General features: G+C 42.8%; 1 protein-coding gene and 1 non-coding gene across 2 annotated transcripts; both read left to right on the forward strand.

The window, feature by feature from the left end:
- The first annotated feature begins 55,903 nt into the window (after window positions 1-55,903).
- On the forward strand, window positions 55,904-450,303 carry LOC126262711 (ral guanine nucleotide dissociation stimulator-like 1). The gene is made up of 15 exons (XM_049959494.1): window positions 55,904-56,015; window positions 354,995-355,099; window positions 374,664-374,860; window positions 375,576-375,638; window positions 377,128-377,309; window positions 389,703-389,833; window positions 396,688-396,900; window positions 410,932-411,042; window positions 413,596-413,760; window positions 421,302-421,442; window positions 425,165-425,361; window positions 429,200-429,314; window positions 433,235-433,460; window positions 440,882-441,016; window positions 445,269-450,303. Exons 1-15 carry the CDS (start codon window positions 55,944-55,946, stop codon window positions 445,409-445,411), a joined length of 2,196 nt encoding a protein of 731 aa, XP_049815451.1. The 5' UTR covers window positions 55,904-55,943; the 3' UTR covers window positions 445,412-450,303.
- Trnat-ugu (transfer RNA threonine (anticodon UGU)) lies at window positions 193,603-193,676 on the forward strand. The gene has a single exon. It is a non-coding gene; the product is annotated as a tRNA-Thr (tRNA).
- Window positions 450,304-525,931: the final 75,628 nt, after the last annotated feature.

Genomic DNA, 525,931 nt, shown 5'->3' on the forward strand with positions numbered 1-525,931 from the left:
CGCAGCTCGATCTCTCACTGTTAAATGATGGTGCCTTCACACACTTCAGTGTGGCGCATGGCACCTACTCCCCCATTGACCTTTCAATCTGTAGCCCTAGCCTCTTACCGTCTGTCCAATGGAGTGTGCATGACGACCTGTGTGGTAGTGACCACTTTCCGCTCTTTTTGTCACTATCACAGCGTCACTCTTCTGGGCGCCCTTGCAGATGGGCTGTGAATAAGGCTGACTGGGACTTGTTCTCCTCCACTGCCGCTTTTGAGCCTCTCTCTACTGATGACATTGATGCGGTGGTTCAATCGGTCACCACCGGCATCGTTACTGCCGCCGAATCTGCCATTCCCCGTTCTGCTGGGTCCCCTCGGCGGAAGGCTGTGCCTTGGTGGTCGCCTGCGATCGCTGAAGCGATTAAAGATCGCCGGCGGGCGCTCCAGCGTCACAAGCGACATCCCTCCATAGACCACCTTATCGCCTTCAAACGGCTGCGTGCGCGGGCCCGCCTCCTTATCCGCCAAGGCAAGAAGGAGTGCTGGGAGCGGTATGTGTCCACCATTGGCCTCCATGTCACTCCATCGCTGGACAGGGCCAAGATTCGACGCGTCTACGGCTATCGGCCACCTGTCAGCGTCCCTGCGCTCTCACTGAATGGAGCAGTTTGTACTGACTCCGACGTCATTGCAAATCGCTTAGCAGAGCATTTTGCTATGAGTTCCGCTTCTGCGACTTACCCCCAGGCCTTCCGCTCCATTAAAGAGCGGATGGAACGTCGGAGCCTTTCGTTTCGGCGCCTTCTCGATCTTTACAACCGTCTTTGGGTCGAGGGGGAGTTTCCGTCGCAATGGCGGGAAGGCATCGTCATCCCCGTTTTGAAACCTGGAAAGAACCCTCTGGAGGTGGACAGCTACCGTCCCATTAGCCTCACCAACGTTCTTTGCAAGTTGCTTGAACGGATGGTGAGCCGGCGCTTGAATTGGGTACTGGAGTCTCGGGGCCTTCTCGCTCCGCCTCAGGGTGGGTTCCGTAAAGGCCGCTCCGCCACAGACAATCTGGTGAGCCTGGAGTCGGCCATCCGTACTGCCTTTGCCCGCCGTCAGCACCTGGTCGCTGTCTTTTTCGACATGCGGAAGGCGTACGATACGACATGGCGTCATCACATCCTTTCTACGCTTCATGGATGGGGTCTTCGGGGTCCTCTGCCGATTTTTATCCGCAATTTTCTGTCGTGTCGTACCTTCCGCGTGCAAGTCGCGGCCTCGTATAGTTCCTCCCACGTCCAGGAGAACGGTGTGCCACAGGGTTCTGTTTTAAGTGTCTGTCTGTTTTTAATAGCCATTAACGGGCTTGCTGCGGCCGTGGGAAATTCTGTCTCCGCTTCCCTGTATGCTGACGACTTTTGCCTTTACTACAGCTCTTCTGGCATTGCAGCTGTTGAACGTCAGCTACAGGGCGCTATCCGTAAGGCGCAGTCTTTGGCTGTAGCGCATGGGTTTCAGTTTTCGGCAGCCAAGACCCGCGTAATGCATTTCTGCCGGCGCCGAACAGTCCATCCTGAGCCGCGGCTTCATCTTGCCGACGAACTGCTTGCTGTGGTGGAGACCCACAGGTTTTTGGGGGTGGTTTTCGATGCCCGGTTGACTTGGCTGCCTCATATCCGGCGGCTCAAACAGGCGTGTTGGCGGCATCTCAATGCTCTGCGATGTTTGAGCCACACCCGCTGGGGTGCCGACCGCTCTACCCTGTTGCGGCTCTACCAGGCGTTAATCCAGTCCCGTCTGGATTATGGGAGCCTGGCTTATGGCTCAGCATCCCCATCTGCGTTGCGGGTGCTGGACCACATTCTCCACAGCGGGATACGCCTTGCCACTGGTGCTTTCCGCACCAGCCCTGTGGACAGCGTCCTAGTGGAGGCAGGTGTCCCTCCACTGCGGTTCCGACGCCAACAATTACTGGCTGCTTATGCTGCCCATGTTTTTAGCTCGCCCGGGCATCCAAATTACCGTGTCCTGTTCCCGCAGTCAGTCGTCCATCTGCCAGAACGTCGGCCCCGGTCAGGTTGTCCGATCGCCGTACGCGTCAAGGAGCTTCTCTCCGGGCTTGGGCTTGTCCCTGTTCCACCTCCTTTCCGGGCACCTCTGCGTACACCCCCGTGGTGCGTTCCTCGCCCTTGCCTTCGGCTAGACTTGGCACAGGGCTCGAAGGACTCAGTCCCTCCAGAGGCCTTCCGCCGCCGCTTTTATTCCATCCTGGCCACGTATCAGGGCTCTGGCATTGTTTACACCGACGGCTCGATGGTTGCTGGTCGAGTCGGTTATGCGCTCACTCTAGGGGACCATTCCGATCAACGTTCCTTGCCGGCTGGCTGCAGCGTTTACACTGCTGAGCTGGTCGCCATCTTTTGAGCCCTAGAGTATATCCGCTCCTGCTCAGGTGAGTCCTTCGTTATCTGTAGCGATTCCCTGAGCAGTTTACGAGCTCTCGACCAGTGTTTTCCTCGTTCCCGTCTGGTGATGGCTATCCATGAGTCCCTGCATACTCTTGCGCGTTGCGGCCGCTCTGCGGTCTTCGTGTGGACCCCAGGCCATGTTGGGATCCCCGGCAACGAGAATGTTGACCGGCTGGCGAAAGAGGCGACTAGTGCACCATCTCTGGACGTTGGCCTCCCGGAGACAGATTTGCGAGCGTTCCTACGCCGCAAAATTCTGGATCTTTGGGACACTGAATGGCGCGCCCTGCCTTCACGCAACAAACTTCGGGCCATCAAGGGGACTACCGGTGTGTGGCGCTCCTCCTTGCGGGTCTCTCGCAAGGAGTCCGTTGTCCTCTGCCGGCTGCGCATTGGGCACACGTGGATGACGCACGGCCACTTATTGCGACGACAGGACCCACCTTTATGTCGCTGCGGCTCCATTTTGACGGCGGTCCACATTTTATTGGACTGTCCACTTTTAGCTGTGCTCAGGCAGTCGTTCGCACTGCCTGACACGCTCCCTGCCCTTTTAACAGATGACTCGGCTATGGCTGACTTAGTTTTACGTTTTATTCGGGCAGGGGGTTTTTATCATTTAATATGAGTGTTTGTGTTTTATTTTATTGTTTTGTGTTGATTCTGGCTTTTGGCCTACGGTTTTAAACTCGTTTTTTAATGTGTTCTCTGTGGTTGGCTTTACCTTTTTTTTGCTACTGTGGTCGGCCAACCACCGTGTGCTTTTATTTCGTTTTGTCTGATCTCTGTCGGAGTCTTTCTTGTCCCGTGTCGTCTGACGTCTTCCCTGTTTGTTTTTATTCTCTTTGGGCGGTTTTAATTTTTTTTGGAAAAAGGGACCGATGACCGTCGCAGTCTGGTCCCTTTAATCCCCCAAACCAACCAACCAACCAATATGAAGACTAGTAACTCATACTCTATTCTCATTTACGTAAATCAAGCGGCAAAAGTTAGAGTCCCACTCTGGAACACATTCAGACGTCTCAAAATGTATAGTCCCTTTAAAAGTTAGAATATTGTAGCGGCTATTCACTGCCCAGAAACCTGTACGGATGAACTGCGCATGTTACTCTAGACAGGTCTGCCTTCTTCCAGAACTCGCCACAAAGTGTCCAGAATTGCTCCCTTTAGTTCTACACTGAAAAGTTCCCAGTCTCCATTTGACTTATGTAGTGTTCCGCTACTGTCAGCTTTTCCATTGGCTGAAGGCCATCCCCACCAAAAATACATATTTCTCACGTGCTGCAGACATGATTTGACACATCTTGACCACTTTCCCGCACTAAACTATTATATTACAGCAATATTCAAATAAAGTTACAAACATTCTGTTACATTCACATGATATACAATAAATGTAAGTAATAGTTTATACGTAAATAAACAGGCCTGCTTTCCCGAACAACTGCGTTCACGTTAAATGGAAAAAGAATTGTAGCTAAATCTTGTTTAGACAATTATTTATGCCCCTCGACAGAAGAGCCGGCCTGGGTGGTCGAGCGGTTCTAGGCGCTACAGTCTGGAACTGCACGACCGCTACGACCGCAGGTTCGAATCCTGCCTCGGGCATGGATGTGTGTGATGTCGTTAGATTAGTTAGGCTTAAGTAGTTCTAAGTTCTAGGGGACTGATGACTACAGCAGTTAAGTCCCATAGTGCTCAGAGCCATTTGAACAGAAGAATCTTTTGGTTCTATTTTTAAATCTGCACAGTTTTTTAATAGCACTTTCAATCTACATCTGAACAAAGTTACTGGCAAAGTGTTAAACGGTTCATTAAATAACTACATAAGTATGACAAAGTGAGGTATTGATGTGTTCGTTTGCTGTGTTATTTTGGCGGATACGATGTTCTGACACACATTTGCATAAAGAAACAGATGTAAAAGACGTCGTAATCAATAACTGAAATAGATACAGTTGTACAGCTTTCAGGGGTAATAGCTATAGTGCAATGCTATCATCTGAGATGTATGTAGTTTGTTGAAAACGCATGAACAGATTAAATATTAATTCAGAAGTTCGTTGTGTAAATGTTTATTCACTGTGAAATATTAACTTGTATAGTTTTAAAGATATTGAAATATCGTGGTGCTATTGGATGTGCCTCATTTTTCTGAGATCACAGATGTATTCAGATTTGCGTTAATATCTGGCAGTGAGTTATTGTCTAATCTCAAAGAGCTGTAAGTTGTCCATCTTTAAGATTGTCACACACTCCACCATTTCTTTGGACTTTGTCTCCTGCTCAATTCAATGCAAGCAACAGCCGTCCACGTTCCCAGGTTGGGATTTAGCCGTTTCCGGTGACGCTGCTCGCCTTGCACCTGGACGCGCCCTGGACGGCAGCCTGAAGTCCTCGTCCAAACGACTCGCACTCACCCCAGAAAGCAAATTCTGCTCTCCTCCAGTACCAGTGCTACCTAAACGAATAACTCGCTTAATTACTCGTAACGTTACAATCCTTCAGCAAAATGTACGTTGGCGGCAGTAGAATCAGTCCACAGTCAGTCACAAATGACAGTTTTCTAATTGTTATCAATAGTTTTTTTGCGAGTAGAACACTACAGGGTGATTCAAAAAGAATACCACAACTTTAAAAATGTGTATTTAATGAAAGAAACATAATATAACCTTCTGTTATACATCATTACAAAGAGTATTTAAAAAGGTTTTTTTCACTCAAAAACAAGTTCAGAGATGTTCAATATGGCCCCCTCCAGACACACGAGCAATATCAACCCGATACTCCAACTCGTTCCACACTCTCTGTAGCATATCAGGCGTAACAGTTTGGATAGCTGCTGCTATTTCTCGTTTCAAATCATCACTGGTGGCTGGGAGAGGTGGCCGAAACGCCATATCCTTAACATACCCCATAAGAAAAAATCGCAGGGGGTAAGATCAGGGCTTCTTGGAGGCCAGTGATGAAGTGCTCTGTCACGGGCTGCCTGGCGGCCGATTCATCGCCTCGGGTAGTTGACGTTCAGGTAGTTACGGACAGATAAGTGCCAATGTGGTGGCGCTCCATCCTGCTCAAATATGAATTGTTGTGCTTCTTGTTCGAGCTGAGGGAACAGCCAATTCTCTAACATCTCCAGATACTGTAGTCCAGTTACAGTAGCACATTCGAAGAAAAAGGGACCAAAAACTTTATTGGCTGAAATGGCACAGAAAACGTTCACCTTAGGCGAGTCACGTTCATACTGAGTTGTTTCCCGCGGATTCTCAGTGCCCCATATACAGACATTGTGACGGTTGACTTTCCCGTTAGTGTGGAAAGTTGCTTCATCACTAAACACAATCTTTGAAACGAAAGATTCATCTGTTTCCATTTGAGCAAGGATAAAATCACAGAAATCGATTCTTTTAATCTTATCAGCTGCAGACAGTGCTTGAACCAATTTCAGACGATAAGGTTTCATAACTAACCTTATTCGTAGGACTCTCCATACAGTTGATTGTGGAATTTGCAGCTCTCTGCTAGCTCTGCGAGTCGATTTTCCTGGGCTGCGAACAAATGCTTGCTGGATGCGTGCTACATTTTCATCACTCGTTCTCGGCCGTCCAGAACTTTTCCCTTTGCACAAACACCCATTCTCTGTAAACTGTTTATACCAACGTTTAATACACCACCTGTCAGGAGGTTTAACACCATACTTCGTTCGAAATGCACGCTGAACAACTGTCGTCGATTCACTTCTGCCGTACTCAATAACACAAAAAGCTTTCTGTTGAGCGGTCGCCATCGTAGCATCAACTGACGATGACGCCTAGTCAACAGCGCCTCAAGCGAACAAATGTACAACTAAATGAAACTTTATAGCTCCCTTAATTCGCCGACAGATAGTGGTTAGCTCTGCCTTTTGTCGTTGCAGAGTTTTAAATTCCTAACGTTGTGGTATTCTTTTTGAATCACCCTGTATTTTCTCTTCAACGATTCACACTTTAGGTCACGAAGCGTTTCCGTAATAGTAGTATGTTGACAAAACCCCCTCCAGGGTCGATCAGAATATGTGCATGTGTGTTTCCCATCCACCCCATGAAATATTTGGATAAATGTCGCCAGTCATCTCCCATGTTGAGCTTTCATCACCATTATCGCTGCGTGTTTCTGAGCGTTACGTCTTAGTAGCAAGCAGCAATTTGCGGAGTAGTGATAGTGGAGAAAAGGAAGGGGTAGAAGGAAGATTTATTAGCTGTAAGGTCTCAATGTTTAAACTGATGCGAGAGGTACTTGGAGCCCTCAAAATCGACGAGTCGCTCGGTACGCTTCCATAGAGACTAAGACTACTGATAGATAGTCGGCAATTCTCCTTAAACCACAGATAATTTGTATAGGTGGCAGACCGGTTTTTTTTTTTTTTTTTTTTTTTTTTTTTGTCAGAATTCGCGCTGGAAATACTGACGCCTGTAGAGTATCAAAAGAGGTGGATTTGACACATTATAGCCTACAGTATAGCTTGTTTCTTTTTATATAATTACTACACATTTAATGTGGAGTAAATTAAAGTATGGCGAGATGCAGTGTATTAGTCATTCGTTATAACGTCTCGGAGAAAATGGGAATTGACCAGGAGAAAAGTTACATTTTCATTATTTTACACGCTCTGAAGAAATTTCAGAGTTTTCTGCTTGTGGATGTTCATTGTTGAATTCAATAGTCCCTAACCTTTATATAGCTTTTTCCTTCCCGGCTTGATATATTTTAGATGGGATCATTGTGGATCTAGAAACTATGTCTCATGCCAGAGAAATCTAGAAGACATACTTCCGTAATGCTGTTCAGAAACGCTAAAGAATGAAAATATGATAAAAATTTTCACAGCAGCTGATTTTTGAAAACGAAACGTCCGTTACTCTCATTTAAATGCGATTCATAATTAAACATCACAAAGGATTATGAACAAGAATTTGACATTTCAAGTCCATAAATGCAATTCACACAAAAGTAAAAAACAATAATTTGGTGACAGCAAGAGTCTAATACCGACGGCTTAATTTATAGTTTTATTACTACTAACTGATCTACAGGCGAAATATTTCGTAGATAATAGTGATCTGAAATTTTCGAAGTCGATGTTTTCTTCCCAAGACAAGAAATCTGTAGTTGTGGTCTGCTACAGACTGAAACAGCTGTCCAAAACCAACTCCAGAAAGCTCAGCGAACAGACGAGATGAGAGAGACTCTGGTAAAAATGTCGCGTCTCGCTCATAAAAAAGTACTTCTTTACATACAGAAAACTTTCAAGAATTTTCATTTGCGTTTCCCGTGTACGCGTGAAGTCTGGACAAGGTTAACCGGTTTTTGTAGGCAAGTGTGAGAGTTGGTGTGTCCGCACCCGATTGTAGGAAGAGTCCTGTATTACACGGTGGAGGTGATGGCTACCTAGAGATGCAGTTTAATGACAGTGACGGACTTGGCGGGTATTAATTAAAATACAAAAATATGTGCTGTCTCACCTTCGTGTAGATTATCTGCAGAAGTTGCAAGGAAGGGGTGGGAGGTCGTTTGCAGTATACTGACTGTTGCTGGTGAAAGCCTTCCAGTTCAGCCCTAGGATCCTGGGGTATATATGAAAGCAATTAGTGCAACAGGAGATCCATTATTGGTGCTGGAGAAGTGACTATTTTAACCTTGGCCTGCGGCTCACAGTCATGCTGTCCACCCACAGGAAGACTGTTTCAAAAGTGCAGCAGTGGTGAGAGGTGGCCCACGTCCGCCTCTAAACGTTTCCTCCAGAAGCAGCGGCGCAGTACGTCACGTAATTTGTCTGGCGCACTGCACACCCCTATAAAGCCGGCCATTTCTACGTGCGGGGGGGTTGCCCCGCGAGAACAGGGACGCAAAACTTAAAAAAGGTAGCGCATTAGTGTTTTCCTAGGAAATGAAACTTTGGCGTGTTAACTACTCAGTCCATTCCTGCTGTCTGGGGACTACATTGTGTGAAACCAGTTTTGTTGTAGTTGTTATTAATGTTATTTACAAAAAATCGATGAAAAAATTTTACAAGTCTGTAGCACAAAGCAAAAACCTCAGCCACATACAGTCACAAAATAATTTTCATAGATATGAGTTTTATGTAGCAACTAAAGTACTGAACCTTATACAAATCATTGTACTGTTCAGTATTATTTATTATATTAGTACTGTTCACCACTAAAGTCATGAAGTGAAAAACAGACTGCTTGGTTGACAATCTCACTTATTTGAGTAACTTCCTAAGGAGTGACGTAGACATGTCAATGGAAGACCTGGAGAACGGTGTTGACGAGTGCTGCGACTACGAATGACTTCGGTTATAATTCGCACTTGGTGAACTGCGAGGGTGAGTCAATAAATAAGTCGCAAACGCCAGTATACCGCACATCATTTTAATTTTCGCGCCTATACGTATCTAGAAGGTGGCAGCACACATGCTAAGGAAGGTAGCTGATACACAGTATTCCGGTATTCCGCACGCAGTGGTTAATGACCTGCATTCAGACAAAGATGGTAGGTGTGTTGTGTGTGTGTACCCGACTAGAGCAACGCGATTATTGAGAGCCAAGGTACTGTCCGCAGAGCCCGTCCGTAGCGAAATTAGTGCCGTACATGTTTAGAAATGTATTTCATGGAAATTTTTGTCCAGTTGGATACAGGAATTCAGAAAAGAGCAGAAAAGTCACAAACAACGAGCGTCCTGGCCACCCTTGTTACCCAGGAACGGCACATTGTGTAAACCTTTAAGCTCGCTGCCGCTCGGACATATCGGTCTTTTGGGTTGCAGAAATTTAAGGAGCCAAATAAATTTGTTATATCCTGAGAGGTCTCTGGCAAGATGCGAACGCTGCCACAAGAATTCTAAGCTGCGGGCTTTTAACGCTTTCCCGAACGGTAGGATAAGTGTTTTAAGTTCACATGGGCAGTACGTTGAAAAGGAAATAAATTTCAGGCTGTACATGCGACTCTGATGTCTCTGTCCCTTTATGAGACTTCATTACAAACTGACCCTCATAGAGCCGCACTGACGCTGTTGGTTAATATTTCTATCGCTGTGACGGTTCGAAAAACGCCAATATTCTGCTTAATGGGATCTGTCCGAAATTTTTCCCGCTTTTGAAGAACATGTCAATTTCATCCTCTTGTGGTGGTGGTTTCGGCAGCTCTTCCAGACAGTTTCTAATGTGGAATTTGTGTTCTTGGTTCTAATTTAAATATTTGAAAAGGGCATCATTTTCCTTCTTCTTTTTGGGCGGCTAAAAGAGGTGGTTCCGATGTTCGATAATATTCGGTGGAAAGTGGTTTACACTAAAGTGTGTCTGGAGAGTTAGATGTACAGTTCATTATTGGTTCCATACTGATGGCACGATGGTTGCTGGCCATGTGTGCTTTACTTACTCACACGGGATATACTGAACTTCGCTTCTTGCCGGATAGCTGTAATGTTTTCATGCAATCCCTCGTGCTCTTGAGCACATCAGTTTCTGCACTGGTGAGTCTTTATCATCTGCAGCGACTCATTGGGCAGTCTGCAAACTCTCGACCAGTGTTATCCTCGCCATCCCTTTGTCATGGCTATCTAGGATTCCCTTAATGCCCTTGAACAATGTGGATGCTGAACGACCTTCGTCTGGACCCAGGCTACGTATGGATCACGGGGAATGAACTCACTGATAGCCTGTCCAAACTGGCCACCAGTAAGCTGACTCTTGGGATCGGTATTCTGGAAACAGTCCTTCGATCGGTGTTGCGCCGTCAAGTTTTAGGAATCTGGAATACGGAATGGCTCACTCTGACTTCATCAAACCAACTACGGGTGATAAAGGAGACAACGAATTTGTGGAGGTCCTCTGTGTAGGCCCCTCGCAAGGCATCGGCATTATTTGGTTGTCTCATGGTCATCTCCTCCGTCACGAGAACCAAACTCACTCTCGTTGAGGTTCCCGTTAGACGGTGGTCCACATTTTGCTGCACTTCCCCAACTTAGCCGCCCTGAAGCGGGCTTTTAATATCCCTGAGTCGCTACCCCTGGTGTTAGGAGATGACGCCTCAGCGGTTGACTTAATTTCACGTTTTATTCAATGGGGTTTTCACCCTCCCTTTAAAGGAGGGCCACTTTAACCTCATGGGTCCATTGAGAGGTTGTCAGAACGCTCTGTTGCCTCCTATACCCAGACCGGGCTGCGGCTGTCCTCTCGCGTGTAGTCTGTTCAACTTGTTCGTCTTTTGTTTCTGTGTGCTTCTCTTGCCCTGTCCGTGTTTCTAGTCGTTCCTAGGCAATTTCTGAGTAGGGTACCTCTGGTAAGCGGCGGAGGTTGGAGGATGTATCTCCCCTCATTGCACTCTGTTTTCGAGGGCTTACGGCTAGAAGGAGCACCTCGCATACCTTTCTTCCTGTGTCTCCCTCTCTTCTTTGTTGTCCCTTAAAACTAGCCTTTGTTGACCTTTGGTAGACCTTCGGGTTTTCTTCCTCTGGGTTTTACGGTGAAAGTCATTTCTAACATACAGTCATGTAGATCTGTCTGCCCGAGGAAAAAGGGACTGATGACCTAGTAGTTTGGTCCCTTTAATCAACCAATGAACTAGCCATTATTGGGTTCCGCCGACGCATTAGTGCTCGTTTCATATTCCACCTAATCTAGATATCTCAGCCTTGTCCCACCAGCTCTCTCTCCGTTTTTTGAGCAGACCCCGTGATACTCTATTCTCTGCTCTTCCACAGTATTTAGTGCTAAATCACTAGAACGCAGCGTACAATGCGTTAGACTCGACCGGGACCAGCTGGCCTGTTACGCCTGACGTAAAACGTTAGAGCACTACGCGTTGCGCTCTCTCCGAAAACTGCTTCACTGTTTTGCCACTGTTCTGTGGGCGACGCGGTACGCCGAGTCTGTTACGTACTACGTTATGCAAAATTTCTACTCCTGGGAAGACCCAGCTTAAGGTTGCACGGACTGCCATCGCCGTCGCGGGGTGGGAAGTGTGTGTGTGTGTGTGTGTGTGTGTGTGTGTGTGTGAGGGGGGAGGGTGGGGGGAGACTGTCATGGCGCGACGCCCTGGCATTATAGAGGAAGATTTGCATGAACGTTTCAGTGTAAGTACTTACTGGCTGCAGCAGAAAAATCAAATTGCTAGTTCCGATTCACGGTGGGGAATAGTTTTCCTGGTTTTTCAAGTTACTCGCACTCCCAGCAGTATTAGCGACTTAGATAAAATTTTCAGTTGGTGCGATGAATGGCAGCTAGCGCTAAATGTGGAAAAATGTAAGTTAATGCGGACGGTTAGGATGAACAAAACCGTAATGTTCGGATACAGTATTACTAGTGTCCTGCTTGAGACTGCCAAGTCATTTAAATATGTGGGCGTAACGTTGCAAAACGATATGAAGTGGAACGAGCATGTGAGAACTGTGGTAGTGAAGGCGAAAGGTCGTCTTTGGTTTATTGGGGGAATTTTAGGAAAGAGTGGTTCACCTGTAAAGGAGACCGCATATAGGACGCTGGTACGACCTATTCTTGAGTACTGCTAGAGTGTTTGGGATCCGTACCAGTGCGGATTGAAGGAAGACATCGAATCAATTCATTGGCGGGCTCCTCGATTTGTTGCCGGTAGGCTCGAACAACATATAAGTGTTACGGAGACGCTTCGGGAACTCAAACGGGAATCCCTGGAGGGAAGGCGCCATTCTTTTCGAGAAATACTATTCCGCAAATTCAGAGAACTGGCATTTGAAGCTGACTGCCGAACGATTCTACTGCTGCCAACATGCATTGCGCATAAGGACCACGAAGATAAGCGAAGTTAGGGCTCATACGGAGGCATATACACAGTCGTTTTCCTGTCGTTCTGTTTGCAAGGGGAACGGGAAAGGAAATGACAAGTTGTGGCACAGGGTACCCTTCGCCACGCACAGTACTGCGGCATGCGGAGTATCTGTGTAGATGTAGATGTGACGCAGTTCCATTACTTGCCACTTCTAACTGCTGATACTATTCATGATCCCATCCAGGCCATGTAGTAAATTATCCCTCTTACTCACATGCCCCATTTCCTTTATTTTAGTTGCTGTGTTAAAAAAAAAAAATTACAGCTGCTTCACTCACCTGCTTAACATCACTATTACGTGTTATCTGTTTGTAATTTAGGACTTGCTAAAGATAAGGTTATTTTGTTGAGCCACATCTTTGGAATATGTCACCAGAGTTTGTCCAGTTATTTTCTTTTATGTGCAACTGTTGTAATTTGTCTATAGTTCATTAGTTAATGTGTCACGTATTTTTTCACAGTTAAATAATCTTTCATTCATTTACACTGAAATAATCCCTGTTCTTCCTAATTCTAACATTAACTTTTCTCATCTCTGGAAATGAAGATACTCTGTACATGCGCTACTTTAAAATGTGTGATCCAACAAAATTTCACTGCACCGAATCCGTATATTTGTATCTGATGATGACGTAACAGTCGAAAACCGATTCGTGTAACAAGTAATAAATACTGTAGAATGTTATACTAGCGTTCTGTGTGTTCCATTCCTAATGTATACAATACTCTACCAAGAATCGACGGAACAGTCAATCAGTGCTCATTTAGAAAAAGTTCTCACACTTTAACATGAGGATTGCTCTAGATGCATGGAGATGGAGTACACAAATTCTGTCCCGCGTGGGTTGATGGCATCAGGAATGGGATCTGGCCACCAGATGCCACTAACATTGCGAAAACGCATTCAAAATGCCGACTCCGTTGAGAAACGGGAACAGGCGAAGAAATAGTGTAAAATTTCGTGTTTTATTTTGTGACTTAATATAAACCTCTGCTTCAGTTTTACTTGGCTGAACGAGGCGCGACTAAAAAGTTGCCTCTTTCGTCTTAAAAGTAAATCTACTGACCATAATACACCTCGAGCGACACACCGCCGTTACACGTCTGTGGATGTGATACAGACTGCCGAGCGCTGCGACCGTGGTGGTTGCCTACCTGTCACTTTGTGGAGCTGGCAGAGACGGTGTACAGTGTGTTAACTGTAAGACGGCAGAGTTGTGAGGGGAGTGCGGGGAGAGGAGGAAGCAAGCATTGGTTGGCGAGGGGATGTGGAGCCGCTGGGGGGGGGGGGGGGGGAGAGACGACAAGGCACGCCTACCAGTTGCAGTGCTGGCACTACAAATTGCGCGTCATTCTTACACGAAAGCAGACGAAAGGCTTGGAAGTAAAACTCGCTTTAAATGTTGTTCGTAAACGAAACTGAGATCGTCATGTACATTAATATATATATATATATATATATATATATATATGTTTGTCTACTATACGCTCACAAACCATTCATCCGATTGCAATGAAACTTTGGTGAGTTGTTCTCCGAACGCTCGAAAAGAGTAATCAACAATGTTTCAAAAATTAGGTCACTATAGTATGCGCAGCGCAATTGTTTAAGTAAAGGCTTGTCATGCAGCGGACCCGGGTTCGATTCCCACTGCTTGCAATTTCTTTTCATTTTATTTCATTCCCCGCAATGTTAAACTACTAATTATAATATTAAAATATACTTAAACAGGTCATGAAGTATAACGTAACTGTCAATCTCTATATACAAAAATGAATGTATGTATGTCTGCCCTCTGTGCGTTCCCAAACCATTCATCCGATTGCGATGAAATTTTGGTGATTTGTTCTCCGTACGCCCACGAAGGTTCCTAGCCGAAAAAAAGAGAAATAAGACACATTCTTGAGGAGACATGACGTCATAAACAATGAGATGCCAGCGCGGGAAAATACCCAGATTTATGCATCCACTATTTGAGAATGAGAGCACTTAGCGACTAGCAACAAACGTTACATACAATTTCAAACCTTAACGAAAGTTTTTCTCGCTGACACCCCCCATAAAATAATGAAAGGAAAAAAGGTTGTCGCTTACTACATTTTCTCAGTACATACCGTAAATCTGCCGCAGTAGGCATGACGTTTTAATGTATTATTTCGTTACTATTAACTCTATTCGCAACATATTTCGCATACAGTATCCACATATATCAGTAAATGCGCCGGCAAATTTATGTCTCTTTACGACATATAATTCAGGAGATATGACGTGGTAAACATAGAGATGCGTGAAAAAGTGCCGCGTCAGGCATGACTTTTTGTTCTATTATTTCCTCACTACTAACGCACTTCACTATTCGCAACACGTTTCGCAAACGTGTTAAAAAAAGTATATAAAACCACGGGCGTATTCTTAAAAAAACTCCTGAGATGGGCCAGCAACTGCCTCTTCACTCGTTTTGATGGTTAGCACAACAGCACAATAAAAACACGCAGAACAGTTCAGCGCAAAACAATAACGAAGCAGACGACAATGGCTACCTTGTACAACACAGTCAGCTACGTAATGTTGGCAGCAGTCGAAACTGCGTGGCTACCGACGGCCTAGTGAATTTTCTAATGTCTCTCTATCTCTTAAGGCCGGGTGACATTCTGCATCTAAGTTCCAACGGATCTGAGACCTCCGAGGTTTGTTGGTTTTTAGTAACTTGCTTAGTTCGAGCGCCTTTAGGACTATGCGCTATATCTGACTTAATTTCTGAGAAATGTCGTAAAACAAATGAGGTAATATTAATAATTTATTTCTTAAGGCTTTCCTGACTTATTAGTTGTAAATACGGTTCTCGAGCTTACCGTCGGATTTCTTTATTGTAACATCACAATATTTCGTCCTAAAAACTGTCCAGCTTTGACAGGTGGTGTAGCAGTTGTTTTCAAAATTTCAGAAAATTTTAACAGGAGGAAATACTGGATTCGCACTTCCACGGAATATCTAACAATAGTTTCGCCGACCTCCGCGCAATCGACGTCTGCGTACCACTCATGTACACCATATTTAAAAATATTAATAATACTCAGAAAAAAATAACTTTCTTAAGTAGGCTGTTTTCTTCCTCAAGGTTCAAGTTATCTCCAACCAGATTTAATCGAAATCAGTTCAGCGGTTTAGTCGTGAAAACGTAACTAACAGAGTTAGTGTCTGCTTTATCACTTTAGTATGGATGACACGCTACGAGCTCCACGCTGCCAGTCGTTGCCGCATCGCTGTGTGGTTTTGCGGGACAAAATTAACCGTTACCAGTTACGAATTTAAAATAACTTAGTTTAAGATTGTGTGTGCATGACTGACCAGTAAAGCACTGGAAATAGTAAAATACTGACATAAAGTCATTTGTATTTTCAGAACTTAAAGATTATATTCGACGCAGATTTTATCAAACTACATCCAACAAATTTCAACTAGCACAAGAGGTGTGTGTGTGAGTGTGTGTGTGTGTGTATGTGTGTGTGTGTGTGTGTGAGAGAGAGAGAGATATTATAGTCGACAGAGGTTATTTGCTTTACATTGTTCACTAAGGTCGCTTAAAAATACACTCCTGGAAATGGAAAAAAGAACACATTGACACCGGTGTGTCAGACCCACCATACTTGCTCCGGACACTGCGAGAGGGCTGTACAAGCAATGATCACACGCACGGCACAGCGGACACACCAGGAACCGCGGTGTTGGCCGTCGAATGGCGCTAGCTGCGCAGCATTTGTGCACCGCCGCCGTCAGTGTCAGCCAGTTTGCCGTGGCATACGGAGCTCCATCGCAGTCTTTAACACTGGTAGCATGCCGCGACAGCGTGGACGTGAACCGTATGTGCAGTTGACGGACTTTGAGCGAGGGCGTATAGTGGGCATGCGGGAGGCCGGGTGGACGTACCGCCGAATTGCTCAACACGTGGGGCGTGAGGTCTCCACAGTACATCGATGTTGTCGCCAGTGGTCGGCGGAAGGTGCACGTGCCCGTCGACCTGGGACCGGACCGCAGCGACGCACGGATGCACGCCAAGACCGTAGGATCCTACGCAGTGCCGTATGGGACCGCACCGCCACTTCCCAGCAAATTAGGGACACTGTTGCTCCTGGGGTATCGGCGAGGACCATTCGCAACCGTCTCCATGAAGCTGGGCTACGGTCCCGCACACCGTTAGGCCGTCTTCCGCTCACGAACCAACAACGTGCAGCCCGCCTCCAGTGGTGTCGCGACAGGCGTGAATGGAGGGACGAATGGAGACGTGTCGTCTTCAGCGATGAGAGTCGCTTCTGCCTTGGTGCCAATGATGGTCGTATGCGTGTTTGGCGCCGTGCAGGTGAGCGCCACAATCAGGACTGCATACGACCGAGGCACACAGGGCCAACACCCGGCATCATGGGGTGGGGAGCGATCTCCTACACTGGCCGTACACCACTGGTGATCGTCGAGGGGACACTGAATAGTGCACGGTACATCCAAACCGTCATCGAACCCATCGTTCTACCATTCCTAGACCGGCAAGGGAACTTGCTGTTCCAACAGGACAATGCACGTCCGCATGTATCCCGTGCCACCCAACGTGCTCTAGAAGGTGTAAGTCAACTACCCTGGCCAGCAAGATCTGCGGATCTGTCCCCCATTGAGCATGTTTGGGACTGGATGAAGCGTCGTCTCACGCGGTCTGCACGTCCAGCACGAACGCTGGTCCAACTGAGGCGCCAGGTGGAAATGGCATGGCAAGCCGTTCCACAGGACTACATCCAGCATCTCTACGATCGTCTCCATGGGAGAATAGCAGCCTGCATTGCTGTGAAAGGTGGATATACACTGTACTAGTGCCGACATTGTGCATGCTCTGTTGCCTGTGTCTATGTGCCTGTGGTGCTGTCAGTGTGATCATGTGATGTATCTGACCCCAGGAATGTGTCAATAAAGTTTCCCCTTCCTGGGACAATGAATTCACGGTGTTCTTATTTCAATTTCCAGGAGTGTAGTTCGCTGACATATCGTCCCATTAAACTTTGAGGCTCGTCAGTGGAACAGTCGAACAACAAGAATACTTCCAAATCTTGACAGATATTCGTCTGAATTACGGTTAGCGGCTGTCTTCCTCAATTAAAATTAATGCTGTTTTCGAAACCCTGTTTCACGTTTCTTCCTTGAATTCAGTCAGAGTGCTCACCCACAGTGCAGTTGGCCACCACGTTTCAACGTATTTCTGTAAAGTTTTCATAGATGCTTTAAACTATTCAAATTACTCATTGCTCTCGTTTTCTCCCACTGACTGTCGCAATGTTAGGTTTTCAGTTTCTTCTGCAAAGCGCGACATATATTAAGCTTTCTCAACTCATGGGTCATGAACTTTTACTTTGTATCACAGTCCTATAAAACTCTCATGAAATTGTGTACTATCCAGTGACCTAAACTCTATAAGTTTATAATACGACAGATTTCACTTTTGAAAGTGAGCTGTAAATCTTTATAACCAATTTCCAGGTATTCTCTTCAAGTCAGCACTTGCAACGGCGGGCATCTGTCAGTTCTACATGTCAGAAAGTCGAGTGTTTGGAGAAATCTGGAACAGTCGTTAAGTGACTGTTCCCACGTAACGAAGACACGAGTAAGAGACGCCCCGGTTATTTGGTTAGTTTCGCCGTATACATGTTAGTTTGTTGTGGTGTAGAAATATATTTCAGTTTTATGACACAAAAACTTATTAATGGCAGACTGTTTTTTTCTTCGCTATGTGTACAGAGTCAACCGTCAAGTGTAATGTTAGTGTTTCGAGTAATGTTGACTGTGTTACTCAGTACAAAAATCAAGATGTATACCGCCTGTTAATGCTTAAATTAGTGACATAAGATTTTATTAGATATTTATCTTCACTTATTATATGAAATTATAACATTGCAGTACAAAAGTATACACAGTGTGGTCGAGAATAAATAAATACTAAATGTTTTAGGAAGAGGTGGTATATTCTAATTCGTATGAAAAGTTCCATATAACATAAACCAACCGTTCGAAAAGTTCCGAGGCTTATCTTATTCTTGGCGTATTCGTGGCGTCAGTGCAGTAACGTCGGTGGGAACTTGAACTGACACGTGTCATTTGCGGGTAGGCAGTGTCAGGTAGTGGACGTGCAGCCGTGGTGTCGCAAATTACAATGGAGCAACATCTCTAAAAGAATTAAAGACATTCTCCAGAATGTTTTGGAGAAGAGGAAAACGTGTGAAAAGTTTGTCCCGGACTCCATGACTATCGAACGAAAAACACGCTTGGACGCCTGCCGCGACTTGGTTGAAATGAAAAACGCGTATAGTTCTTTTCTGGAAAAACTCATCACGGCTGATGGGATCTGGTGTCATCAATATGAACCTACCACAAAACGACAAAGAACTTCATATGAACGATCAACACTTTGACGAATAACCGACGTTAAAGCCAATGTGACGCGCGAGACGATCATCCCAAATGAAGACTTTTCAGACAGTTTCACGCTTTTTTATGGTCGTTCTATGTGTTGTACACCATTGGGGGGAGACTGTTAGAACACCTGAAGTATTAAAACCTCCGTCTTAACTTTTCTCTAGTTCTTATTAATTGTCTGGAAACATTTTGAACTGACAGAGTACGTCCAGTTGTTATTAGTTACACAGATACAGCTGGTTACAGAGACGAGGTTTCTTTTTCACGTGTCGGTTCTCCAGTTGCTATGGATTTATTTATCGACTGTCATTTTTGTTTTAAATTGCAAATTGCAAGTTGTACTTAAAGCAACTGAATTTTTCAACTTTGTGATTTGTTGGCCAGCTCCACTATATCGTTTAAGAACGCCACACGCATTTGTTAGTGTTGAGCATGCCAAAATGGTTTTTGTGTATGGGTTTTGCAGTGGACACGTAGCTGCTGCTTGTAGAGAATGTGATAGACGATTTTCCGGCCGCACAGAACCAGATTCGCGAGTGTTCACTCGCGTTTTCACTAGACTGCGAGACACTGTTGCAATGCCCGGCAGTCATTTTGCATCTGAATGTTCGAATTAACAGAGCCTGGATGAAGAAGCTGACACGATTTAGCTGCAGAACGTAATCCTCCAACAACCACATGTAGAATTTCAACACCTATCTTTGTCTCACATAAAAGAATACGGCGGACATTAAGTATCCTCGGCCTCGTCATTTGGAGTATTATTGTTATCTAGTTACAAATCGCCGAGCAGTCCCATTAATACTGTTTACTGATGAAGCCACTTTCACCAGTGACTGTATCAATATCAGTTGCAAATCACGTAGGTGGTTTGCCGAAAACCCACGTGCCTTTGTGGAGAGACATTTCAAGCTTGTGTGTCTCTAGATTTGTAGTGAGATGTGATGGACAATAGGTTGATTAGGGCTGTTGCGTTACCAAGTCATCTAACGGAGCTCCGGTATCTAACCTTTATCGAAAACTAGCATCTAGCGTTTTTGGAAGAGATTCCTTTAGCCACAAGGATGGGTATGTTCTTTCAGCATGATGGGTCTCCTGTTCATTCTAGTTGTCAGGGGGCACATCACCTAAACCTAACATTCTCCAAAAGACGGATCGGCCGAAATGGTCACCTTTCTTATCCACAGGGGTCCCTGGATCTCACGCCTTTAGATTTTTGCTTGTGGGGATGGTTGAAGAGAGACATTTGCAAAGACAAAAAAAAAGCACAAGAGACGAGCTGATCTTCCGGATTACGAGTAGCGCTGTCATCATAAAAGTACGCCAGTACGATCTCAGAAGACCCACACTTCGAAAGTGCAATGACGTCGGCATTTGAATTTATGAAAAACAAATTTGGACTTAATCTGTGCCTTTGAGTAACACCATCTGTGAGTATTTGTTTCTGTTATATTCTAACAGCTGCATCTCTGGAACCAACAAAAGTGGGAAACATGTTAACTTGGTGTGAAATGTTTCATGCGAATTAGTCTATAACTTACTACCACCTTGTAAAATATACACTGTTTCTCCTGTATTGATGAACAGAGGGCCCACAGTTCATCAGTGCTACAGTCTCCGCGCAACCATAAACCGGCCTGGGAACTGGTGCCTTCTGAGCTCATGATACCACGAAGAAAGACTGCTTCCCTGGCCCAAGTTTCAGTGAAATCTTCAGTTCTTTCCGTTTACTCAGATCTGTGTAAAGATAACAGTAATTTTTCGTAGCCATTTTGCAGTTCTTCTGATATTGATATTGATGTGTGTATGTCCGTTTCCTTGCCTGCATTTATTACGCTTGTTCCATATTATCTGTTGTTCGGCTTGTTCTTGATCGATTCTGCCGTGGCATAACAACAGCTTCCACTCCGTCCAGAGTGAGTCTGAACCGGTCGTAAGTAAATTTTCTGCTGCACGCCCTAGCACCCTCCAAGCATGCGTTTCTCAGTCGAACTGCAGTGGCGGATGAATGTCCGCTAGTTTTCACACCAGGCAGCCATATCATGAGTTTTGCAGGACGTTGTTCATTTGTCTCTTTCTTCTTCCCATCATGTAAAAACTCCGGCAGGAACTGCGGAAACCGTGACGACAGTTTAACGTGATAAAAAGGTTTGACGTATAGCGATAAACGCATGGAAATCAGGACAGTGTACATTTCGTGCAGTGAATACACAACGGGTAGCCTAACTAGAGAGGCGCAGCCAGCAACAACCGCCCCGTTCTGCGCCAATTAGCGAGACAACGACTACAGATCATTTAATTACAGCTCTGTAATGGGTTTTAAGATCATCTGCTACGTGGAAGACAGAGTCTACAGCACTTGAACTTTTGGAGGCCCGCTTTGTTTCTGGTTTATTGTTGGTTATCTTACGGCCTGTAGAGTTTAGAGCACAGTGCTCAGTAATTGCGATCACACACCTCTTTTAAACCACCCATGAAGAAATTCCTCTCTCCACCCAACGTTGTCATAATGTTCCCTTTTTAAATAAAAAAACACTACTGTGCACGAAGTATGTAGATAACTGAACTTGTTCGCCATGTGAAAAAAGTTTTCGTCAAATTTCTCTCCACTGGGCAGCAGTACCAATTGTCCACAGCAGTTCTCATTAAAGATGAGGACATATCAAAACTCATGAGAGGTGAAGTGTTCAAAGTCAACCGATGAAGTCTGCTAAAATTAAATACGTGTTCTTTAGGCATGTAACTTGAAGGATCCTCAGTTTGACTAGATAATAAACAGAAATGCCAATATTGTCGGTAACTGCCTGTAACTGGGGCTGTCCATGTTTTCGGGCAAACAATATAACCAATGTCGCTACACTATATACATTCGGCCTTACTCCAAACTGTCTTGCGACAGAAGATACCATGCGTGAGTTATGACACTTTTGCGTGTGCTTCGCCAGTTTAAGTTTGATACAAGCAATTGTATCGAAGATAGAGAAATTCTGGCGAAATATTACACACCAAAAAAGGCCTGCCTGCAACTCAAGTGCATAAACGATTATCACAGTCTATAACGAATCTCTTTCATCCAGCGTCAGCTGTCACGTAATATCATCTGCGTATTAGTTCTTTCCACTGAATTATTAACAATTTATTTATCTGCTTTTATAATTAACCCTTATGCCACATGTTCTTATGCATAGCTACGTATGTATTGGGGGTTTAGAGATGCTATTGTTTCTTATAATATTAAACGAAGGCGTTAAAAATGTTCATAAGGTGTGTTCCGGTATACAGATACAGTGACATTTTATCAAAAGTCTGTTAAACTGATTTCAGTGCTAGTTTTTCATACTGGAAATACCCATTAGTTTAGCAGAATTACTCAACATACCGTCTGTCTACGATACACCGCTCAGAAGTCAGGTACTATAATTTGAAGCAGCCTCGCAGAAAAACACCACCGTTCACTGTAACGTATGTCTCACAGGCTGCAGTACCGTGAGCCAGTGCCAAACTGACAGTGCGGCCATGGCGCACCTCCGACCAGTCTCAAGGGAGGGACCAACTCTCCTCAGCCGCCCTCGTACTGCACACGCGGTTACCGCTTTCGATAAGAGGACTCACCGGAATGCAGAGCTTATGGAGGAACATTCTAAACGCATTATGTTTAAATATATTGAAGTTGGTCTGCTGACAAGAGGTAAACCTTTGGTTCACCCTCAATTTTAGGCAATAATGGCATGAGAGCAAGAAAAGTGTTAAAATGTTGCTTGACTGGGCGGAGATTTTAATATGTTTCGTGATGGCTGGTTCATGCTATTAATTTCACAATCAATAAGCCACATTCACGTGCAAAACTATTTTATCAATACTTTAAATGTATGACAACAGTATGATCTGAGAAACTGGTGAATGGATGTATAGCATTTTAATGATTGGATTTGTAGATTTATCTTCAACATTAGTAACTGTACGCACCATTAATTTGAGTATGGGAGGTAATGATCTCGCTGTTAGGTGCCCAAAATTAATCCCTTCAACCTATCCATCCACCTATGCACGTTTACATTCTTTCAACACGGCATTTATCCCATGATGCTATTTATAATAGTTTTGATATGTTTTGTACTGTCTGTTATATCGTATTGAACTCAATCTCGCATTTTTCTTCGTGAAAGGCAGTAGACTGCACCAACGTTAATTTGTTTGTACACATTTGCTCTTTCCATTCTCTGATAAGTACTTCACACAGCTCCGAAAGTAGATACGCTGTGAGTAATTTAGGTATGTTTTGAAAGCTATTTGTGCTCGCTTTTCTATAACGGATATTATCGTGGTGCCTCTTTAGTCCTAGATAACTAAGTTTTGGACCTCAACCTGGTTTCTGCAAAACCTTTAGAACGTAATCGACGTCCTGCACTTCATTCTTGATGTAGGACCATCATGTAAATGCTACCAACTCATGATGAACCTGCAGTATCTTGAGAGCTGGCTTATGGGAGAATAATTATTTAAAAACAATAAACTGCAAAGTGTTCTTCTTTGCTGTCGGGCCATATTTTATTTAAAGTAGAATCGCACCAACCTCCAGGATGGCCTACATCAAGTTAAAATATGTTAATTTCTTCGTTCGGTTTTGTTTTTTTCCCCTAGTCTCCCTTCAAATGCAAGTAAAAACGAACTTTCACCAAGTGCGCACAATAGTTCGCTCTGCAACCGATTGAATATTTCTCTCAGGCGCTACAAATGTTACGTGCGAGTCTTCGGCAATAACTTCCCTTGCGGAATCAGTTTACACTTACATCACTGTTGCGGGATTCTCAGAGCGCGGATCGTCTTCGACAGGCTTCTTTCTCATTCAAGGGCATGAAATTTACTTCTAGCTGTCGTCCTTGATGGAACACACGCCTCAAAATCATCTAATTGTAGTGGAGTGAGTCTAGATAAAAGCCGTTTCTGTCAGCGTTCCAAACCAGGTAAATCATTCTTCCACCATTCCCACTGTCGTTGACAGATCGTCCCAAGCTACAACCAGTTCATTGTGTGTACTGACAAAGAAACTCAATCATCCAGAATGAGATTTTCACTCTGCAGCGGAGTGTGCGCTGATATGAAACTTCCTGGCAGATTAAAACTGTGTGCAGGACCGAGACTCGAACTCGGGACCTTTGCCTTTCGCGGGCAAGTGCACTACCAACTGAGCTACCCAAGCACGACTCACGCCCCGACCTCATAGCTTTACTTCCGCCAGTACCTCGTCTCCTACCTTCCAAACTTTACAGAAGCTCTCCTGCGAACCTTGCAGAACTAGCACTCCTGAAAGAAAGGATATTGCGGAGACATGGCTTTCATATCAGCGCACACTCCGCTGCAGAGTGAAAATCTCATTCTGGAAACATCCCCCAGGCTTTGGCTAAGCCCTGTCTCCGCAACATCCTTTCTTTCAGGAGTGCTAGTTCTGCAAGTTTCGCAAGAGAGCTTCTGTAAAGTTTGGAAGGTAGGAGACGAGTACTGGCGGAAGTAAAGCTGTGAGGACGGGGCGTGAGTTGTGCTTGGGTAGCTCAGTTGGTAGAGCACTTTCCCGCGAAAGGCAAAGGTCCCGAGTTCGAGTCTCGGTCCGGCACACAGTTTTAATCTGCCAGGAAGTTTCAACCTCAGTCATATTACAGAGCGTCTATAGTTTTAGTTACGTTTGCTCTAAAGCTGTTACTGGCCTGTGGCATTATCTTCAGACTATAATAGGCAATAGGTTCGACTCTCTGTGCTATAGCTATAATTTTTATGTACACTAAGTCAGTAAATAATAAGATATAATACTGTTACTCAGTGTTCAATAAATTGCTGTTAGGATGCGGTCTTTATCGGTTCAGGATATAACGTACGCTGTACACATTCGAATAGAAGATATCAACCGTTGTCTTTTCACACGTGTAAGTGCGTAGTGTGTTAAAATACAATGAAAAAAGAGAAATTCCCCTTACTAAAAACGACTTTTTATTTACTGGAAACTGTCCGGAAGTTATCTGACTGAGCATTTACTCCTAAAGCTTTAAATCCTTTGGCTTCGGTCAAAATTTTACTGGTTTGATCTCTATTATTTGTGGTAGGTTTGTTTGGACGGATATCATACGAAACGTCTGTAAAATAGCAACTGTTATGTTTTTACTTCTTAAGCGCATAGGAGATCAATATTTTTACCAAATTACTTACACTTTATTTTTAAAGAAAAACAATTTTAAACTGTATAGGAATCAGAATGCAAGAATTTGTTATACGTCCAAAATATCTACTGAATCGCTAGTGATGATGCTTTGAATCGCCGCTGATGATGCTTTAACAATAAAGCGAAAAGAATCTGGTGAAAACTTTAATAATTTGCAGTGTGCTTAAGACAGAAATAAAACAAATATGTTACATTTGGTTTTCCTGGAAAACTCAATGTACATGGTCTAGCTATTATTTTCTGGTGATTAGGTGATAGGTCAATGTATAGTTTACGGAGTAAATGAACGAGGAATGAATGCCAAGCGAATGAATAAAAATGTTAAAGAAATGCAGTGCATGCACAACTACTGCTAGACGTCGATAAACGCTTACCTGGGAAAAGAGAGAAAGAGAGAGAGAGAGAGAGAGAGAGAGAGAGAGAGAGAGAGAAACGTTGCTACTGATGAAAAACTAGAAGGAAATTTTGTCATGCAGCACCAGTGTCAAATTTTCCGGTAGCAGGTAAAATTTGCGGAAATAAAAATTCTGGTCAGAAAAGCGTGCGTTTGACTGCAGCCTTCCGTATCGGAATTCTATAATTAAACTCCGGGTCGATGGTGGCGGAAGGCGGCGAAAGCAACAGCGGGCAAGCGCTCCAGGTGAACGGCACTCGGTTTGGGGAGAAAACAGGGAAATCAGAGCGGCTGCGTAGCTAACCAAGCCAGCACCGACAAAAAGGACTGCGGGGGGGAGGCCTCGGGGGTAAGGCTCACTTATGGAAAACGTGCCTCAGTTTCTGCGTTAAGTAAAAGAAGCTAAAAGTAATGCTTTGTATATAGTATATACAGTCTGTACTACGAATGTATTAAAGTTTGAATCGCTTGACACAGCTCGAAACAATATTAAAAATGGATGACACAAGAACAAAACATGGTGAGATGGTGTTGGAGACACTACGAAAACTAGCTCATGTATCGACGTCAAACCGATTTACAAATTTGAAAAGAAAGTTTTATGTATCGTATATTGGTCTGTGATTATGTGAGTCCGAAATTTTACCGTTTTTGTAAACGAGTGTGACGTGCACTCTTTTTCCGGTATCACGGGACTGTACGCTGCACGCGAGAGTTCCAATGTTATTTAATGTAACACATAACTAGAATTACGTCCGGGGCCGATACCTTGTTTGCCTTAAGTAGTATTGTCTCTTAGTACCGGGGGTGCTAATATCGGCCGGCCGCGGTGGTCTAGCGGTTCTGGCGCTGCAGTCCGGAACCGTGGGACTGCTACGGTCGCCGGTTCGAATCCTGCCTCGGGCATGGGTGTGTGTGATGTCCTTAGGTTAGTTAGGTTTAAGTAGTTCTAAGTTCTAGGGGACTTATGACCTAAGATGTTGAGTCCCATAGTGCTCAGAGCCATTTGAACCATTTTTGCTAATATCGGGTGGTAGTATCCTTTTGTGCGAATCCATTCTAAACGCAGAAATCAAAATTTTTGCTTCCTGTCTGTTGTCATCAGTTTCAAAAGCATACGGATCTATGACGGATTGAATGGAAGGTTTGGACCTGTACATAGACTTTACGTATGACTAGAATTTCCTAGGATTTTCTGATAGATCTTCCACGATGATCTGACACTGAATATTGTTGTGAACTTTTGATATGGCCCTTCAAGAATACACGCGTTGCTATTAACTTTCTTTTGTCAACATCCCCCCAATTACTGTTACAGAAAGAGTGTAATAGTCCGTTTTCGCAACATTCTACGAATGATACCGCTAAACTGTTGTGTGTCTTTGCCGTCTTTTATTCTTCACTTTGAGAAGTCGTAGTGATATTTCGTTCCCGTGGCTACACTCATTACCGATTGTAATATTACGCAGTAAGCAGTTCAGTTAAAGAATAAATTATTTGAAAAAAAAGCAGTGAAAAACCGTCCAGTTTATTGATGCAATCAGCATACAAATCGAACCTGTGGTTAGATTTCTCTGCAGTTTTGAAAAAAGAGAATCAGCAGAATACGAAGGCAAGCGAGGTAGTCATGTTTGCTGTTGTTCTGGAGGACATGAGCGGGAATGGTCGGACGTGCAGCAGTAATGCTGCGTAAGCAGAAGATTTATCAAGTTAAGGTTCCAACGTGCGTTATCGAACCTTCTAGAAGTTCTGCTTAAAAGTGGACTCATCCATGTTTGTCGAGCGGCGCAGAGACAAAACAATAGTGAGTTGTAATTGTACTTTCTGCAAGATAATTGCACATAGCAAAATTTTCGTAATAGGCTATCAGAGTGAAAACTTAAATTGTATTTCAATCGACGTTGCAGAGTGAAATACGTAAAATCGCATAGGAAGCGACTTCGTACGTGAGCGTAGGTTCGATTCGGATGGTGACAATAATTCCGTCATTAGAAGTGATTAGATAGTGATCAAGAAAACTTACGCCGAGCTACAACTCATTGCTAGCGACAGTAATGGTAAGTAGGACTGAGCGGTAATTTCGGTACCCTTTAGACCAGGGGTGTCCAACCCTTCAGGTGCCACATTAGAAGTTTAAATGGCTCTGAGCACTATGGGACTCAACTTCTGAGGTCATTAGTCCCCTAGAACCTAGAACTAGTTAAACCTAACTAACCTAAGGACATCACACACATCAATGCCCGAGGCAGGATTCGAACCTGCGACCGTAGCGGTCTCGCGGTTCCAGACTGCAGCGCCTAGAACCGCATGGCCACTTCGGCCGGCCACATTAGAAGAGGAGGAGTAGTTTTGGGCCGCACAGAATATATTTAAAACTAACAATAGACGATGAAAAAAAGATCATGGAGCAGTGAGAGAATAGCATCATGTGGCGGGAGTTTCAAATCGAAAATATTCAGTTTATCGTAACTTTACATAAAAGAAATTCTATGGACATTTTTAATTTTTGTTTTTTATAGATCGTGTGATACATCCTGACTTCCTGGGTCACACTAACACTTGGATTGGGCAGCGGTTTGGACAACTTTGTTTTAGACGATGGCTAATAGCCTTACGGTCGCGACTGAGTATGTAAACATGATAGGAGTGGAAAAACCATTCTTGAGCAGTGCCAAGCAGTATCTCAGTACACCGGCGTGTAATGAGTAAAATTCCATATGGCAAAATATTTTACCAGGCTTCGTTAAATGTGTATGTTTAACACTTGTCTTGTGTGTTTAATTTCTTATGGGTGTCGCGAATTTTTGGAGTATACTTTGAGAAGACAATTGATCTGAATTAGTGGCTCCCGTGAAAGGTTTTTCAATTCTTGTGTTACGCAAATGTCACTTTGATTGAGAAATAATACTTGTGTATAGCAACTTAGCTGGAGGACACCAGGGCTTCAACAATATAGTTTGTTTTTATCAAACGAGTTTGGCATTTATTTGCTGGCGGATCAGCTTCCTCCCTAGCCTATTGCTTAATTCAAAGTACGCTAAGATGTCGCCAGTGGGACCGCAACGTCGGAAGAACTCGTGCAAATGTGTTTTACAGGGCACATTGTCACTGAGGTTGGAGACTCGTCCAACAAGATCAGTGAGTGCAAGTCAGAGTGCTGTTGTGCGTGCCTGTAGCTACGCTAGCCATCACTGCAGACAGCCCTTTTGTACACTGATGAGCCCAAACATTATGACCACCTGGGCAATAGCTCGTTTGTCCTTCTTCGGAACGAAATAAATCACTGATTTTGCGTATCAGGGATCTGACAGCATGTTGGTAGGTTTTTGAAGGTATGTGGGATTAGATGTGTACGCACAGGTCATGTAATTCGAGTAAATAACGGGCCGTCGATTTGCGTGTGCGATGATGGTGCCCGATAGCGACCCAGATCAGTTCCAGGAGATTTACATCAAGCAAATTTGGTGGCCGAGACATCGACGTGAGTTCACTATAATGTTCCTCAGACCAGTATAGTAAGATTCCGGATCCGAGACACAGCCAATTATGCAGCTGAAAGATGACATCTCTGTCGGGGAAAACATCAAGCATGAAGGGATGCAAGTGGTTCGCAGCTGTCAGCGCTTGTTAGATTACTACCACAGGTCCCACGCAAGCACAGGAGACTGTCTCCCACAGCATAATACTGCTCCCACCAGCCTACTACACTTTTCATCTCGATGACTGCCCTTGTGGAGACGACTACCGACCTAGTGTAGCAAAAATGTGATTCACCCGAAGAGCCGACGCGTTTCCATTGATCGACTGTTGAATCCCGATGGTCCCGTGCCCACTGCAGTCGTAATTGACGAATGTCGTTGGGTCAGCATCTGAACACGTACGAGTGATCTGGTTCGGAGCTCCATGTTAAACAATGTAAGATGAACGGTGTGCTCTGAAACACTTGAGCGTGCACCAGCATCGTGATCTTTCGACAGAGATGCCACAGATCACCATCTATCCTGCTTTACAGAGCAGACAAGTCTCCGAACCGCAGTTCTGTGAAGAGTCGTGGAAATCCAACCATTTAGCGCGTAGTGGTAGTTTCACTGTCCTCTTTCCTCTTACCGTAGACGCTCACGACAGTAGAATGTGAACATTAGACTAGCTTCGCCGTTTTCGAAATACTCGTTCACGGGCCCTGCGTAATTGAATCTGCCCATCGTCAAAGTCGTTTACCTCAATGAATTTCCTCATTTGCAGCCCTTGTCTTCACTGGGGTGACCTGCCGTCCGTGTCTGCTCCGCGTACATACTTTCGTTACCGCATGACGGACCCACAACGGCACCAGGCGGCATTCAGCGTCGTGGTGGGCAGTGATCATAATGTTTCGGCTTATCAGTGTATAAGGACGTTGTATTTAACTGCGGTTTATAACATGTTTCAACTTTAAATAGGATTATATACATGTAAGTATATAGTTCTGGCAATACCGGCCATGACCTTCTTCTGTGAGGATGCACACACATTTCCCGAACTCTTACGGGACTTGGTAAGAATGTCTTCCAAGAGTAATGAGTGTGTTGGGGTGGGACACTACGAATGTAGTGTGTGGACATACAAGGTGGGAATGTGAGTCTCACGGGAGGCGTGCGCGAGATAGTCCCTACAGTCGCACTATCCTCTGTGCCCTCGGTGGCTCAGATGGATAGAGTGTCTGCCATGTAAGCAGGAGATCCCGGGTTCGAGTTACGGTCGGGGCACACATTTTCACCTGTCCCCGTTCATATATATCATCGCCCGTGAGCAGCTGACGGTTTGTCACCTGTCCCCGTTCATATATATCATCGCCCATGAGCAGCTGACGGTTTGAATATAATTCTAATTCAATAGGATTGTTCTGACTGTGCCGGATTAATGGCGACCTGCTTAGGAAGCCGACACAAGACAGCGGGGCTATCTCAACATCCGTTGTAAGTCTAGATGTTGTCTCTATCTTGCGGCGTGCTATAGTAGATGCGAATTCGGGCTATCTACCTGCATCGAGGAAGGTAGCGCAGCACACTGGGCTCGCATTGGGGAGGATGATGGTACAAATCCTTTCCGGTCATCCTGAATTATGTTTTCTGTAATTTCCCTACATTAGTTGAACCAAATGCCGGGACGGTTCCATCGAAAGGACATGGGCGATTTCCTTCCTCGTTCTTCCTTAATCCGAGCTTGTGCTCAGACTCAAATGACCTCCTTGTCGACAGGACTTTAAGCGCTACTATTCCCTCATTCCTTCGTTCCCTTTACGCTATCACCCAGCATAACGTCACTCCTCCGTAGCAGTCTGGTGCCCGACGGAGAGGTTCGCGGTTCGAATTCTGATAGTGTCATACATCATGTCGTAAGACGTGAACAAAAGGAGGTGAAGGGGGGGGGGAGGGGAGATAGTTCCCGTAGCTTCCTCTCTCATTCCGCATTCACGATCTTTGGTTTTTTCGTTACTTTAGACTCTGCCTTTGTGTTTGGGCTTCCTTGCTTAATCTACACGGTTTGATATTCCACCTTGCATGGGGTGAACGAGAACTGATAAATACTCTAGAGTTTTCTGTATCAGTGGGATGAATGATAATTGCGCGAAGAGATTAGTTTCAAAGGAAATAAACCATGTTGACTAGAACAAGGCAGTTGTCCGGGAAGAGTGAAGGATCTGAAGTAGAGTGCGTATTGTTGAAACCTCCCTCTGTCGAGGTTATGACGTTTACGGCCTCACTGGTTATTTTTTCCGAACTTAGTTGTTCTTTTCGTAAACAGTGAGCATTATGCGAGTTTATTAAGTAATGGCGAGTGAACCGATGCAATTCTGTAAAGACTGTGTCCATTCCAACAGGCTCGGAGCACCAGCCTGACTGAGGCTATCGGTGTCGTGGTAATGTTTCCAACGAGAGCATAACGAAGGAGCTTGGTCCCTCGGAAAATTCTGCTCATTCGATAGCATACAGCTAAGGGCAGGGACGGCATGAAATCGAGCGCGAAGAATGCGTCCGTATGAAATACAGGGTGATTCAAAAAGAATACCACAACTTTAGGAATTTAAAACTCTGCAACGACAAAAGGCAGAGCTAACCACTATCTGTCGGCGAATTAAGGGAGCTATAAAGCTTCATTTAGTTGTACATTTGTTCGCTTGAGGCGCTGTTGACTAGGCGTCAGCGTCAGTTGATGCTAAGATGGCGACCGCTCAACAGAAAGCTTTTTGTGTTATTGAGTACGGCAGAAGTGAATCGACGACAGTTGTTCAGCGTGCATTTCGAACGAAGTATGGTGTTAAACCTCCTGACAGGTGGTGTATTAAACGTTGGTATAAACAGTTTACAGAGAATGGGTGTTTGTGCAAAGGGAAAAGTTCTGGACGGCCGAGAACGAGTGATGAAAATGTAGCACGCATCCAGCAAGCATTTGTTCGCAGCCCAGGAAAATCGACTCGCAGAGCTAGCAGAGAGCTGCAAATTCCACAATCAACTGTATGGAGAGTCCTACGAAAAAGGTTAGTTATGAAACCTTATCGTCTACCTGAACGTCAACTACCCGAGGCGATGGATCGGCCGCCAGGCAGCCCGTGACAGAGCACTTCATCACTGGCCTCCAAGAAGCCCTGATCTTACCCCCTGCGATTTTTTCTTATGGGGGTATGTTAACGATATGGTGTTTCGGCCACCTCTCCCAGCCACCAATGATGATTTGAAACGAGAAATAACAGCAGCTATCCAAACTGTTACGCCTGATATGCTACAGAGAGTGTGGAACGAGTTGGAGTATCTGGTTGATATTGCTCGTGTGTCTGGAGGGGGCCATATTGAACATCTCTGAACTTGTTTTTGAGTGAAAAAAAACTTTTTAAATACTCTTTGTAATGATGTATAACAGAAGGTTATATTATGTTTCTTTCATTAAATACACATTTTTAAAGTTGTGGTATTCTTTTTGAATCACCCTGTATAATTTCATTACATCTCGGAAATGGCGGCTAGTGGGATCCAGAGAGAGCCGCGGCTATAAATTGCTATCTTACTTACATGTCACAGGATAAATTTTCTGAACAATAGAATTTTCGTCGATTTATGTTTTCTGTCGTTCCTTAGTTGCTTTAATTTGCAACTGGCCTAGAAAACAAGAGAATAATAAGTAAAATTGTAATGTAGATAGATATTTGTAATATATATCCCTATATAAGAAACATGTGTTACAGGCCACTGAAGGTGCTTCACAAATAAATGAAGCGAAACGTCTATGGCACGAAACAAATTGCTTTTCATTTACTTGCAAAGACATAATACATGTCCATTAAAAAGAATTTTAAAAATTCATCTGGAGCAACAGTGAATGCGTTGATGCAACTGAAGTAATTGCAAGCTAGCACTAAGGGCTTCTGTGGTCTCCTGGCTCGAATAAATATGTCGTTTGTAATTCAGTTAAAGATTCCAAAAAACATAGTTGTGTTTTAGGCAAAGAATTGGAATAGAACTTTGAATTTCCAAAAATGTTAGAGTATGAACCTCAAATGTAATAGGAAAGCTACTATAATTAAATTTATTTGTCACGATCCACGTCCTGTTGAAGCGGCATTCGTAAAAAGCTCTGCCTTCTTCAGGGACAAATAAAGAAACAACTGCCCAGGGAGGAAGTTGATTTGTACTTAATAGTTTCCTCAACGCAAGTCCCGAGGTTCACTATCGCCTTGAGGTAAGTGCAGACTACGTATAGGTAAGATGATTACGGAAGTTCGTTCCTAGGTTCTAAGACACTGCTGTCAGTGGCTTGTCAAAAATGGCTCTGAGCACTATGGGACTTAACTGCTGAGGTCATCAGTCCCCTAGAACTTAGAACTACTTAAACCTAACTAACCTAAGGACATCACACACATCCATGCTCGAGGCAGGGTTCGAACCTGCGACCGTAGCGGTCGCGCGGTTCCACACTGTAGCGCCTAGAACCACTCGGCTACTCCGGCCGGCGTGGCTTGTCCATATGAGTAGTCATACGTGGTGACTTCATTGGTGCTTGTTGCAAGGATTAATCACAATCGTTCCATTCCCGTCTACTACCTCTTTCCCATAATCAAAAAGCACGACAGTTATGACGTACAAACCTGAGTCGTGTAAAATTTACCACCGCAATTTCGACAGGCTGCCATCGTCAAAGCACAGGTGGCCGATAGGCATCGTAAAGGATGACTTATATCACGAAATGACCGATGTGCTCCTCATTTTTCTGAAAGTTAAGCCGCTCTCGTTCAGAGTTACGTCACTTTGAAGGTGGTGGCCTCGAAAAAGCGGTGGCAGAGCCGCGGTACGAAGTCCTTCTTGTGGTGAACGAGCCATCCGAATATTCTGCGTCAGCGAAAAGTTGGCGAGAAGCGGAGAGGGGAAGTTGAGGGCCCCAGAGCGGCCTCCTAATCAAAAGTTGCGCCCTTCCCTTCCGTCCCAGCAGACTGACTAATGCCGCCTTTGCGTATGTCGGACGCGGAAGTCTAGCACGGGCCAGCAGTCGTGGTTGCCTTTTGACTCATTTCGCGTTAGAAGCGGTCTTCTTATCGCTTACTCAGTGCTTTATAAGGCTAGGGCGCTGACGCACGCTTGTAGGCAGCTGAACGGCTTGTTACAATATCTGTGTGTTTCTCTTTGCTTTGTACATGAGACATCAATTCTTTTTCGTAACCAGACACTTACAGCTGTCGTTAAGAATGCCACGTTATTTATCAAAAACTCGATATTTTCAATTTTCTAGTGCTATTTTTGAGTTGTTGTCCTCAGACGGAAGACTGGTCTGATGACGCAATCCTCCACGCTAATACATCCTGTGCAAACATCTTCATCCTCGTATAACCACCGCAACCTACATCCACTTTAACCCCCTTTACATTGTTCAAGCATTGTTCTCCGTCTAAAAGTTTTGGCGATACGTTGACGACACTTTTATAGTGTGGCCTCATGGTTTGGACTGTCTCCAAGAATTTTTACGTCACATGAACTCCATACATGAAAACAAAGTGTACCGTGGAGATAGAGGAAGATGGTGGCTTGCCATTTCTAGACGTCTTGGTGCGACGTAAGAGTGATGGCACACTTGGTCACTCGGTATACAGAAAGCCCACTCATACAGACCTGTATCTGCATGCTACTAGTTGCCACCATCCAGCACAAACAATGGGCGTTCTCAAAACCTTAATCCACCGTGCCCCTACCATCTCTGATGCCGACAGTCTTCAAACGGAACTGGAACACATGCAAAAAAGTATTTCTGAAGAATGGCTTTTCAACTAGGCAAGTACACAGAGTGATGCAGACCTACAAACGACGGAACAAGGAAGAGGAAGAGGCCTTCAGGTCGACTGCTTGTCTACCATATATTGGGAATCTTTCTTCACAGATAGGCAGAATATTGAGAAAGTATCAAGTGAGAGTCATCTTTCGCCCTCCTTCCAAAATTTCATCACTGGTGGGATCTGTTAAAGATGACCTGATCAGGTGTTTACAAGATTCCGTGTGAATGCGGAAAATCATATATAGGGCAAACAACACGAACTGTGCAGGAACGCATTGTGGAACACCAACGGCCTACTCGCCTTCTCCAACCCACCAAGTCCGTAATCGTCGAACATTGTATTTCCACTGACCACTTCATAAATTACAACGACACAATAATTTTGGCCCATACATCAAACTTTTGGAGCTCGATTATCAATGAATCTGTGGAAATAAGATTGTCTGACAACGAGACTCTCATCAATCGAGATAGCGGTTATCAGCTAAACTCTGCTTGGAATCCTGTTATAGAGAAACTTCGTAGTCGACGTAGTTATCTGCATGAAGATGAAAATCGACCTGATATCGATACGCCAAGCTTTCACCGTGGAGGGCGGAGACGCAGCGCACGGAGTTGTTATGAACGCGCACGCTGAGCACCGCATGCGCAATGTCACCTCAGTATGGCTTTAAATAGTAGAGCTCAGCGCGTACTCGCCAGTGCTACTACACTGGTACTCACCTGAAGAGGCCAGAAGATTGCGCCGAAATATCGTGGCAGGACGTTACTGACATCCGGCAGTTCTCCCGTGTTTTTATGGAACAACTCTGCGTTTGTTACCAAACTTTCATCTTCTGAGGATTTAGTAAAAATTCTTGAATTGTGTTCGTGTCCCTCCCTCAGCTTCACTGCAGCTGAATGAATTTTGCTAGCCACATGTTTTTGGCAGTCCTCTCTTGCACGACGCACAATTTTTCATCTAAATGGACTCAATTTTCGCTACCGGCTACCTTAATAAAAACTGAAGCGAAGGATGAAAATTTGTAGTGAGGCCGGGATTCGGGATCTCTTGCTCACGAGGCAGATGAGATAACCACTACGCCACCCTGGCACATTTGCACAACTGCGCGGACTTCCCTATCACTCCTCGTTCCTTAGTCGAAATTACCATTCACGCCTCAGCCCACTTTATATTCCCCTAAACTCGAACCGCACTGTAGAGGCCCTTCACTTGTATTGAAACAGCATCGAACGAAACGAGATATCCTGGCCTGAAATCTAGGCGTAGGTAATTCAGTCAAATGAAACTATATTGTTCCAGAGACTATTCCAAGCCTCACACATCACGAAGTGGACTGAGGCCTGAATGGGAAATTGGATCGAGGAGGGAGGAAATGTAGGGTAGTTAATCGAGTTGCGCAAGGCCACTGTGCCAGGGTGGCGTAATAGGTAGCGCACCTGCCTAGTGAGCAGGAGACCAGGGTTCGAACTCTGGCCTTGGAACAGGTTTTCATCCGTCGCTTCAGTCTAAATACATATATTATACATGTGTGACTTGAAAAGGTCTCTGGAACCATAAAGTTTCGTTTGATTAACGAGAAATAGCCCAGTGTTTCAACATGTTACATGTTTTAGTGTACTGTACACTTACGCCTGTTAATAAAGGTGTAACACGTGTTGTCCTCGCATTTGGATGCAATACTGCACTAGTCTCTCCAGTGAATTATGAGTTCTTTCAGACACCCACGGACCATCTTGCAAACCTCGGCAAGACTGTAAAGTTCGCTGCTCCAGTTATTCAACCGTATCGACGGCAGTGCACATCTGAGATTACGCAAGACAGAAAAAAAGTATTTAGGTCTGGTAATATCTAATGCCAAAGTGCAGGCCCTGCTTGATCTGTCCATCGTCTGCCGTGTGTCACCTTACACCAGTAGCAAACTGTGCTCGTGAAGTGTCATACATGATCCACATTCACCAACCATGGGGCCTGGGTGAAATTTGAATCCAATTAGATGGCGACGTAATCGAAAGGTTTACATTTAATAAAATATTTGTATTAACTAGGAAAATATTTCATACTGTAGTCCGTGGCTGCTCGTAACGACGCAGTGGCAGTTATCTTACAAGCGGATTGTGTACTGAAACAAGTTTTTGTTTCTCTTTTTGTAGATTTTCACCCGTGCCATATTTCGCTGTTAATTGAGATACATTTTCTATACAAGAGCATCGCCCGCAAATATCATGGAGGGCTCCCGACGCTCTCCACCAACCATTTCTATAGTAAATCGTGTACTTTACCGGCTCTATAACACATCCTTTGAGAAACCCGAAGCTACATTCACACGTGATAATTTCTTCGTGTTGACTATGTGCTGAATGCTATTTTTGAGGAAGTTTCAACCCAATCTGTATCCTTATGTGACATTACTTAAGATCGTATATTGATCGCAACGTGAATTAGCGGTATCTTACCGAATGCCTTATGAGAGTTATCGAAAAAATTCAAGCGTCATTATCCGCTGCATTGTGAAATCATGGACGGACAGAACGAGACGAAATTCACGTTGCTCTCTGAGTCCGCTTTCCCCAACGGAAGAGAGGTCCAGTCGGTTATAGATGAGAGTGTAAAACGTGTTCCGTAATTCTGCAACAGGATAACGCCAGCATATAGACGTACAGTTTCGCACGTCTTTTCAACGACGTTTCCTGAAAACAGAAATAATTTATAACTGTAAAAATTCTCTTGCAGCACTGTGTTTCTTCACTGACTAACCATAAACTGCTGTTAAAAGGGGAGCACGTTCTTTCATTGTATGACCACGCTTAGTCACTAGACATACGACAGCTAAATCGTCTGAAGATGCCGATTTACAATTTTGAAGTAGTTGCCAAAGTGAGTAAGCCCTGTGCGAATAACCAAACGACACACGATCAATTGCGTCTTCTGCTGTAGCCAGCTTAGAAAGTAGGAGTTAATTGCTGCCATAAACGCGCGCCCGCGCGCCTCATTTTGTGCGTGCGCGCGTTTGTGTGCGCGCGCGTATGGCAAACTAGCAGCAGCATGGTCACAAGGACGTCACTCATTCTCAAGACGTCCAAGAGGTCTATCAATACAATTTTTTTCTCGGTGAATTTGGTTGGAAAAGAACGCGGAATTTGTTGTGAGACATCGTGGAATATTCCCTCTTCACCCTCCGTTGTTTCACGAAGATCCGATATATGGCGGCGCTATACGTAACCTCCAAAAAGACGTCTGCAACAGAGGTGCGTTCAAGGCAGAGGGCTGTCATTGAATGTTTTTTAGCGGAAAACCAAAGCACTGCAGATATTTATAGGCACTTGCAGAATGTCTACGGAGCCCTGACAGTGAAAAAAAAAGCGCGATGAGTCGTTGGGCGAGGCGTCTGTCATCGACGCAACAAGGCCGTGCAAACCTGTTAGATATCCCGCACGCCAGCTGACCGCATACAACTGCGACTACTGCGATGTTGGAGCGTGCGGACATTCTACATCTACATATATATTCTTCAGTCCACCATACGGTGCGTGGCGGAGGGTACCTCGTACCACAACTAGTATCTTCTCTCCCTGTTCCACTCCCAAACAGAACGAGGGAAAAATGACTGCCTATATACCTCTGTACGAGCCCTAATCTGTCTTGTCTTATCTTTGTGGTCTTTCCGTGAAATGTAAGTTGGCGGCAGTAAAATTGTACTGCAGTCAGCCTCAAATGCTGGTTCTCTAAATTTCCTCAGTAGCGATTCACGAAAAGAATGCCTCCTTTCCTCTAGAGACTCCCATCCGATTTCCTGAACCATTTCCGTAACACTCGCTTGATGATCAAACCTACCAGTAACAAATCTAGCAGCCCGCCTCTGAATTACTTTTATGTCCTCCCTGAATCCGACCTGATAGGGATCCCAAACGCTCGAGCAGTACTCAAGAATAGGTCGTATTAGTGTTTTATAAGCGGTCTCCTTTACAGATGAACCACATTTTCCCAAAATTCTACCAATGAAGCAAAGACGACTATCCGCCTTCCCCACCACTGCCATTACGTGCTTGTCCCACTACATATCGCTCTGCAATGTTACGCCCAAATATTTAATCTACGTGACTATGTCAAGCGCTACACTACTAATGAAGTATTCAAACATTACAGGATTCTTTCTCCTATTCATCTGCATAAATTTACTTTTATCTATATTTAGAGTTAGCTGCCATTCTTGTATCCTCCTACAGTCACTCAACGACGACACCTTCCCGTACACCACAGCATCATCAGCAAACAGCCGCACATTGCTATCCACCCTATCCAAAAGATCATTTATGTAGATAGAAAACAACAACGGACCTACCACACTTCCCTGGGGCACTCCAGATGATACCCTCACCTCCGATGAACACTTACTATCGAGGACAACGTACTGGGTTCCATTACTTAAGAAGTCGAGGTGATAGATGGATCACAAACAAATATCTCGCTGTTCAACTTGACGTCTCTGTTGGTAGCGCTGACACACTATCATCGAGAGGAGTTCGCAAAACTTCAGTGGACTGTTCTTCCTCATCCACCCTATAACCTGGATCTCTCACCTTCCGACTACCATCCGTTTGGCCCAATGAACAATGCACTCTGCGGAAGCAGTACATGGATGATGGAGAGGTTACTGATGCAGCATGACTTCGGCTTCGATTGTACCTACCGTAGTTGCCAGATTTTCTGGTGTGTTTAAGACAAGGTGCTGTACGTATACCAATGGTAAGCAAAGTTCCCGGATACAATATTAGTCTCTTCCTTGAAAGAGGACATATACAGCTTTGTGGCGCTGTAGTCGGTGTGAAATTGATACCAGGCAGCCATGTAACTCTCCACCACTGACGTTGTCTCGGCAGTGAAGAGTTGTGTTTGAGGCAGTCAAACGTATGGAGTCAGTGCAGTGGACGCAAGACAAACGCCAGAAAGGAGCTATTGTGTTTGAAAGGGCCTATGACTAGAGGTCTGTGCGGATAAGGAAAGTGCAATCCGCATCCGCAAGGTCCTAATCCGCAACCGCATCCGCAGCAGTTAATCCGCATCCGCAAGTTCCTTATCCGCATCCGCATATATTTAAGTTTTGAATGAGTAATTAATAGTCATAGACAGTAGTACTTAGAAGTATGGTATGTAATGACATAGTTACTGTTAAGGTGCCATTTCTGCGACAGCTTAACTACTTTTGACTTCTTAAATCACAGGAAATGCTCTATACCTACTCTAAAGCAGACCATTCCAGACAGGAAAGCATTGGCGCTCCGGAGCACGCACAGTAGCGGCTCGGATCTCGTGAGATTGGAAACGCTATTTAAAAAAATAAAATTGAATGTAATAGTATTAAATGATGAAAATACATGTATAGAAACAATTATATTTCGCTGCTCTTGTGCCAAGGCAGCTGAAAATGACGATGGTTTTAAACTGTTACTAGCACATTGCATCATTTACCGACAGTTTTTTTTTTTGTACTCACTGCTTGGATGTGTCAAATTTTGAAGCCATTCATGTCAGCTGATGATTATATTATAGCTTGCGCGTTCAGTCCTCGTCATTTCCAGGTGAAAATATTTACAGTATTAGGCCTACACTGCAAAACGCTGGCGCACCTGTGAAAAGTTAAACTGCCAGCAATAATTGACGTTTTCTGGAAGAAATAACTCATCTTACGTAGAGTCACAACAAAATCAGTGGTTATAGAAATTAGGAGTCCATTTAGCTTTAGCTAAAAATACGATTGAAATCTCTAACCTCACCTTTTGGTTGATTTATCGAATTAAGACCTAGCGATAAATGAAATGTCTGTTTCATTCTCAACTAAACAAAGTTTTTCACACTTTAAAAGATCCTCAACATTGGTCTAAATTACTAAGACAAAATTTGCAGTAGATTTCGCAGTTAATACTTTCAATGTTAAAAAATAATTTTTTTCAGAGTTTAATGGAACTGCAAACGATTTCAGGATGTCTATACAAAAACCACTGTCCCATAACTTCAAATGTTAGGCACTGTTCCCTGTTAAGCAATACCGAGTTACAGTTAAAATGTTCAATTTTGTTACGAATTTCAGCCCTTATCTTTACTAATTGGCTGGTAAATTAAAAGACACATTATTATTTTGGATGATTTGAATATTTTCTAAGTTTTCTATGTGATCAGAATAACCTTTCACGGGCTATCGCAGTCACAGCTTGTTGGTGGTCGTGAGCCGTAGTTTGAAGTCCCACTTGTAATTAAATACAAGGCCCGCCGTGCCACCGCTCCGGCCGGGCTGTTTCACTGTTAGGTACGTACTTATTAGTTCATCATTACCTAGTTTAGTAATATTGGCATGTTAGCTGCTGAATGTTATTGTCGCGAAGAGTAAAGAGTTAAAATTGAGCTCTTTAATATGAAAATTACAACAAAACAAATTGCTTGTTAAATATTTCCTTCTTTTACCTAATGCTACTTAAATGTTCTTGTTGGGAATAGTAAAAATACTAACAATATGTCGAGGAAATTCTTTACTATAAATATTACAATAAAAACTCACAGGCTTCAGATTAAATATTTTCATCTTCTGCTTGCTTCTGATTCAGATTCTGTAATAGAAAGAATCAGTTTAAAATAATTGTAACTAATTCAGATAGGCCCAAAAAATACAGTGAAGTAAGAGAAGCTGTACAAGTACCTTTTTACTCTGGAAGATTACTATGCACCAACATGATGCCATCAATCTGGCTTCAAAGACGTGCGTCGGTCCTGCATTATTTGTCCCGCAGTAGAGAAGCTTCTCTCAGATGGCGCGCTGAACGCTGGAATGCAGTGCACGAAGTATGCGAGTTTGGAAAGACGCGGATAGACGTTTACACGTCCATGCCACCAAGCTATCAGGTCGATGCCTTCCGAAAATTGTACTTTATCATTCGTATATCTGAGAGTTTCATCTGACGCAAAGTCAAGATCTACCGTCGATTCATCTTCTGAGAAATCTTCAAATGATGTTTCTTCCTTTTCTTTTACCTATGGACAATTTCTTGCAACATAATTTTTCGCTTCCTTTACAACTTCATCTTTTTCGGCACTGCTAAGAAATTTTAGGTTTTTATATTTTGGATTCAAAAACGTTGCAAGTTTATGGGTTACTGTTATGTCCCATTTGTTGATTAAAATAGATTTGGCTGTACTTTTTAAATCTATCAGAAATGGGCTGTCGCCTCATTTTTTTTTCAAGGAAGGAGAGAAATTTTATCTTCAACAACACACACAAATAAAGCGTAGGAGTTTTGGAGGCTTCGAGATCACAAGAAGCTATTTTAAATGGTGTCAGAAAGGTTATTATATCTTCCAACATCCTCTTGTCTATCAATCAAATTATCTAGATTTTTCTCTGACAAAATTGACAGAACTTCAAACCATTGTGAATTAATAGACTCAAACATATCCAATTTACTGTTCCATAGTGTGTCTATATCTCCTTTCAATGACTTCTGAAGGCGATTCTGAAGACCAGATCTTTTAAAGAAAGTTGTGATAGCTCGACAGGAATTTATTAGTCGCTGCAAGTCACTCTTCTCATCATTCGCGTCTCCTCGAGTCGTGTGCTCCAGCACAGTATTAAGAATGTGTGCTGAGCACGAGAGCCTCTTGTATTGGCGAAGTGCTGCCACAATATTTGGACTACCCGTAACGAACACGATGTTATTCACAGCACTGAATTAATCGAACTTCCGTAGTATCTTAATTAATTCAAGTTTAATGTTTTCTCATGTTTTTTAATCTCTCTCTCAAAATTTCTGGTGCACAACACTCGATCCTCAAGTTTCACTTCTTCATAATTAACATAATGTGCAGTCGCCCCCATATAGTTTATTTTACGGTACTAATCAGTCCATAAATCGACAGTTAGTGCTCCACCTATATCTCTGAATATATTCTTCACTTCTGCGGAGACAGTTTCACGCAGACCATCGGCCGTTTCCTTCAAATTTCTGGATATGGTGGTTGGATGAGGTAGCAGTTCCTTAGCACTCACTGCACCGTACTTGGCGCCCACATCCATAAGAAACTGTGCCGTCTCGAGAAACCCAGATCCACACGCAACTTCGAATGGTAAAATGTCTCTACTGACAAGATTGATAAGTTTCTTTGTTGCGGCTGTCTTCAAATTTGGCGGAACTTCGGGAACTTTCACGTCTCTCTTGGTATTTAAGTAAGTAATTATGCTACTTTATCCAGCCTCACATGAATGTTTTAGCAAACTTGAAGTTCCACTTTTGTGTCCAGTGTAGGAATATACTTTTTTACATGCAAAACAAGCCACTATATCTTTTATCTTTTCGTTGCCATCAAATACGTATCCGAATTTTTTCCAAATTGGCGATTTCAACTTGTTTTCCTTCACTAATGTAAAATCGCCTTTTTTCACCTTACCCGAAATTGTATCCATCGATATGGTGTTCATTTGAAGAAAGAACTCTCACTGGTATTTGCTACGTTGCAAGTTGTCACTCGGTCACTACAAAGCGCCAAGTGAAGGCAGCGGAAAATTGCAACGGGCCCCTGTCTGGTAGACAGTGGGCAGGGTTGCCATCCAGAGAGCACTTCACAGGCCACACAAAAGACACGGTCGCGGAAACGGATTAGGCACAGGTCTCTTGGGTCACAGAGTAACATATCTTTGTCTGTGCTTGGGTACAGCTACGTCGGTCGTAGCCAGGGGCTGAGGACAAGACATCCGCTCTACCCGGGCCCTGCAAGATTCCAAGAATGTCAACAGACTTGAAGTTTTCAACTAACATTGCAACATACGTACTGGGCAGATGCCTTGCTCATTATCCGTAGATGACCCGCGGATATCCGCGCCGTTCGCGATTTTGCCCGCAAAGTAACAAATACCGCGGATATCCGCATCCGCGCAGACCTTTACCTATGACCATACCGAAAACGAAGTTGTCGAATTTGTTGCCATATCAGCGTTCGCTGTGTAACGTGTCAACAAGCATTGATGTACCACTCTCCACCGTGCAACATGGCGTAACAATCGGTCGTAAGAAAATGTTAACCGACAGGTACCAAAGACAAGTGTCACACTTAGTCTGTCACTATGGTTTCAAACTATGCTGGAATTACTATTTTTTTGTGTTACCCTTCACGCTAAGTTTTTTCATGAGGGGTGTTCAGTAAGCAATGCAACGCTTTTTTTTCTGAAAGCTGGTTGCTTTTACCCAGGATTCCAATACACCATATTACTACTCAATCTTTGGCTACAAAACTCTATTTTGCAACATAATCTCCACTGAATGCGACGGCCTTACGCCACCTCACTGGAAGGGCCTCTACGCCCACATGGTACCACTCCACTTGTCGACGTCAGCAACAGCTTCTCACTGCATCACTAATCTCCCCATCATCCGCGTACTGCTTCCCACGGAATGCATCCTTTATTGGGACAAACAGATTGAAATTGGAGGGTGCGAGATCCGGGGTTTAGGGTGGATGAGGAAGAACAGTGTAATGAATTTTCGCGAGATCCTCTCGGTGTCAGCAATATCAACAGAGACACACAGTTTTGCAGTGAGGTGTTTGATTGTGATCTGTCAATCACCTCGAATCAGTGTGTTCGCATGGTTCAACATGGCAGGAGTCACATCAGTGTGTGGTCGGCTAACACATGGAAGATCAGACAGGTCTGCACAAAGTTGTTGGGATGATGACAGACGCCTCGCCTAACGATTCATCATGCTTTTGTTCACAGTAAGGTCTTCCAGACATTCGGCAAGCGCCTATGAATACCTACAATGCTCTTATTATCTGAAAAAAGGAACTCTATGACATCTCTCTGCTTGGAACTCGCCTCCATTACAGACAACATTTTGAAGGCTACGATCAGTGCTGCTGCTACCCATCGGAACTTCAAGAAACTGTAGAGGTCGAAGCGAGAATATTTCACGATGTCCCACAACAATTTCTGCGTTTCTTAAATATAAACTGATCGAGAAAAAATATATTTCACGACTTGTTGAACGCTCCTCATCTGTTTAAGGAAACACTTTGCAACACTTTTTAAAGAAGGTTTGGGTCATCGACAGATCTTTATTCATGAAGGTAAATATTACTGTTCTGCTGCTAGAGTGGCTATTGGGGTGTAATTATTACATAGTCATAGTTTCTATACTTACCACCACGCCCTGCCAAGTTAGCTGTGTGAAAAAACGCCTGATGATGACAACAACATGCTTGAAACGCATTGAAGTAGGTTCAGTTAAACATAAAATAAATAAATGTGACTAGTATAAGAAAATACAAACAATTATTGCACACGGTCACGATTCCTAAACTTAGCCATCTGGCCACAGTTAATTATATCAGAATGGTGCTACTGTTTGTGAATGCAGGTTCATCTCAACCATTTCCCAAGCAAAAATTGCACAGTAAAGTGCATGCACTGGACATTTGCAGTTGATAGTCCGAAACCGGCAAACCCGCCAGGGTAGCCGAGAGCGCTAACGCGCTGCTTCCTGGACTCAGATAGGAGCGCCGGCCCCACACGAGGGCCGATGTGCTGGCCAGCCTGGATGTGGTTTTTAGGCGGTTTTTCACATCCCACTAGGTGAATACCGGGCTGGTCCCCATGTTCCGCCTCAGTTACACGGCTCGCCGACATCTGAACACTTTCTCTCTCTCCATGGATTACAGTCGCCGCAGACAGTTTGGGTACACTAATTCTGTTCTGGGGGGTATGGGGTGGCGGCAGGAAGGGCATCCGGCCACCCCTTAAACATTAACATGCCAAATCCGATTAACGATGGCTGACCCTATGTAACTGCGGGACAAGGCTCAACCGATAGAATAGAATAGTCTCGAAACCGGCAGCAAATCAAGATTGTAATATTATCCTTCTCTGTAACAAGGATGAAACTATTTTGGTTGTATGTTGCCTTGATGTGAACTGGTTCACAGCCAGGAATCACAAACACTACACGACAGCACACATTAAAATAAAACTCTGCACTACAGTAAGGGGCAGAGCACAGGGATGCATGGCAGCCTGGGTACATTGACGCATCTGTCACCGCTGCTTGCTTGCGGATCCGCCTCACATCACCTATCTGTCAAACTTTCCTGACCTACTATTTGTAGAGTTCTCGGAAAGCTGCGCTCAAACACGTGAATTCTGCAGTTACTTATTTACACTGAAGAGCCAAAGAAACTGCTATAGGCATGCGTATTCAAATACAGAGATATGTAATATGGCAAAATACGACGCTGCGGTGGGCAGCGCTTATATAAAACAAGTGTCTGGCACAGTTTTTAGATCGGTTACTGCTGCTACAATGCCAGGTTATCCAAGATTCAAGTGACTTTGAACGTGGTGTTATAGTCGGCGCACGAGCGGTGGGACACAGCACCTCAGAGACAGCAATGGAGTAGGGATTTTCACATACGACTATTTCACGAGTGTACCGTGAATATCAGGAATACGGTAAAACATCAACTCTTAGACATTGCTGCGTCCTGGAAAAGCTCCTGCAAGAACGGGACCAACGACGACTGAAGAGAATCGTTCAACGGGGCAGAAGTGCACGCTAATTGCTGCAGATTTCAATGCTGTGCCATCAACAAGTGTCAGCGTGCGAATCATTCAACGAAACATCATCGTTAGGGGCTAGTGTACCCTTGATGACTGCAAGAGACAAAGCTCTACGCCTCGCCTGGACCCGTCAACATCGACATTGGACCGTCGATGACTGGAAACATGTTGCCTGGTCGGACGAGTCTCGTTTCAAATTATACCGAGTGGATGGACGCGTACGGGTATGGAGACAACCTCATGAATCCATGGACCCTACCTGTCAACAGGGGACTGTTCAAGCTGGCGGAGTCTCTGTTAATGATGTGGGGCGTGTGCAGTTGGAGTGATATGGAACCCCTCATACGTCTGGATACGACTGTGGCAGGTGCCATGTACGTAAGCATCCTGTCTGATCACCTGCATCCATTCATGTCCATTGCGCATTCCGAAAGACTTCGACAGTTCCAGCAGGACAATGCGACTGCCCACATGTCCAAAATTGCTATGGATTGACCCCAGGAACACTCTTCTGAGTTTAAACACTTCTGCTGGCCACCAAACTCCCCAGACATGAACAATATTCAGCATATCTGGGGTGATTTGTAACGTGTTGTTCGGAAGATATCTCCACCCCATCGTTCTTTTACTGATTTATGGACAGCTCTGCAGGAGTCATGGTATCAATTCCCTCCAGCGCGACGTCAGCCATTAGTCGAGTCAATGCCACGTCGTGTTGCGGCACTTCTGCGTGCTCACGGGGGCCGTAAACGATGTTAGGCTGGAGTACCAGTTTATTTCGCTCTTCAGTGTAGATACAACCAAGCTTAGGAAGAGGTGCACCACTGACAAACAAAAAGGCCCAGTTCTGGTCGATGTGAGCTACGTTATGGAGGCCCAATGTCCAATGAAATCAGTGGTCGTGCAGTCTTCCTTACAACACACATCCTTCAAGATGGTGCACCTCAGAATTCAAGGCACATACTCTGCCGAGACTGGGACGCTATCAATAGAACAGTGCCTTGCACGACTCTTCACTCACCTAAGAGATTAAACGCCACAACACCGCTAATCTTGGGAACCTTCTTCAATACTCTGTGCCTTGTCTTGCTCTGCCTTGACTTGCCCTGCATTACCACACGGGATTTGTAAAATCTGGCTGGGATATTTTGGAACGGACGAAGGCAACAGCTAATTATTCCCGAAACGGATGCCACTACGGTAAACGACGAGTCGCGACCATACAGCTTCCTGCGACGTTCTCCACTTAAGTGATGCACAGCCTCCAAGTACGCCGAAAACCACGTAACTTGCATCTTCAGACGTGGTACGACGTAACAAAAAGTCGGTTGGCTCTTTGACTGTTTGCGTCTAACCTCTTCAGTTTGTCACCAGCAAAATACACTTATTGTAAATGTTCAAAGTTACTTCATATGCTAATGTGAATCACACAACATTACTCACATTAAGGAAGATAATTTGGCCATTTTGACTGAGAGCCATTTTATCGCATCTGTCCATGTTGAACGAACCACCACAACTCACGTAACAGTGCCCGCACGTCCCTCTCCATACCTCTGGACGCTGAGAATGACGTCAGCCACCGTCACTTACTGTATATTAAATACACTTGCAACTCCGACCTTCTCCGTTAGGGAAGGTACATAGCCGGCCGCGGTGGTCGAGCGGTTCTAGGCGCTTCAATCCGGAACCGCGCGACTGCTACGGTCGCAGGTTCGAATCCTGCCTCGGGCTTGGATGTGTGTGATGTCCTTAGGTTAGTTAAGTTTAAGTAGTTCTAAGTTCTAGTGGACTGATGACCTCAGATGTTAAGTCCCAGATTGCTTAGCGCCATTTGAACCATTTGAAGGTATATAGAGCAGAACATGAAACTGAATTGTAATAAAGGTGGCCAATCCCACCGTCCGCCACAACAAACCTTTTAAGGGACTACTTTTCCACCGAAATGTGACACCTCACGGACTCGTCCGTCAGAAGCGAAATGAAGGGGGCGCTCTCCTTCTAAAACCGTCGTAACTTCTTGCTTTAGGTCTCCTTCGGTATTCCTGTGTGTCTGTGAGCCAGCTACGAGCCCTGCGACCGCCATCCACCATGCTGACATGCAACACAGGGAGCTGCGCCCCGTTCTGGGGCGGCGGCACGCCCCCGACCACCAATCGCACCTGATATGGTCGCCCTAATTCTGATACTCCCACAAAATTAAACTGAGACTTTCTCTTATATCCGTAGTTCGATGTACAAGCTGTTTTCACCGTAAGACTTCACATAATATCCTACTTCACTGACACGGATTTTTAACTAGCTATCTTTCATGATTCGATACATACAATCTTTCACTTCTTTCATCGAGACTTCGAGAGTGCGCAGTGCTATGACAGTACACTACCACATCTCAGGCTGCGCGTCTTCAGTGGGCTAGACAGTAGAGAAACTGGACAGAAGCTGGCTGTAGGGGGTGTGGTATGGTGCAAAGATCGCAGCTCTCTCTTTCCAAACGATGCGATCCATAGAGTGCACCATTTCCCACAACGAGGCGTTCAACCCGGAGAGTGTGGATATTGTAGAGCGAGTCATATACGGTTTGGTGATACTCTGGAAGTGTCGGCAGGGTTGCTAGCATACGATACTAGTTTGACAGATGCTCAGGTATGCTAGTGCACCTTGAATGACATGTGCACTCACTAGATCGTAATCCTATTGCAAATGGTTGGGACTATTCAGAAAATCAGGCCATACTAATCAAGCAAGACCCACACAAATTCGTAGCAAAAAATGGTTCAAATGGCTCTGAGCACTATGGGACTCAACATCTTAGGTCATAAGTCCCCTAGAACTTAGAACTACTTAAACCTAACTAACCTAAGGACATCACACACACCCATTCCCGAGGCAGGATGCGAACCTGCGACCGTAGCAGTCCCGCGGTTCCGGACTGCAGCGCCAGAACCGCACGGTATTCGTAGCTCTAAGGGTGGTAATCATCAATGAGTGGTGGCTTCAGTTGTTTATAGCACACACGAAGAAACTTAAGGATTCTTTTCCCCGCCGAACTGAGGTCACATATTAAAGATAGAAATTGCAATTCGTGATACTAGTGTGAAGTTTTTCGGGGATAGCTATATTTTTTGTCCAGTACGCTAATCGGTAAAATGCTTGCCAACAGGTGACGCAAAGTTTTCTACAATCGCCTTACAATAGCGACGATTTTCTGTGACCGTTGACAAGTCTTTTCTCAACTTCAGCATCCAGTGCTTTGTAGGTGCGCAAGTGAAGAGTGAGGTATGAAAGTAAGCTCGTCACGCTGTAATGTCTAGAGGAGGGGAGTTGGTTTCGCTGACAGCAGAACTTACCTTCCTATCGCTGTGGCTGGTGTGGTCGAAAGACCTTCTGACTCAACAGCGAAACGACAGTTCTCAAGGATATGACACGTTGCCAGAGTTTCATTCTTCTTCTTCTTCTTCATTAATGGATGTTGGCGACTACATGGTGCATCTTCATTGTACAAACTGCTGTCTGTAGTAGGTTCTCTGCACTTGCTAATTCTACCCTTTCTTTGTTATCTGACCAAGGTATTATTCTTCAGCCTTTCCTTCTTTTACCTTCACTCTTTCCTTCTAATATATTCCGCAAGACATGAACTATGAATGCAGGTTTTCTTTTTTTAAACGCTCTTAACTTTCCCCATTGGCTGCGTATTCATCGAAATCCTTTATTGAATGATTATATGATAGCGGAACAAACACTGGTAGCAGTTACTTCTATAAAATATCTAGGAGTATGCGTATGGAACAATTTGAAGTGCAATGATCATATAAAATTAATTGTTGGTAAGGCGGGCACCAGGTTGAGATTTATTGGGAGAGTTCTTAGAAAATGTAGGCCATCAACAAAGGAGGTGGCTTACAAAACACTCGTTCGACCTATACTTGAGTATTGCTCTTCAGTGTGGGATCCGTACCATATCGGGTTGACGGAGGAGATAGAGAAGATCCAAAGAAGAGCGGCGCGTTTCGTCACAGGGTTATTTGGTAACCGTGATAGCGTTACGGAGATGTTTAGCAAACTCAAGTGGCAGACTGTGCAAGAGAGGCGCTCTGCATCGCGGTGTAGCTTGCTCGCCAGGTTTCGAGAGGGTGCGTTTCTGGATGAGGTATCGAATATATTGCTTCCCCCTACTTATACCTCCCGAGGAGATCACGAATGTAAAATTAGAGAGATTCGAGCGCACACGGAGGCTTTCAGACAGTCGTTCTTCCCGCGAACCATACGCAACTGGAACAGAAAAGGGAGGTAATGACAGTGGCACGTAAAGTGCCCTCCGCTTGCGGAGTGTAAATGTAGATGTAGATGAATACTTCGATATCGGTTGTTTTCGCTGTCCTCGATATTTAAGCATTCTGTGCTGAATTCATATTTCAAAGGCAACGATCTTTACTGTTAGCATATTTAGTATCCGTCCTTCAGACCAGATATGACTTCTTACAAACAGAACTCTTAAGTTCAGGTTTAGGTTTATGCTTGTGTGAGACTTCTCTTCAGTTTTACAAGAGACATTTTATCTCCATGTCTGATGTTCAGTCTTAACATACCCAGGTTCCAAGGAACTTAAATTTGTCTACTCTTTGCATTAAGGAGGCACTGAATCGTAGATTTCCATTTTCAAATAAGTCTGGCTGCCATATGACTATCATAAAATGCGTTTTTTTTGTGCTGACATTCAGACCTAAATTACTGCTGTAATTTCTGCCACTTTGAGGAGTTGTTGAAGATTATCTAAATTATCAGCAGTCACTCCTACAGATTCATACAGGAATACAAAAAACAATTGCAGACAGTAATAGCATTACAATGGTCAGTGCTTTCACAACAGCACACCACAGTGGTCCCCAGAGCAGAAATGTTTTGACACAAATTGTTCTGTACCAAGCAAGAAGCACGCAAGAAGTACTATGAGAGGTTCGGCTACTCACTTCGTGTCTCTCAGCTGTGTGCAGCAGCCTCCAGATGGCACTAACAAACATGGATCTCTTCCTGCTTCCGCGCCCTTCCTCCAGCCCGTCGTGTACGTCAGCCGATGGTGTGGACAGCGAATAGGTAGTGATGGCGACTGCAGACTGCTTCGATTCTGCAAACAGTCGCCAAAACACGACGCACGGCAGACACTCACTTACAAACGAACAATTGCACTTCACTTTAGTGCTTGCACTCGGCTCAGAACAGTACTATGGAGCCTTCCTTCCGAAATGGCAGTCACTGTTTACAGAGAACTTAAACCATTATCAGAGTGTCTCCAAATATTACTATGAGCGATACTTAAAATGTATATACACTTAGGTGACAAAATTCGTGGGCTAGGCCTACCTTCTAATGTCGTGTTGGACCTCCTTTTGCCGGGAGTAGTGCAGGAGGTCCACATGGCATGGACTCAACAAGTCCTTGAAAGTCCTCTGCAGAAATATTGAACCATGCCGCCTCTGTAGCCGTCCATAATTCGGAAAGTGTGGCCAGTATAGGATGTTGTGCACCAACTGACCTCTCGATTACGTTCAGTGGCATCTGGGTGGCGAAATCATTCGCTCGAATTGTGCAGAATGTTCTTCAAACCAATCGGTAACAAATGTGACCAGTGAAATTGGCGCATTCTCATTCATAAAAATTCCGCCGTTGTTTGGGAACATTAAGTCCATGAACAGCTGCAGATAGTCTCCAAGTAGCCGAACATAACTGACCCGTGTTTGGCTCATGTTATACGTTGATTTAAACCTTGGTTGCTATTCTGTGTTTGGTTTCCCGCGGTTATTGCGATTATGCGTTGTTCGCTCTCTCCGTGAGAGGCAGCAGCGGCGTGTATCGATATTCGAATCTTGTACTATCTTTGGTCTGGTGCTTATAGTTTCCGGCTGTTCTGTGTGCGAGGAGTCGGTCGGTTGGGGTGGAGCAGCGAGGAAATCTCCGCGGGGCGTTGTTTGGTCGGGCCAACTGGTGGTCTCTACGCAGTGTTGGGGTGTGTGGGGCTGTTCCCATTGCTACGAGGTCCGTGGTTCATCGACCCTGGACACGAAAGTTGAGTTTGGATTTAATTTACCAGCAAGTCAACACTGTTCACATTGTGCCATTTGATTCTCGTTGTTGGCTGTTGGGACATGTTTGCGAGCAACAACGTGTTAGAGTTGGCGTAGGTTTAGCCACCGTCCTGTGGAGTCTAACTGTATTTGGTTATTTGCAATTGAAATGCACCAGCAGAATTTTCTGCTTTGTGGTCGTTAACGTTCCGGTTATCTGCCCTGGCCAGTGACGTATATTCAGGCAGTGTCCTTTCGTCACTCTGTTGTCGCTGACCAGCATGGTGTGTAGTTTGACAGCTTAATGTAGGCTTGGTTGTGGGCGTCCGTGCCTTTTACGTTTTGCATTGAATTCCCGGTTGTGTGCTGGTCGAGTGAAGCGCAAGTTGCCTTGCCGGTGGGTCCGTAGACTGTCTGTCGGTTGGGTTGTAGTCGGATCGAGAATGGTTGGGCCGACTGCCTGTCTGGCCTAAGTGATCGTTAGTATTTTAAGTGCTGGTCGACCCCCGAAACTTCTGAGTGCTGTTCGCTGCACTGCCTTTTCTTATTTTCTGTTTTGTGTATTTGTATGGCTCATAGCCGATGGTTTTGAATTAAAGTTTGAGAGGTGGCATGAGCCCCCTCTCATATTTCTATCTTACGACTCTCCTCTCTATTTGCATGCGGTGGAGGGCTGCTATTCCTTCACACGCGGACTTCCCACGCAGCGTCTCTCGTCACCCGGGTGGTCCGGTGACAGGCGGGTTAAGCCGACGTGTGTGAGGCAGTCGAGTGAATGCTTTGCAGACGCCGACATTGTCAAGAGACACGCCCGCTGGGGTGTGAAGTAGCGGCTGGGCTAGAGGTTCCGTTACTTCGGAGAAACTTAGCGAAAACACTTTCTGGCGGGCTACCAGCGAGGCGTGGGAATGACTTGTGTACCCTGGCAGTTGTGGCGGGAAAATTCCCGCACTTTCTGCAAAATAGTAACGGTGATTGGTTTGCTCAGGGCATAGCGCCGTGACGTAGCAAAATCAGCACAGAAATTGGCGCCAAGAATCTCCATTGGTGGAATGGTAGTGCTCCGGCAATGGAGTGGAATTTCCGCCGGTTTTCGAGTTGCTGATTGGAACGTTTAACCTCGGCCACTGTCGTGGGGGCGGAAATGTTCTGTGTTCGGCCTGTACGGGTGCTCTTGTGGGGAGTCGGCAGTCGCCTTTCGGTCGAGGACGTCGAAGCAACCAGCCCTCGCCGGCGGTACGCCAGATCGTGTTCTGGGAGATAAGAAGACCGTTTGGTAATGTACGTCCGCAGCACCGGCAGATAGGGATTTTCCTAGGTGACAATCAGAGCTCAGCAGAGCGCGCCTGTTCATCCTTTTCTAACTTTGTTCTGTTTCGAGTAGCAGCAATTACTGTTGGGTTAGCTGTGTGTCTCTCTTGAGATTTGAGTGGAAAGGAATTGGCTCCACATACCACCTCGTCTTAAACCTCACGATCTAGTTTAGGGACAACTTCACCTTTACAGTGTTTGTATGAATCTCCAAATTTGAGCCAATTTGATGTATTATATTTCCTGTGTTTCTTTTACTATTCAGTGTTTAGTCTTAATAAAGCATATTGTTATTTTGGACAGAACTTTCATTCTGTTAATCGATAGAGCAACCCTATCATTCCTCACTATGCAAATGAAACCTTTGTTTATTTAACTTATTTATAAAATTAAATTATTGCAGGTGCCAAACTCTCTTCTACTCCACTGGCAGGGTTGATTAGAGTCAGTTCGCGTATTTTTTTTATCCTTGTGCAACAGCAAAAGTCGGAGTTAGAATAGGGGGGGCTTAGAGCATGATTTACATATGTGGATTCTAGTAGAATTTAGTGATAAATACACTGATAGCCCCGGCACCTCGCAAGTTGAAGTGTTTTAGTGGTGTTTTAAGTCATGGGCCTTCAGCCGCCTTAAAATTCCTTGCTTGTCAAGTGTTAGATTGTAAGGGCATGCAGCCTGTTCAATATATTGTTTAAAGATAAAGCCTTGGGCCTTCTGCCTACTAAAAATTATTTTAGTTGTGTTTTAAGTCTGGGGCCTTCAACCATTTTAAAATTAAAGTTCCTTGCTTTTCAAGTATTAGATTGTTTGGGACCTTCAGCCTAATTTAAGATAAGGCTTTGATGTTTAAATTTATTTTACCTTGAGTTTTAAGTCATGGGGCCTTCAGCCGTCTTTAAATTAAGGATCTTTGTCTTTCGAGCATCAGATTGTTTGGGGCCTTCAGCCTAATTGAAGATAAGGCCTTCTGCCTTGTGTTTTTTTTTTTTATTTAATTTTACCTTGAGTCATGGGCCTTCAGCCGTCGTTAAATTAAGGTTGTTGCTTTTCAAGTGTTAGATTTTGGGCCTTCAGCCAAATTGTAGAACTTACCTAACGTGAGGCCTTCTGCCCTCTAAATATTCTGTTTGGTGTCTGAATTTTGAGTTAATGGCTTATAGCCATTTTTTTAAAAAAATAAAGTGGTTGTGCCCTTAAGGCATAAGATAGCGTGGCGTATTTAGCCGATAACTAAGTTCAAGAATGTGCACTGTAATGTTTGGTCAAATAAATAAAGTTATGTTTTCGGGCGTAACTGACAGCCGCTCAGTTTGGCCCCTTTCTACAATTCCAACTACCTGTCGTGTCCTACGGGCTTAGCAGGACGTTTCAGTAACCTTTTCCAGTCAATCATCGGTTGAGTTGGACCAAAGGATCCAGTCCACTCCACGTCAATACAGCCCACACCATTATGGAGCCACCGCCAGTTTTTTTTCTTTTCTTTCTTGTTATTTTAAACCTGTACAACAGGCAGGCTGTCAGCAGAATTCTACGCCGCTCTTCAGCCAGAGGATACACAAAGAGAAGAAACACTGAGAAGACACATAAGTTACAGAACGGTGGGCAATAAAACAGTAGACACATAAAGACAAACACGGAGCCGTTCACACTCGACGATAATCCACACTGCAAACTGTTGATACGACGCACAAACACTGAAGAAGACGATGGCACTGGTGAACGATGGAGTGTGACGGTGAACACTGAGCCACCACCAGCTTGCACAACCCCTCTTATACAGCCTGAGTCCATGCCTTCGTGGGGCCTGCGCACACTCGACCCCTACCATCAGCGCTTAGCAATTGAAATCGGGACTCATTTGACCAGGCCACGGTTTTGCAGTCGTCTAGGGTCCACCATTTAGTAAGCATAGCGGGAAACAAGTGTTCTGTTACCGTGGATGTTTCAGGTTGGAGTAATAGTAGCATTCATTTTGGGCATTCACAACATAAATTTAGAACGATGGGAGGGCAGAGTGCAGGAGTGTCGGTCGCCCGCTTTCGGTCGCGCTCGCTGGCCGCGTCCGCAGCCGGCTGCGAGTGGCCGCGCTCAGCGCTGCCGGCCCCGCCCCCTTACTACGGAAAGCACTCGCGTCACAGCGCGCCGCTTCGCCGGTTGCCTACCCCAAGGAGCGCTCCCGTGAGTGACGTCAGAGGGACGCTGCGCGCAGCGGCTCGATATATCGAGCGCATCTGCCGATAAGAGCGGCGGTGACCGCGGCGCGCCAGCCGCCGGCGCCGGCTCAGTCAGTAGACGGCCGCCCGCGAGTGTGCATGCCGACGCCGGCCGCCGCGCCGCCGCATGCTGCTGCACTGCGCGTGCGCGGGCCCTCCGGCGCGCAAGCACCGCCCCAAGACGCAGTGGTATGTCAAGGTACGTCTCGTCTCGTCACGTCTCCAGGCACTCTCCTAGTCGCCGCGTAGCTTCTAACAGCGGCTGCCGTGTTCGGTATTAATCTGTGCACAGAAGGCGGTCATTAGTAACACTACGGGAAGAGCTCATACCTATCACGAATCTTGTACGCGCACACGTCGCCACAGCTTCCAGCGCTCGTCGTTTTGTGTTGCAAAATGCATGAATTATGTAGTGGTTTTATAACGCACAGGCGAGCTGATTTCTTAGACGCCGTTTTTTTTCTTCTTTCTCTACAGATCTCCTTCAAAAGACGAAACACTAAAGCGCCGTTGTTCTTCAGATGCAAAAAAAAAACCTCTTGTCGCGTTGCGTTGGTGAACGATGATCATCTGGCGTGAAGCGACATCTAGTGTCAGAGACCAGTCCGAAAGCTTCTCGCAGAGTTCGTTGCCTGGAGTTTCCCGACAGTTTGGAAACCTGTGTTGCCGGCGTCTGTTCGGCCTAGAGTTCCCAAGACTGGCGTCTGCATGAAATGCGTACGGTCCATTGCTCTTGCAACTTCTTGGAATGTCAGGTCATGTCATGGCTAATATGAAAAAAAGATCGCACATTCCCGACTTAAGAAAACCGAGAAATGAAATTTGATGAAAAAATTGTCACTTTTATGGGTTTACGTAGCGTTAAAGTGTTTTTTTGCTACGAATTCGAGGAGGATAAATCTTTTTATTTATTTATTTATTTATATTTAGAAGTGCTGAATTCGTATTTCCGTGTTACACTATTTCATCACTGCCTGTTACTATGTCTGTCGTTGGACAGTAGCTTGTTTCCCCTGACAACAGCTTTTACTGAATACATATTTGTTTACAAATGATATTAAATAACCTTGATCAAGACAGAGATTTTCTTGCATTTTTTTCTTCTCTGGAAGATAACGTACAGAATCGTTCCGCAAATATTTAATTAATGAATGTCAAGGTTTCTAATATAATATTTGTAAGTTAAATATAATGTGCTTCGCGACAGTTATTGTAATACTGTGGGAGTTGGGTCTACCTTCTACCAAGTACAGTAGTCTTTATATTCACCAAAATATTTGGCACTTTCACCCGTAACATACTACGAATTCTGCCGTTAAATTCCGTATGTGAGTCTGTTTTGATGTATACACAATCTATTCCGGACTGCTTTGGACAAATACGAAGTATAAAGTGGGCTACGTGGTTCGTTGGGAGTAAATTTGTCGAAATTACGAATCTTGGAAAGTAGCACCACATGGAACGAAATAACACATATGCAGATGGAAATCACAGCAGCGATCAAACACGTCAGAGAGAACGCAAGCAATAATTTATTTTGATGTGACCGTGTTGCTCGGTGGTTCAGTGGACGAGGAGCAGACTACGTACCCGGAAGTTCACGCTTCTGTTCTCCGTTTCGCATATATTTTTTTATATCTCTTCGTTTTAAACCTATGACAATGACTTGTTAATATAGAAATGCCAAGTTGCACCATGGATCGGAGTCCCCCCTAACTGGCCTGTCAGTTAATGTTTGAACCAGCATTCGCGTTGAGTACAGATTTGCTTTACAGGGCGGACTTAATTATCCAACTACTATTAAATGAAATATACAAAAAACTACAGGTACTGAGTATCACTAAACTACTTTCAGGCATACTCTTGTTTTCTGGTCTGGCTGCGTAAAAGTTTATGTATCGCTAATGACTATAATTGCAGTACTGGATATTATTCTGAATTAATTATTAAATTGTGTCTAAGTTATATAAAAATCAGACTATGTACTTCATCTAGTACGTTGTGTAGAAGACATTGCGGAAAACACGCTTCCGTTAAAACTTAAGATATCAATGCAAGAAGCTACTGTTAGCCTATAAAAGTAACAACAAAATTTTGAACGACATACAGGGAGTTCAAAAGAGTGCCGCATATTGTTATACGGGATTAATCTGTGTAAACTCGAAGAAAAATCTGGAATCGTATGTCTAGAAAAAGTACTACTCCTGCGATAATCATCTGTTCCTTGACACTACAGGAGGTGCTTATTATTACCACCAATCTTTCTTGCACAACCTTTAGCTAGCCTCCTCCTCAAAGAATTTCGAACTTGTGTGAACACACCTGGATGCTTTTGGATTTGGTGACATGCTTGTTACACTCTCTGCTGTAGCGTGTGTACGTTGTCGACGATTGTGGAACACACGAATGCTTTAAAGTATCCCTACCGCCACAATTCTCAGCTATTAAGATCAAGAGAGCGGGGAGGCAAGACTCGCTCCTCCGTAGCCGGCGTGTGAACTGTGTGACTGCTACGGCGATACCTCGTCGTGAGTGATCACGAACCTGCTAGTCGTTGGAACAACCTTCTGGAACCTTTTTGTCGAGTTGAAATACGGGGTTGAAGGTGTTTGACGTTCGTGACACGTGCCTCTCGATTAACGCTTTTGTCTAAACCATAGCGGAATACCATATCTGTCAGTTCCCGAATGGAATAACAGGACTCCATCTCACTGTTCACGCTCTTGACGCTTCGCAGAATGCCAATACAGCCCCAAACGACACGTGTGGTATGTCTGATACAGGGGAAAGCTGTAAGTGCTACGCCTGACTGCGGCATCACATCAGAGAACTAAACACAGAGACAAACACAAACAATAAGAATGTGAGCTGTGAACGTCAGCAGGAAGGCAGCCTGCAGCACTTAAGTACTGACCATTCTCGGCAAAAGTAAAACGGACCGTATATCGACAAGTATTTGTTACCGAAAGCGTGTTTACGGAACTTTTTCTGTTTTTAATCAGTGCTATCTCCTATAAGAATATGGGACATTCCTTTTTGAAACTGTTAATGTGACACCCGTAACAAAGTACTTTTTACGCATTACTCCAATTGATTACTGTCACGTACAACGCGTGTCATGTTGTTGCGGATGAGCAGTGGGCGCCGGGTGTGTGTTGACTACGTATGATGCGACCAGTGTCTAGAGGAAGACGGGCTGCAGGTAATTTAAATTTCCGAACCTTGTAGACACCGGGCGACACACCAGCTCAACTTCGTAAAGAGCTAGTACCGATTCCCTGCTCATTAGTAATCCTTCTAATGGCGCACCAAATAGTAATTTAACTTTAAACTGTAATTGCGGTGACGCATATCGAGCCTTACAACACTTGTGGCTCATACCTGCCGCTCTAGGCACAAGGTTCAGGTACCTAACTCCTACTGCTGTCACCGCCAAACATTCGCCTAACGAAGTATTAAGATGGAACTTCCTGGCAGATTAAAACTGTGTGCCTGACCGAGACTCGAACTCGGGACCTTTGCCTTTCGCGGGCAAGTGTTCTACCAACTGAGCCACCCAAGCACGACTCACGCCCCGCCCTCACAGCTTTACTTCTGCCAGTACCTCGTCTCCTACCTTCCAAACTTTACAGAAGCTCTCCTGCGCAGGAGCAATATGTACCGTATCGTAGAAACTGAACAGTTACCGACTGCACAGACTACTCAATGAGTACTTTAATCTCCAATGTCTGAAGCGTGTGATGTTTTAAGTATATGTTTCGTACCATAACTTCGGCCCACTCATTGAGGTTATCGTGAACGTGAACCAGGGTGTTTACTTCGACATTCTCAGTGACCAAATGCAACCTGTCCCTCTACATCCTCGTGATGAGTATACTGTGGACACTCCTTGTTCCCAGACGACAACGGCCATCTTCATAGGACTGAACGCATACGTTCCTGGTTTGACGAACACTCAGACATCATACCGTACCTCGACTGTTCCGTTAAATCGGCCAAATTTAACCACATAGATAATGTCTGCGACTATTTGGAACGATGGCTGTAACTTAGCAGTCTGGTAGCTCTAAGGTATTATGTAACTCACGAGTAGCTTCTGCCAGCTCCGACGTGAGGAAACTAGTCGCCAAATGGGGCCATTACGGCCCTGCAGAGGAGACCGGTGACCTTTGGGTGGCATTAAATTAGAAAAGTCGGTGCTTCGGCCACATGTCATTTTATTAAAATCTGTAACCGGTTTCGCCTTTGCAGCCACCATCATATCCAGAAACTACAGCAACAAAACTTAGGGGAGTGTACTGACTACACGCCTGTGTGTGTCAGCCAATACACGCTTCTTTCTGTTGGTACCGTAATTTTTACCACATCTAATGATGGCTGCAAAGCCGAAACCGGTTGTCAGTTTTAATAAAGTAGCTTGTGAACAAGGCACTGACTTTTATCATATAATGGGAAACAAGACGTCTCTCAACCTCCCAGAATAGCGCCTATTAAAAGGCCAGAGGAGATGTTAGACGGTAGAAGCGTGTTGTCGCCTGCAGTACATGATTTTAAATCAGCTGTGGTTATCTGGAGAATAAGGAATACGAATACGAAAACCACCCCGTCACACAGTGGGCCAACTGGCTTCAAAACCTGGACATAATAAAAAAATGGGTTTAAAATACTACAAAACTGTCTCCTTTTGACAATCTTCGGCCCGTTGGTTAGGAATCAATGACAGAATTACAAAATGTTGGATCCAATTTGATGGATTAAAAAATTATAAGTTTAGCTGACTGGGGTAAAACTTGGGCTATAAAGTTTTGTGAGATCGCTGATAACGTATTGGAAGTCGAAATTGCCGTACTGAAATGTTTTATACCACGTTTTACAGTTTTCAATCGAAATCTGTCACATTCGTAGCTTGTGTCATTACTGCTTTCAGAAGTATCTCTGTCAGGTTGTCCACTGGTAGATGGTTCGAAAATCGTTTGCCTCAGGTGGCATCTGTTTATCTCCAATTGTCATTTTCTGGACTCTCCAGGTGAATTGATCCGTAGGTGCTATAAGCTGATGAAATACGACTTGCATCGCTTTCTCACGGTAACATTTGCGGGTAAAATCTGCTTGGTAACATCGGATATCCTTATTCCGAGCTTCCTGCGCACTTTCAGACAGCAGGCCTATCGGGAACGGAATAGCTTAGATTGTAACATATCCTCGCATCAAAACTATGTGAACTGAATGTAACTCCATCTTCTGTCTGGAGTATGGGACTATGGCTGGTCAACAGCCAGTAAAAAAATACCAATCGCCGTTATTTAGGTTTTATTTTTAGGCTACCAGTTTCAGCGATACACTACGTCATCTTCAGGCCTGCTTCAATCCAGTAACCTGTATTCTGTAACACGAAGGTTGCTCGATTGAAGCAGGCCTGAATATGACGTAGTGTATCGTTGAAACTGGTAGCCTAAAAATAAAACCTAAATAACGGCGATTGGTATTGCTTCATTGGGTATGTGAACTGATGTCGGTATCGAACCTTATTGCATAATATTGAAGATTCCGATGAAGCTGCCGCCCGTCTTTAGAGAAGTATACATTTTTTTCAGAAATCTTGATAGATATGTTTCACTTCTAGAGCTATCTCTACAAAATTTAAATAGTTCTGAAGCATCTGGCGAAAAAAAAATTACTCGGGGAAATTTCGATCTTGTAAAAAAATTTATTTGGCAATTTGCGATAAAAATTTATGATCACAATGCTGTATAGCTCCCCAAGAATTCTATTGAAAACTCTGATACTTTTTGTGCAGATAATTGTGTATGAGATGATTTCAATAACGAGGGACCCATATATTACCTTGTGGCACTGGCGCACCGTAGAAAAATGACCGTCCACTAAAAACTTGCAAATGTGCTCACGCAAATACATTTGAACACGTTAACTATACTATCAAGACAGCAGGAGAGCCACTTACAAAAAGTGGAGCCACTGAGAGGAAATTTTGTAGCCAACGATTTCGTATAATATCGGTAGAAATTTAGTTTTAAGTCGATTTACGTCCTTACACCGGTTAAGAAGTCATAAACATGTCTTCTGGAGTACTACTCATTTTATCCCGGCAGCTAGGCGGGGTCGTTGTCACGTACTAAACAGGACACACAAGAAATATGTTACTGTGTCGTTGGCCGAGTCACTGTTTACCGTCAAATGTCACGGCACATATCATGTCGACTTGATACTGGAGTTACACAGCAGCATTGGGGAAGTATGCACCAGTGCAATCTGCATAAGATTTCGCGCGACTTACGTTCGAACGCGCAGCTTTCTTTTTATTCTGTCCAGGTTTTGATACGAGTTGGTCAAATGTGTAGTCTGGTCGAATTGCGTGTTGGGGCCTACCGAATGCGTATTCAGCGTCGTTGGACATAACGAAGCTCTAGGATTTGCATGCAGCGTGCGTCGCGCCTCCTGTCACACGTGTTGCAACAGCAGCGTGGCGCCCCTGAGGAAGTCCGGCAGCGCGACTCGGGCGACCGTCACGCCGCTATGACGTCGGCGCGGTCTCACGCCTGAGCTGTCCGCGCCGTAATAACACATTACTCAGCCGCTGACAGCAGGTTGCTAGGGAGCGCGGCAAGGCCCCAGGCCCTAGGGACTGCGCAGGGAAGCGTCGTGCTGGACACACACTTATCATTCCCCACCCGTCGTCTGCAGCACGAAATGACGTCAGCGCTGGTGGGCAGACGTAGGATCAGTCTTGGCTGATAGCAGGACTGTTAAAGATAAAAAAAAAAAAAAAATTGCCAAAGGAGATTACGCAACGAAGCCATGTTTACAATCTTGACGCGCAATGTTACTGACCGGATAAGCGGAAATAACTTGAAAGTTACATAAGGTGATAAGGTTTTCAGGCAACTCCTATTACATTCCGAAGTGTCGCAGTAGTTAAACGTTCTGCTGTCTCTTTCGCAATCGGTGGTGTGCAGATCCCTGTCAGGTCTCCATATTTACATTTTCAGTGGCTTTCCTAAATGACTTGAGGCGAAGGTCGATATAATTCCATTCAAGAACCTCATCCTCGCTCATTACGAAGTCGTACTTCCCGTCTACGATTCAATCGTAGACTGTAAAGTAGCCACAGTTTCCAGCAACTTTTAACATCCAATATTCCTTCTCTATTACTGACTGATAAAGAATGTAAAGAAACAACAGATTTACAGGTAGTTTTCACTAGAATCAAACCCCCCAGATGGCTCACCAATCTTTAACAGGTGACTGGGTAACGCGTAATTCCCAGCCCCGGGTCGACAGGTGAGGTTCGCTCGTATCCCCTGGTACAGGCCAGGCCCAGGGAGGGGTGATTTCCCGAGCTGCAGCCTTCTCAATTTGCCGATTGGTCCCTCTGCCAGATGTTCAGGAGATGCGACCTGAGGTGCGAACAATCATCTATAAGGCGGATGCGCCCCCTTGTGAAGGGAGCCCCAGTTGGAAGGAGCGCGCCTTCGGAGACGCTGGCAGTCAGAGGGGATTTCCTCGAAATGAGTCAATCATCTTCCCAATCAACGTCTACGAAACGTAGACGTAATGAGTCTAATGATTCGAAGACACGTCCCGCTGCACCACGGTTCCTCGTGGTCTCACATACTGAAGACAGTCAGTCCTTCGCCACGGTAAATCCGTTAATTATTCTGAAAGGTGTTGATGCAGTGACTGGCACTGTCAAATCCTGCTCTCGTTTACGGAACGGCACTTTGCTTTTGGAGACTGCTTCTGATTCTCAAGCACAGCGACTGCTTGCTCCCTCACTTCTCCATGGCTATCCTGTTCGTATCGAGGCCCATAGAACTTCCAATTCTTCCCGTGGTGAAATTTACACCAGGCTGCTCGACGGTCTAACCGAAGCAGACATCCAATCTTGCCGTCCATCGTGTGATGAAACAGGTAGATTCCTTCTTAGTGCCCTCCCGCACCCTTTTCCTCACCTTTGATAGGGTGGTACTGCCGTCAAAGATCAAAGCAGGCTAGATAGGTTTAAATGATAAACGTAATAATAATCGTAAAATGATAGGATGCTAACCAATTTTGTTTTATTCCACCAATCGCAAAATCAGTAAAACTATTCCTAGAGCCAGACTATCGTTATTACTCATAACAAGATTACCGGTCATTAATCAGTAGCTCCTGAGCACCGCGGAAGTCATAAAAATGCTTCACACGATCTTAATTCCGTTTTTTCGCGGAGTTGCACTTCACACACAAGTTCACATGTTTCCACCTCGAAAATCGATCGTAGACTGCCACGGATTAACACGACGTTGCACACTTACGTCATCCGAGGCAGGTTCTCAACAAGAAGCTCCGTCTTTATATGACACCAGATTTTATACACGGATTCATGCGTTAACCTCACTGGAACCGACCGTAGACTAGTAGTGAGCTATCTTAGCAGTTTGGCGCCTGCCCTATCAGGGCGCACTTGTGGTTAGTTCATCCTTTCCATCAATAAGCATGACGGTAACTAAAACGTTTAGTTGGCACTTTCTAATGAATTGAGTGATGTTGAAATCATTATTAACAAGTTCTCAGAGCAAGTAACGTCATCAGCAAGGATGGAGCTGAGATATTGATATCCCTGGCGCCCAGCGTTGTAGGTGAATCCCCACTGTCTCTCTGCTCCATTACGATGGGACACATGTTCGCCCTGCCGTTGTCGCGCAATGTGACCATCTGGCTCGTTGTTCGACGAGTCTGCCTTGTGATCCAACCTACTCGTTAGCTTCCCCGTAACAAAATCTTGTTGTACTGAGCATTAAAACATAGTAAGAAAAATGTAATAAACGTGGGCAGTGATGTGACATAAACGCCACGACTAGCGACAGTCAGATCATTCGGAATTATTATGGCAACTCGTAATTACGATCGCATCCCGGCCACCTACGCCTCCATGCCCCCACTAAGGTAATTTATCGCGTTCTCATGGCATGTACAATCATTAGTTAATACGTTTCTTGCTCGCCCTCAATTACGTTTTTTTAATTCTTCATTTTGTATCCTCCGATTACTTACGTGTGTGGCTGCTTCTTGATTGACAGAGATTTGTCTACCGAACCAGTAATAACCTTCTGGTATCCAGGCACTTCTGCGATCTATTTCAGTGCCTTTTTACTTCATTCTGTGAACCTCATTGTTGATATGTCTGTTGGTCTTTGTGAAACTATACCTCTTGAGTCTGGTAGACTCTTCTTTAAGAAGAATCTTGCTGTCGCCTCTGTCCGTAATATGTCCACTATAATTGTGAAGACAAGGACGAATTGAACGCGTGGTAAGAAATGAATTTGACGCATTAGGCGCGGTCGCGGCAGGAAGTAGCGTAGTTAGGTGGTCTTTTGGAAGCCACACAAACTGGAACAATGTTACATCTTTCACAATCATCTGTAAACAAACACACATGAACACAACTATGCATTTCTGTAAACGTCTGGTATTCACTAAATAGCAAATGAAAGCATGAAACTTCATGGTACTTCTATTTAAGATTTATGTGTACATAGCTAACTTCGCTATCAAAGAGAATATGAAGGCAGCTGTCTGTTTCTTCCAGTTTTCATCACACATTACAGAGTGACACAACTGTGATAAGATTGCAAAGGGAAGTGAAATGCGAAATTCTGAACTTCCTGCGAAATAGTTTCCCTGCGTGCTCTCATCTCTTCGTGCCGCAGTCTGACGAACGGTGGAGTCGACAGCATAGCGTATGAATCCCCGTAATATATAAGGGGCGATAAAGTTTCCATTCGGAGACCGTGGAGTCCAGAATCTGTATGCCAATCAGGCAAAATCAGCGAGAGCTTTGAGGCAATCATCCCACCGACCCACCAGGTTGAAGATTTCCGTTTGGTTAAACGCAGTGTCTTGTATGTGTGAAGAAGCTGCACACCGTCCGACGGGAAACGTTGACCCTTCAAGGCCTTCTTTAAGGAACCGAACCCGCGATAATCGCACGAGGAAAAAATCAGGAAAACCGGTGTCTCTCACTTGTTGTCTGTAATGGATGAGGCTGGCCTCCTAGATCAACCGGCGTCGTGTGTCGAATGGCGACCAGCAGGGAACTTGGAGCACCGTTCCACATCGGTGGTTTGAGACAGAGATGCTGCCCTATACACATACTTCACTCTCGTGCGTGTGTGTGTGTGTGTGTGTGTGTGTGTGTGTGTGTGTAGGGGGGCTCACTTGTTTGCGTTAGTGTTGATGTTCATATGAAAAAGTCGTTACGAAACAGTTTCCCGTGCGGAAGCTACCTCGGGAAGTCACCGCTGCAATTAAGGGATTTCGCCATTCCAGCATATTCAGAAACGATGAATCACAGTTTCCACACATGAACCAGTAGTTTCTAGAGAACCTGTGTGCCATTCAGTCCTTCTGCAACTCATATTTTAACAGAGACATTTTCAACAATCTTACGATTATGGAATTAGTGATATTAGTAAATTAGAAATTAAATAACACGAACTTTTTTTTAGGAGTGGCAGCTCATTATAACCTTATTTGAAATACCTTTCAAGAAAATTGCTTGACTTGTTGTTAACTCTTTGCTACCATTAAACAGAACGGATGAACTACACTAAAGTGTGAACGTATCTGTTAGAACTGTTAACCTGTAAGGTCGTTAACACTCTGAATTATCAAATAAACCACTATCATTTCGTAGGCCACGCAAAACGTTTAACTGACAATGAGTAGAAAAATCTAACACAAAAAGTTGACAACTGAGAAATCTATAAAGTTAGGACTATTGACTTGGCGAGTCCGCCTCAGGTAGCTGAGTGGTCAGCGTGACAGAATGTCAATCCTAAGGGCCCGGGTTCGATTCCCGGCTGGATCGGAGATTTGCTCCACTGAGGGACTGGATGTTGTGTTGCCCTAATCATCATCATTTCATCCCCATCGACGTGCAAGTCGCCGAAGTGGCATCAAATTGAAAGACTTGCACCCGGCGAACGGTCTCCCAGACGGGAGGCCCTAGTCACACGACATTTACATTTTTATTGACTTGGCCTTGAATTGTAATAAATAATGTACATTAGATACATTGCAGTTCACCCACTCGAAAACAATAGTTAACTGTCATTCATATTTTACATTTTAGTAGCTCAGAGAAAGGATGGAAATTCTGTGGCAGCAAAATCGTTCATCATTGTCTAATTGTTTCCCATCCTGTAGGACTACCGAAGTCTAACAGTACCGTATGCTTCACTGCTACCCAAACACATTGACGTGACAAAAGTCATGGGATAGCGATATGCACTTGTACAGATGATGGTAGTATCACGTGCCCGACGCATAAAAGGCCAGTGCATTGGTGGAGGCGTCATTTGTGCTCAAGTGATTCACGTGAAAAGGTTTTCGACGTGGTTATGGCCGTACGACGGGAATTAAGTCTTCGAACGCGGATTGGTAGTTGGACCTAGGCGCATGGAACATTCCATTTCGGATATCGTTAGGGGATTCAGTTTTCCGAGGTCCACAGTGTCAATCGTGTGCCAAGAATATCAAAGTTCAGGCTTTTCCAATGGCCGACGGCCTCCACTTAACGACCGAGAGCAGTGGCGTTTGCGTAGGATTATAAGTGCTAATAGACAAGCAACAATGCGTGAAATAACCGCAGAAATCAGGGTGGGACGTACAACGAAAGTGTCCGTTAGGACAGTGCGGCGAAATTTGGCGTTAATGGGCTATGGCAGCCGATGACCGACGCAAGTGCATTTGCTAACAGCACGACAGCGCCTGCGAAGCGTCTCCAGGGCTCGTGACCATATCTGTTGGAACCTAAGCGACTGGAAAACTGTTAACGGGCCATATGAATCCCGATTTCAGATGTTGAGAATTGAGGAAAGGATTCGAGTGTGGTGCAGACCCCTGAAGCGATGGATCGAAGTTGTCTACAAGGCACTGTGCTAGCTGGTTCTGGCTCCTCAATGGTGTGGACTGTGTTTACCTGCAACGGACTGGGTCCTTTGGGCCAACTGAACCGATCATTGGCTCTAAATGGTTATGTTCGGCTAATTGGAGACCACCAGCAGCCATTCATGGATTTCATGTTCTCAAACATCGATGTCATGTCACCGGACCACAATTGTGCGCGATTAGTTTGAAGAACATTCCGGATAATTCGAGCGAATGATTTGGGCACCAAGATCACCCGACATGATTTCCATCGAGCATTTATGCGACATAATCGAGACATCAGTTCGTGAGCGATGTCCTGCACCGGCAACAGTACGCCGGACAGCTATATGGAACATGGACGTAATTATTCGTTCGATAACAGCATTGCACTCAGCATTCGGCACTCGTAATATTGGCACTTCACAGCTTCTTACGTTCTCACAGAGGCAAGAAAATCAAACTACGTTTCCGTACTATAATTTGCTGCACATACCATCTTGGATCTTATTCCGTAAGTAGCACATGTGATGCAAGTTCATTGTTACGCCACGTATTTTACGGAGTTACGGACTTGGAGTGAACGATATTTCGGGAAGTGTTTGTTCTCTCAGGTTTTCCTGGCGTGATTGATTAATGGTATGCGTTCTGTTGTTCAGACGAGTTGTTGGTTCCACTCCCGTGTGCAGTATTTCGACGATTGGGTCCAGTCATCTTATCCAGGTCTGCGAGCTTGGTTGGTTGCTTGGTTGTTTCGTTTAGTCCAGGTAGCCAATAACCGCACACTGGACCTCAAGAAGGCAACTGGTCAGTTATCGAGCTGGCCGTTGTGGCCTTGCAGTTCTAGGCGCTTCAGTCTGGAACCGCGCGACATGCTACGGTCGCAGGTCCGAATCCTGCCTCGAGCATGGATGTGTGTGATGTCCGTAAGTTAGTTAGGTTTAAGTATTTTTAAGTTATAGAGGACGGATGACCTCAGATGTTAAGTCCCATAGTGCTCAGAGCCATTTGAACCATTTATTTCAGTAATCGAGATATTGCGCATAAATATGGAGTCAACAGCTTAGCTGTACAAACAAAATCACACCATTAATGTCTCGGGGAGGCTGTACCAAGAAATTCAGTATCGGCTCGTTCCGAGTTCTTCTCTCGAGCTACACTGTCTCGATGTCTGTTTCTCACTTACTGTAGCACCAGTGCAAAAATATCTGTAACGTAATGTCTTTTACGTCCGACCACTCTGTACTTCATCAGTGTTGCCATAAAAAGAAAGAGCTTTACACAACGCCAAACGATCCATATTCAGGCACACTATAATGGTAAAGGCAAACACCGATAATTCAAAAGCAAAACCTCGAAAACATCGACAAATATAAAGATTGGACAATAAGATAAAGTACAAAAAATTGGTTTCTGAATGGTGCTAGAAGACCTGTATTGTATGATTTTGATGGGTAGTGCAAGAAAAATCAAAGTCGTTCTTCCCGAGCAACGTACAGTAATAAACAAAATGCAACTTCTTTTATGGAGAGCAAGAGAGTCGAAGAACGGCCATCTTATTATGATTTTAATAATTTTCTGGAAGACACCTCGTTTGATTTAATGATGATCGTCATGAGTAGAAAAACTGGTAGGAAACAACGTAAGTTTCAGTGCCACACACTGATATAATAGCGACTAAGACGATGTTTTGCGCATTGTACTCGAGTTAACAGAAGCATTTCAATATCCTATTACACGCCACGATCGGAAACAGAAACTGGAACAGCTCCACTGGTTCGTGCGCATTCCTGTGCAGGCCAGCTCAGTGTTTCGATCCACGCGGCATTTCGCTGATTTCACGGAAATGTGTCGTCGGGACGCACAGAGCCAGTCACGTACCGCGGTGCAAACTGCGCGTGCTACGTGTTTGGTACATGGGGATTCAGGCGAAGGTTTCCGTACCGACGTGACGGCTGGGTCGCGACCGGGATGGGAACGGCGTCCGTAAGTTTGTTTACCGAGTAAGTGTTAACGACTGCTGCTTACGTACTTAACTGGAAATGTACCTGGTGTGTTCTGTTACGCAAGATCCGTAATTGGCTTCCTTGTTGTTGCCAACGACAACAGGAACCAACTATAGCTGCTGGCTATTTCCGGAGGAAACCGTGTGAATTTCCTTACCTATGCGCTATTTTCCGTAAGTATTTTTATGATCCACTGATAAGTACTGCATAAGTTACACACACATTTTTATTTTCGTAATGAGCTTTTTTCCTTGTATGAAGACGGAAGTTGTGCACATTTTAGTTTCCTGGAGATTTTATTAATCAAAATTTGAAGTATTGAAACAGAAATAATCACTTGATTTTTTCTTCAGAGAGTGCATTTACTAATCACAGGAATGAAGCTGCCGGAAGAATTTGCAGGATGAGGGAAAAAATCGACTGGTGCCAGCGTTGTCCTGTAACAGGCAATTCGTTAAGAACACAAAAGCCGCTAAAAGTTTAACAGTTCAACCGCAATGAGTTACCGCAAAAACGCCACTGTTAAGTTTTCGTCTTTTGATTTCAATGGCACTCGTACGTCGAGGATGAGATGCCGTGGGTTCGATTCCCGGCGGGGTCAGGGATTTTCTCTGTCCCGTGATGACTGGGTGTTGTGTGATGTCCTTAGGTTAGTTAGGTTTAAGTAGTTCTAAGTTCTAGGGGACTGATGACCATAGATGTTAAGTCCCATTGTGCTCAGCGCCATTTGAGCCATTTTTTGAGATGCCATGCCTCGCTGGCCGTGCCGATGAAACAGAATATTACGAAGGAAACATGAGGCGACAAAGGTTTCAGATCTGCACGAAGACTTGATGGATTCAAATAACTTCTCGTAAAAGATATTTCTTTCTGCCTATCACCTAGTACGGTACGTTGCCAGGGGCACTCAAAATGTGTCTTTCATAGATGGCTGTAAGTGCGCTATAGTATTCTGCTGGTGATTTTATTAAGCATTCTTTTCTTCATTGTTCCTATATTGTGAGACTGGATAGTTTCTTATACACATGACTCATCCTGGTTTGCGTTGCGTCCATACCTGTATCACAAGAACGCGACATCCCTGTCCTCGTTTGTCGGAAGTCACAGTACCATGGTCGAACTCGGAATAAGACGAGCGAAATGTTTTTGCCATTAGCGATGGATTACTCTCGCAAGACCAAATAATACGACGATGTTTGTTCCAGAGGCCACAAGAGTGATGTCACGGCCTTGGCATTTAACTCCGGCAAAAGAAATATCCGAAGCGAAGTTCGTGCGGGCAGCCGGGTTGCGCTCCCAGCGAACGCCTCGGTCTCGGCGAGAACAATAGAAAATGTGTTTATACTGAAGTTCTTGCACGCCGAAGGCCTTAAAGTCGACACAGACGCCGTGAAATGAGAGCAGAGGATCACGTAATTTACACGAAAAGAGCGAACTTCAGGGAATGAAGGAGAGAAGACTGTTCTCTCGTTGTGAAAGTTCGGGTACCCGTCATCAACAGCAAACAAGTGATACGGGAACTATTTTATTACAGTCACAGAACAGGGTGACGCAACAAAAGGCTTTGTGGAGCAGCAGAGTTAAAGAACAGTACAGGGTTTTACAGGTTTCCTCTCGCATTAGTGTCCTGCGTATCTCTACGCCGTGGTAGTTGGATGCATGACGAAGTCGTTCATTTTTAAGAGTATCCCACCGTTTTTTAAATTAAATACCTGGATAACTAGTCAAGAGATTGGAAAAGTGTGTGAAATTAGTTCGAAGTACAGTGAACTAATCACTGTTCTAGGGATTCCACGTTGGCACTTTTTAATATATAAGGGGTTGTAAACAACTACTTAACGACTGCACAGTATTTGCCTTCCCAAATGTCATGAATCTGGAAAAGAAATTGCGGAGAAACAGCACCAGTGAGACGTACTGTATTACAACTGGTGACGGCTTTACTTAACTCTACGTACCAGTAAGAACCTGATTTTGCGTGACAGAAGAATAACTCCGACTTCCGTTATCTTGTTGAAAACAGACAATTCGAGAGTAGTATTATAAGGATTATAAATTGAATACAGAAATTAGACACAGATATGACATAAGAAGTTTATTTACACTAAAATTTCTGGTTTCGGATTTTTTAAATCCATTGTCAGATAGCTCTCACAAGTAATCGTACTGAGGTCACGCTTGGTGTTGTAAAGTTTTTGGTGCTCTAAGGTAAACAAAACTTCGTTTAAAATTCATTAAACATATGTAAAAGTTTCATAATGTTAAGAACCGAAATATCTTAAAGTTGACTGGCATATAATTTGGCGGAAACTTACGTGTTGTACGTTTGTGCGACACATGCGTAGACCATTTTTAATCTGCCATTTTAAACTTTGCTGTGGTACACATACTCCACGTGCATACACAATGGAAGTTTCAGTAATTAGCGGTTTAATAAAAACCATTGTAATTTTAGTGTACCACACACTATCCTCAGCATTGACAAAACGTGGCCGGCTTCACAAGGGCAACGAAAGGTACAATAGAAATACCAACGAATGCTTTGCTCAGGAACATACACCACATAAGTTTTCGCCAAATAATATGACGAGCAAGTTTAAGAAATTTCCCTTATGATTCCTCAAATTACGAATCTTTTCTATATAAGTTTACTTAATTTTTTCTATTCTATTATCTTATGGCACCACACAATTAACGACCACAAAGAGATGGTTTATCAGTTTTCGTGTTGAGCCTCAAACTATGGATTTAAAAAAGAATCCAAATCGAGTGATCGTTAAATTTAAAATAAGTATTTATACCATATTTGTGGCTGGTTGGTTTATTCAAGTTATAATAATCATAAAGCGCTGTATTGATACAGACTGAACTCGAATTGTTCAGGGATATTTTATAGGTGTCTTATTATAAGCGACCCGTGATCTCTAGAGTCTCGATACACAGTAATTTCACTTGGTTTGATTTGTTACTACATCTTACTGCACAGAAAAATCAACATAGTAGTACACCTGTTAAAGGTGTGAGCTGTGTGTATTGTTTGAAAAGAAACTTGCAGTTGATAACGATGAAACCCACTTTATACCTCGTCCTCAAGCTTAGTTCAGTAATACTCGGTTCGTTCTCGCGTTTGTTTTACCGGCAGTGTTAGTTGTACCTTAACAGCGAAACGAGGCAGTGTAGATAGTAGTAGTTCTGATGAGGAGTTGGGCGATATGTGCCTCGTGTATGGCGTCACTGAATGCAAAGTAACAGCGGTACAGAGACGCTATGCTGAGCTGTTCGCGCAGTGACGTCACAGTACTGTTACTTCTTGACATCTGTGTTTCGTGTTGAAGGTCATGGAGATCGCGTTTTACAGGCGTTTCCGTCGCTGTGAAGATACCTTCGCAGAAAGAAAGGTAACAAATCGAATAAATGATACATACATTATTCTAAAATGAGTCATTGGAAATCGCGGACCCCTTACGCCAAAATATTTGGGAAATATTTGCGAACAGCATCCGATATTTTGTCGGTAGGGTTGGGGTTCGCCCTACATACGGCGACACTAGGGGAATTGCTGTAGCTGAATGTGGCTGTAGCCGGCCCTGTGCTGCTATTGTGTGGTGTTGTGGGTTCCTCGGCTGGACTGCTGACGACACGCACTTCCGCGAGTCCCGCCGAGGGCGCTGAGCAGTGTGTGCTCTTGACTTCCCTCTCCCAGAACACGCACGCGCGAGGCCACGAGAGTGATACCTGCCGCAATACGCCGCAGCAGCTTCGTAAGGCCGGGGGCTCTGGCATTTGCTGGAGAACCGCATTCCGCTAGCAGACCAACACCGACAACGATAGTTCAGGTATACATGCCGACGTCGCAAGCTGAATATGAACAGATAAAGTGTATGAGGATATTGAAAGGGTAATGCAGTATGTAAAGGGGGACAAAATCTAATAGTCATGGGCGTCTGGAATGCAGTTGTAGGGGAAGGAGTAGAAGAAAAGGTTACAGGAGAATATGGGCTTGGGACGAGGAATGAAAGACGAGAAAGATTAATTAAGTTCTGTAACATACCCTGTTCAAGAATCACAAGAGGAGGAGGTATACCTGGAAAAGGCGGGGAGATACGGGAAGATTTCAATTAGATTACATCATGGTCAGACAGAGATTCCGAAATCAGATACTGGATTGCAAGGCGTACCCAGGAGCAGATATAGACTCAGATCACAATATAGTAGTGATGAAGAGTAGGCTGAAGTTCAAGACATTAGTCAGGAAGAATCAATATGCAAAGAAGTGGGATACGGAAGTACTAAGGAATGACGAGATACGTTTGAAGTTCTCTAACGCTATAGATACAGCAACAAGGAATAGCGCAGTAGGCAGTACAGTTGAAGAGGAATGGACATCTTTAAAAAGGGCCATCACAGAAGTTGGGAAGGAAAACATAGGTACAAAGAAGGTAGCTGCGAAGAAACCATGGGTAACAGAACAAATACTTCAGTTGATTGATGAAAGGAGGAAGTACAAACATGTTTCGTGAAAATCAGGAATACAGAAATAAAAGTCGCTGAGGAATGAAATAAATAGGAAGTGCAGGGAAGCTAAGACGAAATGGCTGCAGGAAAAATGTGAAGACATCGAACAAGATATGATTGTCGGAAGGACAGACTCAGCATACAGGAAAGTCAAAACAACCTTTGGTGACATTAAAAGCAACGGTGGTAACATTAAGAGTGCAACGGGAATTCCACTGTTAAATGCAGAGGAGAGAGCAGATAGGTGGAAAGAATACATTGAAAGCCTCTATGAGGGTGAAGATTTGTCTGATGTGATAGAAGAAGAAACAGGAGTCGATTTAGAAGAGATAGGGGATCCAGTATTAGAATCGGAATTTAAAAGAGCTTTGGAGGACTTAGGGTCAAATAAGGCAGAAGGGATAATAGATAACATTCCATCAGAATTTCTAAAATCATTGGGCGAAGTGGCAACAAAACGACTATTCACGTTGGTGTGTAGAATATATGAGTCTGGCGACATACCATCCGACTTTCGGAAAAGCATCATCCACACAATTCCGAAGACGGCAAGAATGACAAGTGCGAGAATTATCGCACAATCAGCTTAACAGCTCATGCATCGAAGCTGCTTACAAGAATAATATACAGCAGAATGGAAAAGAAAATTGAGAATGCGCTAGGTGACGATCAGTTTGGCTTTAGGAAAAGTAAAGGGACGAGAGAGGCAATTCTGACGTTACGGCTAATAATGGAAGCAAGGCTAAAGAAAAATCAAGACACTTTCATAGGATTTGTCGACCTGGAAAAAGCGTTCGACAATATAAAATGGTGCAAGCTGTTCGAGATTCTGAAAAAAGTAGGGGTAAGCTATAGGGAGACGGGTCATATACAATATGTACAACAACCAAGAGGGAATAATAAGAGTGGACGATCAAGAACGAAGTGCTCGTATTAAGAAGGGTGTAAGACAAGGCTGTAGCCTTTCGCCCCCTACTCTTCAATCTGTACATCGAGGAAGCAGTGATGGAAATAAAAGAAAGGTTCAGGAGTGGAATTAAAATAAAAGGTGAAACGATATCAATGATACGATTCGCTGATGACATTGCTATCCTGAGTGAAAGTGAAGAAGAATTAAATGATCTGCTGAACGGAATGAACAGTCTAATGAGTACACAGTATGGTTTGAGAGTAAGTCGGAGAAAGACGAAGGTAATGAGAAGTAGTAGAAATGAGAACAGCGAGAAACTTATCAGGATTGATGGTCACGAAGTCAATGAAGTTAAGGAATTCTGCTACCTAGGCAGTAAAATAACCAATGACGGACGGAGCAAGGAGGACATCAAAAGCAGACTCGCTATGGCAAAAAAGGCATTTCTGGCCAAGAGAAGTCTACTAATATCAAATACCGGCCTTAATTTGAGGAAGAAATTTCTGAGGATGTACGTCTGGAGTACAGCATTGTATGGTAGTGAAACATGGACTGTGGGAAAACCGGAAGAGAAGAGAATCGAAGCATTTGAGATGTGGTTCTATAGACGAATGTTGAAAATTAGGTGGACTGATAAGGTAAGGAATGAGGAGGTTCTACGCAGAATCGGAGAGGAAAGGAATATGTGGAAAACACTGATAAGGAGAAGGGACAGGATGATAGGACATATGCTAAGACATGAGGGAATGGCTTCCATGGTACTAGAGGGAGCTGTAGAGGGCAAAAACTGTAGAGGAAGACAGAGATTGGAATACGTGAAGCAAATAATTGAGGACGTAGGTTGCAAGTGCTACTCTGAGATGAAGAGGTTAGCACAGGAAAGGAACTCGTGGCGGGCCGCATCAAACCAGTTAGTAGACTGATGACAAAAAAAAAGTATGCATACATTTTCAGCGAAAAAACACTTGCGGAATATTTCAAAGCTTTATTTTACGTTTTGGCAGTCTTAGTGGAATATTAGCTATGCACATTACGCGATGAAAAGTGTCGTGACACCTATTGGTGGACGTTAATATGACGTGCGTCCACCCTTCGCCTTAGACAGTTTGAACGCTGCAGGGGACAGTTTGAGTGAGGCGCCTGATTGTCTGTGGAGGAATGGCAGCCCGATCTTCCTCATGAACCGAAACCAGAGAAGGTCGTGATGTTGGACGCTGGGGTTTGGAGTGATGTCGGTGTTCTAACTCATTCCAAAGGTGTTCTATTGCGTTCAGATAGAAATTCTGGCCAGGCCAGTCCATTCCAGAAGTATTATTGTCCACAAACTACTGTTTTACAGATGCTGCTTTTATGGGCTTCTACTGTTCCTCTACTGTACGTAGTGCATAATACTGTGTTTCATCTGTAGAGGAGATAACATAGGACACTACTGCGATCCAGTGTTGAGTACTGTTCGAGTGTTAGGGATCCGCACCAGGCCGGATTAAAGGAAGACATCGAAGCAATTGGAGGCAGGGTGCTTGATTTATTATTGGTAGCTTCTAACAACGCCGAAGTATTATCGAGATGCTCCTGGAAGTCAAATGGGGATCGCTGGAGAGAAAAGGACAGACATTGTATGGGAGCGCATAGACAATCACTTTTTCGTCTCTCTATTTGGAGTGGGATTGGAAAAGACTAGTAGTATTACAGGCTACCCTCCGCCACGAACCATACAGTGGCTTCTTGAGTATCATACGGTGGCTTGTTGAGTATGTATTTAGAAGTACGAGATGCGTTCATATCCTTCCGCATTCAGCGCAAAAAGAGGACCGCCTACTAACTACGAAAAACACGCCAGCACGGTAGCACCACCTGCTCCGTACTGCTCTGTTGGCACTACACATGACGGCAGGTAACGTTATCCTGGCATTCGCCAAACCTAAACTCTTCCATCAGATTGCCACGGGGATTACCGTGATTCATCGCTCCATTGTGTCAGATTCTCTTTAACACTCCACGCGCACTTATTGTGCTAGCCAGTTTGTTGGTAGCTCTATGGAACTCACCAGCGATTTCTTCCGCTGATTTCACACGAATTTTAAAACCACACTCCGCAATACGCAACGGTCCTTGTCGGTCAGTACATGATTATTGCTTGATCTTGGAATAGCTGTGGTTTTTCCTTTGAGTTCCACATCACTGATGATACTGAGAGTTAGAGAGCAAGGACTGGGCTAAATTCGTGTCACGTGTGCTTACACATATACAGGACGATTTCGTTAGGCCATTGACTGGAAATTGCAGCAATTACTTCACGACGGCTGTGGTCTCTTGATGTCTTCTACCGGTCGTATTACTTTGTGAAGTTGATGTGACTGTGGACGTTTATTTGCGATGAAAACAACTTTTTGCCAGACTGTATGCCATAACACAATATTCCAATTCATTTATACATCCGATCGACGTTTTGAAACCATGCATATTTCACAAAGCAGAAATAGCATACTTTTATAAGATTATATACCATTTTCTGTGAAAATCCTCTTCAGTGGAGTAAAAGAAGTTGCCCAACACAAACGTCTTTAATAGAATCTTAAACTCCATCGCATTACTCACAGTACATTTATAATAACCTGTGGGAGGTGCTTGAATACGTGTGTTCCGATGTGTCTGATAACGTCGGTACTAATGTAACATTCTTAAAACTAATGTACAAAATAATGAATACCAATATAGTGCTACATTCATTTTTAACTAGATTTTTTTGTGAGAGAAATCAGAGTTCATATGGAAGATTGCGGACAGTCGTACTTCCCGCGCACCATTCGAAAATGGAACAGGGAAAGAGGAAAATGACGGTGTACCATAAGTACCCTACGCCACATACCGGGTGAGATGGATAGCGGAGTATAGATGTAGGTGTAACACTATTGGGCAACTATCTTGAGCAATTGAATCAGAGACAGCTGCTGTGTTGGCGCGAGAAGTACAGGGTGTGCATACAAACTTCCCCTGATTACTAAAATTTATTTCTAATTAACTATGTTGGGCACACGTATGTGATTTGTTGCGAATGGGTAGTTTAAATCATGAAGTTTTTAAGGATACACTTTTACGCCTTACTCTGCACCTCAGTTACAGGAATTTCAATCGTGTGTAGTGTTTCAACAAGATGGTGTTCTACCACGCTGGAGGTTATTTGTTCGCCAGTTACTGGATGAGACCTTTCCGGACAGATGTGGTCGGTAAAGACGGTCGAACATCACGGCCAACACTTTCACGAGATATAACACCTCTTGACTTTTTTATAGGTATACTTTAAGGACAAAATGTTCAGTTCAGCCGGCCGATGTGGCCGAGCGGTTTTAGGCGCTTCAGTCTGGAACCGCGCGACCGCTACGGTCGCAGGTTCGAATCCTGCCTCGGGCATGGATGTGTGTGATGTTCTTAGGTTAGTTAGGTTTAAGTAGTTATAAGTTCTAGTGGACTGATGACCTCAGATGTTAAGTCCCATAGTGCTCAGAGCCATTTTTTGTTCAGTTCACCAGTTCATACACGCTTAACAACGAGCTGTACAGTGAGCGGCGGAGAAGTAAATGGCTATGTCCCTCTGTAGGCGCCCTAATCTCTCTCATCTTAGTCTCATGACCTTTACGCGAGTCGTAGGACGATGGTAGTATTGTCTGCTTGGAATAACTGTTCTCTAAATTTACCCTAGAGGGCTACGCAATATCTACGTCATTTTTTCCAAGAAATCCTATTTCAGTTACCCGAGCATTGGTATTACTCTTTCGTATTGGCTGTAGCAACCTATTACGGTGCTAGCAGAAAACTTCTGCAGTCGTTCGATGCCTGCTGTCAGGCCTGCGTGATAATGTTCCCAAACACTGGAATAGTACTCTAGAATTGTTGGAGCTTGTGCCTCACAGAGGCAGTGCACTTTTCGAGAATCCTACCAACAAATTAGTCTTCCATACGCCTTTTCTATTGCTAATTTTACGCTATCGTTCCATTTCATGTCGGTTAACCACTTATATGATTTCACGTACTCATTTGTCAAGGATGTGCCGTAAGCACCTCAGTTCAGGGAGGAACCGCCCCCAGTCAGTTGCCGTCGGCTGTCACCTGCTGACAGGGATGCTGTCGACTATAGCAGACTGCAGCTTCGGGAGGAGAGGCAACAGCATTCCAAATCATTCGCCAACTGAGTCCTCGATAACAACCACTGCTGGGGGACCCACCTCGTTGTAGGATACGGAAGTCACTGCCTCACTCGTGTTCCTCTGCTCAATGCGTGTCCCGAGTCACAGAAACGCCACCACTGGACGCCCGAAGTTTAGACGAGTGTCGTCTGTACAGAAGATTCACGTTACGTGTTGGTATTCGCAAATTCCAGGGTGAGTGTACGTCGAAGACAACAGATGCATCTTGATCGCCGATTACACAACGTTCTAATAACTGGTGGAAATATTCTCTTGTGAGAGATGTTTGCATTGGAGGACATGGAACTGCTTGATATCTATGCATCGAATGTCGTTGGCGAACAATACAAGAACCGGCGGCTCGATAATGTGCATCTGTTCGATCACTTACAGCAATCCGTAATTGACGACATCTCAGCAAGACAATTGGTTCCCACCTGTGGCTACGGTTTCACGAACTCTTCGCAAGGACGCTTGTATAGTCGCCCCAGGTCATCTGATCTCTAGCGTATTATGCTCATCAAGGATCCACCTCCAATCAATCTCCGTGCGACGTTGACGGTGACTGTAGTGACAGGAGAAACTGCATCATCCCTCTTCTTAAATGAAGCATGTTGCTTATGCCTTAAACGGCAGGTTCACTAGTTCAAGATTCATGTTACCTTGGTGGTGAATGACGAAACGGTTTTCAGATTTGATGACAAACGTCTGTGGGAACACTTGTTACTGCTCAGTACACATTACACATTGAAAACACTCTTTTAATGGGGAGGGGGAAAGCAAAGTGAAAGAACGCGTTCCCAAGGTATGGCCTGGGCTATGGCAGTATTCCCTCAGGTGCAAAAGGGATTTTCCTTATCGACTATTCTTCGAAAAGTAAAACTATTACTGGGGAGTTGTACAATAATCTTCTAGATGAAATGGGCAAAGAAAAACGTGATAAGGCCCGGTTTCATGAGTGAAAAAGAGAACAGAGTAATGCTCCTGCTCGTAAATGCGCTTCTGCAACGTGCTGCACATGATGTTGAGTTTAATGAAGAAGTTATGGCGACTTTAGATGGATTTTTGTCAGCCCTTCCAGAATCACACTTGAGAAATAGGATATACGACTCCGAGGAACATTGTACAAAATACTATGACCGAGAGTTGCTGTCCTCACTACCAGGACGAGAAATGTGGACGCTGCCCCGGTGTGTCCACTGCTGAAGTTCGTAGTTCGTCAGCCAGAGACGGCCATTTGCGAAGAGGCCCCGAGATGCGGCAGCCGCAGCAGCGGCGTCAGCGACTCAGCGCGGCGGTGTCTGCAGACGGGCGGCCCAAGGTCGCCGGGTGGAGAGGGAGGCAGAGGCGGCACGTGAGGCGACGGCCCGTTCCGCGCGCTCTGCCCGCCGCTGCGATGCATAATGCAGCCCCGCGACCGGCCGCAGCTAATGGACCGCGCGCGTGGCGGTGAGCCGCTGCCAGCAGAAGTAGACGCAGCCGCTCCAGTGACCTGGCCCATGGGGGCCACGCCGTATTCGCGACGGTGTTCACAGGCCCGCGTCTCGGTCATGCCTTCACTGCAGCGCCCCCCCCCCCCTCCCCAATATCTATCTATCTATCTATCTCTCTCTCTCTCTCTCTCTCTCTCTCTCTCTCTCTCACACACACACACACACACACACACACACACACACACACACACACACACACACACAAATTTGACTTATTCTATATCCACTGTACTGTTAAAGTAGTAATGGATCAAAATAGATCTATTGATGATGATGATGATGATGATGATCTGTTCAGTAATCAGTCAACTGTTTGTCTCAGAGCGTAAAGGTTTTCAAAACTCGTAGGGAAGGGTATTAACACGACAGGATGGCACAGCCAACATGATTAACATGCGATGTCAAACCTGAGGAAACCCCATTACGGAAATGAGCTTAAAAAGAAATTTCATCTTGCGTGAAACCATTCATAAACTGCAGCCATACACGATGAAATTTCTTTTTAAGCTCATCTCCGTAACGGTGTTTCCTCAGGTTTATGACTCACTGTATGCGACGTCTTGAAATGTAAAATGTCTTTACTTGGGCCAGAGTAGTCACCGTAGTGCTTAGGGCACTACAGTCTGTCTCCTCACCATAATGAAAGTGAACAGATTTAAGGAGGCATGAAATGAACTTGTAGAGGAATGATATGCCGACCAACGTCATTATCGATGTCACTCCTTGCCCAGCTGTGTTAATGTTCCATCTCTGAGGCTCAGGAAGCTGATGGGACAAACTCCTACTCTTCGGACAATGTTTAATTACGTTTTTTTCTTTTCTTACACACAAGCTCCAGACGTCCTTCCTATGCGGTCTTCAGAGCTGGATAGAGTACTTGCCTCCGAAACACGTAGTTAACATCAAATATTTCTTCCTCTTTTATATTCCGTTCCCGTTACACGAGTTATATTCACAATGAGTGTGCGAATTTGCTCTGCCTGCAATTTGAGCAGACTCCTCGTGATTAGACGAGCACCTCTTTGCAAATACGATATCACAGTAAAAGAATACCTTTTAGAATACCAAGAATTTACTTTGCGATTGGACTTACATTAATGCCTCTTGCAACACATTGCGCACTGACATGGTGGTAAAAGTTGAGGGTACATGTGACATCAGGCGTATAGCTTCCTTGGCCAATTGTACCATCTAAGAGTGGAACATCTAGCGAGAGCTGTTTCAATACCATCCAGATCAAGCAGTACAGATGAAGGTTCGTTTGGTTTATGGTGTCATCACAGACGTAGATGACACAAGCAGGTCACACACCCAACACAATGCTACAGATGTTGTGTCATGGCCAAGACTTCGTACACGTGGGATTTATTTTTGATTTTTAAATCTTCTTTGTGTTTGTATACGACGTTGGAAGTAGTATGACGGTGGACATGAACCAGGGGCTCGCTTGCTTCAGTAACAACTGGGAGAGCCACGTAGAGCTGGCTATACGAAAGCTACTCGTGCTAAGGTCCGCGCCCGCAACACGCAGCGTCTGGCCTTGAGCTCTGTTTATCGTCATGGCATAATACAAGCTCACTGGCAACTGTACACTTCTAAAGTCAAATGGAAAATCGTGAGGAATAAATGGATTCAGTGTGTAAAAACTCGCTCGCCTGTACCACTTTCCGTGAAAATTCCCGCTCCTGTGATATTACGGCGTAGAGAAGTAACTTTAAGCCTCTGTGACTGAGGCGATCTGAAGAACGAGGTAATGCACGACGCTCTCGATCAAAGCCACGCCTCGGTTTTGGAAAGTGTTTCCAGAGAACGAGTTAAAGCCTGATGTTCTGGAACCGCAGCAAGTCTCACCTCATAGCGATCACTGGATTCTCGAGACCATATTTTAGCTTTTCTAGTGTACTCAGAAAGACTCGGTCTTTTTCTAGCCTTTTTTATTCGTAAATAAAACGAATTCAAAATGTAATGAGTAAGCACTCACATTACAGAGAAAACTTAATAAATCCGTTTTTCCTAGCAAAGATTATAAGTAAAACCTATCAAAAGAAGCAAAGCAATTTCGTTAAGCGATTAACAGGTACAGAGAAAGCATTACATCCGTATATCATAGCCAAATAAATTCACTGTTCGTATTCGCAAAGATATGATTGACGCTCGTAATTCTGTCACTGATGTAAACTTATGAAAATACATCAGTCACTGAGATGGAAAAAACAACTACTAACAGCACCGACTTTTGGTACTTTGCTGTCATAGGCCGTGATGATTAAACATCTTACTAAGCTGCGAAGATGATTTTAGATAAAATTTTAAATTAGGATATCTATTTTTTTCGTGAAGCTGTTTTGATGAAATAAAGCCTATATGTTGCCCCAAGCTATGTTCAGATTACCTGTGATAATCGTATAAAAACTCGTCTAGTAGTTTTGCAGATTAGCGTGTTCAGACAGACAGACAGACAGACAGACAGACACGACGGTTTTGCAGTTTTTTTTTTTTTTTTTTACTGGTAAAACACACACGCGCACACGCACACACACACTGCAGTGTTTGTATTCGGGCTATTGTCGTTCGCAGCTATCACGCATTATGTTTGCCAACTGTATACTCAGATTTTGATAGCACAATATCATGTTCATCTAGACAGGTGGTGCCCCGATAGCAAAATTACGTTTAATTAATTCTGGTAACATTGTTAAATTCTGTGCACTAAAATTAATGGCAGAAAATTCATTGACAGTGCCAATGAGTTACCTCACATAACTTAGCTCAAATTTCAGTCACAATCCATGATTGGGGAATGTGGTACAAGTATGGTTCGGCGCTTTTAGATTTTTCTGCTGAAATATAAGTCGCGACTATTGTCCGAGATGGGTAGGTTGAGAAGGGCCTGAACATCCGGTATAATTCCTCTAAATTTTTCTGTATGGGTCAGCTAAAAAGGGATGTGTGGAGTACTCCCGTTGATATGGTTTAAGCAGTGTACTGCGCATCTTTGTCAAGATTCATGAGGTGATCCGGGGGTTTCTGAAGAAATTCGAAACTCCCTGCAGTGACGAGTGAAGTGTTGCATCCAAGGGCGAGGACGATACGCGGAAGACCTCCTTTTACCAGTAAGAGCATGCAGTAACTTCAACAAGTAACTTGACGAAGCAGTACAGAAGTCGTTGTCAAGGTAGGCTGTGAATAAAATTGGAGCGCATTCTGAAGGGGACTAACTCCAAAAGTTCCACTGACAGAAAAGATTGCAACACCAAAAAATAATTAATTCAGATAACGAAATCTCGGAAAGTTTGTGGGCTGGAGTTCCATGCCTGTTGCACTTTGCCGGTTAGTACATGGACGACGCTGCAGTTGTCGGCCGATGATGTCCCATATGCAATCGACTGGAGACAAATCTGGTGATCGAGCAGGCGAGGCAACATGTCGACACTCTGTGGAGCATGTTAGGCCAAGCTTAATCCTATTAGAAAACACATCCTGGAATGCTGCTCATGAATAACAGCACGACAGGTCGAATCGCCACATTGACGTACGAGTTTGGAGTCGGGCAGCGTGACATAAAAACGAGAGTTCTCGTGCTGCCATATGGAATGACTCCCCAGATCTCCAGGTGTAGGTCCAGTGTGTTTAGCACGCAGGCAGGTTGGTTGCAGGCCCTCAACTGGCCCGCTTCTAACCAACATACGGCCATCACTGGCACCTCGACAGCACCAGCTTTCAACACAACAGACCTCTACCCTTCCCTCAAATGAGCTGTCACTTGATACCAATGGAGCCACAAATGGCGGTGGTTTGCAGTCAGTGGAATGTATGCTAGGGATGGCGTCTGGCTCGGAGCTGTCCCTGAAGTAACCGGTCTGTTACAGTTCGTTGTCACTGACGTGCCAACCTCTGGTCAATTGCTGATGCATATGCAGTAGGATGCGCCAGACCCTTACCCCGAATACGATGGTCTTCCCTCTCGGTAGTGTCGTGAGACCGTCCGAAGCCCGGTCTTCTTTCGACCGTGTTTTCTCGTGACCGCCGCTGTCAGCAGTCGCGTACAGTGGTTACACTACTGCCGAGTCTTTCAGCGATATTGCAGAAGGAACAGCCAGCTTCTCGTAGCACTATTACATGATCACGTTCAGACTCAGTGAGGTGTTGATAATGGCGCCTATGTCGCCTTGACTAACATCAACTCACCACGTCCAGTCTCAAAAGGTTAGAAGCGCTCAGGACCGTTGAGGCTTTATTTAAAGCAAACCTGATTTGCAACCTCATAGCGGCGCTTCTAGTGCCACTGTTCTACTACTGGCTCGAAATTTGAATAGACATCTTTCAGATGTAGAAACACGCCCATCAAATTAAGTTCATGTCGCACAACTCCTGCTTGAAGTTGCTATTTTTTTCCGTCAGTGTACATTTGTACTAACTATTGCAGTATTTCATGCTATGTTCGAACATTATGAATTACCTCGAAGAAAACGGTCCATTGGCACACAGTCAACACGGGTTTAGAAAACATCGTTCCTGTGAAACACAACTAGCTCTTTATTCACATGAAGTGCTGAGTGCTATTGACAAGGGATTTCAGATCGATTCCGTATTCCTTGATTTCCGGAAGGATTTCGACACTGTACCACACAAGCGGCTCGTTGTGAAATTGCGTGCTTATGGAATATCGTCTCAGTTATGTGACTGGATTTGCGATTTCCTGTCAGAGAGGTCACAGCTCGTAGTAACTGACGGAAAGTCATCGAGTAAAACGGAACTTATTTCAGGCGTTCCCCAAGGTAGTGTTATAGGCCCTTTGCTGTTCCTTATCTATATAAACGATTTGGGAGACAATCTGAGCAGCCGCCTTCGGTTGTTTGCCGATGACGGTGTCGTTTATTGACTAATAAAGTCATCAGAAGATCAAAACAAATTGCAAAACCATTTAGAAAAAATATCTGAATGGTGCGAAAAGTGGCAGTTGACCCTAAATAACGAAAAGTGAGAGGTCATCCACATGAGTGCTAAAAGGAACTCGTTAAACTTCGGTTACACGATAAATCAGTCTAATCTAAAAGCCGTAAATTCAAATAAATACCTAGGTACTACAGTTACGAACAACTTAAATTGGAAAGAACACACAGAAAATGTTGTGGGGAAGGCAAACCAAAGACCGCGTTTTAGTGACAAGACACTTAGAAAATGGAACAGATCTACTAAGGAGACTGCCTACACTACGCTTGTCCGTGCTCTTTTAGAATACTGCTGCGCGGTGTGGGATCCTTACCAGACGGGGCTGACGGAGTACATCGAAAAAGTTCAAAGAAAGACAGCACGTTTTGTTTTATCGCGAAATATGGGAGAGAGTGTCACAGAAATGATGCAGGATTTGGGCTGGAAAATCATTAAAAGAAAGGCATTTGTCGTTGAGACGGAATCATCTCACGAAATTCCAATCACCAACTTTCTCCTCTGAATGCGAAAATATTTTGTTGTCACAGACCCTACGTAGGGAGAAACGATCAACTAGGGAAATCAGAGCTCGTACGGAAAGATATAGGTGTTCATTCTTTCCGCTCGCTATACGAGATTGGAATAATAGAGAATTGTGAAGGCGGTTCGATGAACCCTCTGCCACGCACTTAAATGTGATTTGCAGAGTATCGATGTAGATGTAGATGAAGTTAGTGGCTGCTGGAAGCCACTGATTCGCAGTTACGAAGCAAACGGCTCGTTAGCGGACCCATGTTTGCCGGAATGTTCTTACTTGACGCGCCAGTTTTCGCTATTACAATACCCATAGTCGCAACGTGTCATATCGCTTTTAACTTGCAGTCCATAACTCGTTTGTTTCCCAACACAGTTACCAGGAACAGTGAAGAGCAGAGCGCGGCCGCCTCGCAGTCTCCTCCGTGTCCCTGGACCGCGTAGAGCCCGTCCTCCGGCGTGTAACTGTACCGTACCGTACTGTACCCCGCTGTGTGTGACGCCGACTGTTGTGTCTAAGACGGCGGCCTCGCCGTGGTTTGCTAGAGCGCGCTAACAGGCGCAGCGGCTCCCTTCTGCTCTGCCTCCTGCGTAGCACACCGGTTTCTCAACTAACCTGACACCGACTCTTCTTCAGACACCACTGTTACAAGCCGACACACGTACATCTTGCTTTGGCAGTGGGTTTTTATGTTTGTGCAGCCATCTGGAAACAGACACAATATGGTTCAAATGGCTCTGAGCACTATGCGACTTAACTTCTGAGGTCATCAGTTCCCTAGAACTTAGAACTACTTAAACCTAACTAACGTAAGGACATCACACACATCCATGCCCGAGGCAGGATTCGAACCTGCGACCGCAGCGGTCGCGCGGTTCTAGACTGAAGCGTCTAGAACCGCTCGGCCACCCTGGCCGGCCTGGAATGGGAAAAAAGGACATTTATGCCACAGCCTCATTAAAAGAAGGGATCCCGTGCATCAAGGAATCGTCAATGGAGGGTAGGACGAGCGAGAGTGGGAGGGGGGGGGGGGTGAAAGTTCTCGAGGGAGACGAAGGGGTGTATGCAGTAAGCAGCTTCAGATAGATACAGGTGATAGCAGTGATGCAAAGATGAAGAGACACGCACAGGATGACTAGCGTCGAGAGTGGCATCCAACCAAACACCGGACTGACGATCGCTACAACAGCATATTTTCACACACACTGACTGCTTTTAGATTTGTGTGATACTCCTCACAAGGTTAGTAATAAGCGTATATTTTCCCTAAGGAATATACGGATAACTCAAGAGAGTATATAATTACGCAGAGGGCACACCGTCCCCCCCCCCCCCCCTCTCTCTCTCTCTCTCTCTCTCTCTCTCTCTCTCTCTCTCTCTCTCTCTCTCTCTCTCTCTCTCTCTGTGTACAGGAGTGGAAGAGGACAGGGAATGTCTGACAACTGATTGCATATATCTCGAGCCATGGTTAGTGCAGTGACTTGTAAAGCACATACGTAATTTTGATCAATGACATCTGATGTCGTATTGGAGAACGATCGTGCAGTAATAAACTTCTGTGGTCCACAGCTTGAGTTATAATGAGCGAACATGGAAGATGTGCGCTGTACACCAACACAATCTCCAAACAGCCAGCGCGGGCTTGACCCTGAAGAGCTTCCGCCGAGGCGGCATCAGCTCCCTTGTGAGACAGGCAAAACACGGAGATAAGACGGCCGGCAAGGCTGTTTACTGACGCCGTGCTCTCAGCACACTGACTGAAAACTCCAGTAGCGGCGAAAACCGCACAACTTGCAGCAAGAGAGCAAACAAGGCGACTCCAAGGTAGACAATAGTCAGTTTGTACGGCGTAAAAGGAGACACTGTTCCAGCGGCTTAATTCCTAACCTAACCTAAATTCGAAGATAATTTTTACGCTCTTCGTCAGAAGTTTTAACGCTTGTATAATACCGAGAGCGCTTTATAACTGAAAGTAAAGCGTTCGCGCAGAATTCTTTTGTACTCCTGATTGCGACGTTCTGTAAAGTAAACTGAACTTTTCGGTCACTGTTGCTTCTGATATCCGTCAGGATGATGACGTACGCAGATTTAAGATCAGAATGACTCAGTTATCAGAAAAAGTTTAGAATTCATCATTCAAAAAGGAGTTGCTGGAGCATGGAGCCGTTTTCTTAGCAATGCACAAGAACAATAAGATGACTGCCATAGAGGTGACAGTTTTCACCTATTAGGGGCCGGTGTAGTTGTCCCAGTGTTGATCGCTCTCAGCGAACAGTTTATTCGCCCATCTAAATTTCCGTCTGTCGTTAAAACTGTCTCCGCAAAACTTTTTTATTTTTAAAAAAGATCTTTATACTCATTACACACAAATTTTATGAGCAAGTTCCACAAAAAAATTAAGCATCGGGCAAAAGAATGTTTCTTGTGCAATAATGATTATGCCTGGTCTCTCTCCTAAGAGTCATTTTCTCTGGTGTTTCGGCAGATCTTCGCAATTTCGTTTTTGCATTGTGTAGCTGGAGTGACCCCATGCAAATAATGCTCGTCACGTCTGTCGTGCAACGCCCAATGTTGGCCGAAAGCGTCTGTTTGTTCCCACTACAAATAAAATTATTTTTAAATCGGAATTTTACGTGCCCATTCGATAGAGCGCTCCCAAATCAGTCTAGTCTGATATTCGTTTTACTGGTGTGTGTTAACAGGGACAGTAAAACACGGAGAATAACGAGCAACCCAGGAGTGACTCAGTAGCGCTGCATGCTTGGCGGTTGCAGTCAGCGCGCTCCGGGGCAGTGTTGCCACTGCTGGAGTACTGGCTGTTATTACAATATTACTGTACATATCGATAAAACAAATATCGCACTTGGTTAACCTGGAACCGCTCTATCGAATGGACATTTAAAATTCAGCTTTAAGACAGCCCCAGATCTACGATATTTCCGAACCGAAGCAGAAACTTGATAGTGGCGAACCCCCCCCCCCCTCCACCCCCCCCCCACCCCCATCACACTCGAACATTTGAGACAGGACGCTAAAAAATTTTAATAAATCCATTTTTCAAAAAATGTGTTCGTTTCATAGCGCACATCTTTCTGAAGAGTTTGATATACAACACATGAAAGTTGGAGGAAAGGTAAGACTTGTTACTTGGTCTCAAGTATGCCAAAGGGCAGTGCCTCGCCTTTTCACACATAATTCTTGTATCGCACGTCACTGTATTTCGCTCAGTTGAAATCAAACGTGTATATTTTGTAATGGAGGCCATCAAACCTGTATTCAGAATAGTACAATTTAAAATATCCTGTGGTAACACTCTTACTCCCGGTCGGCCGGTTTGACATCCTACGCCCCCACCCCCCCCCCCCCCCCCACCCCCCGCCCTCGTCCCTTAAAAAATACTCGCAAGTAATAATTGCGTTCGATTATTTGTGGCCGGGAAAGTAAGAACTCTTCAGAAAATTTGCACTCTTTATTGCCCATTAGGTAATAACTTCTTCTTTTGTGTGACATAAAGTTAAATATAGGAAACGTAAAACCAGGAAAGGCAAGAGACAAGCAGGACACTACAGATATCTTCAATCCTTAGGTCTCAGCATTCTTTCCTCTTCAATCTTGTTACAGCTTTACACTTTGTGCTTTCCTTTCTGCGAAAAAATATATTTCTAGAATGAAATTATCACTCTGCAGCGGAGTGTGCGCTGATATGAAACTTCCTGGCAGATTAAAACTGTGTGCCGGACCGAGACTCGAACTCGGGACCTTTGCCTTTCGCGGGCAAGTGCTCTACCAACTGAGCTATCCAAGAACGACTCACGCCCCGTCCTCACCGCTTTAATTCCGCCAGTACCTCGTCTCCTACCTTCCAGACTTCACAGAAACTCTCGTGCCAACCTTTCTTCCAGTAGTGCTAGTTCTGCTAGGTTCGCATTAGGGCTTCTGTGAAGTTTGGAAGGTAGGAGACGAGGTACTGGCAGAAGTAAAGCTGTGAGGGCGGGGCGTGAGTCGTGCTTGGGTAGAGCACTTGTCCGCGAAAGGCAAAGGTCCCGAGTTCGAGTCTCGATCCGGCCCACAGTTTTAATCTGCCAGGAAGTTTCAAAAAATATATTCCCTTATCAAAGCTCGTCAAACATTTTGCTACATGAAAAATCAAAATTTCGTTGTAGAATACCGAAAAGGTTGTTCATACGAAAGGTATCCAAGATGGCGTGGTTTCCTATTTTATTATGTCTATTTTGTCACTGTGTGCTACATAAAACAAAATATACCATTCTAATATTGGAGCACTTTGAACACATGCCAAGTAAGAGAGACTGTTTGTCACAAATGATAATTTTTATCTACCTCTTTTTTTTCATAAATAACACGTGGTAATAAAATTAATGAAGTACCAATATCAAATGCCTGTTACGCCTATTACAAGCGGAAAGTTTTATGTTAGAAAACAGTTTCGCATTTCATCCATATACTCCAACTTTTCAAGCGTCAGATCGAAAAGTAGTAGCAGTACAAAATTTTTATATAAATTTGAAATAGTCATATTCTTCCATATAATTTGTGTGCTGCCCCCGTTTCTTCCTTCGTCCTAACAATCTCGTCATCACTGATTCTGTAACTATTCCTGCCACTGCCAATCCTTATTCTCCGGTTAACGTCACTAACCCTGCCAGAATCACTGGTTTAGTTATCCCGCATTATTCTTCGGTGAGATGTTATTACGTGAGCCGGCCGCGGTGGTCTCGCGGTTCTAGGCGCGCAGTCCGAAACCGTGCGACTGCTACGGTCGCAGGTTCGAATCCTGCCTCGGGCATGGATGTGTGTGATGTCCTTAGGTTAGTTAGGTTTAAGTAGTTCTAAGTTCTAGGGGACTGATGACCACAGCAGTTGAGTCCCATTGTGCTCAGAGCCATTTGATTTTTTTTGTTATTACGTGACCGTACAACGCGTTTTCCGCGGTATTCTCAGAATAGAACTTAAGCGGCTGCTAACCGGGGACTGTATAACTTGCCCCTTTTTGTGTAGCAATCTGGCAAAAACTTTGTCAAAATTTCAATTTCTTCTATGTACCGAGAAGATAACATGTAATCTTTATTACCTCTTATTCTTGTTAGTCGTTTTCCCACTCCGGTAGTCTGAATCTATGGATTTCTCTGATAATTAGAAGAACGCTTATCATTCGCACAACCAGTGAATCTCACAAACTGCGATTGGCATTCATCCGTTCAGGTTTATTCGACTTAGCTCGTATAGCCCCGTTAGTCTGCAGGAAATATTTTTAATTCTTGATGCGGCGGGGATTCCACTGGCAGAGACATTAGGTACACTATGCACGCATTCAAAAATCAACTTAAAATGTGTTCAAAAAATCCACAGGGATGAGTTCCAAAACCATATGAATAACAGACGGACCAACGTGCGCTAGATTCGTTTGTAATGGGGAAACAGACGCTTTCCGTCGACTCTGGGCGTCGCATAAACCTGCCGAAACACCAGAGAAAATACGCCTGACTCTTAGGTAGGTGTGTGTGTGTGTGTGTGTGTGTGTGTGTGTGTGTGTGTGTGTGTGTGTGATGTTACTATCGCACTTTCTATCCTAGCAAGTGTGTCCGGATTATACCGTAACCTAACTTGACTTTTCGTTTTTTTTTTTTTTCCGCTGTGTTTTTATGCTGGTTATCCCTTTTACTCAAAACAAAGTATCTGCCTTTCCGCACTCGGTCAAAATTCTGAGTTTACATCCTAAGTGTATTTTCCTGAAGTACAAACAACAGTGCATATAATTTCTAGGAAAGCCAGAATTATATCGCTAGGAATTGCAATGAAACAATATTGTTCCTCATTCCGCTGTACTTGACTGTGAGCGCTACAGGACCTATACAAAGTTGTTTCATCTGAAATATCCAGTGCTGCAGTATGCGAGGAATGAAACATTCACGGACTATGGAGCGGCGAATTTATAACTCCACGCACGCAGTACAAATTAACTTTTCAACTGCTTAATTATTGCAGTGTTTTTTTTTGCGTCTTTTTTTGTTGCCTCGATGCTGCTGAGAGCGGAGCCACAGAAAGCGTGGGCACGAAATCACATACCTAGTTCCCTGACAAAATAAGCGCCTTTTCAAAGCGTTGCGCAAATCGATTTCACTGATTAGAGTGAAAATTACAAAACTGCATTTCTGCTAATCTCATTTTCTCAATGCTTCCATTTTATGACTACTTTCAAACGTGAAAAAAGTTTTCCAATCTATCACCATTACGGTTGCCATAGAAACTGATCAGGTATTTCAGTACAATGAACGATCTGTGACACAATGGAACAACAAAATGAAAGTGACTTTTGAATTAAAACTGCTTCGTTCGAAAGTACCTCAGTAGCATCGAGTAAATTCGAATACTGATAAAACACAAATGAAATTGATAATGTAATTGAAGTTTTCACAGCCGTTGTATCCTTCCTTGGAGACAATATTTTTTGGGGCGTGCCCTTGGTCTAAAGTTTAATTTCCTATTCCGGGTAACTTCTATGGGGGCTGGAGAGAGTGGTCTCTCGATTTTTCGAAGTTAACTGCTTTAAAAGGCAGATGCTTCGAACACGATACTGTTCAAGCTAGACGAAACAGATAATACCTTTATTCATAAATCGGTCAACTCAGTTTGCAGTGTTGTTTTACAGACTTCATAAAGCTTCAGCGATTTCTCGTCAAGTCCGCTGCAACCCCCTTGTAAACGGTGGTCAGGGTTCTCGAAATCTGTGTACTGGATGAAGGATGGTGTTAGAAGTAAAATGCTTGTCACAAGGATCCTTGAGACCTGTGAGCTGTTTTGAAAGTTTTCACCGTGGCGTCGGAAGTTTCCTGCCGCGCGTGCGCGTTATTCATGCGAAACTCAGTCGACCACACACTGGTTTTTTCGGTAGTACGCGTTTGCTGGCTGATCTTATGTACAATAACCTCCCGTTGTATCAGTTTCCATTTACGGTGAGTGGTCAGTTTTGGACAGAATTTTTGATCGCTTGCATTCGCATGTCTTCGTCATGGAAAATGATTAAGCGACAGCAATAGAGGAGGACTCAGTGATATGAAAAACTGCTTGCAAGCAGCTTTCATCGCCGTTGAAGAATAATATTCTAGGCGCTGTAGTCCGGAACAGCGGGACTGCTACGGTCGCAGGTTCGAATCCTGCCTCGGGCGTGGATGTGTGTGATGTCTTTAGGTTAGTTAGGTTTAAGTAGTTCTAAGTTCTAGGGGACTGATGACCTAAGATGTTAAGTCCCATAGTGCTCAGAGCCATTTGAACCATTTTTGAAGAATAATACAAAAATACACATATGTGGATAAGAGTAGCTGTTAAATTACCTTAATTGTTGAGGGCGATTAACAAATAGCGCACTGTTGTGGAGAAACTGATATCGGATGTAACATTTCATCAACGACTGCAGTATTTTTGACATTGGTATTAAGGTGCTTGACCAAAATACAAATTTACATATACAAAAGAAATAAATGCGACTGAGGCTCAGTAATGTCATTTCGGCGTAAATAGTTACAAATTAAAAAGAAAATTTATTGATTTAACGGCATTTATATTTAAAATATTGTACTAAATCATTTTAGTGTTATTACTCATTTGGTATATTTGTAATTTACGGAAAAGTCTGCTGTATATATCTCCTGCTGCTGGAGGTGATGCAGTAGGCAGTAAACCATGCCTTAGACCGTGGGCAAAATCCTAATAAGAAATACTGCTGCCGCCACAGGAATCATAAAAATTCTCCTTGATTTGGAAACTTGTGGTAGGGTCTTATGGGACCAAACTGCTGAGGTCATCGGTCCCCAAGCTTACGCACTACTTAATATAACTTAAACTACCTTACGTTGAGGACAACACACACACCCATGCCCGAGGGAGGACTCGAACCTCGGACGGGGGGAGCCACGCGGACCATGACAAGACGCCATAGACCGCGCGGCTTAATCATCCTTGATGACGAGATCATTATAGACGTAGAAAAAGTATGAACTACGAAGAAAACAGGATATGTCCCATTTGAAGGAAGTATTTTGATCCCTAAATTCTCGTTAAGATATTTTGGAAAAGCGCTTGTAGCCTAAATCTGCGTGACCAGACGGAGATCTGAACCACATCATCCGCAATGAGAGCCCAATAACTTAATCAACGACTGATCACCATCGTCCGTCGTCAACACTAGTTACGGGAGTATTTACATAAATTTATAGCCAGTCCTTTACCCACCTCCTTTAGCGTATACACACGTGTGTACTCTGCTTTTAATTACATCATTTTCTGCGGGACGTCGAAGTCCAAAAGAGAAAAAGCGTTAACACGGCGTAGCTCATTAGCAGCAATTAAAATTTGTGGCTGTACTCCGCCTTCTAGGCTTCCAGCAGTGTTAAGTATAGCCGCCGTGCAGTAGCGCAGTGACTTCAATGCCACTCTATAATCTTTCATCGGCTTTTGACGTTACCCGACAGCGAGAGTTGAATGAGCGGACCGTTCTCATTAAACCCTGATGGACGCTCTGCGCCGTGTATTTGGAGTTGCCCTTATACCTGAGCGGCTTCGTGCTGCGCCTTTAGCTCTCGGGGCTGCTGGCCTAGCGCTACTGACGTTGATTGGACACTCAGTTTTGTGGGCTACTTGAAAATGCAGTTTGTGAATTTCTCTTCTCGTTGCCCTAATTTCTGTTACGTTCCTCTCATCAGAGGTGAGAGGATGCTTTGCACTACATTTAGCTCACTGCGTACGACGTGTACTTAAGTTTCCCACGCTTGTTTCCATGGGGCATCTGAAATATGGAAGTAAGAGTCAACGGATACCAGTGGAATTTTCAGCATCCGATTCTGCGTGCTCTGGAGTTGGTTGCTATGTCCTGTTGGGAGTTGACTGTATTTGTACTTCTTTTTTATATATATACAAGGGGCGATCAAAGTGTTTCCGTTTGAGGGCGGTGCTACAGCCTGTACACAACGTAGCGCAACTCCGATGCGGGTGTATAAGCCCTTATGTGAAGGCAAGGAGCTAGTGTGACATTCGTATTTTTCCGACGTGCGTACGTTAAAAGCAGAAACGTGAACTACGGCGACCTTATTACCAAATGTGTCCAGACAGGATCAACGTGCTGTTTCCTACCTTACCCACCGAAGGACAAACATCGGCAGACATCCATCATACAATGAAGAATTTGTATGAGGTAATACGTTGTCGAAAACTACAATTGTGGAATGGTGCGCCAAGTTCGGTGCTGGCCGCGACTAGACACAAGACGTCGGTCGATCTGTGAGGTCAGCTACAAGTTAACGCCATCGCAAGTGGGAGACACTCGAGCACAGGGCTGTGCCGAGGCCACGGCGAGACTGACGCCACGCCAAGGGCGCAGCACAGAGAGGGCGCAAAAGCTACGCGAGTAAAATAAATAAATAGACGAAAAACTTGAAAGATGGTTTAAGAATTAACAGGGAGAGGCCCGTCAGTTCTCTTGACCCACGTGTTTCTAGCTTCTGCCTGTAAGGAGGACTTTCGACAGCCCTAGACTGAAAACGGACGCTGTCATTTCCTCCAGCTGTCATCCTAAGGAAATCACTACAGTGCTACCGAACGGGCGCTGCATGGGTTGTGTGCTAACAATGCGCTTCGTTCACACAGTTGTCGCTTACACAGCTAGTTCGTGTTCTGCAACGGAGTTTTTGCTGCAGTTTCGTTACGACGATGTGGGATCTCAGAGGTTGGTGAATGGGTGCCAAATCAAAGTTGCTACATGACCGAATGCTTACGATTTTTGTCGATTTCTGCCAACCGAGGTCTGCAGAGAACTCTTTAAGCTAGAGCACTTCAAATGGCTCTGAGCACTATGGGACTTAACATCTGAGGTCATCAGTCCCCTAGAACTTAGAACTACTTGAACCTAACCTAAGGACATCACACACATTCATGCCCGAGGCAGGATTCGAACCTGCGACCGTAGCGGTAGCGCCGTTCCAGACTGAAGCGTCTAGAGTGCTTCAAATTAATTGATCGAACAATAACTCAAATGGGAAACAGAGCTCACATACACCATATAATTTCAACTTACTTTATTTTCCTGTCAGAAATGCCTAAAGTGAGAGCTCTTTATCTTAAATTGGAAAAACGTCCAGCAAATTTTGGTATCAAAAATAGCAGAAATATCAATACAGATGAGCTGGTTAAATAAGTACTGGCTTTTAAATGCTAGATGAGAGCGCTGATGAGCACGGTCACTACTGCCTGTTACAATATTTGGAAGTTTTTTGTTCCTCAAAATATAGGTTATGACATATTTGAGTAAATGTCAAAATAGCTTTTAGTATATTTATGACAATTCCAGTGAGTGCAGCGTCTTGGCAACGCACTTTTAGCTAATAAAAGATGATAAAAAAACTACTTAAGGTAGGGTATAAGTGAAGTAGCCTGTCAGGCTCAGCTATCATGTCGATAGATCTGACTTCAGTGACGTAGCCAATGCAAGGAAATGCAAATAAAGTAATTTTATTTCCAATTAGTGATTATGTACTATTGATAATCTGTGAGGAGTAAATAAAATCTAATTTGTTATACATCATACTAAACTCAGTGGCAATTGCTGACATAAAAAGTAAGACGTAGATTTTGTTTTACTTTCAATTTTTTTAAAGACATACTACACAATTTGTAATTTATTTAGAACCATCATACATGTAGTTAGTTATGTGCAATGTTTTACATGTTGTTGTTGTTGTTGTTGTTGCGGACTTCAGTCCGACTTCTGGTTTGATACAGCTCTCTTCGCTATTCTCTCCTGTGCAAGCCTCTTCGTCCCTGAATAGCTACCGCAGGTTACAACCATTTGAATCTGCTTATTGTATTCAAGCCCTAGTCTCTCTCTCTCTCTCTCTCTCTCTCTCTCTCTCTCTCTCTCTCTATCGTTTTACACACTCTTGCCCCACCCCACACACACTTACTTCCGTTATCAAACTGAAGAATTCCTTGCTGCCTCACAATGTGTCTCCTACTAACCGTTCCATTAGCCATTACTTTATTTTCATTGCTGTTCATCTTGGTCTCTCTTTAAAACTCTATTCAATCCGTTCAGAAGTTCTTGCAGAATTACAATGTTATCAGCAAATCTCCAGGTTCTTATTTCTTCTTTCTAAATTTTAATTCAGTTTCCAAATTTCTCTTTCATTATCGTGACACATTTCACATTAACTGTAGTCCAGTCAGCAATGTCAAAACGTTTCTCTACATCTACAAGTGATGTAAATGTAGGTTTCCCTTTCTTCAAGAATAAGTTGTAGGTTAAGTATTGCCTCGCGCGTTATTACGTTTCTCCCGAAACCAAACTAATCTTCCCCTAAGGTCAGCCTATACCTACTTCTCCATTCTTCTGTAAATAATTCGTGTCAGTATTTTGCGACAGTAATTTACGGTCTTAAGTAGTATTCCCATCTGTCAAGACCTGCCTTCTGTGGAATTCCAATTATTGCATTCTTCCTGAAGTCTGAGGGTTTTCCACCTATATCACGTATCTTGCACTCTAGGTAAAATAATTTGGTCATGGCGGGCTATCCCAAGAATCTCAATAACTCCAATGGAATTTCATTTGCTCTAGGGGCCTTGTTTCCACTTAGTTCTTTCATTGCTCTGCCAAATTCATCTCGCAGAACTGTATCTCCCATCTCATCTTCAGCTACTCTCTCTTCCCTTCCTATAAAACTGTCATCAAGTTCACTTCCGTTGTACAGATCCTACAAATATTCTTCCCACCTTTCAGCTTGCCCTTTTTTGCATACTACTGATTTGTTGTCTCAGCTCTTGATGTTCATGCAGTTGATTCTCTTTCGTCGAAACATCTCTTAAAATTTCTTATAGGCAGCCCTTATCTTTCCTCTAGCTATGTGGGCTTCTGCAGCCTTACATTTGATGTTTACCCTGTCCTTATTTATGCACTTTGTTAATATCAGTTGTTAGACGTCTGTATTCACCGTCTCCTATTTCATTTACTGTGTATTTGGATCTTCTCCTTTCATCAATTAAATTTATTATCCCCTACATTATCCAAGGATTCCTACCTGTGAAATCGTTTGCTGCCTTCACTATTTCATCTCTCAAAGCTCTCCATCGTTCCTGTTGTATCTCTTTCCCCTGTTTCAGTCAAAAGTTGTCTAACACTTCCACTGAAACTCTCAACAACCTCTGTTTGCCTCAGTTTATCTAAGTCCTGTCTCCTTAATTTCGTATCTTGTTGCTATTTCTCAGTTCTAATCCGCAGTCCAAAACCAATAAATTAGACAAGAGTTCACATTTTCCTTGGAAATTTCTTACAATTTACAATCTAGTTTCTAAATTCCTGTGTTACCATTACACACAATCGGTCTGAAAACTTCCAGTGGCCTCGGGGCTATTCCATGTACGAGGCGTGTTTTCTTTTTTTTAAGTACCGTTTTGAAATTAAAAAAAGATGTGCTAAGATATCTCAATTTTATTTTTACATGAAAGCCTGTACCTTAATCTACTATTCTACATAATTTCCGTCAATATTGAGGCACTTGTCATAACGTTGTACCAGTTTTTGAATACCCTCCTCATAGAAGGCTGCCGCCTAACTTATTAACCATTGCATCACCACTGTTTTGACTTCGTCATCGTCTTGAAGACGCTGACCGCCCAGGTGTTTCTTCAAGATGAAAGATGGGTGGCCTACGTCACACCAGAATCAAAGCAACAGTCCATGGAATGGTGGCATTCAGATTCACCCAGAAAAGTGAAGTTGAAGCAAACAATTTCTGTCGGGAAAATCATGTGCACAGTTTTTTGGGACAGAAAAGGAGTATTGCTTGTGGAATTTGTGCCTCGTAATGAGACAATGAATGCAGCAGTTTACTGTAAGACATCGCACAATCTGCGCCGTTCAGTTCAGAACTAAAGACGTGGCAAGTTGAGCAAGGGCATCGTTTTGCTGCAAGACAATGCCCGTCCGCATGTGGCGAATCGGACCAAAGATCTCATCACATCTTTTCGATGGGAAACTACAGATTATCCTCCATACAGCCCCGATCTTGCACCCAGTGACTATCATCTGTTGCTGCACTTAAAGAAACACCTGGGCGGTGAGCGTCTTCATGACGAAGTCAAAACAGTGGTGGTGCAATGCTTAAAAAGTCAGGCGGCGGACTTCTATGAGGAAGGTATTCAAAAACTGGTACATGACAAGTGCCTCAATATTGACGGAAATTATGTAGAAAAGTAGTTTAAGGTACAGGCTTTCATGTAAAATTTTCGAGATATGTTTTCTAGGCGCTACAGTCTGGAACCGCGCGACCGCTACGGTCGCAGGTTCGAATCCTGGCTCGGGCATGGATGTGTGTGTGCTGTCCTTAGGTTAGTTAGGTTTAAGTAGTTCTAAGTTCTAGGGGACTGATGACCTCAGACGTTAAGTCCCGTAGTGCTCAGAGCCATTTTTTTGAGATATTTTAGCACGTCTTCTTTTTAATTTCAAAACGGGACTTACTTAAAACCTCGCCTCTTATAAACCCTTCTTACATGATTTTCAAACGAAGTGTTGGCGATGTCTAAATTACACTCTGCGCGAAATTGTGCTAGGCGGCTTCCTTTGTTATTCATATCCCCCGACTGTTCCTTTTTCTTCTGTCGACTTCCAATCATGCATCGCAATTAAACTTTCATATCCTTTAACCATCTGAATAGTTTGTTTTCTCATCATACATTGCATCACCGTATCCAAAGTTGTATTGCTAACCTTATACATACCTGATCAGAAGTCATGTTGTTCCTGCTGCTGCACTTCACTAATTGCCACTTAAAACTATCATTTTCTCTTTTTAATTTCTCTTACCTAACTACCCAAGTAAGGGCCTTAAGGCGCCCATTCACAGCCCGACTGGTCACGACCCGCTCGTAGCCGCGTCCGACTGTGTGTGGACACTGGTGACTAGTTTGTAGACCTTAGTTGCATGCACTGATAGATTGTGGGCTGGCAGATAGTGGTCTGGGGTAGCAGGTAGAGGTTCGCCGGTCGAACCGACGGACCCGGGCCATGTACCCGACCACGAGTCCATCGCCCACACACAAGCCGCGAGCGGGTCGACAGACCGATCCTGCTGTGTGTGTGTGTGTTGGGGGGGGGGGGGGGGGGGACCTGGAGAGTGGTGCAAACAAAGGTCCTTGATGGACGGAGAGGGCAGTGGAGCGAGGTTCTGTGCAGTGGTGAGTCACCCTAAATGACGTGGCACTCGCGCGGCCGCGTGTGATCCTGGCGTATGCACGAAGAAGTTGGGGTGGTGGCCTCGATCTCCTCTTTGCGGTTTATACTCGGGTCATTAGGTATCATTGGAATAATGAAAAATTCTGATTAAAAACCACATAAGACAACAGGTTGAGTCCGACGCTATAGAAATAATTAAAAGGTGAAACTTTACTGTCTATCATAATGACTCTGCCCACAAAACAAGGGAATTTCTTAGTGATTCCAAGAAAATGACATATATCTGCTGTATCGGATGTGTATACATCCCACACATGAACCCCTAATTCTTTGACAAGTTATTCCTAATCACCTGTCTACTCAGTGTCTTCCTCGAATGAAGAGATTTTTTAAAAGTACCTCACCATTTACTCACATTTTATGGATAACTTTTCAATGACTGTGAGAATTTCTGTGTAATCGTTAACGTGTCGTACTTTCACACAATACGAGGTCGTATAGCTTAACGCGCTACGTATTAGCTCGAGAGAGAGAGGGAGATGAGTTAGATAAGGATCCAATCTGTGCGAAAGGAACACAGAAAGGAGAAAGACAGTAGACCAGGAACACTGTCCGGTCTGAGTGTGATTTTAGGTGGTTTTCTACGATTTTTTAGATAAATGACGGGCCTTTCCCCCATCTCTGCATTAGAAAATGTGGTATTAAACAAATCACGAGAATACACAGAAAAGAGTGTACACGTACATGGTTCACAGACAGATGTGGAAAGTTCCGTTAGTTCTTGCTAAGGATTAAGACACAGCTTTTCATCTCGAAATAAATAAGTAAATGTTAGGTTTGTTACTGTTTAGTGGTCTTCCATCAATGCTGTAATCGAATAGTAAACGATCTCTCCACCTGCTTCTATGCAAAACTATAAATAGCCATGAGTTATTGTCCGTATCGAAATGAAAAGAAATTACCGCATAAAACTAACTGCAGAGAAAGGAAATGTTAGATTCATTTGGAGAAACTTGAATCACGAGGCAGTCAAATGAAAACAGACTACCCGGCACAACGGGACCTTGAAATGGTTCCATTCGAAAGTAATCACTGCGCGCGGTAAGACATTTTTCCCTCTGGAAGACGAGACGATCAATTCATGTTTCGTAGAGAGCGGTCGGCCGATGACGGAACCACAAGCGCACCCACTCTTGCATTTTCTCGTCCTACTGAAGCCGACGTCCACGCATATCTTTCTTCAGGTCCCCAACGATTTGAAAATAACACCGTGAAAGATCCTGGCCGTACGGAGGATAGTGCAGTGTTTCCATACCAAATGGCTGAAGAGTAACCTTCCTCCAGATGACAGTCTGAGGGCGGGCATTACCGTGCAACAGGCTGATTCCGTTCGATAGCATCCTGGGCGTTTCGATTTCGTGACGCGTCGCAGTTTCTGCCGAGTATCTTCGTAACGCTGCACAATGATTTTGGTTCCACGCTCCAGGAAGTGACGAGCTAAGTACCCTTGCAGTGGAAGGAGGTCGTCATCATGATCTTACTGGAACTTGTGTGAACAGCTTTGGATTTCTTAGGTGCGGGAGATGTGGGATAGTTCCACTGCCATAAAGCCAAAACACCCAGGAATGTTGTCAGATGGAATAAATCCTGTTGCACGATAACGCCCGCTCCCACTCTGTCAATCGGACCAAGGCTACGCCACAACGGTTTGGTTGGGAAACAGTGCAACGTCCTCCGTACAGCCCGGATCTTTCACAGTGTGATTTTCACGTCTTTGGCGATCTGAAGAAAGACGTGCATGGACGTTGGTTTCAGTTGGACGAGGAAGTGGAAGAGTTGGTGCAGTTGTAGTGGAACCGTCTGAGGCCGATCTCGTGCTAAGGGGCAGGAACAGATAGTCTCGTCTCCCAGTGGGATAAATGTTTTAACGCGTGTGGTGATTACATTTGAATGGAACCATTCCTTGGTCCTGATGTTGCGGAAGTTTGGTTTTAATTTGACTGCCCCTCATAATTCATCCACCAAAGAAGTTGCTTTTGAAACAGCTGTAAGGCCGATTCTTGACTCTTGCTCTTCTTGGCCTTACCTTGGTGGGTTAACAGAAGACAGACGGAAAAGAAGAGGGGGGGGGGGAGGAGAAAGAGAGAGAGAGAGAGAGAGAGAGAGAGAGAGAGAGAGAAAGAAAGAAAGAACGACAACTAATAGCAGCGCGTTACGTCACTGGATAGGTCGGAGGAAAGAAACAATATTGCACTAGAAATAGCCTCCACCGAATATCGTAAGGCGGCTTGCGAGGTATAGATTTAGATGTAGGCATAATTCAGTGTTTGTAGCAGCCCTGTCCGTCTCGTAATTAGTGAGTACGTAGTCACTTACCAGCTCATAATGTGGGCGTGTGGGTGTGAACACAATACTGAGTGCTGCCGAATGCTGGGCCAGAGCAACACCGACTCAAAGGCAGGCCTCGGCGCTTGTTCGTCACGTCAGCTAGACACGGCGAACGCCAGGTCTGTTGCAGGCATAATGGTGGTGTCTCCCTCTCTGACACAGGAAAATGTGAAACTATTGGCGGTAGTTGACCAACACACATTGTTCTGACAGATTTCTGCAATCAATTAATTATGCAATTCATTGCACTTCTTAACAAATAGTGTACTCCTGAACTTAAATTTCCACCTGTTTTAAGGATTGACATACAAAAACAACTTCATGGTCCAGCAGCAACAGAATTCGTGTTTCTTTACCTTATTTGTAAATCTGAGGAAGTTAGTTGGCACTGGGTTGCTTTTACAAGAAACTGTGAACATATTGGTGCTCTTCTTTAGGTATCTTGGTTGACTATGCGTTGAGGAGCACTGAATGTTAATGAAATATCTTGCGATTGTACACGTTGGGGGAGGGGGTGGGGAACAGAAGAAGAGGCAAAAGAGAGATACTTGTTTTATCAAATAAATTTTTTTTATCTTATAAAGTTTCTCCTTTCAGTTGCAAGAGGGGAGTATTTATCTTTTCTAATGTGCATGTTTAAAAAAGTTTAAGCTCAGCAGTATTTTCCATGTATGAAGCTATTTTGTTTCCTGTTTAGAATTCCTTTCGTTGAAAACGACTGTAATCTAATGACTGGCAACAGTTGGACATTTACACATGTAAATTAGTTCACATGTACAGTGACGATGTCAAACTAAAATAAATAAATAAATAAAAGAAACTAGTTCACTGTAAGGGGGTTAGGGTAAGTTTCGATAGCAAAATGGATCAAGTAAATATAGTTACTTGAATGTAAAATTTCCGAAGCTTGCAATGGGGCAAAGCACCTTCTCATATTGATCTACGTTTGTTTCGACAGGATTCAGTAATACAGAACTATGATCTTCATTTGCAGCTTTACGATAGTAAGAAAATCTTTCATCTAAATAAAACTGCAGAATCCAAAACAATACCAAACATTTTGTCCAAAAATAAGAGATTTATAGTGATAAGAACGCCCAGGCGTTTCTGCCTGCAACAGACCTGTCGTTCACCGTGCCTAGCTGACGTGACGTCACGAACAAGCGCCGAGGTCTTCCTTTGAGTCGGTGTTGGCCAGAGGCGGTGTCAGGTGGCGCCGCGCTGGCATAAGCAGTGCTGGTGGGCGGGCTTCGTGGAGTCGCAGAGCAGAGCTCAGCTGGCCCTATGCGGGTCACGCCGGCCGTACCTGGCAGCCAACAGCCACGGTCCGCCTGACTCACGGAGAAACACCCGGCCACCCTCCCACCCACCACTCCACCGCTCGTTTACGGAGCCGGGAAGTTCACCTCACAGGCGGAGGGCACGGCGCGCCTCTCCGGGAGCTCGTGTGGACGGACGTCGACGGGTATTACCGAAACAAAGATTGCGAAGTGGAAATGAGCACAACCTGCGCTCGCATGATGGTTGTGGGGCGCCGCGCGGTCTTAGGTGCTGCAGTCATGGACTGTGCGGCTGATTCCGGCGGAGGTTTGAGTCCTCCCTCGGGCATGGTTGTGCGTGTTTGTCCTTAGGATAATTTAGGTTAAGTAGTGTGTAAGCTTAGGGACTGATGACCTCAGCAGTTAAGTCCCATAACATTTCACACAAATTTGAACATTTTTTCGGTTGTGGGGCGACAAGGCAAGTGAAACAACGCCATTCCTGTACGTCTAGGCCATTACAAGTTCAGAAAAGAACAATCCTGTTGGACGAACATCCGCAACTATTATACAAGAGGTTGAAAATACCGCTTCTGTTGTAAATTTCTTTTATTATCACTACCGGTTTCGGGCTTTCATAAGGCCATCCTCAGGTACCGCACTGAAAATAGCAAGAGGCGGGAGATAATTTTTACACGCCGCAGAAAAGATATAAAAACATAAAATTTCATAAAGTTTCTAAAAAACGTTTCGATACCGCCTGTCGGGCTAGGTGCTGTGGAACCTATTTCAATGCGAAAGTGACACCAGACAGTACTACGGACGACTTACTGGGTAGGGAAATATGCAAATAAAACCAGGACACTTACACTGTGCTGTGGTCCCCGAGCGCCGCGGTGGACGTGTACTAGGCGCGGTTTGCTGCCTGTGAGCGGAGAACAGGGAGTAACGGATGCGAACGAGGAAACAAATTGGTAAATTACATAATCTTATATTGCAGCTTCCACTCAGTTTTACCACAGCTCTGTACCGACCTGTTCAATACGCGCCTTTGCTACGCATAATGCACTTAACTTATTTCGTGTATTTATGTACTTTTTTTTGTTCTTTCTTCATTTGAAGTGTAAACCACGAATTCAAATTGTGAACGGCCGGGCTAGTGGCTCCGCGTTCTTCTGTAAGTCAATAGATGGCACCACTTTTGCCACTCTGGTTTACCAATTTGCATCCCCGTTCGCATCCCCTACTTCCTGTTCTGCGCTCATAGGTAGCACACCGCGCACACGAATCCACAGCACAGTGTAAATGTCCTGGCTTTATTTGCATATTTCCCTACCCAAGCAATCGTCCGTAGTACTGTCCGGTGTCACTTTCCCATTGGTATAGGTTCACAGCACCTAGCCCGACCGGCGGTTTCGAAACTTTTTAAAAAGCTTTTAAAACTTTATGAAATTTCATGTTTTTTATATCTGTTGCGGCGTGTAAAAATTATCGCCCACCTGTTGCTATTTTCAGTGCGACACCTGATGATGGGCTTATGAGAGCGCGAAACCGGTCGTGATAATAAAAGAAATTTACAACAGAAGCGGTATTTTCAACCTCTAGTTCAGAAAAGAACTCAATTCCACTTAAAACGAATCGACCACGTATGATTTCGAAGCTCGAACTTCTAGCTTCTACGCTTTGTTTAAAAAATTATCTGTGTGTGAGAAAAATGAATATATTGATTTCATAACGTTGTCCTCATGTAACTTATACTTCAGACATATTCAATTGCTGAGCAAAACTGACTGTTGGTTGGTCCCGTGTTGCGCATGTGAACAGGGTCGCGAAATAAAACTTCATGAAATGCAAACTCTGAAATAAAGAAAACGAATCTGATAAAATGCCAAAGGAAACTACATAACTAAAACTCACTATCGAAGTACGTTATGAACGTTGCTTGGTATGATGTGCAAAGTTTGAGTTGGAATGTCCACAAAAATAAATGACTGCTCTTCTGGGAAGAAAATAACTGTTTGGAATTATCATCTTTGTTCACTGAAAATTAATGTTCTAGGTAGCATGACACCTGACAATCCTGAGTGCACACCATTTGCTCAAGAATGCAAGGAGAAATCCGCAGTGAAACACAAATGACTTACCTCTTGCTCAATATGCTTTTTTTTGTGTGTCTGCGGCACTGATGTTCTCGAGAACAAATACAAATTAGCAGATGCAGCAACTAAAGATAAATTAATCTTCTGTATTTTTTTATGCTTGTCCGTAACAATCAGTGATTCGTATGGCGTAAGGTGCAATGCTCACACGACAGAATATTTAAAACTTTACTATAAATCATGGAGGTGGGTTTTACTTTAAAGAAAATCGTTTTTGAGTAAACAAACTCTGATCATTGACGAAAAGGCCGCACAACATAGGAAGACTGCAACAATTACAAAATTCTCTCATTACAAATAAACTAATCTTTAAAATTCTTCCTCAGTCTTCTCCATCAATGTAGAGAATAAGAAAGTATTATAAGTTTTCATCTCCATAATAAAGTATTCCAGATAGGTTCTCCCGAATTCACAAATACAAATTCTCTTTGTCTGAAAAACTCAACTGCTCGCTAGTACGCCCCCAATAAGAATTCCCCAGCGCCGCAAAATTGACTAGTAAGTTAACTGCAGATAAAACTAAATACAGAGCCAAAGAAAGATATTCAGTAATCATGCAGTGCGCTCATTCATTTTTGACCTAGTACAGTAAAGGTGAATTATTTACAGTAGCAGGAAACACAAACTTATGAGCTGTAGTAATGTTTGCAGACAAAATAATAATTTGGGTCATCGACAACTGATGTTTGTAAATCGCCCAACATATTTCAACACAGTTGTTCTATAGTCAGTGGGCACTTTTCTTCAGTTCTATTGAATGTAAACATGTTTAAGTAGCAATTATTTTTACAAAATTTGGGTTAAAACAATTTGTCTCTTGTGGTTATTGCTTTTTTTTTTTACTTTGCTGCATTTTGTTGGACCCTCTTTTGAGTATGAACTTGACATCTGAAACTAAACGATGTTACTGCGAGCTTGATTGGTGTGTTGAGTAATCACTTTATCTACGACCTTGATTTTGTTGAACGAAAATATTTCGCGGCTTTATTTTGCGATTGCGTGCAGTTATTTTCGCAGTATCCGTTCTCATCTGCATGATCCTCTGTTCTGGAACTGCACACGGAAGCATGGTGAATGTTTTTGAGGAATTGCTCCCCGCATATTAAGCTTCTGCAATGTACAAAACACAGTGTTTATGTTGCTGCTGCGTGTCTGACCCCTGTTGATATTCACTCCGTTTCATATATGTTGGGCGTAAACAAAGCTTAGATTGATGCCAGGCTGATACGAAAACAAATGAATATTGCCAGGGGCTAGATACACAACAGCAACATAAACATTGTTTTGCGAATTGCAAAAGCGTAATTTGCGAATGGAATTCCTCAAAGCTGGGCGGTGTGGCCAAGCGGTTCTAGGCGCTTCAGTCTGGAACCGCGCGACCGCTACGGTCGCAGGTTCGAATCCTGCCTCGGGCATGGATGTGTGTGATGTCCTTAGGTTAGTTAGGTTTAAGTAGTTCTAAGTTCTAGGGGACTGATGACCTCAGAAGTTAAGTCCCATTGTGCTCAGAGCCATTTGAACCATTCCCCCCCCCCCCCTACTGTCTCGTTTTCATTTGACTGCCCCTCATAGCTGATGAATTTCATATTTAAACAACGTAGGTATTCGAACTAAACGAAAAAAGAAGAAATGACCGATACGAGACTCGAACAATCCAGCGATTATCAATCTTTCTTCATCTCTATGTGCAGGGTTCTCAAAACAAAATTTAGAGTTGATGTGTCACAATAAAATGGAAGTTGAAGTCTATCGACAAAATCTTTATTTTTTATTGAAATATACAATTTAGAAATTTACTTTTTAAAAATACTGTCGTTTAAAAGCAATCAATCACGTATAAGACACTCATTTAAACGATGAACAAAAGTTTGCATGACGTCTCGGCATTTAAGCACTGACTGAGTTGCTCCAGACAATATGGATTATTGACATATTCCCATAAGAAAAAATCAGTGAGACTCAAATCTGGACTGCGTGGGAACCAATTTATGCCACCCCTCCTGGAGATCGATTTGTCAGGGAAAATTTCACGAATATGTAGTAGAGACGCATTGGACGTGTGTGCTGTGGCTCCGTCTGGATGAAACCATGTTCTTTGGTTACAACAGGGAAAATTTTGTAGTTCAGGCACCAAAATGTCATTTAACATCGTCACATAAGGCTTCAAATTCTCTGTAACTACAGGACCGTTCTTGTCCTCGAAAAATTACGGGCCAGTTGTTCCTCCAGCCGACATTGTAGCCAAAAAATGTTCAAATGTGTGTGAAATCTTATGGGACTTAACTGCTAAGGTCATCAGTCCCTAAGCTTACACACTACTTAACCTAAATTATCTTAAGTACACTCCTGGAAATGGAAAAAAGAACACATTGACACCGGTGTGTCAGACCCACCATACTTGCTCCGGACACTGCGAGAGGGCTTACAAGCAATGATCACACGCACGGCACAGCGGACACACCAGGAACCGCGGTGTTGGCCGTCGAATGGCGCTAGCTGCGCAGCATTTGTGCACCGCCGCCGTCAGTGTCAGCCAGTTTGCCGTGGCATATGGAGCTCCATCGCAGTCTTTAACACTGGTAGCATGCCGCGACAGCGTGGACGTGAACCGTATGTGCAGTTGACGGACTTTGAGCGAGGGCGTATAGTGGGCATGCGGGAGGCCGGGTGGACGTACCGCCGAATTGCTCAACACGTGGGGCGTGAGGTCTCCACAGTACATCGATGTTGTCGCCAGTGGTCGGCGGAAGGTGCACGTGCCCGTCGACCTGGGACCGTACCGCAGCGACGCACGGATGCACGCCAAGACCGTAGGATCCTACGCAGTGCCGTAGGGGACCGCACCGCCACTTCCCAGCAAATTAGGGACGCTGTTGCTCCTGGGGTATCGGCGAGGACCATTCGCAACCGTCTCCATGAAGCTGGGCTACGGTCCCGCACACCGTTAGGCCGTCTTCCGCTCACGCCCCAACATCGTGCAGCCCGCCTCCAGTGGTGTCGCGACAGGCGTGAATGGAGGGACGAATGGAGACGTGTCGTCTTCAGCGATGAGAGTCGCTTCTGCCTTGGTGCCAATGATGGTCGTATGCGTGTTTGGCGCCGTGCAGGTGAGCGCCACAATCAGGACTGCATACGACCGAGGCACACAGGGCCAACACCCGGCAACATGGTGTGGGGAGCGATCTCCTACACTGGCCGTACACCACTGGTGATCGTCGAGGGAACACTGAATAGTGCACGGTACATCCAAACCGTCATCGAACCCATCGTTCTACCATTCCTAGACCGGCAAGGGAACTTGCTGTTCCAACAGGACAATGCACGTCCGCATGTATCCCGTGCCACCCAACGTGCTCTAGAAGGTGTAAGTCAACTACCCTGGCCAGCAAGATCTCCGGATCTGTCCCCCATTGAGCATGTTTGGGACTGGATGAAGCGTCGTCTCACGCGGTCTGCACGTCCAGCACGAACGCTGGTCCAACTGAGGCGCCAGGTGGAAATGGCATGGCAAGCCGTTCCACAGGACTACATCCAGCATCTCTACGATCGTCTCCATGGGAGAATAGCAGCCTGCATTGCTGCGAAATGTGGATATACACTGTACTAGTGCCGACATTGTGCATGCTCTGTTGCCTGTGTCTATGTGCCTGTGGTTCTGTCAGTGTGATCATGTGATATATCTGACCCCAGGAATGTGTCAATAAAGTTTCCCCTTCCTGGGACAATGAATTCACGGTGTTCTTATTTCAATTTCCAGGAGTGTACAAACACACAAACCCATGCCCGAGGGAGGACTCGAACCTCCGCCGGGACCAGCCGCACAGTCCATGACTGCAGCGCCCCAGACCGCTCGGCTAATCCTGCGCGGCATTGTAGCCCATACAGTAACTTCTGGCGAATGAGGGGCATTCTCATGCTTCTGTTTAGGATTCGTTGCGCTCTAGTATCGGCAATTTTGTTTATTGAGGCGATCATTCGGGTGAAAATGAGCCTGCATCGTCAGAAAACAAGATATTTTTAAATGAAGGGCACTCAGTCACACCATTAATGAACTGCAGCCTATGTCGGGCATCGTAAGATTTTAATTCTTGCACCAACCGGACACATGTCCGTAAAACCCGTTTTCCTCAATTTCCAGTCAGGAAATCGTTCCTACAGTTTGTCGGTTTTATTAATGTTGCCCTGTATAGTCTACTGCGAAAAATGGACACTCCGAACTTGGTACAGTTGTATGCTGCTTGTTTGTTCACTGTCTTCCTTGTCTTCTAGCGCAGATTGAAAGTGAACAGAGAAATAATTCTTGTTGTTGTGTTGGACGAAAGAAGGTTAGAAGTTCAATGAACAAATAAAATATGAAATAAAGACATCGAACAGGTGGAGAAGGTATCTGCTGCAAATCCTGGAACACTTCAGTGGGACCTATACTTACCGATCCGGAAAAGTTAACTTAGTACTCCGAGGAGCACTATGGGAGGGGGGGGGGAGGGAGGGGGGGGATGGTATTGGGCAACACAAGGATTCACTTATCTAACACCAGCTACCGCTGACTTCGCGTTTCACAGCTGTATGGAAATGAATAATTGAACATAAGGTGGCAATAAATGACAGAGTACCTGATTTCAGAAGTTTTTTTTTTTTATTTAAGTTCTTCCGGCACTGCGCAGTGCAGTGGCTTATGCGCCAGATTTTCTGGTCGCAACAGAACATTTTATTACAACGGTTTTTCTACTGCTGTCTCAAAATCTTACATCGTTGAATTGCAAGTAGCATTTTCCGCTTTCCGTATTTCATTTTTGTTGTCACAGATGGGATATATTAGGGAAGTTGTGTTCATCAGCAAAGTAATTTTTAAACGATATCGTCAATGTTTAGAAGTGTCCGGTCAGTGTTTAAGGTAATCGATGGTAGTTGTAAAGTATTATTAAAATTATGCTTTAATTTTTGTCTTTGTAAAATGTAACTGTTATATTGTGCTTGCTGAAACAATTTCTGTTTTTCCAGGTAAGCTTCTCGACTATGCCGATCATTGCAGCAAGAGCCTTACAGACTGGTAAGCATGTGTCAGTCCTGTTACCAATACTACTCTGTGCCTGCCAAGCCAACTGCCATCCTGAAGCACTGTTGTCCAGCGCAAGGCTTTAAGGATTTTGTTACTTTGTGCATTGTCGATTAACACGAAAGTAACATTTATTCTTATTGTTTTCTGCTATTATTTGCCACGTCGTCAAAAAGTCCGAAAGCGACGTTTGGATATAACAACTTGTTCTTGTATCCTGCTTGTTGTCCGGTGTATCGGTCTCTATTTAAGAAATTAACAACTTTTCTATTGTCCTCGACGTTGGAGAACATATTGTAACGAAGAAGAAATATAAAGGCTATCACGAGAGACCCATAGACGACGTGAATAGTCTGGGTTCCACTCTCCGTTACCAAAATATCTAACGCTTATAGTGTCTACGGAAAGATGCGGTTGGAAATTGTGAACTGAAGAAACTGGAAGCTGTTTATATCTTACTTAAACCATGACACCGTCTCTCATACCATTAACTCTCCACTTCAAGTGATACGCATTTTTCTGTATCTTACAATATGAATGGTAACACTCCCATTTCGTTACATTCAAAGGAATTATTTGGACATTCTTCAGACCTTCAATGTGAGTTTTTGGATGTTTCCCCTATTTTTAGACTTTTGACCAACATCAATCACTCCTACTGCGACATACGAAAATGTATTTCAACAGTATTTGTGTTTAACAGAAATTTCCGTTGTGGTTTGCAAGATGTCAGAAATTGCTCTTTTACTTAAAGCTAAGTAACATATACTTTTATAGACAATACAAATTTGTATTTTTCCTAAAAGAACAAGGTACGATAGCACTGTATATAAAGAATAGGTCCATATTAATAACTGACTGCAGCTGAAAGACGTGCCTATAAAAAAACCCGTCGATATAAGTGTCGGCACCTGTCTCTATACAGCAGCTACGGTACTTCGTCTGTGTTCCTACGTAATTAAATTATACGTTTTTGCTTGGTTTTTGACGCTGCAGATCAGTTATACCATTGCCAATGCAACATTTTAGTCAGTTCGTTTTAGAGCTATTTTGTCCCTGTAACAAACTGGAATAGAAGAGACACATTTAGGTTGACACGCTAGCCCGAAGTACGTCCAACAGTTTCTCAGTGGTCGACTAAAAACTTCTCGAATCATTCACGGGCGGTGAAACGTTTTGCAGTTCGTTCACATTTATCAAATACTTCCGTTTCACTACGAAATTTTTTATATTTTATTTCACACATTTCACGACTCTCTGACAGTGATTTCTACTAATAATCGGACATGGCCCTACAATTCGGATTTGGCTCTGAGTACTATGGGACTTAACATCTATGGTCATCAGTCCCCTAGAACTTAGAACTACTTAAACCTAACTAACCTAAGGACAGCACACAACACCCAGCCATCACGAGGCAGAGAAAATCCCTGACCCCGCCGGGAATCGAACCCGGGAACCCGGGCGTGGGAAGCGAGAACGCTACCGCACGACCACGAGATGCGGGCTCCTACAATTCGGCTCTTTTTTTTTGGGGGGGGGGGGGGGAGGAGGTGCCCTTCTTGAAACCGGTTCTGTGCAGCCAAACACTCGCTCGGAGCGTTGCGAGTGTACTACGTTGGGGGAGTTGGAAAATAAGTTTCCCCTGTCGACTGTGGTCAGAGTAGTGTGTGACAGGAAAAAAAAGAAAATGAGACATTAAAAATAAGAGACATCTTTTTTGTTTTTCTACATAATTTCCAAGTACATTGATACATTTGTCATGCCGCTTTATAAGCTTCAAAAAACCTTCCAGGAAAAAATCATCGCGTTGCATACGGAAGAAGCGTTGAATGGCTTGTTTGACGTCAGCATTGCTGCCAAAGAGCCTTCGCCGAGAGTTTTCTTCAAAGCAGGAATAGATGGAAGTCACTTGGTGCGAGATCCAGACTGTAAGGCGGATGGTGTAGGCGCCCCCAACCAAGAGTTGCAACATGCTTTGGCGTTGCCATCGCCCTGTGTGGTCTGTCATTGTCATCCAACAGCAGAACGCCAGATCTGAGAAGGCCAGGCCGCTTTTTTCGAATCACCTCTTTCAATTTCGACAAAGTGGCACAGTACCGTGCAGCACTGATTGTTGCATCCTCCAGAAAGTCCAACAGCAAAACTCCTTTGCCGTCCCTGAAAATGGTGAGTAGCACTTTACCTGCAGATGGAGTGCTTTTGGACAGGTGATGGATGCGGCCTTCGATTCGGACATGTAATGGTGGACCCACGTATCATCCCCCGTCACAATCCGAAACAGGTCGTTGCCAAATTCATGGTAACGCACGAGCTGTTCCAGGCTGGACGCCATGCGTTGTTCCATGTGTGTCAGGGTCAGTTGGCGGGACACCCATCGTGCTGACACCTTCCTGTATCGAAGAATGTCGTGGATGATCTGAGCTCGCTCATGTCCGATTCCAAGTTCTACCGCTACTCCATCGATTGTGATACGCCGGTTCGCTTTAATAATGTCATCCACCTTCCTGACATTTGCACTGCAGTGGCCGTGCGCGTCCGTCCAGGTCTCGATATGTCCTGCACTTGCTGACGTCCGTCACTGAATTGCTGGCACCATCTCCGCACCATTTGCCTCGACATCACACCTGACCCATACACCTCAAACAAGGCGGCTATGAATTTCTGTGCCTGATACTCCGCGTGCCCATTCATAGCGGATAACAGCTCTCACTTCCGCCTTTGACCACGACTCCAAAACGCACCTTCTCTCCAGAGCTCCGGCAAAAGACTGAGCGGCTGGCCTCCGCTTTGCGCAGGCCCGCGGTCGACCTCTGCCCAGTGGTGTATCGGTGTCTTGCACGTTCGCGTTCACCTGCCGTGTCGTCTTTCGGCCATATCACACAACTCTGCCCACAGTCGACAGCGGAAACTTATTTTCCAACTCCCCCTCGTAGATTGATCCTAGCTAAGAAGAGATGCTTTTGTTTCTGGAACTATTCATCTGTAGCGAAATTTGAAAGCTGCGTATGTGTCCTAAAGTAACAGTTTTAACATCTCTACGCGAAAGTAGCTGAGTAAATGTCAAATGTGGGCCGAGAAAAAAATTGCGGCGACAAAAAATTGTTTGTCTCGTACGCGTCGTTGTCTCATAATGAAGTTCAACTCGAACTTCATCATTGCAAACAGTTGCTAACGCAGGAGCAGAACGTTCATTGGTTATAAATTCGTTTTTAGTTAACTTACTGGCGTTAGAGATGTTTAGAGAGGCGTGCATTGCTTCAGACTTTATCTACAGCTTCTTCTTTTCTTTCTTTCTTTTTTTTTTTTTTTTTTTTTCAATTGGCAAGGGCAAGTAACCTCTCTGCAAAACTTGGGGTCTCCACTCAGTTGTAAACAACAGTGTCACCTAATGAGCAGCCAGAGAAATTATTCTAAGGTTGAATTTCGTAGTTACTGCTCTAATAAAATGATGATAAATGAAAATGCAACAGCAGTAACAGAGAGACGCCACTGAAAAATAAAATTTTTCTATTACAGATTCTAAATGCCATGTCAAATTTTTCGCCAAATGTGTTATGCTCAAAGGGATGTCAGAAAACGATATCGTGCAAGCTGGCTGTATAATCGTTACATTGCATTTGGACAATAAAACAACTTTTACATTGCTTAAGGACCTACTAATGATCATATCCACGAATATGTTGGAATAAAAACAAGTAAGCTTACGTAAGGGAATGGCTCCCTTTCCATCAGTATACTGCCATACCGAATTTTTCTTACGAATCACTACCCTATTTGAAACTGAACGCTCTAAACGACCTAAATGTGAATAACAGCTTTCCACACATGTCTCGTGACGTAATTTTCTTGTGCTGTGCCCTGAAGTACCGTTTTCTGCTCTAGTTTAGGAGAGTATTGTCCTATAAAATATAATACCTGCCTTTCTGTTTGAAATTCATAGCTAATGACGCCATTCGTGAAAGGGAATGTGCCTGTTTCGCTGAAGGGAAGGAAGGAAACAAAGAAAGAAAAATAATTATGGTTTGACGTCCCGTCGACAACAATGTCACTAGAGACTGAGTACAAGCTCGGATTAGGGAAGGATAGGGAAGGTAATTGGCCGTGCCGTTTTCAGTGGAACCATCCTTGCATTTGTTTGGAGCGATTTAGAGAAATCACGGAAAACCTAAATCTGGATGACTGGCCGGGAATTTGAACAGTCGTCCTCTCGAGGGCGAGTCCTTGGTTAAGCAAACTTTGCTGTGAGTATATATAATTCTATAATTCACTGTTACATGGTACGTGCTGCAGTCGGTGATGGGAGCACTGTAAGAAAGGGGGAAATTGATGAAGGTATTTGGACACTTACCGTAAACATAGTCTACAGTTTAATGCAACTGACCTCATGTCACTAAGGCCACCGACAAAGTTTCAGAGGTTGTTCAGGGATATTTTCTGTTTTGGTACAAGGAGCGTGTGGTCTCTGGTGGCTCGTTACAGCGCGAAAATGTGATATTTATTTATTCAGTTTGTTAGCATAATTACCTTTGATTTTGTGAAAATACCTTCACAAATGTGAAATGTGTGTAATTTGCAACCACTAAAACGTCCAACACGAAACAGAGACTAATGTAACAACGCTCAGATGTGATGAGCTTGCGTTCGTCGTGGGAACAGCTCAGCTTAGTGTCCTCGTGCTGTCACTGTGCTGCTCTTACATTATGTTCAGAGAAGTCATACGCGAGCAGCATATTGGCTATTCATACTGCTGTATATTACTACTAACATACAACCAACACTGCCGGAAAAATACGTCCGAGACAGAACCGAGCAGTATTGAATAAAAGCTTGACAGCAAACATTAAATTGGACATTACTCTTTTCAGGTGGAAATACTGTGAGTGAAAGGGGCTGGTATATTTCGAGGCAGGTGTGGGAAAGAGGAGGGATGTTAGGGAGGGAAACCGTCACCAGTGTTGGACTGAAACTAGAAACTTTGAAGGACTGGAAGTAATAGACTTTTAGCATGAAACTATGTTCATTTTTGTGCATTGGGAAAATACATTTGTCGTAATTATACTTTACTAAGTAAAGAATAGCTAAAATAACTTTATTTCTGTGTTTAGCCCCACTCTGGTCTGCTGTGCATTCTGCTACTTTTAATGTCGCTGTGAATAGCAAAATTGTTTCGATATTAAGTAAAACTTTTTTCGGATAGATTTGGAGCTTTTCAGCACTCATAACGAGTTCTGCCTGTCTTGTAACTGATAATGAATGGATACGTTTATCTGTTTGGCGGGGTACTATGGGACTTCCGTTGGCGCACTTTTTCCTTGGTGGTGGGTGTGTGTGTGTGGGGGGGGGGGGGGGGGAGGAGGAGGATGTTACATTTAGCCTACCCTTGCTATTTGCTGTGCACACCCGTGGTGATAGGTAGTTTTAATGTGTTGACTGATTTTTTTAATTATTTTGGTTCGAAAAAATGGTTCACAAATTGGAAGTGCATAGTTTTTTTGCTGCTTAAATTGGTGAAATAAGTTTTTATTGGTTACCTTCGCATGTTGTACAGAAGTAACACAGTACATTCATTTGCTGGTGATAAGGGGCCCTGCAGCCGACCCGTGCTACGCGCCCACTTGACCTTTACCTGGGATTGAGCAGTTAGATAATGGAAGACGTGGATGGTTAGGCGTGGATCAAGGGTGGGGCGGGGTGGGGCATCAATACTACCATAGAACATTTCACTAAAAGGTCCATATTTCTGTGTATATCAGTTTCAAAGTTCCTTAGATAATATCCGTAAAATAAAGCAGCATAAGAAAATATAAAAATGGCAAGCATTACTAGAAAATTGCAGGCTACGTTTGACACAGGAACTTCAGTTGGCCGCTCGAGGGCTGGTCTACTTCGATGCATTTCGGACAGGCTGCAGAGAGCATGACAGCCGGCGAAAGGCGCCCATTCAGAAGTGGCTGTACGTGACGTCAACAACAAAAATTACATGCTCGTGAGCCCCCAAGTACATCAGGCAAAGCACAGAAAATTGATTAAGGCAAGACAGGAAGTTCCTTCTCTAAGGAAACCGACGACGACGACGACGACGACGACGACGACGACAACAACAAAGACAAAGGCACTGACTTTCCTGACTGCAGGCGTAAATGACTGACAGAAAAAAAAGTCTCCTGTTTACAGGCTCGCGTAGCCATAGTTTGCATATTTGTGTTTACAATCATAATGCTTAGTGAAACATTGATAATGGCGAGCCCACACTTTCATACCATGTTTATTATTATTATTATTATTATTATTATTATTATACGTAAAGCGATGTACTAAGCATTAATTTAAGGCAAGTTATTGCTGTAGTAAAACATTTTATATTCTAACACCTCATTTCAGGAGCCACGTTCGTGTGCTCTTCGTGTGGCAATTGTCTTCGTCAGGGTCGATTTCTTCCGGAACGAATTTTTCTTTTGCCTGGAGTTGATGGGTCGTCCTTTTTCCTAATATTCCTGAATGTGTAATGGCCTTGGGCGATTAGGTTCACCTCAAGGTTGAGTAAGTCCCGCGACAGCCTATGTTTTCCAACTAGGGATGACGGTTATCCCTGAAATAGCAGGTTTTCGATTATATTGGTATTACTCCACGCTAGTTTACCTGAGTGTTAAAATCGCTCAAAATAACCAGTTTCTGAAATAACCAACTTCAGGTTTTTTATTCCTGTAACAAACGTAGAGAACGAATAAAGCTTGAAATATTTTAACTCAGTTTCAGGACACATGGAATCAAAATGTTAAATTAAATTTATTCTGTCCATCGTTCGCTGATTTTTATCGGAAAGTGGTAAGCGGTTAATGCCATTCTGCAACACGACGAATGCCCGGCGACGACAGCGGGGAACAACCGCGAACATCAGGTGGTGGCAAATCTTCCACACTGGACGGACGACACAGGGACATTGTCTCAGCAGTGCTGTACCAATTCTTTTGCCAAGAGTTTGTTGCTCATTTCTGACGGCATTGTTACTAAAATGGCACTGATTGCTTTTCCCTTTTTCTATAATAACGTAATATTCCACACTAACGCAATTTATACAAATTAAAATTACTCCTTTTTTTAAAAAATGTTTTTTTGAAAACGAAAAATTCTGGCACTGCTGCCATAGCTAATATTTCGTTTTTCACTCGGTTGTTGGTAAAAAATAAAAATCTACGTTTTATAACTGATACGAAACAAATGCCGAAAAAAACTGGTTATTCAGAACTAAAATAAGATTTTAGCCGATCCGTTTTTCCCATCCTTATTTCCAACAATCGCAGGAAAAGTTGTTAAGTCCTGACAGGAACCAGCACCTTAGAGAAGCTCCATAAGTGGTAGCAGGAAACGGCCAATGGACAATGGAAATACCTTCGGATTCTGGTTGCCCGAAAGATATGAATTTTAAGTAATTCGTGGAGCTGTTTCGAGCTCGCGAAATCGTGTAGTCGGCCGGCGACCCTCGTAGGCGGTGGAAGTGGCGCGCCCTTTGCAGCCGATCTGGTCGTTTAGACTTTAATAGGAGGCAGTTGGTGATCTTGAGCAATCAACCAGGTTACTTAGCGCAATGTAGAAGACAGGGAGTATCAGAAGAGCGTAACTGGGCTTGGCTCTAGATTTCTTTGTAGACACTTGCCTGTTGTTCTCGATAAGTGTTGCAGATTGGTGAGCATGGACTTGTTCAATAAAAAGAGTGACCAGAGCAAAGACTGTAGCCATTAGGTAGCTGGTGGTGGTAGATAAACTGACGGACTTGGCTGGGGTTACTTCGGGCAAAGTTGAGAGCGATGTTTCTTTGTGGTATTGCCGGTACTGACTCTGAACGTTGTATTAACTGTGAGTGGTCGTCATTATTGCAGTCCAGTGGTCGGATCTCGGAATCTTTCTAAAAGTGGGTGGTTTGTCACAGAGCTTTGATTATTGACGTGGAGTTCAATGCTGTCTCGTGGATCAAAGACACGCTAATGACCGTTACGAGAGAACACAAGTACCATAACCCGATATCCCAGAAACTTCGCTCCGTGGAAGAGCAGCCAAAATAAGCGGTGTCTCGGCCTATCCGTGGATACTCGACCGTTTCTGATAAAACGCCCGTCAAAGTTTTACACGTAACTTAGATGCCTTTTAGAGCGCGATAACAGCCCAACTGGTGGCACGTGGCTAGCGTTGCGCTCCCTCACTTTTGCACGCCGTGTTCGAAATCCGAATATTGTTTTATTTTTTTCATTTAGCTACTCACGCCTGTAGAAGGTTACTACACAAATGTTTCTTATCAATCTAGGGGATACATGGGCGTTACACTAATTGTAAAATTACGACTACGTTTCACAATAAATGTCATACATTTCTTACATGATATATGTGTGCATGGTACAGGCTTAGAACCTTTACATTTTGTATACAATGTGTGTTTATGGTTTTTTCTGGTGTAAATTCTCTGCTGTAAATTCTCATAGTTTTATATCTCATACTTACATCAATTGTTATATTTTATTTTTATGTTTATTCTTTAGGAAGATTTGGTGCATTCCCTAAATGACACCCATCATAAAACCATTTAAAACATTGAAATTCCGAACCTACAGGCATAGAGCGAAGGCAAGTTTGCCATAGCGACATTTCTTTGTACGAGGGTTGACTGAAAGGTAATGCCTTCACCTTCGCAACTCTTCAACAGTTGGCAGCATTGGTATGGTGCAGGTACTGGCTTGTCCCGTAGCCTCTTCTCTAGAGCTCCAGTTGGCGGGAAGCCTTAGCACTGAACAGTTGTGTTGTTACAGTGTAAAGTATGGAAGTCTGCGCAGACGGTCGGTCAATGCGATTTAAGCAACGTGCAGTCATTGAATTCTTGACAGTAGAAGGTGTCACCCCAAAGGAGATTCATCAGAGAATGAAAGCAGTTTATGGTGATCGTATTGGCGTGAGTACTGTGCGTCGTTGGGAGAGTAAGTTTAAAGATATTTCACAAGAACGTGTGGGTCCCAGTACTGCTTTCCTTGGTAAGTCACACACTTCACGTGCAACCACAGCAGAACTTCAGTGACTGAATCTCACCACCGTACGGCATTCTCCATACGGTGTGGATTTATCCCCGTCCGACTTCCATCTGTTCCCGACAATGAAAGACGCTCTGCGAGGACATCATTATACTTCTGATGAAGACGTTGAGAGAACTGTGAGACTGTGGTTGCGGAAACAGTGTGTCATCTTCTTCCGTGACGGATTCAGAAAACTTGCTCATCGTTGGCAGAAATGTATCCAATTGGCTGACGATTATGTGGAAAAGTGAATATTGGTAATTAAAGATCACATTCTAAAGATTATTCTGCGTTTGATTCATTAAAATATCCCCATGGTTCAAATGGCTCTGAGCACTGTGGGACTTAACATCTGAGGTCATCAGTCCCTTACACTTAGAACTACTTAAACCTAACTAACCTAAGGACATCACGCACATCCATGCCCGAGGCAGGATTCGAACCTGCGACCGTAGCAGCAGCGCGGTTCCGGACTGAAGCGCTTAGAACCGCTCGGCCACAGCGGCCGGCAAAATATTCCCATCCAAGCCTAATTAACGAACGTGGAGTCACTATTTTTCATTAAACCCTCGTATGAATTTCAGTCAGCAAAGAAACGTTGTTAACTTTGCTGAAGATTTCACGCGTTGGCAATAATTTAGCGGCAAACCACGCATGACGGATTACTTTTCCGAAAACTGACGGTTGCATATGATTACAAATCAAAATACATCACACGAATTCAATCGAAAACAATTCCAAATAATTTTTCTGCTAAATTTCTTTTACTTCTCATATATGGTCACAAAATTTTTTGTCATCAGTCACCGGCTTCGGTCTATGATGACCACCTTAAGATTTGTTTTATAAAAAATGTCCTAACTGTGCGGCTGGTCCCGGCGGAGGCTAGAGTCCTTCCTCAGGCATGGATGTGTGTGTGTTTGTCCTCAGTAAAATTTAGGTTAAGTTGCGAGATGCCGGGGCTAGCAGTGTATTTAACACTAAATCCTTCTAGAATCTTCATATGGAAAGGATGATCTAAGGCCGCCCCCCCCCCCTTTCTCTAACTCCGACTTTTGCTTTTGCACATGGATTCAGAAGAAACGCGAACTGACTCTCATAGACCATGAAAGTGGAGTAGAAAAGAGTTTGGCACCTGTATTAATTTAATTTGATAGAAATTAATTTGATAAATAAGTTTCATTAACGTGGTGAGAAATGAAAGGGTTGTTCTACCGATCTACAGAATGAAAGTTCTGTCAAAAATAACAATTTGATCTATTATGGCTAAACTCAAAATAATAAACACAACACATGAAACATTTACAATACGTCAAAATGGATACTCAAATAAATGCTGTGAAGGTGAAGTTGTCCATAAACTAGCTTGTGACGTTTATGACCAAATGGTATTAGGAGCCAATTCCTTGTAACTCAAATCTTAAGAGAAACACCCAGCCAACTCAACATTAATTTCTGTTGCAGTAGTGAGAACTCAGACAATGAACACCCAAGACAGAACCACGTAAGAAAAGACGGGAACAGGCGCGCTCTGCTGAGCTCTGATTATCACAGAGCAAAATTCCGTAATCTGCCGGTGCTGCGGACATGCATTACCAAGCTGTCTTCTTAACTGCAAGGACACGATCTGGCGTACCGGAATCGATGGCTGGTTGCTTCGACGTCCAGTCGTGGTGATGATAATGTCGCGTGTATAGCCCGAAACGAATTATCCTGGTTTGGTTGTTCCAGACTAAAGACTTCCTAGCAATACAAATGCTCCTCTGAGGGAGACAAAGAAGGCTCGCCACACGATCATTGACGGTACAGTGATTGATTTTAACAAGCGAAGTCACACAGTAACTCCGATACAGTCAACTTTAGCCAAAACTGCTCAAGACAGACAACATAGGCCGCTTGTACGCAGAACGCTCAATTGCCAACTGTTGTCGGAAAGTTACGTTGAAGTCGAAACTTCAGCAACTTTGTCAAACAGTTACAATTAAATGAAAGTATATTAGACAGCCAACGGAAGGCAGGCTGTCCAGAGCAGCGAGAGCTGTCTTGTAACCTACTCCGACCGAAAGGCGAGAGCCGACCCTTCAACAACACCCGTACAAGCCGAACACACAACATTCCCGCCCCCACGACAGTGGCCGTGGTTAAACGTTCCAATCAGCAACACTAAAACCGGCGGAAAATTCCACTCTATTGCCGACGCACTACTATTCCCCCAGTGGAGACACTTGGCGCCAATTTCTGCGCCGATTTTGCTATGTCACGGAACTATCCCCTGAGCAAGCCAAGCACAGTTACGATTTTGCAGAAAACGCGGGAATTTGCCCGCCAATACTGCCTGGGAACACAAGTCATTCCCACGCCTCGCTGGTAGCCCGCCAGAAAGTGTTTTCACTAAGTTTCTGCGAAGTAACGGAATCTCTAGCCCAGCCGCTCCGTGTCGCCCCCGCTCTTACGACAATGTTGGCGTCTGGAAAGCATCCACTCGACTCCCTCACGTCCGCGTGTGAAGGAATAGCAACTTTTCACCGCATGTAATTAGAGAGGAAACTCGAATTACTCAGAGTAAGATAGAAATATGAGAGGGGGCTCATGCCACCTCTCAAAGTAGTGTCTAAGCTTAGGGACTGATGACCTTAGCAGTTAAGTCCCATACGATTTCACATACATTTGAACAAAAAATGTCCTAGTATGCTGGAGCCATTATTATTGCTAACTGTGAACAGTAAAAAAAATTTATTTGCAGAAAATTATATTCGCGGGAGGGGTGGAGAGAGAGAGAGAGAGAGAGAGAGAGAGAGAGAGAGAGAGAGAGAGAGAGAGAGAGAGAGGGGGGGGGGGGGGACGGAAGAAACTATGATGCCCCCGGTACCCACCCCGAATCGCTGCCTATGTGTGGTATCGGTGGAGAGAGTTAGTCTGTACATGTGCCCAGACGGAATCCGCGTGGACAATGCTCGCATTATCCTCGGTGAAAGCGGACAGGAGAACAGTGGAGCGGGCTCCCTGCATGACCCGTCTGGCAGTGCCAGTGGCCGTGGCAGTCATCTGTTCCGGCCGCGGAGCGCGCACACTGCGCTCGATGGCCCGTACGCTGTCGCGTTTACAATGCCTCGCTTGTTTAGGACGCGCTTTGTTACTTTCTTCTGCTCTGTTTGGGAAACAAAATCAGGGCGCGTAATACACAACGCATTTTTGCTCCTCATTTCCATTGAAACAAATCGCTCTTTTATTACTAACCATACGTGCGTCACATTCTTTGTGCATTACAATGGTTGTTATTGGTAATCATTCCTCTCAGAGCATGAATCAGTAAGAGCTCTCCAATAAGAAACTATGAGAACTTATTTTAAAAGAAAGTTGAATTTCAACGTTCCGTCGACATTTAGGCTGGAAAATAACGCGAGGAGGAAGCGCAGCAATCTCTGAAAAGGACCAATTTTTGGCACTCGACTGAATTGATCTATTGAAAAAACGGAAAATTGAACTCAGAATGGCACGTTAATACCTACATGGTGACTCAAAAATGACTTTATAAATGTAGAATGATATTGGTTTATTAAGATAACGTGCAGAATCGGTAGATGTGCCATTTTGTAGCAAACAACCTAAACTTTGATTCACATAGTGCCTCAGTACACCATTTCGCCACCAGGAGCACCAGCATAGTATACAATTAAAACGCCTATTTTCAGTGGTGCGGCCGGCCGGTGTGGCCGAGCGGTTCTAGGTGCTTCAGTCTGGAGCCGCACGATCGCTACGGTGGCAGGTTCGAATCTGGCCTCGGGCATGGATGTGTGTGATGTCCATAGGTTAGTTAGGTTTAAGTAGTTCTAAGTTCTAGAGGACTGATGACCTCAGATTTTAAGTCCCATAGTGGTAAGAGCCATTTGAACCATTTTTCAGTGGTGCGGAGCGTGCTCGCTTCGTGTTTTCGTCTAACGAAACGAGCACCGCAACAACTGCGGAATAAGCAGAGCGAGATTCCACGTGCAACCCTGGAATACGTACGTGACAACTCCAAAGTTAGTGTGTTTTATGCTCGTAGCAAACTGAAAGTGTACGGCTCTTTCTTCGTCATGGAGAAAACTGCCATTCGTATTGTGTATCCAGAGACCGATGAAGATGACGAGACGGTAAGGATTACTATCAGGAAGACGGTGCATCACCTCATTTGTTCATAGAAGTTCGAGGTTTCCTCGAGAATTGCTTTCCAGACCGGTGGATTGGTCGTGAAAGGCCAATCGCATGGCCACCTCTTTCCCCAAACTTGACGGTACTGAATTTCTTTCTCTGGGCTGTCATTAAGGGCTGCGTATGTGTTGCTCCCCTACTAAATAATTTAGCCGACCAAAACATCGGATCTACGCTGCCGGTGCACATGTTATTCCCGATTTCCTATAACGAGTATGGGAAGAAACTGATTACCGGTCTGATGTTTTCCGCATCACAAATGGTACACACATGGAACAAAAATTACACTTGACACTTTCATGTGAAATTTAAGGCTGTTTGCTACAAAAGAACACATCTAACGATTCTGTACGTTACCTCAATAAATGTCCATGTCATTCAAAAGTTGTAAGGTCCTTTTTGACTCATCCTGTATATTACTGTGTGCGCTTTGCATAGGGTTGCTCAGATGGCTCCGTGGAACGACTACTTCACCGCCACTCAAGATACAGATGCAGTACTAGTTGTACTGTATTTTAATGTTACTTGGATAATACTGTTAATATTTGCTTGCTGTAGGGCATTCTGAAGCGGAATACGCAAAACTAGCCTAAGGCCGATACTAGTCTTGGAAAGTTAATGAATTACGAAAAAGTGCGACGACGGGGCAATGCTGATTCTACGTCATCTGCGGAATCCAGCAAGAGTAAAAACATAAATTAAATATTGTTTTCCGCTTCTTTTTTTTATGCGTACGGCGGCACACAGTAGGAGCGGCACAATGGTTAAAACATTGGCCTCGCATCACAGTAGGGCGTGCTTCGTATCCTCATCGTCTCAACCTGACATAGATTGTCTGTAGTTTCACTCACTCACTTTCAACCGTCCTAAGAGAATTCCTTTGTAAAAGGCGCAGCTGTTTCCTACCACATCCTTATCCAATCGTTTTTAAGATTCTAGTGACGTCATCGACGAATCCTTAAACCGTAATCTTCTTCCGTCATTTCACGTTGCTGATCTCAATCTTCTCCTCTACCCATGAAAGTGTATATAACTTTCTTGTTTCATCTACGAATGGAGTGGAACGAAACCTAAATTTTCCGGATATTCTCTTGAGTGTGCATTCTTCCTGGTGTTTCGGAAAACATTCTCGAGTAAGTTTTCATGATCTATGAGTGGAGTCGTATCGGTTCTATTTCCAAATAAAACGTTATTTAATATTTAATTTTACGGGCTCAGTTGAAAGAATAGTCTTACTTTAAAATGGCTTCATATTTAGTCTGTATATACTTGTTATCGGTGCCAGACACCAAGAGCAGTACATGGTGGTTATAATCAAACTTTCGCTAGTTCAACCAGTGTAGACGGTAAACTATTTACCGTACGGGTGTCCAACTTCACAACAATGATGTTCAGACTGTCCGCTGCAGGATTAGCGTTGTCATGACCTGCCGTTAGGCGCCGATGCTGGCTGGTACGGCAACGTAGGGTTGAAACACAAGCATCAGCGTGCATTATAGCTGCAGACGATCAACACGGGTCTGGACAAGGTGAGCAGGGCCTTACTCGTAAATCAGTTTTATCAAAACAGCAACAGTAGTGCTGCTGCTCTTCGTATCAGTTCATTAAAGGGGTATGGAGAGATCCTCTTGCCACACCGGGATTGAAGAATATGATTCGGAAGTTAGCATTAACTGGCGATTTGGGAACTACTCCTGGGAGAGACCGATGGCCGATTGCACCACCAGATGAGAAAGCTGGACGCAATATGAGGTCTTCAAGCAACGCACGAGCTGACAACGACAGCTGATCACACCACGGCCCACCGTTCGGAAAGTGCTGCGAACAAAATATGTGAAATGCTATCTGTTGTGCAGTTCCAGGCTGTCTTAGATGCAAATGCTCGTCATATCCAGCAACGTTTGCAACCTGCAACGCAAACATCGTACGCAGTTACCAAATGTTACTCTTGTCATTTAGAAATTTAAATGTATATCTTTCAGTGGTTTATTCGTTATTTCTCGTTCGCATATCCCTACAAATTTTTTCACTAGTTTTATTATCCTACGATCGCTCATTTTTCATGGAGACCCCCTCAAGTAGCGAAAGTTGAATTATAGTTACCCTGCATTTCCAGCCGCAGCTGGGCTGTGAACACAGATGCTGTTGGAAATATAGATTTATATACATAGTGTACAGTTGTAGAATGAATATCGCGCTAGTCGGACTATCGTCTGAGCACATTAAATTACACTTGAAAATGTTGTAAAGGCAGCCAAAAGACGTTTCTCGTTGATGCTCGAAATTGAAGTACGCTTAAGCAATGTCCGTTTAAGCTGACTAATACCGCACGTCTCATAAACCGAACTGAAAATATATGGAGAAACACCACAGAAAAGCGACATGACGAGGCTTAGCACGGACCGTCTGTATAATTCCGTGAAGAGCGTACTGTCACCTGAACTTCACACTGACTTCGAAAGCTTAGATGTAGAGGTAGCTGTGAAAATAGATGCAATTATAACACGCTGAAGCTACGGAGACTTGTTATTTTTGTAGTTCCGGTCATCAGCCTGAAGGCTGAAATTCACCATTCCTGTCGCTTGCCCGCTGAAATGAAGAGGTTTCTTTTCGAATGACTACTGCATCCAGCTTCAAAGGTCTGTCTTGTATATTCGTGTCTACTCCCACACCGATTCATTCCTTCCGTCACCCTTCAACCACGATGTTCAGGAACGACCTGTGTCTTAATATGTTCAAATCCTTTCTCTCTCGTCGATTCATCGAACTCTTGGATAACCATCTGGTGTTCCACAGTGCCCTATAAAAACACATTTAAAAAAAAAAAGGCTCTGAGCACTATGGGACTCAACTGCTGTGGTCATTAGTCCCCTAGAACTTAGAACTACTTAAACCTAACTAACCTAAGGACATCACACACACCCATGCCCGAGGCAGGATTCAAACCTGCGACCGTAGCAGCAGCGCGGCTCCGGACTGGAGGCCTAGAACCGCACGGCCACCGCGGCCGGCCCAACACATTTCAAAGCCTTCTAATCGTTTCATCTTGGTCTTCCTCCTTATCCCTGTTTCGTTCTCATATAGAGCTGTGCTCTGAACGTAACATTCCTTGAATCTGTCTCTGGCCTGAAAGTTAATATTTTGGATAATAACGGCTGTTTCTAAGAAACAGAATTCCATTTGGCGTTGTGCAATCCCTGTTGATGTGTCTTCTCCGCATCTAAATTCGAAATCTCTTGTATTTCTGAGACAGCAGAAATTCGTAAGCCTGTTCTAGAGTCTCCTGTCCAATTTTAGCGTTTAATCGTCCATCATGTCCACCTGCCCACGAACAGCTACCAAAAATGCTAAAAACGTTCAACAGCCACGTTCGTATAAGTATTTCGTTATTCAAAACAATCGGCTTCGACAGTATTTGCTGTCATAAAACACCCTGTGCAAATAGCCATACACACACACACACACACACACACACACACACACACACACACACACATATATATATATATATATATATATATATATTTACCTCACAATGAAACATCCATGATGGAATGTAACAATATGACTATTTTTGACGAAGGCCTTGCTGGCTGAAAGCTCATTTGCGACAGGTTTTGTTGCGCCTATCTGCGACTCATCTCCGCTATGTGGTGAGTACCAACTTTCCTTTCATAATATTGTTATATATATCGCTCACACATGCTTGTTGCATCACAAAAACTCACTACGCAGAGCACATCTGTGGACATTTTCTAAACATTGAAAATCCACCTTAAACGTTGTACCTGTGAAGGTGGATTTTCAATGTTTAAAAAATGTCCTGTTTATGTAGTCAGATGTGCGCAACTGTTTGCCGGCCGCGGTGGTCTAGCGGTTCTGGCGCTGCAGTCCGGAACCGCGGGACTGCTACGGTCGCAGGTTCGAATCCTGCCTCGGGCATGGGTGTGTGTGATGTCCTTAGGTTAGTTAGGTTTAAGTAGTTCTAAGTTCTAGGGGACTTATGACCTAAGATGTTGAGTCCCATAGTGCTCAGAGCCACTTGAACCATTTTTTGTGCAACTGTTTACTATGTTTTCCTAACGTGACAAACATCTGTCAGCGATGTATATCCATGGACATGGCCATTTACACAAGGTGCCTTATGTTTTTAAATATTTTAGTGACGTCAGACCATTTACAGTGTGATGACTTTCATCCACATGACAACTTGGCGTGACGTCCAACGTAAAATGAAGACGTTTCAGAACAAAAAGATTTTTTAAGACTTGATCACAGCAAAGCCTGTCGAAACCGGTTGTTTTAAATAAAGAAATATTTGTACTATCTTGGCTGTTGAATGTATTTAGCAAATAAAACAGATCATCCTTAGGTCTTCTCAAAATCAGAAAATTGAGTCACCGTTAGTTTTCATTGTTGTTTGTGTGCATTTTAACCACATGTTCTGACTTTTACGAAGCATCCGACATTTTTTGATCAGAGACTGGCATCAGACGCAAAATCCGAGGTTCGCAGATCCGCTAATGAAACTGAAGTACCTTTGAGCACCAGCAGCGCGGAAATCGCCAAAGGGAGGGCCGCTCCGCCTCCCGTCTGGTGAATGCCGCCGAGATATCGATTCGGCGAGTAATGACGGCGGCCGTGCAGTCGCCATCATTAAGTTTAACCCCGGCGCGGGCGGCCATTGTTGTGAGGTGTTTTTGTTTAACGCGCGCCGCCGGGGCAGGGCGGCCAGTGACCGCGGGGGGGAAGAGGGGGCGCTATAAATACCCGCCGTCATCGATCAGCTGGCCAGAGCCGGGGCTGGGGTCACGCCGCCACCAGGCGCGCAGCGGAATGCGGCCCAAAGGCGAGGCGCCAGCACGCGACACCCCCACCCCTAAGGTCGCTTACTGACGGGCGATTTTGTCACGCTATTTGCCCGCGCGGCAGAGCCGCGTACTTCCTTTAACACGCAGTTCCCTCGCACAAGGCCTTGCACACTGACGATTTGACGGCGCGACTCGGCTGTGTACCCGCCAACCTCCACGAGTAATCACGGCGAATTCAGCCGCGTCTGACCCTTTGACACGCGGCTATCTGGCAGCGCGGCTACAGAGAGAGGGGGTGAACAGTTGCCGCCTGGCACGGTTGTGCTGCGTTTAATTTTTGTTAGCGCTTTGTGATTGTTGAAGCACGTGCATTTCAGCTGTCGGGTTAAAGAATTTTGTGCTCTTTTCTGCTGAAAAAAAAAAATTGTGGCATGGAGCTTTTGGTCACTGAAATAGAACGTCGTCCTATAATTTGGGACTCAGGAAATAAGGGCTAGGCCAATAAGAACGTAAAACGTAATTCTTGGGAGACGATGCGTGAAAAAAGGAAAAGAATGTCCCTGACTTCCAAAATAAACCAATTATTTTTCAAGTTTCATCCAGCTTGAACCCGTCTCTTACGCGAACGAAGTTGTGCGTATCCCAAAAGTGCGCTGTATGAAGCGGCGCGCTGTCTTAGAGAGCAAATGCTTCATCTCTGATAAAGCAGAATGTGTCTCATACGAAATAGAGGGAGGACGAGGTTTTGGATATTTAACTCAACAAGTGGAAAATTTCAAAAATCAAAACAAAAAAAAATTGATACACTAAATTTCTTGACGTCTGTAATTCCTATTAAACCAGCAGCGTTGGGGGAAGCTCATATTGATGAGGCAAATGACTCTGATCAGTTTGGAGCTGACTCCAGTTCTCGTAAAGAGACAAACGACGACAGAGGAGGAGAAATTGTTTTAGGTCCTTGCGGCAAATGCAAGAAAAAAAAAAAATCAGCTTGAAGCTGGTGGCCCTGACAAGTATTTTCTACTGTCATTACTAGATGATTTCAAATCTGTACGACAGCTTTAGAAAAAATTTCAGTTTCGAAGAAATGCAGTTGGCCATAAAATTTAAATTTACAGCTCACTCACTCATATACAAACACATTATATCAAATCCTTACACAACTGTTTTTGCTTCCGGTCCAGGGCCAAGTATATCAAATCGTGATGCCACGCTGTGACTTACATCACCTGGTTGATCAGTTGACACTGATTTATTTTCTGTGTAGAATATCAAATGCATTTTATTTACCTTAAAATAGGGTCACAGACATTCTGAAGTAGTTTAAGAATTTTTGCCAAGTTTCCTCTCAATTCCTTAAGGATTAAAAAAAAAAATGCAGCATTTCTCCCGAATAGTATACATGGGATGAACCTAATACTTTCGTTGACGTCGGTGGCGTCTGTATTTTCTTTGCAATAATAAAGCGAAAAACAACGCTTCCTCACCAGAATCCACTTTGTAATTGGCTCGCAATAAGCACAGAGACAGCTCTCGTCACAGAACTGCTGCCGCGCGCTTCAGCCGCCTGCCCGACGACTTCACAGCGCGTCTGAACTACCTCTCAAATGTACGTTGAGGGCAGTAGAATCGGTCCGCAATCGGCCTCAAATCCCGGATCTCTAAATTACCGCAACAGTGCCTGGCGAAAAGAGCGAGGTCTTCTCTCCAGGGTTTCACATTTGAATTCACGAACCATCTCGGAGAAACTTGTATGTTGATCGAACCTAGCGGTAACGAATCTCGCAGAGCGCCTCTGAATTGATTCGATGTCTTCCTTTAATCCGACCTGGTGGGAATCCCAAACACTCAAGCACTACTCAAGAATGGGTCGTACAAGCATTCCATTTTATGTTGTCGCCTTTATAGATGAGCTATAATTTCCCAAAATTCTCCCAACGAAACGAAATCGAGCATGCTCTGTGAAGGAAAGCGCATGCAACATGCTAGTGAGACTAATTGTAGAGTACTGTTCCATTGTTTGGAAATGTGCAAAATGTGCCAAAGAACAGTTATACGTTTTTGACAAGATTTTGCATTTTCGGAAATACCATTTTGACTGCGTTACAATGACTTGAAAATGGGGTCCCAACCCGAAAATAGTCATAGAGAGAACAAAAAAAAGTGAAATTTGCAGCTTTGGCAGGTTTTTCGCTGTACTGTTTAACAGAAGTTGTTGAACCGCCGCTATTCTAGCATGCTGGAAGTTCGTTCGAAGTGGGATGCACTTGTGAAGAGCGCATTACCTCATTCATTAGCGTTGCAATCTGGATGCTGCTGGCTTCCAAATAAACGGGCTTATCTCTGCACTTCTGTGGGTGGGGCGCACACTGGCCGACACACACTGTACAGACGAACGTCTTTCAGCTTTCGATTCAGTTTGTCGGATTATACATTCCTGTGGCGCTTGCGAACTATGTGGTAATTGTCATGCAGGTACTGTTAGACATACTCTTACATTCAAGATCGAATAACGGTCCTCATGTGTGATGGTTGCTCTTGATAAGGCATCTACCGTGTTTGAGGAATAAGAGTATTTCTTCTCTGGTGAAACTTCATCAAAGGCCTGAAATGACACCTGGTGGTACATTCAGCGCTGCTGAGGGTGTGGCCTGAATCCTTAGATGCGTCCGAGGACTGTACACTGCAAAACCGAACTTCTTCTTTCTTTTTACTCCCTAAACCTCTTCAAGAAACGGCACCCTGTTCCGCAAAACGACTGTGATATTTCATATCTACAGCGCAGCGCTTTTGTTACCTTGCAGTCACGCGCCCATTTTAAACAGCAGACTCATTTCCTATACAGATAGCACATTCAGGTTTGTTAAGTTATCTTGTCGATCATAAACAAAAACGGCATACCTTTTCTTCTTTTCCTCTTTTTCCCCATTACACTTAATGTTAGGATACTGTTGTATCTTGGCTGACAATGTTATCACTAGGTAACTGTTGACACGTGAAGTGATCCATATTAACGTGACTCACGCTTGACTTTCCTACAGTAAACAGAATATTATACGGTTTCATAATATTCTAGTGACGTACATTTTCTCAGTAAATGTTTCAGTTCTTCCTCCTTCTAGTCAGGAGTTTTTCACCTAATTCGATACCTCTCTGTATCTTTGTACCTTGGCCGATTCTTTCGATGCGTACGTACCTGCCACATCCAACATCCGCGATAGTCTGTTTTACATAGCCTTTATTTAGTCTTATAACGTTTCCCACTACTGTGACTTCCTGTGAGCGAGGCTGATGGCGTAGTGGTTACGACATTGGTCCAAATCCACATCCAACCATCCAGATTCAGGCACAACCCTCCCAACCACTTAAGACGAATGATGGGATGGTCCTTCGTATAGGGCACTGGAGGTTCGCTGGCGCTCATTCTCTAAACCTAGCTTCTATTTCGCCTCTAATGACCTCATCGTAACACTGTTAAACCTTAACCTCTTTCTTGTTTTTCCCTCCAAGGCCTAAGATGCATACTTCTGGATGCAGTAATACAAATGCCATTAATCTATCCAACCTTCTGGTAATGGTTCCCGTAGATTACTTTCTTCTCCTCTTTTCTTATTCATCATCATTTCGTACTTCATCTGTCTACTAAAATTTTAACATACTTCTATAGCTCCATCTACACACATTTACATTGTCTGCTCTTTCCCGATTGTCCATATTTCACTTCGACACAATGTTGACCTCTGAACGCAAAGTACTAGACTATTTTCGCTAAAAAAGAAACGCTTTTCTGCAACACCACTTTGTTTCTGGTACATCCCTTGATTCGAATACGGTAGCTCAACTAATCATCTTTCTTCATTCCTACATAGTTTTTTTGTCTTCTAATACTGACTCTTCCTGAATCTTTGTTTAGCAAATTCATACTCTTCAACGCTCTCGTATATGGAGCCTTTCTGTAGAGCCACGAATGTTATCAAGACATCCTGATCTTTTAAATTATTATTATTATTATTATTGTTATTATTATTATTATTATTATTATTATTATTTCTCTTTCCTGTCTCAGAGGTCATGTCTGGTTAAAAATGGAAAGTGACGCGGACCTTGATCAAGCGTGGCTTCCTTTTAACTGTACGGTATATGTTACATTGCATTTAGGAACTTTCGGGTAATTGAACATGTATCAATAATTACAGATTTCTGTAGTGGTATATATATGTTTGGATGTAGCTGTATTGCGTTGATGTACTGGTGGATATTGTGTGGTATGACTCCTGTAGTTGATAGTATAATTGGTATAATGTCAACTTTATCCTGATGCCACATGTCCTTGACTTCCTCAGCCAGTTGGATGTATTTTTCAATTTTTTCTCCTGTTTTCTTCTGTATATTTGTTGTATTGGGTATGGATATTTAGATTAGTTGTGTTAATTTCTTCTTTTTATTGGTGAGTATGATGTCAGGTGTTGTTTTATCTGTTATAATGGTTCTGTTCCAGTATAATTTGTATTCATCATTCTCCAGTACATTTTGTGGTGCATGCTTGTATGTGGGAACGTGTTGTTTTATTAGTTTATGTTGTATGGCAAGTTGTTGATGTATTTTTGTTGTATGGCAACTTGTTGATGTATTATTATTATTATTATTATTATTATTATTATTCTTGACAACATTCAGATCACAAAAGCTTCTCTGTAGTGTCTATTTCTTCTAAAATCAAACTGCTTTGCCTCCACTATTTATATTTACATTCTTTTGTACTCGATATCCTGCATCTATCCATAGCTACCTTATGCATAAAAGTCGTTCCACGATGTAGGTTGTCAACTTTAATAATAAGTATTACTGTTCTAGCAGTACTGTTATCTAGCTCCACATTCGTCGACCCCCCAATCGCCCCTCCTCGTTCCCCAGCTGAAATTAATGTTGCAGTGGAACACCATACTGTTCTGTGCGCATCGTTCCAATACATCTCTTTGATGCAGCTGACTGAATTTAATTCTATTGCTGCTGCTCGTCGTGTTTGCAGAACATTTCTGCTCTGCTACAAGTTGAAATGATACACGTTATATTGGTTTGTTGCGAGCGTTAATATGTGGCCCATTCAACTCCATTTTACGTATAAGCACAAATAATGAGTGACATTCGACGACCTCCACTAGAACCTGACGTACGTTCCTTATAACGAGATCATTCCCGATGAATAAAATCAGTTAAAATACTTTATTTTACTATAAAATTTGCTATTTTACGTAGTAATATTCCATTTTTGTCCCAAAGTAGTATTATGAATTACCTATATGAACAACTAACGAAGCAAGTATAAAAAGAATTATTGCGGTTGTTAATGTATCCCTAACTTACGGTTTGTTTGCAATCGGCATGCGAACCAGATCTTCTATAACTGAGGTGACAGAAATCATGGGATAGCGATATGAAAATATACAGATCGCGGTAGAACGCGTACACAAGGTATAAAGGGACAGTGCATTGTCAGAGCTGCCGTTTGTACTCAGGTGATTCGTGTGAACACGTTTCCGATGTGACTATGGCCACTCGACGGGCATACATTGGCATGCAGGGTAACGACATGGCTGACAAAGCTGCCAAGGAAGCATGTTGGGTTAGTGCTGTCCATCAATGTCCATCCCATTGCACGCCATTATCTCATTTTCTGACAGATGCATCATGCGTCAGTGGGAGACGGAATGGTTGCATGTGACAGACAACAAACTGCGGTCACTCAAATCGACCACAAAGGCTTGGCGGACTTCATGTCAGCCTCGCCGCTGGAAGGAGGTTTCGCTTACCAGACTGCGCATCGGGCATAGCCCTTTCACATGTGAAGTTTGTGCGGCGCCGTTTTCAATTCAGCATATTGTGGCTACGTGTGTCCTGTATACTGATATCATGGCAGCCCTGGGTCACGCTGCCGATCTGCCCATCATCATCGCAGATACCAATACCAGTGTTAAGAGTGGTGAAATTTTGTGAACTGTCCGGCCTCATCCCTAAATTGGTGGGGAAGGGCGGCAAACTTTAATACGTTATAAACTGCTCCGCATAAGGGGACAGCCTTCGTCCCCACCCATGAGATTTGCAAGTTGACTTTTCGTCAAGGCGCTGATGACCATGATGCTGAGCAGCCCCTCACCCAAATCATCATCGACGGGCATTAACAATCTTCGCTCGCAGAATGATAATTGGAATTAGGCGCAGGGAACATTCCATTTCGGAAATCGTTAGGGAATTCAATATTAAAAGATCCACAGCGTCAAGAGTATGCCGAGAATACCAAATTTCAGGGCATTACCTGGCACCACGGACAACGCAGCGGCAGACGGCCTTCTCTTAAGACCGAGTGCGGTGGCCTTTGCATAAAGTTGTCAGTGCTAATATACAAGCAACGCTGCGTGGAATAACCGCAGAAATCAATGTGGGACGTACAACGAACGTATCTGCTAGGACAGTGCGGCGAAATTTGGCTTTAACGTGCTATGGCAGCAGATGAGCGACGCGAGTGCCTTTGCTGACAGCACGACATCGCCTGCAGCGCCTCTCCTGGGCTCGTGACCATGTCGGTTGGGCCGGACTACTTTAAAAGCGTGGACTCGTCAGGTGAGTGCCGATTTCGGATGGTAGGATTTGATGGTAGGGTTAGAGTGTGATGCATGTCCGACGAAGCCATGGTCTCAAGTTACAAGCAAGGAACTATGCAAGCTGGTGATGGCTCCATAATGGTGTAGGGAATGTTTACATGGAATGAAATCGTATGGATTGGAATGGAATGGGTTCTCTGGGCCAACTAAACTAATCATTGAAAATGTCTGTCGGGCTACTTGGAAACCAGTTTGTTAATTAGCGCATCAAGTGATGCATAGCTAGCCAGTGACAGTTGCAAACGATTTGGCGGATAGGATGTGCAGCAATCTGCGGTTATTTGCTGATGATGCTGTGGTGTACGATAAGGTGTCGAAGTTGAGTGATTGTAGGAGGATACGTGCTGAATTAGATAAAATTTCTAGTTGGCGTGATGAATGGCAGTAGTTCTAAACGTAGACAAATGTAAGTTAATGCGGATGAGTAGGAAAAACAGTCACGTAATGTTCGAATACAGCATTAGTAGAATCCTGCTTGAAACAATGACGCCTTTTAAAATCCAGGCGTAGCGTTGCAAAGCGATGTGAAATGGAACGAGCATATGAGGACTGTGGTAGGGAAGGCGAACGGTCGACTTGGGTTACTTGAGAGCATTTTAGGAATGCGTGGTTCATCTGTAAAGGATACCATATGTACGACGCTAGTGTAACCTGTTCTTGGCTGCTGCCCAGGTGTTTGAGATCCGTACCAGGTCCGATTAAGGATTAAAGGAAGACATCGAAGCAATTCAGAGACGTTCTGCTAGATTTGTTACTGGTAGGTTCGATCACCACTCAAGTGTTACGGAGATGCTTAGAGAGCGCAAATGGGAATCCCAGGAATGAAGATGATACCGTTTTCGGGGAGCTCTAAAGAGAAAATTAGACAACCGGCATTTGAATCTACTGCAGAACGATTCTTCTGCCTGCAGCATACATTTCGCATAAGGATCACAAAGATAAGATACGAGAAATTAGGCTTCATACGGAGGCGTATGGATAGCTGTTTTTTCTCTCGTTCTGTTTGGGAGTGGAACAGGAAAGGAAATTATTATTATTATTATTATTATTATTATTGGTGGTGGTAGTAGTAGTAGTAGTAGTAGTAGTAGTAGTAGTAGTAGTAGTAGTAGTAGTAGTGGTGGTGGTGGTGGTGGTGGTGGTGGTGGAACAGGAAAGAAAATGACTAGTAGTAAAAATAGTATAGGAGTAGTGGTAGTAGTAGTAGTAGTAGTAGTAGAGGATACCCACCACCACGCGCCTTACGGAGGATCGCGGAGTATCGATGTAGATATAAGTTCTCCAGTACTCCTACAGCAAAGTTAAGTAAATGTTTTGTTCATTTATGTAATAAAGTGAACTAATATTACATGTGTTTTGGTGTGATGAGCGTTCTCTCAAAGCAATCAAAGAACCCGCAGCTATGGACGGACGATTGTAGTTTCGTCTGCTCATAAGAATCTTTTGTTCCCTTTCTTTGCAGCGCCTCTTCATTAGTCACACTTTGTACCCAATTAGTCTTTTCCTTCTGAAATGCTTCCAACCATATTTTGTGTTCTCAATATCCACGATTTACGTGCATGGAGTGTCACACTCCAGACAAAATACTTTATTACTCTTTTTCTTGAGCTCTTTATCTAGCTTTCCACATAAGTTTCTCTTTCTATTGAAAGCTTCCTTAACTACTGCAATTTGAGCTTTCACCTGGAGGCAGCTTAGATATTCCGTCACTATGCTTCCCATGGTACTTGGAAGCTATCAGTGGGCTAATTTTCATTTATCCTATCTTAATATTAACTTTTTTAACTCCTTTGTCAGTCACCATGTACTTGGTTCTTCTCTCATTGATCTTCATATCATATTCTTCAGAGGATGCAATCATTGCTTCTAACATTTTGTTTGCACTACATTCATTTCCTGTTAGTTACTCTATATCATCCGCAAATCCTATACATGCTATTGTTTCCTCTAACACAAACGCCACTTTTTTCAACTAATTATTTCTCGATAATTTCTTTTCGGTATACGTTAAAGATTAATGGGGAAAGATAGCGGCTTTACCTCACTCCGCTTCCGATTATACTTACCTTAGACATGTAACTTATTTTTTGTTCAAAATAAAAATTTTTGCACCAGTCTCTTCTCCTCCAGCCGCCTCCTTATCACCTTGCAGCATTGTTCTCTGTCGAAAACTTTTCGCATGTCATTACACACAGTTTAAACTTGTCTCCTCCTCTCAAGATATCTCTTCTATATTTTAGTAGCCCAATATCATCTCTTGTTCCTTTGCTTTATATAATTCCAAACCGTTCCTCTACAATGTGCCAATATAGCTTTCCATGTAATCTTCCGTTCAGCACTCTCGATCATAGTTTTGCTTCATACGATATTTAACTGATAGTCCTCTGTTGTTCACAATTTTTGATATATTTTTCTTAGTTGGTATAATTATTCATTGTTTCATAGCAAACGTGGCAGAAAGACACTGGATTAGTTTCTGGACCACATGTACAACATCCATCAAAACGTTGCTTTCACTATGGAAATAGTGGAGAGCAGTTGTTTCCCTTTCCTGGGCATACTAATAAGGAAGAAGGCAGATGGCACGTTCCGCCATTCGGTATATAGGAAGAAAACACACACAGGCCTGTACCTGCGTGTAACGAGCTGCCACCGTCCCGGACAACGTCAGACAGTGCTCACCACCCTGGTACATAGGGCTTGCGCCATATGCGATAAATAAAGCCTCCCGGACGAAATAAAACACTTGAAAGAACTATTCCCCAAAAATGTATACAGTGAAGCGCTGATCAGTAGGACATTCAAGAAGATACAAGATACTGGGATGAGGAAGAAGAATTGAGAATCGCATTCCTTCCGTACTTGAGACTGCTCTCAGCCAAAATATCGAGGCTACTTTAGAAATCCAACATAAAAAAACGTCTTTCGCGGATGAGGAAAGAGAGGCTTGGCTGTGCGGAAGACACACTAAAGGTAATCTTACCTGTAATATACAGCATCGCCCGAGAAAATGGTAAACGTGCAATGGGTAAACGCAATGCTGTATTTCGAAATGCTGCGAGGAGCACATCAGATATGTGCGACTGGGTATGACAGAGAAATCAACGATGGCAGACCATGGCATCAAGGAAGACAACACTTATGACCTTCAGAACATCTACGTGCTTTGCCTATCAATCGGGTATTGGGACAGTGTCGTAAAGAAAACTATTGAAATACGGGTTTACGAGATTGTCGTCAACAGAGACAGGATCCCGCCTAAGTGGGACATAAGACCCCACGTTAGAGGCAAGACGACCAGAGCGCGACTAGCACCGTCCAGCCTGCAACGTGCGTCCGGAATGCCCACACAGTATGCGAACGGGGCACCAGCTATCCCCACCACTGTGCTGCCTCACTCTGCCTTCTCCCGCCTATCGGACAACACACGGCCGTCCTCCGTAGAAAGGTTGGGGGGGGGGGGGGGCACACAGCTAATATAAATTTTACATCTGCATATCTCCGCACTTCGCCAGAAGGTGATTAGTATGACACTCGTCCAAACATCGCGTTATATTCCACCGGCCCAACCAGACGGAAACTCGAGAGCTTTTCACTAACAAGTTTCTTAGGGTTCCGTACCCCAATCAGTAAAAACGGAACCCTTATAGGATCGCCTTGTTCTCCATCCTGTTTATCTGTCGGTTTGTCTGTCCGACTGTTGAAAGCCCTTTTGCTCAGGAACGGGTTGACGTATTAAGATCAAACTTAAATCACCTAAAGTCTTTGGTCCCTTTCCAGGAGAAAAAAATTTAAGTTTTTAAGTCAATTTAATCAAGAGATACAGCAATTTCTGTCACATATTTTGATACTCGAAAGCTCACTCATCAAAATCTATAGTTACTTCCAATTGACCTTGAATCATGACATTTGGCTGGATGCAAGGTTTCAGAGTTCAGGTAAAGTAAAAAATTCTGAAAAATGTTGTCATATCACATAAAAAAATACCTTTTTCTCATTGGATCACACATTGCAGTCATCATCCGTCAGAAGAATAATAGACGAACATTACTGCACGCAAACTTAAAATGTAAGCTGTAGTTATGTTATAACAATTAAAAAAAATTTTATAAAATCTTCTATATGTACATATGTAAAATGAAGTCCCCCGTTCGTTTCTTTTTTCATGTCCGGGATCGTCCGCTGAACTACTGTAGAGATTTTGATACTGATTTGGAAATCTCACGACCAATAACTTGCCAGTAGTTGTATCGAAAACAGGCCAACATCTTCGAGATTCTTCGATCCCCAGTATGGACAGGTGAGTTTGTAAGGGACCCTCCTACTCACACTTCGCCAATATTTTTTGTTTAATTTCGTGCCTCTGTTGAATAGCAGCGCGCGCTCGTACACACCACACCACACACGTTTGTAGATATCCAGTGTGGTGCAAAACGTTTTCTGTGCGGCTTACATTACGATGGGCGCTGGAGGTCTGAATTCCACTAATCTCGGTCTGTAAGTGAATTGTGAGCCTCTATGTCCGGTACCACAGATGGAGCCGCAGAAGCAACCCCCCCCCCACCCCCCCCCTCACTCTCTCTCTCTCTCTCTCTCTCTCTCTCTCTCTCTCTCTCTCTCTCACACACACACACGAGCGTGACTGTTTCAGTGCGACATTGGCTGGTCAGCGGCAACAGCCTACTAGCGGGTTGTGGAGAAAGCAGTGGGGTAGGCCACTCCTCGGATCATCCGGAGCCGCATTCCTGGGCACCAGACACTCTGCACGGCTGGCACAGAACGCGCCTTGTCGCTGTGCTCTCCCATCTCTCGTGAAATCAAAATTATCCATTTCAGGTACCGCTGGTCTTACGAGCGTTGACTGCTGTGAAATATGAAGTCGCAGGTAGTTGGTACTTAGCGTACGTGAAGTGCAGGGAAAGTCTGAGGTCACGCGGAATCGTTGGTACTGGTCAACTACGAGGCTCCTATCTGCAACGTGAAACACTCCCTTATCAACCTAACGTTATTAACTGGTGGATTATAGCCCAACAATTTACAATAGTTTGACCGTGTGCAACTGATAAAGGCTGATCGGTTAATATTTGCACAGGAGTTGTTTCGTATAAAATCCAGCAAAGCTAATTAGGATGTCAAGTAGCAATAATTTGCACATACTTTGTTGTTAAGGTTACACACACACACACACACACACACACACACACACACACACACACACAATATAATGAGGCAGTTTCTCCCTTCGTCTGACAAAATAATAATGGTTAACTCATCACAGGTCGTCTATTAATATCGTCACACGACAATATTCTTCATGTAGCACTGAATGCACAATCCTCACTGCAATCCTAATCGTTGGTGCCCAGGGAGGTTGTCGCGTAATTACGGTGCACAAATGAACACTTAAAACACATCAACAAATCACAGCCGGCCGAAGTGGCCGTGCGGTTAAAGGCGCTGCAGTCTGGAACCGCAAGACCGCTACGGTCGCAGGTTCGAATCCTGCCTCGGGCATGGATGTTTGTGATGTCCTTAGGTTAGTTAGGTTTAACTAGTTCTAAGTTCTAGGGGACTAATGACCTCAGCAGTTGAGTCCCATAGTGCTCAGAGCCATTTGAACCATTTTTTGAACAAATCACACAATTAATTCCATTTTCGTATTTGCTGGAGGTCATGCCCACGACGTTGGGTGACACACACAGCCGTTAAACATTTGCAACTGCGGTCGGCCGTCGCGCCGAAAGCCACCCTGCTCGTTCAGCAGTCAACAACTTACTACTTACTCGGAGTCGTAACACTGACTATTCTGGCGCACCGGTCGCTCGACTTTTGGTAGTACCTACTGTGACCTGCTGAGGCAAAGATATATTGCTCTCAACACGTACGGGGCTGCTGACCCCTTACAAACATGTACTCATATTAATCTTGGAATGTCTCATTTTACTTCCATGCATAATTTGCCAAGAAAAAATAAGCATAACTCAAAACAGCATTTTCTACCAAGGAATAAAACTGTGCAATAAATTACCAAAACAGATAAAAGAAATTGCAAAAATACACTTACTTAAAAAGGCAACCACAAAGTACCTGTTATGCAATACACTTTATACATTGAAGGATTACTTAGATAAAACAGAGTAGGGTTTGGAAAAAAAATGTTATACAAAAAAATGCTATACAAATAAATATTAATAATGATTATAAAACATCCAACATTCCACATAACACCTTCACACTACGTATTTTTTCTTCTTTTTCCTTTTCTAGTAAAACTTATCCGCAAGCTATGCATTGCACAATACTAACACCTCTTCCTCTTCCTGAGCTCAACTTTCCACTCACTATAGAGGGACGCTGAGTCAGTTTTTCAGGATAGCAAATGGGAAGTTTTGGTACAGAAAATGGCTCAGAGATCACCAGTGTGTGTGTGTGTGTGTGTGTGTGTGTGTGTGTGTGTGTGTGTGTGTGTAGTGAGTGAAGTGTTGTGAAACAATGTGTTTATAGTGTGTGCAGTGACTGATAGTGAGATATGAGTGTACAGGTAACATTACATTATTCAATAAGTTATTTGTAAAAAAAGGATTGTATACCAGGAGTAAATCTAATGATTGTCTCTAACTAGAAATCTGTAAATGTATGTGTCTGCGAATTAGCTTATTTGAAATTGGTCTAAGCTTGTAATACTTTGACATGCCCTATATCCTTGTAAAAAGAGATCGACGGATGAATGAAGCTACTACTACTACTACTAATACTACTACATATAAAGGTAGCGTCAAATAAAAATTATATTTCACCCATTTAAACACTAACTTCCCTTTCCTGCATATACACTGACGGAAAAAAATCGCAACACTAAGGAGGAGATGTGCAACACAAATGAAAGTTGTCGGGCATCTTTATACGTCGGAAAAATGATCCCTATTCAAATTTCGCGCTAGTCGCATAAGAATGGCGCTAGAAGCACCACTATGAAAATGCAAATTAGGTTTGCTTTGAATACGGTCGTGAGTGTTACTAACGTTGGACATGGTGAGTTGATGTTAGTCAAGAATGTCTTTAAGGCGACAAAGGACACATCACTGAGGTCGTGTAAGAGGGGTACGAGAAGCTGGATGTTCCTTCTGCGATACTGCAGAAAGATTTGGCAGGACTGTTAGCCACTGTACGTTGTTCCTGCCAGGGGTGGTTACGAGAATGTTCGGTCGAGAGAAGATCGTACCCCGGATTGCCAAGTGGCACTACCGAGAGGGAAGGCCATCGTGTTCGGAATATGACTCTGGAGCAGCGGTTTGAGGAGCAGTTGGCACCACAGTGACGCAATGAGCTGTTACAAATCGGTTGCTTCAGGAAAGGTCCGAGCCAGACGCCCTGTAGCCTGCGTTCTACTCACCCCAAAACATTGCCATTTGCAACTGCAGTGGTGTCCAGCGAGAACTCATTGGAGAGCAGGGTGGAGGAACTTTCTGATAAACGTCGTCTCTGCCTCGGTGCCAGTAATGGCAGTGTGTTGGCTAGAAGGACGCCAGCTGAGGGCCTGTAACCAACCTGTCTGCGTGCCAGACACACTGGACTTACGGTGTGGGGTGCGATGTCATATAACCACAGGAGCACTCTCGTGGTTATCCCACGGTCCCTTACTGCAAATTTGTACCTGAATCTGGGGATACGATCTGTTGTGCTGTCCATAATGAACAGCATTTCAATGGATGTTTCCAGCAGGATAACGCATTTTCCCAGTATCCTGTTAGTGAAGTGAAGTTGTCTGCCATATGCCTTACACACGGCTGAGCCTGTGTAAGCATTCAATTTTATATCTGTACGAATGAAGGTATTCGAAAGAGTTGACGGATTCCACTTGTGACTCATTGACGGTGTACTCACAGATATTATTTATCTTCGTTTTGAAAATTGCACAACGTTACATCCCTGGACATGTTTCCAATCTTGATGCCACTTTCAGAGGTTACAAGATGTGACAGGATATTTGAGCACCTTCTTTTAGATGGCACTTCATCATAGATAACTACACCATCTGCAAAAAATCATACGTTATTAGTAACGTTCTCTGTCAGGGCACTGATAAACTGTATGAACAACAAGGGTCCCAATATATTTCCCTTTCGCATGCCGGAAGTCCCTCTCCGAAAAAATTGAAATATCATTGTTCGCAGTTTTTTTCCACCTTGAAGCAATGTGTAGCTGTGCTTCCTCAGCCACTGGCTCACAGAATGTTTCAAGGTTGCGGCATTTTCAAAGCGGTGCCTCCGATTGAGCTGCTTCGATATTGCCGGAGCATAGGTTTGGATGCAACCGTTTTCCATGCCCCTCTATTCTCCTGGGTCAACATTTACGGTACCCAGCTTGCACAAATATTGGAGTGGCCCAGTTTTTAAACAGTGCCTTTACTGATACATAACCGCCGTCACAGTTCATCTATTGTTACCCAGCAGTCATCACAGATGATTGGTAGACAAGCTGGCTGGATGTTGTGCGAAGTCAGTGAAGTCGCTGGCCGGCCGCTCCACGTTGCATCAGCCAACCGCGTCTGCCCTTCAGCTTCTCTACGGCGACGACCCAACCGCCTAACGGTCCTGTCATACACCGCAGCAACAGAACGTCGTCTGCTTATGCTAGTATTACCTTTCACAGGGAAAAGTAATGCAGTTGTACAATCGACGCACGGCTAAAAACAATGAAATGTCACAGTTAACAAGCAAATACATATACTTCAGAAACAGTATTTAAAGGGAACGTTCTAAGCTGATAAACTAGAAATAAAATTGCAAGGACTGTGAAGAGTTCGCGGGTGAAAAGGAATATCCTTGAATGTGAGCCACGTGCTCAACAAATAGTGTCAAATACAGAAAGTGGTTATCGAGACAAGTTTTCATCTGTACGTAAGGGAAACGGAAGACAACTCACTTTCAATTGTCAAAAAATATTTCTACCTCACTGCCAAATTCAACTGAATGTTAAGACTATATGTTGATGAACTGTAACCAAGTTTATCTGTTCGATTTGAAATATTGTTATATCCAGTTGGATACACTAGAATCAAGCTTTGAACTGTATTAATGATAAACATGGCTAAACCAAGAGACTTAACTGGAACCTCGTGTATCATGTATCAGGAAGTCATCATTGGTGCCCATAAGATGGCATGGAACACCTGAGAAGGCCATATGAATAAGAAGAGAAAAATTTGAGAATTGATAAAGAAATTACATAAACTGTCGTAAACCTGATAAGGAGCTGATTGGTTTTTACAAAAATTCAGAAACAATAGCTTAACAAATCTAAACAGTAGGCGATAATCACATGAACACTGGTAATTGGCTATTTAATTTTTTCTTGAAGACATAGCGGGTTTTGCAACTGCAAAAACTGCTATTTTTATAACAAGAGTTTGGAAAGGACAGAGGCGGGCTAATAAAGATACCAAACTTCGTAAAAACTATTACTACTATTATTTTAACGAAATTTTCCCGCTGGCTCAACATCCATCTACAGGTTACCCACTAGCAGTTCACAAGTACTAGTCGAAAAAGGAAACAATACTGTAATATAAAAATATGATTAAGTCAAATCTGATGTGATGTGAAATCCGCTTCATGTAGCTCCTTTTATATCAAAATCGCTCCGACTGTAATTTTCTGCGTCGTCATTCTTACAGCCTTCTCTCACAGCACCATCAGCAGCAAGGAGCGTTTTGTACAACTGCAACTTTTCGTTTACGTACCAGTTTTCACCAAAGTGGACACGTAAAAGTCGCCTTTTAGCCTTCAGTTTCGGTGCATTCACTCGAACCTCGTTTTCAGGATCTTCAGTGTAACTATTCTGCTTGAAGTTTTCCCCGTTTTGCACAGGCTTTTAGATTCACTTATACCTAACTTCTAAAATGAACCACCTTGGACTACAGTCACCTTCTTGTTCTTGTTACACCTGATTGAAACTTCTTTTGATTTCTGGAATCTGAAAAGCCATTGGCCTGCTTACTTGAGGATATTATCAGAGTAGGATTTTCAGTTCTTGATAACTCAGCTTTATTCTAGTGCAGTACTGCAGCATGCCTTTGTATCAGATTTGTGTACGCGTCTGTTCTCTCAATCACATCCCTGTGTCTGAACTGTGTTTCCAGTTCAACGAAACTGTTGTGTCGTGGAATGAATGAGTGTTCGACAATGGGCAACCACGTCTGAACAGTTATAATATTTAGAGGAGCTTCAAAAAGCAGCCAGTGAGGCAACATTCGCAACAATTCTTATTCTGACCGCTACATCTGTCAGAAAATGAACACACAGTTGAAAGACCCTCTACAGCAGCGTTGCATAGTCTGTGATGTAATGCTGAAACAATATGATTGCACTCATTGGGATACACATTTTTTCTTCTTGTAACATTAAAGAAGGTTCTTCTGCTTTCGTCAAGATACTTCCCATTCTGTCAATCAGAGTATCTCAAGCAAATACAATCAGATATACGGCACTGTCAACAGAAGAGCAGAACGTCTGAATTGACAACTGCGTGTATTGGCGGGCTTCGCAGTAAATATATGAGAACCTGAGAAGCTGTTTCATTCAGAGTGAAGAAAAATATCATCTTCGTTCGCTGCTTGCTTTCCTTGCTGACTGCAGCCTGAACATTAAATTTTATTCCCAGAGAGAAGAGATCACTAGTGTTTCGAAAACTTAGCTGATGTTGCATCTGTAAACTCAGTGGCAAGGCTGTGGCCATAACAGCTGCGGTGAATGTAATGGCTTTTCATATCCACAGGGAGGTAGCTGGCACTGCAGGTATGTGGCCGATGCAGATAACGCGCCTTGCAACTCATTGCATTTTTCTTTTCTCTTTTTAGAAGGTTTGTAGTGGGTTTTGAAACTCGAATTGTAGTCAAATCTCTATTGTTCATGAAGTAAATAAGGCTGGGGATGAAACTCACGAAAACGAGTTTCCTGTCATACTGTAATATTCTCTCCATTGCAACTAAAGCGAACTGTGTGGAGCAGTGAGTGCTGTGATTTCACTTAGCAGACACGCAACAAATATTTTGTGAGTGTATTAGAGAGAGAGAGAGAGAGAGAGAGAGAGAGCGAGTGGTAGCTTAAATGGGTTATGAATTACCATGCGCTGGCATGTGAAGTAAGCGCCTCCCCCGCCACTCTTTCAGTCGAATCTACTCTGAAACGGAGGTGTGTAATATTGATTATGAGCGTAATGCACTCCAGAAATTTGATTCCGTCGAAAGCTATCATGCTGCAACACGATACGCGTCCGCCAGCAACACTCCACGTCATTCCCCCAACCACCCCCACCCTCCCTCCGTCTCTTCCCCGCCTCACTCCAATCCACGTCTCTCTCTCTCTCTCTCTCTCTCTCTCTCACACACACACACACACACACACACACACACACACACACACACACAAATTGCGCGAGAGCGCATCATGTGGGACACGTCGATGATAGCCTATGGAATCGATCGTCAGTGTAGTCCCAGGAACACGTTTATGAACTATTCTGCACACTGTTATTACAAATATACTAGAACATTTTATTTCATAACAGGCGATCTCCATCCCATAGCTTTCATTTCATGTTGGAAATCGCGGATAAAACTTACCCTTGTTGCTCACTATTAATAAAGATTTAAGCTTGATCGTCCATTGTGATGCACACAGTCTAAAAAAATCCAACAGATATTTAAGTCATAGCAGTAAAATTTAAAAACACTGGGTGTAATTTTTGCCTCTTTCATACCCTGTGAGAGGGGCAGAGAGAATCCCAATTCAGAATATTCTGGAAGGGGTTTTCAGTTCCGCATTCAACTGATAACCATGGAAAACCTCCCGAAAGCCTTGGTCGTGACTGGAGGGGATTTTTTTTACTGTTCATTCCCAGCTTACACCAGGCTATTTTAGATTCGACCCACTGCAGAGTCACGGTTCTATTCAGCCAATTAGCAAACTAGGTGGTAGTGGGACAGAAGAAAGGTTGTCAATTGAAAGTAAATAAGAGTTGATTATCAGTCCTGGCATTTGCGTTATAACCAAAAGAAATTTCGCGACAACGTCGATGGGAACGGGGAGATTGGAACTATTTTAATCCCTCTGTCCCTCCCCCCCCCCCTCCCTCTCCTCTCTTGTGTGTGTGTGTGTGTGTGTGTGTGTGTGTGTGTGTGTGTGTGTGTGTGTGAGCTAGTTGAAATGGTTTCAAACTGCGACACAATGAGGTGAACTGGAATCGTTTTTTATCCGCTTTTTATATGCAGGACTAATAACGAGCCAAAACATGATGGTCACCGTCCATCGCAAGACTTCGTGCCACCTGCTGGAGTTGTGGGCCCGCGGCGCGATGGGGAAATATACAAGCGGAGCACAGACGAGTGGGAAATCCTTCTAGCGACGTTAAGTGGAAATCCAGTGATAAAAGGAACTTTGGCAAAGGACAGATAATTATGTCTCGGCGCCTGGGAAGTAGCAACTCGAAACGGCTGTTCGCGTGTCACTGTCGTGAGAATCTATGAAAAAATGGTTGAAGGACGGCGAAGCCACAAGTAGGTGACAATGTGTTGGACGTCTGCGCCTTGTCAGCGAAAGGGGAGGTCGGAAGCTTGCCCGTTCTGTAAAGCAGGATATACAGCGATTTGGTCCACTGGCAGATCTGACGACGGAGGAAAGAGCTGTTGCAGTTATAAGTGTTTCGGAGCACGCAGTTCGGCGCACATTGCTGGAGGTGGGACTCCGCAGCAGACGATCCCTGTGTGTTTCCAAGCTGATTGCTAACCAAACGACATTGTCAGTTATGCCTTCAGTGGCTACGGGATAATCGAGATTGGACTGTGTGTCAATGAAGTCGTGTCGCCTAGTCGGATGAATCACTTTTCTTATTGCACCGGGTCGATGGACGTGTCTGGACACGCTGGCACTCAGCTATTCGAAACGTGTATTACGTCATGGATGCTGGTCAGTGGAGGTAGTATTATGTTAAGGGGCACCATCATCTGGGCTTCCTTGGAAACTGTCGTAACAATCAAAGGCACCGTGACAGCTGTGGACCATCCGCTTGCCTTCATGCATGCTGATGGCGGTGTAATCTTCCAGCACGAAGTACCTACTTCATGTCGCACGGTCGGAATCGTGCTACAGTGATTTGAGGAGCATGATAGTGAACCTACGTTGATGTCTTTACCACTGGCCTGATCTGAACACGATGGAACACATCTGGGACACCACCCAGCGTCAGCCCCGTGCCGTCAAACTACCGGCCCATAATTTACGGGGATTGTCTGCCACATACCTCCGGAAACGTGCCGAGAACTTTTTGAATCCGTGCCAAGCCGAATCGCTACTGTAATGCGTTCCAAGGGGGTCAAAAATCAAAAATGGCTCTGAGCACTATGGGACTTAACATCTATGGTCATCAGTCCCCTAGAACTTAGAACTACTTAAACCTAACTAACGTAAGGACGGCACACAACACCCAGTCATCACGAGGCAGAGTCCAAAGGGGGTCAAACACGCTGTTAGGCAGGTGATCATAATGTTTAGCTCATCTGATATGGCAACTATTATGGAAGTAGGCTTAATTGATTTTTCTACATCTGGTCAGATGAGTGCTTGGTAGTTTCCATACTGCCGCTTCAGCCGCATATCTTCTTCCTGAAACATCCCTGCTTTTGGAGATCGCTCACAGAGTCTCTTCCAAGCTTCTCTTTTTTTTACATGGTCTATCATTTAGCATCTTCCCCCCCCCCCCCCTCCCCCCATTGCAGTCTTCGTCGGTTCATATCGTCATATCGTCCTTCACCTGGTCTCTCTCAATCTTGTTCGCGGTCTTCCAATTGGCCTTCGTCCAGATCCTTTCCATTCTAGGGCTCTTCTCCGAAGTCTTTCTCATCCCAGTCTTTTAATCTGGCCAAATCATTTAAGCGTGTTATTCTCTATAATTTCTTTTAGGCGTTTGAGCTGCAGGGTCTTTCGTATTGTTTCATTCCTTATCCTGTCCCTTATCCTCTTACCCAGGATCCCTCGTAGAAAGCGCATCTGTGTTGCTTGTATTCTGCTCGTATCTTTCTTTGCCTAAGTCCAACATTCTGATCTTTAGGTCAAAATTAACAGATAGAATGACTTGTATATCATGATCTTTGGTTTGGCAGCTGCTTTCCAGTTTCTAATTATATACGATAAATAATAATTTAATTTCTAACAATTTTCTATTCTCCCCGAAATTTCATCCTTCATGTTTCCTTTCTGGGTTAGTTACCTTTCTACATACTTGAAAGTATGTACTTCTTTTAAAAAAAATCCATTTCAAGTTACATCCTTCATTTTTTTCCATTTTCCTGCAGATTTGAATTACTTCACTTTTTGTTAAGCTTATTTCCATGGCTGCTTCAATTACTTTCTCCCAGAAATTTCAGTTTGTCTTCCAGTTTCCGCTTATTTTCTTCCCAAATCATCACATCATCTGCATATGCTATGATATTCCTATCACCTGCTGTTGACCCTTGGCGAACTACACTTATGATGTTGTCCATGACTATATTAAAAACCTCTGATGAGAGCACACTTCCTTGCCAAACCCCTCTGTCCGCTATAAACTGTTGTCATGTTTGCTGTCTATTACAACAGTTCAGGCATTTTTTGTACATGTTTCCGATTCTTAGTTGCATTCCTTTTGACAATTTTAGTCTATGCAGACCTTGCCTTCTCTCTTCCCTTGTAACAATGCCATAAGCTTTTTTTTCTGTACCTGATGTGTACAAATCGAAGAGAGTTCACACGATTTAAGCATACAAGGTGCACGCAATTTTCTTGCTTCCTTTTCAGTTCTCATCCTCGTGACCCTCAGGTAAGGTCAGAGCAATGCTTTGGAGCAGAGGCCACCTTCGGATGGACGACTTCATGTAAACGCTTAAAATATTCAAATTTATGGTCCCAGACAGCAGCGAAAACAACCTCCTTCCCCTCAAGAGAATTCATTGATAATAAAAACTGACGTCATGCTAGTCGAGCCCGCTAAGAAGCAGAAACTGAGGAAAACTGTAAGAGATATAACACTAAGCTTGCAAGTCACTCATCACATTTGCGTTTGAATGTGTCTTATTTTAAATTGAAGTTTCGTAGAGAATTAATGGCCATCAAGATGAAACACAGGTGCAGGTATATTTTGTCCATGATGCAGAAAAATCGTTGAAGTTTCGAGAGTAGCCCCAAAATTTTATAAATAGGGAACCCGAGACAGAACGAAGCTCGATGCGTTGCCTTTGCGGAGGAATATGCTGCGCTCCCTAGGGAGTTGTTGACCCAGGGTGGAGCCAACAGCGAGGGCCCTAATTAAAATTAGTCAGCAGGCTTCTAATTATACAGATGGACTTGCATTACCACGATCGTCTGGGAAATGAGTGTCTGTGGAAGCAGACTGCTGTCGGGGCAGTAGTAGTACCGGCTAGGCAAGCAAACGGCGTTGCTGCTTGCCCTGTGCTGTAGCTTGCATTAGCATATTGAATGTGAGCTCACATCCTTCAACAGTTGACACCAACAATCCGTTTTTCTTGCTTCGTAAACCGAATTACACTTTAACATAAGTGGAGGGCACAGCTTTTGTCACAAGGTTCCTAAATCATGATACTACTGGATCCAACAGAATATGATATGAATCGTGATAGAGCCCTAGAAGTTTCGTTAACCTGTGATGATTTAGACTTTTTTTCATTACAGCTTCTACAGATACATTCATCTTTACAGTGGTACAGAAATTAAATCTAATCACTAAACCTCCATGTTCTATTTTATGTTGGCTATTTTGATCCCCATGTCACCGACAACACAGTTCCACCGATATTCCTTCTAGTTTGCGACTAGAGGAGCTAAATTTTTCATCAGCTGTTCCCATCTAAGCCACAGTAATCTTAAGTTTTCACTAAACAACTAGATTTTTCCGCTTATTTTTGTAGCACTTTCTACCTTTGACCATTACCGCTGCTACAGCGTCTGGGTCACTGATGCCTGTCCGCACACAAATATCCTCAAAAACCTCAGGTTTGTTCGTCGTAAACTATTCTGATGTACTTCATATGTGCCTTTAGTACGGTATCTCGTTAAGTGTTGCCGTGATTAACAGTCCAGAAATTATAATTTTCCCAGTCTCCAGTACTGCACCGCGACAACTTGCGATACATACACCGAATTAGGCGGCCGGAAGAGAGATACAAAATTTTGAGGGTATTGTGCTCAAAGTCTTTCTCATGGTTTCCCTTTATAATGTTGCCCAACACTCGTACGTAGTTATCCTTTCCGTAAACGGATAATCTTGTCGCAGAGAGATCACCGTTCTGTGGACGGGTTTAGACCAACTTTTGGTGGCCAGTGCTATGAGAATTTTGCTGATCTCCAGAAATACTTCACACTCAAGCTTTTATGAATGCTTGAGCAATTACCTGATAATGCCTTAACAGTTTCTTCTGTCCGGAACGTTGCTTACGAACTCATACCAGTTTATGGAGCTCTGCAGCCGTGTTCATCCCAACCTGATAGCGTGTCGCCACCACAGTCTGCGTTTTACGTATATACTACACTGACAATCCTAATCTAAAAGGCTGACCACATTAAGAAAAAAAATGTTTCCAGAATATATTTTAAGGGCTCCAACACTAGCACTTAAACGAGTGATGGAAGTTAGTAAAGGAATACTCGGATGCAGTTTTATCCATTTCAAATTATCATCCTGTAAAACATTGAAAATTGTTCAGTATTTCACTCGGCTTACTACCTCCAGAATATATATTAACATTTTCCGACTGACACGTAGGGTGAAAAAAACACTGAGGTGACAAATGTTGCGGGATACCTCCGAATATCGAGTCGGAAATGCTTTTGCCTGGCGTTGGCAGCGCTCGACGTGGCACGGACTCAACAAGTCGTTGCAGAAACATTGAGCCACGCCGCCTCTACAGCCGTACATAATTACGAAGGTGCCAACGGTGCAGGATTTTGTACCTCTCGATTATGTTGTATGGGCTTCGTGTCGGGCGATCTGGGTGGCCAAATCATTCGCTCGAATTGTCCAGAACGTTCTTCAAACCAGTCGTGAACAGTTGTGGCCTGGTGACAAGTCACATTGTCATCCATAAAAATTCCATCACAGTTTTGGAACATGAAGTCCATGAATGGCTGCAAATGGTCTCGTCTCTAAGAAACCGAACGTAATCAGAACCCAGTCCATTCCATGCACACAGAACCCACACCATTATGGAGTCACCACCACTTTGTGGAGTGCCTTGTCGACAACTTGGGTGCATGGCTTCTTGAGGTCCACACCAAACTCGAACCCCACATCAGCTCTTACCAGATGAAATTGCGACTCGTGTGACCAGGACACTATTTTCCAGTCGTCTAGGGCCCAACTGATACCGTCACGAGCCTAGGACAGGCGCTACAGGCGACGTCGTGCTGTTGACGAAGGCACTCGTGACGGTCTTCCGCTGCCAGGTTTCGCCGCGGTGTCCTAACGGATACCTGCATCGTACGACCCGCGGTTATTTCACGCAGTGTTGCTTGTCTGTTAGCACTAACAACTCTACTCAAACGGTGGTGGTTTCGGTGGTTAACGGAAGGTCGTCGACCACTGCGTTGTCCTTGGTGAGAGGTAATGCCTGAAATTTGGTATTCTCGGCACAGTTGATGCTGTGGATCCCGAAATACTGAATTCCCTAACGGTTCCCGAAATGTGGAATTTCCCATGCGTCTAGCTCCAATTACTATTCCGCGTTCTGTGACTGTTAATTCCCCTCGTGCGGTCAAAATCACGTCGGAAGGCTTTTCACTTGAATAACCTGAGTACAAATGACAGTGCGCCGCCCTTTCATACTTCATGTACGCGATACTACAGTCATCTGTATATGTCCATATTGTCTATCCCATGACTTTTGTCACGTCGATGTATTGTAACACCTATACATTGTGGAAGAGAATGTTTGCAAGACATGTCTAAATATCCGTTTTTTAAAAATATTATTTATATGTTCATCTCCTGGCTTATATCTGCTGCAATAAAATAATTTGCTTACACCATGTTCAAAACGTATTTATTCTGCATTTTGTATGTTACGTGGCAGATCTTATTTCCGAGGGAAACGGTAAACAATTCAAAAACAATTGTTCTGTACCTTCGCAGGGGCAAATACCGTAAAAATACACACATCATACAAACATTGGTAATAGTCTGAGAGATAGTCATCTCCGTTGAGCTCAATGCAGAACAGGAGACATTACTCAAAAGCGTATTTGCATAGAAAACCGTGACGCTGTTTGATGAGTACGCCATATTGGAATGGGGCACTCGGCGTTCTTAGTACTGCTTGTGCTGGAGATTTTCGAGTGATTCTTTCATTGAGCTTCGAACTAAACCTAATCAGCGTCACATAGTATCAGTAAACAGTAATTTCATTTCTCATGTTTAATAGAACGATTTGACAGCTTGCCGATACCTACACGTACACTATGTGATCAAAAGTATCCGGACACCTGGCTGAAAATGACTTAAAAGTTCGAGGATCCCTCCGTCGGTAATGCTGGAATTCAATATGGTGTTGGCCCACCCTTAGTCTTGGTGAAAGCTTTCACTCTCGCAGGCATACGTTCAATCAGGTGCTCGGAGGTTTCTTGGGGAATGGCAGCTTATTCTTCTCGGAGTGCTGCACTGAGGAGAGTTATCGATATCGGTCGGTGAGGCCTGGCACGAAGTCAGCGTTCCAAAACATCCCAAAGGTGTTCTAAAGGATTCAGGTTAGGACTCTGTGCAGACCAGTCCCTTACACGGATGTTATTGTCGTGTAGCCACTTCCCCACAGGCAGTGCATTATAAACAGGTGTTCGATCGTGTTGAAAGATGCAACTGCCATCTCCGAAATGCTCTTCAACAATGGGAAGCAAGAAGGTGCTTAAAACACCATGTAGTCCTGTGCTGTGATAATGCCATGCAAAACAACAAGGAGTGCAAGCCCCCTCCATGAAAAACACGACCACACCATAACACCACCGCCTTTGAATTTTACTGTTAGCACTACACACGCTGGCAGCTGACGTTCACCGGGCATTCACCGGGCATTCGCCATACCCACACGCTGTCATCGGATCGCCACATTGTGTACCGTGATATGTCACTCCACACAGTTTTTCCACTGTTCAGTCATCCAGTGTTTACGCTCATTACACCAAGCGAGGCGTCGTTTGGCCTTTACCGGCGTGATGTGTGGCTTATGGGCAGCCGCTCGGCCACGAAATCCAATGGTCTCACTGTCTTAGTAATTGCAAAAAATGGCTCTGAGCACTATGGGACTTAACATCTATGGTCATCAGTCCCCTAGAACTTAGAACTACTTAAACCTAACTAACATAAGGACAGCACACAACACCCAGTCATCACGAGGCAGAGAAAATCCCTGACCCCGCCGGAATCGAACCCGGGAACCCGGGCGTGGTAGTAATTGCAGTGGATCCTGATGCAGTTTGGGATTCCTGTGTGATGGTCTGGATAGATGTCTGCCTATTACACATTATGATCCTCCTCAACTGTCAGCGGTCTATGTCAGTCAACAGACGAGGTCGGCTTGTACGCTTTTGTGCTGTACGTGTCCCTTCATGTTTCCACTTCACCATCACATCGAAAACAGTGGACCTAGGGATGTTTAGGAGCGTGGAAATCTCGCGTACTGGCGTATGACACAGGTGACACCCAATCACCTGACCACGTTCGAAGACCGTGACTTCAGCGGAGCGCTCCATTCTGCTCTCTCACGATATCTAATGACTACTGAGGTCGCTAATATGGAGTACGTGGCAGTAGGTGGCAGCACAATGCACCTAATATGAAAAACGAATGGTTTTGCGGGGGTGTCCGAACACTTTTGATGACATAGTGTATCATGGCGGCTGTAACATACTCATGACTGCGCTTTGCGAAGTAGTCTCTCCACTATACAGTAGTACTAAGCTCACTGGTTGTCGCAAAGTGCCTGCAATCGCAACAGTTCAGCTGATTTAGCGTTGTTCACTATTTTATTTATTGTTTCGTTGATTAACGATGGAAGTAAACATCCAAAAATTGCAAACAAAGGAGTTCGTAGGCGCCAGATATCTTCAGAAAAACAGCATCAGCTTAAATGTTCTGCAAAAAAGGCCTAAATTTGGTGACGGAATTTCTGAACGCAAGCTGTAAAAGGAAATAGACAATCACACAGAAATAATAACCAATTTTCAATTCACTGTAATCTGCGTCGATCCAAATCTTCTGTGTCAAATATGCCTATTTTGGATATACTGTATGTGTAGTATATGTGCTTCAAAGTCTTGGCATCAAACGTCTCGGGGCGATGGATCACTTCAAGGAGAGCATCTTTTGTTACAGACGAGAAGTTGGTTGACTCTTCCCGGCGTGGTATGCTCCTGAGTGGCAGCAGGACGTAGGACTCTGCAATGCACGTACACACTGTATGTTGCATATAATTCAGTCATATGCGCCGTGTGGAACGGCGTAGGCCGAATAAAATTAAAGTTCCTGATGCATTGAATATTTTTGATTTAAATAATGAATAACTGTACCAGTTACTTATTTTTTCAAGCTTAGCACAACGCATTTCGAGAATTTTTCATTTCGGGTGCATTTGTTTACATGAATGGAATGGAAATGAAGTCCCATGCTGCTTGAAAGAGCGTAGGGGAACGATGCGGGAGACCCGCATCGCCGTACTACGCAAGGTCCTAATGGAGGTGGTCTGCTGTTGCCTTCCTCCGACCGTAATGGGGATGATGATGAATACGGCACAACAACACCCAGTCATCTCGGGACAGGTAAAAATCCCTGACCCCGCCGAGAATCGAACCTGGGACCCCGTGATCGGGAAGCGAGAACGCTACCGCGAGACCACGAGCGGCGGATGTTTACATGAATATTTTTGGTAATGTTTGCATGTGTTATTCTCTGCCTTTCTCGTATTGTAGATGTCTCTTTGAGTTTATACTGAAATCGTAAAATCGGACAAAATGAATCTTGTAGTGTTCTTATATTCCAGTGTTAGAAATAGTATATTTGTTTGTTTACTTGCGGGCGTGTCTGTTACACATTACGTCGCATACACGCAAGTCATCACTAACGCTGTTTATCTTCGTAGCATGTTTCGATTACAAAAACAAACAGCATAAATAAGGATCAGCGTGTGTGTGACATTCTGTGGAGGAGGCACAATGCCTGTAAGCAGACAAACAAAATACCACTTCTAACACTGGTATATAAAAAAATCCCAAGATTAATTTTGTCCGATTTTCCGATTGTAGTATAACCTCAAAAAGATATCCAAAGTGCAAGAGAAGTAGACGACCACATACGTAAACACCATCAACAATGTTCATGTAAAGAAATGCACTTGAAATCGAGAGTAAGTCCTCCAAACGCGTTGTGCTAAGCATGAAAAAAAATAAGTAACTCCTGGTGTTTCTCATTATGTAAATCATGAGTTACCCAGATTCTCCTAAGGCATCGATGATGATAAACCAAATTAAGTTAACGTAAACTGTGCCGCGTGAGACACTCTCGCTCCGTCGTTACATGCAGCAAAAGATTGGCCTACGCAACTAAGGTAAATAATATTTACTCTGGGGCCTACTTACACGAAATAGACACCCTGTCAGTTACGACTGCTGGACATGGAACTATATACCAACTTCTGTCGTCTCCGAAGGGACTTGAAAAACTATTTCAAATGTGTGTGTGTGTGTGTGTGTGTGTGTGTGTGTGTGTGCATACTCACATTCAAGCGAACACCTTTTGTGAAACCGAGCAAACACTCAAAGATTTGATACAACGGCGGGGCCCGCCATCAGAGACCCACTTGGCTGTGTTTACAGCACAGTAGCCGATACCGGCCGCCTTCCTTTTCGCTTTTAGCAAATTTTTCATTTATTTTTCTGGATGCTTCAACTAACGTTAGCAAGTGTTATACACTGTAATCGTATTTTCAAAAGTTTTCGGATGCTGTTACAGTACATCGTCCCATTAAAAAAAATCCTAGTTCCGTATTTCAGCTGATGTTCCGAGTATTACCCCTACAATGAAACAAAGTAACTATCATTTACTGAACCATACTGTACATATCCACAGTGATTCAGCTTCCCCTACCGATGGGGTTTCATGCGACTCGCAATGGCTTCAAATAGCGTGCGCAAGATTCACATTCTCTCGCTCCCTATGCGCAAACTATTAGTCGAATGTGTTCGAATGTGTGTGAAGTCTTATGGGACTTAACTGCTAAGGTCATCAGTCCCTAAGCTTACACACTACTTAACCTAAATTATCCTAAGAACAAACACACACACCCATGCCCGAGGGAGGACTCGAACCTCCGCCGGGATCAGCCGCACAGTCCATGACTGTAGCGCCTCAGACCGCTCGGCTAATCCCGCGCGGCAAACTATTAGTCCTACAATAAGTGTTAACAGGACGTTTTTAGCGAAATTTAATGTAGTTAAATTTTGTACTTGCATGCATTTTTGCTAGAGGCTGTAGTTTTCGAAATACTGAAGAAAAAAGTGTAAAAGTGACCTTCAAACGCGTTTTTCTTGAATAACTAGAAAACTCTGTCATCAAGCGAAAACGTGTCCCAGACTCCCAGTATAAAATTTAACTGCATTAAATTTCCTTCAAAAAGGTCGTGTTCATTTTTTCGTGTATGACGAACAGTTTCTGCAGGGAAATTAAAATCTCGCATATGGCTTTTGAAGGCGTTGTGAGTTGCGCAAACCCCCAATGATAGTGGCAGCTGAACCACTGTGTATGTCCGTATCCATATCTGCGTAGTCAGCGTGGCTGACTGTTATGTGGAGGACCCACGTTCAGTTCCCGGCAGTGACAGGTATTTTTCGTCGGTAGGAGGACCGTTACAGGTGCACTCAGACTTGTGAGACCAGCTCGACGGAGTACTAGCGGTTCCAAGGTCAAGAAACCCGGGGTGCTTACCACTTGCTTCTCCATACCGTATCCAATGACGTCACTGCCAGAGTGTGACACGGCGGTAATGCGGGCGCGATGGGCTCGTCTAGAGCCAGAACGCGAAACTTTACCTTTACTTTACTTGTATACATACATACATACGAGGGCTGTTCGGAAAGTGAGGTCCGATAGGTCGCGAAATGGAAACGGCAGTGAAAATCCGACGAAGCTCTGCACAGATGTGTTGGGCAGTGTCTCTAGCGCGAATGTCAACTGCGTCATGTCGTTCTTTTGAGTTACGAGCACACAGTAAGCATGTAACGATGCCTAGAACAATAGTGCCTCCCGCATGCTGCGAGGTTTCGCCTGATTTCATGCAATCCCACATGCATTTCCTTCTTCGTGGCAGTTCTCGGCCGCACACCGCTGCGACAATCAAGACGCCCGTGCAGCGTTTTTGATGGGAAGTTTTTGATCGCACACAATACAGGACTTGGCTCCTTCAGATGTTTATCTTTGCTGGCCACGAAGACGACATTTTGGCACAGACAACGAACTGCAGACTAGCGTACAGAAGTGGCGGAAAGCACAGGTGCCTGTCTTCCATGACGAGGGTACGAAACATTGGTATAAAGCTACGACGGATGTCACAGGTGGATCTGTGACTGCATACAGAAGTATCTGGAAGTTGTAACAAACTCCAAATAAAACCGTTTTTTTTTATTTTTACTGTGGTTCCCATTTCGCGACCGATCGGACCTTACTTTGCGATCCTGATTTAGGTTTTTCGTGATTTCCCTAATTCGCTTCAGGCAAATGTATGGTTCCCTTGAAAGGGCACGGCCGGTTTCCTTCGCCGTAGTTCCCTAAACCCAGCTTGTGCTTCCTCTCTATTAATGTCGTTGTCGATGGGACGTTAATCACGAATCTCCTCCTACAATTACTTTCCGAATGACACTCGTAAAAAAAGGTGGTACTTACGGCATACCATTTGCAAGGAACGATAGTGGACACATGATCAAATATTGCAAAAAATCTGTTATCTTTTTTCGCGTACAGAAAATACTCTTCTGCATCCTTCAGGCTGAAGAAACGTAAACAACTTCCTCCAGCCATTATTTTATAGACGAAGGGAACAGGCAGTATGGAACCACGGTTTTTCATAGCGGAATCATGTCTCTGTTGCATATCTTGAGTAGTGAAATCGCTGGGAAGGTAATCTGGAAAACACTCCCAGTTCAGGATAAAAACGTGATACACGTCGGAGAAGTGACATGAGGGGTAAGGAGGAGAAACAGAAAGCGTGTAAGAAACGCGAGGAATTGCTGGAGATCTGCCCGCCCGCGAGTCAGCGCCGCGTTGCGAGATAGGACAGGCGACGCGCAGGCGCGCCACCCTGCCCAGAATGTCTCTGGTGCGAGAGGCAAGGGAGGGCTGGGGGGAGAGGAAACCTGAGGCCGTGGCTGGCGTCGCGACGCGCGGCGTCGGAGCTATTGGCTCTGGAACAGCGCCACCCAGTCACTTACAAGTGGGTCGCCAGGGCGCGGACGCCGACGCCGACCGGGCGCTGCAAGGCGCCGCCGAGTCTGCGGGCGTCCGTCTGCTCTGGCCGGAGACTGGGCGACGGCGCCACCACTGTCCGGCGGACCGCTAGGAGGGCTCTGGTGGGCAGCGTCAGAAAAATAAACAAAAGGAACAAAGTGTGTGCATCGGCTGCAGTCAATCACTGGCAAGGCAGTTACGTACACACTACACACTATACACTATACACTAATCAGCTAGAGTATTATGAACACCTACCTAATAGCCGGTCTGTCCACCTTTAGCACAGATAACAGCGGTTTCGCGTTGTGGCATGGAAGCAATGAGGCCTCGATAGGCCGCTGGAAGCAGTTGGCACCACATCTGCGCACGCACAAGTTACCTAATTCCCGTAAATTCCAGGATGGGGGAGGGGGGTGATGAGCTCTGACACCACGTTCAATCACATCCCATATGTTGTCGGTCGGGTTGACATCTGGCGAACTAGGGAGCCAGCACATCAATTGCAACTCGCCACTGTATTCCTCGAACTACTCCACCACGCTGCTGGCCTTGTGACATGGTGCATTATATTGCTGAAAAATGCGACTGCCGTCGGGAAACATGGACGTCATGAAGGGGTGTACGTGGCCTGCAGCCAGTGTACGATACTTCTAGGCCTTCATGGCGCCTTGCACGAGCCCCACTGGACCCATGGATGTCCACGTGAACGTTCCCCAGAGCATAATGGAGCCACTGCCAGCTTGTCTCTGTCCCCGCAGTACAGGTGTCAAGGAGCTGTTCTCTTGGAAGATGACGGATTCGCGCCCTCCCATCGGCATTATGAAGATATCGGGGTTCATCAGACCATGCAACGCCCTGCCACTGCACCAGCATTCAGTGTCGATGGTCACGTGTCCATATTAGTCGTAGTTGCCGACGTCGCGGCGTTAACATTGGCACATGCTTGGGTCATCGGCTGCAGAGGTCCATATATCTTAGGCATATTCAATTTGCGCTTGTATGAATTAATATATCTCGTTGGTCTATGCACATAAACCTTATAGGTACCCACACAAGCATTAAATGTTACGTAAAAGTATTTATTGGAACTCTGTCTTTGGCAGTAATGTTATAGGAAAACTGTCACCCTCTGGTTTAATCTGAATTCTTTTATAAAAGTCAAGAATGAAAATAATACTGACACCTTTCATTTACTTTAAAAATGCAAAATAGCTACAGCCTACAGTTAGCTTGGAAATAATTAGTTTGGTATTTTACTGACTGTGAAAAGGAATGAAGTTCTCTTTCAGAGTAAATGCACTCAGAAATGTCATCGGAGTTCGAGAAAAATAAACGAGAGCAGATTCTAATGAACGTTATACATAAATAGTAATTACAATCTAAAGGCTTTTGAAATAATAGCGAACCAAACGAAAATTTTCCGCTTTTAATTATCTCCCTTGCACCGAATGAAATGTTTCTGTTCATTTTTATCTAAAATGAAACATGTTGTTCAAATGATTTTGTCTCAATGCGACAAAAATATTTTAATGGAAGTTCAATCTAGAACGCAAATCAGACCCACATTTAATAATACAGCTCAGCGACAGCGATGAAGAAAGACCTAATTCCCAAAAAGAGGCCCACTCGTATACGACAGTTAATCGCATGAGAGCTTTCCTTTTTCTTTTTCTTTTTTTTCACATTGGTCCATAACATTTATAACGGTTTCATAGGCATTAGCTTCTTTATTTTCACAATAGATACTAATGACTAATATCGCTGTCCTTCACAGACGACAAATCTTCAGAAAATCAAGTATTAGTTTTATTACACTTACTTGACGCGGTCATTCATTTTGATAAAAGGGGAAAAGTCTTTAAATGATGCTGTGACTCTACAGTACTACACCGTCAAAATGACGACGTAGTATGAGGAAGCATGCGGTATTGATATCCACATACTATAAAAACAGTTGTGACAAGCGCTAGATCTGAATCAATGGAGTCCAGCGAAGGCTCTGTTCCTCATGAACGTGCCGAAATCACAAATCTAAAGACGCACAGAACAAGTAGTAGATAATGCGAAAGTTCAAAAAAAAACTAAAAAATCAGTAAATGCAAAGTATTGGCACAAGCGCAGAGCAGATTGGGCGCAAAAGTCCAGAAAAAATGTGACGTTTTTAGAGTAATTACAAAGCCGCACTGCCTGAACAGCTACACATTTCAGCTGCAGCTGCGTCCCGCCGTTATTCACGCGGCCGTGTCGCCCGCCGACTGCCCTCCGTGCAGCCCTGCTGACGGATGAGGCGGCTGCTCGCGTGACGAACGGGCGGCCGCTCTCTGTTGTCACCTGCACTGTGCCGCCGCCCCGACCGCTGACCCACATATAACACCAGCTGTCGACGAGAAAAATACTTCTGTCACAACTGTTTTTCTATTGCCAAAAAAATGAGTCTCCTGCCAATTCGTATGAAATTCGCATCGCTCTAGTGCAATGACTTCTGCAACTGAATATAACTTACTTTTCAGTTTGAGATATCGAAATAAAATTTATCACAAGAAGACCATTTCCATCAAGATTTGTCATTATCACACATTTTCAGAATTCTATCGAAAATTCAATGCCAGGAAAGATCTGTCGAAATAATAGGGTGGATACAGTATGATTTCAGTGCGTTATTACTCCACAATCATAGATTTCCGGTATTAAAAAAAAAATGCTCTGAGCACTATGGGACTCAACTTCTCAGGTCATCAGTCCCCTAGAACTTAGGACTATTTAAACCTAACTAACCTAAGGACATCACACACATCCATGCCCGAGGCAGGATTGGAACCTGCGACCATAGCGGTCTCGCGGTTCCAGACTGTAGCGCCTAGAACCGCACGGCCACTCCGGCTGGCTTTCCGCTATAAGCAGGTCTGCATCTAGTGGCTAATTTTCAGCAAAATCATACCTCATAGTAAGTGGTCTGACTCACAGTAAGCGTTCTGATTTCTGCGTACACCTCGTTTGGAAATTTCTGTAGGTTACAGTGAGACATGTAGCTTGAGGATGGTAAATTATACGTTATTTGTGAACTTGTTGATAGTGACTACCCAGAGTTTGGCTGCGCTCTATATCTGGCAAAGGGTGTGTGCTTAGGTTTAAGTGAAACAGATAATCAAAGATTAAACCTTATTGTTCTTATTCTCTTCAGTCTGAAGACTCTGCGCTAGCATATGTTGTGCACGCCTTATACAGGGTGTTACAAAAAGGTACGGTCAAACTCTCAGGAAACATTCCTCACACACAAATAAAGAAAAGATGTTATGTGGACATGTCTGGAAACGCTTGATTTCCATGTTAGAGCTCATTTTAGTTTCGTCAGTATGTACTGTACTTCCTCGATTCACCGCCAGTTGGCCCAATTGAAGGAAGGTAATGTTGACTTCGGTGCTTGTGTCATCAACACAGATTTTCTGTGAACGTTTGGGCAGGCATTGTTGGTGATGTCTTGATTGGGCCCCATGTTCTTCCACCTACGCTCAATGGAGCACGTTATCATGATTTCATACGGGATACTCTACCTGTGCTGCTAGAACATGTGCCTTTACAAGTACGACACAACATGTCGTTCATGCACGATGGAGCTCCTGCACATTTCAGTCGAAGTGTTCGTACGCTTCTCAACAACAGATTCGGTGACCGATGGATTGGTAGAGGCGGACCAATTCCATGGCCTCCACGCTCTCCTGACCTCAACCCTCTTGACTTTCATTTATGGGGGCATTTGAAAGCTCTTGTCTACGCAACCTCGGTACCAAATGTAGAGACTCTTCGTGCTCGTATTGTGGACAGCTGTGATATAACACGCCATTCTCCAGGGCTGCATCAGCGCATCAGGGATTCCATGCGACGGAGGGTGGATGCATGTATCCTCGCTAACGGAGGAAATTTTGAACATTTCCTGTAACAAAGTGTTTGAAGTCACGCGGGTACGTTCTGTTGCTGTGTGTTTCCATTCCATGATTAATGTGATTTGAAGAGAAGTAATAAAATGAGCTCTAACATGGAAAGTAAGCGTTTCCGAACACATGTCCACATAACATATTTTCTTTCTTTGTGTGTGAGGAATGTTTCCTGAAAGTTTGGCCGTACCTTTTTGTAACACTCTGTATATGCATGTTCAATCCATCTTTCCCTTTATTGCCGGCCGGGGTGGCCGAGCGATTCTAGGCGCTACAGTCTGGAACCGCGCGACCGCTACGGTCGCAGGTTCGAATCCTGCCTCGGGCATGGATGTGTGTGATGTCCTTATGTTAGTTAGGTTTAAGTAGTTCTAAGTTCTAGGGAACTGATGACCTCAGAAGTTAAGTCCCATAGTGCTCAGAGCCATTTGAACCATTTCCCTTTATTGCTCATTACTGGTTTTCCATGGGACCTCTTGATATTCACACTGTTGCTTCTCTTTCCTTCAAAGGTGGTATTTGTTTTACCTCTAGTTACACCCGTGCATTTGTCCTCTAGCCATTCCTGTTCAGCTATTTTGCACACTCTGCCAACCTCATTTTTGTAGACGTCCTGTATTCACTCTCGCCTGGTTCATTCCCTGCATTTTATTTTTCCTCCTTTCGTCGCTTAAATTCAGCATCTCCTGTGTTGTACATGGTTTTGTACTAGTCCTTGTCCTTCCACCCTATTGACAGCCTCTTCTTCAGTAAATTGTTGGCCAATGCTTGCTCTGAAACTCTCAGCGACCTTTGGTTCTTTCAACTCATCCAGGTCCCATCTCTTTATATTGTTGCCTTTTTTCAATTTCTAAACATTTAACTTGCAGTTCATAACCATTGAATTATGGTTGATGCCACATCTGTCCCTGGAAATGTCTTACAGTTTAAAATCTGGTTTCGAAATTTCTGCGTGCCTATCATATAATCAGTCTGAAACTTCCTAGTGTCTCCAGTCTCTTTCACGTATAGAATCTTCTTGGATGAGTCTTAAAGCAAATGTTAACAATGATTAAATTATGCTCTGTACAAAATTCCACGGGGCTTCCTCCTTCATTCCTTTCTCACAGTCCATATTCTTCTATTATTTACCCTCCTCTTTTTTTTCTGACATCGATTTCCAGTCCCCCACCAAAATTATTTCCCCTTCCATAACTGTCCTAATTTTATGTCATCTCACATTCTTTCAATCTGAATATCTATCGAAATCCCATGAAACTAAAAATACAATTTCGATGAAAGATGAAAATAATGAAAATGTAACCAGTGTGTTCAGTAGTATACATTTTAGCAAGTTTGTTTGCGTGGCCATCATCCGTATCAAACACGGAAATGTTCCTTTTGTAACTAAACACCTCCTAGCAACGCAAGAAAATTACAGGATCAAAAAACCAAAGCAAAAAGAAAACCCTGTTGATCAACTACACATGACAAACAACTCACTGTTTACATTAACAGATAAAATAATAGATTAATACTCCAGCAGAGGTTTATTATCGTAAAAATAACACCACCCAACCCCTTTCCACTCACTCATCCATGAGCCCCTCCATTAGACATTAAATGAAAGCAAAACCACATAAAGAGAATAGAAATGAATAGACGTTAGTTTTCAGCATGTACTTCGTTAGGTTGGCAATATGCACGCAAACAAAGAAGACATATAAAGTGAACACACAGTAGCTACGACTTTAAATAAATAAAATTTCTGCAGCTAGTGAGAGAATACTAACAGTGCTCCACAACTGTTAACGCAAACAATATGAAAATAGTTCAGAAAAAGTTCGTAACATGGAAACGTTCTTTGTGAGCAGATGAGAGGAATCGTATACGCCAGCCAAAAACGCGGAGAACTGTAAGTAGTCACTTATTTACGTAAAATGCAAGACGTGAACTGTTTTATAGTCTACAAATTTCTCATATCAAAACAAAACTGTATCATTCTCGAGTCCACTGAAGATCGTTTAAAGTAAAACGCGAAACGCGCGTGGACGAAGTAAAATACATCGCAGCAAGAAAATGCGGTTTTTATTTACAAAACGAGTATAGCCGGCCGGTGTGGCGGAGCGGTTCTTGGCTCTTCAGTTTGGAACCGCGCGACCGCTACAGTTCGAATCCTGCCTCGGGCATGGATGTGCGTGATGCCCTTAGGTTCGTTAGGTTTAAGTAGTTCTAAGTTGTAGGGAACTGATGACGTCAGATGTTAAGTCCCATAGTGCTCAGAGCCATTTGAGCCAAAACGTGTATACATTCTGTACACAGGCGAAATCAGAATTTGCTGCTGGGTCCTCGTTATGTCACCCACAGTATGAGGACAGTTCCTGTGACGACGCTCTGAAAGTTTCAACCGGGTCCAAGCATGCTCAACCGGATTCACGTCAGCTGGCGCCGCAGCTCATTCCATTCGGCTGGCTCTTTCCTCCTGGAAGAACGTGTTGGCGAGGCGGGCACAATGTGCTCCTGCATCATCTACGTACATACTCCGTAACCCACCGTATGGTGCTTGGCGGAAGATACCCTGCACCACAACTAGTCATTTCCTTTCCTGTTCCATTGTCAAATACAGTGAGAGGAAAAACGGCTGTCTATATGCCTCCATACGAGCCCTAATATGTCTGATCTTATCGTCCTGGAAGACTAAATCATCGCCGAAATGTTGACTGTAGGGCTGGACAATGTGTTTGATAATTTTGTCCCGGTGTCCGAAATCCGTGTACGATACCAGCCCAAAACGTTACTGGCCCACCTCCCCGCTAAACCAGTGTAAATGCAGGTTTGAGGCGTTTATTTGTTCGTGGCCGTCCTCCACAACTTTCTCATGATGACAACCCGTCTTGTCGTCAAGTGGCAATGTGCGCACGGTCTGAACTTGAATGATACTCTGAGGTCCTGAACAGTTCTTGAGTGGCGGGTTGTCCCGTTCACGTTTGATAACACGTCAGTTTTGTGCTGAACTGCACTGGGAATGGAGGTTTACTTCAAATCTGTGTGAACATGCGTGGGAATATATGGCCACTTGCTGTCATTGATGACCTTGACAAGTGGCCTTGGCATGCCGATATATAAAACCGGAAATCAATCCCTTGGCGATCAACTGCTCGTCGGCGAGTGTAGTATCAGTACCAGTCGCAAGTGAGCATCGCATGCTGTTGCTAGTTGGACCGTTTAATCGTTCAGAACTGTATTTGTGTGTTATAGACCGAGGCTGGAATTATAGCACTCAACTGTCGTTCGCGAAGTTGTTCAAAGTGAGCCTAGTTTTCAACCACACAGTGACTATATGTCGCTGGTATGCGGCTTTTAATTTTTTTCTCAGTGGATGTCATTGCAGAACGACTTCGACGATTTCTTGGTGCAATAATTTACCAACAGCCGCATGTATTGTAGAAATTTATTTTATGAACTTCTTATGTGCTACCAGTTTCGACATTACATTGATGCCATCTTCAGGCCCCTGTACAATTAGTACAAATGTACTCTTATAAAAAATATAGAACATACGGTAACAATTGACAGGTATCATGTTAACTATGTAAGTGTAGTACGGATTTGTGAATAATAGCGTGTACATAAGTTCATCTATTATGCTATATTCCAGTAAAACAGTGAAAACTATTAACAGCAGCATGACATATGCAGAAGCATATTTGCTCTAATGTTACATATAGTTTTAATGATATACAATATGTCTTTTTGAGCCATTTACATAGTTAACACGATACCTGTCAATTGTTACCGTATGTTCTATATTTTTTATAATAGTACATTTGTTCTACTCATTGTACAGGGGCCTGAAGATGGCATCAATGTAATGCCGAAACTGGCAGCACATAAGACGTTCATAAAATAAATTTCTACAATACATATGGCTGTTGGTAAATTATTGCATCAAGAAATACATTTCAGCTGTTGTCCCACGGTCCATAATGGATCAACAAAGACTTAGACGATGGTAAAATACGAGTGCCTGAATAAACAAAGACTACTACTTTACAAGGTAGGATAAGTAGCGGTGGTACAGATGGATTACTTTAGTATGTGTGACAGTGGCACGGAGGTTTTTATCACATTCCAGGGCTCAAGCTACAAAAGAGGCATTGTGAATCGTGCAGAGGTTTGCTGTTAAATTTAGAGATCGTATGTTCCAAGATGCATCGAAGAACAGACTAATCCTACCATAAACATCGCGCGAAGTGGCCATGATAGTAAAATTGGAGAAATTAGTGATGACATAGGAAGTTATCAACTGTCGTTCTTCCTGCGCACCATTCCGGAATGAAATGGAGCGAAAAAGAGGGAGAATGATAATGTTGGTGGAGGAGTGTTTTCGCTACACAACGACGGGGGGCGCTTACTGTGTATGGATGTTGACGTAGATGGAGGTGCATTATTACCTGTACCAGGTGACCAGTGCTGCTTTTGGAAGAGATGTGATGCTGTAGTGAAATAGCGCCGAATGTGTTAAACGCTGGATAGTGCTAGAGGAAATAATTAACTCGCTCAGTACGTGACGGCCAAACAGTTCTCTTTCCTCCAGAATGAATCTCTCTCTGCATATAGACCAGGAATATATATGGAGTGATAATTCAGTTCCGCAGACCAAATATTTGTCGCCAATACACATTGCCTTCAAACTCGCGTATCTGGAGCGCGGTGTGAGGTCTGCCAGTAAGCGTTCTGCAGTTTTTGAATCTCATTACACCGCTAGTACAGAACGATCCCCGTCAAACGTACTGTCGGTTTAGTCCATGAGATTGATATGCATATTAATAATCTGTATACGATATCTGGAATGAACATGCTGCAAAGCTGTACAGAGATTAATGTAATGGCATTTCGCTTGTTTGCCCTAAGTGTCACAGTTCACATATCGCTACTTTTTAATACAGTACAAGAACGGACAGCCCTACTGCTTTCTAGGTTTTCTGTGAAGTACTTGCCTGTAAAAAGTTACTGTTCCTCGTTTGATGTATTTAGAATTGCATACGTAGAAGCAGCTGTTATTCGCCATTGCTCGTGCTGAAAACTAAATATCGAAAGAGGACAAAAATTGTTTCGCTCTTACAAGGGCACGGCGCCAACTCGTCTTCACCGATTTCTTCCAGATTTATGGTGTATGCAGGACCTGGTCATAAACGAAATTGACAGAAGCGGGTGCTCCAGATTGCCAAGCGGTTAGAAGAAAATAGCATTTTTGGCGCGGGTAGGGCGAGGCATGAGCCACTTACGTTGGTGTAGGTTCCGGGCAGCGGTTGGCGCAGCGAAAAGAGTGCAGAACGGCAGCCCGAGGATAGTGGGGGTGGGGTACCTATGGAGAAACTTATGTCTCTTTATTTTCAATGTTTACTTTACTTAAACTGCAAATAAACCGCAATAATGCTCAATATACTGTATTTATTAATATCTTCATAAAACGGATGAAAAGGAAAGGCAAAAGAAAACTTGGCATTCCAAATAAATTTCCAGGGAAGGACTGTATTCACTGCGTCCACGAGGGCACCGCAAATAACTTTCCAAGAAGGGACTGTAATTCAGGCCTACAGGACTTCTTTACGTGTGATTTTCTGCGAAACTGTCCGACGAGAAAGAATATTTTATGAATGTAAACCACGTTTGTTTTTCTATGGAAACTATAAAACAACCACGTAACTATAAAAATGCAGCGTTTATAAAGTGTGCAGCATGGCGAGGAAATTACTGACTCTCCTGTTTTTACTATGAACATCGCCTCAACACGCATGTTTCATCAACAGTAAAATAATAAAAAGCATCTAATGTTGTATAGGAAATTCTCGTTTTATGAAAATATTAATAAATACAATACATTGAGCACTATTTCGGTTTATTTGCTGAGTAAGTATTGTAAAAGTTGAAACTAAGAGAAACAATTTTCTCCTTAGGAACTGGATCCCACGACTTTCGGATTACTGTTCTACATTCTCTTCGTTGCGCTACTCGCTGTCTGAAAACTACACTAGCATAAATGGCTTTTGCCTCGCCCTACCCGCTCCAGAAATGCTATTTTGTTCTAAACGCTTGGCAATCTGGAGCTCACGCTTCTGTCACTTTCATTTCTGACCAGACCTTGCACATACCAGAAATCTGGATGGAATCGGTGACGACGAGTGGGCGTGGTCCCATTGTTAGGGCACAATGCAAAGAAACTGCGTTATGCTGAAGTCCGTGACGATTCAGGTTTGGTGTTGGGGACATGAGCAGTACAGTACAGTATGCTCACTCCACCGGTCTACGATTGCAGCAATGAGCGCTTCATAGTCAGAATCCTTCATTGATTAAAACTATATCCCAGGTCACGTCTCGAGCTAGGGCCTTTGCCTTAACGGACAGCGCACCAACCGACAGAGCTACCCACACACTATTTACGTGATCTCACCGGAGCTATTTTTTCAAGATATCCATTAATTGTGTGTGAGTATTGCTCTCGCTAAAAGCATTTGAGGGGAAATGCAAGGATTGGGATTAGAGTTCTGCCGCTTATGAAATTACACTTCTTCCTCCAGGTTATTTCAGTCAACTTGTCACGCACGTATACATGTGTGTTCGATGCTAATGGTGAACAACTGGTTTGTAGGTCCTTTCAACATTTAAAATCCACGAGCTTGAGGTATAGTAAAACAGTCATGTCGAGGATAAAGTGAAAATTGTTACTCTCCATCGGATTTGAGTAATGATGTAGAAAAGTTGCGTCAGATGACGTGAACAACACTGCAAATGAAAGACAAATAAAAGTTTTAATTACCAGATTTCGCTGTATGCAAAACATATTTTTTGTTTTAACTACGACGTTCAATCATAGATCCATAAGAGAAACGTTTATTGGAAAGATAACTAAATGAGGATAAAAAAAAGCTCTCCAGTTATGAACATAACGGATATCTTCTGGTACCAACCACATGAATTAAAAAAAAGTTAAAAATCGAAGCAAGTGTCGTAAAACTAGTTTTAAACATATAGCTGAAGTAGAGACTGTGATAAGTAGATGGTAATATTTGCTAACTGATCAGTAGTAATCTAAACGGTTACCGCAATACTAACTATAACAGTTCATACGAAATAAAACGAATTGAATATACTAAAAAAATCTCTTCGGCTTGTAGGTTATGTATAGTCGTAAATCGCTACCGAAATTTGGCAGGTATCGAAGCTCTTGTTCGTTTACTGGTGCTGATAAGAGGTTATAAAATGGGGCCACAAGAAGGTGAATGTCCCTTATGCAGTACTGCAGAGAGATTTTGCAGGTATGCTGCGCGGGATTAGCCGAGCGGTCTGGGACGCTGCAGCCATGGACTGAGCGGCTGGTCCCGGCGGAGGTTAGAGTCCTCCCTCGGGCATGGGTGTGTGTAAGCTTAGGGACTGATGACCTTAGCAGTTAAGTCCCATAAGATTTCACACACATTTGAACATTTTACAACAGTATTTTCTAGGCATATTTACGCTTTTACTGTGCGCCCAGAACTGAGAAGAATTACGTGATGCTGTGCACGGGAATACTGGACACACTGTGCAACACATGTGTGCAAAGCTCCATCCGATTTTCATTGTGGTTTCCATTTCGCGGCCGATCATTCTTTACTTGCCGAATAGCCCTCGTAGTTGGGAAAATCTGTGAGGAGTATGCTCGCTAGGTACAGAAAGACCGTGACGGTAGAAGTTCAGTTATAGCAGTAGTTAGTGCATCAGGCGACGCACTTCCGTTTAATCTTGAAAAAATTCCTGCAAAAGTGGCGTACAGGTACCTGCTGCGCCGTGTTTATCGAACTGTGAACTGAATCATAAGGATTAATCGCGAAAGTATTATGTTGTGCAATGTACGGCGACTCGCGACTCAACATCGTGAGATCTGAAGTTGAATTGAGTGATAATGACAACAAAAAATAATTTGTGTGTGTGTGTGTGTGTGTGTGTGTGTGTGTAAGGGTGGGGGGCCCTCAACACAATGTTATCAGCGCCGATACGAAATCAGTAGAAACGAATGTGGTTAAAACGGAGAAAATGCGAGAAAGAGAAAAAACAGAGATAAATTCGTACTGATTCTCCTACGATCTCACCCTTGGTCATTCGCACAATCGTACTAGCTCACACCATGGGAGATATGGTTAAAATTCTTCGAATGTTTTAAAAAACATAAGAAAACATTTATTAAGAAAACAAAACCGTTAAAAAACAATTTCGTTATTCTTAGAAAAAATCGGCCGTTAAACTTACGATCTGGCTTTGATAGAGATTCTAATGTAAACGATGCGGCCAAGTGAAGCAAAATTTGACAACGGACATTTTCTGCCACAGTTACGTTAATTTGATTAGTAGTAGTGATTGATAGTATTGTTGGAGATACCACGGAGGAAGAAGCAGACCACGCTGAAAGTGCATAGGATCGTTCGCCTGCTTAGCAGTGCAGAGCAAGAACGTTATTAATCTTGGATATATAACGCCCCGGCGGGGTCAGGGATTTTCTCTGCCTCGTGATGACTGGCTGTTGTGTGATGTCCTTAGGTTAGTTAGGTTTAAGTAGTTCTAAGTTCTAGGGGACTGATGACCTCAGATGTTAAGCCCCATAGTGCTCAGAGCCATATATAACGCGCTTTGCATTGGCGTTGGCCGCACAGAAGCTGCAGTGTAGACCACAATGCACTATATGAACTAAAAAAAATAATTGTTTAGCAATCGAAGCTAGTAACGCAAAATATACCACAGCTGTATAGACGAAGTGAAGACAGCATTACGCGGCATATGTATCGGGAGAAAATGTAAACAATTAAAAAAATATTGTAAAGAGAATGAACGGAGTATTAGAACTCCCGCCGAAATCGCGATTTCTTTCCCGAACACGACAAAGACGTATTCTCCCGAAACCAACAAAAAATATGACAACGAATAATGCTTTACAGAAATGAAATTGAATGTACGCCCCAAGAAGTGAGATGACAGTAGCCATTATCATTACGTCACTGGTCAAAGTCGACGACTAGTATCTCAGATTTCTCTTGATCTCTGTTGTTGGTACCGAACGTGTACAGTAAGCTATTTGCGGAGACACTTACTGCGTGCAACAAAGGAGTGGACATACGCGTGATGAAGTGGACGACTCTGATGGTGCGGGCGCTCTTGTCGGAGAAGGCAGCCGGTGTTGCTGCGCTGCGGTGAATGGCCGGCCGGCTGGTCCACTTTCTCCGGCGTGCCGGCGTGCCGGAATGCTGGGCGCGCCGCCGCCTGCGGATCCCCCGCGGCAAGGTCACGGCGCCGGGGCTCGTCCTCGCGGCCGCGCGGATCGTGCATCAGAATGCGGAGCACTGAGCGTGCCAAATTCCTGACTGCGTAGGATGGATAAAAGCACGGGGGAGTCCTTCCGAACGTGCTGAGCAATATCTAGCAAGTCTGATATTCTGAACGTACGTTTGGTCGTAGACCCCGTGAGATGGAAGAACGCCATCTACGTCACAGGCACGTCATCTCTGTTCAGTACAGTGCCCCGAAGAGGCAACCCAAATATTTGATTAAAGATTTGGAAATAGCGGCAGATTTCACGTATAAATTGCGGTCATAAGTAGTTCAATGAAGGTCAAATAAACACGCTTTTAATTCTAGTAAGGATTTACTTAGACTAGAGGAGGGATACAGAAAAATACAGTGTTAGATGCAAATTGGAAGAGGCATCCCGAGGAGTGAGAGGGGAGAGGACTTATTTAACGGCTTCTAAATCAATGATCTACGTTTTATTGATGTTTGTTCTGTCTTGCAAATGCCACAATAACATTTACACGCTGGGTTCTACTTATTTTCGCCAATAAACACGTTAATTAAATTTTGTTGTTCAAATCTCTGTTTGCTCTTTCCAAATCGGACGTCACAAATAGTGGTTATTGGTAATGATATGTCACCCCTTATGTCGCTCCCAATCTGCATCTAACATTGTATTTTTCTACATCCCTCCTCCATTCCGAGTTAAATCCTAATAGAGCTAAAAATATAGTTGCTTATTTGACCTTGACTGAACCTTCCCGCGGCGCGGAGAAGACGCGCGGTTAGAGGCCCATGTCACTGACTGCGCGACTCCTCCCGCCGGAGGTTCGAGTCCTTCCTCGGGCATGGACGTGTGTGTGTGTGTGTGTGTGTGTGTGTGTGTGTGTGTGTGTGTGTGTGTGTGTGTGTGTGTTTTGTTCTTAGCACAGGTTAGTTTACGTTAGTTTAAGTAGTGTTTAAGTCTAGGGACCGATGACCTCTGCAGTTTGGTTCCTTAAGAACTCACACACATTTGAACCTTGCCATGACCTTGTATAAGATATTTTATACGTATAATTAACAGCTCTTCTCAAATCTCTAATCAAATATAAAGTTATTTTAAAAAATCACTTTAACCTCCAAAACACCTTGAAAACCATCTTCAAGGTCACGGTCATTAGTAGCAATGTGTGACCCTTCTTGTAACATACAACTTCAATCTAAAACATTTTGCTGTATCTCATCTCTACCCCTGTTTATTTCCCATATGGATTAATAAAATGGTCCATCCTGTATATGCAGTTTTTAAGCACCATAAAATTGAGGATCTCTCAGAAACCCGTCGTTAATTGTATGATTTGTTATATAAAATGGCGGAAAACATATTGGTGGTTAAAGAATTATCGTAACTTGCGTATTGTGACAATATGCCGTTTCGCGGCAACGGCACATTGAGAATCCATCGAAAACGCATTGTTCGTGGTTCCATTTGTTATAACTGTATGTCAGTTAATAACATATCTACAATTAAAGCTTTCAGGAGGGGTAAGATACAATGTATTGTGGGAAATGACTCGTGGTCACTGTATCGTAATGAGTAGAGTCGCAGAATTATAAGGTATTCGGCGAAGTGTTGCGTGTTCCAGTCTCACTGGAGCCAATCTAAAACATTTTGCTGTATCTCATCTCCATCCCTGTTTATTTCCCATTACGGATTAAAATGGTCCATCCTGTATATGCCCTAACCTTCGCGTTTTTTTATTAGTTTAATATAAGTATGTTGTATAATACTCCACGTTATGAGAATATAAGTGCGTTCTTTCTGAGGAGTGAGTTTGTTCGATTCATTTAATCTATGAGACAGCTTCCACTACTTGTAATGTATTTTTCACTTTCTTGTTTTATTTTCATGTCTTAAAGATTCTGGCATTGAATAAGAACAGTGATCAACTAAGAAGACCTTAAGATTTTACTAAAAATTGAGAATGATGGGCCGGCCGGAGTGGCCGTGCGGTTCTAGGCGCTACATTCTGGAACCGAGCGACCGCTACGGTCGCAGGTTCGAATCCTGCCTCGGGCATGGATGTGTGTGATGTCCTTAGGTTAGTTAGGTTTAATTAGTTCTAAGTTCTAGGCGACTCATGACCTCAGAAGTTAAGTCGCATAGTGCTCAGAGCCATTTGAACCATTTTTTGAGAATGATGAAATAATTTTCTTCTTATATAGAGAGCTATTGTAAATTTGTATCGCACTGTTTGTAATGGAATTTTTATAATCTGATGTCATTATTGATGGGGCATGGTACTATCCTTTTTGTCCTGTAACAAATCCATACACACTGAAGTTTTTACTTAAGTATACTAGAGGCAGAACAACATGACTAGCATATGGGCAAGGGAGGAAAGTTGAAGGTCGAACGTAGAAATTCTGCGTCCGTACATTTCGTAAACGGTGTGTTTTGCTAACCAGATAAAGCCGACAACTGCTCCTCAAGAGCGTTGCGAACGCGTATGACAAGTTGAGGCTCATGTGCAGTATGCCCAATTCTCATCTTTTGCGAGCGTTCAGCAGCACGTTGAACTCGGCATGCTCAACGTTGACGTTTGAAAGCGCGGTTCATATGCCGACAACTTTATCGCTGAAGCGCATCAGCGCTGAAACCCAGCACCGACTAAACGCTTTCCTGGGATACTGAAAACATTATTTAACAAAATCTTTCTTGACAACCGCTTTTACTGCTTGCGCTCCAGCAGCCTGCAGTTGTACGTTACAATTCTGAGAGAGTTGAGGGTTTAAACTTCATTCTTAGCTCTGGTCCTATCAAGATTGCATGCGGAATGACGATAAAATGCCTCCGTTCACGCTTCAGTTTGCCTGCTCTTGTCTTCACGGTCTGTTAAGAAAAACCTTGAACGACTAGAGATAGGATGTTCATATTCACACTACGTGTACATTAGTATGTTCTCCAGAAATGATTAGCATTTGTCACCCAGGTTCAGCATGTGTCCTTCGCGCATACGTCTGCGAGGCCTCCTGCACGTCTGCTCAAGTCACCTAAACCTTCGGTTTCCCGTAGATCGCATTGCGCCGCGAAATCTGTGCTGACCTTGAACCCGCGGGCCGACGTGGTTCAAATGCTAAACATTTCTGCATAACATACTGATGTACAATATCCCGTGAATATGAACGTCCTGTCGTCTCTAGTCGTTCAAGGTGTTCGTTTTTTTTCTGAAGATGAGTGCACGCAGGGCGTTGCAGTATATTCCTGAGATTGATAATTTAGTACCGATTCTTGACAGTTCGTAAGTAGTATTTCGTCGTATAATATTTGCGTGTGCCGTCAAAAACTGGCTAGTTAAAGTTTTTCGGCGTTGTCCTGACGCTCTCTCGTGAGTCAGACTGACCTATGCCCATTCGCGTCGCTCTTCTTTGTACACGTTTAATATCGACCGCGAGTCCTACCAGCTACGGGTCCCACACACTTCAGCATCCTTCAGCTGCCCACGTGCTGCTGAGTGGCGTGCATTAAAGAAACGTTTGCCGCTTGAAGCACTCTCTTTGAAACACGTGAAAGAACTATAAAAGACAGATATGGAGACTTGCGCTAACAATTCAAAGCTTTTGGGTGACGGTAAGGAGTTTACTGAAAACACACTCTTCAGTAACGACTCGATTTTTCCTTCACGTCGGAATGAGAATACAGACAGCTGTTAGATTAGAGGCAGTGGAAATTTGACGCAATATATAGGACTTTTCAACGCATTCTTTTTCCGGTCAACAGGTTTAGTAAACTCTAGTATTGTGAAAACAGTTTCAGTTTCGTGATCAAGAACTCAGTATACATCTGGAACAAGATAGCGCTTATCGAAGCCCAGGGTTTCCTCATTTACTGACATTCGGGCCAATAGCTACTTCTAATGAGACCCATTGCTTGGTCTGATAAACCTAAAACCCATTTGATTTTTGTTGCTCTGGTGATTCACCAGAGTTTTTACGTTATCTCGACCAGCCGGGCTCGGTAACTTCAGAACAAGCTTCTGGGCCGCACCTAAGGTGGTTAGGTGGGACGTGCTGCAGCGTCGTTTGCAGGACTACGATGTCAGGCGGAGATGTCTATCGATTTACCATTGGAAGGCACTCTGAACCGTAAGCTGCATTATGGTAAGGAATTAATAGCAGTAGCAGCTCTGATAATCGTCACAAAATTGTATAGAGAACTGGAAGTTATCAAGTTCTTGTCATTAGGGAGACTCTAATTTTTCAAGTTTGATTTTTTTCCATTTGTGGTGCCACAGCACAAAAGAAGGGTGGCCTGAAAAGGAGAAGGGGTGGCCTCCGGCCCCCGGACAAAATTTGTACAAAAAAAAGTATTTAGAAGTAGCATATAAGTTAACAATTTCATTTCTTTCAACTTAATTATTAACGTTTCTGTACTAATTTTTATGATGCAATCTATGAAGCTACTGTTAACAATGTTTGTGAAGCAAATACGACGAGACGATCACATTTTTAATTTGAAAATTTTGTTCTTTGATAAAATATCTTATTATACCATGAAAAGTGATAGTCCGGTACAACCTGAAGCACTTACTGCTTTATTGTTCTTCTGCACGAGCCTGACACTCATCTCTGACGGATCATTTACAACTTTCACTTTAGTGATTAGTGTTGACAGGTCATTTTCTAGCCGCTGCGAAGATTCCGTCTTAAGAAACTTACGACTCAAATCAGAGATTCTTAAAAAGTCAGTAGTGCAGTGTCTGTATTTGGCAGTGTCAGCCTATTTCGATGCAATGTTTCTTCGGACACGGAAGTGAAACACAGACATCGCACGTCAAAGCAAGACACCCTGACGAGAAAAAGTACTCTCTCCCTATTTGGAATCGCATGATTTGCGAGGACTGTGTGACGCAGACTCTAGGACATGCGGAGGTTTAGGTCAGTCCTGGAAGCGTTCTCGGGTGGTCTAAGTCGTTACGGTGACTGGGAAATCCGGGTTCGAGTCCCGGTCCTGAACAAATTTCATATTTCTAGGAAGTTGTATAACTCTTGTGTAACCGTATTCGCAGTTTATTCGCAGTCTGCGAGTACATTTTATAATTTTAGAAAGTGCCGCACAAGAGCCACCAGCTTTTTGTACGAAGGGCGAGTTCCGAGACGTCACACGGGCGGAAGTCGGCAGAACAGCAGCACTCGTCGGCGAGATTATGCTCAAAAATGGCTCTGAGCACTATGGGACTCAACTGCTGAGGTCATTAGTCCCCTAGAACTTAGAACTAGTTAAACCTAACTAACCTAAGGACATCACACACATCCATGCCCGAGGCAGGATTCGAACCTGCGACCGTAGCGGTCTCGCGGTCCCAGACTGCAGCGCCAGAACCGCGCGGCCACTTCGGCCGGCGGCGAGATTCTGCTGACGTCGCACTGCTTTTACTGAAGAGTCATCGGGCAAAGCGCCGCGTAGCGAATGGCAGGCAGGCAGACCGGCAGGCCAGTATTGCCTTCGCGGCCAGTCGGCGTAAAATGAGACATTGGCTCGGTCTCGCGTTACTGATCTGCGACGGCGGGCGATGCAGACGCTGCACCAAAAAACTGCGCACCACAATTCTTCGTCGTTACACGTGACAGCCTCTTCCGCTGCGCTGCTCTGCTCATGTCCTGAAGCTACATGTCCTGAAAACACTGTGTTGTGAATCGTGAGTAACTCATTTAGCTGAACATTTAAATGTCTCGTTCCTTGTGACTAGAAATAGACGAGGTGCATCCAGAAAGTAAGTTCCGATGACCGATGAAGACAATAAAAACGTCACTAAGTAAGAAATATTTATTGGAATATTTAGATAGATTCAATGGCTACATCTCAATATAGATGTTTACGCATTTACCGTAACGGTGCGCCATCAGTTGTAAGCCCATGTCATAGGAGTCTGCCGCCAACGTAAGGAGCCACCAAGTCACTTCAGTCTGCACCTCGGCGTCGTTGTGGAAACGTTTTGCGCGAGCAAATGTTTCGTGACACAGAAGAGATGAAAGTCACCTGGGAACGAGGTCGGGGCTGTAATGTCGTGGTCCAAGATATTCCATCGAACCTGATTCAAAAAAATGGTTTAAATGGCTCTGAGAACTATGGGACTTAACATCTGAGGTGATCAGTCCCCTAGAACTTAGAACTACTTAAACCTAACTAACCTAAGGACAACACACACATCCATGCCCGAGGCAGGATTCGAACCTGCGACCGTAGGAGTCGCGCGGTTCCGGTCTGAAGCGCCTAGAACCGATCGGCCACCGAGGTCGGCCAACCTGATTCAACAAATTTCGTGTGGCCTTGGCTTCATGGGGTGCTGCTTTATTATGCACAAGCATAATGCCTCTTGTCAACATCCCACGCCTCTTGAAGTGGCGGTTCTGTAAAATTGCTCTCCGCAAACTTTCCATCGGTTCGGATGTCATCAGAGACGGTTAGTCACTATGGTCTTCGTCGTGAATACAGGTTCGTCCTCTAGCGAATTGCCTCCACCTTCGTCTGACCATACCGTCTCTTATAATGTCGTGTCCATACAAGTGACAAAAATGGCGATGGTTCTCTGCTGCAGATTGCTTTTGAGCGTTCAAAAATCGGATAACTGCACGAACCTCGCAGTTGGTAGGAGACAGTATCATAGCATCCATTTTACCCTAGTACTGTGCGATAACCGCTACCGTCGCAAGACTGAAATTGCATTATAACATTCCCGTCTACCTTCTCTCCTGCGCATGCGCTTTCCTATTAGACTACTCATGTCATCTGTCGGCGCGATCGGAACTTACTGTCTGGGTCCGCATCGTATTTATATTTATTTATAATTATTATTATTTACGAAGGATTATTCCGACTTCAAAGTGGCATCCGCTAACCCTGTAAAAGACATGAATAGCAATTTTTTTTTTCGTTTGCTACGATAATGCGTCTCTAAATTCATATTGACCAATGATAATAAAGGGGTAGGATCCAGCACGATAATGTTTCCAAATAAATAACAGCATTATCAGCGAGCACTGTATCGAATAATCACTCCACACACACAAAATTACGGATATACTCTGCTTTAAGTTATAACATACGACAGTAGTGAACTCAGAATGGATTTATTACACGTTGACAGTGTATACGTCGTATTTACAAACCTGTGTGCTGGACCTCGTCTACAACCATGACACCTGCCTTCCGCGAGAAGTTCTTTTCCAGTTGAATCTCACGCCCAGTGTGTGCTCTCTAGAATAGCAAACACCACCACCAGCAATTTATGTAGCAGGTCACAAATGGTCCTGATGTCACTTTTTTTTACCCATAAATTGTACGTACCATACCTATTAGTGTTGAAATAGTCGCCTACCTAAATTTGTTAAAAGCAGAATGTTTATTACCTGTGCAGAAAAAGAGGCCATTTTCGTAAGGTTTGCAGCCTTCCACTGACTGCGTCCTTCAACTGTCATCACGTTCGAAAGGACAGAACGTATCAGAGAAAACATAAGTGCAGTTATGGATTCAAACTTTCCTGATATTCCGAATGATTGATCTCACGCATATTACTAACAAATGCCTTTATTATTGCATGAATATTTCTATAAGATTAAACTAATAATTAACATAACTTAACATACAGGGTGCACATAAAGTCTAGCTACCTTTTCAAAAAATCATAACTTAGAAACTAATAGAGACACAGCTTTCTGGTTTGCTGCAGAACTCTTAGCATCTCTCAAAGTTTTTTTTGTTATTCCGAATTTCATTGTGTGTCCCACTCGTCGCTCTTAGGCCTAAGACGAGGGATGTAAGAGTTCTGACGATAAACCGGTTAGTAGTGCATCATCAGCAGTTTTCATTACTTCATTCGTGCACGAAGGTAGCGGTGTCATTCTCTGCTTTTGTGTACAAGCCACAAAGAAGTACAGTGGCGTGACGTCTGGAGAGCATCCGGGCCATGCGATGGGACCATGGCGACCCACCCACCTTTCAGGAAATACCATTCGGCACAATCCGGACATCCCAACTCCAATCTGGGGGTGGGCCACCATGCTGGAAGATGATGGATGAATGGCTGCAGCTCTCCCTTGTACAGAGCCTCTGTATACTCTTTCCATCTTCCAGCTTTCGCTTCGTTGCTTAGGACTGGTTTTCCGCCTTTTTTGAAAAATGGAGTTGTCTTGTTGCAAAATGGAGTTGTCTTGTTGCAAAATGGAGTTGTCTTGTTGCAAAATGGAGTTGTCTTGTTGCAAAATGGAGTTGTCTTGTTGCAAAATGGAGTTGTCTTGTTGCAAAATGGAGTTGTCTTGTTGCAAAATGGAGTTGTCTTGTTGCAAAATGGAGTTGTCTTCATGTAGCCAACAACCAGTTTTGTAACATAGCGAGGTACTGCTGACCGTTAACCGTGTTTCCATCAAAGAAGAATGGGCTGTAAATAGATGATCGGGATACAGCACAAAACACATTGGCTTTGGGCGAATCTCGTACGTGTTCAATGGTTGCATGTTGGTTCTGTAGGCCCCAAATTTGAACACTGTGTTTGTTTACTTGACCACGAACGTGGAAAGTCGCTTAATTACTGAACACGACGCGTTGTGCGAAAGTGTTATCATTGTCAATAGCATCAAGAATCTCGTTACAAAATGCCACACGTTTGTGACTGCCATAAGGACGCAGAGCTTGTGACAGCTGTAACTTGCACAGCTTCATAACCAACCGACGTCTCAAAACACGCCAAATTGTTGTTGTAGGCAGTTGTAACTCCCGACTGGTCGGGGACTGATGACCTCCGCTGTTTAGTCCCCCTTAAACATCCCAACAACCACCACCACCACCCGACTGGCACGGCGAGTTTCTTTTGAATGACTGCGTTGGAAAGCAGTTTGAATTCGTGCAACATTTTCTTCAGGAACTCGAGGGCGGCCAGGACTCTTTCCTTTCCTGTATCTAGAAACTGTCGATACCATCTGCGAATGTTCCACCCATTCGGAGGATCAGTTTGGTACCTCATCCTGAAACGTCTTTGCACTGTAATCACGGAATTGTACTTCGCAAACTCGAGAACACAAAACGATTTCTGCTGCGGAGTAGCCATTTTAAACATATGACGGTTACCAAGCAAAACAGGGGACAACTGACTTCTAGCGGCTATTAATATAAACTAGACCGTGTATTCGTTTGTTTCTCCAATAGCCGAGCCGAGGCACAGCGATCGATAGTTTGGATAAAATAATACTTTGTAATACATGTATTCTTTTTGAAACACCCTGTATATATCGCATACTCCTATCTGATCGTCTATTCGTGAGCGTTCTCGCAATCAATGGCGTGAAATATATCATATAAACAAGATCAACATAGACATTGCTCGCACCAAGCGCAATACAGGAACGAAATTTCGCCGCATTGACATTTTTATCGGTATATTGTTTGCGGAAAACATATCAGATTCATATTGGTAAAAAGGAGATGTATCGGATATTAATTTGGATGAGTAGCAAGCGTATAGAGGCATATCTTGAAAGACAGGTATGGGCAGGTGGTTATGGACCAACGTACGAATTTTGATAGCATCTTTGCTATCTTGTAATTCTCTCCTCTGCTGTGGTGTCGCATGGCTTTGAAGTCGTGCGATGAAAAATTTTAGTTGTCGGAAAAAGTAAACGTCACACGGTTGACAAAGAGAAGTCATTTCGGTGGGATCACTTTCGTGGTGCAGGCCGGTTGAGCATCATTCATGAAAGTTTTATCTAGCACATCATACATCACGATTAAAATACATATCAATGCATTATATATACTTATTTGATTATTAATCACATCTCCCCCATTTTTTACTTCCAAAAACGAAAGTAGCGTATAAATATTATCGGATTCACAGAAAGAACTATCGAATGAAAAAGAAGCCACGACCAAGAATCGAGCACGGGCCAACAGTTTGGTAATCTAAACCCTTGAACGGTCGACCACCGACTTCGCTCTGCTAGGCCCATTGAATGATGGGAGTTTACGATGTTGCATGAAAACACTAAAAAGTTAACAACGGGAACATTATTGACTTTGAACCCCATATTATATTAATACAAATATTTGTTTTTAGATGATATTGCGATGTACGGCATTGAAAATACGATTTTCCATCATAAAATTTGACTGCAATTATTTGTCAATAACTAGGGAATGTATAGCAAAAAGCCGAAACAGGTGTCTCTTTATTTTCAGTACAGAACGTCCATGCAAAACTCGCTGAAAATTGGTGACCTACAGGTCAGACCTTCCCATTGTTAAGTCATACGTTCCTCGATCTACGCTGGCTGCGTGGTTTTTGTTTGACCTGTGCAGTGCCCTCTCGCTGCGCCCTGCTGCCTCTCGGACATGGCCTCCTAGCACCACATCAGAGCTTGCACGGCGCGGCCCTTCTGGAGGCGAGGCGAGTGTAGTGTGGTGTTGCACTGTGCTGGGCTGCGGGTGCCCTCAGCCCCCGCGGTGAATCATGCACGGCACCTGCGGCCACACTGCCGCCTCCGGCGCCGGCCATTGACCGAAACATTGACGACGGCGCGCCTCACCCGTCAGGTCGCGTCTTCCAAAACCGTTTCCCTCCTGCCTGCGTTCTACAATGTTTTCAGAAAATCGGCAGTGCAGTCGGTATACAATGTGATTGACTGTAATAGGTACAAATGAACGGTGCGAATAGAGCGCAACCAAACAAACAAATAAAGAATCCTAATAAACATAGGTCCGGAAACCAACAGTCTGCCCGATACGACGTACACTACTGGCCATTAAAATTGCTACACCACGAAGATGACGTGCTACAGACGCGAAATTTAACCGATAGGAAGAATATGCTGTGATATGCAAATGATTAGCTTTTCAGAGCATTCACACAAGGTTGGCGACACCTACAACGTGCTGACACGAGGAAAGTTTCCAACCGATTTCTCATACACAAACAGCAGTTGACCGGCGTTGCCTGGTGAAACGTTGTTGTGATGCCTCGTGTAAGGAGGAGAAATGCGTACCATCACGTTTCCGACTTTGATAAAGGTCGGATTGTTGCCTATCGCGATTGCAGTTTATCGTATCGCGACATTGCTGCTCGAGATCCAATGACTGTTAGCAGAATATGGAATCGGTGGGTTCAGGAGGGTAATACGGAACGCTGTGCTGGATCCCAACGGCCTCGTATCACTAGCAGTCGAGGTGACAGGCATCTTATCCGCATGGCTGTAACGGATCGTGCAGCCACGTCTCGATCCCTGAGTCAACAGATGGGGACGTCTGCAAGATAACAACCATCTGCACGAACAATTCGGCGACGTTTGCAGCAGCATGGACTATCAGCTCGGAGACCATGGCTGCGGTTACCCTTGACGCTGCATCACTGACAGGAGCGCCTGCGATGGTGGGTGCACGAATGGCAAAACGTCATTTTTTCGGATGAATCCAGGTTCTGTTTACAGCATCATGATGGTCGCATCCGTATTTGGCCACATCACGGTGAACACAAATTGGAAACGTGTATTCGTCATCGCCATACTGGCGTATCACCCGGCGTGATAGTATGGGGTGCCATTGGTTACACGTCTCGGTCAGCTCTTGTTCGCATTGACGGCACTTTGAACAGTGGACGTTACATTTCAGATGTGTTACGACCCGTGGCTCTACCCTTCATTCGATCCCTGCGAAACCCTACATTTCAGCAGGCTAATACAGACCACTTGTTGCAGGTCCTGTACGGGCCTTTCTGGATACAGAAAGTGTTCGACTGCTGCCCTGGCCAGCACATTCTCCAGCTCTCTCACCAATTGAAAACGTCTGGTCAATGGTGGCCGAGCAACTGGCTCGTCACAATACGCCAGTCACTACTCTTGATGAACTGTGGTATCGTGTTGAAGCTGCATGGGCAGCTGTACCTGTACACGCCATCCAAGCTCTGTTTGACTCAATGCCCAGGCGTATCAAGGCCGTTACTACGGCCCGAGGTGGTTGTTCTGGGTACTGATTTCTCAGGATCTATGCACCCAAATTGCGTGAAAATTTAATCACATGTCCGCTTTAGTATAATATATTTGTCCAATGAATACCCGTTTATCATCGGCATTTCTTCATGGTGTAGCAATTTTAATGGCCAGTAGTGTATTACGAACGAGTACGTGAACACATTGTAACAGAGTCCCTAAGGATGCAAACTGCAAATATGCACGTGAGGACAAACATGTTACAAGAAGTGTTCCAGATGACCTTTGTTATGATGCGAGTCAGCATCCGCTATGTTTGGTGGAGCCAAATCCTGCGTCCTCGCAGCTAATGATAAATGGGTAGAATCTGGCCAAAGGATCTGCCTCCATAGGAATCGTGGATATGCAAGGAAAAGATTAGATGACATATGTACACTTTAAATAAATAATAATTTACTCAGCATGTGAGAAAAAACTGCTGCACTGTTCCAACTTGAGGCTGACGTATACAGACAGGGCTGGAATACACCAGAGCTTTTAAATAACCAAAAAAAAAAAGAAAAAAAATAAAGTCGGGGGATCTGGGAGGCCATGGTATGGCGAACCACGGCTGACATACTTGCCGAAACGCTATTCACCAGTACTTGGGTATCCAAAGTGATGACAAAATCAAACGAGGGCAGTTTTCTCCTTCTTCATGTATGTGTCCAGTTTTCGATGACCAAAGACTTTCCTCCATATTTTTTCGAATGTTTCACACTGAATCATTATTTTTTAATAAGAATAAAATGTCCAAACTCGTGGTCTTGAGGTAGCGTTCTCGCGTTCCGCGCACGGGGTCTCGGGTTCGATAACCGGCATGGTAAGGGATTTTTCCTGCCTCGAGATGACAGGGTGTTGTTGTGTATGTGCTTAGTAATTAAATATAAAAGATCTTATTTTTATTAAAAATTTTATGGAATATGTTAATTAAAATTTCCATTTGATAATAAATATAAAATTTAAACAAGAGTATAAAAATTACCAGTAAAGAGATTCGATTCAGCTACTTCACGATTGAAACACTATTATGCTAAGCTTTTTTCAATTCTTGATATAAGGTTTAGCAATTACTCAGTTTGTGGACAAACTTCTGTCTTACACCCCTGTAATTTGCAGTCTCTGCCCCCCCCCCCCTCCTCCTCCTCCTCCTACCCTACATAAAAATCTCCACAATCTGTGACAATTCACATCTGCCTCAGCTCCCGTTGCCTGTATTTCGTTTGAGGTTATGACAGTTGTGCTAATAAATTACACTTGGGCGGAGATGGAATTTGTTGATGTTTTCGGAGCGCAAGACACTTCAGGTGGTTTTTGCTTTTAGATTTCAAATTTCACATTTTTCCTCTCATATGCTCACAGCCAGACTGTGACATTGCAACCTAAGCTAGACCATGGACTAAGCGACAGATGGGTCTGTCACTATTACCAGCACTTTCTGTTTCGCCAACTGATAAACAGATTGTGACTCTTCAGCCTAGCCATAGACATCGTCTGAAGATGGTCAAACCAGCCTGAAACTTGTAAAAGCAAAATAAATTACTATTAACAAGTGACTGGTCGCAGTTTTTTAAATCCTTCAACACATATTAAAACTAATTCCCAGTAACTTTTGTAGTACACTACAGCACGCAGTGCTACACTGTTGACTGGAAACAAATTCGTAGTGTGCCTGTATGCTATCTGCTAAAAAGCTCCAGGCTCTTCAAAAATGTCTCTCCGCGGAAGTGTCGCTCCGTGCAAGTGATCCAGTCCCAGTTCCTTTTGGTATATTCCCCTAGTCGTTAAGTGGAAGTTATTTTGTTAACTGTATTAACTTGTATTACAGCCACACACAACACAAATGGCAGCGTGGGTATGCCTCTTCGCACTGAGCTACCAACGACGTTATTACTAAACCTAAATAATTTTGTATTTAACAGAGCTTAGGAAATCTAATTTCCAAAGGCAGTCTTTTTAAGCTTTTCGCAACTGATGTGCAGGCATCTACCTCCTAGTCCTACGAGCAAGAAGAAAATAGAAGAGAGCCACTCCTTAACAAACTCGCTAAGATCTTTCCTGTCGATTGGCCTTTCATGAAAACAAAATCTGGAGTGTACTGCAGCAAGCTAACCGGGGCAGCAGTGGCGTGCGGCGGTAGCCAACTAGCCACCGAACCAGCTCCCTGGGGGGCTGTAGGCGGCCGCCCCGCCCCGCCGAGCACAAGGGCACTTATCGCCCGTCCTCGGCAAAAAGGCCTTCCTCTCCTCAACTTTTCCCATTTGATCCCAGATAGCGGGGTGGCAGGGCGCCGGAGAAGAGCTCTGTCGGCGCGCCGGCGCTGCAATACATTGTTCCGTCTGGAATCTGTCAGCTCGCGCGGAAACAACAACCGCAGGCTAGACCAAAATGTTCCATCTGCCGTACACAGAGCACTCGCTACAGGCAGGAAAGGGATAGCGCCTACGAGTTATAAGAACAAGTGCGACGAAATCCTTTCAATGTTTAGGAACGCTAAGGAAACCTTGAAAGAGGGCTCCTCGGGGTTCTTAAGTGTTGTTACGCAAAACTCATCTGCTGCTTTAAGTCTTCCATTTCCCAACTGAATTCTCTCAGCATCGTCGGATTTAATCCGACTGCAGAAACTGAACTTGTTTCAATTTTGTTATTATTCATCTTGCAACCTCTTATGAAGAAACTGTCCATTCCGTTTCAAATCCTTTGCCATGTCTGACAGAATTACAATTTTACCGGCAAACCTGAAACATTTTACTTCTTAATCAAGAACCTTAATTCCCTTCCAAATTTCTCCTTAGTTTCCTTTACTACTTATTCAGTGTAAAGACTGAATAATCTCCCTCCCTCCCTCCCTCCCCTATACGGCTTCGCCTTCATTGCAAAATGAAAAAAAATTCAGCGTTGTTTCCGTGAAAGTTACACAAGGGTGAGTCAATAATTAAGTCGCAAACGCCGGTATACCGCATATCGTTTTAAATTTCGTCCCTACATGTATCTAGAAGGAGGCAACACATCGCGCGTACGGTAGCCGATACACAGTATTCTGCGCCCATATAATCTGAGTCAGAGAAAGATGGCAGGTGTGGTATGTGTGTGTATCCGACTAGAACAACGCTATTATTGTGGGCCGAGGGACTGTCCGCACAGCTCTTCTTTAGCGAAATTCGTCCCGTACATGTTTAGAAATGTATTTCAGGGAAATATTTGTTCAGCTGGATACAGGAATTCAGCAAAGGACAAGGAAAAGTTACAAACAAGGAGCGTCCTGTTCACCCTGGTTATCCAGTGATGCCACATTGTTTCCATGTCTAGGGGTATTTCACTATCCCCCGGACACATCGGTCTTGTGGGTTGCAGCAATTTAAGGAACCAAATAAACTTGTATCCCGAGAGGTCACTCCTTAGATGCGAACACTGCCACGAGAATCCTGTGCTGTTGGCTTTTGACGCTTTGTCGAACGATAAGTGTTTTAATTGCATTAACTGACTGTTCTGTCGGATCTTGGTAGGATATTTCGTACATTATAAATGAAGACACACAACACTGATGAAAAATTCTACAATATTCATTATTTGTGTCTTTGTACCTTTGGTGGCGGAACAGCCGAGAACGCTTTTGTGAAATAAATCGTAAATATTGTAGAATATTACGCCAGTGTCTACGCTTACAAAGGGAATATGCTGAAAAGGAAAATAAATTTCTGGCTAGTACATGCAGCTTTGATGTCCCTTTCCCAGTTTTCTACTGAATTATTGACTCACCCTCGAATATAACCTTCCGAGCCCTGTATTCTTATCCCTGCTACTCTCAGAACTTTGAAGGATGCAGTCCAGTCAACGTTGTCAAAAGCGTTTTCTAAATGTACAAGTGTCTTTGTCTTACTTCAGTAGGATCAGTTTTGCCTAGCGTGTACTTACTTTTCTCTGTAACTCCAAATTGATCTTCAGCAAGGTCGGTTTCTACCAGTCTTTCCATTCTTCTGTAAATAATTTGTCTCATTATTTTGCAACCATGACTTACTGCACTGATATTCACGCTGCCAGCGCCTGTCTCCTTTGGTATTATTACATCCTTCTTGAGCTCTTAAGTTATACTAACTGTATCATTTTTCTCACACAACTCAAATAGTGGTTGCGAATGCACACACTCAGATCTTTGAGACTAATGCTAATGACGTATGGAGGATAGTCTATTATTTAACAAATAAGTTGCATTGGAGTCAGTTCTATTTGAACCAAACTGTCACCAGCTCTTCAATACAAGCAGCTGTTGTTCTGTGGCTGTTTAGAGCGACGCGGTATGCTCATACGATGGTATCTATGATATACATCACTTATATTTCGTATTCTAATTTAAAGATATAAATTTCATCCCGTTATGAGCAACTGAGAACTATATTCTTCGAAGTGTTTGTAATTAACAAACAAATAAAATCGTATGTGGCTGGATGAGAGATCGTGAGGATTTGATTGAGTCGCCTAATTACAAAGTTTTCTTGTCTCTTCTCTTTTTGGGCGCACAATGAGCTCTTCTCTTCTTAGAGTGTGTGCGCGCGTCGTGTTTGTCTATCAGATGTTGGTGACTACAGTAAGTTTTAACGTTGTGTTTGTGTTGTTGATGACGACGGGAAAGAGACGGGAGGTGGTAAAACCGTGAGATGACACACAGACCGTACCTTGTTGAACTTAATTTTCCCGTCTCACGCACTGATAGTCCTCAACAGTGTTACATGGCCCCACTTTATGAAACGCTGCGGAGAGGTTTGGAATTTAAAAGAGGACACTGTTGCTCAAGCCTGTTGATCATTAACGCTACACCACCACCACCACCACCACCACCACCACCACCACCACCACCACCCCTTACCAGCCAAATACTGGCGTGATAATTTCTTGCACAACAAGGATGCTAACGGCCAGCCACGAATCGAGGGTCTCTGAACAACCATACTACGAAGGAGATAAACGGTGAAAAGGGTCGAAGGGTCGTACTAGCCTACTAGACTCCCTTAAAAACGTTAAAAGATATTAAACCCAGAATGTACGATATGAGAGTGTAAATAAAGCCCTTATTAAGTTCATCATACTTCCATGTATATTCGTAAGACAGCAGGAAGGCGGTATTGGTGTGAACAGGACTGACACTACATATTCCACCAGCTGTGGCATAGATCCTGCTCTACGAGCGATTTATACAGCTGCGGCGAGGCTGATCTCATACCATAATGCTTGGCTTCTGCTCCATTGTAATTCTGCCTAAGATTAGAGCAACTCCTTGCCTAAACAGCTAGCTATAATACGATGGAAGTCTTGAGAAACTGTGCTAATCCTCTTCGCATCCTCGATCTATAAAATGCCCACAGAATTTTTTGCAGTTTTTAGATGTTATTGGCTGATCAGTGTATCTCGTTTATTATGAGACAGTCAGGAAAAGCTAGTCGGCCAACATTGGTGGTGGTGGTGGTGGTGGTGGTGGTGGTGGTGGTGGTGGTGGTGGTGGCGGCGGCGGCGGCAGCCATGACGACGAGCTGGCCGTTTGGTACAAGAGTGAGGAACGCACACGCGAAAGTTGCATCGGCCTCCTTACGGTGTTGGAGTTGGCGTTATATCCAAGTTCACTGTGGCTTGCCTGTCGGCACGTAAACACGTGAGGACAGGTGAGAGGCAGCGTGTCGTGCAGTGAAAGTCGAGATGCCGGCGGAAGCACCTGTGCCGGAAACACTCTTGCTTAAATTCTCTCCACTCTCTTCAGAGTAAAACAGAGCTAGAGAATCCAGAAGAAATTGCTGTTTCCAGTTACATTCTAATTCCATGAATCATCCTGCTTGTTTATCTCTTAAAGTAGTTTATTTTTATCACCATCACATTACAGTAACGCTTGTTGTACCTGTATTTGTGACACGCGAAGGTATTTAAAAGTCAGTCGCCCACCTACCTGATAGTAGTTCAGTTTGCACTGAGCTCAGTAGGAGCACAAATCGGTCAACCTTCTGAGCTTACTTTCATGGACTAGTAAAAGCAGGCAGGCTAATTCAATTCTGGAAAATGAGAGCATCATTTCACAACGTACAATTCATTTAAATGTTTGGTCACAGTGCTGCAGTTACACTTCAGTCTGGCATAGACCAAAAGCTCTTGCATATGTAATTAAATATATAAGGTTGTGTTACTTTATTTTAGACAAGAGTCGGAAAGTTACCGTTCAGTAAATGCACTGGTGGTCCTAATCATAGACACGGCATTAGTCACTCAGTAGCTTCTAGCGTTGACTTTGCTATTCACTTCTCACGTTAATTTACTGCTTATAACGCACAAGTACATGTGACCATGAAAGAATTGGAGGGTTGATCGAATAAGTGCCTATATTCTCGTATTCAACTACATATTATCATCCAAATATAACCCGCAAAGAAAATGATCAAACACATTCGGGACACCATTCTTCTTTTACAATGGAAAAGAATGTCATTATGAAAGATATAATAACGCTGGGGCATTCGTGGGAACAGGGGGACCGACGCTGTTGGCAATGAGGCATTTAGCAGGTTTCTGTGACAAAATGTCATCCACAAATACACATTCACCTTTCTGTGAAAGAGAGAATTCATACTTCAACGACCAGCTGAGTTATTGGAGGAACGGAAAAGTAAAAGAGATAAAGTATCGGTTGCACAGGTGGAAGGAAGTCACTAAGAGTTTTAAGTAAGAGCACTGGTCTCTAACTGTTGACAATGGAACCTATTAATTTTCGGCACTTCTAGCTTGACGACTTCGGTACGGTCCATTTTAAATAATTGTTTTACATTCATCCAAGAGTATGTCCCTAGTTTTGGCTAGAAATCTGTCCATCTTAAGTGGCAATTAGAAGGGTATTATATTTGTATATTCTGTTGTCTCGGGACTCGTCCGTTATTTCTATATGATGATGAGTGAGTTCCATCATTGCTGATTCCTCTGTTTCTGTTAATGATTGCATCGTTTCAGGCTTTTGATACGTCTAAAAATTTTCCTGCGATTAGTTGCAGCACTTCCAGGGGCACGGATAGTCAATAAATAGATGTTTGCATAAATCAAGTTAGGCGGAAAATTGATTGTGATGAACGGGTAAACAGAAATGGTAGAACCCAAATTGTGTTCTCGAATCATACTCGCTTAAAATTATTGAATTACAGTGACTGTCTAAAACACGAGAGACGTTAAAAAAGTGAAGGCGATATCCAGAATGCATTAGCAGCGCCATACTAGACGAACGCCCGGCGTGATGAGGTGGGGCGCCATTGCGTTATCGGGGCGATCCCAGCTGCACCCAACGGCTCCAGGGATTTACGTAACACGCAGCAGTACCGTCCTTCCAGGTTATTACTGAAGCCTTGTTCTAATAGCACAATATCCGTTCGCAGATTCAAACAAATTATCTAACCTTATAAAGACAATATCCCTACTTATATCAAGATGGTATCTGTTCTTTCGGACACGACAGAAGGAACAGATACCATATTCATATAGATAAGACTTACTAGCCACTGATCGTCTTCAGTGTGGATGCACTCACAGTGCTCAAACTCTTACGGGAATCGGTAGATTAACTGCCGCGACTTATGAGTATAGTGGGCAGGGGCACTACACATGTAGTGTGGACAGTAAGTTGTAAAAGTGAATCTCATGGAGAGCGTGCCAGAGATAAGTCCCTGCAGTCTCACTATACTGTGTGTCCTCGATGGCTTAGTCGGATAGAGCGCCTGCCATGTAAGCAGGAGATCCCGGGTTCGAGCCCCGGTTGGGGCACACATTTTCAACTGTCACCATTAATATTTGTCAACGCCTGTAAGCAGTTAATGGTCTGGATTCCATTGTAATTTCATATTCCTACTTGGTTGGACGGAGATTTTCTCGTAGCGCAACTGATGTTGGATCTGGCATAAAATGTCTGGAAAATCATTGTTAGGGATCATAGTCAAAAGATGACCACGATGAGAAGAGGGTATTACTTCACCATTCACTGGCTTCAACAAATATTGATCCTCATAATGATTTTAGGAACCAATATAGTTTCAAACGTAATCATGATGAGAATAGGGTGTTATTTCACCACTGACTTCACCAAATATTGATCCTCATAATTATTTTGGTAAGCAATATAGTTTCAGTGATACATGAACTGAATTGTGGCTTTGTATGCTAATGAACGAAATACACTGCGCAAAAAGAGTATCACATTTCGATAGCTGTAATTGTCTCCCATTACGTCGCAAAAACTTGGCTCAAAGGTGCCTACGACCTTCCTCTGTAAGATGCAAAAGCGTGGCGTCCACTGACATCAGTCTCGGGTTTGGCGATGCTTCAGACAGCAAGGTGTCGACACATGCGGACAAAAGGCCACAGCTCAGAAGTTCGTGTGAGGTGTAAGGTGGCTAAATTACTTCACATTGGCTCCGAATTTCACTAAAATTCTGCCCAGCGCCATCGTGGAAGTGTCACACGATGGGACGGTTATGACACCCTCTCTTGCACACATTTCACCCCTCTTTATGATAGTTCTACGATGATGGTGAGAACCGCGAGTTCAGTACTGAAATTATGTAACTTCCTCAAGACACACGGCCGCTCAGAATCGACTCGTAAAGACCTCAGGAAGTGGCATAAAGGGCTTCAATGAAGCTACGCCTTCCCTCGAGACGTTGATTCCCACACATTTCGCGATCGAAAACGACAGTTCGCAGTGCGGTTACCAACAACGCGACATTCTTGACAATGTTCGAATTGCTGACGTCCTTCGGAAGATTCACCCGTCCTCAAAGGACATCGTGGGGCTGGAACTTGATTGAACGTGATCTGACCTCTTTGGAGCGCAGTGCGAACACAGTTTTTGCTCTGATACGCTGAGGAGAAGGCTAGGGACCGTTCAAAACCATTCGACGCAATTTGAACGTGATTCGAAGTAAAGGGTGTTTATGCTTTTTCAGCCCTCGTATTTCACTCCCCTCCTGTGACGTGATCACGGGGCAAAGGGGATGGGAGCATGCAACCCAAAGTTCGACAACACTCTCGGTACCGCCCACGCACTTTTGTTGAACATGTTAAAAATTTACGTGTCATAGACTTGATACCCAGCATTCAGCTTAATGGTGCTTCGTGGTTGCTTTAACGCCTGCGGTCAGGCAACCCCTTCGACATCCCTTGCGAGGGGACGCCTACCTCTATCAGAATGGTGTACCACCTGTACCCACGCAACAAAGCACAGTAACAGTGGTCGTAGAAATATCCTAATCAACAGTACCGCGGACGAGTGTCGCAGCTTGTCAATGACAATTGGTTTCCAATGCGATATGAATTGATGCTCAACCATTTTCCGAACGAAAATGCGAAGGGAGGTTTACAGTCTGGTACCTCGCAATAGGCCATTGTTCACAGGGGCGTAGAAAACGTAACGTTTTTAGCAGACCAAAATAGACAGTAACGGATATCAGCTGACTCGAAGCGTTTATTGTGGTGCAGACAGTCGCAGTTTCGTCACTTTTCAAACGAAACACGTGTCGATAGCACCGACGGCTTTACGAGGCGTTTAACTTCAAGCGCTTGGAGGCTGTAATTCAGGCTGCATGTCATTCTATGATGTCCGTAAGCTGGACCCTCTCATTTGTTTTACCGTGAAAATTAAACCTTTAGTGACCAGTAGGAACTATAGTTCCCACTTACTTGTTTTCGCTGTAAGTTCAGTGGTAACCCGTTTTCCCACTTCTCACTTGTGCTGTCATCTCTACTAGAGTATGCTAAATACATATAGATTGTCAACGGGTGTGCGAAAGCGGTTGTACGAGGGGCGTTCAGGAAGTAAGCTCCGATCGGTCGCGAAATGGAAACGACTATGAAAATCCGATAAAGCTTTGCACAGATGTGTTGGGTAGTGTCTCTAGTATAACCCCAGTTAGCATCAGGTCGCTCTTCTCATTTCTGAGCTCGCAGTGAGTGCGTAAAGATGTCTAGAAAATAGTGTCTGCCGCCAAGTACGAGGGCCTGGTGAGAAATTTCGCCTGAAGCTATGCAGCTAACATTACATAACTGTCGTGCTGTTTCTTCTTCAAGACAATTCTCAGCCGCATTCTGCAGGGGCAATGAAGATGCTCCTGCATCGTTTTCAAATGGAAATGTGAGATTACCCACAATACAGTCCGCAATTGTCTCCCCCTGAGTTTCATCTCTGGTCACATGAACCGCAGTCTTTGAAGACAACATTTTGACACAGACAACGAGGTGTAGGCCAGCGTGGAGAATTGGCGGAAAGCACTGGCGGCTGCCTTCTATGATGAGGCTATTGAAAAGTTGGTACAACGCTATGACAAAAGTCTAAGTCAGAACGGCGACTACGTAGAGAAGTAGCTGAAAGGTGTAGCTAATTGTTACAAGTAAAACATTTCTGATGTTCACTGTGGTTTCAATTTGGCAATCAATCGGAGCTTACTTTCTGAACAGGCCTCGTATTTCCACCTTGTTAGTCAATCAATGCAGAAGCGCAGTTTCCGCGTGAAAACGAGCCACTGTTTCGACCGCTACAGCGTTTTTTGTACAGTGTGCTTTCCTTTTGCGTGTGAAATGACTTGTGTTGTATTTATCTACTTTTATATTTACGAGGGAGATAGTATTCGTGTGTATTTGCTTGATTTGACTGAAAATTATGTAAATAATACAAAGTAAGTTAGTGGGAACTATTTTTCCCACTGAACTTGTGTGAAGTGCAATGCATATGGCAGTGCAGTCGGCATCGTAGTTATTATTTGTTTCTTATTGTTTAGAATGTGTGGACTGACGCCAGATGAGGTTTTCAGAATTTTGTACGCTTTACCAGAAGATGTAGAAGATAAGCGAAGAGGAAGGCCAGTTCATTTTCAAACACCAAAAATAAGCGTGTCTGGAGTACCAGATGAAGTTCATCTGGAGAAAGTTGGAACTCATTTGCCTACAAAAGGTACAACAAATAGAAGATGCCGCCAATGCAGCACCAAGAACAAAGAAAAGATAACAAAAATAATGCGTAGCAACTGACATTTACCTTTGTGTGTAGCACCATGCTTCTCTAAGTTCCATAGTACATCACCTTAGTGAACTCAAAGGACAACATGAACTAATATAAATGTAATGTTTAACATGCTTTTTGTACTAAAAATAAAGGATACACATTTTTTTTAAAATTAGCAAGTGAAGTTACTCCAGAGTTCGGTGGGAACAATAGTTACCACTAATTTTTTTATACTTGTAGGCTAAACTTTCACTTTCAAGATTTAAACTATGGTTTTATGAATGGTTTCTTAGCTCAATAAAGTGCTCATAAAAAGTCTACAGTTTCTGGAAATAATTTGGTCACTAAAGGGTTAAAAAGGATATTTATTTGAACGTTATAGATGACAAATTGTTGTGCTTTCTTCTACATCTTCACGCTGAGTATGCTGTGGACACTCCAGTGTTCAGAGAAGACGACAGTCCTATCCATAGGGCTGCACGCATACGTTGTCGGATAGAACACTCGAGCCCTCTACCGCACCTCGCTTGCCCCGCTAAAGCACCAGATCTTAATCTTGTAACATACGTCAGCGACTACTTACTCCTGCGGTTAAAACGTAGTAATCAACACCCCCGGAATTTAATTGCTCTAAGAGATATGATCACTACTTACAGTCGGTCTTCCCTCGCCGAAATAAACACGTCACCACTGGTACAGGCGTTGTTACACGGTATTGGCCTGACGCAGAGGTCATCAAACTCTTTTGTTCAAGCGCCAATACTGACGTTCTGGGGCGGCACCTCCGGCTACACAATTAACGATCTTGTTATTTAATTACTATATTTTGCTTTACAGACGAATGCAAAAACTGGTAGAAGCCGACCTCGGGGTAGATCAGTTTGGATTTCGTAGAAATGTTGGAACACGCGAGGCCATACTGACCCTATGACTTAACTTACAAGATAGATTAAGGAAAGGCAAACCGACTTTTCTAGCATTTGTAGACATAGAGAAAGCTTTTGACAGCGTTGACTGGAATACTCTCTTTGGAATTCTGAAGGTGGTAGGAGTAAAATACAATTTGTACAGAAACCAGATAGCAGTTATAAGGGAAGCAGTGGTTGAGAAGGGAGCGAGACAGGGTTATTCAATCTGTATATTGAGCATGAAGTAAAGGAAACAAAAGAAAAATTTGGAGTAGGAATTAAAATCCATGGAGAAAAAATAAAAAGTTTGAGGTTCGCTGATGACATAATTCTGTCAGAGACAGCAAAGGACTTGGAAGAGCAGTTGAACGGAGTGGACAGTGTCTTGAAAGGAGGGCATAAGATGAACATCAACGAAAGAAAAACGAGGATAAATGAATGTAGTCGAATTAAATCAAGTAATACTGAAGGAATTGGATTAGTAAATGAGACACTTAAAGCAGTAGATAAGTTTCGCTATCTGGGGAGCAAAATAACTGAGGATGGTCGAAGTAGAGAGGATATAAAATGTAGACTGGCAATGGCAAGGAAAGCGTTTCTGAAGAAGAGAAATCTGTTACCATCGAGTATAGATTCAGGTGTCAGGGAGTCTTTTCTGAAATTATCTGCATGGAGTGTAGCCATGTATGGAAGTGAAACATGGACGATAAACAGTTTGGACAAGAAGAGAATAGAAGCTTTCGAAATGTGGTGCTACACAAGAGTACTGAAGATTTGATGGGTAGATCGCGTAACTAATGAGGAGGTACTGAATAGAAGTGAGGAGAAGAGGAATTTGTGGCACAACTTGACTAGAAGGGATCGTTTGTTAAGACACGTTCTGAGGCTTCAAGGAATCACCACTGGAGGGAAGCATGGAGGGTAAAAATCGTAGAGGGAGACCAAGAGATGAATACACTAAGCAGATTCAGAAGGATGTAGGTTGCAGTAGTTACTTGGAGATGAAGAAGCTTGCACAGGATAGAGTAGCATTGAGAGCTGCATCAGACCTGTGTCTGGACTGAAGACAACAACAAAAACATATTGTGAGCCTACAGTACACTAAGCGTAGTAAGGGCGTGATAAGTTGGCAGTCAGTCCCCAAATATTGATCGTTAAAAGATCGCTCGGTACACTTTGTGCGAGGGTTCAGTTTCAGATTTCAGGCTCCCCTCAGTGACCCCTAAGTTGTGACACTGTAATTGCCTGAGGAAGCGTTGTATTTTTTGTGTGAACGAATGGTTTTAATTGGTCAACAATTAGACTGCCCGCCAGGCAAGCCTTGCCATTTTGTAGAATGCAATCTATTTGTGTGGGTTCTCAGTATCTTTTACTAAGAACACTAGTCAACATTTCAATGTGCTGCTAAACTTTACGGAAGTCTGAAACTACTACTTCTGGATTACGTACATAAGTTGTTACAAATTTCTTTCACATAGCATAACTCTTTGTATAATATACTTTGAAACAAAATTCTTTGCACGTGGCTTTTTTTACACTCGCTGCACTGGTATGTAGTGGCTTTTCTTGCTGCCCTTCCTGTTTGCCTTTAGCAAAAGAGTGTTTCCTGGTTCAGGAAAAGAAGAAACATTAGAAAAGAATCAAGACTAGTAATACCCATTTGGCATTTGATAGAGCTTTTCTTGGCCAAAGTCAGGATCATCACTTCATTCGTAGATATCGTTATCTTCAGTGACACTGAACTAATAGCTGCCACCCTCGATCATTTGATTTCACACAACAAACGGCTGTGTTAGAAACTACGTGTCCTCCGCAACACAGTGAAGACCGATCAAACCTTCATGTACACGGTTATGTATTTAAAAGGGGAAACTGTACGCCGTCACATGGGGATATCGGCAGTCAATCGAAATTTTTGCGCATCGTCAGCTGACGGGATTGGCAGTCAAAATGTTAAACCAGTGATTTTAGCGGTCTAGCCAACGGGAGGTCCTAGTCACACGACATTTATATATTTACTGACATTTACTGACATTTAAACGAATTATGCAATATGAAACACGATCGCTAATGTTTACTAAAGATTTTAAATGTTGTTTTTCTTCTATTCATTGCATTGTATTAAAAAATCTTTACGATGCTGGACGGGGACCGCATGCGGCCGCAGTTTGACGACCACTGGCCTAACGTCTCCTGGGGATGGATGTTTTTCTGTCCGTCGTGCTCATTACTGCGGGTCCTCTGAGGGTTTCTGAGAAGAGTACCTCTTTGCCCAGCTCAGGCGTAACAAAAAAAGAAGAAGAAAGCGAGTCTTACTGGGCGAAGCAAACACTGCAGCCAAAGGGAAGGGTGCCTATAGATACAAACGATGGCTGCGACTGCACGCTGTCGTCCGCTACAGGGCGCCTCCGTGCCGGTTGTTTGCTTTCACTGCGGCGTTCCAGCCGTCAGCAAAGGGCGCGTGCCAGGCGCTGCGTCAAGAGACGAAGAGCAGCCAGAAAGCCAGAAGCCAGCGGTGGAGGGTGGGCCAGGGCAGGGCAGGGCTGCTGTGTCAAGACCGCCGCCTCACACAGCGGCCGAGAGAGCAGTACTCTGCTCCACGTTACCCACTACAGCTGGCTGCCAGACTCGTGCTGCTGCCATCTGTGTCACAGCGTTACAACTGTGGAACAGTAGCCGTTAACAGGGGCAGCTTGTGACAGCTGAATATTGCGATCCCAGTAGACAAACTGGTGTCTCAAAGGACCGATATTAGAAGACTTCATTCCCTTTCCCCATGAACAATTTTCTCCCAGCTGTATGGATTCTATAGGAATGATCACAGATAAAGGTATTATGATAAGGTAAACGTTGATCGCGATTGTCCCAGAAACCTTTCTATCAAAAGGGCCTAGAGCAACTAGCAAATTATCGCCTAAATAAAACGAAGTGCGGTGTCCAGCAGGCCAGGAGAGAGAACCCTTCCATCACAACAGTGGACTTCTGATAATGCTACGGATGACAGCAGCTACAGCTTCCTGTATACAGCGAGATCGGTAGAAACTGAGCAACTACTCTACTGCGAAAAACGTTAAAATATCAGTACATCATTAGCTTTGAGACCCCAAGGGGCTAGGCGCAGCTACTTGATTCAAAAACAATTCTTGTTGAGCGCACACGGCACTTTTCACTTTTCCTTTGCGATGTGATAATGTGGTGCATAAAGTGTAGCTGTCGAGTGCAGGTGCCTGATGAGTACGTGTGTAGACGACTGTCATATTTGTGCTGCTGCAGTAGTAGTAGTAGTAGTAGTAGTAGTAGTACACTGATAAAACATTACGACCTCTGACCTCAGAGATAAAATGCTGGGTGTTGTTGTTGTGTGCATGTGACACGCCAAGGAAAGTGTGTAAGCGGAGCAGAGACGAATGGTGAATAATACTAGCAAAGATACGAACTGTAAAAAGGCAGAGGGTTAGGCCCAACGTCAGGCAACGAGCATCTTGGAAACGGCGAAGCTAGTGAGCTGTTCGCGTGCAGCTGTCGTGGAGTTTCTTCAGAAACTGATTGAAGGGCAGTGAAACCACAAGCAGGCGACAGTATGTTGGACGGCCGCGTCTCATCCGGAACGTGGAGCTCAGAGGATTTCTCACTCTGTAAAACAGAACAGGCAACGATATGTGGCAGATCGGCAGAGCACAATGCTGGTGGACGTGCAAGTATTTCGGAACACACTGTTCAGCGTCCATTGTTCATCATGGGGCTCCTCAGCAGACGAGCCTTTCCGTATTCCCGTGTTGGTCCAACGATTTTGTCAATTACGTTTGCAACGGGCACGAGAATCGTCGAAACTGTACTGTGGATCAACGGAAACTTGTCGCCTGGAGTAGTTACACGAGGCTAGTGGTTGCATCTGCATGCCCCTTCATCCAAGCGAATGGCTGCTTTAAACATGTACCAAGCCACGAGCGCAGCCTTGTCGGGCAGTATTGCGCTTTGGGGGTCATTGAAGTGGCCTGACAGTAGTCGAGGGCAATAAGAGAGCTGGACTACTTGAACATCATTGCGGATCGCCTGCATGCTTTCATGCTTGATGTCTTCCCCGGCGGCCGGCCGCGGTGGTCTAACGGTTCTAGGCGCTCAGTCCGGAACCGCGCGACTGCTACGGTCGCAGGTTCGAATCCTGCCTCGGGCATGGATGTGTGTGATATCATTAGGTTAGTTAGGTTTAAGTAGTTCTAAGTTCTATGGGACTGACCACAGATGTTAAGTCCCATAGTGCTCAGAGCCATTTGAACCATTTTTTTTCTTCCCTGGCGACGATAGTATCTTCCAGCAGGACAACTGTCCGTGTCACAAGGCCAGAATGGTGCTACAGCCATTTGAGCGGGCTGACAGTGAGCTCAGCTTGATGTCTTGGCCATCAAATTCGTCCGATATGAGCCCGATGGAATGCACCAGGGGTGGTTATCGGACGTCAGCTACCATCTGTCAACTAAAAAGGACTAGCAATACGGCGGCCGAACTTCCCCGCATGGGGCCTCCTGCCCAACAATGCCGTACTATCATTTCCATGTCTCAAACAACCGGGCCGTTATTTACGGAACTTGGGTGACCTGCGTGTAGGCATTTGGTGCCACATACATCCAGAAACCTACCAAAGACCTGCCGAATTCATAGCACGCAAAATCGTTGCTCTATTTCGTTCCAAAGGTGAATCTATCCCCACCGTATTAAAAAGTTGATCATATTTCTTCGGCACACCGCTGTAGATGCTTTAGATGACAAAAGGGAGCCTGCAAAACTCATTGCTGGCACGTGGCTTAATCATTTGGAACAGCTCCAACGGGATTGCCGAAGAAAGGATCAATATCTCACTCTATGCGACTATAGAGGGTTCTGTGATTCAATATATGACACTGGAACAAAGTCTGTGATCAGAAACTGTACCCCATCACTTATTCTCACATTGCCGGCCAAATACTGCTACTGGCAGGCTATCTCAAGGTTGAATGTCAGGTGACAGAGGCTATAGACATGTCTACTCGTGAAGGGTAGTAGAAAATTACTGGCGTCATATTATTAATGAAAGCATTCCTCCAATCTTCTGAAATAAATGAAGACAACCAGATTGGTAGAAATCTGAATAGGCCTCTCCCTAATAAAACTGCGATATCGAAGGCAAATTGCTAACTGTTTATAAGAAATATTTTCCATAAGAGAAACGCTACAATCGCCTTTAGAAGGCAGCCTGAGGGAGGTATTGGTAACTGACCTTGAAGAGAAAGTATCGCGATTCATTTAATGTAAGCGCAGAACTGTCTGTTGATTGCAGCACACTCTAATTCCGAAGAGAAACATCGGTTTAAATATACAGTAGTAACAACAGTAGATAAGATAATAACGTAAATTTGATAGGTTATGTTTTACATGTTTTAAGAAGCACGTTATTAGAAAACTGCAGCTTTGCGATTATTTTTGTACGTAACTACCTGAAGTTTACATCCAAGATTAAAATTGAGAGAGAGAGAGAGAGAGAGAGAGAGAGAGAGAGAGAGAGAGAGAGAGAGATGGGCTCAAACAGGAAATATTGTCATTAAATCACTGAAAACCATTAGGGCACTACAAGAATACTGCCATCCATTTTTCGTCCTGTATTTTGTTATATTTCTCCTTACTTACATGTTCGTGTTTTATATATTTATTGGTTCTATAGATATTGCGCATGAAAGCAATGAAGGAACAGTCAATGTTTGCCTAATAAATGTATAGATTTGTCTAAAAACGTGGTGACTGGTGGCCGTATTAAAACACAGAGGAACTCCTGAAGACGCCCAAAGATATCTGTGTATTTTATCTTCTCTTGCACTGTTTTTCCTTAACACAAAATAAGAGTACGCTAAACGAACGAAGAGAGAAACAAGAAAATGTTAACTTATTTGCATACTTCTCGCAGTATATGTAAATGAGCTGGTGGGCAACGATGAAGTTCCAAGAGGCTTTTCGCGGATGACGCTGTTGTATACGGAGGATTCGCAACGCTAGGAAATGGAAGAAGACCTGCAGAGGATCTACGCGTTGTCCAGGGGTATCATTTGACTCTCGACGTGCACAAATGTAACAGCACTGCGCATGAAAAGGGAGAAAGACCTATTATTGTGTGATTACACGATTGCAGAACAAACGGTGGAAGCAGTGACAACCATTAAATACCTGGGAGTATGCAGACGCAACGAATTAAGCGGAACGACCACGTAAAACTAATCGACGGTAAGATAGATGCCGGACTGAGTCTCATTGGAAGAATCCTCGAGAAATGTACTCCACCCACAAAGAAAGTTCATTACAAAACTCTCGTATGCCAATACTTGAACATTGCTCGTCATTCTGGGGTCCGTACCAGACAAGATTGATAGAAAAGATCCAGAGAAGAGCAGTACGTTTCGTTACAGGTTCATGTAGTGAGTACGAAATCATACCGGTGATTCTCACGGTGGTTTGCTGTTAAAGTTCCGAAAACGTAAGTTCCTAGTAGAGTCAACCAATACGTATTGCTTCTTCCTACATATATCTCGCGAAAGTACCATGAAGATAAAATCAGAGATTTTCGAGCTCTCGCGGAGGCTTACCAACAGTAATTGTTCTTCCCACATACCATCCACGACTGGAAAAGGAAAAGGGGGGGGGGGAGGGAGAGTAACAGTAGTACACAAAGTACCCTCCGCCACGCAACGTAAGGTGGCCTGCGGAATATAAATGTAGACTCATATTTTTATTAACACTCACGTGGTTTAAGAGACAAGTGCATAAATCATGACGAACTGCTTTGCTGAATGTTCCGCTGTTTACTGTAATAAAATTGCTTGTACTGTAGTGTGTCGTACAACACAATAACAAATTATCATGGTATATATTTGTAATACCTCCGGTGTCGATTAACACGTTATAAGCGCTGGTGGATATACAGCCACTGCTCCACCATAACTCCGCTGTACACAAGCGTCACGTTGCCATGATAAACAGGGACGTGGCAAGTAAGTGTACACGGGACGAAATGTTGTCTCGTTATGTACAAATTTCTGTCATCTTACTCACGCGTTTTAGGAAGTAATATGTTTCTTGTCGGTTATTGGAAGTGTATTGGAATTGTATTGGAAGTTATTTGAGTGTACTCTGAGCGGAATTTTGAGCGTACCACACTTTCTCGAATCGTCTCCCACCGGAGTTCGTTCAATATTTTTGTTTGAACGAACCCTTTAAAACAGCGTAGCACTTCTGTTCATACAAACTAGTAATGGTACAAAGCCGACGAACTCATTTCAACAATTGCCCGAAAGGGGGCGAACAAAATTCAAGAAATTGCGGAAAGTGGGTTATGTAACAGATCTCGCACATGGCTTAGGATTTTTGTGATAAAGCTCAGCCTAGTATCTGTCGTCCATCGACTAGAACTTTGTGCTCGTCGTCTTGTCCGTTTTTAGGATGTGAGGCAGATCGGAATCTTTCGAAATTTTTTTCATCTACACTCCTGGAAATTGAAATAAGAACACCGTGAATTCATTGTCCCAGGAAGGGGAAACTTTATTGACACATTCCTGGGGTCAGATACATCACATGATCACACTGACAGAACCACAGGCACATAGACACGTAGACACAGGCAACAGAGCATGCACAATGTCGGCACTAGTACAGTGTACATCCACCTTTCGCAGCAATGCAGGCTGCTATTCTCCCATGGAGACGATCGTAGAGATGCTGGATGTAGTCCTGTGGAACGGCTTGCCATGCCATTTCCACCTGGCGCCTCAGTTGGACCAGCGTTCGTGCTGGACGTGCAGACCGCGTGAGACGACGCTTCATCCAGTCCCAAACATGCTCAATGGGGGACAGATCCGGAGATCTTGCTGGCCAGGGTAGTTGACTTACACCTTCTAGAGCACGTTGGGTGGCACGGGATACATGCGGACGTGCATTGTCCTGTTGGAACAGCAAGTTCCCTTGCCGGTCTAGGAATGATAGAACGATGGGTTCGATGACGGTTTGGATGTACCGTGCACTATTCAGTGTCCCCTCGACGATCACCAGTGGTGTACGGCCAGTGTAGGAGATCGCTCCCCACACCATGATGCCGGGTGTTGGCCCTGTGTCCCTCGGTCGTATGCAGTCCTGAATGTGGCGCTCACCTGCACGGCGCCAGACACGCATACGACCATCATTGGCACCAAGGCAAAAGCGACTCTCATCGCTGAAGACGACACGTCTCCATTCGTCCCTCCATTCACGCCTGTCGCGACACCACTGGAGGCGGGCTGCACGATGTTGGGGCGTGAGCGGAAGACGGCCTAACGGTGTGCGGGACCGTAGCCCAGCTTCATGGAGACGGTTGCGAATGGTCCTCGCCGATACCCCAGGAGCAACAGTGTCCCTAATTTGCTGGGAAGTGGCGGTGCGGTCCCCTACGGCACTGCGTAGGATCCTACGGTCTTGGCGTGCATCCGTGCGTCGCTGCGGTCCGGTCCCAGGTCGACGGGCACGTGCACCTTCCGCCGACCACTGGCGACAACATCGATGTACTGTGGAGACCTCACGCCCCACGTGTTGAGCAATTCGGCGGTACGTCCACCCGGCCTCCCGCATGCCCACTATACGCCCTCGCTCAAAGTCCGTCAACTGCACATACGGTTCACGTCCACGCTGTCGCGGCATGCTACCAGTGTTAAAGACTGCGATGGAGCTCCGTATGCCACGGCAAACTGGCTGACACTGACGGCGGCGGTGCACAAATGCTGCGCAGCTAGCGCCATTCGACGGCCAACACCGCGGTTCCTGGTGTGTCCGCTGTGCCGTGCGTGTGATCATTGCTTGTACAGCCCTCTCGCAGTGTCCGGAGCAAGTATGGTGGGTCTGACACACCGGTGTCAATGTGTTCTTTTTTCCATTTCCAGGAGTGTAGTTGCATTGCAGAGTTCTGTATCACAGATGAAAAATTGATATTGCAACTTGAGAGGAAAAACGTATAATTTCTATATCTCCTCTTATTACCTTATGGTTCCAAATACTTACGCAACCATTCTTGGTGCTTTTTGGATGGCTTCAATGACAAATAGGCGACAGTGTATCCAAACAATACAGATGATTCGAATAACGCGTTACATTTATTCATGTGTAAGTCAGCTTATGGTCTTAGCAACAGACGCTGATAATTCACAAGTCATCCTACATTTCATAACAATTTTCTAACTACATTTGCGTCTTTCGCAAAACTGCGCAGTCAGCGAGTAGCCTTAAAAAGGCACAAATTTACTGGTGAGTTTTCCTGGTTGTATAGCCATGGTTTCTTCTTTGTGGTCACAGTGGTTTCGTTCAGAGCTACGCTGGGCATCTTCGGAAGTGCTCCTGGCGACGCTGAAGCTTTCCGAATGAATCTGCAAGATTCAGCGTCGCTGCGAGCATCTCCGAAAATATCCTGTGGAGCTCTGGAAGATACAGCGGAGACCGAAGACTTTCTTTGACCACGGCCATACAACCCGGAAGATTCGCCACCAAGAGAGGCAACTGTGCGTGAAAGCCTTCATCGTACAAAGCCACAAATGTTAAACTGCACGTGTGAGAACCCTCCCGTCAATTAATATATGTATAATAATTTGTTGCGATGAAATAAAATTACTGGTAATTTCACAACTGGCTTTTAAAATTAAAAGTACCGAGGAAGACAGCTAAATAACTAAATCATACTTGGTGTGCGTAGCAGTATAGTAGGAAGATGGTTCAAATGGCTCTGAGCATTATGGGACTTCTAAGGTCATCAGTCCCCTAGAACGTAGAACTACTTAAACCTACCTAACCTAAGGACAACACACACATCCATGCCCGAGGCAGGATTCGAATCTGCGACCGTAGCGGTCACGCGGTTCCAGACTGTAGCGCCTAGAACCGCACGGCCACCCCGGCCGGCTGGTAGGAAGAATATCTGGTTAACTCTGTAGGTGTTTTGGAGGTATTCGGGGTGCAAAACTTTGTACACACAGCTGACACCTCAGTCAGCAGTAATGACTCTGATCCAGTTGGCCATCTGTCAGACTGAACTTGAATGGCAGTCTTTGCACGCAGCTTCAACTCTATTCAAGTGTTCGCCAAACCTAGTAGCTGGTGAGTGCTGGTGCGTCATCCATGCCGGCCTGAGTGGCCGTGCGGTTCTAGGCGCTACAGTCTGGAGCCGAGCGACCGCTCCGGTCGCAGGTTCGAATCCTGCCTCGGGCATGGATGTGTGTGATGTCCTTAGGTTAGTTAGGTTTAATTAGTTCTAAGTTCTAGGCGACTGATGTCAGAAGTTAAGTCGCATAGTGCTCAGAGCCATTTTTTGCGTCATCCACACGGCCACGACCAGATGTTTTCAGTGTCTTAGTAATTTGTAGGACGTGTTGACCAGAGCAGGAGTCGAACACCATCTGAATCTAGGTATGTCAGGACAGCAAGAGAAAAATGTGGTCTTGCTTTATCTCGTTGAAAGATAACGTCACGACGGAACGATTAATTGCAGCCTCCACAGGACACGATCCTGCTGTTGTGTAATTGGGAAATACGCTGATAAACGTTTCTCATTCTTACAAGAGGTGTCACACAATATTCTCGCTCATAAGGGAAATTTAAATACAGTTTCTGGATGAGAAACCTACTGCGTAATCTTTTGTTACGTATGTACGTAGTCCAGTTCATGCCAATTAGACATTCGTTACATGCTGCCTTGCTGGTAGTGCAGTTTCAGTGGCCAGTAGTGCATTTAGGAAAGCACGTGTAGGGCAACCGGCCGCTGTTCAAAATGGTTCAAATAGCTCTGAGCACAATGCGACTTAACTTCTGAGGTCATCAGTCGCCTAGATCTTAGAACTACTCAAACCAAACTAACCTAAGGACATCACACACATCCATGCCCGAGGCAGGATTCGAACCTGCGACCGTAGCGGTTGCTCGGTTCCAGACTGTAGCGCCTAGAATCGCAAGGCCACTCCGGCCGGCCCGGCCGCTGTGGCCGAGCGGTTCTAACTGCTTCAGTCTGGAACCGCGCTGCTGTTACGGTCGCTAAGTAGTTCTAAGTCTAGGGGACTGGTGACTTCAGATGTTAAGTCCCATAGTACTTAGAACCATTTGAACCATTTTGAACCAAGTGTAAGGTGCTCGTGACGAAGAGTACGGCGTCGCCCCTGTTGGAGCTGGTCACCCCGTGCGGAAGTTGCCACTGGGAGCGTAATAACCGCCTCGGGCATCCAAGGCTGGCTGGGCCCTCGACCGAGACTCACGTGAGGGCTGGCTCGCACGCAGCTGTGGAGCTGTCCGTTGCGGCCGCCAGCCTTGGCACGGATGCCCCCGCCGTGAGACGACGTACCGTCATTACACAACGCCTGCCTCCTGTTCGCTGTTTCCTACCTGCGCAAGTGCATCGCTGGGAAGTACCCTCTCGCCTCCACACGGCACGGCTTCCCTGCCAACAACCACTCTTCCACACACATCACACGTGACTCACTATCGCGAGAGACTTACTTATGGAGCCCCAACACATCTAGATAGGCTTTCGCAGGAGGAATGGTCAATACTCAGGGATACGACTGTAACGATGATTCGAAGCAATAAAGTCTAGTAAACGTGGGCTCCAAAACGAATACATTAAGAGCTATGAGGACTACAGCCGAAGATATGTGTTTCACAGTAGCGAAAATGAACAAGTGCTCATAGCTCTTCAGGTTAATCTTGTTAATCTTTTAAAGACAATTTTTTTTTGTTTCTCATCTTAAATTTTAAAGTGTTTTGAACAATTTGATAGTAAAAGGAATAAAGGAATTGAACTGGACATTGGGAAGTTTTTTAAAAATCGTCTTAAAGTCCTCTCGGTTTTTTATTCTCGAGTCAGAAACATACAAATTTACAGTAGACACACACACACACACACACACACACATATATATATATATATATATATATATATATATATATATATATATATATATATATATATATATATAAGGGTGAGTCACCTAACATTACCGCTGAATATATTTCGTAAACCACATCAAATACTGACGAATCGATTCCACAGACCGAACGTGAGGAGAGGGGCTAGTGTAATTGGTTAATACAAACCATACAAAAATGCACGGAAGTATGTTTTTTAACACAAACATACGTTTTTTTAAATGGAACCCCGTTAGTTTTGTTAGCGCATCTGAACATATAAACAAATACGTAATCAGTGCCGTTTGTTGCATTGTAAAATGTTAATTACATCCGGAGATATTGTAACCTAAAGTTGACGCTTGAGTACCACTCCTCCGCTGTTCGATCGTATGTATCGGAGAGCACCGAATTACGTAGGGATCCAAAGGGAACGGTGATGGACCTTAGGTACAGAAGAGACTGGAACAGCACATTACGTCCACATGCTAACACCTTTTTATTGGTCTTTTTCACTGAGCACATGTACATTACCATGAGGGGTGAAGTACACGTTCGACGGGCGTTTCATACGACGTGGAGGACGCATAAATTCGCCAGCCCGTTCTCATGATCTTACACCTCTGGACTTCTTTCTGTGGGGTACGTAAAGGAGAATCTGTACCGTGATGTGCATACAACCCCAGAGGATATGAAACAACGTATTGTGGCAGCCTGCGGCGACATTACACCAGATGTACTGCGGCGTGTACGACATTCATTACGCCAGAGATTGCAATTGTGTGCAGCAAATGAGGGCCACCACATTGAACATCTATTGGCCTGACATGTCGGGACACACTCTTTTCCACTCCGTAATTGAAAACGGAAACCACGTGTGTACGTGTACCTCACCCCTCATGGTAATGTACATGTGCTCAGTGAAAAAGACCAATAAAAAGGTGTTAGCATGTGGACGTAATGTGCTGTTCCAGTCTCTTCTGTACCTAAGGTCCATCACCGTTCCCTTTGGATCCCTACGTAATTCGGTGCTCTCCGATACATACGATCGAACAGCGGAGGAGTGGTACTCAAGCGTCAACTTTAGGTTACAATATCTCCGGATGTAATTAACATTTTACAATGCAACAAACGGCACTGATTACGTATTTGTTTATATGTTCAGATGCGCTAACAAAACTAACGGGGTTCCATTTAAAAAAACGTATGTTTGTGTTAAAAAACATACTTCCGTGCATTTTTGTATGGTTTGTATTAACCAATTACACTAGCCCCTCTCCTCACGTTCGGTCTGTGGAATCGATTCGTCAGTATTTGATGTGGTTTACGAAATATATTCAGCGGTAATGTTAGGTGACTCGCCCTGTATACATGTATGACGGCTGAATATTGCTATCCCAGTAGACAAACTGGCGTCTCAAAGGACCGATATTAGAAGACTTCATTCCCTTTCCCCAAGTGCAATTTTCGCATACTACATGTGCCCAGTACTTTGGAACCCCCGCGGCGCGCTTGGGGTGGCTTGCAGGAGATCGTTATTCGTGTAGGATGTAGGGCACAAAAGGGCACTGAAGCATATGGCTTGTGGTTTGTCCTTGTCCAGTCACAGGACGTGTCTTCTGTTATGAAGCCTCTCGATGTGAGGCCACAATCATGTTTCCGCAGCCGCGCGGGATTAGCCGAGCGGACGCCGGCACGGTAGCTCAGCGTGTTCGGTCAGAGAGCTGGTTGGCCTCTGTAATAAAAAAAAACTGAGTGGAAGGATCAACATACGAACTTAACCGGATGTCATGTGACGCCCACAATGACCAAACACAACAATCCAAAACGAACAAAATGAAAAAAGGAAAAAAGAAAAAGCGGTCTAAAGGCGCTGCAGTCATGGACTGTGCGGCTGGTCCCGGCGGAGGTTCGAGTCCTCCTTCGGGCGTGTGTGTGTGTGTGTGTGTGTGTGTGTGTGTGTGTGTGTGTGTGTGTGTGTGTGTGTGTGTGTTTGTCCTTAGGATAATTTAGGTTAAGTGGTGTGTAAGCTTAGGGACTGATGACCTTAGCAGTTAAGTCCCATAAGATTTCACACACATTTGAACATTTTTTTTGAACATTTTTCCGCTGCTTTCATACGGAAATTGTCGTCACTACTCCCCATGGAGGTTGATATGCTATACAACTATTTCATGAGTTGGCAGCGCTATTAGAAGATAAGTTTTCCGCAACTCGTAAGTTTTCCCTTGTAATATGTTTAGTTTCCGATCGTGGTTTTGCTGCATCTCTGTTATGATTTAGCCATAACAAGGAATCAGGGTGATGTAGAGGCCACGAGGAACGCAGTCTGGACCACCTTCTTCCATAAAACTTCTACAGATGAGACTACACAGCACGGGTTTTATGACAGGTGGGTTCATGGTCTGGGTGCAGTACTTGAAACAGGTGAAGTTTGTGTCCACCATCACTTCCTGCCACTTGAAGTGTTCGAAGCAATTAAGGCCATATACAGAGACCTAAGTCACAGTAAACTATTGTCATGGTGCTTACATGGGAAGATGCAAGATGTGAACAAATGTTTCAACTATTAGACATGAGAACGCCTGCCAAAAAGTGTTTGTTGGACTCAAAATTATGAGCTTGGGTGCACCAGATGCTGTAATTTATTTTAATAGTGGGGCACTTGGCTGGCGCGAAGATCTACAGTTACTAGGAATATATTCTGCGTTCAATATGAGACTGTCACTGGTGGCAATTGAATACATGATAGTGGTCTAAGCTGCAGAGTGGGTCATTGAGGCAAGTGACGAGGTCAGAATAATAAGGAAAATAACGAAAAGGACGAATCAAGACGAGGAATATGTAAACCAAGATGGTTATGCAGCTGAAATGCAAGAGACAAGAGAGGTGAGTCGTAGATCAAATATAACTTTGATCTGAACTTCCCGAGAATTAAATTTTTAACATGTCTATTTTATGAACAAAAAAAATCTATATGAGCTATATTTCCGAAACGTTTTGGAAGTTTCAGGGTACTATTTGGAGAAAAGTAGACTACAGACACTCACATACTATCTACAGGAAGAAAAATACATGCTGATTAATCATAAAAAGTGGCCTTAATTTTGATCATCAGATCTATATATTTCTAGAATGAAAACTTATGACTGACTGAAATGACATGATTGTAGTCTACTTTTTAGACAGACATGGTGTTTATGTGTACGTAAAGTTTCAAGCATCTGAGTAAGATAGTCAGTGCATAGATCCCAAGTAAGGACTGGCAAATCAAAAACATAATTTACTTATCTTCACAAAAAACTTCAATAAAGTCAATATGAGTACTAAAATAATGGACTGTATATCAAACTAATCAGCAAGAAACACTCCTATTGCACTATCGCAATGCAGTTTTCATTGTGCTAAGAGTTCATGTTTTTTTAGTTAGAGCCGTGGAAACTTTACAAAACCTGTCAGCATTTTTCTAAGCTTTCACAGGCAAGTTACCTTAGGGTATGCATCTCGGAGCCTGTGTTTACTGGACACGTTTTCTTGTTTTCGTCCCTACTACGTCGTCCAACAATGTGGAAAGCAAAGAGCTTTCAGCAGAAGAGATTTGTTTCACAGTATCCGGGGATTTGACGGCGGTTCTTGCGAACGTCAAGTTCAGAGCGTTAACTGCTATGCTACACTGCTCATTCCAACAGGATATTTCTTTATGTGGGGGGGGGGGGGGGGGGGGGACGGAACGTCACATTTTGTGTAGCAGCTCGTTCCATTCTCATAGTCCTTCCCCCCCTCCTCGATTTTCTTTGATATCGATCCATACACAGCTCTGGTTATCTCTGATGATAAATATAATGGCTGAATTTTTACGTGTGCTTCATTACAAACGCAGTATCAGCTCGGGACGATTTATGGCAGGGTGCGGCCGTGGCCTATCCAAGGAACCGTCCCGGAATTCACCTGAAGAGATTAGGTATACAACTAGCCTACACCACGAGTCGAGGAATGATGGGAAGCCTGCTACGTCTGCACGCGAATACACTTCGCAGCCTGTACGACGCAGTCGTCGATTTTCGTAAAGCTGTCGTCTACTTTACTCCATTCTAGTTTACAGCATCTCTGCTCCACTTGCCTTAGTGCTTTCTTTCCTCTAAAAATGCTTCCTTGCCTGCAATCATCGTCTTCAGCTAACTCAAGATTTGGATTACCCGCTCCGTGCATTTTTTACGCAGTATTCAAAGCTTCATTCCATAAATGCAACGTCGTCTCCGTAGAATAAAAGCTACAGTAGCTTATTGCTGAGTCAGAGGTCGGATTTAGATTCCAGTGCCTGTCTTCTATAGCTGTGGGGTGAAGTTGGCAAGAATGGGCTCCACACAGCCTCTTGAGGGCAAATGAGAAGTTACATCATCAAGTAAACTATGCAAATGACACGCCAGCAGCCGAAGTAGCATGATGTTGAAAGGCTTGTACTACTCTGCGAAAAAAAAAACATTTCATTTTATGTACACCGTTTTTAATTTCCGAGCCAAACTGGATGTTTCATGCTGAATATCTGATTTAATTTAATCCCCCTTTTTTGTCGTAACAGAAAGCATGGCCAAGCAAAATGTTAACTGTAAATAATCTACTAGCATTTAACACACGTTATTATAAACTCGTATGAGTACCCTCTACATTCGCCTTCTCTCAGTCCAGATTATTCACTTAAAACTTTAAATACTATGTTTCTAAAGATGAAAACAAGTGGCACGTACATTACCGTTCTGTGGAAGACAGTATTTCTCTGCTTAGCAACCTTCAGAACTGTTTTCTTACCACTGCCATGAATCTAAATATTTCTGTATCTATTGGCTGATCCTAGCGCTCTGATCCATATGTTGTTTGTGTCTCAGTAACCAAATTATAATGTCTAATCTTCGCTTCGATGGATATTGATTTCTTATTGTACCAGTGTTGTGTTAATTTGTGTGCAGATTCTAACTTCCTTACTCTTTCTTTATTTTTTGTGTTATCCAGTCCGTTGACTTGGATCCGTTCCCCTAGGCATTTAAATTTATTAACTCTCTTAATATTTCCATACTGTTTCATAAATTTTTGTCTATTGTGTTTGTGTTTTATATACTCGGTTTTTTCATAACATATTTTTAGCACAGTCTTTTCAGCAATCTCGTGTAATAGATGAAGCATAACAGTTGCGTGTCTTCAGTTTTCAGTTATTAATGCTGTATCGTCAGCGAGGGCTAAAATTTTTACTTCAAATTTGTCCTTCACTTGTCCCATGTTTACACCTTTTATTCCTCTGTTTTTTAATGTGTTTTCCCCATGTTTTTACTATTTTATGTAAAATTAAGTTAAAGAGAATCGGGGACGAACTCCTGTTTTGATTTTGACGGTTCAGAAATTTCGCCTTGAAACTTAATCCTTGACGTTGTATCCGTGAGCGTTTGTTCAACAAATCTGATGGTATTTTCTTCTACCCCTGATTCTAAAAGTATCTTGCATAGTGTTTGTCTGTCAAATGAATCGTAAGCCTTCTTGAAGTCTACGAAAGTAACTACTATGCTTTTATTTTGTATAGCTCTCACTCTCTGAATTTTTTTGCCGTGCTGATAAGCCTCCTAGTTTCCACATTTCTGCTACTATCCCATCCACTCTAGGTGCCTTGTTATTCTTCAGCGACTTGATAATCTTTTATATTTCTTCTATTGTAGGTGGCTCCGTTGGTGGATGCTACGGTTTTTGAAATTGTGGTAGCCTCTAAAAATTGAATAGCTCTCCAAAGTATTCAGCTAAAAGTTGGCAGTTCTCTTTATTGTTTAGAACCATGTTTCCATTTTTATCTTTAAAATGTAAACTTGGTGACTGGAATCCTATTAAAACTTCTTTGAAAGTCTTACAGAATTCCGTGGTGTTGTACCTTTTAAAGTCTGAATCCATTTCTCCTAGTCCGTCTGTCATATTTTCTTTTCACTGATCTTATGATTTATGCCGTTTTTTTTTGTCTTTAAACTCTTCCTAATATTCACGTTTGTTGTTGTTGTTCCATATTTTCCGTGGCTTTAGTCGACTGTCAATTGCTTCATCACATAACTCGTTCCACCATCTGTGCATTATATTCCTCATGGTTGTCCCATTTCTTTAACTGGGTCTAACATTGTTTCTTTAATTTCTTTCCAGACTCCCAGTTTTCGTGTGTTTAATGTATCACAGAATTTATCCCGATACTGCGTGAGAAATTTAGTGTGTACTCCTGGAAATATCTTCGATTTAGGTTTAGGTTTGTCTTTATTTTTCGGCCCTTCCTCACTCTGATACCCAAGATTTATTTGTGGTTTCGAATAGTTATTGCCACATGATCTATTTGATATTCACCTTGATCTGAATTAGGCAATGCCCACGTTTTCTTCTTCCTTGCAAGTTTCCTGAAAAAATGTTGTCATTAATTTCAGGTTAGATTAGTTTACTAAAGTCTATGAGCCTCTCCCCGTTTCTGTTTGTTCTTTCACGTGAGACGAGGAGGTTTCATCTATTTAGCTCGTCTCTTGTTCTATCCATTTCATTTTTTGATATACGTTGATCCACGGTTGGGAATATATGGGCTATTTAGCCCCGACCCATGAATAAACTATTCTCGTATTTGTATGCGCATGCGCATTCAAGTAACTTCCCTTGTCTTGCGCATGTGCATAGACAGCGGGTCAGGCTTGTAAGTGAGCAACCGTTTGTAGCTGCAGTTTATGGCGGGTCATAGTCCATCGAACATAGGCCGGTGTGAGGTGGAGCGTACACCATTAAGTTAAGTAGTGGTTTTGACTTGGTACATATGTACTGTTTGTGTTTTCCTTTTCTTTTTCGTTTATAAATGTTTAGCTATGGTGTTCTTTTAATCATTGACGAAGGTCGTCTTAGGCACTTGTGGGTTTTATTGTTGTTCTGAAGAAGATGTAGTTATCCACGCCGAAACCTGGGTTAACACTTGACACTAGGTGCTTTTTCGCAATCGAGGTGGGTTTTTAGTTTTTTAATAAATTCATAAGTGTGTTGATGTTCATAGTGCCCATTAGGTTTTTTGTGTTATCTCTGAAGATGTTCTAGGAAGCTCCGACTCTTCCTTGCATTATGTTCTTGGCTCTCCAGAATCCAAAGGCCTAGTTGCACCGCCATGAATCACGATGGAAGATTGGTTACTTCCTGGAGTAGTTTTGCTTTTGAAATTTACCATCATGCCCCAGCTTAAAGTTTAGTTTGGGGAAGACAGCTGACCCTTTCCATAATTAAAGTTAAAGCATTTAACTTTGAGGCCGCCACTAAAATGCCGAAAAAACGCTTTTTGTAGCCGCCCACTGAGGGAACAGACGCTATAGTCTCGTGCTTTTATAAAAAACGCCTGCCTCTTCCGCCAGTTCCGCCGTTCTGATCATCTCTATCTCTGCATTCACTGCCATTGAGGTCGTCGCCGTTATCCTGACAAGGAACCCCTACAAGGTACTATCAACAGTGTCAAGTAACCAAGGTTGTTTAACGAGGTGTTACTCCTCCCCTACTCCTTTTCCACCGCGGTTGGGATCTGCTTATTGATACATATACCCTTCTTCATCATTTCTGAAAGTTTGTAACATCATCACGGAATGACCCTGTATAATGTGCTTAAAAGGGAGACTAGATTCTGCTGAAAAAAGGTCTGTTCACCATAGTGATATCTCGTTTACTAATATCTACTGCTAAATACAATAATATTGAGTTATTTTTGTAATCATTATTTTTGCGACGAACAGTCAGGTTTCCATGATATGCGAATATCATGCTAAGAATTTTGTTATTATTTTATTAAGATTATTTTTAATATTATTATTATTACTATCAGGAATGTTTTGTAATATCTTCAGTAAGTATTGCTCCTGATCAGATGTAAGTGAGGGTCTTGAGGCCGTCTGGTCAGGCTAAAAATAAATAAATGGGATTGCAGTTGCTTTTCAGGCGTAGGTCAACATCTAAACTGAACAACTGAGCGAATACCGTATGAACAGTCTTGGCACTCCTGGAGAGTTGAATGAGTTGGGAATTCAGAACATAAAGAATTGCTGTAAAGATGTCAATGTATCTCGCAAAAGTTTGTTCACTCTGAACTTTATCCTTAACTTCATCTCGGCACTTATGATATACACCTAACAGAGATATGGCGGATTGGATCAGTTCTTTCGGTACCGTTTGCTAAACTGTGCCAATCGTAGTTCGACGTGGCTGAGCGACTGAACTTATTCAGAAATCGTGTCTAATGATTGGTACACGCTAACAGTAAACTGAAAACGTTAGCCACATTTTCTGATGGACTACAGAACAAAAGGCTTGAGGAAGATCGTTAGTTGGTTTTCTCATGAAAACGCTTTTATCTGAACCCCCTATGGACGTTGCCTTACAAGCTGTGAACTTCCTCAGCGATAATGCTTCGTTGCGTACATATCTAACTCTTGCAGCTGTGCAGAGGAAAAATATTTACGAGCTGAAAGAGGAAGTCGCAGAAATGGGTCGCTGGTGTTGAACTAGAAGAAGATAATAGCGGCGAAGCTTTAGAACGAGGAGTTTTTCACTTCCTTAAATTGCTGTACACGTGACCGGCATAGCAAAAATGTTGCTTAAACATTGAATGGAGCAATCTTGTTTGGCGAACATTTATTATGTTTATTCTTACTTCTCATGATTCCTAACATACTTTTTTTTCCTTGCGACAATCTTTAGTTTTGGAAGTTTTGGGAATTTATATTCCTGTCTCATTGTTATTTGTGTGTGGCAGTTTCTACTGGTCACACAGGTCATGTTTCAGGCACATTGAAAAATTATTTTGAAGTAGGCCTACAGCGGGCAGCTTACGAAAGGAAATCTTTTTTTTTTTCCTAAAGTTTATTTCTTGCAGAGCCAGTCTGTTCTTTTTCTAGCAATATCATTGTCGACTTACAGAGTCCTCCTATCAGCATACCGTCAACCCGTCAGTTGGCTGTACTGGCCCTACATCTGTACATGCACTATTGAATACTACTATTGTACTGAGAACTGTTATGTTGTCGACTATGTTCCAGATAATCTTCATTGATGTGTGTTCGTTTTCTCGGCGGCTGTAGGAAATATCTTTTTAGCTCATCTTGCAGTTATTACTGGTCCACCATTACTTGGGTTTGCAGTCTTAGTTTAGCAGTAGCTTAACAAATCGCCGTATGTAGCATCGATTCGTTGTTCTCGTTAAGTGATGTCAGCGTAGATCTTGTCCAGAGCCCCAAGATTTCTCGAAACGTTGTTTATTTGCCTAGTTGCTACGGCCGACGCATAACCCTACGTCTAGAAGCCTCACTTGGAATTTCACGTGTTGGGACGACTTGCATGTTACCCTCATTATGTCCTTTTCCATAAAAACAAAACTAGTATTACGGTATCAATAACGAATAAATATACCTCCAAGATTTGCAAGTTCGATTAACTCAGCTTTCACACATTCAGTCAGCCATAATAAATACGTAAAAGCAGTACTACATCCCATGAATAGTAGCCACGCAGTCATGTCATTTGTTCGAAGCTGCACTTTGCGACGTGTTTTCATGGGCGTTTGTGGGATATACGTATTGGGATGCTGAAGTAACATGAGCGCAGGGGGCCCAACGTAAATCCTTCCAGGTTAGTCTGACAAACAGGTTCCAGGTGCTGTCTGTGGCTGACACTGTCCCTCAGCCAGATGCAGTAGCCTGTCCAGTTTCAGAGGAAACCTCTCCTGCAAGATCTGGGTATTCATAGAGGGTGGGATTATTGGTAGTTGGGAGCTCCAATATTAGGCGCGACATGGGGCGCGTTAGGGACATGGCTGCTGAGAGCCAATGTGCACTCTGTGTGCAGTCTTCCCAGACGTGGAACGGGCTCCCCTGGATGCCATGAAGAGCACATAGTGCAGCAAACTGCAGGTATCAACGATGTGTGTCACTTTGGATCAGAAGAGATTCTCAGTGCAGCAAACTGCAGGTATCAACGATGTGTGTCACTTTGGATCAGAAGAGATTCTCACTGGTTTCGACCGGCTAACAGAAGTGGTAAAGGCTGCCAGTCTTGCTTGCAATATGAAAGCAGAGCTGACAATTTGCAGCATAGACGACAGGACCGATTGCGAACCTCTGGTACAGAGCCGTGTGGAGGATCTGAATCAGAGGCTCAGACGGTTCTGCGACCTTGTAGGCTGTAGATTCCTCGACTTGGGCCAAAGGGTGGTTGGGTATCGGGTTCCGCTGAACAGGTCAGATGTCCACTACACGCAGAGGCGGCTACACGGGTAGCGGGGGCTGTATGGAGTGAATTGGGCGGTTCTTTAGGTCAGAGGGTCTCGGGGAAACACAAGAAGGGCTTCAGTCTCAAAGGGTGCAGGTTGAACACAGGAAGAACGTAGATCTACGAACCATCGGTATAACAGCTGTAAACTGTTGTAGCTGTGTTGTGAAAGTGTCAGAGTTCCAAGAGCTAATAGGAAGCACTGATCAAATTATTATAGGTACTGAAAGCTGACTAAAGATGGAGGTTCAGCCGAAATTACTGCAAAGGACCTAACAGCGGGCAGAAAGAATACACTAAACGCAGTTGGCAGTGGCCTGTTTGTTCCTGTTAAAAGTAGTTTGTCTTGAAGCGATATTGAAGTAGATAGTTCCTGTGAGCTGGTCTAAGTAGAAGTCCTTCATGGAAACTGGAATAAAATAATTATTGGATCCTTTTACAATGATACAACTGCTGAAAGGTTCAAGGAAAGCTAGAGTTTAACTTCAAACACGTACCCGATGCATACAATTATAGTTGGTGACGACTTCAATTTACCCTCGATATGTCGGCGAAAATACGTTTTTAAATCCGAAACTGTGCTAAACGCATTGTCTGAAAATTATTTCGAACAATTAGTTCATGAGCCTACTCCAATAGTAACCTGTTGTGAAACACGCTTAACCTCTTAGCAACAACTACTCCTGAGTTAATAACGAGGGTCAAAACGGATACAGGAATTGGGGAACACAGGGTTGTCGTAGCGAGTCTAAATACCATGACTTCCAAATCCTCCAAAAAGAAACTAAAAATATATCTATTCAAAAAAGCATATAAAAATTCGCTTGACATCTTCGTGAGAGACAATCTCCATTCCTCCCAGATTAGCAATGTCGGTGTAGACCAGATGTGGCTTCAGTTCAAAGTAGTGGTTCCCACAGCAATTGAGAGAATTATACCAAATAAATTAACAAACGAAGGAGCTGATCCCCCATGGTACACAAATCGGGTTTGGACACTGTCGCAAAAACAAGAAAAAGCATGCAAAATTTAAACGAGCGCAAAATCCCCAAGGTTGGCGATCTTCCACAAAAGCTCGAAATTTGGCGCGGACATTTGGAGGTTTGGGTGTTAGAAGTAGATATCCTCGGAGTAGTGAAGCAACTTAAATCGCTTAACAAAAGCAAGTCTTCAGTTCCGTACTGTATACCAATTAGGTTTCTGATGAAATAACTCCATACTTAACGATCACATAAAACCACTCACTCGACGAACTTGGAGAACATAGTTCTTGTGAAATACAACTAGCTCTTTACTCATACGCAGTGTTGAGTGCTATCGACAAGGGCTTCCAAATTGATTCCGTATTTCTAGGTTTCCAGAAGGTTTTTGACACCGTATCTCGCAAGCGCATTTCTAATCAAATTGCGTGCTTAAGAAATATCTTCTCAGTTATGCGATTGGATTCGTGATTTCCTGTCGTAGAGGTCACAGTTCGTAGTAAGTGACGGAAAGTCATCGAGTAAAACAGAAGTGATTTCTGGCGTTCCCTAAGGTAGTGTTACACGCCCTATTCTGTTACTTATTTATAGAAAAGATTTAGGATGCAATCTGAGCGGAAGTCTTAGGTTGTTTACAGATGACGCTGTCGTGTACCACCTTGTAAAGTCGTTATCAGAAGATCAAAGCACATTGCAAAACGATTAAGAAAAGATATATGTGTGGTGCCAAAATTGGCAGTTGATCCTAAATAATGAAAAGGGTGAAGTCATCCACATGAGTGCTCAAAGAAATCCGTTAAACTTAGATTACACGGTAAGTCAGTCAAATCTAAAGGCCGTAAATTGAAGTAAAGACGTAGGAATTACAATTATGAAGAACTTAAATTGGAAAGAACATAGACATTGTTGTGGGGAAGGCGAAGGAAAGGCTGCATTTTATTGGCAGAACACTTAGAAAATGTAACAGGTCTACTACAGAGACTGCAACGCTACGCTTGTCCGTCCTCTTTAGGTGTACTGCTGCGCAGTGCGGGGTCCATACCAAATGGATTTACAGATTACATCGAGAAAATTCAAAGAGGGGGAGCACGTTTTGTATTATCGAGGAATAGGGGAGAGGGTGTCACGGACATAATGCAGGATTGGGGGGAAGGGTTGTGGAGATATCATTAAAACAGGCGTTTCTCTTTGCGGTGGGATCTTCCAACGAAGTTTCAATCACCAAATTTCTCCTCCAAATGCGAAAGTATTTTGTTGACGCCGACGTAAATACGCAGAAACGATCATCATAATAAAATAATGGAAAGCAGAGCTCGCACTGAAAGAATTGGTGTTCTTTTTTTTTCCGCGTGCTGTTCGACAGTGGAATAATTGAGAACTATTGTGAAGATGGTTCGATGAACCCACTGCCAGGCAGTTAAGTGTAATTTGCAGAGTATCCATGTAGACGTAGGTGTGAATGCAGTTTGACGATTAGAAGACGTGCATAGATACCCCTCCTCTCCGAACAAGCAAAACTCATGACATGAAAGTTCTTACCCTCTCAAGGATTGGCTTCGTCTGCGGACGGGAGATATGATCAGGTACTGTAAAAGTGCTTCTGCGTCAGTCTTTGGTGTTTTTTGCTCTTCATATTCTAGAATTTAAACTCCTGCGCCCGTATGCATAAGCTAGACAGTTAAAAAAAAAGGAGTGACGTGTGTCAGCCATGTTCTGAGTTTTCGATGCAGGTTTCTACGTTGAAGCAGTGCCTGCGAGAATTTTGACAGACGTCTAAACCTACAACCAGAAATACCGATAAATATTTTGGATGTGCACCCGACAGCACAGAAAGTGGCCGTGGCTGAAATTTGAACGGTCCGCCATGTTACGTAGGAGCCAACAGTATTACAGTGTGTCAGAAAATCTTCTAAAAATGACACCCATCACGAAGTAAGCACCCTTTAAAAACACAGAAGAGAATCTGGTTTCCGTCGTTCCTAGGATTTCAAACGAGGAAGGGTACCTGAATTCGTGAGATGGATTGAAGAGCGGAACAAGTGCTGAATATGACAAGTGGCTCTGAGCACTATGGGACTTAACTTCTGAGGTCATACTAACTAATGTAAATTCACCCGATGATGGAGGTTTAAACCTTTGAAACGTGTCGTGGAAATAAATAAAACGGTGACTGGTAACAAAAAAATGGTTCAAATGGCTCTGAGCACTATGGGACTTAACATCTATGGTCATCAGTCCCCTAGAACTTAGAACTACTTAAACCTAACTAACCTAAGGACATCACACAACACCCAGTCATCACGAGGCAGAGAAAATCCCTGACCCCGCCGGGAATCGAACCCGGGAACCCGGGCGTGGGAAGTGAGAACGCTACCGCACGACCGACTGGTAACAGTAAACTTGTTGTTTCATTTAATGTCAATAATAGTCACGGTTAAGCCTAACCTAAAATATTCGCATTTAAAGTAAAGGTCTCTATTTAGAGTCCTGGTCCGGCACACGCTTTTAATCTGCCTCGAAGTGTAATGTACTTACATTAATTAAGTTTTTTTGGACGTGCTGCAATAGTGAGAATCATGGAAATCAATGTCCATAGCAAAGTTGTCGATAAAGGAAACAGTCCACTTGGTGGTATCCTTAGAGAGTAGACTTTCAGTGTTTGATGAACTGCAATCTCGGACAGCAACTTTCACTGCTGCAGAGCTCATTTGTCGGCTTGCAAGAAGCAATTAAGCCGTAACAGTGGCAGCTTCAGTTTCTCAGAACACGAGGCGTGTTTTGATCCACCGCCCAAGGATTCGCGTCACCGTGTTTACCACAGTGGAAGTCGTGACTTGCGATTGCAGCGGCCCGCGCCTGTCCTGCTAGCTCGCCGCCTCTGTAACCTCTCTCCGTCAACCTGCTCTCTTCTCTTTTTAACTGAAACCAAGCGAAATTTCTCTTCCACCTGCACACCGTGCAGTTCACAACGCGGCATCCGCGACTGACATCCCGTGAGCAAATCTTGCTCACTATATCATTTGCTTAGTGTTTTGTTTATGCCTTTTATTTAAATACTGCTGTTCCCGTGGTAATGTTGCGCAGGTAGAATATTCCTCGACAGCAGCGCACCAGCGAAAACAATACTGATTGCCAATACGAGCTATTTACACTAACAACGCCGGCTGTACGTTAGCGCAAGTCTAAACTGAGTCGCCGTAGGTTGATTCACGACAGTTGAGGTGGGCTGGGCGAGGCAGCTTCGCGGGCCTACTTCAACCAATAACCCAACACGATTTTGTAAACGTTTCTATGGTAACGACTCATTGGTACCACCCTGGAGGTAAAAAAAATAAATAAAAAAATAAATTGTATTTACATCACAAATTTGAAGCCGTTGTCCACTGTCTTAAATAGCATAAAACATTAAGTCCACCGCATTTATACCACCATGTTTCACCGCGGTAATACTTCCGCATGACGTCACTCGTGCCAGCCAGTGCCCAGTTTAGACCACTGAAGATACGTACTGTTGCCAGTACATTTCTAATACGGATAAACATGGAGGAAGTGCATGTCGATAGCCTTGCGGCCTAGTCACCGTCTAGCGCCAGTATGGAGAACACTACTTCGTGGCGCGAAATATCAGGGCATATGTGCACAGAGCACACGCACAATTTATCGACTGTGGTGCTCAGAATCCTAATTTATCACGGATGTGAACTAGTCCATTGCCTGTTACTTTCGCATTAACCCTTCGAGTGCAGAGGTTTCTGGCTGAAACCACCATTTTATAATTATTTTTCTTTTGTTTACTACCAGCGCGTTTCGTATGGGACATCTGAGGTACTGCTTGAATGTAGCCCATTGTATCACTCACTCACAGCGTTGAAAGCAAGAACGTGGTTGTAGGAGACTGAAGTCTTTTTAAAAAAAAAAATCTTATTGTGGAGAACTGGCAGTGAAAGTAAGCATATCTAAAGGTATTGTAAATTTCACTTCGTTCTACTGGTGTTAAAAGTGGTTTTGAAATAAAACCACTGGAGCCGTATGCACTTTTCATATAAATGTATTAAATTTTAGTGCCATTTGCGGTTGTTATTTAGGAGTAAGATTTATTTTAGGCATTATGAGTTCATTGAAATTTCGAGATGTGAGACTGTTCGGAAATAATGCGAAATAGGTTTCAAAAATACATAAAGGTATGATGGTCAGTTGGAAACCATATATCCCAGTGGTTCCAAAGTGAAACCACCTCCTTAAAACAATTGATTGTTTACTTTGTGTCAGATTACTCTTCTATTCGTGTCTTACTATGATATTAGTCAATTTTGTGAACAATTTTAAAATTACTTTGTTATATTTTTGGTACTCGAAGAGTTAATATTTTATTATGCAGATCAGTTTCGGGAATTTAAATTCGCATCTTTGCGATGTCCTTGACGTCCCGGCATTGATGAGAGAAAGGTAACATGCCGAAACCGGTCTGCGTCAGAAATTACAACCAAAGCAGCTGGCAGCAGATTTATTCAATCGAGCATCGGACAGCTACGGTGAAAATAGGTTGAAAAAAAAGTGCCGTGATGCGTTGCGACATCACAGTTCTGCAAGAAGAGTGGGTTATGATTTTCCAGTAGAACTTCGTAACTTCACTCAGCTCATTAAAGAAAAATCGGGACGTCGTTAATACAAAAGGAGTACCATTCCTGCCACTTCTCCGTTCCGCTGATTAGTCGCGAGTAGTGATGTTTAGGCGTCCAGCGTCTGCCACTGGAGTTGGGTGAGCATGTCCGTGATGCTTTCGCGCTTACTAAACAAGCCTGTAAAGAAATGCGCTGCTCTTTGGATATTCTCCATCAGTCCTATCTGGTAGGGACCGCAGACTGAGGAGCATTATTGAAGTATTGGTCGAAAGAGGGTTTTGCATGTGCCTCGTTTGTGGTTGGACTACATTTCTTGAGGATTCTTCCAATTAATATTCATGTGGCATCTGCGTTATCTGTGATTAGTTTTATGTGGCAGTTCCTCTTTCAGTCGCCCCATATGCATACCTCTAGATATTTTATGGCTGTGACGGGTTGCACTCACTGTTTTCCAGTCGTGTAATCACACAAATAACGTGTCTTTCTTCCTGTTTATGCGCAGTACGTTACATCTGTTTATGTTGAAAGTCAGCTGCCAATCACTGCAGCAAAAGTCGATCTTCAGCAGGTCTTCGTGAATTTCGCAACAATTTTCTAGCGTCGCTACTTCTCTGTATACAACAGCAACGAGAAGCCTCATGGAACTTACACTATCCACTAGGTGATTCATATGTATTATGAAAAGTAATGGTGCTATGACACTCCCTTGAGATACCTCCGAGGTAAAAACGTCTGAAGATTTCTCTCCGTTGAGAGTGACAAGCTGTGTTCTATTTGTTAGAATTTTTTGCATTCCAGCCACAGAGGTGTTCATTTCCCGTGCGCTTGTGTTTTGGTCGTTAAGCGGCAGTGCGGCGCTGTACTCGTAGTAAACAAGAGGTGATTTTCCGTGACCCCCCCCCCCCTTGCTGATGTTAAACGGTTGGCAGCCGCCTCTCCGCAGCGGCGCCTCCACGCTGACTGCGAGGTATTCCAGTCAGACGTGAAGCCCGCGAGACGCGAACGCCCCCGCCTGCGGCCGCGCGCCGCACTGGCCGCCGGCGCAGCGTGGCGCACGGCGCTTTGCGACAGCCGAGTGAGCCAAGGCCTGCGGCTAACAGGCTGCGGACCGGCCGCGTGCCCAGCTGCCACGGCCGGGAAACACGTGGGCGGCGGCTGCAGCTGGCTGGCACCGAACTGCGCCACGCGTCTAACGACACCACCTTACTGGCTGCGGACCCCTCCACTGGCTTCACACTTACGGACTTTGTAGCTCACTGCCAGGACATCAGTTTTCTAAAGCAATACGACGCGCTTCTTGAAAAATCGACTTTGAAGCTTTCTAAGCGCTGTTAGCTACAAAACATTTCGAATGTTTTGATAGAAGCCTATAGTCTTGTGTGAGGTCTAATATCAGGAACTTCTGTAGGGATCTTGACATGGTGTTCGCTGATAGATAAACGGATTCACGGAGGTGGTTTCTCAATGAAATGTACACTACTGGCCATTAAAATTGCTACACCAAGAAGAAATGCAGATGATAAACGGGTATTCATTGGACAAATATATTATACTAGAACTGACATGTGATCACGTTTTCACGCAATTTGGGTGCATAGATACTGAGAAATCAGTACCCAGAACAACCACCTCGGGCCGTAACAACGGCCTTGATACGCCTGGGCGTTGAGTCAAACAGAGCTTGGATCGCGTGTACAGGTACAGCTCCCCATGCAGCTTCAACACGATACCACAGTTCATCAAGAGTAGTGACTGGCGTATTGTGACGAGCCAGTTGCTCGGCCAACATTGACCAGACGTCTTCAGTTGGTGAGAGATCTGGAGAATGTGCTAGCCAGGGCAGCAGTCGAACATTTTCTGCATCCAGAAAGGCCCGTACAGGACCTGCAACATGCGGTCTTCCATTATCCTGCTGAAATGTAGGGTTTCGCAGGGATCGAATGAAGGGTAGAGCCACGGGTCGTAACACATCTGAAATGTAGCGTCCACTGTTCAAAGTGCCGTCAGTGCGAACAAGAGGTGACAGAGACGTGTAACCAATGGCACCCCATACCCTCACGTCGGGTGATACGCCAGTATGGCGATGACGAATACACGCTTCCAATGTGCGTTCACCGCGATGTCGTCAAACACGGATGCGACCGTCATGATGCTGTAAACAGAACGTGGATTCATCCGAAAAAATGACGTTTTGCCATTCGAGCACCCAGGTTCGTCGTTGAGTACATCATGGCAGGCGCTCCTTTCTGTGATGCAGCATCAAGGGTAACAGCAGCCATGGTCTCCGAGCTGATAGTCCATGCTGCTGCAAACGTCGTCGAACTGTTCGTGCAGATGGTTGTTGTCTTGCAAACGTCCCCATCTGTTGACTCGGGGATCGAGACGTGGCTGCACGATCCGTTACAGCCATCCGGATAAGATGCTTGTCATCTCGACTGCTAGTGATACGAGGCCGTTGGGCTCCAGCACGGCGTTCCGTATTACCTTCCTGAACCCACCGATTCCATATTCTGCTAACAGTCATGGGATCTCGACCAACGCTAGCAGCAATAAATGATGACTAACTAACAACCTCAGCTGCCGACAGGTGTTGTTGATATACCTCGATGTGAACAGCTGAAAATGTATGCCCCGACCGGGACTCGAAACCGGGATCTCCTGCTTACATGGCAGACGCTCTATCCATCTGAGCCACCGAGGACACAGATGAATAGCGCGACTGCAGGGACTTATCCCTTGCACGCTTCCCGTGAGACTCACATTCCCAACTGTCCACAATTCTACATATGTATTGTACCTTACAGATATTTCCTACAAGGCTACCCAGCCATTGACCTTCGTCTGTGCGAATGCGCACAGGTTGCCCAAACTCTTACGGGAATCGCCAAAGCGTGCGCGAGTAATGAGTGGGTGGGCAAATGTCTATAAGGTACAATACATATGTAGAATTGTGGACAGTTGGGAATGTGAGTCTCACGGGAAGCCTGCAAGGGATAAGTCCCTGAAGTTGCGCTATTCATCTGTCCTCGGTGGCTCAGATGGATAGAGCGTCTGCCATGTAAGCAGGAGATCCCGGGTTCGAGTCCCGGTCGGGGCACACATTTTCAGCTGTCCACGTCGAGGTATATCAACAACACCTATCGGCAGCTGAGGTTGTTAGTTAGTCATCATTTATTCCAGGAAAAAGCTGCACGGTCATCAACAGTAACTGTTCTTTCGAGAATAAGTTACTGTCTTCATATATAGCTAGCAGCAATGTCGCGATACGATAAACCGCAGTCGCGATAGGCTACAACGCGATCTTTATCAAAGTTGAAAACGTGATGGTACGCATTTCTCCTCCTTACACGAGGCATCACAACAACGTTTCACCAGGCAACGCCTGTCAACTGCTGTTTGTGTATGAGAAATCGGTTGGAAACTTTCCTCATGTCAGCACGTTGTAGGTGTCACCACCGGCGCGCCAACCTTGTGTGAATGCTCTCAAAAGCTAATCATTTGCATATCACCGCATCTTCTTCCTGTTGGTTAAATTTCGCATCTGTAGGACGTCATCTTCGTGGTGTAGCAATTTTAATCGCCAGTAGTGTATTTCTGCTACTTAAGACAAGTCGATGGGCCGCAGCTACTCAGCGAAGCTGAGGCGGATCAGCCAGTTTATTATAAAAACTGAAATATTAATTAACAATAGTCCTAACTTATAATAAAATTTATATATTTTTATTTTTAATAACTAATCGCTTAAAAGTGTGAGTATTCACAATACATTAAATTTTGTAAAAAAAAAAAAAAGCAATAAAGGAAACAACAAATAGAAATGAAATATTTTATTTTTTCTCGAAACTAATCAATTGTTGATTTATAAATAATTCTTTAAGAACGACATTTGACATTTTTGTACTTCTTGTTAATTGATCATCAAACTTCTGATTGGTTTCATGATGCCTGCCACGAATTACTCTCCTGTGCTCAGAGTAGCATTTGCAACCTACGTCGTAAAGTGTTTGCTAGATGTGTTTCAGACTCTGTCTTCCTCTACAGTTTTTACCCTCCATAGCTCTCTGTAGGAAAATTCTTCCCTGATGATTTAACAGATGTCCTGTCATCCTGTCCCATTTTTTTTCATTGTTTTCCGTATATTTCTTTCCTCTCCGATTCTCCTCATTCCTTACCTTACCAGGGCACCTAATTTCCAACATTCTTCTGTAGAACCCATCTCAAATGCTTCTGTTCTCTTCTGTCCCAGTTGTGCCAAAGTCCACGTCTCACTACCATACAGTGCTATGCTACCAACGTACATTCTCAGAAGTTTCCTCCTCAAATGAAGGCATACATTTGATACTAGTAGACCTCTCTTGACAGGGAATGCCCTCTTTGCTAGTGCTAGTCTGCTTTTTATGTCCTTACTGCTCCGCCTGTCATGGTTACTTTGCTGCTTAGGTTGCAGAATTCCATAACTCCGTCTACTTCGTGATCCATAACTCTGATGTCAACTATCTCGCTGTTCTCATTTATGCTGCTTCTCATTATTTTCGTCTTTCTTCGATTTATTGCCAGTCCATATTCTGTACTCAAAGATTTCATTCCTTTCAACAGATCCTGTACTACTTCTTAGCTTTCACTGAGAATACTACTTTCTAATTTATTGTGAATACTCCCATTTTCATGCAATTGGAAATTAAAAATAAAAATATTATTTATCAAAAAACTATGATTCTTTGCTAACTAATGTTTAAATTTCAAAGAAATACATAATTTAAATAAAAGTAAAAAGAGAGTTCCTTCTCTCAAGAATCGAACGAGCTATTAAAACACTAGACGGTGCGCATTCAGCTACAAGCGACTCTGTTAAAATTCTTGAAGTGGTTTCTTCTTAAGTGGTGCAAAAATCTACAAGGTCAATTTTTCCGAGTGTTTTTCACTAGTGTGTCGTTCTACTTTAGGAAACTGATGCCGGAACACTGTCCTTCAAATCCTTTACGTATGAAAAAAATCGAAGATATCCAGTCTTAAACCCTAGCAGCATGTCTCCCAATTCTGTCAGCGTCCACTGTCAGTACCATTTTTTGTATTTTTTATTTTATTTTTTTTTGTAACTGTCATCGTTCACCTTGCAGGTTTGCAACACATTCCAACCCTTTCATCTCAGAGTAGCACCGACATTCATCATCCTCAGCTATTTGTTGTACATATTGTAGCCTCTCCGTCTCGCTACAATTTTTTCAATCAATGTTTTCCAAATACCCACAAAAGAAGAACAAGAAGTTGTAAACAATGCGAGGCTACTAACGTTTACCGCAAATCTTGGGAACAGAAACCACGGTTCCCATGTTGCTCAACGGGCTGCTCGAACTCTGGAAAGTCTTCTCGTAAAAGTACTACTCGTTCCTTCCTTTCTCCCCAAAGAAACTGGTGCCGAAAGCTAAGCTAATATTCTTTCGCTTAGATGTTTACGTACCCGTGCATTCTGTAATGCAGGTCTGTAATATACCCTCTGGTGCTACTGTCTATGCAAATAGCAACTTTTTGGTTGTTATTTAGTATCAATGGGGTGGAAATTCGAGACGAATTAAAGGTGCACCCACAAAAGCACGACGTATGTGTAGAAAATCTTTACTTAATACAGCTAAGACAAAATTAACTGTTCTCACTGAAACCCGAAACGTTTCACGGAGCGCATTTTACGCCTGCGGGAGCATTAACACCTAAACCACCGCGATGAGTTGTTAGTAACGGCAGAGTCGGCACTCACCGTTCCGTTGCGAGCTCTAAGTTCCACTCGGTTTTGCACGAGGGGTCTTCAGCCAGTCCTGCCTTACGAAGAAAACGGGCACCGCGTGTTATTTTAGAGCTTTTGAGGGCTTTTAGTGGACTAACTTGTTATGAAATCATTGTCAGATACTTTCGAAGTTTCATCGAAAATCATGGCTAGTTGGTTGAAGGGCTATTCTGAAATGGTTCAAATGGCTCTGAGCACTATGGAACTTAACATCGGAGGTCATCAGTCCCCTAGAACTTAGAACTACTTAAACCTAACTAACCTAAGGACATCACACACATCCATGCCCGAGGCAGGATTCGAACCTGCGACCGTAACGGTCTCGCGGTTCCAGACTGACGCGCCTAGAACCGCTCGGCCACACCGGCCGGCGGCTATTCTGAAACTTGGAAATTTCTTGAGCATGATCACTATGACTTTTTCGTGTGTTATTCGGTCTGCTCTTACCTTAGAAAAGACTTGATCCCTTACAGGTCAGTTAGCTTCCGTCTGAAATCTGAAAACATTGCTACTGTAGATTCTCTCTACATAATTTTCTTACAGTTTTCAATTGTTAATATTCGTATATAAGCAAAATTATTTGTGTTCATTTAAATAAAAGTGCTGTGTAGAGTTGACAGCCTTTGAAGCACAGCGCGTTTTCGAACAAAACGTTCCATCTTTGGGCCTGAGTGTTAGTTACTGCCGGAGCGTCGTCGTGATATCTGCGAGTAGTTGCTCGGGAAGTCTTAGCGTTTTGAGTCAGGCAGTACCAGAATAATTTTACCTTCCACATCCTCACATCGCATCACTTGCCTGATCTTTGGACACTGCACGCAAAGATTTCATGTGCAATGACCGACCGCTCCGGGCTTTCAATGCAGACGCCAGGGGTTCGATCCTGTGGTCTGCAGCGAGATTCACTCAATCTCGTGAGGACCGCGGGAATTTGCGCAACTAAACACGTACTGGAGACGACACACGACCCGTCGAAGATCAGACAAAACGGAAGACGTGCGTCACGATGGAAGCCGCTTGGTTTTTGTTGCATTCAGGTATTCCATTTATACTGACTATATGATTGATGAAGCATTGACAATACTTTACCTTTAGTAAGCGCACGAGACTTCAAAAAAACTACCCTGTCTCCTATGACCTAGTGCGAGAATTGTTCCTCTTGCTTCTCTAGTTTTTCACGTCTGTTATGTGAAAACTCTTTAAGCTTTTTAAGTGAAATAAACGTTATTAACATTCTGCGTCTTTATTCTTCAGGTCTACATATCTGCAGCCCTCAGCGGATAATTTTAGTGTGCAAGATGGCGGTGTAAGGTAGCTATATCAGTGCGGGAGAAACAGCGTGCTGCAATCGAATTTTGAATACGAAGCTTTCGTCTATAAATGGAACACCGTCTCCTTCACTAGGCGAATGCCTGACTACACAGGAACGCTGCGATGTCTGCAACAATTCGGCGCCTTGGCCGGGGTGGCCGAGCGGTTCTAGGCGCTACTATCTGGAACCGCGCGACCACTTCTGTCGCGGGTTCGAATCCTGCTTCGGGCATGGATGTGTGTGCTGTCCTTAGGTTAGTTAGGTTTAAGTAGTTCTAAGTTCTAGGGGACTGATGACCTCAGAAGTTAAGTCCCATAGTGCTCAGAGCCATTTGAACCAACCTTGGGTTCACTGTCATCGATCATCCTCCTCTCAGCCCCGACTTGGTGCCATCCGATTTTCATGTTTCCAAACTTAAATAGTAATGAAGTGATGCAAGCAAAGATCAGATTGTGACTTAACGAAGTCAAGCATTCAACAGTGACGACAACAAAAAACTGATCCCTCGGTGGAAGGAATCTACATCATACTCCGCAAGCCACCTAATAGTATGTGGCGGAGGGTACTTTTTGTACCACTAACTGAGCCCTCCAGCCCTGTTCCACTCGCGAATAATGCGTCGGATGAATCATTGTCGGTAAACCTCCGGATTGCTCTAATATCTCGAATTTTCTCCTCGTGGTCATAACGCGAGACGTATATAGGGGGAAGTAATATGTTGTCCGACTCTTCCCAGAAACTGCGCTCTCTAAATTTCAATAGTAAATCTCTCCGTGATGCACAACGCATCTCTTGTAACGTCTGCCAACGCAGTTTGTTGAGAGTCTTCGTAACGTTCTCGTGCCAACTAAACGATCCCGTGACGAAAAGTACCGCTCTTCGTTGGATTTTCTCTCTCTCTTCTATCAGTCCTCTCTCGTAGGGATCCTAGATAGATGAACAGTACTCAAGAAGTTCAATTTCCTTCAGATTTTCTTGGAGTTTGTGTGTGGCTTCTGCTTTCCCCACAATTTGTTTTCTAAGGTCATTCCATTTAAGATCGCTCTGGTGGATAGTTATTCCTACATATTTTACGGCAGATACGGTTTACAGCGGTTTGCCATCAATAGTGTAGCTATACAGTAGTGGATTTCTTTTCCTATATATGCGCAACATGTTACATTTACCTGCCTCCAGGGTCAACTGCCAGAGCCTGCACCATTCATCAATTATCTGGAGGTCATTCAGCAAATCGTTACTATCTTCTGGCGGTGCTACTCGGACAACCGCGTCATCTGCTTACAGCCTTGGAGAGTAGCCGACGCTTCGAATTAGATCATTTACATATATTCTAAACAGCAACGGTCCTATCACACTTCCTAGGGATACACCGGAAATTAGCTTTACATCTGTCGATTTTGCAACCTTAGCTGCGTGGTGTAGCCGTGCGGTCAAAGGCGCCTTGTCACACTCCGTGTAGCTCCCCCCGTCGGACGTTCGAGTCCTCTCTCGGGCATGGGTGTGTGTGTTGTCCATAGCGTAAGTTAGTTTAAGTTAGATAATTAGTGTGTAGGCTTAGGGACCGATGACCTCAGCAGTTTGGTCCCATAAGATCTTACAACATACTTCCAAATTTGTTCCGTTAAGAGCGATTTGGTGTTCTATTTGTAAGGAAGTCTAGAATCGAGTCGCAAGTCTGCTCCGATACTCGATAAGCTCGTATTTTTTTCACTAAATGGCAATGCGGGACGGCGTCAAATGCCTTCCTGAAGTCAAGCAATACGGCATCAACCTGAGCGCCATTGTCTGTGGCACTGTGGATCTCGTGGAACAACAGAACGAGATGAGTTTCGCAGGATCTCTGTTTGTTGAATCCATGTTGGTTTTTATAAAGGAGATTATCCTTCGCCAAGAAAGACATAATTCTTTAGCATAAAACATGAACCACAATTCTACAACACACTGACGTCTATAATTGCGTGCATCTGTCCCACGGCCTTTCCTAAAAACGGGAATGACCAACCCTTTGCCGGCCGTATGGCCGAGCGATTCTAGGCGCTACAGTCTGGAACCGCGCGACCGCTACGGGATGTGTGTGATGTCCTTAGGTTAGTTAGGTTTAAGTTGTTCTAAGTTCTAGGGGACTGATGACCTCAGAAGTTAAGTCCCATAGTGCTCAGAGCCATTTGAACCAACCCTTTGCCCCAGTCGCTAGGTACCCTGCGTTGCTCAAGCGATTTACGATAAATTACTGCTAGAAGGGGAGCAGGTTCTTTCGCAAAATCTTTGTACAATCTTATAGGTATCTCATTTGGTCCTGACGCCTTTTCGCTACTAAGCGGTTGTTGTTGGTTTTCTATTCCGCGATCGATTATGTCAATACTTGCCATTTTCACGTTCGTACAACTATTGGAAGGAGGAACCGTGTTAGGATCTGCCGCAGTGAAACAATTTTGGAAGACCGAATTCAGTGTTTCGGCCTTCTCTCTGTCGCCAAGGTGTATGTTGAGGTATAGTCATGAAGAATAAAGACGTAGAATGTTAATAACGTTCGTTTCATTGATAAAGCTTTCCGTGTTTGCACATAAAAATTCGGAGGAATTACTTTTCAGCACGCCCTCTTAGAATTCCACCGACAAAATTTGAAATTTTTTAGGGGCATATTCTTAATATTTTGGTATAAGGGACCCACGGTCTTCGGCAGCTCTTCAGAGTTATTGCATTTGATTTGATTTCTTGCCCCAAATATCTTCGTATCTGCGTTGAACTGAAAACAGTGCACAGCAGTGCAAATGTCAACGATATACTGTGTGTGTGTGTGTGGGGGGGGGGGGGGGGTATTCGCTTACAGTACGTGCTGTTGACAATGCTAATGCCCTTTATACCTCGTTGCCCTCAAGTCTGCGTTCAGTATTGGTCGCTTATGTCTAGCGGTTTGTTTTCCGACAGTGTTAGTTGTGCATTAACTGCGATACGCAGCGGTACTATGAATAGGTTTACTTGTGAGGATTAGCCAATATGCACATCGTGAGTGGATTCACTGAATGCAATGGAACAGCGGCACGTTGCGCTTATCTGTACCCGCACTGACGGCAATCACATCACCGCTCTTGCGCGGATGGGGGTTGTTGTATTACTTTGCGCTGTACATTTTGTTTATTGCGTATTACAGACTTCCCCACTGTGCTGTAGGTACTTTCACAGAAATAAGGGTGATTTCGGTAACAAACGGAATTAAGCATTACGTTACTACTCTGTAACGAGGCGCCAGGACTGTGGGTAATATATATACAGGGTGAGTCAGCTGCCCATACCTATGCGTTTTTGTGCAACCTTCAACGCCTTTAATAGCACCTGCACAAATTTCATTTTGTCTGTCTCGTTACACACGAACTATTAGTCGTACAGAAAAAATAAACAGGACCTTTTTGTAGGAAATTTAATGTAGCAAAATTTTATACAGGGATACGCTGTCGCTAGAGGCCGTACTTCCCGTATTATTCAAGTAAACGTACTAAAGTGACCTTTAAACGTTCTCCTTGAATAACTCGAAAACCGTGATCTCAGGCGAAAACTTCTCAGTACAAAATTTAACTACTTTAAATTTGCTAAAAAAATGTCCTGTTCATTTTTTTCTGTTTGACTAATGGTTTGCACGTACCAAGCGGGGAATATGAAAATCTCGTGCGTCGTTTCTGAAGTCGTTGAGGGTTGCATAAAATCAATCGGTAGGGGCAGCTGAATCACGCTACACATACACACACACACACACACATATATATATATATATATATATATATATATATATATATATATATATATATATATGTTCATGGAGCGGTTTAAATCGCCACCAACTTGGAAAAGAAAATGGTTGCATATCATCGATTTATAAGTCATCGACATTTCTTCTTTATCGAAACACCTATGACGCTGACTTCAAGTTTTAACATGTCCTATCCAAAAATTATACGCACTAGACAATCGATACAAAGCATCGCCCTGAAATTGGGCGCTATCTAGAATGGCAGTGTGAGAGACTTATCGTTGGTAATATTTCATTCTGCACAAGTGGCCTTGACTTCCACGACACGAAGTCGTCAATGACTTGCCACCCAGTCTTAAAAAGGTTTCCACGCTTTTTTCCCTTTCGCCCTTGTTCATTGCTCTGCTGAGAGGGGAATATGTTTAGGCGCAGGAATATTCTTTCTGCTCTTTTGCTGCGGACAGTACTACTGCGTACCTCTTATCTGCTTTTATCAGTGAAGGGAGAGGCTTTCCCGAAGTAGCAGTTCTTTATAGTTGTATTGTTCTTGACATCATATCTCACTTTTTAAATTAGAATCCAGTGTCAAATCTGATAATTTTATAAGGAGTATATTCATCTCCTTCCTAGCCTTACACGTTAGGCTGTCAGACCGCACCGACCATGTGTCCTGTTGTCGTACAAATCACTAAGATATGTGTGGTGTGCGTACTGTAAGACCTTCCGTACACACACCATCAGATTATTTGACTTATCGCTCTAAGGAAGTAGGCGAGTGTCAGCAATATGTCTCGTGGTCTTATCGTGGCGTGTTTATCTTCTGCCGTTTGGTCAGACGATAGAAATGCCACTTGCACACTTAGAGTAGCAGATTGACAGTGACCAACTTTAAACAGAACTTGATTAATTTTCACACACACATTTATTAAAATAATAAAAAGCATAGACATTACGTAACTTGATTCTGGATGCTGTTTATAACTGACAATCTGAAGTTCCTTTGGTCTTGGTACGTTAATCTTATTCTCACATATCTCTGATATTTGACAAAGTGTCTATACATTTATCTTCATAGCTATGTACAGGAATATGGTAATCTTATTAGGCGCAGACTGAAACTTGACTATAGACTGCTACAGACTAATGCAGACTGGTACAGACTGGTGCAGACGAATGCAGACTGACTAATTGGAGGTCTGTACACTCGTTATCATACCTCGTGCGTTCATGTATCACTGCGCGAGTGTGATCCGCGAGGAGAAAAGGCTCTACGTTAGCAGCGATCTCATTGGCTGCGTTACATTTTAATACGCGGATCGGCGGAAGCACAATTTGGACCGTCTCTAAGGCAGCGCCATCTCGTAGTACGGAGACGGACGAGCGCTGCGCCTGCGCTGTTGTGCTTAGCCGGGCGTGCTCTAGTGGGAAAGTTGTGTACGCGCTGACTACGCCGAACTATGTACACAACAATGTGCTCCCCACAGTTTAATTCAAATTCTCATTTTTTCATGTTAGGATACAAATTAAATTTCCTCGCATCACCACCACAAATACGCAGTCTCCGCCACCACCATAGCCACTGAATTTTATTACGTGGAGTCATGTCCAATTTTGAACGCATGCTCCCTGACTGCTCTTGTTCGCTCATTTTAAGGCGTTATGCATGAACATTGACAGCTGTCTGGTCCGGCTGTATCGACCCATTTAAGTTCTACCGTAATGACGCTCCATTTGATGGAAAGATAACAATAATTTTATGCGTGAAAAATGATCTATACTAAAGAAATGAAATGTAGCAGAAAAATGTTCTGAAGTTACTTTCCTCTCGATTATATTGACTGTGGACAACAGGTGACATTTTATACTTCGATAAAATCTTCGGCTGAAGATATGGGTACGAAACACTTTGAAACCTTACGAGAAGACAAAGCCACCACTCGGCTGTCACCCGAGAGTAGTTTATCAATGGAGTGCTCTGAGAAAGCCTGCAATAACGTGTACTCTATACTTCGTCACCAGCCGTAACATTACAACAATGCGTCATCCAACGCTTTGAAATGCAGTGATTAGCGACTGAACTGGAGACATGTGCCATTGTGCATAAAGTTATCGCGATCGCCTCGGCAAACAGAAATTTAAACATGATAGCGACAGATATTATACTGGTCTGCTGGTTGGGACTGGCCCACAGGATGAAGTCAGCACAAGGGTTTAGCCACTGAGCTTCAACCATCTGGAGTTGGCAAAAGCTCAGCCCTAAGCTCTGCCCGCCTGCATCGAAGATAAGGTCCATTGTAGTTACCAGCAAGGCGACTAAGGTAGGAGCTATGTCTGCTGCACCAGTAGCTACACGCTGGAGGACTACGTCAATACCATGCGAGTAGCCTAGCCATGCAGAACCGTCCAAGTACCTCTTTCAACGACAAAGAATAACATGGGCGAGGAAACCATGTCATTGGACTTCGGGGCACAAAAAGATTTCCTGTACTGACTAGTAGGTGCTGATATGTGACTAAAACAAGAGTACGGTTCTGTCCATCGGCTGTATCCTTTAAGGAGCCATATCTGGGACGTCTACCATACACCGTCTCAAGCGAAAGACGTAATAATCCTGAAGAAGGACTTCCAGTCGTTTCTCCGCTTGCACCACTCTGCCACAGACGTTGAGATTGGCAAGACCATCCACCAACACGTAATCATACGTGTAGAGTGGCTCAGTGCCTGGGCACTGAGGTGAATGTCGGTGGCCTCGATTCCCGGCCAGCATCACCCACGTGTCTGCGGCCTTGCTCAAATTGTTGGCACCATTTCACTACGTTTGGACGCGACACTGTGGTCCGTACACCGCCAAATTCTGCAGTAAATCTATCGTAAGTTGAGACGCTTTGCCCACAAGAGTCGTACTGTGCCCTGCACTTCAACTTCGGAAACGTTTCCGGCTGCTGCACCACTTCACCCCCACTCTGCGATCTACATCTACACTCCTGGAAATGGAAAAAAGAACACATTGACACCGGTGTGTCAGACCCACCATACTTGCTCTGGACACTGCGAGAGGGCTGTACAAGCAATGATCACACGCACGGCACAGCGGACACACCAGGAACCGCGGTGTTGGCCGTCGAATGGCGCTAGCTGCGCGGCATTTGTGCACCGCCGCCGTCAGTGTCAGCCAGTTTGCCGTGGCATACGGAGCTCCATCGCAGTCTTTAACACTGGTAGCATGCCGCGACAGCGTGGACGTGAACCGTATGTGCAGTTGACGGACTTTGAGCGAGGGCGTATAGTGGGCATGCGGGAGGCCGGGTGGACGTACCGCCGAATTGCTCAACACGTGGGGCGTGAGGTCTCCACAGTACATCGATGTTGTCGCCAGTGGTCGGCGGAAGGTGCACGTGCCCGTCGACCTGGGACCGAACCGCAGCGACGCACGGATGCACGCCAAGACCGTAGGATCCTACGCAGTGCCGTAGGGGACCGCACCGCCACTTCCCAGCAAATTAGGGACACTGTTGCTCCTGGGGTATCGGCGAGGACCATTCGCAACCGTCTCCATGAAGCTGGGCTACGGTCCCGCACACCGTTAGGCCGTCTTCCGCTCACGCCCCAACATCGTGCAGCCCGCCTCCAGTGGTGTCGCGACAGGCGTGAATGGAGGGACGAATGGAGACGTGTCGTCTTCAGCGATGAGAGTCGCTTCTGCCTTGGTGCCAATGATGGTCGTATGCGTGTTTGGCGCCGTGCAGGTGAGCGCCACAATCAGGACTGCATACGACCGAGGCACACAGGGCCAACACCCGGCATCATGGTGTGGGGAGCGATCTCCTACACTGGCCGTACACCACTGGTGATCGTCGAGGGGACACTGAATAGTGCACGGTACATCCAAACCGTCATCGAACCCATCGTTCTACCATTCCTAGACCGGCAAGGGAACTTGCTGTTCCAACAGGACAATGCACGTCCGCATGTATCCCGTGCCACCCAACGTGCTCTAGAAGGTGTAAGTCAACTACCCTGGCCAGCAAGATCTCCGAATCTGTCCCCCATTGAGCATGTTTGGGACTGGATGAAGCGTCGTCTCACGGGGTCTGCACGTCCAGCACGAACGCTGGTCCAACTGAGGCGCCAGGTGGAAATGGCATGGCAAGCCGTTCCACAGGACTACATCCAGCATCTCTACGATCGTCTCCATGGGAGAATAGCAGCCTGCATTGCTGCGAAAGGTGGATATACACTGTACTAGTGCCGACATTGTGCATGCTCTGTTGCCTGTGTCTATGTGCCTGTGGTTCTGTCAGTGTGATCATGTGATGTATCTGACCCCAGGAATGTGTCAATAAAGTTTCCCCTTCCTGGGACAATGAATTCACGGTGTTCTTATTTCAATTTCCAGGAGTGTATATTTACTCACATACTCCGCTAGCTACCATTCAGAACCTGGTGGAGGGAACCACGTATCACTACTAGTTATTTTCTGTTCCACTCGCAAATGAGGCGAAGGAAAACAGTTTACACGCCTCCGTACGAACCCTATTTTCTCTCATCCTATCTTTGTGACCCTTAAGTGAAATGTACGTTGGCGGCAGTGGTATCGTTCTCCAGTCGGTGTCAAATGCCGGTTCTCTAAATTCGCTCAACAGCGCTTCGCGAAAAGAACGTCGTCTCCCCACCTGTTGCCGTTCCACAGAAGATGTGTGTCTGCAGGAAAACCGAAACATGTGTTCTCTTCCGACAACGTGCCACTTTTGTTGCGCAATGGTCTTAGCGTGGGGCGACGTTCTATGATGTAGGACAAGACCCCATCGTCTAGACAGAGGGTAGGCAACGTTTTTTACCCACCACCCACTTTAGTATCTCTGTTAGCAGTAAAATGTTCTGACCTCATACCGGTTCCACAGTAATGGTGATATATAAAAAGGGAAGTAACTGTACATTATAAAATTTATGACGAAAGGTTTCAGCCAGTTAGAGCATATAATAATAACGAATAGTTCAGCGCCCACTGCTTCGCTCGCGTAGACTGTATGGCCTACAGAGATTCTTTTGTTTTTATTTAATCGAATTTTTATGTTCACAAATAGCAGCATTTTCTAAGCTTTTCACACTAATTAAGTCCATATAAGCATGGTCTTTCCCAATGTACATCAAACCAGACAGCGACTCTGGCAGCTGGATTCCAAAGTTTTTGTTAATCATGACTTTTGCGATCTTTCGGAGATATTTCCATAGCAACTTTCATCCCCTAACAAATATTCCCTTACGTATAACAGAGAACTGAAATACCATCTTTCTTAAATGTAGCCTTAAAATTTTTTTTAATGTAACGAAACATTTTCTTTAAAAAATTCCATCCCCTATTCCACCCCTTAGGAGTTGAATTTCCAGGAACACTGAAACATATATTTCTTTTGCTTCTAACCGAGAAGTCAAATACCAATTGTCATAGATATAGCATTAAAATACTTTAGTAGTTCTCCAGTTTATTTAAAAAAACTTTCATTCACTATTTTACCTTCTTAGTGGTCGAATTTCCAAAAATACTGAAACACGTATTTTTGATTTTCTGATTGAGAAACCAAAGGCCAGTTTTCGTAGTTCTAGCCTCAAAAATTCCCTGAATAGCGCCATACTTTCAAAAAGCCTTTCATTCCCTATTTCACCCCCTTAAGACTGGAGTTTCGAACAACCACTTCTTAAACCTCGCCTACAGGATATGATCCACAATCTTTTCAAGTTTCTATCCTCAGCGGTTTGGGCTGGACAATGATGAGTCAGTGAATCAGTCTGACCCCATTTCACCTTTCCAAAAACAGTGACATGCGTACGTTTTATTTGTAAAAGAGAAGCCAAATACAAATTTTCATAGATTTAGCTTTAAACATATTTGCACAGTGAAATATTTCCATAAAAACGTTAATTTCCGCTTCACCCCATACAGGTTGAATTTCCAAAAGCAGTGAAAGATCGGTTTTGTATTGTTTCATTTCTAACTGAAGAGCCAAATTTAAATTTTCTTAGATTTAGCTTTAAAAAGGCTGTCATAATAAATTTTTTCATAAAAATCTCAAATTCTTATCCCTATTTCACCCCCTTAGAGGTTCAGTTTCCAAAAATACTGAAACATGTCTTTTTCCTGACAAGTTAAGTACTAGTGTTCATAGATGTAGCTTTAGTAATGCCTCCCACCATAGCGTTAAATTCTCAGAACTGCTGAGATACGTATTTTTTTTACTTCTGACCAAGAAATCAAATATCAATTATCGTAGGTCTAAGTTCAAAATTGACTTAATAGCGGCACTTTTCAATAAACTCTTCATCCCTTATTTCAGCCCCCTAGGGTTTGAACTTCGAAAAATACCTTCTTAAACGACGCCTACAATATAATATCTACACCTTCTCCGAGTTTCAAGTTTCTATCCTTAGCGGTTTGGGTTGGGCGATGGTAAGTCAGTCAGTCAGTCAGTCACGACATTGACTTTCATATATAGAGATTACTAACCAAATACTTTACGTTAAAATTTTATGACAAAGTAAGTAAAGTGTTTTTAAAACACCTACTGCCTACAACCCGTCACGAAAGCTGGAACGCCCGCTGGTGGGGCGGTAGGGACCACGTTTACTGCCGCTGGTCCAAACCAATGAGGTAAAGAACGTAACTCTTTATTTGTCAGAACATAGTGAGCTGGATTCGATCCCCGTTGAACTTTTCTCCTCTGATGTGTTACTCATTTCTGTCGCGTGCGCGCACACACACACACACACACACACACACACACACACACACACACACACACACACACGCGCGCGCGCTTCGAGCTGACGTGACGGCAGATTGGTTTTGCTTTCGCCCATCTCGCAGTGCTGGAGACGGTGAGCGGTGAGCGGGTGCCGGTAGCGTTCCCTACTTCACAGTTGGAGTCCGTCAACACAGGCGCGGGCTCGGCATCGCGCGGAGCGCTGCAAGAAGGGCGCGGAGGAACGATTGGACACGTCCTACTCCGGACGTGCTGGAGCCGACACGGCGGGCTGTGCGCGCGAAGCAGAGCGCCAGCTCAAGGTTTCTTTGGAACTTTCTAGAGAAAAAACATAAAAGACCAGTACGGAGCGGATTCAGCGAGCAGGGATAACCTCCCTTCAGCCAGAGCCGAATGCCTCTTCAGCGTGGAGGCAGCTTGAGGTGGAGCGTGAGCTGGAATCAACCGTGACCAATTTAAAGGAAACATCCCAGCTTTCCAGAATTCGCCTAGTGTCATTTTTCTCAAGCGCACGAGACAGAATTTCGAATGGGCGGACTACAATTTGAGTCCTATCCCTGTCAAACAAGTGTTCAGCGCCATAACTACCACACAGGCTATGTAGGTTTTATAGCCTGCAGTAATCTTCGGTCATAGAGTTACATAGCTTCCAACATCCTACTCATATTCGGTAGGACCAGAGATGATCGGAGTGCCGTATGTTTCGTGTTAATCCTAAACCGTATTAAGCAACAGCCAAGGTACGCATACGGAATAAATTTGCAAATCTCAGTCAACTGCGCGAGTCATTCCAATATCGTATACCACGCTTCAAGAAGCTAATTCTTCTCAAATATTCGTATGTGGCTCTAAAACCACACGTGAATTGTAACTTTGTTCAAATTATTAAACTGTATCTTAATTACGATTGCGTAAGTTCATCCTTTCCCTGCAATGTTGCATAGTGTTTGTAACGTTTGTGTAAATCTGTAAGAAAATGCCAGCCTGCTTGAAAATTTGCCGTTGGCGTAATACATGTTACATATTTCATTTTATGCATTCGTACGAGCATTTAAAATAATCCGCTTTTCAATTGTTGCGTTGCTACGTATTTTTTTCCATAGTGCATGTGGCCAATGTCTTTGGTGTTCCCCATTGCCTTTGTAATGCAGTACGGTTACATCTGAAATTTTTTGCAAAAGTTTCTATCATTAGTGTTATGTTATTTTAGCTTTGTGAGCTACTGCAGTATCATTCGAAAAGAAGTCATTCCAACTTCTTTTTCACCGCTTGTCGTCCAAATTAAACAATGGCTTGGTGCAATGTAGAATGCTAGCGTCTTCTCCTCTCTCTCTCTCTCTCTCTCTCTCTCTCTCTCTCTCTCTCTGCGCCACCTAGTAAGAATAACAAAAGTAGTTAACATATTGTTTTCGAAAAAAGAAGCATTTGTACATTGGTTAACACAAAAACTTATCAGGACAATTTAATCTATTTGGAGTTACGCACAAAATCTGAAGAGCCCTGAGAAACTGCTAGTTCGAATTTGACTACCAGTAGTGGAAAAGGCTTTTAGAAATACACACTGCTGAAAACAACACAATCTGTCTTTACAAAAAAAAAAAAAACACAATACTTATATCCGTCACCTGTGACATTGAATTCAGTCATGCGAGAGCGTGCTGATAAGCAATGCCTCCGAATTTTTACGTGAAAAATCTTAACGCTTTTTTAAATAAAACACCCCCCTGCGGGTCCGGGGATTAGAATAGGCCCGAGGTATTCCTGCCTGTCGTAAGAGGCGACTAAAAGGAGTCCATCCCCCTCACGGGGGTAGTTAGCGCCTGCGTCCGGAGACGGACGGTTTCACGACCTATAATCGTGGTCTTTTTGGTTTTTCCTTCTCGTTTCTTCCTTCCTTTTGTTGGTTCCTTTCTTTGCTCTTCTCCACTTCACTGTCTTCCTTACTTTTTCCCTTGACTTCTCCTTGCCTTCTCATTGCCTTCTTCTCCTTGCCTTCTCCTTGCCTCCTTCTCCTTGCTTTCTCATTGCCTTCTTCTCCTTGCCTTCTCTGGTCTCCGCCTCGGCGTTCGAGACAGTCTGTCCTCTTTCTCCCTCTCTCTTCTTTTTCCTCTTCTTCCTTCCTCCCTGTGCGTGTCTGAAGGCCGACCCACGCGTTCGCACGCGTAGCCGGTGACGGGGTAACGCGTAAGTCCCCGCCCTGGGTAGACATGTAAGGCACGCGCGTACCCCCTGGTAAAGGCCAGGCCCGGGGAGGGGTGATTGCCTGAGCTGATACCTTCTGACCATGCCGATTGGTCCCTCCGTCTGTTTCTCGGGAGGTGTGACCTGAGGTGTAAACATTCACCTAAGGCGGGAGTGCCCTCTGAGAGGGTCCCCACAAGGAAGGAGCGCGCCATCGGAGACGCTGGCAATCATGGGGGATTCCTCCGCAATGGATTCTACTCCATCGCTTTCGACTTCGACCCACAAACGGAAACGTGACCAGCCAACAGTGACAAAAATACTACCGCCTGCCCCACAGTTCCTCGTAGTTTCTCGATCTGAGGACGGAAAGGATTTTTCCTCTGTCAACCCTTTCGTTATCCAGAAGGGCGTAGATGCCATAGCCGGATCTGTCAAATCTTGTACCAGGTTGCGTAACGGTACCTTATTACTAGAAACTGAGAGTGCCTTTCAGGCACAAAAACTGCTTCGGGCCACACTCTTGTACACGTTCCCTGTCCGGGTGGAGGCCCACCGCACTTTGAATTCGTCTCGTGGTGTAGTCTATAGTAGCTCTCTCGACGGATTGACTGACGAGGAGCTTCAATCTTTCCTCGCTGAGCAGGGCGTGACGGCTGTCCATCGGGTCATGAAAAAGGTCAACAATGACCTTGTACCGACCCGGACACTTTTCTTAACCTTCGATAGTGTTAAGCTGCCATCGCGCATCAAGGCGGGCTACGAGGTTATTTCTGTTCGCCCCTATGTCCCGACACCTACGCGCTGCTACCAGTGTCAGCGTTTCAATCACACTCGACAGTCTTGTTCCAATGCGGCTAAATGTGTCACTTGTGGCAGGGATGCCCATGAGGGTGACTGTCCACCTCCGTCTCCTCGTTGTGTGAACTGTCAGGGTGACCATGCCGCATCCTCCCGCGACTGTCCTGTCTATAAGGAAGAACGCTGTATCCAGGAAATTCGAGTCAAAGAGAAAGTGTCCACCTCGGCTGCTCGCAAGCTATTGGCTAGTAGGAAGCCCACGCTGCTCCCAGCGGGGAAATACAGCACTGTCCTCGCCTCTCCTCGGACTACCCGGGAGGTAGCAACCCAGACATGCGATCTGACCTTCAGCACCACGGTCGTCCGTTCGGCCAGTGCTAAGATCGCGCGGTCGACGTCTCCTCTTCGTCCCATCACCCCACAGACACCAGCCCCTTCATCAGCTTCTGCTAAGACGAAGACCCAGAAGTCAGATGCACGGGCCTTCAAGAAGGAACCGTCCCGTGCAGACTTCCTACGTACCTCGACCTCCCAGCCTTCGTCCGGTACTTCCACCAAACGACCATCCAAGAAGGCTAATAGGAAGCACAGTTCTCCTTCTCCGCCACGGCGCATTTCTTCTCCTGCGCCACCCAGCGGTTGCCGCCCCAGGCCGTCATCCCTTTCGCCTGGCCGCACCGCTGGTAGCCGAACATCTGGCCGTTCACCGGCGGAGGAAGCTCCCCCTCCCGGCCATCTTCCCAAGATGGCCGATGAACCTATAGAACCAATGGACGATGACTGTCCGCCTACTGTTAGCGGCGGCAGTGCTCGCTCGAAGCCAGGCCCTCAGCGGCCTTCGAGGTGACCCCTTCTCTCATCTTCCTTTTCTTCCGATGGCACTTATTAACTGGAATATTCGCAGCGTTCGCTCCAACCGAGAGGACTTGAAGTTGCTGCTCCGCTCGCATCGTCCGCTCGTCGTAGCCCTCCAGGAAACGAAGCTACGCCCATGCGATCAAATTGCCTTGGCACACTACACCTCTGTGCGTTTTGACCTACCCCCTGTGGTAGGTATCCCAGCTCATGGAGGGGTTATGTTGCTGGTCCGGGATGATATTTACTACGATCCCATCACGTTGCACACCGGCCTGCAGGCAGTTGCCATCCGCATTACTCTCCCCACTTTTACGTTTTCCTTTTGTACCGTTTACGCTCCATCGTCATCTGCCGTTACCAGGGCAGACATGACGCAACTTGTTGCTCAGCTACCTGCACCATTTTTGTTAACTGGAGACTTCAATGCCCACCATCCTCTTTGGGGCTCTCCAGCATCCTGCCCGAGGGGCTCCTTGTTAGCAGACCTTTTCAACCAGCTCAATCTTGTCTGCCTCAATACTGGCGCCCCTACTTTTCTTTCGGACACATCTCATACCTATTCCCATTTAGACCTCTCTATATGTACTCCCCAACTTGCACGCCGGTTTGAGTGGTATGCCCTTGCTGATACATATTCGAGCGACCACTTCCCGTGTATTATCCATCTCCTGCAGCATACTCCCTCTCCGTGCTCCTCTCGTTGGACCATCTCCAAGGCAGACTGGGGGCTCTTCTCTTCCAGGGCGACCTTTCAGGATCAAACCTTCACAAGCTGCGATCGTCAGGTCGCACACCTCACGGAAGTCATTCTCGCTGCTGCTGAATATTCCATCCCTCACCCTACCTCTTCTCCACGTCGCGTACCGGTCCCCTGGTGGACCGCAGCATGTAGGGACGCTATACGTGCTCGTCGACGTGCTTTACGCACCTTTCAACGCCACCCTACAGTGGCGAATTGTATTAATTATAAACGATTACGTGCTCAGTGTCGTCGTATTATTAAAGAAAGCAAGAAAGCCAGCTGGGCTGCTTTCACCAGCACCTTCAATAGTTCTACTCCTTCTTCTGTTGTCTGGGGTAGCCTGCGCCGGCTATCTGGCACTAAGGTCCACTCCCCAATTTCTGGCTTGAAGGTCGCGAATGAAGTCCTTGTGGCCCCTGAGGCTGTCTCCAATGCCTTCGGCCGCTTTTTCGCCGAGGTTTCGAGCTCCGCTCATTACCACCCTGCCTTCCTCCCCCGCAAACAGGCCGAGGAGGCTAGGCCACGTGACTTCCGCTCCTCGAATTGTGAAAGTTATAATGCCCCATTCACCATGCGGGAACTCGAAACCGCACTTGGCCGATCACGGTCCTCCGCTCCAGGGCCTGATTCTATTCATATTCAGATGCTGAAGAACCTTTCTCCTGCGGGTAAAGGTTTTCTTCTTCGTACATACAATCGCATCTGGATTGAGGGACATGTTCCCGCATGCTGGCGCGAGTCTATTGTTGTCCCGATTCCTAAGCCGGGGAAGGACAAGCACTTGCCTTCCAGTTATCGACCCATCTCGCTTACCAGCTGTGTCTGTAAAGTGATGGAGCGAATGGTTAACTCTCGATTGGTTTGGCTGCTCGAGTCTCGACGCCTACTTACCAATGTACAATGTGGATTTCGAAGGCGCCGCTCTGCTGTCGACCATCTGGTTACCTTGTCGACCTTCATCATGAATAACTTCTTGCGGAAGCGCCCGACCGCGGCTGTGTTCTTTGATTTGGAGAAGGCTTACGACACCTGTTGGAGGGCGGGCATTCTCCGCACCATGCATACGTGGGGCTTTCGCGGTCGCCTCCCTCTTTTTATTCGTTCCTTTTTAATGGATCGACAGTTTCGGGTACGTGTGGGTTCTGTCCTGTCCGACACCTTTCGCCAGGAGAATGGGGTGCCACAGGGCTCAGTTTTGAGCGTCGCTCTCTTCGCCATCGCGATCAATCCAATAATGGATTGCCTCCCAGCTGATGTATCAGGCTCCCTTTTCGTGGACGATTTTACCATCTATTGCAGCGCGCAGTGTCCACGTGTCTTGGAGCGCTGTCTTCAGCGTTCTCTTGACCGTCTTTACTCCTGGAGTGTCGCCAATGGCTTCCGTTTTTCTGCCGAGAAGACGGTCTGTATTAACTTCTGGCGCTACAAAGAGTTTCTCCCACCGTCCTTACGACTCGGTCCCGTTGCTCTCCCACTCGTGGAGACAATCAAATTTTTAGGCCTTACCTTTGACAGGAAACTTAGCTGGTCTCCACATGTGTCATATTTGGCCGCCCGTTGTACCCGTTCTTTAAATGTCCTCCGTGTTCTCAGTGGTATGTCGTGGGGAGCGGATCGAACCGTCCTACTTCGTCTATATCGGTCGATCGTCCGCTCCAAGCTGGATTATGGGAGCTTCGTATACTCCTCTGCACGGCCATCCATCTTACGCCGCCTCAACTCCATACAACATCGGGGTTTACGACTTGCGATCGGAGCATTTTATACCAGTCCCGTAGAGAGTCTTCATGCTGACGCTGGCGAATTGCCACTCACCTACCGGCGCGATATACTGCTTTGTCGGTATGCCTGTCGGCTACTGTCAATGCCCGACCATCCTTCTTATCGTTCCTTTTTTGACGACTCTCTTGACCTTCAATACGGGTTGTATGTCTCTGCCTTGCTACCCCCTGGAGTTCGCTTTCGTCGCCTCCTTCAACACCTTCATTTTTCACTCCCTGCAACCTTTCGAGTGGGCGAGAGCCGCACGCCACCTTGGCTCCAGGCTCAGGTCCGCGTTCACCTCGACCTCAGCTCGCTCCCAAAAGAGGTCACCCCCGGTTCGGTCTACCACTCCCGTTTTTTGGAACTTCGTTCGAAGTTCAACAACATGACTTTCATTTATACAGATGGCTCTAAGACCAATGACGGGGTCGGGTGTTCCTTTATTGTCGGGGCACAAAGTTTCCAATACCGGCTCCATGGCCATTGTTCGGTCTTCACAGCTGAGCTCTTTGCCCTCTACCAGGCTGTTCTGTACATCTGCCGCCACCGACATTCTGCTTATGTCATCTGCTCAGATTCCCTGAGCGCCATCCAGAGCCTCAGTGATCCGTACCCGGTTCACCCTTTCGTACACCGGATCCAACGCTCTCTTCAGCAGCTGGTGGACGTCGGTACGCCGGTTAGCTTTATGTGGGTTCCTGGCCATGTCGGTATCCCTGGGAACGAAGCTGCAGATGCCGCGGCCAAGGCTGCGGTCCTCCAGCCTCGGACAGCTTCTTGTTGTGTCCCTTCGTCCGATTTTAGCAGGGTCATTTGTCGGCGCGTTGTGTCGCTGTGGCATGCCGATTGGGCTGCACTTACCGACAACAAGCTTCGGGCCTTAAAACCTCTTCCCGTGGCTTGGACGTCCTCCTCACGCCCTTCTCGGCGGGAGGAGGTCGTTTTAGCAAGGTTAAGAATTGGACACTGCCGGTTCAGCCATCGCCATCTGCTGACGGCTGCGCCGGCGCCGTTCTGCCCATGTGGGCACTTGCTGACAGTTCGTCACATTTTAATGTCCTGTCCCGATCTTAAAACACTGCGCCTCGATCTTAACCTGCCTACTACTTTAGATGCCATTTTAGCGGATGACCCACGAGCAGCTGCTCGTGTTCTTTGTTTTATCAATTTGACAAACCTCGCTAAGGACATTTGATGATGTTTTTTAATCCTATGCCTGTCAGTCTGTCTTTTATTGTGTTTTCCCTTTTAGTTGTTGTTGTCAACTTGTGCCTCGCGGTGCATTCTTAGAGTAGTCAGGGCGCTAATGACCATTGAAGTTGTGCGCCCGAAAACCACAAAAAAAAAAAAATAAATAAATAAATAAAACATTCTACATCTTTATTTTTCATGTTTACATATCTATTTGTCAACATACTGACGCTGGCGACGAACACATTTCTCCCAATGAGAAGTCAGTTTGTTGATACCGTCACTGTAGAATGTTTGACTTTTTTGATGGAGACACAACGTCGCTTCTACTTGCACCGCTTCATCACTATCAAAGTGAAGTCCTCGTGGTGTTCTTTAAGTTTTGGAAACAGATGAAAATCGGATAGGGCCAAGTCGTGACTGTATGGAGGAGACCGATGACAGAGAACATGAGGCGTCGCAGCGCTCGTGTGTGGTCTGGCATTGTCGTGCTAAGGAAAAGAGCGCTCTATGTGGGACGGACTCTTCGAATTCGAAACTCGATTATAGCACGCTTGTTATCAGGCACCGACATGGTACACACCACAACCAGGAGCCCTCAAGCGACAGAGGGCTGCAAATATATAGACGTGAAGAATAAAGACATAGAACATTAATAACGTGTGTTTTATATAAAAGGCTGTAAGAGTTTTCACACAAAAATTGCGAGGCCTTACGTTTCAGCACGCCCTCGTAGTCCGTTGCCGAGAAAATACAAAGACGCTGATCACAGCAAACTGTGAGTGGTGGGTCATAATGTGCGAGTGTGTGTCTTTCCGTCAAACGTCTCGGCTGCAGCGCTCTTGCCATATATTCTGTTGAGGAAGTGGAGATGTGTAATCGGTTTGCTTGGCTATATTCATAACGGCTTAACATTCGACCATCTTACTGCTCATAAACACACCAATACACACAAGACGCATTACGTTACTTTAACCGTATCAGAGAACTGGTGAACAAGCGTTGGTGCCCGGTCTCGACTGAAGTAAGTAGCCAATAACAAAATAAATTTTTCCACTCTGTTTTTCTAAATTATATACTACCGTTCTCAGCAGTTACACTCAAGGTCTTAGTAAATAAGCAAAGCATACAACATACATGGGTTGATAACCTGAAAGTAGGGCAATTACAGGAGAAAGCTTTTAAAGAGCGAACAGTTACTGGAGGCTTTACGAGTGTTTTGCATTCACCGATGCGAAAGAGAACCCGGTTGAAGAACTATCCGTTGTGCGGTTTTGAGCGAAATCTGAGAGTAATATCTGGAAATCTATTTGTTCATTGTGTGGGCTAGATTCATATATAAACTTAAATTCAGTTCACTGATTTGTCACAAGAACTGAACATAAGACTATAATGATAACATCAGTATTTTGACAGTTCTAGGTCGATCATTGCTAGACTTTACATGGATGTTTGGAATGTAGTCATTCAGATCCAAATAGTACTAAACTCCGATGTTCAAGTGTCCATGTGCACTGTGAGGTCTCAAGTGAATTTCAACAACAGGGGTGTGTTTCTTCCGTGGGCTTAAATGACGACCAGCTGACAAGTCGCAGAACTCTGTCGGACCTTTAGTATGAAGTGCCTAGTGCCTAGCGCCTAGCGCCTTGATGACGAATCTGACGACGTCACAGTTGCCTGCTGAGCCGTGTTGCCGGCTCTGGACTGAAATGATTTGCATAGTAATATTTCTTTTTTTTGTCATTGAGTGAAAATGTGTTACCTATTAATCACTGTAAGGCGCTTAAAACGAGCGCCAAATTCTTTGCTCTGCATCTGACGTTACATACTAGCACGCACCGGATGTTTCCACTCGCCGCAATCAGCTCTGCTTTTACAGCAACGTAACAGCGAGGGTGGGGGGGGGGGGGGGGGGGAAGGGCAGCACGAGCGCTTCGCTTCGACGCTGGGATACAGCGCTGAACTTTGACGGGGAGGGGGGATGGGGGAAGTTTTGTACTGGCCTTAATAATTAGCTCGCGCCGTTAACCAGATTGAAAATGGGAAGTGCTGGCCAGGTGCTTTTAGGGGAGCCCGCTCGCGCAAGAATTTCATTAGCTCGCCTTTCCAATGCTCCGGTAGGGTGTTTTCCGATACGTAGCATCGGGGCTGGCTGAGTTCATCGAGCGCTCCGGCGGAGCAGAGAGCACGCAGAAATATTATTACCTCCGCTTCCCCCGTCTCTCTCTCTCTCTCTCTCTCTCTCTCTCTCTCTCTCTCTCAACTGCAGTGCAGTTTCTTTTATGAACAACACACCTGCTACTTAATAATTGAAGCGTTTGCTACAAAAAGATGTAACTCCATTCTTCCAGTTTTAATTTCATGGATATTTTAATTGGAACAATGATGTATATTTCTCGTAGTTGTGTATCATACTTTCTATTTTCTGTAATGAACAAATTTTTCGTTCGTAATTTAGTAGTTAGCTGCAGAAAGTATTGTTTTTGTAAATGTTAGTCATCTTCTTTGGAATACTGTAAGTATCAATGTATATCTGTAGAGACGGTCAGTTGTTGTCGAATTGAAAAAGTCGTCGTAAATGCGGTGTTCACAAGGCGGAAGACAGTGTGGTTAAGCTTGTGATGTGATAAGGATTGTGGCAGCGGTCGCCATTGGCCATCCTTTAACTTACCATGGTGTCTTAAAAGTTCTTGACTAAACCCTAGGAGGAGCTAAATATGAAGCCTATTTAAACTGCAAAACAGTATTGCACACGAAACCTGGCCTAGGGTACCACGAGAGAGAGAGATATGAAAACTACTGTTCAACTTGGCTTAAAGTTCAGGAAGTGAGTTGGCCACTCCAAAAGCGTGATGTGCTCTCGTACTAGCCCAGCTCCGATTGATGCGGCATTATCATCCGTCAGTTGAAAATCAGGAAAAATTGTAAGCGCTTGCGAAGTCACTCTCTATGTAGGCGGCAACCTTCGTATTACGCCTAGAAAACGGAGGATCCATCACAGACAGCTAACCGCTTTGTCAAACTTTATTCGTTGGAAGAATGTTCAGAAAATGTAGTCCAGTCACGAGCTTAAAAACCCCTTATTCGACCGATACTTGAAAACTGCCAGTCAGTCTGCGACCTTTACCAGACGGGATTGATAGAGTATATGAAGAAGACCCAAAGAAGAGCAGCGCTTTCCGTCACACGTTCATTTAGTAAGCACGAAAGCGTTGTGGAGATGCTAAGCCTAAAGTGGTGGACGCTGTGAGGAAGCTGTTATGCATCACAGTGTGGTTCCGTGTTAAAATTCCGAGAGGGTACATTTCTAGGACTGTCGACCAGTGTATTCCTTCTCCGTATGTGTATCTCACGGGAAGACCTTAAAAGTACAATTGCAGAGATTAGAGTTCTAAAAGGCTGCCCAGCAATCGTTCTTCCCGCAATCTATTGCTACTGATGCAGGAAAGGCAGAAGCGACAGTAGTTCACGAAGTACCCTCCGCCAAATAATTTATGGTGGCTTGCGGAGTACAGATCTACACTTCTGACCTCAACACATGGTGCCGACACTAAACGGGAAGGGTGTCACAGTCGTAACGGTTCCTTTCCTCCATATTGACAGGTCTGTAAAGCGCCTCAAGGACGAATATACGGTGAAAAACACTTTCCAATCGGAGCCACAGTTCACCTGTAAACAGGGCTCTACCATAGTATTTCTGGGTCTACTCACAAAGGACGTGACACCAATATGCGGAGTCGGGTCCACCACGGTAGCTGCGCAGTCAGGGCGGCGGATTGCTAAGCGCAGGGGTCCGGGTTTGATTATCGGCCGGTCGAAGATTTTCCTAGCTCGGGAAACGGGTTTTGTGTTGTCCTTACTTCCGTATCGTCATAATTGACGTTGTTGTTGAGATAACTGAATGGGCACGGCCCACGGCATAAACTGGAGGAAGAAAGGAGTCCTTGTGTTAAAGAGGAAAGCACCTATCAGGTGACCGACCATATAGAGCAACCTCTCCATGACGACGGTACCCAGTGTGGCGAGAGACCAGTGACTCAGTAACGACCTCAAGGTCTCTGGCGACGGCAGCGGCTGTTCTGGTTGCGCGTCTCCAGCCACATAAAGGGAAAAATTCAAAATACGGGGATGTGTTGTAACGTTTATGTCTGAAGTAAACTGTCATGTTTATGTCTAATAAAGGACAATTTTATCAAGTGGTGTACTGACTGTGTAATTGATTACGTGTATATTTACCTTGCCCTGTATTAAACAATCTATTAGCACGCAAACACCACCATTAAACCCAAACTAATTAAAACATATGCGCGATACTGACAAATTAGAGTTAAGTACATTCAGATCCATTCGATCTTAAAACGATCCGGTGAATCTGAATAAATACAAAAGCGGTCCCTGTGCAAAAATCTATAAACTGTGTCAAATAAATTTCTTACCTCGTACTAGTGTCGCCTCTGGATAACGCGTTGTTCGGCTCTCAGCACTACTAAACTTTGCAAAAGCCAAAATCCAATATATTTGACTGAGACACATTCAGAATTTTTTTAAATAAAAGCAACTTGGAACTGGGAGGCGGTTCAAAAATGGTTCAAATGGCTCTGAGCACTATGGGACTCAACTGCTGTGGTCATAAGTCCCCTAGAACTTAGAACTACTTAAACCTAACTAACCTAAGCACAGCACACAACACCCAGCCATCACGAGGCAGAGAAAATCCCTGACCCCGCCGGCTGGGAGGCGGAACATTACTGAAGACAATGGCTGTAATATCCTACTTGAAATTCTTACTACATTGTGAAACGGACTTGCAACTGTTAAGCCATGTCGTAAAAATTACATTTGCGCAAACAAATGATGTTCACAAAAAAATCAAATAGAAAACTTGAGGTCTCATTCAAATTGGTTCTACAGTAAGAGCGCATAAATACATGAATATTGATTACCTTATTGTAGATTGATGTAGCAATATGTAGAAAGATTCATTAAAATTTCATAATAATGTGTGTAGCATTTTCTTACTAGTTTTTGATACAGGTCTTAGTTCTTTCAAAATCATTAATACACAACACTGAAATTATTACACTGAGTATTTAATACTAAGCGACTGCCCACTCCGGAGCATCGCAGCAGACCCTGCCAGCCTCTCGTGCGCTATACCTGTTACCCCCTGAACAACTACTGCCTGCTACTGCGCGATCTAACATTAGCTCTTTTTTACACACTCTCTGCCTCAGCGACAGCTGCCTCGCAGCGTTCTTTCACATGTACACCTTTGTAATCTATACGTTACATATGCTCTTGGATAATACGTTAAAACTTACAATTTTCCTTATATGTACCTATTTCAGTGTCTGTTCCACCACCCATTAATGCCATTATTCTGGAAAACTCTGCATTTATGTACTCTGCATTTATTTCGAAGGCCAATGAATATGACTACAGAACAACAAATCCCCGAAAAACAATACCTCCCAGAAGACAGTTATGACCAGATATGTGATAGAAGTTATAAATGAAGTGTTGTTCAGTTATTGAAACAATACATGTTAACACGTCGATTACCTACAGAACCTATTTACAAAATTACAAATTACTATGTCGTATGCGAAGTGCCAATGTGCAGTTGCAATGAAGCGAGTAAAACAGAGCACACACTCCATAAGGGCAAATTGTTGAAAAGCTACATGATTGTCCAGAATGAAAGCGGAGCGTGCGCTGATATGAAACTTCTTGGCAGTTTAAAACTGTGTGCCCGACCGAGACTCGAACTCGGGACCTCCGCCTTTCGCGGGCAAGTGCTCTACCAACTGAGCTACCCAAGCACGACTCACGCCCCGACCTCACAGCTTTAATTCCGCCAGCACATCGTCTCCTACCTTCCAAACTTCGCAGAAGCTCTCCTGCCTCGCTGTCACGAGATGCTCCGTTCCGCTGTGTTTTAATCATTTCACAGAAACTCCGCCTTTGTTCTTCGATAACGAATAAGGGGAGAATGTGTTAAACAGCAACTTCGATTTTGAGAAATATTACTCTGAAGGTATTGCATGTGTATACTGTTTCAAGCAACACGTGTGTGTGTGTGTGTGTGTGTGTGTGTGTGTGTGTGTGTGTGTGTGTGTGTGTGTGTGTGTGTGTGTGTGTGTGTGTGTGTGTAGATAGCGGTCACGCACGCTTCTCGCCAAAGTAGAGCACAAAGGTTTAATATTGAGATCTGCTGACTGTGGTGACTAAGGAAGATGCGACAGTTCATCCTCGTGCTCACAAAACCAATCCTGCACGATGCGAGACGTGTGAACATGGGCCTGAATAGCAAAAATGGTCATATAGTTCAACGCGACCTTGCAGAGTAACCGTGGGGCCCTACGAGTACCACGATATGGATGCCGAAAACTTCACCCAACCCCCCCGGAATGTTTCACTCTTGGGTTGGAAACTGTGTGAAACAAGAGTCGTCAGACCAAATTACTTTCTCCCGTTGCTTCATAGTCCACATTTTAGGATTTCGGCGTCACATTTTCCTCTCACGGGTATTTTCATTACTGATGGGTGGTTTTGGAACTCCACGTCAGCCTGCAATTGCCAGCCTATGGTGCTCCCTTCCTGTAATTTTGGTGCTGACGGGGCTCGCGAGTGCATTCCGTTCTGCAGTGACTTCAGTAGCTGTCGTTCTCGTCACAGTTCTCTTCAATCACCTTTGGTCGCGATCACTCAAAACACTCTTTTCGTCCGCGTTGTGACTTACCGGATGATTCTTTCCCGCTTTCCTTATATGCGGTGCCTCTTCTGCCTAGATTATGGAGAGCACCTGCCATACCAGTACCAAAAATTTGTCCACGTTCCAATTCACTTAGCTCTGACATAGGACACTCATTACGAGACAGTATAATGTTCTTTCTACGAGTACATTGCATCGTACTGAGGACATTGCACACGTGCCGTTTCTGGCCAAATACAACGCAGACCTGGCTAGCGTCTGCATTTATGTTCAAGCATGCGTTTATCGCTGTGTCTCCACATTTTTGTACAACCCATATACAGGGTATTAAAAAAAGTGTCTAATGTTGTGACAGTTTATAGTCAACAGAGGGGCTAATGCATGAGCAAATCTGGTACAGAATCTATAGTCGTATGCTTTATTTTACACCTATTACGCATTAGCCTCTCTTTCTTTAGAAGTTTGTTTGCAGTGAGTGTATACCATGGAGGATCTCTCCCACCACGAACTATTTTACTGAGTACATATCTACCCAGTACATATCTACCCAGTACATATCTACCCAGTACATATGTACCCAGTACATATGTACCCAGTACATATGTACCCAGTACATATGTACCCAGTACATATGTACCCAGTACATATGTACCCAGTACATATGTACCCAGTACATATGTACCCAGTACATATGTACCCAGTACATATCTAACCAGTACATATCTAACCAGTACATATCTATTTAGTGCATGGTCAACTGTTCTTTTAAACGTGAGCAGTAGTCTCAATACTCTTGTTCTGAGCTAAAAGCTTAAAGTTCCTCATTGAGTTGCGGCACTGTAGCTTCTCTGTCTAGTTTGCTGAACGTATAAATCTTTCTGCTTGTTTTACTCGCCCTTTCTACTTAGGTATTCATTGTTCCTATAACTGCTTCATAGTCACTGGTTCCAGTTTCGTTCATAGTCACTGGTTCCAGTTTCGATGTGGATTTCCTAAGATATCAGATGTTTGTTGCCATCATGAATGCGTTTCTGAACTATCTGTTCTACGTAGTTTTGAGAGGAGGCATTCATTAACTTTTCACAGGATGTCTTTCTTTGTCACATCAACCACCGAAAAACCTATCATTATCCCAACTGATCGTTAAATTACTAAAGTCTCCTCCAATGATGATAGTATGGTTGGGTACTTACGTAGAAGCAAACTGAGATTTTCTGTGAAGTTTTCGGTTATATCAGGAGTGAGTCTGGTGGTCGATAAAAGTACCCTCTAATAGTTTTATGCCCAGCCTTGGTACTGAGTATTGCCCAAACTATCTCACATGCAACTTCATTTTCTGTCTAGGTGGATTTGTTTCTTGTCGACAAATCCATGACCTCCATTCTTTAATCGTCAAACATCGACTGCACACAAATGTCGAGTTTTACAGATAGTGACTTCTGGGCGGAAGGCAAGACGTATCTCCGTACTTCAGTGTCACTTTTATTCGGTTTAACCCTTAGAGCTGGGGTGCTTCCCTTGCAAGGTAAGATGACTATGTTAACGCTGGGCTGTAGCACGTGGCTGATTTTGTTTCTACTGCCGTTGAGGTTTCGATCCCTCTTGCAATATTCTCCACAAACTTATAATGACACTGTTGACACGGCTCCTCTCTCGGCCACCGATCTTCCAGTTAATTCAGCCATGTGTAACGCCATCCAAATGGCCTCACTGTGCCTTCCTGCTTCCCTTCCATTCAAATAATGCTCGCCTAACGCACACAACAAGTAGTCAGAACCATTATACCGAAGACCTTTACAGCAGTACTGTTGCAAACACGTCAAGCGAGCCATATACTTGAAGTCGTTTCCGCGTTGTTCCTGCACGATGTAGTCTGCACCAAGTCGCCATGACGCATCGTTTTCGTGGTGGCTCTTGAAGATCTTATAGCTTAACACATTGCAAACATTGTCTAGGATGGCTGCAAATTACGCTAACCGAAATGGTTGTTATTAGATTTGCTTGCCATTGCGAGAAATGATTGACTCTGTATTGATGGGTTTATTTTAGTACTGTTGCTGTCGTTGTCAGTATTACAGATACTCATTCCGCAATCTGTTCTGGTAACACGTTTCATCCGTTCTGTACCACATGAATGTAGTATGTCATTTAATTTTATTTCTCTCTCGAACTTGTAACAATATAACGTGTAGGTGACGAAAGTACTGGATTCAGTTTTTCTTTACATCGTCTGAGGATGGATCAGACACTCAGTAAGACAGTGTTCATGTAAAAGCACCACAGCATGAGTTGGTTTTTCTCTGGCATCTGCTTCCGCATGCAGTGTGGTAACAGAACTCATCCGTGCTGGAAGTAAACCAGGTTCAGCCGAGTGTGACCGTGAGAAGAGGTAGCGTGGCGGCCTTGCGAAAAGGCGGCGGAAATCTACGGATGGCTCACCACGGGCCGACGGGAATCCCATCCTACCGACTGCATGCACTGCGTTCTGACGTCACGCAAACGCCACAGACCCTCTGTAGTAGGAATGCCTTTCCCTGCATGGCAGTTTGAGGCACAGTATTGTTCGATGGTAGAATCGTCTTCAGCGAAGCGTGCATTTTATATCTCTTGATCTCGATGTATCCGTGGCTTTGCAAGAAGTGCTATAATGCAATAGCCGGAACGGTATATCGCCTTTCACACAGCTTACACCTATTTTTTAATTTGTCACAGCGTCATTTAACTGCCGTAGTAGCCTTACGGTGTGTTGCTTTGTACGCTAACAAAGTCCTGTTAAATTTTAAACTTTTCTTAGGAATGTAGTGCCCAACATTTGTTTGCGTTACTTATTACTTTCTCCTTTACGTACAGCGCTTCATCTCCATAAACCACAGTGAAAAAGGTAAAGGTACGACACTGTGATTGTGGTCTTTTCCGGACTATACTGCTGATGGGTAAGTCTCGTGACCCAGGCCACACTACATATCCTGTACAAAGCTAATCGGAACTACAAGAGCGAAATCATCGGCAAATAAAAGGGCGTCAGTAAGTTACCATCAATCTGTAGAGTGCAATATAGCTGTTCTTTTACATTCTTTCAATACAGGACCTAAAAGTGTGTCACTTTGATAGTTTCGGGGAAGACCAAGTTATTGCTCGTTGTCGCACTTCGAAATAGATGCCCTATTCGTTCTACACTTGTCTGTTGATGTAAGTTTCAAAGACTGTGATGTTACTGCTATTGATTCTGCCGCCTGTATTATCATGCTTCCTACGCTGCTCGCCAAGCAGTTGGAACGACACCCTTTTTTGCTATTTAAAAGTCAGTTTATGCGCGTCTACATCAACATTCTCGAAGTGAAGTTCAGCAAACAACATGAGTTGTTTCTCATTAATTGGAAAGTCTTATGCTTGATTTTCAACGATTTGCAACGCGTCTGACAAAGACGTAAGAAAAGTTATTACACATATGCTTTACTTGCTGTCGAGTTGTACGCTCTTTCACACCTAGATATCTACAAATCGATCCAAGGGCATAGAGTAACAGTGCGACGAAGAGACTATAGAATTCGATATCAGCTACCAAGAGCAGTACAAAGGAGGATTGGTGATCATTTCTTGGCACTGATAAAGAATGTACGTACGTGCACAAGAAAATAAACAGAGAGGCACACATTTTAAGATTGATTAGAGATGTTGTGCGTAAAATTTTGTATGATTGACGTTGGCTGTTCTTTACTTCAAATGTTGAACAACTCCTGAATGGTATTATGTAAGTCAAGCAGTAAAGAATACAGCAAGCAAGAGTAAACAATATTTACTTCACATCCCGATTTCGGTCACTGCGTTAGCAAAAACATTAAAACCAGTAATATACGCATATAGTCCCAACTTAAATTTACTCCATTGAAGATAGCCACACAGTGACCGAAATCTGGCCATGAAGTAAATATTATTTACTTCTGATTTCTGTTCCCTTAAAATAAATACTATCGCTGGTCACGACTGCTTCCTCATGGAATCAAACCTTATTATGTAAGTCGTTATTTGTCTTAATCATTGTATTTTCTGTAATGCTACACTGTATTGGTATTTACATTTAGTTAACCAAAGGAATTCTAAAACCGAGATTAGAAATAGAAACGGTGACCACTGATTTTATAATAATGTGTTAAGTAAACTTGCCCATAAGCCATTTTTTTGAGCCAGTGAGCAGTCTCTAAATTCCCATCGCCCGATGACGAGCCTGCAGTGGCTCAAGAAGTGGATAATGGGAGGGGTGGGGGAGGGGGGAGGGATGGTGTGTGTGAGGGGGGTGGGACGTGGTTGTGGGGCCTGTGTGACAGGGGGTGGTTAAGAAAGAGTATGACAGTAAGTCTTCGAAAAGGCGGGCTGTGGTATTATTCGTTGAATCGCCGGAACTATCCTGCATACACAGCACATTCAAAATTATATTTTTCATATTTCACGCACGACTAAATCGCTTCCCTGATTGCGTTCCTTACTGCATTGTTGTGCTACTTCCTTCGTATAAACATCTTATTGTGAAAATAACGTGATTAGAAATCTCGTTCTATTCTACCACCTTATGCAAAACGATTTTATTCCCATAATCGAAGTCTTAGAGTATAAATCAGCGCGAAGTTGAACAAACGCCCTTGCATGCTGAATGCAACGGTCAAATGAGTATCAGCGCTTTCTCTGCTGAATGAAATGCTTCCTTCCATATCCCTACAAAATGTTATACCCCCAAATTTGTTTTGGTTGGTAGATTCCAACTATAACAGCCTTAGGACCATACCTAGTAAAATAATGTGGAGTTCTGTTTAACGTTGGGGCCAATGACAAGTTTACTGTTGCATCTGAAGACGGAAACGACGAGCTATATTGATTTAACGGTTTTCTGTATTTTTCATTGTCAGTATATGAAATCTATACCATCTGTTCAATTTTTGGACCTCACATTCATTAGTGACCTTCTTCCTAACCTAATCTCACATATTCATACTGAGGAACTATGCCTCTACCTGCCTGCGTTTAGTGACAAATGAAATATGGTCTACAGTTCTGCTGAGAAAAAGTGGTTTGCAGCTTTGGAGTACATCTTTACATTAAGTTCAATGAGTGCTGAAACCTGCCTTCAAATTATAATATTTGACAACTTCGCAGCACCCAATCTTAAGACCTTCAACACCGGGACCTTGAGTCCTAAAATCTACCTATGCTGGTTACATAAGACGCAAGATTTAGTGCCAGAGGTAGTAAGCATCCCGTTTTTTATAATACATCGTTTACCGTCTCAGGAGAACGTGTATTTTTTCCGACCAGTTGGCTCAAACTGGAGATCTGTGACACAACGCTCGAGGTAAGAACTGATTTGAAGAGTTCTGGTGTTCTGTTACAGACCTTTGTAGGTTCCCAAGCATCATAATAATAAAGACGGGCGATCGTGAAAGGTCCCAGAAATACACTCACCAGTTCAGTTAGAATCTGGCTCACTATTAATTCCCATTTGTCGACATGCTCCCACTGCAACGGAAGCGACGACGTAGCCACTGGACTTGTGCTGAAGAAGCATATCGACGACAACACATCTTATACATTAGTTTATCTAAAATTACTCCACTTGTAATTCTGAAGTGACCTGCTTCTATAGACATGAGCTAAATTAGCTACTGCAATATACATGATACACAGAAGACAAGCATGTTTCAGTAGCCTGCATCCTTCTACTTGTAATTATACACACACCAAAAAAAGTTTTGCATCATACCCGGTTCCCAGAACTCGTGAAGATAGACGTTGACTGTGGATATTGTATCACAGACATAGTTCCGTTGACTGTTCAGAGATGTCACTAAACGAACCCAAAGATGTAAACAACCATGCACGGGCAGCGCCTATCAGACGGAGGGGGTCCGACAGCCGATCAGTACCAGTCATTCCACCAGGAAAGAGGTACACGGCTCGTGTTGTCTGTAGTTCTACCATGCCTAGACGGTCAGTACCGCGGTTCGATTGCGTCCGCGTTGTTACTTCGTGCCAGAAGGGGCCTCAACAGGGGAGGTGTCCAGGAGTCTCGGAGTGAACCAAAGCGATGTTGTTCGGACATGGAGGACATACAGAGAGACAGGAACTGTCGATGACATGCCTCGCTCAGGCCGCCCAAGGGCTACTACTGCAGTGGATGATCGCTACCTGCCGGCCGCTGTGGCCGAGCGGTTCTGGGCGCTTCAGTCCGGAACCGCGCTGCGGCTAAGGTCGCAGGTTCGAATACCGCCTCGGGCATGGATGTGTGTGATGTCCTTAGGTTAGTTCGGTTTAAGTAGTTCGAAGTCTAGGGGACTGATGGCCTCAGATGTTAAGTCCCATAGCGCTCAGAGCCATTTGAACCATATGACCGCTACCTACGGATTATGGCTCGGAGGAACGCTGACAGCAACGCCACCATGTTGAATAATGCTTTCGTGCAGCCACAGGACGTCGTGTTAAGACTCAAACTCTGCGCAATTGGCTGCATGATGCGCAACTTCATTCCCGACGTACATGGCGAGGTCCATCTTTTCAACGACGACACAATGCAGCGCGGTACTGATGGGCACAACAACATGCCGAATGAACCGCTCAGGATTGGCAAAAATGGCCCTGAGCACTATGGGACTTAATATCTATGGTCATCAGTCCCCTAGAACTTAGAACTACTTAAACCTAACTAACCTAAGGACATCACACAACACCCAGTCATCACGAGGCAGAGAAAATCCCTGACCCCGCCGGGAATCGAACCCGGGAACCCGGGCGCGGGAAGCGAGAACGCTACCGCACGACCACGAGCTGCGGACTCAGGATTGGCATCACGTTCCCTTCAGCGAGGAGTGTCGCATATGCCTTCAACCAGACAATAGTCGGAGACGTGTGTGGAGGCAACTCGGGCAGGCTGAATGCCTTGGACACACTTGTCCAGCGAGTGCAGCAAGGTGGAGGTTCCTTGATGTTTTGGGGTGGAATTATGTGGGGCCGACGTACGCCGCTGGTGGTCAGGGAAGGCGCCGTAACGGCCTTACGATACGTGAATGCTATCCTCCGACCGATAGTGCAACCATATCGGCAGCATACTGGCGAGGCACTCGTCTTTATGGACGACGATTCGCGCCCCCAGCGTGCATATCTTGTGAATTACTTCCTTCAGGATAACGACATCGCTCGACTAGAGTGGCCATCATGTTCTCCAGACATGAACTTTATCGAACATGCCTGGGATAGATGGAAAAGGGCTGTTTACGCACGATGTGATCTACTAACCACTCTGAGGGATCTACGCCGAGTCGCCGTTGAGGAGCGGGGCAAGGTGGACCAACAGTGCCTTGATGAACTCGTGGATAGCATGCCACGACGAACACAGGCATGCATCAATGCAAGAGGACGTGCTACTGGATATTAGAGGTACTGGTGTGTACAGCAGTCTGGACCACCCCTCTGAAGGTCTCGCTGTATGGTGGTACAACATGCAATGTGTGGTTTTCATGAGCAACAAAAAGGCGGAAATAATGTTCATGTTGATCTCTGTTCCAATTTTCTGTACAGGTTCCGGAACTCTCGGAACCGAGGTGATCCAAAACTGTTTTTGGTGTGCGCGTTTACTAAGTTATCTTTTTGCAGTTTCTTGATTTTCATGAGTTGCTACTCTTACAGACTGTTGCAGATGGATGTTCCTATCTGTAAGATAGAGTAAATTTTATTTCCTAGTTACATTTGTTATTGTTTGCGAAACTTTAAGATATTTTTCCTCACTGTAGACACTTTTAAAACGCTCCCTTTGTAATTTATTTCTAGGTGTTCTTGACATCCTACTTTGATGTAAAGCAGCCAAAATCTTCTCAGTTTCACTCCTTTTTCATTCCACCCTTTCGAGCACAATAAAATTTTCATAATGAAATTTCTGGTGTCTCTGCCTGTGTAAAATAGGATTACCTTCTGTATGTTAATTACAATAAAAAAAAATTCACGAGCGCATCACAATTTGAGTTCCTTAGAATTCTCGTCTGTTTCAAAAAAATCAAATGCATGTGTTTAGTTGATTTTGAAGTAAAACTGTCATTAAGTTGGAGGGTGTTGTGAACCCGGTTTTGTTGTAGATGTATCAAACGTTGGCCTTTCTCTGACCTGTAAAATACCTCATCCAGGTAGCTGCAAGGCAACTTTACAGCTGTATATGCAATCACAGGCGTGGGTCAAACTTCTCCATATTCGTAACGTATAGCCAGAGGTGGAAGTCGTGCAAACTGACCAAAAATGTCCTAGTGCTGACAGAGGTTAAACCGTAAACCATTGAATTTCTGATGCCATACTATCATTTCTGTTCATTCTGTATTTGAGTCAGTGAATAGCTTATATCAGTTTTGTTGCATCCAGACACAAAACGTGCCACGTATATCATGTTACAGATTAAAAGGAGCAAATAACTCTATACAGATACTCGGCTTGGCTTGTCAGCCATTTCGATTTGAACCACAAAGTCACTTAGTGGTATGTGGTCATTGATATTTATATTTCTGCTGTCGTGCTTGTACTTCTATTGCGCTCGCATGATCATTTCTGCAAAATTCTCTCTTCACAACACAGATTTCACTTCTCCTTTTTCAAACTTTTCGTTTCCGTTGTCGATTGCCAAAATCTTTCTTTTTGTATCCACGAAATATGCAGGACGTCGGGAACGAGAGCATCGGGTTGTTCCTGTTAGAGGTGAGGGTGAGCTGTTATCGAGGAGGTGTTCCCGCGAGGCGAGTTTCATCCGGAGGCGCCACCGACGGCCGATGGCTGAGGATTGCAGCAGCAGCGCCTGCGGCTGCCCGTGATGCTCCTTCCGGTCGCCTACCGGAAGAAGCGCGAGGCGCTGCGGCCTTGCCCCGCTTCTCCGCGGCGCGGCGTCCTCCTACGGCTCGTTAAGGCGTTGCGAGGGCGCGCGAATTAGAGGGCCACCACGGCCAGCGTGTTGTTCGAGGCGTAGAAACTGTGGGCCACGCGTCACTCTACTCCAGTCCGGTACCTATTTCTCAACTGATACATTCCAGTAGGTTAAGTATGCACTATCAAAGGTCTGGCAGACGATCTTGGACGTTATTTTTGGGTGTGCAGACATTTCAAACGCAGCTGCAAAATTAAAGAAGCTAACATATCACCAAGGTCTGCAAACCATTGTGCAGTGAATAATAGAAGATACCTTCGCCTTGTGCCACATATTGGGGTTTCTCCCAGTTCCATTCGCGTATGGATAGCGGAAAGAGTGTGTGCGTAAATTGGTCTAATCTTGCCTTCAGGTCCCTACGCGAGCGATACATAGGGGCTGTAGTATATTCGTAGGTTCCTCACTTAATATTGTTTCTTAAAACTTTGTACGAGCAAGCAGGCTTTCGCGGTGTAGTTTCTGTTTCCAAATGTCTGTCAGCTCAGGTGTTTCAGCACTGGCGTCACCCTCTCTTGTGAGTCAAACCTGTGACCATTCATGCTCCCCCTTTTCTTGTATATTTTCTTCAACCCTTGTTAGTCTTATTTGGAGCGGGTCTCTCACAGCTGGCAATATTCTGGAGTTCAAAGCACTAGTGTTTTGTAAGCCATCTTCATTGCAGACTGCATGTTCCCAGTATCCTACCGATGAACCGAAATCTAGCACGCCACGCTGAGTGACTGCGCGGTTTGAGGCGCCATGTCACGGAACGCGTGGCCCCTCCCGCCGGAAGTTCGAGTCCTCCACGAAAAGTGCACAGTAACTGTTTCTTTATAAGTTTACTTACAGCGAAGGTGTGTCATGGAGGGTTCCTCCTATCGCTAACTGTTATACTAAGGTAGACATCTATTCAGGGCATGGTCAATTATTGTCGTAAGCTTCAGCAAAAGTTCTTCTACAAGCTTCCGCCCGGAGGTGAAAGTTTCGTGTTCTTCCTTCAAATATGTCACCACTGCCATTTTATCTAGTTTACTGAACATGTAAATCTCCCTGTGCGTTTTAGTTACCCTTGGTTGTACTTTATTACCCACTGTTGATACACCAGCCACCTGGTTATTCATACCAGTTTCATTTTTGTCATCCTCAAAAGGCGTCATGTCTAATTTTTCCCGTTAGACCTACTTCCGTCATGAGTGGCTTTTCGACTATACGTTCTGAATAGTTTCCAGATAATGTATTTAGCAGGATGACTTTTTCATGCTTACTACTTACAAAATTATCTGAAAGTAGTAAGGTATCCTCCTGTTGCGTAAGTGTCAGAGCTCAGAATGCAAGTCCAAAGATTCGCCCTCCCATTGATCGCAAGCTTCAGTTTTTCCTCGTGCAAAGTAAGGAGTATTTTACCTTTTTCGATGCTTTCTGTAAGTGAAAAATATATGTTTAGCAGGAATTCAATTCGTGACTATCTAGTAACGTGTGGCATTCCCTTTTGCACTGATAGTGGACCAATGAAACACAGACCGTTGAGAGGGGGTGCATCATCATCTATGACGGATCCTTCCTTCCCCAAGGGTATACGAGGGGCGTTCGATTTGATTAGTAATGCACCACTTTCTTTCTGAAAGCAGGTTGGTTTTACTCAGGATTCCATTTCACCATGTTATTCCCCACTCTTTATCCTGCAAAACCTTATTTTTCAAGATAATCTCCGTTCCGTAAAGCGCTGCCACCTATTGGAACGTCATCAAACTAAGGGGCTGAAGCGGGAATATTCCACAATGTCCCACAACAAATTCCGCAGTCTTTCAACCAAAATTGACCGAGAAAACAATATTTTGCAGTACCCATTGAACGCCCCTCATATTTAAATATTAGCAACAATGATGATAAAAAAAACATTGTACCGGTCATACTTGTCAAATTTGTCCTTCAGCTTCGCATTTTTCAACGTCTGCACGTTATGAGGGCTCCGTGACTTACTCTGTAATAACGGAACCTACACAGGATTGCTTTGTTGTCCGTCTGTCTGTCTGTTAAGAACCCTTTTTGTCAGGAACGGGTAGAGATACCAAGTTCAAATTTTTGTCGTATACTAAAATCTTTAGTCTCTTGGCATCGTAAAAAGATTTAAGTTTCTGAGTCAATGAAACCAAAAATTCTGTCTTTTATGTCACATATTTTGATACTTGCAAACTCATTCATCATAACTAATAGCTTACTTCCTGTTGACCCAGCAACATCAATTTCAGTAAGAAGCAAGGTTTCACATACAAGTAAAATAAAAAAAAATTGAAACTCGTGAAGTTGTATCACATAAAAAATATCTTTTGCCATTTGAACGTACGTTGCATTTATCATCCGACAAAAGGATAATAGACGGACATTGCTGCTTGTAAACATAAAATGTAAGTTGTAATCATGTTTTAGTAAGAAAATATGAAATGTTTTAATAAATCTTCTCTCTCTACGTATATAAACTGAAGTCTTCTGCTCGCTTCTTTTTGTATGTCCAGGCTAGTCCGAGGAACGACTGTAGGGATTCTGATGTGATCTTGGAATTCCGAGGAGATATTATATATATATATATATATAACTTTTTTGTGGATGATCACTCTCGCTCGTTACGTACGCTTTTTACCATAGCGGTGCCGGCCGGAGTGGCCGTGCGGTTCTAGGCGCTACGGTCTGGAGCCGAGCGACCGCTACGGTCGCAGGTTCGAATCCTGCCTGGGGCATGGATGTGTGTGATGTCCTTAGGTTAGTTAGGTTTAATTGGTTCTAAGTTCTAGGCGACTGATGACCTCAGAAGTTAAGTCACATAGTGCTCAGAGTCATTTGAACCATTCCCATAGCGGTAAATACTACCTGGTAGTCTAGAGGTACAGTGCATGACTGGAAATCATAAAGCCGCGGGGTCGAATTCCGCTGAAACCGCGAAATATTTCAATTTATTCTAAGTTCGCTTTCACCTCTCGATGATCTGAACATTCATTCCGGATTACATGTTACACTGTTGACCCCCCCTTCCGTTCCCTTCCTGTGGTAGGACTACTAGGGTAGGTTAGAGATACGCAAGTCGCTGAAATGACGCCCAATTGCAGGGCTTGCACCAGGCGCTTGAACCACATGAATTATTATTACCACAGCGACAGCGCGTAAATATGTACGACCCATCGACGATGTGGCGTTTTCCATTATGGCTTTCCCTGCTTTCGACAGCTGGGCAATGTCTGTGCTCTTTGTACTCTTAGATGAATGGTTCTTCTCCTGGTTCGGCGATCAATGGTGCATGTTTCCAAGTATTCAGTGGTAATACCACAGTGCTTTGTGTTCGTCTTGAGGCTCTCTTTGAATACTATCTTCTGTCCTCCAACGCGGCGATGGCACTTTTTTTTTTCTTCTTCATAATTTTCACCAAACCGATACTATACACAGAACTCGGAGGCAATTTTAAAAGACTTAAATTCTGATATGGTCTCACAATGAATCTGCAATTTAAAAAAAAAAAAAGAGAAAGGAAAAAAAAAGCAGTATGTTATGAAAATATCGAAGCGCAAACCTCTACACATAACTTACTCGACAAAAATAGTGTGACTCGAAAAAATGTAGAGTACTTCTAGAAACACAAATGTCAAGGGATACCTACTATTACTCTGTGGGACATCCTTTTGCCCGGCGTAGTCCAACAAGTCTTTTGTCACGTACTCGACAAGTCGTTGGAAGTCCCCTATAGAAATACTGAGCCATGCTGCCTCTATAGCCGTCCACAACTGCGGAAGTGTTGCTGGCGCAATTTGTTCGAACTAGCCTCTCGATTATGTCCGGTAACCGTTCGCTGGGATTCGTGTCGGACGGTGTGGGTGCCTCCCAAATCATGGTTTCGAATTGTCCAGAATCTTCTTCAAAGCAATCACGAAGAACTGTGGCTAAGGGGACACGGCGCATTGTCATCCATAAAATTCCATCGTTGTTTGTGTACGTGAAGCCCATAAATGGCTGACGTAAATATTTCCAGTCAACGATCGGTACAGCATGGCTTTGTGCGGTCTGTGCTAAACTCTAGCCCCACCATCGCCTATTACAAAGTCAGATCTGGACTCGTCTGACCATGCCAAGGTTTTCCAGTTGTCTAGGTCCCAACAGATATGGCCACGAGCCCAGGAGAGGCCCTGCAAGGCGATCTGCTCTTAGCAGAGGAACTCGAGTCGGTCGTCTGCTGCCACAGCCCATTAACACCAAATTCCGCCGCACTGTCCTGACGGACGCGTTCGTCGCACGTCCCACATTGATTTCTGCGGCTCTATCACTCAGTATTGCTTGTCTGTTAGCACTGATAATCCACCGCAAACGCCGCTGCTCTCGGTCGCGAAGCGAATGCACTGCCCGCGGTGAGAGGTAACGCCTGAAATGTGGTATTTTCGACTCATTCTTGACACTGCAAATCTCGGAATATTGAATTCCCTAAGTAGTTCCAATGCGCATTTCCCGTGCGTCTAGCTCCAACAACGATTCCGCATTCGAAGTCTGTTAATTCTCGTCGTGCGGCCATAATCGCGTCGGCAACATTTTTACGTCGATCACCTGAGTACAAATGACAGCTCTGCCAATGCACTGCCCTTTTATGCCTTGCGTACGCGATACTAAAGCCATTTGTATCAATGCATATCTCTGTCTCGTGAGTTGTCACCTCAGTCTACAACGTCATATTGTGCGCCAGTGAAACCTTGCAATTCACAGATCAACCAGCTTAAATAAATTTATAAACAGTGTGTCTCAGTCGAGCAAGTTTGGTAATTTGGAATTCATACTGAGACATCTTTAATTTCACTTATTTGTTATTAATTTTTATATCATGTGTTATCAAAAGATATCGCGTTGTTCACATGTTGTGGTACGTTATAATGTGATAAGTAGGACCCTGGTTTGAGCTACTTTCTCAATAGCGAGGCTAGCCGTCGTGCAGCGCACGCGACGGGGATCTGCCGAGCGCTGCTGCCGCCGCACCTGTTGCTCGCGAGACTAATAATTAGCGGCAGCGACGAGGCACCGACCTTCTGTGGCGCCCCTTTGGGAGGCAGACCGGTTCGGCGACCGATTCTGCGCTCGTGCTTTGTGCCTGCTTTGTGCCTGCTTTGCCTTCCTCGCAGGGGGTTTTGCTCGGTGGTCTCGCTTTCGAATAATACTCTTTGTCTTCCTTTCTTTCGCCCATGTCGCGGACAGTCACGCTCCCACATAATGGCCATTGTCTGTACAGCACCGCAGTCGGCTGGTGCCCGCCACAAAGCACGCAGCAATTCGTGGAAGTTAAAAGTTTTCGCGAGAACACCATAAAACGTCACCGCTAAGCCTTTTTCTTCCTGTTTATTGGACTCTGTTTTTACAAAGGTTTTGAATCTTTATCTGCTGCTAAATAGTTTACTAAAATAAACTGGCCACTTTGCTGTATTATTGAATAGCAAAGTGGCCAGCTGTTTTAACTAACTATACAGCAGTAGACAGAGATTAAAGTTTACGTAATGGTCGCATGCCTCCTGCGCAATTTCTTGTCGCCCCTTGTGTTAACAAGATCCTTGTACCCGACTGGCAAATGACGTTTTTATATAATTTCGTATATCTGGGTATTTGGGGAAAAACACTTACGCACTTCTCAATGAAAAATAAGATAGAGAGAAATATGACGGCTAATGCACGTATGATAGCACATATTTACTATCTTGTACTTGACACTAGTAGCAACGCAAAAAAGGAATAATCGCGCATTTGCATATATGTACCACATGTCTCTCGTAGTGGTCTCGCGGTTCTAGGCGCGCAGTCCGGAACCGTGCGACTGCTACGGTCGCAGGTTCGAATCCTGCCTCGGGCATGGATGTGTGTGATGTCCTTAGGTTAGTTAGGTTTAAGTAGTTCTAAGTTCTAGGGGACTGATAACCACAGCAGTTGAGTCCCATAGTGCTCAGAGCCATTTGAACCATTTTGTCTCTCGTAAGAGTCGTCGCGCGCATCTTCTCTGATGTTTCAGCAGATATTTACAATTTCCTTTACACATTGTTTAGCAGAGTTAGCGCAAACAACAACTGCTCGTCACGTCTTTCGTGCGACGTACAGTGTCGACAGAAAACGTCGGTTTGTTACCCATTACAAAGAAAATTATTTTTAAATCGCAGTTTTACAAGTCAGTTCGATAAAGTGCTCCGAAATTAGTCTAGTGCGACATTTGTTTGATTAACATCTATTATCAAGGACAGTAAAACTTGAAGAATAAAGAATAATCCAGCAACCACTCAGCAGGGCTGCATGTTTGGCGGCAGCATCCAGCGCGGGCCATGACAGTGCTGACGCTGCTGGAGTAGGCTACTGCCTGTTATTCTTAGAATTTTACCGTCCCTGTTAATACATATCGATAAAAACAAACATCGAACTAGACTAATATAGGACTGCTCTATCGAAAGGGCGCGTAAAATATCGCTTTAACTTTTTTGTTTGAAACAAACACACTTTCCGTCGACATTGAGCGTCGCATGAAACAAGTGACGATCACTACCGACATTTGCTTGGGCTGACTCCAGCTACACTGTGCAAAAAATACATTGCAGGTATCTGTTGAAGCACCAGAGAAAATGCGACTGGAGGCTCTTATGAGACACGTTCTTCATACTTGTCTGTTTTACTGACATAGTTAAACGTTCAAAATGATATATCAACTATAAGAATGCATGTATTTACTTGAACCCATTCGTTTATTATTAATACTGTGGTAATAGAACTTTGATAAGTACATTTGAGTCGTCTGGAGACACCCATGTTGCTATAGTTGTTGAAACAATTTTTGCTTTCTAAGACAGTCATATCAAATTTCGGTATTCCCAATTTCAGTCTTACCAAACGGTCGTCTTCATATTAGTATACAGCACAGTACCTTTGGCACTTCGAGGACCATGCGTTGTTAGCGCAACACACGCATCGCCGCTCTCCATTATATACTGAGCGTATTAGTATACCGAAGTCATATTCTAGAGATGGTGTACCCATGCAGCGGGTCCGGTTTCGATTCCCGGCATGGTTGGAGATTTTCTCCGCTCGTGGGCTGTTTGTTGTGTTGTCATCATCATCATCATTATATCATAACCAACAAGCAAGTCGCCCAGTGTGAAATAAGATTTGCAACCCAGCGGCCGAACTGCTCTGGTTGGGGCCTCCCGGCCATCAATGCTACACGATCGTTTCGTTGCATTTCTAAACGATTAAGGCAATGGTTCCTTTAAAAGGCGGTGCCTGATTCACAGCCTCATCCTTGGCCAACCGAGCGTTGCCCCGTTTCTAATTATATCGATGTCCTTTTGTCATTAAATTGTAGGCTCTTTCTTTGACTGTGTGCAATAGATACAGACGCAACACATGCTAGACGAAATAGCGGTCCAGTATGAAACCACTGAAAGTGAAACATTACTGCTCCATCTTCTCAAACTTCAAGTGAAAAACTGGCTTTGTCGGTTGATAAGTCTCGTATGAGTGCACCAAAGTAAGTGGGAAATGTTTTCTTTATTCGAACTCATTGCGAACCATCCTTTGGCGGTGTTTAATTGTAGAGCATTGATCGCAACTGTTAACAATCCCATTTGGACACCACTTCAGCGATTTTTGTCCCACTAAGCTATCCCTGTAATTCTACCACGGAAAGGAGATCTGCAGTTTATCGTGGAATCCGAACCACGTGTCATTCCTGGCGAATTCTTACACCGTTGGAAGGTGCTGCCTAAGTTATAGCCAGACTGGAAACTTCCAGGATTCGATTCCGCAACCTTTCCGTTTCCAGGCATGCGCTTTACCACGACACTACCAAACATGGCTCACAGGAATGCAATAAATAATATCGCAGTGTTTGAAATTGGTATTGGTGTTGTTGATGACTATGAGTGGTGAGCAAGTCCTTGGACGCTACAGACAGGCTCTCTAGTAACTTTAGGATATCAACACAGCTTCCCTCGTTCTCAAGTACTGCTGATGAAAATATCTTCGAAAACCTTGTTTTGAACCTGCTATCTGGTAGGCAAGCGTCGCCGATTTAGCAAGCGTCAGACATCTAGGCAATCCAAAATACTTGCTGAATGGAGACAGAATTTTTGTAAACAATCACCATTGATTTCCTCAGGTCGCGTGTTGGACGTTGAACACAAGGCTCGGTCTTGTAGAAAATTTAAGAATGTAAAACAGTAGGAAACAAAAGGAAAATAACCCTCAACCAGTCACTTTATATCTTCCTTACTTCCGGTTTAAAGCCGATTGGTACAACTGCAGGTTGTTTACAATGTTGCAATTCATGGTACACACAAGTTTTCGTGTTAGTCGTAATCTTATTCTAAGAAAGATGTACGTAAAACAACTTGCACATTTCGTAGGTAGTTAAAAATTAAAAAAACATTTGGTGAAAAAGCAGAAATTTCGAAATACCTTACATAGCTCCGAATTGTGGATCGAAATCACAACAGTGCTGACAGTGGCTGCGGTTTTCGTATACATTATAAATTAAAAAAATCGTATCTGGCGCCCGTTGCTGCCTCTGGATCACGGGGTCCCCGGTTCTATTCCCGGCCGAGTTGGGGATTTTCTCTGTCCGGGGACTGGGTGTATGTATTGTCCTAATCATTCCATCATCATTCATGAAAGTAGCTCGAATAAAATCTGAATGTGTAACGGCGCTGATGACTGCGCAGTTAAGCGCGCCACAAACCAAACATAATCATCATCATCATCATCGTCATTATGATCGTATCTGGCGCCAGTACATTTGCGATCTCGATCCACACTTCAAAACTACGTAAGTTTTATCGAGATTTTGTTGGTAAGTTGCCACAAAGACTTTCTGAGCTTTTAACTGTATACAAAAAGTGCAAGATCATTTTTTCTCTGTATGTCTGTCCACAAAGCGAAATGATATGAATTCCAACACACTGTAAATAGCATGCATATAAAGAAGGGCAAAAGCTGGATTGAAACAATAACATTTTTGTTTTCTCAGTTTTGACTTTCGGTAATGTTGCTGGTAGTGCAGAGGATTCGAGATAGGAACGCCAGCGGTTCCTATCGAGGTCAGTGCGACTGTTTAAAATTACCTCACTTTCTCCCGTCGAGCACGCGGAGAAAGTCAGGCGCATGCGCACAGCGCTCGAGCGAGAGCAGAGCGTTCTGTCCGCGCCGCCGTTTAGCCGCCAGCGGGCCTGGCCTGGCTGCCCGCTGTGACTCACCCACCGTTCCCCGCTGGGCGCTAATGGCTTGGGAAGCCTGGCATTGCTAATTGCGCTACCGTGCCTCCTCACGACATACATTTCCACTCTTCTGAGGTTCCTGGGTGCGAGCGCCGACGCAGCTTCACACGTGTCGTTCAACTGTCTGCCACTGACGACAGTGTGACGTCATCCGACGAAATTCTTCGCGGAATCCTCAGTTGTCTGACACTGCAACGAATCAGCACTTACCCGGCATTTTAGATTAACGATCGCTTCGGCTCATTGTTGGAAGCAGAAGTTCGCAAAGACCACTGCTGCTGGTGACTTAAAGTTCTCTGTACCAACGCCCTGGTTAAATTCCAAAACTCCGCAATGTAGTATGAAGTGAGAACAAAAAGGCAAATTCGGATTTAGTGTCCTGTCGACGTTGTGGTCTTTAAGAGACGTATTAGGCTGGTGCACAAGTCCGCAGCGTTTTTTTTTTATGTTGGTATTCCGTTTGCTATAGGTTTATTTATCGACTGTCAATTTATTTGTAATTTCTTGTATCTATTTGAGTTTACATCTTGCCATTTTGTCATATGGAGATAGTGACTGGAGCTGTATACGCTAGAAAATGGAATGCCAAGTGCAGAAATCGGAACAGTTCCGAAATATTCTTCATTTTGAGTTCAGTAGAGGGGTGACAGCAGCGCAGGCAGCCAAACACATTTTCGCGGTGTACGGAGGTAATGCCACCGGACAGCGCAATGCAAGAAAAGGTCTTGTCGTTTTAAGGAGGGTAGTTTTGAGATTTGCCACTCTCCAAGCCCAGGAAGACTTACGGTGTTTGAAGAAGATCGTTTGAACGCATTAATCAACAACGATCCACGTCAAATGTGATGAACTGTGATCATTCCACCATCGCGCGACATTTGCATGCATTGGGGAAGGTTCAAAAACCGGGCTACTTGTACCGCGTCGGGTGCTCTAAGCCACAATCACAAAAATCAGCACATGGTCATATGTGCATTTCTGTTTCCTCGTCATCAATTGGTTCGTGATCAACACCGACCAATCCTATACTGCGTCGTTAATGGTGACGAGAAATGGCGTATTTGTGACAACATAAGAAAAGAAAGGAATGGTAGAGTCCAAACAAAGCAGCAATGCATCCCGATCGTGGCTCGATAAGTTCTTCACCTCAAAACCACGTGATTTCTACAGTCGCGGAACTGAAAAGTTACGCCAACGTTGGCAGACTGTTTTTAATAGTGAAGGAAAATATATTATTCTTGATTAGTGTCTATTATGTGTATCTGTTCTGTTTATTAAACGCCACGGACTTAAGCACCAACCCAATTGGATAAGCTCGGGTTAGTGGAAGTATGAATAAGGTAATAGGACTTGTCCTTATCAGAGGAACCATACTAGTATTTGTCGTAACCGATTTAGCAAAACCATGGAAAACTTTAATCTGTACGATGGACGGGCATTTCGACCGTCGTCCTCTCTAGTGCAAATCCAGTGTGCGCATCCTCGCTCGGTGATGTGTAGCAAGGCCGGTTTGGTGCAATTAGAGAGAAGAAATTTGTTTTCACTCCATGTTAAACCCACTCCTTCCCTTAATGACAAACACGTCCCTAACAACACAAACACAACACATAAGCACACGGTCATCCACACGGTGCAGATGCAAAATAGAATGTTTTCGACACTCCCTGGCTGTCGGTGAGAGTATCTTTGGCTTCGATTAACAGTGCGACAAAACTGGAAGCATCGTGTGCTTTTCGAAATGAACAGTGTGCTGCGACACTGTGTTGTAACGACGGTTTCTTCGAATACTGACTAATATGTAGCGCTGAAATTTTGATGTTACAACGTTTTCGAGGTTACAGGTTGTTGGTGTACATTTACTCTGGTACAAAACATTGACAAGTTCTGATTTTTTTTTTACCGTCATAGCACGTCAGAATTGGCTTTCCTCGTTTTCAAAGTTACTGTAGCTGCTGCTTAATTTAAAACGGTATACGTTCGTACTATTAATTAAATTCCCATAATTCACGTTTCAGGAGCCCTCCCCGCCTGGTTTTTTCCAGTTTTTACCTACTTTTACTATGGATCTTAAACTATTCTATGATCACTAGAATCACCACAAACTGTACAGCATATTTATTGTTTAAAGAAATAAAATAAATTTCATTTTAGTTCCATTTTGTCCCTATCAAGTCCATTTTCTGTTTCTTTTATTCTAGAACAATATACCAAGGAAAAAAATTTTGATCTTTTTGGCAAATTCTAGTGACATAAAACGTCCACAATTTCTCATATGATGTCCAAAGATTCCCCTAAAGAATTGCTCTAATTTTTGTCCTCGTTTTGCATTATATGCTCAATTATCATCTTTCAGTGGGATTTGCTGTCCTTTATCCGCTGTATGTACTATTTCATGAAATTGAAAATGTTGGTGCACAGACTTCAATCGTGGTTTTCATGAAACATTTTGTTTTTTAAACAAATCTTATTTTTAAGTGTAAGAGTCCTGTAAAATCTGTATCACTTTTATATTCTGGTTTACACCTCTGTTTCCACACTTCTCTATTCCATTGCAATAAATCACGTGTTCTGACTTTAATTCTATTTGGACTTCATTTTTACATCGCACCTCAGCGAAATCGTGTGCCTCCCATATGCTGTTTTTGTTTAACTCCATTTCTGTCTCCGCTAACTTATCTTCGGATTATAAGGTTCTGTAATTTATTGCTTTTAAATACAGTAGTACAAGCTGCTGAGCAGCTCGTTGGAATTTCTTCCCCGCGAAGCTATCGATAAAGAGGCTAGTCTTAAAAAGTACTAAGTAGCAGCGCGATGCGAACTTCTGAACTACATATTGGCATCTACGCTGACAGGGTTCCTTAATATTCACTAAGATGTTTTTTTTAGTGTCACATTAGACGTCCAGCTTCACATATTCGGTTTTTAGAGCAAAGTAATATGAGCCTTCATTGGTGGTTAAAATATCTGTGTTTATACAGTATCTGAATATTCACAATACAATGTCCCTCAGACATGAATGCGTGTCTGAAGGAGTCCAGGTCCGGCACAAATTTTCACGTGCTGCAAACAGCTGACGTCAATGCATATTCGCAATATGCGAACATATTTCGCAATATTAGATTGTTTTACATGTTATGATTCTTGTTTGACCCTGCAGTCAACTATTTCGGGATGTGTTAGCAGACTTTCTCCTAAGCTTTATTTCATATTCATGAGTTCCCTAAAACTGAAATATTTTTCTATAGCATCGCATTCCGAATACTGTCCGTTTCTCGACGTGCTGATTTCCTCGGCCCAAGTGCTCTCGCAACGTTCCAGGCATCGCCTACGTGAACGGCTCCCTCAATTCAAAGTCCGTTCTTGAAACGGTTACGCCTGTATTTTTTTCTCATACCTCATTTGCTTCGATAGTCTTGTGTAGTATTTTTTGGTAGACTTCTGTATTCTACACAGTTTCGAAGGAATAGTTACGGTAAAGTTTTGACATTGTCTCTTCTTTTTTTTTTTATTATTTTGTTCTAAATACCGAGTGACGAAGGGAAGCGTGACGGTGCTGAAACTGACTTGGGTGAGACTGTTATACATCAAGATGGACCTTCTTATTTCTACAGATACTAGCCAATCTACAGTGGATTAGAATATATACAAATGATTGTAGCACTTTATTTAATTTCAGCTACTTCGTACTTGCCAGTTACGACGTTTAACAAGTCGCTGTATTCATTTCTGCTACTCTTCAAACATTAGTCTTAGCTTTGTTTGTACTTCTTTTATATTCAGCAGCTAGGTAAGGTGTTCATTCAGTTGTAGGTTTGCTTCTTTCCGACTCGAAGACAAGTGTCACCTGCGAAACTTACGATCGGTGCGTGTTCAACTGCTCTTCTATTCCCCTTCTCTCAAAGCTTTGCTCTCTTCATTCTCTCTTTGTCAGCCTCAACAATTACGCTGCGTATCCTTGTCAAGCAGATATTGTATGCGTAGATCCTCGTTCACGTCGTCTCCGAAATGAATCGAGTGCCACAATTCCGGAACTGAATGCAAGAGCGTCCACGAGGCCACCTTGCCAAGAGCCGTGTCAACATTAAACGCGTGAGCCGTGGACGCTTTGGCGGGCTTATCAGCTCTCTGTCTGGCTGCTCTGACTCACTGGTACACTGATGCGGGTGTCCCACTCTTAGCTTGCTAATCGCTGCGCAGAGCACCGTGCCAGATCTTCGCTGTGGCCTATTTGCTGCCACATTTCCTTACCCAAGCAAACAAAAGGATACAGACCAATAATTAAACGCTTTTCGCAAGTTCTGTACCTTCCACAAATTTAATCGTGATGCATGTTGTTCCAGACGAGATTTTCTGGAAATTTGCATATCGTATATCCGTATAATGGAATGTTTATTCATATCGACCTAAAAATCTATGGAAAGGCTATTATTTGCTTAAATCTGTCCATGTTGCACGGAACTGGTTGGCCGCGCGGGGTAACCGTGCGGTCTGGGGCGTCTTGTCCCGGTTCGCGCGGTTCCCCCCGTCGGATGTTCGAGTCCTCCCTTGGGCATGGGTGTATGTTGTCCTTAGCGTAAGTTAAAGTTAGATTAAGTAGTGTGTAATCCTAGTGACCGATGAGCTCAGCAGTTTGGTCCCATAGTCCTTACCACAACTTTCCAATTACGGAACTTGTTGACGTCGAAGACTGTCTTAAGAAATGTATAAAATCACTCGTTCAGCTTCCATCACATTTGTTCTCCAGTATTTATATGCACGACGCGTTTCAGTAGCAATGTGCCACCAGCGGGTGCCCAACTGTTCCTTGTACGGCAACTGTTACATTACACATTCCTTTGAAGTGCGAAAGAGTTTTTAGTTTCGCGTGCCAGTTACGATAGCTCCTAAATATTGTTACCTACTATCCCTCGGCTTATCGTGTTGCCGAAATGCACCGTGTCAATAACTGTTCGAAAATAAGCGCGACGGAAGCTGAAAAAGTGTTATTTTATAAGAGACTGTTATTGGTGAACGGGGTGTGTAGCTCATACCTCTGATGTTATAAAGAAAATCCCGGAAGCTCCGCAGGTCACGGAGTCTAGACGGTAAATGCGGCATGAAATTCTCATCTGCAGGTGAAACGACGAGACGACTTAGAAGTGCTGAGGAAACATTTAGTTTCTAGCGTGTAAAGGAGAACTCCGAAATTAAAAGACGGCGACCTAGCAGTGGAGACGATGAGAGGACGACTGCACGCCCAGAGAAATACGCTTACAGGTCTTCAGCTGGTGGTGAATGTTCTTCATCTGAGCTAACGATCACGCGAAATGCCTAAGGACTAGCCGAACGCCACGTGCTGCTTCTTGCTTTTTACTAACAAGGCAATCTGCATGTTGTGAAGGCATACAGCTGGAACCTACAGTTTCCCGAGATGTGCTGACATTACCAAGTAATTGTGTCGATGTAAATTTTATCCATGGTGGATGCTGTTGAAGTCTGTGACTGTTCCTTTGTAGGGCGTAGAAAAATTTCCGCTACCAGTCACAATAAAAGATTATTTATTCGTCACACGACTGGTTTCGGGCTTGAGCCCATCCTCAGGTGTTTATACATTCATGTACATGTTGCTGGACATCACTGTATAAATACAAAGAAAATTATTTGCTGGTGTCTAAACAGATACAAGTGGAACAACTGTAAGTGGCAAGACAGCATTTTTCGAAAACATACCTGTACTCACATAAAGATGAAGCATCATTATTATAATTACGCTGGGGTGGTAGTTTTTCCATGTAGTTGCACATCTGTTATCATATCCACGTCCATGTTCTAGTTTTATAAAATTTAGCTGCATATTTCACTGTTGCGACGTCCATTTGTGATACACACTGTGTTTTCATACTAACATGTAGGCTATGGTCAAAGAACTTAGACGTAGGAGGTGTAAAGATGGTGCTCATACAGAAACATGCATAGGTTTAGTCAAAGATCTTAGCCATAGGAAGTGCTAGGATTTTGCGCACATAGAAACTTCAAAAGCTATTATAAATTGCGAAGTTTTTCGATCCACAATATGAAATTTTCGACAAATGCTGCCTGGCCGCTAACAGTTGTTCTACTTGTATCTGTTTAGTCACCAGCAAATAATTTTCATTGTATTTATACAGTGATCTCCAGCAGTATAAACGTGTACATTAATGTATAAACACCTGAGGTTGTGCACAAGCCCGAAACCGCTCGTCCATGCGACATACGGTGCAGTCCACCCGGCTGCAACTGAATTCAGGATGGGCTACACCCTCTTGGCGGCTACCTGACTTCAGCGCCAGTATGGCGTGAGCTACTCTCTGTGTGTGACCTTGTCTCGCATTTCCCTTCAAACCACTTAAACATTCACTTCATACCAAAAGAACTGTTCTTATCAGCTTTGTCCCGCATAGCAGATTGCTTAGGCAGTTGGTGGTAGCTCACGCTGGCCTTACGGCGAAGGTAGCTCGCTACAGCCGACCAGGCATACGCCAGTACCCTAAGCCCACAAACATTTCTCATGAATCAGTATTAAAATCCCTGCATTAGTCCCATACAGACAGAAATCACGGCTGGGGACTTCAATTTGCAGCATGTACGGATGATATGAATGAGCAAAAGTCTTTAAGGCTTTCTATGGACTAACGCCCAAATTATCGACAAGGACATTTTCGCGTTTAGCAAAGTGGTGCTTCGTCCTGTTTTAATCAGAAAGCAACTAAACACATTTATGTGAATCATATTTGTACAATTTTGACTGCTTGGCTATTTCTTTACAAGTTTTAAGAAAAGCCCTGATTTTGAGTTAAACTGTTTTAAAGACGCAGCATTAAAAGGTTATCTTCGTTTCTTTTGTTTCCTTTTTTTCGATCGCCGTGACATCTCTCTAGGCAGAAAGTTACTGTTCTTAACATATCATTCCCGGCCGCATTTGGGGGCCCTTCTTGTTCGCTACGGTACAGTATTTCCAGTATACGGAGACTTTTGTCCAGCTTGGAGATGACGGCTTGACCTTATCTGTAAGCCTTCTAAATGGTCTGGTGAGTATTCCGAACTGGCAGATGTTTTACATCTCACTTTGGAAATAAACTTGGAAAAGCCGTTTCAGAAAACAGCCCTTTGCTGAATATTGCTGCTAGCGGAAGCAGGAAGTGGCCAGTGGAAGTACTTACAGTCTGCTCAGGAGGATGATTACGTGTAAGGCCTGAATCATGCATATTACAAAAAGTATGTATGTATGATCCACATATCCCCCTGAACCACTGGACCGGTTTCAACCAAACTTGATACACACATCACTTACTTTCTGGAATGAATCACTGTGGTGGTAAGAACCACCTGTCTATAAAAGAGTATGGAGGACGGGGGGGGGGGGGGGTGAGAAAAAGTGGCGTAGCTCACGACGCACAAATGAGCAGACTATATCCATCCAGTATTTGAAAATGAGAGCACTTAGTTACTTCAAAAAAACCTCTAATAAATATTTTCGCGAACACTCCCCCCCCCCCCCCCTTACGGTATGATCAAAGGAAAAAGTATTTATCGCTTACTACATTTCCGTTGCTCATGCAGTAAAACTACAGTATGAAGCATGACGTTTTATTATTTCTTTACTACTAACGGTTTTAAGACACAGATTGCAGACAGTATTCACATGTACCACTGAATGTTCTAACAGAAATAATCACTGTACTACACACAGTTCAGGAAATACGACGTCATAAACATCCCGATGATGAAATGAATTTCATCGGAGAAATTCGCTAGAGATCCAGGTGAAAAGTGTATACCGATATGTGTGAAATATATTTGAGAAATGCGTACGCGGGTAAAGCTCCGGGTGAAAAGCTCATCCTAAACCCCTGGCACATGTATTACTTACGATCTGGAAAGAAATACTGTGGGGCAAGAACCACCAGCCTCCTGTTGGCGTGAGGTTGATAACGTGGAGAGAGAAGGGGGGAGGAGCATATGGACAGACAGAGAGGGGGAAGAGGAGATGGAAAGAGAGTCCGGAAGGTGGAGCAGGAGATGGAAAGAGAGTGGGGGATGGGGTGAAGGAGGAGATGGACTAATAAAAGATTGTAATGTATACATTCCGGGCAACGCTATGTAGTCAGCTAGCTTTAAAATAATTTCGTGGAAGATAGCTTAAGCGCTGAATTCTGATTAATTTTCCTGGTTTTTAGGTAACTTAGCATTCTGGTGACACGCGTCGGTAGGAAGAGACTACAGAGATTGGAGCCGTTAGCTAGCTAAATTGCGGCGTTTCATGAACAAGAGTGGCCTGGTGAGGACGTCTTTCTGTGGGAATTTGAAGTGTCGTTTTTGTTGCGATATTTGAGCAGTCGATTTGTAACTATTATCTTCTAGTACTTGTGGAGATTATCTGGAGAAAGTCTGTAGTTGATGTATGAACTGTTAGCGGGTCTAAGTATTTCAGTCCAGTGGCCGTACCTCGGTATCTCCCTGATAGTAGTTAGACAGGTACAGGGCTTTAATTATTGACTTTGGAGTAATGACCCCATCTCGCGAGTCAAAGCGCGGCTGATGCCCTTTGTTTAGACTTTTTGTACGACTAGCAATGCAGAGAATTAACGCGCGAGTGGCCAGTTAGCGTTTCCGAGTAAATCCGCGGAGCGTAATTTACCTCGCGCGGAGCGCATCGCTAGGGGTCGTATTACTGTGTCGGAGTTCTCTGAATAACCTTTTATAAAACTTGTTATAGAAAAGATATTGAGGCAAGTTCTTTTATAGTAGAATACGAGCCTAATAAAGCAAAGTCTGTATCCAGGGCAGTGTGGGGAGTGGTACGGGGGCGAGTGGGGCGGGGGGGGGGGGGGGGTCATTATAATCCCACCCTTTAAAAAATGGCAGAAGCATTTGTATTTTTACATGTATCAATTTCGAGATTTCTGGGCTAATTTTCGGAGAATGAAGTAGCTTGAAAAACATGACGGTCGAGAATATCGAGGAATCTATGAACTGCAAGCTACGATTAATAACATGTACTTATCAGTTGTGCGCGGGAATCCTGCCCACGTGGATGGGCTTGCAGCCTGATGGGTAACATTCCTAACAGGTAAAGGCGCACCACATCCTTGAGCTGACCGTACCTGCCGCCCCTGCGAACAAAACGGTTCGTGAGCGCACAGACAGAACCGGCAAACCATAGTAGGACAGGAAACGTGTGCCATTAAAAAAAAATTAGGTAGAAACTAACTCTTCCATCACAGAAACGACTATATGAAACAACGTTACCATTATTTACACGCTCGCAGAACCATAGCCTGCAGACCTGTATTCAGAATCATAGTACTAAGTGAAATACTGATGAGTGCACACTTAGACTATACACTGAAGCGCCAAAGAAACTGGTATAGGCATGCGTATTCAAATACAGAGATATGTAAACAGGCAGAAGACGTCCCTGCGGTGGGCAACGGCTATTTAAGACAAGTGTCTGGCGCAGTTGTTAGATCTGTTACTGCTGCTACAATGGCAGGTTATCAAGATTTAAGCGAGTTTGAACGTGGTGTTATAGTCGGCGCACGAGCGATGGGACACAGCATCTCCGAGGTAGCGATGAAGTGGGGATTTTCCCATACGACCATTTCGCGAGTGTACCGTAAATATCAGGAATACGGTAAAACATCACATCTCCGTCAAAGCTGCGACCTGCAAGAACAAGACCAACGACGACTGAAGACAATCGTTCAACGTCACAAAAGTGCAACCCTTCCGCCAATTGCTGCAGATTTCTATGCTGGGCCATCAACAAGTGTGAGCGAGAACCATTCAACGAAACATCATTGACATGGACTTCCGGAGTCGAAGGCCCACTCGTGTACCCTTGATGACTACACGACACAAAGCTTCACGACTCGCCTGGGCCCGTCAACACCGACATTGGACTGTTGATGACGAAACTTGTTGCCTAGTCGGACGTGTCTCGTTTCAAATTGTGTCGACCGGATGGACGTGTACGGGTATGGAGAAAACCTCATGAATTCAAGGACCCTGCATGTCAGCAGGGGACTGTTCAAGCTGGTGCATGCTCTGTAATGGTGCGGGGCGTGTGAAATTGGAGTGATACGCGACTTCTGATATGTCTACATACCAATCTGACAGGTGACGGGTATGTAAGCGGCCTGTCTTATCATCTGCATCCATTCACATCCATTGTGCATTCCGGCGGACTTGGGCAATTCCAGTGGGACAATGCAACACCTCGCACGTCCAGAATTGCTACAGTGTGGCTCCAGGAACTCTCTTCTGAGTTTAAACATTTCCGGTGGCAACCAAACTCTGTAGTCATGAACATTATTGAGCATACCTGAGATGTCTTGAACGTGCTGTTCAGAAGAGATCTCCACCCCCTTGTACTCTTACGGTTTTACGGACAGCCCTGCAGGATTCTTTGTATCAATTCCCCCAAAATACTTCAGCTATTAGTTGAGTCCATGCCACGTGATATTGCAGCAATTTTGCGTGGTTGCTGGGGGTCCTACACGACATTGGACGGATGTACCATTTTCTTTGGCTCTTCATTGTATTGTGCAAATTACAATGTAGTCAAAGTTATAAGATTTTGAAACTTCCTAGCAGATTAAAGCTGTGAGGGCGGGCCGTGAGTCGTGTTTGGGTAGCTCAGTTGGTAGAGCACTTGCCCGCGAAAGGTAAAGGTCCCGAGTTAGAGTCTCGGTCCGGCACACAGTTTTAATCTGCCAGGAAGTTTCATATCAGCGCGACACTCCGCTACAGAGTGAAAATCCCATTCTTATAAGATTTAGTTGGTCTTATACTTCTTCCATCAGTTGCTTGACACACGTACTTCATGATTTTAGAATGCTTTGAAATTGCTCTATTTCCCTGAAGTACAGTTTCATGGAGCTCATGCTGAACCTATTATCATCACTATAATGTTAGAACATTATATACATTTTATTGTAATTAAAAAAATTGTTGTTATAAGGGAAGATGAAAAAGTTTCCGTACAGTCCAGAATCGGTATGCCACCGTTTGGTAAAAGCACCGTGTCCTGATGCGAGAAATAGTCCATAACTGCCTGCTGCACATCCTTGTCCGACCGGACTCGTCGACGCTTCAAGGCCTTTTTTTAAGGGACCGAAGGTGTGTTAAACGTATGTGTCTCCCACTTCAGTTGACGTAACTTCTGTTATACGGGGATATGGGTTATCACGAAGCAGCAGCACGGAAAAAGGCGCAAAAGTGCACAACGATGGTTTCCGACGTACATGCTCTCCCATATCCTTTTTTCATTCTGTTCCCCATAATTTACGTTTCTGCGTTTACTGCACGCACGTGGGAAAGACAGGAATGCCCCACTAATCCCTTGTTTGCATTTCTGTGTTTATATACCCGCATCGGGGTAGCGCTGCGTTGCATATTACGCTGCAGCTACGCACTCGAATAGAAACTTTCTGATCGCGCCTTGTAATACACAGGGTTATTGATTAGCACCTCTGGTGTTTCAGAAGACGTCTACATGAACACGACGTTTACAGAAAAATGACACATCAGTGGCTATAGAATCTATCAGAGTTTCTATTCGTAATACGTGCCATGAAATAGTTGCACTAGCGGGAAATTGTCAGAACTTTTAGACGAATCATCCGGTCCGTATTCTCGCATCCAACTAGCTTACGCTTGCATTTAGGCAACCCAGTGAACATATTTCCCAAGCAGGTTGCTGTCGCGCCTTCGGAGGCAATTCGAGCCAGTGATTTCAATCAAGTATACACGTACTGACGTCTAGCGTATCGCAAACACTGTCCTTATTGAGGACTGGTTACATGAGTTAAAACTTGAAGAGGTGCTTTGTCTACATCTAAATGGATACTCTGTAAATCACATTCAAGTGTCTGGCAGAGGGTTCATCGAACCACCTTCACAATTCTGTATTATTCCAATCTCGTACAGCGCGCGGAAGCAATGAACTATTTCCGTACGGGCTCTGATTTCCCTTATTTTATCGCGGTGATCGTTCCTCCCTATGTAGGTCAGCGTCAACAAAATATTTTGTCATTCGGAGGAGAAAATTTTGTGAGAAGATTCTGCCGCAACGAAAAACGCCTTTGTTTTAATGATGTCCACACCAAATCCTGTATCATGTCGGTGACACCCTCTCCCCCATTTCGCGATAATGCAAAACGTGCTGCCCTTCTTTCAACTTTTTCGATGGACTCCGTCAATCCTGTCTGGTAAGGAATCCACACCGAGCAGCAGTATTCTGAAAGAGGATGGACAAGCGTCGTGCAGGCAGTCCCGTTAGTAGGTCTGTTACATTTCCTAAGCGTCGTGTCAATAAAACGCACTCTTTGGTTAGCCTTCCCCACAACATTTTCTATGTGTTCCTTCCAATTTTAGTTGTTCGTAATTGTAATACCTATGTATTTAGTTGAATTTACGGCTTTTAGATTAGACTGATTCATCGTGTAACCGAAGTTTGAGTTCCTTTTAGCACTAATGTGGATGACCTGCCACTTTTCGCGCCTTTCTAATATCTTTTCTAAATCGTTTTGCAGTTTGTTTTGATCTTCTGATGGCTTCATTAGTCGATAAACGACAGCGTCATCTGCAAACAACCTAAGACGGCTGCTCAGATTGTCTCCAAAATCGTTTATGTAGATAAGAAACAGCAAAGGGCCTATAACACTACCTTAGGGAACGTCAGAAATCACTTCTGTTTTACTCGATGACTTTCCGTCAGTTACTACGAACTGTGACCTCTCTGACAGGAAATCACAAATCCAGCCAACTAACTGAGACGATATTCCATAAGCACGCAATTTCACAACGAGCCGCTTGTGTGGTACAGTGTCACAAGCCTTCTGCAAATCCAGAAATAGGGTTCAAATTGGTTCAAATGGCTCTGAGCACTATGGGACTTAACATCTGTGGTCATCAGTCCCCTAGAACTTAGAACTACGTAAACCTAACTAACCTAAGGACATCACACACATCCATGCCCGAGGGAGGATTCGAACCTGCGACCGTAGCGGTCACGCGGTTCCAGACTGAAGCGCCTAGAACCGCACGGCCACACCGGCCGGCCCCAGAAATACGGAATCGATCTGAAATCCCTTGTCAATAGCACAGATACTTGTCTTTTCTTTTTAATTTACACGCAATAATCTGAAAATCTTTATTAAACCATTTTGAGACGACAAGCTATATTGAGGGGGAGGGAGGGAGAGGCCCTGAGAGACCGTAATAAACGATGACCCCCATACCCACCACCACCACCACCTCCTCTGAAGCAAACCACGGATCCGTCCCCGAATGATTCTGGCTGGGGCCGTGAGTCGTGGAAGCTGTTGAGGACGAGGCGGAAGGAACGTTCCCTATTGTGGCTTCCTCCTCTTCAACAGTGTCAAAAGGACCACGCTCCTGGAAGAGTCGGCACATTGTCGAGTGCCGATGAAGCTGTATGGGATCGTTCACGCTAGGCTGTACTGTGTCACAAATAAACCGCTATGGTACTGTTTCCGCGGCTGACTGAGTTCCCTGGGGAAGGAAAGCCGGTTTCGTGCGAGGGGTAGGGGTGGTAGAGAATGTTGCCTTTCACAAATCGGAAGGCAGCGAGAGCGCGGTGTAACCGGAGCGCACCGTGTCGCGTTACCTTAGCTCGCTGAGTCAGTGCGCTGCGCGGTATATGGCGGGCGGCCGCGACCGGTCCGCCCAGGCGGCAGTCGCACGCAGTGGCGGCCGAGCTGTGGCGACCCGCCGCCGACGCCGACTTCTGCGGCGCTGCACCGGCCGGTCTGGCTCTTGCCACACGCCGCGCGCCCACGCCACGACTCCAGCAGCTGCGCGCTTGGCTCTCGAGCAAGACTCTGACACTGACAGTCTACCAGCTGGTTTTAAGCAGGTGCTGCCCAACAGCTCCTATTTGAGACAAAAAATCGTATATTGACCGACAAAAATCATGTGAAGCACCCACAAGCGGAGGAAGAAAGTGATGAAATTTCACAGGTTGACCGATTACGTGGTGTTATTTCAGTTGAAACGTCCCCTTAGAAAAATGTATGAATTACTGTGCTGATACACCTCTTACATTATTTGATTTTCAAACAGCTGAGCAGAACTGAACGTACTCAGACATTTCGCTCTTTACCTATTCTGATCAACACTAAACTGGCACACACTATTTCTTCTAGCGCAACGCAATCTGATTTTCAATAATCCCTACAAAAGAATGGCCCTAAGTAACAATAACCTATACCTTTCATGAATCACTTACCTCACAAAAATCTTCGTTACTCGAACTACTGCAATACAGCGAGCGCCAGTACTGTCAGCTAAATAAAAGGTTCTAACTACTGAAGGCACTAACTACGGATAGGCATAGTCAGCAAATGAGAGATTTTGATAGAGAACAAACAATGTATTTACCTTAATAGTGTACAAAGGTCATAATATATATAGCAGTTCATGGCATCCAGTCTTACAAATTTACTGTATCTGATGGACACACGTCCAGATCATCCGCTCTCAAAACTCCGCCATCTCTCTCCCCACATCCACCACTGCTGGCGGCTCACCTCCAACTGCGCAACGCTACGCGCTGTTAACAGCCAACTGCCCAACACTACAATAGCAAATTCCAACAATGCCACCCAGCCACAGACTGCACACAGCACAGCCAGTGATTTTCATACAGAGCGCTACGTGGCGGTGGCCTTACCAATATAAGAACCTAAACAGCCTACTTACATAACCCCCATCCTCCCCACAAAAAATTTTACAAATTGTTTTGGGCACTGGCCAATTACAATAACAAAGAATTCAAATGCACACACTTATTGATACAATGTTGGTCAAAAGCTAAAATTTTCTCACAGTCCATAAAGACAGTCCTGATCATTCATCATAGTAAAATTGCAGTGTTTTTCTCAAAGTCTGAGCAGTAAAAGAAAATGCACACGAAACTAGTGGATTTCCATGCAGTCTTGAAGTAATGTTGTCCTTCCAACGGAAAGACAGTGCTGACTCTTGACATGAAGACAGGTAATGGGCCACAACAGAGCAAACCCACAGCAGACTCAGTCGAAGTTTTGAAGAATATTGGTAAGTAGGTTACCACAGAGAGTCAAATTTACAGAGAACTTGCCAGTATGAGCCCACCTGGAGCCGAATGACGCCGATTTGTTGCCACTATCTTGGCTGACAACCTTCCAATAATCTTGAAGGGAGTGTTTTGCACAGGAAAAAAAGAGCCTTTGGCATTGTTGGCCGTGAGGCCCCATGCGGGGAAGTTCGGCCGCCGTATTTCATGTCCTTTTTAATTGACACCACTTCGGCGACTTGCGGGTCAATGATGATGAAAAGATGATGGACACACAACGCCCAGTCGCCTGCCGGGAATCGAATCCGGGCCCCCTGCAGAAACGCTACAGCTACGATACGGAGGCGGACTTTGCACAGGAGATTGCTACTTCACATCGCTAACCTCATACCAAAAAGTGGCGCGGAGAAAGGCAGCCGCAACGTGAGCTACCACTGTCGAGTTTATCGCGCTCTTCGAACATTGCTGCATCTAAGGAGCGCTCTCTGTCTGAACGCACGCTCGCAGAACTAAAATTCGGATGTTCGAATTAATGAAACTAACTCTCGCTAGATGTGTCATTAGTGATTAAATGTTTTATTACTGAAGAAATTTAAAAAAAATCACCGGGTCCAACGTCTTAACCAGTTGAAAGCGAGCATCACGATTAATCAGATCTTGCGCCAAACGTATTTCTACCGATTCATTAATAACTGAATCCCAGACGGATCTCGTCGAGGTCAAGATTTCCGTGGCTGAATAATCCCCGGAATGACCTGTGGAGATAAAATGCTCGGCTATGGCGACATGTTGGGCTTCGGAAGGTGAGTGTGGCGACCACGTTCAACGCATCTTTCATGCAGTGTGCGCGTTGTCTCACCAATGTAGGCAATGTCACACTGGCAAGGGCTTCTTCAGATTCCCCAGCGACAAAGACTTGTACTCTTATCGGTTTGGCTGAGATCGATCTGGGACTGCAGAAGTCTGGAATTTACAGAATACATTGCTAGTGTGGCAAAGGCTACATTTTTCAGAGTAAGCGCACAGGAAAGATGCGTTGAGCATGATGGCCATGTAGTGGACTGTTAAGGCAGCCAGTCCACAGTGAAGTAGCCGAAAGGGCACGCGTCAACTCACGCCGTCTGGCGTTAAGTCTGGAACAGGATACGTGATGAATGTGATAAAGAAAAGAACGTAGCTACTAGAACACTTAACTTTTATATCGTCCTTTGGTATACAGCAATCTTGATGAGACAAGCCATTAACTTAGCTGAAGGCTATTCTAACTGCCTCTCGGCAAATGAGAGAAAGGCTTTGTCAGTGTAGTCGCTAGCAACGTCGTCGTACAACTGGGGCGAGTGCTAGTACGTCTCTCGAGACCTGCCTTGTGGTGGCGCTCGGTCTGCGATCCTGACAGTGGCGACACGCGGGTCCGACATGTACTAATGGACCGCGGCCGATTTAAGCTACCACCTAGCAAGTGTGGTGTCTGGCGGTGACACCACAGGCCACATTCTCCTTTCTCAGCCCAGGAAGTCAGCCATAGCCGAGCATTTTGTCTCCACAGGACATTTCACGGATTATTCCGCCACGGAAATCGTGGCCTTGACAAGATCCTTTTGGGATTCAGTTATTAAGGAATCGGTGCAAATATGTTCGGCGCAAGATCTGATTAATTGTGATGGCGATGGCGATGGATAAGGCGTTGGAACCGGTGATGTCTTTAATTTCTTCAGTCTTGTTAATTTGGCATCTGAATCTAAACTCTGCGAGCCCACATTCCAACAGGACCGCGCGTGTAGTAACATAATTACACGTGCGCCTGCGAGCCGAAGATGGAGCAATATGTGAAGTGTGTTCGAAATTTCACAGAGTTCGTTCATGAAGGGGCTGTCTTTGCTCATGCTTCGACGTGGCATTTTTTTTTTTTTGTATAAATTCAACGACGCGAACTAGCAGTTTCCAGTACAAAACAATCACCTGAAGGTGGCTGAATATTTGCCGCCGAAATATCGCGACAAGAAGTGGACGTAATCCAGCTGCAATATGGGAAAATTTCAAGAATAACATTATGCTCGCACTTACCAGGCCCTCTGGTCTGGATGCATGCACTGATTCGGTTAGGAAGGGCGTCATAAAGCCGTTGTAGCCTCTCTTCAGGCAAGCTGGCCCAAAGCTGTTGCAGCTGATCCTTGATATTCTAGGTACGAAGTTCACACATGTCCTTTTGGGGACAGTTCTAGGGATCTTGCTGACCACAGGAGTACCGCGCATCATGCACACAGATTACAGAGACGCGTACCATGTGCGCATCAACATTGTCCTGCTGTAAAATGGCACCTCAATGCTAGCTCGTGAGGGCCAGCACTGTTGTGCGGTCAAGAGTTTCCTCCTGAAGTCATGCCTGATCGCTACCCACAGCATGCCCCCATAAGTAACACCGCCTCTCCAAAACATGGGACGACTGGAACCTTTCCCCAGGTCGCCACCATACACGCCGCAGACGGACATTGGTGATAGTGTTGAACCACGATTCTTCGCTGAACACAATGCAACACCGTTCATCAGCACTCCATTCTTCCCGGTCACAGCGCCACTCCAAAATCAGCTGCTTGTATTGATACATTAACGGCAGCCAACGCATGAGACGGTTATCCACTAGTCTGACTGCTTCTTCCCGACCAGTGGTGTAGGATCACACGTAATATCGCAGAGTGTCTGTTACTTGATCTCGGATGGCAGGCGCAGATGTGAAAACGTTACTTTGTGCTCGGTGCACAATACGCTGATCTTCCCTTGATGATGGTTATCCTTGCCCTCATGTTCCCATGGAGTCCAGCATTTGGCCACTGTCGTATCGGAATTTCTTACAAATCTAGACATTAGACGATTCGACCAGTTGACCAAATGGAGACCCACAATGAGGCCCCTTTGAAGTTGCCTCAGGTGCTGCCAACGTTGCCTCACACGGGTACGCGGCATCTCCCTCTCCTTCACTCGTCACTCAACATGCTGTTCACGTCCCATGTGTACCGTAACAATGCTAAACACGAACAACATCAATGCTGACTGGTCTGTCCTTCACATATAACTGCAACTCTAGTAACTTACATATCAACCGATGATGTGTACGTTGTTGTTGTTGTTGTTGTTGTGGTCTTCAATCCTGAGACTGGTTTGATGCAGCTCTCCATGCTATTCTATCCTGTGCAAGCTTCTTCATCTCCCAGGACCTATTGCAGCCTACATCCTTCTGAATCTGCTTAGTGTATTCATCTCTTGGTCTCCCTCTACGATTTTTACTCTCCACGCTGCCCTCCAATATTAAATTGGTGTTCCCTCGATGTCTCAGAACATGTCCTACCAACCGATCCCTTCTTCTAGTCAAGTTGTGCCACAAGCTCCTCTCAAATTCTATTCAATACCTCCTTATTGGTTATGTGATCTACCCATATAATCTTCAGCATTCTTCTGTAGTACCACATCTCGAAAGCTTCTATTCTCTTCTTGTCTAAACTATTTATCGCCCACGTTTCACTTCCATACATGGCTACACTCCATACAAATACTTTCAGAAATGACTTCCTGACATTTAAATCTATACTCGATGTTAACAAATTTTTCTTCTTCAGAAACGCTTTCCTTGCCATTGCAAGTCTACATTTTATATCCACTCTACTTCGACCATCGTCAGTTATTTTGCTCCCCAAATAGCAAAACTCCTTTACTACTTTAAGTGTCTCATTTCCTAATCTAATTCCCTCAGCATCACCCGACTTAATTCGACTACATTCCATTATCCTCGTTTTGCTTTTGTTGATGTTCATCTTATATCCTCCTTTCAAGACACTGTCCATTCCGTTCAGCTGCTCTTCCAAGTCCTTTGCTGTCTCTGACAGAATTACAATGTCATCGGCGAACCTCAAAGTTTTTATTTCTTCTCCATGAATTTTAATACATACTCCGAATTTTTCTTTTGTTTCCTTCACTGCTTGCTCAGTATACAGATTGAATAGCATCAGGGAGAGGCTACATCCCCTGTCTCACTCCCTTCCCAACCACTGCTTCCCTTTCATACCCCTCGACTCTTATAACTGCCATCTGGTTTCTGTACAAATTGTAAATAGCCTTTCGCTCCCTGTATTTTACCCCTGCCACCTTCAGAATTTGAAAGAGAGTATTCCAGTCAACATTGTAAAAGCTTTTTCTAAGTCTACAAATGCTAGAAACGTAGGTTTGCCTTTCCGTAATCTATTTTCTAAGATAAGTCGTAGGGTCAGTATTGCCTCACGTGTTCCAACATTCCTACGGAATCCAAACTGATCTTCCCCGAGGTCGGCTTCTATCAGTTTTTCCATTCGTCTGTAAATAATTCGCGTTAGTATTTTGCAGCTGTGACTTATTAAACTGATAGTTCGGTAATTTTCACATCTGTCAACACTTGCTTTCTTTGGGATTGGAATTATTATATTCTTCTTGAAGTCTGACGGTATTTCGCCTGTCTCATACATCTTGCTCACCAGATGGTAGAGTTTTGTCATGGCTGGCTCTCCCAAGGCTATCAGTAGTTCTAATGGAATGATGTCTACTCCGGGGGCCTTGTTTCGACTCAGGTCTTTCAGTGCTCTGTCAAACTCTTTACTCAGTATCATATCTCCCATTTCATCTTCATCTACATCATCTTCCATCATCTTTCCGGGCGGGCACACCAGAACCGCCACCAGCATCTTACTTTCAGTATCGGAGCTTCCGTGGCACTTCGCGAAATTCCACTCATGCACTCAGAGCGCTGTGTGGCGCGCAAGGCAAATTATGCGACGTACTGCTCTGCAGAGCTAATCGGGAAATTTTACTGGCAGACCCGGATTAGTTATCTGGACTTTCGCACTTGTAAAATCAGTCTAAATAAGGGCCATCAGCTTCGCTTTGCCCCGAAAGCCAGAGTTACAAAAAATTCTCACGACTACAGTAATTAAAACCCCTGTATCTATCATTCCAACTACTAGATCCCCCCCTCCTCCCCAATGGACTCGAATATACGCCGCCTGTAACTGCCTCCTAGTAACTTCCGATAATCTACACCACCACAAAACGGGTACACAGTTAAATGTCAACAGTTCAAAATTTCCGTGGAAACAAATGGTATTTATTTTCTTCGGTTAAAGTGAATACCACCCGAAGGTAGCTAATGTTACCACACTCTGACATAACGAGTACCTATGCCCTCACTAAAAGGTAACGGTCGTCTAGAAAACCGGAAAAAGACAAAACAGACTTCCACGGTCTCACAAGGGCCGGCAATTCCACTTTTTGTAGTCTCTCAGTTATTGAAACGTAGCTTTGCTGAACACTAAGCATCAGTAACTCCTCATTTCAGTTAAAGACCAACTCCGCCCTTCTTGGTCCTCGAGTCTCCACCTCAATTCTGCGAAGCCTGCGCACCGATTCCTCGAATTCGCGAGCTCCGAACTACACTACTAAACTCTTTAACATTCAGGTCTTTCGCTCGTACTTAGTAACAGCATGCAGTCCATTTCGCGGACCGTTTCCCGCCGGTGAAAATCACTCCACTCCAGAATATATGCTGCGATCAAGAAGTTGCAGTTTGAGAGTGTTGAGCAGCGTATATGCAACGTAGCGCGGCCCCGACGCAGGTATGGAAGCACCGACATGTAGGCGAGAGATGAGTGTAGCATTCGTGTCTTTTCGACGTGCGTGTGGTAAATGTGGAAACGTGAACTATGGCGGCGTTATTACCAAATGCGTCCAAACGGGACCAGCGTGCTGTCAGAGACTGAAGAATGTGTATGGGGAAGTATGTCTGTCGGAAGCCGCCTTTCTGGAATGGTGCTGCTGTTTCGTGATAACCCACGTCCCCATACCGCAAACGTCGTAACGGAGACGTTACACAAACGCAAGTGAGAACACTCGAGCACTCGCCCTAAAGTCATGGCCTCTCCCCCATGCAAATTTGACGCCTTCAGTCCCTCAAAAAAGGCCTTGAATTGTCGACGACTCCTGTCAGACGGAGATGTGCAAAACAGTTACGCAGCAGGACACGGTATTTTATCTAACGGGTATCTTCAAACTGGTGCGTCTGTGGTATGATTACTTCAATGTTCACGGCGATTTTGCATGATTGGCATGGATTCCGGACTGTACGGTCTTCGAACGGAAACTTTCTGCCGGGACATTTGCAAATTTTATTTACAGCATGTGCAGGGAAACACCTGTGCTATTCCGAGAATATCACGCACTCTTGAGTCGATTTCGTTGGCCTCAGACACAACCTATTCAGGAGCTGCAGGAAACCGCCTTCCCCCTGATACCGGATGTCAGCTTTGCCCTACACAATAGTCACAGCGCCTACAGGTGCGGCCAGGAACTCATATACAGGGTGTTTCAAAGTCTTTGCATCAAATGGCTGGAGCTGACAAATCTCATCAAGGGAAACAACTTATCTCAGAGAGAAAATATTCGCTGATGCTTCCAGGAGTCGGAGGCGTCGTTTATTACTGATTATGCCCCTGAGAGGCAGCAGACAATCTGTGTCTTCCTATAATCTAGTCATCCGAGCCACATGAAAGGGCGTAGGCCGAGCTTCTGAAATATCTTTCTCCGCTTAGACACACTCGTTCTTAACGTTTTCTCTCTGAAAATCATTCCGTAAATTTAATGTGATAGGTGTTACGTAGATTCAGCACACCTGGTTAGTAGTACCCGCTCGTTCGGTGGAAACTGATTGTCCCATGACCAGCGAATTAAATAAAAATGCTCCTAATGCTACTGGGAAGCATCAGTCCAGATTTTGTCTCCATCGAAAGTTGTTTCACTTGACATGATCTACCGCTCCTAAACTTAACTAATGATGCAAAGACTTTGGATCATCTTGTCTAATGGTGCTGATGAAATGAAACATTATTAGTTACTGGTTTCGATCATCTGATCATCGTCAAGTATCGTGAAATTCTTTATAGCAGCCCGAATGGAAATATCCTTACTGTAGCTTGAAATAAATGCATCTTTCAGTGACGCAGGATGGTTTTTATTTTTGACGCCACAGTAATAACGATGACACTCGGACTCTAGTAATTAATTTTACGAAACCTCAAGATAATCCGGTAGTCGAAACCGAAAGTGAGTAAGAATTTAATTCATCAGCAGCTCTCAGCGTTTCTGAACTACGACTTTCCCTTTTATGTGTCTCAACTGTCAGGGCGCTTTTTAGGAAAGAACACGTTCTGCATCATACAGTTTGTTACGAGTCGAGACGAGAGGGCCCGGGCGAGTGTATGTAGTGCTATTTGTCTGCTTTAAAAAGGCATAGGACTCCATTTACGGATTGTGCTTTGTCTGCTCCACGATGGGTAATAGTTATATACTGATCTCCTTTGTGATGCTGAGTTCCAGACCACTGAAGGTAAAAGGAGACGATCAAATTTACAGGGCTGGGAACAAATCGCGCGAAGAAAAAGCAGTTAATAGGGAACCAAATAATGGCTCTTTCGCTGGAGTGTACTTTGTTTTGAAGCTAGCTTGGCAGATTCGAACTGAAAATCAGACCATGACTCAATAAGTTTCAGGTGTCTCTTTTGTACTGTGTTGAAGGGCAACAGAAAGTGGGTTAAAGAGCAGAACACCCGCCTCTGTGACCGACGAACATCACTAACGCACTCTATTTCAGCGGATATAGGCGTGGAAATGGTTGGCTACGTAAAGCGTGTGCCAATATCCCGAATTAAATCCCAATTACTTCCACAGTGTGTATTTCACAGCGAATGTCATGCAAAATAAAAAAAAGCTACATTTGAAGAAAGGCAGGGAAAGAGAGAGAGAGAGAGAGAGAGAGAGAGAGAGAGAGAGAGAGAGAGAGAGAGAGCTGGTAAGGAAGGGCCGTCTTCATCTTTCACGGATATTTCTTAACAATGACTATTGCAAGGCTGATCAAACGATTCATATTACAATGTTTTTCTCGGCACCTAGCAGAATACTCAGCTCTATATGACTGGGAACAGTCAGAGGCTGTCATAACTGAAAACTGGCAAGCAGAAAACAAACCCCTCACAGCGCAGTGGTGGAAACAAAATGGCTGGTGGAAAATGTCAAAGAATTAGTAGTATTTTATATCAAAGACGGAACATCTTGTAGAAGACTTACGAAGCAAGAGAGATTTTCGGACAGACAGACCTGCGTTAAGCGCAAGAGAACTGCGAAGAAGACAGCTGTGGATTAAGCAACATTTTATCAAATGTCACAATCCGTTCTGAGAAGAAAAATTATTGTGTTGCCTAGATGGCTCATTCAGACTGAAAAGTAATCTTGCGATTGATGAGATGCAGATATCTCCCTGCGAATACTGCGGATAAGTGATTACGCCCTTATCACATAATCCGATTTTGGTCTATCATCAATCAGTTTATCCTTCGTTTCCACTTCTAGACGCCTTAGCACATATCCACCAGTAGCTTCTTATTGCGTAGCAAAGCTTTTCTAAAATTGTTTGTTCGCATTTTCCACCGAGTGTTTCCAATTCAAACTTTTGTGTGCACTTAAACTTGAAAATAGTTCTTTAGCATCACATTGCAAAATCTTCCAGCTTATTTTCCTCGCACTGTGGCCTGCAGTCACATTTTCAGTGTTCCTTCCACGCTGCACGCAAAAAGCAGGTACCAGGGAGCGATAACCGCTGGGGCGCATAGTATTGATCTGTCAGCGACTATTCATGCCAGTTTCATTCGTCTCGAAAACCAACAGCTGCCACCGTACAGAGTTTCTAAGTTTTACTGTTTATTTCCGGCGTGGTCGTGTTTCATTACAGTATCCGCGTCTCACGAGATTATACTAATCCTAAATTTGGCACTTGGCTTTATGATCGGATTTCTTCCAGATATCCAAAGTTATTTTAATCCAAGGGGTGGAGTACGACAGGAGTGAAGGGCGTTTTCAACGCACTGTATCTGAATCGTTGGAAAACTTCCATGTGCATAGTCTTCCTTTCCAGACCTGAATTAGTCCGTTATTCGCGTAAACGGGGGTGGGGAGAAAAACTGCTGCAAACTCCCTCCGAGGTCGTATTGCTTATGAAGTTGACGAACATTAATACCACTCGCAACTTACCCCATATACGACGTTATCGTTTTGCTGTATGATAATATTCCTTAGTATATTTTGAAACGTCCCCTTAGAAAATTATGAATGACAGTGCTGGAAAACCTCTTACTTTATTTGATTTTCAAACAGCTGAGCAAAACTGAACGTAGTCAAACAGTTTTCTCTTTACTTATTCTGATCATCACTAAACTGACACACAATATTTTTAGCGCAACGCAGTCTGACTTTCAATAATCCTTACAAAATAATGGCCGTGACTAACAATAACCTATACCTTTCATGAGTCACTTACAACAATCTTCGTTACTCGAACTACTGCAATACAACGAGCGCCAATACTGTCAGCTAAATAAAAGATTCTAACTACTGAAGGCAGTAACTACTGATAGGCATAGTTAGCAAATGAAAGATTTTGATAGCAAAACCAACAATGTATTTACCTTAATAAGGGTATTACAAAAAGGTACGGCCGAACTTTCAGGAAACATTCCTCACACACAAATAAAGAAAAGATGTTATATGGACATGTTAATTTCCATGTTAGAGCTCATTTTATTTTCGTCAGTATGTACTGTACTTCCTCGATTCACCGCCAGTTGGCTCAATTGAAGGAAGAAAATGTTGACTTCGGTGCTTGTGTTGACATGCGACTCATTGCTCTACAGTACTAGCATCAAGCACATCAGTACGTAGCATCAACAGGTTAGTGTTCATCACGAACGTGGTTTTGCAGTCAGTGCAATGTTTACAAATGCGGAGTTGGTAGATGCCCATTTGATGTATGGATTAGCACGGGGCAATAGCCGTGGCACGGTACGTTTGTATCGAGACAGATTTCCAGAACGAAGGTGTCCCGACAGGAAGACGTTCGAAGCAATTGATCGGCGTCTTAAGGAGCACGGAACATTCCAGCCTATGACTCGCGACTGGGGAAGACCTAGAACGACGAGGGCACTTGCAATGGACGGGGCAATTCTTCGTGCAGTTGACGATAACCTTAATGTCAGCGTCAGAGAAGTTGCTGCTGTACAAGGTAACGTTGACCGCGTCACTATATGGAGAGTGCTGCGGGAGAACCAGTTGTTTCCGTATCATGTACAGCGCGTGCAGGCACTATCAGCAGCTGATTGGCCTCCACGGGTACACTCCTGCGAATGGTTCGTCCAGCAATGTGCAATCCTTATTTCAGTGCAAATGTTCTCTTTACGGTTGAGGCTTCATTCCAACGTGATCAAATTTTCACAATCAACATGTGTGGGCTGACGAGAATCCGCACGCAATTGTGCAATCACGTCATCAACACAGATTTTCTGTGAACGTTTGGGCAGGCATTGTTAGTGATGTCTTGATTGGGCCCCATGTTCTTCCACCTACGCTCAATGGAGCATGTTATCATGATTTCATACGGGATACTCTAGCTGTGCTGCTAGAACATGTGCCTGTACAAGTACGACACAACATGTCGTTCATGCACGATGGAGCTCCTGCACATTTCAGTCGAGGTGTTCGTACGCTACTCAACAACAGATTCGGTGACCGATGGATTGGTAGAGGCGGACCAATTCCATGGCCTCCACGCTCTCCTGACCTCAAACCTCTTGACTTTCATTTATGGGGGCATTTGAAAGCTCTCGTCTACGCAACCCCGGTACCAAATGTAGAAACTCTACGTGCTCGTATTGTGGACGGCTGTGATACAATACGCCATTCTCCAGGGCTGCATCAGCGCATCAGGGATTTCATGCGACGGAGGGTGGATGCATGTATCCTCGCTAACGGAGGAAATTTTGAACATTTCCTGTAACAAAGTGTGTAAAGTCATGCTGGTACGTTCTTTCGCTGTGTGTTTCCATTCCATGATTAATGTGATTTGAAGAGAAGTAATAAAATGAGCTCTAACATGGAAAGTAAGCGTTTCCGGACACATGTCCACATAACATATTTTCTTTCTTTGTGTGTGAGGAATGTTTCCTGAAAGTTTGGCCGTACCTTTTTGTAACACTCTGTATGTGTGTGTATATATATATATAACCTCCATCTTTACACATCTTCTTTTTCTCGCGGACACACGTCCAGATCGTCCGCTTATAGTAACCTCTCAAAACTCTGGCATCTCTCTCTCTCTCTCTCTCTCTCTCTCTCTCTCCACATCCACACTGCTGGCGGCTCACATCCAACTGCCCAACACTACACCAGCGAATATTCCAACCATGAGTCCAACTAGCCACAGACTGCACACAGCGACGTCAGAGTGCTACGTGGCGTTACCAACATAAAAACCTAAACAGCCTACTTACAATTGTAATGAAGTAATGAAAATAATGCATGAAATTTGTTGCACTTACTTTAAACCTTTGTGCACATTTTTTGTTTCATATTACCAGACATTTTCGGCATCCTCATTTATATCCCACAAGCCACCTTACGGTGTGTGGCACGTTTATCATTCCTAGAGCGTACGTTTTCTGACTGTCATCAATAATCCTGCCTTTGATGCACAACACCTGTATTGTAGCGTCTACCACTGGAGTTTTTCAGGTCAGAAATACAAATATATTGGTCTATCGATTTTTGAGTAAGCCACTTCGTTCGCGCACGAATCAAATTTCCTGTTTCACCTGCGTAAATAATGCTCACCCAAAAGTAACTAACACACAGGTCAATGAAGCGGTGCGCCTCGTGGCAGCGTGTATTCGTCTCACAAACACGCACTGGCTATCGGTTCTGAGCAGTATTCCACAACCATCCGCAACAAGATCAGTCATTGCAGAAAGAGTGGAGCAAGGGGGGCGGGGACGGAATTACCAGTTCATTCGCAGTTTTCATTATCAGAACGCCAACGACAGGATTTTAGAAAACCAACGTGCCGCATAACAATCAGCCTGCAGGACACTCATTTCAACATGCAAGATGTCTGCAATAACTAATGGTACTTGCAGACTTCCTTCGTGCATCACCGACTAATTACAACTCCTTTGGAGCGACCAGCACATTTTCATTTACCTGAACGGTGCTGGTACAAAGTTTATAAGACGAGAGCTGACCGGGGCAGATGGGGAGGATTGCTGTCCCAGTGGGTATAGAAGTCCTCTCCTCAGTGTGACCGCAGAAAACTGCACGCCATCTAACAGTAAAAGAAGGTTGTATACCTGGAAGAATCCTGGAGATACTAAAAGGTATCAGATAGATTATATAATGGTAAGACAGAGATTTAGAAACCAGGTTTTAAATTGTAAGACATTTCCAGGGGCAGATGTGGATTCTGACCACAATCTATTGGTTATGAACTGCAGATTGAAACTGAAGAAACTGCAAAAAGGTGGGAATTTAAGGAAATGGGACCTGGATAAACTGAAGGAACCAAAGGTTGTACAGAGTTCCAGGGAAAGCATTAGGGAACAATTGACAGGAATGGGGGAAAGAAATACAGTAGAAGAAGAATGGGTAGCTCTGAGGGATGAAGTAGTGAAGGCAGCAGAGGATCAAGTAGGTAAAAAGACGAGGGCTAGTAGAAATCCCTGGGTAACAGAAGAAATATTGAATTTAATTGATGAAAGGAGAAAATATAAAAATGCAGTAAATGAAGCAGGCAAAAAGGAATACAAACGTCTCAAAAATGAGATCGACAGGAAGTGCAAAATGGCTAAGCAGGGATGGCTAGAGGACAAATGTAAGGATGTAGAGGATTGTCTCACTAGGGGTAAGATAGATACTGCCTATAGGAAAATTAAAGAGACCTTTGGAGAGAAGAGAACCACTTGTATGAATATCAAGAGCTCAGATGGCAACCCAGTTCTAAGCAAAGAAGGGAAGGCAGAAAGGTGGAAGGAGTATATAGAGGGTCTATACTAGGGCGACGTACTTGAGGACAATATTATGGAAATGGAAGAGGATGTAGATGAAGATGAAATGGGAGATAAGATACTGCGTGAAGAGTTTGACAGAGCACTGAAAGACCTGAGTCGAAACAAGGCCCCGGGAGTAGACAACATTCCATTAGAACTACTGACAACCTTGGGAGAGCCAGTACTGACAAAATTCTACCATCTGGTGAGCAAGATGTATGAGACAGGCGAAATACCGTGAGACTTCAAGAAGAATATAATAATTCAAATCCCAAAGAAAGCAGGTGTTGACAGATGTGAAAATTACCGAACTATCAGTTTAATAAGTCACAGCTGCAAAATACTAACGCGAATTATTTACAGACGAATGGAAAAACTGGTACAAGCGGACCTCGGGGAAGATCAGTTTGGATTCCGTAGAAATGTTGGAACACGTGAGGCAATACTAACCTTACGACTTATCTTAGAAGAAAGATTAAGAAAAGGCAAACCTACGTTTCTAGCATTTGTAGACTTAGAGAAAGCTTTTGACAACGTTAACTAGAATATTCTCTTTCAAATTCTGAAGGTGGCAGGGGTAAAATACAGGGAGCGAAAGGCTATTTACAATTTGTACAGAAACCAGATGGCAGTTATAAGAGTCGAGGGGCATGCAAGGGAAGCAGTGGTTGGGAAAGGAGTGAGACAGGGTTGTAGCCTCTCCCCGATGTTATTCAATCTGTATATTGAGCAAGCAGTAAAGGAAACAAAAGAAAAATTCGGAGTAGGTATTAAAATCCATGGAGAAGAAATAAAAACTTTAAGGTTCGCCGATGACATTGTAATTCTGTCAGAGACAGCAAAGGACTTGGAAGAGCAGTTGAACGGAATGGACAGTGTCTTGAAAGGAGGATATAAGATGAACATCAACAAAAGCAAAACGAGGATAATGGAATGTAGTCTAATTAAATCGGGTGATGCTGAGGGGATTAGATTAGGAAAGTAGTAAAGGAGTTTTGCTATTTAGGGAGTAAAATAACTGATGATGGCCGAAGTAGAGAGGATATAAAATGTAGGCTCGCAATGGCAAGGAAATCGTTTCTGAAGAAGAGAAATTTGTTAACATATAGTATAGATTTAAGTGTCAGGAAGTCGTTTCTGAAAGTACTTGTATGGAGTGTAGCCATGTATGGAAGTGAAACATGGACGATAACCAGTTTGGACAAGAAGAGAATAGAAGCTTTCGAAATGCGGTGCTACAGAAGAATGCTGAAGAATAGATGGGTAGAACACATAACTAATGAGGAGGTACTGAATGGGATTGGGGAGAAGAGGAGTTTGTGGCACAACTTGACTAGAAGAAGGGATCGGTTGGTAGGACATGTTTTGAGGCATCAAGGGATCAGAAATTTAGCATTGGAGGGCAGCGTGGAGGGTAAAAATCGTAGAGGGAGACCAAGAGATCAATACACTAAGCAGATTCAGAAGGATGTAGGTTGCAGTAGGTACTGGGAGATGAAGAGGCTTGCACAGGATAGAGTAGCATGGAGAGCTGCATCAAACCAGTCTCAGGACTGAAGACCACAACAACAACAACAACAACAACAACAACATGATGTAACATTTGACTGTTCTCCCAGAGCGTTCGGAGAAACAATGGAAAACCTTCTCAATTTGTGTACAGACTCATCTGACTGAATTTCAGGCCTGGAATTAGGGGTTCGAACCCATTATGACATTGGTACTTGTGTAAATACACTGATGGGAACAAATGGCATCAACAAGAAGTAGTTGCCCGACACAAAAGAGCTGGTAGGCGTGTTTCTTCATCTGAAAGTGGTGCCGACAGCGTCACTATGAGGGCGCAAATTAGGTTTGCTTTAAATATACGCTGTATCGGTCGTGAGCGTTGTAACCTTTGAGATTGGACGTGGTGAATTGATGTTAGTCAAGAGTGCCTTTAAGACGACAAAGACAACATTATCAACACGTCACTGAGTTTGAACGAGGTTATAAAATGGGGCCACAAGAAGGTGAATGTCCTTTATGCAGTACTGCAGAGAGACTTGGCAGGTATGCCGCGCGGGATTAGCCTAGCTGTCTCAGGCGCTGCAGTCAAAGACTGTGCGGCTGGTCCCGGTGGAAGTTCGAGTCCTCCCTCGGGCATGGGTGTGTGTGTTTGTCCTTACGATAATTCAGGTTAAGTAGTGTGTTAGCTTAGGGACTGATGACCTTAGCAGTTACGTCCAATAAGATTTCACTCACATGTGAACATTTAGCCGGCCGGGGTGGCCGAGCGGTTCTAGGCGCTTCAGTCTGGAACCGCGCGACCGCTACGGTCGCAGGTTCGAATCCTGCCTCGGGCATGAATGTGTGCGATGTCCTTAGGTTAGTTAGGTTTTAGTTCTAAGTTCGAGGGGACTGATGACCTCAGAAGTTAAGTCCCATAGTGCTCAGAGCCATTTGAACCATTTTTGAACCAGGGCTTGGCAGGTATGTAGCCACTGTACGTGATTGCTGGCAGCGGTGGTCACGACATTGCACGATCGCAAGAAGACCGGGCCCCGGACGGAAGACCATCGTGTTCGGCGTATGGGCGTGGCGCATCGAACTGCATCTGCATCAGCAATTTGAGGAGCAGTTGGCACCACACTGACCCCAAGAACTCTTGCAAATCAGTTACCTCAAGGACAGTTTCGAGCCAGACGCCCTGTATCGTGCCTTCGACTGAATCCAAACTACCGCCATTTGTGGCTTCAGTTGTGTCAAGTGAAGCCTCATTGGAGAGAATGGCGGTCTGTTGTGTTTTTTGATGGAACCTGGTTCTGCCTCGGTACCAGTGATGGCCGTGTGATGGTTAGGAGGAAACCAGTTGAGGGCCTGCAGCCAAGCTTTCTGCGTGTTTAGACACACCGGACCTACACATGGAGATATGACCGGGAGTGCGATTTCGTATGACAGCAGGACTCTTGTGGGTGACTCACTCATCCGGGATGCAAATTTGTACGTCTGTCTGGTGATTCGACCTGTTGTGCTGCCATTCATTAACAGTATTCCAACAGAATAACGCTTTCCCACATACTGCTGTTACAACCAAACATGCTCTACGGCGTGTCGACATGTTTCCGTGGACGGGCCGATCACCAGATCTGTCTTCAATCGATCACATATAGGACATCATCGGGCGACAACTCAAGCGTCGTCCACAAACAGCATTTACCGTCCCTGTATTGACAGACCAAATGCAACAGGCATGGAACTTCATCCCACAAACCGACATCTGGCATCTCTAAAAGACAACGCATGGGCGTTTGCATGATTGGGTGCAACATTCTAGCGGCTACACCGGTTATTCATATACCAGAATTTCACGTTTGCAGTGGGTTATCTCCTGTGATCCTGCAATGTTAATCAACTAAATATGTTACCTAAAAATGTATTCCCGAAATTTCATTACCCTGCTTTTTTGTGTTGAGATTTTTTTTCCGTTAGTGTAGTTGTCAAGAAGTTTCTCTCATCATAGATAACCAATAAGAATCTTTCGCCAGTCCCAGTCCGGCATCTGCTTTTCGTACAATTTGTTCTATTCATTATTCTATTTTAGGTCGCTGCAGGCGATTACTGCTATGTATTTCTTGGTTTTTACTTTTTCCAATCGTTTATCGCATATAGTGTGAGCGAACAGTAGTGGACCTCTTCACTTACTTGCGTGCAGTATGGTTAATTAATTAGTTGAATTCAGAGCCAACTGACAGTAGCTGTACTAGTCGTTGGTCGTCTGCACATCCTCTTGCATTTTGTTGGTCACCTGGCGTTGCAGCCTTCATACAGGGAACAGTATCAACAGTGAACAGCATCACGAAGCTTTCGGCATTATTCACTAAACCATTTAAATACTCAGTAAACAATAATGGCTTTATAATACTCCTTTAGTGTGCCTACGTAATTACAGTGTCACATCAGTTGATTTCGTTTTCGGTTTAAAAAAAAATTGATAACTGGTAACAAGTATTCTTGAAGTAATTTTTCCTCTCTGAATGAAACAGAAAACAACCATTCGCACAGCGTCGAACTCGATACTGAAATTCGGCACCATCAATGATTATTTTGTAAAGTTATTTTTGTTTTCTTTAAGAATAACTAACGCAAAGCAGCTCAGAGCTTCCTCGTGCATCTGTCTTGTGTCTATCGCACTGTTGCCGTGAAGCAAAAGAATTTTAGTAATTTTTGAGAGCACTTCTCGTGGAGAAACAGCGATCTGGTTAAAAATACTTGGATTAAAAACAGTCTCTGCTGCAATAAAATATTTATTTCCAATGGTTACCGGTTTCGGTCAGAATGTGACCATCTTCAGACCATTTATACCGTGATGGTAGGCAGCTGAAAGTAGCTGACGTTCGTAGTCATGGCACCTGCTCCTTCACCGCCACCGCGTACCGTCATGGTATTAAATGATCTGAAGATTGTCACATACTGATCGAAACGGGTAACCATTGTAAATAAATATTTTATTGCGGTCAATATTGTTTCTAATTCCTTTTCAAAACATGAGTTTTAAACACAGCAGGCTTCCTCTGGTCGCACAATTCTTCATGAAAGCAAATAGGACTACATGGTCGAAAACGGTTTTGCTTCAAAGCAGCAGATGAAATATCGCTAACGTTATACACTTTGAAAAATTTCGATTCGCGACATCTATCACATAGCTGCCCGAAACTCTGTATTTTCCCAATAATTCTACCTTCAATTATTTTTCCTAAATTTTCAATCTTTTAATTAATTAAAAATTTGAAACAAATAATTGCATGTTGATTGTACCCCTTCGTCTCAAACAGTGGAACAATAGTTACAAATTAAACCGTTGACAACGTAGGATGTATTGCCTCCATTTTCTCGAATGTTGATACTCCCTCGAAACAAGTGCAGCTGCACGCCTAGGTTCCCGTTAACAACATATGATTTACTTTAAACTGCGACACAAGGTACGCAAAAGCTAATAACATGTTTGTCAATTCGTAGGTGTCTGTGTTATCCCGCTTAAGTACTAGTATCTCTGTAATGCTGAGAACTGTTCTTACCAGACCTGAAGACACGGAGTTGCGCCTCTTCAGTGAGGTATCAGCTTTTGCGCCCAGTTCGTGACAAGATGGCGCTCAGAGAGCGGCGTTTAACGGACCCTTAACTGAGCGCCGTTCGCGAGCGAGGCCGTGACGCAGTATTCATGAGCGCGCGACGGCGACTGTCGGGCGCCGCTTGCTTCGCTTTAACGTCCGCTGGCAAGGGCGACCCCCTGACCGCATCTCAGTGGCAGACGGTTCCATTACATACGCCACGACGCGCCATGTATTTTGGTGCGGTTTAGTTGTGAAGAATCTCATCATTATAATTTTGTAGCTCTTTACTTCTTTCTACTAGTGGTACACTTAAGACATGCTGCCTCTACAGCTGTGCATAACTGCGAAAGTGTTGCCGGTGCAGGATGTTGTGCACGAACTGACCTCTCGATTATGTCCCACAAATTTGATGAAAGTTACGTCAGGGGATCTGGGTGGCCAAACCATTCGCTCGAACTGCCGAGAATTGTCTACAAACCAATCGCGAACAATTGTGGCCCGTTGACATGGCACGTTGTTATCCATAAATTCCACGGTTGTTTGGGAACGTGAAGTCCATGAATGGCTGCAAATGGTCTCCAAGTATCCGAACATAAACAGAGGACCCAGTCCATTTGATGAAAATACAACCCACACCACTATGGAGCCACCAGTAGCTTGCAGAGTGCCTTTGACAACTTGGGTCGATGGCCTCGTGGGGTTTGCGCAACACTCGGTCCCTACCGTCAGCGCTTACGAACTGAAATCGGGTCTCATCTGCCCAGGTGACGGTTTTCCGATCGCCCAGGGTCCAACCGATATGGTCATGAGTCCAGGCGAGGTGCTGCAAGCAATGTCGTGCTGTAAGCAAAGGCTTTCGCCTCAGTCGTCTGCTACCATAGTCCATTAACGCCCAATTTTGCCGAACTGTCCTAACGGATACGTTCGTCGTACATCCTAAATTGATTTCTGCGATTATTTCACGCAGTGTTACTTGTCTGTTAATACCGACAATCCTACGCAAACGCTGTTGCTCTCGATCGTTAGGTGAAGGCCGTCGTCCACTGCGTTGTGCATGGTGAGAGGTAATGCCTTAAATATGGTGGTCTTTGGACACTCTTGACACTGTGGATGTCGGAATATTGAATTCCCTAACGATTTCCTAAATGGAATGTCCTATGCGTCTAGCTTCAACTACCATTCCGCGTTCAAAGTCTCTTAATTTCCATCGTGCAGTCATAATCACGTCGAAACCTTTTCGCGGCCGTTGTGGCCGAGCGGTTCTAGGCGCTTCAGTTCTGAACCGTGCGACCGCTATGGTCGCAGGTTCGAATCCTGCCTCCGGCATGGATGTGTGTGGTGTCCTTAGGATAGTTAGGTTTAAGTAGTTCTAGGGGACTGATGACCTCAGATGTTAAGCCCCATAGTGCTCGGAACCATTTGATTTTTTGAAACCTTTTCACGTAAGTCACCTGAGCACAAATGACAGAACAGCCAAAGCACTGCCGTTTTATACCTAGTTTACGCGAGACTACCGCCATCTGTATATATGTATATTGCTATCCCATGACTTCTGTCAGTGTATAGTCCTCCTGAATATCGAGGATAAAGTCCATACTGTGCCATTACTTATCCTCCTGGGTGCATTCGCTGCACACATGATTTTGCACAGAATGAAATGCTACGATGTTAAAATCAACAAATATCTGCAGCTAACGTAAAACGCTTGTTACCAAAATAACTTGGTTCATGTCTTTTTACCACAGGCGATACATTTTTCAAGAGTGATTCATGCGCACATTGGCGAGGCCAAGTCAACCAGAATATACAGCCCATACAAAGAAAATCATCTTACGAATCAGTTCCCCAAATTTCCATCACAGATCCTAACAACTAATGAAATTACGAATCGAACGACCGCAGTGATCCGTCTCGTATAGTTAAGCAAGTGCATGAGCTTAATACATTCTTAGACATCCAACACCTCAATCAATCAATGCCAATGCCAGCCGAATTACTGCTTGCATAAGCGCCAGAGGTGGAACAACGCCTTATTGACTTGTTCAATTTCTGAAGCTGTTTCTCTTGAATAAATCATCCAATTTTTCTGAATCTGTAATCATTTCTTAGTGACATCTACCGATTTCCGCCACATTCGGATAATTCCCTCGTGGTGGGTCCTTTTATTCTCTCTCTCTCTCTCTCTCTCTCTCTCTCTCTCTCTCTCTCTCTGAGTGTCTACTAATATCTTGCAGTAAATCAGTTGTACACGAAATTCTGAAACTTCCAGTGTAGTTTAAAAGAATAAGGTACAACTATTAGAAAAAAAAGTCAATCTGATTAAGGGATTACCGTAATTTACTTTCATTACAAATCCCATGATGGCGTTTGCCGTTAGGAAAAGATGTTTCTATACAAATTTTGTTCGTGGCCCACACGGTCGTTCAGAGAGACGTTTACATGCGGATAATCGTGTGGACGGTACAGGGACAGGGCAACCCTTAAGCTAAAGGAATTCTCGCCTCCACCCATAAGGACAGACAGCGTTTCAGGAGCAGGTCAGTATAGATTCCTTGCCGCGATGGCAAGGCAGCCTGTGTTTTTAGCCGTGGAAACACATCACCCAGGTTGTAAAACAGCCGGGACACCGCGTTTCGCTCATTCGTCTCTTATTCGTGTCTCATTCGTTTGCAGTCGGTTATTCGTTCTTTCATAACGTGAATATTGGCGCAGCAGTCTGACGACGTGTTAGATAACAGCATGCTCTGACCTCCATTACTTTGGACTCCGACATGCGGAGTCCAGCCTTAATATTAACCCAAACGCGTTACAAGATGGCGGCATCGACGGACTTCAGATCTGGGGCAACGCATGCCTGCAGTAAAAAGTAAAGTCTTGTGGCATGAATGGCTGGGAGACCCCGAAGCGCAGGTTCAACGTCCAACTGGAAAGAGTTAACCTGTCCTTCTCTCCGTAGGCATCTTTCTTCCGCGAAGTGTGAGAGTTGTCTACGAAAGTGTATCTGTTAAGTGTAGATGAGAGTGATGTGTGTGTGTGTAGTGTAGTGTCATGTTAGAGTTGGACAGGGGAGAAGGGAGAGTGCGCCGGCACATAGCCTCCCATGTCCTCGAAGAGCACAAAGGGGGCCGAAGGGCGGATCACCACCAACAGTGTCGCCTGCCCTCATTTCACGAGACACTGTTGACAGGTTAGGAACTGAATCCAGGGCATTTGCCACGAACACTGGTGACCTGGGACTCCACGCCACCACCCCTGCTGTCTCCTCTACCGTAAAGGCAAAGGGGAAAATGTCAGCAGCGTGTGGCGTACCTGAACGGTCACCCATCCAAATACTTACTACGCCCGACAGCACTCAATTTCAGCGATCCGAGTGGAACCGGTGTATCCGCCTCGGCACGGCCGTTGACAAGCCTGCAGTCGACACTGTGAGCTCACAGCTACTTACGGCCACTGTCACTAAGCTGATAAGGGCTACAGTTTATGGAGCCTCTTGCAAAGAATCTCCATTATCTCTAGTTAACAACTCACATTGTCTCATCTTGTAGTTTACCCACTAGTGCGTTTTAAATTCTAACTGTTTTGTTCTCTACGCAAGCATAGTAGTTACTTTGTCAGTAGCCATCTTGTCGTACGGTCTTAACATTCCACGAGGTGGAGTAAGCCAACTTCTTTAATTTTTTTAAACACTTTTCAGGTTAAATCTGCTTCCATGTATAACAGTCTTTTTTCCGCCAACAGGTGGCATTCTAAATCAGTGACTACCCTAATGGAAAGGTTGCCTCAGACTTCATCTGTCTTTGAAGAATATATCTAAATTACGTTAAAATTCACCATAAAAGTTTCGTGCCTTTATCCATCCCACATATCCCACCATAAATCATACAACAAGTATCCAAACAAACACTTGAAGTATGACAAGTCCAACGCTGCCACATATCGTGGCAACAGGAAGATTTCTCATGAAGTAAGAGATTGCTTATCTGAGAGAATGGAAGGAAGCGACATTTTGGCAGTCATGCAAAGTAAGATTGATATCTTTATTATTCCACCACTAGCATTTCACCGATTCTTTCGTCAAGCTGTGTTCATAAAATTCTGCCAAATTAATCGAATTTGGGCTTCTCAGACTGACGCCAAATGTTAGTCACTATGCCGTAAAATATTCGGACTACTACAAACACTCTTGTTTATACAGGGGTCCACTCCTTACACGATTTAACTGTGAAAATCTCATCGCTGTTGTGTAGTACGCCTAATCTATACATCTAAAGGCTGTGGGACTGCTACATATATCGTAGCACGATTACACACTGCAGTTTGACACTGTCGCACAAAGAATTACAAAAGAAACACACTTTAAAGTTAGCTGTGGTCAACAAAATTGTCACAACCGTTGTGCAGTTTATAAATCATTTCCCTGGCCGAAACAATGCAACGGGAACGACGCTGTTACAATGCAATGCAACATACAATGCATTTCAAACAAAGAACAATAAGTTGGAAATTTCACATTCACTCTAGCGTTCGTAAGAATGAATACATTCCAAATTCTCGTAGAACACGTGCAATTACAGCTGCTGCAGTGACATTTAAGCTTACATTGCTCTCAGTAAGTGTAAATCACCTAGCCGCTGTTGTTCCTTGTAGCAGTTTAACAAAAAAAAAAAAAAAAAACTAAAAGCTGCGTATATGCAAGGCAACAATGTCAGTTACACTCCAGATAATTTCATTTTCGATTGTACTGAGCAAAAATGAAGTAAAGTTACTGAATTAATAATCCATGTTCAAGTTCACTACTAAATTTAGAAAACCAATAACGGATGAAACAAAAAATTGAACACGCATAACTAAAGTTATGAAGCTGTATAGTCTTCATTTCTAACAGGCTCTAAATGAATGACTCGGACAAACACAGTTTTATTTAGACCTTGTCTGCAGGAAGGAAAGAAAGGAACTGCAGTATTTAGCGGCCCGTTGACGATGAGGTCATTGGAGACGAAACTGAATCTCGTGTTGGGAAATTATACCAGCCCTGACCTTCTTAATGAAACCATGCACGAACACATCTTAAGCGATTTCGTGAAAGCAGAAAAATTAAAATTGGATGGCCTGGCGGGGACTTGAAGCGCCTTCCTCGCGAAACCAAGTCCAGCGCCTTACCACTATGCCATGTCACTCGGTTTGTCGGCAGTGGCTGCAGTCATGTCCGTGGGCTGTTCTAGTTTGCCACTGAGCGCCGGAAACTCAGTGACGTATCACAACAGTTAAATTACTGGACCTGCATTCGAAAGGACGGCTGTTCAAATCCCTGTCCGGTCATCTAGATTTACATTCAGTTTGGATTCACTAAATCGCTTAATGTCAGGGCTGGGATGGTTCCTTTGAAGAGGCTGGCAGATTTCTTTCCCCGTCTTTGCTCTAGACAAGCCTGTGCCTTCTGGTGTGAGCTAACTACAGACCCCATTTTTTCGTCATTTTCCAATTAGTACTGCAATTGCATGTATGCGATAACTGCGGACAGATACTGTATGTAGTGAACTCGGACGTAGCGAGTTAGCAGACTTTGAACATCAGACGATAATCGGCGCAAGACGCAACGATCACAGCACTGGAGATTACACAAGGTACCGGTTTCTCGAAGTCAACAGTGCGTAGGGTGGACTTACGAAAGATATTCGATAAGTATTGCAACACATTTTTTAAACATTTATTTTATTCAGGATTAAGTACACAATACTATTTCCGACTCTTTTCGCTACAAAACCCTATTTTTCTACATAATCTCCGTGCAATGCGACGGCATTACGCCATCTTACAAGGAGGACCTATATGTCCGCATGGTACCACTCTACTAGTGCACGTCGGAGTCAACGTCCTGTTGCATCGATAACCTCCCCATCGTCCACGTACCGCTTCCTGCGGGGTGCGCCCTTCATTGCGCCAAACAGATGAAAGTCGGAAAGTGCGAGTCCAGGCTGTGAGGCGGCTGAGGAAGACCAGTCTATCGCAGTTTAGTGAGCTGCTCTCGGATGCACATACTTGTACGGGACTTTGCGTTCACATGGAGAAGAGAATCTCGTTTGCATTTTTGTGGCACGAACACATTGCAGGAATCGTAGCTGTGTGTAGCTGGCCGTCACCCGGGAAATCGGACAGGTTGGCGCAACCATGTTGCGACGATCACAGACGCCTCGCCCAACGATCCCTCGTGCTTTAGTTCACTGCCAGATCTGCTTATACATTCAGCAAGCGCCTATGAATGTCTTATGCCCTGATATTCCACCAAAAGAAACTCAGTGGCAGCTCTCGACGTGCAACGCACCTCAGTTAAAGACATCATTTTGAAGGCTTCGATATCGCTGCCACCTATGGGCTGAAGCGGGTATGTTCCACGATCCCCCACAACAGATTCTGCACTTTTTCAACCAAAACTGGCCGAGAAGAAAGTGTGTTGCATTACTTACTGAACGACTGTCATTGAATATCGCAGAGACAGCGTTCTCACTCGCGTAAACCGCCTCACACAGAACGACCACAAATGTTTTCGAACGGAACCCACGCCGCGTCCGCAGATCAGTACGGAGCAATTGACGGTCGACTGACAGTCAGATGGCGCAGGTCTGAGTGCGACGCGTGAGCAACACATTCCTACAACGACTGTAAGCGACAAAGGTACGACACAGGCTTCTGCAACCGACGACGTATACGCGTCCCTTGCCGACACCTCGACAACGAATGTCATGAACCCACGGACATCGTCACTGGACCATGGAACAATACCGGCCTGTAGTATGGCCTCGACCAAATCTGGTTTTTCTCGTATCGAGCTGATGGCACATGAGAAAGCGGCATATGCACCATGAAGCTACGGATCTTTTATCCAAGCAAGACGTGGTTCAGTTAAGCTCCGCGTCGTGTTAACACTGTCCCAATTAGGAAATACATTATTCGTTCAAAAATATAAGAACGCACACTATGTAATGCGTGAAAGATAATAACAAGTCATGATAGGAGGAATTGCCTGTATAAAAGGAGGTATGGAGTCTTGTGTTTTCAGTTGTGAAGCAGTAACAGCAGAGTGGGTCGGTCAGGAGAGCTCAGTCACGTCGAACAAGGGATGCCACCTGCGTAAAAATGAGTTGGAGATATTTCAGTCGTTCTAAAGCTGCTAAGGTCAACTTTTGGTGGTGTGATTGTGAACTGGAATCTCAAAAAAACAGCCACAGCTAAACACAGACCACGGAAACCTCATGTACTGACGGCCAGGGACTGTAGAACATTGCAGATGGTGGTTGTAGAAAATCGCCTTAATTCAGCGGAAGGAATGACTCGTCAGTTCCAAAGTGGTACCAGCAGTCCGGCTAGATTAAAAATAATGTGGCACAGTGGTCGAGCAGTTCCTCATAAGCCACGCATTTCTGTAGTCAGTTCCACGCGAAGCTTGAGATGGTGGAAATATCGACGCCGCTGGATACTGAGTGACTGGAAATGAGTGAATCGGAGTGATGAATCACAATGTACACTGCGGTAATGCGATGGAAGGGTGTGGGCTTGGCAAATAACTGAACAACGTCATCTATTGTGTTGTGCCAACAGGAAAGTACGAAGGAGGTGGTAGAACAGTGCAGGGGTGTTCTTCGTGACTTGGGTGTGGTTACTTTATTGTGCTTAAGAGAACGCTGAATGCTTAAGGATATGAACAAATTTTACAGAATTCTGTACTGCCGCAGTGGAAAAGTTCGGAGACGATGATCGTATTAGCCTGACAAAGCACCCCGTCATAAAGCAGCATTAGTGAAGCAATGGTTCATGGACAGTGACATTCCTGAAATGGGCTGGCCGTACCCAGAGTCCCGACTTGAACGGATATAGTGTCCCTTTCCATATATTTGACATGAACAATATAAATAACGACAAAAGTACAATACATGCGTAATGTTGTGTGAACTTTAATGCCTAATTGTGATATGGACAAAGTGACGAAATAACTTTAAAGACAATTTATCGATTCTGATAATAGAAAAAGACATTATTCTGCGTGATATAATATCATATGTGTAAACTAAAGAAGTGAACACTATAATCCTTGTTATATTGTAAAAGGACTGGAAGACAATGAACTTAATCGTCTTGTGATGTTTCCTTGTGTCTTAGCTACTGTTTGAGTGCAGAAGGTTCGATTGTATTGCGATAGCTTTTGTCTTGCTCTCTTTTAATTACTAGAATATAATTGATGTGTAAAAGAGTTACGAAAATATAATAAGCTAATCTGGAGTGCAGAGTAATCATTTAAGGAACCCACGACTCATTTGTTACTACGCAAGAGTTTGTGTAGCATTTTTTGCAGCTGCTGCAGTGCTAGCTGCGATCATCTTTAACTGAGAAAGTTTGCCGCCATTACGCGGCGCATTTAAACTTTTTATTTCCACAGGAAATACGACGAAGCCGGAGCAGAACTTATTTAAAAATACTATCAAAATTAATTAGCATCAAATCACAAGATTTATTTTATCATAAAGTGACTCTAAACATGTTTGACTGACAGAGTGCAACTATTTTGATTTTGTACGTTCACATAAACCGTCGTGGCATTCCAGAAAATGGTCCAAAACTGACAGAATAATTCCTCGTGATAAAATGTCCATCACAGATCTCTACGTCTATCGATTACAATGTTATTACAGCGCAAACTACTATCATTCTTTTGCACGAATCCTGTATGCTGGAGGGATATTCTCCGGTTAGCGCAGACATTCCCCCCCATGAACCATGGACCTTGCCGTTGGTGGGGAGGCTTGCGTGCCTCAGCGATACAGATGGCCATACCGTAGGTGCAACCACAACGGAGGGGCATCTGTTGAGAGGCCAGACAAACTTGTGGTTCCTGAAGAGGGGCAGCAGCCTTTTCAGTAGTTGCAGGGGCAACAGTCTGGATGATTGACTGATCTGGCCTTGTAACATTAACCAAAACGGCCTTGCTGTGCTGGTACTGCGAACGGCTGAAAGCAAGGGGAAACTACAGCCGTAATTTTTCCCGAGGACATGCAGCTCTACTGTATGATTAAATGATGATGGCGCCCTCTTGGGTAAAATATTCCGGAGGTAAAATAGTCCCCCATTCGGATCTCCGGGCGGGGACTACTCAAGAGGACGTCGTTATCAGGAGAAAGAAAACTGGCGTTCTACGGATCGGAGCGTGGAATGTCAGATCACTTAATCGGGCAGGTAGGTTAGAAAATTTAAAAAGGGAAATGGATAGGTTAAAGTTAGACATAGTGGGAATTAGTGAAGTTCGGTGGCAGGAGGAACAAGACTTTTGGTCAGGTGAATACAGGGTTATAAATACAAAATCAAATAGGGGTAATGCAGCAGTAGGTTTAATAATGAATAAAAGAATAGGAGTGCGGGTTAGCTACTACAAACAGCATAGTGAACGCATTATTGTGGCCAAGATAGACACAAAGCCCATGCCTACTACAGTAGTACAAGTTTATATGCCAACTAGCTCTGCAGATGATGAAGAAATAGATGAAATGTATGACGAGATAAAAGAAATTATTCAGGTAGTGAAGGGAGATGAAAATTTAATAGTCATGGGTGACTGGAATTCGTCAGTAGGAAAAGGGAGAGAAGGAAACATAGTAGGTGAATATGGATTGGGGGGAAGGAATGAAAGAGGAAGCCGCCTTGTAGAATTTTGCACAGAGCATAACTTAATCATAGCTAACACTTGGTTCAAGAATCATGAAAGGAGGCTGTATACATGGAAGAAGCCTGGAGATACTGACAGGTTTCAGATAGATTATATAATGGTAAGACAGAGATTCAGGAACCAGGTTTAAATTGTAAGACATTTCCAGGGGCAGATGTGGATTCTGACCACAATCTATTGGTTATGAACTGCAGATTGAAACTGAAGAAACTGCAAAAAGGTGGGAATTTAAGGAGATGGGATCTGGATAAACTGAAAGAACCAGAGGTTGTAGAGAGTTTCAGGGAGAGCATAAGGGAACAATTGACAGGAATGGGGGAAAGAAATACAGTAGAAGAAGAATGGGTAGCTCTGAGGGATGAAGTGGTGAAGGCAGCAGACGATCAAGTAGGTAAAAAGACGAGGGCTAATAGAAATCCTTGGGTAACAGAAGAAATATTGAATTTAATTGATGAAAGGAGAAAATATAAAAATGCAGTAAATGAAGCAGGCAAAAAGGAATACAAACGTCTCAAAAATGAAATTGACAGGAAGTGCAAAATGGCTAAGCAGGGATGGCTAGAGGACAAATGTAAGGATGTAGAGGCTTGTCTCACTAGGGGTAAGATAGATACTGCCTACAGGAAAATTAAAGAGACCTTTGGAGAGAAGAGAACCACTTGTATGAATATCAAGAGCTCAGATGGAAACCCAGTTCTAAGCAAAGAAGGGAAGGCAGAAAGGTGGAAGGAGTATATAGAGGGTTTATACAAGGAAGATGTACTTGAGGAAAAAATTATGGAAATGGAAGAGGATGTAGATGAAGATGAAATGGGAGATAAGATACTGCGTGAAGAGTTTGACAGAGCACTGAAAGACCTGAGTCGAAACAAGGCCCCGGGAGTAGACAACATTCCATTAGAACTACTGATGGCCTCGGGAGAGCCAGTCATGACAAAACTCTACCATCTGGTGAGCAAGATGTATGAGACAGGCGAAATACCCTCAGACTTCAAGAAGAATATAATAATTCCAATCCCAAAGAAAGCAGGTGTCGACAGATGTGAAAATTACCGAACTATCAGTTTAATAAGTCACAGCTGCAAAATACTAACGCGAATTCTTTACAGACGAATGGAAAAACTGGTAGAAGCCGACCTCGGGGATGATCAGTTTGGATTCCGTAGAAATGTTGGAACACGCGAGGCAATACTGACCTTACGACTTATCTTGGAAGAAAGATTAAGAAAAGGCAAACCTACGTTTCTAGCATTTGTAGACTTAGAGAAAGCTTTTGACAATGTTGACTGGAACACTCTCTTTCAAATTCTGAAGGTGGCAGGGGTAAAATACAGGGAGCGAAAGGCTATTTACAATTTGTACAGAAACCAGATGGCAGTTATAAGAGTCGAGGGGCATGAAAGGGAAGCAGTGGTTGGGAAGGGAGTGAGACAGGGTTGTAGCCTCTCCCCGATGTTATTCAATCTGTATATTGAGCAAGCAGTAAAGGAAACAAAAGAAAAATTCGGAGTAGGTATTAAAATTCATGGAGAAGAAGTAAAAACATTGAGGTTCGCCGATGACATTGTAATTCTGTCAGAGACAGCAAAGGACTTGGAAGAGCAGTTGAACGGAATGGACAGTGTCTTGAAAGGAGGATATAAGATGAACATCAACAAAAGCAAAACGAGGATAATGGAATGTAGTCAAATTAAGTCGGGTGATGCTGAGGGAATTAGATTAGGAAATGAGACACTTAAAGTAGTAAAGGAGTTTTGCTATTTAGGGAGTAAAATAACCGATGATGGTCGAAGTAGAGAGGATATAAAATGTAGACTGGCAATGGCAAGGAAAGCGTTTCTCAAGAAGAGAAATTTGTTAACATCGAGTATAGATTTAGGTGTCAGGAAGTCGTTTCTGAAAGTATTTGTATGGAGTGTAGCCATGTATGGAAGTGAAACATGGACGATAACCAGTTTGGACAAGAATCGAATAGAAGCTTTCGAAATGTGGTGCTACAGAAGAATGCTGAAGATAAGGTGGGTAGATCACGTAACTAATGAGGAGGTATTGAATAGGATTGGGGAGAAGAGAAGTTTGTGGCACAACTTGACTAGAAGAAGGGATCGGTTGGTAGGACATGTTTTGAGGCATCAAGGGATCACAAATTTAGCATTGGAGGGCAGCGTGGAGGGTAAAAATCGTAGAGGGAGACCAAGAGATCAATACACTAAGCAGATTCAGAAGGATGTAGGTTGCAGTAGGTACTGGGAGATGAAGAAGCTTGCACAGGATAGAGTAGCATGGAGAGCTGCATCAAACCAGTCTCAGGACTGAAGACCACAACAACAACAACAGCGCAGACATTAAGCGAGTGCCCGGCTTTTGCTTCCATTATACGTAGCCGCGTATTCTGCTTTCGGGTAATTTGAGCTGGCAGTGTCGCGATAGCAGTGCGCGGTTTGCAGGGGCAACCCTCGCGGCCCGTGAGCCCTACTAGCCCTCGCTATTCCCCCTCGCTCGCTGCCAGCTCATCCCCCCGTGATTACACGAGTGAGTGCTGCCGCTGCCGCCGAGTGCAGCAGGGCTGGGAAGGGAAGGGAAGGGAAGGGGAGCGGAGGCGCCAAGGGCCCGGCCGCCTGAGGGCGGTGGGCGGGGTCCCGCCGCGAGGGCACGTCACGTGACGCGGTCCGGGCCGCGCGCCTCGGAGCGTCGCCCTCGTGTGGCACGTGCCCCACAAACAGCTGCTTCCTTGCCATGCTGCTCACCGACAGCACACAGTCGTAGGCGGTGTTGTACGATATGTAGAGAGGCAGGTTGGTGGTACGAAAAACAAAAAATGCAACCATGCACATTGAGTTGACAAAAGTAATGTGGGTACCATCCTTTTTCCTGGCATAGTGCAGCAACTCAACGTAGCATGTACTCAGAAAGTCGTTGGAAGTCCCCTGTAGAAACAAATATTGAGCCACGCTTCCTCTATGGCCGTCCATAAATGCGAAAGTATTGTTGGCGTAAGATTTTGTGCACGAACTAACCTCTCGATTATGTCACATAAACTTTTGCTGAGATTCATGTCAGGCGATCTGGATGACCAAATCAAAAAAATGGTTCAAATGGCTCTAAGCAATATGGGACTTAACATCTGAGGTCATCAGTCCCCTAGACTTAGAACTACTTAAACATAACTAACCTAAGGATACCACACACATCCATGTCCGAAGCAGGATTTGAACTTGCAACCGTAGAAGCTGCGTGGTTCCGGATTGAAGCGCCTAGAACTGCTCGGTCACCGCGGCCGGCGTGACTAAATCACTCGCTCGAATTGTCCAGAATGTTCAACAAACCAATCGCGAACAATTGTGGCCCAGTGACATGCTGCGTTCCACATTTGTTTGGGAACGTGAAGTGCATGAATGGCTGCAGATGGTCTCTAATTAGACCAATATAACCATTTCGAATCAATAATCGGTTCAGTTGGATCAGAGGACCCGGTCCAATCCATGTAAACACAGCCTACACCGTTACGGCGCCACCACCAGCTTACACAGTGCCTTGTTGACAAGCTGGGAGCCTGGCTTCGTTGGGGTCTGCGCTCCACTCGAAACCTACCATCACCTCTCACCATCTGAAACCGGGACTCGCCTTAATTCATCACCGTACAAACAGGCCTGGAAGGCTCAACGGTATCGACCGGCCACCGGCCACAGTTTTCCAGTCGTGGAGCGTCCAACCGATATATACTACTGGCCATTAAAATTGATACACCAAGAAGAAATGCACACGGTAAACGGGATTCATTGGACAAATATATTATACTAGAACTGACATGTGATTACATTTACACGCAATTTCGGTGCATAGACCCTGAGAAGTCAGTACCCAGAACAACCACCTCTGGTCGTAATAACGGCCTTGATGCGCCTGGGCGTTGAGTCAAACAGAGCTTGGTTGGCGTGTACAGGTACAGCTGCCCATGCAGAATCAACACGATACCACAGTTCATCAAGAGTAGTGACTGGCGTATTGTGACGAGCCAGTTGCTCGACCACCATTTACCAGACGTTTTAAATTGGTGAGAGATCTGGAGAATGTGCTGGCCAGGCCAGCGTCGAACATTTGCTGTATCCAGAAAGGCCCGTACAGAACCTGCAACATGCGGTCGTGCATTATCCTGAGGAAATGTAGGGTTTCACAGGGATCGAATGAAGGGTAGAGCCACGGGTCGTAACACATCTGAAATGTAACGTCCACTGTTCAAAGTGCCGTCAATGCGAACAAGAGGTGACCGAGAAGTGTAACCAATGGCACCCCATACCATCACGCCGGACGATACGCCAGTATGGCGATGACGAATACACGCTTCCAGTGTGCGTTCACCGCGCTGTCGCCAAACACGGATGCGACCATGGCTCAAATGGCTCTGAGCACTATGGGACTCAACTGCTGAGGTCATTAGTCCCCTAGAACTTACAACCAGTTAAACCTAACTAACCTAAGGACATCACAAACATCCATGCCCGAGGCAGGATTCGAACCTGCGACCGTAGCGGTCTTGCGGTTCCAGACTGAAGCGCCTTTAACCGCACAGCCACTTCGGCCGGCTGCGACCATCATGATGCTGTAAACAGAACCTGGATTCATCCGAAAAAAATGACGTTTTGCCATTCGAGCACCCAGGTTCGTCGTTGAGTACACCATCGCACGCGTTCCTGTCTGCGATGCAGCGTAAAGGGTAACCGCAGCCAAGGTCTCCGAGCTGATAGTCCATGCAGCTGCAAACGTCGTCGAACTGTTCGTGCAGATGGTTGTTGTCTTGCAAACGTCCCCATCTGTTGAGTCAGGGATCGAGACGTGGCTGCACGACCCGTTACAGCCATACAGATAAGATGCCTGTCACATCGACTGCTAGTGATACGAGACCGTTGTGATCCAGCACGGCGTTCCGTATTACCCTCCTGAACCCACCGATCACCGATTCCATATTCTGCTAACAGTCATTGGATCTCGACCAAAGCGAACAGCAATACCGCGATACGATAAACCGCAATCGCGATGGGCTACAATCCGACCTTTACCAAAGTCGGAAACGTGATGGTACGCATTTCTCCTCTTTACACGAGGCATCACAACAACGTTTCACCAGGCAACGCCGGTCAACTGCTGTTTGTGTATGAGAAATCGGTTGGAAACTTTCCTCATGTCAGCACGTTGTAGGTGTCGCCACCGGCGCCAACCTTGTGTGAATGCTCTGAAAAGCTAATCATTTGCATATCAGAGCATTTTCTTCCTGTCGGTTAAATTTCGCATCTGTAGCACGTCATCTTCGTGATGTAGCGATTTTAATGGCCAGTAGTGTAGTTACGAGCCCAGGAGAGGTGGTGCAGGCGATGTCGTGTTTAACGAAGGCCCTCGCGTCGGCCGCCTGCTGCCGTAGCCCATTAACACCAAAATTCCTAACGGATACATTCATCGTTCGTTCCACATTGATTTCTGCGGTTATTTCACGGAGTTACTTGTCGCATAGCACTGACAAATCTACGCAACCGTCGCTGTTGTCGGTTGTTAAGACAAGGCCGTCGGCCACTGCGTTGTCCGTAGTGAGAGGTAATACCTATTTGTGTTCTTGACACATCTTGACGCTGTGGATGTCTGAATATTTGGATTCCCTGATGATTTCCGAAATGGAATGTCCCATACATCAAGCTCCAACTATTATTCCGCGTTCAAACTCTTAATTCCCGTCGTGCGGCCATAATCACGTCGGAAACATTTTCACGTGAATCACTTGAGTACAAACGACAGGTGTGCCAATGCGCTGCCCTTTTATACCTTGTGCACTACCGCCACCCGTATATGTAGGTATCGCTATTCCATGACTTTGTCACTTCAGCGTACACCATGAACGAACGCAGGTAACCGTGCTCAGGCTGGTGGCGTGTTCCTTGATTTTTGCAAAGCAGTCATTACAGTTACACACTTATGTTAACTTTTATTGAAATGGGGACCTCCTTGCAGATGGATCTCAACACTACCACCACAACAACCTTAATGGAACATAATAGACAGATATGGAACTATTTTCTGGAGTACTCTAAGACAGGGTAATACGGCCATTACTGTTAACAATATAGACAAATGACCTAAAGGATAACGTCAACAGCTCCGTGAGGTTATTCGGAGATGCTGCTTTCGTCTGTAGCAACCTTGCAACGCCAGAGGACTGTACCGCAACGCAGAGAGACTTCCAGAGGATTAACTACTTGTGCATGGACTGGCAATTGAACCAGAACGTAAATGAATGTAACGTGTTGCGGACACATACGCAAAGAAATCCACTGCTGCAGTTACACTATTGGCGACAAAACATAGGAAACTACAAGTGAGTTTGTGACAGTTGTGAAGAGTGATTTTTGTGCTGAGATAAAACCTGTTGACATTTCTGCGGAGCCCAAGACGATTCAGACAGTTTTTTGCTTTCACTTTCGTTTGCAACACCAACTTACAACCGAAATGTCACAGTGCAGCTTAACCTATGGCCATACCAGCGTGGAACGGATAAAAAAAATTGCATATCATAAACAAGTGACTGGTTGAAGTTTTTTCAACATTTCAGTGGATATTAAAAATAATTCTTACTAACACGTATCGTAGCTACAGCACGCTGTGCTAAAAGGATAGACAGGAAACAAATTCGTAGTGGGTCTGTATGACACCTAAGAAAAGCCGCTTATCCCAGCAAGAGCACCATGTGTTCCATCTACCTTACGATTAACCATCCGGGGTGGCCTAAAGAGAAACGACCACAGAAAACAAACTATAGGAAAAGCTGATACCAGATTCATAATCTTATGGAAATGTAATTTATCCACGAAGGAAATAGCATACAAAACATTCGTTCAACCGAGTCCTGTGTATCGCTCATCAGTCTGGAACCCTTACTGAATTGGGTTCGTAAGAGAGAGAGAGACAATATCCAATAATGGGTGGCGTGTTCCGCCCCGAGTTCGTTTAGTAGGCGCGAGAGCGGCACTGAGATATCGACAAACTCCAGTGGCAGACACTGCAAGAGAGGCGCTGTGCATCACTTGGTGGTTTAATTTTTAAAAAAGAAATACGTTCCATGAAGAGTCTGCCAGCATGACTCTACCTCCCACAATGACCAAGGGGGGACGGGAGATACAGTGAAATTGGGAGTGGTCTCCACCACACATGGTGTGGTGGCTTGCAGAATATAGATGCGGAGGTAGTGCAGCGTAGATGGACGAAATTGATACCCAAGCAAGTAGTGTCTCAGCGTTACACGGACTGACCATATCCGATTCGCTGTTCTTTCTTTCTTGGGACGACTGAACGAGTTCCACTCATTTTCCTGGAGAGAATGGAAGAGAAGTAAGACTTCCAGTTTCGATAGCCAGTCCCAACGGAGAGCCTAATAAATTCCCTTAGCAAGCACGGAAATAAGGAGAACGGCAAAATTTCTCTCTCTCTCTCTCTCTCTCTCTCTCTCTCTCTCTCTCTCTCTCTCCTTCCTCTGTGTGTGTGTGTGTGTGTGTGTGTGTGTGTGTGTGTGTGTGTGTGTGTGTGTGTGTGTGTGTGTGTTTTGTCCTCATCATTTAGTCATCGTCGACATGCTGAAGTGGCGTCAAATAAAAAGACTTGGACCAGGTGACTGAACTCCTTGGAAAAGAATGAAATTTTCAGTCTGCAACGGAGTGTGCGCTGATACGAAACTTCCTGGCAGATTAAAACTGTGTCTGGACCGAGACTCGAACTTTCTCGCGAAGGGCAAGGGTCTCGAACTCGAGTCTCGGTCCGGCACAACGTTTCAATCTGCCAGGAAGTTTCCTTAGAAAAGGATTCCAGCCTGATATGTCTGATGCACTAATTAGGTGACAATTATCGCGCGCAGCAAAAAATACCACACATGCATACCATAAATTCATATCCCTAACGTTTGTTGCAGGTCTGTATAGTACCAGGGTTGGAACTTTAATAGTGGCAACTATTTATTTACAGCTCGTACAAAACAGACACGTGTTTCAAAGTTTTACTGACCTTCAAAGTAGTCACCAGTATTCTGTATAACCCGTTGCCAGCGATTTGGAAGTTGTAGGATACTCTTAGCAGTGTCAGTTATGTTCACAGTTCGAGCGGAGCGATCTATTGCCCGATGAATTTGTAGCAATTCTGAAGCAAATGACGTGAAGTGTTTCCTTCAGTTTAGAAATCGAGTTGAACTTGCGAGGACTTAAGTCAGGGGAATGCAGTAGCTGGTATAGCACTTAGCAGTCCCATCTGTCAAACAAATCAGTAACAGCTTGCACTGTACGTGCTTCAACATTGCCCTGCAAAATGATGGACGGGTCCTGCAGAAACTGTCATCACTTGTCTCCAATCTAGTCGTAGGTTGTGTTCCAAAAATGAACAGCATAGAGACAGAAATGATGACACTCTCTGCAGGACCTGACCATCATTTTGCAGGACAACGTTAAAGCACGTACAATGCAAGCTGTTACTGATTTGTTTGACTGATGGGGCTGCTAAGTGCTATACCGCCTACTGCAGTCCCCTGACTTAGGCCCCCGTAAGTTCAACTCGATTTCTAAACTGAAGGAAACACTTCACGGCATTCGCTTCAGAACTGATACAAATTCGTCGGCCAATAGACAGCGCCGCTCGAACTGTCAACACAACTGGCACGTCATCGTCGACATGCTGAAGTGGCGTCAAATAAAAAGACTTGGACCAGGTGACTGAACTCCTTGGAAAAGAATGAAATTTTCAGTCTGCAACGGAGTGTGCGCTGATACGAAACTTCCTGGCAGATTAAAACTGTGTCTGGACCGAGACTCGAACTTTCTCGCGTACGACTTCCACATCGCTGGCAACGGGTTATACACAATGTTGGTGACTACTCTGAAGGTCAGTAAAACTTGGAAACACGTGTCTGTTTTGTACGAGCTGTAAATATAGTTGCCACTATTTAAGTTCCAACCCTCGCATTTTCTAAACTCGAACGAACAGGCGTTCTTAGACTCCAATATGGCTTTCGCAAGACATCACTCGCTTGAAAACAACTCACGTTCTTCAAACACGATATCTTGCAAAGAGTAAACGTGGGTGAACAGCTAAATTTCTATATTTTCTGGTGCTGATACAAGCTGTCCACTGATTTTGAACTTACACCATATGAGTATTTCCTTAATTATGGGGTATCTGGAAGAATTTTTAATTGGTAGTAATGCCCCCTAACTTCTATTAGATGACGAATATTCAGCAGACAACGTTCTTCCTTCTGTCTTACCAAGGAATGGGGAATAGAACAGTAACAATAAAAAATAATTTCGGGCGCCTGGCAGAAACTGGCATCGGAGAGACATCATCGTTATCTAATTGAAGGTGAAGGAGAAGGAAGAAGACGACTATGGTGTACAACATACGATATCAGAGATGGGTACCCCGCAAATAAATTGATTGCGAAGGCTTCAGGGCCCTAAAATCTGACTCGAAAGTAGTGTGCGCGCACAATTACAAATCGCGTTTTTATTGTGCATGTGAAGTAAATGAGTTGAAAATTAAGGGAGCGAAGCGAGTAATTTTCTAACAAAAGCACCTAAAGACTGGCACGCACTGTCTGCTATAATTGTGATTTGTTATGTAATACGCTGTCTAGAAAACATATGCAATAATAAAGCAATTGTCGCTTCCTTTTCTTCTATCAAGCACGTTGTCTTTGGCGGTACCGTACTTTCCGTGTTTCTGCACGCCTTCTTCCTATTTTCGATGTTCTATTAATTTACGAGTGTCACAAAGCTCAAGTTTCTGGAAAGATTGCGTCCATGATACGCCACCAGCTGCTGAAGTAGAATTCCCTGGTTCGACTCTAATTTTGCGAAGAGAAAAGGTGTGGAATAGAGTCCACTCAGTCTTCAGAGTCAAAATGAGGAGCTACTTGCGTAATTGACACACATTCTCTCTTAGCAGGAACGATAATAGCTTTTTTTTCACTTACATTAGGCGCCGTGGATGAAAACTAAACTGGAACCGAAAACGAAAATCTGGCAGCGATAAAGCCATGATACTGAGTTTCAGAGATACCGTGCACTAATTATACGATGGCCATAAGGTGCCAGGGTAAAGGAATAAAGCGTTAAAAGGCGGCGATAGTTTGTATTTTACCGCGCTTTTATTTTCTATCGCTTCATGGCGGAAAAGGCTTTTCGCGTGTTTACAGTTGTCCGTATAGACGAATACAGTGGTTCCTTTATGTCGAGCGAGTAGCAGACCAAACTTGTACCAAGACTAGCGATACATACACAGCGAATTGTGACTGCACCATTCTTTATCAGCAGCAGCCGCCTCACTGGCCGTGCGTCACTGGAACAGCACTTGCGGCTGCGGTGTACCTGTGACCGATGACGTAGCACCAGCGTATCCACTCACGTCCCCAACGCTGCCCATCGGACTGCGGGGTCGTAAAATCTTTTTATCGGCTGTTCTGCAGTTCCTCGTAAAGTGACGCGTCTCGGTAGGCCGTTTCTCTTATCAGCTGCGAGGGATTCCGAGCGTTAGGCCACGAGAAGCGGCGAGAACAGCCCGAGCACACGAGGCAGACGACGCGACAAGGGCTGTATATCTGCGTTGGATCGGTGACGCGTTATGCGTGTGTTCTCACGCATAATTTTTATGGAGCCGTGCGCTGCATCCAGATGTGTGCATTCCACTGGCGATTACTCTACTTTGTGTGTTTTACCCACTGTTCTTCTTTCACGTCCCTACCGCCAGTCGATACTGCCTACCCCGTTTTTCACTGCCTCAAGCAGATTCCCGTCGTTTCATGTGTAGTAAAAGTGTATTTCCCCTCTTTTTTTACTTCGATTTTAGTGTGCTACACTTCACGGAGCAGCTATCTAAGGGTCAGTCAGATGAAAATAAGACAGCTGGAGGAACGTGTGTAAAATGTTTATTATTTCAGATCTAATCGCCATAACTGTTAACACATTTCTTCCCCTGTGAAACAAGACGGTCAATGTCCTCATGGAAAAATGTTTGTGGTTGCCTACGGAACCATCACTGTGTCCAGGCATACATTTCTTCGTCCGAAGCAATCCGACGGTCACGAATGTCTTTCTTTAGGTGGCCAAAAACATGCAAATCGCAGGGGGGCATCGGGACTGTATGGAGGATATGTAAGGGCTTCCCAGCGTACTCGAAACAACCTGCCCACAAAATGCCCGCCGACCTGCTGATAAGGGCGTTTCGAATACACTGCAGACGTTTCGCAGGGAAGTCCTTACACACCCTGCATAAAGTTCGTATCTCTTCCCAGCTTATTTCCACATTTTTCGAGCCCTGAATAAATATATTTCTGGCTGTCGATCCGCTTCGGACGAAAAGCTGCATGCTTGAGTATAATCGTGGTTCTGTAGGCAACCACAAACATTTTTCGTTGAAGGCAGAGACTTCCTGTCCCACAGTGAGATCAATGTATTAATACACTACTGGCCATTAAAATTGCTACACCACGAAGATGACGTGCTACAGACGCGAAATTTAACCAACAGGAAGAAGATGCTGTGATATGCAAATGATCAGCTTTTCAGAGCATTCACACAAGGTTGGCGACACCTACAACGTGCTGACATGAGGAAAGTTTCCAACCGATTTCTCATGCACAAACAGCAGTCGACCGGCGTTGCCTGGTGAAACGTTGCTGTGATGCCCCGTGTAAAGAGGAGAAATGCGTACCATCACGTTTCCGACTTTGATAAAGGTCGGATTGTAGCCTGTCGCGATTGCGGTTTATCGTATCGCGGTATTGCTGTTCGCTTTGGTCGAGATCCAATGACTGTTAGCAGAATATGGAATCGGTGGTCGGTGGGTTCAGGAGGGTAATACGGAACGCCGTGCTGGATCACAACGGCCTCGTATCACTAGCAGTCGATGTTCAAATGGTTCAAATGGCTCTGAGCACTATGGGACTTAACATCTGTGGTCATCAGTCCCCTAGAACTTAGAACTACTTAAACCTAACTAACCTAAGGACATCACACACATCCATGCCCGAGGCAGGATTCGAACCTGCGACCGTAGCAGTCGCGCGGTTCCGGACTGCGCGCCTAGAACCGCTAGACCAGCAGTCGATGTGACAGCCATCTTATCTGCATGGCTGTAACGGATCGTGCAGCCACGTCTCGATCCCTGAGTCAACAGATGGGGACGTTTGCAAGACAACAACCATCTGCACGAACAGTTCGACGACGTTTGCAGCAGCATGGACTATCAGCTCGGAGACCATGGCTGCAGTTACCCTTGACGCTGCATCACAGACAGGAGCGACTGCGATGGTGTACTCAACGACGAACCTGGGTGCACGAATGGCAAAGCGTCATTTTTTCGGATGAGTCCAGGTTCTGTTTACAGCATCATGATGGTCGCAGCCGGCCGAAGTGGCCGTGCGGTTAAAGGCGCTGCAGTCTTGAACCGCAAGACCGCTACGGTCGCAGGTTCGAATCCTGCCTCGGGCATGGATGTTTGTGATGTCCTTAGGTTAGTTAGGTTTAACTAGTTCTAAGTTCTAGGGGACTAATGACCTCAGCAGTTGAGTCCCATAGTGCTCAGAGCCATTTGAGCCATGGTCGCATCCGTGTTTGTCGACAGCGCGGTGAACGCACACTGGAAGCGTGTATTCGTCATCGTCATACTGGCGTATCGCCCGGCGTGATGGTATGGGGTGCCATTGGTTACACTTCTCGGTCACCTCTTGTTCGCATTGACGGCACTTTGGACAGTGGACGTTACATTTCAGATGTGTTACGACCCGTGGCTCTACCCTTCATTCGACCCCTGCGAAACCCTACATTTCAGCAGGATAATGCACGACCGCATGTTGCAGGTCCTGTATGGGCCTTTCTGGATACAGACAGTGTTCGACTGCTTCCCTGGCCAGCACATTCTCCAGATCTCTCACCAATTTAAAACGTCTGGTAAATGGTGGCCGAGCAACTGGCTCGTCACAATACGCCAGTCACTACTGTTGATGAACTGTGGTATCGTGTTGATGCTGCATGGGCAGCTGTACCTGTACACGCCATCCAAGCTCTGTTTGACTCAATGCCCAGGCTTATCAAGGCGTTATTACGGCCAGAGGTGGTTGTTCTGGGTACTGATTTCTCAGGATCTATGCACCGAAATTGCGTGAAAATGTAATCACATGTCAGTTCTAGTATAATATATTTGTCCAATGAATGCCCGTTTATCATCCTCATTTCTTATTGGTGTAGCAATTTTAATGGCCAGTAGTGTAGTTACGGCGATCAATTTTGAAATAATAAACAGTTCACTTTTCCCGATATGGCTCGTTTCCTTTTGACTACCCCTTATACTATTCTTTCACTGCCTCATTTATTTTGTCCAAACGGACATTAAAATTAGCGCTACAATATAAATAAATGACTTACTTCAGTAACTTACATAATCCAACGTGTTTCTTGTATCAGATGTAGAACTCGTTGCGAAAGTAGCTTATCTTAATGAATGGGATTAGCGCCAAATCCAATTTTAATTTGAGAGCTTTCGTTATGAAATGCCTTACTATCGGTTGAAACTATTCCAGTATTGAATTCCCTCATATTAAGTAGCTGTTTACACACTTGGCACTTACCAAACCCCTTTTATTGAATGTTCTGTAAAACGACATCGAAGCTTTCTTTCCAGAAAGATATTAAGAACGATCATGGCCTTGCGACAAATTCGTTACGTACGAAGTTCTTATTTGCAATAGGAAGATCTAATTTTTCGAGACTATTTTTTTTTTTACATGCATGCAAGCACAGCCTTTCCGTACTTCTTACAATTACATCTAGGATCAAAGTTTTCGTTTACCTTTCACAAATGTTCAATGAGCCTGCCAGTGAATGCATGACAGACAAACACTTGGTTTTTCAAACTCGTCCATACTTTTGCGGGCATATTAGGAGTTCATTGCATTCGCTGCTGGTGCTACGCGACGTGGTAGTTCACCCAAAGATGTTGGGAGGGAAGGCGCTCAGGGGAAATCCTTCACAAACCTCTCAGAACAACAAATAGTACTGAGAGACCTGGCGACTATGGAGGCCACTGGTGGACTGAAAGATCCATACGACTTACGTTCTATCAGTCGTTGAGGCAGCTCGTCAGATGCGGCTGCCAGTACGAAGGTGCTCCGTCCTACTGAAAAACAGAAGTTTCGGCGTGTTTTAGCACCTGCAGAGATGATCCAGATCACCAGCATGGGTAGTGAACGAGCGAGATAGCTTCACCTGGTCGGTATTGATATAAACCGGAAACTTACAGTTCCCACCAAGGGAAAATTCTAGTTAAAATTTTGCCAAGTTTCTGCCTTCAGTTACCTATTGGTTGATTGATGTGGGGAAAGCGGACCAAAGAGCCAGATCATCGGTTTAATCGGACTAGGGAAGGATGGGGAAGGAAGTCGACCACGTCCTTTCAAAGGAACCATCCCGGCATTTGCCTGAATCGATTTAGGGAAATCATGGAAAACCTAAATCAGGTGGCCGGACGAGGATTTGTACAGTCATTCTTCCGAATGTTCACTTATCTAGAAGACACTCCGTATATATGAGAGATATGAAATGTGGAATAAAGTGGAGATAGTGCTATAAACGCACTAACAACTTGTTTAAGTTATTGCATTCGTTTTTGTGAATTTTGTCTCGAAGAACTCGGCACACTCGTTTATGAAATGTTAAATATTCGTCTCTACTGTTTGTAGCTGAACCACAAAATCTATGGAGATTTAACGTCTTGCTAAATTTATGTAGACGCACGTCAGCTCACTGGAAAATTAAGGAGCTCTAAAACTGTTGGTAGGACAGGAAACGCTCTCTCTCTCTCTCTCTCTCTCTCTCTCTCTCTCTCTCTCTCACTCACTCATAAAACTTCCTAGCTAACACGCGTACCCGGATCTGGAGCTGAACTCTAAGAGCCTCCTCGCCAGCTGCCCGCATTCCGATGCTGCAAGGAATGTTTAGAAAGCCACTGTTAAAGGAGCACTCGATGTTCATAAAGCAAACTCTTAAGGCATCTGTGCTTCAGTATGTCGGCACAAAATTGCTTATTACAAGCTGATACATCTGCTTACAGGCGGGATGTTAGTGAAAGCCAACTAGTCGCCGTCTCAAGAAAAAGCGCGTTATTTTTTACCTAAAATATGGATTCTACTACAGATTCATCCTGCAAAGGCTCGCTGGCTAAGGTGAGTGTCCGGTAAGGAACAGTCGTAATTCTGAGTCCTGCCTTCGGCGTAGGCTGCGATCTCCATCTTCGCGCCTGTCTTCTTCCTGTTTTCTTTTATTCCCTCCAGCAACATGATCACTACTATTATGACGGTGCACCCGGTTAAACGGCAAGATAGGCAAATATCTGACTGGAAAAGGCACAATGCTTCCACGCTATCTGATTAAAAGTATTTAGACACGCACTAGTGGACTTTAATAAGGGGTGCGACCATCCTTCGCCTTTATAACGGCTTCATCTCTGCTGAGGACACTTTTTCAGTGACATGTTCGTATGCCTAGAGGAACGGCAGCCCGTTCTTCCTTAGTAGCTGAAACCAGGGAATATACTGATGCTGGACACTATGGTATTGAGCGAAGTGGACGTTCTGACTCGTCTCACAAGATTTCCATTGGGTTGAGGTCTGGAATCAGGGCAAGGCAGGGAAGGGCAGGGAAGTTCCTTTATGGAACAGTTGCTTCGCAGATGCTGCTTCAACACGGTGCACTGTCATGCTGACACAGTCTTCGCCTCCCAACCGTTCTTCTGCTGTACGCATCGCACAATGCTGTAAAATGCAGTCATACCCATTCGCATTAGCGTTTTCTTAAGAGTAATAAGGGGGACATACTCTGCGGGGTTTCAAATAATAAAAATGAAATGAAATGTGATGGCGTGTTGGCCCTCAACTACGTATCCTCAACTCAAAGTTGAAACACTAAAGTTTTGGCTGGTTTCGTTGTCTAGGGGCTCGGATACGTAGTTGCCGCATTACAAGCCAAATACTGCTGAGTCTACAGCATACAATATGAATATACACATGAATCTAATGATCAAAGGTTCCTATCACTCGGGAATTGCGAATTTAATGTAGAAATTTATAAATGAAAGATTGCAATTAAATAAAATCTGCAGGTACTATTTTAACGACTTTAAATGATGAGTACGATAGCAGAGGTACTTTTGAGAATGCCGTATATTTCTGCAAAACACTTATTGATGTCGATGATCCAGCAATTAAATAAAATATAAGTTGAATAACAGGGAAACAATAGATTCCTCCTGCACGTAATTAGTTACGAACAACAACATAGCTCGCGAGATATTCACTTCTAAACGCATACTATGTCTTCACTGTCGAAGCCACGGAAATCACACAAGAGCACAAGTCGGCACTACGAAATATTTCTTTCTCGCGCTTACCACGCGCAAACTGCTCCAAGTCTTGCCGTCGCGGCGTCACGGCCAGTACTTCCCGTGCCCGGTGCGACTGTCCCTCGCGCCGCACTGTACAGAACTGCCCTGTCCTCTCTTCGGAAAACGATGCTCTTCTCCCACTTCCATCTAGTCTTCCGATTCACACAAGCGCTGTGATCGGCTAGAGCGCTCCTGCCATGTCTTCAAGCCAACGCCCATTCACAAACATAATGAAACGGTTTCGAAATACTGGATTTACATTTAAATCACTTGAAATTAAATAAATATTCCTATGGCTGGACCATAAACACGCTCCAACATACATTATTAAATACACAAAGAAATTAAATAGACATACATCAAAGGAACAGCAAGCAAAAGTAGGCCAGTAGCCGAACGTCTCTGTGCTTTCTAAAACACAGGAAATATTTGACCAATTTCTTCATGAACAGTATATATCGGATATAAACAAAGATATAGATGAATAAATATATTTATAAGCATGCTGCTACCGTTTTTTCGTGTAACTTTGGAGTACTTATGGCCTGACGCGATCGATAGTAATCATGCCACTTTGGCTTCCAATAACTCATGTACTATTGAAGTTACATGCCTGTAATTCATACCAATTTAGGTTTACACTAATAGCTTTCTAAAGACACGTCGATCGACGAAATCGGATAAAGCGTTTAGATTTTGGAAATTCGTTGCTGGGTGTTAATTGTATAATTTACCGTCAGATAACTGAACTTTAAACTAATAAAGATACTGAAAATCTGATTACACCATCAGACTCGTCGTGCAAATAATAGTAATGTACATGTTTCTTTTTGAGGTATCATGATTCATCTGGCTACTATTAATTTCTATACGAACTGTGAAATGTCTGCCATGATGGTTTCACAAAGTTCGCCATCTTTGGCACTCTCGGCATACAAGTCTCTTTCATCGACACAGCGTCACCACGGAATTCCCAGCTACACGCTCGGTCTGGACCCCTCTTGCTTCGGCCAACGTCCGGCACCACGTGGTCGGCGTGCCGACCGGCCCGCGCCCGCCGAGCGGTCCGTGCGGCCACACCAGCTCCAAACTTCGAATATTTTCAGGGCGCCACAATTCGCCCGTTAACTCACAACCCTAACCACCAAAACACCTCCCATAACGTAATATCACCTCTTCCGTAGTTCACCCTTGGCCTTAGATGCGGTGGCTCGTTGTGTCCTCCAGGCATTCGAACCCAAACCCTTCCACTGGATTGGCGTAGAGTATAGCACGATTCCTCATTGCACATCACTCTTTTCTAGTCATCCACTGCCCAGTGGCGTCGCTTTACACGTCACCTGGAGCGTCACTTCACACTGATTTCTGAAATATGTCGCTTATGAGGAGCTGTTCGACCATCGTACCCACTTCCTTGTAACTCGCTACGAAGAGTAATTGTATTAGTTACATTGCTCGTAGCATTTTGAAACTCTCCAGCTATTCTTGCCACTCATTTCATGTTTTTTACAACCACCCTCCATAATGGTCGACGACCTCTGTCCGTCAGTATATAAGCTCCGCCTGGCCTTGGTTTGGCTGTGGTTGTAGCTTCGCGTTTCCACTTCACAACCACAACACCAGCGGTCGACTGGGGCAGCTTTAGCATGGCTGAAACGTCCCTGAAGGATTTCTTGTACACGTGACATCCAATGACTAGACACGTGCCAAGTCACTCAGCTCTGCTGCTGCTTCTCGACTGACAACCCAGTACTCCCTGCTTCCTTATATATTGGTAGATGCGCCCCTGGTGACATCTAGTGGTCAATTCTCCATTCGGCAGAGGTGTCCGGAGGGCTTTCATCAGGTGGTGTGTAAAGGTAGTGCATCAAGCGAATTCTATAGTAGCGATAGTTTACATTTGTCACTATGTTTTCGAGGATAATTACTATTGCTGAAGTACGTAGCTAACAGCCATGCTGCTAGCGTTGTTATGTACTATTTGTCATTGTTGCAGGAAAAGTGGTTAGAAAAATCTTCTCCGATTAATGAAGCGCAGTTAAAATAAGGTCTGAACGTGACGGTCGCATTGTATTTATTAAAGGAGTACGAAAGCATGACGTACAACCATGGGCGACTAGGTTCATCTCAACAGTCAGTAATTCCCGCGATAGTCTGTTTTTCCAGTATCAGGAGCAGAAAAAGTTCTTAATGTTCTACAAGGAGGCAGTGCCTTACAAAAGGGCTGTAAATTTTTAAGGATACAAGAGGTGACCTGGGATGAAATTTGTAATGAATCAAATACTAACATCAAACTTAATCTAACTCGTGACAAAATCATAACATTATTTTAAAGTAACTTTCCGCGTAAGCTGATCAAAAAGGGCGTTAAAAAAGGTTATGTAAAAAAAGCCGTGGGCCACTAGAGGGATTAAAGTATAATGTAGAGGGAAAAGGGAAATGAATCTCTTAACAAGAACGAGATGGTGCAGTAGTAGCACACTACAAAAATGTTCAAATGTGTATGAAATCTTATAGGACTTAACTGCTAGGGTCATCAGTGCCTAAGCTTACACACTATTTAACCTAAATTATCCTAAGGACAAACACTCACACCCATGCCCGAGGGAGGACTCGAACCTCCGCCGGGATCAGCCGCACAGTCTATGACTGCAGCGCCTTGGACCGCTCGGCTAATCCCGCGCGGCAGCACACTACAAAAACTTACAGTTACTAAGAAAAGTTACTAAAAAGGAAAGGAACATATACATAACGAGAGAAAACAGTAATTCCGACAACAGACTTACGGCTATATAGAATGTAGTGAAATGAGAGACAGAACAACAAACCACAAAACAGGATAACTCCACTATTGAACTGAACGGAAGGCTACAAATGATACGTCACAGGAAGCAAACATATTTAACAATCATTTTTAAATATAATAAAGTATAGGCAGAAACAGTTACAGACAAAAATCACAAATATTGGAAAAGCAACTCCCATAAAATTCAGTTATACGAATGTATTACCAAATTCTCCTCCTGAAATTAAGAAAATTATATGTTCTCTCTCAAAAACTGGATTCGATGTTCGCTAACTGAATGCATTACTCCAGGGAGACTGACATACGCCGTTTTTAAACCACTCCTTAAGAAAAGTGATAGGGGGGATGTATATAACTACCGACCTGTTTCACTACTGACATTATTTTCCGAAATTTTTGAGAGAGTGATGTGTTCTAGAATCAAATCTCACCTGACCAACATTAATATCCTCAGAAAATCACATTCTGGATTTCAGGAGAGTTTCTTTACAGCGAATGCCATTTACATGTTCGTTCACCAAATTTTACGTGTTAGATAACAAAATAGCGCCGGTTGTTCTGCGACATATCTAAGTCATTTGTGTGAATCACCGTATTCTCCTACATCAACTAAAGCTTTATGGGATTGGTGGTGTTGCCAACAAGTGGATAATGTAATATGTAACCAAAAGAATGCACAAGTTGTCCTCAGTAATTCAACCAATGTAATCAGGGGAGATGCTTCTGACTGGGGAGAAATCACGTATAGTGTTTCCCAAGGCTCAATCTAACGTGCACTGTTGTTCCTCACATATGTAAACGATCTTGCGTCTAATGTACAACAAGCAGAATTAGTTGCGGATGATATTGTTATAGTAATCAAACCAAACATACAGAAAACAACAGAAGAAATGGTAAACAATGCTCGTAAAAGTACTATTGACTGGTGTTCAGCGAATGGTGTCACTTTCAATTTTAAAAAGACCCAACATATTCAGTTCTCCATATCTAGATAAGTGTAACACGTGATGAGGAAGTAATAACTTGGGGTAGAAGCGTTAAAACATTTAGGTGTCCACATTGATGAGGATGTAAACTGGAAAAAGCACATTTTGGATCTCCTAAAACAATTTATTTCAGTCATATCTGCACGTAGAATCATTGAAAATCTTGAGGAGAGACAAACGGATAAGTTGACATATTTTGCGTACTTTCATTCACGAAGGTCATATGGAATAATGTTCTGGGGTAACAACTTTAAGAAAAAAAGGTGTTCATCGTTCAAAAACATGCTGTAAGGATAATATGTGGTACTCACACACTATCATCTTGTAGACATCTCGTTAAGGAGTTTTGGCATTCTATTACTACAAGTACATTTATTCCTTTATGAATTTTGTTGTAAGTAATCCACTGCAGTTCAAAAAGGACAATTATGTACATAATTACAATACCAGGAGAGAAAATACCATTGATTACTCCACATTAATGTCGTCTTTAGAACAAAAAGGTACACAATGCTGCAACAAAAATTTTCGATTACCTACCCAGTGACAGAAAATGTCTGACATACAACAAAGTAAAAGTTGAATACAAACTGGAAAAGATTCTCCTTGACTATTCGTATTGTGTTGAATTTCTGTTATTGTCATATGTAAAGGGTGGTAGATGGGACAACTCGCATGTAAAATGACTCATTGCAGATCATGACGATTTATCGTGGAAATGATCAACGGAACATGAAACTAACTAAACTTAGATAATGATGCGCGGCCATGTAAGTTTCGCAAGTTGTATGTAGTTTATTTAAGGGATGACTGAAATGGCACGGCCTGCAGCGCGTGTAATGTAAGTAATAAATCTCTATTTCTGGTGACAACATAATGGCCGCACTTTTCTAAGAGGTTACACGTATTTCCAGTACTCCGCTATTTACCTGTTCTCACTGGCTTTTTCCATTTTTAATGCCTCAATATGTCACCCATGAGAAATAATTGGAACACTACATCGAAGAACGTGATTCTGTGTATTACAAATCTTTGCGGAATCTCGTGGACACTTGCCGGCGTCGTCTTGAACCACTAGTAGAGGCATGTGTGATGTCTGAGGAAACAGTTTGCTGACTGTACGTGTTACACACTGGTCAAAATAGACCTTATGTCCTGCCCCTAATGACCTCAACGTCGGTGGATCTTTAAAAGAGTGCTCAGCCCATGGGCATTTGTTGTGCGCGCAAACCATTCACGGAAGTCGGCGCACTGGCGCCACTTTGTGTGACATCCGTTATCGGCTCAGCGCTAAGAGGCGTCTCATCGGTAGCAACCCACAGGACGTCGCAAACTCCTTCCAGTGTCGAAGAGGATCTGCTCAGACTTGCGAGTTCTACACATGTGTTACGCAAAATACTGTTCTTTGAAGGTTAACCTTATGGGTGTCCTTTATACGGTGTTCCAGACCAACTCAGTAAGTATTTTATTTTTAGTACATGCCATACATTTCGACAATCGTATCATTTCGTACCTGTTATGGACTGAAATGATACCGTCATTGTAGAATGGGAAAAGGGGAGATATTTTCGGCTGCAATGGCATGTCTTCTCTCTCTCTCTCGTGCTTTTCTTGCCTATACTGAGATTTTTTTGAGGCAGGTCGCTGAATGGCGTTAATGTTAAGAAACAGAATCTAGATTTTAAAACGATAAAAAGCTCATATAAATGAGCCCTTTTTCCTTGAGCGCTGTGACTGTTATGGTCACACAAGACACTGTTGGCATTGTTGTGCGTCGCTTGGTGGGCGGGGAATGCTATTGCCGAGTGCCACAGTGGAGCTGTGTGGAACAACCATAGACGTATGGAGTTGTCATGACGTCTCAAACTTGAAGCTGACTACCGCCATGTCAACTGTCCAAACATTAGCTTCTGTGGAAGTGCTTTGATCAAAAATAGCTTGCGACATTTACGGGTGTAAATGATTATAGTCTAAAGCGTAAAGGAATCACATTTCATTTGTAACTGAACTTGTTTAAGCGATATTTTCTTGTATTATTATCCATGGTGTTACAAAAAGGTACGGCCAAACTTTCAGGAAACATTCCTCACACACAAATAAAGAAAAGATGTTTTGTGGACATGTGTCCGGAAACGCTTAATTTCCATGTTAGAGCTCATTTTAGTTTGTTCTTCCACATACGCTTAATGGAGCACGTTATCATGATTTCATACGGGATACTCTACCTGTGCTGCTAGAACATGTGCCTTTACAAGTACGACACAACATGTGGTTCATGCACGATGGAGCTCCTGCACATTTCAGTCGAAGTGTTCGTACGCTTCTCAACAACAGATTCGGTGACCGATGGATTGGTAGAGGCGGACCAATTCCATGGCCTCCACGCTCTCCTGACCTCAACCCTCTTGACTTTCATTTATTGGGGCATTTGAAAGCTCTCGTCTACGCGACCCCGGTACCAAATGTAGAGACTCTCCGTGCTCGTATTGTGGACGGCTGTGATACAATACGCCATTCTCCAGGGCTGCATCAGCGCATCAGGGATTCCATGCGACGGAGGGTGGATGTATGTATCCTCGCTAACGGAGGACATTTTGAACATTTCCTGTAACAAAGTGTTTGAAGTCACGCGGGTACGTTCTGTTGCTGTGTGTTTCCATTCCATGATTAATGTGATTTGAAGAGAAGTAATAAAATGAGCTCTGACATGGAAAGTAAGCGTTTCCGGACACATGTCCACATAACATATTTTCTTTCTTTGTGTGTGAGGAATGTTTCCTGATAGATTGGCCGTACCTTTTTGTAACACCCTGTATATTAATTTCGGTTGCAGTGATTACTTTTACTGTAGTACTTTTATTTCTGTCATTCGACTGTAGGTTTCCTATCAGTCCCTCTCTAAAGGCTTTCTGGATGAACGCTGTCGTAAGGAAAGTTTGGAAACCGACCAAACATAGCAAAACATGTTCTCGACATTTTCGGGAACGGGTCATAGACTGAACATCAGTTTTGTCAGTCCGTATTAAGGAAATAGCTGGATTACGAAAGCAGACTTGTCACATTACGTACATCAATTCCTGTTTAATAGAAACGTGTAACATAAGCAAAGTTTCATTAACGGGAATAAATGCGCTATATTATTACATCAAATATACGTTAAAGATCAGAAAAAGTCTGTAAATGCCTTCCTGATACTGTGCTGTTCACGAAAACAATGCAATATCTGCTATTTAAAACAACTGTTGCGTGCAGACGACGGAAATTAAGGAAAAGAAGCAGTCGTAAATAGTAGTCTGCTAATATTCTGGGCCATGCAGGAACACAACGTGCAGCATAAGTCTGCTGTGATGTTTCCCCTTATTGTACCTCAATGGGTACAGCGGCACTACTTACGTTAGTGACTGCGCACTGGGTAAAGCATTACACAAGTGCTGAAAGTTATCTTAATAAAAATAATAGTGACTGTTGTTATTCATTAATAGCATTGCTTGCTGGCAGTGTAACCTATCTGTAAGCTTACGTAAACTTTCAACACAGGAATTCGGGAACTCTTGAAAATAAGGATCCGCTGCGAGAATGTGTCGCTAAAGTAAATTGAATTCACCTGTATGGTTCTGTGTCTCTTTAAACATTAGCAATGGCAAGAACACTGGCCTCACGGAATGGCCGCGCGGTTAGAGGCGCCATGTCACTAATCGTGCAGCCCCTCCCGCCGGAGGTTCGAGTCCTCCCTCGGGCATGGGTGTGAGTGTTGTTCTTAGCGTTAAGTTAATTCAAGTAGTGTGTAAGTCTAGGGACCGATGACCTCAGCAGTTTGGTCCCTTAGGAATTCACACACATTTGAGCATTTGAAGAGTACTGTCTGAACTCAATATTGTGAACCATTTAACTTTTAAACTGATAAATTGGCCCTGGAAAAACTCAATGTTCCCTTCTTTTATTTTTTAATTTTTAACTTACCTGTTGCCCAATGAAAACGCCGTGACACTGCTTTTGTCTTAAAAGCGCCTCGCATTTGCTGAGCTACAACTGACCACTCAGATGCGCCTGGTTCAATGCGCTCTCTTTTATTAAAAAAAAAAGGCAAAGCATACTTGGTTCATAACAAATATGCATTAGTAAAAATGATAACCTATATGTTGGTATGGACTTTGGATTTGGACAATGACTTGTGATAAATAACATCAAATGTAATTAGTTTTCTGGTTAGGAAAGTTCTATATTACTTAAGTAGTCTTTAACATCAAATCAGATCTTTATGAAAACCCATTTCGTGAAAATGTCATTAAATAGTAAAATAATTATTTCTAGCCCCAAATTCAAACTGAAAATATGGCCGGCCGGAGTGGGCGTGCGGTTCTAGGCGCTACAGTGTGGAACTGCGCGACCGCTACGGTCGCAGGTTCGAATCCTGCCTCGGGCATGTATGTGTGTGATGTCATTAGGTTAGTTAGGTTTAAGTAGTTCTAAGTTCTAGGGGACTGATGACCTCAGAAGTTAAGTCCCATAGTTCTCAGAGCCATTTTTTGAAAATTATGTATGGATGTTTATCTTTCCCCGTACCCAAGTCTCTGGAAGTCTGAACCAAGAATGCTTAACTACAAGCTGCCGCAATAAAATACAAAATCTGAAACCAATTACCTTAACGTAAATCCACTTCCATTACTTCAGTGTAATCATAATGAAATATTCTTCTCATAATGCTCCAGTCTCTTTCCTCGTCTCAAATAAGGAAGGAAGTTGGTAGCATTCAGCACCTCCTGGTGTTGAGATGTTGAGACATGAGAGACGATTAGGGGAGGATGGAATCAAGAGAAACCTTGATACACCTGAAGTAATTAGTGTAGAACCAGGGGGAAGCTAAATCAGGGAACTTGTTCCTCTTGAATATGAATGTGGCAACTGGTTAAGGTACTGGACTACTAAGAGCTCAGACTCGACATACCTGACGGCTAGAAAATGTGGATGAAAGATTTTATTTCTGCAGAAAAGTTTTTTTTTCCCATCAGTCTTCTGACTGGTTTGATGCTGCCCGCCACAAGTTCCTCTCCTCTCCTGTCCTAAACTTTCGTCTCTGAGTGGCAGTTGCAACCTGCGTCCTCAGTTATTTGCTGGTTGTGTTCTAATCTCTGTCTTCCTCTACAGTTTTTACCCTTTACAGCCCCACTAGTACCATGGCAGTTATTCCCTGATGTCTCAACAGATGCCATATGATCCTTTCCTTTCTTCTTGTAAATATTATCCACATTTTCCTTTCCTCGGATGGTGGTGCAGGAACAAAAGCAGGTATTTGGGGGAAAATTATGGTGTATTGAGAATGGTTCCACCGGTTCATTGCCGATTAAGTGCTACTGCTGGAACTCGGAACTCTGTTTCGTCCTGTCTCGTGCGGGTATCGAGGTACGTTGTCTATTATTTCCTCGCTCCAAGCTCTTCATTTTTATTCCAGTAACTTAAGATGGTTTGCGATCCCCTAGAAAAGATCCTTCGTACGTCCTGACTCGTCATACAAAACATTCTAATTCACTTTACTGTGTAAAATGTGGGTTTTGACTAATTGCACGTTCAAAAGCGATAGCACTTAGATTTATCGGAAAACCAGTATCGAAACCTCTTTCGAAGTTGGGTTGTTTCGAATAGTGAATCGAAACTCAGTAATGTACACGAAAAAAGCTATGAAAAATACCTCCAATACTAAAAAATATTTTAAGGTAATTTAATAAACGGAACTTGTTCAGTCTCTCGGTATGCATCGTGTAGACGAGAGCAGCCGCAAGAGATATCAGTATCTTGGTCTATAAAACACCATGCGACAGTGTATCGACAACATCCTAGGAAGTAAAACCTAATACGTAGCAGCTGTGTGAAGATGAACAGGTTGGCAGGGACAGAGAGCTGCATCAAACCAGTTTTCGGATCAAGATCACAGGAATCAACTTCTCACCTATGGAGTTAAAAGAATTCGCTACGTGTGTCTTGTGTCGTACATTCGCCGCAACCTTCGCACTTCTAAAAACATTGACGTCGAGTTCACAACGTTGATAGTGTTAGGGTCACTGCTAACTTTTATCGGTTAAGTAAATGGAACCCTATGTTACTGCATAAGGTGTTCAAAGATTGTTCAGTTTGAATCTTGATTAGAAATAACCCCGTCACAATTCCGCGTAACAGCGTAGTGGCTTCGTAGGGGACGCAGTGGAGACGAATAAAGAATCTGATCAAGTCCTAGTGAGCTATCTAGCCTGTCCGCCACTACTATCGGTTTGTCTGTTACAGTACACGGCCTAATTTGAACACGGTTTCCCATATCTTTCTGTATGTTATGACCCGCCATCGAGGAAAGATTGAAACCTTATACAATCGTACATCAGCGAAGATTTTTTTCCTATTTTGACGAACGCTGACTTAATACATCCACCCGACAGTGCAAATAATTATTCCACCTTCTCGTTCGAAAGGTGATTAGGCGCTTTTTCAGCGCTGAGAAAATTTCATTGGCCTCACTGACTCTAAATGAATGTCATAAAGTTTCTCAAAATATTTTGGAACGCGTAATATATTGCGCAATTTTTGACAATTTAGAGCTGTTAGCCAGACCACACCTAATACGCGTCATGGACCGTCTCAGAACTTTCAGCTAGCCACTAATTTCTCCCTCTCATATTTAACTTGTCAAAGATGTTGATCTCAGCTTATATTTATTTATTTATTTATTAAACATGCTAAGAGAGACCCTGAACGCCCGAATCTTACATCGGACCATGGTTTCAAACAGGCAATATTTTTTATCATCATTGTTATGTTTTTTCAACAGCATAGTTACATAAGAAATGACAATTTTAATATGACAAATAGTAATAAAATAATATTAATGGAATAAAAATTATTTTAATGTTTGTAAAGACACTGTGAATGAACAGTGCTTACTAAGAGCTAATAATGTTAATGCTAGCAGTGCTATCGGTACTTTAATATACCGAGTTCTCACATAAAGAAATGTAAATAGACTACACTACCTTCCAGAATTGGGAAATGTAATTTTGGTTGGAAAGAAGGATGTAATGAAGTAACGACTGTACAGGACGAAGACACAGCCATAATCGTTGCTTTAGTAGATACGTCAATGGCTGTCGTTTGAAGCTGGAGAGGCGCTTCAGTCCGGACCGCGCTGCTGCTACGGTCGCAGGTTCGAATCCTGGCTCGGGCGTGGATGTGTGTGATTTCCTTAGGTTAGTCGGGTTTAAGTAGTTATAAGTCTAGGGGACTGATGACATCAGATGTTAAGTCCCATAGTGCTTAGACCCATGTGAACCATCTTAATCAGTTTTGACACAAAGAGGGAGGGATACATTGCATGCAGGTATTCATCACCAGTTTCAGGCGCCGTAAGCTTTCCTGAAAAAGACCTTGCACGATAACATCACAGTAATCAGCAACTGGAAGTATAAGCGTTTGTTTAAGTTTTGACGTTAAATTAAGAGTAAAGGCCCTAATATCGAACCCTAGGGGACGCCTAATTCTGGCTTTTCTCATAGTGCCAGAAATGAGGCATTGTTGACGAGATGGTAGGTACGAGTGAAACCATTCCATTGAACTTGGAAAAAATTAGATCGCTCACTTTAGCAAGAAAAAAGTCTATGTCGACTGTTTCAAAGCCTTTGCCACAGAAACACAACATAGTCGCCTCTTTGTCTATCTATGGCAAGCTTCGGGTCATCTGTTAAAGCAGACGTCGTGCTGCGATGTTTGCGACGATCGGCGTTCGTGTAATAGATTGTTTATTCCTAAGTAGTTTTTTAACTGATGGAGGATTGTATAACTAAGGCCTTGGACGGTTTCGGAAGACTGTAATCAGAAGTTGCTGTGGCAACGACCTTATTAGATAATGGCTTGACAATTTCCTGTTTCCAGGTCTCAGGAAAACACTTGCGGTTGAGGAGTGATGGAAGATATGTTATAGTGGGCAGTAGTAGGTTAATAACAAAATTCATCATTTAGACTGCTATGCCCAGAAGACGTTGCTCTGATACGCATGATTGAATTTTTAACGGTATTGACAGGAACATGCTTGAGACAGAATTTTTCGTAGCTAATGTCGTTATTCCCCATAAACTACTGATTGTTTGTTTTTGTTTTCGATTCAGCTGGGGTTGTAGGTAATGTGAAGTAACGATTCCTATCCTCTAGTGGAACAATGGGATCAGTTGCAGCTTTTACTTTTCCTATACCAGAACCACTCTGGCTTTTCCATTACGCAACACATATGTTTCTGTTGTCATTTAATGTACAACCGTATCTAAGTTTAGCATTTCTCACAGTTTGTTGTCATGAAAATTATGTCATGAGCAGACATGGCAGGTTCCGATGTTATGTGTGGTACTGGTACGAGGATTTCGTTGCAGATATGAGAGTTGACTACTAGCCGTGTTATGGGTAGGTGCAGTCTGAAGTAGAGTCATATTTGAACAAAAAAGTATACACTAGAATTTCGCAATGGAGGGACTGTTGTGTAGAAGATTTATGTTAGTGGCAGCGGCAATACTTGGGATTGATTAAGTGTGGAAATATGACAGATCTGCGCATTGTATTGTAGTGAACTATCTGTAAGCCTTTTCTTGAGAGTGCGGGTCCATATTTCTGCACCAGTGAAGCTTCAAAACTCCAGTGGACTGTTCTCCCTTATCCACCCTCCAGCCCGGATCTTGCACCTTCCGACTCTCACGTGTTTGGCCCAATGAAGGACACATTCTGCGGAAAGCAGTACGTGAATGATTGGGAGTTTCTTGATACAGCAAGACGTTGGCTCCGATGTCGATCAGTGGAGTGGCACCATGCGGGCGTACAGTCCAAATTAGGTGGTGTAATGCCGTTGCACTGAACGGAGATTATGTTGAAAAACAGAGTTTTGTAGCGAAAACAGTGGGAAATAATATGAAGTATTAGAATACTGAATAAAACAACATGCTTTCAGAAAAAATTGTGTTGGATTAGGTATTTAAGGTCCCTCGTAATTTGCTGTAGAAACGTGTGAGGAAAATGTGGTCATATGAAAGTAGCGGAACTCGAATTCTCTCTCCTGTGATAACGGTATTTTGCGGCGCTCGTAAATTACTTAATGATCGGTGAAAGGTTCCTTAAACGGAGGACACGAGCGATCTGCCCTAAGAAGCTCGTCAGATACTACAGTCGCTACGCTACCTAGGTCGTACATGAAACGCAGACTCAATAACGGCGGCGGGGAATCCCCGTTGGCAACGGCACATTCGACTTGGAACTCGAGAGAGAGAGAGAGAGAGAGAGAGAGAGAGAGAGAGAGGAGTGCATTTTCGTCTTCTTGGCAGCGGCGCAGGTGGCGGCGCGATGCGTGAGGTCAGCTTGCAGAGCAAATTAGCGCGCCTGCTCTCTCGTGTAAACCTCGGCTTGTCGCGTAATCGGAGCTGGCTGGATGCGTGCGCGCGAGGGCGCGGCGCCCGGCCACCGCCCGTGACTGACCGAGTGCCGTGCTGCCCGCTACCCACTCCGGTATTCCTGCTCTCACACCAGTGTTTGCAGAAAAAACAAGTGCTGTCATGAAACAAGGACGTAAATAATTCTAGACTCTCAGCACGGTCAAAGACGAGTGAAGCACGTACGTGATAATTACAGAGCTGTAGTTTTTACTAGAATCAGGCTTAGTAACAGCCACGTGGCATCACTAAATTTCTTATCGTTTAGCAAAAATTCAGTAGGCATATGTAGGTGTGCCAGATTTCGCTGTGTATTAAGATCGGAGTGAAAGTACATGGTAATGAAACCAAAATATTCAAGTAAACGTAAATCCACAAACGAGTCGTCAACGAGACAGTTGAGAATTACTCCTATATTGTGCTAGTTGGTACAACTGTTTGAAATATAATTTTTTTTTTTAAGTCCCCACGTATCAGGGCTAAAATTTTACTCGTGGTTCGCGGCTGTGGAATGCATATAGGACGAAAGACAGAGGTATGGCCAAAATTTCAGGAAATGTTCTTCACACACACAGCGTAACACAATTTAGCTAACCACAACAGAAAGAAAAATCATTGTTCAACGTGTTTGTCATAAATGTCGAAAAGTTCTTGACAGACTTACTTCAAATTTTTACTCATTGCTTCCTGTAAGCTTCCAGGCGCACTTTTTTTAGTAAAGAATGTACAGGTTTTCTGATAAAACAGACTGCGAGAAAGAAGATGCTTTGCTGTGCTTTCATAAAGCGCCGTTTCGTTTTCTTCCTCGCAGTCTCTTTTAAGAAAATACCAAAAGTTGTTTTCAGCTTATCTGCTTAAGATTAGAATACTAAACCATACAGTCTGAATCGTCTGAAACTTTGTAATCCTACTCGTTCGCCATTTAAGCCCAAACGTGCTCCTACAGGGCACGGTCGTCCTTCAAATCTCTCCCAATATAAACGCTGAGCGCGACGACTATTACCATCTGCTAATCCGTACAGCAAAGGGGCATGTGCCAACTCCGCATTTGAGTGCACATCCAGTGGAGAGGATTACCGGAAACTAAGTCCGTGGTGGGCACTAAACAGTTGATGCTACGTGCTTGTTGTTAGTAAAGCAATGAAGCGCGTCACAGTCAACATTATCTCCGATTAATTGAAACAACGAACACTGGTGGTGAACCTACGAATTGCAACTTGCTATAAATTCTAACAAACCTAACCAAGATGGGGTTTTGAACATTTCGAGTAATAAAACGATTCCTGTACTACTGCTGAGTTTGAAACGTCCCCTTTTTTTGAACAATTATACATAACTGTGCTTATACTGACACACAATATTTTGTTAGCGCAACGCAATCTGACTTTCAGAATTCCCTACAAAAGAATGGCCCTGACTAACATTAAACTATACCTTTCACAAATCACTAAATCACTTACCTCACAAAAATCTTCGTTACTCCCACTACTGCAATACAGCAAGCGCCACTACTGCCAGCTAAATAAAAGATTCAAACTATGGAAGGCACTAACTACTGATAGGGATGGTTAGCAAATGAAAAATATTAATAGAGAACAAACAATGTATTTACCTTGATATCATCATATATAAATATAGCAGTTCATGACAAATTTCAAAACTCCGCCATCTCCCCACATCCACCACTGCTGGCGGCTCACCTCCAACTGCGCAACGCTACGCGCTGTTCACAGCCAGCTGCCTAACACTACAATGGCGAGTATTACAACAATGCAAAGCAGCCACAGACTGCACACAGCACAGCCAGTGATTTTCATACAGAGGTGGCGTTACCAATAAAAAAACCTAAACAGCCTACTTACAAGTTCTGTTCCTGTGTCCTTCTCATAATTAATATGATTATGAAGAGAAGTAGAAAATGAGCTCTGACGTGTAAATAAAGCGTCTCTGGATTCACGCCTACATAACAAACTTTATTCCTCTACTAGCGGTTACCGGCCACGCTTTGCTGCTGTTGCTGAGTCTGGTCCAATGGGAAAGAAAGAAACGAGAAAGCACACGTTCTGCTGCCCCCTTATGTATAGACGGAGGGAGGAAAGGAGGTTAAAAATATACGGTCCATATTCATTAGCGTATTGTCTAAAAATTTAAAGTAAACAGGTCAAGAACTTTTCGAAATTTTTGGCAAAAGTGTTTCCCTTTATACACTCTTAGGACAGAAAGAAAGACACGCCACGAATGAATTATCCGAATTGGACGGAAATTGGTCAATGGGTACAGACAAACAAATGATTAAAAGTTCTGAAAAGTCAGATGGTTTATTAGAGAGAGAGAGAGAGAGAGAGAGAGAGAGAGAGAGAGAGAGAGAGAGAGATTCACAAATTGAGCAAGTCAGTAACGGGTTGGTCCATCTCTAGCCCCTATGCAAGTTATTCGGCTTGGCATTGACTGATAGTTTTTTGTGTCTTCCTGAGTGGGTATCCTTCAAAATTCCATGTAGCCGGAGCCTTAGATCGTAAAAATCCCCAGTAGATTGGATGGCCCTGTCCATAATGCGTCAAACTTTCTCAGTTGGGAAGGGATCTGACAAGCTTGCTGGCCAAGACAGGATTTGGCGAGCGCGAAGACTAGCAGTAGAAACTTCCGGTTTGTGCGGGCGGGCATTATCTTACTGAAATGTAAACCCAACTCGGCTTGCATGAAGGACAACAAAACGGGGCGTACATTATCGGATGACAACGTAAGTGGTCCTGGTATAAAATGAAATGGCACCCTTGACCATGTTCCTGGTTACTGGGCCATACAGAGGGCAACAGACAGATTGGTATCCCACCGCTGTCTCCACAAACGTCTTCGCTCATCATCGGAGCTCAGTCCCAAGCGAGACTCGTCGCTGAAGACAGTTCTACTCCAGTCAATTAGACTCCAGTCCGAATGTGACCGAAACCACTACAAACGGGCTTGTTGGTGTACAGAGTCATTGGTAGTCGGTGCAATGGACGCCCTGAGCTCAGCTCCCTGTTAGTGGCCAATTAAAGGTTCTTATGGTCACTCAGATACCATTCGCACGTCGGATCGATGATAACGATGAATCCGGGGCTGTGAGCGCCTGTTTGACAATTGCTCTGTCCTCACGTTCTATCTTCTATCTAGGTCGACCGCTTCCTTTTGACGCAGTGTTCGGCGATGGTTCACCCATTCCCGCCAACATCGGCGAATAGTAGCGTCGCTTCTATTCAGATATCGAGCGGTCGATGATTACTCCAAGCAGCGGCTTTCAGCTCAAATACACGTCCCGTCTGAGGTGCTGTCATCTGCATACATTGTTCATGCGTTTGTCTGCGAGACCTAGTTACTTTCCAACTGAGTACTCACAATGAATTTCCAGCGACTTCATGCCCTTGTATCGGCATGTCCACTGTTTCCTATACTTACCATCTGCGCAATGAAACTGCGATGCTGCGCCACACATTCATCCATCGGCCGCCATCGATTTGTGACCAATTTGCGCAACTCCTTCGTGGTGCGTCGTTTTTTTTTCCTTAGAATGTATGTGACACATTTTATGTATTATATGTGGCGCTCCAGAAAGTATATAAAAATATGCTCGTATTCAAATGCAACGTTGTGTAAATATTTGAAATAATTTTGTGAAGAACTTTCGGAGATCTACGATTTCGTACGAACGAATATTTCCAGGGTCGCCTGATCTCAACTGTAAGGAGTCATCTCACAATCAAAGTGAATAGCGCTCCCGTTGATAACGCTAAAGAATTGTACAGTTTTGTCAAGGTTTACGAGATGATCTGAGGGTGTTTCGTTTGTAGCTCGCTGCATAGACGACTTCATTATTGAATCTGAATGTGATGACGACACGTAGGATGCCCGCCTTTACAAATACGAGTGTACAATAAACTGTAACGTGCAACTTTGTCAAATAATAGTGTATTAATTGTTAACGCATGCCCTGATAACATGTAAGTCCACATAGATGGGGACTTGACCGAAAAGTTCACGTTTCAACTACGTTTTGAATATTTCTCGGGTATTGAGCCGGGTGGTGTCGACCAATAGGCACGATATTGTACGTCGTACTGAAATCAGTCGTTAGTATCTGCTGAGTACGATGAAAGCATTAAAAGAAATCTGTTTTATCTCTTAAAATTAACATGGAGTATCCGCTATTGTACAGATAAATGACAGGCCTCTGATCCCACTATGAAGAATATCTTGTATCTTGTGCTTATCGTGCCACAATTAATCTATGAAATCTCTTAGCTCCACACCACAGCACTCCTTGCAAATTTTGTTTCCTTAAACTGGTATCGTGCCCGGTGTTTGCTTGCAGCAACACTTGGTTTTTTATTGATCTGTTGTTAACGTGAATCCACGAAATACTTGTTCAACAAACTATCGGAAATCTCTTTTTGATGTCCTACATTGCTTGCGCATTTCTTGAAGAACTATAGAGTTATAGCCCAAGAAAGCAAAAACGGAAATTTGAAGGAAAAAGGTCGGAAATTAGACTAATTAAACGGAAAAAAGAAAAATGAATTTTCAAAGCTAGGCTATCTGAATTAACATTCTAGTTTATAGGGCAAATAAGAAGCACAGCAAACCACTGCTTTCGCTAATAGCGGCGTAGAAAGGAATCCAAATATTGTATCATAGGTAGAAATAATAAATTAAGTACCCATAGGGCTCAGGTCCTTTAAGACGTATCATATGAGATAAGCAAAACACGAGGTTAACCAGCTTTTAATGAGCGATGGGTGAGACTTCGCTGTTTTTCGTGACATATGTTAGTTCAGACTCTCTGCGATTAATAGTATTTGTTGTGGCGTAACAAGCTAGTCACGCCACACTGAGGAGGAAGCCGAAAGGCACGCGTACACACACGCCGACTGGCGTCAAGTCTGGAACAGGATACGTATTGAATACTATAAAGAAAATACGTATCTTTGGAATATACTTAACTTTTAATGCTTCCTTTGGTACATCTCTCTTGACTATACAAATGAGACTCGTAAGATACATGCACTGATACAATTGGCGCCTTGCTAAGTCGTAGCCATTAACTTAGCTGAAGGCTATTCTGTCTCTCGGCAAATGAGAGCAAAGGCTTCGTCAGTATAGTCGCTAGCAACGTCGTCGTACAACTGGGGCGAGTTCTCGTACGTCTCTCGAGACCTGCCGTGTGGTGGCGCTCGGTCTGCGATCACACAGTGGCGACACGCGGGTCCGACATGTACTAATGGACCGCGGCCGATTTAAGCTACCACCTAGCAAGTGTGGTGTCTGGCGGTGACACCACAGTATTTATTTCTTTTTCGCAATAATCATTCTGCAATACATCGCACCGCCAGACGTGGAACGCTAGAGATTTCATCAGTAATTTACTTTTGAAATGTAAATATTCCATAAAAACAGGTTATAAGCAAATACTGCACTATTACCATCCATTGTTGAAAAGATGAATTCCGCAACTCAAAACGCACACGCGAGTGCCATTAGCGGAAAAAAGTGCAAACTTTGTTTTGCTTTTATTTGGAAGAGGGTGTTCCCAAAATTATTTTTATTAATCGACGTAGTCTGTATTTTCACAGAAATCCGTAAAATATTTTGTTTCGAAAGTGAAGATATTACAGATAACGTAGTTTCGTTCTATCAGTGACAATGAGATCGGGAGTATACAGAAATAATCCAGTTTGTTCTCGTAACTGTATAATTGCGTGAAACAGATGAAAATTGATAAAGCACGCCTTGGATAATAGTGTTTCCTGGTTCTTTTTAATACGACGGGCAAACAGTTGAGAGGAGTGTGCGAGAAGAGGGTCGGGTCACGCGCGAAAATGAAATTGCTTCTTAGCGCAGTCCTCGGGCAATTTCGAACACATTTCTGTCGCGCAGTATAAGAAAAACAGTATCTCGCGAGGATGTTGGAAAGTGGAGTCTCTGCGAGTTCTGTATATCGACTATCGGCACGTGAAAAATACGCTGACATTCTTAAAATAGTTATGAGAACTCGTAAGACGACTGTATGTATTTGCAGAGGGGGAAAGTAATGTCCATCTATAAACGCTTCGCAAGGAAGGAAGAAGAAAGAAAAGATTGGGTTTATCCTCCCGTTGACATCGAGGTCGTTAGAGGCGGAGCACAAGCTCCGTTGGTGTCGAGGAAGGAGAAGGAAATCAGCCGTGTTCTTTCAAAGAAACCATCCTGACATTTGCCTCGAGCGATTTAGGGAAATCGAGCTAAACCTAAATCAGGATGGCCCGACTCGGGTTTGAACCGACGTCCTCCCGAATGCGAGTCCAGTGTGTTCAACACTGCGCCAACTCGCTCGGTAAAATGCGCTTCGCCTCCAGGCAACATTACCACAAATTGCGTTTGAGAGAAAATGTCTCATTCGCAAAGTGGCAACAAATTCTATAGAACATGAAACTGCAAAGACTATGGGCTAGGAAGAGGATTTCATTGATACATAATTGTTACTTAACCTGGTCCTTAGTAGTCGTTATTGAATTAATAAGTCACGGAACTGAAGGAAACCACGGTTCACTACATCAACTGGGTGTTCCAAGTAGTTTCAGGTACAGCAAGGACAAACAAAAGCTAAGGATAAGAAAGCTGATCAGGCGTATACTGTTGTCCTTTATCTGGTATCTTGCGGCGACAACGCTTTTCGTTTGCACGATGTACATGTCTTTGTTTCCAATTTTGTATTGTACGAGTTTTCCCCATGTTCTACGGGGATACGTGCAGAGCTAACTGCGCGTGTGTTTTGTGTGTGTTACAGCAGCCGACCTGGAGACTGTGGGGCGAGGAGCGCGTGGAGGGTGCTCTTTACACCGTCTACCTCAAGAAGGTGCGGTACCACCGCCCGACGCGAAGCGTCTCTTCCGTGAGTATTTGCAGTTCTCCATCTTCCTGCAGTTATGAAACGCAGCAGTGATCGATTACTTTAAAAAAAGCAAACTGTTTTGTCCATGACACTGTGCAGTTAAATGTTTGTCTCATACATCATTGAGCAAATGAATTAGACGCACCTACGCAGCAGATAGCAGCAGCCCCTTGAGTTCTGATTATAGAGATGACACATCGAGGCATAGACTCCGTGTGTCGCGGTCTTCAGTCCGAAGACTGGTTCGATGCAGATTTCCACGCTAGTCTGTCCTGCGCAAGCATCTTCATGTTTGAATAACTACTGCAACCTCCATACATTTGAACCTTCTTCTTCAAACCGTTGTCTCCCACTTCAATTTTTACCCCACTCACTTCGCTCGATTACCAAACTGAAGAATCCTTGGTGCCTATCAACTGATCCCTTCTTTTAATGAATATGTGCCGTAAATTTCCTTTTTTGCTAAATTCGATTTAGTACCTGCTCATTAGTTATTCGATCTACCCGTCTATCAGAAGCTTTTGTTCTCTTCTCCTTTGAAATGTTAACAGTCCACGTTTCACTTCCGCATAAGGCTGCAATCCAGATAAATGCCTTCAAGAAAGACTTTGTAATATTGAAATTCACATTCGATGTTAGCAAATTTCCCTTTTTTAAAAATACTTTTTGTCGTTACTAGTTTGCATTTTATGCACTCTATTCCAGACATAATCAGTTATTTCGTTGCTCAAATAACAACAGACAGAGGTTACTTTAGTGCCTCATTTGCTAATCTAATTCCCTTAGCACTGATCTATTTAATTCGAATACATTCCAACAACTTTGTTTTAATTGCTGATTTTTTTATTTATGGGCATAAGGCCGTGGCCCATAGCATAAACTTTTGCCTATCGTTTCGGTTTCAAATGCTGGAAACGTCATCAGAGGCATACGGGCTCGGAAAGCAGTTACAGACTCGAAGGCGCCCAGCAAGACGAACTGAGCTTGTTCAAGTGTGTAACTGTTTTCTGATCGTTAAAGCTTCTGATGATGTCTTCAACACTGGAGGACGAAACGTTAGGCAGAGAAGTATACCTTGAGCCATGACCTAATGGCCGTTAAACAAATATCAACAACTGCGCAAATACCGCATTCAATGATTGAGCCAGCCGGCCGAAGTGGCCGTGCGGTTAAAGGCGCTGCAGTCTGGAACCGCAAGACCGCTACGGTCGCAGGTTCGAATCCTGCCTCGGGCATGGATGTTTGTGATGTCCTTAGGTTAGTTAGGTTTAACTAGTTCTAAGTTCTAGGGGACTAATGACCTCAGCAGTTGAGTCCCATAGTGCTCAGAGCCATTTGAACCATTTGAATGATTGAGCCTCGTTTTATTTTTTGTTAAGGTCCAACTTAAAACTTCTTTTCAAGCCACTATTTATTCTTTTCAAATCATGTTTCAAAGATGATCCACATCCTTTGCCATCCCTGAAGTTTGCCGAAGAAATTGTAATTCTTTCAAAGTTTTTATTTCTTCTCGTTGAACTTTAATCCCTTTCCGAATTTATCCCTTTCCGAATTTATCCTTGCTTTCCTTTACTGCTTCCACATTTTACTGACAGTAACATGGGAGATATGCTACAACAGTGTCTCATCCCTTTCTTAACTATGGCCCCACTTTCACGTCCTTCGACTCTTACAACTGCACTCTGGTTTCTGAGCAAGTTGTAGATAACCTTTTGCACCCCGTGTTTTATGCCTGCACCCATCAGAATTTCAAAGTGTGCATTCCAGTCAGCATTTGTTATAAATTTGGATTTGCCTTTCTTCATTCTGTCTTTTAAGATGTCGTTATAGTATTGCTTCGCGTGTTCCTATCCTACATCTCTCCGGAACCTAAACCGAACTTCTCCAAGATCAGTTTCTACCAGTTTTTCCACTATTCCGCAAATAATTCGTGGCAGTATTATGCAACTGAGACTTATTGAAACTATGATTCGGTAGAAGTCACACGAATCAGCACGTGCCTTCTTTGGAAAGGGATTACTACATTCATCTGGAAGTCTGAAGGTATTTCGCCTGTCTTGTACACTGAAGTGACAAATGGGATTGCGATATGCACATATATAGATGGCAGTAGTATCGCGTACTCAAGGTATAAAAGAGCAGTGCATTTGCAGAACTGCGATTTGAACTCAGATGATTCACTTGAAAAGGTTTCCAACGTCGTTATGACCACAAAATGGGCATTGATATACTTTGAACGCAGAATGGTAGTTGGAGCTAGACATGAGTGACATTCCATTTCGGAAATCGTTAAGGAATTCAGTATTCCGGGCTCCATAGAGTCAAGAGTGTGCCGAGAATATCAGATTTCAGGCATTACTTCTCGCCACGTACTAACGGACAACGCAGTGAGTGACGGCCTTCACTTAACAACCCTTTGCGTAGGGTTGTCGTTGCTGACAGATAAGCAACACAGCGTGAAATGACTGTAGAAGTCAATGTGGTACGTACGAGGAATGTATCTGTAGGTACAGTGCGGCTAAATTTGGCGTTAATGGGCTGTGGCACCAGACGACCGACGTAGTGCCTTTGTTAACACCACAACATTGCATGCAGCACCTCTTCTGGGCTCGTGACCATATCGGTTGGATCTTAGACGGCTGGAAAACTATGACCTGGTCAGATTAGTCCCAATTTAAGTTGGTAAGAGCTGGTGGTAAGGTTCGAGTGTGGCACAGATCCCACGAAGCCGCGGACCAAGTTGTCAACAAGGCACTGTGCAAGCAGGTGGTGGCTCCATAATATTGTGGGCTCTATTTACATGGAAAGGAATGGGTCCCTTGATCCAACTGAACCGATCATTGATTGGAAGTCGTTATGTTCGACTGCTTGGAGACCATTTTCAGCCATTCGTGGACGGAATTTTTATGGATGACAGTGGGCAATGGCACTTGACCACAGTTGTTCGGAACTGGTTTGATGAACATTCTGAACGATTCGAGCGAATGGTTTGGCGACTCAGATCGCCCGATTTGAATCCCATCCAACATTTATGGGACATAATCGAGAATTCAGTTCGTTCACAAAATCCTGCGCCGCCAGCACTTACGCAATTATGGTGGCTGTAGCGGCAGCGTGGTTCAACACTTGTACAGGGGACTTGGCAGCGATTTGTGGAGTCCGTGCCACGTTGAGGTACTGCGGGATGCCGGGCGAAAGGTGGTCTGACACGATATTAGGAGGTATCTCATGACTATTGTCACCTCAGTGTATGTCTCGCATATCAGATGAAATACCTTTGTCGTAGTGTGTTCTCCTTAGAACCTCATTTATTCCGAGGAAATGTCATCTGCTCCAAGGGCCTTATTTCGACTCAGATATTTGAGTGTCCTGTCAAATTCTACTCGTAGTATCATATCTGATATCTCATATTCATCTAAAACCACTTTCCTTTCTATAATATTGCCTTCATTCTTTTTGTGTAGCCCTTCTACGAGGGGCGTTTGAAAAGTCCGTGCAAAGTCCGAGAGATGGCACCACAGGCACGTATCGAGGTCATATTTAGTTAGTAGCATCTTTGGAAAAAGCGCACACCACGTTTCAGCCATATTGGTCTATTTCTTTGTGTTTGACATTCGTGTGAATCAAGGAAGTCGAGCGATTGTCAAAAAAGGGACGAAAAAGAATTTCGTGTGGTGATAGGCAAAACGCCTCAGGAAGCTAAAGAGAAGCTTGATAAACATTACGGTGACTTTGCACCTTCGATTAGAACAGTTTATAAGTGGATTCAAAATTTTCGGAGTGGCCATATTGGCACAAGTGATGCTGAACGTTCTGGACGCCCTGTGGAGGTTACGACTCCAGAAATCATTGATAAAGTCCATGGTATGGTGATGGATGACAGAAGAGTTTAGGTGCGTGAGATTGCTAGTGCTGTGGGCATCTCGAATGAACAGGCACATAATATTTTGCATAAACATTTGGACATGAGAAATCTATCTGCAAGATGGGTTTCGCGATTGCTCACGCTTGACCCAAAACGGAATCGTGTGAAGTGTTGCAAGGATGGTTTGCAGTTGTTCAGGAAGAATCCGCAGGACTTTAACCGTCGTTTCGTCACTGTGGATGAAACATGGATACAGTACTATACTCCAGAGACCAAAGGACAATCTAAACAATGGGTTACCAAGGGAGAATCTGCACCAAAAAAGGGCGGGAAGGTCATGGCGACTGTCTCTTTGGATTATCAGGGGATAATCCTCATCGACTATCTGGAAAATGGTAAAATTATTACAGGAGCATATTATTCATGGTTATTGGACCGTTTGAAAACCGAGCTGCAAGAAAAACGCCGGCAATTGGACCGCAGAAAAGTCCTTTTCCATCAAGACAATGCACCAGCACACATCTCAGCAGTTGTGGTCGCAAAATTATTGGAAATAGGATTCCAACTCGTTTCACATCCCCCGTATTCTCCAGACTTCGCTCCCCAATTTGAAGAAATGGCTGGCGGGACAAAGATTTTATTCAAACGAGGAGGTGATCGCAGCAACTAATAGCTATTTTGCCCTTGGACCAAGTGTATAAGTCTAAAATGAGACTATGTCGAAAAATAAAAAAGGTTTACCCCAAACACGTAAGTAGTTTTTATTTTTGCACGGACTTTTCAAACGCCCCTCGTATACATTCCTTCCACCATTCAGCGTTACAGTCTTTGCTTAATACTGGCTTCACGAGGCACGAAAACCGTTGGAGACCATTTTAATCGATGGGCGCACGCATCAACGCATGAAGGTTGACTAGAGCTGGGTCCAAAACTCGCACGTCTCGCTCGATGTCGTCCTATATAGAGTATAACTTAAGTGAAGTGGCCTGGGTGGCGATACACTAGTTTGACCCGATTTGGGGACGATGATAGTACATGGATGGTTACAGACCAGGGCGCAGCAGGCGAACAAACGGAAGCTGCACGATCAACCATTAGCTTCCTGTTTCGTTACCTGTGGGAGAACAGGGCACGCGTAAACAGGGGCCAAATTTCATTACACGTTAACATCATACGAGAGTATTCTCCACCATGTGTCCACACGATGCCTCGTTGGCAAAGGGGATGCATCGCTGCCTGTTGTTTACGACGTTGTCATATTGCGACACCACAGCGTAGAAATATCTCTGAAGTGAACATTTTTATTCGCAGGACACAATGTACAATGCAGCCCAGCCCCCTCACCCCCCATCCCTCACCCCCCCTCCCCTCCCCAGCTCTCACGTGCCTTCCGGACGGTACAGAATTCACTCGTATTTGGAATGAACTTGGCATACAGCTCTGGAGAGGAAGAAACAGGGTCATTTCCCCCTCTAACTATGAGGGTAATCCCAAAAGTAAGGTTTCCTATTTTTTTATAAGTACATAGACCTGTTTATTTCTACAATGGTTTACATCAGTTTACTGCTTGAACATTTAGCTATTTTTCGACATAACCACCATTTCTGTCGATGCATTTTTGTAGACGCTGTGGCAGTTTTTGCATGCCCATGTCATACCAGCTCGCCGCCATGCTGTTCAGAAAGTTATGAACTGGCGTGATTGTTGCTTGATCTCAGATGTAAAGTGGTATGCCCAGGTTTCGTCACCAGTGACAATTGAGTCCAGAAAGTTGTCCTGTTTGGCTGCAAGGCGGTGAAGAAATGCGCGGGAAGCATCAACTCGGTGCCGCATGTGGTCCTCAGTCAGCATGCGTGGCACCAATCTTACGCACACCTTACGGTAGTTCAATGTTTCCGTTAAAATTCTGTGAGCGGTGCTTCGGGGAAACCTCAGGAACCAACGTGCAGAGATCATCCAGAGTGATCCGCCGATCATCACGCATGCTTTGCTCAACCTTCAACACTGTCTCCTCAGAAATGGACGGTCTCCCGCTCCTTTGTTCGTCGTGAATTTCGGTCCAACCAGTTGCAAACTCTCTACACTACTTACGAACATTTTTGACATCCATGCACGACTCACCATACACTTCCGTCAATTGGCGATGGATTTCAATCGGCGCAGTGCCCTTTGCGTTCTAAAACCGAATAACTGCGCGCATTTCGCACTTGGCGGTAACATCCAATGGGAGCTCCATTCTCAACAGCTGCCAAACCAAGACAGAGCGCCTCAGCACGGCGTGCTCATGTTTACACACAGCGCGTGAAGCACTCTTCATAACAGTGTAACCAACTGCCACACAGACAGAGTTCTGTACTTATAAAAAACTAGACGTTACTTTTGGGATTACTCTCGTAGAAGGCTCACACCCCCAGATATACCTTTTTTTTGCTATGGATAAAGGAAAGAAAGCCACTGCAAATGTTTTAGGTTTGTAATGCGCTTGATCATATTGCCAAGTCTACATTGTAACAAATTATCCTGCACCAGCATTGCCAAATGGCTTATGATATCCCAGTTTAGTTCGCAGTGGCCAAAAAACATCAGATGACGTGAAGCAAATGAGGGATATATAGCTTGTGTGTCCATTTTTCCCCGATTTTTTATTCTTCCTGTTCCCTATTAGGAAGCACACCATAATGATCGACATTCCAACGTATACATTTTTTAGTTTATGCGCAAGAGTCCAGTGAGTGCTCAGTACAGAGGGGCTACATACACTAAGGAAGCAAAACATTGTCACCAACTGCTGAATAGTGTTTTGGACCACCTCTGAATAGTAATAAAACAACGATTCTGCACGAAAAGGATTCGACAGGTCTTTGGTAGGTTTCCGGAGGTATGTGACTTTAGATGACTACGTATAGGCCACATAGTTCCTGTAAATTATGAAAAACGGTCTCTGGTCTCGGAGCTTGCGCTGATAACATCCTACTCTTGCTCTATGTGGTGGAGATCAGACAAATTTGGTGGCCAAAACATCAAATTCAGTTGATTTTCAGTCTGCTCAAGCCACCGAATCGATTCTGGCCTTATGACACGGACAGCTAATTCTGCTAGAAGACGCCTTGGCTGTCGGGGGAAGCAGCAAGCATGGAGAGATACAGATGGTCTGCAATAATATTCATGTGGTCAACAACTGACGTGGCACCTTTGATTAATACCTCAGGTCCAATAGAAGCCCATGTGAATGCCGGCATTGCATAATACTGCCCCCCCCCCCCCCTCCGGCCTGCGATCGTGGCTCGGCACATCCGTTCAACAGTATGACGAAGTATCTCGACACCACCAACGACCTTGTGTAACTAGAAATGTGATTTGTCCGACACGCTTGCATTGATTCACGGTACAATCGAGATGATCCTGTGTCCACTGTAGTCGTAATTGACTACGTTGTGAGGTCAGCATGTAGGGGTGCTGCGAAGCCCCACGTTCAACAGTGTACACCGAAAAGAGTGTTTCAAAACAATAACGTACGGACCGGCGTTGTACTCCGTCGTCAGATCTGCCACAAATCGCTCTAGAGACGGGAGAACCTCCGATCTCGACGTCCTGTTATGAGACGCGGACATACAAGACGTCGCCTACTCGTGGTTTTAGCGCCCTTCAAACACTTCCCTGAGAAACTGACGACAGTAGCACGCGAACAGCCCTTTCAGTCTCTCGTTCCCAGGCGCAGGTTCATAACAATGTGCCCTTTGACAAAGTCGCTTATGTCAGTGTATTTCCACATTTGCGGCCAGTATCATCGCTACCATGATTACTCATTCGTCTCTGCCCCGCGTTTATACTTTCCTCACCGCGTCACGTGCCCGCAGCTCCACCAAGCGGCAGCCAGTCCCGCGATGGACAGAGGTCTCTTACAATAAAGTGCTGCCCTGAAAAATTAATTTTAATCCTGGAGTTGCATATGTTAGCGAAAACTCAATTGACCGCAGCAAAGAAAGTGAGCTTAGTCTGGATGAAATCGGTATGTCTAAGTGGACTTCAATAAAAAAGTAAATGTCCTTGCCATACGCGTACGGTAATCAAAGTGTTTTACTTCCACCGCGCCCGTGTTGTCATTCGCCAAGCCCAAGGCCATTTTTGTTACGCGGTGCCCTTACCAGTGTTAAACAGTGTGTACTCATATTTTTAAACATATTTTGCTTTCATATAACACATTAAGACGACGTCTAATAACATTCATTTCAATAATTTAAGCACTGAAAGATGATGTACACTTCATGATAAAATTCAGGCTTTCACGGCCGGTATTTGCGACATTGCTCATATTTGACTAATTGGCCTCGGAACACGACCTTATGTCCACAAATAAAATATCAGCAGTGCCAATTACACTTTACCTGTAGACTTAACCATTTTGTTTAGACATAAAACACACATTTCTACAAACACAAAATGTACGTACGTACAAAGGAAAACCGGCAAACCTCCCACCTCCGATTCTTCAGAGCACCCATGTATAAAACAGCTTAAAACGTCTCATTACTTTAGAGATGAGTAAATGTGTTAAATATTTGACGTTAAGCGTTTAAGCGAGAAAAGTTCCGAAAAAGTTTGAGATTATATGCACTGTTCGTTCGAACTCTTGTAAATGCTCATATTCTCCAATACTGAATGATTGTCTGAGAAGGAACCCCTTGAGTGCGAGGTCGCAAAAGGCCGATGATGCTTTAGAATTCGACGCTCCACATATTGTCTACCATGCAACCACAGTATTGGCTGCTAATGGCAACATGGGGAGGGACTGGAGGTATCCAGTGGTGAGCACAGCACGAGGCTGCGAAGCGTCGTTGATCGGTTTAGTCGACGAGTAACTCACAACAGTGCTACAGCACTAGGTGTGTTGAAACGGAGCAAATCAATGACAACGATAAACAAAGCACATGTTGCATTATATCTACAACAACAGTTGTCGAAATAGAGATTTCGCCAGAAAGAAATCCTAGGAATTTCGCAGTGTGTGAAAGTACTAGTGGACGAAATATTAGCGATTCTGCAAGATGAATCAGTGGAATGTGTTGTACAAGCTCGACTCTGCGAACAATGTACACGAGGAGTACAATGATGCCGATATGTGCTTAACAAGTGAAAATGATTTCAAACAGGTGTCGAACCATAGTTCCTTATCATTGTCGGACAGGGAACCACAAATCCTGTTTCCAGTGAAACGTAATAAAGGACAATCGTCATCCAAGGAGCGGGTACTATACATAATTATGTACATGGAAGATCATCCTCAACATAGGAAAAAAAGAATTGCGGAAGGATTTCGTATAAGTCCGCAGCAACATGACCTTGTAGTGCATAAGAAAAACTATGGATATTCAAGGGGGACAGTCCATACCTGCAAAAACCGGCGTTTTCGCGTTTCAAGGATGCCCGATGAAATCGGTCAGGATGTGCGTAATAGTGGCCTACCACGGTATGCACTTCAAATGGCGCGCGACACACATTAGTGATTTCAAGGGAAGCAATGGATGGTTACATAACTAAAAACAGTGCTACACAATTGGAAGACGTAAGATAATGAAATTTCAAACAAAGCGTCAACTTGACGATGCACAGAAAACTGCGGAATCGGCCCGAAAATATGTAGATTAGGTAAACAAACTTATCCCATCGTTCAGTAAGGAACTTGTTTTCAATTACGACCAATCGGGGTTTTAAGAGGAATGCATATGAAAGGAACTCTAGAAATTAGAGGTACCAAGAGAGTTGTATCAAGATAAACTAACACCAGTACCTTAACGTATTCGTATACAATTATGCCGTCTCTTACTCTGGATGGTAAATTGGGTGGAAAGTTGTAGGTGCTCTGCCCCTGTGAGTCTTTCTCGTGTGCACGATCTTGCGAGGGCAGTGGGGAATACAGTATTTACGTCACAGCGCGCAAGAGTGGAACAATGAGCGTAAGAGACCTGCAGCTATGATATGAACACTGCTTTTGGCAAATAGCTGGTCAAAATAACTTGCTTTTGCTTGATTCTTGAGCTTTGTATAAAAATCATACTACTTTAGAGCAAACTGTCCCTCCTGAAAAGTATGTGACATTGTAGTCATACCACCTGGAACCACTTAACAGACTCATCCAGCGGTAGCGTTCTCGCTTCCCACGCCCGGGTTCCCGGGTTCGATTCCCGGCGGGGTCAGGGATTTTCTCTGCCTCGTGATGGCTGGGTGTTGTGTGCTGTCCTTAGGTTAGTTAGGTTTAAGTAGTTCTAAGTTCTAGGGGACTTATGACCACAGCAGTTGAGTCCCATAGTGCTCAGAGCCAGACTCATCCTCTGGATGTTTGTTTTTTCCGTGCTTGTAAAACGTATTATCGCACTACCTGCAGCTAAACCTCAAAGGATAGCCGGTTTCACGATAAGCTCCACGACAGACTGTTTCAGATTCAGTTGCATGCCATCATATTCCATCAATTCTCATCATCCAGTTACACAAATATAATTCTATATGCATTCTTTAAGGGTGGATACCTAGCTGAACGTCCTGCACGGTTTGCAACTCCCTAGGAGTTTGCCTTAGCTCTTCATGGTTGCAACTTTTGTGATCATTGTGGCACGCCATTTTTTATTCGGTGTTCATGGGTACAAGTTAATGGTTTGTTTTGAACATTTCTTGAATGTCGACGATGTCCATTTTGTGTAGTACATACATCCCATAGAAGGTTGATCTCTGCATCCCCCGGACACATCTGTTGTCTTGCTGATGCACATGGCACGTCATTAGCAGCTAATATAATAATTTTTAACACAACAATTTCAAATGAATCTTACTAAAGATTTAACTTGCGATCTCACACTCAAGGGGTTCCTTCTAGGAAATCTGCGCGCCATGAGTTGCACTGTCTCCAGACATATTCACAGTTCCGAACCGCAAAACTTGCCTTAATGTGTTAAACCTTTAAATAAAATTGTAGCTCTTAATGCTTAGCTTTTGACAACATTTAAATTTTTTTAATTTGGTCAATAACTGTATGAAATACTGAAAGTCATTTTTTTGCCCCTGGAAGCCCAGACGAAACCCAGTTTCCTCTTTTCTCACGCAGAATCCTGAAAGCTATCTAGGAAATTAGATGGATGTAGTATTTCTTGGTATTCGGAAAGCATCCGATTTCGTATCACACTAATAGTTACTAACAAAGGTACGATCATACCGGGTATCAAACGAAATTCGTGACCGGACTGACGATTTCTTGTTAGGCAGAACGCAGCATGTTGTCTTGGATGGGAGTTATCGATAGAGGTAGAAGTATGTTGTTATTCAGTATCAGTGACTGGACAGACAACAGTAACCCCAAACGATGCAGTTATCAAGATTGCTGAAAAAACCTGCACTAATATTCAGTCTGATCCTGATAAAATTCCATAGTGGTACAAAGATGGACAACTTACTTTAAATGTTTAGAAATGTAAAATTGTCCACTTTACAAAACGAAAAAAACGTAATATCCTATGACGACAATAACAACACGTCACAATTGGAATCGGTCGACTCGTACAAATATTTTGGTGTAACAGTTTATAAGGATATGAAATGGAACTATCCCATAGTAGTAGGTAAAGCAGGTAGTAGACAGCGGTTGATTACAAGAATATTAGGGGAAATTCAATTAGCCTATTAATGCGATTGCTTCCACTTTTGCTCAGTTCATTTGGAGAGTCCAAATCGGAAGTTTCAGTCCACTTTGTGTAGTGCGTCTCTGTCTGTACTGGCAGTAGCAACACGAATACTGTTCTGCAGCTCATCCATGGTCTGTGGACGATTGATATGCACCAAGGATTTAAGATAGCCCCGTAAGAAAAAGTCTGAGGGGGGGGGGGGGGGCTAAATCTGGTGAGCGTGCTGGGCACTGAAGATCGTCCTTGCAAAGACACGAGACGGTCGGAGTCATTGACGCTCGTGCCATGTGAGACGAGGCGCCGTTTTGTTGTAACCCCCCTCCCACCTCCACACTCATTTCTTCAAGATCGGAAAAAAAACTCGTCAATCGTCTGGACATAACGCTCAGAAGCGATCGTAACTGCCCTGTTGTTCTCTTCGAAAAACCATGAGCCAGTTTTGAATAACGCACACCAAACAGTCCCATATTCTGTATGCAGGGGCTGAAGTTCTCACGTGTTTTTCCGTGAAACAAAATTGTGTGAATTAAGTGCGTGCACTACTTCCAGTATGTACGGATGAAATATTAAGTATTCATGACGGATTCGTCTCATTGCGCGATCAGAAACTACAAGAGCAGCAACATGTTTGCGTGCATATCGCTTGGGGGAATTCAAAATCGCCAGCCTTACTTTCTAGACGTTTTCTCGTGTCCTGATGGGTCTTGAAGAGGCTGGTTTCCTTTTCTGTGCACTACCAATATCCATAACTGTGTTCACTCACATAACAATCGATTTTCTGTCAGCAACACGACCTGCAGGCGCGAAATTAAACTTTTACTTGAATCCACGCTGCGTAGCAATGACCGAACGGCCATTGAGAGAAGTAAGTCGTCGTAACGAATGTGCGCTCCTCTCTCGTCCACTGAATTACCGCTACTAAACTAACCTTAAAAAAATAAGTTAGGTTACCACTTTCGAAAGCGCTCAACCATCCACAACAATGAGGAACGGCTGCTGTGTGGTGTCTGTTTCAAATGAGGAAGTTTCCGCGCCACACCCTGTATTACAACCCGGTTTGTGTCATTACCATGGTGAGTATGAACAAAAGATTACGCTAATTACAGCGTGCACCGAGGCATTTAAGGTATCATTATTCCCGGAAGGAACAGGAAGATATAACATATAGTCTGCCATGCACTTCACAGTGGTTTGCAGAGTACGTGTGTAGATAGAGGGATTTTCGCTCCCTACGACTGATTTTACCGAGGAAGGTGGTGCAGTTATTAAGGTATTGGACACGAGTTTTCGAGGAGCAGTGTTCAGGTCACCGGGAGAATTATGTTTACCACGCTGTTCTCCAATTGATTAAAACAAATGTCAAAACTTGTTCCTTTAAAAACAATAGCCATAATTTCTTCCCTACCTTTGTGGTATCAGAACTTGTACTCCGCCAAGACCTCTTCCCTGAGTTCCTTTTAGGAAAGGTAGTAAACAAACAGCTTCTTAACTATCTGGCTTCAAATAACATGTTGTCTGAGAAAGTTTCGATTTCTAAAGGGTGCCGATATTGGGAAGGCTATTTGAACAAGCAACGAGAAGGTAAGTAATTCGTTTGACAATAAAACACAAGCCCCTCAAAGCAAAACAAGTAGATGGGAATATTACGGTGAAAGAGGATACGCCGCAAAATTTCTCTGACAGGAAACAAATGATGCAAAAAACCGACTGAAGGAAAAAGCAATTGACTGACCAGTCGGTTGATGAAAACTGTCGGTTGTCCCATCACTAGTAAAGGGGGTGTTGAGTAGATACGAAGAAAGGCAGCACAAATGGTCACAGGTTTGTTTGATCCACGAGAGAGTGTCACAGAGATGCTGAAATGACTTAACTGGCAGTTCCAGGAAAACTATCCCGAGTTTTAAGAGCCCCCCCCCCCCCTACCTATCGCTCCTATAGCAATCGCGAAGACAAGATTACACTAATTGCAACGTGCACAAAGGCATTTAAGCAAGCATTCTTCCCACGGTCTATACTGGAATCGAACAGGGAAAACGTCTTATTACGAGGGTGGTCTGGTAAATTCCATGAAATAATGGAACATTTTTTGTTGCTCCTTTATGATTGGTAAGATTTATTGTTCCAAGGATCGCATAAAGATTTCAAAAATTTACAGCGTTCAGTTCATTTTTGACAGCCGTCTGAATTGATCAATGAGTCGACTGCTATTGAAAATGAAGAAAACCGAATTTCGTGTTGTTGTGAAACACTTTTATTTGGAGGGTTGGACTGCCACACGAAACAAGACAGAATTAGATGGCCCTGCACCATCACTGAAGACCATTTACTTCTGGATTAATGAATTTCAACGTGGTCGGACAAGCACCGAAGACGAAGCGCTCTCCAACCGTCCAACTGGAGTTACCACGAAAGAAGCCCCTGACAAAATCAATTATATGGTAATGCAAGACCGCTGTATAAAAATTCGAGAGATTCTTGGGACTGTAGGCATGTCAACAGGGCGAATGTATAACATCGTGCACGGAGAATTGGCTATGGGAAGCTGTGTGCGAGGTGGGTATTGCAATCGCTAACAGACGACCAAAAGCGCATCAGGCACAAACTTTCAACAGAATGTCGCAATTTTTAGCCGCAATCGACAAGACTTTTTGTGCCGATTTGTGACTTGATGAAACCTGGATCCATCATTGCACATCATAGTCAAAACAACGGACGAAGTTGTCAGTTCGTGAGGTGATGACCACTGCTTCTTTTTTATGATTATTCTCAAGGAATAATCCCCATAGATTACTTTGAAAAGGGCAGAATCATAACTGTACTCCATTGTGTTTTATTGCAGAATACTTGGAAACTTAGGTTGCTTGGAAAAAATAAAAATCTTGACACACAAAAACGTGCTCTGTCACCAGGATAATGCACCACCCCATACGTCACCTATAAAGAATGACCAAAATGCATGAATTGGGCTTTGTATTGGTTCCTCATCCACCCTATTCGCCAGACTTAACCCCAAGAGACTTTCTCCTCTTTCGTATTTGATACTTTTGCTTATTGGAAAGAAATTTTCATCAGGTGAGGTACGGAGGTCGTCACAGTTGCAGTCAACGAGTATTTTGCAGAGTTCGACAGATCCTATAGATCCTATTTTTCCAATGGAATGAAAAAGCTGGAGGATCGCTGGACCAAGTTTACATCCCGTAAATGAGACTTGTCAAGAAGTAATGTGAGTTGATTACGAAACAATCATTTTTGCTTGCTTTTCTTACCAAACTTATCAAGCCATCCTCGTAACAGGTACAACGGGATGTACTCTCTGTCAAGCATTTCACAATGGTTTGTGGAGTATAGACGTAGACGTAGAAAAAACGATATGGGACGCTAGGTGTTCTGTAACCAACTCCCTTTTCCCAGTAGCTTGCCAATGAACCGAAGTCTGCCACCTGCTTTACCTCTGGCGGATTCTGTTGGATCATTCCATTTCAAAGTGTTCACCCAAGTGTGTGAGTGAGTCGACTAATTCCGGTTGTGGCTAAAATTGACATCTTTTCATAAAAATTACAATTATTAAAAAGGGAGGACCTTTTAAAAATAGTAAAAAAATAGTGGTTAGTATATCAGCTTCAAAATCAGGCATATCCTGCATATGCACTTTTAATCGAGAACTTCTGCCACAGCTGGAGTGGTGCTACATAGTATTTGTCGCTGGAATCCATTTTGTTAAGGACTGACGGATTTGTTTCTTGCAGCATGTAATTGTAAAATCGTTCACAGGATATGTCCTCGAAATTATATTTCACCGTTATGGCCCGCTTAGTTGTATGTGACAAGAGGCGGTTTCCTTCTTTCACTAAGGAATAGCCCCTTTCAATATTCACAATGGGTCCTAGAATGTAAAAAAATAACTGGTGAATTTTCAAAAGTTCTGACAAAGCTTCAGCATATGCAGACATTGTGCAGCTGAAGAATCTACACAACTTTTATCTGAAGTTACGTCTGTTTTTGTACCCCAACCCCAATTACATACTCTGATGTAACCCTGTAAATAGCAGAACTGATCAAACAGCTTAGAAACTAATACCCTTGACCTGCAGGTATTCCGTGCACAGCAAGACGGCGTGTGCCCTTTAGAAACGTTTCTTTAACGCATCAAACTATGCCATACCGGTTCGCATTTGAAAATGAATTTATTTATCAGTGTTAAACTAAATAAAAGTCTATGTTCATAACAAGAGAAAAGTTAAAACTAATCAAAAATCAAAGCATTTTAATTATTAACTTCATACAGAGTAAAATAACGAACATTGGACGAAATTTAAAAATGCTTACCGGACTCAACCAAAATACAAAAAAAGTACAGGGGTGTTTGGAAATGATTCAAAATAGCAGTTTACTATAATACTGTACTTATCAACGAACGTGAGATTTTTCAAAATACTCCCCAACGACATCAATACAACGCTGCCACTCTCCTGACAGTTTCATTATTGCATCATTGTACGATTGTTTCGACGTACTATGCACCAGCTGTTCTACGTTGTTGTCGACCCTCTTGCCTCGCAGTTGGTTCTTCATGCTGTCGAATCAATTATAATCAGATGGAACGAGATCCGGTTATATGCTGGAGTGTGGCACAACAATTAAACCCACTGTATTAACTTTGCAGTCATGGCATTGTTGGTGTGGGGTCGTGCATTGTCCTACTGGGGCAGCATTCTCCTTTGGACCACTTTCCTTGTCGCCTTTGCTGAATCCTTCGTGTAAGGGTGTCACAGTGTCGCTTACAGTCATCATCAGTCGAGACACAATCAGTGCTCCCAGGATACTGCGATATTGACAGGCAACCAGTCCTTTGTGCACGGCAATTAAACATTTATGAACATGTGTTGTTCGAGAACAGAAGCATTGACATGGTAGCTTACTGAGTAGAATGCTTTTTATAAACCAGGAAATCCACCACACTGCCTTCATCCAGGGCCTTTGGGATGTCGTGCAAGGAAAAAGAAAGTAGCATTTCATATGAGCAACGTTTTTGGAGTCCATGCTGGTTAGTATGGATGGAGGTAATTCTGTTAAGAGATAAGGTACCTCATTATGTGTGAGTACAGAAAGTGTTCCAAGATTGTACAACACAGGAACATCAATGAAAATGAGTGGCAGTTTTGTGGATCATGTCTGCTGCCCTTCTTATAGAGATCTGTGTCCTCTGCTTCCTTCTAACCACTGGGCACAATTTTTTCTTAGAATGATCTACATAATTTCTGAATAGAATCTGCTTCCATCTGGTCCTTTTTAACAAGTTTCGTGGTTTCTCAATGCCACTGACACTGCTGCCTGTACCTCCCATCATTGCATTGCCATGAGAATCAAACTGGGGCAGTGGAGTCCCCAGTCTTTTCCTCTCATCTCATCTGGTAAGTCTCCCCTGACCAGCTGTTCTGCGTGACTTTTCCGAAATCTGCCGCTTTTCCTAAACCAGTCCTTTTCATTCACTCCTCTTCCTTCCCCTTCAACCCTTCTGCCAGCAGGAAGAGCCACTGCCTCCAAAAGCTTGCAGTAGTATAATCTTTTATATGTGTGTTTTCCTGCTGCCACTTGGTGAGTAGCTATCTATCTGATTACATTAAATTAAATAGTAGATGTTTTATTGTAAGAGAAAATGTGTAATAACCTCTCATGTTGTTTGCATGCAAGGTGTGTAATCTTATCCTCCTACACATCACCATTAAAGTTCTCATTCTTTGCACAAATTTTGAAACTTTGAGAGGGGTAAGATTACAAAAGAAGAACTTTTTTTAACTTATCTTGATTATCTTGTTGTTGTTGTCGTTGTTGTTGTTGGCTCAACACCTCGTTGTATCCAAGAGTATATTCTTGCTGCTGAAAATTTTGATCTTGTGTTGCAGGTTCTTGGAGACGAAATAACAGAGGATGAGTTGCCTGTTGCTATGAATATCCTTTTTATTTTATTCCATTCTTCTAAATCACACAGACGTTATTACTTCCACATTCAAAAAACTAATAATTACATCACTGATGACAAACTTATAAAAATGTCTGTTTCCATCTGAGGCATGCCCACTACTACTTTACAATCTGTGGTACTCACAATTTCCAAAGAGTTTACAAAGCAAAATCGTTTACAAACTCTTGACAGTAGAAGAATCTTCACCAAATTGTATCATTATTTAATAAATAAATCTAGAAACAAATTTAATAATTAGCATTAGATTGCACAATTAGCGATATGAATTTTAAGTAAGCCACAAATTTTGTAATTTTAATTAGTTTTAAAAGAAGAGTAATTTTAACTATTAGTATGTATCGATTATAACACATTAATTTTTTTATATACATTTTAGCCTGAAATATAGTACATCATGTACAAGATCATATGAATTCTCCCAGTGAAACAGCTGAAATAATTTTAACCCATGTAAGGTTTGATAGTATACATGGTATCATTTATTTCTATAAAAACAGGCAATGTTAGAGGAGGGTGACTCGTTATAAGTGCAATCCTGTTTTCTTTATTGTACATTTATTGTAAACACATTGTATTTAAGCGTTAATGTATTGTAACATGGTAAATGTTGTAAGAACAGAGATCTTGATCTGTCTTAATCAGTCTGCCTATAAAATTGTATGACACAAACCATACTTTCAGCACAAAATTATCAGATAGAGTCCATGAGCAAATAATAATGAATAAATAAATAAAAATAAATATAGTATTATTATGAGGTGCTTTCATTTGGTTCTTGTTTCTAGCAGCCAATTAGTTCTAATTAAACATCTCGAGGCCATTTCTCTGTCCTTTTTAGGTTAAAAAAGGTTGGAATATCAACAATGTAGAGAAAGACAAGTTGCTACTTACCGTAAAGAAGACTCGTCAAGTTGTAGATACACACTATTAAAACACTTACATAAAGCTTTTATCCAGAGCCTTCATCAGTAAAAGAGAGCCACACTCCGTTCACACACACAAGCAAGCACACCTCATGCACACATGATTGCCATCTCCGGCATCTTGGGCAGAAATGCAAAGGTATCTCCAAATTTTCTGTAACGGACATTGTTTTAAGGCACCTGATTCATCTTAACAGTAAACTATGTTCAAATCACCATCCAGCCATCCTGTTTTAGTTTTCCATTGGCTTCAGGTGAATGTTGACATGGTTCCTTTCAGAAGGATACATCAGATTTCTTGCTTGTTTCTCTGCAATTTTAGTCATAGTTCATGATGATGAGCTTTTGAATAAAGCAAGTGGTTCTTTGGGTTAAAATCCAGTGAAGGTAGTTTACATTTTCAAGCAGAAACTCGAATTATTCCAAATCACTTTTGACACTCACCTCATGTAAATTGTAAAGCTGGTCTGTAAGTGAGGCTCAAGCCAGTCCCTTCCACATTTGTTTCTTACATCAAAGACAATTTTCCATATATTAAGCGGAGATTATACAGACAAAGCCTTTATTTCTTGAGCCAGAGGCAGAAACATGGAATTCCACAATCAGAAACGTGAAATCTGGCAAATGGAACCCAAACATTGCATTCTCTGTAAATACTTATCATACTTCACATCATAGTATACACATTTTACACTTCAGTTTGCTTTCATTGCGCCTGTTCACTGTGTGAAAAATTTTTAATTCTCTTTTACAAAGAGATTGCCATGTTTATTCCACAACAAGCTGCTTAGTCGCAACTCGGTATCTCTGTTTTATTTTCGTGCATTTAAGAGAGGTAATTTTTGATGATGACGATAATAACGAGAAAACTGAATTTTTTTTTTACTCTCGTTTATTGACCTTTTTTCCGGTTTTTGTTGTTGATTTCATTTTAATTACACACATTGTATTTGACTACTGTAACAGCATACAAGCATTCTGAAGATGAAGCTATGGATGTATATGTTGAATATCTCTAATTAGTATTACAGAAAGCTTTCACTGTTGCATAATGTTACACTTTAAAAAGGTTAGTGAAGTGAAGTGCAGCACCAATTGCATTAGTCTTCTGTACATGTTTCAGGATTCAGATGATGAAATATCACACCTAGAGTGGGAGACTGTCCGTGTTCGATTTGTGAAAGCAGGCACCTTGGAGAAACTTGTTGAGAGTTTAGCAACTGATGATGGTGAACTTGAATCTACTTATATTAATGTCTTCCTGACCACATACAGAACTTTTGCCAGTGCTCGACAAGTGCTCACTCTGCTGCTTGACAGGTAGAAGCTGCTTCTACACATATAGTCATATTAAGTTTTAAATGAATTTCTGTAGTACTGGTACATATTCTTTAAAAGTTCAGTAAGTCTGATATGATGAAGCTGGTAAACATTTAATTATATACTATATCTTAAGAGGAACAATACTGCTCCAAAATACAATTTACTGGGCTTCCTGAACTTTTGTTTCTTTAGCATAAAAAGGACAAACAAATTAAAGGTATTAATTGCATACATCCATACAGTGCTTAGTTTCTCCATACAAAACTTGCTAAGATTTGCATCTGCTAGTTATTTTTTTGTTCTGTTATTTTCTTCATTGTTGGTGTATTTTTCATTAGCTATTCAATGGTTCATAAAAATAGCTGTAATTAATGTAAAATGGCAACAAATAAATTCTGTAATTACATCATGTGTGCACCAATTGTACAGTGATGCCTTTACATTTGACCTGTACTCAAGAATGGCATTCAAGTTATCTTACCCTTAAACTATAAAGAGTTCTACTTATCAGTCTTGGGCCTAACGTAGACACATTGTTAGCTACAATTTAAAAATAATTTGTTCCATTGTTATTCTATATGCAACAAATTTCAGTTCCTCTACAACAAAAAATAGATACAGCAATTTATGAACTTTTAGGGCCTTTGATTTTAATTTAATTACACTGTTCAGAGAATACATTTATGTAATACAATAAATTTTTTTTCATCAGGTATGAACAGCTAGCAAATGGTAAACTCGACTTACCTGAAGCAGTAATGGAACAACATATGAAGTAAGTATCAGAAGCATACATAAAGTATACGCTAACAGCAAAAGATAAATAGTGAAACGGAAGTGAAAATGCCGCCTTATATATTGATAAGCTCTTATTACATGAATTACTTTTAAAATTTCTCAGTTTAAAATCACCATATACTTTATTCAGTAAAAATTAAATTTAAACAACAGAAAATATTACAAACCAAAGTAAAAAAAGCAGCAGTTTGCTTAAATATCTAGGTAAATTATCAGCTTGAAGTTTGAACCAATTGACATTTCTAATCTGTTTGATAATCAAATATTTCGAGGTCTCAAGAATTTTGTTTTTCACCAATTGAACACATTATGATCCTTTTATACCATCATCAATGGATTTCTTTATTATTTAGCTTCTTATTTGGTTGCATATTTAAATGCCACCAAAAACATAAAATACTGGTTTGTATGCTAGGGAGCCTGTTAAATGCATTCCACTTCAACAATGCCATTGTCAAGAAAGAGGTGATTGGTGTAGGGAGCACATTGTTTGGCATTGGCAACAGTGGTCCAGTGAGATGTTTTCCAATCAATCCCACTTCACTGTGGCAAGTGATTCTGCTCATCAGGTAGTGTGGAGAGAGCAGAACACATTTCACAGCACAGAATGTTAACAGATGTCTTCGGTATGATTTAGGCACTATGGTGTGGGCAAGCATTATGCACAGTGGCCAAACACTGCCGCATACTCTGTGCGAGGTACCATTACCACACAGCAGTATTGCAGGGAGATTATTCTGGAACATGTCTGTCTGTTTAGGGGTGCAATAGGTCCCTACTTTCTGTTTATGGATGAAGGTACCCACCCACATAAAACCATTAAGGTCTTGTACACACTGAAAATTGAGAATATCAAATGTCTGGAATGGCCTGCATACTCCCTAGCCCTAAACGCTGTAGAAAATGTCTGGGATACTCATGGCAGATGTGTTTCTCAATGAACATCCCCTCACCAAATCGTGTAAGGACTGGAAACTGCATTGAGAGAAGAGTGAGACTATAACCACAAGGACTCCTCAATGGTTTGGTAGCCAGCATGAATGACAGGTGCAAAATGTGCATTAGTGTCCTTTACATTGGGAGTCTCACCTGTGCAAACAAGAATGTTATTTATGTCAGGTATCCTGCTTTCCCATTTGGTGAAACCTGTACCAGTTGTCATTCTAAATAGTTTACCACTCCACCTCTATTACATATGTATTGTGTTTCATATCATCCACCATTGCTTGTAATTATTCCTATCTAATAATTTCTCGGTTCCTTAGCAAGTGTCAAGCAGTGTAATATTTCCATGTTGTATATATTTCAGTTTTGTTTTGAATGTTCATTACACTGATTATTATAGAGATTTACATTGCTATTTATGCTATTCATTTTTCATGTGTTTACTAACTTTTATGAGTATTTTGAATTGTGAAATGTCATGTTTCTTTCTATAAAATATTCTCAAACATTTTTACTCATAGGACTCTAGTCCTTGCGTTGCATGTCTGGCTGGATTCATTTCCTGAAGACTTCAGAGATCCCCCAATGCATCCTACTCTTCATCAGCTGCTATACTTCTGCCAACAGTATCTACCTGAATCAGAACTTGAAGTAAAAGTGCGGCACAGGCTTGACAGGTTCAACAAGGAAGACCAAATGTTAGGTATGTTACATGGTTACTATTAAAATTATTTTATGGTATTGGGTTACTACATTTGTAAGACTGTTTAATGTTTCTGTGTTACAGCTTGTTTTCAGATTCTCATATATTTTAAAAAGAATAAGCACAGTAATTAAAAATAGTTTGATTGAAGGGTATACAAAACACCAATATTCACTTTCATAACAATGTAACAGGTTCTTTGCAGATAACAATGAGAGATCACTCTGCAGCCTCTCCTCTTCCTGCCAATTGCTGTATTGCTTTCCTGGCTTCTACTCCCTGTGCCTACAGCATATGTTTTGAGACAACATGATACCCAAAGTATCAACCGTTTTATGTGTAATACAAATACTGTATAATGTGTGTAGTAATGGTATGCATAGTATTGTTATGAAGTGATATTATGAATATATTACCAAGCAGTTGGATGAGAAATTTGGTAAGTGTAACAGAATACTTTGAAATTTAAACAGGTTGCTGTAACTGAGATGATCAAGAATTATTTTCTTAAGTACAATCAATGGATGCCATTTTGCTAATTATCTAAGAGGAACAGCTCGTATTAGCTCATGAAAAATGGAGTTAAACTTACTAACAAATTTTCTGAAACCATAAGAGCAAATACTGAAGTTAAAATCATTGAAGCATATTGAAGTGTTTGAAATGCACTAGATAAATATTTAAGTTTATGAAGTATACAATTTTTCATATGTATGCATAGAAATCACTTTCATCTGTACATATTTCGACTAATTTTTCCAGTGTCTTATGTATATGCCGTTTTTGTAGACAACAGGACCAGTAAAAACACAATACAACAAAACAGATTGTGAGCATGATCATAAGGGTTTTAAGTATTACTTTAAAAAATATATATAATGAATGTTTTCATTTGGTTGCAGGTACGTATCTAGATACACACTGGAATTCCCATGTCATAGTACCATAGCACATCCCAAAAGTGCCAAAATAAAATGGCACAACTCTTTGCTAAAGTTGAGTATCATGCAGTAATTTATTTTCAAAAGCAGGAGATTTTCCTGACACAGTTGCAACATTTTCACTGGTGCTAGAAACATATTATCACATGATACTCCACTTTATCAGTTGGCTGCACCATTCTATATTTTGGCTCCTCTAGTGGCTTGCTATGGTAATGTGGTACTGGGATAACAATGTTTACCCAGGTGACAGACATGTACTTGCGAATGGAAAAAAAATTCTTTATGTAAGTTTACTTTTTCTAGATGATAATTAAAACTTTGATTATTGCTGATACATTATGGTAGATAAACTGAGGGAACTGGTGCAAATGGATGTAAGGAAGGGATGGGAGAGGAAAAGAAAGAAGAGTGTGATAGAACATGAGCAATGAAGAGAGGGAGAAAGAAAGTGGCATAACTGATTGAGAAAATAAAATAAAAAGAAGCACAACTGGAAGAAGGGGGAGACATTTGATTTACTGTTTGATGAAGAAAATTTGAGGTAATTTAGTTGACAATCAAGAAACAAGAGTTATTCTTACTTTGATTGTACATATAGGTGCATGTCTGTCTTAGAGAGGTGTGATTTTGTCTATAAGTTCATGAATGTTGACATCTGTTGTGAACACACTGATTTGGTGCCACTAAGTTTCTGGACAGTCAGATGTTACTGTGTAATGATATACGTATTCAATGTTCCTACAAGTTGTGTGATGCAGTTTAAGTTTTGGTGGCTGTGATGAGTAGACCAGAAGTGTTATGTCATCTGCTGAGAGGCTTGGAGCCATAGTCTGACTGACACCTCTTACTTTCCCCCCCAGGGGATCCACAACTTTTTTGTGGATACGTGCGTAGCGAGCACGGGACCCCGAGCTAATGTGGCCCTCCTTCCTTTCCGGGCTGCATACCTTCCCTTTCTGCATCCTTCCCTATGCCCCATCTTCGCCCCCCCCCCACCCCTCACCACATGCTCTTTCCTTCCCTTTCTCCCCCTCTGGGAGTATGGTTTGTGCTTACGTCCGGAGACGGACGCTCGAAACTGTTACCAATTCCTTGCTTTCTACGCTTGCAAGTCTTCGTCCTTCCTCTGTCCTTCTCTTTTCCTTACTTCTTCTCCTTGCCCTTTTCTCCGCTGTGGCATTTGAGACCCCTCTTCTTTCCTTTCCCTTTCTCTTTTTTCCTCCCTGTGCGTGTCTGAAGGCTGACCCACGCATTTCCATGCGTAGCCGGTGACGGGGTAACGCGTAATTCCCCGCCCCGGGTAGACAGGTAGGACACATACGTACCCCCTGGTAATGGCCAGGCCCAGGGAGGGGTGATTACCCGAGCTGATACCTTCCGAAAGTGCCGATTGGTCCCTCCGTCCATTTGTCGGGAGGTGTGACCTGAGGTGTGAACAATCACCTAAGGCAGGAGTGCCCTCAGAGAGGGCCCCCACAAGAGAGGAGCGCGCCATCGGAGACGCCGGTAATCATTGGGGATTCTTCCGCAATGGTTTCCTCACCTTCCACTATGTCTGCTCACAAGCGTAAGTTCACTGAGTCTCAGCCACAGACAGTTCTTCCATCGTTGCCACAGTTCCTTGTTGTTTCTCGGTCTGACGAAGGTCACGACTTCTCCACGGTCAACCCTTTCATTAGTCAGAAAGGTGTCAACGCAATTGCAGGTCCTGTAAAGTCTTGTTCCAGATTACGGCATGGCACCTTGTTGTTAGAAACAGTCAGTGCCCTCCAAGCACAAAAATTGCTGCGTACTTCACTGCTCCACACCTTCCCTGTCTGGGTTGAACCACACCGCACTTTAAATTCCTCGCGTGGAGTCGTTTATACACGCTCCCTCGATGGATTGTCTGACGAAGAAATTCAGCACTACCTGTCTGATCAGGGCGTAACGGCTGTTCATAGAGTTATGAAAAGGGTTGACACGAACATCATTCCAACCCACACTGTCTTCTTGACATTTGACAAAGTTCAACTACCATCGAAAATCAAATCAGGCTATGAGATAATTTCCGTTTGCCCATACGTCCCAAACCCTACGCATTGCTATCGATGTCAGCGGTTCAATCACACCAGCCAGTCCTGTTTCAATCCGGCCAAATGTGTTACATGTGGCAAGGATGCCCATGAGGGTGCTTGTCCACCTCCATCCCGTCGCTGCATCAACTGTATGGGTGACCATGCTAATTCCTCTCGAGATTGCCCCATTTATAAAGACGAAAAGCTCATCCAGGAAATCAGAGTGAAGGAAAAGGTGTCGACCTTTGCTGCTCGAAAATTATTCGCCAGTCGACAGCCCACCGTGCCTCAGACAGGAAAATACAGCACTGTCCTTGCTTTACCTCGGCCAACAAAGGAGGCGGCCACGCAGACTTGCGACCTCACCTTTAGTACCATGGTCGTCAGATCGGCCAGCGCAAAAATTGCCCGTTCAACCTCACCACTTTTGCCTGCCCACTCTATGGCTCACCCTTCATCGGGTTCTGCTAAATCTCGAGCCCACAAGTCAGACACCAAGACTTCGAAAAAAGAGCATACTCGAAGATTTTTTACGTACCCCAACTTCACAACCATCGGTTCCTCCTTCATCTAAACATCATATTTCCAAGAAGGCTAATAAGAAACTCAGTTCATCTCCTTCTCCGCCAAGGCGTGTCTCATCTACAGCACCACCTGGCGGAAATCGCCCTCGGCCGTCTTCTGTGTCGCCGAGGCGCACTGCTGGCGGCTGATCAACCAGCCGATCGCTGGTGGCAGGAGCTGCTCCTGAACAACCTATAGATCAGGATCTTCTGCCTTTGGCTGTGTGCCATTCCACGCTGTCGGTCGCAAGCTCTGAGCAGTCGTTGACTTGACGGCAACCTTGCTCACATTCTTCCATTTTCTGTCCACCCTATGTCCATTATCCACTGGAATATCCACGGCATTCAAGCCAATCGTGATGAATTGTCAATCCTCTTACGATCCTACTCGCCAGTCATCTTCTATCTTCAGGAAACAAAGCTGCGTCCCCATGACCGCTTTGTTCTCCCTCATTTTCAGTCCGTCCGATATGATCTCCCCTCTGTTGAAGGCACTCCAGCCCATCGAGGACTCGTGATTCTTCTCCATGATACTCTCCATTATCACCCAATCCACTTAAACACTTCCTTCCAAGCTGTCGCCGTCCATCTTTCCCTTTCTGGATACACGTTCTCTCTTTGTACTGTATACATTCTATCGTCCACACCAATGGCACGAGCTGATCTCCTTAATCTTCTTGGTCAGCTTCCACCCCCCTATTTGCTGGTTGGGGACTTCAATGCCCACCACCCGCTTTTGGGATCTCCACATCCTTGTCCACGTGGCTCACTATTGCTAGACGTCTTCCACCAAGCAGATCTAGTATGCCTCAACACTGGGGTCCCTACATTTTTGTCTGCCTCCACGACAAATTTATCTCATTTGGACCTTGCGGTCGGTACTGTTCCGCTAGCTCGGCGCTTCGAATGGTTCGCCCTTGATGATACACACTCGAGTGACCACTTTCCATGTGTCCTTAGACTGCAGCCTCAACTGCCATATATGCGCCCGCGACGCTGGAAGTTTGCCCAAGCCAATTGGACACTTTTTTCGTCTCTAGCGACGTTCGATGACCGTCACTTTCCCAGCGTTGACGATGAGGTCACACATATTACCGACGTTATTCTTAGAGCTGCGGAACGTTCAATACCACGCACCTCCGAATTGCCCCGGCGCCCCCCAGTTCCTTGGTGGAACGAGGCATGCCATGACGCAATACGTGAGCGGCGACGTGCTCTTCGCGTTTTCCGCCACCATCCTACTGTGGCCAACTGTATCCGCTATAAGTAGTTCCGTGCGCGATGCCGTCATGTCATCCGAAATAGCAAGAAGGCAAGCTGGAAATTCTTCATTAGCTCATTTAACACCTTCACTCCCTCCTCGGAAGTTTGGAGTCGTCTTCGACGGTTCTCAGGCGCGCCTAGTTTCTCCCCAGTCTCTGGGCTCACTGTCGCGCATGATACATTAGTGGACCCCGTCGCAATTTCTAACTCATTGGGTCAGCACTTTGCTGAGATTTCGAGCTCTTCAAATTACCTGCCAGCGTTTCTCCCGAAGAAACGTGCAGCGGAAGTGCGACATCTTGCTTTCTCCTCTCAAAATCGCGAAAGTTACAATACTGTTTTCTCCATGCGGGAACTCCAACATGCACTCTATTCTTCTCGCTCCTCTGCCCCAGGACCGGATGGTATCCACATCCAAATGTTGCTGCATTTATCAACCCATAGTCTGTGTTACCTCCTTCGCCTTTATAATCGAATTTGGACTGACAGTACTTTTCCCAGATGATGGCGGGATGCTATCGTCGTTCCTGTTCCGAAACCTGGAAAGGACAAACATCTCCCCTCTAGCTATCGCCCCATTTCTCTAAAGAGTAGTGTCTGTAAGGTTTTGGAGCGTATGGTGAATTACCGTTTAGCTTGGTGGCTGGAATCCCGCAGTCTTTTAACACCTGCCCAATGCGGATTCCGAAAGCATCGTTCTGCAGTTGACCATCTTGTTGCTCTCTCCACTTATATCATACACAGTTTTCTCCAGAAACGCCAAACAGTAGCAATATTTTTTGATCTGGAGAGAGCATACGATACCTGTTGGAGGACAGGCATCCTCCGCACACTGTTCTCTTGGGGCTTTCGAGGTCGACTGCCCCTTTTTCTTCGCAAATTTATGGCAGAGCGCACATTTAGGGTGCGGGTGAACACTACTCTCTCCCATACTTTCTCCCAAGAAAACTGGGTACCCCAGGGCTCCGTGCTGAGTGTTGTACTGTTTGCCATTGCCATAAATCCAATTATGGATTGTCTCCTTCCTGATGTCTCGGGCTCCCTCTTTGTGGACGATTTTGCGATCTACTACAGCTCTCAACGGACCAGCCTTCTTGAACGACGTCTTCAAGGATGTCTCGATCGCCTCCACTCTTGGAGCATCAAAACCGGCTTCCGTTTTTCTCCCAGTAAGACCGTTTGTGTTAATTTTTGGTGACGTAAGGAGTTTCTTCCGCCCTCCTTACATCTAGGTCCTGTCAACCTTCCGTTTTCAGACGTCGCTAAATTCTTGGGTCTTATGTTTGACAGAAAACTGTGCTGGTCCTCCCATGTTTCCTATCTTTCAGCTCGCTGTCTGCGATCCCTCAACACCCTCCGTGTCCTGAATGGTACCTCCTGGGGAGCGGACCAAGTGGTCCTTCTCCGCCTCTATCACGCCTTAGTGCGCTCGAAATTGGACTATGGAAGCATAGTCTACTCCTCTGCTCGGCCGTCTATTCTTCAGCGTCTCGACTCTACCCACCACCATGGATTACGTTTAGTGTCTGGAGCTTTTTACACCAGCCCTGTGGAAAGCCTTTATGCTGAGACTGCTGAACCTCTGCTGTCCAATCGGCGAGCGGTCCTTCTGAGCCGTTATGCTAGCCATCTGTCTTCCATGCCTGCTAATCCAGCCCATGACCTTTTTTTCGACGCCTCCTTTGATGTAGGGTATGCAGGCCGCCCCTTCTCCCTACTACCACCGGGAGTCCGCTTCCGTCAACTGCTCCATTCTCTTTCCTTCCGCTTTCCTAAAACCTTCTTGACAACTTGGGGTACAGCACCGCCTTGGCTCCGTCCCCGGATCTGCCTGCTCCGTGACCTTTGTCGATTTCCCAAGGATGGTACCCCTTCACTTGTTTATTGTCGGGCATTTGCTGCTCTATGTGCACAAATGACGGACGCCACATTTATTTACACCGACGGCTCGAAAACATCGTTAGGTGTAGGGAGTGCCTATATTGTTGGCGACACCCAAAATCCCTTTCGGCTTCCCGACCAGTGTTCGGTTTATACTGCGGAGCTTTACGCTGTTCTCCAGGCTGTCCACTACATCCGCCGCCATCAGTGGATACAGTACGTAATCTGCTCAGATTCTCTCAGCTCTCTTGTCAGTCTCCGAGCTCTTTACCCTGTGCACCCTCTGGTCCACCGGATTCAGGACTATCTGCGCTTGCTCCAACTGGGGGGTGTCTCTGTGGCGTTCCTCTGGCTCCCGGGACACGTTGGTATCTGTGGAAATGAGGCGGCCGATATTGCAGCCAAGGCTGCAGTCTCTCTTCTTCGGCCAGCTATCCAATCGATTCCCTTTGCCGATCTACGTAGCATTTTATGTCATCGTGTTCTTCATTTATGGCATGCGCATTGGTCGACACTTCCCCATAATAAATTGCGGGACGTGAAAGCTCTTCCTTCTGCTTGGACCTCTTCCTCCCGAACGCGTCGTCGGGAGGAGGTAATTTTAACTAGACTCCGGATAGGGCACTGTCTTTTTAGCCATCGACATCTTTTAAGCGGCGATCCTCCCCCATTCTGTCCCCACTGCTCTCAGCTGTGGACGGTAAGACACCTTTTAATTGAGTGCCCCTATTTTAATCCGTTACGCTCCCGTCTACAGCTATCTCCTGATATATCATCGATTTTAGCAGATGACACGCGCTCAGCCGATCGCATACTCAAGTTTATTAGTGCCAGTGAAATGACGTCAGTCATTTGAAGCTTTTTTTGGGGACAACCAACCCCTTTCTGTAGTGGATTTTTAAGCCTTCCTTCTGCTTTTAGTTTCTCCAATTTTATGACTTTCGTTCCCATTGCTGCTGGTTTCCATTTTCGGTTTTTTACTGTTTCCTAAGTCACGGGCCGGGCGCTAATGACCATAGCAGTTTTGCGCCCTAAAACAAAAAAAAAAAAAAACCTCTTACTTTCAGTGTGCTTCATTATAATTATAAGACTGTGTCTGTATGCCATGAGTTGTAATTGAAGAATTCTCAAGTTGTTTTTTGTTCATCATAAGAGTTAACCATAGGTACAATGGTGTATCTATAAATACTGGAGTAGTTGCCTTGTAGTTGGTGCTTGATGCTGTATGAATGAGGCAGAGAGGACATAGCCAGGGCATAAGAAGCAGTTGGTACTATGAGACAAACAGCAGGAAAAACTGTGCCATTGCTCTCAAGCATGAACTATGTAGATCCCACTAATGAGTAGGACCTCTAGAGATATGGGACAGGTCAAGATACATATTAAAGAAAGGGAACAACTCTTAGAACTGAAACTGTATTAACAGTGAGCTACCACAATACTGCTTAAAGCTATTCATGCTTACACTAGCTAAATTTAACCAAGTACATTTGAAGGAAAGGCAATGTTTTGAAACAGTTTGTGGTGTAATATACAACTTGTAGGAAGGAGCCTATTGCCTTGCAGTTAGAATCAGATTAGTCTTATATAGAACCTAATGTTCAGTTGGTGGTAATAGTCCATTTTTTCTCTTAATATATTTCACTTTCTTTTAATAGCAACCATGCATTTGCATACTTCAATTCAAAATGTTAGAGTGCTGTCCTGTTGAATGAAGCCTGTGACATATTGCGGACACATTAATTCTTATTCTTTGTATTCACCACAGGCCCCTAGTCACAGGAAAGTGTCAGAAATTTGGTATCAGTTCCTTTAATAATATCTGTTCCTCTGGCTCAAATAGGGATCAAATTCAGATAGTTCTAAAATGTGTAGATTACCATATACAACTGATCAGTTACATCATTGTTTGATGTATTTCTGATCTATGTGGAAAAAAAAGGAATAACTGGTCCAGGATATAAAAACATATGGGACGTATGTGTTATATTGCATTTAGGAACTTTCGGGTAATTGAACATGTATCAATAATTACGGATTTCTGTAGTTGTATATATATGTTTGGATGTAGCTGTATTGCATTGATGTACTGGTGGATATTGTGTGGTATGACTCCTGTAGTTGATAGTATAATTGGTATGATGTCAACTTTATCCTTATGCCACATGTCTTTGACTTCCTCAGCCAGTTGGATGTATTTTACAATTTTTTCTCCTGTTTTCTTTTGTATATTTGTTGTATTGGGTATGGATATTTCAAATAGTCAGTACATTTTGTGGTGCATACTTCTATGTAGGAACTTGTTGTTTTAAAAGTTTATGTTGTAAGGCAAGCTGTTGATGTATTATTTTTGCGACTTGTCATGTCTTCTGGGGTATTCTGTATTTGCTAGTATTGTACATCCGCTTGTGATGTGATCTACTGTTTCTATTTGTTGTTTACAAAGTCTGCATTTATCTGTTGTGGTATTGGGATCTTTAATAATATGCTTGCTGTAATACCTGGTGTTTATTGTTTGATCCTGTATTGCAATCATGAATCCTTCTGTCTCACTGTATATATTGCCTTTTCTTAGCCATGCGTTGGATGCGTCTTGATCGATGTGTGGCTGTTTTAGATGATACGGGTGCTTGCCATGAAGTGTTTTCTTTTTCCAATTTACTTTCTTCGTATCTGTTGATGTTATGTGATGTAAAGGGTTGTAGAAGTGGTTATGAAATTTCAATGGTGTAGCCGATGTATTTATATGAGTGATTGCCTTGTGTATTTTGCTAGTTTCTGCTCGTTCTAGAAAGAATTTTCTTAAATTGTCTACCTGTCCATAATGTAGGTTTTTTATGTCGATGAATGCCCTTCCTCCTTCCTTTCTGCTTAATGTGAATCTTTCTGTTGCTGAATGTATGTGATGTATTCTATATTTGTGGCATTGTGATCGTGTAAGTGTATTGAGTGCTTCTAGGTCTGTGTTACTCCATTTCACTACTCCAAATGAGTAGGTCAATATTGGTATGGCATAAGTATTTATAGCTTTTGTCTTGTTTCTTGCTGTCAATTCTGTTTTCAGTATTTTTGTTAGTCTTTGTCTATATTTTTTCTTTTAGTTCTTCTTTAATATTTGTATTATCTATTCCTATTTTTTGTCTGTATCCTAGATATTTATAGGCATCCGTTTTTTCCATCGCTTCTATGCAGTCGCTGTGGTTATCCAATATGTAAGCTTCTTGTTTAGTGTGTTTTCCCTTTACTATGCTACTTTTCTTACATTTGTCTGTTCCAAAAGCCATACTTATATCATTGCTGAATACTTCTATTATCTTTAGTAATTGGTTGAGTTGTTGATTTGTTGCTGCCAGTAGTTTTAGATCATCCATGTATAGCAAATGTGTGATTTTGTGTGGGTATGTTCCATTAATATTGTATCCATAATTTGTATTATTTAGCATGTTGGATAGTGGGTTCAGAGCAAGGCAGAACCAGAAAGGACTTAATGAGTCTCCTTGGTATATTCCACGCTTAATCTGTATTGGCTGTGATGTGATATTATTTGAATTTGTTTGGGTATTAAGTGTGGTTTTCCAATTTTTCATTACTATGTTTAGGAACTGTATCAATTTAGGATCTACTTTGTATATTTACAATATTTGTAGTAACCATGAGTGGGGTACACTATCAAAAGCTTTTTGGTAATCAATGTATGCGTAGTGTAGCGACCTTTTAGTTTTAGCTTGATATGTCACCTCTGCATCTATTATCAGTTGCTCTTTACATCCTCGTGCTCCTTTGCAACAGCCTTTTTGTTCTTCATTTATAATTTTGTTCTGTGTTGTATGTGTCATTAATTTCTGTTTAATGACTGAAGTTAATATTTTGTATATTGTTGGTAGGCATGTTATGGGGCGATATTTAGCTGGGTTCGCTGTGTCTGCTTGATCTTTAGGTTTCAGATAAGTTATTCCGTGTGTAAGTGTATCAGGGAATGTGTATGGGTCTGCAATGTAACTGTTAAATAATTTAGTTAGATGTGAATGTGTTGAGGTGAACTTCTTTAACCAGAAATTTGCTATTTTATCATTTCCAGGGGCTTTCCAATTGTGAGTAGAATTAATTGCTTGGGTGACTTCATGTTGCAAAATTATCACTTCAGGCATTTGTGGTATCATCTTGTATGTGTCTGTTTCTGCTTGTATCCACCGTGCATGCCTGTTATGTTGTACCGGGTTTGACCATATGTTGCTCCAGAAGTGTTCCATGTCTGTTATGTCTGGTGAATTGTTTATTTTAATGTGTGTGTTATCTATTGTCTGGTAAAATTTCTTTTGGTTTGTGTTGAATGTTTGGTTTTGTTTCCTTCTATTTTCACTTTTTTTGTATCTTCTGAGTCGTTTGGCTAATGCTTGTAATTTCTGCTTCTTTTCGTCTAATTGCTCTGTCGCTTCTTGTTGTGAGATTTTACCTAACCTTTTTCGTTTTTTTTTTCCGAGATTTCATTTCTTATAAATTGTGTTAGCTGTCCGATGTCTCTTCTCAGTTTTTCTATTTTGATCTGTAGCCTGTGTTGCCATGCTGGTTTTGTGGGTTTCTTCTGTGTGTTGGTTGGTTCTGATCTCTGCCTAGTGTGTATATTCAGTGTAGTGAGTGCTCCTATATAAACCAGTAGTTGTAACTCTTCCATAGTTGTGTTTTCATTTATTTTGTTGTGTATGATTGTGTTGATAGTTTTTATTGTTGTTTCGACTTGTGGGTTATTTGGTGGTCTATGCAAGAATGGTCTAACGTCTGTATTTGTGTCTTTGTATTCTATATATGTTAGCTGAAATTTTTCTTCTATATCTAACATCTGTGTCAGTTCGTGTTCTATTTGTGCTTGTTCTGGTGGCTGTCTTAAGATTTCGTTTTCCTCTGATTGTTTAATTGGTGCGTGTTGTTCTTTGTTTGTTTGCTCTGGGATGTTTGAGTCCATTACTGTATTTTCTTCTTCTTCTGATTGCACATTATTTTGTTCCAGTATTTGTTGTACTTGTTGTTTGATGTTTTCTAATTCTGACTGGGGTATTCTGTTATTTTTGATTATTACACGGATCTGATCAGCTAGTCGTTGTTCTGTTAAAAATTTTAATTCTGGGTATCTGGTAATAAATGTTGCGTATACTTGTGATCTGTATCCATTTGTGTTGGTTCCTAGGTTTGTTGCTTGGTAATAACAGAACATGAGGTGTCGATTAACTTCATCTGACCATCTCATCCTCTGTCTTTGTTTTCCTTCTAGGGTGGTTGCAGGAAGCATATCCTGCAAAACACCTCTATTTGGATTTAAATCATTTTCCAGTTGGCTAGCAGTGTCGTTACCATTGTGGGCAGGCATAGGGTTCAAGCGTCGTCCCCGACCATGACGGCGCTTGTCCAAGGCTTCTTTAGTTCTGTCCTGAACCAACTAATCACACTAAAAGGGGGGTTAGCCCTATTAGTGGTTTGTTCTTTTCGTCGCCTTTTACGACTGGCAGAACATACCGGAGGCCTATTCTTTTCCCGGGCCTCCACGGGGATAATTATTATTATTATTATTATTATTATTATTATTATTATTGTCAATCACAAATTATTCATAATGTGAACTTAAGTCCCTGAAAGTGTCAGTTTTCTCACAAATAATGTTTGTTAGTAATATCTCTAATTTATTTGTTACAGATTATTCAGAATATTCCTCTGGCAGCTTATGTTTTCATCCTTCCCTTGTCAATGGCAACTCTGCTCACTTTTATCACTTTCCTGATGTACCTGAGAGGCATTTTGCTGAACAGCTGACTAGAATGGACAGTGTAAGTTTTTTTTAAGTATTCCTATTTTATGAGCTTTATTTCTTAGTGAACAAAGACTTTATGTAGTGCTAACAGATTAGTTTAAGGGTTTAAGTGTCTCTTTCAGATCCTATTTCATAGAAATTGTATTGGTAATGTCTAAATGAGAAAAATATAATGATAAATAATAGACATTTTTAATAAATATCCCAAACCAGAAACTACAAACTCTGCTTATGATACACAGATTGTTATTTTATTAGAAATGGGGAATGGGGACAAAAATAAAGAATAAGGACAAGGCAGCAGTAGTAAGAGGATACTCATTATAAAATTAAATCTTTTGCAATTCAGGACTTATTGTATATATGTATTATCTATTTTGATTCTCATTTAGTCTTGAGTAATTGTGGTGTTCTGTGACAAAGTAGTAACATGTTAGAATTGGATGGACCCATTTTTATAATGAACTACACAGCAATATTTTACGTCACAGAATCCCACAAATGTTTTAGTCTGTTAACAATAAACCATATGCATACGGTTATATGGAATACTAATGTTATGAAGTATGAAATAGATAAAAGGGAGAGAGAGGGATGAGAAATGGATGTAATCTGACAGTTTATGGCACTCCACAGTAACCCTTACAAACTGTTTATGAACTGGACTGGCCAGCCTCTAAATTTTTCATTTTGAATGTAGTAAAAAAGAAAAAGCCTTGGCAGAATACATACAGTGCTATGAGAGAAAGACAATGTGTTATATAGAAGAAACATATAAACAAGAAGTAAATTTTGTAACATTCTTTTTGACCTGCCATTATTAATTAGAGCATACAGTGTGACTTACAAAGATATAAAGCTTGCTACCCTCTTCCTTCATATGAATACATTTGCATATGTCTGGGTGGTACGTTATTATTACTTACATTTAACATTACAATTAAAACAATCAATTTTTGACAATATCATGGAATTAGATAGATAAAAGTCTACTCACCAAGCGGTGGCATGAGAAAACATGCATAAAAGAAGATTATACTTATGCAAGCTTTCAGAGCCAGTGGCTCCTTCTTGTGGCAGAAAGCTTGAAGGGGAAGGAGGAGGGGTGAAGTAAGAGGACTGGAGAGGCTCAAGAAAAGGGGTAGATTTCGGAAAAGTCACCCAGAACTGCGGATCAGGGGGGACTTACCAGACAGGATCATAAGGAAAGACTGACTGTTCAAAAAATGGCTCTGAGCACTATGGGACTTAACTTCTGAGGTCATCAGTCCCCTAAAACTTAGAACTACTTAAACCTAACTAACCTAAGGACATCACACACAGCCATTCCCGAGGCAGGATTCGAACCTGCGACTGTAGCGGTCGCGCGGTTCCAGACTGTAGCGCCTAGAACCACTCTGCCACTCCGGCCGACGACTGATTGTTCAACAATCATCCTTTCCTTCTAATCCCATCCAGTAAATCTCCCCTGACATACAGTTCTGGGTGACTCTTCCAAAATCTACCCTTTTTTCTAAACCTCTCCAGTCCTCCCCTCTTCTTTCCACTTCAACACTTCTGCTGGAAGAAGGAGCCACTGCTGTGACATCTTGCATAAGTATAACCTTCTCTTATGTGTGTGTCTTCCTGCCACCACTTGGTGAGTAAATTTTTCTACACATAACATTGTATTATACACACAATTCCCTACCGTCGTACCAATTGTACTACTAATATCAGTAGCATTATTTGTTAAATTTACACATTAATTGTCTTATATTATATAGGTCTGCATTTTTGGCAATTAATATGATTGTGTTCAGACAATGGGCTAGGTTTTGCTGTTTCATAAACTTATAAGTAGTACACTGAATGAGTCTGCTATTATTTTGTATTTCTCTGAGAATATGAAAAATAGTGTATGGCTCTATGGTAATTTATTGCCATTTTCATTACTTACACAGCTCAGGTATTCTATGAGAGATTACTCTTTCTAGAATCGAGTTTGATTATTTTTCTCTGTTACTGACAAGCTGATTATTTGTGCAAGTGTTTAGATTAGATTTACTTTCATTCCAATTGATCTGCAGTGAAGAGGTCCTTCGTGATGTAGAACATGTCAGAAAAACAAACAAACAAAAAAAAATGTTTTTTATTTATAAGGTAATAAACATATAATAGAACTACTACAATACTTACTTGCAATGAACACTTTACTACACTGAAATAGTGCAGAAGTTAGATTGTACTTTATATATATATATAGACACACACAAAAATCAGTTGGTTCTACTGAGAAATTCATCAATGGAGTAGAACGAGTTGGCCACCAATAAATCCTTTAGGCTTCTCTTAAACTGAATTTAATTGGTTGTTCAGCTTTTCATGGCTGCTGGCAAGTTATTGAAAATGTGTGTTCCTGAATAATGCACATCTTTTTGTACAAGAGTAAGTGACTTTAAATCCTTGTGAAGATTATTCTTATTTCTAGTATTGATTCCATGAATTGAGCTGTTGGTTTGAAGAAGTGGTATATTTTTAATGACAAATTTCACTAAGAAATAAATATATTGGGAAGCAGTAGTTAGTATCCCTAGTTCCCTAAACAGGTCTCTGCTGGATGTTCTTGGTTTCACACTACATATAACTTTAATTGCACGTTTTTGTGCCCAGAAAAATTTAGCTAGGTTTGATGAATTACCCCAAAAAATAATTCCATATAACATAATGGTGTGAAAGTAAGCATAGTATGCCAGCTTTTTCATTTTTATATCCCGTATGTCTGACAGAATTCATATTGCAAATAGAAATATGTTAAGATGCTTCAGCAGTTCTGTGGTGTGCTCCTCCCAATTGAATTTATTATCATGCTGAAATCCCAAGAATTTAACACTGTCAACTACTTCTATCTGCTTGTTATCATATGTTATGCATTTACTCTTGGGACACCCATTACAAGTTCTGAATGGCATGTAGTGTGTGTTTTTTTTTTTTCAAATTTTAGTGACAAAGAACTGGTTAGGAATCAGAGATTAATGTCCACAAATATGTTATCATCCGATCTTTCTAAGACTATACTCGATTTGCTATTTATTGCATTGTTGGTATCATCAGCAAACAAAACAAACTTAGCATCTGGTAATGTTACTGATGAAAGGTCATTGTTATACACAAGAAAAGGTAAGGGCCCTAAGATGGAACCTTGTGGGACCCCACGTGTAATTAGTTCCCAGTTGGATGATGCCTGATAGCTTAATATGTGTCTCTTTCCTAGTAACACCCTTTGTTTCCTGCCAGAGATATAAGATTTGAACCATTTTGCAGCATGTCTTGTTACACCATAATATTCTAATTACTTAAAAGTAGATCGCAAAACATACCAGTTGCAGGCAATTTTTTAAGCACATTTTCACTGTAAGTGTAGAAAGCCTTCTCAATATCAGAACCCTTTAGAAATCTGAACAGCGACTTTGACAGTATGTTATTTGTGATAAGATGGTTATAAAGCCGATTGTACCTTTCCTAAAATGTTTGAGAATGCTGGCAAAAAAGAAATTGGATGGAAATTTGATGCTCTTTCTTTATCTATCTTCTTAAACAGTGGCTTAACTTCAGCATATTTCAACCATTCAGGAAATATCCCACTGACAGACGACTGGTTACACAGATAGCTTAATATGTTACTTAACTCAGAATCACATTCTTTAATTAACTTTGTTGATATTTCATCATATCCACTAGATGTTTTTGATTTCAAAGATTTTATAATGGATGCTACTACTGCTGGGGTAGTGAGGGTCAAATTCATATTATGGAAGTTACTTGAAATGTTTGGTCTGAGGTACCCCATGACAGCATCAACAGGACCTGACAACACCATCTTTTCAGTAACAGCTATAAAATGTTTGTTAAAAAGTTCTGCTGCACTATACGCATCTGTCACCAATGTATCATTTACTCTTAATGCTATTTGCCCCTCTTCATGTCTAGTTCTACTGGTCTCATCCTTCACTGTATCCCTTATTGTCTTTATTTTGTTATCTGATATGACTATCTTTTCCTTGTAATATATTTGCTTTGATGTCCATATTACAGTCTTTAATGTTTTGCAGTATTTCTTGTAATGTGCTATAGCCTCAACATCAGAACTGTTTCGGATTGACAGATACAGTTTTCTTTTTGTTTTATGAGATACCTTGATTCCTTGAGTAATCCATGGCTTCTTTGTAGACTTCGCTCTAACCCTGGTTAGTTTTGAGGGAAAACGGTATTCAAACGAGGTAAGTACTCTATTAGCAAAAGTGTTATATTTTTCATTCATGCCATGAGCACTGTAAACATCTCTCCAGTGAATGTCTCTGAGGAGTGTCCTAAAAAAACAAATTCTTGTCTTATTGATTAGCCTCTTGAGTTCTGATGTAACAGATTTTATTGTCATGGTCTGAGAAGCCATTGACTATTGGTTTCGTAATATAATTTTGTTCATTGGACTTTCCTATAAAGATATTATCAATGGCTGTTTGTGAGCAATTGGCATCCCTAGTTGGAAACTTTACAGTGGGAATTAAGTTGAATGATAGTGTTACTAACTCAAATAAGTTCTTATTGGGGAGTCTTTAAGGAAATCTACATTGAAGTCACCAGCAACCACTATTTCTTTGTTTCTGGTTGTTAAATGGGCCAGTACAGCTTCAAGGTGGTTTATGAACACATTAAAGTTACTTGCAGGTGCTTGATATACACTTAATATTATGAAGGATTTTTTGTGAAATTCTACTTCTGTTGCACATCCTTCCATATGCTGTTCTAGGCAAAATTTATGAATGTCTATATTCTTAAATTTATGACCGTTCCTGATGAATGGGGCAACTCCTCCTTTCTCCATTTCTGCTCTACAAAAGTGAGATGCTAACCTAAAGCCTGTGACACTTCAGTTCTATACTAATGGTGTTCAGAGAGGCAGATTACGTCAACTGGGTTTGATGACTCTAATTCATCTATGCAGATAATTAATTCATTAATTTTATTTCTCAGTTCTTGAATATTGTGATGCAATAAAGATAGCTGACATTTCACATTGACCAAGTTAAAATTGGGTGGAGTTGAAGTTTCTGCTGATTGTTGAAAATTCTTAACCAACAGCTGTTTATGCTGATGTAATAAGCTAGAATTATGTTTATTGGTTTTTTTTCTCAGACTAAAGGTTTGTCTCAATCCTAACCTCTCTTGGTTTCTTTCTGTCCTCCCCACCCTAAAAAATGGTCTTCTCTTAACCCCTATAACCAGCGGAATTTTATCACTCATGACAGTGCCTCCTCCCTTTAACTTTCGTGCTATTTTCCCAGCCATTTTACCCTTTCCTTTCCTGTTGAGGTGATGAAGGCCATGCCTAGTATAATGCCACCTATTGAGAGAATCAACAGGAATCACACCAATGTGTGACCCCGCACCCAGACATAAGCAGCCGTCATTAAAGAACAACAGGCAGAAAGTGAAATAAACAGTGAAGAGTAGGATAACTCCTACATTTGGGTGAAGATAGAGACAAAGAATAGGCGTAACAAAAAAAAGTTCTTTGCTCTGAAAAGATTTTTTCTGCCAGGCTTAACAAGATAATTAGTTGCTTAATTTTTTTAGAATGGCAATTACAGTAATTAATTATTTGTTTTAGTGGTACTTTCATATTTAAAATGAAAATAAAATCAAGGGTCTCTAACCAGGTACTGCAGACATCATTTCCTTTTCAAATATTTCTCCAATTGTGTAACATTCTGGAGGCAGAGGAAGCTTAAATTGTCTCCATGCTTTGTTGAGAAGTGTGTCCTTGAGTTGTTATAACTTTGTATAGATATACACAGACAATGTAACAAAAGTTCCAACACTTTTAATAAACAGTTTGAAATTTGTACAAAATTTTCTCGGTATTCTTACCATGCCAGATTAGAATGAAAGCTTGCATTTTCCGAGATAATATCCAATGAATTCATTGGGAATGAACATCTTAATTGAGGCTGTGATGGCTTTAACAGCTCAAAATTTATTGACCTATGCCATCTAATTTGACAAGGAAAAATACTGTGAATATTTGATACATAGGTGGTGTTGCGAGAAACTTTGTTCATAATGCAAAACCTAACAGTAGGAATTGTGTCAAATTTGAAGATAGGCTTATCTCAATATAGATATATAAAGGATGAATATATGTTTTACATCACTTTAATAATAAATCTTACAAATTTTAGCAAAAGGAGGTTAATATGAAATACCCATTGTTGTTCATTCAAATATGTTGTTATGAGACTTGCTTAATGTGATTGAATTCCACAGAGAGTACTGAAGGAGCAGTGGCTCTGTTTTTGAAAGATATGACATTAACAGTATGGAATGTGCTTTTGTAATTGCATACTCCACAATACTGCTGTTGGATAGTGCCACTGGCAGACGGTGACACAGTACAGCCTGATCGAAAAGTTATTTGTATTCTTAGATAGCATAAGCTGACTCTAACTGGAAGTCATAAACTTTCTGGACAATATGGTTGGATAGTTAATTGCTTGTACGACTTTCTGATGAACTGATGACATTGAGATGCCACTGATTACTTCCTTGTGTACTAAAGTGCCATTTGAGTTCTATGATTGTGTAATGGTGTATGAGAAATACGATTAAATTGTGAAATAATGCTGATTTATACCTAATTTTTATTGTTTCTAGGTAAAAACATAAATAGGAAGCATTATAGCTCTTTTCATGAATGTGGGATTTTTTAAAAAAATAATGTGGGGCTTTTAAAACTAATGTAATGTATGTTTCAGGTAAAAATTCATTTTATATCTCTCAACAGATATAAAAATAGATGTCTATTAAAATAAACCATTTCATTTAAAACAGGAGCTGTTCAAAAAACTTGTTCCTCACCAATGTCTTGGTGCCATTTGGTCACGACGTGACAAGAACAGAAGCCATGAAGCTGCAACAGTGCTGGCCACTGTAAATCAGTTCAATGCTGTTTCATTCCGTGTCATCAGTACAGTCCTTATGGATCCTGACATCCGACCAAGTGAAAGGGCAAAGGTGATAACAACATGGATAGACATTGCTCAGGTACGTATAACTGTAGATGTTAAGAGAATATAGCCAGTAACTTATCCTGAATTTAGCTCGATACAAATAAAATATCAGCCTAACACCAGAATGTCTGTTGCTAATCCACTTATATACCGAACAGGTGCAGGATAGGATGAGGGAGTGGGAACCCAGTAATGGTAGCTGCAAATGATAATAGGAGAATTAAACAGGTAAAAAGCATGGTATATTTAAATATAAAAGATACAAGGGGAATGCCTACGGAAGACAAACGTGGCACCAGCTACTCATAAAAGCTATCGCGGCTAAGTCAAGACAGATCAATATCTGGAATGTTAGGAGTGTGAAGGAAGGTGTGTGTTGTCAGGTCAGAGACTGAGGGCAGAGAGAGGAATTCCTGCTGGAACTGGCACTGTGCCCACATTGCTCAGAACCTCATGTGACTGTCTTTCCATCCTTCCTGTTGCCTGTTACAGGCAGTGCTTGTAAAGTGTGCTTCGCCAGAAACCTCTAACCAGTGGGAGCTATTCTCGACCTGCAATGTAGGCCAGGTTTGGCGCAAAAGTCATGGGAACAGTCTTGCATATGATCAGCAACTCGGAGTGCAAAAGAATGACAATTTGAGAACTCAGAATATCTAATCAAACATTCATTAATTCCATCAAGCAGGTGGCCACCTGAACAACCCTCTGCCTTACCACGGGAGTGGCAACTCACAAGTTTACAATATTTTGTCAGATGCTTTTTGGAAAAATGGGTTGCCTGATTGTTAGACTTACTGGCTACAGGAGGGTGAGTATTAAACAATCTGAAATTTGTTGGTATTGGGACTTAACTTCACAAAAATGTATAATTGGACACTCTAGCAGGCATAACTGACGATGGGGCCGGAGGTTGCGCAACCTGTCTGTGGAGACAAGGCTTCAAAGACCAAAGGAGTGGTGCGGCAGTGCAGTGGGGTGTAGCAGTGAGGCAACTGTGCTAAAGATGGATGTTGTGTTGCCCACTTGGTAGCACGTGCATCAGGAATTGGTGGTACAGATCTTCTACACTCTGTCCAGTGGGCATTAGAGGGTGCTATAAGGGCTGCATCATTCAATGAAAGGGGTATAATTTGGAAGGGCTCTATTCATTAATGATTAACATCTCATTTAATCCAGAAGTGCATAACTTTTCAAAGTAAGTTTCATCAAAATTCTAGTAAAAAAATCAGTGAAAAAAGTGAAGGGGATTATTGTTGATACTGAAGTTATGTTGGAGATCATTACAAAATAGGAGAGGAGCAATGTGGTAGCCTTCAAATATGCATAATCTTAATTTGGGGTCATACCAAATGTAGATCCATATTTTGTCATTTATAAAACACAAGAACTATGTATAACGGTCTTGGAGTTGTCAATGAAAATATAGAACTTTCACAGTTATTACGCTGATTTTAACAGATAGATTTAAGAGGATGTGTTGATCATCAGGCATTAACTAATTTATAATCAGGTAACTCAAACAAAATATTAAACTAGCTGCAAATACTGTCAAGATACCGCTGAAGGCAGTATACTCTAAAACTACATTCTATTTTCTACTTTTCAAGCAGGATAGTTGCTCCTTAACAAATTGATACAAATCAAATGACTACTACTCCTTTATGTGAAGTGGGGTAGTCAGTTGACAAATTGAGATTAAAACTGACTGTACTAGTACACTTAAATAGTGATACCTATCAAAATTTGATAAAAGCGAACTTGGGTAACAGGTGGACAAAATGGTTCATGATTAAATCTAAGGAAACATTCCACTTGGGAAAAATATATCTAAAAACAAAGATGTATCTAAAAACAAAGATGATGTGACTTACCGAACGAAAGTGCTGGCAGGTCGACAGACACACAAACAAACACAAACATACACACGAAATTCAAGCTTTTGCAACAAACTGTTGCTTCATCGGGAAAGAGGAAAGGAGAGGGAAAGGTGAAAGGATGTGGGTTTTGAGGGAGAGGATAAGGAGTCATTCCAATCCCGGGAGCGGAAAACACACACACACACACACACACACACACACACACACACACACACACACACACACACACACACACACACACACACACACACACACATATGTAAAGGCAAAGAGTTTGGGCAGAGATGTCAGTCGTGCCTTCATATGTCTGTTTGTGTCTTTATATGTGCGGATGGTCAAGGCATCAGATGTGTGCAACATCGCTTGTCAGAGCTCCTCCATTGAGGGCTGTGGTAGATCATTATTTACCATTTTGATGGTAATGTCATCAGGGCTGAAGTTGCTAAGATTGAGCCTAATGATGACAGGGAGGGCTGTGTTGGGATTGGCCGTCCATGCTCTGGGTAGTGGTTGGTAGTTGTTGGTGCTGCTCATTGCATTTGAGGTGGTGGTGTTCTGGAGAACCAATGTTGGTTTCAGGCAGTTAATCAAAACTTGGTTTGTCATCAGTCAGACTGTCAGGCACATGAATGCCTCTTATAAGATCTTTGAAGGATCCTGTGTACAGTGGCTGTAGTGCTGTTCAGACCATGTCATCCTGTAGTGATGTCCTCACAGTTGGAGAGTGCTGTACATATGAAGACCTTGGGTACTGAGTGCAGAGTGGGAGGTGGCACGTGAATATGTCTAATGTAGCTTTTCATTCATTGAACTAGTGCCAGGAGGCTCGTACACTCGGGGTCCTGCGTGGATAGAACAAAATCAGCAGGAAGCACCAGTGATCTCCCATATAGTATTTCATCAAGAGACACTTACAGATCATCCTTATAGGTGGTATACCGAGTAGTACCTATGGCACAGCTTAGGCCCACAATCCACCATGGCACCTAAGGGTGGCTTTGAAAGCCATGTGCCACTGTTTGACTAACCTGTTACTCTGGAGGTCATAGGCTATAGTGTGGTTATGTTTGACTCCACAGAGGTTGCAAGGGTGTCGGAGAGTGCCAACCTGAACTGGCAGTCTTAATTGGTAATTATCCAACCTGGCTTGCTGAAATGTGCTGTCCATGTTGAAACAGGTTTTTTGGAGTTTCAAATCAACCTAATTGTGGCTGTGCATGTCTTTTTACTTAACGGCTTTGGTACAGTCTGCATGCCTGTGCCCAGGCACCACAGTCCTGCTTGATGCTGGACAACACAAAGCATTCCATATTGAGGCAGACTGGTTCTGATGCCTGGGTGGAACAGGATGTTGAGTTGGTCAAATATTGCACTTTATATTCTTTGTGCCACTAACAGCCAAATCCTGTTAAGAGACACATCAGTGTTTCTGTCTCTGGGACAATGCATTGTCTGATTCATAGTTTGGTATTGTGGTTGCACATAAACTCTGCAATTAAAGTGTCACTGTGCTGGTCATTGGCTAGTTTCTCACAGTGGAATTGGAGGGAAATGACTCTGGCTTGTGATGAGGTTATCATCTCTTTGCCAGTGTCATTCAAGTTAGATTCTAAAAGTTTCCAGCCTGACTGCATTTTTAAAGTTGTAAAAATAAAACAATGGTGCTGTTTTTCAATGAAGTCACCCTTTATTTCAATACGCTTTTGACATGTGTGACTTAAAAACTCTATAACTTTGAAAAAGTAATCTAGTTCTTTATTGGCAAAATGTCCTATTACAGCACCTTTCACTTCACCATCATTGCCAAATTTCCTTTCTTGAAGATCTTTCTTAAATTTGAAGTAGAGATAGATCTGGATTATGGGTGAGTGGTCAATCTTCAGAAGCCACATTCCTGTACTGCAGCCTTCAGAATTGCTGCCGTGTGCACTGGTGCATTGTTGTAGAAAAGACAATCGCCATGTGACAACCTTTCTCCCCTCTTTAGTTTAATGGAGTCATGCAATTTGCGCATAAGTGAAGCATAGCATTGTGCGTACACATTGGTATTCCTTTATTTGAAAACAACTGAGAGAATTTCTCTGGAATCCCAGAAGATTGTTGCCATGACCTCATTTGTGGACCGAGTGATCTTTGCCTTTCATGATGGAGCTTCACATGGTTTACACCATACAAGAGAGTCTCTTTTGGACACAGGATCATAATAAAGAACCATATTTTCATCCCCTGTAATAATGGACTCCAGTACTTCTTTCTGGTTGCCACAGCACAACTCCAAGAACTTGGTGCAACAAGTCACACACTGCTCCTTCTGCACTGCAACTAGAAGTCTGGGCACTCGTCTTGCACTAACCTTTTTCATGTGCAAATGATCATGCATGATTTGGAAACTGGCTGTTTTAGATACCCCTAACCTTCCTGCAATTTCCTTGCATTTCAGCAGCCTGTTACTCAGCGCTACACATTCAACAACTATCAGTCACCAACTCAACAAGTCTACCAACACATGGATCATCAGTAATGCTCTCTCTACTTAGACAAAACTGTTGAGACCATTCCTTCACTGTGGAGTATGAAGGGGAAGCATCACCATAAACACCATCTACACAGATTTTGATTTCAGCTGGTGTAAGCACTTCTTTTGTCAGGAACTTTATAACTGTATGATACTCTATTTTATCCATTGCAACACCGCAGTGTGCAACATCTTACTCAAACGAGTATCACCATTCGACTGAGGCTAGCAGTGAGCTGCAATTCATGTGCGCATCTACTAACAGATGTCACAAGTGCCCCTCCTAGCATTTTAACCTTCACACTCATAGCAAGGTCAGACCAGAAACTTATGGTACCTACCTCATGTACCTGTAGTGTACTGGGCAATAAGGTCCAGTTGTCAGTAGTGTCAGGGACTGAAGTCTTTAAACAGATGCCTTATGGCAATGACAATTGATTTATGATCTGCAAACACTATAGCATGAAGCTCTTTGATATCTTCAGGGAAGTATGTCACTGCTTCGTAAACAGTAAGGAATTTTTGGTTAAAGGCCAACCATTTGGTTTAAGAAGATGTAAGTTTCTGTGAGGAGAATTGGAGGGTATGCACTTCTCCAGCCAATACTTGTTGCAGAACAGTGCAAACCATGGTGTCATTCACATGCATAGTAACTGTGAGCTGTGTGTCTGGAAGGGGGTGGGCCAGCGTGATTGCGAGTACGAGGCACCATTAGTGAGTTTGAAAGCATCATTCATCTCTGCAGTCCACTCAATCTTCTTTTCCTCTTGCTTGTTATATCCTGGTGGAGCATCAGTGAAAGGTGCTTATAAAGCCAGAGCTTGTGGCAGATGCCACCAATAAATGTTGAAAATTCCTAAGAATTAATGGAGCTCATGATAGTTCTGGAGGAGATGAAGTTGTCTGATGATCTCGGCTTGGTCAGAGGTTGGTCTGATCCCCGCCGTGCACCTGAGGAAGGTAGTGTCTCCTTTCCATAATTGAGATTTGTCCTCATTGTTCACCATACCTCTGTTATTTAGGGCAGTGCAGTCAAGTACATGGTGTTGATCTTGGGCTTTGGGAACAGCCAAAAAACTGTGACTATCATCAAAATAGGAGTAGCAGAAACTGAAATGAAAAAATATCCCAACAATGAAGTGCTGCATTCTTCAACCCGTATGGCATAAAAGGATGTTCAAAGAGATCGAAGGCATGTTAATCATAGTTTTTGTTATATTGTATTTGTGCATTGGGATTATAGGTACTCTATTTTACAATCAGTGACAGAATATAGCTATGCCTGCTAATGATTGTGTGCTGGGTGGCTGCCATGCACCGTACGAGTGCTGAGAACTCTGTAGACACCAATCTCTCATAGTTTCATCTTTTTTCTGTACTAATTTGATCGATGACACCCATGGGCTGTTGGATGGATGAACTATGCCTACCTGTAACAATTTTTCAGTCACCACCTTAGCCCTGTGTAAGTTAGCAGGGGCCAGTTAGTGCACCTTTTGACATACTGACGGTGAAGCAGTTGTTAAGATAGGATACATTGTGCCATTATGTATCACACAACCTTGCACCTTTGTGCAAGGGTGAGCAGAGAGGGTGGTGATACCTATGTCTGAGATGCTGCATGTTCAGGCAGAGTGCAGTGTGCTAACCTTTGTATTGCAATGCACACTCAGAGTATTTGGCTGTACAGGTGCTGGTAGTGAGGTCAGACGGGTGTGGTCAGCTGGTGAGGGTAAGGCTGTGTTCACTTCCTTGCACTCATCACAGTGGCAGGTGCATGAGATGACCCAAAGGTGTGCTAGTGTACAAAGCACATTCTCAGCATGGAGCACATCAGAAGCTGTGCGACAGTTGCTGTAATGCCGATGTGCTGATAGCAGATTTACTGGCTTTGCAACACACACCCTAAGTGTGTCAACATGTGCAAAATTGTCATTCTGCTGCCTAGATGGGCAGTGTGTTGTGTTGGAGTGAGGTTGTCAGGCTGAGTAACTGTGGGATGCAGCAGCCTGTATTGTAGTGCATGAACAAAGCACGTTGTATGTCCAGAGAGAGATGGAAGTGATCGAGAAAGTTGATTCCCACTACTGTTTTTATGACATAAATGGTCCATGTGAGTTGGTGATAAGGTGACAGCTGTAAGGTGCTTGTGGTAGATCCATGCACTGTGATCTTCGAATTTTTAGCCACATGAAGTTGTTGCGCTGACACTTTGACAAATGTTTATGTGGTCTCCATTGGTATTGAGGTAATGTTGGATTGGAGACACACTGTCAGCCTCCAAAGTGTGCAGTCAGGTGGTTGTGTTGTCTGTTCGAGCCACCCATAGTGACTGTTGATGACTTGAAGTTTCTGCACAAGCCAATGCATCTATGGCAGCAAGTGTCTGAAGTTTAGGAATCTGCAGGGAGAACAGCAGTTATGTGCAGTGTCACATAAATGGGTGTGATGCAAGCAGGGTTGTGCCCTTGAGGCGACGACAGTAGTCGGCATAGTGTTGTCCACTGTGGGGGTGGTACCATGTGCACCTGCCAACTGAGGCCCAGATTTGCGGCAGTGACGTCACTGTCGGTCATCTTCGGCTCTGCTTGAGGTGCTCTAGAGTGGGGGTCACGTGGCTGAGTGGTTACATATTGTGATGGTACTGTGTCTTTGTAATTTATTTGTTGCCTGTGTTGTTGTACTAATAACTGTTAGCCCAGGGGTTCAATTTTGTGTGGCATCATTGCCAGTAATTGTTGTTGTGGAAGTTTAATGACCCAGAGCACCAAAGGGCAGCATGTGACATGAGGTTAATGTCCAGAGTAGATAAGAGTCATTACCAAAACTGGGGCAGCATTCTATCATTGAAATGTTTGTCATCAACAGCCTGTTTTAATTGTTGCTCGGGTGTCCAAGAAAGCCATTGTAGCAGTGCAGATTTGGCTTCATCATAATTGTTGTGGGTAAGTGGAGTTACAGTGACATCACTGATTAATTAGGTGTGTCCTGCTAGATGACAAATCAGGGTGACAAATTGGGTGGCAAATCATGGAACATCTTGTTCAGGTTGGAACAGTGGCAGTGTAGGCTGGTAGCAGAACCTATGAGATGAATAGTGGCTGGCTGTGATGCGGCTTGATTATGGTTGGCCAAGCCGATGTTGGTGATGAGAGAACTTACTGAACCTGCTGCATGGTAAGAAACGTGACTTCTGGTTCACTGTAGTCCCCAACTGCCTATGTAGGTATGTGTGATACGGGTGGATGTCGTCACATTCATGGTGTGGGCATAGCGTTTTATCACAGGTTGATGATCCACAGAATGATTGCACTGAACGCATGCCTCACACCCAATAATTCATCTAGATCTACGTACATATTCTGCAAGCCACTGTACGTTGCGTGGCGGAGGGTACCCTGTATCACTACTAGTCATTTCCTTTCTGGTTCCACTTGCAAGCAGAATGAGGGGAAAAATGACAATCTATATGCCCCCATATGAGCCCTAATTTCTCTTGTCTTTGTCATCCATGTGCAAAATGTACATTTGTGGCAGTGGAATCATTTTACAGTCAACTTCAAATGCTGGTTCTCAAATTTTGTCAGTGTGTTCCTCAAAACCCATTTGAGTTCTTGAGGCATCTCCAAGATACTTACGTATTGTCCAAACTTATTGGTAACAAATCTATCAGTCTGTCTTTGAATTGCTTCGATTTCTTCATTCAGTTTGATCTAGTGCAGATCCCAAATACTCAAGCAGTACTCAAGTATAGGTTGCACTAGTGTCCTATATGAGGGTTTTCTTTACAGATCAACCAAACTTCCAAACATTCTCCTAATAAACTGATGTGAACCATTTTCTTTCCCTACTACAATCCTTAACATGCTCATTCCATTTCATATCACTTGCAGTGTTATACCCAGTCACGTCATTATAAATGACGTGACCTTATCAAGCAGACCACTACTGATGCTGTATTTTAACATTGTGGGTTTGTTTTTCCTACTCATCTGCATTAACTTTAATTTTTCTACATTTAGAGGTAGCTACCACTCATTGCAACAACTAGAAATATTTTTATAAGTTGTCTTGTGTTCTCTTACAGTCACTCAATCATGACACCTTCCTGTACGCCACAGCATCATCAGCAAGCTGCTGCAGACTGCTGCTTGTCCTATCCACCAGATCATTTATGTATACAGAAAATAAACAGCTGTTCTCTGAGGCTTCTCTGGGGCACTTCTGATGATACCCTTGTCTCTGATGAACACTCGCTGTTAAGGACAACGTACTGTGTTCTAGTACTTCAGAAGTCTTTGAACCACTCACATGCTGGGGAACCTATTCCATATGCTTGTACCAGATTTGATGCAAAGTTCTGTGAAGCTGGTAGAGCTGTATTTACAATAAAAGTTAGCTGCATTGTTAATGTACATTAAGATAGTTCTTACAAACACTTGCAAGACATGTTTCGCAGTTGACACAGTGCCACTACTATGGAAGTATTCCTTACAGGGCAACAAGGAATGTCCCAATAATGGAGTCAGTGATTAATTGCACATATATTTTATTTATAAAATGCAATACAGTAGCTTGTCCATGATGTACCATAGCTCAAAATGCACTGAAGTCTTTGAATCATCCACATATGTGCTCTTCCTCATTTGCCAGTGATCCATGTCACAGTCAGTATCCCCATAAACTGCTTTCACACTATTTCTCAACATTTCCCCTCTTGAACAGCATGCAGGAAAAATGAACATTTAAATCTTTTCTTGTGAGCTCTGATTAATCAAAATAAGAGTCATGATGGTCACTCCTTACTATATAGATGGCCATCAATAGAATATTTTTGCATTTGCAGGAGATAGATAGTTATTGAAACTTTTTGAAAAGATCTCACATTAACAAAAAAAAAAAAAAAAAAAAAAAAAAAAAAAAAAAAAAACCACCCTTGTTTTAAAGGTTGAGACCCCAACTCATGTATCATATCCTTGACACTCTAACCCATGTTTCATGAGAGTACAAAATGACATGCCCTTCTTTGAAATTTTTCAATGTCCTCCGTCAATCCAATCTGTTAAGCATCCTACACTGCACAGCAGTACTCTAGCTGATGATAGACAAGCATTGTGTAGGCATCTCTTTAGTAGCTCTGTTGCAACTTGTTAGTGCTTTGCCAATATCTCTGGTTCACTCTCCCTTCAATATTATCTATGTGATTTTACCTATTTAAGTTGGTCATAATTGTAAGTCCTGGGTATGTAGTTGAATTGGCAGCCTTCAGCTGAATTGGCAACCTTCAGCTGAATTGGCAACCTTCACTTTTGTGAAATTTATTGTATAACTGGAATTTAACAGATTCCTTTTAGCACTCATGTGGATGACCTCACACTTTTAATTATTTATGGTCAACTGCCACACTTTGCACCATACAGATGTCTTGTCTAATTTATTTTTCAATTGGTATTTATCTTCTGATGACTTTATTAGACATAAATGACAGCCTTATCTGCAATCAATCTAAAAGGGCTGTCCAGATTGTCACCTAAATCATTTATGTAGACGAAGACCAGTAGAGGGCTCATAACATTTCCACGTAGAATGTCAGATATCACTTCTGTTTCACTCAATAATCTTCCATCAGGTACTGCAAAATGTGACCTTTCTTACAGGAAATCAGAAATACAGTTGCACAACTGGGATGATACTCCATAGGCATACAATTCGAACAGATGTGACAGATGCGGCTTATAGATCACAGGATAAGATAAAAGTAGTAGTAGTAGTAGTAGTAGTAGTAGTAGTAGTAGTTTTTTTAAAAAAAGAAAGAGTTGGGATATATCACTGGAGGATAACACATCAAAACATCTTTAATGTGCCACATTGCTGCCTCGCATTACACAATCCACTAAAAAGGTACTCCTTTTTTCAGTACCTTGGTCATTGGTGTGGTGACAGTAGCATAATCTTTGATGAAGTGTGTGTGTGTGTGTGTGTGTGTGTGTGTGTGTGTGTGTACGAGGGTTGTCCAGTAAATAATGCCCCATATTTTTTTTCTCCGAAATAAAAAATATTAGAAATGTGAAACTTTAGGTGTGAGTTATTTGAAGTTTCCCGCGTGTGTACGCAAAGTTTCAATTTCCTCTGACAGAGAGCGGTGGTGTAGGAATGTTCTAAAATGGCGTCTGCAAGTGACATCCGTCAGAAACAACGTGCAGTGATTGAATTTCTCGTAGCAGAGGAAGAAACCGTGGGCAATATCCATAAACGCTTGTGCAACGTCTACGGAACATCTGCAGTCGATAGGAGTACTGTTGGTCGCTGGGCACAGAGGGTGAAAGCATCAGAGGGCGGTGCTGCGGAGCTCCGAGATTTGCCGCGGTCGGGAAGGCCTCCCACGGCTGTCACGCCTGACATGTTGCAGCGGGCTGATGTTCTCATTCGACGGGATCGACGCATTACGACTCGACAATTGGCACTGGAGTTGTCAGTAAGCAAAGGAAGTGTGGATGTGATTATCAATCAGCTTGGATACTCAAAAGTGTGTGCAAGATGGGTTCCTCGGTGTCTTACTGTCGATCACAAATCCCAAAGAAAAGACGTTTCTTTCGATTTGTTGCGACGCTTTCACGTTGACGGGGAGGCCTTTTTGTCACGGATTGTGACAGGTGATGAAACTTGGGTGCATCATTTTGAGCCCGAAACAAAAAGACAATCGATGGAATGGCGTCATGCTTATTCTCCACAGAAGAAAAAATTCAAAACAGGTCCTTCAGCCGGAAAAGTCATGATGACTGTGTTTTGGGATTGCGAGGGCGTAATTCTCATTGATGTGATGCCAAAAGGCAGTACCATTAATTCAGAGGCTTATGACAAACTTAAGCAGCGCTTCCGGCGCCTTGGGCGTCATGTTAACCCACAGGATGTTTTGATTCAGATGATAACGCTCGTCCTCACACAAGTTTGAGGACTTGTGAACACATCGCGAAACTGGGTTGGATAGTGTTACCCCATCCGCCCTACAGCCCCGATTTGGCTCCTTCAGACTTTCACTTGTTTGGGCCAATGAAGAATTTCATTCGTGGAAGACGTTTTGCCGATGACGAAGAAGTGATTCACGAAGTGACAACCTGGCTCTGTAGGCAGAGTAAAGATTTTTACCGGCAGGGAATACAAGCTCTTGTGTCTCGCTGGAAAAAGGCCGTCGAACTTGAAGGAGATTATGTGGAAAAATAAAGCAAGTAGACAAAACATCAGTCTTTCACATATGTAAATTTGATTGTTGTGGAATAAATACTTCTGGAGAAAAAAAATATGGGGCATTATTTACTGGGCAACCCTCGTATGTATATATGTCTAAAAACAAAGATGATGTGACTTACCGAACGAAAGCGCTGGCAGGTCGATAGACACACAAACAAACACAAACACAAACACACACACAAAATTCAAGCTTTCGCAACAAACCGTTGCCTCATCAGGAAAGAGGGAAGGAGAGGGAAAGACGAAAGGATGTGGGTTTTAAGGGAGAGGGTAAGGAGTCATTCCAATCCCGGGAGCGGAAAGACTTACCTTAGGGGGAAAAAAGGACGGGTTTACACTCGCGCACACGCCCACACACACACACACACACACACACACACACACACACACACACACACACATATATACAGACACAAGCAGACATCTCACAAGCAGACATATTTAAAGACAAAGAGAAAGAGAAAGAGTTTGCTTGTGAGATGTCTGCTTGTGTCTGTATATGTGTGGATGGATATGTGTGCGTGTGCGCGAGTGTAAACCCGTCCTTTTTTCCCCCTAAGGTAAGTCTTTCCACTCCTGGGATTGGACTGACTCCTTACCCTCTCCCTTAAAACCCACATCCTTTCGTCTTTCCCTCTCCTTCCCTCTTTCCTGATGAGGCAACAGTTTGTTGCGAAAGCTTGAATTTTGTGTGTGTTTGTGTTTGTTTGTGTGTCTATCGACCTGCCAGCGCTTTCGTTCGGTAAGTCACATCATCTTTGTTTTTAGATATATTTTTCCCATGTGGAATGTTTCCCGAGAGGGGGAGAGAGAGAGAGAGGGAGGGGGGGGGGAGGGAGGGAGAGGGAGAGGGAGAGGGAGAGGGAGAGAGAAATGGATAGTGTTCAGTGCCTTCATATCTATATTTGCATTGCTTTGGGTTTCTCTTATTATTTTTTCTCTGGAAATGACAACCCCATTTGCAGCTTTCCTTTTTCTCTGTTTTTGAAATTCGCTATGCCCTTCATGAATCTAACTTCACTCTGCTTTACACCTACATTCACATTTCGCAGACCATTGTGAAATGCATGGTAGAGGTGTTTCCCATTGCACTACATATTAAGATTCCTTCCCATTCCATTCACATATGGGTTGCTGGAAGAATGATTGATTAAATACCTCTGTATGTACTGTAATTTATCTGATCTTTTTTTCATAGTGGCTACAGGAGTAATACATAGGAGTTGTAATTTACTCTTAGATTCCTCACTTAATACTGGTTCTTAAAACCGTGTAATTAGTCTTTAACATGATAGTTGTTGCCCATTTTCAAGCATTTTACTGTTAAGTAAGGTTTTTCAGTATTTCTGTTAGTCAAACTTGTGACCATTTGTGATCCTCCTCTTTGTATATATTCAAATCAACTGTTGGTCTAGTTGGTGTGGGTGTCACATGCTTCTAAGATATGGCATACACCAATGTTTTTAACCAGTCTACTTCATTCTCCCAGTATTCAATCAAAGAACCTTTGTCTGCCACCTGCTCTGAAATCTACTGAGTCTATGTGATTTTTCCATTCCATATCAGCACAAACTGTTACATCCACGTATTTATGTGAGTTGACTGATTTCAGTTTTGAATAGTTGATATTGTAGTGACAGGAAACAGCCTTTCTCTAGAATGACTTTTCACTCTGCAGCAGAGTGTGCACTGATATGATACTTCCTATCTATTTTTAGAGGAGCACAATTTTTCATTTCTAAAACTTCAGTTACCTTAAATTTTCCAGCTGTGCTCTGTGTTCCCTTTGACATGATTGGAAAATTTCATTGTTTATGTCCCTCTTGTCATGTCATGCTGTGTGTATCTGGAATTGAGGCCATGATTGACTACTCTACTGAAACCCACTTCTGTCATCTGCTGTTTTTGCTCCTGCCTGTTACATCTAGTAAATAGAGGTACTTTTTGTGTATAAGACTGTATACTCTTTTATAGTCACTTTAGTGCACCATGGTGATTCTGTGAATAAGAGTAAGACTATAAATCCAAAGGTGTGGTATATGATCCTAAGTTTGTATTATCTCTTTCAACTGTGGCAATGATTTATTAATGTGAGAAATGTGAAATCCTCCTGTGCTTAAGAGACCATGTTTAAATGTAAGTCCCCCTGTAACTGGACGAGTAAGTCAATTCGGAGAAAGTCAGAGGCATGCCACCTCCAATAGGACCATACCTGACCAATTTTACCTTTGCAACTGTACCTTATAATCATTTTCTCAAATATTTTCTAAGTACAATTAAATTTAACAATAGTATTCCAATTTCAATCAATGTGCACTCTTTTCAATTCCTTATTATAGTTCTGACACATTGTCTTCATATTAATACCAGCTGAATTATCATCAGTGACAAAAGTTCTAAATAAAAATGTTTCCTTTGTTTTCAGGAGTTAAGAATACTGAAAAATTTCTCATCATTAAAAGCAATCATTTCTGGGCTACAGTCAAATCCTGTGTATAGACTGCAGAAATCATGGCAGCTTCTACCCAGGGAAAAGGTATAGTAACTTTAATTATTACTCTGTGTTGTAGCATGTGATTATGTAACTGTATTAGTGTAAAAGAATTAAAGTGCTTTATTGATCAGATTAGTTTACAACAAACATTGACTAGTAAAGCTCTCAAGAAAGATACTGAAGGGAAATGAGATGAGCTAAAACACATATAGTAAGGCCATTCTGAAGTTATTGTAAAAGTAATTCAAGTAACTGTTTTTTCCATACTTACAATTATCATATCGTCTCACATTAGTAGCCCATTGTTATATATAGGAATGCACCATGTAAAACAGATCGATGAAATTCCTGTAACAGAGTTACACTTTTTTTCCAAAAGTTTCTCAAAGATGCTTCACAGGCAATAAAACTTCCAAGAATCTAGAGTGTTTGGTACAGTGTTTTTTCTTTGTGTGTGTGTGTGTGTGTGTGTGTGTTTTAACAATTTGATAAAATGATGTGAGGCTAAGTCTTGGGAAAACCGCTATTTGTTATACTTGTTTTCACACCTCAGTATTATCTCAGCACACTATACTAATCTACAGAGTGACTCTACTATTGTGGGTGATCAAAATATGAAATAAAGTCCAAAGGTTTCAGAAGATCTGACATAGAACTGAAAGCACCATGTAGATTGAGAATGCCTTTGTGGATTATTTGTAAGAGATGAGTTCAGTGCTTTCATACAAGAAAACTAGTAGGCAGGTCCTAATGAATAACTGTGTCTCTGGATTTCATTTAAGAATATTTTGTTATGTAGTGGATTCTGGTGTACTGAGATAATAGTGAGGTGTGAAAACAAACATCCTCTCGAAAGTGTAGATGTTATGTTAACATATGAGGGCTGTTCAATAAAGAATGATCATAATTTTTCGTGCTAAAATTTAAGCTCATGATATTCTGTTAGCTTAATGTGCAACAAACACACCATAGTAGTTTCATTGTTGGAACTCCTGGTCCCCACCTGTGTGAGGCATGCAATGTCAGACATGTTCAGTATTGCATACTGCTGCAATGGAGGTAACGTGAGGAACAATATGCGGCTTTGAAATTCTGCTTTTGTCTCAACAAATCTTCAGCTGAGGCCTATACAGTGTTACAGGAGACCTATGGAGTCTGTTCTTCCCTACAGCACAGCTCAAAGGTGGTTAAAAATGTGTAAAAAGGGGAGACAATCAATTTCAAAGGAAGGTGGACCCAGTACTCCAGTTACTGCTCTTGTGGAAGAAAACATCAACACTGCTGCTGTCATTGTGAGAGAGGATCAACAAATTACCTTAAGATCACTTTCTGAAATACTGAACATTTCATAGGGTGCCACCCACATGCTGCTCACAGAAAAATTACACGTGACACGTGTTTGTGCACGATGGGTTCCAAGACTGTTGATTCCTGAACAAAAAGGACATTTGTGTGCAGGTCTGCATGTAGTTAAAGTTGATGTTAGAGGAAGAGCCAGAGTTTCTTTCAAACATAATCACTGGTGATGAAACTTGGCTAGATCATTTTGATCCTGAGAGCAAAGAGCAAAGCTCATTGTGGAAATCTCCTTCATTACCAACCCACAAAAATCAACGTGAAGTGCATCCCTCACCCTCCCTATAGTCTGGGTTTAGCCCAATGTGATTTTTTTTCTATTTCCTAACATGAAGAAATGCCTTCATGGGAGGCATTATCAATCACAGTGGTGAAGGCTGCGGAGGTGATTTTGAAGGACCTCTCAAAAAGTGATATCCAGCATGTATTTGAAGATTGGCAGAAATGCTGGGACAAGTGCATTGCATTCATGGGAGACTACTTTGAGAAGGACTATCAAAATTACGAGGACGTGTAAAGGAATGTTATAAAAAAAAACAAAGTTGTGAACATTCTTCATTGAACAGCCCTTGTATTATGACATACAATGAAAAGCTATTATTGTCAACACCGAAGCAAGCAAATGCTTAATGCTTCAGTTGAGTTAATGGAACACTTTAATGAGGCAAGGAGTTTTGCCACAATCTCTTCTTACTCTCCTTAATAAAATTATGGCATATAGCTGGGTCAGCATCTGAACTTGCACTGAGCCACCTGCCTGAACGTGATGGCAGAACAGCATCCTCACTCCACCAGGGCAGAGGCAGGCTTAACAAATGGCATGTAGGTGCACAAGTATGTTGTGTGCCTCCACGCTGAATGTTGAAACCTGACTGTATGTACAGAACAAAGGCAAAATGAGTTTGGTACATTTAATTATTGACAATGTAACATATTTTACTATTTAGCAGGTAACACTTACTTTATGATGAATTTCATGCTCTTTGGTGCCTTAGGTTTTATATCACCATGTAAGCTGTTTAAAATGTCTTTAAGCTTCCTAATGTTGATCTAAGGACTGAAACCGAATATAATGAATAATTACGTATGCAGCCCTTGGTAGTGAACTCAGACTTTCATTAAGTACTTAGTAGCTATACAGCACCATGTTCACAAATTGTATTGACATTTTTACTGTTTGACTCAGTGAGCTTCTAAATTTAATGTCATGCTTGAAGTTTTTTGGTTTGTTTCTTGCAGGTGGAACTGTTTGAAGAACTAGCCAGGATATTTAGTGAGGATAATAATCAGTGGGCTCAGCGTGAACTACTTATGCGAGAAGGAACAGCAAAATTTGCTGACACAGTTGGTGAAAATGACAGGCAGTTACAAAAAGTAATCCAGCGGCAGCATAATAATAGTGGAGTATGTTTCAGCAGTATTACATCATCTTACTAATGGTGAATTATAGTCTAGCATTTGAATCCAAAAGATTTCACGGTAATACAGTAGTTCACATATGCATTAATAAGTTTAGAGACACACATAGATACCTGCCCACACTCGGTGTTTGCACTGGTTTTGTTTTTTTATATTGTTCTTGATTCGAAACATTATTCTTGACTTTCAGCTCTGACAAAAAGTTTTGGAGTTACGGTCAATGTGCAAAACATCTGAGTCATAAAAAAGACCACTACCTGTGAGTTTATTCCTCAGACCTGTGTTTCTAACTCTGCAACCAAGTTGACCAGCTCACTCCTGGGGAGCATGAGTGGGCTTGGGTCCATGTATATTATAGCAATCCACTCCACCAACATTTGCCTTCTCACAAGCAGCACATCATGGCAATATCTTTCTCAACCTGGAGACAAGTCTCTGTTCTACAGAGATATAATGGAATACACAAAATTAACTTACATGATTTAGAGGCAGGTGGCACACATGACTGTCATCCTGTAAGAGTTAACTGATGGCTGTGGCTGCAAGAAGGGCAACCAACCACAAAGTTAAAAATGTTGTTGTTGTTGTCTTCAGTCCTGAGACTGGTTTGATGCAGCTCTCCATGCTACTCTATCCTGTGCAAGCTTCTTCATCTCCCAGTACCTACTGCAACCTACATCGTTCTGAATCTGCTTAGTGTATTCATCTCTTGGTCTCCCCCTACGATTTTTACCCTCCATGCTGCCCTCCAATACTAAATTGGTGATCCCTTGATGCCTCAGAACATGTCCTACCAACCGATCCCTTCTTCTGGTCAAGTTGTGCCACAAACTCCTCTTCTCCCCAATCCTATTCAGTACCTCCTCATTAGTTATGTGGTCTACCCATCTAATCTTCAGCATTCTTCTGTAGCACCACATTTCGAAAGCTTCTATTCTCTTCTTGTCCAAACTATTTACCGTCCATGTTTCACTTCCATACATGGCTACACTCCATACAAATACTTTCAGAAATGACTTCCTGACAGTTAAATCTATACTCGATGTTAACAAATTTATCTTCTTCAGAAACGCTTTCCTCGCCATTGCCAGTCTACATTTTATATCCTCTCTACTTCGAGCATCATCAGTTATTTTGCTCCCCAAATAGCAAAACTCCTTTACTACTTTAAGTGTCTCATTTCCTAATCTAATTCCCTCAAAACAAATGTAAAAAATTAACTAGAGCAAACAGAATAATTTCAGGAGGAAAAGAAGCCAATGAGTTATAGTTTTTCCATGTCCTTTCATGAGCAAAGGACTGATTCAGAGATGAATCAACAAGTTAGCTAACCTTTCCCAGTCTAGTGACCATAAAAGTTCAAACTCTATTTCTGCATTTAAATGGCAATATTTTCAGTTCTCTAGTTATAAACTCATTTGTTGGGGCTCATGTGGAAGGTAAACCCTTGCAGAATATTTTTTGTTTGCCACTTTGTGTGTCAGTTCAGGATAAACTGAATAAAAACAGTTTTAATAAAATGTAATTAAACACAGAATTTTGTCAAATGTCTTTTTCAGATATTTTTTTTTTCATTTTACCGAATCAAAGATTTTGTCTGACATCCATATAATGTGGAGACAATGGTCAAAATACAAGATATTTCTTTTGATATAAAAGAATAGGGCCAAGACATTGTCCAGTATTAAAAGCTATATTGACCATTAGCTGGTGTGAGCAGAAACAAACATTTGGATATATTTGCTCAACAAACTAGTTTTTATAGACCCTCAAATTCTCTCATACTGCTGTGGGTTTGGCGACTCCAAATTAATAGCCACTATTTTAACAGACACCAAATATATTCCAGAGACTTCAAAAAGCCACTCTAGCATACACATTCATTTTTCTTTGAAGCACAATGCAATTGTTGTAGTTGCAGAGACAAGGACATACTCTGCTCATACAGAAAATGTCCAACTGAAAACTGTTCCCAAAATATGCAAAGCTCATGTAAATATTATTCATTGAGCATCCACCTAGACTAGACTAAACATTCTGAATGCCACACGTTGAACCATGATCACCATTCCATAGAACCACCTGCCACTAATTAGTAACAGCATTGTACGCACAAGTCTAAGTATATGTATATCCACATACAAACTCGGCAAGCCACTGTGTGGTGTATGGTGGATGGTACCTTGTGCCACTGCTAGTCATTCCCTTCTCCATCGAACTTGCAAATTGATTGAGGGAAAAGCGAAGGTCCATATGCCTCTGTATGAGCCTTAATTTCTCTTACATTGCCTTAACTGTCTTTAAGATAAACATATGTTGGCAGAGCAGGATCATGCTGCTGTCAGTTACAGATTTTGGTGCTCTAAATTTTCTCAGTACTGTTTTGTGAAAAGAACAGTGTCTTCCATCCAGGTTTCCCATTTGGGTTCACAAAGTATCTTTGTAATACTTGCATGTTATTCAAAAATATTGGTAACAGATCTATCAGCACATCTCTGAATTGCTTCAATACTTTGCTTTAATCCAATCTGGTGAGGATACCAAACACTCGAGCAGTACTCAAGAATGGATCCACAAGTCCTTTGTAGAAGAGCTACACTTTCCTAAAATTCTCCCAATAAATTGAAGTTCCCTACTACTATCATTATGTGCTCATTTCATTTCATATATTGCATAGATTTGCAATGTTGTGTTTATACACATCTACAGCTAAACTCTGCAAATCACCATGAGGTGCATGGCAGAGGGTACATCCCACTGAACCACTTATTTGAGCATAATAGGATTGTTTTTCCCAGTCATCTGCATTCACTTACATTTTTCTACATTAAGAGAAAGCTGTCATTCATCGCACCAAATAAAAATTCTGTCGAAGTCAATGAATATCCTTGTATAATCACTCAACAATGATACTTTGCCATATCCTGCAGTGTCATCAGCAAATGGGTGGCTGCTCATCCTATCAATCACATAATTTTATGTATAGAGAATAAGAACAGTCCTGTCACACTTCCCTGGTCCACTCATGTCAGTACCCTTGTCTCTGAGGAACAATTTACTGGTTTCTATTTCTTAAGATGTATTTCTGTTTTGACTCGCCGATCTTTCAAAGTGCCGCCGTGCATGTTATGCGCATCCTCTTGACGCGGCGCTGTCTGCCAGCCATGCAGCAGCAGCGCCACCTAAGCGGCCAGCCAGCCACGGCCGCTAGACTCGGGCTCAGTTATGATTTGACTGTTAAAGTGTACACACGTCTTACTCTGTTTACTTGATCTGTGACTTTCATGTATTGTGTCTTCCTTGAAATATATTTGTTCAACTTGAAGTTATAACAATTTCAGCCACTCTAATATTTGGGAACCTGTTCTGTATTCTCAAACCTTCTGCAGTGGGGCACCACGTCAAATGATTTCCAGAAATATGTGAATAGGGAATCTGACTGTTGCCCTTCATCCATGATTTGCAGGATACTGTGCAAGAAAAGGGCAACCTGAGTTTTGTCTGAGTAATACTTTTTAAATCTGTTCAGATTTGTGGAAAGAAGAAATTCGTTATATTCCGACTTAGAATATGTATAAGTATAAGAATTCTGGTACAAACTGACATTGGTCTGTAATTTTGTGGGTCCTTTCTTTTACCCTTCTTATATTAAACAGTCACCTGCACTTTTCCTCAGTTGCTTGGCACTTTGTGCTGGACGAGAGATTTGCGATGAATGCAAGCTAAGTAAGAGGCCAGTACAGTAGAGTACTCTCTGTAATCATATGCTGCAGTTCAGTCATTGGGTACTTAAAATCAGCTGTTGACAGAGCATCTTGCATTTTCATCATATCTCATAGGGGTTACTTCCAAAGTTGTTCCGCTTTACACATTAACAGCATTATTTTGTGAAGGGACCCACCATATTTGTGTATTGCAAAAGACTGCAGCCGATGTGGCAACACTGTAGTGGCAACTGACAGATGTCAACTGCAAAGTAATTTTGATTGGACTATAAGTGAAATCTGTTCATTGTATAAGTAGGATGCTAACAACTGTTTATCTGCTCTTTTCAGCATAGTCTTATCTGTGGATTTGTTAACTTCATAGCAACCATCATCACAATGATGACATCTTGACAACTAACCCCTGTCTGTATACTGACTGTGACGATAAGGTCAGACCTCTTTGTAGCTACAAGGTGTAAAATATTTCCATTTCATATGGATTGTCAAACTAGCTGCTCGAGACAATTTTCAGAAGACATGTTCAGAACTACTTCACAAGACTCTGCATGTACAACCTGCACTGAATTCCTAGATGTCCCTGTCAATACGTGGTATGTTAAAATCACTTCCAGCTAAAATTGAATGATTCTACAACTGTTATGTGGAGTCGAGTGGCTGGTAAAAATGACAATGATTATCTTGAGGTTACCTAGGCTGGTTACTTTTTTGAATTTTTCAGCAATTTACTGTTAAAATCTTGACACTTGAAGCGTCTACTTTGTGTGCAAAAAGATTTCGTTCTCTGCATATCAACTGGCAAGCATTCATCAGAGGACCTCAAACTATCGCCTCGCCTATAAAGACCCATTGACTCTCCACTACTACTCAGCTACCTGAGTAACTGCTTCCCGCATGTAGTTCACCACTGATCTATCAAGAGCAGTCTTACAATTCTCAAACAAATAATGCAGATCCAGAAGTCTACAGCCATGACTGTCACACAATTGATGAAGCCTTAGGCTGAGATCATCCACTCAGCTGTAAAACAAAGGGCCTGACCAATTCTGGGTACAATAGTGCAAACTGTGAGCTCCGGTTGCAAAAGGGCCTTGACCATTTCAGACCGCCACCAGTATGAACAGAGTATGGCGTCAGGACCCAAGTAAAAGGCATCATTTGTGCCAACAAGAGCTACAATTTCAAGATGACTACACCCTGCACTCTTCATAGCCACAGGCAGGGCATCTTTCACATCTTTTATGAGGCCCTCTGGCAAACATACTGAGCACACACTGGAGTTCATTCCAGTCCTAGACACTATTTTCCTAAGGAACTCCATAACATCACAAACACTGGAGTTCCCAATAAGTAGCAAACCCCTCTCATGTGCGTCCTTCCCCTCTCACAGGGTGAGTGGGCAAGGCCAGATTACCAGTCCCCACATTGACACTCTGTCTCAAGTGACACAAAAGTGTTACAACCTACCACACACTCTGCAGTGAGTGCAGATCCACTGTGTCAGATATGCAGTAAGGTGCCTCAGTAGTACAGGCCATGGACAAAACAAGCAGCACCTGAGGTGCCTCTTACAATGCTCCAGATTGTCAGTAACTGATCCACCCCGAGGCAGCAGTCTGCAGACAGCTGATCGCAACTAATACCATCTTCGGTTGTTTGTGAATTGTGGCCACCTCCTCCTGCTTCCACACATAGCATGAACACACACTACTACTACTACTACTACTACTGCTGAGAATAATAATAATTTGAAAATTAAACTATAAAAGCACACAGAAAAAGCTATATATGTAACTTGCTATTGAGCTGTCTCCAGCAGCTGCTGCCTGTCCAGAACAAATGACAACTGCATGACAGACTTTGTAAATATACACTACATAGTGGGTGTGATATCACACATTAAATCTTCCGATAGTTACTGGACATCAGTAAAACCCTTAAAGAAGTCCCATCACTTCTTGATGCATTTTTTGACATTGACCTCAGCACTTGAGCTGCAGAAAATGCCCTCTCTGATATACAGTAAAAGTAACAGTAATGATAAAACTTTCAATGATAGCTGTACAAAATAATAATTGCTAACAACAAAGGCCAATGATGGAAAAACTTTTTTTTGCTGAGAATACCATATTATTATGCTTTTTAGGGTGGGAAATCCAAATATGATACTTAAATAACTGTATCAATCACCATTTCTTCACATTTTACAGTCAAACTTATTAAATTAAGCAATTTTTTAAAGAATTTAACAGCTTTTATATAGTTAAAATAATTCAAAAAGGAGGTGTAATGAATGTAGATGATGTTGGTAGCTTTGCTGAAAATAGTTTGCTGGCAAAAGGAGGTTGATTATATTTTTGTGTTAATACATGGTGTTTTGTTTACTGTCAACCTAACCTCACTTTCCCGTTTCTCGTTTCCTGTACATGTGCTCAGTGCAATGTCTAATCATGGTTGTAAAAATTCTGCTGACAGTTTTTGTTATATTTGTGGTGAATGTGTGATTAAAAAACACCAAAGAAACATTACAGACTTTCTGAAAAAGGTTTATCTATGATACTTTGGATCTAAACTTGGTGATCAAGATAAATCTTGGGCTCCGCATAAGGTATGTTATGCATGCGTTGAAGATCTAAGAAAATTGTCCAGGAGAAAAAAGCCTTTAGATTTGCTGTTCCTATGATATGGAGGCAGCCAAGACATTATTCCATTGATTTCTACTTTTACAGTGTTGATATTATTGGTCATAATTCGAAAAACAAGAAGGTAATAAGCTACCCTAACCATCTGTCCGCCACCCGACCAGTAGGGCATGGTGTAGATATGGCGGTTCCTGAACCACCAGATGATTTAAATTCTATTCTATTCCAACAGAAGTATTTTCTGATGTACAATCTGATTCAGATGAACCAGATGATGAGAGAGGGGGAGGGGGGGGGGGGGGTGTTGGGAAATGAGTAAAGCAACACTATATACAGTCAAAGACAGAGTACTAAAACATTTCCATTTTATATGTGAAGAAATGTTTTCTCATTAGTTGCATTTAATATTAGAAAAATTGCTACTTTGGGAACCACACCATAAAAAATCCGGCGCATACAAGCCACACAAATGCATAATAAGGCTACCTATCACAAAATCATAAAGCAGAGCACTAAGAAAGATAAAATAACCCGATCTAGCATACCACAAATAATTAAGTGTTCACAAAATGCTGTACTAATGTGATGGTGTACAATGTGATAATGAAGAGCAATAATCAATAATAAAACCAGTAAAAGCAAGAAAAAATATACCACAGAATTACTGATCAATGTGTGCAAGTAACTGAAGAATATTTATTCCAGTAGAATAACAACTTGTATAATATATGACGAAAAGACACTAAAAGACACCTGTTTTTCCCAGAACCAGTTGAGAGGTAATCAGGAATTGCACATAATGCCAATTTGTAAATGTGGGTGTGCTTAATATCAAAGTAAATGTTTCTTACAGACATACCTTGTAGCATTCATGTACATTCATCTCTGATAAAGCATACTACTGTAATAGCACACTGCGTATCTACAAATGTGATCGTGATCTACTGCCACAAATATAATTGTATTCTATCCTGTATTTACCACCAATTTGTAAACAAAAAATGTTTGCTATGTGGAGATTTGTATCTGAAGTTGTACGAAAGAAAATGATTGAGTGCCTAGTAGTTTACAGTTTGGTGTGTTTTTAGGACAAAATTGGAAAAGTTGTATTGGCTTGATGTGGTGTTACATCTACAAACTTGTCTACTTCCTCTTTCAGAGTATAAGCCATGGGACAATTCCTTATCTTGGAACATTTTTGACTGATCTCACAATGATAGATACAGCTATACCAGACACGGTTGCTGATGGTCTTATAAATTTTGACAAAAGAAGAAAGGAATTTGAAGTATTAGCCCAGGTGAGTTTTAATAACATAAACACTATTAAATAGAAAGTTATGACAAGTGAACCTGAACTGTACATTAATTCATCATGTGATGAATAGGACAGTAAACAGTGATGCACAGATTGTAGGATTTAAGTTCCCTAACTTATAACAGAAACTGAGTTTTCTAGGTAATTCCCAAAAGCTTTGATAAAAGTGAAGGGGACTGAAGAGGACTTCATCATTGCATAGCATGAGAGGCATCAAAGGTTGAAAGCTGCTGAGTACTACACACACACACACACACACACACACACACACACACACACACAATTCAGACATGTTCATGGGCATTACAATAGATGACAACAGTACAAGCTCAACTGCCTAACCTGATGTTAATTAAGTAATAATAGGTAATCTCAAAGTTTGATACCAGTAGAGGCATCACAAAAATTGGGCTATCCAGAAACAATGCATGCCATGTTTCTAATAAAAAACTGTGTACACATCAAAAATGATGTTTCAGTATCATAAAACATTATTGCTTTTGATGTAAATTTATTAACTGGTATGTACATGAAAATATTATTTCCATACAAGATATAAGTGTACTGACCTGATTGTGGACTAAAATTCCAAAGTGGCAAATGTGGAATTAAACTCTCATAACCTGAAAGTAACTTAGATGGTGATCTCACAATTCAGTACTGGATTACATGTTTTATTGGCACAGTTATTTCTGTTAAGCCACATGTGTGTGATGACCAGTTTTGATTCCATTTGGGTTATATTTCACAAAAGGCTAGCAATTACATTTCATGATCATTTCAGTAACTACATATTTTGGAAACAGTTAAAACAAATATCAAATACCAGCTGGTAGACGCAGGTCACATGCATAAGTAGTAGTCAGATAAGTTCTTAAATATATATACAAGGGACTACTTTCATGTGCACTCTGGTGAACATTCAAGAATGAGGTGTTAACTGGTGTGTGACTAGGCCTGGACTGAGGATTTTTGGGTGAGTATAATGATATTTTGTGATCTTGGGTATTAAATATCAGTTTACAAAATTTCAGCATGAGAATTTACTAGTGTAGATAGTTGGTTAGAAAAGTAATAAAAGTTCACAGTGCTATTTACATGTAAAATAGCCATGTTCAACATTACATTAATTTAGACAAATTCTTAATTAGAGGCTTGATTAAATAATGAAGAGGGTCATCTAGTTCAGAAAAATTAGGGCAACAAAAAAATGACAAATCTTGGAATGTAAAAAGCAAAAGGGTTCACATGGCAAAGGTAATTTTGGGTGTGGGAAAACTGTAATTATAAGAGGCATTCAAAAAGAAATGAGCCGGAGGCATAATTACAGAAACCAGTAACTGTATTTTAGAAGTATTGGCCCTGGCTGTTGACACACCTGTCCCACTGTGACACAAGGTGGTGAATGACTGTCTCATAAAATTCCCAGGGCTGCGATGTTAACCAGTTCCATACGTATAGCTGGACGTTGTTGTCCGAGGTGAATCGTTTGCCCCTCAGAGCCTTTTTAAGGGGACCAAAAATGGCATAATCATAGGGATAGAGGTCTGGACTGTATGGATGGTGGCTGAGAATCTCCCATTTGAATTTCTGCAGGAGTGCCAAAACTGTGTTGGCCATATGAGGCTTTGCATTGTAGTGGAGCAGAATGAAACCACGGGTGAGATTGCCTTGTCATTTAGATTTGATCGCTCGGTGAAGGGTGGTCAAGGTTTGTGAGTAATGCTGAACATTCACTGTTGTCCCATGCTACATGAAGTGAATCAGAAGGGGCCCACCTTGGTCAAAGAACTACTTCAGCATAGGGGCAAACGATTCACCTCGGATGATGACGTCCAGCTATACGTGCGGAACTGGTTAAAATCGCAGCCCCAGGAATTTTATGAGACAGCCATGCACCATATTGTGTCACAGTGGGACAAGTGTCTCAACAGCCAGGGTCAATACTTCTAACATACAGATACTAGTTTCTGTAATTATGCCTCTGGATTGTTTCTTTTTGAATGCCCCTTATATAAATATCTTCTAAGTTAATTAGTTTCTGAGGAAATGAATTTGGTTACTTCAAAAAATGAAATTGGGGCTTTCTAAGAAGTGGTGTCAATCCTCTGAGAAGTACTGATTATCTCACATAAATTTTCAAGCACTATGTTGTGGTAAAACATTTATTACTAATTTCTCTTAGTTAACAAAATTCAAAAAAAAGAAAAGAAAACACACAGCTATTGACAGGGAGTGTCAAAGTGATTCCATATTTTTAGATTTCCAGAAGGCTTTCCACACCGTACCTCACAAGCTACCTCTAATCAAACTGGATGCCTGTGGACTGTCATCTCAGCAGTGTGATTGGGTTCACGATTTCCAATCAGAAAGGTCACAGTTCATAGTTACTCATGGAAAGTCATAGAGTAAAACAGAAGTAGTATCCGCCATTCTCCAAGGTGGTCTGTCGGCCCTCTGCTGTTCCTAATCTACATAAACAATTTAGAAGACGGTCTGATTAGCACTGTTAGATTGTTTGCAAATGATGTCATTTACTGCCTTATAAAGTCATCAGATGATCTAAACAAATTGCAAAACAATTTAGACAAGACATCTGTATGGATCAAAAAGTGGCAATTGACTGTAAGTAATGAAAAGTGTAATGTCATCCACGTGAGTACCAAAAGGAATCCACTAAATGTCAGAACACATAAATTGCACAAATCTAAAGGCTGTAAATTCAACTAAATGTAATACGGATTACAATTATGAATAAGTTGGAACAATTATGTAGATAATGTTGTGGGTAAAACAAACCAAAGACTTTGATTTATTGACAGAACAATGAGAAAATGCAACAAGTGTCTACTAAAGAGACTGACTGCCCTATGCTTGAATGTCCTCTTCAGGAGTATTGCTGTGTTGTGTGGTGCGGGATCCGCATCAGACGGGATCATTGGAGGATATTGAAAAAGTTCAGAGAAGGGCAGCTCATTTTGTACTGTTGTGAAATAAGGGGGGAGAGCACCATAGATATCATATGTGAATTGTAGTAGCAATCATTAAAAAAAAAAGGGGGGGGGGCATTATACACTGTGACAGTATGTCCTCATGAAATTTCAGTCATTAGCTTTCACTTCAGTGTGTGAAAATATTTTGTTGGCACACACCTACATAGGAAGGAATGATTATCATAATAGAATAAGAGAAATCAGAGCTCACACAGAAAAATTAAGTGCTCATTTTTCCCACACACCATTAGAGAGTGGAACAATAGAGAAATAGCTTGACGGCATTTTGATGAACCCTCTGCCAAGCACTTAATTGTGAATTGCAGAGCAATCACGTGGATGTAGATTTTGATGTAAATATAGCACTAATATTAGCAACTGGTAAATTTTGATATTATTAATGAGATTACATACAATGCTGCTGCATAAATAAGAACTTGGTCATTTCATGTATACATAGTATAAACCACATTTGTATAATCACAATCAGCTGAATAATAAGAAAAGATTATTATAAGGAGTAGAATGATAGCAAGTGGGGTAATCTCACCTTGCTACATTTCATACTTCGTGCTAGAGAGATTTTGTCATTTTTATGTTACATAATTTCTTGAATTAAAGACAAATTCTACTAATGACAGCAGATTCCCATTCAAAGTGATTGCTACCATTTTTAAGCACAAAGTCAACTCATGAGTCTTTTTCTCCCCAGATAAAATTACTTCAGGGAGCAGCAAATGCATATAACATTCCTGATGACCCAATGTTTGATCGCTGGTTTGATTCAGTTCTGGTACTTGATGACAGAGAAGCATATGAATTATCATGCCAGATAGAGCCACCCATACCAGGACAAGGACAGTCTGTTATGGGCACTGTCAGAGAGCACAGAAATAAAAGACGACCAGGGTGAGTTTTTATCATGTGTTAATATTTATTAAAAGCCGTGCAACAAGTTTTAGTGTTAACATCTAATTTCCTTCCATGGCTATTGATTGATATTGATTATTTTCTAGTTCCTGACATGAAAATATGTTGTTGTATTCTTGGCAGCATTCAGATTAAACACTCAACTGATATACTGTAAATCACATTCTTGTCATTCCTGATGACAACTGATATGTAGTAATGGCAATGTTTCTAATGATAAACTTTATGCTGACCATATTCGAAGTGAAATGCTGCTCTGAAAGGTAACATTATTTTAATCACTTTTTGACAATAAGGAAGCATGCATAGTCAATGTTGATAACACCAATAAATCTTGAAATGTTAAATAGAGGAAATTGGCCAGATACAAGTAGGACTTGCTCACTGAGGGTTCCATACAAACTTAGTTATGCATATAGACAGTTCAACCATTGTGGGAATCAAGAATCTGGACGTTTGCCTGCTACCAACACTGATACTGGAAGTCCCATGGATTCCAAGACATAAATGTGACATGAAGTCGTGCAGGAGGACAGACAGAAGGATGGATGGGATCATCATGATGCAGGAGAACGGATGGATGGAAGGAAGGAAGGAAATACTATCCTATAAGGGTTCCATTTTTACTGACTGAGGCACAGAACCCTAAAAACAAATAATCAATTGAACGGAATTATTTTAGCTTTTTTCCCTTTCTTTCATTCTCTCTTTGTGATTGATATGGACAATGTGTGCTTCCTTGTTTTTGGAGAGGAGTACTTTGTGCTGTTCTTTGATTTGACCAAATAGTGTTCCCATTGGTAGCAATGCAAGTGACAACATTTCAGAATTACATAAAGAATGAGTTGCCTTAACACACAGCGTCATTTTAATATGTAATTATATTATTTTTTTAAATTAATTGTATGTGTTTGCTTTGCAGTAAAGCATTTCACATTCAGTATGGTCTGTATAAAGATTATCATTGAAATTATTATTTTATTATATCAGTTGTAGAATCTATGTTTGAGGAGGCGGTACTCATTTTTGTCAAAAGAATGCTCTATGAGAAGTACTGGGAGAAACAACAAACACTTGAAATGTCTGAGGTATAAGTTCCTGATAACATCATTGCATGAGGAAGATATGAACAAGTTAAGAGTTTTGTACAGGTACAGAAAGGTAGGTCAAGTTGGTTCAAAACAAAGAGGTAAGTCCAGCAAGGAAGTTGTCTTTTGCCACTCTTCATCATCATAATGCATTAATGTCTACTTGCAGTCTAAAGAGTGAGTTTATAACTAATTGCTTAGCTTTTGCCAATGATGCAATGATAAGGGGAGAGACGGAAGTGGAGGTACAAACTAAACTAAAACTTCAGTCTGATGAATTCACGAGAATGAGTCTTAAAACCTGCAAAACAAATGCAGTTGGTCTGATGTTGAGCAGGAACTATCCAACAGCCCATCTAAGAACTGGAGATGATGATTTAAGATACAATAAACAACTTACAGTACTTGGATAGTGTTGATTCCTCAAACAACACTATACATAAATAGATCTGAAAAACAATACAAAGAGCTTCCAAATTCTACCATGCAGTATGTCATCTGCCTTGGGAATTCCCACATGCTTCTAAGATTAGTATGTACAAAACATACCACCTACCTAAATGAGCATATGGATCAAAAGCAGCAATGGTTACTGGAACAACTAATAAGAGCCTCTGGTGAAAAAAAAGTTTCTCTGTACTTGCCTAATGAAAAAAAAGTGAGTAAACTTGCTTATAGTAAGCAAAAATGGATATGAGGAGATCAGGCAATAGAAAGGACCTGGTTTGCGGTGGCAGAAAAATTATGGTGATGGTGATAGTGAATATGTCAGTTGAATGTTTTATTTAAAAGACTAAGTGAATGACAGTTATAAAATAATATATTTCAAATCCAGGAATCTGTTCTGCTGAAATGTGTATTGTCTAACAGCAAAATGAAATTGATTTTTCAGATGTGTGGCTGAAATCTGTAAGAGAACCTCTTTTATAGAGAGTGTTACATTTATATGAAACTTGTAAAACAAAACTTTAACAGATGTACCTTGCACATAACATTGTCAGAAATTGAAGATGGGAATGTACATTGTTGTATAGCCTATAACTAACAAGACAGCACCAAAACATGCCTCTATACCAACCTTAATTTAGTTAGGAATGAAAGGTAACTGCTCACCTTTAGCTGAAACAACAAAACTACCATAATTAGCTTTGACCTTTTGTTTTGTGTGTCAGGGTGGGGTGGGGTGTGGTGGGGGGTGGGGGAGTGGTAGTGTCAAAATAAAAATGATCTCGTACAGAAATGAAAGATAAACACCTGTTTGTTTCTCATATTAGCAGATCATGAAATGGCCATCCAATGAACCCTACTATTCAAGAGGGAAATCCAGCTTTGCTAGAAAATTTAAACTGTTACCAATCTGTCGTGTGATGTGTATAACTTAGTAAGGAGAGGGTGCCTGTCTCTGCAAAATGAGCCTTAGTTTATGGATTGTACATGTGGTAGTTAATACCTAATGTCCATCATAAGGATGCATTTCTGTGCAATTCTGCAGCCACATCCCCAGGACCTTGCAGACAGTACCAACTTCTTTTTGCTACTCACATCAGAAGGTGATTCAGATCACCTATTTGTTTTGTGTAAGTGGTTTTGTGGTCATCAAATGGCTTTGTGCAAGGGACTGTGTGTTGTGGTCTTCAGTCTGAAGACCAGTTTGATACAGCCATCCATGCTACTGTATCCTGTGCAAGTCTCTTTATCTCCGAGCAGTTACTGCAACTTACATCCTTTTGAGTCTGCTTACTATATTCATCTCGTGGTCTCCCACTACAATCCCTCTCCACACGCGCGTGTGCACATGCACACGCACACACACACACACACACACACACACACACACACACACACACACACACACACACACGTGCTCTCTCTCTCTCTCTCTCTCTCTCTCTCTCTCTCTCTCTCTCTCTGTCCTCCAATACTAAATTTGTGATTCCTTAATGTCTCAGAATGTGTCCTATTGACCAATCCCTTCTTCTATTCAGGATTTTACACATTTTTTTCTCCCCAATTCTATTCTGTACCACATCATTAGTTACATGAAGGTTTCCAAAAACTAAAATTACTGTTACTATTTGACATAAAGGAGCTACAAACATTGAATTGGCTAGTTACTTTTGTATAGAATTTCTTACAAATGTGAATACAGATTATATATTTCATACTATACTTGGAGTCTTCCATTATCAGAGGAGTGCATTAATAGCAGTCCAAAGTACCAGAGCTATGATTTCTATGATCTTGTTGGTTTTAAGAATCACTGGCTAACATAGAAATCACCAAGTAAACATTTGTCCTGGTGGTTCAGTGGACAGAATACTTTGTATAGAATTGATCCACAATATCATATACCTGTCGGTGTTGCACACTTTGCACTGCGCCTTTATGGGGCTAGAAGATGCATCTTTGTACCTCATATTCAAGAAATAACAGATTATTACATAATTAGGATGAGTTATTAAGGAAATATCATCATAAAACTCCATTATTGTGTTTTTTTGATACATGATATGATTTGAATAAAAAGTTGTCACCATAAAATATGAAAATAAGTGCAGAGAAATAAACAAGGAATACAATGCAACAACATTGAAGTATAACAGATTTATCATTCCAGGAAAAACTATGACTGCAGACATTAGTTGCTATTGTGCTGTATTTCTAACATATCTTTTTTATTTAAATGCTGATCATTTATTATAGAACATATTTTTATATTTTGTTTTCAGACTGGGGCATCGGAAAAATGATTCCATTGCAAGTACATCTAGTAGTTCTAGCAGTCAGTTTTATTGTGACCTGGATAGCCTCCCATCGTCACCACATAATTCACTAGACAGAAAGGTATGTGTCGTAAGAATTAAATAATCCTGTAGAATACTGAATATTCCATGAGAAAAACATAGAATAGTTTTCAAACTTGCCGGCTGTGGTGGCCGTGCGGTTCTAGGCGCTCCAGTCCGGAGCCGCGCTGCTGCTACGGTCGCAGGTTCGAATCCTGCCTCGGGCATGGGTGTGTGCGATGTCCTTAGGTTAGTTAGGTTTAAGTAGTTCTAAGTTCTAGGGGACTAATGACCACAGCAGTTGAGTCCCATAGTGCTCAGAGCCATTTTGAGCCAAGTTTTCAAACATTGGAAAATCCAGGATGGAACGTAACAAAATTATGAAAAGAGTAGTTGCTACTCACCATATACCAGAGATGCTGAGGTGCAGATCCACTCAGCTGCCACCCATTCCATGCCTCGAAGTCCCTTCCATACACCCTAGCCACCCATGGCCCTCATAACTTTAGTGATAAGCAGTCCCTCTTGAAATATATCGAGGGTGTGTGTGTGTGTGTGTGTGTGTGTGTGTGGGTGTGGGTGGAGAGAGAGAGAGAGAGAGAGAGAGAGAGAGAGAGAGAGAGAGAATTTCCATGTTGGTAGAATAGTTTTCATTTGGAGAAAGTCACACCATTGTTGGAGCAATAATTTTTCTGATTCGAGGCTAAAACGCAAAAATTCTGTTTGACAGGTTGGAATGTCAACAATATTAAGAAAAGTGTTGACTGCTAAATCGCTGTAAAGAAGACACACTGTGTTGCTGCAGACAGGCACAACAAAACGACTGATATATATTTAGCTTTTGGTCATAGCCTTCTTCACACACACACACACACACACACACACACACACAAGAATGTTCAACTCGTACACATACAACACAATATCTAGTGCCTGTGGGTAGATTCCAATTCCTGTGTTGAACAAAAGCAGAAAAGCAGTAATCCAGAGTGGGGCACAGAGGGGTGAGGCAACAGAATACAGGTGGGAGGAGAGAAGAGCACTGTCTGATGGGGCATGCAGGGACTAGATGGTACCTGGTCAAGGCTATCAGGTACAGCGTCAGGAGACTGTGTGAGAGGGAAGGTCAGGTGGGAGGATGGGGCAGGAATGGGAAAGGAAACAGAGAAGGGGGAAATATCAGTGGGTGCGTTGTCAGAGTGGGGCACACAATGAGGGTGAGGGGGCATGAATTGGGAGGAGGTGATAGGACAGAGAGGGCAGAAACTATTGGGTGAAGAGTGTGGAGACAGTATGTTACCATAGGTTGAGGCTGGGATGATTTTGGAAGCAGAGAATGGGTAGTAAGGGTAACTTCCATCTATAAAGTTCATAAAAGCTGGCTGTGGAGTGTTGGATCCAGATGGTCTGGGCTGTGAAGCAACCATTGAGGTTGAGTATTTTATGTTCAGCTGCATGTTGAATCACATGGTGGTCCTCTTTGCTCTTGGCCACAGTTTGGCGGTCACCATTGATTCTGGTGGACAGCTGGTTGGTAACAATAGCAATATAAAAAGCTGTGCAGTGATTGCAGCAGAATTGGTATTGACCTGGCTGCTTTCAGGGGTGGTCTGGCCTCTGATAAGGTAGAGTAGGCCTGAGACAGGACTGGAATAGGAAGTGCGGGCTGGGTAGATTCGGCAGGCTTTGCACCTGGATCTTCTACAGGGATACGATCCCTGTGGAAAGGGGATGGGCATTGGGATTGGGAGTGGCATAAGGATGGACCAGGGTGTTGTACTGGTTGGGTGGGTGACAGAACACTACTTTTCTTTAGGTAGGGTGGGAAGGATCTTAGGTAGGATGACCCAAATTTCAGGGCATGATGAAAGATAATCAACACCCCGACAAAGGATGTGGTTCAGTTGTTCCAGTCTGCAGTGCTGCTGGGTGACGAAGGGCATGCTCCTTTGTAGTTCGTTCTTATTGAAGGTGGAGGGATTGGGAAAGTGTGGGAATACGTCATGGGAAATCTGTTTGTGGACTAGGTCTTGGGGATAATGCCTTTCTGTGAAGGCTTTCTGAGACCCTCAGCATATTGGGAAAGGGATTTCTCATTACTGCATATATGCCATCCCCTGGTGCTAGATTGTATGGGAGGGATTTTTGATGTGGAAGGGATGACAGCTGCCAAAATGCAGTTATTGTTGGTGGTTGGTGGGTTTAATGTGGACAGAGGTGCAGATGGAGCCTTGAGAAAGGTGATCAATGTCCAGGAAGTGGTACATTGGGTTGAGGAGGTCCAGGTAAAGTGGGTGGGAGAGAAAGTATTGAGGTTGTGAAGGAAAGGTAGTGGAGGAGGCTAATGTAAAATCAACATATATACTTCTATGCTGTCATTGTGTATGTAGCACAACAATTAGTCAACTGGTAAGTTATCCATTAGATAATTAAACAAGAGACAGCAAATAAACCTTAGGAGTCACAAAATTTATATAATTTTCTTGTGACCAGATGTGATATCTGCAAATGTTATAAAAATGACTGTTGTAAAGACAAAAGATGTAAAATGGAAGAAGTCTCAAAAATGAAAATTTTCTGGCAGATTAAATTTTTTTGTGTTCATTTTAAGTAGCAAGCACAGGACAGTTACAAACACAGTATTCTGAAAATTGTAAAATATTAGTGATTCTCACTTTAAGATACACATAAGTGTCAATGACCTCACTAAGCAAATGTGCATCATAGCAACCAGACCCCACCCTTATGCAAGGTGAAAGACAACACAAACACAAACCATAGATATGTTCCAAACAAATAGAAATATCTGTATCCACATTATAACATCAAAGGCAACTGACTTGCTTAGTTACTATCTTCCTTATACAACAGAGTTGAAAGAGTTGTCCTAACAGGTGAAGGCATAGCAGTAAATTCAGAGTGGTGAAATGTTGCACATGAAGTTCTTCCGGACTCAATAGTCAAACCATCAATTTTCTTGATTTTCGTTGATGACCTGCCAATGTCAGTCACTAATAAAGAAAAAAAAGTTAATGTTTTGCTCATAGTATCAGTGTCCTGTTCAAGCTGCCAAAATCCACAATACAGGCTACAACTAAAACAGTAACTCACCAAATATATGAGCAGTTTAAAGCAAATAGTTCTTGGGTTAAACCTTCCAGATAATCCACTTTATCTAAATACTGTGGCTTGAGGAGTTCAGTGTGTACCAAAATTGCACACATGTAATTGGAAACAATCAAAAATTTCATTATATAACTTAACTTTTTTTGTGTTGGAACTTAAAACTTTGACTACCCCCTCATGCACTCAATTATTATATATCTATTCATTAACAAGGTTCATAGCCAACAGCAGAGAACTTTCCAAAGAAAGAGGGACATTCACAAATGGCACAAGGCAGAAGTGAAGTTTTCACAAAGACTCTGTAACCCTAACAAGGATGGACACCTCTTAAAAATACGAAACCACTTGTAGTGTGGTTTTTCAAAATTCAGTGATAAAGAAATGGCTAGGATCCATTTATTAATGTACATGTATTTTTCATTTACCATACTTGATGTGCTATTTACTGTAATGTTTGTATCATCTGCAAACAAAACAAAACTGGCATCTGCTGATGTTACTGGGAAGGTCAGTGATATAAATGAGAAAAAGTAAGGGCCTTAAGATGGGAATTTAGGAGACATCAAACATAATTAGTTATCAGTTGGATGATGTCTGATAGCTCGATACAGGTCTTCTTCATATTGACACCCTTTGTTTCCCACCAGAGAGAGAGACTTGACATTATAATTTACTGAAAAAGATGTGATTCATGCAGTCAGGTGTCTTGGGCATATATTGAAGAACAAAACCACGTAAAGTAACTTACATGAATGATTGGTACAAAATGTGACAAATAACTTCAGTCATTTTTTTGTGCAATAGTTATTATTTGTTTTTGTTTTTAAATAATAATAATTTATTTTTTTATTGCAGACATCGCCATCACAAATGTCATCCTCATCCAGCAGTTCTTCCTTGCCGTCACTTGATGTATCTATGAGCAGCAGCAACACAAATACTTCAGCTGGAAATCAAAGCAACAGTACTACCAGCAAGTCATTAACTGTACCTTCTCAGATGCACAGTCCTGCTCAAAATAAGTTGCACGACTTTTACATCATACGTGTCACAGTTGAGACAAGTTCAGTTGAAACAGAAGGTAATAATGTACTGTGAATAAATATATGGTGCATTTGCTACAAATGCCTGCAGTTAACTTGTGGATGTATATTAATTTGTGTCCTGTGAAAGTGTATTTGCAGTATTCAAGATACACAACACCCCCACTGCAGTTCCATCACTACATTTCAGCAGAAAAAGTGTCTATGAGCTGATGTGCAGTCACTATAGCCTTCTATAGTTGTATGATAATAATGAAACTTCATGCAAGAAGAGCAGATATAGTTTACTAGTGCTACACAACATTAATGTGCTAGCCTATTTATGTTATTTTACCTATATACTAACTATTGTACAACAAACACTGTGAGGACTAATTGTGCCATAAACAATCTCATATTTTGTACATTATTCCATTATTACTTCATTAAGACCAAGCTCCCTTACTGAGTAATGCGACAGACTGGTTAGCGCGTTTGACTCATTGACAAAGAGCTGTGTTAAAATCCCTGTATAGCCATTCTGCTTTGATTGCTTTCTTTTAACTCCCTTGTTACCACAAACATGATGACAACGACCACCACCACCACCACCACCAACAACAACAACAACAACAACAACAACATTTTCTTTGTATTTATGTAGTTTTTGCTAAGAGACCAACAAAATAACTAACTACATGGGAGCAATGACAATATTAGCTACTATGACTACATGCAAATTCTAGTTGACACACGAGAAACGTGGCTTGCTGAATCAGAATAGTGCATGAGAAATTGAATGAGAAAATAAATGCAAAAAAAAAAAAATTATGCTGACTACCATGACACCTTGTACCTCCATGTATCTGTTTAACAAGGAGTCTTTTAACAAATCTGTTTAATATGTTATTGATAATAATCCATTCCTTGGTAATTGGTTGAGTTTTCTTCAAAAGATCAGTGTGTGCATAAAGGACTAAATGCATAAAAATACAGTTGAAATCAATTTTTTATATTCTTGTTTGGATGCTACCATATTAAGCTGAGTATAAGATGGCCCTGATTAAGAGATGACCCTTTTATTTTGTCTTATTTATTTATTTTTAAGAGTTTCCTTGAGAACAAATAATTTTTTATCTGCATTTTTATCAGGTTTTACTTCTGCACTGACACGAGTATGTTACAGTCTCTCGTTCTTCCAAACATATTTTCTGCCCACTACTCTCTCATTGACCGCATAGAACCTGAGCGGACACACTCCTTTTCATTCCCGTTATATGTCATTGTAAGCATCTAAAACATTGCAGCATGGAACATGTTAGTATGCCATGACCCCTATCTAGACTTTTACTGTCTCCTGCAGAAATAAATGCTAGTGTTATGCATTTGTCCAATTTTAAAGTCAATTCAGTTCCGACCACAAATAGATTCAGGCAAATTGTAATCTAAATGTGACAGATGGTCCTAAAATGCCAAATTATACAGTGAAGATTCCCATGGTTGGCAGTGCAATGAAATTTGCTTCCCACTCTTTGCTCGCCTCCCTGCATTCATCCTAGTTCTCAGCCAAACTAGTATCATTATTTCCCCTCCAGTCCTCCTTATGGGCTGTGCTTGAGCAATGGTAAAACACTGACAGCAGTATCTTGTAGGGTACAAGTCATATGTAACAACAGCAGGTAATAAATAAATAAAAGACTGAAGTCCTGACTCAACTTGAACATTTGCTTGCCCCGCAATCTATTGACGTCTGTTGGTACTATCTCCTGCTGCTGCAATTTATTCTTGCAAAAAAAATTACAGTCATTTTGTGTTATTTATTTTATTTGTGAGACACTTCAGTCTGAATTAATTTTCCTTCTTGCTTCATCTGAATGTCACCATCATGTCCTAAGGATGATAAGAAGCTGGTAAATTTTGTACTCGGTATTCTAATACATGAACAGCAAAAACAAATTTCTCATTTGCAACTCACTTAGTAAACCATTACCGTCTCTCACAATCAAATAAAATATTGATCTGGGTTCAAATTATGTAATGCTTTTTGAAGGAGAATATTTTTGCTTTATAATATAGCCTTTACTTAAAAAACAGCAATAAGATTTGTATACAGTATCCATACATGTATGAGAGATTTTATTTCAAATCTTTTCAAATACAAGAGTTTGTAAGAAGATAGAATTAAATGCTATTTCCTCCTGTCTTCCAAAAATTTTTCAAATTTTAAGCAAAGCAATACACTGTCGAAGTGGTTAGTTCCCAGTTTCTTGTATATCCCTTCCACTAGTGCAGCACGAGACAAATGTCAAATGATTGTTCGAGAGTGTCAATACTGTATCAAGTGCTTCGGAGTATTGGGGAATCTTGAGCCTGTTCAAATGCAAGTATCATCTGCCCTTCAGAATTCTTCAAAATAAGTTTGCATGTGACCTCAGTAGCCAAAACTTCATTTGTAAATGTTAGACAACCTATATATACTCTACTAAACAACATAATAAAGTTGACCTTCACAGCAAATGTGAAAATAAGATGACCAAGTATTTCTTAAATGATGAATTTGGGGAAAAACCCTACTTTATAATTGGGTAAATATGGTACACACTATGTTCAGATGTGTCTGAAAACAAAAATTAACTGAAGTTTATTTATTAGATACATGTGCTGCCTGTTGAAAGTTTGAGTCCTAGATCCTTTGCAATATTCACATGACAGAATCCTGCAATTCTTCTCCTCCTCCTCCTCCTCCTCCTCCTCGTCCTACTACTACTACTACTACTACTACTACTACTGATTACAGCAAGTACATCTACTGAAGGGAAAACATACTTCAAAGTAGTCATGTTGTGCCAGGCACTGACACACAAATCAGTTGATCTTAAGATATGTCTTTCTTAACTAAAATATGAAACATGTTCATTAAAACTGCCGTAGGAAATTTTGTGTGTAATTGCAATAGCTCCCCCCCCCACTCACAAATTTCCCACTGTATGGCACTGTAAGCATCATAATGTAAATGGGTTTGGATACAAATGACAGATGAATCGCATTACAATAGCTATGGTGTGAGTTCCACATTAGACCAACCATACTGTGCAATGTGATGACTGCACAAGTTTGGGCATCCAACAGCTGTGGTTCTGTTAGTGAGGTAAGCCTTTCCACCACAGCAAGGTCGCACCACATCGAATGGGAGAAATCAGTTTCCAGTTTCCTGAGGCCAAAAACAGCATAAAAGAAACAATTAAATTGGTTTTAATTATTGTGAGACTGGCACAAGACATGTTCAACATACCGTCCACAGTTTACTGCCCCAAGTTGAAATCAAGAAACGGCATGTTCCACAACAGATCATCTGAGGGGTTACTTTCAGAATTCATTGCACTGTGTGTGCCTTCTATAAAACTATGCTTATAAGTGGAGCACTAAAAACAGCATCGTCCAGATAACACTACAGCCAGAAGTCGTATGGATTAAGATCAGATGGATGTGGACATCCAGGCTGCAGGAAAATGCCTCTGCAGCAGTGGCTTCACTGACTGCGGTAGGTGCAGATGAGCTTCATCTTGCATAAAAATGATCCTACATACACGTCTGCGCCATTGAAGGGTTGGAACGATATTGGTGTGCAAAATACTCTCATAGAATTTACCAGTGATGGTAAAGGTAACAGGACGTCCAGTAACCATCACCCCAAAAAAGTATGGTTCTGCAATAAACAATGCTATCAACCAACACCACATAGTTACATTTGCAGAATAAAGTGGCACCAGTTGATGTGTGAGCAGATTTTCCATTGCCCACATTCTGCATTCCTGTGTTTTGGCAAACATTGTACCAATGCCTTTTTTCATACTCGAGTCAGGAACTTCTACATGGCTACTAGCACATGATCACCATTCTTGTAAAATAATTTTACCAGCAGCTCGCAAGTCATGAATTGAGACAGTCATGCTGATCATAAGCCAAATGAAACATGTGAGGTACACGATCCTCGGACACAAACTGGGGATCAGTCATGCACCCCACAGCTTTCATTTGGCATAGTCTGCCAGTTTCATTACCTTCTAGTGGTAAAATTTTCGTTACTTTTTGTTTTGTTTTCGCTGTTCTTTGATAATATTCATTTCAAATTTGATATCACTTTGAGCAGTGGTTCATTTTAACAGCATTTTGAAACAAGAACTTTAAACACCCTGTGTGTGTGTGTGTGTGTGTGTGTGTGTGTGTGTGTGTGTGTGTGTGTGTGTGTACATACACAAAACCTCTATAAAGAAAAGAATGATATAGTTTCCACAAGGCTGTTAGTTCAAATTTTTAACCAGGCCCCAAAATTCAGTAACACAAAATAGCGGTTACTCACATTCAACCCAGGCATCCCATGCCCCATGTCTGTTGAAAATATTTGTGGAATTTTGTATTGAGACAATGAAGACTGTAAATTCCTTGGTCTGCATTTGGATGGTATTCTTACATGGGAAAAGCTTGTTTACTTTGTATGCAAAAATAAGCAGTGCATTGTAGTTCCTTAGCTAGCTTCCAAAACAGTACGTAATAAACCCCGAAAACCGTATACTATGGGACAATTTTCCCATTTATAAGTTATGGGGTAGAGCTGTGGTGGGGTGGTGCTGATGTGCACTTGAACAGAATACTGATGCTACAAAAGAGAGCTGTTCGGCTGATACATGGTCTGGGGTACAGGTAAACCTGTCGTGATTCCCTTATCAAAAATAAATATCTTGCTGTATACTCATTGTATATATGTAGTCTTAGCACTTTTTTGGAAGCCATCATGGTGACACACCTAAATATTACAATGTACATAACCATAATACAAGAAATAGCACAGTTATTACTGACAAAGAACAAAATTTGAAAGTTACAGACACAGTCACAGTCCATGTATCAGTGGCTCAGTGTGGTACAACAAATGCTCAGGATTCATAAAAGCACATACTGGGGATCCGTTTAAAGCAAAATGAAAATCTTCCCTTGTAAATAAACATCTGTATTCATTGAAAGAATTCTATGGCATACACTTACTATATATTATGTATGTGTATCAATCTTTGCACACAAGTATGTTACATATTAAATGTTTGCATACACATACTGGTTAGTACTTAATAAATTGCTCATTTAAACTAACAGCACGATGGAAACTGTCATTCTTTAATCAAGGCTGTGGTGTCCAGCTATATGAAGTCAGTCTACAAATATCATCGGTGCAATGGTTTCAAACATGTGACTGTTTCCTGATGATAATGTCAAAATAGTAATCACTGCGAGATACTAGCATATACAGGGTGAGTCACCTAACATTACCGCTGGATATATTTCGTAAACCACATCAAATACTGACGAATCGATTCCACAGACCGAACGTGAGGAGAGCTGCTAGTGTATTTGGTTAATACAAACCATAAAAAAATGCACGGAAGTATGTTTTTTAACACAAACCTAGGTTTTTTAAAATGGAACCCCGTTAGTTTTGTTAGCACATCTGAACATATAAACAAATATGTAATCAGTGCCGTTTGTTGCATTGTAAAATGTTAATTCCACCCGGAGATATTGTAACCTAAAGTTGACGCTTGAGTACCACTCCTCCGCTGTTCGATCGTGTGTATCGGAGAGCACCAAATTACGTATGGATCCAAAGGGAATGGTGATGGACCTTAGGTACAGAAGAGACTGGAACAGCACATTACGTTCACATGCTAACACCTTTTTATTGGTCTTTTTCACTGACGCACATGTACATTACCATGAGGGGTGAGGTACACGTTCGACAGGCGTTTCATAGGACGTGGAGGACGCATAAATTGGCCATCCCGTTCTCCTGATCTTACACCTCTGGACTTCTTTCTGTGGGGTACGTTAAAGGAGAATGTGTACTGTGATGTGCCTACAACCGCAGAGCATATGAAACAACGTATTGTGGCAGCCTGCGGCGACATTACACCAGATGTACTGCGGCGTGTACGACATTCATTACGCCAGAGGTTGCAATTGTGTGCAGCAAATGATGTCCACCACATTGAACATCTATTGGCCTGACATGTCGGGACACACTCTATTCCACTCCGTAATTGAAAACGGAAACCACGTGTGTACGTGTACCTCACCCCTCATGGTAATATACATGTGTGTCATTGAAAAAGACCAATAAAAAGGTGTTAGCATGTGGATGTAATGTGTTGTTCCAGTCTCTTCTGTACCTAAGGTCCATCACCGTTCCCTTTGGATCCATACGTAATTCAGTGCTCTCCGATACACACGATCGAACAGCGGAGGAGTGGTACTCAAGCGTCAACTTTAGGTTACAATATCTCCGGATGTAATTAACATTTTACAATGCAACAAATGGCACTGATTATGTATTTGTTTATATGTTCAGATGTGCTAACAAAACTAACGGGGTTCCATTTAAGAAAACCTAGGTTTGTGTTAAAAAACATCCTTCCGTGCATTTTTTTATGATTTGTATTAATCAATTACACTAGCCCCTGTCCTCACGTTCGGTCTGTGGAATCGATTCATCAGTATTTGATGTGGTTTACAAAATATATCCAGCGGTAACATTAGGTGACTCACCTTGTATTATTATATTGTGTACATCAGATATAAGCCATGTTCAAAGCACAAACAGCATTATAAAAATACAGCATACTCAATGTGTCCAGTATGATGAATAATGTGCTGTATAAATATCAGTCACCTGAAAGATGATCATAATATGCCTAAAGAATCACTGGAGCTCTAGATTTCCTGTGTGAAAAGACATGCTATATGACTCGAGTGACTTACCATTGAAATAAAACTGCAGAATTAAAAAAAAAGAAAGAAAGAAGAAGAAAGAAAGAAAGAACGACATACACAACCATCCAGACATTACTCTCGGTTGATGTGTGAGAGAAAAGCACATGCATTTTGCACACACAAGAATGTGTGCCTTCCAAAAAAATTTAATAGTTTGCTTTTATCTATTCTTTACTGTCGCCGGCTTGTCATTTGCTTCTCTCCTCTGTGTGTAGGAAGAGCTGCATTTGAGGCAAACTCTGACTTCTCTAGCTGAGTGGCTCTCACTTCTCTAACTGAGTGAGTTGGTGCAGTGGCAAGATGGTGGACTCAGATCCAGGAGGACAGGAATTGGAAACCATGTCTGGCCATCCATATTTAGGTTTCCCATTGTTTTCTTAAATGTTTAAGACAAATGTTTGCATGGTTCCTTTGAAATGATGTGGGATATTTCTTTCTCCATCCTTCCTCCATTCCAGCTGGAGCTCAATCTCTAATTAACTCAATGTCAATGGGACACTAACCCCAAATTTCCCTTTTTCTGGTTGCTACAACTTTTATATAAGTTAACACAGTCCCTTATTTTTACTTCATGTTTTATATGAGCATTTACACAAAAATATCACATTTAATAAAATAATCCTGAAAGATATACAACTATTTATTTTCTCCCCCACAGGTATTGTGCTGTACAAGAGCATAATGCTAAGCAACAATGAGCGTACTCCACAAGTTATACGAAATGCTATGCTGAAACTGGGTCTGGAGGGGAACCCAGATTCATATACACTTGCACAGGTGTTACCAGATAAAGGTATGTTGCTGTAACTTCTGTGTTGGTATTATTATTCTCTTCATCATCATCATGCAAGCCCAGATTTGATGTAATATCAATTTAAAAATTAGTAAATAAATAAGCAACCAAAACTGATGAAACATGTAAATAAAAATTTAATGAAGCAGTTACATGTAAAATCCAAGGTTTTATTTTTTTTTTCTGAAAAATGTAACTTCACAGGTAGACTAGTCAAATATGTATGTTAATCCTTAATCAGTTCACTTCTGCTACACATTGTACTGTTGTACAAGTGTCTTCTGTTTATAAATTCACACTGGAATGGGATGCAAAATTAATTTCAATTCGCTTTTCCGAAATGTTCTGTTGCCACACATTGTCTTCCATCTGTAACCATGTCTTTATTAATAGAGAAAGATTGCTCAACTTTGCAAAAAGTCAGTGGCTCATATTTATACAGAGGGCTTGTGCTAGGAATAATATTCTCGTGGGGTTCTAAAATTTCGCCATTAAATAAGCAAGCCAAAACAACAAGATCTGAGTATCCAGGATTCTTACTCAGCTCAGATTGCAGTTTACTGGAAACTTCACAACCCATTTCACCTGGTACAACTTTGATTCTCTGAACAGCATCTTCCATTACTCCCACAACCTCTCAGAGATGCACGCTTGAAGTCTCCAGTTTCTTGATACTGGTTGGGAAGCCAACTGAAGTGACTAGCGATGTATGAAACTGAACTGTGCACTTCAGAACTGTTGAATGCGATTCACTCACAGGCACTGCAGTATCAGAAGAAAAATTCTCCATCACTGACTTCATGGCTTAAAAGTGCCTTCTGTAGAAAATAAGGACTTCAGTCCATGTTGCCCACCATCACTGGCTCCAGAGGTAGCATTGTATATGGCAAGGACATTTCAATAAAATCTTCTTTACTACTGATATCACTGTATTTACTTCTGGGAATTGATGTCTAGCTGCATCTGTGTACATCAACAGGACGATCTCTTCCCTTATGCCATTTGACCATAGTACCTTAAGTCCATCATTAATGAATCTAGGAATTGTTGAAGTATTTGTTGCATCCAGAAGTTCACAATAAATTAAATAGGGTTTAGGTGCAGGCTCATTGTCCAACTTGCCCACAATTAGATAAGCAATTAAACAGCCTACACCATTCATCATCTTCTCAGCAGAAATACATAAAGGCAATTTGCCAATGTCAGCCCTGATTTTTTTTCTGATATGTCAATATAGCAGCAATCCAGGCATGCTGCGGTTGTGGTATTTCTGTTAGAAATGTTTGAATTCATGTACCTGAGGTTTGTTCCAGTGCAACCAATGCTAAAAGGTCCTTTGTAAAATTCACTGTTAGATGATGTAGGCTGCCCTGCAATTGTGCAAGTAGAACCTGCTTCTTTGAAGAAATCCATTTTTTATTCATAATTTGCATATTGCTTCATAAATGTTATTCATTCTGAGATTTACTGTATAGCCTATATGTTTATCACAAGTCTGGCAGAAGACTATTTTACCACCAGTGGTTAAATCACTGTTAATAGAAATCTATGTTTTAAGCTTTGATGACAACGAAGACACAACTGGTGCCATGATGAACTTAAAATGTAACTGACCATTACATACTGTGAAGTATTTGAGAACAAGATAGGAAAGCACTTAAAATGAGTCTTTGTCGCTTGCATCAAACTTGTGCAACATAGCTTTGAATGTAAATGACTGATGGCAGTATGAGGAACACAACAATAAAAATTTATTTTCTTTTTTATTGCTTTTCAAGCAAATGTATGAGACGTGTGAAAATCCAGAGTTAAATTTTCACTCTTCAGCAGAGTGTGCGCTGATATGAAACTCCCTGGCAGATTAAAACTATAAGCCAAACCGAGACTCAAACTCGAGACCTTTGCCTTTCACAGGTTTGCCCGCAAAAGTCAGAGGCCCTGAGTATGACTCTTAGTCCAGCACACAGTTTTAGTCTGCCAGTACAATAATTCTGCAATAATATTAAAATGTGTAAAATTATGTAGCATATTGTGTTTCAAAATATGTAAAAATATTTAATTTAAAATTTTGAAATAAGCATGCTTTCAGTGTAATTTATCAAAATTTTAATTTCTCTTATAGCTACATATAAAGGAGCATAATATGTAATTAAATAAAATCTGGGCTCTAATCATCATCATTATTATTATTTTCAACTTTGGTTTCAGACTTTCACATAGCTTGCAGTTTAAATTGTGAATTGAATAAACTTAAGAACTGTACATACCAAACTCAATTTTTTTCCAAAACAGAAGGTGAAGAAACATCATTGAATATGCATGAAAAAGCATTACTCCAAGACAGTACTGAGAGTAAAACCAAACTTCATCATTAGCCATTTGCTGTTGACTACAAGAAAAGGCTTCTTGTAGACTTATCCAGATATTAAAATCTTGTGGTTAATGCAGGAAAAAAATGTTCTGAACATTTCCTGATTCCTCTCCTTCTCATCCCGTCCAGAAAGTCTCCCCTGACACGGGATTCTGGGTGACTTTTCTGAACTGAACCCCTTTCCCTAAACCTCTCCAGTCCTTTTCCTTTGCCCCCTCTTCCTTCCCCTTCAATTCTTATGCTAGAAGAAGGAGCCACTGGCTTCGAAAGCTTGTAAACGTTAAATCCTTTTGTGTGTGTGTTTCCCTGCCACCACTTGGTGCATAGATTTTTTATCTATCCATTTTCATTCAGTACTTCGTTATTTTGCCATAGGGTTGTGTTTATAACAGTCTTGTTACCCATGATGAATTTTTTCAGAAAAGAATTGTCCCATTCTACATTTCAGTCAAATCACGGAAGGTGTCCATGCACTGATTTGTTCACGAGCCAAGGTGTGCTGGACAAACTTTGCACATATTTCCTGTTCTTCAAAATATTCTAGAGAATGTCTTGAACACTTCATTTAGACATATTCAGTTCTTCAGCATAGCCCTGAATGAGAGATCACAAGTCAGTTTTCAAAATATCGTGAAATATCATGATTTTTCTCAATTTTTCCATCAGACAAACTTGATGTAGGGTGCCCTGACCTCACATTGTCCTCAAGCAACACCTGTCCTCCTCTAAAATGTTTAAACCTCTCAAACACTCGTGCATGACTTACACAATTTTCTCCAAAGATGTTTTACTGTGTGAAACTTGAAACTGAATCACTACTTGTTGCTCCATTATGATATGTAGCACAATGAAATTGACACACTATGGCAGCACATCCACTACTTGTTACAGCAAGAACAAACAAGATTTATGAAACATAGCACTTTATAGAGCCAATGTAAGATACAATGAAGTACAGGTTTTGCATAGCACCAAACAAATTGAATGGACAACAGTAATACAGTTTAGAGCTGAGCACTCATTTGTGATCACTTAACTAATACTTTTTTTTGTGGCTCACCAGAATGCACCTGGGGGCCATTCCACATGGCCTCTATAACCGGGCCTGTAAACTGTATGGACACACATTCTCTGAAATTGCATGCATCATGAGTGAAGGCACATCACTGCTTAACACTGCCTCCTCACAACTGACAGCCTGAAATTGCACCTGTTGTTTACAGTTGGTAGTTCAAGCCACCACATTAGTTACTGTGCTGATATCACTTACACACCAGAAATAAAATAAGTCTCAGAACTTTTTGACAGATGGCGTATGTAATGATGTCATTGTTGACGGATCATCAAATGCTAATCTTTGTTCCATTTGGAATACACTTTTGCAGGCCATTTTTGTGTCACCATTAGTTTTCTCAACATAACCTAAGGCAAATAAGATATACAACATGATGAGATACAACAGCAGTGCAGAATACTAATTAATAAGGTAACTTATAAGGTACAGTCATTCAAACCCCAACAGTAATGAAGAAGTACATAATAAAAAAAATATTTTCACAAGTTCCTTAATGCAAAGATATTTTGGAAACAGGAAATTTAAATTTTCTATGTAGAGGGCACCTCAAAATTCTTTTAAAACTGTTACCCAGGATCCCATTCATTCATTGATAATATTTGCACAATATATTAATATTTACCATTATGATAATGCCTAAAGTAAATCAATTTTATGAAATGTCAAATAGTTTCCCAAATATTATGCAGATGAGACAGTATAAAATATTGTGCTGTTTCTTACTCCTATATGATTTTATGAATGTCGCTGTACAAGAGCTAATTCTATGAGAAGATTAATACTATTATCTTCTGTTGTATTTTCAGAAATGGTTCTTCCACCAAATGCAAATGTCTACTATGCAGTCAACACAGCATACAATCTGAACTTCATCCTTAGGCCTAAGGCAAGCAAAGAATTGGATTCAGCTAGTCGAAACAAACAACCCAAGAAGTCAAGTTCTACATGAGCTGATATATAACCTGAAGTCAAAGAATAAATATTTGTGCAAGGCAGTGATGGTACTGGCTTCATGAGCATAAAAACTTATGGTAGTATGCCTCATGCCCAGCTCAGTGCCTCTAAGAACAATTTCTTGTTTCTGGGAGACATTTCTTCCCATTTTCAGCTGCTTGAGTAAAACAATCGGTGGAGCTCAAAGCACTTGTCATAAATGGGTTATAGAGGACAGTGGTTTTTAAGAGACTGAATTTGAATTTTAGAGAACTAAAAAGTGAAAAAGTTAAATTATTATGAAGTGGTTACCGCCTCCTCGGCAAGTAACAATGTTCTTTCTTGAAATGTGTAACTTTTTAAGTTCTACGTGTACTTAAAAGAGAACATTGACTGCATCATTTCATGTACAAATTTTAGCATTTTGTCAGATGACGGTTTCATTTACTTGTGCTTTACTGTGAATTTATGCATGCCTCTTTGCACTCTTAAGAGGATTATGGATTGCCATGCACAATTATATGAAGTAATGGGTGACAGATCTGGTTTTAAATAGAAGTGAAGTTTGAAAATTGTTAGTAATATTTTTCTGGAGCTGTAAAACAAACCAGATTAGTGGCATTATAGCAACAATTGAATAGGTAATTGGTGTAGTAAATCAAATGAGAGGCATAATTTTATAAGCGCACCATTCAGTTTAAACCAAAGAGTAGTTATACTGGTTTTGTGGTGCTATATCTAATAGGTGACTGAATTTGTGGAGGGGAAAATCTGGAGATGACAGCTAAATATATATCCAAAAGAGTCAAAGAGCAGTTGTTGCTCTTGTTGCTGTGGTTCTAGACCAAAGTCCAATTTGAAGCAGTTTCCATGGTAGTCTGCAGTGTGCAATCCTCTTCATCTCTGAATAACTATTTCAGCCTACGTCCTTTGGAACCTGGCTGCTGTAGTCAAGCCTTGATCTCTGTCTACAGTTTTTCTCCTTCTCATTTTCTCCATTACCAACTTGACTATCCTTTGTCTCAGCATGTGTCCTGTTAACCAACTCCTTCATTTAAACAAATTGTGCCATAAAGCTTTTTTTCCTGCCCCTTCATTATTTATCCAATCTACCAATCTGATCATCAACAGCATTCCATTGCTTCAAATTTCAAAAGCTCCTATTGTCTTCTTGTCCGTACTGTTTACATCTGTGTTTAACTTCCATATAAGGCTACCCACTCCATACAGCTACCTTTAGAAAACATTTCCTAACACTCTAATTTATATGAGATGTTAACAGATTTCTCTTTTTCTGAAACACTTTTCTTGCCATTGTTGGTTTCATTTTATATCCTCTCTGCTTCAGCCATTGTCAGTTATTTTGCTGCCAACATAGAAAACTCAACTTTCAGTATTTCATTTCCCAATCTAATTCCATCATCATCACCTGGTCTAATTCAACTACATTCCATTACCCTTTTTATTTACTTTTGTTGTTATTGATCGTACAGCCTCTTCTCAAGACACTATCTGTGCCATTAAATGTAAGTTCCAAGTCCCTTGCTGTCTCTGATGGGACTACAATGTCGTCACCAAACCTTAATATTTTTATGTTTTCTCTCTGAACTTTAATTCCCTTTCCAAATTTCTACTTGTTTTCCCTCACAGTCTGCTCAGTGTGTAGACTGAATAACAACAGGGGGCAGCCTACAACACTGACTCTCTCCCTTTTCAATTACTGCCTCCCTTTCATGTCCTTGGGCTCTTATAGCTACAGTATGGTTTCTGAACAAGATGTAACCTTTTGTTCCATATGTTTTATCCCTGTTACATTCAGAATATCAAATTGCATATTCTGGTCAGCATTTTGGAAATCTACTAATGCTATAAGTTGAAGTTTGCCTTTCCCTCATATGTTTCTACATTTCTATGGAAACCTTACTAATCTCCCTGAGGTTTGCTTCTACGAGTGTTTCTATTCTGTAAATAATTTACGTTTGTGTTTTTCGGTTATTATTTATTAAACTGATCTTTCAGTAATATTCGCATTGGCATTCTCTAAATAAATAATTTAAAAAAATATATTTATTGTAACAGCCTCGGTGAATATAGTCCCACTTGATTACTATTTTCAATCAGGTCTAATGATCATCATCTTATCTGAAAATAAAATAAAATAAAATAAAACATTTATAACTAACAACACCAATGACTTTGCTGATAGTGCCAAACATATTTCAGTACAGTAGATGCGCTGCTTGCATCATTTAATGAACTTATTTAGTATTAACATTTTATATCATTTTTAGATCTGAAGATGATCATAACATGTGACCGAAACTACTTATCAAGTGTGATTATTCGTACTGAGACTATTATAACAAATATTTAAAAAAATTGAACAGTTGCAGACTCTCATGACAATAATGCCTTCCTTTACTAAAATAAATAAATAAATAAACAAACAAACAAACATTAGCAGTTAGAACAAGGAACTCAAAAATAATGCTAAGATACTGAAGACATAATGTTGCCAGCAAACCTATTGGACAGTGTAGTTCTACAAACATGACTATAAATTGATGGAAAGTTGGCAAGACAGAGTAGATAAAAATAAATAAAATGTGTCGATAAAAATAAATAAAATGTGTCAAATGAGCTGCAACAATAACAATAAAACAAGCACCATCTTCATTATCATCACCAGCATCTAGTATGTAAATAACTTTGCTGGCGAAGGGTGATTTTTATGTGGTGTGGGCAGCTGCTGCATAAAAGTACGATTTTAAAAACTCAGGTTATCTGCAGGCTCTTTCAGTGCATATTAAGTTAGAATTGTGGAATAAAAAATCCCTTCACTCTCCTCAGTTGGACCTGTCACCCAGTGCTTCAACTGTCTGGTAAGTGGTAGTGACCCATCTCCCTCTTGAGTGACTTGTGTCTTCAGACATTTCCAGGCATGCTAACTGAAATCTCTCAATGGACTGTGATAGTGTGTTCAGTTTTGTATAAATATTGTAACTCATTTTCTTGTAGTCTCTGGTCACAAGTTCAAGGATAAATGTGGACCAATGTAGATATTTGTACATTTTTATTGTATAATCTGAAATGTATATATATTGTGTAAGTGTGATTTGTGTATGTGATAAGTGTATGCTGTTTTAATTACTCTAGTGTGATGCTCAGGAATCTTTGTGTTATTATTACCACAAGGCAGATGTATGTAAATATTAGATAGTATTAAAACTGAAATGAGGAATGACTGTTATTTGGGTTACAGTTGTTGGTTTTCCAGTTTTAATATGGAGTCTGAGATTCCTCAATGGTCATAACAAAACCAGTATTAAAAAGAAAAAAACACACTCATTACTTGATTTTCCTATAATGCCCATTAAATGTGTGTTTGTAAGTGACAGAGCCAACATATGATCAAATATGTCATTACAAAAACGGAAATGCAAATTCCAGTATACCTGAATGATGAGTATAAATACTGTTCATGTAGGAAGGCCTGTTGAATGACTAAGAAATTTTTTAGAAACAACTTTCAATTCAGTTAAATACTGAAAACTGATGTGAATACAACAGTGCATAATTAACAAGAATGTGCATGTTAGTCAGTATTTCAGATGTCATTATGTAATGTGCAGATTCATAATGCAGACTGATGAGTTTTCCACAGAAGTGTCAGTCATACCAAAGAAAATTCAGCATAATGTTTAGCCTTTACAAATTGCCACAAATGAGTGAATAAAAGGCTGCTACAATCTGCAAATAACAAGTCATGATAATTCTATAGAGAATTGTTTCTTCCATAGATTATGTGAAAATACATAGATCTAATGCCTGATAATTAATTGAATTGATATTAAACATTATAAGCCCAGTGTTATTCTTTTACTTGATGAGCTCCTCATCAAGCATACAAATAGGCGAGGCACCTAAATGTGTCTGCCTATTTTACAATGGTATAAACCACTTTTCTCCGTATCATAACTTCCGAAAACAAGCTGTCAACAAAGAGATCTTTCTTGTTAGTTATGTTGTCTCTTCAGGAAAAGTGTAATTCACGTACATAATTCAGCTATTAAAATTTTTCTTTATGCTGAAGTTTTTCTAGGTTAAATTTAATATGAAAGTAAGATAAATTTGAAGAATGACAACCTGCACACTCTTGTTGGTATGTACAGCTTCTTTGTTCCATCTACACTGAAATTTAAAGGAACCTTTCAGTGTGACATCATCTTATGGAATGGAAGATATGAAATAGTATGAATCTCAGAATTAATGGTGCCTGTTTGCTCACATAACCGGGTGCCTATTTTATGTGATGAAATGTCTTTTTTAGTCATACATGTATGTGCAATATGTTAAGATATTATCTCAAATATATTTGTTTGGTGGCCAATTGAAAACAAAGAACATAGATTGGTAAAGATGACATCATAAATATGATGTGTGTGAAACATAAAAGTGATATTATTGTCAAAATGTGCAATGGAGTACCAAGATTGATTAATAGCCTCCTGTCCTTTGACATTAGGTATAGAGGAATCTTGGAATTATATCTAAAACATGTTTGTAATTGAATGTAAACTATGTTTAATAAATGCTGTGCTCTTAAGACCTGTAAAACCACCAGTTGATGTACTTGGTCTATAAATTACTGTAGATAAAATACTACCTATAGATTACACCATTACTTTCATAAACAGGGAATTTGTAACACTTTGTATGCTTGTATACTGACAAATTGAGAATGATGTAATTAATATGCTGTGTACATCTGTATCTATCTATTTATTGTTACATAAGTTAACTGTACATTGAACCACCTCTATACAATGTATAAAAAAACAAAATGCTCACTTTCATATTGTTTTTAGATGTTTGTATGTTGTATATAGTAAATGTTTTTAACAATGATGTTTCCTACACTCAAGTGTATTCCTCCTGCCCCAAAGCATCTATAATTACAAATACAAAAATAATTACAAAAAGATGTTTTTGTTCTGCTGCTGTGTCTACATTTGCAGTGAATTGTTCTAACTGCTAAAACCTGCAAGTTGGACCAGAACTCTAATAATCTGGATCTCGACTTCTGCAGATTTTTACCAATTAAGTTATCCAGGCATACCTCTTAGCTTTGCTCAGAACTTCTGTCTGTCAACATCTCTCTCCTAATTTTTAAACTTTGCATAGGCAGCATACACACTGAAATACCACCTGAAACTAAAGGATATGGCGGAGAATAGATACTGGTAAGAGTCCTTCTTAATGCTGTGGTATGTAACTTCAGTTGCAGTTAGTAAGGGATGAGTATTAGCACACTGACACATTTTGAATCAGCCTACGAGACACACCAGGATTGCCTATAAAGACAACATTTAAAATCCTTGTCCAGCACAGAGACAAGACTTGTAGTTGTTTGACATTTCTTGAGAAATTTTCCACAGGTCCATGCTATCTCAAATGCCATGTGCATCAGCTATATAACAAAGCATCTGCAGTGATGATAAGTACAGCTCCATGAATGCAGATTTAAAGCATTTGTTTAGATTACAGACTCATTTCCTAGTATCATTAAATGTGATATTCACTAAATTCATGAGACCTTAAGCATGCCCTTGTAAGTTAATAAGGAGGGTTATTCCAAAAGTAATGCCTATGACTTTGGATGCCCACCCCAGATGTCATTCGTGTAGTGCTAATGCTTGAACCTTCCTCTTTCATTTATAGGTGGTTCCATTGTTCAGTGGACGCGCTTATAAAACAGCAATTTGTGATTGAATTCCTCACTGCTGAAGAAATTGAACTGACTGAAATCCATTGATGCTTGCAAAAGGTGTACAGAGACAATGCAATAGATGTGAGCAATTTGAGGCAATGGGTATGGCACGTTCAAAGTGGCGAAAAGGATGTGCATGACATGCCACGGCCCAATCAACCCTACACAGCTGTCATCCCTTGCAATGAAAAGTGTCTAGATCAACTCATCCGTGCTGATTGGTGCATAAGGACCAGAGAACTATGTGAAAACCTCACTGTTAGCTGTAATGCCTTTGAAACAATGTTGGAACATCTTGGTTATCACAAAGTCTGTGTGAGATGGGTGCTGTGGATGCTTACAGAAGAACAAAAAACTCATCAAATGGAAATTTGGCAGGACCTACTGGACCAATATGAAGCTGAAAGTGACAGTTTTTCTGAACAGCATCATCATCGGCAGAGATGAGATGTGGTGTCACGACTATGAGCTGAAATCCAAAAGACAGGCCATGGAATGGTGACATGTGAATTCTTCATCAAAAAAGAAATTCAAGCCACAGCCATCTGCAGGCAATGTGATGTGCACAGTCTGCTGGGTTAGCCAGAGTGTGGTTCTTTTGGATGCTGTAGCCTGCAAAAACTGTCAATGCAGTATGCCACAAGATGACACTGACTAAACAGAAAACCGAATTTCCAGGGTAAGGCCAGAGAAGAAGACCAACTTGCAACCATGCAACTCACTGCAAAATTTGGCTGAACTGTCTTGCCACATCCACCATACATTTCCGATTTAGCACATTCAGACTTCTGTCTCGTTGGACCTCTGAAAAATAGACTCCGTGGTGAACATTTTCAAGACTCTGATGCAGTTGTCAAAGCTGTAAGGAAGTGGTTAGCCTCTAGTTTTTACAAGCACAGTGTGCAGGCTCTGGTTCATCATTGACAAAAGTGCATAATGAATGGTGCTGACTATGTGGAAAAATGACAGTCTGTAACTGAAATATTGTTCTGTTTACCTGTGCTGCTGTGATTCATTTGTCTCCTGTAGTTTCCATGAATAAAAATAGGAGGGGTTACTTTCAGAACAACCCTTTTAATTCGCAAGCTGAATGTGTTGTAACATATTAAATATGCCTTTATCCACTCAGTTACAACAGTGAGAAATAAACACCTATTGTGAGTCATTTACAATTACATTTTCAAGGACAAGAACACTGTCGGGAACAGTTGGAGGGAAAGCTGCTATTTCAACTCCCCTAATATCTCAATGTTTCTGTGTTATGAGAACAGTCTGGTCTTATAATGAGAAAGTATGTCTTTCCAGTTGACTAAAGGTGGGTGTTACTTTAAATTAGCTGTTTGATGTTCAGCTTCTGTATTCCTGCACTGCAATTGTAATTCCTGATGATGCAGTTTTTTGTGTCACCAAATAAGGGGCATTGCTGTCATTGGAAGGGTTTTATTAGAAACCAATGAATCTAGATATGCTTGGCAATTGCTAAATATGTACTGGAACTGTGTATACTTCCTAGTCTCCTTCTCTCTTCCCCCTTCAGACCATCTCCACCTCCGTCCTCTTTTTGTGCATCTCCTCCCCCCCCCCCCCCCCCCTCTCTCTCTCTCTCTCTCTCTCTCTCTCTCTCTCTCTCTCTCTCTCTCTCTCTCTCTCTCTCTCTCTCTGACCATAACATGCTCTCCTCTTGGTCTGTCCATCTCCTCCTCTTTCACTCTCTCTACATCTCCTCTCTCTGTCCTCTTCATTCTGCCCTCTGTTCATCCCCCCCCCACCAACCTCTCTCCCTGTATGAGCTTGGGTGCCTTATTCATAGTTACTGCAAATGAAATCTTGATTGGGAATTGAAATCACTTAAAATTTATGAGTAAATTGGTTGGAATGATTGATATTCAGGGTATGAGGAAGACCTAGCTGCTGGATCTGTGGTGATATTAGCTTCAGTGGACGTATTTTGTGTAGTTTTAATCTGCAAATGAGCAAGATTACAAATTTTTGAGTGATTCAGATTCCATAACAATGTTCTAATCACAAGCCAATAAGCCATAAATACAATTTTCCTGTTTTCTGTTAAAATTGGCTGCAAAGAAAAAAACAAAACAGCACATTATTAGGTATAGAATTTTTGTTTAAAATTAAGATATGAACAAACAATACATATGGGAGAAACGTCATGTCTAATGGTTTAAATGGACTGCTATCATAGTTAAAACTGACTGCAAGAAAGAAAACTAAACCACACATTTTCACAGCATGTCACATCACAGCACAGCATTTTCTCTTTGCAGTCATTTCTAACAGAGAACCTGCACATTGTTGCTTAAAAAGTATATATCCTATTTACCTCTGTATCTTTAATAAAGTTTCACATAAAAATCTGAAGTAAATTGGTCATTGAGGTTTTTGCTAAGTTTCACCTTTATGTTATTTATACTGCTCAGAATTATTAGGGAAGACACTTCTATCAACGTTAGATCTATTTTTAAACAGATGGTACCTGTGGTCTTATTGCATAGCCTGAGATCATCACTTTCCAACGTATGCAACAAATAAAGTCTCTCGCCATGTATCAGCTGTGTTATGCATTACAATATTACATGGCTCCTCAGAAGGAAGTGAGAGTACCGGCATCCCAGTGTTCTCTTGTGAGGTACACAAAAATGTAGTTGTCGTTTGTGGATGCTATATTCAACCAAGCCCCCACAAGTCATCATCTTAATGCAGGGCAAGCTGCAAGGGCAGTCAATTTGATCCAAGGATGGACTTTCGGTTGTGTTGCTGAGTATGTCAATCTCTCTACATCTGTTATCCATAGGTTTTGGACATGCTACAGAGAGACAGATCAGTACACAAGACAAGATGTACATGGTCGTCGATTCGTTATAACCCCACGTGAAGACCAATATCTGGTCATCTCAGCATTGTAGCATTATATGGCTGCTGGAGCACTCAAAGACCATCCCGGAAGGGCCATTGGAGCCACAGTGTCCAGTTAGACAGTAAAGAACAAGTTACAAGAATGAACCTTATGACTCAGACGTCCTGCTCAAGTAACGTGCTTTAAATGACATCTCGCAGCTCACCTTCAGTTATGCTATTCCCAAGACAACTGGCAATTTAGTCACTGGCAAAATGGTGTTATTCACAGACAAATCCAGATAGCCTCTGATGCAAGGTGATGGCTGTATTTGTGTGTGGAGGTGCTGTGGCCAGTGGTACCTACCAAATGTTGTTCAAAAGACTGACAGATTCGGCCAAGGATCTGTGAAGGTGGGGGGAGGCATCAGTATTGACAGTGGTATGGATATTTTCACTGTTCATGGTGTCCTTACTGCAAGGTAGCACATCAGACAGATCCTGTTGTACAATGCAGTGGCTGCTGCGTGAGTTGGTGGCCCCGAGCTCCTTTTTATGCACAGTAATGTCATGGGCCATATGGCTGGCATTGCCAGGGATGTCTTATGAAGCCTGGGCATTGAACTAATCAAACGGCCAGCGGTGAGACCCAACCTGAACCCCATTGAGCATGTGTGGGACTTGCTTGACAGCTGTGTATGTGGTGTCCTGTTCCACCACAGACTCTCCAAAATCTCTCAAGGGCTCTTGTTGAAGAATGGGAATGGATACCACAGGGCAACTCCATAGACTTATATGGGAGAGTGCCACATAGGTGTCAGGTGGTGATAAACACTAACAGGTGCATATATGTTATTGAAGCTCTCAAATTCCAATAAAAAGCACCGAGGATGATGGAACGAATGATTGTTTTCACTTTGTTTTTGACACATGTTGGACATTTCAGTTCTTACTGTGTAAATGAATGAAGGTGTAATTATGTTTTGTTGTGTACTTAATTTGTGATAGATAAAGGCCTAATTTGGTAAAATACTCAATCCTCAATTATTGTTCAATGGAGTACGGCAGATGCCCAAAGTCATATTACCCTAATTCTATTGTGCAATATATACATATAATTTTGTATTATATATATTAAAAATGTCTAAACTATGTCTATCTGAATAATAAAGTTTTATTGAAAAAGTAGCAGCATATGGGTGACAAAAATTAACTTACATACTTACTGTTGTCAAACTACACTAAAGAGCCAAACAATATGACTATTGCCCACTGTGAGATAGAATGCCACCTTGTGGCATTGCGGGCAAGTGACATGGCAAAGAAAGTTTACATGCAGAGCAAAGATGACTGGAGAATCATTCTGGTGACAACATTCTGGTACTGCACGCCACGGAATTTGAATCCGCGCCGGACGTCATGGATGTCGAAGACCCATAGAGGTCTCTGCACCATCGTGCTGTAAGCTGTGGCGGCGCGCGCCTCCTGGCCCGCTTTTAGTGTGAGGACGCCACAGTTGAACACGTGGTCCCAGTGGGCAATAACGCCGCCTCCAATACCATACTTAAGTGCCGGCCTCTGCCTCAGCCAGTCAGTCTAAACTCGCTTAGGTTGGTTTACACCTCGCTTTGTGCTAGACTGCTTACTTCCTGGTTCGTGTACGAGTGGACGTGTTTGTTTCCTTGTAACTCTGTTGTTTGATCTTATTGTATTTGTTCTGTCCTTCATTGGTCGTGTCCGTCCTCTTCCGTTGTGTAGTTGTTCACGGGCCTCTCCGCGGGTCCCGCCGTGCTTTCCGTCATTTCTACCCCGTGACCGCCCTGGTCACAGTTACAACAAACATGACTGCAAATACAGAAATCAACTGATGTATGCCACTTTGACAAGGAGTTGACTGTTGTGGCTTGGCATCTGTGACAAGCATCTAAGAAATTGATTGTGGTCGCTGTTCGGTTGCTACAGCCAGTGAAACCAGTTTTGGACATCCACGCCTCATCGCAGAAGGAGGTTGAAGGCTTGCTTGCTCTGTAAAGTAGGGTAGGCAGTGATCTGCACCAGACCTGATGATAGTGAAATACTGGTGCAGGGAATAGTGTTTTGGAGGGCACCAGCCAATGCACTTAGTTAAATGGGAGCTACTAAGCAGATAGCCCCTTTATATTCCTATGTTGGCTCAAGGGAGTAATTAATTACATTTTTGGTGGGCACTGCATTGTGGAGACTTAACAATGACTTGACAGAAATGTCGTGTGGTTGCATGAATCACATTTCTAGTAACACCAGGTTGATGGTCATGTCTGGATATGCAGTCATCCAGGCGACCAGCTGCTCTAAACATGCACTGCACCCCATACAGGCTGTGGAGGACATTCACCTGTGCTTCCATGGGACCTGTGGTGGCAACTCAATGCAGCATGACAGCGGTGGAATACATGAAGATTACTATGAAGTACTTTCATTCCTTCATGCATGTGGCATCTTCCAGCAGGATAACTGTCCTTGTAACAGTGCTAGAATTGTGCTAGAGTGGTTTGAGGAGTACGAACTATTGTTGTCGTGGTGGCAAAATTCACCTGATCTGAACTCGATGGAACACACAATTTACAAGATCCGTGTGTAAATATCTGGCGCAGTAGGTCCTGCACAACCTCTACAGCTCTGCTACAACACTCTCACTTATGTTCTCTTGTGGGAATAAGCTGAAATTTTAATGTGGGTTATACCAATTCTGGCCATGCACTGCTTGAACCACCTAGACACAAACTGGGGAGCATTGTCTGATGGTAAAGCGTCTGGTTTTCCCAGTTGGGGTATATAATCTGTTTCCAATTTATACAACAGTCCTTGCGTCTGCTCTCTTCACTGATTAGAGTTTGACAGACTTTGAAAATATTTCTAGAACCACAAACATGTAATTACACCCTCCTCTTGACACTGGGAAAGGGCCAAGCAAATCTACTGCTTTTGATTTCTAGCTCTAGTAATGATTACACTTGCCTCAAACCTGAATTGACATGATAATTGCCCTCACCTCCTGGCATGTATCTCACAGAGATAGCCCCTATTTCGCCCTTCTCCAGAAGTTGTTAAATACGAGGGCTATCCACAAAGTACATTACGCTTTGGAATTAAAAATAAATAAAGTATTGGAAATATTTTTTATTATATACAGATGAAAGCCACACTTAAATACTACTTTTCTACATAGTTGCCATTTAAATTAAGGCACTTATCGTAGCTATGGACGAGCTTGGAAATTCCTTCGTAGTAAAATTCGGCCGCCTGCGCCTTCAACCATGTGGGTACCTCTTTTGGGACAGAAAAGGTGTGATTTTTGTGGATTTCCTGGAAAGAGGCACTACAATAAACTCTCAAAGGTATTGCTAAACTCTGCACAACCTCAGAAGAGCAATACAAAACAAGCGCAGGGGAAAGTTGGGCTCAAAGATCTTGCTGATTCACGACAACGCCTGGGTCCACACGGCAAATGCCACTCGTGAAGTTCTCGAATCTTTTAAGTGGTAGTTGTTTCCTCATCAGCCGTGCAGTCCCGACCTGGCACCGAGCGACTTCCACTTATTCCCAGCAATAAAGAAGTGGTTGGCTATGCAGCGTTTTGATGACAGTGCACAGCTTCAAGAAGAGGTAACCACGTGGTTGAAGGCGCAGGTGGCTGAATTTTACGACGAAAGAATTTCCAAGCTCATCCATCGCTACGATAAGTGCCTTAATTTAAATGGCAACTATGTAGAAAAGTAGTATTTAAGTGTGGCTTTCATCTGTATATAATAAAAATTTTTTACAATACTTTATTTATTTTTAATTCCAAAACGTAATGTACTTTGTGGATTGCCCTCATATAATACTTTTTGAAACTTGGCAATGTACTAGGTTAGTTAATTCTCCACATGATGGTCTGATAAGCATAGTTTTCAATCTTAATTTCTCGCCCTTACACCTAAACAGAATATGCTTGTGCAGTTTATAATAGACCTTGACCTCTGGGTAACCATCAGAGTTAAAATAACACTTAACCAATCTCAAGTTTCCATCTGCATTCTGCTCACATCTGTTAGTCTGGGACACCTTCCCAATCACTTTCTCATCTCTCGTTTTTTCAATGTACAGTATTTTTTCCTCAGACTTGTCTTGTGTCGGCTCCTGAACACTCTGTCACCCTTGGCATCTTAGACAAAGCATCTGCTATAACATTCTCTCCACCTCTTATATTATATATCTTCATTTCAATGTATCTCCAACCTAGTGAGTCTGCTATGCTACAATATACAAGTTCATGGCTTGTGATCTATGAAGACAATAGTTTTGTTTCCCAGTAGGTACTGTTGAAATTTCTGGAACCCCTACACCAAAGTGAGGGCTTCTAGTTCAGACATATTCATATTAAGTACAATTGTCCTGTGCTCTGATATATTTTGAAACACTTCCACACCCAGTCTATATCCACGTGTAACAGCAGCAATACAAAATGGAATACTGAAACTGGAATGGTATAATATTTTTCTATGGAGCAGTTCTGCCTCCAGGTTTCTAAATACTTATTCACATCACTCTGTCACACTTAAGTGGAATGCCTCTTTAGTAGCTGCATCATGGATGGATTATGGAGCAAGTTTTCACTCAAAAATTTGTGGTAGAAGACACAGTCCCAAAATTGATTTCAATTACTTTCAGTTTGAGGGCGCTGCCAATTCCTCTATTGCCTTCAGCTTCTCAGGATCTGGTGATATACCTATTTCACTAATGTCTCAAAAAATTCACTTCCTTCTTGACAAATTCCTTATCCAAAGCATAAAGTATGTTATCCAACAAAGTACAATGCTCCTCACATCTTCTGCTTGAAATCAAAACATCTCCAAATAAACACTAATACTATTCAAAAAAAGGTGTATCTAACACTTCATCCATTGCCCAAATAGAAACACATACTGCCCCATTCAACCCAAAAGATGCCACCTGAAAATAATAGCATTTTCCTTTGTGAAGGAAGGCAATGTACTTTCTTGTCTCTTCTGCAGGCTTTATGTTCCAATATCTGCACTTGAATACTTGGTCCTGTGAAACTTTCATAACATTTCCTCCATACTGCCAGGCCTATCATTCTGCTGTACCACAATTTCATTCAAATTTCATGCATCAAACCCTATTTTCACAGCTCCATCATTTTTCTTTACAACTACTAACGGGTTGTTTTACATACTTTGGCACTGCCAGTGACCCACCAGTCTAACATTCTTTGGATTTCTTCATGTACCATCTTCTGTCTTGAAACTAATAAGCAATAGTACTTTCCAGAAAATGCAATATGTTCCTCCACCTCTAATTTACGTTAAAACCCCTTCATAAGTCTAGAACCTGCCTTAAGTCTTCCTGCTGGTCATCTTCAGTTCTCACTTTCTCCATGATAATTTCCTCCTGGTCACCGAACACCTCTTATGCTCCAGGCCATATCCCTTTCTCATCTTTATTATACCGTATCACCATTTCAGTACACCTTAAGGTATCTCCTTAGCACAGTAAAACACTCCATTTGCAAAAGTCAGATTTTCCCTTTCAATTTGTTGAACAGATCTACCCAAAAAAGTAATCCTACTGCTAACCCAGGTATCATTAAGAACTGAAATTCTATTATATGTCCCATTATGGAAATATCTATTAAAACTTCCCACTTAATTGCTTTTGCCAGTTCTCCAGTTGCCCCCATAATCTTCATTCCCATTACTGGCGTGGTCACCAACTCTATCTGCTTAGTCATTGACTCATAGCATGTCTTAGATATCCCACACACCTCGGTTCCACCATCTGGAAAAGCTTTCATGGGGATACCCTCTATTTCAATTTGAATAACTTGGTGGTTATCTTCTACTTCATCCACTACAAACTGGTTCTCATCTAATAACTTAGCACTAATTTGCTGTCTCTTACTACACTTGACTACCAACTGTCTACGTTCACACAGAATTTTATGTATTTTACAATTTTTACGTATTTTTAGTCTAACAGATTCAGGTTGCAACATTGTTTTAGTTGTTTTGCCACTATTATTTTCTTCATGTCTGATTCATCACCAACGTATTCAGGTTTACAGACCAACATATCATCCTCATTAAAAAAAAAAAAATCCTGCATAACTTCTTCAACTTTCTCTTCATCCTCACTTTCCATTCCTTCTTCTCCTTCAGATAACCTCTCCTCTTCCATTCCATACTCTTGTCTCAAATGTCATTCCACTCCATTCTCACTGGACCAGGCTTTCGACCAACCAATGTCTTTGCATTCGCCATGTTGTTTTATATGTATAGTGCCATCTTGGAACCCCTGTAGGTACAGTCTCTCCATTCTGCTTTCAGCAATCTCTTCTATTTCATCCACCTGTCCCTCCAAAGACCAAAGTTCCAACCCTTCCCCAGAGGAACTATGTTTCCTTTCATCTAAAACTACACCTTCAACCACCTGGTTATCCATATTCTCTTTTGACTCTTGGCTCCTCTTCCCCTTTGACAACAAAAAGAGCTCTCCTTTTCATTTCCACCCTCTTCCAACTAATATCCCAAACCCCAAAAGGTCCCCCACATTTCCATTTTCTTGTGGCTCTTTCTCCAATTTTGCCCCTGCCCAAGCCCCAGCAGGAGTTAATCCCAGTTTCCCAGGTCCACTCTCCTAAGATGAGGTTGCCCTTTGCTTCTGTCTAAGGATCTGACATTCTTATCCATATTTGGTTACCAACCCATGACTGTTATCCCATCGGTTTGATGTCCTTTGACCTTCGTTTCTATTATTCTCTTCCATTTAGTGTGCTCCATATTGCCCCCTATTGCATATTTAAAAAATGCAACACCTGACTGGCAACAGAACAGCAGACAGAACGAATAAGTTTTTTTAGAAAGTACTCCAAGTACAAAGAAGACGCCACAGGAAGGTCGTTGGATTGGGTGTTGGCCGGAAATGTTATGTAGACTCACGAGGTACCATGTGAGCTCATGTGATGAGCCACGTGGGCAGCAATGCATTGGTTGTGACACGCTCAAAGCCCTCCAGGGCTGTGTCCAGAAGTGTCAATGTGGAAAGGGCAGCACAACCTGCTGCACAATATGGAGATGGAGGTGGCATAGACTATGGGAAAGTTCACTACATACAGCAGTCTGAGTGAGCTGTCTGTGTAAGTCAGGCCCAGGGCCTGGTCTTGTAATATTTTCTCTGGCTCGTACTCATACTTAGTCACATACCTCCGTCCGTGGGATTTTGCAATCAGGAGTAGCGTGCCTTCAATCAAGTCATTATCCAATTCTGCCTCAGACGACTAATTAAAGATTGTAGTTATTCAAGTCTTGCCTTTGTTCCATTATTTCCCTACCGAGTTCCATAACAATCTCGAACTTCCAGTTAGCTATCTCCACATTGGCTGAGTGGACAGACCTTCTCCATTCTCCACTGTCATTGAGCATCTAGACTGCTCGCTGGATGCAACATAAGGACACTATTTTCTTGTGTCAAGTGTGGTGTTGGTCGTGGATTAGCGTGCAGTTATCACGCTATGAGTTATAGGAGTAGGTCCACCTCTCTTTGGAATATCGAACCTACTCAGCCCGACGTCAAGCAAAACAATGGAACAGCTTTGAGAACTCCTTTTACATTACCTGAATAACCCATACACATATTATCAGCAGAGACAGGAACCAGGAGAATAAAAGAGCTTCCGAGAACATCTACATCTACATTTATACTCCGCAAGCCACCCAATGGTGTGTGGCGGAGGGCACTTTACGTGCCACTGTCATTACCTCCCTTTCCTGTTCCAGTCGCACATGGTTCGCAGGAAGAACGACTGCCGGAAAGCCTCCGTGTGCGCTCGAATCTCTCTAATTTTACATTCGTGATTTCCTCGGGGGGTATAAGTAGGGGGAAGCAATATATCCGATACCTCATCCAGAAATGCACCATCTCGAAACCTGGACAGCAAGCTACACCGCGTTGTAGAGCGCTTCTCTTGCAGAGTCTGCCACTTGAGTTTGTTAAACATCTCCGTAACGCTATCACGCTTACCAAATAACCCTGTGACTAAACGCGCCGCTCTTCTTTGGATCTTCTCTGCCTCCTCTGTCAACTCGACTTGGTATGGATCCCATACTGATGAGCAGTACTCAAGTATAGGTCGAACGAGTGTTTTGTAAGCCACCTCCTTTGTTGATAGCCTACATTTTCTTAGGACTCTTCCAATAAATCTCAACCTGGCATCTGCCTTACCAACAATTAATTTTATATGATCATTCCACTTCAAATCGTTCCGTACGCATACTCCCAGATATTTTACAGAAGTAACTGCTACCAGTGTTTGTTCCACTATCATATAATCATACAATAAATGATCCTTCTTTCTATGTATTCGCAATACATTACATTTGTCTATGTTAAGGGTCAGTTGCCACACTCTGCACCAAGTGCCTATCCGTTGCAGATCTTCCTGTATTTCGCTGCAATTTTCTAATACTGCAACTTCTCTGTACACTACAGCATCATTCGCAAAAAGCCGCATCGAACTTCCGACACTATCCACTAGGTCATTTATATACACTACTGGCCATTAAAATTGCTACACCACGAAGATGACGTGCTACAGACGCGAAATTTAACCGACAGGAAGAAGATGCTGTGATATGCAAATGATTAGCCTTTCAGAGCATTCACACAAGGTTGGCGCCGGTGGCGACACCTACAACGTGCTGACATGAGGAAAGTTTCCAACCGATTTCTCATACACAAACAGCAGTTGACCGGCGTTGCCTGAAACGTTGTTGTGATGCCTCGTGTAAGGAGGAGAAATGCATACCATCACGTTTCCGACTTTGATAAAGGTCGGATTGTAGCCTATCGTGATTGCGGTTTATCGTATCGCGACATTGCTGCTCGCGTTGGTCGGGACCCAATGACTGTTAGCAGAATATGGAATCGGTTGGTTCAGGAGGGTAATACGGAACGCCGTGCTGGATCCCAACGGCCTCGTATCACTAGCAGTCGAGATGACAGGCATCTTATCCCCATGGCTCTAACGGAGCGGGCAGCCACGTCTCGATCCCTGAGTCAACAGATGGGGACGTTTGCAAGACAACAACCATCTGCGCGAACAGTTCGACGACATTTGCAGCAGCATGGACTATCAGCTCAGAGACCATGGCTGCGGTTACCCTTGACGCTGCATCACAGACAGGAGCGACTGCGATGGTGTACTCAACGACGAACCTGGCTGCACGAACGGCAAAACGTCATTTTTTCGGATGAATCTAGGTTCTGTTTACAGCATCATAATGGTCGCACCCGTGTTTCGCGACATCGGTGAACGCACATTGGAAGCATGTATTCGTCATCGCCATACTGGCGTATCACCCATCGTGATGGTATGGGGTGCCATTGGTTACACGTCTCGGTCACCTCTTGTTCGCATTGACGGCACTTTGAACAGTGGACGTTACATTTCAGATGTGTTACGACCCATGGCTCTGCCCTTCATTCAATCCCTGCGAAACCCTACATTTCAGCAGGCTAATGCACGACATCATGTTGCAGGTCCTGTACGAGACTTTCTGGATATATAAAATGTTCGACTGCTGCCCTGGCCAGCACATTCTCCAGATCTTTCACCAATTGAAAACGTCTGGTCAATGGTGGTCGAGCAACTGGCCCATCACTATACGCCAGTCACTACTCTTGATGAACTGTGGTATCGTGTTGAATCTGCATGGGCAGCTGTACCTGTACACGCCATGCAAGCTCTGTTTGACTCAATGCCCAGGCGTATTAAGTCCGTTATTACTGCCAGAGGTGGTTGTTCTGGGTACTGATTTCTCAGGATCTATGCACGCAAATTGCGTGAAAATGTAATCACTTGTCAGTTCTAGTGTAATATATTTGTCCAATGAATATCCGTTTATCATCTGCATTTCTTCTTGGCCAGTAGTGTATATTGTGAAAAGCAATGGTCCCGTAACACTCCCCCGTGGCACGCCAGAGATTACTTTAACGTCTGTAGACGTCTCTCCATTGAGAACAACATGCTGTGTTCTGTTTGCTAAAAACTCTTCAATCCAGCCACACAGCTGTTTATCAGGCGACAGTGCGGAACTGTATCGAACGCCTTCCGGAAGTCAACGAAAATGGCATCTACCTGGGAGCCTGTATCTAATATTTTCTGGGTCTAATGAACAAATAAAGCGAGTTGGGCCTCACACTATCGCTGTTTCCGGAATCCACGTTGATTCCTACAGAGTAGATTCTGGGTTTCCAGAAATGACATGATAAGCGAGCAAAAAACATGTTCTAAAATTCTACAACAGGTCGATGTCAGAGATATAAGCTTACAGTTTAGCGCATCTACTCGACGACACTTCTTGAAAACTGGAACTACCTGTGCTCTTTTCAAAATAATTGGAATCTTCCGTTCCTCTACAGACTTGCGGTACACGGCTGTTAGAAGGGGGCAAGTTCTTTCGCGTACTCAGTGTAGAATCGAATTGGAAGAAGGAGAAGATGGTCCCTATTCGGCGCCAAGGGACGGACAGCGCCTGGAAAAGTCGGAAGAAGAGGCCAGGACCAGCCCAGCAGACATACGGCGGTTGAGGACAGAGTGGTGTAGTCTCAGTAGTAGCAGATGGATGGCCTCCGTAGTCGAGTGAGGACATCCCAGAAAGCGGTCAGGGGCGGCTGAAGACGGCAGCGCGAAGACCCAGACGACAGAGGACAGCCTGCGGCCACTGCGGGCAGCGAGGGTCGACACGGCGTGCAGAGGCGGTGCATCAGCACCAGACATTACGGACAGGGGCGCGAGGTCGCAGACGACGACTTGAGAGGCAGCCAGCAGCAGCGGCAACTGCAGCAGATTACACGGGGTCGCAGACGACACAGAGGCGATGCAGCACAAAAGCAATAATAGCAGCGAGAAGTCCAACAGTGAGTTAAAAGACTAGCAGGAAAGTCACGAGATGAATGTTTCCCGCGCAGGCTCTGATGCGCTAAGTCACAAAGTAGGCAATTCGTTAGTTTGACAGATGTGCTAAAATTAATACCGCAATTGTTTGGTGGCACTAAGAACACTCTAAATGAGTTCCTCGACTATTATGATCTTGCGTTTGAACTTACAGACCTAGAACAGCATGATACCCTTTTGAAATTTGTCAAAACAAATCAGTGGACTCAGCACGTAGGAAGTTATTAGTCAGAGACCTAAGTGGCACTTGGCAAGATGTGCGTGCCATATTAGTTGACGACTATGCTGGTAAAAGGATACGTGACTTCTACATATGTCAGACGTTTGCAAGTCGCCGGCCGGCCGGAGTGGCCGTGCGGTTCTAGGCGCTGCAGTCTGGAGCCGAGCGACCGCTACGGTCGCAGGTTCGAATCCTGCCTCGGGCATGGATGTGTGTGATGTCCTTAGGTTAGTTAGGTTTAATTAGTTCTAAGTTCTAGGCGACTGATGACCTCAGATGTTGAGTCCCATAGTGCTCAGAGCCATTTGAACCATTTTTTTGCAAGTCGCCAAGAACACAGGGAAAGTTTAGCTCAGTGGGGCTTAGGTTGGCTACCATGGATCACCATTTCCAGGGAAGCAATCAGAGATAGCTTCCGAGAATCGGAACTAGAAGGCAACTTGCTTTCATTTAGAAAACAAGCCGATCAGTGTTCATCCAAGAGTTTTATGATGACAGGATAAAGACAATAGTGAATGTTGAGCAACTAACGTTAGCAGAGGCTACAGAGATAGCTCTTACAGAGAAGAGCGCGATAGCCTCGGCCTGAGAAAAATACGATCGCCCCAGGTGGCGGTGGCGGTGGAGGTGGAGGTGGCGGTGGCGGTGCGGTGCTGTGGACCGAGAAGAAAGCCGCCAAGTGTTTCACGTTTGGGAAGTCAGGCCATATGGCGTGAGAGTGTCGTGCAGATAATAGAATAAGAAAGGTGGGGCCGGATGTATCAAGAGATGTCTCAAGAAAAGGTAGGGATACGGATCAATCACGAGTACTGAGGTGTAATTCGCCAAGTTATAGAGGGCCATGCATGCATTTGAAGTCCGTAACGTCTCTGAAATGCAAACGAAACGGTCAATGCGAGAGAGACTGACCAGGAAATGTTTTCCATGCGCAGAATGCACGTAGGAGAAGTAAAAGCCAGGAAAACTAAGTAATGGTGTAATAAAGCGCCGACTTACGCCTGACCTGGAAAGATATTAGCAAGGCCGGCCGCGGTAGCCGAGCGGTTGTAGGCGCTTCAGTCCGGAACCGCGCGACTGCTACGGTCGCAGGTTCGAATCCTGCCTCGGGCATGGATGTGTGTGATGTCCTTAGGTTAGTTGGGTTTAGGTAGTTCTAAGTTCTAGGGGACTAATGACCTCCGATGTTAAGTCCCATAGTGCTCAGACCCATTTGAACAATTTGATATTAGCAATCGTATGTGAAAGTAAATATGAGTTTATACAATCGGAGTGCCTGGATGGCATTACTAATTGCCTGAGATTTCTCGCAGATAGCGGTGTGGTGTGCAGATAAGCCTAGTTAGGAGAAGTAGTTAGAGAAACTGGGGAGAATATAATCCAGCAGAAAGTATTAGGATTCTGTTGCAAAGACAGAGGGAACTGTAACCCTCGAACTACAGACGAAAAACATAATGCAAAGTGAGGCATCGTTTCCACGTAATTGGCGAAGATGTGGATCTTACATTTGATGTGGTTGTGGGCTGTGACTTTTTCAAAGACGATGGAGTCGTAATCAATGACGCCACCACAAGCCTGTGGATCCCTGGGGAACAGATGAGAATGAAAACGGCACACGAGAGTAGTAGGTTACCGGCGGTGCTGCTAAAATTTTGATATCAAATTGATATGCAAATTAACTAAATTAATCAAGTAATTACCCCTCTCCCCAATCATGCCCATCCCCACGCCCAGATGATGCCATGTGAGTTGCAGCCTGCTCCCCTCTCCCCACCACTCCCCTTTCCGTTCACCTTCCTACCCTATTGGTGGTAATTTCGAATTTTGATGGGAATTTCTTTGTCCCTGGGTTGGGCTGAAGTCCCCCCACCACCCCCACCCCCCACCCGGGGAACTGGCGGGAAATTTAAAATGGTGACATCCTTTCTGGGACTTGGACACTGGACCTCCTGGAAGGAAGCCCAAATGCACCCCCCTAATGCAATTATACCATCAGAGTAATCTGAAATTGGCTGTAGCCAATAGGAACGCAGTGTCTGACCACTTTGGGGATATAAGGTGGGCCCAGCAGTTCTGCAGCCTCAGTTGCAGTCAGTCAGTCAGCATAAAGCACCAGCTGAGATTGTCCAGTGCCACCCACCCACAGCAGCAACAGAATAGGAAGAAGCTGCAGAAGGGAGTAAGTAGCCCCTGCCGTGTGAGGGATGAAGTCTTTGTGCTTCTACCATCGCTTGTAACAGTTTTTCTTCTTTGCTCATCAGTGGATACGGCGTCCTCCAGACTGTAAAGGTCTGCAACAGCTATGTGTCCCAGTCCATAGGGACCCACAGCAGTGGCAGTGCGCTGGGATCCTATCGCGTACCTGGTCAGCTGTTGAAGACACTCAGCCAGTCCCTGACTCGCTGAAGTACACCAGAGTTCCTAATCAGCATGACACAGGTCGTTGATGGGACCCATTACACCCGTCATTGCAGAATATTCGAGTGATTCTGCATGGACAAAGTGAGACTGTAGTGGATGAGAAAATACGAATTAAACCCAGTGCACCACTACTCTTCAGTTCAGTGTATAATTTAACCGCTAGTGGTTCGAAGCGTTTACATGTTGGTATAGAGGTAACTGCAGATAGAGACTAGCGTGAGATCGAGAATGCAGCTAAAAGTATTAAAGTGCAGTTTAGGGAGGGGCAATGGGATGAACTGTGTCATGCAAAATCCTACATCAACCAGCAGGCGACCGTTGAGTATCATCTGATCCATCCTTCTCTGGACATTTACTGTGCTGCTCTAACTATATTCATTACAACAGTGTACAACGATTCTGCATTCCATGTGAAATCAGATGACATATCCATTTATCTACAGCATTCCACCGCTAAAACCCTGTTCGGCCTATAGATGGTTTTATCCATTGCTTTGAAAGACTGAACAGATGGTTGGCTTCTGTTAAAGCTGTTTATAGAAACATTGCAGAGTATCTAAGTATGAAGAATGTGCATGTAAACGACTTTGGGCAGTGGGTCAGTATGGAGCCAACGAAAACTAATTTACTGCCAATATGTTTGAGAGAATACATGGTGACTTCTGTGATTACAAGAAGGCTTTGTTTTCTACATTCTGTACTCGCGTTAAGATAAAAATAAAGCTGTTGATGTAGTGCATCATGTGTACGATCACTGAATTAAAATGTATGTAACCATGTGTATGTTTTTTGTTGTTTCTCACCGCTCATTATATTGCAAGTACTAAAGCTATTGCCGTCAGTATTTTCACTGTGACATGCAACAGCAGCAAATTATGTCATTTCACTAAATGCCTCGTAAAAGCCTATTGCATGGCAGTACCTGACATAGTCGGTAATATGGAAGGGCAAGTGGTCATTATTTTCTATAAAAACGCAATGCACGCCAGTACCTGACGTAGTAGGTATTATGGCAGGGTGGGTGAAGCATTAAGACTTTGTTATTAGCTACTGGAACTGTGACGGTGCGCAAGAAGACCAAAAGAAGAATGGCATTCTCCTTCTCGACAACATACGCTCAATAATTGGAGGTCTATGCAACTATGGCAAGACAAATGTTCCCATGTTCCTGCTAACACATTCGGATGGAGTCCGTTCTGAGCATGTACGTGTATTTTCAAAAACACTGTTTTATTCCAAACACGAACTATTACAGAATATATTGCAGATGCTGTGACATACACGACATTCACATACACGACATTCAGTGAGAGCAGTAATATCCCTCCAACGGAGAAAGTAAAGCCAAACACAGTGTTCAGATTTGAAAACGCTGCTGTGGAAAACTAAGATCAAATTCGGCGATATTTCTGTTTCGGTCTCCATATGGCTGTCGATGTGTTTTATCTGAATCAGACATATTCCAGAATCCCAAAACAGCTGGTGAGGGATAATGCAAACCTAATTATAGCATTCAAACAGGACAATCTGAATTTAAAACGTATTTACCAGGCTCATGTAGGAAGTGATACGTCGTTCAATGATTGCTGGAATCACTCACAGTACGGGTTTCTCGTTATTGATAAAACGAGAAAGCTGAAACATGGCAGGTATAGACGGAACTTCCAGGAGCCATGCAGAGAGGTGAGTACATCAGTATACGCATCATCATCGGTAAATTCGCACGCATTCCGGGTGCTCAGTTTGATAGGATGGGGGTGCACAGACAATACATTCGCTTGTAGATTGACGTGAAAATTCAAACTCTCGATCGTAAAGTTGGAGGCATACGCAAGGAACTAGAGACATATTGCCATACCCTTATGAGACTGAACAATACACCAAATGACTGGGTTCTGCAATCGAGTAGAAAGAAAACTATTAACTGAAGGGGAAATAGCTGTTACCAAGAAGGGGGAGCAGCATAAGAAGAAGAAGAGCGGAAATACAAAACCTCACGCAGCACAGAATCGACTAGGCATAAAGTCATTGAGGCACGGAAGGCCTTTCGCGAGGGGTTACGGTTGCTGAGGCTAGGGCATTTGAAGCGAGAGCAGACACTGCGAGAAGCCTTTAAATTAGTTACTGAATCTCTCGATAAACTCTTAGCCAAACTTCACAACGACGGCAATGACGCTATTGCCGATTTCATTAACGGTCACAGCGACGCTTGGATAAACAAAACATTTGGTGTCAGTGGTGATAAACCATAGCCTACATGTTGGGAATGCGGCCTATAACTATAAATAAAAAAACAATACAGGTCTGTGATAATAAGTCTTAAAGAATATTTGGAACACTGAGCCTTATTTTCCTAAGATCCGCAAAAACTGTAAATTATTCGCCTAAAGATCTGGAAATGTATCGTGAAATATTGCTTTTGACTGATCTGCATAAAAATGCAAAAAGTCGAAGCAATGTGAAATACAAATCCATTTTATATATTGGGTGGTGAAAAAAATAGCTACGGTGATAGTATTGACATTCGACTTAAAAGAGTTATCAATCAACATCTGCAGTATACATATTAAACGACCTCAATGAGCTAATAGACCGGTTGCGACTGCTCATGGCGTCAGCTGCCGCTGGTAATACAGCTCATCCGAATGAAGTTGTTTCAATAATTTCTGAGCTTAGAGAGAGAGAGTCATCATCGAATTAAAGGTCGGGACACACACGTCCGGACCGTGTCAGGGCCGAGCGTCGGACGAGTGACGGCCGTGCTCCGGTCCGTTCCTGCAGGGGCCACACATGACCGGGGCACGCCTGTGTCTTTGTTGTTCCTTGTGACTCGGACGCGGTGATCTGTGTTTCTGTTTGTGAAAGCTGTAAAACATGTTCACTAATTTTCGTAATAGTGAATTAGGACTTATAGCATTTGCGTTAGACGAAGAGGAAAAAGAACCAAGGCAAACAAGAAGAAGAAAATTATGGATCCACAGTGCCTGGAAAACAAGACCAGTACAGGGAGAGTTTCGAACATTATTTTCTCATCTCATAGATGATGAGACTAAGTTTTATGAATATTTTAGGATGACGCATTACACCTTCTGTGAACTTTTAAAGAAACTAGAACCAAGACTGAGAAAAAACGACACTTTCTGGAGAGTATGTTTCACCCAAAGAACGACTGGCTGTCTTTTAAGGTAGGTTAAAGAAAAGTACACAGAACACGAATAAATAAGAAGTTTTAAGGACAGCATTTTTATTTTATCACTTTAGTAATTGAAAGATAAATACATAAGTTAGTAAATAATACAGTTAAATTTCTACTACCCTAAGAAAAACAAATGAGGACTATTCAGTGAATTAGTTTCTGAAGCTGATGAGGATGCAGGGGAACTTGGAGGATGATGGCTTTGGTTATTTATATACGAATTGTGGGAATCCCTTTGCAGATCCAAAAGCTGCTGTGTTGGTTCTGTTGACTCGTTTTCCACAGGTGAAGGATATGGTGTTGAAACAGATTTTGCTGAGGAATTGGAGGATGATGGCGTGAATTGATGGACTGATACGTCATTCATGAGTTGGTTCAGTTCAAAGTCTTGTACAATTGAAAAAAATCCTACTTTTAGCTTGATGAAAAAGTAGTGGATGCAACGATTTTAGGGCTGGTGCTATACCAGCCAAGCATCAACTGGGTTTTGTATTTCTCTCTGTTTTTCAGCTTTTTTTTCTGCCAAAATGTAAGCCATGAGCTGGCTTGATGCAGATTCTTGTGGTTTAACCTCACGCTGAAATTTTCGTTTCAGTGGTGGTTTCATAAACGTGTTCTTATTTGAAGTGACGGACGAATGAGCTGAGGACGTCTGGGAATGCCGAGTGCGCTCTATCAAATTCTCTGTTTCACTACCCTGGGTTTTAATGATCCATTCTTCATCTGCAATGTCTTCTTGTGTAGACTCTTTTTCGTTTTCAACAATAGACTGCTCCTCTTGGGAATCTGTATTTGATTTTTGTTTATGCTCATTATTGTCTTGCGTGCAAGGAACATTGGAAACTGTTTCTCGTTCCACCATGTAAGGTAGCAGGAACTTTAAAAGATTTTCATACTTATATTTATGTTGATGAACAGCAGCTTGTCCTGAAACAGTTTTCCTTTTCTGCAGGGTCTTCCTTAGTTGGTCACGAACAGATGCCCATTTTTTTGCATTCCTCTATTCCACCTGTAGCAAAAATATTTTAAATCGCGTATTTATATTACAAGGTTTAAAATGCTGCAAATATTTTATAGATTTTACAGTATTTCTCATCTTATACAGTTCAATTTTTTTCAGTTTCCTTGCTACAGGAGATTGCTTTAAAACTATTTCCTTCAGCTACAGGTTGGGAAAATCCACAGTTGGAGCTATCGTCCATGACACCTCTAGAGCAGTTATCGATTTATTGTTAGAAGAGGTGATGCCTGCGCCGAACGAAGAAAAATGGAATGCTATAGCTGAGGAGCTTTGGACAAAATGGCAGTTTCCAAACTGCACTGGATCTTTAGGTGGAAAACACGTAACAAAACAGGCTCCAAACAACTCAGGAAGTCTCTATTGGAATTACAAAAACACATGTACCATTGTGCTTCTTCCTCTGGTTGACCCATATAATAATTTTATTGCAATAGATGTGGGAGCGTACGTAAAAAACTCTGATGGAGGCATTCTAGTAAATTCAAACCTTGGAAAGTCATTGGAAAACAATACGCTTAGCGTCCCAAAGAGTAAAACTTTACCCGGAACTGATGTTGAACTTCCAATGGTAATTGTAGGCGACGAAGCTTTTCCTCTCAAAACATACCTGATGCGACCATATCCTGGCAGGAACTTAACAAATGACAAGCCTATATTTAATTATCGTTTGAGTAGGGCAAGAAGAATATCCGAAAATGCATTCGGTAGATTTCAACAGAAGTTTCGAATATTTAGAAGAATCCTTCAGGGAGATCCTAATAGCCTTACAATGATTGTGACGGCTGCGTGTGTACTGTACAACTTTATTAGAAAAATGGAAGGTTATAGGGTGCCCAAACAGAGGATGGATCAAAAGGAAACTGCTGAAGGATCCGAAAGATCATCAAATCTTCGAAACATACCTCGAATTCGTGGGAGACCAACAGATGCTGCATTTGCTGTACGAGAACAACTCAAAAAATTCCTGAATTATCCACAATGTCGCCTTGGCGATATAACGATGACATAAACCAAACATCTGTTTGTAAAATAAAAAGTTAATAAATATCTTTCGGATATTAAAACTTGTATAGTTTTTATCTTACCTTTGGCTTGTAGATCTGTTGCAATTGTTTTCCAAACTCTGTCTTTGTACTCGATATACCTGTAGTTTTCACTTCCCTGATCGTAAAGAACAGGAAACTTACGAACTTCTTCTATTAGTCCTTCCACATCCGTGTTTTGTACACAGAACAGTCTTACGCAGTTGCACAGCTCACAAGACAACTCTACCGTCAGGCCGTGTCCGTCACGTGAAAAATTAAACACGGCGAATCCCGCCCGGCCCGGCCCCGGCCCGTTGACGTTCCCCGTGCACGGCGCGGTCAAGTGGGGGCCGCTACATTTGTTTCAATGATGTATTTCGTTGTCCGGGTGACGGCCGATTCTCGGACGTGTCTCGGCACGGACACGGTCCGGACATAATGTGTCCCGACCGTGTGGAGACCGCAGCTCGAGAACTGCACAAACCAGCACGCAAAGCACACCCTCGAAGACATGTTATGATTAAAGGCTTGTGCGACCTGTGGCAGGCGGATCTTGTCGATATGAGAGAATATTCAAGTGTGAATAACGGATTCAAATATATTTTGATGGTCATTGATACTTATGCTAAATTTGTCTGGGCATTACACCGTGCAAGCGAAAGCAGGGAAGGATGTCTTGCATGTGATTGAGGGATTGCTGCAGACTGGGACGAATCGAAGCCCAGACAGTCTTCAAACAGATCATGGCGGCTAGTTTTACACTAGATATTTCATGACCGTGATGGAGCGGTTTGGAGTACAACACTACTCGACGTTCACGCGCTTGAGGGCGAGTATTGTGGAATGTCTGAACAGAACAGTGAAATCCCAAATGTGGATGCAATTCAATCTTAGTAGCGCACACAAATGGACCAATGTCCTCCCACAAATAATTGCACGGTATAATCGAACCAAACATCGCACAATAAAAATGAGACCGATCGATATTCATGATAACAGACTTCGAGATACAGTATAAAATCGTACTGAAATGCTAGATCCGCGCAAACAGCAATTTAATGTAGGTGATTAGTACGTATTTCAAAATACAAGACAGCATTTGAGAAGTCATAGATGCCAAACTGGTCAACCGAGGTACTCAAAGTCTACAAAGTGCAGAGAACCAATCCTAGAACCTACTACCTCTTAAACGACAGCAGTGGTACTGAAATTGCAGGATGTTTTTATACTGATGAGTTACAGAAGAGCTCGGAGCCAAATTTGTATCTCGTAGAGAGGGTCATACGGTGTCGAGGGAATAGAGCGTTGGTTAAATGGCTTGATTTTCCTGCATCACAAAATAGTTGGATCGACGCTGACGATTTGTTATATAACAGGGAGCGCAGACCACAAGCACCTCAGCAGCATAACATGCCTAATAGGAGACGCATTAAAGGAGGCGGTATTCTCGACAAACTACCAGCCGAATTACACATCCTGGATATAACTACCACGGATCTGGAATGTCTGCAGCTCGTGGTCTAGTGGCTAATGTTGCTGCCTCTGGTTAAACGGATCCCGGGTTCGATTCCCGCCCGGTTGGGGATTTTCTCCGTCGTGGGACAGGGTGTTTGTGTTGTCCTCATCATTTCATCATCATCATTCGTATCTGTGGGTGGGTTGGAGTGCGAAAAAATTGGACTGCGTAAAAACTGGGACTTTGCACGGGCGCTGATGACTGTGCAGTTGAGCGCTCCACAAACCAAATATCATCATCATCATGGACCTGGAAGAAAACTTCAAAATCGATTGGCATCTGGTGATAAGGAGATAAATCTGCTCGACGAAGCTGTATGGAACACGACGTAGCATACGCAGCAAATAAAAATCGTCACATCACCGATCGAATTTTAGCTGATAAAGCTAAGGTAACATGTGCGAGAAGGAATATTGGTATAGGTCAACGCGTTGCAGCATTTGCAGTTGAAAAAACTATGCGTGGTAAAGTTAAGTTGAACCTGGGTGTGAAGAAGTTCAGCCAAGTTATGAGCGCTGCACGTATTATTGCCCTAAGGAAGAACATGCATGAAAAATTGTATCCTGGTAGCGTTGTATGCACGTAAAAGCGCCGCGAAGCAGAAAGGAGCCAGAAAAAAAGTTCGATTAAACCACTAAGGGCTCTACCAATACCCCGAATTATTCACTTCCTCATTCCTGCCCTAGCCAGTCTCTCCGAGGTGGGTTCATTGGTTGGGGGTGCTGCGGCTGTTACTAGGACAGTCAAGAACGCACAAATCTCTCAGGAGCAACTGCAGGAGGCACGAAGGCATAACCACATGATGGAGGCAGTAGTCATCGAAAAACCATACAAGAAAGGACAAAAAAAGCCCCCTAGCAGTTCTACCAGACAGGGCGTTTAAAAATACAGATGTGCTTAAGTTTGTTATGAAGAAATTCAACATTCCAAGATTCTGAGGTGTGTTTATGCGGGATACACTACGAAGACTATGTGGAAATAGGAGAATGCAGAATTGTGAATTTGGATGTAGCAGGAGGACCTGGAACTCACTGGGTAGCATATTTTTAAAAAAGAAATACAAATGTCTACTATCTCGACTCATTCGGCGACCTGTAACGCTCAGAAGAATTACAACGATACTTCACAGACAGAAGACATGTGTTCTACAATTTTCGACGCTACCAAGGCTTTAATATATCCCTGAGTGGTCATCTATGCAACATATTCCTCCTGACGTTTACGAATGACATATAAAGATGGGTACTAAGCAACTATTCACCGGTTGATGTTCAGATGCAATGTCGTACACTCTGACCTTGATAGAACGATCGCCTGTATTATGTGCAAATTACTTCCCACCAGTTGGTTTAAGCATTGGAGATAGGAGTACCGCGCTGACTGGACATACAACACCATCCCAAATATCACAAAGGCTGACAATAAACTACATCTGGAAATTAATCATAAAAACGAAATTGTTGAAACTGAACCTGGTGTATATGACACTGACGATTGAACGCAGTTTTGGAACAGTCTGGAAGAGGGATTGAACTCCGTGCAAACATCAGTACATTTAAATCTGAAATAAGGACGGTGAATTCACCGATTGACTTTCAGCAGAAAGGTTCGATAGGCCCACTACTGAATTTCACAAAGGGTCAGGTTTTGAAGACGGATCCTAGTAAATTTTACAGATCAGATCAGACAGCGGATATTCTCCCTGTCAGCACAATCCATGTTGAGCGTAACATTGCAACGAACTCATACCTCAGCGATAGATTGGTTCATTCAGTTTAATTCTTCCCATCAGTTGGAACAGGGTATAAGATTGTTGAGACTTCTACGAACGCTATATACCTTCCAGTGACAGTTCAGACATTGGACCATCTGGAGCTGCGTATTATGGATCAGAATTATCCAATTTCTTGACTGTCGTGGTGAGGAAATCATTGTATGACTATATCTAAGACAAGATGGCTGTAAGTATAAAATCAACGCACACTATGCACAGCACAGCACTGCACAGCAGAATCACAAGGTGATAACACGTGCGAATTACGAGTTTCTTAAATCAGCAGGCTTGAAACCCCTCAATGACGGCGTCGCTCAAGATATCTCACCCAGTGGAATATGATAAGCGAATCATACACCAGGAATACTTCTCTCATAAACCTTATGCTTCAGTGGCGTTTAACAAGAACAATGAAATTAAGATTGCCATCCAGCACGAAGACGCTTTAACTCTTCCATACAAGAGTTTCATATATTTGGTTGCGTCATTTCAGGATGGTAGTCATATAGTGGGATCAAAGCTTACACGTAATGCTTTGGTAGTCCTGCTCCAGGAAATATGATATGAACTTAATGAGTTAGAGATTGGTCATACATGTAATGTCAGCATAGCATCAACCCTTAAAATATATGTCTCATAATCTCCCTCTGATTTGAATGGTCTAGAAAACGTAGAATGGTTCATAGAAGAGCCTGTGGGCAGAACAGCAGAAGAATACCGCCGATTTACTGCAAGTATACCTCTGAAAATGCTTATAGGGTACTTTGAGGACATGGAGCAAATTATTATGAATGCTAAACAGTCGCTTATTCTGGTACTGAGTTCAGTGGATAACAACTCATACATTCAAGGAGCTCAAGAGGAGAATCAGATCATCTTCAGTAAAATTATATGAGAAATGCCACATATAACTGTGGCAGACACATAGCGTTTGAAGCTTTTAAAAGTTCTGAATACAGGTACATATCTGTCATTAACTTTCCGATAATGAGAGATTTTTGAGCACCCGGTGCTACCAATAGTGAACAGACAAACATGGGCTATTAAAACCTCCATGCAGCTGGAAACACCAACATTCATCATACTTGCATTTCAGACTAGTAGAAGGGAGAATTTAGCAAATGATTCCACCATATTTGACAACTGTAATTGAACTAATGCCAGAGTCTACTTGTATTCAGAATTCTGTCCATATGACAGTTTACTGCTACAGTGGGATCAGAATGTGTACAGTCTAGAATTTGATATTTATGCAGGGTTCTTTGCTTCTTGCTGTGAAGTTGTTGAAGAGGAAGAATGCCTACTCAGTCCATGGAAATTCAAGTACCTGGCACCAATCATCGTAATAGATTGTTCTAAGCAGAATGAGATACTTAAATAAGGACCAAAATATTTATGAATCGAATTTGAATCTTCATCGAATTTCCCAGAACACACTGCAGCACATGCTCTAGTTCTACATCACCATGTGATTAATTATTGCCCCCTTACTGGTATTGTGCAACATGCTGTATAAATGATCAAGTGCTGTGGCATGCTCAGAGCATTTCACAATAACAACTTCAGTGCGAATGTAGTTGCTGACATTCATGGTTTCTATGATGTTGAGTGTAGACAATTCATATTTAAAGATGTTGCGCTCATAGCATACACAGAAGATGCTCATATAACAGAGAAATTCTCAGAAACTATTACTTCGCAAGGCATTTCAAGGATGTAAACTGTGCTAAAACATGGAGGAGAGAAAAGTGGCTAACACGTATCATTCACTGACTCCACTAGGATGGTCCTGGTATAGCTTATAAAGAAATAATTACGTCACTTCGAATATTCGGTCATCCTGAGACCATCACCTACGTCAAAGATGAGGAGAAGGTCACATGGCTGCAGCGAATCTTCAAGTTTGCATTTATTCAAGACCAGGGATTCTAAGGGTGCCCTGTTATCCAACAGCTCAAGAAGAAGAAGATGAGTGAAAATAGTGTTGTGTATGCTAATGAAAATGTAAAATTACTTTTAAGCTGGATTAATGAAAATAAATGAATTTTTACCTCAGATTCTGTGGTTTTCTTTCTTCTACCTAGCTCCTACTTAGGTAGTAGCTTTGCCCAGATCGTACATCTGTGGCTTTGTACGATCTCGGCAAAGAAGATATAATTTCAGCCATGTTTGCTGTATGTCTTTGGAAGCGGACACATCACACGTCGCCTGTTCCCAAAAACCTATACGTGCAGCATGATAGGCGAAATCCCAACCATTACATATATTTTGTTTCCCTCCATGTTAAACGTCACTTACCTCATCCTTTAAACTATATTGTGCATCTTGCACAGTCTTTATATACATCTGTAAGGGTAGAGATTTGTGAAATAACAACAAAGACATATGGTGATGTATAACAATTTTTTATTCAGACCTAAACATTCACAGTATTAATGCTGCTTTACATCCACAAATCCCATTGTTTTTACAGTACACGAAGTAATAGAGCTTTAAATCCACAATTCTTGTTACTATTTGAATTTTTTTATTCGCAGTTCTTTGTTTTAAAAATAATAGTACAAGTTGAAACAAAATTTATACTTTAGATTGCAGTACAGTTTATAGCTATCGCAGAAGTATAGCTTCACTGACATTAATACAATTGCTAGTGAAATTCCACCCAAACTGAAGACTTAATTTATATGTTGAACTGGGTGGCTCTAAACATTTTCCACCTCTAGCAGTTGAAGTAATTTAACAATAGAATGAAGCGGATAGCCCTAAATTGTTCATCGCAAACAGCTGCACTAAAATGAAGTGGATGGATCTCTCACTTAAAATTAGTATGACTTGGACAGCTAGCGGTAGGTGAAAGTTAAATCTAATCTACACTACTGGCCATTAGAATTGCTACACCAAGAAGAAATGCAGATGATAAATGGGTATGCATTGGACAAATATATTATACTAGAACTGACATGTGATTACATTTTCACGCAATTTGGGATCATAGATCCTGAGAAATCACTACCTAGAACAACCACCTCTGGCCGTAATAACGGCCTTGATACGCCTGGGCATTGAGTCAAACATAGCTTGGTCGACGTGTACAGGTACAGCTGCCCATGCACCTTCAACACGATGCCACAGTTCATCAAAAGTTGCTCGGCCACCATTGATCAGACGGTTTCAATTGGTGAGAGATCTAGAGAATGTGCTGGCCAGGGCAGCAGTCGAGCATTTTCTGTATCCAGAAAGGCCCGTAAAGGACCTGCTACATGCGGCCGTGCATTATCCTGCTGAAATGTAGGGTTTTACAGGGATCGAATGAAGGGTAGAGCCATGGGTCGTAACACATCTGAAATGTAACGTCCATTGTTCAAAGTGTCGTCAATGCGAACAAGAGGTGACCGAGACATGTAACCAATGGCACCCCATACCATCACGACGGGTGATACGCCAGTATGGCGATGACGAATACATGCTTCCAATGTGCATTCACCGCGATGTCGCGAAACACGGATGCGACCATCATGATGCTGTAAACAGAACCTAGATTCATCCGAAAAAATGACGTTTTGCCATTCGTGCAGCCAGGTTCGTCGTTGAGTATACCATCGCAGGCGCTCCTGTCTGTGATGCAGCGTCTAGGGTAACTACAGCCATGGTCTCCAAGCTGATAGTCCATGCTGCTGCAAACGTCGTCGAAGTGTTCGTGCAGATGATTGTTGTCTTGCAAACGTCCACATCTGTTGACTCAGGGATCGAGACGTGGCTGCATGATCCGTTGCAGCGATGGAGATAAGATGTCTGTCATCTCGACTGCTAGTGATACGAGACCGTTGGATCCAGCGCGGCGTTCCGTATTACCCTCCTGAACCCACCGATTCCATATTCTGCTAACAGTCATTGCATCTCGACCAACGCGAGCAGCAATGTCGCGATACGATAAACCGCAATCGCGATAGGCTACAATCCGACCTTTATAAAAGTCGGAAACGTGCTGGTACGCATTTCTCCTCCTTAAACGAGGCATCACAACAACCTTTCACCAGGCAACGCCGGTCAACTGCTATTTGTGTATGAGAAATCGATTGGAAACTTTACTTATGTCAGCACGTTGTAGGTGTCGCCACTGGCGCCAACGTTGTGTGAATGCTCTGAAAGGCTAATAATTTGCATATCACAGCATCTTCTCCTGTCGGTTAAATTTAACGTTTGTAGCATGTCATCTTCGTGGTGTAGCAATTTTAAGGGCCAGTAGTGTATTTACTCATACACTCACAATCACATACGCACATGAAGTGGAAAAGGGAGAAACACAGTACACCATTTTTTCCTTTGTTTAAAATTTTTGAACTTTTTTGATGATCTTAATTCATTTTTTTAACCTTCTTTATACATATTGCACATTTTTAAGTTCTTAATAATTTTTATAATTTCTTTTCCAGCACATGCTGCTTGTATATTAATGTATAGATATTATGCTAATTATTCAGGAAAAATAAACAGACTATATTTACACACAGGCATACATATTTATACACACATCCACACTCAAACGCACTCACAAGCATACACACAGACCCACATAAGCCCTCACATGTGCAGTCATACTATGCATCACACATACAAGTGTTAAATGGGTAGGTTGAGTGCACTAAGAATTGATTTAATGAGGAAGCACAACCCACCCACAAAAATAAATACGAAAATTAAATGAATAAACCTCCTCATGGGACACCGCGTTAACATAGGACTCTCCACGCGGGTGAGGAGGTTTGCATGCACTGGATCCGCAGGGCTATGCCGGCAGTAGTGTTGCATCCAGCAGGGTCACCCATACCGGACAGGCTGAAGGGGAGGAGTCAACCAAGTGTGTCCCACAATGACGTATCGAAAACCTGTCATTCTTTTCCTATCCCTAGCACATCCTTTTTTGCCTTTCCATTTCCCCCAATTAACCGATGCTGGCAGTTAAACCAGCAGGGGTATGGAGGAAATGCCAAGCCCATATGCTGAACATTTAGTAAACCGTCAGTTCCTGGGCTATAGGATGACAGCCCCACCAAGACAATCGTAAGCGGTGGGCCAATCATCCGCCCTTCTTAAATAACCTCTTTACTGAAACCGAGACAAGAATACAAAACCAGATGGATAAACTGGTGAATGAAAAGGAAAACGAAAATTGGTTTCTGGAATATACGAACCTTGAGGGAGAGTAGCAAGCTGAAAAATGTTACCAGGGAAATGAGTAACTATAACCTTGGTATCCTGGGATTGAGAGAAGTGAGAGTTTGGTGAAATGCGGACATGGGACGGAATTACGTTTTTATACTCAGGATGTGAAGAGGAAGAGGAACACCGGGGTACAGTTGGGCTGTTGTTGACCAAGGTTGTAAAGAAGAGCCTTCTAGAATGGAGACCTGTGTCCAGTAGGTCATGACTGCCAGATTTAAGACAAAGATCCGAAACATGACGCTCATCCGATGCTATGCCCCCACAGAGAGATCAGAGATTTAGAAGCAGGAGTTCTATTACCTGCTGCGAGAGACTGTAAGGAAAGTGAGCAAGAAAGATATTCTCATTGCTATGGGAAATATAAATGCCAAGTTGGGTGATAACAATGATGGGTTGGAACAGATAATGGGGGTACATGGCTTGGGTAAAATGAATGACAATGGGGAAAGATTTAGTGACTTCTGCGCAAGCCATGACTTTGTAATAGGAGGGACCTAGTTTCCTCATCGGAAATGTCATAAGATGACATCGGTATCGCAAGATCATATTACAAAAAATCAAACTGACCACATCACAATATCCAGGAAGTTCAGGAAGAGCCGGGAATATGTTCGGAATAGAAGAGAAGCAGACGGAAGTAGCGACCACCATCTTGTTACTGCTAGTTTCTGAATGAAGATTGTGGCTTCCAGAAAGAAATTCGAGCCAAGGAACAGAAGATTCGACGCAGGTAAACTGAAAGATCCACAGATAGCTGACGGGTTCCATCTGGAACTCCGGAATAGATTCCAGGCACTGTAACTGGAGATGACTGAGGATAAGGACATGGAGGAAATGTGGACAGAAATTAAGAAAACTTTTGTGCAAGTGAGTGAGAGACAACTTGGCATAAAAAATTGCGTGTGGAGAGATTGGATGTCAGAACATACTTGGAGGAAGATACCCATAGAAAGAAAGCGAAGGGAAGAGTAAACCAGAGCAGGACCAGGCAGCAAAAAGCACAGGTACAAGCTATTTATAGAGCAGCAGATAAGGAAGTGAAAAGGAGTGTGATAAGAGACCACACGAGATCGATAGATGGACAGGCTGATAGGGCAGATCAGGCAGCAGAGAGGGGGGATGTGAAAGAACTATATAATATAACTAAGATGACCAAAGAAAAGCTCCCAGAGGAGCCGACCAGTAAGGGATAAGAAAGGGGAGATACTAAGTACATATGAAGAACCATCACGTAGGTGGAAGGAGCACTTTAACGAAGTTCTAAACAGAGACTTTGGTGGTGAGGTAGAAGAACAAGAACAAACGGTACACAATGATTCTAGTCTCAGCATTGGTGTAAATGCAGCCACGAAAGCAGAAATTTGGATAGCGCTGAAGCAGATCAAGCAAGAATGGCAAGGCACCAGGACGAGATAATGTAATATGTGAGATGCTGAAAACAGATTTGGACACCACTGTCGAGCTATTGTACATCCTCTTAGCGAAGATATGGAGAGAGGAGAAACTGCCAACAGATTGGAAACGAGATATTATCGTGAATATACCCAAAAATGGAGATGTAACAACTGCAATAACTGGCAGGCCATTGCCCTATTGTCAGTACCGAGTAAGGTACTTTCAAGGATCATTCTAAACCACATTAAGTATTCTGTGGAAGAACAACTCAGGAGAGAGCAGGCGGGTTTTAGAAAACATCAAAGCTGTGTGGACCTTATCAATACTCTCAGAATTATTCTGGAACAAAGTGCAGAGTGGCACACCCTCTACCTCACCTTCATTGACTTTGAAAATGCTTTCGAGTCTGTCAGTCGAAGAGTCATGTGGGATACACTTGCAAAATATGACATTCCAACGAAGATTATTAACTTCATCAAGGAAATGTATGAAGACTACGAATGCCAAGTAGTACATAATGGAGAACTGAAAGAGCCTTTCCAAGTGAATTCGGGAGTACGACAAGGGTGTATTCTTTCGCCAACACTATTTATTTTGGTGGTGGAACGTGTGTTGAAGAGAGTGAGGGGAGAATGGAAGATAGGTGTGCAGTGGGGTATGCGGGATAGGCTCGAAGATCTAGATTTTGCGGACGACATCTGTTTAACTCCAAAACGATATCCAGGCATCGAAGAGAAACTGGCCAGGTTACAGAGAGAGGCAGAAGTTGCAAGCCTCAAGATAAAGGTTCGCAAAACTAAAGAAATGCGCATAAATTCGACCATCGAGAGTAGGCTGGCCATTAAGGAGAGGACGTAGAACAGGTCCAATCTTTCCTTTATCTCGGAAGTATAGTCAAGACTACAGGAGGCGCTGAGGAGGACGTCTGTAGTCGCATCCACAACGCAAATGGTGCATTTGTACTACTGTACTCTGTTTGGAGAATAGGAACATCTCAAGAAGACCAGACTTCAGCTTTTCAATAGCAATGTGAAGGCTGTTCTGTTGTATGGCTCCGAAACTTGGACAGTGACTAACCACATCAAAAACCAGCTCCAAGATTTTATCAACCGCTGTCTCTGGCGTATTTTAAATTTGAGGTGGCCAGATATAATGAAAAATGAAGAACTTTGTAGGGAGACAAATGAGCAACCAGTGAATACACAAATCAAGGAAAGAAAGTGGAACTGGATTGGGCATACATTGAGGAAACCAGATGGAGCTGTTGAAAGGATGGCGTTGAACTGTAACCCTCTAGGAGTTAGAAAAAGTGCTTGTCCAAAACAGACCTGGAAAAGGACGATCGAGAGAGAAGTAGCAGAGGTTGGGAAAACCTGGAGTGAAGTGAAGAGACTCCATAGAAATCGTACCAGGTAGAGGAATTCCGTCACAGCTCTATGTTCCATAGGGAACGACAGGAACTAAATCAAGTAAGTCAAACGAATAAAAACAAATATAAAAGTTTACTCATACAATGAACTCCAGATCATGAAACTTGTCATCATTAGTTTTAATTCTCTTCATTCTTTTATATTACCATTTCCAAAAAAATTGAAAACCCTATTAAATTTTTAATCCATGTAGGTATGAGTAATGTGTGAGATGAATTTTAAATTTCACATCTTTGTTTATAGAAATAATATACCAAGAGAGAGACAAGTTGAATGTAAAATTTGCAAAGAATATTTTAAACCATCTTTAATTACAGACCGTTTCATAAGTCAGCACCATACTGACAATATTGATATATTAAAGTAAATTTATGGAGAAAAAGAATACAAAAGGATATTTTACAGTTATGCAGAAACTGATATAGAAATAAGGAAAGAAGATGAAAATTCGGATTCCTTTTTTTTATGACTGTAAAACAAATAGCAAATTACAATTTACCAATAAATAATTTATCAAAAATATTACAAAATTATATTAAAGCTTACTCATTATTTTTAAAAGTTTCTCATTTAATAACTATTGGTTTAGAAGATAGAGAATACAATACAAATCAACTAATAAATATATATCACTGGTATAAGAAATGTGGTATGAATTTTATGTAGACATTACAGGAGACAGAAAAGTTATTTTAATATCCATAATGAACTATCATATTTTTCTAGAACTACTCTTTTAGCATACTGAAACGAGAATTCTTTCTTAATCTGTTCATTGACTAATTTCTTAGCGTCAACATCTCTATCTGACTACTTTCTAATTCTATCTTTACCTTCACTTCACTCTCAATTAATGTTGTTACAGATGTGCCATTCAGCTTTTGAATATTCTTATAATTTTAATGTGAATCCCTTTACTTTCATCTCTGTTATTTATCAGTTTTCTCATAATAATAACTTTTTGGGCCAGTTGGAACCCAATATGTAATCCAGTTATTTCCTAATTCATCAGTCCATTTTCATGACATACAACATGTTTCAACAGCATTTTCACCACTGTCAATGTGTACTATGCTATCTGTATCAAAATATATAACAGATTCTCCTAGTTTATGTAACATATCGTACAATATAAGCCTTGCAGTTGATGTAGTGAATTCAGCAATAAAAATATTTTTAGCAGTATTATTTTCCACGTAATAATCCTTGAAACTGAAGTTAATCTGAACCATATTGTCAGTAATAAAATTGATATCTAAATTGTCTAATCGATCACCCAATAATATCTCACAAAATCGTTTTGTAAATCTGTTACATATACTGTTTGACTCATATTTTGCCTTTGCCCAAATTTCCTCCATAATGAATTAAAACATATCTTAGCAACAACTCATTCTTTTTGATTTTCCATTATTCTATCAGTATCAAAGTCAATATCTAATAGATCTTTGTCTTGATTTACTCTTTATCAGTTTCAAAATAATGTGGACTTGTTTCCAATTTTATTTTCATAAAATCCTTCAAATAATTTTTAAACAACATGTAGCTTTCATTTCTAAAATCCCGTACTTCATAGACATTTAAAATTTTATATCCTTTTTCCACAGGTTTCTTCAATTCATTAGTTGCCCAAGTTCCAATAAAACTTCTTTCTTCATCATATGGAATGCATTTATTTATTTTTTCTTGATTACATTTAACACACAAAGGAAACAACAGTTTTCATTTATTCATACTGGTAAAAAAGGGATGATACACTCCTTTAGGTGACACTACTTTAGATTTTATTAAACCATACCAATTTTTAGAATAATATCTTGGTCTGTATATTTTTCTCAGGTGGTGCTCACTTTTTAAATATCACAAAACTGCACAGTAGGATAAAGACTGCACACATCAATATATTTTATTTTTGTGCTAACACTACCTGTTTCAGCTCTTACCTTCATTGCATTTGTTCAACCACCACAAAAAGCATCTCTTGGATTCAATGGTTCTACAATTTATGGCAACTATTTTTCTTTTTTTAACTTCTTATACTCTGGTGAGTTAAGCCAATCACATTCCCACATTTTGTATTTCTGCACTGCTTGTTAAAGTTTTTTGATGAATGTCATCTATGGTTTGCTTATTTTTATTGTTAATCGTCTCACTTTTAAAACATTCTTTATAACCATGCCAAAACTATGGTGGTACTGACAGACAGTATTAATCTTTTTATCAAATCCATCTACTTTTGCACTGCCTACTTTCTCTTTTCCACCATTGAGTGTATGGTGAATAATTTTATTCTTTAAACTATTTAACCAACCTATGATTTCTTTACTATAATTTTCTTTTTGTTATGTATCCAATACAACGATTGTATTTGAGGTAAATATTTAGATCTGTAAATGGCCCTAAAAACACCTGCAATTGTTAAATAACAGAATGGATCAATATTATCTATCTCTAGAAATTGTTTTCTTAATTTTCAAACAACTTTTCTCAATATATTACATCAGAATTACAGTACTCGTTAATGTCTTTCTCCTTACTGAACATTTAATTTTCTTTAACTCTGGAGATATGCCATTTGAGAAATGATTGTCTATCTTTCAGTTTCATAGTGTCAACAAAATAATATCGAGTATCTGGAATTGGTCCCATGTAATTTTCATTTTCTTGTGTATTGAATAAATATGGAAGGTATTCTTTCTTTAATTCTTTCAAATCAAATGTTTTTGGAAAACTGCTAAGTTGACCTTTTACAAAATTACTGCTGTCTGCAATTTTTAAACCTAAATACTTTATCTCCAATAACATCAGCTTAGTTGCTGTGTAGACAGTATATGGTTTTATTGTTTTTCAACACATTATTTCAAAGTGAATTGTGAGTCATACCCTTTAGCACAGTGAGCTATGAATGTATAATTCTTGTTTCTCCAGATATCATCCAACTACAGAATTCATCATTTGCCTTAAATCTGTAAACAGTATCTCCTTTAAAATAAGAATATATAATAACCTGATAATTCTCTATTAATATAACAGAAACCTTTATTACAATTTGGACAACCTCTGAGTATAAAATCCTCACCAAAATTTCTTTCGCAAATACCACATTTTTGTAATCTGTATTGTATGTAACATTGATGATTTATAATTTCTACTTTTTGTTTACAGTTTCTAAATAGTGCATAACCTCTTTTATGTTCTTCCAATCTCAAACAAATATTTTTACATTCTTTACATATATAAGCTGTATCACAAACTTCTTGTTGATTTTCAAACATTTTTCATTATAACAGTATCTATTGCAGTTTTCGCAGTATACCTTGTTTACTGCACTTTCGTGTTGTAGACCATATGAAGTACACAGATTTTAGCCTGCCAAGCTAGCCACGTGGTCTAATGTGCTGCTTCCCAAGCAGGAAGGCATGAGGTTCCCCAGCACGAATCTGCCCAGCGGATTAGTGTCGACATCTGGTATGCAGGCCAGTCTGTGGTTGGTTTTTAAGGCGATTTTCCATCTACCTTGGCAAATGCGCACTGGTTCCCCTTATTCCACCTCAGTTACACTATGTGGGCAATTGCTGTGCAAACAATGTCTCCACGTATGCGTACGCCATAATTACTCTACCATGCAAACATCTGGGATTACACTTGTCTAGTATGAGATATTCCTCGGAGGGGAGGGGGCGGGGTTACTGGGGGCGACATCACACAATCACCCTGGGTTCGATGAGGGGCAGCGGTGGGGTGGGTGGACTGGTGTAGCCTGTTGTTGGGTTGTGAACTGTGAGGCGTGTGGTGGGACAAAGTCTCTCCGTCGTTGTAGGTCCCTGGTTTAATACACAATACACACACACACACACACAATCATTTTTCTCTCCATTTTTATTCATGTTTATTTTATTGTTATATGGTTTGCTACAGTCATTACAGAAATTAACAACTATTAATTATATGCTAATGGTTGTGATATTTATACAGATATATCTTTATTTTCTTTTAGGAAAACTATAGGCAACTGAATTTAAATTCTCAGTATGTACAATATTTACTTGAATATCCAACATTTCTTCAACAATTTTAATATCATCTAAAGTAATGCCTTCTTCGTTATGTTTACTGCACTGATTATATAATATTTAGGTTAACTATTGTTCTAATTCATACTGACTTCCTTCTCTAAATTTCTTAATGCCGTCCTTATTTAGTTCTCCATACAAAATATTATTTGTATGGTATTTTAATGATACTATTATTGCACTAGGACAACACAGATTATCATTATTATTCATTTTTGTGATACATCTCTTATTCTTTTTTCTTCAGCTAGATTTATAATTTTTTTACCTTCATCACCTCTGCCTCTAGGGATCGCTGGCATTTGAATAATAAATGAAGTACCACCTATCTCAATAGTCTCATCATTCATTAACATAGATCTGATTTTATTGCACATAACTTGAACGGATTGTTGGGAATCTGCAGAAATTGTATGAAACATTTTTGGAGGTTATATTCAGTCTGCTTCCTTTTTAAAATTAGTTTTTTTTGCTACTTCATCCATAAAATTGAGTGCTTTTGTTGTAAAATCTGTCTTCTCACTACCAGTATCGAGTTTAGCAACATTGGCATCATTAAAGACAGTTTTATAGTCAACAGATGAAGCTTGAAATTTGTCATTAAATCTCGATATTATTTCTTTAATTTCAAATAAATATTTTTAGATGACTCGGTCTGTTTTTCTTGCTCAAATAGTTTGCTGCTGAATGGATAAATCTTATCTAGTCTCACTATGTTTTTCGTTTCTAGGTGGTTGAATTTTTTCAATAACATCATCATCAGATCGCTAGAAATACTTTATATTAGGTACACATTTTGGTCTTGATCTAGTATTCTGGAATAGTTATGTATGAAATTGAAACTCCTGTAACCAAATAGCATTAATTAACTCTGATTTCTTTAATTTACTGTATACTCTGGTACCAAGTTTTTAAGCTCTAGCTTTGAGTTCCCTTACTTTCAAACCATAGAGAGTCCTTGTAGGAGGTGATAAATTACTTGAAATGGTTAAATTAATTAAAACATCTTTTCTAAATCTGTTATACACTACTAAATTATTCCTTCTGCAATAATCATGAAGTTGAACATTCACAATGAAGCTTCCATTTTCGCCTTTATTTATAAGGATAAAAAACACTAGGTTTATGCAAAATGAGAATAGCAATATTAAGTTTCATCTTCAACTAATTTTTATGCTTGTTTGATTGTAAATGGATTTTGAGGTCGCTTGTAATCTTATCTTCTAGTTGGCAATGCTTATATTTTACTTCAGAACTTGTCCTTAGATGAATAGTTAAAGTTTGTTGTTCATCATCATCACTGGAAATTCTACACACATCAAAAAACGTTTAGCATCAATCCAGTTCCCAGAACTCTTGAAGATAGATGTTGACTGTGCATATTGTATCACAGACACAGTCCCTTTGACTGTTCAGAGATATCACTAAACCCGGCCAAAGATGTAAACGACCATGCATGAGCAGCGCCTATTAGACAGAGGCGGTCTGACAGCCAATGAGTTCCAGTCATTCCACCAGGGAGGAGTTACCCGGCTCCATTGTCTGTAATTCAACCATGCCAAGACGGTCTATACCGTGGTTCGATCTCGGCCACATTGTTACTTCGTGCCAGGAAGGTCTCTCAACATAGGAAGTGTCCAGGCATCTCGGAGTGAACCAAAGCGATGTTGTTTCTACATGGAGGAGATACAGAGAGACAGGAACTGTCGATGACATGCCTCGCTCTGGCCGCCCAAGGGCTACTATTGCAGTGGATGACCGCTACCTACGGATTATGGCTCGTAGGAACCTTGACAGCAACGCCACCATGTCGAATAATGCTTCTAGTGCAGCCACAGGACGTCGTGTTACGACTCAAACTGGAAAATAGGCTGCATGATGCACAACTTCACTCTCGACGTTCATGGCGAGGTCCATCTTTGCAGCCACGACACCATGCAGTGCAGTATAGATGGGCCCAACAACATGCCAAATGGACTGCTCAGGATCGGCACCACGTTCCCTTCAGGAATGAGTGTCGCATATGCCTTCAACCAAACAATCGTCGGCTGAAGTGGCCGTGCGGTTAAAGGCGCTACAGTCTGGAACCGCAAGACCGCTACGGTCGCAGGTTCGAATCCTGCCTCGGGCATGGATGTTTGTGATGTCCTTAGGTTAGTTAGGTTTAACTGGTTCTAAGTTCTAGGGGACTAATGACCTCAGCAGTTGAGTCCCATAGTGCTCAGAGCCATTTTGAACCAGACAATCGTCAGAGAGTTGTGTGGACGCAACCCAGTCCGGCTGATCGCCTTAGACACACTGTCCAGCGAGTGCAGCAAGGTGGAGGTTCCTTGCTGTTTTGGGGTGGAATTGTGTGGGCCCGACATACCCCGCTGGTGGTCATGGAATTCGACATAACAGCTGTGCAATATATGAATGCCATCCTCTGACCAATAGTGCAACCATATTGGCAGCATACTGGCGAGACATTCGTCCTCATGGACGACAATTCGCGCCCCCGTTGTGCACATCTTGTGAATGAATTCCTTCAGGATAGCGGCTTCACTCGACTAGAGTGGTCAACATGTTCTCCAGACATGAACCCTATTGAACATACTAGGGATAGATTGAAAAGGGCTATATCTGGACAATGTGACCCACCAACCACTATGAGGGATCTATGCCGAATCGCTGTTGAGGAGTGGGACAATCTGGACGAACTGTGCCTTGATGAACTTGTGGATGGTATGTTACGACAAATACAGGAATGCATCAATGCATGCACAGCTACTGGGCATTAGAGGTACCAGTGTGTACAGCACTCTGGACCGCCACTTCTGAAGGTCTCGCTGTATGGCGGTAAAAGATGCAATGTGTGGTTTCCATGAGCAATAAAAAGGGCAGAAATGATGTTTATGTTGATCTCTGTTCCAATTTTCGCTACAGATTCCGGAACTCTCGGAAACACGGTGATGAAAAACTTTTTTTGATGTGTGTATTAATTTTATTTCGTTCTTTATAATAATCTCGAATACAAATATTACATCTACTAGATGGTGTGTTTTTGGACGTACAATTCGAGTAAAAAGAATCAAAATTTTTAAATTGTTTATAGTTTATACATTTCTTGGTTGATTTATTACAATAATAACTTGTCATAGATAACAATAGTTCTGAATGTTCATATCTGAAAACGCTTTTTAAATGTTTCTTCTAATAGTCGGATGAAACATATTTTCCACATACACAAAGAATATGTTTATATCATATTTATTTCCATAATGATTTTTACAACATTCTTTACAAGTGGAAGTATGCTTATCCGTTGTATATTTATGTGGGTAAAAATTGTCGATCGACATCTTTACCTCACGTTTTATTTTAATTTTTTTGTAAGTTTGCATTTAAAAAGACACTTTTTTATTAGCTTCATAAAAATTATTCTTTAATAAATGAATCCGCTTTCATGTTGCTGTGACCTAGATAGTTGCCTATATAAAATATTTACACTCTTAATGTTTCTCCTGTCACTAGCATTTCTACTGTGTATTTTATATTTCATTTATGAGTTTTAACTGCAATACAACTTTCATGAAAAGGAAATTGTGATCTATAATGACACAATATTAAGGTAATTACTGAAACATGACTAAATATTTTTATCTAATATATTATTATTCTATACAAATGGAGTCAGTCGCATAGAAAATAAAATGTATTAGATTTTTAAAAATTACTTTCAAATTTCGACTAGTAAGATTTCTCACTATTTAAATATCAAGTATGAGGTGATTGACTTTCTTATTTTTCATATATTCTAAGGTACATTTTTACATTGACTATTATGTTAATCTTTATGTAGAGGTTTATGTAAAAGCAACTTAAATCTTTAATTTCTTGGCAATCTTTACATTTGTTTGCTGCTGTATTGGTTCCTTGTTTTTCTTTGATCTCCATTGACAATAATTTTTTGGATTGTTCTTCACTTGGAATTCGTCATAAATGATTTTCATAATAATATCTAGAAATATTTTTCAACATACGCAAGCAATTCGATTACTGTTGCAATTTGTTATATGATATTCATTTACACATTGTCTACACATCGTTCTACATCCATCATACACATTGTCTACACATCGTTCTACATCCATCATTTTTTATATTTCTGCAAAGTATAATTATCAATTGACTTCTCAGTACAATAGTATTTACAAATTTCGAATTTGACATTACAGGACTGCTCTGGTTGTTGAAACTGTTCCATTTATACAGAAAAAAGTTATTAGATTTGAGAAAAAGTACAATGTTGTAGGATATATCTAATCCCAAGCATCGTTATCATCATCAAATTGAATGGTAATGATCTTTTAATTATATCTTTTAATAACACTTCTACACATTGGACAATTAATTTGTTCTTTTAACCATTCATCAGTACACTCTTTATGAAAAATATGATTACAGCTTGTTTCTACATATTGATGATTTTCATTACTTAAGCATATAGAACACTCATAATTTTCATATTGTTCTGTCAGTATTTCATAAGGTTTAATTATTATTTGTATAAATGATTCTCATAGATTTTTACATTTTAAAATTATTTCCCAATTAACTTTATCTCTAAATTCTAATATAAAATCTTTAGGTAATTTTTGTTCACTTAATATATTTTCCCAATTTAATTTATCATGAAATTCAATTATAAAGTCTTCAGACATATCTTGTCCATATGATATATTATCTTAGTTTAATTGATCTTGAAATTCTTTCATAAAATTTTCAGTCAAAGGATCTACACAAAATAAAATATTTTATGTCATAAAATATGTATGTACAGACTATAAATTAATAGTGTGTGCTTAATATTTATTTTGATGTACACAGAGTAGTTAAAAGTAAAGAAATGTACAATATTCACTTCAGCAGTCTATCTTGTTTCATTGAGAAATTGTGAGGTCAGTCCAATGATATTGTTGATAAAATAATTGAGAAGAGAAAAAAATGTTATCATGAAATTATGAATGTTCCCACTACAGAATATGAATTTATCTAATACATTTTCATTCTATATAAATGGAGTCAATCATAGACCCTGTTGATAATATGCTTGCATACAATGTTAAGCAATCATTTGTGATTATTGATGATGAGAATAATCTGTGGTTTAAAGCTTAAGATCTTGCTGAGATATTAGAAGATGAAGACACTGAATATGCAATTTGATGATATGATGGTAAAGAAGATAAAATTGTATTTGAAAATTTAATGCCAAGTTTTTAATAGCTTTAATAGCTATTAAACACTGTGGTAAAAATTGAGATAATTAACTATAAAATTTGAGTTTTTTCTGAATATGAAATTTAAAATTTAACAGCTCATTTTTTTCATAAATTAAATAAATGATAGAGTTTAATACACCTGTAAGTATGGTTTGTATGCTGAGCAAAATTCATGGAAGAATCTGTCTTACTTAAGAAGAAAAATTGCACCTATAGCAACAAATGCAGCCATAGTAAGTGAAAAAATGATGAAATCTCACGTGTGAAAAACATTGTTTTGTTATGTTTTTGAACTTGCACTGCTATGAGTGTGAATTCTGAATCCTTCCTGGCCCTTCTGGCAAAGTTTTTGAATTTATTTGTAAAAGTATAGGCAGTAGAAATTAAAATGTCCTGTGGTGCCTCTCCTGCCCCAAGTCGGCCCATTTGACATTCACCCCCCCCCCCCCCAATTAAGGTAACTGCACGGGGAAGTTGTAAATAATATAACTTGTATACTACATATCACTTTATAAATTCATAACATGTCTGATTTTATTACAATGATTGTCTCTCCATGTACAGGTGGACAATTCAAATTTCGTTAAAAGATATAGCTGCAACGATAAAAAACACTAAGTGAAGAATCATATTTGTGGTGTCCTAGACATCGCCTACACCCGCCAGGCAGCATGTCGCTGGTGTCAAATTGATAGGCTCATTAATTAAACTGATCATAAGAGTCACCTAGCGTGATGAACAATTTTTGTTTTTCAGTGCTCAGGTTACACTCACTAGGTAGTTCAAATGGGAATACCTGAAGGGAAGACGTTCTTTTCAAGGTATACTATTGAGAACCGACATTTGAAGCTGACCACAGATTTCTACTGCTGGCAACATCCATTGTGTGTTAGGAATGCAATATTAAAAACACGATCACAGTGACTATGTTACCGTCACTCTGCAAAAGAAGTGGTCTTGGTTCTACAGATACACACAAGAGTAACTAACAATGTTACACTTTCTGGTAGAAATGCTGTATGCTATTTGGAATGAAGTCTTCCCATTTAATCACATATCTGCGTTGGATCCTATGGATACGTCTTTTGGTGATTACAGCCACTAGTGAATCATATTTGTGGCATCCTCATATGTTGAAACGGATCAGCTTGCTCGAACCCATATGCTACAGAAAAACTTCAACATGGTTTTAAATAGTCCATATGCATCTTGTAACTGTTCCTCACTCTCCCCTGCCACTTTGCACATGTGATCGTTCCAATTTAAGTCGGATCTGAGCAGAAGTCAGAGAGCGCTGTATCTACCACCTTCTGCAACCTGTGTAGAAACAGGGTAAGCTTAATTAATGCAAATGGACCATCTTTTGGCCCTCGATGGAAATAGAAACATGTACTCGTAGCTCCGCCAACCTTGTACGATGTGTAAGGTCAGCGCCAAAACGAAGCTTACTCCTGCAACACGAGGTAGTATTAGAGAGAGTTACAGTGGTGTTTCTTATCGGGAAAATTAGGAAGACTCCACATTATACAGGTACTGTGGTCTGAAGCAGATCTGCGTCTTTCAGAGTGCATTCACGTCTGTCACCCAAACATTCTATCATTGTTATTTTGTACCATCCAACAGAGAAAAACTACGAACTATAAAAGCTCTGATAACTTCATACGACAGGGAACTCGATAAGATTTTTACCACATCTCTCTCTTCTGATATACCGAAAACAAATACCGTCTGCATGCTGGCATCGAGCATATGTGGTGATCCTATTAAATATACAACTATTGTTCCACAGGAGCAGGTGGCCGGTGACCAAACCACCCACACATTCCAGCGTAAAGTTGCATCGCCTGTACTGTAGGAGGAGGACCATGACCCATAGACTACCAGTCGCAAGAGAGGATCCCTGTTTTGTTGTTTGATACATTGTTTCTTTGTGCTGTAACACGCCTTGTACACAGCCATACATTTTGTCTTTTCCTCCACGACTTAGAGGTCTGTGGCAGGTTCTAAGCTGACATTAACATATTTTGATCCACTGGCTCTTACAGAAAACTGGATATCGTGTGGTGTAAATCATCTTGCTGCTGCCCCCAACACACATACTGGATGATTAGAGTAAAAGATGGTCACAACATAAGGAAACTGGTAGTGTTTTGAGGCATTGCGGAACGTTTCCAAACTGCTCTCTGGAGGTGATTGACGACCTCTACATCTAAACACATCTTTCACAGTGACACAATAGCTGATGGCTCGGGGTTTGATTTTGATTGACTCCTCATATAGCAGCGATCACTATTTCACTGCCAGCCATCCCTGAAGGTGTTACCCCTCCACCAAGACTCTTTCGCTATCTCAAACAAGCGATGCCACTGATTCTTTATGTGGTAATCAACAGTGGACCAGTGGTTGGATGTGATGGAAAAGACACCACCAATGTACTGTAATAAGCATTATAGCTGATAGTGCGATGAGTTTTAGCAATTTTACCAGTTTTTTGCAATGAAGACCAGTGACTCAGCGGCATGCTTCCCCGTTTCTGTGTCATCACTAAACCGCCCCTCCTCTACTTTGCGAGTACCATTGTGAATGTAGATAGATGACTGTGCAGTACGTCCATTCATTGTTAACTCTTGGACATATGCACCAAAATATATCAGACAATGATCTATATATTTCTAGTACATTGATCATAGTGCGTAATTTACATTTACGATTACGCATCTTTCCGTATGTGGATGGGAGTCACAGAGCATTCTCGTATTCTTAGGATAAAGTTAGAGACTGAAAGACCTCCTTGCATTGTCTTTCTACATCTATATTTACATGGATACTCTACAAATAACATTTAAGTGCCTGGCAGAGGTTTCATCGAACCACCTTCACAATACTCTATTATTCCAATCTCTTATAACGTGCAGAAAGAACGAACACCTATACCTTTCCGTGCGAGCTCTGATTTCCCTTATTTTATCGTGGTGATCGTTTCTCCCTATGTAGGTCAGTGTCAACAAAATGTTTTCGAATTCAGAGGAGAAAGTTGGTGATTGGAATTTCGTGAGAAGATTCCATCGCAACGAAAAACGCCTTTCTTTTAATGATTTCCAGCCCAAATCCTTTATCATTTCTGTGACACTGTCTCCCATATTTCGCGATAATGCAAAATGTGCTGCCCTTCTTTGAACTTTTTTCGATGTACTCGGTCAGCCCTATCTGGTAAGGATCCCACACTGTGCAGCAGTATTCTAAAAGAGGATGGACAAGCATAGTGTGGGCAGTCTTCTTAGTAGATCTGTTACATTTTCTAAGTGTTCTGCCAATAAAACACAGTCTTTGATTAGCCTTCCCCACAACATTTTCTATGTGTTCCTTTCAATTTAAGTTGTTCGTAATTGTAATACCTAGGTATTTAGTTGAATTTACGCCTTTTAGCACTCATGTGGATGACCCCACACTTTTCGTTATTTAGGGTCAACTGCCACTTTTCGCGTCATTCAGATATCTTTTCTAAATCATTTTGAAATTTGTTTTGATCTTCTAATGACTTTATTAGTCGATAAACGACACCGTCATCTGCAACCAACCTAAGACGGCTGCTCAGATGGTCTCCCAAATCGTTTATATAGATAAGGAACAGCAAAGGACCTATAACACTACATTGGGGAACGACAGAAATCACTTCTGTTTTACTCGTTGACTTTCCGTCAGTTACTACGAACTGTGAACTCTCTGACAGGAAATCACAAATCCAGTCACATAACTGAGACGATATTCCATAAGCATGGAATTTCACTACAAGCCGCTTGTGTGGTACAGTGTCAAAAGCCTTCTGGAAATCCAGATATACGGATCGATCTGAAATCCCTTGTCAATAGCACTCAACACTTCATGTGAATAAAGAGCTAATTGTGTTTCACAGGAACGATGTTTTCTAAACCCATGTTGACTGTGTGTCAATAGACCATTTCCTTCGAGGTAATTCATAATGGTTGAACACAATATATGTTCCAATATCCTGCTGCATATCGACGTTAACGATATGGGCCTGTAATTTAGGCGATTGCTTTTATTACTTTTTTCAATCCTGGTGTGAGCTGTGCAACTTTCCAGTCTTTGGGTACATATCTTTCGTCGAGCGAACAGTTGTATATGTTTGTTAAGTATGGAGCTAATGCATCAGCATACTCCCAAAGGAACCTAATTGGTATACAGTCTGGACCAGCAGACTTGCTTTCATTAAGTGATTTAAGTTGCTTAACTACTCCGAGGATATTTACTTCTACGTTATTCATGCTGGCAGCTGTTCTCGATTCGAATTCTGGAATATTTACTTCGTCTTCTTTTGTGAAGGCATTTCGGAAGGCACTTCCTGCAACACTGTCACTGATTTAATCTGCAGCTGACCAGAAGTAGACCGCTACATTCCCCGTTTCGTAAGGTAACAGAGCAAACCGAGTCTGTAACTGCTGTACCACAGCCATCAAAGAGCACAAGACTTCCCCAGATGCGCGAATGGCGAGGAGGTTAGCACCCCTTATCGGCGTATAGTAGATATGAAAGTGTTGTGATGGTGTAACAGACGGTTAAGAACAAGAAGCAGACGGTTTTTATGCATGATGGAGCAGATGGACAGAGTTTAAAGCATTTTACGTAATTCAACTGCGCTATCAATTATAAAGTATTGTTCTAGTGTCTGGAGTCAGTATCAAGAAGGTATTGATAAGAGAGAACATAAACACATGCACACCTAAGGATATACGGTTCTGCACTTAAAACATGATATAACATTAGATCACTGCGGTTTCCGGCTTATTAGTCATGTGGAATGCAACGCTGTTACTATCCCAATGTAAAAAGTATATTTCAAGTGCATGACATACATTCTCCTTGCAGGTTTCTCTACGATGAACAATGGTGACAAACTGTAAAATGAAAAATGTAATTCCTTAAGAATTCTTTGTGGTACATGCAAAATATAGCTCTCCATAGGTGCATAGCGCCCACTGTTCACGTCCGATCACGGTTCAGTAATTATATTGTCCTTGCATCAGACCTACATAACATGATCGTTAGTAATGGAGAGTGCCTCTTACAAAGAAAGAAACAAATGCATAGCACCGGCGTTTGAGACGTGAAATTACACGTCATCCCACCACTAACTCTGTAAACAGGACATCTGTCAAGCAGATGTACACACAAGATCGCAGTCCCTCTCAGACACTTAGAACCACCGTAGCTATGAAACTGAAGATGCGGCAGGGGAATGGAGTATTTCGCATAAATCTTCGTTCGTCTAGAGGAATGTGATGAAACAGGATGGACATGCTTCATCACACATTAGATGGAAGTCCTCTGATGACTGAGAGGTTTGCTGATGACGATCGCAAGTAGACAGTGCTCTAAGTCACACATAGAACACGGAGTTATAGACGAGTCGAACACAAGTTATGTCACACAGCTGATGCATCCCAACAGACAACGGTAAAAATGGTCAAATGACCTGCAGCAACATCTCCCTCTCTCTCTAGAATGCATCATCAGTCTACCATTAAATCCTACCTCGTTACAACCCCAACTCAACTGATCACTCCATCCACGCTCGGTCATCCTTAAACACAGATGCAAGGGTAAGTTTAGAGGCAGATGGTTCCCTTTTTTCCAGGAAAGCCTCAAAGACTGCATTTAACGCATGTGTATTCCCTCAGTAGACATACTGTAGAATGCTGTCTCGATGAAAAAAATGACTGTTTACCCTGGTTCCCGGTGCTTCTATGTCAACGTTTTCTCATATTCTTCTTGCTGTCACATACTCGTTCACATGTACAAGAATTCTTCTCCACCAAGCAGAAGGCATGTAAGTACTCCCTAAATTTTCCCCACATTTCGGCGTGTTTTCCCTTAATTTACATGCATTTTCCATCATTTTTCATAATTTTATCGATTTTGTCTCACTTCAACCCATGTGATCATGACATCTCTTCTCGTTCCATATTTTCAATTTGCTTGTAAACGTAGTACAGTTGCCAAAACCTAGCGCAAATTTACTATTTTTCCAGTTGGACGGCTAGTATTGCACTGTCCTTGTGCTGGTGTAAGCTGTCGACAGCACACCGATCGGCAAAGATGTAGCAAGAAGATCTATAGTAGATGCTGGATCAAGTATGCCTATCAGGAGAGAGGCCAAAGACAGACTCGCAAGCAATATTCCGCCAACGCCCTCCTCAAGTATTTTGATCGCCACCGCGGACCGGAGGTCTCAGTCTCAGTTACTAGCTCAGCAGCTCAGTCACTGGCTCACTAACTAACACTCCAAGTTGGCGTCTGTCTGTATATCGCGACCAGATTAGTGTACATAGTGGAACTTGTACTTTTCCCATAGCCATACTAAATTTAGCTAGAATACCGGTATTGTCTGTAAAAGGACGATTACAGAAGAGCTTGTACAACAGCACATGGAATCTCTTAAAGATAAGTAGCTTCCTGTCCATGCAGATATAGAACCCTGCTAATACATGTGGGCAGTTGTGTTGTAGTAAGAGGATACCAGCCACCAAGCAACATCCTCTTCCTTGATTCCTATGGTACAAGAGTCTACAGTGGCGACGAGGACACAATAGTGGCGGCAAGAATAATTCAGTGCAGATCGACAATAATCGACTTCGCCAAATATTTTGTATGCTTCTCTTGCGTTTTAGCTTGCAAGAGTGCTCATTTCTATTTGCTTAAATGTTTTTGTGTTCTTGCATTTATTATAGTAAGAAAGCCGTTGAACTTAACAAATTTCTCTTTTCAGAGGCTCTGCTTGCTTTTTTACTATAACATATCTGTGTAAACCATTAATTCCCCGCCCCCTCCACCATCTGTCCCCACGCGTCAGCAACAGACGGCCAATGTGATGGGTCTAACATAATGTTTCCTGTTTCAGAACCGACAAATTGCTGCTTTGCTGACAACGGTACAACAGCTACTTGCTGCACATGCTGGGTTGGCCGCACAACCAAGCAAGCAACCAACCAACCCAACAAGTGCTGCCGACCAGCATACCACCGTTCCGGCATTTTAACGACACAGAAGAGGAATGGCTCGAATACCTGACTCAGTTCCAAGCACATTGTCAGGTTCATCGTGTTGAAGGTACTGTAAAGTTACAATACTACCATTAAATTGCGGGTTCCCCAGTGTTCAGGTCAATACAAAAACGATTCCCAACTGCGTCTCCCGATGAACTCAGCTATGACCATCTAATCTGTGCATTAACTCAATATGATGACCAGCAAGCCCAAGTAGCTGCAACTAGATAACAGTTCTTTCGTTTGTAGAAACAATGGTACACAGAAATTAATGGGAATGACTAGGAAGTGTAGCTTTATGTGTAGTTGTGGCAACTTTTACAATGATTTGATGATAAGGGATGCAATAACATTCAAAGTCACAGATAGTAGAAAACGGGAACAGATTCTAAAGTACTCTGATCCATCACTTCCCCAAGTATTGCAAATCCTAGAGCAATACGATTCGGGTGCCATAGCGGCCGATAAGTTTGATCAGGCCCCGATTTGTCGGGTCGAGTAGCCCCTTGCTCGCGATCGCCTGAAGCAGCCACAACAACGAGAGCGTACACAGCCGGGCGGATAGCCTTCGGAATTTAGTGAAGTCTTGCCCTAAGTGTTTTGCTCGCCATTAACGATAGGATTGTCTACACGCGTGGAAAAAATGCTATGTCTAAGCAGTTTGTTTTGCAACAACACTAAAAAGCCAACTATGTCCGCTCCCAGAAAAAACAGGCTCGTGCACATGCAGCGATGCTGTGTTTTCAAAACCTACAACAAGTTCCGACTAAAGTAAGATTAAGGTTGTGTCTCCTTCTCGCCCCAGTGCTGTACTACAAAACTAATTGTCTCATTACGAATTGCTGGCCGTCGCGTGAACTTTCAGTTAGACACAGATGCCTGAGTAACTTCGCTTAATCGTGCCACATACGAACAGTTAGGCTCGCCACTCCTTTCTAAATCTAACAAGCACCTCACCGCTTACAACGGACAGGAAATTCCAGTGCTTGGACTGTGTGGTTTGACTGCCACTTACAAATCTCACACTAGGTTAGTGAATTTTACTGTATTGAAATCAAGAGACAGTGAGAACATGTTCGGTTTAGATGCATTTGAGTTGCTTCGTCTTAGCATCCAAGGCAATGTACTTTCAGTATCGGCTTTTGCACCGTAGGACAGTGTCACTACCTTGCTTAAAGAATTTACTGAACTACACTCCTGGAAATGGAAAAAAGAACACATTGACACCGGTGTGTCAGACCCACCATACTTGCTCCGGACACTGCGAGAGGGCTGTACAAGCAATGATCACACGCACGGCACAGCGGACACACCAGGAACCGCGGTGTTGGCCGTCGAATGGCGCTAGCTGCGCAGCATTTGTGCACCGCCGCCGTCAGTGTCAGCCAGTTTGCCGTGGCATACGGAGCTCCATCGCAGTCTTTAACACTGGTAGCATGCCGCGACAGCGTGGACGTGAACCGTATGTGCAGTTGACGGACTTTGAGCGAGGGCGTATAGTGGGCATGCGGGAGGCCGGGTGGACGTACCGCCGAATTGCTCAACACGTGGGGCGTGAGGTCTCCACAGTACATCGATGTTGTCGCCAGTGGTCGGCGGAAGGTGCACGTGCCCGTCGACCTGGGACCGGACCGCAGCGACGCACGGATGCACGCCAAGACCGTAGGATCCTACGCAGTGCCGTAGGGGACCGCACCGCCACTTCCCAGCAAATTAGGGACACTGTTGCTCCTGGGGTATCGGCGAGGACCATTCGCAACCGTCTCCATGAAGCTGGGCTACGGTCCCGCACACCGTTAGGCCGTCTTCCGCTCACGCCCCAACATCGTGCAGCCCGCCTCCAGTGGTGTCGCGACAGGCGTGAATGGAGGGACGAATGGAGACGTGTCGTCTTCAGCGATGAGAGTCGCTTCTGCCTTGGTGCCAATGATGGTCGTATGCGTGTTTGGCGCCGTGCAGGTGAGCGCCACAATCAGGACTGCATACGACCGAGGCACACAGGGCCAACACCCGGCATCATGGTGTGGGGAGCGATCTCCTACACTGGCCGTACACCACTGGTGATCGTCGAGGGAACACTGAATAGTGCACGGTACATCCAAACCGTCATCGAACCCATCGTTCTACCATTCCTAGACCGGCAAGGGAACTTGCTGTTCCAACAGGACAATGCACGTCCGCATGTATCCCGTGCCACCCAACGTGCTCTAGAAGGTGTGAGTCAACTACCCTGGCCAGCAAGATCTCCGGATCTGTCCCCCATTGAGCATGTTTGGGACTGGATGAAGCGTCGTCTCACGCGGTCTGCACGTCCAGCACGAACGCTGGTCCAACTGAGGCGCCAGGTGGAAATGGCATGGCAAGCCGTTCCACAGGACTACATCCAGCATCTCTACGATCGTCTCCATGGGAGAATAGCAGCCTGCATTGCTGCGAAAGGTGGATATACACTGTACTAGTGCCGACATTGTGCATGCTCTGTTGCCTGTGTCTATGTGCCTGTGGTTCTGTCAGTGTGATCATGTGATGTATCTGACCCCAGGAATGTGTCAATAAAGTTTCCCCTTCCTGGGACAATGAATTCACGGTGTTCTTATTTCAATTTCCAGGAGTGTATTTTTAGAAGGAATGGGCAAAGCTAACAGCTTTGTAGCGCATGTTACATTGAAAGACAATGCACAGACAAAGTTTTTTTGGGCCCGCCCGTTCCAATTGATTTAAGAGACAAAGTAGCCAGTGAATTGAAAGAATTGCAAGGTAATGATGGAATTGCTCCCATTCAAGCTAGTCAATGGGCAAGTCCTCTCCTTTTGTTGCCTAAGCCTTCTGGTCACATTCCCATTTGTGTTGACTTCAAATCTACAGTCAATCCACAGACAGTAGTTAACAATTATCCGTTACCTCACCCCGAGGAGCACATGGACAGGCTTCGTGCAGGACGTTACTTTTCTAAGGTAGATTTGCGTGATGTCTGCAAATTCTCTTGGATGAAGATCACAGAAAGTGTTTGTTGTAAATACACACTTAGGACTGTTCAAGTATTTGCGTTTGCCCATCGGCAGTGCTTCTGCACCCGCCATTTTTCAACGTTACTTGGAACAACTGATTGCAAAAGTGTCATTTTGTTCAAACTACCTTGACGATATTGTCGTCTCAGGTCGTACATCAGACGAACACATCTACCAATTCGCGTACTCTTCTTCAAGTGTTGTCAGATGCGGGATTGAAGTGTCGTCACGAAAAGCGTGACTTTTTTCAAACTGAACTACAGTACTGAGGTGTGTGATAAACAGTCAGGGTGTGTACCAGCTCCAATCTCATTTTATTGCAATCCGTAACCTACCTGTTCCTCGCAATGTGTCTGAACTGCAGTCAGTACTAGACAAGATGACATACTACAAGCAGTTCATACCGAATGCCGCTTAGAACGCGGCTTCATAGCATCGCTTGCGTCGCAAAAATGTATCTTTTGCGTGAACTAAACGCATTTCAGAAACTCAAAAATGCTTTGCTTAGTGACAGATGCTTCGTGCATTTTGACCCTGCCAAGCCAGTAGTTTTGCAAGTCGACGCTTCTTCCTACGGAATTGCCGCTGTGCTTTCGCACAGAATTGGTGCACAAGACGGATCTATTGCTTTTGCCTCAAAGTTGTTAACTCAACCTCAGTGCAATTATTCTCAAACAGAAAAAGAGGCTCTTCCTGTTGTGTGTGTTGTGACAAAATTCCATCGCTGTTTGTATGGTCGCAAGTTCTATTTAGTGACAGATCACAAGCCTCTGTAGTCCTTCTTTCATCCGTCAAAGCCGGTTCCTACACGCACTGCTAAAAAATTACAACGATAGGCTTTTTTCTTTCACAGTAGCAGTATGAAATTGTGTACAGACCTACGGCAAGGCATGACAATGCAGATGCCCTATCTCGCCTTACGATTGGCCCAGGCTCTGACTCCGATGCATCTACTGCATCTTGTTGCCAAATCTATGCACAGCACTCTGAATTGCTGGAATCTTTTCCACTGGACTACAGAAAAATTGCACAGGCCACGGAAGCAGACCTAGATCTCAAGATTTGGTTGCATTACATTCGCACGTCTTGGCCTCGTTCATTGAACAGTATAATGAACTCAGCTGTGTGCCGATATTTTGCACGTCGGCATAACCTCACAGTTCAGCAGGGCGTGATTCTATTACAAAATGGCAATGGACAATCGCGTGTGCTTATTCCCAAAGTGGTTGCAAAAGGACATGTTGCGATTGCTCAATTCTTTGTATTAAACAGGAATTCTTCGCACTAAACAGTTAACGCGCCGGAACTATACTTGACAGGGGATAGACACCCATTTTAAACAGATGACATCGCAGTGTCGCGCATGCGCGGAAAATCAATCCGGTCCGCCAGACATTCTCAGCTTGACCTAAGACTCAATCGCCATGGCAACGAGTGCACATTGACTTTGCAGGACCATTTTGGAACACTCATTGGCTCATAGTGGTAGACACTTTTAGCAAGTTTCCATTTGCGATGCTTATGAACTCTAACACATCATGTAGCACCATTCAAACGTTGTCCTCCATATTTTGCATAAAAGGTTTGCCAGAAGTACCTGCGTCGGACAACGGACCACAGTTCACTTCATGTGATTTTGAACAGTTTTGTGAACGAAATGGCATTCGTCATCTAACAAGTGCTCCTTTTCACCCGCAGTCCAACAGAGAAGCAGAAGGTTTCGTACGCACATTCTAACGACAGATGACCGAACTTCGAACAACTCACACACAGGAACAGGCGCTGCAACTCTTTCTCGCCTCCTATCGCTCCCACCCACGAGACGGACCATCACTGGCGGAGCTCTTGCATGGCCGCCGCCATCGGAAGCTGCTACACTTGCTACACCCACTGTAGCATCCGGCGTCGCCAACGGTCCGCAAGTATCGCTTTACGCCGCGCGATCTTACTCTTTTCAGAGTTTATGACATCCGTAGGCGCTGGGAGAGAGTCATGATTCAGGAACGCATCGGCTCTTTTATGTACTTAATTGCAGGTCTCGATGGTTTGCAGCGCCGCCACCAGAACCAAATTCGTGCATGTCTTTTGCCTCGTGATTCGGCTGGTTTTCTTCCCCCAGATTCATGGCCTCACAGGACGACGTGACCTTTGCAGGGCACCCCAGGAGGAGCGGATGGACGATGCGTCCTCGCAACCCAGTGGAGCTGGACCCACCATCGCCGTCGCCATCGCCATCGGCGTTATCGTCCTAGAACACGCCCTCAAGCCTGGACGTGTGTCGTGGCAGCAGTTTTCCAGATGATGTTCCTGTCGCCTAACAAGCCAGATGGCAGGGTATGGTCGGGAGTATGCTGTCCCTCACAGTGATAACTCCTGTCGCATTTCGGGGGGGGGGAGGGGGGGGGGAGGAATGTACTGACATGAGCTGTCGCCAGCATACCGATCGGCAAAGATGTAGCAAGATGATTGATAGTAGGCGCTGGATCAAGCATGTGTATCAGGAGAGAGGTCAAAGACAGACTTATAAGTAACATACCGCCAACGCCCTCTCAATCGCAAGTATTTAGATCGCCGCTGCAGACTGCAGGTCTCAGTCTGAGTCACTAGCTCAGACGCTCAGTCGCTGGTGCACCAACTCGCGCCGCATCGTCTGTCTGTGCATTGCGACCAGATTAGTGTGCATGGTGGGACTTGTACTTTACCAATAGCGATACTAAAGTTTGTAATAGCTAGAATACCGATATTGTCTGCTGCAGGACTATTTCGGAAGAGCTTATGCCATAACACATGGACTCTCTTAAAGATAAGTAGCTTCATGCAGATAAAGAACCCTATTAATTGATATGTGCAGTTGTGTTGTAGAAAGAGAATACCGGCCACCAATCAATATCCTCTCCCTTAATTTCTACATTACAACACTCTACAGTAGTGACAAGGACACAACAGTACTAGAATGCATCCAATCACCTCCAACCACATATTCTGCAGCTGCAATGCGTTTGCACTGTTTTCTGTATCTCTGTGTCACCAGAGGCTTCCGTGACCCAATATACCACATCCGGGATAGTGTTTGAAGGTGGATCTGCGATGCGTTATACCCAGAGCGATGTTCAGAACAGACCCACCTCTACCACAGTTCCTTGTCCCATCGCTGTGGTAAACTCCTTGAATTCTTTGCAGGAAATTGATAAATCCCACCCCTCTGAAGGCTATACACCCCCCCCCCTCCCGAGAAATCCCACAATGTGGATTGCTGAATATCTTTCAACCAAAACTGCGTCAGAAACTTGGACTCAAATTCTGACACTGACTCAAGAAACTCTGCCACTTCTGTGACCCATCTGTATGTCTCACCATCCAAATGACTTTTTATAAATGACATTTTCTCTCTGTCAGAGCAACATCTGGGTAACACTTCACAGAAATCTTTCAAAAAGTCTACCGGGTTTTGATTTATCAAAGGATCAAATCCACAAAACTTTCTACAATTTACAAGCAAGCTCTCTGCATGCACTGATGCACACTTGCACTACTATTAATTTCCTTACAACACAATTTTTTAACATTCTCTTCAATTTTTACGCACTTATTCTCTACCTCTTGGGACAATTTGTTAACTTCTGGCTTAACAGCTTCGTGGTTCTCATCACAGTCAGTCTGTGCGATTTTAACTTGTTGTTCTACTTACACTACAACTTAACATAGCTTGGCTAAAACTTCTGTCTTATTATGCCGATCCTTAGCCATCCCCTCTATCTGCTTGGTTACTCTAGTCTCCAGCTCATTATTTCTGTTGTTACATTCGGTTGTTACAAAGTCAAAGATCACCTCCAAACTTATCGACTACCCACATAGATCTTACTTAAACATAGCAGATTCATTATATGCACTGACCGATCGATACTGGAAGGGGGGTGGGGGGGAGCCACTTGTAATGTTTCAATACAACGCCCATGTTTCCTAGTTTCATGGCCGTGTATGACTGTGAAATCAACACTAGCACAGCAGATGGACGTAAATAATATCGCGTTTTCGACTACTTCTGGGCCCCCAGTGGCCTATGTAACCTCCATGGCTTTGTCATGGTGCGAAACTCTTGTGCCAGCATCGGCTTGCACACAGGTTACATCGACCATCGAGTTCTGTCTGTGGCTCCAGCCTTCAGCCTGCTAACTCTGAAGCCTGATATTACTTCCCACTCCTTTAACGCTACACTGCCTGCAGCAACACATGTGCTTTCTGCTCAGTAAGTGACCAATTCGTTCTCGGTGCATGTTCCTCAGCGCTTGTTTGGGACTGCTAGTACACCTTTTGTACAACTTCCACTTCACAACCTGATGACCTGTGTCAGTATATATCATACCTGCACCTATCATGTCATGTGTCATGTGTGGCCATAATCTTATCATGTCCACCAAGACCTCAGGTGATGCAGTGCACTGCATCCATACTCTGCATCGTGTCCCCAATCACGATCTCACACCTACTGCCACACATTCGTCACCACAGCCTCCACCCACTTTGTGCACCTTACAGATAGTTCACATAACCTACAACGGTGTAGTATGTTCCAGCAGGCAGATCCCCAAACTGCCACAGTTACAAAAGAATACTCCAGAAACATTGCCCTGGTCGACAACTTGCTAAACATCCTCAGCATCCTACATACATACATTAACACTTGTTCCATATATCATGAATACGACATTTCGTAATGATGTGGAACATCTCACTTTAACATAAGTTTTCTTTACACAAAATAATTAATTAATTAATTTTTTTTTGCAGTTACTACTTCATAGCTAAGAATTCATCTATTGAATAGAAGGAGTTGTCATTCAAAAATTCTTTTATTTTGCCTTTAAATGCTGGTTGGCTACCTGTCAGACTTTTAATACTTTTTGGCAAATGACCAAAGATTTTTGTGGCAGCATAATTCACCCCTTTCTGTGCCAAAGTGAGATTTAATCCAGAATAGTGACTATCATCCTTTCTTCGAGTGTTGTAGCTATGCACTTCGCTGTTATTTTCGAATTGGGATAGATTATTAATGACAAATTTCATAAGTGAATGTATGTATTGTGAAGGTACTGTGAATATCCCGAGTTCCTTAAATAAATGTCTGCAAGGTGATCTTGGGTGGGCTCCAGCTATTATTCTGATTACACACTTTTGTGCAATGAATACTTTCTCTCTTAATGACGAGTTGCCCCAAAATATGATGCCATATGAAAGGAGCGAATGAAAATAGGCATAGTAGGCTAATTTACTGATATGTTTATCACCAAAAGTTGCACTAACCCTAATAGCAGAAGTAGCTGAGCCTAATCGTTTCAGCAGGTCATTGATGTGTTTCTTACAATTCAGTTTCTCATCAAAGCACACACCCAGATTTTGAGTATTCTACCTTAGCAACAGACTTCCGTTCATGGTCTATATTTATGAATGGTGTTATGCCATTTACTGTACAGAATGGCATAAACTGTGTTTTCTCAAAATTTTGTGAGTTTCCATTTGCAGAGAACCACTTAATAATTTTCTGAAAGACATTACTTGCAATTTCCTCAGCTGATTCTTGATTCTTGTCTGTGATTACTATAGTTGTATGATCAGCAAAAAGAACTAACTTTGCATCTTTATGAATATAGAGTGGCAAGTCGTTATTATGTATTAAGATCAATAAGGAACCAAAGACTGAACCCTGTGGGACACCATTCTTGATACCTCCCCAGTTAGAGGACTCTTCTGGTTTTTGTAGACTATCTGTACTGTTAATTTCAACCTACTGCATTATTCCAGTTAAGTATGAATTAAACCATTTGTGCACTGTCCCATTCATACCGCAATACTTAAGCTTATCTAGAAGAATTTCATGATTCACACAATCAAAAGCCTTTTAGAGATCACAAAATATCACAATGGATGATGTTTGGTTATTCATTGCATTTATACTTGATCAGTGAAAGCATGTACAGCATTTTCTGTTGAAAAGCCTTTCTGAAAACCAAACTGACATTTTGTTAGTACTTCATTTTTACAAATATGTGATGCTTCTCTTGACTACATTACTTTTTCAAGAATTTTGGGTAAAGCTGTCAGAAGTGAGATTGGACGGTAGTTGTTAGCATCAGATCTATCCCCTTTTTTATGCAATGATTTAACAATAGCATATTTCAGTCTATCTGGAAAAATTCCCTGTTTCAGTGAGCTAATACATATGTGGCTGAGAATCCTATTTGTTTGTTGGGAACAAGCTTTTAGTACTCTGTTGGAAATGCCATCAGATCAATGTGTTTTTACTTTTGAGTGAATTTATTATTTTCCTAATTTCAAGAGGAGAGGTGGATTGAATTTGAGTTTTATCAGACTGCTTAGGTACTGCCTCTTTCATATACTGTCTTGCATTATCTAATGAATAGCTGGAACCTATTTTCTCTACAACACTTAAAAAATGATTATTAAAAATGTTTTCTATTTCTGACTTCTTGTTAGCAAACTTTTCATTGTGTTTGATAGAAATACAGTCTTCCTGTGCTCTCGGTTACCCTGTTTCCCTCTTCACGATATTCCAAATTGTTTTAATTTTACTATCAGATGTGCTAATTTCAGACATAATTCACATACTTCTGGACTTTTTAACAACTTTTCTTATTAAAGTGCAGTAGTTTTTATGATGTTTCATTGTTTCAGGATCATTACTCCTCCTAGCTACAAGATACATTTCCCTTTTTTGCTTACAAGATATTTTTATCCCTTTAGTAAGCCATGGCTTTTTACATGGTTTCTCACAATTGTATTTCACTGTTTTCTTAGGGAAACTGTTTTCAAATATACACACAAAGGTATCATGAAATAGGTTAAATTTTAAATTAGCATCATGTTCACTGTACACCTCATTGCAGTCTAACTGTTGCAAGCTTTCCCTAAAATTTTGAAGTGTTAAATCGTTAATGGAACACATTATTTTGGAGGACTGTTTTGCATTACTATATGAAGCTATATCATATACTGCAACTAGCTGTGCATCATGATCAGACAGACCATTCACAACAGGAAAAGTTTTTATTTGATTAAATTCATCTTGGTCTATGAAAACATTATCTAACAGTGTGGTGCTTTCCTGTACCACCCTGAAGGAAAATGAATAACTGATGTCAAATTGAAAGAACCAAGTAATACTTCAAGGTCAAGCTTTCTATCTGACTCTTTCAGAAAATCTACATTGAAGTCCCCACAAACAATAATTTGCTTTTCTTTGTCTGACAGGTAGCACAACAAAGAATTCAAGTTTTTCAAAAATACTTGCAAATTTCTCAATGGTGACCAATACACGGTAGCAATTATAAAAGTGCCTTTATTTAGTTTAAGCTCACTTGCACATGCTTCTATGTGTTGCTCTACGCAAAAATTTTTAGTTTCCAAATTTTTCACACTATGACTGATTTTAACATAAATGGCAACTCCTCCTTTCTCCATATTGTCTCTACTTACATGTGCTGAAAGCTTATATACACCTACATTTACCATTTCCATACCTGTGACTATATGATGTTCAGACAGGCATAGTACATCCATTCCACCCTAAGTTTCTAAATCTTCTATACAAACAAGAAGCTCATCTACTTTGTTTTTTAATCCCCTGATATTCTGATTCAATATAGTACCATTATTTTTGCTATGTTTTTATGTGACTTGTGACATACTAATATTATTTTTCACTTACTATTATGAGAATATTGTGATATTTTCACATGTCTAGTACCTGCCTCTCTGAACTTTTCATTAAGTTTAATTTAAAACAATGTAGGATGATTATATACTAATCTTAGCCTAAAAAAGTACTCCCATGAGTTTCAGTGCCCCCACCCCCTCCCCTCCTTAAAGATTTTGCTATCATCACAGCCAGTTTACCCTTTCCTTTCCTAATGAGATGCGGCCATGTCTTGTGAAGTCCCACCTACCAATATCATCAACAGGGACCAAACCTAACCTTGGCAAAGTAGCCACCTTATGCACCTGATCTAGCTCCATATTGACCCTCCTGACAGAGCTGTTCAATTGGGGCCGATCATACTGCATGAAAGCAGGAACCAAGCCAACATTTGTATGGTTTGTTGCAGATGCTATTTTTACCAGGTCACACCCAATATTGTAGCTCTGATCCCTATCAATACTGTTTCCCGTTCCACCCACTACCACTGGCTGGATGTTGACGCCTGTATTATATGTCTTGTCAGCCACTTATATGACTTTATGGATCTCGTCAGTGACCTACCTTTATCGTTAGCATCACACCAGAAGTATCAGAAGGCGAAATCAATTTTTACCAAGTGCCCGTCACACCCTCTGACCAAAGCTATCCATTACATAATCCGCAATGAGCATTTTAGTTCTAGAATGGCTTCTCAGCTCTGGTGCCACCTATACATACTCATGGATCGGTAAGTCATGCCTGACATCGCCATATGGACAATTTAGCTTGTTAAATTTTCACATGTACTACAGTTACAGCTACAGCTGGACTCATCAGAAACCAAACTTAATCTGTCTGACCTAGCTCTCAGAATCATCTGCCACAGATAACCACTACTGGCTGTTGCTCCAGTTACAGGAAATGCAGTTGGTAGCAATGTACAAACTCCCACTCCACCGCCTTACTTCAGCAGCAGGGGTTATGTGCAGTCAGCTGCAACATAACAGAACAGTACGCTGCCTCCTGGTGATCGATAGCCACTGCCACTGACTTCGCACGTGCCAACTCTTGTGCAAGCTGTTGCCTCCAGGCAGTGTGAGATGGATGGTGCAGTTGGCACACCTTACACTCCCCAACCGGCTTACCCACTGCGCTGCCACATGCCACATTTGGAGAGACAGCACGAATTTGTCGTTCACCCTGTGCTTACCCAAATGCTACACACGGGCTGGTCTAGACGCCATGGCTCACGACGACTCTTTATGGTGCTGTCAGATAAAACAGTCAGCCACCACATCCCCATTACCCAAGAGTATCTATATGTGAAGGACCTTGCGTCTTATTTTCTCATCAACACCGGAGTAGAAGCCAGCATCGTTCCAACTGACCATCTGACCATTGCCTCCCCCCTCCTCCCCCCACCGTCTCGCACTCTCTTCCAGTGATACTGTCTTTATATGCCTTCAATATATTCCACATCGGTGAGCACAACGCAGCTGAACTTCGAGTCAATTTTGTGCCTGTCAGAGAGAGAGAGTTTTGCTGGACTTTTCACAATGCCGATGTGACAAGCCAGTAATAGGCATTGGCTTCGTCAAACACTTTGATTTATCTCCTGATCTACAAACCGCTACTTTATTATATCATACTACTGGCACCCGTATTTCGAGTTCGTACAGTCGTACCCCCACCAAGTGACCTGTTCTTTCTCCTCTGTCCGAGTGCCCTTCATTGAATTCCCTTCTGGCTTCCATTGAGCGAGGTGGCGCAGTGGTTAGCACACTGGACTCGCATTCTGGAGGACGACAGTTCAAACCCCCATCCGACCATCCAGATTTGGGTTTTCCATGATTTCCCTAAATCGCTTCAAGAAAATGCTGGGATGGTTTTTTTGAAAGGGCACAGCTGATTCCATTCCCAATCCTTCCCTAATGCGAGCTTGTGCTCCGTCTCTAATGACCTTGTTGTCGATGGGACGTTAAACAATAATCCCCTCCTTCTCCTCGCCCTTCTGGCTTCCCTACTTGTCGAGCTCATGGCCGAACGCTCATAGGTCGACACCTTACATGTTCACAACAAGAGGCTCAAACACTAAATCAGAAAACCTGTCGTGGACTCGCCATATACTGTACAACCTCACTAGTTCACTTTGATGCACAACTCTGTCACCCTAACCACAACCAATGCACCCCTGGTGGAACCTCAGCATTCAAACGTGAATGTTAGTGACATTCTTTGTCTCACTGTCTGCCTTACTACCCTGCAGTCCCATGTGATTACACTTGTTTCTCTCATGTGTGTGACGAATGTACATTTAGGGGCGATCACAAACGGTACTTGTCACAGGATTACCACAACAAAAGGCCATCCCAGACATCACAAGGCTCACTGCTGTATGCTGCATAAGTTACGCTATGTGAAGGCGTTTGCCAATGAACTGCTATCTGCTATGATTGTATGAATCTCAGACAGTAGCTGGTTGTCCCCTATCTGTGTCGTGCTCAAGAAAGAAAGTACATCCTTTTTGTGTGGGGTCTATCACCAGCTTAATGCCCACACTGCTATTGTCAGTTACCGTATTCCATACATCCAGGACTTCGCCCAGCTACTTAATGTGGCACAAGTGTTCAGTATCCTCGATTGTAGGAAGGCGAACTTGCAGATTCTTGTATTTAGTGATAACATTTCAAAAACAGCGATCATTATCCCTTTTGGCCTTTTTGAATTCTGTTTGATGCACTAAGGTCTCAAGGATGCGACTCCGACTTGGCCATCCTTCACTGACTCTGTATTGTTCAGTCTCCCCTACTGTTGTGCGTATCTTAACGACGTCCTCCTCTTCTTCTCTCCAGTTGAGGAACACGAGCAACACAAGGCTCAGGTTTGGGTAACTCTCACCGCCAACTGTGTCAAGATTAATCCTGACAAGTCGCAACTTAACCGCACTAGTGTAACCTTCCTTTGCCACACCGAAACGACTTACAGCGTTTGTCCAACGTCTGATCGTGTTGAGTTCATTTGGAATATACCCTTACCCACGAATTATCGTAATTTTCGTGGTTTTCCCGACATGGTAAACTTACATGTAAACATTTCCCACACACTGCCTCCATCTGAAACACGCCACCTCCATTCAGATTCCCCGCACAGAAGCTCTGGCTGGGAAGAACACCTCCAGGAAACACAAGGGCCCATGGCTGGAAGTAATCATCCAGGCATTCAACACACTATAGACAGCACTATCGAATGCTGTTATGCTCGTGCAACCAGTGCCAGGTGCACTGAATTTAATTTGAAGTCCTGCTTCATCTTAATAATGATAAAGTTTTACGGTCATATTGACAGAGTGAATGACAACAAGTTAATGAAGAAAATTTTTATTTCATTTCCAAATTAAAATTTCCACAGGGTGGCTGGAAGAGACAAGAAGGGATCCAAGTTTACTTCAAATCACAGAAACCATCATACAGAACAGGGAAAATTTCAGGCCACTGATCAATACCGCAAAATTTCCTATCGAACAACAAAAACCGCAGTGTAGAAGGGTGGCGTCAAATGAACAGAGGCAGTCAATCAGCCAACATACAAAGAAGTTCTGGGAACACAAGAAGAAAAAGACAAAACCATAGTCTTAGGTTTTAAGCAGTTTATGATAATTAATGACAAAATTTTATAATAAAAAAATTAATCCCTATACAACTAGCTTCCCCCTTTATTTGGAAGCACATGATGGTTTCTCCGCAGAAAAGGCAATAGTCATTAGACAATTTAGTGCTTCCACACTGAAGCCCCCGTTTGCAGGGCAACTCTGTGTTTGTGCTTGGTAAATGATGTTAAATACATGATAAAACGCTGTATATATAATGACCCAACATGTCAATAATGTTCATAAAGACTCTCTATCCAGTGGTGGACTAAAAGGGGGCAAAGGGGACGGCCTGCCCTGGGCCTCTCTTCCTGGGAGGCCTCGAGAGTTGGAGGCCCCCTAGGACCAGATAATTTTTTTAATGAAATCACAAACAAGGCCAAACCATGTTCAGTAAGTAAGAGGCAGTTTGGAGTTCGAGGTTCCAAATGGGGCAAAATACAAACATAGGTATCTATTTACCTATAACCAGGCAATGGCAACCGTTAATAGGCGTGTTTAGAATTTTCAAAATTATTGTAAAATGTTTCATGAGCCTTAAGACTAAATAATGATAACCAGTTGTCTGCTAGATGCAATTATTCCACAAAAACGTTTTTTTGATACATATGTCATATACACAGGTGTACTACAAGTACAGCAGAGTCCAGTTAATCCACACTAATTGGGACCAGACCTTGTTCGTATTACCAATTTGTTCGGATTAGCCGGAATTACGGTGACGAGTTTCTAGAATGAAGTATACCAAGCAGATAAGTAGGTACACCATGGTAACAAACGGGGACAAGTGTGAGAACAATGGCTCACTCTTACTCCCTGCCCTTGTTGTTGTGTATTGTTGAGACCTTTGTAGTGTCTGGGTTCAGGGCACTGCCAGTTGGCTTGCAAAGCGCTTAGTTATGTTAGTTATCGATCCCTGGCACGCGTAACAGTTGTATTGTATTCGTTCAGGTGTAGTGGTTATAGCGTCCCCAGTGCTATATTACGAAAAGACTTAAAAAACAGTATTTATAAAGAAGAGACATTTAAAAATTGAATAATATATTTTTATCATGTAGCCGTAAAACAATAATTTCTCTATCGAGAAATGCAAGGAAATAAAATGGTTCAAATGGCTCTGAGCACTATGGTCATAAGTCCCCTAGAACTTAGAACTACTTAAACCTAACTAACCTAAGGACATCACACACATCCATGCCCGAGGCAGGATTCGAAACTGCAACCGTAGCAGTCGCACGGTTCCGGACTGCGCGCCTAGAACCACGAGACCACCGCGGCCGGCTGCAAGGAAATGCAATGCAAAGAAATATAACAAAGTGATCTAAAGAGACGACAAGATACGCTCTTTTGTTAATTTTTTTAGTCGACTTCACTTCCTCTTTTGTCTTGAGTGTGTATAGACGGACATCTCTCGAGTGCTGGCAAAGGTAAGCATATTTGTATGAGTTAAGCAGATAATATATTAATTGAATATTATTGTGCACTTTTAATTGGTAAGAGGTGATCCCGATTTCATGTCCGCCTTCCTTGAATTAACCTGCAATCAAGTAATTTACAGTTCAACAATTGCAGCGGCCGCTGCAGCCAACGACGCCATTACGTGGCGATATTAACTTATGAAAAATTAGCGGAAGCGAAATACTCGCCCGCTATTAACATAATATTAATTTTTCTCCACAGCCGCACGAAGTTGCAGAAATACATAGCTTTAAGATTCTAATTTTCAGTACCATAGCCGACAGCCAGAGCCAGGACTCCGACTACGTAGCAATGGTTAACGGAGGTAAGAAAAAATACTCTCGCGCGTGTGTGGGCCGCAATTGTAATTAATAACTAAAGATCTTTTGCTTTAAAGTGAGCTGACTAGCCGAGGAAATTAATATGAAAAGTTTGTTACATTGTTCAGCTTATATGCTCATGTTTTAAGATTCAGCGAGACTAAAATTCATTAACATAACAAATAATTTAAGATTAATATTGTTAAAAAGGAGAACTTCACAAAAGCATCTAATCGTAAATCAAAATTGAATAAAGTATCATTTTTATTAAGGCCCACCACGTAAGTCGGCAACAATCAAAAAATAATAATAACAATAATAATATATTAAATTACGACGGCCGACGGACGCGAGATGGTGTACGTATTTTCGTCGTAAGTAAACAGAAACATACAACGTTAACTCTCAAAGAAAAACTGAATGCTTTGAAGCGGATAGACAATGGAGAGAATGTATCTAAGCTGACAACGGAACAGGATGTTGGTAAACCAACCATTTGTGACTGAAAGAAGAACCGAGTGAAGCTTGAATAGTCCTGCGCAACGTCTTCGGGAAAACACAGTCGAAATTCGGCAGTCTTTAAAGCGGTCCCAGTACGATAAGGTGGATGAAGCTCTTTTCCTTTGGTTTACGCAGGAAAGAGAAAGGGGAACTCCTTTGAGTGGAGCGCTTGTTCAGGAGAAGGCTGTTTGCCTGAACCATTTAAAGAATGGTGATGAATCTTTTAGTGCGAGTACGGGTTGGTTGGACAGATTCAAAAAACGTCATGGAATCCGCCAGCTATCAATTACCGGAGAGAAGCTCTCTACTGACCGTGGTGCAGCGAAGGAATACTTGGATGAGTATGAAAAAATGATAAGAAAGGGAAAGTATTACCCCAAACAAATTTATAACGCTGACGAGATTCGCCTTAATTTTAGGGCATTGCCAACAAAAAGCCTGGCATCAAAAACAGAAGACCATGCTCCTGGTTTTAAAATGTGCAAAGATTGTGTGACTTTATTAGCGTGCAACAACGTTGCTGGTAAAGCTGATCGGCGAATCTGCTAGTCCCAGAGATTTTAAAAACTGCAACATGAAGTCCCTGCCCGTGTATTATCGCAACCAGAAAAAAGCATGGATGGATGGTAAGCTGTTCAAGCCAGTTTGTTCCCTCTGCTCGACTGTTTTCAAAGGAAAATAATTTGTCTCTCTGCGCAATCCTTTTGATTGATAACACGTCGTCTCACCCCCAGCACTGAGGAATTGTATGAGGGAGAAATTGTGGCGAAGTTTTTACCGCCGAATGTTACACCACTTCTACAGCCGATAGACCAGGATGGACTGCAAACATTAAAACTGATTTACAGAAAACAATTTTTAAGTATGCTGATCTAAGATGATAGCATTCTTTTAGTGGAAAAAATAAAAGAGACCAATGTGAAGGGTGTTGTTTATTGGGTAGCTGAGGCATGGCAGAATATTTCAGAAAATACTCTAAGAAAATCGTGGAGAAAACTGTGGACATCTCTTGAATTTCAGGGCAACCTAGATGAAAGTGACGAGGAAAATCTACTACAAATGATACAAACAATCCCTGGATGTGAGGAAGCTAGTGAAGGAGACGTAGATGAGTGGATGGCAGAGGACACTGATTTAGACCAGAAAGAAGTGGATTGTTGTGACGGATGTGACAATGAGCCTGAAAGCGACAAAGGAGAGCTGGTGCCACACAGTGACGCAGCAGAAGCTCTTGACCTCGCGCTACGTTATTTGGGGCAACAGCCCACTGCTAAACCTGCTGATGTGATGTTTATAAGACGATAGCCCTACCCCCATGAACCATGGACCTTGCCATTGGTGGGGAGGATTGCGTGCCTCAGCGATACAGATAGCTGTACCGTAGGTGCAACCAAAACGGAGAGGTATCTGTTGGGAGGCCAGACAAACATGTGGTTTCTGAAGAGGGGCAGCAGCCTTTTAAGTAGTTGCAGGGGCAACAGTCTGGATGATTGACTGATCTGGCTTTGTAACACTAACCAAAATGGCCTTACTGTGCTGGTACTGCGAACGGCTGAAAGCAAGGGGAAACTACGGCCGTAATTTTTCCCGAGGGCATGCAGCTTTACTGTATGATTAAATGATGATGGTGTCCTCTTGGGTAAAACATTCTGGAGGTAAAATAGTCCCCCATTCGGATCTCCGGGCGGGGACTACTCGAGAGGATGTCGTTATCAGGAGAAAGAAAACTGGCGTTCTACAGATCGGAGCGTGGAATGTCAGATCCCTTAATGGGGAAGGTAGGTTAGAAAATTTAAAAAGGGAAATGGATAGGTTAAAGTTAGATATAGTGGGAATTAGTGAAGTTCGGTGGCAGGAGGGACACGACTTCTGGTCAGGTGAATACAGGGTTATATACACAAAATCAAATAGGGGTAATGCAGGAGTAGGTTTAATAATGAATAGGAAAATAGGAATGCGGGTAAGCTACTATAAACAGCATAGTGAACGCATTATTGTGGCCAAGGTATATACGAAGCCCATGCCTACCACAGTAGTACAAGTTTATATGCCAAATAGCTCTGCAGATGATGAAGAAATTGCAGAAAAGTATGATGAAATAAAAGAAGTTATTCAGATAGTGAAGGGAGAAGAAAATTTAATAGTCATGGGTGACTGGAACTCGTCAGTAGGAAAAGGGAGAGAAGGAAAAGTAGTAGATGAATATGGATTGGGGCTAAGAAACGAAAGAGGAAGCCGCCTGGTAGAATTTTGCACAGAGCACAACATAATCATAGCTAACACTTGGTTCAAGAATCATAAAAGAAGATTGTATACATGGAAGAAGCCTGGAGATACTGACAGGTTTCAGATAGATTATATGATGGTAAGACAGAGATTTAGGAACCAGGTTTTAAATTGTAAGACATTTCCATGGGCAGATGTGGACTCTGACCATAATCTATTGGTTTTGAACTGTAGATTAAAATTGAAGAAACTGCAAAAAGGCGGGAATTTAAGGAGATGGGACCTGGATAAACTGAAAGAACCAGAGGTTGTACAGAGTTTCAGGGAGAGCATAAGGGAACAACTGACAGGAATGGGGGAAAGAAATACAGTATGTAGTGTAACGACGTACATTTTGTATGAATGATTTTCTTTTGACATATGACCATGTGCAGACTTCGTCACCTACGTCAGTTACAACACACTCCAAAAATTATTTAAATTCTTTTTAAGTTGTCTCTAAATGGTTCTTAAACGAAATTGTAATTAAACCATCATCATTTGAGTCGTATGCGCAGAATTACGTCACTCAGGCCAATTGGTTTGTGCAGAGTTTTTCAATTTAGATGTCGTTTGTTTCTTCTCAGAAATTATATTAATGCATGTGATCTGATTTAATAAATATTAGAACCACATTGAATAAACTTTCGAGATTCAAACTCGCGATGAACGTTGTCAAAAATTACTAATCTTGTCAAATAAATTACGTAATATAATTCTTCATAAATAAATTCTGGGAAACGTATTTAAACTTTAGTAGCATCCACTAGTTTATTATCTTCCTACATATAGACGTGAACCTGAGCCTTGACAAGACAGAACTGAACATTTACAACATGATTAAACTTTCTATGACGTCATTGTTGTACAAACATTACAAATTCTTATTCTTTTTCAATTTTAGAAGCACGACGCAACAACTCGGTTTCAGGATCTTCTGTTGCTCTTTGGCTGTCGACCCGCGACGTATAGTGGCCAGCAATTTTCTCACTGGTCCCGGCAGTGAAGATGCTGTCTCCGTCCGTTGCGCCGCCCTCTCCGTACATGAAACATAAAAAATAAATACAAAACTTTAGATAATTCACAAAATACATAAACAAAAACTAAATTAAACCTATATTCACCTGCAAACTGGGATGACACTGGTGGATGGGTGACGCTTCAATTTCGCGTCCCACTACATACCCCACCCACAAGCTCAGTTTGTCGGGTTTTAACCGAAAATAAAACTTCTTCTATATACAATATTTAACTGTTAATATTATACAATTTTTCTCACATTTTCAGTAATCTAAAGTCATTGCTCTTAGATAGATTCAATCCTTTTATGACGATATTGTTGTGACTATTTGTCCTTTACTTTTAATTGTGCTATTATGGTAATTCACAACCAAATATATGGAGTTTACTCCTTTTCATTTAATAGTTGCTACTAAATAATAATTTAGTACGTTCTTTAACGTTGTTACATTGGGACAGAGCGTTCAAATTGTGATAGGTTAGTTTCAGTTCTATTCATTTGCTAGAGTTATTCTTTCCAAAATATATATTACTAATAAGTTTCTGACAATAACTAATAGTACTATTTACTTTACGTCGTTCTTTTCCCTAATGCTTTATTTATACCTGAGGTCAAGAAGAAATCAAGTAAAACTTTCTTTAGAATCTCGGCACGGCTTTCTTTACCTTTGGACACTTTGTTGGGTAATGGCAATTTATTTAGGAGAAACAAGCGAGAGAGCCCCGTTTGGTGTGTTCTATATTAACACTATTACAAATCTCTATTAAAGGCACTCTGCTATGTTCTCGTGAGCCATTCAGCTATGGACGCCCATGGTCCCTAAAATTATTAACCATCCCCTTTGGTTCCTACTATCCGAGTAAATATAAAATATACAAAATTCCTTCTGACCCAATAACAAAATTTCTTCCATATAAATCCCCTTTTAGTTATCTTTCCCTTTTGAAGTACCGGTAGATTATTGTAGAACACTTGTTTAAACTTCCTGTCATTTCTTTAAAAATAACACGTAACTATCACGAAAAGCTTCACATGAATAAACTATGAATGCTCTTCCATATATAATATACACTAAATATTAACTTATTTAGGAATTCAGGGTTTCATTTGATTGACACTATATAATCCTTTAATTACACCTGATGAAGGTTCCATAAGAAGTAACGCTTTGGGATGCACGATCTTATGTACAACATATGGACCTTCAAAGATAAAGAAGAATTTTCTACATTCCTTCTTGATCTTCGAACTTTTAGGATGAGATCGTACTAATACAATTTCTCCTACCTGAAATGAGGGTTCTATAGCATGTTGATTATAACTTTTAATTCTCCGTTCAGCATTTTTAACAATCTGTTCGCAAATGTTTTTCGTTTGGATAGGCAATTCGTAGAATAACATTTTTCTTTCCTTTACATAATACGGTAACCTACTAATTAGGACTCGTATTAGATGACTTTCAATAATTGGTTCTTCAATTAATTTAGCACAGTTTAAATGCCATTCGAAATAATTCCTATAAACTCTCCACCATTTAGAGTAAGGAGGAGGGTCTAACAACTCTACAGTTAAGTGATGTTGTTTTCCTCTTGACGAGTAATTTTGTTTAAACTGCTTAACAAAATCATCCCAGTCCCTAAATTCAGTTCTATGCAATACTGCCCATTCAGCAGCTTCTGCTTCTAAATGTCCTATTACAAATTGAATTCATTTTTCATTACTCCATTTAGGAGATAATGAAGTTTCACAAGCTTTTATAAAGATTATAGGGTGAAGTTCGCCTCCTGGTTTGAATACAGGAAATCGACTTGCTACATTTGAATTTGCCGTTATATCATCCCAACATTCTGCGAGAGACATAGTTGGATTTTGTTTAGATTGCAGAGACGGAGTTGCGTCGGATTTGCTTGCCGAGATTTCTTTATTTGTGTTGTTGTCGTCTGAGCTAGCAAACACGATGCAACTGTCTTCTCTGATTACGTTATTGCTTCTACTACTTGAAATGTTTTCATTATTATCTAATTCCGATAACCGTTTAGTAATTTCCTGTATTCGCATTTCTGTATTGGATACACGGTTAGCTAATATCGATTCTTCACTGTGTTCACAATATGAACACTCTGTACCTTCGTCAATGTTATTATCTTTGGAAGTCTCAAGGTTACTGCATATTTCGGTAATTAAAAATTTCATGTTTTCTATTTCAGCATGATCTTTTTCTACTCGATGAGTTAATATCTCTAATTCTACATTATCTATTGAAGAAATCTGTACAGGTTTGTTAGAAACCTCTTTAATAGATTCTAATAATTCTCTATGATCGGTTTCTGTTTGCATAGAAAATTCATCTCGTAACTTATTGTTATTTTTCTCTATTTCATTTACAACTAAGACATTGACATTATCTAGTCTCTTGGTTAAATCAGTAATATCATTTCGCATGCGAGCTTTTTCCTCACGCAATTCCTGGATATGTTCTTCTAACCTTTTACAATTATCAGCAATCTTATTACTAAGTCCTACTAGTTTTTCCTGCATTTCAACTTTAGAAGCCTCTATTTTATCACTTAATTCTCGACTGGTTTCATTAAGATATTCCTGTAACCTGTCTGTAGATTTTGTTAGCTCCCCTTTTAATCTAGCAGTAGATTCCTTGTTAGACTGTTTTAATTCCTGTTTTGTTTCCTCTTTTAATCTAGCAGTAGATTATTCGTTAGACTGTTTTAATCTAGCAGTAGATTCTTCGTTAGACGGTTTTAATTCAGCTAAAAAAATCCCCGTTCGATTGTTTTAATTTAGCAATCGCCCTAAAAAGGGATCTAATGCTCCTATCGGACATAGACTGCTCTTCGTCTGACCTTTCACTTCCCGACATTATTGTAAGATATTAAATAGTTACACACGCAGACTTGTAATCAACAATCCTATTAAAAGCACACTCCCTATGTACAACACTCCATTTCCAACTTCAAACAGACTCACCGGACACTAATATGGTAGTTTGTAGTTCTCGGTGATCAGTGTGCTGCTATGGGCTGTAGAAGTAACAGCCGTCGATGCAGCCGCTGATATGCTGCGACCGCGCTTCCGCAACCGGCAGGACGCTGAGTCGAATCCCGGAGACGTCACTGGCTGCAACCATGCCCGGCCGCACCGTAGACAGGCGAAGCCCTCAGCAACACTTCTAATACCAGCCGGAGGAACACCCCCCAGCTGACGTACTGGGCCTGTTAGTTTAGGGAGAAAAGGTTGTCGGGGTTTGCAGTGTTCAGCTGCTGCCCAACAGATGTGCCTTCTCGTGGAATAACTGCGTGACCGTACTGCTTGGGTGCGCCCCGCCAGCTGCCCACACCCGCGAAGTCGCCGCTGGTTGGTGAAGGCTCCACGAAGACTCGCGTTGACTTCCGAAGGACTCTTGATGTTTTAATTGTTTCGTACCTGTGTGCCTTAGTTGCACACAAGTCCTGTTTCCAAGATCACCACGGTGTAGTGTAACGACGTAAGTTTTGTATGAATGATTTTCTTTTGAAATATGACCATGTGCAGACTTCGTCACCTACGTCAGTTACAACACACTTCAAAAATTATTTAAATTCTTTTTAAATTGTCTCTAAATGGTTCTTGAACGAAACTGTAATTAAAACATCATCATTTGAGTCCTATGCGCAGAATTACGTCACTCAGGCCAATTGGTTTGCGCAAACTTTTTCAGTTTAATGCATGTGATCTGATTTAATAAATATTAGAACCACATTGAATAAACTTTCGAGATTCATACTCGCGATGAACGTTGTCAAAAATTACTAATCTTGTCAAATAAATTACGTAACATAATTCTTCATAAATAAATTCTCGGAACACATATTTAAACTTTAGTAGCATCCACTAGTTTATTATCTTCCTACATATAGACGTGAACATGAGCCTTGACAAGACAACCTTATTATTTAGTAACCTTGGATTAAACTTTCTATGACGTCATTGTTGTACAAACATTACAAATTCTTATTCTTTTTCAATGATTAAACCAGGGGGGCGCAGAAAGCTATGCACAGAAAGCAACGTGTTTTCTCAGTTGTGCACATGACGTCACGGTGGAAGCAGCTGTGCCAAACAGTACACAGTTCGAATTGTGTGTGATTGTTTTTCTTGTGTTGTTTTGTGTTTGAAGGAGTATTTTGATTGAGTTCTTTCTTCTGAGGTACTCAGTCAACAGCGGAAACATTCGGAATTCGAGAGTGTTAACGGTTTTTTCTGTAATTAATATTTGATTCGGAACTGAAATAGTTAGCGATAGTGGACAGCGGGATCAACATTGTGTTCGCCAGCTCTATAGTTTATGGTTCGTCCTGTGAAATTTTTATTGGAGATCTACAAGTGAGTGAGAAAATAAATTTTTACAATGCCAGGCTGTGCTGTTACGGGCTGTTTTTCTTACAACCGGAGCACAAAGGGAACTCACGTAATGTATCACAGTTTCCCGCGTAATGAAACATTACAAAAACTATGGTTGTCGAAATGTTGTAGGAAAGACAGTGTAAATGTTGCGCATGCACGAATATGTTCTCGCCATTTCGCAGAAACAGATTACTTAAGGGATTTACAGTCTGAATGGCTTAATTTGCCCCGAAAAAGAATGCTCAAGCCAGATGCAGTTCCTTCGTGCAATTTGCCGTGCAGTAGTGCGACTGTCAATGTGTCATCCGCAACAGAAGACAGAACCAAACGGTATAAGATACGAGAACTACATAAGAGATCTCTGGAAACTCAGGAAAAGCTGTCACCAAATAAGAAACATCGTAATAAGAGCACATGTACCGATGACAGTTTTTTTTTTCAGACACAGATAAAGTTACTTTGATGAATACTATAGCGGCTTTAGAAAGAAGGAATGCTGTCCTTACAAACAAGTGTGTGCAACTTCGAGCTCTTAAGTAAATTCATTTCAATGCGATTAAATGAATAGTCTCTGATTTATTTGAGCCGAGGTTTCGAATTTCAAGTGTGTGTCAGTGTGGTTGTGATTTGATATTTTACCGATGTGTGAGGCATAAGCTGCGAAAGAATATAACTCATCAGTTTTAATTGTAATATTTTAGCAGCAGAAAAGCAGTTTAGACATCTCAATTCTGGTATAAACAAAATCTTCCGCCAAAAACTTGACGTAAACGCGCATGCCGTGTCGTCTGCTTGTGAGCGCTTGCTTCCCCGCTGACGTCACTAGGCCAGCCAATGGCAGAGCAGAGCGCTTATTGCCCAACCTTATTATTTAGTAACCTTGGATTAAACTTTCTATGACGTCATTGTTGTACAAACATTACAAATTCTTATTCTTTTTCAATTTTAGAAGCACGACGCAACAACTCGGTTTCAGGATCTTCTGATGCTC

Source organism: Schistocerca nitens, chromosome 6 (genome assembly GCF_023898315.1).
Source record: "Schistocerca nitens isolate TAMUIC-IGC-003100 chromosome 6, iqSchNite1.1, whole genome shotgun sequence".
Classification (NCBI taxonomy): Eukaryota; Metazoa; Arthropoda; class Insecta; order Orthoptera; family Acrididae; genus Schistocerca; species Schistocerca nitens.

Bases quoted from the DNA above. Each gene is read 5' to 3' on its own strand.
- LOC126262711 (XM_049959494.1), top strand. From the start codon at position 55,944: ATGCTGCTGCACTGCGCGTGCGCGGGCCCTCCGGCGCGCAAGCACCGC. The intron at 375,639-377,127 runs GTAAGTATCAGA...TTTTACTCATAG, and splicing joins GTAATGGAACAACATATGAA to GACTCTAGTCCTTGCGTTGC. The intron at 421,443-425,164 runs GTGAGTTTTAAT...TTTTCTCCCCAG, and splicing joins AATTTGAAGTATTAGCCCAG to ATAAAATTACTTCAGGGAGC.